At 34.9% G+C, this 576,716-nt stretch overlaps 4 protein-coding genes and 3 long non-coding RNA genes across 7 annotated transcripts in view; 5 read left to right on the top strand and 2 right to left on the bottom strand.

Moving 5' to 3' along the window:
- LOC134700467 (COX assembly mitochondrial protein homolog) overlaps nucleotides 1-424 on the bottom strand; it is a 9,152-nt gene extending 8,728 nt beyond the window's left edge. Inside the window, exon 1 of the mRNA XM_063561861.1 lies at nucleotides 253-424. Coding sequence (XP_063417931.1) covers nucleotides 253-361 — 109 coding nt within the window. The 5' untranslated portion in view covers nucleotides 362-424. The remainder of the gene's footprint in view (nucleotides 1-252) is intronic.
- An 89,669-nt stretch (nucleotides 425-90,093) lies between these two features.
- Nucleotides 90,094-119,503, top strand: LOC134700532 (uncharacterized). Its single transcript, XR_010103921.1, has 7 exons — nucleotides 90,094-90,169; nucleotides 113,062-113,123; nucleotides 113,855-113,903; nucleotides 114,985-115,035; nucleotides 116,825-116,907; nucleotides 117,150-117,268; nucleotides 119,414-119,503. It is a non-coding gene; the product is annotated as an uncharacterized LOC134700532 (long non-coding RNA).
- A 2,112-nt stretch (nucleotides 119,504-121,615) lies between these two features.
- Nucleotides 121,616-478,028, top strand: LOC134700530 (uncharacterized). Its single transcript, XM_063561913.1, has 11 exons — nucleotides 121,616-121,672; nucleotides 124,292-124,399; nucleotides 457,683-457,754; nucleotides 460,835-461,096; nucleotides 464,100-464,558; nucleotides 465,871-465,977; nucleotides 467,734-468,969; nucleotides 469,725-469,755; nucleotides 470,620-470,903; nucleotides 471,591-471,618; nucleotides 474,513-478,028. Exons 3-11 carry the CDS (start codon nucleotides 457,740-457,742, stop codon nucleotides 474,815-474,817), a joined length of 2,727 nt encoding a protein of 908 aa, XP_063417983.1. The 5' UTR covers nucleotides 121,616-121,672; nucleotides 124,292-124,399; nucleotides 457,683-457,739; the 3' UTR covers nucleotides 474,818-478,028.
- Nucleotides 191,468-244,794, top strand: LOC134700538 (uncharacterized). The gene is made up of 5 exons (XM_063561921.1): nucleotides 191,468-191,785; nucleotides 197,485-197,562; nucleotides 213,226-213,300; nucleotides 243,535-243,988; nucleotides 244,275-244,794. The coding sequence occupies exons 1-5, from the start codon at nucleotides 191,468-191,470 to the stop codon at nucleotides 244,310-244,312; spliced, it is 963 nt and encodes a 320-aa protein (XP_063417991.1). The 3' UTR covers nucleotides 244,313-244,794.
- LOC134700531 (uncharacterized) lies at nucleotides 395,000-425,506 on the top strand. Its single transcript, XR_010103920.1, has 8 exons — nucleotides 395,000-395,058; nucleotides 401,737-401,843; nucleotides 416,360-416,425; nucleotides 419,513-419,558; nucleotides 420,603-420,680; nucleotides 422,946-423,028; nucleotides 423,269-423,292; nucleotides 425,427-425,506. It is a non-coding gene; the product is annotated as an uncharacterized LOC134700531 (long non-coding RNA).
- Nucleotides 478,029-481,304: 3,276 nt separating the features above from the next.
- On the top strand, nucleotides 481,305-481,967 carry LOC134700566 (uncharacterized). Its single transcript, XM_063561944.1, has one exon. The coding sequence runs from the start codon at nucleotides 481,305-481,307 to the stop codon at nucleotides 481,965-481,967; it is 663 nt and encodes a 220-aa protein (XP_063418014.1).
- A 32,365-nt stretch (nucleotides 481,968-514,332) lies between these two features.
- On the bottom strand, nucleotides 514,333-520,810 carry LOC134700495 (uncharacterized). Its single transcript, XR_010103899.1, has 4 exons — nucleotides 520,372-520,810; nucleotides 515,677-515,739; nucleotides 515,144-515,225; nucleotides 514,333-514,486 (listed from the first exon to the last, which is right to left on the bottom strand). It is a non-coding gene; the product is annotated as an uncharacterized LOC134700495 (long non-coding RNA).
- Between the last annotated feature and the right edge of the window lie 55,906 nt (nucleotides 520,811-576,716).

The following is a 576,716-nucleotide window of genomic DNA, read 5'->3' on the forward strand; positions in this document are numbered from 1 at the left end:
TTCCAATTTATGGTTAACTATCTGTATATAAAACATTACGAATAAAATTGAGAATGAAAATGGGGAATGCGTCAAAGAGACAACAACCCCACCATAGAACAGACAACAACAGAAGGTTACCAACAGGTCTTACTACTTGCAGGAGGGTGAGATAATTCGTCATATAATTTACTATAATTTTAGTATAAATCATATCATTGAAAAATTATGCAACAATCATTGATAGACTTGTAGAAAAGTGGAACTACAGACCCAAACCATAGGGTCCTCCTATCATGGTTTTAGGAAGGAAAGAATAGGTAACAGGTCGTTGACTTTTCTCGGTATTAGCCGCTGGTAAATTTGCAATCACGTTCCCCATGACCTCCAGTTTTCTCAAAATTTTAGCATGTTTACAAATATCGCTTATATCATTACAAAAATAATTTGGGAAAAATTCCAATTGCTCAACCGAAATAATTGAAACAACTAGAACTGTACATTGTAATAACATAATTTTTTGTTATAAGAGGAAATGAATAACTCGTTACAGTGATGTTTACAGTTTGATTACTATTTTTGTAATGTTGTAAGGGATCCAAGCGATTGCGTTCGATTAACCACCGTTAATCACCTAGCTCTTACTATAAATTTACAGAACACCACACAGAACTATTTCACTAAGGTTCATAAAATATATACACAAAATTAGACATAAAAAGGCAACCCTTCGTAGTAATACAACTATGGTGTCTGATGATAATGTGTTTTTTTTCGTTTTTTTTTCATATTTTCAGCAGTTTACAGCCGATTGCATTGAATGTGTAGGCAAAAGGTAACACCGTTGATTAGCTTGCTTGTTAATTGAACCGTTAAGTTATTGATAGGCCAGGTATCATATCCTCCATTCGAAGTAGCCTAGTTTACAAACAGATAATTAGTTTATCTGTTAGACTAGCTAGTCAACTCTTAAAGGAGGGCAGTTAAACTAACACTGACTTCACAGTTCAGCTAGCAAGCAAGCTAAACAAAGATATTCTCTTTGCCTACACACTCAATGCAATCGACTGTAATGAGGTGACCACGATTATATATTTCCTCTGATAGATTTAAACGACAAAAGCCAAGAATGGAACCGGGAACAATCGTTGAAGATATATGTACTTACAAAAGACATCATACATATAGTATATATGATACACATAACATTCGTGGTGTTTCATTGCCAATGAGGCAACTATAGCCCAGTCAATCTAGCATATGTTTGACCCTGACCCGAAAGTAATTGCAACAGAAGATTTTTAAGTTTTAATCTTTAGTATTATACCCCAAATATACACAGAAAAAAGTCCCATAAAATCTAACTTGAGGAAGACCAAAAATTCACAATTTAAAATTCCTTTGAAGATTTGCATTGGAACGGGAGATAAATCTTGCACAAAAGGCAGAATTATCAATAAAAATTAATACAAAATTATAACTTTACCACTTCTGTTCATCAGCATTCGAGGTATTGATTCTTGATATTTTAGCGGTCTTCAGTATGACAAACAACTTTAAGGTATTTTCATATCTTATATCAAGCTATAATCTAGATTTCGTAATTCATCAGTTGACCATTTATTGAATTTTTCAACATGTCAAGGTAAAGAATCTCAAATTTAATAAAAATAATTAAGCATGTATTCTTCTTTTTGTGGTTTAAATAAACTCGTTATAGATACCAGGACTAAATTTAGTATATACGCCAGACGCGCGTTTCGTCTACAAAAGACTCATCAGTGACGCTCGAATCCAAAAAAGTTAAAAAGACCAAATAAAGTACGAAGTTGAAGAGCATTGAGGACCAAAATTCCTTTTAAAGTTTCTTTAGATAAGTAAGTTGCTGAAAAAATATAATATACAGATATGAACAATACCAAATCTACCCATAACACTTCGGTTTTGTACATTTCATGAGCAGAAGATTATATAATTTAGTCAAATACAAACTTATAACCCCGTCAAAGTATCAAACTTTACATGAGACAATATCTGAAAAAGTCTAATTTCCATGTCCCGCACTTCACCAGCAATTATTTTTTTATTCAACCATCTTTTTTAAAAATTTTAAGTTTCAGTATAAACTAAATTATATAATGGACCAACTCCTGCCAATTGAACACTCATTCTTGTATTTCTTCCAATAAAATATTGTATTTTAAATGTCCCCCCCCCCTTAAATCATGTTGTCCCCTGTATTTTTTTGAAAACTAAATCATTCAAATAATATCCAAATTAATTCAACAGGCGTCCGATTCTCACATATATGATATATTTTATAATAAACTTGCCCCTTAGTTGTCTTTTTATATTATAACTAAAGCATGTAAGAAATTTTTCAAATTTTAAGAGAAAAAAAAATTGTCCCCAGGGGTGATTTCCCTCCTGTTACCACTAGGTTTTTTTTACCTGTGGAAACGTTTACAAGACAAAAAGTTATTTTCCCATTATGTATTTTGAAGAGCATCATTTCCTGAATGCATTAGTACAAAGAAATAGATGGAAATGCGTCAAGGTTTGAAAATTCAAGCCCATCCAAGGTACGAATTTATAGAAAAATACTTATTGGTGTTCTATCCTGTTATAGCCTTTTCTTACACTTTCTGAGAATAATTGTAAGTGTGCACCACAACATTAAGTGTGTTTTTATATCATCTTTTTAAAAGTTATATGTCACAGGAAATACACTTAAATTTAATGTGATAAAATTGACAAAAACTATCGCGTAATTTCGTTCTGTTACGTTCTGTCATGTTACCTGATAAAAAGTAACAGCATAACCATCATCAGTAACAGGAAGAATGTTCAAGACAATTTCACTAAAGAATTGAAAAGTTAATCTACTATATGCCAACCATTTCATTTAATATAAGTTATCACCACCTTATCAAATAAATTTCAAAATAATATACAGTATATTGAATATAAAAATAGTTTTTTTTCCTTTGATAACAGCAGAGAACATTGTGCAATTCTAGTGTAGTAGATAGTAACAGCAAGGAATTTATTTTAGAATTTTTCATTACCTAGGAAGATTTTTCATCTTACAAAGACATTTTCAAAGGATAACTGACATTGTTTGCTGTTATCTTCCAATTGTAACCAATCTAAAATGATGTAGTTTTCTTAAACTTTAAAATAAAGCAGAAAAATCCTTTCTGTTACCAACTCTGTCCTGTTACCGTTGTCCTGTTACTCAAGATTCTTTCATGTTACCGACATATCTGACTATATTTATGTATATTTCTAAACCTTTTGTATTGCAAATGCTAAAATCAATAATTGGCATTTGATAAACTATTGCAGGATATACTAGCAAACCACAAATAGTGTCTTAAACTTATTCCTTATTCCCATTAGAAACTTTTTAATATTGATTCACTTTGGTAACAGGAAAGAACTGGAGTTTTTTGTATCATTTTTAAAGTTGCCATTGTTTCCTTATTAAACAATTGTTTGAATTACAGACAGCAGTTCCTAGATCCCCAATGTGTGTTCTTCGATTCGTGCTATTAAAATACCGGGTCTAAAGAATTTTTTTTTTTGTTTTTTTCTTATTGCCAAAAAATAGACTTTTTCAGATATTGTCTCACATACATTTCAAGAAAAACAACCAAAAAAGACTCATTTTTGCAAGAGTTATCTCCCCTTCCAATGTTATTTCCATAGGAAATTAAAAATGCTGATTTGAGTTTTCCTTAAGTTAGATTTTATGGGAGTTTTTTCTGTGTATATTAAGGGCATAATGCTACAGATAAGAACTAAAACATTTTCTGTTGCAATTAGTTTGAGGTTAAATCTTAGTTTGACTGGACTAATAAGAAAGATCAAATGAAGTGATCAGTGTACGAAGTTATATGCAATAGTCTAGTTATGGACTTCTGGCAATGCGATACGGCTTTCAACAATGAGAAACCATGATAAAAACTCCTTACCGTAAAGTTTGGTATGTTGACATAAGATTTGATCGATCTGCGTAAATGATGACCAGCGGCGGATCCAGTCATTTTTAAAGGGGATAACATTCCAAACACATATATGATTTTGGGAAGACATATAACATATGAAGATCATGAGACACACAGAGGATTATTCAGTACCCTCTAGTCTTTGTAAAATATCAGGACCCTTTGGTAATAAAAAGACGAAGAATATAACCTACATAAGATCTTCTTTGAAAACAATTTCTTTTTAACGAAAATAAGAACAACACAGAATATAACATTGAACTTAAACGTATAGTTTATTTTCCATCCAAATCGTTTGATTTGTTCTTGAAAAGAAATCGAAAGGACTAAAACTGCGATGATAACCAAAAACTGTAAGATCTGTTATGAAAATACAAAAAGGAAGGTCGTGTTAAAAAAGATGCAATCAAAATATGATTAAATATGAGCTTAATAATGATATTTCAGAGGCAATAAAGTTAAACTATATGGGAACAAGCTTAGAACCTATAGACTTTTTAATAGCAGATTTTGCTTAGAAAATTACCTTTTGCAGGAAAATTTTAGATATAGAAATTACTTGACGAAATTCCGTATCAGCGCTCATAGAGATTGAGAGGGGAAAGTACAAAAATTAGACAGTGTCAGAAAGTATCTGTAACTTATTTTGTACTGAGGTTGAGGATGAAATTCATTTTCTTCTTCAGTGCCACAAACTTTCAAATATTCGTTTCAACTTTTTAAATGAAATAAAACAACGGTTTAAAAATTTTAGTAGTTGAGATATCAAATCACAATTTATTTGGCTAATGTCTTCTGAAAATCTGAGAATTATTGGAAAATTTATCCTCATATAGGAAAGTTTCCTTAAATGATTGTATTCTTCTACTTGTTTTAATAAATATTTTTTTATAACATTGTGTATTAATCATATTGAATCACTTGTAATAATTTGTATGTAATTAATGTTGATTGTTCTGCTCCTTGTGGGCGCTTTGATTAGCGATAAAATATATTTGATTCGATTTGATTTATTATAGGTTTTAACCGGGACGAATGGCGGTAAATTTGGACTGCCACAGGAAATAAACAAATAAGCTTTATTTGGAGTCGGCAAGGTATTCAAACATAGACAAACATAAGCTCTGGTGAGCTTTTAACCGACAGGAAAATGAGAGTAAAATGAACAAGTGCGGAAATTTAGCCTAGCAACAGGCCATTTAAGAACATCTCGAAAAGATGTTAAAAGGGTTCTTTACGTGCAAAGGAGTGTCACTATCTCTTCACGAGACATCTTATTTAACGGGGACGAATTTGTTCATGCCGCACAACCCAACGGACAGCCCAGTTTGGCAACAGTTTTACTGCCAGTCAAGAATGACCATATTCTATTCCCCAGTAACTTTGGTGTTCTGAAGATTTAATGTCTTGCACTGAAGATGTTAAGTACAGCGCTATAGGTGGAAAGTCTAGGACCACTGAAGAAGTCAAATCAATCGCAGAAAATATAAAGTCAAGTACTATACATGTATATAGGTGTGCACTGGAGATGTATAGTTTTGCGCTTGAGAAGTAAAATCAAAATCTAACCCAAAAGATATAAAGTCGAGTCAAGTGCTATACATTTTACCGGTGCAGATGTAAACTACTTAGTATTACTGTCCGCTGGACATTATATACACAATGCATGTGCATTGCTGAACTACATGCAGCGCTTCGATTAACATTAATTCAGGCGTTATACTTAACTTTTCAAGCGCTTGTCTGTATACCTATATCGTTTGACTATACCGTACACCAACGATGCTTTATTGTACACATACATCTACAGCGCTTGTCTGTATACCTATATCGTTTGACTATACCGTACACCGACGATGCTTTATTGTACACATACACATACAGCGCTTGACTGTATACCTCTAGCAATTGTCTTAATATCAACAGCGCTAGGCTTAACATCTCGTTCGCTTTTATTACCACAACTCTTTAGTATCTGTACCTTAGATCAACAAGGCTAAATAAAGAATGATGTCGAAACTAGAAACAAGACATTCCCAAACCGTCACATTTTATAACATATTTAGCTTAAAACGATTATATTCGTGGAGAACTATAAACAACTGTTTTCACACCGATGGAGGCATTGATCTGCCGTGGCGAAGTCGTGATGCAGAGATAATTACTTGTCATCCTGCATTTTATTCTAGCTTAAACTCCTGTCCTGCATTTTTTTTCATCAAATTTTATCCTAGCCCCTCATAAAAATTCAAATGGTAGCTCCCTTAGCTTGGTATTAAAGGGGAAATCTGAAATGAATCAAAATCTTCCTCACAGACCAACCAGCTAGGTATATCTAAAGCAATTTAATGTGGGTTAAATAAAAAGTAAAACAACAAATATACCGTTCTCGGAGGAAAATAAAAAATGGAAAGGCCTTTATCAAATGGCAAAATTACAAGCACAAACACATCAAACGAATGAACAACAACTGTCACATTCTTGACTTGGTACAAGCATTTTCCGAGATCTGTAGAAAAAGCTGGTTTAAACTTTGTAGTATATCTTACCAAACCTCTCACTTATATGACAGTTTCGAAAAATTTCTTTGTTTTGACAATGTGTTAACAAAATAAAAACATAGACATATATACAAGGTAAAAATGTCATAACAATTTGGAATTATTTGAGCCAAACACGGGCTTACCACAGGGTCAGTACTATCGGATACCTAAACTACGCAAGTTCCATTAAAACAACGGAATATTGCTGGGGTTTCCAAGTGCATGCTCCACGAAACCTCTTTCTAAATTATTATTTCATCAATTTTATCAGTAACCAAAGCTAGGCTTCAAAGTTATTGTGGAACTGCCTATTCTAGAGGTGGGCCTAGCATGAATCAGATATGGATACTAAAAAAATTGAAATATCTTTTTGATAGAGTACATACAAGCTAAGACTCTTTCTGATTCATCTTGCAATAGTATTATTATAGTAATACCCATTCCAAACTGAAAGACAAATTCAAAGAGTTGATATTGATTTGTTTCATAAATAAAGAATGGCCAACTTAGCAAGTCTTTTTTTTATTATCTCAGGGAGGGATAAATCCTACTATGTAAAAGATCTCTCTGAAACTGACATTATCTAGATGCTTGATTACTTTATTGACAACATATTTGTTACGTTTGGAGGACGTTGTGTTTTTCAACAAACTATCGGCATTCACATGGGAACCAATTGTGCTCTCTTCTTGACAACTTGTTTCTTTATTCTTATGACTTCATACAAGAACTTCTTAGGAAGAAAGAAAAGAAGTTAGCAATATCTTTTAACTTTACTTTTCGCTATAAAGATGTTCCCTCACTAAATAATTCAAAATTTGGTGACTATGTTGAACGCATCTATTCCATCGAACTAGAGATAAAGAATGTAACAAATACAATAATTCTGCATCATATCTTGACTTGCATTTCGAAATTGACAGTGAGGGTAGGTTGAAAACAAAACTTTACCACAAAAGAGATGATTTCGGCTTCCAAATTGTAAACTTCCGGCCACTTATTTTATAGCAACATTCCAGCAGCACCTGCACACAGAAAATATATCTCCCAATTGATACGATATTCCTGGGCTTGTATTTCCTATCATGATTTCCTTGATAGAGGGTTGCTGCTCACAAGGAAGCTTTTAAACCAAGAGTTGCAAATGGTGAAGTTGAAATCATCCCTTCGTAAATTTTACATGTGCCCTCACGAGTTGGTTGAACGCTATTTTTATAGATGCTATCGGATATGTTCCTTATGTCGTAACTACAATGCCGTTCCCTTTCAACGAATGTGACCTACCGAATTATACTATTTACCTTTTTTTTTTTATTGAGTTGATCCTTCCGATTGATATTTTATAGTTTGTTTTTCTATGTTGTGATGTTATACTATTGTTTCAGAAAAAGGAGAAGGTTTGGTACCATTTAAACGTTTAATTCCGCTGCAAATGTTTGCACCTGTCCTTAGTCAGAAATCTGAGGTACAGTAGTTGTCGTTTGTTGATGTAGTTCATACGTGTTTCTCGTTTTTATATAGATTAAACCGTTGGTTTTCCCGTTTGAATGGTGTTACATTACTAATTTTTGGGGCCCTTTATAGCTTGTTGTTCGGTGTGAGCCAAGGCTCCGTGTTGGAGGCCGTACCTTGACCTATAATGGTTTACTTTTAAAATTGTCATTTGGATGGAGAGTTGTCTCTTTGGCACTCATACCACATTTTCCTTTATCTATTGAGATAACATCAGCAACACGACGGGTGCCACATGTGGAGCAGGTCTGCTTTCTCTTCCGGAGCAACTGCAATCACACCCATTTTTGGTGGGGTTCGTGTTGCTTAGTCTTTAGTTTCATATTTTGTGTCTTGTGAACTCTTGTTTGTCTGTCTTTTTCTTTTTTTAAACATGGCGTTGTCAGTTTATTTTCGATCTATGAGTTTGAATGTCCCTCTGGTATATTTCATCCCTCCTTTATGATATACGTATGGTACTATGCAGTTCTTGCTCAACCAATGGCTTGTAGTGAAAGACGTATACGCCGATGATGAGTCGTATACGAAAACATTGTAATTATACCTATTTATTTAATTTTAATTATCAAATGGATATAATAATTTCAATGTAATTTTTATTAAAATTTTAATTTCATTGTAATTAATATAAAACGTTAACTTAATTATTTTATTGTAATTAGCTCGAGTCGTATAGATATATATGTCATTTGGATAATTTTCAGCAGTAATTTATATCTCCAGGATAACGGTAAGTGTTGAATTCATTAATTTTACTCATCGCATTACAATCCCAGCAAGCATATCTAGCATAATTACTTTTTCATTACAGAAGAAAGCTATAAATGAGTTGCAGAAAAAAAAAATTGCGCTCAGAATATTTAAACGACGTTTAATTAAAAAGGAAAAAAAAATGTTTGATAAGATTGTATGTTAGTATAGAGAGTCGAAATTTAATATGTAGAGAACTGGCAAAGTTTTGACAAAAATATAAACACAACAAAAATTCCAACCAGATGCTCCGCAGGACGCAGCTTTATACGACCGCAGAGTTCGAACCCTGAACAGTTGGGGCAAGTATGGACACAACATTCAAGCTTGATACAGCTCTGAATTTGGATTGTGATTAAATAGTTGACTAAACATAGGTCCAAGAACTTAAACTTAAAAACTTTTTTTTTTTTAAATTGGACATTTACCTTTTATGGTCCAATATCCAAAATCTAAATACATGGTAAGTTTCAGCATATCAAAGAACCCCAAGAATTCAATTTTTGATGAAATCAAATAGAGTTCAATTTTGGACCCTTTAGACCTCAATCTGGACCAATTTGATAACCGGGCCCAAATATCAAAAATCTAAATACATGGTTAGATTCAGCATATATCAAACAACTCCATATATTATATTTGTTGAAATCGAACAAAGTTTAATTTTGGACCCCGATTTGGACCAACTTGAAAACTGGGCCTATAATCAAAATCTAAATACATGTTTAGATTCAGCATACCAAAGAACCCCAAGGATTAAATTTTTGTTGATATCAAACAAAGTTTAATTTTGACCACGATTTCGACCAACTTGAAAACTGGCCCCATAAGCAAAAATCTAAGTACATGTTTAGATTCAGCATATCAAAGAACCCCAATGATTCAATTTTTGTTAAAATCAAACAAAGTTTAATTTTGGACCCTGATTTGGACCAACTTGAAAACTGGACCCATAATAATCAAAGCGCGAAGGCGCTGTAAAGGCAGTTAATTACAGGTTGTGTGTATTTCTAGTCCAGTTATATCATTATGTTCCATAGAACAGAGGTGGTTTGTAGAATTTAAGATTTAGAGTTCTTTTGCACCTAGTTCACCTATAACTATAGTCTACTGTTTACAGTATATTTTCTGTGCCTCGCCATGAAATGCATTTTAAAGCCATGGCCTTGTCAGTTTGCTTTAAATTTATGAGTTTGACTGTCCCTTTGGTGTCTTTCGTCCCTCTTCTTTAGACATATAAGAACTTTCCCTTTTCAATATAAATAGACTATTTTTAATTATTAATTGTATACGCATATTCTATGACTCCCATAAAAAATAGTTCACAAAGATTGACTAGTCTCTGTACTGCATATAGCAAGAACATCAAGTAACATAATGGTAAATGTACATAGTAACATGTCAACTTTTTTGATGACCATACCTGCCAACTGTCAGTATTTGCAGAGTATTTCCCCCATCGAGCTCGAGGCTCCCAAATGGAAATTTTGTAAGAGCAATTTTGTCGACTATTTAAAGAAGACAATTAATTCAACAATGGCTATAAGCTTGTTAATGCAAGTAGAAGCTAAAAACCACATTAGAATATATTTGAAGGGAATCCATGACAATCGCCCCATTAGCAAATAGACACACTTTTTCACTAACTCGCCCCACTTTATAAAAAATCTGCCCCAACCTGGATTACCAAATTGCCCCACTTGTGAACTGTGTTAAATCCCGTTAATATTACTCCTGCCAACTCGCCCCACCTAATAGAAAACGATAATATCTAGATAAATATATTATTAACCAGGAAGAATTATGTAATGCCAACTCGCCCCACTTATGTAAAAAGATGTTATCCCGTTGTATATAAGTTAAATTCTGTTCATATTACTCCTGCCAACTGGTCCCACCTAATGGAAATCGGTGAAATCTAGATAAATATATTATTAACCAGGATGAATTTAGTAATGCCAACTCGCCCCACGTATGGAAAATGATGTTATCCCATTGAATATAAGTTCAATTCCTTATATTGCATTATGATACAATTAACAGGTTTCTTTTCAATTGTTATGCAAATAACTAAGCTTCAAAACTTACATTTATTCTTCAACAATCAGTTTTTTTTTTAGAATTATAATTTCAGTATATATCTACGGAAGCGTATTAGCGCCACACATTTTTTTTTTTATTTTTCTTCCTATGTTTGCGTTATAACGCAAACCTTTGCGTTATAACGCAAACCTTTGCGTTATAACGCAAACCTTTGCGTTATAACGCAAACCTTTGCGTTTTAACGCAAACCTTTTGCGTTATAACGCAAACCTTTGCGATATAACGCAAACCTTTTGCGTTATAACGCAAACCTTTGCGATATAACGCAAACCTTTGCGTTTAACGCAAACCTTTGCGATATAACGCAAACCTTTGCGTTATAACGCAAACCTTTGCGATATAACGCAAACCTTTGCGATATAACACAAACCTTTGCGTTATAACGCAAACCTTTTGCGTTATAACGCAATCTTTGCGTTATAACGCAAACATCTTTATTTCAATTATTCATTAAGTTTTGTATATATGTCCGTCTGTCATTCATTTCGGATGTGATTTACTAGTAGATAAAAAAAGAAACATACATACAAGGCCAAATCATTATAATAAATATGCATAGGAATAATGGAATAATTGAAGTGCAATTATACATAAATTAAGACTGGTTTGTGCATCAGAAAAGTATATAATTTAACAAGAAAATAGATATAGTATATAGTCATATTAAAATTGAAAGATCAAAAATAATGTCATACAATTGTGAAACCTCCAAGTCAAATAGACAAAATGAACTTTCTGCTTTAATGAATTATTAATAAGGAAACATTTTTTTTTAAATCTCAGAATATGATCAAGATTCTTTGATAGAAAGTCATTGAATTTTCATTTCAATATAATGAAGTATTTTTAAGATGCTTGGGTAGCAATTTGAATAGAGAGAACATAATTTTATTAATGAAACATCTTCATTCTATACATTTATTGCCAAAGGGTAGCTTGTTTGAATGTAACCTACTTTACACAGTTCTCAAACGAGAGCTTACTTTGGAAGTATATTTATATTCGGTTATAGCTATATTAGCAGGGTTGATTTTTTTCTTAGGTATAACCTCAATTTACTCAATTTTCTTTGTAATATATATACTAGTAGTAACTTGGATATCGTTTTTGGGGACCTTATAGTTTGTTGTTTAGTGTGAGTCAATGCTCCGTGTTGAAGACCGTAATTCGGCCTATGATGGTTTACTTTTACGAATAGTGACTTAGATGGAGAGTTTTCTTATTGGCACTCATACCACATCTTCTTATATTATTATGCTCATTATTAATCATTGATATGATCTAATTATTCAAGTAGTTTACTTTGCAATTACTACAAAGGTGATAAATTTTATTATATCCAGCCTCCTCCATTAATAACTACTGTTTCCTTTGAATCTTAAATAAGAAATAAGATAAAACAAATGTTTGCGTTATATCGCAAAGGTTTGCGTTATATCGCAAAGGTTTGCGTTATATCGCAAAGGTTTGCGTTATAACACAAAGGTTTGCGTTATATCGCAAAGGTTTGCGTTATAACGCAAAGGTTTAACGCAAACATAGGAAGAAAAATAAAAAAAAAAATGTGTGGCGCTAATACGCTTCCGTACGCTTCCGTATATATCAATAATAGTAATTAAATTAATTTTCCGTTTGTTTGTATTCTGTGTAGATTAGTTTTCATTAAAGTGGTGCGAGTTTTATTTTTAATTATATATATATATATATTAATAAAAAATTGCCGTTTTTTTATAAGTAGGGCGAGTTGGCAGGAGTAATATTAAACAGGGTTCCAGCTAAGGCGAATCCATGAGTCCTGGACTCAAAATCTCAAAATCTGTCTGGACTCACCATTTTCAAAACTGGTGAGTCCACAAATACATCAATATTGAAATATTTTGTATAAACTGAACACAGTTACCATGACTCACCGTCGCCAAAAATGACGAGTCCCTGGACTCGCCTTCAAAAATCCTTAGTGAGAACCCCGATTTAACACGATTTAACCAATTTCACATGTGGGGCGAGTTGGCAGGAGTAATATTAAACATGATTTAACCAATTTCACATGTGGGGCGATTTGATAAATCAGTTTGTAGTGTTTTTTTAAAAAGTGGGGCGACTTGTCCTGCTTCCATTTGAAGGCCCCCTTGAAGGTTGTGTATGACTATATGAACCATCTTTCACGTAAAACCCCCATGTGCATTTTGAAAAGTTGGCAGATACAAATGTATGTTTCTAACTCAAGGCAAAATCTACCGTTATGAATGAAAAAGAAGTTTTCAATTAAGGCTCTGTGGCCATAACAGCTGTCTCATTAGCATTTTAACCACTTCCCATATTTGCAATTAAAACAATAGAAGAAAATTATTCAACGCAAAAATAAAACTTACTTGTAAATATGAAATTCTCTTTACGGTATGAGTTTTTCTCATTGTTTGAGATTGTACAGTAGTACCTGCAACTGCTTATACCTATTTCTTATTCACTTTTGCTTTATAAACTCACTAAATATCATATACATTGTACCACATCTCCTTATTTTTATATGCATTCCAATAACATGAACAATTGTAATTCAATTCTATATACCAAAGCAAAATGAACTGCACCACTTTCATTCACTAGTATGCATCTTTTGGCAAAATACAAGTTCTTAGATGACACAATTAATATAATATATATTTATTGATAAAAAAAAATTTAGTATACAAATCTTTAACAGGTATAAAAAAAAAGCACAGCTGTGTCATAAATTGTGAAATCTGTGCTGAAAACATAGACATTGATGGTATTTGAGTAATTCCATATGTGAAGCTCAACATTAGCTCGTCAGTTGGTGGTGGACAGTTATAGTTCCTTTCTGCAGGCTAGGATGAATGACTTTTCAGGAAAACCAATATCACAAATCAAAACTTTCCTCTGGCTCTAGATTTTTCTACAATATTCATCCAGTTTAGTTCTTTTGTTTTAATTGGACACCGTCCTGATATATAATTTTGCAAACCATTCAGTCTCTTGCTTGCAAATGGTGCATGAAAATAGGATGGGTATGGCAGTAGACAAGTCTCTTTAAAGTGGGTTTGTGCCCTGAAAAAAAGTTTTATAACTTAAGTTTAATTGAAACTTGTGCAACACATATACCTAAATAACTATATAACATAGAAGAGAGCATCATTCGTGTCAATGTTTTGTTCCTGTTTACATTGTCATTGATATTTTTTAGAAAGCCTGAGGCATAGCTCATAAATTCCTGTCATTAGACATTACATCCTAAATTAACATAATTACTGCTAGAATAATTATCAGTATGATATACGTACACTATCATTGTACAGCCCAAGTCTTCAGTATATATAATTGTTGCATTCATTCACTCCTGTGTTCAGTCGTTCAAAAATATTTAAACATCAACAAATGAACTTCAATAAAGAAAAGAAAACACTAGAAAAGATACGTACATACAACCCGTGTTTAAGTGTATTTGAAAGAGAAATAAATCTGGTTAAACGATGTAAAAAGGAGAAATATATCTGGTTAAACGATGTATAAAGGAGGAAAAAATTGTAGATATTGCATTACGATGCGTTCTACCTAATAGCACGTGGATATGTTTACATCTTTAGACTTGACCCAGTATGACCCGTACCTTGTAGGTCCCCGCCGTCGTTTAAACACTTGATTACAGTCAGCAAGGACGTATATCTATCCGTTTCCTTCTCAATTTAGTCAAATTCTTCGAGCTTCTTCAAAACATACGTATTACTGCGCACGGAAGTGAAAAAAATATGAGAAATCCTCGTAAAATAATGCTATTTTCAATTTTGTGGAATCCATTTTGTTATATTTATTATACAAAGATAAAAAAAAGTTACGATTAATTATGAATTTGCATATCATTATACGGAACGTTTATGGACTATTTTTTAAGTCGGTCATTTTGGCGGAAAATCATGTACACATACACACGTAGATTGGCTGGTACCCGATTGTAATGTTACACATCAAATATATCAAATAGCTAATACCCGGAACGTAGTACCGGGAACCAGGATAATACGTAGACAACATACATAACTAATACCGAAATTGAAAACGCTTTACAGTTTCTCGTTCATAAACCGAATTCCGCTTTGAATTATAGAAGATGCAATATTAATCATGTTCAGTCGACTTTTCATTGTTATATCAACGTCTTAACTAATTAAAGAATCTTTAGATGTCAGATAACACTTGAAATTGACCCGACCTCTTTCCACACCGAATATACAAATAATGATAGTTTGTAGTCAGGTTGACTGCTTATAATGCAAAATACACACTATTAACAAGTTCTATAAAACGAACAATACACACTGATCGTTTCTTTAGTCCCCAATGTAAATGAAAGAAACAAAAACCATATCATACCATAACCAGATGCTCCGCAGGGCGTAGCTTTATACGACCGCAGAAGTTGAACCCTGAACAGTTGGGGCAAGTATGGACACAACATTCAAGCTGGATTCCGCTCTAAATTTGGATTGTGATTAAATAGTTGACACAGCATAGGTTTCTGACACAGAATGAATGTATTCAAATGAACTTAAAATTTTTGTTTTCTCTTAGAGCAATTCACTATGCTGTTGAATATTAATCCTCTCAAAAAAATGTTTGAAGAAATTTTCTTTTTATTTATGAAATTTCAAATGAGAAAAATTGAACCCAATTTTTTAATCACATCCCCCTTTCCCTTATTCCAAAACTAATTTCAATTAAAATATTCTAATGGAGTTTGCAACAATTACTACTCATTTAAATACATCATAAAATATTAAGATGTAAAAAAACTGCTTGTTATCACTGAATGGTAAAGATTATTTAAATTTATCAGTTGGTAGTAAAAAGTGAATATACATTGTATATTGTATATAACAAAGATTTAAGTTGATTCTGGACAAAGAAAGATAACTCCAATTAAAAAAAATTCTTGCAGATATTTCTTGCTTACTTTACTAGACAAAGAAAGATAACTCTTAATTAAAAAAAAATTTGCTATTTCACAATATTGTGAAATTAGATATTTCTTGCCATTGCACAATACTGTGCAATTGAAAAGACTTGCTATTGCACAATACTTAATATAATAATTTTAGATGCTGATTTAGACCAACTTGAAAACTGGGCCCATAATCAAAAATCTAAGTACATGTTTAGATTCAGCATATCAAAGAGGCCCAAGAATTTGATTTTTGTTAAAATCAAACTTAGTTTAATTTTGGACCCTTTGCACTTTAATTTAGACCAATTTTAAAACTGGACCAAAAATTAAGAATCTACATACACAGTTAGATTTGGCATATCAAAGAACCCCAATTATTCAATTTTTGATGAAATCAAACAATGTTTAATTTTGGACCTTGATTTGGGCCAACTTGAAAACTGGGCCAATAATCAAAAATCTAAGTACATTTTTAGATTCAGCATATCAAAGAACCCCAAGGTTTCAATTTTTATTAAAATCAAACTAAGTTTAATTTTGGACCCTTTGGACCTTAATGTAGACCAATTTGAAAACGGGACCAAAAATTAAGAATCTACATACACAGTTAGATTCGGCATATTAAAGAACCCCAATTATTAAATTTTGATGAAATCAAACAAAGTTTAATTTTGGACCCTTTGGGCCCCTTTTTCCTTAACTGTTGGGACCAAAACTCCCAAAATCAATACCAACCTTCCTTTTATAGTCATAAACCTTGTGTTTAAATTTCATAGATTTCTATTCACTTATACTAACGCTATGGTGGGAAAACCAAGAAAAATGCTTATTTGGGTCCCTTTTTGGCCCCTAATTCCTAAACTGTTGGGACCGAAACTCCCAAAATCAATACCGACCTTCCTTTTGTGGTCATAAACATTGTGTTTAAATTTCATTGATTTCTATTTACTTTAACTAAAGTTATTGTGCAAAAACCAAGAATAATGCTTATTTGGGCCCTTTTTTGGCCCCTAATTCCTAAACTGTTGAAACCAAAACTCCCAAAATCAATCCCAACCTTTCTTTTGTGGTCATAAACCTTGTGTCAAAATTTCATAGATTTCTATTAACTTAAACTAAAGTTATAGTGCGAAAACCAAGAAAATGCTTATTTGGGCCCTTTTTGGCCCCTAATTCCTAAAATATTGGGACCAAAACTCCCAAAATCAATACCAGCCTTCCTTTTATGGTCATAAACCTTGTGTTAAAATTTCATAGATTTCTATTCACTTTTACTAAAGTTAGAGTGCGAAAACTAAAAGTATTCGGACGACGACGACGACGACGACGACGACGACGACGACGACGACGACGACGACGACGACGCCAACATGATAGCAATATACGACGAAAATTTTTTCAAAATTTGCGGTCGTATAAAAAGAAGAGGAGAAATTCGAACATTTCCGGATCTATTTCTGGCCAAAAGACCCCCAGCAAAGATTGCGTATGAAAAGATGAACCTCATGACTTAAAAGTCAGGCCTTAAAGCACTGCCTTTAAAAAATCTAAGTACATGTTCAGATTCAGCATATTAAAGAACCAAAAGAATTCAATTTTTGTTGAAATCAAACAAAGTTCAATTTTGGACCCCGATTTGGACCAACTTGAAAACTGGGCCCATAAGCAAAAATCTTAATACATGTTTAGATTCAGCATATCAAAGAACCTCAAGGATTCAATTTTTGTTGAAATCAAACAAAGTTTAATTTTGGACCCCGATTTGGACCAACTTGAAACCTGGGCCCATAATCAAAAATCTACGAACATGTTTAGATTCAGCATATCAAAGAACCCCAAGAATTTATTTTTTGTTAAAATCAAACTTAGTTTAATTTTGGACCCTTTGGACCTTAATGTAGACCAATTTGAAAATGGGACCAAAAATTAAGAATCTACATACACAGTTAGATTCAGCATATCATAGAACCCCAATTATTCAATTTTTGATGAAATCAAACAAAGTTTAATTTTTTACCCATTGGGCCCCCAATTCCTAAACTGTGGGAACCATAACTCCAAAATCAATCCCAACCTTCCTTTTATGGTCATAAACCTTGTGTTTAAATTTCATAGATTTCTATTTACTTAACTTATACTTAAGTTATGGTGCGAAATCCAAGAAAAATGCTTATTTGGGCCCCTAATTCCTAAACTGTTGGGACCAAAACTCCCAACCTTCCTTTTGTGTTCATAAACCTTGTGTTTAAATTTCATAGATTTCTATTAACTTATACTAAAGGTATTGTGCGAAAACCAAGAAAAATGCTTATTTGGGCCCCTTTTGGCCCCCAATTCCCAAGCGGTTGGGACCAAAACTTCCAAAATCAATCCCAACCTTCCTTTTGTGATCATAAACCTTGTGTTTAAATTTCATAGATATCTATTTCACAGTGTAGATACTATTCTGTACGCTTTCCGGAAGTCGCGATTTTCGAAGCGAGAACTTTTTGGATCACATTTTAAATTTGTCGGATATACTATATTAAACGGTAAGATGTTCATCTGTACATTGCTTAATGATTAATTCAGCTGACATCGATATTCACAAATGGTTTATAATTAAATTTAGCACATTCGTTATTCGTATCTTTGCCTTAATCAAGAGATTTTCAAGTGCATCACTAAGGCAAATCAGTCGGTGAACCTAAAAACAATCTTTTTGCACCCTTACTGTACAAATTAACGTAAAATCCAGACTTAATTTTTTAAATATAGAATATTGTAAGTGGTAGTAAAAGTTTCAGCCAGATCTTTGAAGCCAGAAATAAGAAAATTACACTTGTTCGAATTTCGCACTGTACGATCAGTCTCGCTTGTATATTTTGAAACTGTATGATCAGTCTTTATTTCACTGTATTCTAGTAGTGATTTCAAAGTTATTTACGATACATTAGAAGATGGCATTTTTCTAAATAACACAAATATATTTTAATAAATTCACATCCTGTAAACTTTTCAAACATGTTTAAGCTTGATAGGGTGTACTCGACTTACTACATTAAGTATCAGGATGTTTGAATGTGGCTGAAATAAGAAGAAGGTTTGTTTGTTTATATAAGTTTCAGAAATGTCCTCCGTTCTACTTAAAATTGTACAAACACACAGATTTAATTGTTATATAAAAATGCATGTATTTACAAACATTCGAGGCCGTACTGTAGCCTATAATTGATCACAATTCCTTCACTTTGTTTTGGATGTAGATCTGTCTCTTTCACACTCAATTGTACACCACTTTGTAAAGCGATGGTTTATAGGTTAATAGTGATAATGAAGTCCGTCTTTCCGGTACAACATGTTTCGCCGGTTTTGCAAGCGCATCTCCTCATAAACCACTTAATATATATATATACATTGGGGTTTCCAGACATTTTTAAATGGAGAGGGGGTCCAATCCAGGAGAAAAGAGGATTCTAAATATATGTTCCCATACAAATGCATTGAAAGTTAAAAAAGAGTTTCAAACCGCCGGATCCCAATTTTCTTGAATCCTTCACTGGTATAACTGTTAATTATTTTTTTCTCGGATTTCGTATCATAAATTATAATATAAAAAAGAAGATGCGGTATGATTGCCAATGAGACAACCGTCCACAAGAGATCAAAATGACACAGACATTAACAAATATAGGTCACCGTATGGCCTTCAACAATAAGCAAAGCCAATACCACAAAGTCATCTATAAAAGCCCCCGAAATGACAATGTAAAACAATTCAAACGAGAAAATTAACGGCCTTATTTATATAAAAAAAAAGGAATGTTTTTCGAATTTTATTAAAAATCTTTTATGGGGTTTCTTTATATAAGATACGGACTTGAACATTGCATTATATGGGGCACCCATCAGGTATTTCCAACCGTGACCCTCAAAACCAATTAATAAACTTTTCTAAAATTGCTCCATTTTTAATCAATTAATGTATTATGGAGCTTCTATTTCGATTTTTTTGGTAAAAATATTTTTGATGTTTCTTTATCTTAAATAAGGACTTTGTCATAACCTTATATTGGGCGTACCTATTTCATATCCACAACTTCCTTCAGACAAGTGTCATAACTTAATGAATCTTTTTCAGATTCCTTATCATTTAATTCAATTGTGTACCTCTTATTTGGTTTTTCGAAAAATCATCAGTTTTTTTATTTCCATGATAAGGACTTTTCCACAACCTTATTGGGTGGTACCCGTTTACTATACGCAACTTTCAAAAACTTACCATATACTAGTATTAATAAAACTTCCTCATATTCGTTATTAAATGATGCCCCTGTGCACCTATAATTTAGTTTTTCTGGTGGTTTGTTTTATTCCAAAACATGGACTATAGAAGTGGCGGGGTATAATTTCGTTAATTCTTTCCTCAATACCTAAAGTTTTTAAACAAAGTTTTCTCTATCTATTTTTTGACATTTTAAAAGAGACAGGCTTGATGTTTGTTATCACCAATTGGTCAACGGCAGACGGTGTAAATAGTCTTTAAAAATGTAATAGTTAAACAGATAACTGCAACGACACACTAGTACAAAGTCCACAAGCGAATCATGTATTGCTTTTTAGGCATTTGATTATAAGTAAGACTGATGGAACAAAAATATGATTATTTTGCCGTCTACAAAAATCATCGGAAATATATTTGTATTGTCTGATGAAAGAAATTACACGTTATAGTTCCAGGGACACAATCATAATTTCACATAGACACGTATATACCTTTAAATTGCCGTTGTTTTTCAGTCAAGGTCGTTAAAAACTTCCATTTGTTGTTGTTTTTTTCTTCAAAATCACGACTGGTCATACAGACAAAAAATCTGAAATCGCTACTAGAATACAGTCAGTTTTAAACTGATCGTACAGTAATTTATTTTGGGATCCTCAAGGAAAGCATATTGTTTATTCGAAATACGAACATTCTACTTAAATACGATAGGAATATTGAAACAGTATATATTTAACTGTAAACTGATGCAAATATTTGCAATAAAAGATAATTTGCTTTGTACTACGAGAGCAAAATTGTCAATCGATTTCACTTTTTTCTATGAAGTTGGTGTGATGCACAGGTATATTTTATATTCTACTGCATGTTTTTGTTACAGTTACTCATATTTATGATGCTATACATACATTTAAGATGTGCAAAGCACTTTATAGATATAGGAGTAAACAAATGATGAGAAAAAGCACCAAAACAAAACCGTTCTGTTAGCCAGTTTGAAATCCTCGCTTCGAAAATCGCGACTTCCGGATAGAGTACAGAATAGTACCTACACTGTGTATTTACTTAAACTAAAGTTATAGTGCGAAAACAAATGTGTCTTCGGACGACGACAACGACGCCAACGTCATACCAATATATTTTTGCGGTCGTATAAACAGGGGGCGATTGCCTCCCAACAAAAGTCAATAATATATGATCAATGCGTTACCAGAAATATATCAAGGTTAATGACCCTATCTGTAGCCATGTGAATTATGAAATATTCAAACTGCAATAGTACCAAAACCAAACCAGATGCTCCGCAGGGCGTAGCTTTATACGACCGCAGAGGTTGAACCCTGAACGGTTGGGGCAAGTATGGACACAACATTCAAGCTGGATTCTGCTCTAAATTTGGATTGTGATTAAATAGTTGACACAGCATAGGTTTCTGACACAGAATGAATGTATTCAAATGAACTTAAAATTTTTGTTTTCTCTTAGAGCAATTCACTATGCTGTTGAATATTAATCCTCTTAAAAAAATGTTTGAAGAAATTTTCTTTTTATTTATGAAATTTCAAATGAGAAAAATTGAACCCAATTTTTTATTCACATCCCCCTTTCCCTTATTCCAAAACTAATTTCAATTAAAATATTATAATGGAGTTTGCAACAATTACTACTCATTTAAATACATCATAAAATATTAAGATGTAAAAAAACTGCTTGTTATCACTGAATGGTAAAGATTATTTAAATTTATCAGTTGGTAGTAAAAAGTGAATATACATTGTATATTGTATATAACAAAGATTTAAGTTGATTCTGGACAAAGAAAGATAACTCCAATTAAAAAAAAATCATGCAGATATTTCTTGCTTACTATACTGGACAAAGAAAGATAACTCTTGATTAAAAAAAAAATTGCTATTTCAAAATATTGTGAAATTAGATATTTCTTGCCATTGCACAATACTGTGCAATTGAAAAGACTTGCTATTGCACAATACTTAATATAAAAATTTTAGATCCTGATTTGGACCAACTTGAAAACTGGGCCCATAATCAAAAATCTAAGTACATGTTTAGAATCAGCATATCAAAGAGGCCCAAGAATTTAATTTTTGTTAAAATCAAACTTAGTTTAATTTTGGACCCTTTGCACTTTAATTTAGACCAATTTTAAAACTGGACCAAAAATTAAGAATCTACATACACAGGTAGATTTGGCATATCAAAGAACCTCAATTATTCAATTTTTGATGAAATCAAACAATGTTTAATTTTGGACCTCAATTTGGGCCAACTTGAAAACTGGGCCAATAATCAAAAATCTAAGTACATTTTTAGATTCAGCATATCAAAGAACCCCAAGGTTTCAATTTTTGTTAAAATCAAACTAAGTTTAATTTTGGACCCTTTGGACCTTAATGTAGACCAATTTGAAAACGGGACCAAAAATTAAGAATCTACATACACAGTTAGATTCGGCATATTAAAGAACCCCAATTATTCAATTTTGATGAAATCAAACAAAGTTTAATTCTGGACCCTTTGGGCCCCTTTTTCCTTAACTGTTGGGACCAAAACTCCCAAAATCAATACCAACCTTCCTTTTATGGTCATTAACCTTGTGTTTAAATTTCATAGATTTCTATTTACTTATACTAACGCTATGGTGCGAAAACCAAGAAAAATGCTTATTTGGGTCCCTTTTTGGCCCCTAATTCCTAAACTGTTGGGACCGAAACTCCCAAAATCAATACCAACCTTCCTTTTGTGGTCATAAACATTATGTTTAAATTTCATTGATTTCTATTTACTTTAACTAAAGTTATTGTGCGAAAACCAAGAATAATGCTTATTTGGGCCCTTTTTTGACCCCTAATTCCTAAACTGTTGACACCAAAACTCCCAAAATCAATCCCAACCTTTCTTTTGTGGTCATAAACCTTGTGTCAAAATTTCATAGATTTCTATTAACTTAAACTAAAGTTATAGTGCGAAAACCAAGAAAATGCTTATTTGGGCCCTTTTTGGCCCCTAATTCCTAAAATGTTGGGACCAAAACTCCCAAAATCAATATAAGCCTTCCTTTTATGGTCATAAACCTTGTGTTAAAATTTCATAGATTTCTATTCACTTTTACTAAAGTTAGAGTGCGAAAACTAAAAGTATTCGGACGACGACGACGACGCCAACGTGATAGCAATATACGACGAAATTTTTTTCAAAATTTGCGGTCGTATAAAAAGATAATGAATAATAGAGATAGACCATTTTGTACATATACCAAGGGGAAACTTTGTGTAAATCATTTTATTGTTTCATTGCATTTAATAGAAATGGATGATTTCGTGGCAAATAAAACATAGAAAAACTACAGACTTTAAGACAGAGATTTTTTTTAAAGAATTTAAACATACATTACAGTCACTTGTTTTTTCTATAATGTGCTAGCGTTTATTGTTTACAAAAAGTCCTACACAACCTTTAGATTCCCCAAAAAACCTTGCCGAGTTTCAAATATCGATTACACCCTAAAAGGTGTACTTGAATAAACATTATCGCTATTTGTTTGCCATTACTGGATATCACACAGGTTCCCGTAAAACTTGACGTCACAAAACAAAATATCTAACGCCACAATGGAACAGTGATTGTTGAATTAGCGATAAGGTGTATTGGTCCATATCTATATTCAGGGGAGGATCCAGCTATTTTAAAAGGGGGGTTCCCAAACAAGGACAAAACAAAAGGGGGGGTCCAACTATATGTCCACATTCAAATGCATTGATCGGACTAAAAAAAAAGGGGGGTTCCAACCCCCGGAACCACCTATGTATATTTGTTTTAATCCTTAAATCGATCAGTTTATCGATCATTTCTTTAACCCATGGCATCTTCACTACATAAGGAACATGATTTGTATACGCTTTGCCTGTTGTCCAATCCCTTTGTAAAGGATGTTCTCTTGTTCTGTTTTGGATTTTTTGTCAGATTTTCGTATTCCTCTGGTTTTATTCATTTGAAAGCCTTATAAAAATTTGCCAATTGACCCCTATTTTTCTTTTTATTATAATTACTAGTGATTTGAAAAGCTTGTTATTTTGAAACCAAGATGCGAACTCCCTCAAGATGAGTACAAAACTTTGAATTGACTTTTAAGTCCACACTTATTTCTCTGTGTCTAAACTGAGACTGAACATAATCACAATATTGTTTATTCAAAATAAAGAAGATTTAATAAAAGAACAACATTAAAACTATGATTTGTTGGCCTAAATGTGTTCATTACGTGACCCTATCTCCTAATAGTCAAATAACATTCTCTGCAGCTGACTTTAAGATATGGAGAAAATAGCATATGACAGTACACTTAATGTACATGCTGTCAAAATCTAGTAACTCCACTTTACTGCTCCATGACTGCAGGGTTCTACCTTTTATCCTTGATAACTTGATTCCCATTCGATTGTATAAAGTAGACACGAGTTGGATGTCCTATTAATGATTTCGGCAAAGTGTTTCAAGTTGTGAAATAATAATAAACACGTTTTTTTTTTCTAAAACAAATTCTTTCCCCACTTCATTCAATGCAATTTTGTTTGTATCTGTATGTTACTCAGTGCATGATCCGATCGCGGGATATATGCGCATGGGTCCATGTGAGGAGAACATGTTGTATTAGCCTTCCATTTTTTTCAAAGAGGTTCTGATTTAATTACAATGTTTCAGTTTCGAGTGTAAGGTTTGTACATAGTTGATCGCGATATATATAGGAAAAAACGTAATTAGGCCGTTTGTTTTCTGTTTGCATTGTTTTACATTTGTGGTTCCGGGGTCCTTTAAAGCTGACTATGCGCTGTCGGCTTTGCTCATTGTTGTAAGACGTACTGTAACCTATAGCTGTTAATTTCTGTGTCATTTGGTCTCTTGTGGAGAGTTGTCTCATTGGCAATCATACCACATCTTCTTTTTTTATATTAACATCCATTATTTGTATTGTAAGATTGCCCAAATAGTACTGCATTTACAGAAATTGATGAAAGGATAGATGATCGGTGTTTTACCACGGCCATTTTCAGCTCTATTGTGTTATTTTGTTGGGGTAAGTTTTTATCGATTGAGTGAGCCGGAGAACCTGGAGTTATTAGGGTATAAACATGCAGCTACACAAAAGTCAAAATAGTGTGCTTTCTTAGTGAAAAATCATGTTCCACATGAAATCTGGACAGGTCAAGAATGTTACAAGTAGTTCTTATTATCAGCATTCTTTAAGTTGTTGCTGACGAAAGACCATATCGATTTGGCAAGCATATTCTGAAGTTCTTCTTGCTTATTTGTCAAATATGGTTTCAAGCATTTCTTGCCGATTTGCTGAGCATGGTTTCAAGTTGTTCTTGTCGATTTTACGCATGGCTTCATGCTGTTCTTGCCCATTTGTCTAGCATGGTTTCAATTTGTTCTTGTTGATTTGAGAAGACACAGTTTCGTGATGTTCTTGACGATTTGTCAAGCATGGTTTCATGTTGTTCTTGCCGATTTGTCAAGCATGTGCGGATGAATGTATACCCGGTGATGAATAGAATACAACATTAACCGGGCATGCATTCTCCGCACATACTCGATATTTTCTGCTAGATAATGGTGGTCTATTGTATCCGTTCACATTCTGTATGCTTCATAATGTTTTGTATCATGGTTTTAGGAAAGATGTCTGACTCAATCTGAAAATACACAAATTAAAATTATGTACCTTTCCTCACATGTATAAGCTTTGGTGATACTGAATCGTCCTACCTATTAAATGTCGGGTGCACTCGACTAGTCTGACAATACCAAACATACTACCTATCGGGTGCACTCGACTATGCTTCATGATTTGATGAATAAAATGGAGATTGTGGGTAGAACATAAGTTGATGAGACAGAAACCCAAACAATACAAATACAAATACATAATCAAATGACATATAAAATCTTTAAAACAAGTTAATTGACTCTGCAAAAATGATCAGATCTATGTTTTATTATCATAGGCTAATATTATTTAAAGTGTTGAGCACACTCGACTGTAATGATATAATTGACTGAAGTGGTCAACGCCAATTTACAAAAGTAATACTAGTAAATCCATCTTGAGATTTTATAACGGATACACGAAACAGCACAAATGCGATTCAATTAATTTCATACAATTTTTGTGCATTTTTCTCCCAATTTTCTGACCAGCAAAACTAATACCAATATTTTTGAATCAGGATTTATACCATAACAAATGACTCGTACGTACACATAGTTTATGTTTCCATCACCAAATTTGTATAATGTTTAGACATTGTTAGATCCTTGATTTTGTTTAATATGTTGCAATGCGGTTATGATGCATTTTTTAACAGAAATGCAGGGGTCAACGCAAGTTCATATTACATGTATGTAGTTTTTTGTTGTTATAGCATCAATTTGTAAACATTTTAATGCATAAACAAAAGAAAGAAGTAAGCTTTACACTTACGTCACTGAGCTTAAAATAAACAAACGGCAAACACACACTAAAAGTTATCAAAAGGTCTTGCATTGAAAGAGAAATAATCTAATTCACCAAGAATCATATTAGAGTTATCTCTCTTTGGTCAAGATACTCTGAGCATTCACCAGACTTCAAAACTTCCTCAATCCTCTGCATCTTAGTTCAAACAAATTACATTAGACTTCAGATGACAAGTAGAAAAAAAATCATTAATGAATAGAGAACAAACAATAGTATAAACCTAAGCTGAAAAGACGAAAAACAACACAACTTTGAACAAAACAAGATAAATTTTGTGATAAATTTACTGTGTTTTTTTTTAATTATTGTTCCATACCCGTAGCCAGGGGGTTAGGGCGATCCCCCTTTTGAAAACAGATAAACACTGTTAGAGTCAACGTTCTGTTCGATTTGTGACTGTTATAAAATAACCCTCCCTTGGAAATTCCTGGCTACGGGCCTGTGTTCAGTGGCAAATATGTCATGATGGTTTTGAAGATAATATAAATAGGACAATAGGCTCTGCAAAATTGATGGCCTGGTGATTAGGACTATATATAAGTATATTCAAACAATTTAATCTCATTATACGTTTCCTACACGAGACATCGAATTTAACAATGTTCTATTAAACTAAATTTAGGTGTAAGGTCAATTAATAACATTTCCACATGGCAATAGATCTGAACAGAGCTTTTCTCAAACCCTTGACAAGGGTGTCAGATAAAAAAAGAAATTTAATATAGCTACCGAGCGTCTATCAAATGGTTCAAGGGTACTAAAATATAAAACCAAACCCCTCCCTAAATTTCCTTGGTACTCAGTAATCTAGCAAAAGCCCATACCACACCATGATTACTCTAGTCATTGAACCAGAGCTTCTCTACGTACTGAGTAAACACTATCATGGTTTAAGAGCTTCATCCCTCATTTCCTGGGTACATGGGTTCATTGAATAAGAACTACACCCATTTATGTATACATAGATAATCGAACTAGAGCCCCCTTCATTTTCATCCTTCAATCTGTATTTTATTGTGCATTTTTTGTCTAAATTCTAACGTCAAATTGCTCGATGGATAGAGAGAATGCAACGCTCTAATATTTTTTCTGTTAACTTCAGTGACAAATGGCAAAAATTGAATGGATCAGACATGCATGGGATTATTTTTTTTCAGTTCATGATAATAATGAATGGAAAGAATTGAAATATCCGACGTGATAAACAGAATCACTGGAAAGTGTATATTTTTGCTGTTTGAACCTATTTTTCTGACGATAAAACCTTTAAGTTTAAGATGTTAAGCATGATAAAACAACTTTAAATTTCTTTAGGAAAAAAACTGTCTTTATTGTCGTTTTTTCATCGAATGATTCGAAGCAGAAAGAGAATATCCACACATGGTTGGGTTTAAAATCTTTCTTTTGTTCTACCTCCTTTAGTCACTGTCAGTGTGCGTTCGATAAATAGATCAAGTCATGAGAAATGGTGAAATACAGGTCTTTAAAAATATTTGATGTCACGGGTAGATTAATTCGTTCTCAAGTTTCTGAAAGGGAACACAGAATCCCATATGTGCGAGACAGAACTTATCCGTTTACTATTTAATTGGTTATCAAATGAAAGTTATCTTTATATATATAACGTTGATATTACCTTTTCGGTTAAAACCGGATCCTTCAAGTATTTAAAATGCAAAGCAAAGGAAAACTGCATGTCAATATTAGAAAAAAAACCACCAAGATATTGTATATTACTGATACAAAATTTGATACTTTCATAAAGAACAGACACAAAAGATCGCGTGTTTAATCATTTACGAATCTTTACCAAATATTTAAATTCGACTTGCTAGGGATTTTTTTCTCTATCAAATTGAATTTTTGAATTGGGATAAAACAAAACTATGGACTCCTTTAATGATATTTTTGGACACCAGCTCAACTGTTCGGGTGCCAACGACAAGACCCCGGGCTATGATAGGGGTCAGTGTTCCGAAGCTATGTACCGGAGCCCCATAGCTGAAACTAAGTAGGCCGCTGTGTTATAATTAATTTAAGACAAATTGGCAACAGACATCTAACAAGAAGTAAAAGAAACTCTACCTAGAATTGTTTTACCCTAAACAATGTTTAAGGCAAAGTGTACGAAGTTGTTTTATACATTTGCGCGCGACATATTTTTTTTACAGCGCAACTCGTTAAAGATAAAAGTAATCTTCTGTCGAGAAAAAAACCCTCGGGTCTATCTAAGTTACGACCGAAAGATGTCCGTCGTAATGTTTTCCATATCCATACCGCTGTGATCCCGTAGAAGATCGATTAAGAATCTCGACAGTCAGGCGTGTTTGTATATCGTCCTGTCACTCGGTAACATTCAATGGCAGTTCATACGTAGCGCATTGATCGGGACAAAATTTGATTTAAATATTTATCAAAAGAAATCTTCATTTCTCATATCTTTCATTTGTTCAATTTGGAAATTGCATTCTTTGTCTTAAGAATGTTAGGAATGAATTGGACTATGATACACGACCCTTTCCCCTTTCCCGCTAAACACCAAATGCAACAGACTCGCAGACTCAACGTGCAGCATTGCGAGGATTATACACATAACATTTGTCATGCGGATATTTTCTATGTATGTACCTTCCAAAATTTGTCAAAAATACTTCCCCATATTGCGTACTATTTATGACAATGATAATTTTTTTTACTAATAATGATAGTCACTTTGTCGACGTATTTAATATCTAAAATACAAAAGAAGTACTTTTCTTCCGCATTTGAGAATCATTTTACCTTACACATCATAAAGTTGTTTTGTGAAATTGAGCGGTCTTTTTTTCTTTAAACGTATGCACCAATAAACAAATACAAATAGCCGTGTTTAGTATCAGTAAACCTGTATACGTTTTAAATCGTTAAATATTTAAAATTCTTAAACATTTAGATTATATTTTTACATATATATATGTGCATCGTCTAGCTTCCAAGGCAAGCTCTCCTAAACATATTAAACTACGTTCATAGTGTTACTTTAGGTGCCTATCAGAAACCAAAGGTCTGTAGTCCAGTATTGTTTTAGAAAGGGTATAGTAGCGTTTGTTTTTCGAGTGTCTGTCGTTTTCCAATAACAGATCATTATTAATTCAATGCCTATAGATAGCCCAAAAACTGCAATTTAACCAGATTTTGTAAAATTTTGTATCAAATTGATATAAAAAGATGTGGTATGAGTGCCAATTAATGAGACAACTTTCCAGCCAAGTCACAATTCATAAAAGTAAAAGTAAACCATTTTTGCTCGAAGTACGGTTTTAAACACGGAGTATTGGCTCACACCGAACAGCAAGCTAGCTATTTTAAAAGGGCCACAAAATGACTAGTGTAAAACCATTCAAACGGGGAAACCAGTTCTAGAACGTAAACATGTAAGACTGAACTGTCAAAATATTTTTCAAAAGTATATATATATTACATCTCCATGCCTTATATATCATGTACTGTAGTACGCCGCTAGATTAAAACTGACGAGGAAAGGTAACACACGGCCACCGAGAGCTTTATTTTTGTGAAGCCCAGGTGGTCGTGTGGTGTAGCGGGACGGCTGCAGTGCAAGCGATTTGGTGTCACGATATCTCAGTAGCATGGGTTCAAAAGCAAATTCACAGATCTAACATTGTTGGGTTGATGTTTAGACGAGTTGTATATATATATATATGATAAAGATTCATATATTTGGACCATTTGTGTGAATGAAATGCAGTGGACATTGGCCGTACCCTTTTGATGGATGTAGATTTGACCTCAATTTTCAGCATTTTTCTTATTATATATCAATAACTAAGGAGAATTTAATTGTATAGTATGATTGTCAATGAGACAGCTATTCACTAAAATTCAAATGAAGTATATGTAAATAAAAAAAAGGAAGATGTGTTATGATTGTCAATGAGACAACTCTCCACAAGATACCAAAATGACACAGAAAATAACAACTATATGCAACTGTAAGCACCTATATAGGCAACTGTTTTTTTTTCCAAATCCTTAAACATAACAAGCATTGATACCTCTGTTTTTTCGCCTCTATTTATCAATACATAATGTATCAAAAAGAATATGTGGTATGATTGCCAATGAGACAACTATGCACAAAAGACCAAAATGACACAGACATTAACAACTATAGGTTACCGTACGGCCTTCAACAATGAGCAAAGCCCATACCGCATAGTCAGCTATAAAAGGCCCCGATAAGATAATGTTAAACAATTCAAACAAGAAAACTAACGGCCTTATTTATGTAAAAACCAGATGCTCCGCAGGGCGTAGCTTTATACGACCGCAGAGGTTGAACCCTGAACGGTTGGGGCAAGTATGGACACAACATTCAAGCTGGATTCCGCTCTAAATTTGGATTGTGATTAAATAGTTGACACAGCATAGGTTTCTGACACAGAATGAATGTATTCAAATGAACTTAAAATTTTTGTTTTCTCTTAGAGCAATTCACTATGCTGTTGAATATTAATCCTCTCAAAACAATGTTTGAAGAAATTTTCTTTTTATTTATGAAATTTCAAATGAGAAAAATTGAACCCAATTTTTTAATCACATCCCCCTTTCCCTTATTCCAAAACTAATTTCAATTAAAATATTCTAATGGAGTTTGCAACAATTACTACTCATTTAAATACATCATAAAATATTAAGATGTAAAAAAACTGCTTGTTATCACTGAATGGTAAAGATTATTTAAATTTATCAGTTGGTAGTAAAAAGTGAATATACATTGTATATTGTATATAACAAAGATTTAAGTTGATTCTGGACAAAGAAAGATAACTCCAATTAAAAAAAAATCTTGCAGATATTTCTTGCTTACTATACTGGACAAAGAAAGATAACTCTTAATTAAAAAAAAATTTGTTATTTCACAATATTGTGAAATTAGATATTTCTTGCCATTGTGCAATACTGTGCAATTGAAAAGACTTGTTATTGCACAATACTTAATATAATAATTTTAGATCCTGATTTGGACCAACTTGAAAACTGGGCCCATAAACAAAAATCTAAGTACATGTTTAGATTCAGCATATCAAAGAGGCCCAAGAATTTAATTTTTGTTAAAATCAAACTTAGTTTAATTTTGGACCCTTTGCACTTTTATTTAGACCAATTTTAAAACTGGACCAAAAATTAAGAATCTACATACACAGTTAGATTTGGCATATCAAAGAACCCCAATTATTCAATTTTTGATGAAATCAAACAATGTTTAATTTTGGACCTCGATTTGGGCCAACTTGAAAACTGGGCCAATAATCAAAAATCTAAGTACATTTTTAGATTCGGCATATCAAAGAACCCCAAGGTTTCAATTTTTGTTAAAATCAAACTAAATTTAATTTTGGACCCTTTGGACCTTAATGTAGACCAATTTGAAAACGGGACCAAAAATTAAGAATCTACATACACAGTTAGATTCGGCATATTAAAGAACCCCAATTATTCAATTTTGATGAAATCAAACAAAGTTTAATTTTGGACCCTTTGGGCCCCTTTTTCCTTAACTGTTGGGACCAAAACTCCCAAAATCAATACCAACCTTCCTTTTATAGTCATAAACCTTGTGTTTAAATTTCATAGATTTCTATATACTTATACTAACGCTATGGTGCGAAAACCAAGAAAAATGCTTATTTGGGTCCCTTTTTGGCCCCTTATTCCTAAACTGATGGGACCAAAACTCCCAAAATCAATACCAACCTTCCTTTTGTGGTCATAAACATTGTGTTTAAATTTCATTGATTTCTATTTACTTTAACTAAAGTTATTGTGCGAAAACCAAGAATAATGCTTATTTGGGCCCTTTTTTGGCCCCTAATTCCTAAACTATTGAAACCAAAACTCCCAAAATCAATCCCAACCTTTCTTTTGTGGTCATAAACCTTGTGTCAAAATTTCATAGATTTCTATTAACTTAAACTAAAGTTATAGTGCGAAAACCAAGAAAATGCTTATTTGGGCCCTTTTTGGCCCCTAATTCCTAAAATGTTGGGACCAAAACGCCCAAAATCAATACCAGCCTTCCTTTTATGGTCATAAACCTTGTGTTAAAATTTCATAGATTTCTATTCACTTTTACTAAAGTTAGAGTGCGAAAACTAAAAGTATTCGGACGACGACGACGACGACGACGACGACGACGACGACGACGACGACGCCAACGTGATAGCAATATACGACGAAAATTTTTTCAAAATTTGCGGTCGTATAAAAATGAATAAAGGTTGGTCAAATATTACCATATTTAATTCGTCAATTATTCTATATCGTAACATAAGATTACTCTATCGATATTAATATGCATTATAATTATCGATAGAATAATCTTTAAAGCTTTCATAAATTTTAATAAGAAAAATAATTTCGACAAAAGATTTTTCAATTTCACCACTTATTTGTTAAGAACATGTTATTTGAAATTTAGCAATATGATATCTTGTTAAAGGGCGTTCACAAAACCAACTCTATTAAAAAGTAAAAAGCTTTAAAACGAACGATTAGTATCTTTGTGAACAATTTAAACTCAAAGTTCCTGTTATAAACAATCTGTAGTCTGCTTTCAGTATATTCGCTGCTGAAATTATAAAAGGCATAACTGTAGAACAGTTAAAAGTGACGCCAACAAAATACAAAACAGATTTGTGTTTTGTGGAGTAATAAGCATTGTGTATATGTTTCATAGCATTGCCATTTGGTTGAGCGATATCTAAAGTTAAAGAACGGAAACCAACATTTGGAAGTACATACAGACGGCCAATGGTAAAAATCCCAGTATATTGACGGTTTATAATGGTTCATCATGCGACTTTATTTTTAAGTCTTATACATGTGTATATGCAATAATGTATATAAACAATTTGTTATATTTGCAACTGGACGTTAAGCAACCAACAATCAATCAATCAATGTAAATCATAGGACTATAGCCTTACTTTTTATCATTGTTCATTTCTAAGAATACATGGCCTCCATCTGTAGCTTGAATGATATTTTCTTACAAATGTATATAAAAATCAGCATTGCAAACAACAGATCAGATTTTCAATGACAATGCAAATTCTTTCGGATTTAAAGACTTCAAATAGTCTCATTTAAAATGAAATTAAAACCCAGTCAAGTGAGATTTTTATTTTTATGACCCAAAATAACATTAACATAAATGCATTCAACAAAGATAAATTCACAAAACACAAAATAAACCGTATCGACATTGTAGTGTTTCATACATGTCATTGTTACTAGATCCTAAAATTCGAACTCAACCTTTCATTATGCTTGAGCGAGACATTCCAGATAAATTTACAGAAAAAGGGAAACTTATCAGTTTTATCCAAAATGGACAAGAGTAAATTATTCAGTCGTATTCTTATGATCGCCCCTCCCCCCTTTTCCATTCACGTATTTGTTTATGTATTAAGATAAAAATTACCAGCATATACATGTACAAAGGCATACTTCTCTTATTTTAAAATTCTATTTTTTTATGAGACGTAAAGTGGCGAATTAAATGCATATGCAGGTCCAGAACATGATCATATATGCTATAAGTCTGGTTTTTTTTACGTAATTAGCTCAAATTACATATTACTTTAGTAGTTTGACTCTGCGCCGATCTTTAATCCCAAAATTTAAGAATTTATTACAAGGCCGGGTTTGAAACCACGATCTTAATTCCACACTCGATGCGAGAACACTAGCACGGGAACCCCGAGGTGGTACTCATAGTGCATGGTCATTGCCAGATATGATTTGTAAGAAACCTTAATTACCAAAGCACCAAAGCACTGGATTTAATCCAAACCAGGGCCATTTTCAAAAGACTTGCGACCTTTTTCCAAAGTCCGCCACGGCAACAGACCTTCAAACGATTGAACGTCTCATTTCAAATTTGGCACGTATATACTACTCACAAAATTTACCAGCAAAAGCGCACGGTTTGTATATACCTATTTCTATTGGTTTTTGAGTGTAATAGGAATTTGTTCCCAAAACACACCGTATCAATCTTTTGAATTTCAGACATTTATGCAGAAAAATAGGCTTTTGGTCAATACTCCTCAATGCTTAGGGAAGGTTTAGAAATCAGAAGTCGCCCGAACTTTTGGACTAGTTTGTTTCCATTTCCAACATTTAAGCTGTCAAGGACAGCCAACTGGACTTTAGTTTCGAGACTGGCCTGAGCTCGAATGTTATAAAGAAAGCAGGCACATAACTGTCGGTCTGGTCTGTTCTATAATTAGAATATTTATATACGTTTCCTGCTTTTCAGTAGAAAAATCAGGTACAGGGGCGGATCCAAAAGGGGAGTTCCCCAATCCAGGATAATAAGGCTGGATTCCATAAGTTTGTCCCATTCAAATGCATTGATCGTTCCAACCCCGACTCCCTTTTTGGATCCGCCATTGAGGTAGGTAGGTCAGTGATATTGTTGACTTTTTTCAAAACTACCTCTACCCTTTTTTATTGGGAAAATATGCGTTATTTTCATCAAATTGGGAAATTTAGAATAAATCATGAATTTGACTGAAACTTCAATTTACTGACCCCCTTTCAAGAGTCAAACCCTGCTTTGAAATAAGACCCCTTTTTGTCAGTAATAATACATAAATAGACCCTCAAATCTGCACATATGGTAATTCTAGGCATGAACAATGCATAAATAATTGTTTTTCAGTTTGTATTCATGTACAATTACTACTGAGACTGCAGTTTGGGAAAAAAGTTGTCTTATTGGGAATAATTTTGAGCCATTTTTTTTCCAAATTGGGATTCTTCTCCATGGGGAAAAAGCCTGTATTCTCCACTAATTTAAGGCAAACAATATCACTGTAGGTAGAATAATTTCAATATTGCAGAAATATTTTACTTGAGATATGTGTCGAGAAATGGTCTGGACTTCAACGAATCTATATAAAACAACGAATAGACTTAAGTTTTAACTTAAAACATCAATAGAACGTTAATATTGAGGGTAGGTAGGAGGCAGGAAACAAAACTCATATTATGGCCATGGATACATGAGACGTTCTGATATTCTCTACAGTTAGTTATACAGAGGGGTCCGTCCCCTTTTGGGGAAACAATGGTTGACTATTTAGGGAATAAATTTGGCATAAGTGCCCCCCCCCCGGCTACAAACACACCAAATGAACATTTCTGGATCCGCCACCGCAATATTCTTCTTTCTGCAAGTGTGCTTTGTTTGTTGGAATTACCTTTATTCTTTTCTTTTGTGAAAACAATCAAAAATAATTATAATACTGAGTACTGCATTATCATAATGCAAACTAAATATCTATATGCATGGGAATTCCTTTTCGTAAAAGAAACCTGATAAAAGATTTATTAATGTCAATGAAAATATATATTATATCCTTCTCGGCAGTATGTTTATAAAGAAATGAGTTTCAAATTTGACAACTTTAACGGTAATGCGAAAAATTAAGCTTATTTTTTTTTTATATATTTACCAGGAAACCATTAGCCAAAAATAAAATTATCTGAATTTAAAAAAGAAATTGTTCAAACTGAACCTAGTGTGACGATTTTTTTCCTTTGAAGACTTGGATCCGGTTTCATTGTAACCTTGTGTGTACCCCAGAATTATACCTTTACAAAAGGTAAAGCTTATTTTCAAATGTTTAAATTGGTATTTTGTGATCAAATTTCTGGAGTGATCTTTTAAAACCCACGAGCCGTGAAGAAATTACACTATACATTCAATAAGACGCTAACCACTCGGCGGAGTCCAAATATGAGGCCTCTAGGGGGGATATTATGCTTTTCTTTAAACGCATTAGAGCGTTGTGTGAAAATTACTTAGTCAAAAAGTAGGATTAAACTACATTAATGTATTCATGTAACCGTATAAGATTTTAGACTGGTGGTTTTAGTTAGAATTCATTGTACTTACACATATACAATATTTAAATCGTATATTTTTATTGGTCTTTCATTCGATTTCAATACCATTTTTAATTTTGGAGAACAGGTCTCCTTGGCATGAACGTACATGAAAATAAAGATCTTTAAATGCGCATTACAAATTCGGTTTTAAATAAATAAATGCTATTTTTGATTGACCGTAAAAAGTCATGAAATGTAGAAATATAAGAGTAAAAATCCTTCTATTCCTTTCAACTACAGAACTTCAGCAGATATAGTGTAAACGCACACTGATGCTGAAAAAAACCCAAATAAAACAATCTTACAAACGACATGAATAACAAAAAATGTTTGTATATTCACACTCGATAAAAATCTGAGATCCTTAAAATCGGCTGTTACCTTCCTCGCACCCCAAATCAATAGTTTGAAATTTATGACAAAACAAATAGATATAGTGAATATTTGAAGTTGTATGGTATGCGGTCTGACGAGATTTGATTTTAACTCCTGTGTAAATATTGAAACGACGTTACCTGAATATAAAAGAATATCACCGTTTTCACCGATAATTCAAAACCTTACGACAATTACTTAACCTTCTTTAAACATCCCAATGTCCTAAAATATGCAAATGTCAGCATAAGTTGATAAAAAGTTGATAGAACCAGTTGAAAGAATGCATTATAAAAGTACGTAAACAAAGTGCATACAAATCGTTTATGTGCAGAAAAAATACCAAACCTTTCAAAAAAATTGCCATTAAAAAAGAAATGTATTTAGACTATTCTTCATTGGCTTTTATTTAGACAAAATGAAAAGTGTATACCTGTTGTAAGTAGAATGATGATGATTCCCCTCCAATCCGGATGAGTGTGGATCTAGTCATGAATATAATGTGGAAACATGGACTAGACACACAGCCATCCACATCAGCAGGTTTTCTAGCAGACGACACGTGCAAAACGCTCCACTTGCGCATTTTCCCGCCAGAATATTCCACGATATGGTTATCTTCGAAATTTTGATAATAAATTGCGTTTAAATCTGTTGTGAAGTTGTCCGATCGATAAATTTCTCCACAAACGAAAACGTGTTTTACAACCGTTCCCTGTGAAAGAATTTTTAACACTCTAGTGAACTGAACAGGTAGCGTTATTTTAACGACACGGACAAATGAATTCAAAAAGATCTTTATCTTAAAACAACCAAAATGTTAAAAACTTATTGCTAAAATAAAATTATTGATATTCTTAAAAGTATGTCATATCAATTTAAATGAAGTTCAATACTTTCCAAATTCGCCATTTTCATCACAGGTGTATACAAATTAGGTATGAATATTTCCCTGTGTTGAATAACACTTACAATTTAAGAAGTTAGTAAAATTCCGTGTAATTAAATGAAACTTCCTGTTAAAAATCTACCGCTTAGCACGCGGGCTTACAAAGATAGCGTCCTGTCCTTACGGGTAGGCTTCTTCCAACGAGATGCGGTCATAAAAAGACTTTTGAATTCTCCAACTTGAATGCAGTGAATGAATGAAATTGAACTAGTACGCATGCGCGAGGTAAATTCCTTTGCTAAAGCCATTTCCCGCGGTATAATTTTCATCGATTTTCCTCTCTACTTTAACTGTCCATTCTCCTTTTAGAGGTCTGGTAAAAATGAAAAGTTTTGAACCGAAACAAATAAAATTTCATCAAAATTTAGGAAAATGAAAACGCGTTCTAAAGAACTCCAACGGGTCGCAATAAGTACGAATCTAGATACCGTGACGTGACCTCCGAAATACAAAAGAACCACTCTATAAATATTCGAGTGTATTGTTCCCTCAAAAGCTGGTTTAGAAAAGATCCCAAACCGGTAGGTGTGTATAGCTCAATGGAACAAAAGCTCTACACATTCCTATTTATAATGAACGCCTTGTGTTTGATCAAATTTCGTCTCGATTTATACAACTAACAAAATCTAGAAGCACTCGAGGATAAAAGAATAAAAAACAAGTTAATTATAAGACTAGCTTTTAAAAAAAATATTTCGGAGTTTTAAACGTGAATCAGTGGAGTGATTCGGTCGTCTGCATAGAAAACACTTGGGAAAACTTTTTATAAGTTAATTAAAAAAAAAATATTATATATATATATATATTCATATATGTTAATAACATATTATGGTAAAGTCACATGCAAGTAAAACGTTGTACTGTCACGGAATAGAAGTTCCTTCATAATATAAGTTCCAAATGGAAAAACTATTCTGGAATATTATTTCCACAGGAATAAATATTACAGTAGATGTTCCTAACGGAATAAATAGTATAGAATATTTGTTCCATCAGGTACAGGTATTATGACATTGTTTATAATAAAGTTTCCACTGGAACTTCTGTTAGGTGGAACAAATATACGTTGCCAGTACGCTGTGTAGCTATAGTGTAGTTTGTCTGAATTGAAAGCAAATGTGTGCATTTTGATTGAACCACAATTCCTTCCTGCCTTGTTTTTTTCTCTCTTTCCATTTCTTATTAAGCCAATTATATATTTTCATTTCCAAAAGTTACTGTCGTCTCCAATCAAAAGTTTATCCCCATAAAATAATTGAAAGCATCATACCCCATATTTTTGCAATTTTGAAAGGTTAACCTTTACTTTGGTTATTGCACAAGCATGGGTTCAACAAAACTCGAATTCGACCTTTTGATAGGTAGAATCTTTTTGCGCAAAAATAAAATAATTGTCACTGAACTACAAGTATACAGTGTATGGATAAATTATGCACATAAGTCTTTATTTTGTCTGGTAAAAAGCATACGTTTTGTATAATTTGCCTCATAAATGAAATGTCTAGTGACCAAATAAATTAATTAGTGCCATTTTTGACATGGATTTCTCATTGATATTCGGATTAGTGTAAATTTAGAACGTATTGTCCGAATAATCTGTTACACGTTGGGAAGCAATCAGCCTTTGGGTCAAGTTTTACGCCGAAATACATGTAATTACTTGTGTTATTTTGACCAACAACAATTGGATTAACTGTACAATGGTCATCGATTGGCCATTAATACTCTTTTTACAAAATGTGTAAATTGGAATTTAATCTGCAGGCACATTAAAGCGTACGAAATCCCTCCCCGTAAAACCAGCTATTGTGCGGGGAATTATAATTCCCGTCACTATGGTAGCACTACCTTGCGTACTACCTGTAGTCACGTGACACCGGGATCATTTTAGATGGGTTTTAATATACTGTAAAAATATTTAATTGTCGTTTTGACAAAAAGCAAACAATTTCAGTGTCACAATGATTTTTTTAAATACCAACTGCCAATTTAAATCGATAAACTTTGATGAAATAAGAGAAGTTTTTTGTATAATGCATAATTCATTTAAAAAATAAAACATTTCGTTCTTTTTTTCGCAGTTTAGTTCAGCTACTTGGTATTTGAAAAAAGGAAACACAAAAAGTTTCAAATAAACGAAGCAAGTTAAAAAGAGTCAATACATGAAATTACACTAAAATGATGTCACGTGTTTAATCTGTTGTCGTCACCGCTGTACTATTTTTTTGGGGGAAAAAAGGGGGGTAGGTGTAAAGGCTGGGGATAGGTGTAATGGCTGAGGGTCAATATTCTTTTACTGTGACTATTTACTCCACCAACTACATCTCCGCTTACCAAGGGTGACGATCCACTTCCCTCCTCTTCTGCGTCTTTCCCAAAACAGGAACATGTAGTACAATGGTTATAGTTGATTTATTTCGGTCATTTGAATTTCGTAAATAGGAAGACCGTAAGTTTTCTTATTTGAATTGTTTAATATTTGTCATGTCAACCATTTGTTGTTTGTTGAAGACCGTATGGTGGCCTATAATTGCTTACGGTTTTGTTGTTTCTCATTGTTGAAGTCCGTATTGGGGCCCATAATTGCATCATTTTACTCCATTTTAACAACACTGGTGGATAGATGTCTCATTGGCAATGATACCACCAGCAGAATATGTTAGACATATAATGTTATACGTCCACGTTCCGGCTGTTGCCTATGTAGAACATGTAATGAAAAAATAACACGGTTAAAACATTAAAACTGTGCATAATCTAGTAACCAACAGGATGGTCCTATCGTAAGCAGATAAAACAAAACAAGGAACATAGTTTAGAAAGCAGGATTAATAGAAAGCTAGAAAATGTGCTCGCTAACGCTAGCGCTAAACAGTTGTTGGTAGAAAACTGTCGTTCATGCCAGGAAACGAAAAATAAAGTGCTTGTAAGCCCTAAAGGATAAACATTGCTTTGGTTTATCAATAGGAAGTGAAATAAAATTGAATGTTTCCTTGTATAAAGCATTGGTTGTAGTTGATTCATGCAACTTTAATTCAGGACAAAGAAAGATAACTCCGTTTTTTAAAGATGACTTTAAATATTCGTACACCTTGTAAAAGTTATGTAGTGTTTTTGACAAGTAGACCATCATTTTGTAATTTGAATATCTCAGCACATTTTCCATTTATAAATATCTAGAAATATTCATGGATATGATGTATAGAATGTTATGATCAACGCTCTTTATTTTCGATGCCACTTCTGGTGGACGTTTCGTCCCCGAAGGTATCACCAGCTCTTTATTTTGTGTTTCTCATAAGTAGTAATAAACCTCGGAAGATTTCGAAATAGTCAGTGCCATAGAGGTTTGATTGCATTCCATACAATATCACCCCAAACAATAATAACTAGAGGCTCTAAAGAGCCTGTGTCGCTCACCTTGGTATATGTGAAAATTCAACAAAGGACACAGATGGATTCGTGACAAAATTGTGTTTTGGTGATGGTGATGTGCTTGTAGATCTAATCATCTAACTTTACTGAGCATTCTTGCTGCGTACATATATCACCATCTATAATGATTGGCCCAGTAGTTTCAGTTGAAAGTGTAAGTAAAAATTTACAAATTTTATGAAAATTGTTAAAAAATTGACTATCGATTTGTCTGAAATTTTCAGGGCAGATAGATCATGACATGATAAACAATTTAACCCCATGCCAGTTTTGCTCTTAATGCTTTTGTTTTTGAGTTATAAGCCAAAAACTGCATTTTACCCCATGTTCTATTTTTAGCCATGGTCGCCATCTTGGTTGGTTTGACGGGTCAACGGACACAATTTTTAAACTAAATACCCCAATGATGATTGTGGCCAAGTTTGGTTAAATTTGGCCCAGTAGTTTCAGAGGAGAAGATTTTTATAAAAGATTAATAAGATTTACGAAAAATGGTTAAAAATTGACTATAAAGGGCAATAACTCCTAAAGGAGTCATTTGACCATTTCGGTCATGTTGACTTATTTGTAAATCTTATTTTGCTGAACATTATTGCTGTTTACAGTTTATCTCTATCTATAATATTATTCAAGATAATAACCAAAAACAGCAAAATTTCCTTTAAATTACCAATTTAGGGGTAGCAACCCAACAACAGGTTGTTCTATTCATCTGAAATTTTCAGAGCAGATAGATCTTGACCTTATAAACAATTTTACCCCATGTCAGAATTGTTCTAAATGCTTTGGTCTTTGAGTTATAAGCCAAAAACTGCATTTTACCCCTATGTTCTATTTTTAGCCATGGCGGCCATCTTGGTTGGTTGACCGGGTCACCGTACACAATTTTTAAAACTAGATACGCCAATGATGATTGTGGCCAAGTTTGGTTAAATTTGGCCCAGTAGTTTCAGAGGAGAAGATTTTTATAAAAGATTAATAAGATTTACGAAAAATGGTTAAAAATTGACTATAAAGGGCAATAACTCCTAAAGGGGTCATTTGACCATTTCGGTCATGTTGACTTATTTGTAAATCTTATTTTGCTGAACATTATTGCTGTTTACAGTTTATCTCTATCTATAATATTATTCAAGATAATAACCAAAAACAGCAATATTTCCTTAAAATTACCAATTTAGGGGTAGCAACCCAACAACAGGCTGTTCGATTCATCTGAAATTTTCAGAGCAGATAGATCTTGACCTTATAAACAATTTTACCCCATGTCAGAATTGTTCTAAATGCTTTGGTTTTTGAGTTATAAGCCAAAAACTTCATTTTACCCCTATGTTCTATTTTTAGCCATGGCGGCCATCTTGGTTGGTTGACCGGGTCACCGGACACAATTTTTTAACTAGATACCCCAATGATGATTGTGGCCAAGTTTGGTTTAATTTGGCCCAGTAGTTTCAGAGGAGAAGATTTTTGTAAAAGTTAACGCCGGACGACGACGGACGACGACGGACGACGACGCCGGACGCCGGACGCAAAGTGATGAGAAAAGCTCACTTGGCCCTTTGGGCCAGGTGAGCTAAAAACAGAATTCGGTATCTGATTGAATTTCATTTTATTATAATTACATTAGATGTAAGTTTCATTATGATACGTTATTCTGATTGGCTAACATGTTATTCCGTAAACAGTTGCATCAGACAATAACATTTATCATGCATGATGACACGAGGTCCCCCAAAAAAGTGCACAGGTGAATTAAATAAAACTGGATAAAAATCGTGTTTTCATGATTTTAGCTAAAAAATGTAATTATAAGTATTGAATACTTCTTTTTGAAACTTTATAGGGTTGTAAAAGCGTTGACCGTGCGTACATTTTTAGAATGAAGCGCTTCCGCGCTTCATACAAAATGTACTTCGGTCAACGCTTTTACCACCCAATAAATTTATAAAAAGAAGCATTCAATTCTTAAGAAATCTGCAGCAAGTGTGCCTCAAAGATGTCAGATTTCCATTATCGTCAGAATAAAGAAAAAATAATTATCTAAATTTATAAGTATAAAATATACATTTTTTCCGTGTTTTCCATGAAAAGATACAAAGGGTATAATTCCAAACATTTATTCGGTCAACCCTAGCCATACCATTTGCCATATGTCCGTCCGAGTTCGAGGCATGTTCAAGATCATAAACTAGTAATACAACAGTATGTCTTTAGTTTTTTTTTATTTTTGCAAATTATATTGCAACTTTCATTGATTTTCCTACCGTTACATAAAATAAAATAGAGTTTAAGATAGTTGTTAGTACAAACTCAGGTAGATAGAGGAACCCTGAACAGGTTTACCTGGATTCCCTGAACAGGTTTATTTGGATTCCCTGAACAGGTTTACTTGGATTCCCTGAACAGGTTTACTTGGATTCCCTGAACAGGTTTACTTGGATTCCCTGAACAGGTTTACTTGGATTCTCTGAACAGGTTTACTTGGATTCCCTGAACAGGTTTACCTGGATTCCCTGAACAGGTTTATTTGGATTCCCTGAACAGGTTTACTTGGATTCCCTGAACAGGTTTACTTGGATTCCCTGAACAGGTTTACTTGGTTTCCCTGAACAGGTTTACTTGGATTCCCTGAACAGGTTTACTTGGATTCCCTGAACAGGGTTACTTGGATTCCCTGAACTGGTTTACCTGGATTCCCTGAACAGGGTTACTTGGATTCTCTGAACAGGTTTACCTGGATTCTCTGAACAGGGTAACTTGGATTCTCTGAACAGGTTTACTTGGATTCCCTGAACAGGTTTACTTGGATTCCCTGAACAGGGTTACCTGGATTCCCTGAACAGGTTTACCTGGATTCCCTGAACAGGGTTACTTGGATTCCCTGAACAGGTTTACTTGGATTCTCTGAACAGGTTTTGTTCCAAGTAAAGTGATTAGAATTCAAACGAATGTAATGTAGCTACTTCGAAGTTGATTGTTTCATAATTTAATATAAAAATCAGAATATGTGATACGATTACAATTGAGACAAAAAGCCACCCGAGACCAAATAACGTAGATTGCAGATATGCACAGCAAATGTAATGAATTTTTGGGTTATATTTTAAAATCTGAAACAACAGCTACTAGTAATTGGTGAACACATCCATAAATAATGGAAATGTACCCAATGCCCAGGTTATTTTTCAAAAGTGACGTCACCCTAATTTTGAAATGCGTTTTGTGGTAATAAGCATTGTGTATAAACTAAAGTTAGAGAACGAATCCCAATTTTGAAATGTACGGACTGACAAGGATAATTTACTTAAAGCCCCATCTGCTACTTCGGGGGAATTGGAAAATGGAACATTCCGAAATTAAGCTTAATTCATCAGATTTAATTCAGAAGTTCAATCACGATACACTACTAAGCAAATAAAAACTAGAAGTAAAGTGTTGTAATAGAGAAAGGAGACGATAATTTAATAATGAATAAACAAAATATTATAACTAATATGAAGAAATTTCATAGCCAAATATAGTAGTACCTCTTGTTCATTAGCATTTTCAAATCATCACATGATAAAAAGAAATATCACTTTAAACAAAAAAAGATTACACAAGTGAAAACATTCACAAATTTCAGCCGACGAGGTGCCCGTTGTTCAAAGAGAGATAACTCTAGTTTGTTTGAAGATGCTCATAATGCAATATTGACTTACGTATAAATTATTTTAATTTTTGTGTATTTTCCTTTCATTGTAACAAATTTCAATAAAATAGTTTTTTTTAACTTTTGTTTGGGCAAAGAAGATTGAGTAAGTCCTCTCACTCTAGATTCCAGTGGAATAAAATTACAGAATTAGTTCCTCACTAAATAAAAGATAGAGAATATTTGTTCCAACAAAAACAGATATTATGGCATTTATAATTAACAAAGTTTTTGGGGGAACAAAAATAAGTCGATAAGAAACCTTTATTAGATTTATTTTATCGTTTTTTTGTTCATATTTGTAGATATTACCCTTTTCTATAATATATTAATGCTATTGTAATATAATAATATGCATACATATATATATATCCTGTCCACAAGTTAACAATATTTTTTTTCTGTGACGTATTAAATTTATAAGATCCATTTTGTTACAACCTGTGATCAATTTTATTTGGCAATCGCCAATGGCAGTCAGCAGGGTTAAAGAACATCAGTTGTTCGACCTGTTAGTCAAATGCGTTTTGTTTAAATATACTTTTTCACTCTTTTGGTCTTTTGGAAAATGTTGTTTGTGCTGTTTTTAGACCCTTCTACAACGAAATTTGTTTGACATGCACACGTATAAAAATTGCGGTTTTTATCCAACGCAGTCATAGGTTTGAACGTAGTTTTCAATTTAGACTCGTTTATATTTTTTGTTTGGGCATGTATCATATTTTCCCTCCGGTTTATATGATCCGTTCATCCTATATATTGACTCTTAAAATTCAAGAGTTAATCTAAAAATGAGGGTACTTTCTCTAAAAATGAGGGTGCTTTTTATATGGCCTTCCAAATACCGTTTCGATCCCTAACATCACTGAAGAGACATTTATTGTCGAAATCCGGATATGGTGTACTAAAGAAATATTGACACCGAATGTTTGTGGCACAACATCCTGTCCACAAGTTAACAATTTTTTTTTCTGTGACGTATTAAATTTATAAGATCCATTTTGTTACAACCTGTGATCAATTTTATTTGGCAATCGCCAATGGCAGTCAGCAGGGTTAAAGAACATCAGTTGTTCGACCTGTTAGTCAAATGCGTTTTGTTTAAATATACTTTTTCACTCTTTTGGTCTTTTGGAAAATGTTGTTTGTGCTGTTTTTAGACCCTTCTACAACGAAATTTGTTTGACATGCACACGTATAAAAATTGCGGTTTTTATCCAACGCAGTCATAGGTTTGAACGTAGTTTTCAATTTAGACTCGTTTATATATATATATATATATATATATATAACTACAGAAGCTAATTAAGGGAAAAGGGGTGGGGTAGGGACCCGACCCCTTATGAAGATTAATAGGTAACTAGTTATCAAAGGTACCAGGATTATAATTTAGTACGCCAGACGCGCGTTTCGTCTACATAAGACTCATCAGTGACGCTCATATCAAAATATTTATTAAGCCAAACATGAACAAAGTTGACAAATGATTAAGACTGTTTACAAGCTGGCCAGCAATAGGTCCCCTTTTTCAAAGTCATTGATCGACACCTGAATGCAACATGAAAATAACCGTGGCAAACTTTTAATGATACTGACCAAAGGGAGATAATTCAAGTTATTTTTTTATAAAATTTTAAAACGAATTTAAAAATCTGTTTCTCTCTTTCTTTGTAATATCATCTTCTGTATGTACTGTTATACCCATACCATTTACGAACTTGAACTTGAAATTGAATATTTTACAAATATTTTACACAGAAGTCTGCTCCAACAATTCCTGCCGATATAAGTGAGGTGTGATCCTCATTTTGAATTCGAATTGAAATAAATGAGTTTTTCTGTACAAGCGTCTGTAGCAGAAAAAAAAACTGCTAAACCAATCTATACACCGTCAACTAAAGGGATAATGTGTTAGTAATGAATACACCAGATCACTTTACACTGGAATAATGTACAAATTCATACTAAAAACAGAAAGCAAAATATATTGTAGGTTCACTATGTCTAATCCTGTAGCATCGGTGAAGTAATTCCTCTTGATGAGGCGGATCGGTGTCTACCATACGTCCAGTATCACCGGTCTGTTTACCATCTTCATTGGAAAGTAACTATTTAAACCAAGTTATTTGCCGTTTAAGGTGTTGAACAGAATGGCACTGGACGTTAGACACACAAGAATCAGTCTGAAAAGTTAGGAAGCTGTTGCTAAAAAATGTGTAACAAATAAATGGACATAGCCCTTGACCTTTAAGCTACTAAAGGAAGCAGCTGTTGGGCACGTGTTGTTGGGCCAAAGTAATGATTTCTTTGTTTGGCGTCCACTTATTTGACGGTTTTCATGGTCTCACACAAAAAAGTATTTTGAAAATCACTGAGAAATTAGGCATATAACATTTCATTTGAACTAAAGACGACATGTGTATGTCATAAAAAACTCTTTGGTTCAAAATAATATTATTGAAAAAATCTTCAAGTCTTTACAACAGTCGACATACACTTAAAATACGGAAATGTGTACGGCATGTTAAGTTTATAGGTATTTTTGTTTGTGTGTGTGTGTGTGTTTTGTTTTCTAGCTGACCGATAAGACTAGTGTTGAACATTTGACCGCTGATGCAATACAAAAAAAACCCATGTGCTTTGTTGTAAATTTTTCGATTTAAGATCGCCTTAGCCAAAAGGTCAATTATCCATGTCAGCGAACTTGTTCAAGTACATAAGCGACATAACGATCAAAGATTTTAATATTTGATATTCAGTGAAGTGGCTCTTTTCATAAAGTTCGCGACCCGGAAATGGCGGGTGTGTGTCATACTTAACAATAGAAAAACCATTATGGTAGCAGACGACAACACTAAATAGTTTATTTTCGGACTAGAATTAGTACCTTGGTCGATTGGAATGACCAAGGTCTGCGTGTCAAAACTGGGGTTATAATGGAAACACCCAATGATAGAATAAGAACAAGTTTTATTTGAGGATGCAAACATTAAAATGAAAAAAAATGCATATATTTTTCAAATATACGACGAAGATCAATTATCAAATACATATTACCTATTCCATATTTAATACAAGTAATATTTTTTTTTTAAAGTTTATTACTTGAACTGTTACAGAATATAATTATATCTTTCGTATTGTTTCATCGATAAATAAAAACTATACAACCATACAGCGAGGGAAACGCTTGGATCTTTTTACAAGTGGTAGCTTGTATATTTTAAATCTTGGAAATATATGTCTTATTCTATTTTTACCAAACCAGACGTAATTTCATACATAAAAGTATAATTTGATGAGGTAGATACATTAAATAACAACAAAAACAAAAGTGACAAATTTTTGATTGATTACTGACCTTCGACATGTATCACTCGATATCAAAGTCTGATAACTTGTGACTCAGTATCAATAACCGTACCATATATTACATCCGTTTCTGCTTACTATGGACGGTGACAAATATATCAGGGTATAATCCCTACGTACCACTCATCATTATTTAAACCCATATAGACCTTAAGGTAAAAGGGCAGATCCCCAGAACGAAGATATCAAAAATACCTATGTTCTCCTCCCGAAAACCAGGCATCCCAACCCCGAGAAACACATCACAACCAAGCCAATTGGAAATACGGACGGACGGACTGTCGTCGTTTCATAATCCTTTCCGAGTTACGACGGAGAAAATTGTTCCGATATATATAGTTAAATGGATTTGATACATTTAAACTGTAAAATATTTGAAACAAAAATACCAAATACACAATTTAAAATTAGTTCTAACATTGTCTAAAAAAGGAACTTAAAAAGCCTTATACTTCTTATTCGGCTGATAAAGTTGATGGACGGAGAAGATTTTTTTTTACAGAATTAGGTTTTTCCTCTTTCCAGTACGTTTCCACTTATGTAAATATATATATATTTATTCTACCGATGACTCTTTTATGTTTTTGTACCCTCGTTTTCACGATGTGTGGGAGGGTTTTATGAATAACTTATGAATAATATTGATGACAGTTAATATGTATTGATATCATAAATCTACATGCAGGTAGCCTACTAATTATTTTTCTATATTTTGACCGAACAGTAACAATGAGTAATGCTGAGTTATAGACGAACTAAAATATGTTAACAAGGTATCCAGATGTCGTACGCATTTTAAGGGGAAAACTTTTATGAATGCCGTGCACATGCATTGAAAGCCAGTTCCTTTTAACAACAAACATACACATTTCATTTTTTTTTAAACCATGGCTGCTATTCTTTGATTTTTAAAACATAAATCAAGATATGTTTCCAAAATCAATTTATGGATGCAAAAATCTCTGCTAAATTCAATAAGTTTGTTTCGAGTTGTCCCCAGTGTGGAAAAATGATTAAACCAAAAACAATTAAAAGTCAATTTACCAGCCAGTGTGAATTGTCTGGCTGTATATCTGTATTTTATACAAAGCTACAGAACGACAGACAACTGAACAACAGAAGAATATCTTAAGGTTCCATGAATACCTAAAATAATTATATACATAATTAATATAGCTCATTTGGGATTTGTTATACGAATTTTTACTATAATCAAAGTATCTTCTATCCAACTTTTTATTTTTCCCTTGCTCAACTGTGTAACAAGTGTCATGTGCATTTCAAACCAATCCGATTTACATTAAACATACATGTGATGGTGTTGTATGATTCGAAACTGTGACTATGTTACAGCTGCTGTCTCTTGTTTCTAATATTTTATTCTATCACGAGGTTGCTTGGTAACCGATCGGATCCTCCGTTAGATTATCAGAGGAAAACAAAATTGGATTCTAAAGGTTTGAAATCATTTGAAAATATATCGTCTTCTAATTTAAACTACATGGTATTTAGTCGATTACTAGACACTTTGAAAGGTCGAAATATTGAACGGTCACCTATTTACACTATAGGAATATTAACATTAAGTATGTATCAAACAATGTTTAAACAACACTATAAGAGAGCAGAAGATATAAGGCACCTGTGGTATTATTTATACACATATTTATACACATAATACACTAATACACTAAGACAGCAGCCACTACACTAAACTAAGCTTCCCCTCGGACGCCGACATTGATGAAAATACACTCTATACATTAATGGATATATATACAAATTGTACTTTTCCTCTATAACCCTTTATAAATATATCCATAGCTAGAAACGTTCTGTTCTAAAAATTGAGGTTCTACTATTACAGAAGGTATAAGTGAGAGCCTTAAAGCAGTATCTAGTAATCACAATGCTAACGTTTTGTTTTGAATGGATATCACGTAATCTAATTATGCCAAATTTATTTTTCAACAGTAATCATATATTGCATTGTTTTACTACATTTTCGACATAGTAATAATATAATCACATGTTCGACATAGTAATAATATAATCACATGTTCGACATTGTAATAATATAATCACATGTTCAACACAGTAATAATATAATCACATTCAGACATAGTAATAATATAAACACACATCTGACACATAAATAATATAATTACATTTTCATAACATAGTATTAGACCACTTTCGAGTTCATCCGTCACCGGAGAAAATTCGTCAATTATACGCGCCTTCGTGACGTCATTCACCAGATAGAGGGGCTCGCCTGTAACCCTGCACTATAAACGTTCATCAAGCGTCTAAGTGATCGTCATTTTGCAGTGTAAACTAGAAATAATATTTGTTCCGTAGGTAACTAATCACAACTCCCTAATGACAGCAGGGCAGATTGTCAATTATGAGAGTTTGATTTGCCGAATTATTCGTGCAATATAACTTTATAGTTTTTTCCACCACTCGCTCAACATTGAAACGGAAGTCATGACGCATCTAAACGCACGAGTGACGTTAACTAAAACCAAAGTTTTTGACGGAAATGCATCGAACTCGAAAGTTGTCTATTAAAGAGGGACCCACAATTTGAACTCACCTCTTCCCCCTACAAGTCCATTTATAAGGTCTACCAGTTGAGTCCTCTATGCCGGACTACCCATGGAACTGACGTGGGCCATCAGACACGATTCTATACCAGCAGTAACATACATCTTTCTGAGATGGCTTCGTTTGACCTTTATTACTTGACATTACAGACTGCATACGAACAGTAGGAAGACTGAAAATAAATAAATAAAGTATATATAAATAGGTGACTAAATCGATATATTAGTTTTTCAGTTTGATTCCGGTGTGCACAGGTCTGAGAAGGTTTCGAATAAGAAGACTTCTTATTTTGTTTGAGAACGGTTTACAAGGGATCAATGCGGAGCATTTAAAAGGAGATATGAAGAAGGCCTGAATCATACAGTTCATCAGAAACTTTTAAAAAGTAAACAGACCAACTTTCAGAAGGCAGAGAAGATTGCGGCGCCATTACATACTGCATTAGTTTGAACCAGCTGAACTAAATGCAGCAGTTTGAACCAACTTTTAAAATGGTTGTAGCTTTTACACACTGCGTTGGACTTGTTTAGTAATGATGACCTTGCTATGACCCTTTACATGACCAGCTGTGGAATTCAGTTGTCAGTAAATCGATCGTCTGAAAGAGTTATACTTAATTACTCTCAAGGCCGTATTAACCACGTGACTACGTTTAGAACATGTTCGCTGTGTTTGGATACATATGGTAAATAAAATATCAAACCATCGGTACCAACATTGGAACAGGCACCTATGAGTAACCAAAACCTGTCATAGGTGTATATCAAAACACAACCCCTGTACTATGATTTACTTGATTTTTTGCTGACCTACCGGGCTTATAATCTATCTAACATTAACTAGAAGCACATATATACATATTTTATCTGAGTTTTACATAAAATTGAAATTATATAAATCAAATATTTAATTGGATAACACTAAAATAATCTATATGACAATACTTAACCTAATTGAACTACATTATAACAGTTTTGGCGGAAAGGGACAAAAAATTGTTGGATGATCACAGTTGTCGATTTTCAAAATAACAATATTTTCATAAACATCTTTAAAAAAAAAATAAAAAATATAATAGAATAAGGATGTTCGCTCCTCTTGTTTTTGAATTTTTGCCAGATATTCGGAATCCTCTGGTTTTAACGATGTAGTGCCATTATAAATTTTTGCCCACTACTTTCTTATTACATATAGTTTAAAAAAGACAAATTTAAAATCATATATAATCCTTGTTATTATTTCATTTTTTTTTAAAGAAAAAAGAGGCAAATGTTAAATGTATGAAAAATCTAGAGAGAATCATTTCCCGCAAAATTTTCAATGGCTTATATCTCAAAAACAAGCACATTTTTTTTTCTTTTTTTGTTCCTTTATTTAAAAACTATCAATTTTATAAGTCTTTAAAAGAGTAGCGGACATCTTTAATTGTGGAAAAAAAAGATATGAATGTGCGAGATACGTTGGGTAAACATAGACTATTCTTGAGATAAAGTCATCTGATTTTTCTTATATATATGGATAGACTGAATACGAAAAATATACTGAAGCAAAATAACATAAATGTTAAAATATCTTACATTTTAAATACATAATTTAAAACAATTGAAAAATGTACGTTTGCTAGATAATTCTTATTTGTTAAAGAAGTTTCAGTGGGGGGAAAAAGGGGGGTTGAAAAACTGTTGATATGAGAGCGTGAGAAGTAAATGACATACTTAATATTTTACCTGTATAGATTGATAGGTAGGTAATTGAGGTCAATATTTTAATCTTGTTCAAATAGACAGACATACACTTTCTTTTCACATTTATGAAATTGTAAAATTGTGTAGTTGGTAAATCCACCGAAGTCAAAAGTGTCACTTTATGTGAATTGTATCCAATACAGAGTGCTAGTTCACTTGTTGATATATGATATCAAGTTACTGAACCAGTTCTTAATCCCGCATGATGGGCGAAGAAGCAGCTATAACTAGTTTCAAAGTTTTAGATTTAGAAAACGACCATTTGATTTTTTTAGGGGGGAAGGGTTAATTTATCCGAATTTGATGTTTTTATTAACATCAGTTGTTAGGCATGCTTCTGCGTCATCGTCTCCTCAATTAACCGGTATTTCATTTTGCAGAATATCCTTTTCATCCTGTCTTGGACAAAGTTTTTCATTTTCAAAACCCATCTAACCAAACCCTTAAATACTAACGGGTCGTCCTCTTACATTCATACGGGCCTCCTGCACCCGCGACTAGCACACTACGTGTAAATTATCAAGCATTCTTGAAAGTTATGGTGACTTAGCCAGGCCATGGATCCAATTTCATTTTTTAATGACTTTATAGCTGTCAAGTTGTACATCACAATGTACAAAATCCTCTTTACTATGGCCATCGCTCTATATGGGTACAATATCTATGGCCAGACACAACTTTTTAAATTAAATGATGGCATTATTTTATGGTACGAAGATGTCCCAGCAGGCTACTTCTTTATATCTATTTATAGCTTTGTCCGCCATGACATGGATAGAAAATAACGCCATCTGTCTGACCTTGTGTAAAAAAATGACAGCACTTTCATTATGGTCAGCAGGTGCGAGAAAGAATCCAATCACAGAACAGAACAGCGTGTTGAATAGGAGATGTTGCTAAATCTGACTAATGCCCAAAATATTCATGGCATTAAATGGCCCAATTTATGTAGACTTGTGGAGAAAATATTTATCACTCTTTTGGATAAATTTTTGATTAAAAGATAGTTCTGAATAGCTGATTATAATATTTGCGAATAGAAAGAGAGTAGTTCCATTACAATATTTTCAGGCCTATACTATGTTTTTTGTACTGGAACATTTTTGAAAAACAAGTATGAATCCCCGAGGACAAGGGACGCAATGAAATATCATTGACTTGTGAAATTCTTAATTTTTGTGAGATAGAAAATATACAAATAAGGAGATGTGGCATAATTGTCAATGAGACAACATTCTATTCACCTAAGTTCCAATAAAGTCACGGGTGTAAGCAAAAAAAGGCCAATGTACGGCCTTCAACAATGAAAAAACTCGTACCGTATATTTGTATTTTACAAGTTTTGAAATGACAAGTTTTAAAAATGTAGTTCTGAAGTCCGGGTCTTGAATCAAACAAGTATGATATCACCCCTAAAGTTCGTTGACTTTGGCCTTTTTCCAGAATCTACGGACTAACCAATGGAAGATTTAAGTTCTTTTGAAAATCTTTCTAACACGAAAAAATAACACGATTCCAAAATTATGATGATACAAATTATGTATTTTTTTAGTTTAATTTCCTGATAATTAATCGTAATTTCCTGAGCTGCAAATATGACTTAGATAGCGTTGATTGTCATGGTAACAAAAAGTGTCATGTTTATATACATGTATTTAGATTACGTTTTCATCTTAAATTGTTAAAATAGAAATCAATTTAACATTTTTTTTTTACAGAATATGGAAGGAAGATGTTCAAATCTAGCAATATAAACAAAGAATTTTTTATACCTTAAAATTTTGATAAATGAATAAATATGAATTCCATACTATACGTATAAAAACGACTATTCAACACTGAAAAGGGGAGGTTGTTGGTTTTTTTTTCACTTAAAACCAACACATTCTGATTCACTTCCCACGGGTACCATTGAAGAAACAAGTGAGTTCATAATGGATAAGTGAAGAAAAAATCATGATTGAGAGTTTTTTGTCATTACTAATTTATGTTAAGTTATAAAAATTTGTCTTACAAAATTACAAAACCGGACTGTGCGCAACAATATTAAATTACTCGATTCCCCCGAGGTGTGAAATAAAATTAAGATTTAAAAAACAACCCGACCCCCTCAAAATGAAGTTGCATCTTTAAAAAAAGGCTATCGGACTAAAGACAATTCTCTACGTTCCCCCCTCCCTCACTATCCCATTCCCGGACTTCTGACAATTTCTTCCTTTCAACCCCTCCCCTTACCCTTTCCCTTTACTTCAGCTCCCTCTTCCTCCCTATCCCATTTCAAAACTCAAAGAACAAGTACTTACATTTACAAAATGAAGGTTAAAAACAAATTTGAATTTCGAAAACTGTACCACATTCATAACAAGTCTCGACGTCTAGTTGAATTTTTCATTTTAATCCTCTGTTTGAATCACCAATGCATTGTTAATTTTAAAATTTTAAGTCTTGTTTTGTAAATACCTTTCAAACCCAAACGTCCTTTTAACATGGATGAAACGAAATATTTCAGGGTCATCTGAAGTTTATTTGTCCGTTCTATTCTTAACTGGCCATGTCCATAATTATACCCAAGGGTCAGTATAGTTTGAGTTATTAACAGTTAAAAACTTTTTAAAGCAGCATGTGTCTTATTTAAAGTGTTAAACGAGCAAATTTATCAATTAATCAAAATTTTATGATTTGTTTATTTTGCATATTGTCTTGCACCTTTTTTTTCTTCTAAAAATAACAATGCATGTTTATTTATTTATTTGTTTATATTCAATTTTCACAAGATAACGAACATACAAATAAAAAGAACACAAATACATCTAAAATTGTACTAAACATGCCATTTTAAAACTCATAATAATTTTCATATATTATTTCGCAATACATAAATTTGGTATAGATTATCGAAACAACCATACATATATTTGTAATAGATTATCGAAAACAACCATACATATATTTGTAATAGATTATCGAAAACAACCATACATATATTTGTAATAGATTATCGAAAACAAAAATACATTCATTTGTAATAGATTATCGAAAACAACAATATATTTATTTGTAATAGATTATCGAAAACAACAATATATTTATTTGTAATAGATTATCGTTAACAACAATACATTTATTTGTAATAGATTATCGGAAACATTTTGACAAGTTATTTTTATATTAAACAAAAAAAATTCAGTATAACATTATTGAACAAAAAAAATATTAAAGATATTTTTTTTAACTTGAAATGGCCACCAAAAAAATGCGCATATTACTCAGTAACACCGTGTGACGGTTCATAGAATAGCAATTATCATTTCTTTAATGTTGTGGACCATTTTTCTCGGTTCTTATTTCATTTTACCGATTATTCTCTATTCCATATATTTAAGCACCCCATTATTCTCTGTTCTTCATTGTTTTGGCCTATATCTCTCTATTCTGTACTTTTAGTCCTTTTTTTGTTCCTCCCCATTATCATGATTATTCTCTATTCTTTATTGTTTTGGCCTATTTCTCGCTATTCTCTATTTCTAGTCCTTTTTTTTCTTTTTTCTTTGTACATTATTCTATATTCTGTTAATACCTACAGACCCTACTCGTATATAGGTATAACCTATTTCTCTCTGTTCTTTATTTTTAGTCATGTTTTCTTTGTTTATTATTCGGTACCCCTTTCCCAACCCTCATCGTATTAAGGTTTAACCTATTGATCATCCTTCTGGTTTATTTATTTATACATTCTGTGACAAATGACAGCTATTCTAGAAGCGACATTCATAACATAAGTGGACGAAGATAGACTTTGATGTATTCTCAAACCGGGCATGATGTCTACTGTCCGAAATATATGTAAAAATAAAACTTATATGAAGCAGTTACTACATAGTAATTTATATACAAGTTATATATAGTTAAACTACAAAAATGTTGACCTTTATAAATGCTTTTAATCTGTTGGTATTCGCCAATGGCTGTCTATTTATACACTTGAAGACCCGGATGGTGACCTTTATGTACAGGGAATGTTAATGATAAGACAATACACGAGTTTCTTCTTACATGGTTAGTGCATTCCGAATGGCGGATCCAGAGAGAGGGTTCCGGGGGTCACTTGACCCCCTTATTTTTTTTTTTACTATCAATGCATTTTAATGGGGGACATATGATTGGAACCAATCCCCAAGACACAGGCATTTGTTTCTCTGTGCCCCAGGATTGTGAACTCCCCCTTTTGGAAATAATGACCCCACCCACCCAAATAATAGATCCACCCTTGATTCCCTTAAGGTTGGTTGTCATTTTGAACAGACATTATCAATGTCAGAGACAGTTCTGCTGGTATTATAAACTAGTCAAAATACAGAAATTGTGTCGGTCCTTACAATATTTTGGGGGTCAAACATTTTGGATAATTATTTCCCCTGAGAATTTGTCTAATATGGTCAAAAACAATACTTTGAAATAATGTCGGGTATAAAAAAAAACATGGATGGCTTGAATATCTTCAATTATCTCCCTTTCTAATTGAATAATTGTACGCGGAATATAACGACTGAATTATTCAGGTTATCTGTTGATTGACTCGATGATTTATTAGGCCGGATGTTTATTACATTGACATGGACATACATTGCATGTCGAGACACACCTCCTTTCTGGACAAACTGACCATACATTACAAGTCGAGACACACCTCTCTTCTGGACAAACTGACCAGTCTATGATAACAAATATGACAAAAATAAGTGTCAGTTAATAGAGTGTCTTGTTTTAAATATTAATATTGATTAATACCAAGGACGCCTTTAGAAGAGGGTCTGAATGGACAGATATTCATTTTTATTATCGAAGGTTGTGTCCTTGTTTCGGTCTTTTTTGCTTTTGTGTTCATTTCTCTCTATTCTTAACCCACCTGTGACAGTGACATCCTCAGTCTAAATTCCCTGAACCCCATCCCGTCCCCCATCAAAACCCTCTTAGAACACAGAAAAAAAGTCGGATTTATAAGCTCTTACAAAGAAGTTAAGGATGAATTCATTCAGTAAAAATTTGAAATCAGTTAAACGACATGGTCAGGAGGTCAGGAATAAGTCAGTATTTAAGTGGTTGTCTTCGGTTAATGTCTGTCATATTTGATTTTCGTATATTGTTTTGTTCTAAATTAGGCCTTTAGTTTTCTTAATTAATTTGTTATATATTTTCATGTCATAGAGTCGTTCGTTTACCTATTTCGACATTACTGTCAATATTTTAGAAGTCCACGTATAAGTCGTTAATTATCAGTTAAATGAAGGTCAAAGACGTACATCAATGAGTGTGCATTAATGGAAGACACCAACATGACAAAATATGAAACAATTCAAACGAAAATAAAAAGATTTATGAGAAAACATGAATAAAGAAAAACAAATATGACAGGCAGCAACCAACACATCATGGTTCTGTTATTTATCAGAGGTCACCACAGTGGACGAGCCGACAAATAATAGAACCGGTGTAAATAAAATATATTTAATAGAAGAAAAGAAGATGTGGTATGATTACAAATGAGACAACTCTCCATTAGAGACCAAAATGACACACCTATTAACAATTATAGGTCACCGTACAGCCTTCAACAATGAGCAAAGCCCATACCGCATAGTCGGCTATACAAGGCCCCGAAATGACAATGTAAAACTATGCAAACGAGAAATCTAACGGCCTCATTTAAGTTAATTGATCAGTAAGAAAATGTTAAAATAAAAAGAAACAAACCAAATATAATCTGGTGAAACTTTCCTATTTGTTTGCAAATCTCACAAGGATATGAAAACGCTACGTTCTATTTCGGTTTTATGGATCTTTCGGTATCCTCTGGTTTTGTCCGATTAATACACACCTTCAAAAATTTGAAGGCTGACATTTCATTGGCTGATGTATTAATGAAAAATATCTGAACAGAAAGTAAAAACGGAGAGTTGTTAGATCCGTGTCAACAAAACATTGACACATGCTATGTACGTTTTTACAAGATTGCTGTTTAATGTAGCTTATTTTTTTAGTATATGTAGAAACAAATTTTCGCGCTTTACATTTGTATATACACATTTTGAAATTATTGTTTCAATATGCAGCAAAGACTAATTTAACAATTCTAAGAATTGCCTTGTATAAATTATGATAATATTAATGTGCGGAAGACATTTTGATAAATCTGTATATTTATAAATAATGAAGTTCACTATCTTCTAAATCTATTATTGTACATCATTCAAGGTCTACATCAATCTATTCTTGTACTTCATTCAAGGTTACTTTTAACTTACCCAAGGTCATGATTATTTATAACCGAAAATGTAAATGATGGACAGGTGAAGCAGTTTAGAACTTTGTTAATTATAACCCGAATAATCCAGTCATTATATTCCGTCCATTATATCACTCCTTGAGAACGAAACAATAGTGGATAGAGGGCGCTTAATTATTCGAGATACCATAAATTAAAAATAATAAAGGCTCCCCAATTAAAAGTGTTTTCATATATCCTCAATCATTCGAAAAAATCCGCTAGCAATTGACTGGATTGTAAAAATATGGCCTTCACAAAGGCCACACCTAATAATATTTTTGTTTGCCCAAACCCTATCCAAACATTGAGACAGGGGTAGGTATAGGTAGGCATTTTTTTTTTTTTTTGGCAAAGAAAAATTTAAGCACCAGGGGTGGTGTTCTCGAAAGTATCCTAAGATTTGTCCTAAGACACATCTTAGACCAGTTTTAGGATGGACTTAGGACACTCTTAAGTTGTGTCTCGAAGCAATATCAGACGAGTCTAAACATATCCTAAGTCGAAATTTTAAATCGTTAAAGATATTTTTTGATTAAACATTTATTAATGACGAAATTATTTAATAAAATTGTTTACGAATTTTAAAATAACATTTAGTCAGAATTAAAGGCATAAATACCAATGTAATTATATAAAAAAAAATATTGTTATTTAAACTGGAAAACACTTTGTTTTGAAATGAGAATTAAATTTGTAGTGTAATCGTATCGTGAAACACGAAGTTCAAAGTTTAAAATCATGCACAATTTCTTTATATACGAGTTAATAACCGAAGCTGCGTTTCATTTCATGTTCATTTTCACGTAAAATAATGAGCAAAAAGCAAAATCCAAACTTTATTACACTAGGATGAAGATAGGATGCTCTTAAGACACCTTATTGGGTGTCCTAAAGTTAGGACGAAAAATGAGATATATCATAAGTTAAGCATTTAAGAGAGCTTCGAGAACACGACTTAGGACAAAGAATTGTCATACGATAGACTTAGGACACGTCCTAATCCTAAGATAGCTTCGATAACACCACCCCAGATGTGTATAAGTCTTCATGCCTTTTTGAATAAAAAAAACAACATTTTCACATCAGGACAATAAATTTTTTTGAGTAGGCAGCTATTTTCTGGGTAGATAGGGTTAGGGCAAACACACCTATTCTTTTTTTAAATAATTTCTCATGTTGCGCATGGTTCTGTGAGATAAATTATGTACACATGTGTGTGTCTGTGTGTGTGGCTATGTGTGTGTCTATGTGTGTGGCTATGCTCTCAGCAGCAGTGTGTTAAAGGAGTTTGATCATTAATGATCACTTGCTCGGCAAAACTCCTGCTTCTATTGTCTGACTTATTTATGCTGTTAGTTTTTCTCGTTTGAATTATTTTACATTTGTCATTTCAGGGAAGAAGTTATATTTTAAGGGTGCTTGTTAAAAAATGTCATGAAAACAGAAAATTCGGGAATGTTAATAATTATCAGAGTAGGTAGGATAAACGCAAAAACATGTAGTTTTTTTATGCAGTACTGGAAATAACATACTATATTTGACAATCTTTATTGCATTAATGAACAATATATGATGCATGTGATATTGGCCACTGTACACAAAACAAGAAGTAGACACAGGTTTATAAATTAGACAAAAAACGTAGTCATGTTTGATACCAAGTATTGTATTTTCAGAGCAACAAAAACCTCGTCGGAAACCGGACTGAACTGGATATAGGATAATCAATCAATAACTATCATGTTAATAAGGCCAAACAATATAAATATTTGTTTTAATGTTCATTTTAGAAAAATATGGGAGGTATATATTCATGCATGCATATTGTTTTCCAATTTAATATATTATCAATACATATGGGGACATTTTTCACAAATCAATACTAAAAGTGTCGATAGAAATCAAGGGTAGACCTTTTGTCCGTACAATTGTGGTAGAAAGGGAAACCCTTAACTAGACTATTTTTATATAAAAGTATGAAAATATTAAAATAACTAGACGAAATTGTAATCAGGTATAAAAGAAATAGACCATTGGATTCATTTGGGATTCATCTACACAACACGTACAAGAAATTCTTTTTTTTAAATATACCTATTAGGGAGCTACCATTTGATTTTTATAGGGGGGGGGGGGGCTAGGATGAAAAATTGTGTCCTGCCTTTTTATTTTTCAGTCTATTCGGTCCTGCCTTTTTTTTTCTTAGCTTATCTTGACTTTTTTACAACAATTGTCATCCTGCCTTTTTTTTTTTTGCCAAGTTACTCATCCTGCCCTTTTTTTTTAACTCAAAATCCTGTCCTGCTTTTTTTTTTTTAAATTTCATCCTAGCCCCCCCCCCCCCCCCCCATAAAAATCAAATGGTAGCTCCCTTCCTTAATATGTAAAATATTCTACAGTACACTGACCCTCCTCGCCACTAAAAAACAACAGCCATTGATGACCTCTCCAACAATGAAGATAAAATATAATAAAACAAAGTAATTCTGACAAATAAAATTACAAAACAAAAATTTTAGACATAAAAAGATATATATTTAATGTTGATATATATCAATAAAATAGAAATAAAATTGAATTTAAAATAAATTGGTATACATATATTCAAATTCCCAATTTTAAATTCAATATTTTATTGCTATTTAAAATTTGATATAAAAGGCTTGACAACAAGAAAATCAAATACGGACTCAAACTAAATATATAAATATAACTAAATATATAAATATAACTATAAATCAGTTATGATGTGACTGAAAATATATGATAATTATTATTTAAAAATGTCGGTTTCCCGATCTCGTTTGATATGTCTTCACTTGACTGTCATATTAAGGGTAGAATGATTTCCCAACCTCGTCTGGTAGGTCTGATGATGGACGGAAGTAATTGGACCTGAGCATCATATTTGTTTTTATCTAAGTCGATTTTCCCCCTCTATTCGATATTACCAAAAAAAAAAAAAATTATGTTCATAGATATTTTCTGCTTTCCTTCCTTTCCCCACATATTCCTGCCGATACTATGGAAAATGTTAAAAAAAGGGGGGAATTGAACTGGCTACCTTCCATTATCAATAATTTATACCATGAGGTAAGAAACAAATATTTATTTATTTTGACCGATAACAATTAATTCGATAATATGTAAATTTAAAACCAATGAAGGTCAACACAATTAACGGAGAACCAAACACTCGACTTTGAAATTGTTTCTACATTTAATTCCAATGCAATTCTGTTAAAATTTGTAATCCATGGGGAAAAAAACATGTGCGGATACAAGATTGGGAAAAAGGGGGGGGGGGACCCTGGCAACGTAACGTGTGGAGTTAAACTTTTCAATCCACAAGTGCATCCCACTTCATATAATAATCCGACTCATTTTTTTTACATAAATAAGGCCGTTAGTTTTCTCGCTTGAATTGTTTTACATTGTCTTATCGGGGCCTTTTATAGCTGACTATATGCGGTATGGGCTTTGCTCATTGTTGAAGGCTGTACGATGACCTATAATTGTTAATGTTTGTGTCATTTTGTTTTTTTTGTGGATAGTTGTCTCATTGGCAATCATACCACATCTTCTTTTTTATATCTAAAAATGGATGGGTGATTGGCAAACTTAAAATTTGTTTGGATTCATACATGCATGCACACACTTTTTCCAGCATTGATCCACAACTGATCTTTATACTTGGCACTCATTTTCAAAATGTTTTAAAATGGCTGACACCGTAAGTAACAAGACTTGTCAGTTCCCGTATGTTAAGTTGAGTCGCAGTTGAATCCCTCTTTTCTTGGACGATCAATGCATTTGAATTAGGACATATAGTTGTAACCCCCTTTTTTTCTCAAGGATTTGGAAACCCCCTTTATAAATGGCTGGATCCAACCCCGAGTCGTGCCGGCACCTAAAATACTGAGTTCATTAGGCTCTCATAGTATAAAGAGATTATTTAGTCGTGCCGACACCAAAAACATTACAACGCCGTGCCGTCACATAATTAACTTAAAGTCTTTAAGACAAGGAATTTGAAAATATAGCATTTCAACTTTACATTATCGAAATTACAAAACCGACACAGAATTGAAGAGAAATGCTTACATTAGCGCCTAAATAAGTACTTTACCGCCGGAAATTCTCTATAGGTAGCATATGAGGGTATGTTGTTTCTTCTTCTCTTCAAGAAGAGAGAGAGAGAAGGAGCTAACCCTTTACCATCATGAAACAAGTGCTCGTAGAGAGCGAATAAATAAGTTTAATCCGTATTAAATCAAGTGCCTGTTTTATCCTAAAACAAAACGGCCATGAATCATGTAATGCCGACCATAATCAGGCGTGGTCATTCATTAATTACGTACATGTTACGTAGAATGGACAATATTTGGAAAACAAAGTGTAATATAACTTTAACAGAAAATTTCATTTACCTTTATCGTAGAGCTAGCCTTGGATACATGAACCATTTACTAAATTATTTGACCTAGTGGTCAGTGCTGACCAAGCATTAATATGTATTGGTCATTTAATTTAAATCTTACCTGTATCGTCTGCTTATTTTCAGGCGGGAAACAATTTGATGTCCGTCTGCGTCAAGCCACAAACACGTGTTGGTCTGACGTAACCGGTATTTGAATGCATATATCTTTTAAAATGTCTAATAATTTACACCACTGACCTAGTAGTGATTATTTCCATAATCTGTGTGGGCAGACTGCACTCTTGACCATTGGTCAATACACGACGAATACGTGTTAATGTGTATCTGAAGAAATATACACAGTTAATTTATACCGGTATTTTCTCTTCTATCTTAAAGAAGTAGGTCGAATTAATTTATGTACTACGATATCAAATACTGAAATTAAAATGCATTCTCCGGATTAAAAACTGGCAGTTGACTAAAACCGGTAATTCCTTAGAGTGGTCATTTACTAATTATCGTTATTTTTTTCAAATATCGGAAAACTGAAAGATTTCTAAGCCGATTTGCATAACAAAATTTAAGTACTGATTTCCATCAACGCACTCTGATTCACGTCATAAAAAATCCATGGTCATATTTCTAAGCTGGCGACCTTGACCAAAGGGCAATTGTAATAACCAGCCAGCTGATGCGAGGAGCATCTGGTATTCATTGCCCTCCTCCCTCTTCAGACGATCCCGGCATTCACTGCACGCCAGCCGCGTCGTTTTCGCGGTCAAATACAGGGTAATATGCACTTGGCATGCTCGGTCATTATGCAGCGCGTCACAGAAACCTCTGGGTGAACCCGTGTTTTTCCTTGTTCGTTTGTGATAACTCAGACGGCACACAGACACGTTAATATTGGTATTTTTCTCAGGTGAAAACTGATTCGTGTACGAAGGTTATTCCTTTATACTTTTAATCAAATTATACTTATATTTTGGTTGAAAATATTAATGATATTGCCGAGGTCAAAAATATATATTTTTATGTAAGATTGATATTGAAATCGATTTTTGAAAAGATAATAAATTATTATATAATCTTTATTTGAAAATTAACCCATTAGTACAATGGTCACAGATTAATTAAACTATTTTGTGTGCTTGAATGAAAACGAAAATATTATAAATATATTATATATACATATATTATATAAAAAAGAAGATGTGGTATGATTGCCAATGAGACAACTATCATGTCTGCCATTTATCTTTCTTTTTTGTAACGTTGGAACCGAAAAACTTCGAAAATAATCAAATTGCTTTATGATTGATATATTTTTTGATTTGGGAGCTATCATTTGATTTTAGATAGGGGAGTGAGGGGGCTAGATGAAATTTTAAGAAAAAGGCAGGACAGGAGTTTTGAGTAAAAAAAAGTCCTGATAACAATTTACGAAGTAACAATCAGGACAAACTAATAAAAAAAGACAGGACCGAATAGAGTGAAAAATAAAAAGGCAGGACATAAAAACAACGTATAAGGATCAAATAAATATTGACGAACTAAATCTGCCTCGGAAAGAACAGGGTAATATTTACTTAATATACTCGACTTGTTTATTTCGTCAAAAACATGAAAAACAAAACGTGTAATCATTAAAAAAAAATTTTCCCCCTTGTAATACACAAGATTCCCATTGAATTTTATACATTTATCTTCTAGAATTTATGATCTTGAAGAAATCCGCCTTATCACAAGGAGGTAACATCTAAAATTCCTATTTATTTTCAAAATCAGTCTGTTCCTATTGTATCCTACAGTTACACCAAAACCATTGCACCTAAAATATTTAACTATAAACAGGCATTGCAGGACCTTGACTTAGAACAATACTTTAAAAACCCTCAGACATGTGACTGTTCCCACTCGCCTTATAATAACAGCCCCTCTGGTCATGTTATAACTGGGGATCTAAATATAATTCAACATGAAAATCTCCGAAAGGTGATTTCTCAAGGTCCTAAGTTTAGAGAACCCCAACACATCAATTGGAACCATAACTTCAAAATAATTATGGATTCTATTGAGGACTACGCCAGAGCATGGGCTAAGCGAGAAGAAGTTGAACTGGACACTTTGTCAGAATGGGTTAAAACTATCAGGTCTCTGATAAAACGTCGCATTCACAAGTTGAAAAACTGTGTGAACGATCGACCAAAGTCCGTTTTCAGAGACAAAGAGGTCATGAAATGTCTATCAACTCTTCATGATAAGTATGTTGTTGTTCCTGCGGACAAAGCTTCAAATAATATTGTCTTTGTATGTAAATCGTATTACTACGAATGTCTTGTAAAAGAATTGGGTATAACGGAGCACTCAGGTAATCCCACATACAAAGACATATCATTTGACAAGGATGAGATTTTAGCAAATCATAAGTCCTTCATGGCTTCAATAAACATTACATTGAACACCAAATCGGAGGACTTACCTTGTTTGTATTGGATACCAAAGCTTCATAAAATTCCGTACAAACAACGGTATATTGCTGGCTCATCTTCATGTTCCACTAAAGAATTGTCTATTAGATTGACTAAAATTCTGTCCGCAGTGAAAGAGGGTCTTCAGAAATACTGTGAAACTGTTTACTCGCGTAGTGGTATTAACCATATGTGGATTCTTAAAAATTCTAAAGAACTTCTAGACAATTTCAAATCTCGGTCTCTTTCTGAAATAAGTTCCATCAAAACTTTTGATTTTTCAACCCTGTATACCACCATTCCCCATGTAAAATTGAAAAATCGCCTAAAAGAAATTATCCACAATGCCTTTCAACATAAAAATGGTAGCATACGCTATAAATTTATTACTTTGGGATTTCATAAAGCATATTTCGTTAATAGTGACAAACAAAAAGGTAAATCATGCTACACAGAAGAACAAGTAGTCAGTATGCTGGAGTTTCTTATCGACAACATATTTGTTGAGTTTGGAGGTAGACTTTTTTAACAAGTTGTCGGCATTCCTATGGGAACAAACTGTGCGCCTCTTCTTGCCGACCTCTTCTTATTTTCATATGAATCGGAGTTCCTCCAGACACTTGTCAAAAACAAGAGGATCAAAGAAGCCAGATTATTTAATTTCACTTTCAGATATATTGATGATGTTCTTTCCTTAAACAATCCGAACTTTTCTGATTGGGTTCCATTAATATATCCCCCAGAACTCGAGATTAAAGAAACAACAGACACGGCTTCCCCTGCCTCATTTTTAGACTTATATCTCGAATTTGACTTACACAGTCATCTCAGTACCAGAATCTATGACAAACGAGACGATTTTAATTTCGAAATTATAAATTTCCCCCACCTTAGTAGCAATATACCAACTTCACCTGCATATGGGATATATATTTCCCAACTTATTCGATATTCAAGAGCTTGCAGCTCCTACTCAGACTTTGTAAAACGTCATCAGTGTCTGAGTAGAAAGTTGATGAACCAGGGGTATGTCAAAGAACGTCTCGTCCTTTTTCTAAAAAAAGTTCATCGGAAGGTACCAAGACCTTGTTGATAAATATTCCGTATCAACTTCTCAAATAATACACGATGGTCTTGATGTATAGATTCTGCGTATACTGATGTTGTGTATCATCTTAACAACATGTTTTATTGTTCTTTTATTTGTTTTTGTTCTATTATTAAGATTACTTTTACTGTTGAATGGTTTTATGTGATATCCGTTTGACGTGGCTCGGTACTTATACATCTCGTCAATGTGTTTGTATTGGCTTTCATTTTGTGGTGATTTGTTTTGTATATGTGACTCTTTGTATTTCTTTTGTGCTTATAACGTGACTCTGTACTTTAAAAGATCCCGTCAGTATGATATTTGTCTATAATATGTCATTATGATATATTTCCATTATGAATTACTTGTATACGTTGAACCACAAACGTCAAAATCAATCAATGGCGTAGTGGAATTGACAATTTTTGGATTCTCATAAATTCTATGTATAACTTTTGAACTAGTTTGAATCTCGGTCTATTTCTGTAATTTATTCTTACATACTTTTGATTTTTTAACTCTGTATGCGTACATTGCCTATGAAATTTTTTTAAAATTGTTTGTATGCACATTGAACAACAAATTTATGTGACGTATATAATTTTTCTAACGTCAGACACTCAAATCAATCCATGTGTTCTTAGGTAGCAATAAACAGTTAGGAAAAAATAATAAAATTTGCCCTTATGAATTTTACCATTCCCTTTACATTGCTTTCTTGCAATATCAAGCTTACTGTTTGTGTCATATATGGGCATATGTATGTAATCAGAATCTTTCATAGATTTTATTTCCAGTATATAAAATGGTAAAATATCATTTCTTTTTGGTGTATCCATGGCAACAATCTGCATTTATTTGTTATAAAATATTGCAAAAAGGGGGGGAAAGATGTCACATATTTCCCCAAAATTTGACTAAAAGTAGAATTTCAATTGCTTGAAGTAATACCTTTTCTGAAACTGTGTACATATATCATTCAGCAAATCCAATGAAAATCATATGTCTTTCATCTCATTTTTTTGTAAAATTGCGTCAAAAACTTCGTGTAGAAAAAGAGTGTTTGTAAACAGTACATTAATTTCTGGACCGATGGCCGGTCTAGCTATGAAAATACGGACTGTCAAACAGAAAACAGCCCATAAAACATGTAAAAAATAATCTTGATGCTCTTATAAACCACCTTTGAAGGCTAAATTAGCACTCATCTGTCTAAAAATGAATTTTATTTCACAATAACTTTCCTATTTGAAAAATCCAGGGGCCATAATGCGAAACTAAACTCCTAACTGTGTATTGCTACCTTAGACAGTAGATGTTATTGTGTCCTGTTAAATTGTTCCCTTTAAAAAGTTTTGGATTCTCATATATTCTATGTATAATTTTTGGACTAGTTTGAATCTCGGTCTATTTCTGTAATTTATTCTTACATACTTTTGATTTTTTAACCCTGTATGCGTACATTGCCTATGTAAATTTTAAAATTGTTTGTATGCACATTGAACGACAAATTTATGTGACGTATATAATTTTTCTGACGTCGGACACTCAAGTAGATCCATGTGTTCGTGGATAGGGTTTTGTGTCCTGTTAAATTGTTCCTTTTAAAAGTTTTGGATTCTCATAAATTCTATGTATAACTTTTGGACTAGTTCGATTTCTGTAATTTATTCTTACATACTTTTGATTTTTTAACCCTGTCTGCGCTCATTGCCTATGTAAAATTTAAAATTGTTTATAATCCAGGTACTTTTGATAACTATTGTATGCACATTGAACGACAAATTTATGTGACGTATATAATTTTTCTGACGTCAGACACTCAAATCAATCCATGTGTTCGTAGATAGTAGATGTTGTTGTGTCCTGTTAAATTGTTATACGATGATGACTGATGTTCCCATATTTTGACTATTTTATTGATTGTGACTGTTTATTTAACGCATCATGTAAATGTAACGGAATTTGATGAGACTGTTATTAAAGTGAGAGGGTTAGCGCTATAGAACCAGGTTTAATCCACCATTTTCTACATTTGAAAATGCCTGTACCAAGTCAGGAATATGACAGTTCTTGTCCATTCGTTTTTGATGCGTTTTGTTTTTTGATTTTGCCATGTGATTATGGACTTTCCAAATTGATTTTCCTCTGAGTTCAGTATTTTTGTGATTTTACTTTTTTCTTTATGTGTATTTTTATTCAGTTTTATTAACTGCACTTTAAATGTAATTTTTGTTTAAAAATAACATACTTAATATTTGAACGTCATTCTTTTAAATGTGTTGATTTAAATGTAAACTTTTTTCTTCAGTTTTTTTAAAATGAATTATGAATGCAATTGATCAAATAATAATATTATTCTGAATATTTAAAAAATGTTCTGAAAAAAGAACAATATATCCTACTGACAATTTACATAAAAAGAAGGTGAGAAAATTATCTTAATAATATTAAAACATTTTAATCCTTTCGAAATTATATTTATGTTATCCAAACACAAACGAAAATATAGTGCAGAAGGAGGCATGTTTGATCTCAATTAAGGGTCCAGATATGAAGAAAAACCATTTGACATAACAAATCAAAAGCACTTTTTTTAGATTGTTCAACACTTTTCCTTTTCTATCACTGTTCTAAATATAATAATTAAAATATTAAAATATAAATGAGAGGAGACATGTTGTCACTCATTTATAAAAAGCAAATAGATTACTCATTTGTTTTTGTGTCATGCTTGTATTGTTTGTTGTTTATTTGTGTTACACACTTTAAAAGAGGGATATCATATTGCAATAAAAAAAACAGCAGAATTATATTTTTATATTAAGTAGAGTTCAGAATAAGTTAACTTCAATCACAAACAGTAGCAGCAGAGACATATATACACAGAGATTGGCAACTCCGTGAAATCCCGTTAAAGATCGCGGCCCAGAATGAGATTCTCGTCGATCAAATTTAGAACATGCAATCAAGTCGGGGATGAATAACCTCGATAGATAATCAAGAAAAGCAATAGGAAAATTATATCAGATCATATTATAATTTCTTTTCTAATAAAAAATACTTGAATGTTATATTTATCTTTCAGCATTTATTGAGAAAAATATTGTTATATGATATGCATTTCATAATTAAAATTTCAAATCTGCTAATGCTCAATTGTTATTACAAGAAAATTTTCGGTACGGCATGTATCTTTGCAATAGTTTGTTTAATTACACAGTGAAATATATGTCTCTGTCTCTGGTAGCAGTGATGGAATTGTAATTTTAAGTTATAAGTTTCTCTCGGTTTTTGTTTGTAACTCGGGTTTGCTTTCTCTCAATGGAGTTATAAGTTTCGAACTGTTGCGTACTACTGTTGCCTTTATATACGACAGCAAAAAATTTCTGCCGTCTATAATGGTATGGCGATGTCGTCGTCCGGGGACATTTAGTTTCAGTACACGTGTACGGATCTCTATCAAATTGTATCACAAGGTTCAATACCACTAAAGAAAGTTTGGAATTGCCTTCCGGGTTATGTACCTAAATATTTAGAACTTTGTACCACTGTAAATGGACCCGACAAGCAGACAACATTTTTCTGGTTTCCGGTCAATCACTTGTGTATGTAAGTAGATAAAGGAAGATGTGGTATGAGTGCCAATGAGATAACTCTCCGTCCAAGTAACTATGGTGAAAAGTAAACCATAATAGGTCGAGGTATAGCCTTCAAGACGGAGCCTTGGCTCACACCGAACAACAAGCTATAAAGGGCCCCAAAAATTACTAGTGAAAAACCATTTAAACGGGGAAACCAACGGTCTAATTTATATAAAAACGAGAAACGAGTATTACTTAGGACAGGTGCAAACATTCGCAGCGGGATTAAACGTTTTAATGGTACCAAACCTTCTCCGTTTTCTGAAACAATAGTATAACATCACAATATAGAAAGACACCCTATAAAATATCAAATGGAAGGCTTAACTCAATAAAAAAACGCAAATTAACACACAATGAATGACTTAGTTAAGTATGAAACTGTATCACAAGGCTCCCGGTGCATTTACATTCGCGCACGTTGACATTACGTTCGCGCACATTGCCATTCTGTTTGGGTATAAACCAAAACATTTCCGCGCCAAGGCTTTTAATCTTACCATCATCTATTTATAATTTTGATTTTGGGTTGTTTATTCAAGTGGACACAAATAAGGGTGCAAAACTAATCTTGGTCGATTTCAATATGCTGAATCTGATAATGTATTTAGGTTTTGGACTTAGTGCCTATTTTGTAATTCGGTCCTCCCTGAAGGTTCGAAAGTGTCCAAAATTAAATATTGTTTGATAACAAAAAATGAACGACAAGGATTTTTGCAAAGCTGAATTGCTTTATAATTGTTGGATTCCATTTGTGTTTTTTTTTAAATACATTTAAGAATTACCTCCATTACAATGTTTAAGCTTATAACTTGTCTTATCTTTGAAGTGATATGCAAATGAGAAGCAGTCATCCAATTTTGAAATATTACGAACAATTTTGCTGATTCAGATATTTAAACTTTAGTAATATTTGTTTATATATTTGATTTGCGTATTTAGCTAAAAGTCTATTTCAAAATTTTCAGGTCTTTTAACACATTCCACCTTCACTCTGTGTCAGAAACCCTTGATGTGTCAAATTTTTAATCCCAACCCAATTCGAGAAAAAACAATCTTTCAAGCTTAGTATCTATTCTTTCAGTAAGATGATTTGTAATTCATTTGTTACATATATTTGCTATTTGGAATTATATTTGTATTTTGTTGTGTGTATATAATACTTCTCTCTGATTTTTTTCATGATTGTGTATTTTTGTAATCTATATTTTGATTATACTGATTATACATGTACCTATATGTTGTAAAAAATTTGGTCAATACAGAATTGAATTGAATTGTATTGTCCCAACTGTTCAGAGTTCGACCACTGCGGTCGTATCAAGCTGTGCCCCGCGGATCGTTTTATTTTAATTCTAATTTTTACAACATACATGGGCATCTTCTAAGATATATATTAAGAACGGACAAACAAAGAAATCCTGTATTATTATATTTAATCCCACATTCAGGCCTTTTGTTATACATGTACATGATTAAAAATAGTAAAAAAGTAAGTTTTAATTGCGTGCTGACACTTCAAATGTCTTTTCCTGTTGTAATGAGATTATCTAACAATGCGTTATGCAATTACAAATAAAATATATTTTGTGAAAAACATGAAAAGGGTGGAGCAGGAAAAGCACATTTCTTAACGTAACCATGCAGCAAACAAAACCTATACTTTTCTTTAATTGTAGTCTATACGATGGAGAACAAGCTCGGTGGTGTCAAAGTAGCGTGCTCGCCTCGAGTACATGGGAAGTCATAACTTCAATCCCCGACTGGTTCAAACCAAAGACATAAAAAATGACAATGAGACAACTCTCCACAAGAGACCACATGCCACAGAAATTAACCATTTATAGGTAACCGTACGAACTTCGACAATGATCAAAGCCCATACATCTAAAAAGGCCCCGACATAACAAAATAGAACAATTCAAACGAGAAAATTAACGGCAAAATATATGTACAAAAAAAAAAAAAAAAAAAAAAAAAAACATATGTAACACAGCAACAAACGACAACATCTGAGTTATAGGATCATGACTTCGACCTGGCTCATACATACACACAGACTGTGCCGGGGTTAAACATGTATGCGGTATCACAACCCTGTCTACACTGGGACAGTGGTGTAACATTACACCATAGGAACGAACTGTAAAATTCAGTTGAAAATGCTTAATGCATCAAATGGATACAAATCGAAATACGTCTAACAAAAACAGAGTGGATGTGACAGGGTACTTAGATAGATATTATAAGTTATATGGTTCGCTCCATAGAGGGTTAGTAGAATCAATAGGGGTGAGGCCGGAGGCCGAGTCCCCTATGCATTTTATAAACCCTCAATGGATCCGTAGGGGGTCAGTAGTTAACCGTATAACGAATTTATCGGACGCTGGACTTTTTCTGCGGCGTTTTGTAAAAAAATAAACAATGAAACACAACAACATTAATAGATGACGTCGCCATTAACGCGTCATGAACCCCATATGAAACTAACTAACCCCATACGGTCTCATAAGGGGTCACCACGTGACGGCATTTAACCAATCACAACGTGATAATTCATCTGTGGTCCGATAAAGGAAGATGTGGTTTGAGTGCTAATGAGACAACTCTCCATCAAAATAACAATTTATAAAAGTAAACCATTATAGGTCAAAGTACGGCCTGCAACATGGAATCTTGGCTTACACCAAACAGCAAGCTATAAAGGGCTCCAAAAATTACTTATGTTAAACCATTCAAACGGGGAAACCAACGGTTTAATCTATTAACGAGAAACTCGAAACACGTATGAACTACATAAACAGACGACAACTACTGTACATCAGATTCCTGACGTTTGCAGCGGGATTAAACGTGTTAATGGTACCAAACCTTCTCACTTTACGAAACAATAGTATAACATTACAACATAGAAAAACACACTATATAAAATATCAATTGGAAAGCTTAACTCAATCAAAAAATGCAAATTAACAAATAATGAACGAATGAATTTGATCTTCGATGCCTGAATGCATATACAGAGTTAACAAAATGTATAAGGAATAAATAATTAAGGCCAAAAGTAAATAAACAGGTTTAAACAAAGTTAAAGTAAGATACCACTGTGAAATATTAAACAATTTTTAGAAAATAATCACTTTTGAAAAAACCTGCGTCATATCCAAGAACTAAAAGACTAATCCGTTCCTTGTCATCCGATAAGACTATCCGTTGCTTGTACATCCCATAAACTAAAAAGTGTATCCGTTGCTTGTACATCCAAACAACTAATTAGAGTATCCGTTGCTTGTACATCCCAACAACTAAAAAGAGTATCCATTACTTGTACACCCCAACAACAAAAAGAGTATCCGTTGCTTGTACATCCAAACAACTAAAAAGAGTATCCTTTGCTTGTACATCCCAACAACAAAAAGACTATCTGTTGCTTGTACATCTAAACAACTAAAAAGACTATCCGTTGCTTGTACACCCCAACAACAAAAAGAGTATCCGTTGCTTGTACATCCAAACAACTAAAAAGACTATCTGTTGCTTGTACTTCCCAACAACAAAAAGACTATCCGTTGCTTGTACATCCCAACAACAAAAAGACTATCCGTTGCTTGTACTTCCCAACAGCTAAAAAGAATATCCGTTGCTTGCACATCCCAACAACTAAAAAGACTATCTGTTACTTGTACACCCCAACAACAAAAAGGGTATCCGTTGCTTGTCTACCCCAACAACTAAAAAGACTATCCGTTGCTTGTACTTCCCTGCAACAAAAAGAGTATCCGTTGCTTGTACACCCCAACAACAAAAAGAGTATCCATTGCTTGTACACCCCCAACAACAAAAAGAGTATCCGTTGCTTGTACATCCCAACAACTAAAAAGACTATCCGTTGCTTGTAAATCCCAACAACAAAAAGAGTATCCGTTGCTTGTACATCCCAACAACTAAAAAGACTATCCGTTGCTTGTAAATCCCAACAACAAAAAGAGTATCCGTTGCTTGTACATCCCAACAACTAAAAAGACTATCCGTTGCTTGTAAATCCCAACAACAAAAAGAGTATCCGTTGCTTGTACAGCCCAACAACAAAAAGAGTATCCGTTGCTTGTTCACCCCAACAACAAAAAGAGTATCCGTTGCTTGTACACCCCAACAACTAAAAAAGAGTTTCCGTTGCTTGTACATCCCAACAACTAAAAAAGAGTATCCGTTGCTTGAACATCCCAACAACAAAAAAGAGTATCCGTTGCTTGTTTGCCCCAACAACAAAAAGAGTATCCGTTGCTTGTACACCCCAACGACAAAAAGAGTATCCGTTGCTTGTACATCCCAACAACTAAAAAGACTATCCGTTGCTTGTACAGCCCAACAACAAAAAGACTATTCATTGCTTGTATATCCCAACAACAAAAAGACTATCCGTTGCTTGTACATCCCAACAACTAAAAAAGACTATCCGTTGTTTGTACGTCCCAACAACAAAAAGAGTATCAATTGCTTGTACGCCCCAACAATAAAAAGAGTATCCGTTGCTTGTACACCCCAACAGCAAAAAGAATATCCTTTGCTTGTACATTCCAACAACAAAAAGACTATCCATTGCTTGTATATCCCAACAAAAAAAAAGAGTATCCGTAGCTTGTACAGCCCAACAACAAAAAGAGTAGCCGTTGCTTGTACACCCCAACAGCAAAAAGAGTATCCGTTGCTTGTACATCCCAACAACTAAAAATGACTATCCGTTGCTCGTACATCCCAACAACAAAAAAGAGTATCCGTTGCTTGTACGCCCCAACAATAAAAAGAGTATCCGTTGCTTGTACACATCAACAACAAAAAGACTATCCGTTGCTTGTACAACCCGACAACAAAAAGAGTATCCGTTGCTTGTATAGCTCAACAACAAAAAGAGTATCCGTTGCTTGTACATCCTCCAACAACAAAAAGAGTATCCGTTGATTGTACATCCCAACAACAAAAAAGACTATCCGTTGCTTGTACACCCCAACAACAAAAAGAGTATCCGTTGCTTGTACATCCTCCAACAACAAAAAGAATTCCCGTTGCTTGTACATCCCAACAACAAAAAGACTATCCGTTGCTTGTACACCCCAACAACAAAAAGAGTATCCTTTGCTTGGATACCCAACAACTAAAAAAGACTATCCGTTGATTGTACATCCCAACAACAAAAAGAGTATCCGTTGCTTGTACGCCCCAAAAACAACAGAGTATCCGTTGCTTGTACACCCCAACAACAAAAAGACTATCCGTTGCTTGTACATCCCAACAACAAAAAGACTATCCGTTGCTTGTACACGCCAAAAACAACAGAGTATCCGTTGCTTGTACACCCCAACAACAAAAAGAGTATCCGTTGCTTGTACATCCCAACAACTAAAAAGACTATCCGTTGCTTGTACATCCCAACAACAAAAAGAGTATCCGTTGGTTGTACACCCCAACAACAAAAAGACTATCCGTTGCTTGTACACCCCAACAACAAAAGAGTATCCGTTGCTTGTACATCCCAACAACTAAAAAGACTATCCGTTGCTTGTACATCCCAACAACAAAAAGAGTATCCGTTGGTTGTACATCCCAACAACAAAAAGACTATCCGTTGCTTGTACACCCCAACAACAAAAAGAGTATCCTTTGCTTGGACACCCAACAACTAAAAAAGACTATCCGTTGATTGTACATCCCAACAACAAAAAGAGTATCCGTTGCTTGTACGCCCCAAAACAACAGAGTATCCGTTGCTTGTACACCCCAACAACAAAAAGAGTATCCGTTACTTGTACATCCCAACAACTAAAAAGACTATCCGTTGATTGTACATCCCAACAACAAAAAGACTATCCGTTGCTTGTACGCCCCAAAAACAACAGAGTATCCGTTGCTTGTACACCCCAACAACAAAAAGAGTATCCGTTGCTTGTACATCCCAACAACTAAAAAGACTATCCGTTGCTTGTACATCCCAACAACAAAAAGAGTATCCGTTGGTTGTACACCCCAACAACAAAAAGACTATCCGTTGCTTGTACACCCCAACAACAAAAAGAGTATCCGTTGCTTGTACATCCCAACAACTAAAAAGACTATCTGTTGCTTGTACATCCCAACAACAAAAAGAGTATCCGTTGGTTGTACATGCCAACAACAAAAAGACTATCCGTTGCTTGTACACCCCAACAACAAAAAGAGTATCCTTTGCTTGGACACCCAACAACTAAAAAAGACTATCCGTTGATTGTACATCCCAACAACAAAAAGAGTATCCGTTGCTTGTACGCCCCAAAAACAACAGAGTATCCGTTGCTTGTACACCCCAACAACAAAAAGAGTATCCGTTGCTTGAACATCCCAACAACTAAAAAGACTATCCGTTGCTTGTACATCCCAACAACAAAAAGACTATCCGTTGATTGTACATCCCAACAACAAAAAGAATATCCGTTGCTTGTATATTCTAACAACAAAAAGACTATCCGTTGCTTGTACATCCCAACAACAAAAGACTATCCGTTGCTTGTATATTCTAACAACAAAAAGACTATCCGTTGCTTGTACATCCCAACAACAAAAAGAGTATCCGTTGCTTGAACATCCCAACAACAAAAAGAGTATCCGTTGCTTGTACATCCCAACAACAAAAAGAGTATCCGTTGCTTGAACATCCCAACAACTAAAAAGACTATCCGTTGCTTGTACATCCCAACAACAAAAGACTATCCGTTGATTGTACATCCCAACAACAAAAAGAATATCCGTTGCTTGTACATCCCAACAACAAAAAGAGTATCCGTTGCTTGTACATCCCAACAACAAAAAGACTATCCGTTGCTTGTATATCCCAATAACAAAAAGAGTATCCGTTGCTTGTACATCCCAACAACAACAAAGACTATTCGTTGGTTGTACATCCCAACAACAAAAAGACTATCCGTTGCTTGTACATCCCAACAACAAAAAGAATATCCGTTGCTTGTACATCCCAACAACAAAAAGACTATCCGTTGTTTGTACATCCCAACAACAAAAAGACTATCCGTTGATTGTACATCCCAACAACAAAAAGACTATCCGTTGTTTGTACATCCCAACAACAAAAATACTATCCGTTGTTTGTACATCCCAACAACAAAAAGACTAGCTATTGCTTTTCCGAACAGCAAGTAGCATTAAGTATCAAGGAGTAAGATCAACCTTAAGACTGGTCGGCTTACAGTCAGAATAACCGGCATTAATTTTCGTCCTTAAAATGCATGATATCAAAGTCAGTTTCAAATTCTATTTCCTAATTTAAATATCAACAATGCCGTACTCATCTAATGGATTTAGTGGAAAGACGTCGTAAATAGTCTGTAAAAGCATTAACTTGTGCATACTAAAATGTAAGTGTTCTTAACAAGGTACCAATACATATTTAGTTATTTGAAAACAAGAATGTGTCCCGTACACGGATGCCCATCCGCACTATCATTCTTTGCATTAAAATTAGAAAGATCATATAATAGGGAACATGTGTACTTAGTTCCAAAATGATTGAACTTCAACGTCATCAAAAACTACCTCGACCAAAAATTTAAACTGAAGCAGGACAGACGGGAGGACGAACGGACGGACGCACAGACCAGAACACATAATGCCCATAAATGAGGCATACAAATCTATGTTAATACCGATAAAGACAATATTCAACGATCTTACCACAGTTGTAAATATTACATATAAATCACACTTCGTGTTTTTATTGGTGTTATCTTTGATAACCTTTGCCCACCAATGTTTTATTGGCTTGCATCATTCAATATTTTTTTAAATCAGAATAATAAAAACTACGATTTTTTTTTAATTCAGTCATCCAGTGCTTTTGTGTCTTGTTAAATTATGTAAAGAATTACATTATATACACAATACATGTAAAGAATTACATAATACACAAAACACAATTATAAAATTGATAAGATGTGGTATGATTGCCTATTAGACAGCTTTCCACCATAGTTCAAATGAAGTGGATGAAATCAAGTATATAAAATCAGGCAACCGTACGTCATATATCAACATCTTTGTAAAACACACGGTCTTGTCGGCAACAAGACTATAAATATGAAAAAGTATTTTGGCATTATCTACCTCATATACAAAATTTCGGAAGTTAACATTTTAATAAATTATATCTGATAGCTGACCGACCGGTGATTACTGATGGCAAGTGGACATTTGAAGAATGTCAAAGGGTCAATTTTTAAATCCTTTGAGAGCCTGTTTGTGCTGATGCGGGATAAAGCAACCAACAACTCGCATTCTGATTACTGAAATGTAAACCTGCATGCACTTCATTTTTCATAGTCGCAATAATTGTCCTTTCTTGCAAAATCGCAATAAGAAAATGCACGCAATAATTTCTGAATTTACAGTACTTGTATCTGCGTTGACAATTCATTCTTTTATGAAACAGAGCAGGACCAACCCTTTCAATTTGTCTCTTAGTTTGGAACGGGAAACACTCGTGTAAAGTGTAGAAAAGTCAAATGTTTTAACATAACTGCAAGATGGAAGAGTCTTAGATTGCATGTACTCTTTAAAGAACTCTGGATTTTTTTAGAATCCAAATCTGATTCAGATCACCTCTATAGAAAAGATATTTCCACACTTATTTTGGAGCACGGCGTTGATTGCTGATAAAATTGATGTTAATAATTTAGAAAGAAGTTTCGTGGATTACTTGGAAAACACAGCAATATAACGTTAAAAGCTGCATATGAATATACTATTATTTCAATCTGTTCAAAGTTAATTAAACTCATTTCCAAACATTCAATTTTTAGATACATCTGGTAAAATGGTCAATGTGAGCTTCCCAGTGAGGGATTGTTTTAGTTAGGATCCAGTGAGGGATTGTTTTAGTGAGGACCCAGTGAGGGATTGTTTTAGTGAGGGCCCATGCAGTGAGGGATTGTTTTAGTTAGGACCCAGTGAGGGATCGTTTTAGTTAGGATCCAGTGAGGGATTGTTTTAGTTAGGATCCAGTGAGGGATTGTTTTAGTTAGGATCCAGTGAGGGATTGTTTTAGTTAGGATCCAGTGAGGGATTGTTTTAGTTAGGATCCAGTGAGCGATTGTTTTAGTTAGGATCCAGTGAGGGATTGTTTTAGTTAGGATCCAGTGAGGGATTGTTTTAGTTAGGATCCAATGAGGGATTGTTTTAGTTAGGATCCAGTGAGGGATTGTTTTAGTTAGGACCCAGTGAGGGATTGTTTTAGTTGGGATCCGAGTTTTCGGTCTATATGACAATATGAATGGACTGGGAGAACAAACTAGGTCAGTTTATAACTTAAAGTTTGTTGATAAAAGACAACGGAATCAAATGGAGATTATTTTAAGTTGTGATTTTTTTCTGATGAAGGGGAGGTAATACACATTCCTTTTGAATGCCTAATATGTCAGATTGTATATGTCGCTATATATTGTCTGGACGTCTGTATTAAAATATTTACTGATGATTCAAGTTTTAATGATTGAATTTCCTTCTTTGACCGTATGAGTTTTTACTGCTTTTTGCGCAGCAGAGGATTTTAAACATTATTTACTACTGTCAGAAATTAGGTCAAATGCCAACATCTCTTTTTGAGCAGATATATGTTGTATCAATATTGTTTGAATTAGCAGCTTTCGATTGTTTTCCATTAGAAAAAGTAAATAAGATGTTGTTTTTCAGCCAGACGAAGTACGAACACAGTTTGGTGAGTTATGTGTTGTTCACGGACCGTTGTTCACAGGAAATAACATTCTGTTAATGTGTAATGGGTTTATTTTCTCTGAGAAATTCAATAGAAAAACTCACAAACATAGTTCTATTCAGTGGCGGATCCAGAAATTTTCATAAGTGGGGGCCCACTGACTGACCTAAGAGGTGGCCCGTTCCAGTCACTTTCAGTGATTTCCTATATAAGCAACCATTTTTTTTCCCAAAAAGGGGTGGGGCGGGCCCCCCTGCCCCCCCCTAAATCCGCCTCTGCTTTTGACTGATTTTCAATGTAGTCTTGTTATTCCATTGCCTAATTTTTAGCTCACTTCGGGCCAGGTGAGCTTTTCCCATCACTTGGCGTCCGGCATCCGCCGTCGTCGTCCGTCGTTGTTAACTTTTACAAAAATCTTCTCCTCTGAAACTACTGAGCCAAATCAAACCAAACTTGGCCACAATCATCATTAGAGTATCTAGATTTAAAAATGTGTCCGGTGACGCGGCCAACCAACCAATATGGCCGCCATGGCTAAAAAAGAACATAGGGGTAAAATGCAGTTTTTGGCTTATATCTCAAAAACCAAAGTATTTAGAGCAAATCTGACATGAATAGTATTATTGTTTATCAGGTCAAGATCTATCTGCCCTGAAATTTTGAGATGAATCGGACAACCTGTTGTTGGGTTGCTACCCCTGAATTGGTAATTTTAACGAAATTTTGCTGTTTTTAGTCATTATCTTGAATATTATTATAGATAGAGATAAACTGTAAACAGCAACAATGTTCAGCAAAGTAAGAATTACAAATAAGTCAAACATTACCAAAATGGTCAGTTGACCCCTTAAGGAGTTATTGCCCTTTATAGTCAATTTTTAACCATTTTTCGTAAATCTTAGTAATCTTTTACAAAAATCTTCTCCTCTGAAACTGCTGGGCCAAATTAAACAAAACTTAGTCATAATCATCATTAGGGTATCTTGTTTAAAAAATGTGTCCGGTGACTCGGCATACCAACCAAGATGGCTGCCATGGCTAAACATAGAACATAGGGATAAAATGCGAATTCGAATTTCAAGATATCTCCTATAATATAATATTTAAGATATTTTATATAATTTCATTTTTATAAGATATCTCATTTATTATATAAGATATCTTTAATGTTATATGATATATCTTTAATGTTATATAAGATATCTCATAAAGTTTATATGATATCTTATATACTTTATAAGATATCTTCTAAAGTTTATAAGATATCTTCTAAAGTTTATGAGATATCTTATTAACAATTTTTATATAAGATATCTTATATAATTTATACGATATCTAATGTAGTTTATAAGATATCTCATATAGTTTATAAGATATCTTATATAGTTTATGAGATATCTAATAAAGACAATTATATCAGATATCTGATAAACTATATAAGATATCTTGTAAACTATATAAGATATCTTATAAACTTTAGGAGATATTTTATAAACTAAATAAGATACTTCCTATAATATATAAGATATCTGATTTAATTTCATTTTTATGAGATATCTTATATATTATATAAGATATCTTTAATGTTATATAAGATATCTCCTAAAATTTATAAGATATCTTATATACTTTATAAGATATCTTCTAAAGTATATGAGATATCTTATAAACAATTTTTATATACGATATCTTATATAATTTTGCTATAGAGATAACTCAAATGTTTGCGTTATTCGCAAAGATTCGCATTATCAGTAAACACTTACATACTAGGGTAGAAACGTAAACACAAATTTGCATGACGTTAACACGTTTCTGTTCAAAACACTATTAAAGTTGATCTTTTGTTATTGGTTCAATAAACACATATTGCATTTGCATTGAAATGTATTGTATTACATACTTGATACCCGTATGTAGAAATGACTTGTCGACAATCATGGCGGTAATGTTTATAAGGGAAACGAAAATGGAAATTCTTTTAAACCAAGAGGACTAATTTTAAAGGTAATTTTCGATAGTCTGTTGAATATATATATTATATAAATATTTATTTATAATTTGGGAGTTGCTTTGCGTTTGATATGTTTGATGTGTATTGGGAACAGTATACCTATCAATATATATGTTCCTGATGTGTTTGAGCTTTTGATTTTTGACATTTGATAAGGGACTTTCCGATTTGAATTTTGCATGGAGTTCGGCATTTTTGTTATTTTACTTTTCATTATTCAGACAGTTATATAAGTATATCGTAAGATTTATATTTGTGTGTTACATTAAATGACCTTTAGGATAAGAATATAATATTGTAGATTTTCGTGAACATGGGGGTATCAGGGATTCATCTTTTGTTGAAAAATGTGTTTTTAGTTTTTTATTATTTTTATTTTTGACAGCCTACTTTTTTAAACCTGCATCTCCGTATCTTCCTCCCTTTATCAAAGTTCTGAATCTACCAATGATCACCAATGGCAGTGGCGGATCCAGAACTTTTCCTAAGGGGGGGGGGGGCGCTGACTGACCTAAGGGGGCCCGCTCCAGTCATGCTTCAATGATTCCCTATATAATCAACCAAATTTTTCCCTCAAAAGGGGGAGGGGGGGCCCGCACCCCCCCTGGATCCGCCTATGAATGGTGAAAGATATCATATGTTACACGTATATATGTTCCCTTCGAGGACCTCATTCTGAAATGCGAGAAGACAACTTTTCAAGTAACTACTTTACCATGTTATTTAATTCAATTCATAGTAAACCAAATAGAAAAGATGGACTTCGAATTCTTAACACAAACTTGCTAAGCCTTGTTAGATGCACATATTTATTAGTTAAACAAGTCTTACAGGTTTTTCAATCGTCTTTGTGTATCGCCCCGTAAATGACTTGATTAACAAGTAATAGCTATCAGTGATCTTTCAATAGGTAGCTTACAAAGGTAAATCTATTTAAAGGTCCATCTAACAAGAATTAAACATAACTTCCTTATTCATTGTACACGCAAATGTACCATTGATTATACCATTTGAATGAATCAGTCAGGTGACCTAGACATAAATTATTTTCCTGAATGTGACCTACCGAATTAGACCGTAGTTATTAAGGATTTGTATTAACATGAGCTACACGACGAATTGCCGAACAGTGTGGAGTAGGATCTGTTAATCCTTCCAGGGCACATGAGATCAACCTCAGTTTTTTATGGGGTTGGTGTTGCTCAGTCTTTAGTTTTCTATTTTGTTTTTTTGGAAGTTATTATTTGTTTGTTGGTCTTTTTTTTTTATCCATGGCAGCGTCAGTTTGTTTTTCGGCTTATGAGTTTGAATGTCCCTCTGGTATTATTCGCCTCTCTTTTATTGATTTATTTCCTCTGGATGACAACACCTACACTAAAACAACAATTAAAACTTTAGGCACAAATCATTCGTCTTTATCTGAGGTATAGTTAAACATTGTTCATTAAAAAAAATATTTAAAAAAGTAAACAACATTGACATGACATAGTTTGCGTAGTAAAGACGGACAATTAGCATCTATCTAGAGTACTATTTGTAGTAGCAGGCGCCTTCCGGAGTGTCATTGAACTTATAGACAGGACATTTTTTTTGCCCTCCTCCTTATTTCAAAATCCCTTATTTTTTGTTTTCTTTCAATTGTAACTATTTTTTGTGTTTTTCTGTGTTGTACTTCCATAAATGAGGGGGGATAGGACCTTTATCGGGACTCCGGGATCGGGTGTTTTTTAATTTCGGGATTTCGGGATTGACCCTTTCGGGATCCGGGAATTCTTTTTTTCGGATTTGGGGACGTCGGGATTTACTTTATTTAAATTCGGGATTTCGGGATTTCGTGTTTTAAGCTCGTGATTTCGGGATCAGGACCCCTCCTATCCCCCCTCATAAATTTTCTACAAACAACGTTTGTTTATGATTTATATTAATATCAATTGATAGTTTTTTGTCGACAGCGGTCACTAATATTTATTTGTATCAGTATTGCCGATTGACGACCAAATGTTAGATTTTTTCGTCATTTTTTCTCTGTGATCTTCATACTGCAAAACGAATAATGTTTTGGAATGCAACATTTTTTGTTTTCTTTCAAGAACACTGTTCACATGATCACATTTAGTACTAGTACATTGGACAACAGTGGCGGATGCAGGTATTTTCGAAAGGGGGGGTGCTAGCCCAGGGCAAAAGGGGGGGGGGGGGTGCAGGGGGGTGCAAACATATGTCCCGATTCAAATGCATTGATCGGCCAAAATAAAGGGGGGTGCGGACCCCCGGAACCCCCCCTCTGGATCCGCCACTGGACAATTCAGAGTCATTTAATCTCATTACGAAATCCCATTACGAAATTGTTTACAGCATTTTTGTTTACCATATAAGACTATGGAGCAGTCGGGGCGAGTCCAGGATTTTTCAAACTGTAATCTGTAATCTGTAATCTGTAATATATATTCTGCCAATGTAGGCACACCTCTTCCGAGTATTGGTTTTTCACATCATGAATAAAAATATCTTCCACCAATATCACTATACACTATTTACATTGTTCATCATATTCTTGACGATAAAATTGGACTTAATGTCAATATCATCAAATCATTAAATATTTTAAAATCTAAAAATATTTATCTAAAGATATCACTGTTTAAGAGTAGACAACCAATTGACACTTAGGATTCATAAAATGTTACTTTCTTTTCTTTTTCTTTATATCATCTAATTGCAACAGTCTATATCTTTCACAATGGAGATTGTAACATAATCGCCTACATTTTGGATCTATAATGTTCTGTATCACTTTAAAAACTTTTTCATTTCTTAACATTGTCATGTAATTAAAGGGATCTATGATCAGTTGTAAAATGTCAAAATGTTCACCTTTCATATTAAAGGCAGCTAGTTCTTCACTACAGGAATTAATTAAATCTTCCAAAATTGGTTTTCTGATATCTTCTAAACTTTTACACGTTAATAAGAAATGTGGTAAAGTTTCTTCTGTTTCATTACACAGTTTGCATATAGACAGTTCTGTATTACTTTTAAACTTGGCTCTAACTGTTTGCAGAATGTAACTCCCAGTAGCTATTTTCAATTTTGTAGGAATTCTAATAATTTCCCTTGAATTCATAGTATTTGTATTTGCAATAGGATGACATTGTCCTGGTTTATATATCAACGATAAGTATCTTAAACTGGTATAAAGTTTTGCTTGATTCAGTATCTTCTCAATCCAGAATTTTTGAACTTTGGAAGTTATTTCCCTTTTCCATTGGTATTTACTAATTGGATTAACTAAGTATTGTGCAGGATCATTAAGTTCATATTTCAAAAATATTTTCCTCAGTAAACTAAACCAACTATTACTATTAATAGATTTAACATTTAATTGCCTTTCCGCTAGTTGCCATTCAATAGAATTTTTTCCTTGTCTAGTAATATTTCCATAAAAAGTTAAAATTTTTACATCTATTTGAGCTTCTACAGGTAACATCCCAGAAATCATATATATAGCAGGATCTGCTACTGTTTTTGGTAAAGATAACAATTGTTTCAAGAACTTCTTAAATTGGATATTTAAAGTTTCTAAACATCTTCCTCTAGGGATTACTATTTCCAATCCATAAAACATTATCGGTATAATATAAGTATTCATTATTGACATTGAAGTTTGTGGATCTAGTCCATTTTCGCCATAAAGTCCAACCCCCATTAAACTATATAGTGTCCTTCTTGCTTTCTTTAAATTCTCATCTATTGTTGCTTTACATGAATCATCGTCTGTACGACATATTCCTATATGTGTTGCTTTATTAGAAGTTGGAAGAACAGAATTGCCTAAATTCCAAAAATTTTCATTTACTTTCTCATGGTGACGTGATTTAGACTGTATAACACAACTTTTTGCTGGTTGTAGTAAGTATGCCTCACGTTTACTAAAATCAAAGGCCATATCAATTAAAATTTGCGTTTCATACGGACAGTTACTAAGAATGGCTAAATCATCTGCGCAAGTAGGAGCACAACAAGAAATAGATCCAATTTTGCCTCCATATCCTGAATCAGCTAAAATGTCTAAAAGTGTATTTATATAGATTTTGTACAAGTCTGCACTAAGAGTCCCTCCTTGTCTTACGCCTTGTTCTATTCTAAAAGTGTCCGATATTTGATTATTCCATTTAACACAAGAAACAGCATTTTTATATAGATTATCAATAATTAAAATTGATTGTTCCGGAATTTTCATTTGATATAATCTTCTGATAAGCCCAGCATGTTTAACAGCATCGAATGCAGATTTTGCATCAAGCATAGTTATTATTATTTGATCATTTAACTCGATACATTCCTTGTGATATTCTTCTATAATAAAAGAGCAGTTTAATGGTGCTGTTCTTTTAGTAAAGCCACGTTGTAATGGATTTTGATATTTTATAATGTCAGGATTAATTCTGATCTTTAAAACAGCCTCAATGAGTTTGGATAATGTTGGAGTAATTGTTATTCCACGATAATTTTTACTGTCTTTACAACTTCCTTTATTCTTAAAGAGCGGAATTACTATCCCTAATTTCTGTTCGTCTGGTATATAACAAAGTCTAAAAGTACTATCCAAGAGTTCTTTAAGGTGATAAATAAGAGATTGTCCTCCATATAATAAGTTTTCAGTTGAAACTCCAAATATATCTGGTGATTTATTTAAATTTAATAACTTCAAAGCTTCTACTATTTCATTTTCAGTAATACTTTGGTGCTGAAACATAGCTCTACAAATGTCAATTATATCAATATATTCTTGTTCGATCTTTTGTTGATATTTGTTATCAAAATGTTCATGAATAGAATTTTTTGTTAAATTTTCAAAATGATGTTTCCATCCACTTAAAATGTTGTTTTCTGTACTATACACTGTGTCTCCTACAGATAGTTCATCTATATGATTACTTAATCTTCCCCTCTGTTTTTTAATAAGTCTATAAAATGAATTTTTGTTTTTGATATTTGCTTCCATTATTTTTTCTCTTTCATCGATTCTATTCATCGCAACTGCCTTGCGACAGTGTTTACGTAAATTATAAGTTGTCTCTTTTTTCTGAATATAAAGTTCATTCCTTGGATCTTCCGACCGCCCATTAATCTTCCATTGATAAAAAGCCTTTTTTTCATTGCAATTGCGCCAGAAATATCTTCATTCATTACTTTTAATTTTGGTTTTCTATATCTTTTTCGAGGAGTTGGACAACAACTTTTTGCTGAATTGAAGAGTAAACTGTTCATATTTTGAAAAGCAATATCCACTTCATATTTATTTTCTAAAGATGATGAAAAATTATCTAATCCATTTTCAACTAAAGTTTTATATGCGTCTTTATCTATTTTTTTCCATGGAGTTTTTCCAGAGGGTAGAATATTTGAATTTGAACATTTCAGTTTTTCTTTAGCATTGATGATATATTTCAATTTTGCTTTAACAGGAAAATGATCAGACACGTTAGTAGCTACATTGTCCATTGTTTCCATACTGATCACATTCTCTTTAAAATCTTGTTTAAAAAGTAAAAAGTCAATAGTTGAAGTTCCTTTACCACTACAATTTACAAAAGTAATACCATTTTCTTCAGTATATAAACTATTTTCATTCAAAAAGTCTACTAAATATTTGTTTCTTCTCGTATCTATTTTACTTAAAATATTTTCGTTAAAATCGCCACCAATTATAATAGAGTGAGAGTCGCTATAACTTTGAACGATTTCATGTAGTTGGTCTATACAGTTATAAAATTCTAATGAGTCAGATGGTGTTCCTTTACATGGTAAGTAAACAGATACTAGGAGTAGCTTTGAAGATCCTAAAAGTTCAACACAGCAAATTCTATCGTTTCCAATATCTAACGGATTAATAAAATTGTCAAGGTCTTTTCTCCATAAAATTCCTGTTCCCCCATAACCACGAGGTAAATTGGTTGGATTTATTGGATCTTTATCATCGACCGCTTTTCCAATTCCACAAATATTTTGATGAAGTTCATTAAGTAAATTCAGTTGAAAATTAAACAGCCAATGTTCTTGAATTAAAAATATATCTGTTGATTTAAAAAGTTCATCAAAAAACATACCACATGTTTGTATATTTTTACAATTAAAAGTTAAAATATTAAGTTCTTTCTTTTTATCATCCTCTCTACTTTCATGATTTAATTGTTCCATTATGTCGGTTGGACACTGAGGCTTGTTTTCCATAAAAAATTATTTCCATGTAAAGTTTTGGCAATGTTATTACTTTGGAAATATAAATTTTGTCCCAAATAGTCCCTAGGTTGATTACTTTGTGAATCACAATTTGTCCTTACTTGGTTGTCTGACGCTAATACATCAATAAGATTCGAATGAGTAACAGTTTGAGTATTGTCCGGAGACGTATCTTGAAACCATTGATTTTCATAATCACATCTACTTTCTGAATCACTATGACTCTCATTTACAGTTCCATAATTATTTATATAATATGAGTTGTGATGATCATAATAATATGGATATTGATGATAATAATTTTGGTAATCCCAATTATGTTGAGAATATTGATTTTCTGAGTTATCTTTCACATTTTGTTGATAAACATGATTTTGTGTATCCTTTAATTTATCATTGCTTTCAGTAATATTGTCAGATAATTTATCCAATTCATTTTCAATCTTGTCCACAATAAATTTTGTGACTTTATTCCTTACTTGTACCAGTAAATCTTCACTATTATCCCTATGACTATTTAAATTTCCAGATTCTGATTTTTCATTACGCAGGGAAGAGTTATTTTGATTTTCTTCCAATATAATAATTTTCCTATTCATTGTTTTTATGGTTTGTTCTAACTCTAAATTTCGGGCTTCAATTTGGTGAAGATAATCAAGAAGCTTGGTTTTCTCTTTAAGTTTTTCATTCACTGACAACTCTTTTAATTTCAGACTTTCTTCTTTTTTCTTCAATTTTAGTTCTAATTGACGCAATTCTTTCTGTTTCAACACACTATTTTCATTATCCTTATCTTGATTTTCTTTAGATTTATCAGTAATGTTTTTGTCTACACAGACTAAAGTTGGACGAGGTGAATTAACCTTCTTTACTGAAGTTTCAATATTCAAATGCAAATTTTCAGAATTTTGACTATGTGTTGCTTCACATCCTAGACATATTTTATTTTCTTTTCCCATACATTTTATGTGATAAGATTGATCACAGAATTCACAAATTTGTTCATCAGTATTTAACAACTCTAAACATAAGGCACAAGACCTTGGAAATTCCTCCAATAAAAGAGATTGAGCAAAAGTTACTTTGGGTATTACTTGATCTTTATCTATATGTTTTACTGAAGTATCGGATTCTATTCCATTTCCTTCTAAAAAAGATTCTTCATTAACGAGGGGTCGGCTTTATTTCAAAAAACGGAATCTATCTACTACCGACGAGCGGAAACAGACCTTTACGCTATATAGGAATCTGCGATTGTTGTTCTCTAGACAGCAAAACTTTAAACTGAAAAAAATCCTATCAGAAAATTTTCCGGAAACAAGTCCTGAAACGAGTTGTATATTATGCATAGTAGATAGTTTCCCGCCGCCTGTCAAAGTTTGTTTCCTGAAACGATTGTGAAAGAAATGGTAAGAATAGACGTTTTTTGTCAAACATACTCAAAAAGATATATCAAATATGTTGTGTATACACACAGAGATGTGTTAGAATAAGAAGTGCAAGTTGGAATTCTGGTCCCAGCTGGTGCAGTGGTGGTCCTAGTTGGTATAGGGACCGTTCGCCCAAACAGAGACATATAATATATACATGTATATATGTCTCTGACCCAAACAACAGTAAAAATATACCAAGGACTTGTATAGTAGACTATACAAATCCTTGAATATACACATGTAATACTAAATAGTCATAGTTTTACTTTACAAGCAGTGGTGAATCCACTGTCACTGACTGCATAAGAGGGGCCGACTTCCAGTCATGCTCCAGTGATTCCCTAACTAACCAAGTTTTTCCCACAAAAAGGGGGGAGGATGGACCCCATGCCCTCCTCCCAAATCTGCCTCTTGTATATCTTTGACTCAGGCCTGTAGCCAGGAATTCTCAAAAAGGGGGGGGGGGGTATTTGGACTTGCAAACTCAACTTTAACAGTCACAATTCAAACAGAACCTTGAGTTTAACAGTGCTTGTATTTGTTTTCAAGGTAAGGGTATGTTTGACTACCCAATAGGGCCTTTCACGTGACGGTCTGTACAGAGACAGTTCACAAATTGTACAGAGTATCAATGGCACTGGCTACAATTACCTTGAAACCAAGTGACATATAATACTGTATAGTTATTGTTATGTTGGACATTAACTCTCTTAATGCTAGGCTTGGTTAGTAAGTGATTAATTACAAATGTAACAATACTATTTGTGTTTCGGTTTAGGTTGTGTTATTTTTATGTTAGATATTAAAATTTAAACCAACTTGATCCTGATTTTTGGGTACCACGATTTCCCGCGAAATACGAGAAAAACGAGAAAAACGTAACATCCCGAAAACAAGATGATATATCCTGAGAAAAGAAATTTTAATGGTGTTTTAGGTGTTTTTTTGCTTCAATTAGTGTTACAGCATACAATGATTAAGGTTTATGGTGTTCATAATTAATAAAAGTACGCGGAATCTTCAGAAAATCAATTTTTATGTCTTTTTTTTATGCAAATTCCTTGTTGAAAACAATATGGCTTACGTTATATATTGTAAGGTAGATAACTCGACTTGAAAGCAAAGTAATGTAGTACTGTTGGCTCACTGAGGATTTTGTGGTGTAGGATTTCGGCAATTTATTTGTGATCTTGTGCATTTGTATTATATAATTGTGATAATATCAAACAAACCATACAATTATTTAAAGTCCAAAATAAGCATTAGTGGCAAGGTTTCGGTGCAAAATATAGTTGACATGCATTTTGTGTCCGGACACATGGACACAACGATAAATTACAAATACTGAATACAGTAATTCAGTTTAACATATATGCTTGATTTAATATAAATGACCACATGACAAATGACACAATTGAAAATTCAATGAGATTCAATTTTCTTAAATAAATAAATTATACTGCAAATCTCTTTTTGCATTGTTTAGGCACCGGACACATCCATATAGAACACCAATGACTATACTAATATTTAAATTTTAAATCATTCCTGGATATAATCAAGATATTGAGTGAATTAATCGTCAATATAATACTATATTATACCCTTATATGAAGTATGAAAAGGGACAAACTTGCGTTGGCCAAATTCTTGCAACTTTTATTGTAATAAACTTAAAATACGAAATGCGCATGGGCACGTACAATCTATTAATCCAGGGTACAGGGAAACCACTTGAAGGTGTAGAGCCAACTTTTAAATTGGTCCTCATGACTATTGATAATAAAATCAAATGGCAATGCAACTATTTCAAAGTAAGAATATGTATTATATACCTAGATAATTATCAGATATCTATGCGTATGAGACGTTTCACACTCGCCTGGCGTTAATGTTCATAATTAAAGCGAAAAAATGGGGAAATAAAATATTTATAGCAGTATATGTAGTATAACACTAAATGATATAAAATATTTTAGTATAACACTATTTCAAACTACTAAAAATATTTTATTTCCTCCTTTTTTTTCGCTATATTAAAGAAATTGTCAGGCGGCTGCATTTCTGTCAACTGACCTGTATCCTGTGGGTGTTTCACAATTCTCAGGGTTACCTGTGATACTCGCTAGTCCGTTAAATAACCCAGGAATTCCGAAAATGATCCGTTTTCATTATGATTCCTAAGCCATCAGACTGATTTCTTAAGTAATGTTCCTTTCAAATTCGTAATTCTAGCTACAATGACCAGGAAGGGCCGTTTAACTAGCTGTGTGTGCTGTCAAATTAACTGACCCATTAATTGTATGGCTTCTCTTGACAGCTTTGGTGTCAAACACACTAATTACCTTAGCTTTTATAGGTTGTAAATAATTTGTGTATTTCAAATATAAAAAGAATATGTGGTATGCGGATTGCCATATCCGACCGTGCGAGGGCAATAACCCAGCCAAGGTCGTTAAACACCTCCATTTGTTGGATTGCCAATGAGACAATTCTCCACAAGAGACCAAATGACACATAAATTAGGTTACCGTACGGTCTTTAACAATGAGTAAAGCCCATACCGCATAGTCAGCTATAAAAGGCCCAGAAATGACAATTCATAACAATACAAACGAGAAAAATAATATAACGGCCTAGTGTATGTACGAAAGTTGTTTACAACAATTTGAGTTACTTCCTCTTTTTGTCACCTTTCAAAACAAACTCCTTGGATTTACGTTTATATAATTTGTAAAATAGACTAAACGAATCTAAAACAAATTGAATTTCAAATACATATTACTTTTCATTATTTTTCTACCTTAGTACAATTACAGCGTCTAGAACACCCACATGCTGGATGTCGGCTATGCTTCACATTGGGTGGCGGTTTCGAGCGGAGAAAAACGATCCCGGCAAGTTCAAGTACCAAAATTTCTTTTTTGAGAGTTGTTAGTACCAAATGATATATTGCACGGAAGGAACCGAACCATAATCTGTTTCCTGCAAGCAATAGTAGACGTTTCCAGTGGCCTGTTTTCTCAAACACCTCTCCCTAGTTCTTCAAATGCAAGTTTCAGGATAAAATACTACTTTTGACGATTTTTTTCATGTATAATTTACTTAGAAATGAAGTTCAAACATGGAATTTAACCAAATGCCAGCTTAAGGATGTATTCTTCTGACATTTCATTCTCGTTCAGTCTCATTGAAATCTCGTTCTAGAATTATTTCCAAAACATGTGATATAAGAAGAAAATAGCAATGAATTTGAAAATTATCATAATCAAACTTAACTCTGTGAAAGAATTGTCTATCTTATAAATAGTTTTTGAGTAATGAAATTTTCAAATTTTATTACTAATCAAGTCAATCTTTTTTAGTGAAATTTTGAGAAAAATGGGTGAGCGGTACAGAAAAAAATAATTTACCAGAAACCTACCCATTCCATATACCTTTAATTGTCTTTTCAAATTTCATAGATATGTATTTTTTTCAATCATTTATAACAAGAGAGTTGAAAAATATGCATTTTGTTCTTTAAAGAGAGAAAAATAAAAAAATACAAAATTGTCAATATGGTAAATTTGACACGAAAAAGCATCAAAATCTGATAAAACTGTCTTGTATTAACACCTACCTATAGTTTTTGTGAGTTAAATTTATTCAGATTGGTCCCCTTCATCTTTATTGAGAGTTTGAAAAAAAGTTTAATTGTGGAACTGATTTTTTTTCATGATAATTGCCCAAAAATGGGTAAAAACTGATTAAAAATGGAAAAATCTAAAAAATTGGGTACTTTCAGAGGCCGTAGCAAAAAAAGAAGCGCACCACCATATAATTTTTTCTTCACCAATATTTTTTTTACAGTCATATTAACCCAAAAATCAGGTTTAGAAAAAAAAAAAAATCTAGAAATTTTGGGCTCGTCAGAGGGGTACATCCTGAAATAATAGTGACATCGATTATAACCAACGTGACGTTTCGACGATGAATGAACTCACCACACGGTGAGATCACTATGGTGCAGTCGAATGCGCGAACTTTGACTACGAAAAGCTTCAGGATTTGATGAGATGCCTGCAGTAGTTAATAAAAAACACAGCAGCCATTGTCATTTTTGTATATAATCTGTAACGATTGTTTCGAACTGGGAAAGGTACCAGATAAATGGACTAAAAGCATAATCAATCCAGTTTTTAAACCTGGATCTGAAAATAGAACGATTCCTTTAAATTACCGGGTAATTACATTAATATCTGTCCCTAGTAAAATATATTGCCATGTTCTCAATACTCGTTTTAATTCATGGCTCGCAATGTACTGTGTGATTAACAGAACGGATTCAGAGAGAAACGAAGTTGCAAGGAACGGGCATAAATGGAAAGTTCCTGTCTGCGATTCAGTCTTTGTATGATAACGTGAAATGTGCTGTAAAAGAATGGCAAGCCGTTCTCGTCAAAACTATTTTTAAACCATTTTTTTTTAAATTTACATACTGAGAATTAAAAAAAAACCACAATGAGATTAAAAAACCTAAAAAAACACACTGAGAATTAGATATTACACAATGAGATTTCATAAAGACGAACTGTCTTTCTGAGATTACAAAAAACCTAAAAACACACACTGAGAATTGAAAATTACACACTGAGAATTGAAAATTACACACTAAGATTTCAAAAAGACACACTGAGATGAAATAAACTGAAAAACACACATTGAGAATTGAAAATTACACAATGAGATTTGTGCGCACATTTTATGCGCCCATATCTAATTAGTATATTTAATCTGAATCTATTACAAGCTTAAATAACTAGGGGGCAGAACTCGCTTTTCATCTGTAGCCTAGGTTCCTGTCTCCAATTGTCATTGCAATGCGAACTCAGAATAGGCCGGGATCCCAGACTATTCTTATTTGGGGCCATGGAATCCTTACAATTTTCTCAAGTAACTGTGAGCAAGCACAACAAAATTATGGCAAGCCGTTCTCGTCAAAACTATGTTTAAACCATTTTTTGAAAAATTTACACACTGAGAATTACAACAAAGCACACTGAGATTTAAAAACTTCAAAGCACAAACTGAGAATTAAAAAAATACACACTGAGATTTCATAAAGACGCACTGAGATTACAAAAATGAAAAACTAACACTGAGAATTGAAAATTACACACTGAGAATTGAAAATTACACACTGAGAATTGAAAATTACACACTGAGAATTGAAAATTACACACTGACATTACAAAAAGACACACTGAGAATAGATAAACTGAAAACACACATTGAGAATTTAAAATTACACACTGAGATTTGTGTGCACTTTTTATGCGCACATATCTTATCAGCATACTTAATCTGAATCTATTACAAACTTAAAACAAATAGGGGACAGAACTCGTTAGTCAGGCCTTCGATTTGGTTCCAAATTATTTATAAAAAAAACCTTTAGAAATACAAGAACACGAAAAATAGCCAGTTAGTTCTTGTGGATGGTCAAAAGCACATGTCACAGAAAAAGAGCACATCTCTATACCTGAAACTGAGGTTAATGTACACTGGCCGAGATATATTTTTTCTGAAACAAGTTCGTGTCTGGATGATGAATAAATGACAGGAAATTCAACCGCACCGTAATAACTTTTATATTGTAGTGATACAAATCAGTATACTTAGGACTAATAGTATTATACTTATATAGTATACACAGAAAATTGGTTTTTGCATTTGCATTCCCGAAGTTACTCATCTCTTCCTTCCTTTATACTGTTTTTATACTAAAGGTAACAATTGAATTCAAAGTTATTTGTGCAAACATGCACATATAGAGTAAACAAAAGAAAATAGTAGCATGAATTCCATGCGTATAGAATTATAGCACTTTTCAGTATACACAACAACGAGATTGGGAAAAATGTCAACTGTCACTATTTGCGGGGGATTTCCCCCATGGAGGCTCTCAAATTCAAATTTTGAAAGAGCAATTGTGTGCACATTTTAGACAACACAATTAATTTTACAATGACTTTAGGCTTATGAGAGTATGAAAATTAAAATGTATTTGAATACCCCCTTGAAGGTTTTTTAGGACTATGACAGCCATCTTGCACGCAAAACCCCCATGGGCATTTTGAAAAGTTGGCACCGGTATGCGTTATTTGTATAATAAAGTACATAACCGCCCTTGCATGCCTATGTTTATTTATTAAACCCTGTGCGGGACAAATTTGCCATTCCAGGATTGGCAAATCTGACTTTGTCGGTTTACAAGATATCAAAAATATTTTTTGCCCAAGTGATAGATAATCAAAAATGTTAAATTTCCCCATATGTCCCAACATGTCACCATTGTCACTATTGTCACCACAGCTGATTAAAAGTACATCTCACATGGGAAAAGTTAAAGTTCCCATGGGAAAGGAAAAGTTCCAATGGGAAAAGTAAAAGTTCTCATGGGAATTTTAAAGTTCCCATCAGAACTTTAATATCCCATGGGAACATTGGTAGATAGTTTCTTCCCATGGGACATTTTTTCTTCCCATGGGAACTAAATTTTTTCCCATGGGAATATTATTTTTTCTTTTTTCTTTTTTTCTTCTTCAGAATTTGTAAAAGAGCTGTGTAATATCGCAATGGACTGACAGTCACTATAGTAACAATGACTGGAACAGTTTAACAAGCATTCCATTTGATAAATTATTTCAACACATTAAAAGTATTTATATCATACTTTTACACTCAAAAGTCTTTTAATATCTTTGAATGATTGATAGAAATTCTACCGTCCAGCGGCTGATTTTACAATTTGAATCTCTCACATTTGTGTTCAGTCAATAGCATCATGTATTTCATGTAATAGTGTTCGCTGAACTGTCAAGTATCAGAGCCATGCTTTTGTATTTCAGAATTTAATTTAAGAATAAAAATCATAATTCTTTTTTAATCTATATATACATGGGGAATCACGAATCATGTTTAAGATTATTTTCTAATTAAAACCCTATAATTTCATGAAATTGACATCATAATTATTATTAATGTACTTATTCTCTTTCGTCGACGTAACTCGATATGTGTGGTTTTCGCCACTAGAAAGATGTGCACTTATTTTTTTTAAATTTAGTTCATTGATTTGGTCAAATTTCCTAATCATGCTAATGCAATGTTGTTACTCGTCTACACAAACATCTTTTATTTCTATTCATTTTTCACAAACTTTTGAAAGTCTTGTTAGATTTTTCTGTTATGATCTCTCAGGTAAATATCAAAGAGAATCCAGAGTTTTCCATTTCCAAGGACGAATCATGATCAGGATTAAATATAATCTTTATGATATATTCACTTGTAATTTACTCGTAGGCTTTCTTCGTGTAATTTATAGTTTAAAGGAATTATTTGATGAGTTTAACTGTTGATCAACTTTAAAAATATTAGGGTTTGACTAACAGTAGTTCCGTAAAAAAAAATCTTTCTATAGTTAAAATGTTCTACAATTCATATTTGTAATGGTACTCGTCACCAATGTTGTTTGTGTCACAGAGACGGCAGATTATGTTTTCTCTCTTTAAATCCTGCCACCTTCCAGATTCAATCGGCAAGTGGCGACTGACTACCACATCTATATTCATTTTGCATATTATATAAATGAATTTAGTAAGGTAATATATGTCATTATGAAAAGTAGTTTTCAAATTATTAATTCTTTTTGAAAATACAACAACATTAAATTTTATGCTATTATGTAATAACAGATAAGCATTCTTGTTGAAACTGGTCTTTGGGTTTCCGTTTGATAAATATTGACACCCATTTATCTCTAACTGTGCATTATAATGACTCTATAATATTGAACATACTCATACCGCAGATCACACAATTATCAAAAACATTTTTTCATATATGATATCCACTAAGTTTCTATTCTGTTATTAGCATAATCAGAGACATATAATACATTATGTCTCTGGCATAATCAAGGATTTGTATAGTTAGAATTTTTCGAAATATTTGTAATTTGCAATTTTTTATAATTTGTATTTTTTCCTCACTAGGTACGTGAAATAATATTTTAAATTTATTGAAAAATTGCATTACGGGAATATTCTATACTTCTATACTTCTAAGTTTGAATTAAGAGTCTAAACTTTTTCAAATATTGAATACGCAACAAAATCTCTGTAAAGGCATTTGATTGGGTATTAGTTTAAAGGTAGGCGTGGTTTTCGGTAACTTTCCTCCAATCATGCAACTGGCCTATTCGACAAAACTGTGTACGCTGATGCGCGTAAACTGGCTATTGTAACGGCACGTGTTTTACATCGGAATCTGTCGTGCGTGACCAATGTTTATTGTATAATTTCTTGTCATGTGGTCAAATTATGTGACATATACGTTTTAAAGGTTGAAACTTAAATTTGCTTTTTGAAAGATTATCGGCAGTGCCGATATACGGTGTAAAGTGTTTAAAAAAAACCCAAGACTTTTAATAATAAAAGAAGGATGCATATCAACAGAGAATATAATCAGGGACTATTATACCAGAGACATATATACACATGTGTATATATGTCTCTGATTATACTAAAGTATTATAGTCCCATATAGTATAATACATGTATTATATGGCTCAGATATTAACTATAACGTGTTCTGGAAATAAATTAAGTGTCCGAGAATTTGAATTACCTAATAAGGCAGTGGCGGATCCAGCCATTTGAAAAAAGGGGTGGGGGGTGGGGTCCCAACCCAGGACAAAGTGGGGTTCCAACTATATGTCCCCACTCAAATGCATTGATCTTTCAAAAAAAGGGGTTCCAACCCCCAGAACCCTCCCCCTGGATCCGCCACTGTAAGGACATCTCGATCACCTTCGACAAAATATTATTGCATGAATGGTAAATCGCTGATTTATAATCGTAGAAGTGATTTGTGACTGTTATACGTAGAGACATCTATACGCATTCTGGTTTACGTTTACAATGAACACACTATACATGTTTCTTTGACTGAATATCAATCATTTTTGGGCAGACTTGCTTTTTCTTTGTATTCGTAAAAATTATCGTACGTTTCATTATATTTGAATGCTTCAAAATACTATAAGCTTGTATTGTTACTTTTTTAGGGTCGATTTCTGTTTGTATATTAAACATGCAACAAAAGTTTATATTGGTATATGGTAAGTTATTGTTTCATTTTACATGTTTACCATTGGTGACATCAAATAAAATGTTTCGCGGGTTGTACTATAAAGCCATACGAAATTTAAATATCCTATTTATATGCAAACTGAAGGATCTGAAATTTAAATTATACATGTATGTTTAAACCGTATACTAGTAATGAATACGGAACGCGGGTATCGCACAAAGTCATCCAGACTAGCCGAATTATAAATACTAGCATCCGTACTTCGATGATCACTTGATCCAAAATTAAGCCTGTCAGATGGAGAAGAAAACGCTTTTGGTTAAGGACTACAGTTGAAAAAGTAACATTTTATACCAATCCATGCAAAATAGTAAGATGTATGTTCCTGAGTGTATAATGCACAAAGAAAGGGTTGTTATCTACTGTTGAACTAAGTAAGGTAGTATAGTTACCATATGCCTTCATGTTACAGATACGATCGACGTGCACTACAGCAGAATTACGGTTTCAGTTTCCAACATATTAATTGTGCTAATTTGAAATCTCCTGTATGATTTTTTTATATTCGTATTTTCGACGAAGCAAAGCAAGTTCGATCTATAGGTCATATACATGTATGCATTTAACAATATTCAATCGTTGTACCAAATTGTAGAACATGTAGAAAAATCCGTCCGTTCCGATCAAATCTTAACTGAAGTACCATTGTGCACATATATACGGACGCTGGATTTAAATCAGATCTGTTCTGGCAGTTTTTGTCTTTTTTTTTGTGCAAAATAAATACTTTAAATGTGACTATCTTTAGTTCCGAATCTTTCTATCTTTCCATACCAACGATCGACAAGTGCGTTCATTTTTGTGAATCAATATTTAAATGTTTTGAAATATCCATTATTATTGACAAGTAGTACACAGTTACATTTTTCAAATTTTACCGATGGAAAAATATATCTCAATAAATTGCTTATTCCTCAAATCTTTGGTTGGAATGAAATATCATTCTTTGCACGAAAAATATATTTCATAAACAATTGGTAGTATATCAATGTACACATGATGTATATTATAAACGATATTTTTTTTTAAATAAAGTCCCAAAATACCGTCCGTGCGTACACTGCTCAGCAGGCGGTGCGTAAGGTAAACCTGCATTACGTGTAATAACATATATTATAAGAGTTTGAAGCCCGACAGGAAATCGCTTGAATACCTGGAAGTGTCACCTCACGGTGCCTCTGGCAATAATTTCTTAAACCATCTTTAAATCTTTCACATAAACTAATCGGTTTAAATAAAATAGACACTTAAGTGTTTAAAAAGTGGTCGAAATCTTTCGTCAGATGAACCTGAAATTTGAGTCCAAATCGGTCCTCACCGGACCTACATGTACTCCTTTTGAAAAATGAATTTATCTGCGTTTTCCATTCAGTTTCTGTCATTCATCGTATGTGGGTACTGATTTATCTAATTATCAAAATTAAAGTTTTTGTAATCATTTTCGTAACACACTCCGTGCGTGCAGTACGATACGAAAAATGTCTACATCACGGTGGGTAAGGTTGCCCTGCAAGAAAACTTTCTGTACTGGTGATCATAGGTCCTGACTGGTTCTGGTGAATATGTAAAAAAAAAAAGACGATAGTGATGATTTTTTACGTTTTCTCGCATAAGAAATGGAAGGAACAGTAGAGATTTTTTTTAAGTTTGTTTCTTATGGGTTTATGGGCCACCAATTTAAAAATGTGACCTTGTAAACTGTTTCAGTAAAAGTAACACAAAAGTGCTCACTTCTTGAAAATGTTGAACACAAAAAATAAAATAAAAATGCCCCTGGAGACCGCTTTCTTTACCCAAAACCACACGACAAAAATGTTTGGTGAAAAACCTGCACAATCTATATTAAAATTGTGCATTTTCTCAATTTAGAAATGTCCTGATTCTGTACTGGTTGGTCCTGTCATTGTGCTGGTGTGTCCTGATGGTAAACGGAAAAAAGTCACGAGGAAAATTCAACTGCAGTTTTTGTATGCATAGAAAAAAATCTTGATATACCTGAATATATTCAATTATCTTAAGTGGTAATAATAAAAAGAAGATGTGGTATGATTGCCAATGAGACAACTATCCACAAAAGACCAAAATGACACAAACATTAACAACTATATATCACCGTACGGCCTTCAACAATGAGCAAAGCCCATACCGCACAGTCAGCTATAAAATGCCCCGATAAGACAATGTAAATCAATTCAAACGAGAAAACTAACGGCCTTATTTAAGTAAAAAAATGAACAAAAAACAAATATGTAGCACATAAACAAATGACAACCACTGAATTACAGGCTCCTGACTTGGGACAGGCACATACATAAATAATGTGGCGGGATTAAACATGTTAGCGGGATTCCAACCCTCCCCTAACCTGGGACAGTGGTATAACAGTACAACATAAGAACGAACTATAAAAATCAGTTGAAAAAGGCTTAACTAATCAGATGGAAAAAAAATACAAGTGGAAATTCATTTGCCGTTTTAACAAACAGGGAAAGCTTATTGTTTCTTTTTATTTATTAATGAGACCAAGTTGTATTTCATTGTCATGCCTTTCCTAACAAAGGAGGAAGTGAAAGGTCTACTCATAGTGAAATGTGCCACAAGAAACCACTATTTAATATATCACCAGTCCCCACCAATAACGGTTGTAAATACTAAACTAATATTAATGACAATGAGTTGTTTGTTTAACACTAAATTGAAGGATTTTCATCTTCAAAATTCAAAATAGCATGTGGTCAAGCCATATACTGAATTTTTAACTTTGACTGAACTTAAAGAGAATTGTTGCTGTTAGATACAACTCGCATCTCCTTCTTAACCGATAAAATACAAAAATAATTACAACAAAACATGTATCTGAAATACACCAGCATGTACGGTACCGGTTTCATATAAATGCTTAATGATTTATAATTTCCAAAGCTAAAGAGCATAAACTGAATTAGAATATGTTCTTTTGTCTGGAATCGGGTGTATTTAAGCTCGGTATTTCGGGATTGACCCTTTCGGGATCCGGGAATTCTTTTTTGAATTTCGGAAAGTAGGGATTTAAATTTATTTTAATTCGGGACCTCGGGATGTCGTGTTTTTAAGTCCGGGATTTCGGGATAAGGACCCCTCAATTAAGGGATGAAAATAAGTTTGACATTTGTGTTACCATTTAAAAAAACTATCAATTTATTAATTTAAGTTGCAGTATAAAACAATATTAGGTCAATGTCATAAAATATAAACTTTGTTTGTACTCGGCGCAAAACTGGGAAAGGGCTCGGCAGAGCCAGTTTATCAGCCTCATACAAAAAGCTTATATTTTTCTGACATTGACCTAATATTCATTCCTTCATATCTTTAATTCCTCATACATGAGATTCAATGAACATACAATTAATGAATATAAGCAAACGTTACAACATAATTACACACAAATTATTAGTATTAGATCAAAGTATAAGGTAAATACACAAAAGATGATATATGTATATACACAATCTATAAAAGCAGTGACACATCATGTATTGACACATCTAATAACACTGTCTAAGAGATCGACTATATTTTGCTACACACTGGATAACACAGGGGCGGATCCAGCCATTTAAAAAAAGGGGGGGTCCCAACCCAGAGTAAAAAGGGGCGGGGGGGGGGGGGGGGGGGGTCCAACTATATGCTCCCATTCAAATGCATTGATCAAGAAGTTTTATATAGGAATAGTACTGTGTCCAGCTGTGTCCGCTTTTATCCCCTTATTTCAAAAAGTTTTATATAGAAATACGTTGTGTCCACTTGTGTCCGCCTGTGTCCCCTCATTTCTAGAAGTTTTATATTGAAATAGCACTGTGTCCAGCTGTGTCCACCTGTAGCCAGCAGATTTTATAAGTTTTATATGGAAATAACGTTGTGTCCACTTGTGTCCGCCTGTATCCCCTCATTTCTAGAAGTTTTATTTTGAAAAAGTACTGTGCCCAGCTGTGTCCACCTGTAGCCAGCAAATTTTATAAGTTTTATATAGAAATTGCGTTGTGTCCACTTGTGTCCCCCTGTGTCCCCTCATTTCTAGAAGTTTTATATAGAAATTGCGTTGTGTCAACTTGTGTCCGCCTGTGTCCCCTCATTTCTAGAAGTTTTATATTGAAATAGCACTGTGTCCAGTTGTGTCCACCTGTAGCCAGCAGATTTTATAAGTTTTATATAGAAATAACGTTGTATCCACTTGTGTCCGCCAGTAACCCCCCATATCAAGAAGTTTTATATAGGAATAGTACTGTGTCCAGCTGTGTCCACCTGTAGCCAGCATATTTTATAAGTTTTATATAGAAATTGCGTTGTGTCCACTTGTGTCCGCCTGTATCCCCTCATTTCTAGAATTTTTATATTGAAAAAGTACTGTGTCCAGCTGTGTCCACCTGTAGCCAGCAAATTTTATAAGTTTTATATAGAAATTGCGTTGTGTCCACTTGTGTCCGCCTGTGTCCCCTCATTTCTAGAAACTTTATATAGGAATTGTGTTGTGTCCACTTGTGTCCGCCTGTGTCCCCTCATTTCTAGAAGTTTTATATTGAAATAGCACTGTGTCCAGTTGTGTCCACCTGTAGCCAGCAGATTTTATAAGTTTTATATAAAAATAACGTTGTGTCCACTTGTGTCCGCCTGTAACCCCCCATATCAAGAAGTTTTATATATGAATAGTACTGTGTCCAGCTGTGTCCACCTGTAGCCAGCATATTTTATAAGTTTTATATAGAAATTGCGTTGTGTCCACTTGTGTCCGCCTGTATCCCCTCATTTCTAGAAGTTTTATATTGAAAAAGTACTGTGTCCAGCTGTGTCCACCTGTAGCCAGCAAATTTTATAAGTTTTATAATGACATTGCGTTGTGTCCACTTGTGTCGACTGTGTCCCCTCATTTCTAGAAGTTTTATATAGAAATTGCGTTGTGTCCACTTGTGTCCGCCTGTGTCCCCTCATTTCTGGAAGTTTTATATAGAAATAGCACTGTGTCCAGTTGTGTCCACCTGTAGCCAGCAGATTTTATAAGTTTTATATAGCAATAACGTTGTGTCCGCCTGTAACCCCCCCATATCAAGGATTTTATATAGGAATAGTACTGTGTCCAGCCTTGTCCACCTGTAGCCAGCATATTTTATAAGTTTTATATAGGAATAGTACTGTGTCCAGCTGTGTCCACCTGTAGCCAGCAGATTTTATAAGTCTTATAAAGAAATTGCGCTGTGTCCACTTGTGTCCGCCTGTATCCCCTCATTTCTAGAAGTTTATATTGAAAAAGTACTGTGTCCAGCTGTGTCCACCTGTAGCCAGCAAATTTTATAAGTTTTATATAGGAATAGTACTGTGTCCAGCTGTGTCCACCTGTAGCCAGCAGATTTTATAAGTCTTATAAAGAAATTGCGCTGTGTCCACTTGTGTCTGCCTGTATCCCCTCATTTCTAGAAGTTTATATTGAAAAAGTACTGTGTCCAGCTGTGTCCACCTGTAGCCAGCAAATTTTATAAGTTTTATATAGAAATTGCATTGTGTCCACTTGTGTCCGCCTGTGTCCCCTCATTTCTAGAAGTTTTATATAGAAATTGCGTTGTGTCCACTTGTGTCCGCCTGTGTCCCCTCATTTCTAGAAGTTTTATATAGAAATTGCGTTGTGTCCACTTGTGTCCGCCTGTATCCCCTCATTTCTAGAAGTTTTATATTGAAAAAGTACTGTGTCCAGCTGTGTCCACCTGTAGCCAGCATATTTTATAAGTTTTATATTGACATTGCGTTGTGTCCACTTGTGTCCGCCTGTATCCCCTCATTTCTAGAAGTTTTATATTGAAATAGCACTGTGTCCAGCTGTGTCCACCTGTAGCCAGCAAATTTTATAAGTTTTATATAGAAATTGCGTTGTGTCCACTTGTGTCGACTGTGTCCCCTCATTTCGTGAAGTTTTATATAGAAATTGCATTGTGTCCACTTGTGTCCGCCTGTGTCCCCTCATTTCTGGAAGTTTTATATAGAAATAGCACTGTGTCCAGTTGTGTCCACCTGTAGCCAGCAGATTTTATAAGTTTTATATAGCAATAACGTTGTGTCCACTTGTGTCCGCCTGTAACCCCCCATATCAAGGATTTTATATAGGAATAGTACTGTGTCCAGCTGTGTCCACCTGTAGCCAGCATATTTTAAAAGTTTTATATAGAAATTGCGTTGTGTCCACTTGTGTCCGCCTGTGTTCCCTCATTTCTAGAAGTTTTATATTGAAAAAGTACTGTGTCCAGCTGTGTCCACATGTAGCCAGCAGATTTTATAAGTTTTATATAGAAATTGCGTTGTGTCCACTTGTGTCCGCCTGTGTCCCCTCATTTCTAGAAGTTTTATATTGAAATAGCACTGTGTCCACCTGTAGCCAGCAGATTTTATAAGTTTTATATAGAAATAGTACTGTGTCCAGCTGTGTCCGCGTGTATCCCCTTATTTCATAAAGTTTTATAGAGAAATATGTTGTGTCCACTTGTGTCCGACTGTATACCCTCATTTCTAGAAGTTTTATATTGAAATAGCACGGTGTCAAGCTGTGTCCACCTGTAGCCAGCAGATTTTTAAAGTTTTATATAGAAATTGCGTTATGTCCGCCTGTAGTCAGTAGTTTTTTTTATGTTTTATATAGAAATAACCGTGTGTCCAGCTGTGTCCGCCTAAATCACAAGTTTTATATAACACTTGGGCTTCTGTAGTAACCTTGTGTCCAGCTGTGTCCGTCTAAATCACACGTTTTATATAACACTGGGCTTCTGTAACCACTATAATAGACATTGATTGTTTATCTGTTTATATAGTTACATACATACGTGTCCATGTATCCCCGGACACAAAATGCATGCTAACTATATTTTGCACCGAAAATAGGACATATCTAAAAATAAGATATATACAAAATTTGCCATCTATTTTTAGCTCACCTGGCCCGAAGGGCCAAGTGAGCTTTTCTCATCACTTGGCGTCCGTCGTCCGTCGTCGTCCGTCGTCGTTAACTTTTACAAAAATCTTCTCCTCTGAAACTACTGGGCCAAATCAAACCAAACTTGGCCACAATCATCATTGGGGTATCTAGTTTAAAAAATGTGTGGCGTGACCCGGTCAACCAACCAAGATGGCCGCCACGGCTAAAAATAGAACATAGGGGTAAAATGCAGTTTTTGGCTTATAACTCAAAAACCAAAGCATTTAGAGCAAATCTGACATGGGGTAAAAATGTTTATCAGGTCAAGATCTATCTGCCCTGAAATTTTCAGATGAATCGGTCAATCGGTTGTTGGGTTGCTGCCCCTGAATTGGTAATTTTGAAGAAATTTTGCTGTTTTTGGTTATTATCTTGAATATTATTATAGATAGAGATAAATTTTAAACAGCAATAATGTTCAGCAAAGTAAGATCTACAAATAAGTCAACATAACCAAAATGGTCAGTTGACCCGTTTAGGAGTTATTGCCCTTTATAGTCAATTTTTAACCATTTTTCGTTAATTAAAGTAATCTTTTACAAAAATCTTCTCCTCTGAAACTACTTGGCCAAATTAATCCAAACTTGGCCACAATCATCTTTGGGGTATCTAGTTTAAAAAATGTGTGGCGTGACCTGGTCAACCAACCAAGATGGCCGCCACCGCTAAAAATAGAACAAAGGGGTAAAATGCAGTTTTTGGCTTATAACTCAAAAACCAAAGCATTTTGAGGAAATCTGACATGGGATAAAAATGTTTATCAGGTCAAGATCTATCTGCCCTAAAATTTTCAGATGAATCGGTCAATCAGTTGTTGGGTTGCTGCCCCTGAATTGGTAATTTTGAGGAAATTTTGCTGTTTTTGGTTATTATCTTGAATATTATTATAGATAGAGATAAACTGTAAACAGCAATAATGTTCAGCAAAGTAAGATCTACAAATAAGTCAACATGACCAAAATGGTCAGTTGACCCGTTTAGGAGTTATTGCCCTTTATAGTCAATTTTTAACCATTTTTCGTAAATTAAAGTAATCTTTTACAAAAATCTTCTCCTCTGAAACTACTTGGCCAAATTAATCCAAACTTGGCCACAATCATCTTTGGGGTATCTAGTTTAAAAAATGTGTGGCGTGACCTGGTCAACCAACCAAGATGGCCGCCACCGCTAAAAATAGAACATAGGGGTAAAATGCAGTTTTTGGCTTATAACTCAAAAACCAAAGCATTTTGAGGAAATCTGACATGGGATAAAAATGTTTATCAGGTCAAGAACTATCTGCCCTGAAATTTTCAGATGAATCGGTCAATCGGTTGTTGGGTTGCTGCCCCTGAATTGGTAATTTTGAGGAAATTTTGCTGTTTTTGGTTATTATCTTGAATATTATTATAGATAGAGATAAATTGTAAACAGCAATAATGTTCAGCAAAGTAAGATCTACAAATAAGTCAACATAACCAAAATGGTCAGTTGACCCCTTTAGGAGTTATTGCCCTTTATAGTCAATCTTTAACCATTTTTCATAAATCTAAGTTATCTTTTACAAAATCTCCACTGAAACTACTAGGCCACAATCATCTTTGGGGTATCTAGTTTGAAAAATGTGTCCGATGACCTGGCCATTCAACCAAGATGGCCGCCACGGCTAAAAATAGAACATAGGGGTAAAATGCAGTTTTTTGCTTATAACTATGAAACCAAAGCATCTAGAGCAAATCTGACAAGAAGTTAAATTGTTAATCAAGTCAATATCTATCTGCCCTGAATTTTTCAGATGAATTGGACAACTGGTTGTTGGGTTGCTGCCCTCCAATTGGTAATTTTTAAAGAAATTTTGCCGTTTTTGGTTATCTTGAAAACTATTATAGATAGCGATAAACTGTAAACAGCAATAATGTTCAGCAAAGTAAGATCTACAAATAAGTCAACATGACCTAAATGGTCAATTGACCCCTTAAGGAGTTATTGCCCTTTATAGTCAATTTTTAACAATTTTCATTAATTTGGTAAATTTATGTAAATTTTTACCAAATATAGTTCTCTGTTACTAATGGGCAAAGTTCATGATAGATATAATTGTAAGAAGCAAAATCGTTCAGTAAAGTAAGAACTTCAAACACATCACCATCACCAAAATACAATTTTGTCATGAATCCATTTGTGTCCTTTGTTTAATATGCACATAGACCAAGGTGAGCGACACAGGCTCTTTAGAGCCTCTAGTTTTTCTTAAAATTTTTATACATGTGCATTCTCTATTATTTGTTCCCTAAATGTCAACATCTTTCTGTATAATAAACATTGGAAATAGTGTCCATGGTGTACCCTTTATAAAAATCATTTTTTGAAAACATTTCCTTAACTTTGAATAATGAAACATATTGATTAAAGAAACATGCACCAGTAAAAACATATAGAATAGGGGAATGGAGCACTTATTTCGTAACTGAATCTTAAAATACACCTTATAAAATCATTGGTGTTATTGTCAATGGTGAGACTATTTTGATAGGAATAAACCTAACGCTTGCCCAGTCGCCCATGGCGACCAGATTTTCAGCTGGGCGAATATATTTTATCATCCTGATCGCCCAGCTGGCGACTGTAAAAAAAATTGAAGTAAATCCCATTTGTACCCTTTCCCCCGCGATATTAAGGAAGACTGTTCCCAATAGGAAACCTGTTTGTCTTTTCAAAGCGATATAGTAATAAAGAGAGTTTTTCCGAAAACCAGCGGATTCAATAAAAATGCAATTTCATTTCAAAAATTCGATTTGAATAAAAACGAGTAATATCTCTAAGTAGTATTCTTTCATATTGTCAAAAGTAGTAAACCACTATAAAAAGTAACATTACACCATAAAAAATGTTTTTCTCGGGATATATCATCTTGTTTTCGAAATATTACGTTTTTCTCGTATTTCTCGGGAAATCGTGGTACCGCTGATTTTTATTTTTTTTGCTGAATTGTCCGATATATTCTCGATAAAAATGACAATAGTTATTTAGTTATTATTGTTTTTATTAGTATTTTTATTATTTTTATTCAACAACAAATAATATTATAATATTGGTCAAATAGTTTTTTTTAAAGTATTTATTGTTTTAATATATGTTCTTCAAGATAACAGTTTAGTTATGCCAAAGGTTAAGAATATAGTTCAATAATTTAATTTTGGATGTAACGTGTCTTCTGATTGGCTGACGTTATTTTGTTATGAGCCCATAGACATGATATATGTTCTTCAAGATAACAGTTTTATAGTTATGCCAAAGGTTAAGAATATAGTTCAATGGTTCCATGTTTAGAAGAAAAGTATTCAATTATATGAATTTAACTGCAGCATCACTTGTTTGTGATGGCTGTCTTTAATTGTTCCACCTGACCAAAAATTTGTAAAACATGCACCAAAAGCACATACTGGATGCGCTGAAGCTGCCATTGAACAACAACATGAGCAATGAATACTATAAAAGAAAAACAAATGACATGTGGTATCCATTTATGACACAAAATCAGTACATGCACAGCAAAAAATCACACACAAATAGCAAAGGAACAGTGCTCTTATTGCTGTTCTTAATCTGAAAGTTACAGTCAGTCAAAGGTAATACTTGTACAACATTTTTTTTTGTACAAGTAGAAGTAAATAATATATACTTATATAAGTTAATAATAATGTTTGAATAATCTACCCTTAATTTTCTCAAAAATTTACTTGTAAAAGTATTTTTTTTCCTAATCCCACAACAATTCTCCAGTTTTGAGATGTAAAAACATGACTTTAACAATTATTCTCAGGTTAGCTCATAATTTTTGTTTTAACTTTCAATGTTTCGTCTCATTGATTCAACAAAGAAACTGATTGCCCAAAGGGCAAGGCCTTCAAAAATTGCCCCTTGGGGGCTTGTAAATGAGCAGTGCTCTTAAGATAACAGACAAATGAGATTTTAATTGGCCATGAAATTACTTAAATGATTAGTAAAGACATCTGCAAAGGACAGACAATTAAAAATTCTATTAAAGCAAAGAAGTCCTAAAAATTAAAGAGTATCATGATAAATCATCTCATCTGGGCCCACAACAAACTCAGCCTTTTTCATATTCGGCATTAGAAAATCGAGACTATAACAAAATTCGTAATTATACTTTTTGCTATTAAGACTCCTGAACAAAGTTTTTGCTCAGTTCTTATTATTTTTCTTCTTGTGATCTATTTAGGCGTATTTTGAGGGGCCAACAGAAGGGATGAATTTACTATGTCTATAGAATCTTATGGGATTTTTTTTTAAATTTTCAAATGACTATAACTTGAAAACAGTAAGTGACAAACACACATGGTTTTCAGTAATGATCACAGGACCAGAAAACAAATCAAATTAAATTTAGGTTGAGTCCATGGGGTCACCCCACCCAACCCCTTATGTTTGAGAACTTAAAAACAGTCAAGATCCCCACCCCTAAACCATATATATGCTTACATTGTATATGGTACAATAAAACAAATCAAATGAAATAAGGTGAGTCCCATGGGGTCAATCCCACCCCTTGTTGTTTGTGAACTTGTTAACCATTGAGATCCCCACCTATAAACCATATATATATATTCTTATTCAGTACAATAAAATAAATCAAATGAAATAAAGTTGAGTCCCCTGGGGTCAATCCTACCCCCTTGTTGTTCGAGAACTTGTTAACAGTTCAGATCCCCTCCCATTAACCATATATATTTTTGTATGGGACAATGAAATAAATGAAATGAAATATAGAGGAACTCCAGAGGGGTCAGTCACCCCACCCATTTCTTTTTGAAAACTTTTAAACAATCGAGATCCCCACTCCTAAACCATATTCATTTTTGTATATGGCAACAAAACAAATCAAATGAAATAAAGTGGGAGTAAGGTCAGCTCCACCCCCTCATGTTTGAGAACTTGGAAACGGTCAAGATCCCCACCCCTAAACCATATATTTTTTTGTATGGGGCAACAAAACAAATCAAATGAAATAAAATGGGAGTCCCTTTGGGTCAGCCCCACCCCACCCCTCTTGTTTGAGAACTTGGAAATGGTCAAGATCCCCTACACTTAACCATATATATTATTGTACTGGACAATAAAACAAATCAAATGAAATAGAAGGACAATCCCCAGGTGTCACTCACACCCCCTTGTTGTTTGAGAACTGGCAAACGGTTGAGATCCCCACCCATAAGGCATAAACCATATATATTTTTGTATGGGACAATGAAATAAATGAAATGAAATATAGAGGAACTCCAGAGGGGTCAGTCACCCAACCCATTTCTTTTTGAAAACTTGTAAATAATCGAGATCCCCACCCCTAAACCATATACATTTTTGTATGATGCAACAAATCAAATGAAATAAAATGGGAGTCCCTTTGGGTCAGCCCCACCCCTCTTGTTTGAGAACTTTGATATGGTGAAGATCCCCTACTCTTAACCATATATATATTGTTGTACTGGACAATAACACAAATCAAATGAAATATAGAAGAAGTCCACAGAGGTGACTCCACCCCCTTCTTTTTGAAAACTTGTATATGGTTGTCATCCCCTACCCTTAACCATATATAGTCTTGTATTGGATATTAAAACAAATCAGATGAAATAAAAGGCTAGTCCCCTAGGGTCACTCTTACCCCTATCTCCTGCCTGTTTTAGAAGTTGTAAACTGTCTAGATCCCCACCCCTGAATCATGAATATTGCTGTACATGATTTCAAGAAAATTTGAATGACATACAGGTGTAATACCTAGACGTCACTTGTGCATATCACTTTACTAGACCAGACAAATTTGTATTGGACTTTGCCCAATGTCAGGCGACCGTGGGTGTGGGAATGACTAATTTTGCGCGCTTGGTTTAGGAGACTTCGTAGCAGCATCCTGTAATAATTATTTCTTGTATAAAGTATTTTTTTTTAAGTAGGACAAACGTTAACAACGCAATCTACACAACAAGTTACTTGTCATAAGCTAAACAAGTATATAAAATTGAGAATGGAAATGGGGAATGTGTCAAAGAGACAACAACCCGACCATAGAAAAAACACAGCAGCAGAAGGTCACCAACATGTCTTCAATGCAGCGAGAAATTCCCGCACCTAGAGACGTCCTTCAGCTGGCCCCTAAACAAATAAATACTAGTTCAGTGATAATGAACGCCATACTAATTTCCAAATTGTACACAAGAAACTAACATTAAAATAATACATTTGTTAATACAAGACTAACAAGGGCCAGAGGCTCCTGACTTGGGACAGGCGAAAAAATGCGGCGGGGTTGAACATGTTTGTGAGATCTCAACCCTCCCCCTATACCTCTAACCAATGTAGAAAAGTAATCGCATACATGTAACAATACGCACATTAAAATTCAGTTCAAGAGAAGTCCGAGTCTGATGTCAGAAGATGTAACCAAATAAAATAAACAAAAAGACAATAATACATGAATAACAACAGACTACTAGCAGTTAACTGACATGCCAGCTCCAGCTAAATTAAACTGACTGAAAGATTATGATTTCATCATGTGAACATCAGGCACAATCCTTCCCGTTAGGGGTTTAGAATCATACCATCATAACATACATGTTCAGACATGGTTCAACCGATATTTATCTGAAACTGAAATTAAGCTATTTTATATTTTCAGTTTAAAGATATACTGTCCATTTTTATTTGATTCAAATCCAGTGAATTTATAACTTGGTAAAGGTAAGTGAACTGTTTTATTTCTGCCTGAAAGATCTACTGTTCGTTTTTATTTGATTCAAGTCCAGACAATTTATTACTTTAGTAAAAGTAAGTGAATATTATAGTCAAATTGTATTGACATGTTTGGTTATTTATTTTATCAAATGAAATTCAGAAATATATTTCAATTGTAAATGTTAAATATTCTTAAAGGGGAGATAATCAAGAAATAACTGGTGAATTCTAAGGAGCATTACACCAGCGCTTATTTCTGTTCTTTTTTGTTCGCACCATATGTAGATATGATTTAAAATTATTCAAGCTACTCTTCAAATCTTTCCATTTTCATCACTTTGATTTTTAATTCTTTTTAAACAGGATTAACATTTTACACTCATCTACTTTTGTGAAAAAAATTGGAAACAAAAAATAACATGACATCATTACAAAATTAATTGCATTTGGGAGTCCAATCCAAACAAAACACAGCAATCATTACAATGTGAGTTGCTTAAAAAGTAAGAGTTTTTAAGAAGTCAGTTGTGACGTAGGAAAGAAAGATTGGATGTTAATGGCAATGAGACAGCAACCATTCAATGAAAGAGGTCAACATTGTATTCAACCAATGAAAACTTAGTACTTACATTAATGAGCAACACAAGTGCCACATTTTTAATTTTGTGTTTTGTGTACTGTTGTTTGTCTTTTTCTTTTTTAGCCAAATTTTTATTTTGAACATCTATTATTTGTAGATCTGTGTCCAGTAAATGTGATCCTTGTCCAGTCATGTTACTATTGTAGGTAAGTGTGCAGTATATGTGAACTTACACATAGGATTATTTACTATTGAAATTTGTTTTCAATGTAAAATATTCAAACTCTATAAGGGGAGATAATCAACATATAGTTTTTACATTTAAAATACCATAACTCCAATGTTTTTATAGTATGATAGTAATCAAGACACAGATAATGTGATGACATCATTACAATGTTGTTTGCCTTCAAAAATAGATTGGTTGAACTTAAGCATTGAACTTGTGCTAAAGAAAAATAAAGTGAGCTAAATGTCAATGAGATAGCAACCCAACAAAGCAAGAATGGAGAAGTGTACAGGTCAATATATATAAGAGATGTGTACAGGTCAATATATAGTCAACAATTCAAAAATAACCTCACATGACAAGGTCTACATATTCATAAATCTGGCCATAAAATTTAGGATCATTCATGTTAATGAAATAACTAAGAAATAATTCATGGAAGCCATAGATTCTAACACTCTGGATAAAATTTGAATATCAAAGCCTAGGCCATGTAGGCCATGTGTAAATTTCAAACAATCTATGGCTTCTATGAATTATTTCAATTCTAATAGGACAAATACGGTCATAAAAAAACTGAAGCGAGTTTGGGTATCCTGTGTGTGTTCTTTTTTACTCCTTGTTAGATATAGCATTCTAATACATCTGTATCTTGCATGGATTATTTGGTGAATAACCACTTGAAAAAATCTTTTTAATTCTTTCAACATTTTCAATTCTCAAACCCAACATTTGCAATTTTTATTTTCATGTTTTTCACGTAAGCTTCTGTCAAATCCAAAGATGACATTTCGTAACTAAGGAGCCGCCATGTTGCTGAAATCAGAAAACCTTCAAATAATGCAAAAAAAAAAGAAACTAAAGCAAAACTTACCTCAAAATCAGTTTTAAAACAATATCATACGAATTTCGATGGTTTAAACAACACACACACATTGATATATTTATATAACAAGTACGAATGAAGTTTTTTAAAGTCATACTTCAATTTTTCAAATGTATTGTGCTTAAACAAGTAAATTATATATGATTTATACATTGTAGTTTTTTTTTCACAGATGCTTTAGATGATGGCACAACATCACTTATAAATTAGGCTGACCTCAGAGGTACATAAGTATTTATCTTATTATTATGTATTGTATAACATATGTTTTTAAAGACAAATCATTTCCTAAAAACCGCCTCATTGATCTTCAGGGTGTTGTGGTATATTGTGTTCAACTTAAGTGTGTGAGGTGGTGGGTTTGAACTGTGGGCAGTTCAATCAAAGACTTGAAAATTAATATTTGCTGCTTCTTCAAAATGAAGTTTTCACATCTGTCTTACAGCCACTTCCTGTTTTCACATCTGCCATACATCCACTTCCTGTTTTCACATCTGCCATATAGCCACTTCCTGTTTTCACATCTGCCATACGGCCACTTCCTGTTTTCACATCTGCCATACAGCCACTTCCTGTTTTCACATCTGCCATACAGCCACTTCCTGTTTTCACATCTGCAATACAGCCACTTCCTGTTTTCACATCTGCCATACAGCTACTTCCTGTTTTTACATCTGCCATACAGCCACTTCCTGTTTACGCATCTGCCATACAGCAACTTCCTGTTTACGAATCTGCCATACAGCCGCTTCCTGTTTTCACATTTACCATACAACCACTTCCTGTTTTCACATCTGCCATACATCCACTTCCTGTTTTCACATCTGCCATACAGCCACTTCCTGTTTTCACATCTGTCATACAGCCACTTCCTGTTGTCACATCTGCCATACTGCAACTTCCTGTTTTCACATCTGTTAACCAGCCACTTCATGTTTTCACATCTGCTATACTGCATCGTCCTGTTTTCACATCTGCCATACTGCAACTTCCTGTTTTCACATCTGTCATACAGCCACTTCCTGTTTTTACATCTGCCATACAGCCACTTCCTGTTTTCACATCTGTCATACAGCCACTTCCTGTTGGTTGATAGTTTGAAATAATACAACACTCATTGTACAATGAACATTTCTTTTTCTTTGCATCTATATGGAAGGGAATGCTTTTATATCTGATGAGCAGCTTGGTAATGTTGATTTGTAGAATGTTAGCAATTTTTGTTTCTACAGTGCAACTTCTTTCTGTTAACCAATAGTTTGAAATTATACAACATTGATTGTACAGAGAAAATGTTCATGGAAATGCATGTTATGATAAACAATGATACAAGTATGCCTAGATAAAAAAACAAAGATATAAACAATTACAGGACGTCCATCAGCCTTCAACAATAAGCAAAACCAATGCCATACGATGATGAGGAGTTGTGGTATGATTAACAATGATACAATTATTCCTTATCCATAGGACACAGTTATAAACAATAACAGGATGTCCATCAGCCTTCAACAATGAGCAAAACCCATACCATATAATCATCTATAAAAAGCCTTGGTATGATAAAAAGTAAAACATTTCAAATGAAAAAACGCACAGCCTACTACAACAATGAAGTAAAAACAAATATGGTACAAAATTATAGGTCCTGGCTGCAGACAGGCACATAAAGAATAAAAAAAAATATTGAATTTAATGTAGATATAGGAAGATGTGGTGTGAGTGCCAATGAGACAACTCTCCATCCAAATAACAATTTAAAAATTAAACCATTATAGGTTAAAGTACGGCCTTCAACACGGAGCCTTGGCTCACACCGAACAACAAGCTATAAAGGGCCCCAAAATTACTAGTGTAAAACCATTCAAACGGGAAAACCAACGGTATAATCTATATATGACTGTTCTAGTTGATTATAGACGGTGTTTCGAGAAGCTGAAAAATGATATTTAATATTCAGATATTTTTCTTTGTGTCTTAATGCTGGTAAATAAAACTTTTGAAATTGCTAGGTCTGGGAAAGTGCAATAGATGTTCTTGTGTTTGATGGAAAGAGTCCCACCCTGTTTGTAGAATACATTTGTACCTCATTTAGGTATGTGATTAGATTTTTAAGGTTTTGAGTTCAGTTCATTAAATTAAATAGTGCAGAAAAGTTGAGATAAACTACTGTTTCAATGCTATTATATATTATTTGAATGAAATAAAAAGAGGAAAATATTAGGTCAGTATTTTACCACCCATATTGATCATGTATTTTCAATAGGCAATAACACAAATACCTCAATTAAAATTCAACAGTATATACTGAATATAACTTTTCTTTTCTATTTTTAGGCTATAATGGAGGATTGGAATAGTGTAAGATTTACTTAATAGTCTCCTTGCTATTTGTTGTTTTGTTCCCCATTATTGTACAATTAGTTTTAGCCGCTATAATGGAGGATTGGAATGAGGTAAGATTTACATAATAGTCTCCTTGTCATGTGTAGTTTTGTTCCCCATTATTGTACAATTGGATACAAGTATGTGATAACTTGAGATAAAAACTAGTAGAATTCTAAGTGAACTACCAAACTACTTATTCCAAAAACAAAAAAATACAAAACTGGGACAAAGCAAGGTGCACTCGAAAACATTTGACACTTTTACTCATTACACGGGTGACACAAAAAGGATTTGAATCAGTATTCAGTAACTGAACAAAACAAACAAAAATGCAGTTTAAAAAATTAAGCGAATATTTTTCAAGTATGAATGTACATGATGTATGAGGGGGTGGACAACTTCTGAAGGAGGTGGGAGGTGGGAGGCGGTACTGTAGGTTGGAGAGAAAAAGAAGATTCTAAAAGTTGGTGGTGGGAAATAGTGTATTAATTATGTAGTACCTTCAGAATCCTTGTTTACTATGTAGTAGGTCTGTAGAGTTATTTGAAAAAAATATTGGGACAATTTTTCTAAATAAAAAAAAAAAAATACAGAAGTTATTTCCCCTTGTCATTGTTAAGTTTATGTGAGTTGAATAAGACCAATCTATTTTATGGTATAAAGAGCTAACTGATCGATACAACACACTTTTTTAAAAGGACAAAAGTAGGGGCAATTAAAGGACTAAGTGAATGAAACACAACTACATGTCTTCAAAAGGCAATTAAAGGACTTGGTGAATGAAAAACACAACTACATGTCTTAAAAAGGACAAAATTAGGGGCAACTAAAGGACTAAGTGTATAACATGTCTTTAAAAGGACAAACGTCAAAGTCCAGAAAATACTACAAGAAAGAAAATTCAAGGATATGCCAAATCTACTCTAGTCCATGATTTTATAAAAAAAATATTTTTTTGAAGGTTAACAATTTTGTCGAGCCTGCGACTGAAGTCCTGAAGTCACAGAAAGCTCGACATAGGGATAGTGATCCGATGGCTGTTAACGTCTTCAAAGCTTCATATTTTAGAAGGTTGAAGATCTGGATGCTTCATACTTTGTTACAGATGCCTCATGTTATGAAGTTTCCGTCAGTCACATGTCCAATGTCCTTGACCTCATTTCCATGGTTCAGTGACTACTTGAAAACAATATTTTTTGTAATGTTAAATTCTCTCTTATTATAAGTAATAGGATTACTATATTTGGTATGTGTGTACTTTACAAGGTCTTCATGCCCGTTAGACACTTTTCACTTGACCTCGACCTCATTTCATGAATCAGTGAACAAGGTTAAGTTTTGGTGGTCAGGTCCATATCTCAGATACTATAAGCAATAGATCTAGTATATTCAGTGTATGGAAGGACTGTAAAGTGTATATGTCCAACTGGCAGGTGTCATCTGACCTTGAACTCATTTTCATGGTTCAGTGGTTACAGTAAGGTTTTTGTGTTTTGGTCTATTTTTCTTATACTGTATGCAATAGGTCTACCATATGTAGTGTATGGAATGATTGTAAGGTGTACATGTCTAGCTGGCAGGTGTCATCTGACCATGACCGCACTGTCATGGTTCAGTGGTCAAAGTTCAGTTTTTGAGTTTTGGTCTTTTTATTTAATACTTTATGCAATATGTCAACTATATTTGTTGTATGGAAATATTTCATGATGTAAATGTCAATCGCACAGGTTTTATTTGACCTTGACCTCATTTTCACAGTTCATTGCTCAGTGTTAAGTTTTTGTCTTTTGCTCTGGTTTTCTTACACTATAACCAATAGGTCAACTATATCTGTTTGGAAGAATTGTTAGCTGTACATGCCTTGACCTCATTTTCATGGTTCATTGGTCAATGTTTAGTTTTCTTGGTTAATGTTAAGTTTATGTGACAGTTGTGATAAAGCTTTTTTTTTAGGACTATCAACATAATATCAATGATTAGTAAAGAAGGCGAGACATTTCAGTGTGTGCACTCTTGGTGTTTTTCTTTATAATATAAAATGCATAAATCCCTACAATTTTATGCTATTTAAAGAATTCCTCTCTGTCTGTTATTTGAAGGAAGGATACTACTGATTTATGTAGTCATTGCTAAACAGAAGAAAACATAATTATTACCTAGTTTAACAGTAAGGACATTCATTACAATATATTTTTATTACGGTTTACTTACAGAAACTTACTACAGCTGCTGGGAATAGAGATATAGAAGCCTTAAAATTAAGCCTACAGAATGGTGCAGACATTGATAATCAAGATGTAAGTAAAATAGTCACATTCAAAACTACCTTATTTTAATAATTCATAGAAAAATCATTTGAGGATACAGCCTTTTATGGTACATGTACAAAAAAGACACAAAACTACATGTTACTTAAAATTAAAGCACAGTGAAACAGTGAAAACTATAAAAAACTTCAAAATGTTGAATATTGTACATAAACACACGACAACAATTTACTTTAGAACTATAATAACAGAAGTATAAAAAATATAAAAACAAGTTGCTTCAGAACATAACAGATTGTACATAAGCAGTATAAAACAAACAAAGTTCTAAAAATTACTTCAGAACAGAACAAATTGTACACAAGCAGTATTAAACACACAACTACAAGTTACTTCAGAACAGAACAAATTGTACATAAGAAATATAAAACACACAACTACAAATTACTTCAGAACATAACAGATTGTACATTAGCATAATAAAACACACAACTACGAGTTACTACAGAACATAACAGATTGTACATTAGCGGTATAAAACACATAAAAAGTTACTTCAGAACATAACAGATTGTACATAAGCAGTTTAAAACACTCAACCACAGGTTACTTCAGAACATAACAGATTGTACATCAGCAGTATAAAATCAGAACATAACAGATTGTACATCAGCAGTATAAAATCAGAACATAACAGATTGTACACAATCAGCAGTATAAAACACACAGCTACAAGCTACTTGAGAACATAACAGATTGTATATATAAGCAGTATAAAACACACAACTGCAAGTTACTTCAGAACATAACAGATTGTACACAAGCAGTATAAAACATACAAATACAAGATACTTCAGAACATAACATTGTACACAAGCAGTATAAAACATAAAACTACATGTTACTTCAGAACATAACAGATTATACACAAACAGTATAAAACACACAACTACAAGTTTCTTCAGAACATAACAGATTGTACACCAGCAGTATAAAACACACAACTGCATGTTACTCCAGAACATAACAGATTGTACATAAGCAGTATAAAACACATAACTACAAGTTACTTCTGAAATAATATAATAATATTTATCGCTATTTTTCCTTTGATATTTTTTTGTGATAGTTTTCATATCATGCTACTCGCTTGCGATGGAAAAGTATTGCTAGAAACTAAGTAGCCACGTGGCGTTGCTAATGAAATTGACATGAAATTGACAACGTCGTCATAGGTAAAATAGCGATAAACAGATTATCATTGGTCATCTCAACTCGATTGCTTTTCTCGCTTTCGCCGTGACTGGCTCAAGCGAGAAAATTAATCTTGTTGAGATAACCAACGATAATCTATAAATCTGTATGGAAACTGATATTTATATCATTATACTGAATTCGATATTAAATCAAAATCTGTTTTTAATTTAACAGTTTTAATGAGAGAAAAAAAATGCTTAAAGGTATTTTTTTCTCTCGTTAATTGTTTTTGTTTGTTTTGAATTAAAGTTCTTTACAAGACCATTTTTTACACCAAGGTTTAACAGCGGAAGTAAAACAAATATCACACATGTATGTTATTGCTTCACTTTGACCACATTCCTTAATATATACAAAATTATATTGTTAATTAGACAAGAATCATATAAAGTGGGTTCTCATTTTGTTTGTCTCCTTGTACTAAATCAGGAAATGTAACTATTTTTCATATTTCTTTGAAAAAGTTACTTTTTAAAAAATTTATCATTATTCTGAATCATGTTAATCAGACAGATTTAATCATTATATTAACAAATACTTGTTAGAATTATATAAAGTGAGATGTCATTTTACTCAGAGAATTGTAATGAATCCATTGATATAAATATTTTATTCATTTCTTAAAAAAAAAAAAAAAGATTAACATGACAGTTCTGATGGAAGTTTTGACATCTCATAAAAAAAAACTTGTTGTTTATTTGTTGTTTATGTACAATATAAATACAAATGTGACTGGTCATTGTATTCAGTTTTGACCACTGATTCATGTGATATATATTTAGTTTATATTTATTACACAACATTGTTTAGTTTATCAGACAAGTTTTGATGTCAGTTGTATTATTCCAGTTTAGAGGAGAGACAGCATTAATGAGGGCTGCCGATGGAGGATACCTGGAGATCTGTCGTCTCCTCATTGATACAGGATGTAAGATCGACATCACAACAGTATGTTATCTACTTAGTCTGATCACATTACTATTAATCTACACTAAATCATGTTGTTAATTAGACAAGCTTAATGAACAAATATTTGTAATAATTATATCAAGTGGGGTCTCATTTTACTCGTTTTATTGTTCTGAATCAGAAAATATAACTTTTTTCATGTTTCTTTACAAAAAATATTTTATTAAAATGAACAATATGATACTGAATCTACACAAAATCATGTTGTTAATTAGACAGTTTTAATGAACAAATATCTGTAAGAATCATATAAAGTAGGGTCTCATTTTACTTGTTTTGTTCTACTGAATCCATTGATATAATTATTTTACACATTTCTTGAAAAAATTTTTTTTTTAAGATATCAGGTTTTATGGAAGTTTTGACATTTCACAACAAAACATGTTTATTTATTGTTTATTTACAATATAAATACAAGTGTGACTGGTCATTTTATTCAGTTTTGACCACTGATTCATGTGATATATATTTTGTTTATATTTATTACACAACATTGTCCAGTTTATCAGACAAGTTTTGATGTCAGTTGTATTATTATTCCAGGAGGATGGATCGACAGCATTAATGATAGCTGCCTGGAGAGGACACCTGGAGATCTGTAGACATCTCATTGATAGAGGATGTAAGATCGACATCACACGTACAGTATGTTATCTACTTAGTCTGATCACATTACTATTAATCTACACTAAATCATGTTGTTAATTAGACAGGTTTAATGAACAAATATTTGTAATAATTATATCAAGTGGGGTCTCATTTTACTCGTATTATTGTTCTGAATTAGAAAATATTACTACTTTTCATGTTTCTAAAAAAAGATATTTTATTAAAATGAATAATTATACTAAATCTACACTAATTCCTGTTGTTAATTAGACAGTTTTAACAAACAAATATGTGTAAGAATCATAAACAGTGGGGTCTCATTTTGTTTGTTTTGTTCTACTGAATCCATTGATATAATTATTTTACACATTTCTTGAAAAAAATATTTTTTTAAGATATCAGGTTTAAGGGAAGTTTTGACATTTCACAACAAAACATGTTTATTTATTGTTTATATACAATTTAAATACAAGTGTGACTGGTCATTGTATTCATTTTTGACCACTGATTCATGTGATATATATTTTGTTTATATTTATTACACAACATTGTCCAGTTTATCAGACAAGTTTTGATGTCAGTTGTATTATTCCAGGAGGATGGATCGACAGCATTAATGATGGCTGCCTGGAGAGGCCACCTTGAGGTCTGTAGATTCCTCATTGATAGAGGATGTAAGATCGACATCACACAAGTATGTTATCTACTTAGTCTGATCACATTACTATTAATCTACACTAAATCATGTTGTTAATTAGACAGGTTTAATGAACAAATATTTGTAATAATTATATCAAGTTGGGTCTCATTTTACTCGTATTATTGTTCTGAATCAGAAAATATAACTACTTTTCATGTTTCTTAAAAAAAATATTTTATTAAAATGAACAATTATACTGAATCTACACTAAATCATGTTGTTAATCAGACAGTTTTAATGAACAAATATGTGTAAGAATCATATAAAGTGGGGTCTCATTTTACTTGTTTTGTTCTACTGAATCCATTGATATAATTATTTTACACATTTCTTGAAAAAAATATTTTTTTAAGATATCAGGTTTAACATGTTTAATGGAAGTTTTGACATTTCACAACAAAACATGTTTATTTATTGTTTATATAGAATATAAATACAAGTGTGACTGGTCATTTTATTCAGTTTTGACCACTGATTTATGTGATATATATTTTGTTTATATTTATTACACAACATTGTCCAGTTTATCAGACAAGTTTTGATGTCAGTTGTATTATTCCAGGAGGATGGAGAGACAGCATTAATGACGGCTGCCAGGTATGGACGCCTGGAGGTCTGTAGACATCTCATTGATAGAGGATGTAAGATCGACATCACACGTACAGTATGTTATCTACTTAGTCTGATCACATTACTATTAATCTACACTAAATCATGTTGTTAATCAGACAGGTTTAATGAACAAATATTTGTAATAATTATATCAAGTGGGGTCTCATTTTACTCATATTATTGATCTGAATTAGAAAATATTACTCCTTTTCATGTTTCTTAAAAAAAATATTTTATTAAAATGAATGATTATACTGAACCTACACTAAATCCTGTTGTTAATTAGACAGATTTAATGAACAACTATTTGTAAGAATCATATAAAGTGGGGTCTCATTTTGCTTGTTTTGTTCTACTGAATCCATTGATATAATTATTTTACACATTTCTTGAAAATTTTTTTTTTTAAGATATCAGGTTTAATGGAAATTTTGACATTTCACAACAAAACATGTTTATTTATTGTTTATATACAATATAAATACTAGTGTGACTGGTCATTTTATTCAGTTTTGACCACTGATTCATGTGATATATATTTTGTTTATATTTATTACACAACATTGTCCAGTTTATCAGAAAAGTTTTAATGTCAGTTGTAGGATATGTTGTATATTATTGATATTGATAACAAAGTATTGTCCATAATATTTACATGTTATTTGGTTATATTATAGAACAGTGGATACACAGCTTTACATTGGGCTGCTGAGGAGGGATATCTACAGATCACAAGATGTCTGGTAGAACAAGGAGGCGCCAGTCTCTTGGTTACAACACATCAGGTAATAATTTATTGTATATGACCAGTGTCCAACTATTTAAAAAAAAAAAAGTAATGAATCACTGAAATAATGTATACAATTTGTTGGGGTAAATTGATTTTTTCAAGGCTATAGTCAAAAGTCATATGATCGTGTAACATATGAAAAAGTTATATAGACTTAATTGGCTTAATTTAACTATAAAACACAAAGACATAGACTATCATACTGGCTGTAATTAAAGTCAGTGTAAAAAAACAAATTGTCAAACAAAACTTGCACCAATCCGTTGTCATGACATTTATAACAAAGACTAATTACTAGACAATATTTGTATGTTCAATAAGGAGGAAATAAAATTGTTTAATAATTATATATTGTGTTGGCACTTTGAAAATAATTTGAAAGAGATGATCCTATTAAGACTATATTTTTACTTCAAATTCCTGTATTCAAGCTGTCTAGTAGCAGAGATACAAAAAATGCTGAAAAAGAACAATATAAAGATATAGGTGGGTGTATTCAAGCTGTGTAATGGCAGAGATACATCTTTGTCATAATTTATTTATGTCCTTATTTAAAAAATACCAGTGATAACACTAAAAACTATAAAATGCTGTAAAATAACAATTTAAAGATAAAGGAGGGTATAGATAGGGTATACAAATATATAGGAGGGTATGGATGGGGTATACAGATATAGGAGGATGTGGATAGGGTAAACAGATATAGGAGGGTGTACATGGGGTATACAGATATAGGTGGGTATGGATGGGGTATACAGATATAGGAGGGTGTACATGGGGTATACAGATATAGGTGGGTGGGGATGGGGTATACAGATATAGGAGGATGTGGATGGGGTATACAGATATAGGTGGGTATGGATGGGGTATACAGATACAGGAGGGTGTGGATAGGGTATACAGATATAGGTGGGTGTATTTAAGCTGTGTAATGGCAGAGATACATCTTTGTCATAATTTATTTATCATGTTTATGTCCTTGTTTAAACAATACCAGTGATAACACTAAAAACTATAAAATGCTGTAAAATAACAATTTAAAGATATAGGAGGGTATAGATAGGGTATACAAATATATAGGAGGGTTAGGATGGGGAATATAGATATAGGAGGGTATGGTTGGGTGTACAAATATAGGAGGGTAAGGATGGGGAATATAGATATAGGAGGGTATGGATGGGGTATACAGATATAGCAGGATGTGGATAGGGTAAACAGATATAGGAGGGTGTACATGGGGTATACAGATATAGGTGGGTATGGATGGGGTATACAGATATAGGAGGGTGTACATGGGGTATACAGATATAGGTGGGTGGGGATGGGGTATACAGATATAGGAGGATGTGGATGGGGTATACAGATATAGGTGGGTATGGATGGGGTATACAGATACAGGAGGGTGTGGATAGGGTATACAGATATAGGTGGGTGTATTTAAGCTGTGTAATGGCAGAGATACATCTTTGTCATAATTTATTTATCATGTTTATGTCCTTGTTTAAACAATACCAGTGATAAAACTAAAAACTATAAAATGCTGTAAAATAACAATTTAAAGATATAGGAGGGTATAGATAGGGTATACAAATATATAGGAGGGTAAGGATGGGGAATATAGATATAGGAGGGTATGGATGGGGTATACAGATATAGCAGGATGTGGATAGGGTAAACAGATATAGGAGGGTGTACATGGGGTATACAGATATAGGTGGGTATGGATGGGGTATACAGATATAGGAGGGTGTACATGGGGTATACAGATATAGGTGGGTGGGGATGGGGTATACAGATATAGGAGGATGTGGATGGGGTATACAGATATAGGTGGGTATGGATGGGGTATACAGATACAGGAGGGTGTGGATAGGGTATACAGATATAGGTGGGTGTATTTAAGCTGTGTAATGGCAGAGATACATCTTTGTCATAATTTATTTATCATGTTTATGTCCTTGTTTAAACAATACCAGTGATAACACTAAAAACTATAAAATGCTGTAAAATAACAATTTAAAGATATAGGAGGGTATAGATAGGGTATACAAATATATAGGAGGGTAAGGATGGGGAATATAGATATAGGAGGGTATGGTTGGGTGTACAAATATAGGAGGGTAATGATGGGGAATATAGATATAGGAGGGTATGGATGGGGTATACAGATATATGAGGATGTGGATGGGGTATACAGATATAGGAGGGTGTACATGGGGTATACAGATATAGGTGGGTATGGATGGGGTATACAGATATAGGTGGGTATGGATGGGGTATACAGATACAGGAGGGTGTGGATGGGGTATACAGATATAGGAGGATGTGTATGGGCTATTCAAACATAGGAGGGTGTATATATAGATGATAATTAAGGCAATGTATGTAAAGACAACTGTTTAGCCATTACACTTATATACAACTTATGTATTTCCACCCATGGCGACGTCACAAAATGGACAAGTTCAATAGTACGGATGATATGTGCCAGCGATAATCTCAACAGCGGATGGGCTATACATATATAGGAGAATTTGGATAGTGTATACAGACATAGGAGGGTGTGGATGGGGTATATAGATGTAAGAGGGTGTAGATGAGGTTTACAAATGTAATAGGGTGTGAATGGGGTATACAGGTAGAGGGTGTAGATTGGGTATACAGATATCGGAGGTTGTGGATAGGGTTAACAGATATAGGAGGGTAAGGATGGGTTATACAGATATAGGAGGGTGTGGATAGGGTATACATATATAGGAGGGTGTGGATGGGTACACTTATATAGGTGGGTGTGGATTGGTACAGATACAGGAGGGTGTGAATGGGGTATATAGGTAGAGGAGGTTGTGGATTGAGTATACAGATATAGGAGGGTGTAGAGGAGGTAAACAGATATAGAGGGTGTTGATAGGGTGTACACATATTAAAGGTTACGGCAGTTTTGTAACAATAACTCAAATATGCTTTGATCAGTTTTCAAAACCTTGTAATTTTTTTATATTTTATATTTTACCTTTCCGAGTTATGGGATTTTATTCATTAAAAAAGGGTGATTTTCCAGTTTTCTGACAATAACTCAAAAGGGCTTTCAGCAGTTTTCATGAAACTTTGATGACTGGTTTATATTTATTGATGTAACCTCCCTTTAGTTATTTTATAAATTTCTGATGACATTGAGGAGTTATTAAATTTTATTCTTTGAAAAGGTGACAGGCGTATCAAGTGCTCATGGCACAGCTCTTTATTAGCTTTTCTAATCACTTGGCGTCCGTTAGAATTTACAAAAATCTTCTCCTCTGAAACCACTGGAACAAATTTAACCAAACTTTACCACAGTCATCATTTGGGTATTTCATTTAAAAGATGTGTCTGATGACCCCACTTGCCAACAAAGATGGCTGACATGACTAAAAATAGAACATATGGGTAAAATGCAAGTGTTGTCTTTTATTTTGAAGACTGTTATAAAGAAAATCTGACAGGAGCAAACATGTTCAGTATGTTGAGCTCTACCAATTGTCCATATACGTCAAATCTGTCGGACAACTTCTTATGTGAGTTATTGACCTTATTTGACAAATTCTACCATTTGTTTTCTTTTTTGTGTTGAAAAAAAAAAATCTTGAAAACTGTAATTGACAGCTGAGAGAAACTTTAAATTGCAAAAAATGATCAGTAAGAAAGGATCTACAAATTTGCATCAGCAATGTCAAAATTGTCAGTTGACTCTTTATTAAGTTTTTGCCTTTTGAAGCCGATTTTTACCAATTTTTCGTGTTTTTGCCAAACATCTTAAAAAATATAATAGATATATAGAAACCTAAATTATTAAAGATGATCAACAAGACAAGATTAACTAACAAGTAAAATGTTGCCGATATAGTTAGTTGACTGTCACTCTTTATAGGAGTGATTGCCCTTGAATGGGGATTTTTTTTGCCCTCTAAAGTGTTTTCAGCAAAAGCTAAGGAAGATAGATAGAAACTTAACAGCTATTTGATCAGCTTTACCAATTTAAATGAGGTTTTATTCTTGAATTCTTGGGGTTCTTTAATATGCTGAATCTAACCATTCATTATTTTTTTGGATTTTGGGCCTCGTTTTTAAATTGGTATACAATGAGGTCCTAAGGGACCAAATTAAACTTTGTTTGATTCCATCAAAAATTGAATTATTGGAATTCTTTGATATGCTGAATCTTTAAAACATGTATTTAGATTTTCAAATATGGGCCCAGTTTTCAATTTGGTCCAAATCGGGATCCAAAATAAACTTTGTTTGATTTCAACAAAAAATGAATATATTGGGTTCTTTGATATGCTGAATCTAACTGTGTATTAATTTTTTGGATTTTGGGCCTGATTTTTAGATTGGTTCACATTGAGGTCCAAAACTTAGTTTGATTTTAACAAAAATTGAATTCTTGGGGTTCTTTGATATGCTGAATCTAAACATGTATTTAGATTTTCATAGGTATTCCTAGAGAATTGATTTTATTATATGTTGTTCCTATGGCCATTATCCACAAAAGGGTGTCAGATTTCAGATAGAATGTATAGAACAAATTTTACACCTAATTAAACATTATCTTCTTTTATGTGGTTAGGATGTTCACACTAATTAGAGATTTAAGAGAGAATGAAATACCATAGGGACAATTTGAGACACCCATTGAAGCCCATGATGTATGTGTTGATTAAGATTTCGTTTAAATGAAAGAGCTAAATTTGTTCAAGTGAACTGACCGAGATTTTGCCACTAATTACATATTAATAGATTTAATAATGATTGCATATTAAAAATATTGCATTCATTTAAAAGTTTAATCTTTTATCTATCTATATATACCTCTTTTATGATTTTGCATGCGTTCATAAGAAAGTTACAGCATTTTAAAGGTTAGTGATTGGAAGTAAAAAAAATTGTACTGTGCTACCTTAACTGAAGAACCCTATGAGCTTTTGTTTTTTATTAAATTTTCAAATGTCTATTTCTCAAAAACAGTAATAATAGACACATGCACTCTTCAGTTATAAGAACAGGACAATAAAACAAATCAAATAAAATATAGGATGAGTCTCTGGGGATCGTCCCAACCCCCTTCAATTTGAAAATGTGCTTTTATCTTGTAAACAATCATGATCCCAACCCCTAACCCATATGTATACTTGTATGGGACAATAAAACAAATCAAATGAAAATAATTTGGGGGAGCCCCCGGTGTCACCCCACCCCTTCTGTTTGATAATTTGTAAACGGTCGAGATCCCCACCCCTTAACCAAAGACATTCATGTATGGGACAGTACAAACAATCAAATGGAATATATGGGGAGTCCCTAGGGTCCCCCTACCTCCACCTGTTTGAGAACTTGGAAGTGGTCGAGATCCCCACCCCTAAACCATATATATTCATGTATGGGACAATAAAACAAATCAAATGAAAAATAGGGGAGTCCCTGGGGTCACCCCACTCCCTCCTATTTTAGAAATTGTAAACAGTTGAGATCCCCACCCCTAAACCATATGTATTCATGTATAAGACAATAAAACAAAGAAATGTAATATAGAGGGAGTCATTTGGGTCACCATATCCCTTCCTGTTTGAGAACTTGTAAACGGTCGAGATCCCGACCCCTAACCCATATATATACTTGTATGGGACAATAAAACAAATCAAAAAAAAAAATTTGTGGGGGTCCCTGGTGTCACCCCACCCCCTACTGTTTGAGAACATGTAAATAGTTGAGATCCCCACCCCTTAACCATATACATTAAATGTATGGGACAATACAAAAAATGAAATGGTATATATGGGGAATCCCTTTAGTCCCCCCACCCCCTCCTGTTTGAGAACGTGGAAATGGTAGAGATCCCCACCCCTAAACCATATATATTCATGTATGGGACAATAAAAAAAAATAAAATGAAATATAGGGGAGTCCCTGGGGTCACCCCACCCCTTCCTAGTTGAAAACTTGGAAATGGTGGAGATCCCCACCCCTAAGAAAATCATATGTTTTCATGTATGAGACAATAAAACAAATCAAATGCAATATAGTGGAAGTCCCTGGGTTCACCATACCCCTTCCTGTTTGAGAACTTGTAAACGGTCGAGATCCCCACCACTAAACCATATATATTCATGTATGAGACAATAAAACAAATCAAATGAAATACATGGGGAGTCCCTGAGGTCACCCCAAACCCTCCTGTTTGAGAACTTGAAAATGGCTGAGATCCCCACCCCTAAACCATATGTATTCATGTATAAGACAATAAAACAAATCAAATCAAATATAGGGGGAGTTCCTGGGGGTCACCATACCCCCATAGATGCCAACCATTACGATTTTTTCGTAGTTTTTACGATTTTGCGATTAAAACTACGCAATTACAGTCAAATTCGAATAGTTACTGATTCCCAATCATAGCCGTTCAATTTTGTAAGACACGGATTTTTGTCATTACTTTTCCGTCCTGGTCCATATTTAGAAAACGCCAATGTAATGCTTCCGGTTTCTCAGGAGGTACCAACCTGTTGTTGGGTAACTAACTGACTTCCGAAGAGGCAAACTTGCATTTTATGAAGTAGCTTTCCCCTTCTCTACTTTTCCTTAACAAAACTAAAATGTACGAGCCGAGAACATCTGAACAATTTATGAATGGAATGCATACTACAGACAACATGTTAAACGACACATTTAAGTGCACATCACTTTGCAACCACTCGTCAGTAATTATTATTGGTAAATGCACGTTTATGAGTGTTTACTGAAAACTTTTCAAATTTGATAATTTGTTACTGACTGTGTCAAAAGAGGGTTGGCATTTAAGTACCCCTTCCAGTTTGAGAACTTGTGAACGGTGGAGATCCCCACCCCTAAACCATATATATTCATTTATGGGACAATATAACAAATCAAATAAAATATATGGGGAGTGAAGTCCTTTGGGTCACCCCACCCCCTCCTGTTTGAGAACTTGAAAATGGTTGAGATCCCAACCCCTTAACAATGTCTATTCATGTATGGGACAATAAAACAAATCAAATAAAATATAGGGGGAGTCCCTGGGGTCACCATACCCCTTCCTGTTTGAGAACTTGTAAACAGTCTAGATCCCCACCCCTAAACCATATGTATTCATGAATGGGACAATATAACAAATCGAATGAAATATATGGGGAGTCCCTGTGATAACCCCACTCCCTCCTGTTTGAGAACTTGTAAACGGTCAAGATACCCACTCCTCAACATATTTAATCCTTTTCGTCATTTCAAAAAGATTTGAATGACATAAATGGTAACATATGCATATAACTTCACTAAACCTGAAACCAATATGTTCTGAACTTTGCCCAATGTCAGGCGATCATGGGAATGACGAATTATGGGAGTTTGTTTGGGAGACTTCGTAAAGGCATCCTGTTACAATTATTTCTTGTTTATTTTAAAATCTTATTGATGCAAAAAATGAGTCTAGGTTAATTGAATTTACTTTAATTATTTTATTTCTGGACCTATAATAATTTTCATTTATGGCTCATTTTAAAGAAAACATATAAATTTTTCAAGCAGTGTAAAGCCCAAGAATGATTGACCATTTCTGTTTTATAATCACCTGTCATTTTATTCCAAACTTGGTATGGAGTGACATCAAGGACTTTAGGTGAAGATGGGGGTCATGTACATTGATATATATGCATTGCTTTTGAAAACCTTGATGAAATATTAATTAATTTGCCTTAATAATCAATTCATTAAATAAACAAAAATGACAATATACGAATGTTTAATGTTTGTTCTTTCAAATTAAAAAAAAAAGGAAGCAACTCTGCACAGTGTTCATAATTACGTTTGCCTTGGTTTTTGGTTAACTTCCTACAGTGCTTACAGTGCTTTGATTGATTATGGGCCCAGATTTCAAGTTGGTCCAAATAGGGTTCCAAAATTAAACTTTATTTGATTTCAACAAAAATTGAATATATTGTTTTTTTTTTATATGCTGAATCTAACAATGTATTCAGATTTTTGTCGAGCCTTCGACTTTAGTCGAAAAAGCGAGACTAAGCGATCCTACATTCCGTCGTCGTCGGCGTTGGCGGCGGCGTCAACAAATATTCACTCTGTGGTTAAAGTTTTTGAAATTTTAATAACTTTCGCCAACTATCCTGGGTTTGTACCAAACTTGGACAGAAGCTTGTTTATGATCATAAGGTAGTATCCAGAAGTAAATTTTGTAAAAATTAAATTCCATTTTTTCCGTATTTTACTATAAATGGACTTAGTTTTTTCTGCGGGGAAACAAAACATTCACTCTGTGGTTAAAGTTTTTAGAATTTTAATAACTTTCTCAAACTATCCTTGATTTGTACCAAACTTGGACAGAAGCTTGTTTATGATCATAAGATAATATCCAGAAGTAAATGTTGTAAAAAGATTACTCCGTTTTTTCTGTAATTTACTTTTAAATGGACTTAGATTTTCTTACAATCATAAAATAGTAACAAGAGGAATATTTTTATTGATTTTTTTCCTCATTGTTGTTGAGCCTGCGATTTACAGCAAAAATAGGCGAGACACTGGGTTCCGCGGAACCCTTACAAATTTTTTATTTTTGGGCCCGTTATCAAATTGGTCCTCATTGAAGTCAAAAGGGTCCAAAATTAAACATTGTTCAAGGTTCAACCTCTGCGGTCGTATCAAGCTGTGCCCTGCAGAGTATTTTATTGGTTATTACTAGCTCACCTTGCCCAATTGGCCACTTGTCGTCCTTTGTCCGTTTTCCATCGTCTGTCGTCCATAGTCCGTTTATTTTTACAAAAATCTTATCCTCTGAAACTACTGGGCCAAATTTAACCAAACTTTCCCAAAATCATCATTGCGGTTTTGTAGTTTAAAAAATGTGTCCGATGACCCGGCCAACCAACCAAGATGGCCACCATGGCTAATAGAACATAGGGGGTAAAATGTAGATTTTAGCCTATATCTCTGAAACCAAAGCATTTAAAGCAAATCTGACATGGGTTAAAATTGTTTATGAGATCTATCTGCCCTGAAATTTTCAGACAAATCAGACAACCTGTTGTTGGGTTGCTGCCCCTGAATTGGTAATTTTAAAGAAATTTTGCTTTTTTTGGTTATCATCTTGAATAGTATTATAGATAGAGGTAAACTGTAAACAGCAATAATGTTCAGCAAAGTAAGATCTACAAATAAGTCAACATGACCAAAATGGTCAGTTTACCCCTTAAGGAGTTAATATAGTAAATTTTTAACAATTTTTATTAATTTGGTAAATTTTTGTAAATATTTTCAAAATATTTTCCTCTGTAACTAAAGGGTCAAGTTTATTATAGATAGAGAAAATTGTAAGTAGCAAGAATGTTCAGTAATAACATTAACGGTACCAATTTTCCTGCACCAAATGCGCATTTGGACAGTACATGTCACTTCAGTGATGCTCGTGGCTAAAGTAAAATCTACAAAAACATCACAAATTTGTCATGAATCCATCTGTGTCCTTTGTTTAATATGCACTTAGACCAAGGTGAGGGACACATACTCTTAAGAGCCTCTAGTTGTACATGTAATTGTCTTGTATATTATGAATTCCAATAATATTTTTTTTGGGGTATTGGGGAGGGTGTCACTGTGGGTGTGTTTGTTGTCTCAATTATTGACAATTATGCCATAATCTGTTATTGATGTAAAAGTGTTCACTGAAGGGTTTCCCTTTTTTTTGTAACACTGTAAGCAGTGTTGAAGATAACCTTATATCTATTTAATTGATCAGGCTCACATTGCTGCTTGAGAATACATTGTCCAAGTTCAGTGTCCGACAATAAACCTTTAGACTTAAAATTGCTTTAAACAAGATACGTAAATGCTGGGGTGTCACTTAGTGTATTTTTATTGGGTCTATTTTAAGATTGTGTGTTCCCCTTACAAGTGCACTTTCTTTTTCTGAATGAGTAGAGAACTTCTGGCAGTATGTACACGACATTTGGTCAACTCATTATATCAGAATATTCAGTGAATATTCAATTATTGATTAATTGAATATAACTACTAAATGAATATTCTGATATAATGAGTTGACCAAATCCGGAGATGATACAAGTCTTGACCACTGTTATACATGGGTATATAAAAGCTAGGATTGAAGGGGTTTTTATCAGGTACATTTTTGTACATCATCAGTTTGTGTAAAAGAATTATCAGCTGGTTAATTATGTTATGCTCATATTTGTTTTCAGTTTTAAAATTCTATTTATTAAAATAATTTTAATCACCGTTACATATTTATTCTTTAGTTTTTTATGTTGTGTCATGTGTACTATTGTTAGTCTGTTTGTCTTTTTCATTTTTAGCCATGGCGTTGTCAGTTTGTTTTAGATTTATGAGTTTGACTGTTCCCTTTTGTCTTTTGTCCCTCTTTTACATAAATATCACCATCCATAGTTTGAATCTTTTATAATTGTTTTATAAATGATGTACAGTATTGTCAATATTTACATTTAACACAGGTAAGCTAATTGTGGGCTATAAATATATTACAACCTGAGCACAGTCTCTAAACTGAAACTGTATTTGTAATAAAATTTAATTTCTTTAAAAATCGAATTCATTTGAATATCAAGGAAGATAATCATGATTGATGAAATATTATTGCATCAAGTTTAAGTTTTCTGAAGACTGTTAATGTTTAGGTCATGGTTCACCGTTCTTGAGAATATAAGTACTAAATGGTGGCCCCATTGCCGGCAATGCTATTTTTAGCAATTATCTCCTTAAAAGGCGTTTTCAATAAACTAATTATGGAAAAACTGCTGTTGTCTAATTGAAGCTCGATATCTATTTGTGATTTTACCACACTCAATTATATATGGTCCCATGGCATTTCTTGGTGAATTTTTGGGGTTTTCACGATACCTTACGATTTCGCAAATTTTTTTCTCTAATTTTGATCAACATAAAAAAAATATTTTCGGCCTCTCATCATATACATTTAAGAACAAATTTGTGCTTGCATGAAACTTCATTCATGATGCTTTCCAGAATAAAAATATATAAATGATATAACAACCAATCACAGAGAGCCATCTATTTTTACCTCTTTGTCATGTTCCCTTCATAAAATGGCTGCGCCCATGTAATTTCATTTGGTACATTGTAACCCTGAGGCTTCTTCACAGTATGTAAACAAAAACAAAATGGCGTCCATAAAATGTGCACATGTTTCAAATTGATATCTGACAAAATCAGGTTTCAGCTGTCAAAAGGGATTCACATTTATATTGCTATAAATTAATCAGAAGGAGGTACAATCAGGTTGCATAAGCAATGTATACCCCCTGTACAGACACATCGATATTGAAAGTACGGGATCCACCCAGAGTTATTTGTTCTATTTAAAAACTTGTACAAAATCAGTTTAAATTCTAGGAATCCCGGATGACGCAGTCGAATCTGATTGGCTAAGAAAAGAAAAGTGATGAGGGGATTTCCCCTTTTCTATTTTAGAAACGCCAAGATTTTTTTGTTACTAGTCCGTCGGACATATTGGGTTACAAGTTTAGGTAGCCAGAGGTCTAAATGTTTTAGTCCCGGGCGTCGGGCAAGTGGATTTATTAACCCCTGGGATGGTTATGTTAAAGGGATAATTCGCGATTTTTCACTTATCATCTTATTATGTTCATAATACCATAAAAAACATATTCACCAAGTTTTATTTTGATATGAAATCTAATAAAGGAGAAAATTGGGAATTATTAATTTTATTTCTTGAAACTTCCTGACTTATGTGACGTAGTTTAAGTCTTTGATGCATGCCGGGAGTGAAAATATCTCATTTAAGTCTTGGTCGTTAACCATCTAATAACGCGATTTAAAGCGCATCGACGACTTTTGGTGTAGCTATTAACCAACGAAAAATAAGTTATAGCCATGCAACTTTTAAAATTAGATCGTGTGGATATTTTAAAATTGTAAAACGAATTTTAATAATAAAATAAATTCATACAATAGAACATTTTTATGATTTTTTTCTACAAATACTTTAAACAAACATATGAAATTGACATGCTCAATAGTGCAACAAAAATACATGTTTGTATTCTGACCTTTTTGCTTCATTCCAGCAAACGTTTTCACTTGCTTGTACGGTGGAAATAAAATGTGTATTGTTTTGTGACACCTAAAGAATGTTGAGTGCGTCGGTTAACTCAAGGTAATTAAAGGATTAGCATTATGTAATTCTAAATCCTTTGATCCTCATTCAGTGAAATCTAGATGTCACGGTTTACTAGCTTGAAGGTGTGAACAACATTTCGTGTGAATTTAAAATGGGAGTCAGTCAAAGTTTTAGACACAGAAATCAAGGACTTATAGACGTCCCTGCAGAAATGTAAAAAAAATTTAAAAAATTAACGGGAATAATAAGGTCGCACAATAACTGGATAGCTGTTGTATATTTTTATATTTTGCATAAGCATGATAAGATCACTTTTAAATGAATTATGACTTTTGATTAATTCAGAAACGATAAAATACTTAATTATTTTAATTGAAGTATAAATTCATAAATAAAAATAGCCTTCTAATCACGAGTCTATGAACTGAAAATTGTACTATCTTAGATTAGGATCGGCAGCCTTAAATATTTCAAACAGATCATTAACAATTGCAATTATATAATTTAGTCCATCCAAAGTTATCATTTTCATCAAAATATTTCAAATCTCACAACGCACGAATACTTCAGATATTTGATAAATTTTAAAAAAAATTGACAGAAAATTTAAGACTCTTTTATGAATGGAATCGAAATTTATGAACATATATGCTTTTCAAGTGTGAAAAACATCAACAAAATATATACATAATCGGGAATGTCCTTAACAAAATAGTCATCGTCTCACACTGTTACTATATCGGGCCCAACTATATATAATACTTTAGCTATTTGACCAACAATGTATAAGAAAAAAAAAACGAATTTAATGTCATCTTTCCCTATTGTTTAATGTTATTATAAGTCTGTTTCAACTGGCAAGAATACCCATAAAGCGGACAAGCAGTTTGTTCTTTAAATTGCTGTCATTGAATATCAAGAAAGAAAATAAATCCCGAAATTGATTTGAAACTTTGTTACTCTAAAGTTTTCCTAGAAAATATTCACATCCCTTAGGGATTATTAGTGTACGTCCAGTTGAGTACATATAATAACATGCATGTCGGAACAATTGTGATGATGACGAATTTCTTCCTTTATTCGAGAACGAATGTAGGACAGAAAGTCACAGGACAAAAAATCACGGACAAAAAGTCACAGACAAAAAGTCACAGGACAAAAAGTCACAATTCAATTTTGAGATTGTTTTTCTTTGAACAAGAAAACACTTATTTTGAAAATATTTTTTTTTGTAATTTTCTTGAAGTTTAATATATGAAGCAACTTTGTAGTTAAAATTTATTCAATAAATATCAATATTGATCAAATAATTGTCATGATTGTTATGAAAACAAAAAGTCAAAAGTGGCTTAGTACTTAAATGGCTTCATTTTGCCAATAAATATATCCTTTCCATGATTAAAATTTAACACATTTTCATTTATCAAGGTTTATTAGCAATTTCCCTGACTTAAAAATGAATATATGTAATAAAAAGTAAATATATCAAAATATATTTAAACAATTGTCAAAAAAATATTTGTGACTTTTTGTCCTGTGACTTTTTGTCCTATCAAATTTATGACTTTATGTCCTGTGACTTTTTGTCCTGTGACTTTCTGTCCGTTTACCTTCGAGAACAATCTAATTGATATATAAATGTCCATAACTTCGATGAGCCAAAGAAAGTTATATATCGACCTGTATTTAAATCTCTTCTTCTTTTTCTTTTGGTATACAATAGTCTTTCGACATTTGATGATTACATACTGTTGGCATACGTGAACTAGTCTACTAACAAAACTTTTACCCCAATTTACACAAAATGTATGTTTCTTTCTTATGTACAATGTATACATGTATATATTTGAATTTGCGCTATAGTTCCGTAACTTTTTATCCTGGCGTATATACGAATGGTCGACAAGTGCGTACATTTTTTTAAATCAAAATTGCTGGTATGGTCCGATCTGTCCTTCACCATTGACAAAAAATATGTATATAGATTTTTATTTCATCAAATCTGTTGTTTATTTTTAGGTTATATCTATATTTTTATAATTAATTTTCTTTACATCAGAAACGTTAGAAGTGAAATGATGCATGAACTTGCAAGCTCGACAGGAAATTGCTTGAATACCTGGACGTGTCACACCCCCTGCAATACCTTTGGGAGTAATACCTTTAGCCATGCAGGTGATCAGTGGAGCGAAGATCCTAATTTATTTGAATAAAGTTTATTACATAAAAGAATTATCAACTAATAAGTTTTCCGAAAACAATTCAAGTTTCACGGAACACTTATTTATGATTTAAAATTTTTACTTTTTAACTAATTCCAATATTATCATTATTGTTAAAAATAACAGATCATGGTTGTTAAAAAAAAAGATAAGAAAATTTTCCGTATCAACTTAGTTATAGTTAACTAGTCGGATAAAACAACCGTACGATTGACAAGATATCGACACGCAATTACGACTACATCGGGTTACTGTAGTTTTGGTCCTTAGACATATCTGGGGTGCAAATCGGAGAAGGTAACAAAATGGCGGACCGGAGAGAATTGATACTCTAAATTTAAAATCGATGGTGATCTCTTATCTAGCAGAATAAAACTTTAATATTCATGAATTTGAGCATTTTTATACAGAATGAACATAGTATCAATTTTTGATTTTTTTGCGAAGTTTCCCTTTAAGAAATTGTCATACCCATCAGACAACCCGTTGTTGGGTTGCTGCCCCTGAATTGGTAATTTTAATGAAATTTTGCAGTTTTTGGTTATCTTGAATAATATAATAGATAGAGATAAACTGTAAACAGCAAAATTGTACAGCAAAGTAAGATTTACAATTCAGTGAACATGACCAAAATTGTCAATTGACCCCATAAAGAGTTATTGCCCTTCAAAGTAAATTTTTCACATTTCTTCATAAATTTTTGTAATCTTTACAAAAATCTTCTCTGAAACTATAGGGCCAAATTGAACAAAACTTGGCCTAAATCATCCTTAGGGTATCTTGTTATAAAAATGTATACAATGACCCCGCCCATCTACCAAGATGGACGCCATGGCTAAAATTAGAACATAGGGGTAAAATGCAGTTTTTGGCTTATATCTCTGAAACTAAAGCATTTACAGCAAATCTGAAATGTAATAAAAATTATCATCAAGTCAAGATTTATCTGTCCTTAAATTTTCCGACGAATCAGACAACCTGTTGATGGGTTGCTACTCCTGAATTGGTAATTTTAAGGAAATTTTGCAGTTTTTAACCGGATTTTTGTGACAAAAATGTCAGTTATTGATTTTGGGATGTACGGCGGTCGGGCGGCCGGGCGGGCATCCACCAAATGTTGTCCGTGCATTTACTCATGAACCGTTCAACCAAACCTTTTAAAATTTTAATATGTTGTAACTGACAACAAAATGAAGGTCAAGTTCAATAATGACGATTTTTACTTTTACCGTTCAGGAGTTACGGTTCCTGAAAGTTTAAAAAATGTCGTGTCCGTGCATTTACTCATGAACCGTTCAACCAAACCTTTTAAAATTTTAATATGTTGTGACTGATAACAAAATGAAGGTCAAGTTCAATAATGACGATTTTGACTTTTACTGTTCAGGAGTTACGGTTCTTGAAAGTTTAAAAAAATGTCGTGTCCGTGCATTTACTCATGAACCGTTCAACCAAACCTTTTAAAATTTTAATATGTTGTTACTGACAACAAAATGAAGGTCAAGTTTAATAATGACGATTTTGACTTTTACCATTCAGGAGTTATGATTCTTGAAAGATCGTAAAATGGCGTTTCCATTCATGTTGTTGCATTTACTAATGAACCATTCAATCTCAGCTTTTCAAATTTTAATATGTTGATACTGACTACAAAAAGGAGGTCAAATTTGATTTTGACGATTTTCACTTTCACCATTCATCAGTAATGGTTCTTGTGATATTGCCAGGACACAAATAAATATTAATAAATCCGGTTTGCTGTCGATGTGACAGCCTCTTGTTGGTTATTGTCTTGAATATTATAATATATAGAGATAAACTGTAAACTGCAAAATTGTTCAGCAAAGTATGATCTACAAATAAGTCAACATAACCAAAATGGTCAATTGACCCGTTAAGGAGTTATTGCCCTTCATAGTCAATTTTTAACAATTTTTTGTAAATTTTTGTTATCTTTTACAAAAATCTTCTCCTCTGAAACCACTGAGACAAATTTAACAAAACTTGTTCACAATCATCATTAGTTCAAACAATGTGTCAGATGACCCCGCCTATCAACCAACATGACTGACATGGCTAAAAATAGAACATAGGAGAAAAATGCAAGTTTTGTCTTAATTTTTGAACCGTTATAAATAGAGAAATCTGAAAGGGGCAAACATGTTCAGCATAATAAACTCTTCCGATTTTCCATATATGTCAAAACTGTTAAGACACATTATTATCATGCTTATAGGACTTATTGCCCATAAATGATTTTAACCATTTTTTTTTTCCATTTTCCCCTATTATCATGAAAATTATGATATTTAGAGAGACACATTTTTTTTCTGTAATGCTTTATATGATTTAAATTATTATTAAATAGATAAATAAACACTTCAAATCACAAAAATTATCAGCAAGGCAAGATCTATTAATAAGTCAGAGAAAGTTAACAAACTAAAAGATCAGTAATGCAAAATCAACAAAATAGAGATTTTTATCAATAAGTCTATTCTCCTCTACATTGTTGGAGAGTGTCGTTTGTTTAATATGGTCATAGACCAAGGTGAGCGACACAGGCTCTTAAGGGCCTTTAGTTTTATGCCCCAAGTAGGGGCATTATGTTTTTTGGTCTGTGCTTCCTTTTGTCCGTACTTCGTTCTTCCGTCTGTCTGTCCCACTTCCATGTTCCCTATGATATGATAATTCCAAATTAGAGTTTTGACCCCAATGTGCAGTCGAATAAACATAGAAAATAAAAGTGCGAGTGGGGCATCCGTGTTCTTGTTGTTGTTATATATTATATTAATATTTCTATATAACATGTACAGTTACATGTATATATAATTTTCATCCATTTGTTTATCATTCTATTCTAATATTCTAATAATAGTGCAGTACAAGTGCATGGTGGACACTCTTCTGTAATAATTCGAATTTTCTAATAGATTGGATTTGAGTACTAGGCATTCATATTTTCCCGCAAAACGTTCTTAGATATTCTTTCGCATATTTATTTTAACTCAAATTTTCGGTATTTTTGATTTGTTATTGATATATTATATATATATTTCTCATGACAAAACATTTTCATATCATTTATCTATGTTCTAAAAATTATTTTCATAAATACTTATTGATGAAATTGACATATATACTAATAATATAACAAGCGATAAGGAATGTTATTTTGCTATATGTTAACAGTCAAAGACGACAGTCACGTGGGTAGAAATGTCTGGGGCAACAATACACCGCTGGATGTAAAAAAAACATAACTTTGTGTCTCTGATTTTAATCTTAAATAAAAATGTATTTGTAGGAATAATCCTATGTAGAAATTTATATTGGAAATTATACAAATATGTATCTATGCAACCTTTCTGAAGTATACAAAAGATTTTTGCCAGTATTCAATGTTAGTATGCAGTTCATCCTTCCATTTTGAAAAATGACAATAACTTGAGGTGAAAGTATATGAATCTCTACGAAATTATAGCACAAGGTCCCATACCACAATAGGACGAATGGTATTGATTTGGGGGGTTATTGTTTTAGTTGTTTAGAAATTAAGGGCCATAAAGGGGCCGGAAATTTGTTGTTTTTTCCACAGGTTCTATACCTCAAAAGGAATGTGGGGATTGCTTTTTGGGGGTCATGGACAAACCGCTTAGGAATTAGGGGCAAAAGAACAAACTTGGATTTTCTTGTTTTTGGACAATACTTTGAGTATAAGTCTAGGGGTCACAATGAAATAATACCACAAGGTTCCATACCATAAAAGGAATGTCATTTTTCATGAAACTGAAGGCAAAATTAATTCTTCCTTTCTAGACATGCTAGATGTCTTGTATAACAATTAATAAATCATTCTCTTTTGTCATTATCTCCAGAGTTCAAAGTCTAATATTTTTAAAGAGTTGTGTACGTTTTTTATCAATCTTTTTGATACATTTTAGAGTCAAGAAGATTTTGACAAATTTATAATTTGTCATATATTAGAAATGAATTTAAAATAGCAATGATTTTTTGCAACAGTACTAAAAAGGTGACAAAACCGCGCATTCATAATACAGTAGAGATCAATCTTGTCTCTAATACTACCCACACACATTTCAATCACCTCCCTTTTGATTGCATAAAAGACTTTAAATTAGTTTGTATATGAATTGTTAATTATACAGAAAATAAGTGTAGGTTGATGTAAAAGTCCGACAACACAATCAGCTGACTTTTGAATTCACAAATGACCATGCTATTTTAACTGAATATTAAAAAATACCAATATCTTATAACTTAAATTCAGTCGGTAGTTTTCTCCAGGCACTCCGGCTTCCTCCACCAATAAAAACTGGCCGCCATGAAATAGCCCAAAAGTGGTGCTTTAAAGTGGCGTTAAAACACCAAAAATCAAATCAAAATTATAACTTAAATTCAGCTTTGCCTTTGCAAATTTATGTATAACCACCTTCAAATAAAATCTCTTAGGGTTACGAAGATATTGTGCTGAATTCTATGGAAAGCCAACGGGGTCAAAATTCTTACTTCGTAACTTGTCAATTTGTAACTTGTAACTGTGTGATTTGCCAATTTTGATGTTTTGTAACTTGTCAATTCGTTAAATGTCGATTTGCAAAGTGTCAATTTGTATATTGATGTTTGCCGATTTGTCGATTCGTAAATTGTCAATTTGTATATTGATGTTTTGTAACTTGTCAATTCGTTAAATGTCGATTTGCAAATTGTCAATTTGTATGTTGATGTTTGCCTATTTGTAAATTCTATATGGATGTTTAGTAACTTGTGACGTCAATTCGTAAATTTTCAATTTGTATATTGATGTTTTGCAACTTGTCGATTCGTAAATTGTCAATTTGTATATTGATGTTTTGTAACTTGCCGATTTGTAGATTGTCAATGTGTATATTGATGATTTGTAACTTGTCGATTCGTTAAATGTCAATGTGTGAAATGTCAATGTGTGAAATGTCATCTTTGTATTATGCTAACGATCATTATGACGACAGATGGCGCTCGATTTCTTCTTCGGTGTATAAGCCTCCTGTAAGTAGGAGCACCTCCATTTGAAATATAAACCTACGAAAGTTTAATCAAATGCGTCTACAAGAAAACAAAAAAAAATTGCATGTGTGCAGGATCCAGTTCTATTTTGTTTACTGACGTGGACTTTCGTTCGAGAACGGATTAAACTATATAAAAATGCATCCCGACTAGTTTTAAAGTTAGCCTCCCTCAACGTTATCGATATATCCCAATTTCGAGTTTAATGAACTAGTTGTTGGTCAGTGGTATATTAAGACTGGATTATTCAGGTAAATACAAGAAGGAGGTGTAGTAATATATGGAAAGCCAACGGGGTCAAAATTCTTAATTCGTAACATGTCAATTCGTAAATTGTAACTGTGTAATTTCTAAATTGTTAATTCGTAAATTGTCAATTTGTAACTTGTTATTGTTAAATTCATAATGCCTAATTCCTAAATTGTCAATTTGTAACTTGCACCTTTGTAGTTTTAACATTCTTAATCGGTAAATTGTCAGTTTGTTACTTGTAACTGTGCAATTTCAAAATACTTCATTCGTTAATTGTCAATTTGTATGGCGCGGAATCAGGGTCAAAAATACTTATTTACGTATAGACATAATTATTTCTGTATATACGGAATTCGATTTATGTATATACGTAAATCGAATTCCGTATATACGTTAATCGAATTCTGTATATACATAAATCGATTTCCGTATATACAGAAATAATTATGTATATACGTAAATAATTATGTATTTACAGAAATAATTATGAATATACGAAATTCGATTTGCGTATATACGAAATTCAATTTACGTATATACAGAAATCGATTTACGTATATACAGAATTCGATTAACGTATATACAGAATTATTTCTGTATATACAGAATTCGATTTACGTATATACGTAAATAGAATTCCGTATATACAGAAATACTATCCTTCTGTCTTTACATAAATATTTCTGTATATACGGAATTATTTCTGTATATACGTTATTCGATTTCTGTGTATACGGAATTATTTCTGTATATACATAATTGGATTAACGTATATACGGAATTATTTTTGTATATACGTAAATCGAATTATGAATATACACAAAGAAGTATTTTTGACCCTGATTCCGCGCCATAAATTTGTAACTTGTATCTTTGTATAAAAATTCTTCATTTGTTAATTGTCAATTTGTAACTTGTAGATTTCATAATTCTTTATTGGTAAATTGTCTTTTTGTATATTGATGTTTTGTAACTTGTAACATGTGATTTGTCGATTCGCGAATTGTCGATGTGTGAAATGTCGAAGTGTTAAATGTCCTCGTTGTGTAATTATGCTAACGATCATTATGACGACAGATGGCGCTCGGGTTCTTCTTCGGTGTATAATCCTCTTGTAAGTCGGAGTACCTCCATGTGGAATGTATACCTAAGTGATTTTAATCCATTAATTACAGCAAATGCTTTTAAAAAAAGAAAAACAAAAATGTACATGATCCCAGTTTTATTTTGTTTACTAACGTGGACTTTTGTTTGAGAACGGAAACTATAGAAAAAAACCATCCTGACTAGTTCAGTCCCTAATCGTAATTGATCTCTCCTAATTACGGGGTTAATGTAATAGTCGTTGGTCAGTGGAATATTACGACTGGATTATTCAGGTATATAAAATAAGGAGATGTGTTAATAAACCGTATGAGTGCCAATGAGACACCTATCCACCAACGAGAAGTACAAATAAAGTCGATGAAAGCATCTATAGGCAACCTGGCTACGGCCTTCATCAATGACAAAACCTAATACCATATAGTCGGCTTTAAAAGGCTACATAATTACTGGAAAACCCAGGTTCTAGTAATAAACGATTTCTATTAATCATAAAATGCTATTATCGGACCATTTTAGTGACAGGAAAGGGCTGACATATATATTATATTCTGCTGTTGTCGGTTCTATTGTCGGGTTGTTGTCTCTTTGACACATTCCCCATTTCCATTCTCAATTTTATGTATTAATATATATGCCTTCTGAATTTTTCTGGTCAAGAAGCTTAAAAATTGCCGCTACCAGATTTCTTAATAAAAATGTACAACCAAAAAGACTAAAATATTCACGAGTCCCTCGATCAGCTGCTGAATGCCCCGTACTCCCGATATGAACCCCACCTGGTGCCACACCTCCTTATAGCCCGGCAACCTTACTAAATCTAACATGTTGTCAATCGTTAATTAACTGAAATAAATTACGATTTTAATCAATAAATCTATTTTTTTAAACTTGCATGTCAAATAAAAATCATTTGCAATGAATTCGTAACAATATAATCCTAATATTCTATTGACAAACCAGGTTGTATTCCGCCTGTCTCTTCTGTCGAACAGTCAGCCAGGATCCAAGGCTATCATTTTACTCTAAAAATGACCACATACATACTCCTTTGGCCAAACCCCAAATAATGTGCAAATATTTTCGTGGAGTTATAAAATTTAAGAACCTTAGTGAGCGCGCTCACTTGCCCCACGTCCCCACATTGGCACTGGAGAAATAAAATAACTCTAAGAAAAAAAGTTGTATAAGAAAAAAAATGAATTATAATTTCTTGTCGATATATACATCTAAATAGTATGTCCTTATTATCTACAAGGTTTCATGAAATTCTGTGGTGTGGTTTCAGAGGAGTTGCGACGATAAACTGTTGCAGAGGTATATCGAAGCACATAAGTTCAAAGGGGCGTAACTTCTAGAAAAAAAATGAATTGTAATTTCTTGTCGATATGCAAATCTACTTAGTATATGTCCTTATTATCCTGAAACTTTGTTGTGTGGTTTGAGAGGAGATGGCCTGCGATGACAAGAAACAGGACCGAGAGAATGACGTACGGACGGACGGACGGACGGGTCAAAACATTACACCCTCCGCAACGAAGTTGCGTGGGGGTATAATTAGTGTAAGCATATAAGAGATAATTGCCTCTTTCATGCAAACGGCGATATGGCAAGATCTTTTCTCTGACAAGTCACAGGGAGAGGGCGTCAATTTGTTTAAATTGGGAATATTAGGAAGGGGGGTTTGAGATTTTCAAAAAAAACACTGGCCTTTGTTAGTCTTGTATGATTTTTATTTTAAAATTTATTTTTTTGGTTTAATCGGAGTTAAGTATGACGTCCGATATCACAGAACTAGTATATATACATATTTGTTTAGGGGCCAGCGGAAGAACTCCTCCGGGTGCGGGAGTTTCTCGTTGCATTGAATACCCATTGGCGGCCTTCGTTTCTTGTCTGCTCCATGGTCAGGTTTTTGTCTCTTTGACACATTCCCCATCTCCATTCTCAAATTTATGTAGGTAACGCGTGTAGTAAAAAATAAACAGTTTCATAGTTTAACGATCATGGTCATTAAAAAATATATAGAGGGGACACCTCTTAGTATATTTCGATCTAGTACCATGATCATTTTAGATCTGTATATGTAGGAGAACGTTGTGACGTCACGCGCGATGTTCCTACCTCATTGGAAAATCGGTGTAGTTGACATGATGCAAGTCCAAAATATTTAATTATGTGATATCTTATTTATTGCTATTGTACGCATTATGAACAAAAATGATTTTTTAAATAAAAAAAGAAAAATATTTGTTGAAACTATGTTTTATGTTGCATGCGACAAGCTTCAGTTTTGAAAAACGGCTATTTTTAGGCTGTCCCGCGTAACATATTTCATATATTGTAACCACTAAACTGTGATTTTCGTTTTAACTATTTAATATTTTGAAAAACGGTTTTTTCCATTGTTTAACAAAAAGGTTCCTTCATTTTTTATGCATTTTTTGTAACGTTTTGATGACGTCATAGAAAAAATAAAGTGTTCCATACTACAAGGGTAATTCTGTCCCACGGGAGAATAAAAAATGGTATTCCAGATTTGAGAATCATAAACATTTATTTAAAAGGAAAAAGGTTAATATTTGTATTTACTACATCAATGTTATTTTGCTTAATTTTATGAATTTAAAGGCAAATATCCTGAAAAATGATATATGGAAATTTCTGAGCGATTTTTCAAAGGCTTACAAGGTTGTCGCACCGCCATTTGTTAAAGTAAAATCGAGCACAACTCAAATTCACGTCAATTGTTTGCTCGTTAAAGCTCTTATAATGGTAGCATTTTATTATTTTTCAAAATGTTATTTTTCTTAATTTTTCAAAAATGTAAAGTACATCAATTTTCGATAAGTAGTTAAAACGCACCGTCAATTTTGCGGAGTCTTACAAGAATGTCGCACATGCTTAAAACCAACGTTTCAGTCGAAGTTTTGGTTTGAACGTTACGAAATATTCGCGACGTTATGTTACGCTTACATGTACGAACATCGCGTAACGTCTGTAGATACAAATACCGGCTTTAATACAACGGTAGAGAGAGCGCCGTCGATGTATTGACGACGCACGAGAGTAGTTTCTGAACGGCTGTCAACGCTCGGTGTACGCACTACGCTTCTTCAATGTGGTTCTATTTGAATACTGTTTTCAGGAGAGAAAAAAATGAGTTAAAATATTGTTGTATTTTACTCGTTGAGATCTCAAAACGTTTCGTGTAGTTTTTAATCTGCATGTTTGTTCACAATATTTCTTGACTGATTATTGTTTAATCGGGTCCTTGGCAGCAATTTAGTGTTCTTTTTGGACGAGCTCTTTTTTCAAATTGTCTGGTTCTATATCACTGAGACCACCTCGTACAGAAATATTAGCTTCTGATTTGAGCGTCTTGTCTGTATGTCTTGTAGTTTCAGATTGGTGAGCGTGTTTGAGACGCAACCAACTTCTCTGGATTTGTTCTCTCCTGTTATAAATCTGACAGGTTGTCGGTATATTCTTTCAAGCTTATTGATGTTTGTAGATGTGAACTGGTCCCATACTATTGTCGATATGATATCTTATTATTGACCTGAACATTTAAATAGACGCTGTTTTCTCGCATACCGGTTGACAATATCTCTTTTAGGACCTCGGTTATTTTTCTCGTTCCTTTATATTTTATTACAAAATAGTGCATATTCAACACAGTTTTGACATATAGTATACATTAAATAAGTGACTCATTTAAAATAATTTTTCATTCAGTTTGTTTTGCAAAGTACCTATAAAATATCATTAAACATTTTTATAGATATTGGAAGATGTGGTATGAGCGCCAATGAGACAATTCTCCATCCAAATAACAAATTATGAAAGTAACCCATTATAGGTCAAGCTACTGCCTTCAACACGGAGCCTTGGCTCACACCGAGCAACAGGCTATAAAGGGCCCTAAAATTACTAGTGCAAAACCATTCAAACGGGAAAACCAACAGTCTAATATATATAAAAAAAAACTAGAAACGAGAAACACGTATAAATTATATAAACAAACGAAAATTACTGTACATCAGATTCCTGATTTTTGTTCATTACTCAGGAGCTAAATAAAGACTGTTCGTCCATTTGTTTCTTGTATTAAAACATATCATTAGATATTAACATTATTTTCTATAATTTCAATATTGAGATTATAATATTAATGAATCATGGTTGTCAAACCATTTCTGCCATTATGCATCGAGTGCGGGCCCAGGACAATATTAGTATTTTTCCAGCACCGTCTTATATTTCATGTTTTGAGTCTTGTTTTGACCCGGTTAAATATTAATTAGAAATTTCTTGCCAAGTGACAGTCATATATTTGCGAAGTTGATAAAGAAGCGCATTCCAGCGACACATCTAAATACCATGTATACCTTCATAAAGGAAGTGACATACCTCATTGCATGTTTGGTGACCAGTACATTAAATAAATATGTTTATACGAGGTTACCTAAATATAAAACCGAGTCCCTGTTATACATGCCATATAAAACAAACAATGTATTTATTTATTTGTTATCTTTTATATGCATGCGCTGTACATAATTGAATTAAACTCCTTTGGTATATTCCATATGGCGGTGCTCCTACTTACAAGAGGATTATACATCGAAGAATAACCCGAGCGCCATCTGTCGTCATAATGATCGTTAGCATAATTACACAACGAGGACATTTAACACTTCGACATTTCACACATCGACAATTCGCGAATCGACAAATCACATGTTACAAGTTACAAAACATCAATATACAAAAAGACAATTTACCAATAAAGAATTATGAAATCTACAAGTTACAAATTGACAATTAACAAATGAAGAATTTTTATACAAAGATACAAGTTACAAATTGACAATTAACAAATGAAGCATTATGAAATTGCACAGTTACAAGTAACACACTGACAATTTACCGATTAAGAATGCTGAAACTACAAAGTTGCAAGTTACAAATTGACAATTTACGAATTAGGCATTATGAATTTAACAATAACAAGTTACAAATTGACAGTTTACGAATTGACAATTTAGAAATTACACAGTTACAATTTACGAATTGACATGTTACGAATTAAGAATTTTGACCCCGTTGGCTTTCCATAGAATTCAGAGGAAAGTTTGTTCGGAATGTTTGTTCCATCGGAAACAAGTCATAACTATGCATGTTGTAAATTGATCTCCTTTACATTTTTTCAAATGAAACACCATAGAATGTGCAAGTGATTTATTGTCTTCTGGAACTGTAATGTGTTAACAGCTTTCCTGCATGTGGTCATTTTAACCATGTCACAATTCAACAGGAATTAGGCAATTTCACAGTTAATTTTATTTTCTGTCAATAATTGTGCAGTATTGGGAGCATCTGTTGACAGTGCCAACTTTCCATTGATTTGCATTTTAGAGCACATTTTAGCCGAATCATATAAAGTACTGATGAACACCGTCTGAATATTGTCAATATAAAGTAAAACACCTCTCAGCTGCTACTGGTCCTACTAATTGTAAGATACTTGTTACAAAAGTCTTCTTTGTTGCTAACAGATGAAAATAATATACATATTTGTCTGTATTTCAGGGTAAGACTCCATACGATCTAGCAGCTAAAGAAGAAAAGGGGCAGTATAAGGAAGTGATGGAATACTTACAGGTACACATCCTTTAGAATTACAAATGCTTACACTCAGAATAAAACAATATAAAGCGATTTACAAAATGTAGAGAGATAAAAAACTAAATACCATAAAAAGGGAAGCCACACAAAACCATCTTAGGTGCAACAGAAGGGTAAACTTAGAAATTTTACATCTAATAGTCAAAATTTGTCATTACCGAAGTAAAAAAAAAGTAACAACATACTGATGCTAAGCCTCTTTTTTAATGACTTTCCTTTTTAGATTTGATCCTATATACATGATATAGAAATAGAATATAAATTAATTGGTCCACACCCCAAAAAAAGTTTAAATTGTATAAAAAAAGAATTTTATTAGAAGCAGCTTAAGCTTTCCATAAATAAGTTCTTACAATGTTTGATAGATAAGGGGCAAAAGGAAGCTGAAAGGAACTGATACAATTTTTGAAGTCGGATTCTTTTGCAGCTTTTAGAAAAAATAAATAAAAACAAACTTTGGGAGGCCTTCATAAAACAACATGATACTGTTTTCCATGTGTCAAAGATATGTTTCTGATCTGCCTTCATCAGGTAAGACAGGCACTACAACTTCTGAAAGCTTAAACAATTGAGTGAATGAAAATCAATAGGACCCGTAAAAGAACAGCCAAGCTCATCTTTACAAAGGATAAATAACCTTAATCTTTAAAATAAATCGGTGCCTTCTTCATTTGTTCTTGAAAATTATTCTGTATAAACCAAGTAAATATCTTTTTTGTTGAAAAATGTTTTACAAGAAACAGAATCAAGAATAAAGTAAATGTACTTAACATTTTAATAGTACTTAAGTTTTATGACGTCAATTTCTATTATTTTATAGCATTTTCTGTTCACACCACACATTATATATTGATACTTCATAGCCCATTACTAAAAGTTGAAAGCCTAAAACTATGAAATATGTGAAAGTATGGAGATTAAACAAGGTTTGAATTGCCAGCGAAAAAAATCCTGATAACTTTGCCTGATGGAGTTGCCACCTTAAGATTTACTTTATCTTCTTAAATAGATAAAAGGAAACCTGAGCATAGGTTATTCACATTGGGAACATAATAAATGGATCCCGTATATTTATTAAAAAAATTAAATACAACACTTCCATGACTTCATAAATTTCATGGATTGCAAGCATTTTTTCTAGATTTATCTTCATCAGGAAAGCTCGAAGCCAAATAGTTGAAAGCCAAGGTTGTAATTAGGAACCGAAACAGTTTAAGAGGTTTATGACCAAAAAGGACCTAAAATAGTTTTAGCTTACTGTGCATGTTGTGATTCTAACTTCTTTGTGAAACAATATTATTGGCAGCTACAATGTTTTCATATTGACTTATCATAGTTACTCAATACCAACATAAAAACAATTTAATAGACTTACACTGTTAATTACGTTTCTTAATTTTATAGAAAATGTCAAATCCCATTTTGACCAAACTGAGGCAGTTAAGTAAAAATGACTTTCAGGATCTTGTAGCTCTGGGAACATTTGCTTCCTATGAAAACAGGGTGTATTTGGCTGGGCCTTGTAACATTGGGAAATCGTCGCTTGCAAGTATTCTTATCGGCGAGGAAATTCCAAAAACATGGTTGTCAACTGATGGACTAATTATTCATTTCGGAAGAAATGGCATCGACTTAAAAAAACGAAAGATGATTCCGTTGAAAAAAGGTATGTATTATGTATTTTATTTTGTGACCTTTTCAACAAGATTCTTCATTGACTTATGAATTATCTTCAGCTTATAGAAAACTGTTCTTTCTTCTTTCACTGTCTTGTTGTCTTAACAAGAATTATTATAGCTTAGTACAATAGCTTGATATTGACTATAAAGTGCATTGCCCTTAAAGATAACAACAATTTAATGTTTGAAGCACTAAAATTTCAACAAGGCATGTTTTCTGTTTGAATTTAGTTATATAATTTAGGAGTAGAATAACATTTTGATGAACACAATTCTCGTTTTAGAGTTATTGATGTCACTGTAAAACTTGATAAAGTTCACATGAAATCACAGCCATACAATGGACACTTTTTAAATCGTCTATGTGGCTCAAAAAAAGAAGACAGAAACAAAACGTTTTTTACACAAGGAGGAACATTACATTTATTATTTTACCATTTAAATGTCAGGGACCATAGAATAGAGGGAAAGTTCTGTTTTATTTTTTTTGACATATAACATTAAACAAAAACTTAGGTACCTTACAAATAAGGTTTTATGTTGGTTCTCAATGATTATTGATAGTTATCAAATGTACCAGGATTATAATTTAATACGCCAGACGTGCGTTTCGTCTACATAAGACTCATCAGTGACGCTCAGATCAAAACAGTTAAAATGCCAAACAAATACAAAGTTGAAGAGCATTGAGTTACCTTTTGAAAGAAGAAATAGCAGAAATAAATTCAATATCTTTCACATGTTCAAACAATTCAAATCCATTTTGATGGTTTTGATATTAACATTTCAATCTTCTGTATTATACTGATTAAAATTGTTTAAAACCTTTCTCAAACCTTATTCAGTAGCTTTTTCATGATGAAAATTAAGCAAGAAAAGATGATTTTTCTTATGCTCTGTAGTTTACTGATATATATACTAAAATGGTTTTTTAGGAGTAAACATTAAAAAAACCAGCCTAGATTTAGAATTGTTCAAATATCAATCACTTTTTTACAAACCTTCATCAAATTGAAAGATATTTTCATAGGTGTTTGTGCAGGATCAAGAAATACAATCTAAGTCTTCATTTTTATGTTTTTACTGATAATTGGAAATTGTTTATGAAAGTCAACTTTGCAGTACTACAATGACAGCACCAATCATAGGCAAGACAACCTTTACAATTTTGGGGGTTAACAGATGATGTTTTTTTTCTGCATTGGCAGGGGTATTTGTGATCACTAGATAACATTTTTCTAGCTACTGTTCCAATCTTTGTATCAGTGATTTCGACCGCTTTGATAAGTTTTATTATACAGGATACAAATATATTCTTAATGCTAGGTTATTTAAATTAGGAATTTTCAACAAAGTTTAACTATTAGAAAATGTTCAGAGTCTGTTTAAAAATTCTAGGAAAGATTATGATTTTATAGATATTTGAAATTTTCTATATATACATGATATATGAAAGCACACAACAGTTGACATAGTGGAGAAAAGGAATGACACAAATAAGTACTCTGGATTAGATTTTGTTATAATTTGGTAAAGAATTTTAGTCTCTTGTTGAGAATTGTAAAGATAAATAGTCTCTGCTTAAACCATGACCATCAAGGGGTAGAGTTAATCCTTCAGACAGGGGCTTATAAAAGATGAAATGTGTACAGGAAAGTAACAAATTCTGTTTTAATAGAAATTGAATTTTAAAGTACAATTAATAGAGTGATGACCAAATCAAAATATGTATAATCAGTAGTAACAGTGATGATATCCGTCTATAATGGGTCAACCTAAAAGTCAAAATATGTATAATCAGTAGTAACAGTGATGATATCCGTCTATAATGGGTCAACCTAAAAGTCAAAATATGTATAATCAGTAGTAACAGTGATGATATCCGTCTATAATGGGTCAATCTAAAAGTCAAAATTTGTATAATCAGTAGTAACAGTGATGATATCCGTCTATAATGGGTCAACCTAAAAGTCAAAATATGTATAATCAGTAGTAACAGTGTTGATATCCCTCTATAATGGGTCAACCTAAAAGTCAAAATATGTATAATCAATAGTAACAGTGCTGATATCCGTCTATAATGGGTCAACCTTAAAGTCAAAATATGTATAATCAGTAGTAACAGTGATGATATCCGTCTATAATGGGTCAACCTAAAAGTCAAAATATGTATAATCAGTAGTAACAGTGATGATATCCGTCTATAATGGGTCAACCTAAAAGTCAAAATATGTATAATCAGTAGTAACAGTGATGATATCCGTCTATAATGGGTCAACCTAAAAGTCAAAATATGTATAGGTTGCATTTCTGTAAATATTGACAATGCAATTTCCCATAGAACTCTTTTTACGGCTAAAACTGTACCACTTTTACTATGAAGTTTTGAAAAAAATCTTATCCTAGAATTGAAAGTTCATATGCATTACAATTTTTTTCAAAGGTCAAAATATAGGGCTGTGCGGCATACGTTTATATGCCCTGAACTTTTCAGAGTTTAAACTAACACTAATTTTCTTAACTACCCCTACCTCGAATGAAGAGTTACCACAGATTTCAATGTAAACAATATGCACATGTATATGTACTGGTAACATTCCCAAGTTATGTCTCTATGAGATGGAACATACAGAGCATAACTGGGAACCAGTATGTTAACAAAATTAATTTTCTATGAATATTCTAAATCTCCCCAAAAGAGGCGTGGTTTGAGAAACAGCTGTATTTACAACGTGCAACCTATAAAAACATTTATTCAAATAGAAAACTCTCTAAAACCAGTTTTTCTCACATCAATATTCATTTATCAGAATTATTGCCTGAATGAAAACAGTGTGTATACTGTAAGTTGTTTTTTAATGAACATTTTATACCCCTCCCCTGTTTCAATTTTTAAAAGAATTTGAAAACAAGACTTTAATTATTGCCAGCTTACCCTATTTGCATATTTTCTGATATAAAATGCCTAGAACCTGTTTAAAACTGTTTTGATAAAATATTGGAAGCATATCAGAATACTATAAATGTTATGTTTAGCAGTCAATCATTACAACATTCAAGATTATTTAAAATATCCAATCCTGCCTCTGTCTCCAGTCCACATCTTACTGTATGCCTATGTGTCAATTAAAGTTCACATTTTCTACCTCAAATGGTCAATTTAGAATTCTTGTCACAATTAACAGTATCATCTGTAACCATATATCTGACACAATGTACCTAATAAATATACTAGAAGTGTTCAAACAAAGCCATATTTGCAATAGTTGTATGTATGCAGATACCAGTCTGAGATATAAATTCACTAAAAATGTTATAGAGATGACTGCTTACATCTGATTTTTGCATAACTTCCAAGCATAGTTATTGTTTTCTATATCAAGAACTTAAAAATCATAAAATCATAGCATTTACAAGTTAAATTATCCGTTCTATGACCCAGGGGGTAGGCAATTTTCTATGTTTTTTGCCCCTGGGGCCTCAAATTTCCTAAATCATTATGCTGTTTCTAGCAATTCGGAATATTTAGTACATATTCAGGATAGAACACACTATTGTAAGTTTTGTTGAGATATTTTTGAATTTCTAGCTTGTATTTTTTATGCTGTGGTGACAAAAAAGCAGATTTAGGTGTTACGGCTAATTTTGGGTTATCGAAAGGACACAAACACCCCATAAATAATATTCAGGAAGGATCGATGAGTTTCAATGACTGTGAAGAGTAAATATAAGCACTTCTTAACAATTTAACTTACAAATACATATATAACGGGTCAACCTAAAATAATTTGACTGTTGCCTTTTGTCTTTTGTCCCTCTTTTACATAAATATCACCATCCATAGTTTGAGTCTTTTATAATTGTTTTATAAATGATGTACAGTATTGTCAATATTTACATTTAACACAGGTAAGCTAATTGTGGGCTATAAATAGATTACAACCTGAGCACAGTCTCTAAACTGAAACTGTATTTGTTATAAATTTTATTTCTTTAAAAATCGAATTCATTTGAATATAAAGGAAGATAATCATGATTGATGAAATATTATTGCATCAAGTTTAAGTTTTCTGAAGACTGTTAATGTTTAGGTCATGGTTCACTGTTCTTGAGAATATAAGTACTAAATGGTGGCCCCATTGCCGGCAATGCTATTTTTAGCAATTATCTCCTTAAAAGGTGTTTTTAATAAACTAATTATGGAAAAACTGCTCTTGTCTAATTGAAGCTCGATATCTATTTGTGATTTTACCACACTCAAATATATATGGTCCCATGGCATTTCTTGGTGAATTTTGGGGTTTTTCACGATACCTTACGATTTCGCAAAAAATTTTCTCTAATTTTGATCAACATAAAAAAATATTTCCGGCCCCTCATCATATACATTTAAGGACAAATTTGTGCTTGCATGAAACTTCATTCATGATGCTTTCCAGAATAAAAATATATAAATGATATAACAACCAATCACAGAGAGCCATCTATTTTTATCTCTTTGTCATGTTCCCTTCATAAAATGGCTGCGCCCATGTAATTTCATTTGGTGCATTGTAACCTTGAGGCTTCTTCACAGTATGTAAACAAAAACAAAATGGCGTCCATAAAATGTGCACATGTTTCAAATTGATATCTGACAAAATCAGGTTTCTGCTGTCAAAAGGGATTCACATTTATATTGCTATAAATTAATCAGAAGGAGGTACAATCAGGTTGCATAAGCAATGTATAATACCACCCCCTGTACAGACACATCGATATTGAAAGTACGGGATCCACCCAGAGTTATTTGTTCTATTTAAAAACTTGTACAAAATCAGTTTTAATTCTGGAAATCCCGGATGACGTAGTCGAATCTGATTGGCTAAGATAGAAAAGTGATGAGGGGTTTTCCCCTTTTCTATTTTAGAAACACCAAGATTTTTTTTGTTACTAGTCCGTCGGGCATTTTGGGTTACAAGTTTAGGTAGCCAGAGGTCTAAATGTTGTAATCCCGGGCGTCGGGCTAGTGGATTTCTTAACCCCTGGACTATTGGAACAGGATTTCCTGGGATATCCCAGGATATCCTGATCCTAAAAGTATAGGACCAATTGGGACATTTCAGGACTAGTAAACCTGAAATATCCCAGGATTGTCTTGAGAAGTTCCAGGTTTTAAAAACTTTTCAGGACTTGTTAAACTGTAAATTATTTGAATATTGTCCTAAGTACTCCTGGGATGTCCTGGGATATTTCAAGACATACCAAAAAATCAAAAAATAGCCATGGGGATAACATGGACTCTTATCCTTTACAAAATCTATGAAAAGACAGTATTCATTCTTCCAACTTTTTTTCTTCACAGCACATTTAATGGCATTTTCAAAATCAAATCACTTGAAAGCAAATTTATTTTCTATAGTACAGTCACTGTTTTGTTTATTGTTATCATCTTCATTTCTCTCCAATTTTCCAAAAAGCCTTCTTGTCTTGACTAGTTTAAGCTGGTCACATAAATGTATCTTGGCCCTCATTATAGTTTTTTTATAAATCAGAGCTTCCGGTCTTTAACAGTAAATCTGAAACAAAACAAAAGTTCTGCATCTAAAGTTTGATAAAAAAAATTATAAATAACAAATCTCATGCATAAGTATGTCAGATTTGTTTAAGTCAACATGCTTTTTTCTTTATTTAAATGAGTACATACATGTATATATTTTGTGTAGAAATGTACCCTGCCATTAAGGACCAAGACATTTGATTCATTCATATATGATAGACTTTAAAATATCTCCTGACAATTATTTTTAGCTTTTTATGCCCACCCTACAATATAAGAGGGGCATTATGTTTTCTGGTCTGTGTCTCCGTTCGTTCGTCCGTTCGTGTGTTTGTCCGTGCGTCCGTTCGTCCCACTTCAGGTTTAAGTTTTTGGTCAAGGTTGTTTTTGATGAAGTTGAAGTCCAATCAACTTGAAACTTAGTACACATGTTCCCCATAATATGATCTTTCTAATTTTAATGTCAAATTAAAGTTTTGACCCCAATGTTACGGTCCCCTGAACAAAGAAAAAGATAGTGCAAAGGTCAGGTTTAAGTTTTTGGTCAAGGTAGTTTTTGATGAAGTTGAAGTCCAATCAACTTGAAACTTAGTACACATGTTCCCTATGATATGATCTTTCTAATTTTAATGCCAAATTAAAGTATTGATACCAATTTCACGGTCCACTGAACATGTAAAATGATTGTGCGAGTGGGACAGCCGTGTACTAAGGACACATTCTTGTTTTTCCCTACTCAACCATATATTCTAAAGTTTTAAAATTAAACATGTACTAGTATTCCAGAAGTATGTAATCATGTACTAGTATTCCAGAAGTATGTATCTTAATGAATTAAGCAACTTTTTTCAGAGATATCGCAGCAACATGTTTGTGGTATATCTAAATGTGAGTTTTCTCACAGATCTATGTTTAAGTTTTTATATCATTATTAAAAGCATACCTATACTATTTAAATATTTTTTCATTATATGTAATAACAATGTATTGCTAATTCCTTATGATTGTGATGAAAGTAAATCTTATGTAAACATTCTATAACTGTTTTCTTTACTCTTATTGTCATATGCACATATTCAAAATGGTGGAATCTAATGTATTTGTACTTACCAAAAGATATTATCCAAAATGCATGTAATCATCAAATTAATGCTCCTTAAAATCAAACAGTCATGACACCAGAAGAAAACAACTGCACTATTAATATAATGTTAGAATATAGAACTGTTGGAACTAATAGTTAATTTCATTTATCTGCATTCAATTTGTGTGTAGGATATAAGACATCTTTGCTTGTTGTCCAAGTTCAAATTCTAATTGTGTCGGGGGTTATTTAAGGGAGTTAAATTTCCATTTTCTTTGAAAAGTTCCCTGGTTGAATGAATTAAATTTATCTTGAATATTTGATATATACATATTATAATAAAAAAAATATCCATTTATTGTTTATTTACCATCTTAAAGTTTTAAGTTATAATAGTAATTGCAGAAAATGTATAATTTAGCCATATGTGATCCCCTGTATTTGACCTCACACTTCCTGTCCAGCGTCTACACTAAAATAAGGGAATCCAGATGGCACATTTATACATTTCATTCACTCTGGCTCACATGTCAAAGATAAAGAATTAAAGCATGAAAATTATTTGTGTGTTCATTTAGATACTTGCAATTATATAAATTCAACCTGTTAACAGTTATCAGTTACAGTTTACAGTCTATTATCTTGGGTATTACATGTATGGTTGTATGATCATGATCTTTAATAGGCTATGTGCCAATTCCCGTAATTGACCCTGTTATTAGAGATCCCTTTGAAATCCTTTTTATAGTTGTCTCCCTTTACGAGGGACATTAATTTTTATTTACAATGGAGAGCTAGCAGAAAGAGCATATCTACCTGTTCGTAATGTGAGTAAGGTTTTCAAATCTTTTAATTGCATTAATTTGTTATTTAACTAATTACTTTTGACATAAGAAATTATTTTTTTATGAAAAATAAGTTAAACCGCCGATACATCACTTTCAATTCATCATGCTTTGCATTGGCAAAAGCCAATTTTGTCTGGTATGGAACCAGTCTACGATTGAGAAAGGGAAGTAATTTGTTTAAAAAGTGTGTAATAACAGAATCAAGTCGGTAATTGGCAAATGGACTATTGGGCTTTGAAATATATTTAAATGTTTAATTAAAAAATCATGTTGTGTTGTTACTCATATTTTGGCTTGGGGCATGTGACATGATTTGTGATATGTGAGTTTTGCATTTTCCAAAATTGTGTCCTACCATTTTTCATCAGTATGATCATATATAAGTTCAACTGTGCACAAACAATTCTTGGAATTTAAATGGAATTGTAAATATACTTAAGTGGAATTCAAATTGCAAAAAAAGACTAAGTTTTCAAAAGAAACCCATATATTTGAAGTCTTGAAATATCCCAGTAATTCCTGTTAATAATCTAAAGTACTAAGAGTTCTTTAAAAATCAGGCTAAACTTGTGTTCATCAAATATTGTAAGTCCTGAAATATCCCCGAAATTCCTGAAACAAATTTAAAGTCTTGGAAATTCCTGAAATATCAGGACGACAGATTTCAGGACTCCATGGGACTTCCTGGGACACTTGTAATTTCAGGATTTACAAAATTACCAGTGCTGGGATTTTTCAGGATATCCCAGGACTTCCTGGGATATCCTGAAAGACCAGATTTTTTCCAAAATTGTATGAAACTTATACGCAATGCTTTTTACCACAAAAAACAGGTCAAGTTTGAATTTTGGTGGCGTCACATTCACCATTCTAGAGTTATGCTCTTCAACAAATGGAAAAATTGCTGGAATTTTTCGTTTCTGTTCTCTTACTTTTAGTTTGTCTTAACCAAATGTTATGAAACTTATTTACAATGCTCATTACTACAAAACACTGATCTAATTTGAATTTTGTTGGCTTCATTTATACCGTTCTAGAGTAATGCCCCTGTTAAAATTTCTAAATTTTTTTCCTTTCCGTTCTCTAACTTTAGTGTGCCTCAACCAAATGTTATGAAACTTATACACAATACTTTTAACCACAAAACCAAGATCAAGTTTGAATTTTGGAGGCATCATTTTTACTGCTCTAGGGTATTTCCCCGTTACAAATGATAAATTGCTGATTTTTTCGTTTACCTTCTTTAACTTAAGTTTGCCTTAACTTAATGTGTAGGAATGTATACATAATGCTTATTACCCCAAACCTCAAGTACAAATTTTGGTAGCGTCACTTATACAGTTCTTGAGCTGTGACCTTTTATAACATTAAATGCTAGAGGGGGCATCATTTGTGTCCAATGGACACATTCCCTATTTATTGAAAGCCTTTAATATAAGTTCACTTTTATTACAGTTGTATTGATTTATGTTTACTGTCTTATTTAAAAAAAAAAAAGATGTGGTATTTTTTGCAAAAATCTATTTGAAATAATACAGATCTATAGTTGTAAACTTTCCAGAGGTGCGCACTTTCATTGAAATGTTTTCTCTATTATCTCAAAAATTAAAATCGATAGACAGAAACTTTTAATAGCACAAATGATCAGCTAGACAAGATCTACAAATAAGTTAAAAGACCGAAATTGACGATACATTTTTATACGCCTTCAATACAGAATTAAAATTCTCTGTATGGTTTGACATATTGTACATTGCTTTACTGCAGGAGAAGGTACAATAAGGACATGTCTGGCCCCTTGAAATCAAAAATCAAAAAGTCTACGAAATAAAATCCTTCAAGTGGTAATTATACATTAGTCTGTCGGACATCAGGATTTAGTCTAACAAATTGGCAATTGGGTTTTAAATTTCCTTTGATTAACAAAGGCAAAATAGCTCCTATTTGAAATATTGTCATTAAGATTTAGATATGAGCAACAGCTTACCCAAAAACATATTTTGCTACAAAATTTATTTAACTACGATGTTGTTATGTGTAAAATACCTTTTTAGGTAAAGCTATTGCTAAAATACATTTTGACCAAAAACAATGCGTGAAATGACTATATTATGACAAATGCATTACAAGAGACCTTTCAGAACTAAAGTGTCCTGATTATATTAATTTGTTATTGTCCCCTGTGCGATGCGTTGCAGGGGACATAGAAATAAGGGCGTCCATGCGTCTGTCTGTACGGTCTTATTACTGTTCTCATGTGTACAATTCTTGCCAGATTTTAATAAAACTGATATCATAGGTTTATATCAGCAATGTCTAGGACAAATTGAAAGTCAATACCTATCAACTATTTTTAAAAGAGTTATACCCTTGTAAATATTAATTATTCTTTATTAGCGCTCTCTTGTGTACAAGATTTTTATGAATCGTATATCATAGGCTTATATCAACAATGTCTCGGACAACTTAAAAAAACTGTGCGGATCAATTATTTGTATAAGTGTTATTTATTACTTGAAAATATTGATTATATGGAAAATTGAATTGTTAGCGCTCTCATATGTACAATTCTTGCCAGATTTTTATTATGTTTTAGACAAATCCGAAAATCAATGCAGACCAAACAAATATTTGCAAAAGAGTTATGCCCCTTGAAAATTGATTTAAATTGGATATTGCACTGTATTTGCTATTAAGCCTTCATTTCTCTAACATGTATAAGTTATTTGTAAAAAATTATAAAAAAATTTACACAAACGTTTTTAGCTCACCAGGCCCGAAGGGCCAAGTGAGTTTTTCTCATCACTTGGCGTCCGTCGTCTGTCGTCGTCCGTCGTCGTCGTCGTCGTCCGTCGTCGTTAACTTTTACAAAAATCTTCTCCTCTGAAACTACTGGGCCAAATTAAATCAAACTTGGCCACAATCATCATTAGGGTATCTAGTTTAAAAAATGTGTGGCGTGACCCGCCAAACCAACCAAGATGGCTGCCATGGCTAAAAATAGAACATAGGGGTAAAATGCAGTTTTTGGCTTATAACTCAAAAACCAAAGCATTTAGAGCAAATCTGACAAGTGGTTAAATTGTTTATCAGGTCAAGATCTATCTGCCCTGAAATTTTCAGATGAATCGGACAACCCGTTGTTGGGTTGCTGCCCCTGAATTAGAATATTTAGGGAAATTTTGCGGTTTTTGGTTATTATCTTGAATATTATTATAGATAGAGATAAACTGTAAACAGCAATAATGTTCAGCAAAGTAAGATTTACAAATAAGTGAACATGACCAAAATGGTCAGTTGACCCCTTTAGGAGTTATTGCCCTTTAAAGTCAATTTTAACCATTTTTCGTAAATTTTAGTTATCTTTTACAAAAATCTTCTCCTCTGAAACTGCTAGGCCAAATTAATCCAAACTTGGCCACAATCATCTTTGAGGTATCTAGTTTAAAAATGTGTGGTGTGACCCGCCAAACCAACCAAGATGGCTGCCATGGCTAAAAATAGAACATATGGGGTAAAACACAGTTTTTGGCTTATAACTCAAAAACCAAAGCATTTAGAGCAAATCTGACAGGGGGTTAATTGTTTATCAGGTCAAGATCTATCTGCCCTGAAATTTTCAGATGAATTAGAGAACCCGTTGTTGGGTTGCTGACCCTGAATTGGTAATTTTAAGGAAATTTTGCTGTTTTGGGTTATTATCTTGAATATTATTATAGATAGAGATAAACTGTAAACAGCAATAATGTTCAGCAAAGTAAGATTTACAAATAAGTGAACAAGACCAAAATGGTCAGTTGACCCCTTTAGGAGTTATTGCCCTTTAAAGTCAATTTTTAACAATTTTTCGTAAATTTTAATTATCTTTTACAAAAATCTTCTCCTCTGAAACTGCTAGGCCAAATTAATCCAAACTTGGTCACAATCATCTTTGAGGTATCTAGTTTAAAAAATGTGTGGCGTGACCCGCCAAACCAACCAAGATGGCTGCCATGGCTAAAAATAGAACATATGGGGTAAAACACAGTTTTTGGCTTATAACTCAAAAACCAAAGCATTTAGAGCCAGTGATATTGTTTGCCTTAAATTTGTGGAGAATACAGGCTTTTTCCCCTGGAGAAGAATCCCAATTTGAAAAAAAATGGCTTAAATTATTCCCAAAAAGACAAAAAAAATTCCCAAACAGTGCAGTCTCAGTAGTAATTGTGCACGAATACTAACTCATTCAAAGATTTTTCATGCCTAAAATGACTATATGTACAAATTTGAGGGTCTATTTATGTATCATCACTGATAAAATGGGGTCTTATTTTAAAGCAGGGTTTGACTCTTGAAAATGGGTCTGTAAATTGAAGTTTCAGTCAAATCATGTTATATTTTAAATTTCCCAATTTGATTAAAATGACGCATATTTTCCCAATAAAAAGGGTAGAGGTAGTTTTGAAAAAAGCCAACAATATCACTGAGAGCAAATCTGACGGGGTTAAATTGTTTATCAGGTCAAGATCTATCTGCCCTGAAATTTTCAGATGAATTAAAGAACCCGTTGTTGGGTTGCTGTCCCTGAATTGGTAATTTTAAGGAAATTTTGCTGTTTTGGGTTAATATCTTGAATACTATAATAGATAGAGATCAACTGTAAACAGCAAAAATGTTCAGCAAAGTAAGATCTACAAACAAGTAAACTTGACCAAAATGGTCAATTGACCCTCTAAGGAGTTATAGCCCTTTTTAGTCAATTTTTAATTTTTTTTCTAAAATTTGTAAATTTTCACTTACATTTCCACTGAAGCTATTGGACCAAGTTCATTATAGATAGAGATAATTGTAAGCAGCAAGAATGTTTAGAAAAGAAAGATCTACAAACACATCCCCATCACCAAAACACAATTTTGTCATAAATCCATCAGTCTCCTTTGTTAAATATTCACATAGACCAAGGTGAGCGACACAGGCTCTTTGGAGCCTCTAGTTTAGTTATAGCCCTTGAATAGATAAAATATATGCAACACAGGTAACATTGTTACTCAGTCATTCTATGTATCATTAAAGTTAATATTATTTTGTAAGGCTTGAATAATTTGACATGTATTAGTTTTACAATTTCCAGGGTCAAATTATTGCTCTTATCATACTTCCTCTCTTTCTTTTTTAAACCTTGTCAGGTAGTGGTGATGTTTTAACGAAACTACTTCTTGGGAATCCAGATTTCAAGAAACAACAAAGTCTGCAAGGTGAAAGTAAAGAAAAAATTTCAGGTGATCAAAAATCAAAAATAAAGGAATACCAGTTAAGTTCATCAAATACGGATGACGGTCCTTCTGATAAGAAACGACGAAAAACAACTCCAACATCTGGACAGACCTCGTCTGGTGGACAACGACAATTGTCACATCAATCTAAACAGGAGACAGCAAAAGACTTCCAGAAGCCACCAATTCATTCTGCCCATTCCATTCAAGATGACTTATTGGAGAAGATTACGAAAGGTACAAATATCATGAATATAGCACCCTCAGATCTGGTCGACTTTGGTGGGCAAAAATCGTTTGATATGACTCATCAGTTATTCATCCAGCACAGGGGAACGTTCATTCTGATGTTTGATGGAAGAAAAGGTCTTTATACAGGATTGGCAGAATATCCACAAGGAGATGTTACTGCAGCATGTAAGTTTCTTTAAATAAGCAATTGAATTTCAAATGTTCTTAGTGATTATAATGATAATATATCAATGTACATTGTATATTAAAATTGAATCTTTTGGTAGATATATTCAAAGGATACTTTGATCATATCTCTATTAAACACAATATACCTTGATGTGTTGCTGTTATTAGACCCGTCATACATTACACCATACTGGCATGAATTCATACTAGTTCTGTATCTTGTTTCTACTGATGTCAAAAATAGCCATTAAAACCAACTGCGTAATATATGCTTAAATGATAAACAGGGGGGATTTGACTGACTGTCACGACCACTGAGTTACTGGCTCATGACTTTGAACAGGCACATACAGAATAGGGCAGGGATAAACTTTCTTGCAATTCTAAACGCTCCCTTTTACATAGGACAGTGATTTACTTACTCAATATGTGGTTTTGGAGAGGCACATACAGAATGGGACAGGACTAAACTGCTTGCAATTATAAACACTCCCTCTTACCTAGGACAGTGCTTTACTTACTTACTCAACATGTGGCTTTGGAGAGGCACATACATAATGGGACAGGACTAAACTTGCTTGCAATTCTAAACACTCCCTCTTACCTAGGTCAGTGATTTACTTACTTACTCAACATGAGGCTTTGGAGAGGTACATACAGAATGGGACAGGACTAAACTTGCTTGCAATTATAAACACTCCCTCCTACATATGACAGTGATTTACTTACTTACTCAACATATGGCTTTGGAGATGTACATACAGAATGGGGCGGGGATAAACTTGCTTGCAATTTTAAACACTCCCTCTTACCTAGGACAGTGATTTACTTACTCAATATATGGCTTTGGAGAGGTACATACAGAATGGGTCAGGACTAAACTTGCTTGCAATTTTAAACACTCCCTCTTACCTAGGACAGTGATTTACTTACTTACTCAACATCTGGCTTTGGAGAGGAACATACAGAATAGGGCAGGGACCAAATTGCTTGCAATTCTAAACGCTGCCTCTTACCTAGGACAGTGATTAACTTACTCAACATATGGGTTTGGAGACACACATACAGAATGGGGCAGGACTAAACTTGCTTGCAATTCTTAACATTCCTTCTTACCTAGGACAGTGATTTACTTACTCAGCATGTGGCTTTGGAGAGGCACATACAGAATTGGGCAGGACTAAACTTGCTTGCAATTATAAACAATCCCTCCTACCTAGGACAGTGATTTACTTACTCACTCAACATGTGGCATTGGAGAGGCACATACAGAATGGGGCAGGGATAAACTTTCTTGCAATTCTAAACACTCCCTCTTACCTAGGACAGTGATTTACTTACTCAACATATGGCTTTGGAGAGACACATACAGAATAGGGCAGGACTAAACTGCTTGCAATTATAAACACTCCCTCCTACCTAGGACAGTGATTTACTTACTTACTCAACATGTGGCTTTGGAGAGGCACATACAGAATGGGGCAGGGATAAACTTTCTTACAATTCGAAACGCTCCCTTTTACATAGGACATTGATTTACTTACTCAATATGTGGCTTTGGAGAGGCACATACAGAATGGGGCAGGACTAAACTGCTTGCAATTATAAACACTCCCTCTTGCCTAGGACAGTGATTTACTTACTCACTCAACATGTGGCATTGGAGAGGCACATACAGAATGAGGCAGGACTAAACTTGCTTGCAATTCTAAACACTCCCTCTTACCTAGGACAGTGATTTACTTACTTACTCAACATGTGGCTTTGGAGAGGCACAAACAGAATGGGGCAGGGATAAACTTGCTTGCAATTATAAACACTCCCTCTTACCTAGGACAGTGATTTACTTTCTCAACATATGGCTTCGGAGAGGCACATACAGAATGGGACAGGACTAAACTTGCTTGCAATTATAAACACTCCCTCCTACCTAGGACAGTGATTTACTTACTCATATGTGGCTTTGGAGAGGCACATACAGAATGGGGCAGGACTAAACTTGCTTGCAATTATAAACAATCCCTCCTACCTAGGACAGTGATTTACTTACTCACTCAACATGTGGCATTGGAGAGGCACATACAGAATGGGGCAGGGATAAACTTTCTTGCAATTCTAAACGCTCCCTTTTACATAGGACAGTGATTTACTTACTCAATATGTGGCTTTGGAGAGGCACATACAGAATGTGGCAGGACTAAACTGCTTGCAATTATAAACACTCCCTCCTACCTAGGACAGTGATTTACTTACTCACTCAACATGTAGCATTGGAGAGGCACATACAGAATGGGGCAGGGATAAACTTTCTTGCAATTCTAAACACTCCCTCTTACCTAGGACAGTGATTTACTTACTCAACATATGGCTTTGGAGAGACACATACAGAATAGGGCAGGACTAAACTGCTTGCAATTATAAACACTCCCTCCTACCTAGGACAGTGATTTACTTACTTACTCAACATGTGGCTTTGGAGAGGCACATACAGAATGGGGCGAGGATAAACTTGCTTGCAATTATAAACACTCCCTCTTACCTAGGACAGTGATTTACTTACTCAACATATGGCTTTTGAGAGGCACATACAGAATGGGGCAGGACTAAACTGCTTGCAATTATAAACACTCCCTCCTACCTAGGACAGTGATTTACTTACTTACTCAACATGTGGCTTTGGAGAGGCACATACAGAATGAGGCAGGACTAAACTTTCTTGCAATTATAAACATTCCTTCCTACCTAGGACAGTGATTTACTTACTCAACATATGGCTTTTGGAGAGGTACATACAGAATGGGGCAGGGATAAACTTTCTTGCAATTCTAAACACTCCCTCTTGCCTAGGACAGTGATTTATTTACTCAACATGTGGCTTTGGAGAGGCACATACAGAATGATGCAGGACTAAACTTGCTTGCAATTCTAAACACTCCCTCTTACCTAGGACAGTGATTTACTTACTTACTCAACATGTGGCTTTGGAGAGGCACATACAGAATTGGGCAGGGATAAACTTGCTTGCAATTATAAACACTCCCTCTTACCTAGGACAGTGATTTACTTACTCAACATATGGCTTTTGAGAGGCACATACAGAATGGGGCAGGACTAAACTTGCTTGCAATTATAAACACTCCCTCTTACCTAGGACAGTGATTTACTTACTTACTCAACATGTGGCTTTGGAGAGGCACAAACAGAATGGGGCAGGGATAAACTTGCTTGCAATTATAAACACTCCCTCTTACCTAGGACAGTGATTTACTTTCTCAACATATGGCTTTGGAGAGGCACATACAGAATGGGACAGGACTAAACTTGCTTGCAATTATAAACACTCCCTCCTACCTAGGACAGTGATTTACTTACTCATATGTGGCTTTGGAGAGGCACATACAGAATGGGGCAGGACTAAACCTTCTTGCAATTCTAAACATTCCTTCTTACCTAGGACAGTGATTTACTTACGCAACATGTGGCTTTGGAGAGGCACATACAGAACGGGGCAGGACTAAACTTTCTTGCAATTCTAAACATTCCTTCTTACCTAGGACAGTGATTTACTTACGCAACATGTGGCTTTGGAGAGGCACATACAGAATGGGGCAGGACTAAACTTTCTTGCAATTCTAAACATTCCTTCTTACCTAGGACAGTGATTTACTTACGCAACATGTGGCTTTGGAGAGGCACATGCAGAACGGGGCAGGACTAAACTTTCTTGCAATTCTAAACACTCCCTCTTACCTAGGACAGTGATTTACTTACTCAACATATGGATGTTAAGCAAACAACAACTGAACAATTAATTTCTTTTTTGGTTTATCCTTATTATCATTATAGCGTAAGGAATATTGCATGTCAATAGTATTTTTTATTTCAATACTACTATTAACCAACTAATTTTCACAAAACTGAAGATAAAATGCCTTCTTCATTATACTTTTGTAGCTATTCTGGAGCATTGGATTAACTCTGTATTGACCTACTGTAACAAAACTGAAGATAAAATGCCGAGAATTTTGTTTGCCGCCACTCATAGTGATAGTTTCTCTGAGGTATGTCTGACTTTGTTATTCATTTTTCCACCCTACTTTTTGACACACATATGTGTGAATATTATCACAACTATCTAGTCATTGACTGGACATAACCATGATAACAAATGTGTAAACGTTTGATTAAATTACAGAACAGACAATTCTTATACAAAATTTCAGTGACAAAACTTTTTCACTCTCTTTTTGATAATATATAAAAATTGAAATAATCAGGGACTAAACTTAATTCTTTTTTGTTAGGGGCCAAATTGAAATTTTAGGGCCCAACCAATTTTTGTACTAATTAAATAAGACTAAAATGTACTTTTCATATATTGATAAAGCCTTTTTTATGCAATCATATATGTTGCTGTATAGCCTGGAAAAGATTATCTGTGATAACTCTATATTATTATAATTAATGCCACCAGAAAATGAAATAATCATAGAAGCTTTAAAAGAGATAATTTGATAATAACATGTGTTTAGAAAAGTGGTATATATATATCAAAGTGTTACCTTGCAATGAAAACTTAGTTGTTTGAATAGGTTTTGGTTATTTAAATGAACTTGCTGGTTTCATGAAATTCTGTCTTTAATTTTCCCATTATATAAAGACAATGAGGTTTCTGTTTGAGGACAGTTTTTGGTTATATTGCTGGGGAAAAGATAGGAATTGGATTCACAGCAAAATATTTTAGTCACCAGCTGGGCGATCAGGAAGATAAAATATATTCGCCCAGTCGAAAATCTGGTCGTCTTGGGCAACTGAGCGACCATTAAGTTTAGTCCCTAGACATTTTTAGATATTTGGTAACCTGCACAAAGTATAGGAGGAGGAATGTGGTATGTTGCAAGACAAAATGAACATGCTATATATAAATGTATCCAACAACACCTATTTTGTATATCTTCACCTCAATAAACCGTTAATGTAATGACAAGAATAACTAATCAAAGAATTAAAATATGGAAAACTATGTATGGAATTTATTAATGTCAATTACATGATTAATGTGTTGTTTGGTCACTGACTATTTTCAACTAGTTATTCTATAAATTATAACAGTCTAATCAGTATTCTTAAGTGCTCACATCAACACATTCTACAGCTGTCTCTATTGTTCTTGTAAACAATTGACACAGAACACAATGTCCTGCATAAAAAGTAGAGACAAACTGTTTGTGTTGTTTGTTTTCGGTCTCATGGACATATACCCCATAAATCGTGTACTTATATTAGTTATGTATGCCTGAGATACATTTTTAAAGCTAAAACTGAAAATTCTGAGTCGTCTGAAAAATATAGTTAGGTATTTTTAATTTGTTTACAGTGCTATGGTTCTATGAAATATGTTAGCAATGATGAGAAAAGCCCTATCCAAATGATTTTTATATAGAAATAAGGAGATGTGGTATGATTGCCCATGAGACAACTATCCACCAAAGATTGTGTGTTGTTTAGTTGTGGTGTTTCAAAACTGTCCAAAAAAAAAGTTGTGTTTTTCGTGAAGAGTGAATAATATATTCATGTCATTGCTTTTTGATAAAATTGACAGGATGAGAAAAGGATACTAGCCCTTAAATTCAATGAAGAACTGCGGGAAATGTTTTCCTCACACAAGCTTCAAGAGCATATCATGTACGACAGTGTCTTTTTCATGAATGCAACAGATGCAGCAGACCAAGATATTGAGCGCTTAAAGGATACATTAGTTGATATCGCCTTTCAGCAATCAACATGGGGACAACAGATGCCGATTGTTTGGGTGCCTCTTGATTTACAGATATCGGATATGAGAGCAGATGGAGTAAAGTTGATAGCAAAAGAAAGACTTTTAGAGATAAACAAATCTAATAATGAATTTGCACTGAATGAAAGAAGAGTAGACGATTTCTTACTTGTTCAACACTCAATAGGAAAGTTGTTATACTTCGATGAACCTGCTTTAAGAGATTTCATTGTCATTCAACCTTCAGCAATGGTCAATATTCTGAGAGCCTTCGTTACAGACATAATGTTTTGGCCAGAAAAAGGACCCGTTCGAGACATACTGGAGAATTTATCATCTACTGGAGTTCTAAAGAAGACAGATCTTTGTACTCTCTGGTCACAACCTGCTTTCAATGAAATTTTTACCGATGTTAGAACAAAGGAATATATAGTGCAGGTCCTCCTTCATCTTGATATCCTTGTTGAACCTAAACGCTACACTGAAACGGACGCTGCTGCAGACTTATTTCTAGTACCCTGCATTGTGAAGGAAAAGATTCCCAAAAAAATGCAGAGAAATGCAACAGATGACAAAACACTTTGCATAGCTTATCATCTTAAGGAAACAGTGGTGCCATCTGCTTTGTCGTTCAAGCTTATAGGGGCTGCAATAAACATCTGGTCTCTGAAAGAAGAGGACAATCGTTTTTGTCTTTATTTTCAAGCTGCAATTATGGATGCTGACAACAGAAACGAACTTCACATTCATGTTGAAGGGCAGAGAATATTTGCATACCTCATCAATAAGGTGTCAAAGCAGTTCATATCACCGGATCTAGCAACAACAACACAGGAATGCCTGACTTTGGCACTTGAACGAATTCTTCAGTTTTACCGTCGTTGTTTTGGTAAACAAAGTCACCATTTAATGTCAGATCTGTTTGAAATAGAAGTTGGAGAAATGTGCAATGGTAAAACATGTTTAATACCTTTGTCAAATGCAAAAAAAGAAGCACAATGGAGATGCGAGAATGGGAAATTACATGAAACGAAACGTCCTCTAAATTGGGTTTTTGAAAAGGTTAGTAATAGTGTTGTTTACCTTCTTTCTTTTGAAAAAAGTAAAATAACAAAAAAAAACGAACTCCAAGGAAAATTGTCTCTTTGCTAGCGGCAGCTATAGAAACGCGAAAATTTGACACTGCGTAAGTTTCCCTTCATATTTCAAGTTTTATCGTTGTTTAAAAGTTTGCACATTATACTGTTAATTTTTGATTTTTATGTTGTTCTACGGATCACAAGAATGTGCATACTTAGTTATTATCTCTGTTTTCATAATAATTAAATTGGCTAATCATACTTTTGACAACACAACGTTCTGTGAGGTCTTTAAAATTGTAACATTGTTTAATTAGATACGATCTGTTAATTGGCGTCATAACCCAAACATTTTGCCTTTAATGTAAAATAAATAATTTTTACTCGGATATTTTTATATTAGTTATGATCAAAATCTTCAATTTTTAACATGCCCTAAAGTCCTTGAAAGGTCTCTGAATAATGTGTATTTTCGTTTGATGTACTCATATTTACTTACAACCAATTATCTGTCAGTCAATCAAGTTCATGCTGTTTACTTCTGTTACAATTCGATACAGTTCGCGTGTATTTTCACATTCAGTCAAAATTATACAGTGAAAATATAGCCTGCCATTTTGTAATAAAATTGTGAAAAAAACAATATACGGTATTCTTGTGATTTAAAGTGTTTAAGTAGAACTTTCAACATCACTTGTGCTGTCTACGTAATATTTACCTATCATCTTTTGTTATACATAGTCATGTTAGACATCTACTAATCATGAAATTATAGTTTTTATACGAACGCAAAATTATAAAAAAATTTCGTCGTATATTGCTATTACGTTGGCGTCGTCGTCTGCGTCGTCGTCTGCGTCGTCGTCGTCCGAATACTTTTAGTTTTCGCACTCTAACTTTAGTAAAAGTGAATAGAAATCTATGAAATTTTAACACAAGGTTTATGACCACAAAAGGAAGGTTGGTATTGATTTAAGGAGTTTTGTTCTTAACATTTTAGGAATTAGGGGCCAAAAAGGGCCCAAATAAGCATTTTCTTGGTTTTCGCACAATAACTTGAGTTTAAGTAAATAGAAATCAATGAAATTCAAACACAATGTTTATGACCACAAAAGGAAGGTTGGTATTGATTTTGGGAGTTAAGGTCCCAACAGTTTAGGAATTAGGTGCCAAAAAGGGACCCAAATAAGCATTTTTCCTGGTTTTCGCACCATAACGTTAGTATAAGTAAATAGAAATCTATGAAATTTAAACACAAGGTTTATGACCATAAAAGGAAGGTTGGTATTGATTTTTTGGAGTTTTGGTCCCAACAGAATAAAGGGCCCAAAGGGTCCAAAATTAAACTTTGTTTGATTTCATCAAAATTGAATAATTGGGGTTCTTTGATATGCCGAATCTAACTGTGTATGTAGATTCTTAACTTTTGGTCCCGTTTTCAAATTGGTCTACATTAAGGTCAAAAGTGTCCAAAATTAAACTTAGTTTGATTTTGACAAAAAATGAATCGGTTTGGTTCTTTGATATGCTGAATCTAAAAATGTACTTAGATTCTTGATTATTGGCCCAGTTTTCAAGTTGGTCCAAATCGGGGTCCCAAATTAAACTTTGTTTGATTTCATCAAAAATTTATTAAATGGGGTTCTTTGATATGCCAAATCTAACTGTGTATGTACATTCTTCATTTTTGGTCCTGTTTTCAAATTGGTCTACATTAAAGTCCAAAGGGGCCAAAATTAAACTTAATTTGATTTTAACAAAAATTGAAATCTTGGGGTTCTTTGATATTCTGAATCCAAACATGTACTTAGATTTTTGATTATGGGCCCAGTTTTCAAGTTGGTCCAAATCAGGATCTAAAATTATTATATTAAGTATTGTGCAATAGCAAGTCTTTTCAATTGCACAGTATTGCGCAATGGCAAGAAATATCTAATTGCACAATATTGTGAAATAGCAATTTTTTTTTTAATTAGAGTTATCTTTCTTTGTCCAGAATAGTAAGCAAGAAATATCTAATTGCACAATATTGTGCAATAGCAAGATTTTTTTTAATTGGAGTTATCTTTCTTTGTCCAGAATCAACTTAAATCTTTGTTATATACAATATACAATGTATATTCACTTTTTACTAGCTATCAACTGATAAATTAAAATAATCTTTACCATTCAGTGATAACAAGCAGTTTTTTTACATCTTATTATTTTATGATGTATTTAAATGAGTAGTTATTGTTGCAAACTCCATTAGAAATTTTAATTGGGTTTAGTTTTGGAATAAGGGAAAGGGGGATGTGATTAAAAAAATTGGGTTCAATTTTTCTCATTTGAAATTTCATAAATAAAAAGAAAATTTCTTCAAACATTTTTTTGAGAGGATTAATATTCAACAGCATAGGGAATTGCTCTAAGAGAAAACAAAAATTTTAAGTTCATTAGAACACATTCATTCTGTGTCAGAAACCTATGCTGTGTCAACTATTTAATCACAATCCAAATTTAGAGCTGAATCCAGCTTGAATGTTGTGTCCATACTTGCCCCAACCGTTCAGGGTTCAACCTCTGCGGTCGTATTAAGCTACGCCCTGCGGAGCATCTGGTTTATAGAAAGAACTACCACAAAATTCAAAGTTGACTAAAATATCTTCACCATCTACAGTACAGTATGCATACAACTGCATTTGCCAACTGTTTTTCCAATAACTCCAACCGTAAATCATGTAATTGACAGTAGTCATTATCAAATCAATAATGACTGCTTTAGAAAAGCTTAAAAAGGTTGTTTGATATAACTAGCTAGATGATAAAAATGTTATTTATAAAACTTGTGACAATTTTCAAGTTTGGCAGTCTACAAATAATCACAAAATGAAAAATAAAATGACCAAAGCTAATGATGCGGGAAATACCTATCAATAATTGTTAGTAAGTGTACAAAGTGTACAGACAACACAGCGATAGAAAAAAATCACACAACTTTTGATGGCCCAACAATATAGCGTTTTTACAAAGTTGTTAAATTGTTAACTTTCACTTTTTATTAGCTCACCTGGCCCGAAGGGCCAAGTGAGCTTTTCTCATCACTTGGCGTCCGTCGTCCGTCGTCCGTCGTCGTCCGTCGTCGTCCGTCGTCCGTCGTCGTCGTCGTCCGTCGTCGTTAACTTTTACAAAAATCTTCTCCTCTGAAACTACTGGGCCAAATCAAACCAAACTTGGCCACAATCATCATTGGGGTATCTAGTTTAAAAAATGTGTGGCGTGACCCGGTCAACCAACCAAGATGGCCGCCACGGCTAAAAATAGAACATAGGGGTAAAATGCAGTTTTTGGCTTATAACTCAAAAACCAAAGCATTTAGAGCAAATCTGACATGGGGTAAAAATGTTTATCAGGTCAAGATCTATCTGCCCTGAAATTTTCAGATGAATCGGTCAATCGGTTGTTGGGTTGCTGCCCCTGAATTGGTAATTTTGAAGAAATTTTGCTGTTTTTGGTTATTATCTTGAATATTATTATAGTTAGAGATAAAGTGTAAACAGCAATAATGTTCAGCAAAGTAAGATCTACAAATAAGTCAACATGACCAAAATGGTCAGTTGACCCGTTTAGGAGTTATTGCCCTTTATAGTCAATTTTTAACCATTTTTCGTTAATTAAAGTTATCTTTTACAAAAATCTTCTCCTCTGAAACTACTTGGCCAAATTAATCCAAACTTGGCCACAATCATCTTTGGGGTATCTAGTTTAAAAAATGTGTGGCGTGACCTGGTCAACCAACCAAGATGGCCGCCACGGCTAAAAATAGAACAAAGGGGTAAAATGCAGTTTTTGGCTTATAACTCAAAAACCAAAGCATTTAGAGCAAATCTGACAAGTGGTAAAAATGTTTATCAGGTCAATATCTATCTGCTCTAAATTTTTCAGATAAATCGGTCAATCGGTTGTTGGGTTGCTGCCCCTGAATTGGTAATTTTGAGGAAATTTTGCTGTTTTTGGTTATTGTCTTGAATATTATTATAGATAGAGATAAACTGTAAACAGCAATAATGTTCAGCAAAGTAAGATCTACAAATAAGTCAACATGACCAAATTGGTCAGTTGACCCCTTTAGGAGTTATTGCCCTTTATAGTCAATTTTTAACCATTTTTCGTAAATTAAAGTAATCTTTTACAAAATCTCCACTGAAACTACTAGGCCACAATCATCTTTGGGGTATCTAGTTTGAAAAATGTGTCCGATGACCTGGCCATTCAATCAAGATGGCCGCCACGGCTAAAAATAGAACATAGGGGTAAAATGCAGTTTTTTGCTTATAACTATGAAACCAAAGCATCTAGAGCAAATCTGACAAGAAGTTAAATTGTTAATCAAGTCAAAATCTATCTGCCCTGAATTTTTCAGATGAATTAGACAACTGGTTGTTGGGTTGCTGCCCTCCAATTGGTAATTTTTAAAGAAATTTTGCCGTTTTTGGTTATCTTGCATACTATTATAGATAGCGATAAACTGTAAACAGCAATAATGTTCAGCAAAGTAAGATCTACAAATAAGTCAACATGACCTAAATGGTCAATTGACCCCTTAAGGAGTTATTGCCCTTTATAGTCAATTTTTAACAATTTTCATTAATTTGGTAAATTTATGTAAATTTTTACCAAATATAGTTCTCTGTTACTAATGGGCAAAGTTCATGATAGATATAATTGTAAGAAGCAAAATCGTTCAGTAAAGTAAGAACTTCAAACACATCACCATCACCAAAATACAATTTTGTCATGAATCCATTTGTGTCCTTTGTTTAATATGCACATAGACCAAGGTGAGCGACACAGGCTCTTTAGAGCCTCTAGTTTTGTGAAAGTAACATACTTTTGTTACATAAATATGGGTTGTTTTTGATAAAACAATGGACATACATCAGGTACTAGCATCATTATTTCATGCAAAAATACTGATATCTTCCCAATTGAAACATTTGTGCTAATTTTCAGACGTTTTTTGTCTAAAATGGAAGTCGCCGCACTTGTATTCATTCTTAATAGTTGAATAGTATATGTTGTATTTAATGATAATACATAAGATATATAAATGTTGAGAGTGAACATGAATGCGAATGCGGCCACTTCTGCTTTAGACAAAAATCATCTGAAAAGTGATGTTAAATGGTATATTTGGTAGATTTTTCATATTTAAGCTTTAATTTGAGCGTTTTTAACGACCAAGTCAGTCAAAATCTTTTACAATAACCAATTGAATCGGATGAAGTGTTTAAAAAATGTCAAAAATCTTTCATCAGATGTACTTCCAAATTAGCCCTTAACCATGTTAACTGACCTTCTTTAAAGATTGAGTAAGTATTTCTTTTAAACAGGATGAAGGCAAACTAAAAGCTGATCATTTGTATTTGTTTATTTTCAGAATAAGAAGAATTGTGACTCGAATTGTAAAGGTAATAAAATTACATACATTTAAAGTGGATTTCAAATATTCAACGTTGAGCGTTCCTGATGAAGGTAAATCCAGAAAAGCGCTTTAGGCGCATGAAATTCAAAAATGGTTGTTTTCATATGTTTGTAAGAGTTTTTTCACCTGCAACTTGTTTCCAATAAACGAGGCAAGTCATCCTTTACATAACTGAGTTTTTCATATCTTACTAAGTCAAAGGAATGCTTACAGGGAAAGTAAGGCTATACATGTTCTTCACGGTGCATTGACTAAGGCAGTTACAAAGTTTGAAAACAAATCAGTTCTGAATTAGAAAAAAAAAACAATATACGCAGCACAAAATTACTCATTCAAGAATATTACCGAAGGCTTCACCAAATTACTGAATTATGATGTGATGTAACTTTTTCAAATAGGATCTATGAATATTAAATTTCACGCAGTATTCTGAATATATATGAATGGTCAAGCAAGGTATAAGATATAATTGGTGTGGTTCATAGTATTGAAAAACTGTTGTTTTTTAAATAGTTGATGTTAATTAATTATGTAACAGTTGTTATGTATCTGATGTACAGGCATACAACGTTTTTTTTTTTTAACGCCCGTTTACGGGACGTATTATGGTATACTGTTGTCCGTCCGTCCGTCGTCAACATGTCCCACTGGACGTTAAGCAACCAACAATCAATCAATTAATCGTCAACATGTCGGACAATAACTCAAAAACACTTTAACCAATTCACATGAAACTTTAATGAAATGTTTATATCTATTGACCTGAGCTCCCTTTCGTATTTTTATGAATTTTAGATTTTCAGTTTCCTAGTTTTGGGGTTTATTATCATAATAATTGGGTGATTTTCAAGTTTTCGGACATTAACTCAAAAACACTTTAACCAATATGCATGAAACTTTGGTGAATTATTTATATCTATTGACATAACTCCCTTTCGTTTTTTATAAATTTCAGACTATACGTTTACGATTTATGGGATTTTATTCATTACAAAAAGGGAATTTTCCAGTTTTCGGACAAGAACTCGAGAATGCTTTCACCAATTTGCAAGAAACTTTGGTGAATTGTTTATTTCTATCGACATGAGCTCCCTATTGATTTTTATAAACTTTAGACTACGTTTACGATTTATGGGGTTTTATTTATTACAAAAAGGGGATTTTCTAGTTTTCGGACAAGAACTTTTGTCGCAAAAAGCTCGAGATAGGGATAGTGATCCGGCGGCGGCGGCGGCGTTAGCTAACTTCTTAAACACTTTATATTTTAGAAGGTGGAAGACCTGGATGTTTCATACTTTGTATATGGATGCCTCATGTTACGAAGTTTCCGTCAGTCGCATGTCCAATGTCCTTCACCTCATTTTCATGGTTCAGTGACTACTTGAAAAAAAAGTTAAATTTTTTTGTAATGTTAAATTCTCTCTTATAAGTAATAGGATAACTTTATTTGGTATGTGCGTACCTTGCAAGGTCCCCATGCCTGTCAGACAGTTTTCATTTGACCTCGACCTCATTTCATGGATCAGTGAACAAGGTTAAGTTTTGGTGGTCCAGTCCATATCTCAGATGCTATAAGCAATAGGTGTAGTATATTTGATGTATGGAAGGACTGTAAGGTGTACATGTCCAACTGGCAGGTGTCATCTGACCTTGACCTCATTTTCATGCAGTTTCAAGCCACAACTGGAGATTTGGAAATTTTAAGCTGGAGATTTGGCCTCATAACGAGATTTTTTATCGACGTACGCGATGGTTTTGTTGTGTGTTTAAACTGCAGAGTTGAATTTAGCTAGATACTTAGTCTTCTTTTATTGCTGCTAGGGTATTTGATGAAAAAATACGGTTTGCATTTTGTCAAATTCTAAAATTTTAGAATTGTCCCAGACAACTATACTTATATAGGTATTCCATTGGCTTGGGTAGAACACAAGCCATAAATTTCATATTTGAGTTGATTTCATTTGTCTTTGAGGTTCAGTAAATGTTCCATGTTTTCTACAGCATTGAATTTAATTGTTTTTTAGCTCACCTGGTCCGAAGGGCCAAGTCAGCTTTTTCCATCACTTTGCGTCCGTCGTTTGTCTTCGTCGTCGTCGTCGTCGTCATTAACTTTTACAAAAATCTTTTCCTCTGAAACTATTGGGACAAATTAAATCAAACTTGGCCACAATCATCATTGTGGTATCTAGTTTTTAAAAAAAATGTGTCCGGTGACCCAGCCAACCAACCAAGATGGCCGCCAAGGCTAAATATAGAACATAGGAGTAAAATGCAGTTTTTGACTTATAACTCAAAAACCAAAGCCTTTAGAGCAAATATGACCTGGGTACAATTCTTTTCAGGTCAAGATCTATCTGCCCTGAAATTTTCAGATAAATCGGACAACCCGTTGTTGGGTTGCTGCCCTTGAAATGGTAATTTTCAGGAAATTTTGCTGTTTTTTGGGTATTATTTTGAATATTATTATAGATAGAGATAAACTGGAAACAGCAAGAATGTTCAGCAGAGTAAGATCTACAAATAAGTCAACATGACGGAAATGGTCAGTTGACCCCTTTAGGTGTTATTGTCCTTTATAGTCAATTTTTAACCATTTTTCGTAAATATTAGTAATGTTTTACAAAAATCTTCTCCTCTGAAACTACTGGGACAAATTAGTCCAAACTTGGCCACAATCATCTTTGGGGTATCTAGTTTAAAAAATATGTCCGGTGACCGGGCCATCGAACCAAGATGGCTGCCACTGCAAAAAATAGAACATAGGGGTAAAATTCAGTTTTTGGCTCATAACTCAAAAAACAAACATTTAGAGAAAATCTGACAAGGGGAAAAATTGTTTATCAGGTCAAGATCTATCTGCCCTGAAATTTTCAGATAAATCGGACAACCCGTTGTTGGGTTGCTGCCCTGAATTGGTAATTTTAAGGAAATTTTGCTGTTGTTGGTTATTATTTTGAATATTACATGTATTATTATAGATAGAGATAAACTGTAAACACCAATAATGTTCAGCAAAGTAAGTAAGATTTAAAAATAAGTCAACATGACGGAAATGGTCAATTGACCCCTTAGGAGTTATTGTCATTGTAATTTTTAACAATTTTCATAAAATTTGTAAATTTGAAATAACATTTTCCACTGAAACTACTGGGCCAAGTTCATTATAGATAGAGATAATTGTAAGCAGCAAGAATGTTCAGTAAAATAAGATGTACAAACACATCACCATCACCAAAACACAATTTTGTCATGAATCCATCTGCTTCCTTTGTTTAATATTCACATAGACCAAGGTGAGCGACACAGGCTCTTTAAAGCCTCTAGCTATATACATGATATACAGTTGAGATCACTTCTAACCTCTCATTAAATCTGTCAGGAGAACTGTTCTAGAACAGTATGTAGAACTGTCAGCCTGACACCTTTTAGTCAGTTCTATGTTAGAACTGTTCTAGCTAGAACTGATTTGGTCAGTTCTACCGAGAACTGATTTGGACAGTTCTACCTAGAACTGATTTGGACAGTTCTACCTAGAACTGATTTGGACAGTTGTACCTAGAACTGATCCTGACAGTTCTACCCTAGAACAGTTTGAGACAGTTCTAGCTAGAACTGACCAAATATTTGGTCAGTTCTACTTCAAGAACAGTTCTACAGTTAGAATTGGTTTCTAATTCTACGGCTAGAATTGATTTTTAACGGGATTTTTGTGCCAAAATGTCGGTTATTAATTTGGGGATGTACGGCGGGCGGCCGGGCGGCTGGTCGGTCGGGCGGTTGGTCGGGCGGGCGGCAATCAAATGTTGTCCGTGCATTAACTCATGAACCGTTCAACCAAAGCTTTTAAAATTTTAATATGTTGATACTGATGACAAAATGGAGGTCAAGTTCAATAATTTTGACTTTTACCGTTCAGGAGTTATGGTTCTTGAAAGATTGAAAAATGGAGTTTCCAGTCGTGTCCGTGCATTTACACATGCACTGTTCTACCAAAGCTTCCCAAATTTTTATATGTTGTTACTGATGACAAAAAAGAGGTCAAGTTCAATGATGACGATTTTGACTTTTACCGTTCAGGAGTTATGGTTCTTGAAAGGTTGAAAAATGGTGTTTCCAGTCGTGTCCGTGCATTTTCTCATGAACCATTCAACCAAAGCTTTTGAAAATTTTATATGTTGTTACTGATGACAAAATAGGGGTCAAGTTCGATAATGACGATTTTGACTTTTACCGTTCAGGAGTTATGGTTCTTGAAAGATCGTAAAATGGTGTTTCCATTCATGTTGTTGCATTTACTAATGAACCATTCAATCTAAGCTTTTCAAATTTTAATATGTTGATACTGATGACAAAATGGAGGTCAAATTTGATATTGACGATTTTCACTTTCACCATTCATCAGTAATGGTTCTTTTGATATTGCCAGGACACAAATAAATGTTAACAAATCCGGTTTGCTGTCGTTTTGACGGCCAGAATTGATTTATAAATTCTACGTCTAAAATTGATTTATAAATTCTACTGCTAGAGTTGATTTATAAGTTTTAAGAACTCTTTGCCTTAATTATATAAAGGCTGGGGTAAAAAAACAATTTAAATTATATAGAGTTTTGCTATTTTGCCGGTTTTATTTCAGATTTATAATCGGCAAGAGAACATGTTTAACCTGTTAACCCCGCCATATTCTGCATGTATGTGCCCGTTCCATGTCAGGAGCATGTAATTCAGTGATTTTCTTTTGTTGATGTGTTACATAAATTACTTGTTTTTCTTTCATTTTCTGTACATTAATTAGGCCGTTAGTATTAGGGTGGGGTGGGGGGCATTATTATTTGAATTGTTTTACATTTGTTATTCCGGGAGTCAGGATGGCTCGTTATCACATAACAAAATTATCGAACCTCATTAACCAATATAATATCAGTTTACGAGTAGATTTCATACCTCGGACGACCTGTTTAACAAAAATCTTTTGACCGCATCAATCTACACTGCCATTATTTGCTTTTTCTTTCTGCAAATATATTTAGCTGCACAGTACTTCAGTTTTAAATTTAGGTCTAGAGGGACTGTAATATACAAGTTACAGCAATTTTGGAATACGATTTTCTTCGCATTAATTTATAGTGCCAGCATGCAGGGGCAGATCTAGCCATTTTTATACGCCCGTCAAAGGGAGGGTTTTTTTACATGTCGCACCATATCTCAAAAAACGATTTATGATTATTGCTTAAAACTTTACACATGTCTTTGTTATATTAATCTAAAAATCTGTATATTTTTTGGTGATGATTCAAAATTTCATTTTTGAGTTATTGAGTATTTTGTAAAAAAAAGGGGGAGGTTTTTTTTACATGTTGTGCCGTATCTCAAAAACAATGTATGATTAAAACTTTACACACTTCTTTGTTATATTAATCTAATGATCTGTATACTTTTTTTTTTTATTCAAAATTTTATTTAAGTGATATTTAGTTTTTTGTAAAAAAAACCAGGGTTGGGGGTTTCACATGTCCAGCCGTGTCTCAAAAACAATATATGGTTATTGCTTATTGCTTAAAACTTTCTCAGAAACTATTTATGATTATTGCATAAAACTTCCACACATGACGTCGGGCGTATCATGCGCTCATGGCACAGCTGTTTATTAAAAGGCTGGGTGTGGGAAGTCCAACTATATGCTCCCTTTCAAATGCATTGATGTTAAAAAAAAAAAGTGGTGTTCCAACCCCTGGACCTCCTTCCCTTGATCTTCTAATGAGCATGTCCTCGTTTTATTCAAAATATTGAATCATAAACAAATATCAGTAGTTTTTATACTTCAGACTGAGTCGTGTAATAAAATCTTTCGACTGCATCAACCAAAACTTACCATATTTGTTTTTTATTATGTCAATCTATATAGCTGCACAGCAATTCAGTTATAATTTTAGGTCGAGAGGGACTGTAGTATTTAAATAACTGCAATATTGGAAATCAATGACATTTTTTTCTTTGCATCAATTGAGGGTGCCAGCATTTCCTATCTTTATTCAAAATATCGCATCAGAAACAAATATCAGTAGTTTTCATTCAGACTGACTCATGTAACAAAATTATTTGTCTGCATCAATCAAAACTGACCATATTTGACAGCATCAACCAAAACTAACCATATTTGACAACATCAACCAAAACTGACCATATTTGCTCTTTTTTAGGTAACTCTTATAGTCATATAGTAAATCTGGAATATTTTTATGTAAGGATGGAGTGTATAATCAAACTAATACAAATGATCTATATTATAGGGAGTCTTATCCAAATATTGGAAATTATCTATATCTTTGTTTTGAGATTTTAATCTGCCTTTTGCTCTATAATAAGATTGATATGTATCCATGTGTGATATTTCAGCATTATATGTTAAAATTGGTTTTATAAGAGAATCAAAAAGATTACAGGATACATTAACAGGATGGATTATTTAATATAAATGAAAGCAATATTGGAAAACAAAATTATGCTCACATCAGTTTATCGTGCCAGCATGTCCTCTTTTTAATCAAAATTTTGAATCGTACACTAATTTCAGTAGTTTTGATATCTCAGACTGACTCATGGATATAACAAAATTATTGGTCCGCATCACCCAAAACCATGAAAACTGACCATATTTGACAGCATCAACCAAAACTGACCCATACCTGCCAACTGTCACTATTTGTGGGTGATTCCCCCCATGGAGGCTCCCAAATTGAAATTTTGAAGGAGCAATTTTGTCCACAATTTAAACAAAACAATTAATTTTACAATGACGTTAGGCTGATAAAAGTATAAAGATGCCAAAAAACAACATTTAAATGTATTTGCAGGCCCCCTTAAAGTTTTTTTTAGGACTATGACAGCCATCTTGCACGCAAAACCCTTATGGGCATTTTGAAAAGTTGTTAGGTATGCTGACCATATGTGACAGCATCAACCAAAACTGACCATATGGGACAGCATCTACCAAAACTTACCATATTTACACTTTATAATGTAAATCTTAATATATATATATATATATATAGCCGTATAGTAAATCACTAATAGTTACATATCACGATGGATTGTATAATTCAAATAACAGCAATATTGTAACACATTGGCTACAAAAAAAATTCCACATCAATTTAGAGTACCAGCAATTTTCTACAAGTCCTCTTTTTATTCAAAATATTGAAATGTAAACAAATTTCAGTAGTTTCGATATACATGTATCAGACTGAGTCGTTTTAACAAAATTATTTGACCACATCAACCAAAACGGAACTTATTTACACTTATCATGTAAATATATATGGCCTCCTTCATTGTAAACCAATAATATTTCTATGTCAGGACGGATCATATGACAAAAATGACACCAACTTTGGTTACAATTGGTCACAATACACCTTGTTGCTAATCCTGGCTGACCCGGCCTCTTGAATTTTTGAAGTATACAACAAATAATCACTTGTCCATTGTGGCGTCAGATATTTTGTTTTATGAAGTTAAATTTTTACGGGAACCTGTGTGATATCCAGTAATGGCAGACACATAGCGATAAGGTGTATTTATAACATATTTAAAAATTTAGCGCGCCGTTATTTCCTCTCTGTATCTATAATAATGAACCGTCACTAAAGTGACTATTTTAGTCCGTAAGTTTGGGCTGAGACTACTATATCATGTATATAGTAGTCTCAGGTTTGTAAATTAAATGTTTTTTTATTTTTGAACAAAACTATTTTACGGCATCATCCAACACTCACATGACTGATTCATATACTTTATTTTAAAATAAAAAGTACATGTATGGGAAGTTCTCTTCTTGGAATAGTATACTGTTAATATAATTTGAAGAAGGCAAAGAAAAATGCATGATTTTGTTTGTAGCCGAACGTCCAGGGGCAAATGTTTCATTCATGTTCAGATGAGTATATTTTTCTGAGTTCAGACTTCCAGATATCATTTATAATCGTTATGGATATTTCTGGCTAAATTGACGAGATGTTGCAAATACATATAGTTTTTTTTACGTTATAATACATCACTTTTTTCATTAATATCTCATAATTCATCCACTATACAATTTTCCTTTGAACATTTGTCAAAACAGAATCTTAAATGAATGTAAATCCAAGGCAAACAAGGTAAATTACGATTAAAATTCCATGAATTAAATGCAGAGTTATATTTATGAAGAGACTGTATAAAACGGGGAACGAAGAAATTCACTTAAAAAAAAATATAGAAAATGCTATTATATAGCAAAGTAATTGGAAGTGATTTATTTCTTCTAAATTCTAAAGTGCCCTTACTGCAGTGACGTCATTTAGAACTGTTCTACAGTCCTGACTGATTTGGTCAGTTCTGCTGACAGTTCTACGGTTAGAACTGATTTGTACAGTTCTACCTAGAACTGATTTAGAGAGTTCTACCCTAGAACTGATTATGACAGTTCTACCTGGAACTGATCATGACAGTTCTACCTAGAACTGATTTAGTCAGTTCTACCTAGAACTGATTCTGACAGTTCTACTTAGAACTGTTCTAGGACAGGTTAGAACAGTTCTATAACAGATATTCGGACAGTTCTAATGAGAGGTTAGAAGTGATCTCCACTGTATATATAGTTTATACAATTTGTACAATTTAATCCGTTGTCAATATTTCACTTTAGATCAACCAGGCTTGTGTCTTAAACTAGCAGGTAATTGCCTATTATCTTTAATTTATTGTTGTATAAACAGCCTAATCCTAAACACCTCAGGCAAATTTTACCTATTTTACCTTTAACACAAAATCAATGACAGGAAACCTCCGTTTTTCTCTGACTTTTCCCATATCAATTTTGATTTTCTCAGACTTTTTCTCTGTCTATATCAATTTTGTAGGTTGACATTTTTAAAAAGCGGAAGATTTCAAATTTTAACGGGAGGGACAGAAGAGGGTCTGAAAAGCGGGAGATTTTGACTCCCGCCGGAAGAATCCCATGTATGTTCATGGTTCAGTGGTTATAGTTTAGTTTTTGTGTTTTAATTTGTTTTTCTTATACTATATGCAATAGGTCTACTTTATTTGGTGTATGGAATGATTGTAAGGTGTACATGACTAGCTGGTAGGTGTCATATGACCTTGACCTTATTTTCATGGTTCAGTAGTCAAAGTTAAGTTATTGAGTTTTGGTCTTTTTTTCTAATACTATATGTCATGGTTCAACTATATTTGGTGTATGGAAATATTTTATTATCTTTATGTAAGTCGCACAGGTTTTATTTGACCTTGACCTCATTTTTACGGTTTATTGCTCAGTGTTAAGTTTTTGTGTTTTGGTCAGTTTTTCTTAAACTATAACAATAGGTGAACTATATTTGTTGTATGGAAGATTTTGTAGCTGTTCATGCCTGCCTGGCATGATTTATCTGACCTTGACCTCATTTTCATGGGACATTGGTCAATCTATAGTTTTCATGGTTAATGTTAAGTTTATGGGACAGTTGTAAAAAAGCTTTATATTTAGAACTATCAACATAATATCAACGATTAGTAAGGAACGCGAGACATTTCAGTGTGTGCACTGTTGTTAATGAAACTTTGTTTAATTGTTTATATCCATTGTTGTAATTAAGTTCCCTTTTGATTTTTATAAATTTTAGATTTAACGTTTCTGAGTTATAAGATTTTATTTTAAATAAAAAGGGGTATTTGTCAAGTTTTTGGACCATATCCTTAAAGTGCATAGAGAAGTTTTCATGGAACTTTGATGACTGATTTATATCTATTAAGATAACCTCCCTTTATGTTTTTTTTATAACTTTCTGATATAACATTGAGAAGTTATTGAACTTTATTTGTTAATAGTTTGACAACAGATTTACTAAGTATTGCGCAACAGCACAGTGTATTGCACAACAACAAGAAATCTTTAATTGAATATAAATTCAATTTATATAACCAATTTCAAGTTCTTTGACTAAATTTATTCAGAAACCTATAGTATTTCAAATATTCAATTACAATCCAAATGCAGACCTGTATTAAGCTTGAATATTGTGTCCATTTTTTCCCCAATTGTTCAGGGCTGGACCTCTGCGGGCAGTTTATTATATTTTGGTGTTATGGATTGTTTTGTTTTTATTCAATTATTGATTTTTGTGGGTTTGAAAATATTTAAATCAAAACACTACTGATGAAACAAATTTTGAAAAAAAAGAGAAACTTACTGCAAAAACTAAACATTTTACTGAAGTAACAAAAAAAAGAAAAAAAAAGAAGAAGACATAAATAATGTCATGATTATGACTAACGGGGTCATTAATGATGACATTTATACCCTCATTAAGTTAAAAAAACTAATTTACCCTTCCAGGTCCTGAAACAGAAACACTAGACTTGAAACCAGATAATAATCATTTCGTGCAATTAGCAAGAAAAATCGGTATTGTGGACTTCTACAACTTCTTCATTAAACTTGGAATGGAAAAAACTGATCTTGACAACTTAAATTTTCGTTATTTTTCAAATCCTATGGATTTTATGTTGATGGGGCTTTGTGAATGGAGGGATAAAACAGAAAGTGACCAAATGACTGCAACATTTAGGAAATTGCAGACTGCACTGAAGGCTATTGAACGACAGCATTATCTTTGTCAGGTTGGATACATAAAATGATTAATTTTTTTTTCTGTAAAATTTTTGTTACAATGTTATATTTTTTTTTTTGTGACAACTAAAGACATCTATCACCAATAAAATTCTATGATGAAGTGGATGTTAACTTAACATTGTGCAAAGTATGTTGACGAAAATAAATTCCAAACGGCCATTATATACATATTGTATTATTAAAACACATCCCATTGTATTTACTGAATTTAACCATTTAACGTCTCGTGATAACATAACAATCTACAGTACACATTTTCTAGTTTTATATTTGCTCTTTGATACTATTTAAGACTTTTTTTTAATTCATTTGATGCATTCTTGTACCTTTGACATATTTCAGGTACACAGAGAGGATCAAACGTTAGCAAGTAGGTGTACTTTTATTATTAAGTGGCTGATTCATTGACATATACTCATATCTTCAATATTTGATTTGTATCTTACTTTATATAATTTTTTCAAGTACACACACAAACAACATGATTCATTTTATTGTCGAGCCTGCAACTTTTGTTGCAGAAAGCTCGACATAGAGATAGTGATGCGGCGGTGGCGGCTACGGCGGCGGCGGCGGTGTTAGCTCACTTCTTAAAAGCTTTATATTTTAGAAGGTGGAAGACCTGGATGCTTCATACTTTGTATATAGATGCCTCATGTTACGAAGTTTCCGTCAGTCACATGTCCAATGTCCTTGACCTCATTTTTATGGTTCAGTGTTAAGATTTTTTGTAATGTTGAATTCTCTCTTATTATAAGTATAAGGATTACTATATTTGGTATGTGCGTACCTTGCAAGGTCCTCATTCCCGTCATACAGTTTTCACGTGACCTCGACCTCATTTCATGCCTCAGTAAACAAGGTTAAGTTTTGGTGGTCAAGTCCATATCTCAGATACTATAAGTAATAGGGCTAGTATATTTGGTGTATGGAAGGACTGTAAGGAGTACATGTCCAACTGGCAGGTGTCATCTGACCTTGACCTCATTTTCATGGTTCAGTGGTTATAGTTAAGTTTTTGTGTTTGGGTCTGTTTTTCTCATATTTTATACAAGAGGTCTACTATATTTGTTGTATGGAATGATTGTAAGGTGAACATGTCTAGCGGACAGATGTCATCTGAACTTGACCTCATTTTCATGGTTCAGTGGTCAAAGTTAAGTTTTTCAGTTTTGGTCTTTTTATCTGATGCTATATGCCATTGGTCAACTATATTAAGTGTATGGAAATATTTTATGATCTATATATTAGTCGAGCAGGTTTTATTTGACCTTGACCTTTTCACGGTTCATTGCTCAGTGTTAAGTTTTTGTGGTTTGGTCTATTCTTAAACTATAAGTATTAGGTCAACTATATTTGTTTTATGGAAGCATAATGTTAGCTGTACATGTCAGCCTGGTATGGTTCATCTGACCTTGACCTCATTTTCATGGTTCATTGGTCTTTGTTTAGTTATCTTGGTTAATGTAATTTTAATGGACAGTTGTAATAAAGCTATATTCTGAGGACTATCAAAATAATATCAATGATTAGTAAAGAAGGCGAGACATGTCAGTATGTGCACTCTTGTTAAGGTACACATGTATCTGCATTTCAGTACAGGATATGAAAGTTGAGGATTGAGTAAACCTTTGTTTTTAATTCATTTTGATTTTATTACTCAAAAATGAGGATAAATGATTTTTGTCGAGCCTTCGACTTTAGTCGAAAAAGCGAGACTAAGCGATCCTACATTCCGTCGGCGTCGGCGTCGTCGGCGGCGTCAACAAATATTCACTCTGTGGTTAAAGTTTTTGAAATTTTGATAACTTTCTTAAACTATACTGGATTTCTACCAAACTTTGACAGAAGCTTGTTTATGATCATAAGATAGTATCCAGACGTAAATTTTGTAAAAATAAAATTCCATTTTTTCCGTTTTTTACTATAAATGGACTTAGTTTTTTCTGCAGGGAAACAAAATATTCACTCTATGGTTAAAGTTTTTAGAATTTTAATAACTTTCTCAAACTATCCTGGGTTTGTACCAAACTTGGACAGAAGCTTGTTTAAGATCAAAAGATAATATCCAGAAGTAAATTTTGTAAAAATAAAATTCCTTTTTTTCCGTATTTTACTTATAAATGGACTTAAATAGTTTTTTTCTGCGGGGAAACATTACATTCACTCTGTGGTTCAATTTTTAGAATTTTAATAACTTTCTTAAACTATCCTGGGTTTGTACCAAACTTGGACAGAAGCTTGTTTATGATCATAAGATAGTATCCAGAAGTAAATTTTGTAAATAAATAAATCCATTTTTTCCATATTTTACTTTTAAATGGACTTAGTTTTTCTGCAGGGAACCATTACATTCACTCTGTGGTTAAAGTTTTTAAAATTTTAATAACTTTCTTAAACTATCCTGGGTTTGTACCAAACTTGGACAGAAGCTTATTTGTTATCATAAGATTGTATCCAGAAGTAAAGTTTGTCAAAAGATCACTCCCTTTTTTCTGTAATTTACTTTTAAATGGACTTAGATTTTCTTACAATCATAAAATAGTAACAAGAGGAATATTGTTATTGTTTTTTTTCCTCATTGTTGTTGAGCCTGTGATTTACAGCAAAAATAGGCGAGACACTGGGTTCCGCGGAACCCTTACGAATTTTTTTTAATATCATGTTTCGATGTGTCATTCCAATAATTAGGGTTCTTTTTGTTTTTTTACAGAAATGGCTAAAATCAGCCTACAAGATGTTCCGTCAGATGATGTAATCAGTAGTTTGACAGAAAAGAAGTTGATAGGTGATTGCATTGTTCACTTAGGCGTTGAACTAGGTCTTAGCATCAATAGCATTAAGGAGACAATAGTCAACCATCCAAGGAATTTGTATGGTCAAATACATAATCTTCTCATAAAATGGAAATCTGGCAAGGTGAAGTCAACAATCTACCGACTTATGATAGCTTTGAAAAATGTTAAAGCGTCTGAAGGACTAGCTTTTGTGATGAAAACGTATGGTGTTGAGCCAAACTATGAAGAAAATTTGGTAAGAACATAAATTTGTGACGAGTATTTAAGTGAGTCTAAACATTGGTTAAATAAAGGAAAATTTGTATAAATATCCAAGGATAATCCTTATAAACTAAGAAACTTGCAAAAAACACCAGCATGGTGAATTCAATATTCTACATAATTGTAGATAGTGTTGAAAAGGCATTTCGTGATTAAAACGTATGATGTGGGGCCAAACTATGAGGTAAATGAAAGTATATACAAATGTATGTAGAGAGATTTTAATTGATCTTTTTCAGAAAAATAATAACTTTCCGCTTGTGATGATAAGTTTTTGTCAGTGCCGTAACTACATGGAGGCAAATGAGGCAATGCCTCATGTTTGAAATTTCAAAAAACAAATTTGAAATAAAATCTTGTCTTCATATCAATTGTTTTCACGGCGAGTGTCTTGTAATAAGCAAGTTCTCTCTTCTCTAATGTCGCCCTTGCATGTTTTTCGTAATCCATGTTTCTAATTAACTTTTAGTTTTCAGTGTTGATGGTCTATTGTTTTTAGTTATGTGTCTTATCTGTACCCGGATTTGTCTTTTGTTCATTTATTGTCTTACTTTTTGACTATAGTCTAAGTGTTGATGTTCGTTTGTAAATCTAGTAATGTGTTCTAAAATGAGCTTTCTTATACTGAAGGACCTTTTGTCTAATGAAAAAAAAATACATTAAATTGTGAGAATATTTGAATTAAGATCTACGATCACGGGTGAACGGTGATATGGGTTTGCAATGTTGCATGTCCACCGATGTCCAGACATTGTGCGAGAAATATTTTAAGAAGAAAAGATGCTACTGGACACTGAAAAATTGGTCGTTTCATCATGGAGAATTAAACTAAATATTAAAGAACTGGCTCTTTTTTTTGTAGATAAAACTAGATAGCTAGCATGGGTTAAATTAAAGCGAGACTACATGTACCAATCTCCCGGTATCAAATCATTTGAAAAATCAACAATGTATTTCCATATGACCTGTTACATTGAAGGGTTAAACTTGCATAAAGTCGTGTTCAGACCCTTTAATAGAAAATAAAGGAATATGGAGTACACGTGCACGGGATTTAATCGCACACAAAGTCAATACATAGAAAAAAGACAAATAATCAATGGTCAGGGTTTGTATTCTTGTTCTTCATCTTGATAGTCACTGGAGGTTCTCTTCAACAATAAAAGAATCATTAATACCATAAAACAAGGTCAAGATGGTCCCTAGTGTCGACTGCTTAAGCGGTACTTAAAGTATAATACTGCACTGTTACTATATTTAGACTCAGACATACAAAACAAATCACCAAAGTCTAAACACAATACAAGATAAGAACAGACAGATCCGGTATTAATGATTATGATAATTTCGATTATTGCTTTATCCTACATATCGGTCTTTTGATGTTGTCCCTTAAACCTAAAAGTCTTAAATTACAATGAATCTATATATTTTGCTTTGAGAACAGCATATTGTCGAAAAAATAGTTAAAAATTAATTGCGTTTCAGAGTAAGAAAGAGTCGAGGAAACGCTCAGAATGCACGATTTTTTCAGAGCTTCTGTGGGCCTTGAGCGGTCCCCGGACCCCTCGCCGAAATTTTTTTGTCTCGCTTCGCTTGGCGAAATATATTTTGCCTCACTTTTAAAAGAGGCTAGTTACGGGCCTGTTTGTTATGGCTTACACAAACTTATATCTCAGAGCTACCTAAGCTCAACACTTTTGATAAGTTGTGTTATGGCTAACACATACTAATTTCTTAGAAATATTTAAGCACAACACTTTATATCATAAGGTCATTTGCAACAAGTAAAAAATGATAAACTACCTGCCCATATTCCTTGTTATGGATCGTACAGGTGCTAACATTTACAACGAAAAAACATAAGAAGAACATAAACATATCATTATGATACGATCAAGCGCGAGTATTTACAACGAAAAAACAAACCTAAGAAGTACATTAACATATCCTTGTTTTGAAACGTTCAGATACTAGCAGTTACAACGAAAAAAAACATAACAGGTACATAAACATATTCTTGTTATTATACGTTCAGGGGCTAACATTTACAACGAAAAATTAACCTTAGAAGTACATAAACATATCCTTGTTTTGATACGTTCAGGTGCATCCATTTACAACGAAAAAAACATAAGAAATTCATAAATATATCCTTCTTTATATACGTTTAGGTGCTAGCATTTACAATGAAAAACGAACACAAGAATTACATAATCATATTATTGTTTCGATGCGTTCAGGTGCTAGTGTTTACGACGAAAAAAAAAACCAACTAGTTAATTGCTGCGTCATTTGGTCTCTTATGAAGAGTTGTCTTATTGGAAATCACACCACATCTTCTTTTTTTTTATAATAACCAAGAAGTACATTAACACATCCTTGTTTTGATATTCTCAGGTGATAGCAATTACAACTAAAAACCTAGATTACTGCAAATTATTCAATTAATGGTACCCTTATACATGTGAAGTGTTCAAAATAAAATATTATGTTGATCATTCTCATAATATTGATCAGTTTGGCTCACTAAAGTAATTGTACAGAATTATGTATTATATTTGAGTCTAGCAAAGATTGTGAGGGGGTTTATTGTTCCTGTTTGTAGGTCAGGTTATTTAGTCCGTTCGTCCATCCTGTACTAATATACCAATTAGCAAATATGGTATGATTGCCTTTGATACAACTCTTCAACAGAGACCAATGAGGTTGTAGTTACAAATATAACATCTATAGTTCAAAGTGCAGCCTTCAACAATGAACTAGTTAACCTTTTTCTGTCATTTACCATCAGATATAGTCCCTTCATTTTGAAAAAGGACAAATGGCTCAATATCTTTAATTGTTTTTCCATAGGCGATAATGGTAATGTTTTTTCCTGTAGCTCAGTCCATATCGTAAACTTGGATATGTATGATAGCTCGTTTCGAAGCTGTGACATTTTCACATATGTGGTTAAATTTTCGGGGTACGAAGTGAGATTACTTTTTCCGTAAATTAGCAAACCCCGAACATCCTTTTGTGATGCGGCTCCTTGTGGTAAAATATCCCCTTTTTAACACAATAAGTTCTTTGAAAATTTAATACTTTGAACACATTCAATAGCTCCATAGTTTTTACACATTTATTCTATGTTCCTCTACTTTCCTAATCACCGCAAATAATTAAGTTCAGTCATTTGTTAAAAATAGAAACATGTCCAATATCACTACACAGAGATTTTTTCTTTACACGTGACTTTTGAGTTCCTCATTTCAAGGCGCATTAGGGATGTTGTCCCACATGTCTATTTTGAATTAAAAAAAAATCAGAGATAAGCCAAATGAGGGTTTGTACCAACGTTTTCGGTTCATTGAAAATTGACACCTGAACTTCATATCATATCCCCGTTTATGGTAAAGGAAGTTCACCATCAACATGTACAATATAAACTTCAACTAGTTATACATGTTGATTGAGATGTGCATTTTAAAAAATATATATTTGCTAAACTAGGTGATCAATATTTCACATTTCAATTAACACGTAAACATTGTACTGCGGTATACTACTGTTGCCTTTTTTATACTAGCAGGGCGTTGTTGTGTTAAGGACACATGTTTACCTTTCCTAGTAACTGTAAATGTATCAGTAATTGATGAGCGATTTGATTTTTACATTTTATCAGACATATGAATTTTGTAACAAATGAGATAACTAATTATTTTCGTTTATTTGAATTTTTTTTCTAAATCAATAGTTGTATTATTTGGTATGAATTGAAGTGTGATAATCATCAAATTATATGCCAATTAGTTGATTCTTCGTAATGTAATTGATGCTGATTTGTAAAATTATGCATTGTTATTTGAGGACTGATGGTATTGGAATGTTTGATTGGAAGGACATGGGTGGGTGGGTGGTTGTGAGCTTAATCCTGCTGACAAATTTCTTTGCAGTCTAATTTTGGTTTTAGTTAAACCTTGACAGGTGAGCATTGGCAAAACTATACTCCTTTCTCGTTCATCTGTAACTTTGTTGTTACAGCAACCCATTCATGGAAGTAAATGGGACTCCATTGTCTAGTTCGAGAAACAAATATGCAGGACAGGTCTACCAAATTGTCCGTTGTTACAGATTTCAAGCAAAACAACGACCAGTTTTACAGACCAAAACTTATCTGGCCATAAATTAGCTTTTTATGCTTCATATCTCTCTTTGGATACGTTTGGGATAATTGTGAATACCAATGCCCTATACGATTAACGTAGTAATACCCCCCCCCCCCCAAAAAAAAAAAAGCAACATGATTTTGACTGCTTTTCACAGTTTTCAATTCTTTGTCACCGAGAACACATTAAGACTTCAATTTTTTCGCGACAATACATTTTGAAATGGTTTATTAAAATTATTATGGAGGGCCATGTGGACTATAAAGCAAGGACTATATAAATCACAACTTATGGCGGGATTAGGGGTGAAAGGGTTTACCATGTGATGCATTTTCAAATTTGCTACTGATCATCAGCTTCCTGTTTTCCAAAAAACTTCTAGCTGAATATTGTCAGTGAGGAACGGCGCACAGTTCAACTTGCTTTCTTCTTAAAACTGAATGCAAGATGATAAATCAAATCAGCAGTGGTGTCATAAACTTGATATTTTAGAAATTAAAACAACTGCATAATTTATAAGTTGCATAGTAATCCCATATACAGTCCCTGATATGTGCACTGTTTTTGTTCTTTTCTTAGTTTATTTTGTTCAAAGACAAATAAAGAACTGTTTGAGATAAGCTAATCATTCTAGTTACTCTCTGTAATTGCTTAAAGGGGCACTAGCTGCCAAATTCATGTTCAACCTATTTGACTCAAATTCTAATATATTGTTTATAACAATCATTATGTTAAACATTTTTCCAAACTATCAAAAGTAAAAAATAAACAATTTACAGCACATGGTCTCAATAAGATGTGTAGCTTCGTTTCGTAAGAATTTTAGCCTTCTAATTAACTATCGACTTGACCCTCTATGACCATATAAGCGATGTTAACATAATCAAAAATATAAATAGATTAAGCAGCTCGTGCAATTAGATTTTTATAGGTCTGTTAAATTTTGTTTAATAAATTCTGAAATTAATTTTATTGTCGTTTTTACCTTTTATAAGAAAGTGTTTTTGTGTATCGATTTAGTCAATCAAATTATTTCATTTGTTTCACTGTCAATGTTGACATTCTTTTCCTTTAAACAACCATACACGGGCAATGCATGCGTATTCTGTCTCTTTCTACGGGGTTAGATTGGAGTTCACATGAATACAGATTTAATTAGGTCGAGTTTTTCACTTGCAAGTGAATAACTCATTATCAATGTTTATTACCTTTTTTTGACAAAATTGAACAATTTTAGCTGATAAAAGCAAATTATTATTTCACTATTTCACTCTTATTAATGATTGAACAAAAAAATCATACTTCAGATTTTGTATATATCTCGTAGCTAGTGGCCCTTTAACTGTATTCTGCCTATATAATTGCAATTTGCCATATCTGCGCGATCATTAAAGGTATATGCAAGTTGCAATATGATTCCAGTATGATTTAAAGTTACAGGTAAATATATGTTTAAATTCTGTATTGGTGATCATCCAAAAGTGATAACTTTTATTTTGTAAAATCCTTTAATATGTTACAGAGTTCTGAAAATGTTCCAAGATCGATTCCTCACCCAGAAAGCTGCTGTCCATTCCAACCTACCGGTACATCCACCAAGGTAGGAACCTACTGTTTGTGGTATATAAGTTAGCATTATGTTAATATTTATATACCTGGCAGTAAGTATTACGCTATGTATGTAAATATTTAGGATGTTATAGATCAATAAGTATTACTTCTTTTACTGCGTACTAGTAACTCATTTCTAACGAAACATTATGCATTAATCTACTATAGTGGTGTTATGAAATGGTGATTTCTGTTGCAATGAAAACCATTCAGACAATTTTGGGTAAATCAAAGATAAACGAACTAATCTGTTTCCCATCAGCATACATAGATAATTTGATAATGAGACCTATTGCTTTGACTTTGCATACGATTTTCTTTCCCTGAAAACTGAAACATGCTCATCTTTTTTTACACAGTCAATTATAAACAAACATAGGTGGAATGTTGAATGGAAGGTTCTCTTCTAATGAATATCATTTGTTTTTGTATGAACAAAATTTCAGTCTTTTTAACTTATAATATGTCTTACTTTTCCGGTTTACATTTAGACGGAGTCTTAGGGTTAACAAACTTTTTGCACACATTCATTGAGTTTTATGAAACTTTTAGACAGAAACCTCCTTTATTTTTTTTTAATTGAATAATCTTTTCCAAACCTTCATGAAATTTTAGTAGACCTTAAATGAGTTACGAGATTTAAAAAAAAAAATAGGACTTTTTTTGTTCAATCATTAATGAAAATGAAATAGTGTAATAAAAGTTTGTTTTTAAAAGCCAGTTTGGTTCAATTTTGTCAAAATGAACTAAGGAACATCGCTGATGAATTATTCACTTGCAAGTGAATAAATCAACCTCATTGAATCCGTATTCATGTGAACTTCAATTTAACCTCTTAGCTAGAGATGGGTTACGCATGAATTAGGCTTGTTCAGTTATTAAAAGGAAAAGAATGTCAACATTGAAAGTGAAACAGGGTAAACCATTTGATTTAATTTTTATACAGGTAAAAACGATGATTAACATATATTTCAGTCCCCTAGTGACACAGTCGAAGGGGACTTTATGTTTGTCTGTATGTCTGTCTGTCTGTTTGTCTGTCCATCCGTCATTCCGGCAAATCAGTTTTCCATACTTTTATTCTTCGTGCTTAAATATATTGATTTGATATTTATTAAGGTGTATTGTTTTATAATGTCAAGCTATAGATCAAGTTTGAATTTTGTTTCGGTCAGACGATTGTGTTCACAGTAATAGTCCTTGAACTTAGAAAATTCACTCAAATAATCAGTTTTCCACACTTTTTTGTCCTTGACGGAGTCAAAATGCGAGACATAGGTATGCTGTTTCCGGCGTTGGCAAGTCGTAGGTCAATCATATTTTGTATGCCTTTGTATAAGCATTGGCACATCTGATTTCCATGGAGATTATTTGGCCCTGCCCCCTCAGTCATAGTCTATTGACTTCGAAACTTTTGCTTATTTTACATGTATTAGTTTGTGATTAGGTCAGTTTATGGGGAACCACAAGTGGTAGGTCAATGATATTTGGTATGCAGTTGTATAAGCATTGTCATATCTTGTTTCCATGGAGATAATTTGCTCCGCCCCTTAGTCATGGTCTATTGACTTTGATAATTTTTCAAAGTTATCATGTATTAGTTTGTGATTAGGTCAGTTCAAGAGGAACCATTAGTGGTAGGCCAATGTTAATTGGTATTTAGTTGTATAAGCTTTGGCACATCTCATTTCAAGGCATGGGGAATATTTGGCCTTGCCCCTCAGTCACAGTCTAATGACTTTGAAACTTATCTTGGTTTACATGTATTAGTTTGTGATTAGATCAGTTTAAGATGAACTGCTTATGTTAAGTCGATGATATTTGGTATGCAAATTTATTGGCATTTGCATATTGTTTCCATGGAGATTATATAGCCCCATCCCCTCTTTATGGTTCATTGACTTTGAAACTTTTACATAGTTTACAAGTTAATGTGTGTATTTAGATTTTGAAACGACTTATAATAAGTCAATGGTATTTGGTATGCAGTTGTATTAGCATTGGCACATTTCATTTACATGGAAATTGTTTAGCTATATAACTCAGTCACGGTTCATTGACTTTGAATATTTGCATAACTTGTGTAAGATGTTAGAGTGTTGCTATTTGAATTTCAACATTTGCATAATCAAAATTACAAAAAGGCGAGACATATCTCTGTGATAACAGTTTTTGTTGTCATGCTTGAAGATATTGGTTTGATGATTGGTGTATATTTTTATCTTCAGGCAAGTAACATATAAAGTTCGAATTTTGTTCCGCTCTTACGAGTTTGTGCAGAGTGATTGTCCTTGAACTTAGAAAAATTCAATAAAAAAAATCAGTTTTAAATAGTCCAATTTCTACATTTTTTTCGTTATCTTTGAAGATATTGACTTGATATTTGTTATATAATTTACACCATGACAAGTTATAGATCAAGTTAGCATTTTGTTCCAGTACAATGAATTTTTAACTGGTGGGGGCCTATGTATTGCCAGGAAATACTCACAGAATGCTTGTTAACCTCTAATATGAAATCAAACAGACCTAGAAAAATCCAGTTGCACCAGTTCGCCATCTTTTTATATCTATGTTTATGTTTATATCGAGGTATATGACCGTCAGCAGTTATCGGAGGTCCCCACCAATGTTTATTAGCTGGCGTCTATACTACAATACACACAAAATGTTGATTCATATGATCGAGGTTCTGCATTGTAAATTGTGTATTTTAGACTTATGAGATATGAGAATTTGCGGCAAATCAGTGAACATTAATTGGACAGCTAGTGTCCCTTTAACATAAACTGTATCATGTTAAAATTGAAGAAATATCATCTAGAGTAACATTTTTTAAATTTAGATTTCTCCTTTTTTGCCCACCTTTTAGATACATCAAGTAATTTCATATTTTGAAGTTTGGGCCACACCAATTTGATTCCTTGTTCGACGGACCCGCCCGCACCTATTTCTTTCAAAACAGATTTTTTTTTTATATTCCCGCTTCCCGCATCCGGAAATGTAATCGTGTCCATTTCCCGCACCAGTTTTCTTTTGTAAATATATTAAAAAGATATCAACATTTGTTTTAAAAATCACAGTCTAACCTGTATGTTACGATTTTAAACATAAAAGCACCCATCAAACTGTGTAAATATCTGTGAGAATATTTGTTTCAGCATGAAACCTATTTATCCAAAGTGGGAGTGCTCTGATATAAATTGGTTGACCGTTATGGAATAACCATTTCACAAATGATATCAGATATGTTCCTTACGTCGTAACTACAATCCCCTTCCCTTTCATGAATATGACCTACCGAATTAGACTATTACCGGATTTGTTATCACATAAGCAACACAACGGGTGCTACATGTGGAGCAGGATCTGCTTACCCTTCCGGAGCACCTGAGATCACCCCTAGTTTTTGGAGGGGTTCGTGTTGTTTATTCTTTAGTTTTCTATGTTGTGTCATGTGTACTATTGTTTTTCTGTTTGTCGTTTTCATTTTTAGCCATGGCGTTGTCAGTTTGTTTTAGATTTATGAGTTTGACTATCCCTTTGGTATCTTCCGTCCCTCTTTTATAACAGCGGAAATACCTATAAAGAACACAAAATAGTTTCTCTCCCCCTTACTTGTATTCCCTATAAAAAAATGTTCGTTGTTAGAATAAAGTACAAAGAACTTCTGAAGGATTTGCCTTCAACTGCAATTATATTATATGCTGGCGAAACAAAACTATCCATAGCCGCTGCATGTTTATGCACCTGTCCTGGTTGATTCAGGGGCCTGTCGTTCAGCAGTTATCGTTTGTTGGTGTTGTTCAAAGTGTTCATTGGTATTTTCCCGTTTGGATATATCAATTAGATTGTTGGTTTTCCTGTTCGAATTGTGTACGCTAATAATTTTGGGGTCCTTTATAGCTTGCTGTTTGATCTGTATCAAAGACCTGTGTATGGAGAATTGTGTCATTGTCAGTCACACATACATAGACCAGATTTAATTATTTCTTCGTGAACAGAGAAAAAATACTTCAGAAATTAAAGAAATGTCAAAGTACAAGTGATAAATCAAGTTTTAATATTGTCAAAACACACTATTTTATGTTTACAAAAAAAATTTTAATCGCTCGCCTTTACTTTTCAAGCTTCGACTCAAAAATTTGCAAATTAAATATTTTTTTATTAAAATTTTCAAATCGCTCGCTCGCCCCAAATTTTGGAGTCCAAAAATCCGTAGAACAAGAAATTAAATTGATGTGGCCTTGAAGAACTTTTGCAAAGATTCATTGAATTTTATAAAGCTTGACTAGAATTTTCATCATTATTATGATAATGAAGGGAATAGTATCCGTTAATAAAAATGTGACAATAACAAATGAAACTGCGAGCTACTGCTCACTGATGATACCCTAGCCGCAAGTGGATAATATTAATAGTGTAAAAATATGCAGGTGTTCGGTAAACAGGAAGTTGTCGAGTGATGAATCTGAAAATGCATCACACGTGTAGTGTTTGCTATGTATGCTTTAGTATATGAGTATAGAAAGAGAGATAACTCTGTTATATGTTGAAACAATGTATGTGAACTGCTTGTCTCCCTTTGTACTGTTATATATACAATATACTGAGTTTCCAGTGACGTAATAAATGATGTACAAAAGTACCTTCAATGGTGTTTGTTTGTAAGCCAGTATCAGGTTCAATCCGAATGTGCTAGCCACAAACAGTATATTTAAATTGATGACGAGGATAATCAAAGGTTGTATAACAAAATGGGATCAGTTTTACTACCAGATGTTAGCGGTATTCAGAACTTTGACATTTCTGACTCGACAGGATTGTCTGCACGTTGGAAACGATGGCTTCGGGCGTTTCAACTATTTGCCGCAGGAAAAGGGGTTACAGACGTAGATCAAAAATATGCATTATTATTGCACACAGCCGGAATGAATGTTCAAGACATTTTCTTCACATTGCCGGAAGGTGCAGGAGAAGGTGCATATGAGAAGGTGGTGAGTGCGCTTGATGCTTATTTTACACCACTTTCAAATGCCCCTTATGAACGATCAATTTTTCGATCTATGATTCAGTCTTCTTCAGAGACAATTGAACAATATATAACGCGTCTTCGACAGAGAGCTGATACATGTGATTTTGACAATCAAAATGCAATTGATGAAAGAATACGAGATCAAATTATTGATAAATGTTTAAGTCACCATCTCAGACGTAAATTACTTGAGAAAGGTAGGACACTTACTTTAGCAAATGTTAGAAGTATTGCAAAAGCTATGGAAGACTCAGAACGACAAGCTAAATCAATTGAAGGTCAAGGTCAAGTCAACATGATACAGTCAAAAGGTAAACAGTATGGAAAGAACAGTTTTAATTCTGGTAACAAAAGTTTTAATTCGGGTAACAAGTCTACATTTACAGCAACGTGCTACAGTTATGGACATGAAGGTCACATTAGGACTGACCCAAGCTGTCCGGCTCGGGGGAAGAAATGCAGGAAGTGTAAAATTGTTGGTCATTTTGATAAAGTTTGTAAAACTAAGGATAAGTCAAAACACGTAAAGATTCGTCTAGTTGTTGAACAACCACAGAATAACACGGATGATGAGGAATATGTATTCAGCATGATCGGTGTAAATCAGATAAATTCTGTATGTGATAATATTGTTGTCAATATAGGGAATGTGAATTTGAAAATGATAATTGATTCTGGAGCATCATGTAACATCATGGGAATAAATTTATGGAATTATTTAAAAGATAATCATGTGAAATGTGTTTTGTCCAATTCTACAAAGAGTTTATTCGCATATGGCAGTGAGGAACCATTGAAAATCGCTGGAATATTTACAGCTACTGTACAATGTAACAACAGAACTTTAAATGATATTGAATTTGTTGTTATCGAAGGCAAAGACAGTTATCAAAGGTACCAGGATTATAATTTAATACGCCAGACGCGCGTTTCGTCTACATAAGACTCATCAGTGACGCTCAGATCAAAACAGTTAAAAAGCCAAACAAATACAAAGTTGAAGAGCATTGAGGACCCAAAATTCCAAAAAGTTGTGCCAAATACGGCTAAGGTAATTTACTCCTGGGCGTAAGAAAATCCTTAGTTTTGGAAAAATTCAAAGTTTTGTAAACAGAAAATTTATAAAAATGACCATATAATTGATATTCATTTCAACACCGAAGTGCTGACTACTGGGCTGGTGATACCCTCGGGGACGAAACGTCCACCAGCAGTGACATCGACCCAGTGGTGTAAACAGTTATCAAAGGTACCAGGATTATAATTTAATACGCCAGACGCGCGTTTCGTCTACATAAGACTCATCAGTGACGCTTACATCATAACAGTTAGGTCAGGCTTTGTTGAGTCGTAATACAGCAGAACAGTTAGGTGTGCTGCAGCTTGTTCACAGTGTTACTGAACCTGGAACAATTAAGGACAAGATGAAACTTGTAGTATGAAAGATAGACCAGTCAGAGTGAAAAGGTTACCGTCAAAGTTTGAAGATTTTGTTTTGAAATAATATGTGTACCATTATGAACAATTACAAGTTATAGGATTTATGTTATAAAGGTATTAATAACAAATGTTTTTGTTGTTGTTGACATATTATTGACAATGTTGTTTATTTGAATTTTTATGTTTAAACAAAATTGACATAGGGTAGTTCAATTTTTATTTGTAAAACAAAAATGTCAAGATGTTTTCAAATCTAAACAAAGAAGGAAGAGATGTAGTGTTTGCTATGTATGCTTTAGTCTATGAGTATAGAAAGAGAGATAACTCTGTTATATGTTGAAACAATGTATGTGAACTGCTTGTCTCCCTTTGTACTGTTATATATACACTATGCTGAGTTTCCGGTGACGTAATAAATGATGTACCTTCAATGGTGTTTGTTTGTAAGCAAGTGTCAGGTTCAATCCGAATGTGCTAGCCACAAACAGTATAACACGGTATAGCTGACTTAAAATATAAATCCTGAAACCAAATTTCAGAAATCCTTGTATTGTAGTTCCTGAGAAAAATGTGACGAAAATTTTCAACTTGGCTTTCATGTGTAAAATCATACAAGTGTTCGGTAAACAGGAAGTTGTCAAGTTGTCAATCTGAAAACGCATCACACTGTATAGCTGACTTAGATAAACCCTGAAACCAAATTTCAGAAATCCTTGTATTGTAGTTCCTGAGAAAAATGCGACAAAAAATATTCATGGGACGGACGGACTGATTGACGGAAGGACAGACAGAGGTAAAACAGTGTTCGGTAAACAGGAAGTTGACAAGTGATCAATCTGAAAACGCATCACACGGTATAGCTGACTTAGATAAACCCTGAAACCAAATTTCAGAAATCCTTGTATTGTAGTTCCTGAAAAAAATGCGACGAAACATATTCATGGGACGGACGGACTGACTGACGGAAGGACAGGCAGAGGTAAAACAGTATACCCCCCTTTTTTAAAGCGGAGGTATAAAGCGGGGGTATAATAAAAGCATTTGTTTCTAATAAAAATTTGCGAATGAAAATGAACAACAGGCTCAAAGCCTTGGGAAACTGATAGTATTATAAAAAGACATTAAAAGGGGCATACCAATTATTTTTTCTTTGATTCAGTATTTGAATAGTTTCTCATTTTGTCACCAGGATCCATTTTTGGCTTGCTTTACTGTATATTGTTTGCATCTCTTTTTCCGACACAGTCGGTATATTTTCGAGGTGCTTAATCCTGGTAACAGCTTGGATGTTGTCGAAAATCTGTTCTCTGATTGAACTAAAGTTACGTCATTGTTGATGTTGAGCGTATGCAGGTGAAAGTTTACATAAATATCTGAGATAAAATCTATTTCATAACAATGGTAGAATTTTAAAATGTTTATTTTTTTTATGAATAGCGTTTAATTTGAAAAGAAAACATTTACCAAGGGAAAATTTTGATTTTCAATATATATCTGAGATTTAATCGAATTTCATAACATTAGAGTTAAAATGTTTTTTCATAAATAGCTTTGAATTAGAATAGAAAACATTTACCAAAAGAAAATTAAGATTTTTCAATATGAACTACCCATCCATCCAACGCCATCCATCCCTGCATTATTTTCCATTGGGTTTTAAAGAACGTGATCATTCAGACAAACAAAATGATATACGCTTCATAAAAATAGCTTTTTTTCCAATGGATGGATCTGTCTTTACAGTACATGATATATTAGGCATGAAGATGGAATTGATTGCAGAGTAGCTAAATATATATCGTAAGGAATAGTAAGATACAGTCACAGAGCTAATTATTTTGATAAGTACGTCTAAACTAGTGACAACTCTATGACAGATCCATCTATTGGTTCACCAATGAAGGTGATACACGGCGGAAAACACATATTATATTCATAATTACTCTAAATATCAGCACAACAAATCTGCAAATTTGCGGAAGAAAATGTTTTCTTCTTCCCTCGTCTGGATTCGAATCATGCTATTTGGATATCGAGACAACACCGCCTGCACTGTGTCCAGCACTCTAGACTACACGGCCACCTAGAACTTATAATTCAGCTCTCAGTGGCCTGGTGTTTCCTTGTCATTAGAATCTAGAGTTGTTACACATTACATGACATATAAGGCATGGAGAAGGAATTCATTGCAGATTAGCTAAATATCGTAAAGGATTGTAAGATACAGTTTATTAGATATGACAAAATAAAAGTCGATGTTTTAAACTACGCTCCAATCTGAAGTCATCAACTATCTTTTTAAAGATGATACTTGTTATATAATAATTCAATAATACCCTATCAAAGATCACCCTAGATTGCTGCAATTCGTATCCAGGTGTATATATGTCACTTACTAAATATGACCACAAAATAATAAAAAAACAGCATTTGTGGTTACTCATTTCCAGGCTAAACATTTGGTTTTATCGAAACCCAAAACATTAAAAAGATCAACATGGGCGATTCATTTACATATAATGGTGCATTGTTTATCTCGATACAATGCACATTGTCGAGCCTGCAACATTCATATGGCGAAAATTTATGTCTCGAATGACATATAGCTATGATCCTAGATTCCGTCGTTTGTGTTGGCGGCGTCAGTATTTAGGTTCAGTCTGTGGTTAAAGTTTTTATAGATATACATAACTTTGTCAAATAAAGGCAACAGTAGTATACCGCTGTTCAAAACTCATAAATCCAATGACAAAAAACAAAATCGGGGTAACAAACTAAAACCGATGGAAACATTTTTATGGTTAAGAAATAAATTAAAAGTTTAGTTTAATTTTTAGTATTTTTCTAACAGATGGACATACATATTAGACCGTTGGCTTTCCCGTTCGAATGCTTTTACACTAGTAAATTTTATAGCTTGCTGTTCGGTGTGAGCCAAGGCTCCGTGTTGAAGGCCGTACCTTGACCTATAATGGTTTACTTTTATAAATTGTTACTTGGATGGAGAGGTGTCTCATTGGCACTTATACCACATCTTCCTATATCTTTTTTACAGTTAACATTTAGAGTCTGAGATTAAATTTTTGTGTATATTATAAACTTGTGAACTTTCATGGATTGTTATTAAACTTGGACAGAATCTAAACTTTGAGACCAAGACATAGCAACTTATAGAATGTTTGATTTTGTTTTAATTCAGTATTTTGTACTGATAAATTTTTAGGTCAACATTACATTTGCATACTGACAACAGCAATTGTAGTTTGGACACATGGTTCCGCGGAACCCCTTACAAATTGTTGCTTAAAATAAAAAAAGACCGGCTCGGTGGGTTTACATTCATTTATTTAAACACTCTCACTAGGGCAATGTATTGTTTTACACTTCAAAAGAAAGTTACACATCAATTATAATACATATTTGGGACACATAGAAATTAAGGAATTAAGAAAATGTAGCCGGTTTTTTATTAAGGGACAGATGTCATAAATAATTTTACTACTGTGTTTCAATGACAAAGATGTCAGCAAAACAGCCAATGGAATGTTTTAAAACAACCACATGTTACAGTATGGTCATAAACAATGATCATATTGTATCTTAAGCTGTTCAATATGATCCTTGTAAAGCTCAACTCTCCCCTAACCTTGTAAATGTCTTGAGTAAATATTTGAAAATATTAAAATTATAATTTCATACCTGGTCTAACATGTCTTAGATTTCGAATATCGAAAACAATTCTATGATTAACCAATCAGCACATTATTACATGAACGTATAATGCACTTGCACACGAGTTAATTACCAGACAGATTATTATTCGGTCTGGAGTTCAATATTTTACGAAATTTAAATTTTTCGATTACTTTTCCTTTCTAGTACATTGACTTTAAACATAAAAACGCACTAGATAATTCAGGGAAATATACCTTTTACTTACCTCATGCAATGTCGTATACAACATTTGTACAAGGTCTTGGCAACACATACTTGTGTATGAGGTTAAAAAACTTACAGTATTTCTATCGTAAATGAAATGATCGGTTTTTGTTTGACTGTGAAAGCATTGCAACCAATTTTAATATTTCAAGCTGATGAAGTATATTTGTAATCAAAAGTTGACCCGACCAAAGGAATAATATAAGATAAGGATATGAAAATATTCAGAGTACATGCAAATGAGGTTTACCCCGCTGCTGAATTATATTGATTCCTTTTAATATAAGATAGGGGATCACAGGATTGGGTGGGCGTTAATTTGCCCCAACGACCAACAAAGGTGCAAAAAGCGTCATGGTGATGATTTTTCGTCCTTTTTCTTGACCATTAAGACCGATGGATGCTGATAGATGTATCTTACTGTAGTCTGCATGTGAAGTGGACCCCAATGAACGCACTAATCACAACAAAGTTTAGATTGGAGTCAAACTGATCTTCGTACAACAGTCTAAAGAAGGAAGGTCATTTGTACCAAAAATCCGGAATTTCTCGATTTTTCACGATTTTTGATTTCAACCAGACCTGCAACTTGAATTAGTCGTTCAATAAGTGGATTTTAATCATAAACGCGATTATTAGTTATATTCCCGTGGGTTCACACTATTTTTGATGGTTTTAGGCCTCTGAACTGCCTGTGTCGGTCACCGAATGTAAGCACACCCCTCAAGAAAAAAACCAGTTTTATCCGATTTCAATTGTCCAAGTTCATACCTAAACATGAGAAACATGACAATAAATAGCCTCAGGAAACATTCATGAATTTCGAAATAGATATCATACAGTTGACCTATTAAAGTATGGAAACCTATTGGAGCTAAACAACAGGAATTCGGGTAAGGCCGTTAAATCACGGTCGCCACATGGTAAGGGTTGAATTTACTGTACGAGTCAAAATGTCAGAATATCAAGTTAACTAGCTGTACATTTGTAGAATGATTTCAAATAGAAGTACTAGTACATGTCCACCTGACTTGGTTCATCTGACCTTGCCCACATTTGTTCATTGGTCACTATTAATTTTCCTGAATATTTGGTATTTCTTAGCTACTATGACTGAATGGTCAACACTACATGTCCATCTGATACTGTACAGCGGGGTTTTTTTTTCGCGATTGAGGGGCAACAATGTATACGAAAAATGTTCGTCATGTACGGTAAAATTATGTTTTTAACATACTCCATTTGTGTATCAGTCTTTGCCCAATGGTTCTCCGAATGCGTAATGTCCCAGTCAGAAGGAAATTTATAAGTATGGTGGCATTTGTCAGTTTTTACGCCATAGATTATTTGAGGAGGAAGAAATCTAAAAAAAAACATAATCATAAGCGAATAAATAAATAAAACAAGTGTCTATTGTTATAGTTTAATAATTTGTGTTACCTGAATGACCTCTGATGTATTAATTACTGATACAGTTAATCCTTAGAATACCGGTAACAAAGATCGATATTTGTCACAGGTGTTAAAACTTCTTGTAAATGTAACGGTTGATAAAACATGAAATTGATCGGACCTTTGATGTACTAATTAGGTTATAAAATTATCAATAGGAATTTACTTCTCTTCTGTCTTGTGTAATTTGACACTAATTAATAAGGATGGAATACCTGACGAAGAACTTTACACAATTAAATTATTTGACACTATTTAATATAATAAGGGTATACATGTACATACCTGAGAGACTGCCAGCAAAGACTCCTGTTATTTGTCGTTTATCTCCCATACCCTTTTAAAACCTTCCACAGCTATTGTCCAATTTGATACAGGAACTACATTTAAACCAGCATGATACCAGTTTATAACAAGATTTGATCATGTTGATGGGATGTCAAAATCATTAAACAACGTTTGTTTCAATACTTTCGAGATATTCTTTTTTAAGTTCATCGAAATTTTCAACTTTATCGTTTTAACAAGCAGTTGAACCTCTACGTTTTACAAAGTTCATCCTGTGCGGCAAAGATTTCCCCCAGTATTTAGTTATTTCTACGGAACCTCCGTTTTCGACTAATAAAGTTTTATCAGTTCCTATCATTATTCCCTTTGCGGCTGCGATAACAATTTGGGTGTTAATCACAGCCCCGTTGTCACGCAACACATTTATATATTTTTGCATTTTTTAGTGTAGTTCTGTGCCAACAAGGAGAGGTCTGCCACGTTTTTTTACGACCGCAAAAAATTTTGAAGTCATATGTTGGTATGACGTTGGCATCGTCATCGTCCGAAGACACATTGGTTTTCGCACAATAACCATGATAACTTTAGTTTAAGTGAATAGATCTCTATGAAATTTTACCATAAGGTTCAATACCACAAAAGTAAGATTGGGATTGGTTTTGGAGGTTATGGTACCAATAGTAAAGGAATTAGGGCCAAATAACTTTAGTTTAAGTGAATAGATCTCTATGAAATTTTACCGTAAGGTTCAATACCACAAAAGTAAGATTGGGATTGGTTTTGGAGGTTATGGTACCAATAGTAAAGGAATTAGGGGCCAAAAAATAATTTTCAGACAATAACTTGTGTGTTAGTGTATGGATCTCTCTGACATTGTTCCACAAGGTTCCATATCACAGAGGAAATGCTGGGATTGATTTTTGGGGTAATTGCCTCAAAATTTTAGGAATTAGGGGCCACAAAAGGGAAAAAAACAAGCATTTTTCTAGTTTCATGACAATAACTTATGTGTAAGTGTATGGATCTTTCTGAAATTGTACTACAAGGTTCCATATCACAAAGGTAAAACTGGAATTGAGTTTGGGGGTAATTGCCCGAAACGTTTAGGAATTAGGGGCCCAAAATAAGCATTTTTCTAGTTTCTAGACAATAACTTGTGTTCAAATGTATGGATATCTCTAAAATTGTACTGCAAGGTGTCATACTACAAAGGAAATGCTGGGATTGATTTTGGGGGTGATTGCTCAAAATTGTAGGAATAAGGGGCAAGAAAGGGGCAAAAAACAAGCATTTTTCTAGTTTCCTGACAATAACTTGTGTGTAAGTGTATGGATCTTTCTGTACCACAAGATTCCATACCAAAAAAGGAAGTTTGGGATTGATTTTGGGGGTTTAGGAATAAGGGGCCAAAAACAATACTTTTCTAAGACTTTGTATTAATTGCTTATTTCTTGACCAATTTTAAGGGGTTTTATTCTTGAATTCTTGGGGTTCTTTAATATGCTGAATCTAATCATATATTTTGTTTTTGGATTTTGAGCCCCGTTTTTAAATTGGTCCACATTGAGTTCCAAAGGGTCCAAAATTAAACTTTGTTTGATTTCATCAAAAATGGAATGTTTGGGGTTCTTTGATATGCCGAATCTAATCGTGTATTTAGATTTTTAATTTTGGGTCCAGTTTTCAAATTGGTCTACATTAAGGACAGAAGGGTCCAAAATTAAACTTAGTTTGATTTTAACAAAAAAATAATTCTTGGAGTTCTTTGATATGATGAATCTGAACATGTATTTAGTTTTTGATTATGGGCCCAGTTTTCAAGTTGCTACAAACAAGGGTCCAAAATTAAACTTAATTTGATTTCAACAAAAATTGAATATATGGGGTTTTTGATACGCTGAATCTAACCATGTATTTAGATTTTTGATTTTTGGGCCCCTATATCAAATTGGTCTACATTGAGGTCAAAAGGGTCCAAAATTAAACTTTGTTTGATTTTATCAAACATTGAATTCTTGGGATTCTTTGATATGCTGAATCTAATCATGTTTTTCGATTTTGGATATTGGACCGTAATAGGTAAATTTAGAATGTTCTAAGACCGCATTCATTCTTTGTCAGAAACCTATGCTGTGTCAAATGTTTTGTCACAATCAAAATTAAGAGCTGTTTCAAGCTCGAATGTTGTGTCCATACTTGCCCCAACTTTTCAGGGTTCGACCTCTGCGGTCGTATCATGCTGCGCCCAGCGGAGCATTTTATTTTCAATGGATTTCATCTTCATCCCCTTCAAAATTCAATTTCCTTTTTTTTTTATTTAAATGTTCTTCGTATTTTCTTTTCATTCCGCGAACAGTAGCTAAATTGGGAAACGGTCCTTAACATTTTCTAACGGTTGCAGCTGGTCCATTTTGTTCGCAGTATCTACCAATATCGGCACGATCCTTTTGTGAAAAAGTTAAATGAATCCCTCGTTTTGCAGATCCAGGTGTTTTTGGTGAATTTTCAGTATTTGAAGGGCTCCCTATAATTTTCTAACAAAAATACCGAACTCTAAAGTAAATTCAAAAGTCCATAAAACTAACGCTATCAATCAACGAAGCAAACGAAAAACAACCACCATATTCCTGACTTGGTACAGGCATTATTTGAAGAGAAATGGTAGTGTAACATGATTATATATCTAGCTAAACCTCCCACTTATATGACAGTTGTTTATAGTTCCGTTATATTGTCACAACTGGGTGAGCAAGCCAAACAGACATAATTTAACTTAGATGAAATTAGCTAAAACAAACCATTCATAAATGTTCTTCACCCGCCTACGGGTGCGGGATTCTCTCGCTGTATTTAAGACCCATTGGTGGCCTTCGGCTGTTGTCCGCTCTTTGGTCGGGTTGTTATCTCTTTGACATATTCCCCATTCCATTCTCAATTTTATTTAAATGGTTCATGTGTTGGGATAATGAAGATGTTGAAACAGAATTTGATAAGGCTGGCATGTTCCTCCGTAGGTCTGAAATACGTGTTGCTACTTTTATATTTGAAAAGTCTGACATCAGATGTCAAAGTTGACATTAAAAAGTTATGGGACATTACCTATGGATTTTATTTTTTTAATGAAAACAAAGCATACAAATAAGGTTTTTGGAAGGTATCTAATAAAGGTTTTAATGAAAAACCTCAATTTGCATTTTAGGTTAAATGAATCCAAGTGATAGATACAGTTAGCTCAATCATGCCTAAATCCATATTGGTTTTTTTTTCATTGATCCTGATATATTTTCTGCCTATTTTCAATAGATACTCCTTTTTAATAAATGAGCCAAAGACATTAGATATTACATGTTCGATTGTGAAGATTTATTACACCTATGTTTATATAGTGAAAGAAAATGAAAGATGCCATTTACATTAGCAGGTTTTCTTTGGAATTTTGTTATGTGGTTTACCAACTATTTTCTATTTATAATGAAGGGGATAATGTTTCAATTGCAGGTATGTGTCCGTATCAAAGTTGGTAAGAAAGTATTTATCCATGAAGAGGCATCAGGAACAGATAGCTCAGCATGGGTATGTTACATCACAATGTATTCCATATTTTCATCTACATATTACACATAGTACATGCATTTTCATGCCATATTCAGATACTGAAAACGAAATAAAATTGAACATATGCTCAGTAAATGTGAAAGAAACATACTCAAAAAGTTTCACAGTACAAATGAAGTGAGTGGTATATGTTCAGCATTCCACGTAAAGGTTCATGAAGTCGAAAACCCACTGTCATATATATGTTTCCCTTTTTATAATGCATTTCAAATTTAAAACTCAATCAGCATTGTTCAAAATTTTAAAGTCATCATACTGCTTGCTGTTCTTTAGTTAAGAGCACATTCAAACCGAATCATTATCAAGTATGGCAACAAACACAAGTCTAATACAAGAACACAATATCCTTTCTGATCTTTTTTGTTTTAAAAGTTTCTAGCTATCGCTTATTGTTTTTTGTCAAGCCTTCGACTAAGTCGAAAAAGCGAGACAGAGTGATCCTTCATTCCGTCATCGTCGGTGTCGTTGGCCGTGTCCACAATTATTCACTTTGTGGTTAAAGTTTTTGAAATTTTAATAATTATCTTGAACTATCCTGGATTTCTACCAAACTTGGACAGAAGCTTGTTTATGTTCATTAGATAGTATCCAGAAGTAAATTTGTAAAAATAAAATTCCGTTTTTTCCGTATTTTACTTATAAATCGACTTAGTTTTTTCTGCCAGGAAACATAACATTCACTCTGTGGTTCAATTTTTTATACGACCACAAAAATTTAAAAAATGTTGGTCGTATATAAGTATCACGTCTTCGTCGTCGCTGTCGTCGTCGTCCGAAGACATTTGGTTTTCGCACTCTAACTTTAGTAAAAGTAAATAGAAATCTATGAAATTTGAACACAAGGTTTATGACCATAAAGAGAAGGTTGGGATTTATTTTTCGGTGTTTTGGTCCCAACAGTTTAGGAATTAGGGACCAAAAAGGGCCCAAATAAGCATTTTTCTTGGTTTTCGCACAATAACTTAGTATAAGTAAACAGAAATCTATGAAATTTTAACATAAGGTCTATGACCACAAAAGAAAGGTTCTGATTGATTTTGGGAGTTTAGTCCCAACACTTTAGGAATTAGGGGTCAAAAACAGGTCCCAAATAAGCATTTTTCTTGGTTTTTGCACAATAACTTTAGTATAAGTTAATATAATTCTACGAAATTTTAACACAAGGTTTATGACCACAAAAGGAAGGTTTTGATTGATCTTGGGAGTTTTGGTCCAAACGAATTAGGGGCCAAAAGGGTCCAAAATTAAACTTTGTTTGATATTATCAAAAATGAATTATTGGGGTTATTTGACAAAATGTTTGATATGCCAAATCTAACCGTGTAATCAGATTCTTAATTTTTGGTCCTTTTATCAAATTGGTCTACATTAAGGTCCAAAGGGTCCGAAATCAAACTTAGCTTGATTTAAACAAAAATTGAATGCTTGGGGTTCTTTGATATGCTGAATCTAAACATGTACTTAGATTTTTTATTATGGGCCCAGTTTTAAAGTTGGTCCAAATCGGGGTCCAAAATTATTATATTAAGTATTGTGCAATAGCAAGAAATTTTCAATTGCAGAGTACTCCGCAATAGCAAGAAATCTTCAATTGCACAGTATTGTGCAATAGCAAGAAATTTTCAATTGCCCAGTATTGCGCAATAGCAAGAAATCTTCAATTGCACAGTATTGTGCAATAGCAAGAAATCTTTAATTGCACGGTATTGCGCAATGGCAAGACATATCTAATTGCACAATATTGCGCAATAGCAAGAAATTTTCATTTGCACAGTTTTGCGCAATAGCAAGAAATATTCAATTGCACAGTATTGTCCCGTTTTCACTTTGATCTATAACCATGTATTTAGATTTTTAATATATGGGCCCGGTTATTACATTGGTCCACATTGAGGTCTCAAGGGTCTAAAATTGAACATTATTTGATTTCATCAAAAATTGAATTATTGGGGTTCTATGATATGCTGAATCTAACCATGTATTTAGATTAAGTTCTTAGAACACATTCATTCTGTGTCAGAAACATATGTTGTGTCAATTATTTAATCACAATCCAAATTCAGAGCTGTATCAAGCTTAAATGTTGTGTTTCATACTTGCCCCAACTGTTCAGGGTTCGACCTCTACGGTCGTACAAAGCTGGGCACTGCGGAGCATCTGGTAAACATTTTAATAACTTTCTTAAACTATCCTGGATTTTTACCAAACCTGGACAGAAGCTTGTCTATGATTGTAAGATAGTATCCAGAAGTAAATTTTGTAAAAATAAAATTCCATTTTTTTCCAAATTTGGTTTATAAATGGACCTAGTTTTTTGCCAGGGAATATTACATTCACTTTTTTGTTAAAGTTTTTAAAATTTTGATGACTTTCTTAAACTATCCTAGATTTGTTCCAAACCTGGACAGAAGAATGTTTCTAATCATAAGATAGTATCTAGAATGTGTGTGAAGTTAGCAGCCGGTTCGTTATTCGATATTCGATATTCAATATCCAACCGGCTGCTAGCAGTCGGTTGGATATTCAAAATTAAGTTGAAAATAAAAAAAGAATAATACTTAATAACATTAAAAGCATGATTTTTATAGTTAAAATAACTGATAAGATACGTAGGAGATAGTTTCATGACCTCTTCAAGCTGTCGCAAATTCTCGTTGTTCTCGAATATAAACCCTTTTCTAATTTGCATATTTGTCTAAATGTAATATAGATTAATGTCAATAAAAAAAATCAAAGAGGTACAGTACTTTAATACAGGAATTTTCTTAAAAACAAAAACAAAAACCGATTACTCTAGAAAACAATAAGGATTATAAATAGAAATATTTATGGAAAGCCCATAAAAGAAATATATAGTGAAAAGCTACCTGAGACCGCTTAAATGAGGGTGAGACCCCCCTAGTCTTTCAATGTCCACAAAATGTAAGTAAATCATAGACTCTGTATATATAAAGGTTGCATCAGAAGGATTGCCCAGAATAATGTCATATTCGATATCTTTGGAGGGCTTGTATTGTCACTTTTCAGCTAAAAATTATCAACATTTTAGGACAAAGGGCACAGGGCAATGGTGAGAGCCCCCTAATTGCTCAATCTAACTAATATTATGCAGACATTTAGTCAATAGGTAAACACGTGACTAACAGGAATTTGGATAGACTTCCTGTCTTTAATGTTTACGGAGCGCCCAAAGTGCCAGTTGGATATTCAAAATAGATAGTGAAAAGCTACCTGAGACCGCTTAAATGAGGGTGAGACCCCCCTAGTCTTTCAATGTCCACAAAATTTGAGTAAATCATAGACTCTGTATATATAAAGGTTGTATCAGAAGGATTGCCGAGAATAATGTCATATTCGATATCTATGGAGGGCTTGTATTGTCACTTTTCAGCTAAAAAATATCAAAATTTTAGGACAAAGGGCACAGGGCAATGGTGAGAGCCCCCTAATATCTCAATCTTTATAATATTATGCAGACATTTAGTCAATAGGTAGATACACATGTGACTAAAAGGAATTTGGATAGACTTCCTGTCTTTAATGTTTACGGAGCGCCCAAAGTGCCAGTTGGATATTCAAAATAGATAGTGAAAAGCTACCTGAGACCGCTTAAATGAGGGTGAGACCCCCTAGTCTTTCAATGTCCACAAAATTTAAGTAAATCATAGACTCTGTATATATAAAGGTTGTATCAGAAGGATTGCCGAGAATAATGTCATATTCGATATCTATGGAGGGCTTGTATTGTCAATTTTCAGCTGAAAATTATCAACATTTTAGGACAAAGGGCACAGGGCAATGGTGAGAGCCCCCTAATTGCTCAATCTTTCTAATATTATGCAGACATTTAGTCAATAGGTAGATACACACGTGACTAAAAGGAATTTGGATAGACTTCCTGTCTTTAGTGTTTACGGAGCGCACAAAGTGCCAGTTGGATATTCAAAATAGATAGTAAAAAGCTACCTGAGACCGCTTAAATGAGGGTGAGACCCCCCTAGTCTTTCAATGTCCACAAAATTTAAGTAAATCATAGACTCTGTATATATAAAGGTTGTATCAGAAGGATTGCCGAGAATAATGTCATATTCGATATCTATGGAGGGCTTGTATTGTCTTTTTTCAGGTAAAAATTATCAACATTTTAGGACAAAGGGCACAGGGCAAGGTGAGAGCCCCCTAATTGCTCAATCTTTCTTATATTATGCAGACATTTAGTCAATAGGTAGATACACACGTGACTAAAAGGAATTTGGATAGACTTCCTGTCTTTTATGTTTACGGAGCGCCCAAAGTGCCAGTTGGATATTCAAAATAGATAGTGAAAAGCTACCTGAGACCGCTTAAATGAGGGTGAGACCCCCCTAGTCTTTCAATGTCCACAAAATTTAAGTAAATCATAGACTCTGTATATATAAAGGTTGTATCAGAAGGATTGCCCAGAATAATGTCATATTCGATATCTATTGAGGGCTTGTATTGTCACTTTTCAGCTGAAAATTATCAAAATTTTAGGACAAAGGGCACAGGGCAATCCCCCTTATTGCTGAATCTTTCTAATATTATGCAGACATTTAGTCAATAGGTAGATACACACGTGACTTAAAGGAATTTGGATAGACTTCCTGTCTTTAATGTTTACGGAGCGCCCAAAGTGCCAGTTGGATATTCAAAATAGATAGTGAAAAGCTACCTGAGACCGCTTAAATGAGGGTGAGACCCCCTTGTTCTTTCAATTTCCATTAAATTCAACCAAATCATAGACTCTGTATATATAAAGATTGTATCAAAAGTGGAATGTTCTTGAACGGACTGTTTGCTGCAGATCAGATCAGACCAGAACCCTAGGCCTAGTAGAATCGATTACCTAGTTTAAAATACAAACCGTCACTATAGGTTGAAGGGAAAATATATACAGACCTTTATCACACACCTTCACACAAACACCCCTTTTGATGTAAAGTCCAGGTCCAAATGCATTGTTGATCGCTATTTCACACAGACAACTTAGGGCTCCAACACCTCATGCTGACATGAACTGTGTTCGCCAACATAGGAAAGGCTCGCATTGCCCTTTCCGCTAACATGGATAGGAATCCTCTTTCTTTTTGAATATTTTTCTTCAATTGGTTAGTGCTTTTTTCCACTAGAACCATTGTGTAGAAGCTTGGTGATCTTTTCAATCTGTCGCTGGGTAAACAACATCTTGTGTTCACCATGCAGGTTTGTGTGGGATAAACGAATGGTGACCGGGAAACTTTTTTTGTCTGCTCTCTGTAATATTTAAATTGACCTTTTATAAAGTTCAAACCGTATTTCGATAGACTATTTATTCATGCCTCGCGAAGATGGAAGCGGATGGTGAGATGATCTCTGCGGAGATTGTGGAGGATCTCCGTCTGTATTGGTGAGGTATGTCTGCATGCGATCACGGGTAAGAACACCATATTTTTTGGGGTTTGAAGGATCTTTACCCCGGGATCGATTGCGGGGGGGGGGGGGGGGGGGGGGTTCGAAGCTTCAGATAGTGGACTGTTGGGAGCCGTGTATGTAGCTGCTATTGATGATGCCACTGTTCACAAGGATGCTGTTGATGCTTCTGATGCTAACAATGTCTTCACCCTCTTTGTAACATTTGTTGCCCGATCAAATGTGTAGAGCTGTCGCTTAAATCCCAATGTGGTGTTCGATTCCTTAAATTGTAGTTGGGGGAGGGGGTTGAACCGAGTAAAATTGCGACTGTCGTTTCTAGAGACAAGGATGGAAAACCCTTGTTTAAGGTCTGTGTTGTGGACGATTTGCTGCAACAGTGTGGTGTCCATTTATTAATTAAAACACGACGTTCAACTACTGACCGAAGGATTCGAACTGGAGGCCTAGGACTCCTACGGAGATTGGAAGTGCAAATGCTTCGGTGTTGGCGGGAACATAACGCTCGAATTCCGCCCGAATCTGGATGTCCGCTCGGACTGATGACTTACATCGATGACCAACAGCGGCTATATGTCAATGAAATCAGAGGGGTTGACATCACCGTTACTAAGGAGGGTGTCAATGTTGTAGAATTTCTTTCTGAAGTCTACATCTTCCTTGAACACTATGGCAACCTTGTTTTGTGAGAAAAAAAAACGGCATTAAAGTCGACGGCTGAGTAGCGTTCAGCTTTGAGGGTGACATAGATATTTTGCAATCGACAGCGATTGAACACGGAAGCATTATTGGTTTTGTCATTATCTCTGTCGGTTTGAAAGGCAACGATTATATATCTTGGCTTTTCGCGACCACTATTGGCAGCTAGGCGGCAGTTAAACTGTGAGGCTTGGGGAACGACTATGAAATCACACTGTCTCACGCGAAATCCACAGAGGATCGTGGATTTTTTCTGGATGGTTTTGTACAGTTGCATCTTGTTTTCGTCTGCAGGAGTGACGCTCCAGAGTTGGTAAGTTGGGCGCCGGCTTAAGGTTCGAATTCGTGAACCTAGTATTGATATTTTTGAAGACTTTCATCGAAGGTCAACCCTTCTGTGATTGTAAGGATGTCAGACATTATGTATTTATTTATAGCAATGGAGGAAGTTGGGATGGTACCGATGCCACGACCAGAGATGAAATTGTTTAACTGGGTTTGGTTGTTGGGCTTTCTGCGTTTAACACTGAGCTGTTGATTGGGCTTGCTGCGTTGGTCAATGGGTTTTCGAGTGCGGGTCACTTTGTCAACGACATGGTTGACGACTACGTCCTACCACTCCTATCATGGCTGCATTTGTGGCAGTGCTCATAGGCCTACTTTTCAATGTCTTGGCAGCAGAGGAGGTGAACATGCGACCAGCGATACTGGTGATAGTGTCAAAAAAACTTCCACCACCGTATGCATACTTTCAAACAAAACCTTTCTTAATTGAGGATATTACGATGGAGTTGCTTATATTCCTTGATGCTGATGTGTTCACCTTTCTTTATGGCATCGATGATCGCCATAATCGCGTTGCGAACACCATTGTTTCCAGCACGGTATGCAGTGTTGCACAGATCCAAGCAATAAAGGAGCTGGTCAAAGTCGGAGGGTAGAAACACGGTTTGAAGTCCGCTACAATGCTTATCTTGCTTTAGATGTGAGACACAATCTTCGTCCACTTAGATCTTTATCGCCTTAGGGTTCTCGAGAGGGTTAATTGCCTTGATACATGGCACTGGAACTGTTCAGGATCTCTGCATAGTCGACAAGGTCTTAAAAACTTCGGACTCGAAAGATTCTGATTTCTTTTTCACCATGAGTTCCCAGAAGTTAAGGGTTCCTTTGTACCTCACACCATCCACGAAAATATCATCGCCGTCAGAAGTAACTGGTTAGCTTCCGATGAAGAGATCGAGATCCAAAGGTGTGGTCGGCGAAGGATCGTTACTGATCTGCAAATACTGCTGTTCTCGAGATCCGAGGATGGTGTCTATAGGTGGTGCAATGGGTAGTGGGTAGTCAAACTTGGGCGGTGGAGGCTGGAGGGCTGTCACTGTCAGGAAGTTAAACGATCGTTTAGGTGATCGGTGAAGCTGCCCCTCGCTGAGCCTCAACCACAGGCTTAACACCTTGGAAAGGTCAGGGTTGAGTCCAATCTTCTCGAGGCGATGCTGCATGTTACTGGCTTGAATCTTCCGCTTGATCTCTTGCAACTCCTTGGCGAGCGCCTCACACTGTTTCGGGTCTGTAATCTTTATAAACGTTCATTTATTTAAAGCGTTGATGTGAACCTTCCTAAGTGAAAGTTTGAATTACCTGTAAGCGTTTGTTTGAACGCCACTAAGCGTTGGTTTAACAGTTGTACCTTTCCTGAAACTATAGGCATATATCTATCGAAAGGTTAAAAAAAACACACATGCATTTTTGCTCGTTTTTCCATAATTTGAATTGAAAAGGTCGAGCTATAAATATTTGTTGATAAACACTACAATAATTTATGGACCTATGGGTGGTTCGGATAGAAAAATACGGACTGTCAAACAGAAACATACCATATAAAACATGCTAAAAACAATCTAAATGTTCATATAACACCACTAAGGAGGCTATATTATTCTTCAAATATCTAAAAATGTATTTCATTGTACAAAAACTTTCATATTTAAAAAATTCACTATGGCCATAATGCAATACTAAACTTCTATTAAACTGTGTATTGCTACAGAACCTTATCGTTTTTGATTTCAACCATATCGGTAAATCAAAGCACTCAAAGTCCGCGTACACTACGAAAGGGACTCTCATCGGGTGGGTGTTGTTACGGCCAGAAATCGCCTTTAAATTGTAGCCAACAAAAGACACAAATCAATAGTAAAATTTAACAATATTTAATATACAAAAGTTTACAAAAGGTATTACACAAATATTACTGTTAACTTAACTGTCAAAATATGAGTACAATCTGTGATCTTTATCTGTATCCGGAAATCTTTCGGAAACCAATTTAAATATTACGTTCACTACTAATGTCACAATCCAGTATGATGTTGTTTGTAGAATAAAAGTGTCAATCCAAATGCTGTGAATACTAATGTCTATCAATGTCTATGTCCAAGTTTTATTATGATAGTTTAACTTTAGTGTCTGTATATATAGTGTTGTCATGGAAAATTCTAGAACACTCTATAATGGAACATTGTGGAAAATCCTGGAAAGTTACAACGGAAGTTTCTGGAATAACGTAGAAGTTTAAATTACGCATCGTTTATAAGGATCATTCTAGAAAGTTCCAATCATTCTGTGAATGTTCCAGTGATTCCTAAACTGCACAGTTATAAGATTATTTGGTAAACAACTATCAGGCCATACAACACAAATTAGGCCAACATAAATAACATAATAATTACAATATCATAACAGTGTTGTTGACAAAAGTCAGATGGTATGTCTTATATATTCTTTGGGCAGCTCTGATCTTGGCTGCCTTGTGGTTGACGCAACACTCTTTGTTGGTTTCCAGAACTTCCTTGCTATAAACGTGGTTTAAGCACATGAAGCATTGGATCAGCAGTAAGTTGAGTTCTCTCTCCAGCTGTTCACCAATGTTTGAAATGTGCAGCGGGTATACTTCTCTATCATCTATTCTAAATCAAGGGTTTCAAGCAAGTCCGTGGTTGAGGGGAAAATCTGGTTTCCCGAGTGAAAGTATCCCACGTTCTCATCATCCATCTTACCTGTTGGGTTAATCTTCACAGTGCAGCATCACATTGACTTGTTATCCTTTCAATGCCCAATCGTCTATAAGTTCCACTCTTGACATCTGAGAGACCTCAAGGAAGGTCTGCACATCCATGTCAATAATAGTGGTCATCTTTCAGGTAGTAAATACATCTTTAAAGGCTTTCTTCAGTGGATGTACCTCAATTTTATCCCCAATGATTTCCTATCTTCTCTGATCTGTTCCTGTAACTTATCCATTAGTCGATCTTTCGACATCCTGCTAACCTCTATCAACTCATGCTGTTTGGCTTGGGTGATGATATCCTTCCTAGTATAGGGTTGGAACAACGCTAAAAAAATGTTGGTCTTCGTTCCGATCAACTGATCCAACTGATCCTTCCTCATCCGGGAGTACCATCGGCGGTGGTTCATTTTGGCAATACCACTCAGGGCTTTGACGTTTTCAACAACTAATTCCAGCTATTAATAGCTATTGGATCGATGTCTTAATCTTTATAACAATCCAAAATAAAATCAATTTGTTTCACCCAAAACCAATATCCACGATTAAACGGTTTTTAGACCCAGCTTTTGATCTTTCGATCCTATCGTCCATATCAAAATATATAAAATTCGTGGTAATAATACCCGGTGCGCCTGTTTTTTTTCATCCCATAGCTCACAATTTGCCGAGCTCATTCGGTCTCTCTCTTTGTCAAGACGGTGGTCAGCTGCTTGTTTAATCTCTCACAACCCCAAGTGGGGATATGGTTGGCCCTTTCCAACATAAGATTATAATTTCTGCCTACCTATTAACTACATGTCTGCTTAGTAATACAAAGATTGAGAGATAAGATGGCTATCACCATTGCCCTGTGCCCTTTGTCCTAAAATTCTGATAATGTTTAGCAGAAAAGTGACAGTATAAGCCCTCCATATATATATATCGAATATGACAATATTCTGGGAAATCCTAATACAACCTTCATATATACAGAGTTTATGATTTAATTAAATTTTATAGACATTGAAAGATCAGGGGGGTCTCACCTTATTTAAGCGGTCTCAGGTAGATTTTCACTATATATTTTGAATATCCAACTGGCACTTTGGGCGCTCCGTAAACATAGAAGACAGGAAGTGCACCCAAAGTCCTTTTAGTCACGTTTGTATCTACCTATTGATTAAATGTTTGTTAAATATTAGAAAGATTGAGAGATCAGGGGTCTCTCACCATCACCCTGTGCCCTTTGTCCTAAAATTTGGACATTTTTTGACTGAAAAGTGACAATCTTAGCCCTCCGTAGATATTGAAGATGACGTTTTTTTCTGGAAACTCCATCTAATACAATCTTTATATATACAGAGTCAATGATTTGGTTGAATTTTATGGACATTGAAAGACCAGGGGGGTCTCAACCTCATTTAAGCGGTCTCGGGTAGGTTTTCGCTATATATTTTGAATATCCAACTGGCACTTTGGGCGCTCCGTAAACATAGAAGACAGGAAGTGTACCCAAAGTCCTTTTAGTCACGTTTGTATCTACCTATTGACTTAATGTCTATTAAATATTAGAAAGATTGAGAGATCAGGGGGCTCTCACCATCACCCTGTGCCCTTTGTCCTAAAATTTGGACATTTTTTGACTGAAAAGTGACAATCTTAGCCCTCCGTAGATATTGAAGATGACGTTTTTTTTCTGGAAACTCCATCTAATACAATCTTTATATATACAGAGTCAATGATTTGGTTGAATTTTATGGACATTGAAAGACCAGGGGGGTCTCAACCTCATTTAAGCGGTCTCGGGTAGGTTTTCGCTATATATTTTGAATATCCAACTGGCACTTTGGGCGCTCCGTAAACATAGAAGACAGGAAGTGTACCCAAAGTCCTTTTAGTCACGTTTGTATCTACCTATTGACTTAATGTCTATTAAATATTAGAAAGATTGAGAGATCAGGGGGGCTCTCACCATCACCCTGTGCCCTTTGTCCTAAAATTTGGACATTTTTTGACTGAAAAGTGACAATCTTAGCCCTCCGTAGATATTGAAGATGACGTTTTTTTCTGGAAACTCCATCTAATACAATCTTTATATATACAGAGTCAATGATTTGGTTGAATTTTATGGACATTGAAAGACCAGGGGGGTCTCAACCTCATTGAAGCGGTCTCGGGTAGGTTTTCGCTATATATTTTGAATATCCAACTGGCACTTTGGGCGCTCCGTAAACATAGAAGACAGGAAGTGTACCCAAAGTCCTTTTAGTCACGTTTGTATCTACCTATTGACTTAATGTCTATTAAATATTAGAAAGATTGAGAGATCAGGGGGCTCTCACCATCACCCTGTGCCCTTTGTCCTAAAATTTGGACATTTTTTGACTGAAAAGTGACAATCTTAGCCCTCCGTAGATATTGAAGATGACGTTTTTTTCTTGAAACTCCATCTAATACAATCTTTATATATACAGAGTCAATGATTTGGTTGAATTTTATGGACATTGAAAGACCAGGGGGGTCTCAACCTCATTTAAGCGGTCTCGGGTAGGTTTTCGCTATATATTTTGAATATCCAACTGGCACTTTGGGCGCTCCGTAAACATAGAAGACAGGAAGTGTACCCAAAGTCCTTTTAGTCACGTTTGTATCTACCTATTGACTTAATGTCTATTAAATATTAGAAAGATTGAGAGATCAGGGGGCTCTCACCATCACCCTGTGCCCTTTGTCCTAAAATTTGGACATTTTTTGACTGAAAAGTGACAATCTTAGCCCTCCGTAGATATTGAAGATGACGTTTTTTTCTTGAAACTCCATCTAATACAATCTTTATATATACAGAGTCAATGATTTGGTTGAATTTTATGGACATTGAAAGACCAGGGGGGTCTCAACCTCATTTAAGCGGTCTCGGGTAGGTTTTCGCTATATATTTTGAATATCCAACTGGCATTTTGGGCGCTCCGTAAACATAGAAGACAGGAAGTGTACCCAAAGTCCTTTTAGTCACGTTTGTATCTACCTTTTGACTTAATGTCTATTAAATATTAGAAAGATTGAGAGATCAGGGGGCTCTCACCATCACCCTGTGCCCTTTGTCCTAAAATTTGGACATTTTTTGACTGAAAAGTGACAATCTTAGCCCTCCGTAGATATTGAAGATGACGTTTTTTTTCTGGAAACTCCATCTAATACAATCTTTATATATACAGAGTCAATGATTTGGTTGAATTTTATGGACATTGAAAGACCAGGGGGGTCTCAACCTCATTTAAGCGGTCTCGGGTAGGTTTTCGCTATATATTTTGAATATCCAACTGGCACTTTGGGCGCTCCGTAAACATAGAAGACAGGAAGTGTACCCAAAGTCCTTTTAGTCACGTTTGTATCTACCTATTGACTTAATGTCTATTAAATATTAGAAAGATTGAGAGATCAGGGGGCTCTCACCATCACCCTGTGCCCTTTGTCCTAAAATTTGGACATTTTTTGACTGAAAATTGACAATCTTAGCCCTCCGTAGATATTGAAGATGACGTTTTTTTTCTGGAAACTCCATCTAATACAATCTTTATATATACAGAGTCAATGATTTGGTTGAATTTTATGGACATTGAAAGACCAGGGGGGTCTCAACCTCATTTAAGCGGTCTCGGGTAGGTTTTCGCTATATATTTTGAATATCCAACTGGCACTTTGGGCGCTCCGTAAACATAGAAGACAGGAAGTGTACCCAAAGTCCTTTTAGTCACGTTTGTATCTACCTATTGACTTAATGTCTATTAAATATTAGAAAGATTGAGAGATCAGGGGGCTCTCACCATCACCCTGTGCCCTTTGTCCTAAAATTTGGACATTTTTTGACTGAAAAGTGACAATCTTAGCCCTCCGTAGATATTGAAGATGACGTTTTTTTTCTGGAAACTCCATCTAATACAATCTTTATATATACAGAGTCAATGATTTGGTTGAATTTTATGGACATTGAAAGACCAGGGGGGTCTCAACCTCATTTAAGCGGTCTCGGGTAGGTTTTCGCTATATATTTTGAATATCCAACTGGCACTTTGGGCGCTCCGTAAACATAGAAGACAGGAAGTGTACCCAAAGTCCTTTTAGTCACGTTTGTATCTACCTATTGACTTAATGTCTATTAAATATTAGAAAGATTGAGAGATCAGGGGGCTCTCACCATCACCCTGTGCCCTTTGTCCTAAAATTTGGACATTTTTTGACTGAAAATTGACAATCTTAGCCCTCCGTAGATATTGAAGATGACGTTTTTTTTCTGGAAACTCCATCTAATACAATCTTTATATATACAGAGTCAATGATTTGGTTGAATTTTATGGACATTGAAAGACCAGGGGGGTCTCAACCTCATTTAAGCGGTCTCGGGTAGGTTTTCGCTATATATTTTGAATATCCAACTGGCACTTTGGGCGCTCCGTAAACATAGAAGACAGGAAGTGTACCCAAAGTCCTTTTAGTCACGTTTGTATCTACCTATTGACTTAATGTCTATTAAATATTAGAAAGATTGAGAGATCAGGGGGCTCTCACCATCACCCTGTGCCCTTTGTCCTAAAATTTGGACATTTTTTGACTGAAAAGTGACAATCTTAGCCCTCCGTAGATATTGAAGATGACGTTTTTTTTCTGGAAACTCCATCTAATACAATCTTTATATATACAGAGTCAATGATTTGGTTGAATTTTATGGACATTGAAAGACCAGGGGGGTCTCAACCTCATTTAAGCGGTCTCGGGTAGGTTTTCGCTATATATTTTGAATATCCAACTGGCACTTTGGGCGCTCCGTAAACATAGAAGACAGGAAGTGTACCCGAAGTCCTTTTAGTCACGTTTGTATCTACCTATTGACTTAATGTCTATTAAATATTAGAAAGATTGAGAGATCAGGGGGCTCTCACCATCACCCTGTGCCCTTTGTCCTAAAATTTGGACATTTTTTGACTGAAAAGTGACAATCTTAGCCCTCCGTAGATATTGAAGATGACGTTTTTTTTCTGGAAACTCCATCTAATACAATCTTTATATATACAGAGTCAATGATTTGGTTGATTTTTATGGACATTGAAAGACCAGGGGGTCTCAACTTCATTTAAGCGGTCTCGGGTAGGTTTTCGCTATATATTTTGAATATCCAACTGGCACTTTGGGCGCTCCGTAAACATAGAAGACAGGAAGTGTACCCAAAGTCCTTTTAGTCACGTTTGTATCTACCTATTGACTTAATGTCTATTAAATATTAGAAAGATTGAGAGATCAGGGGGCTCTCACCATCACCTTGTGCCCTTTGTTCTAAAATTTGGACATTTTTTGACTGAAAAGTGACAATCTTAGCCCTCCGTAGATATTGAAGATGACGTTTTTTTCTGGAAACTCCATCTAATACAATCTTTATATATACAGAGTCAATGATTTGGTTGAATTTTATGGACATTGAAAGACCAGGGGGGTCTCAACCTCATTTAAGCGGTCTCGGGTAGGTTTTCGCTATATATTTTGAATATCCAACTGGCACTTTGGGCGCTCCGTAAACATAGAAGACAGGAAGTGTACCCAAAGTCCTTTTAGTCACGTTTGTATCTACCTATTGACTTAGTGTCTATTAAATATTAGAAAGATTGAGAGATCAGGGGGCTCTCACCATCACCCTGTGCCCTTTGTCCTAAAATTTGGACATTTTTTGACTGAAAAGTGACAATCTTAGCCCTCCGTAGATATTGAAGATGACGTTTTTTTCTTGAAACTCCATCTAATACAATCTTTATATATACAGAGTCAATGATTTGGTTGAATTTTATGGACATTGAAAGACCAGGGGGGTCTCAACCTCATTTAAGCGGTCTCGGGTAGGTTTTCGCTATATATTTTGAATATCCAACTGGCATTTTGGGCGCTCCGTAAACATAGAAGACAGGAAGTGTACCCAAAGTCCTTTTAGTCACGTTTGTATCTACCTATTGACTTAATGTCTATTAAATATTAGAAAGATTGAGAGATCAGGGGGCTCTCACCATCACCCTGTGCCCTTTGTCCTAAAATTTGGACATTTTTTGACTGAAAAGTGACAATCTTAGCCCTCCGTAGATATTGAAGATGACGTTTTTTTTCTGGAAACTCCATCTAATACAATCTTTATATATACAGAGTCAATGATTTGGTTGAATTTTATGGACATTGAAAGACCAGGGGGGTCTCAACCTCATTTAAGCGGTCTCGGGTAGGTTTTCGCTATATATTTTGAATATCCAACTGGCACTTTGGGCGCTCCGTAAACATAGAAGACAGGAAGTGTACCCAAAGTCCTTTTAGTCACGTTTGTATCTACCTATTGACTTAATGTCTATTAAATATTAGAAAGATTGAGAGATCAGGGGGCTCTCACCATCACCCTGTGCCCTTTGTCCTAAAATTTGGACATTTTTTGACTGAAAATTGACAATCTTAGCCCTCCGTAGATATTGAAGATGACGTTTTTTTTCTGGAAACTCCATCTAATACAATCTTTATATATACAGAGTCAATGATTTGGTTGAATTTTATGGACATTGAAAGACCAGGCGGGTCTCAACCTCATTTAAGCGGTCTCGGGTAGGTTTTCGCTATATATTTTGAATATCCAACTGGCACTTTGGGCGCTCCGTAAACATAGAAGACAGGAAGTGTACCCAAAGTCCTTTTAGTCACGTTTGTATCTACCTATTGACTTAATGTCTATTAAATATTAGAAAGATTGAGAGATCAGGGGGCTCTCACCATCACCCTGTGCCCTTTGTCCTAAAATTTGGACATTTTTTGACTGAAAAGTGACAATCTTAGCCCTCCGTAGATATTGAAGATGACGTTTTTTTTCTGGAAACTCCATCTAATACAATCTTTATATATACAGAGTCAATGATTTGGTTGAATTTGATGGACATTGAAAGACCAGGGGGGTCTCAACCTCATTTAAGCGGTCTCGGGTAGGTTTTCGCTATATATTTTGAATATCCAACTGGCACTTTGGGCGCTCCGTAAACATAGAAGACAGGAAGTGTACCCGAAGTCCTTTTAGTCACGTTTGTATCTACCTATTGACTTAATGTCTATTAAATATTAGAAAGATTGAGAGATCAGGGGGCTCTCACCATCACCCTGTGCCCTTTGTCCTAAAATTTGGACATTTTTTGACTGAAAAGTGACAATCTTAGCCCTCCGTAGATATTGAAGATGACGTTTTTTTTCTGGAAACTCCATCTAATACAATCTTTATATATACAGAGTCAATGATTTGGTTGAATTTTATGGACATTGAAAGACCAGGCGGGTCTCAACCTCATTTAAGCGGTCTCGGGTAGGTTTTCGCTATATATTTTGAATATCCAACTGGCACTTTGGGCGCTCCGTAAACATAGAAGACAGGAAGTGTACCCAAAGTCCTTTTAGTCACGTTTGTATCTACCTATTGACTTAATGTCTATTAAATATTAGAAAGATTGAGAGATCAGGGGGCTCTCACCATCACCCTGTGCCCTTTGTCCTAAAATTTGGACATTTTTTGACTGAAAAGTGACAATCTTAGCCCTCCGTAGATATTGAAGATGACGTTTTTTTTCTGGAAACTCCATCTAATACAATCTTTATATATACAGAGTCAATGATTTGGTTGAATTTGATGGACATTGAAAGACCAGGGGGGTCTCAACCTCATTTAAGCGGTCTCGGGTAGGTTTTCGCTATATATTTTGAATATCCAACTGGCACTTTGGGCGCTCCGTAAACATAGAAGACAGGAAGTGTACCCGAAGTCCTTTTAGTCACGTTTGTATCTACCTATTGACTTAATGTCTATTAAATATTAGAAAGATTGAGAGATCAGGGGGCTCTCACCATCACCCTGTGCCCTTTGTCCTAAAATTTGGACATTTTTTGACTGAAAAGTGACAATCTTAGCCCTCCCTAGATATTGAAGATGACGTTTTTTTTCTGGAAACTCCATCTAATACAATCTTTATATATACAGAGTCAATGATTTGGTTGATTTTTAGGGACATTGAAAGACCAGGGGGTCTCAACTTCATTTAAGCGGTCTCGGGTAGGTTTTCGCTATATATTTTGAATATCCAACTGGCACTTTGGGCGCTCCGTAAACATAGAAGACAGGAAGTGTACCCAAAGTCCTTTTAGTCACGTTTGTATCTACCTATTGACTTAATGTCTATTAAATATTAGAAAGATTGAGAGATCAGGGGGCTCTCACCATCACCCTGTGCCCTTTGTTCTAAAATTTGGACATTTTTTGACTGAAAAGTGACAATCTTAGCCCTCCGTAGATATTGAAGATGACGTTTTTTTCTGGAAACTCCATCTAATACAATCTTTATATATACAGAGTCAATGATTTGGTTGAATTTTATGGACATTGAAAGACCAGGGGGGTCTCAACCTCATTTAAGCGGTCTCGGGTAGGTTTTCGCTATATATTTTGAATATCCAACTGGCACTTTGGGCGCTCCGTAAACATAGAAGACAGGAAGTGTACCCAAAGTCCTTTTAGTCACGTTTGTATCTACCTATTGACTTAATGTCTATTAAATATTAGAAAGATTGAGAGATCAGGGGGCTCTCACCATCACCCTGTGCCCTTTGTCCTAAAATTTGGACATTTTTTGACTGAAAAGTGACAATCTTAGCCCTCCGTAGATATTGAAGATGACGTTTTTTTTCTGGAAACTCCATCTAATACAATCTTTATATATACAGAGTCAATGATTTGGTTGAATTTTAGGGACATTGAAAGACCAGGGGGGTCTCAACCTCATTTAAGCGGTCTTGGGTAGGTTTTCGCTATATATTTTGAATATCCAACTGGCACTTTGGGCGCTCCGTAAACATAGAAGACAGGAAGTGTACCCAAAGTCCTTTTAGTCACGTTTGTATCTACCTATTGACTTAATGTCTATTAAATATTAGAAAGATTGAGAGATCAGGGGGCTCTCACCATCACCCTGTGCCCTTTGTCCTAAAATTTGGACATTTTTTGACTGAAAAGTGACAATCTTAGCCCTCCGTAGATATTGAAGATGACGTTTTTTTCTGGAAACTCCATCTAATACAATCTTTATATATACAGAGTCAATGATTTGGTTGAATTTTATGGACATTGAAAGACCAGGGGGGTCTCAACCTCATTTAAGCGGTCTCGGGTAGGTTTTCGCTATATATTTTGAATATCCAACTGGCACTTTGGGCGCTCCGTAAACATAGAAGACAGGAAGTGTACCCAAAGTCCTTTTAGTCACGTTTGTATCTACCTATTGACTTAATGTCTATCAAATATTAGAAAGATTGACAGATCAGGGGGCTCTCACCATCACCCTGTGCCCTTTGTCCTAAAATTTGGACATTTTTTGACTGAAAAGTGACAATCTTAGCCCTCCGTAGATATTGAAGAGGACGTTTTTTTTCTGGAAACTCCATCTAATACAATCTTTATATATACAGAGTCAATGATTTGGTTGAATTTTATGGACATTGAAAGACCAGGGGGGTCTCAACCTCATTTAAGCGGTCTCGGGTAGGTTTTCGCTATATATTTTGAATATCCAACTGGCACTTTGGGCGCTCCGTAAACATAGAAGACAGGAAGTGTACCCAAAGTCCTTTTAGTCACGTTTGTATCTCCCTATTGACTTAATGTCTATTAAATATTAGAAAGATTGACAGATCAGGGGGCTCTCACCATCACCCTGTGCCCGTTGTCCTAAAATTTGGACATTTTTTGACTGAAAAGTGACAATCTTAGCCCTCCGTAGATATTGAAGATGACGTTTTTTTCTGGAAACTCCATCTAATACAATCTTTATATATACAGAGTCAATGATTTGGTTGAATTTTATGGACATTGAAAGACCAGGGGGGTCTCAACCTCATTTAAGCGGTCTCGGGTAGGTTTTCGCTATATATTTTGAATATCCAACTGGCACTTTGGGCGCTCCGTAAACATAGAAGACAGGAAGTGTACCCAAAGTCCTTTTAGTCACGTTTGTATCTACCTATTGACTTAATGTCTATTAAATATTAGAAAGATTGACAGATCAGGGGGCTCTCACCATCACCCTGTGCCCTTTGTCCTAAAATTTGGACATTTTTTGACTGAAAAGTGACAATCTTAGCCCTCCGTAGATATTGAAGATGACGTTTTTTTTCTGGAAACTCCATCTAATACAATCTTTATATATACAGAGTCAATGATTTGGTTGAATTTTATGGACATTGAAAGACCAGGGGGGTCTCAACCTCATTTAAGCGGTCTCGGGTAGGTTTTCGCTATATATTTTGAATATCCAACTGGCACTTTGGGCGCTCCGTAAACATAGAAGACAGGAAGTGTACCCAAAGTCCTTTTAGTCACGTTTGTATCTACCTATTGACTTAATGTCTATTAAATATTAGAAAGATTGAGAGATCAGGGGGCTCTCACCATCACCCTGTGCCCTTTGTCCTAAAATTTGGACATTTTTTGACTGAAAAGTGACAATCTTAGCCCTCCGTAGATATTGAAGATGACGTTTTTTTCTTGAAACTCCATCTAATACAATCTTTATATATACAGAGTCAATGATTTGGTTGAATTTTATGGACATTGAAAGACCAGGGGGGTCTCAACCTCATTTAAGCGGTCTCGGGTAGGTTTTCGCTATATATTTTGAATATCCAACTGGCACTTTGGGCGCTCCGTAAACATAGAAGACAGGAAGTGTACCCAAAGTCCTTTTAGTCACGTTTGTATCTACCTATTGACTTAATGTCTATTAAATATTAGAAAGATTGACAGATCAGGGGGCTCTCACCATCACCCTGTGCCCTTTGTCCTAAAATTTGGACATTTTTTGACTGAAAGGTGACAATCTTAGCCCTCCGTAGATATTGAAGATGACGTTTTTTTTTCTGGAAACTCCATCTAATACAATCTTTATATATACAGAGTCAATGATTTGGTTGAATTTTATGGACATTGAAAGACCAGGGGGGTCTCAACCTCATTTAAGCGGTCTCGGGTAGGTTTTCGCTATATATTTTGAATATCCAACTGGCACTTTGGGCGCTCCGTAAACATAGAAGACAGGAAGTGTACCCAAAGTCCTTTTAGTCACGTTTGTATCTACCTATTGACTTAATGTCTATTAAATATTAGAAAGATTGAGAGATCAGGGGGCTCTCACCATCACCCTGTGCCCTTTGTCCTAAAATTTGGACATTTTTTGACTGAAAAGTGACAATCTTAGCCCTCCGTAGATATTGAAGATGACGTTTTTTTCTTGAAACTCCATCTAATACAATCTTTATATATACAGAGTCAATGATTTGGTTGAATTTTATGGACATTGAAAGACCAGGGGGGTCTCAACCTCATTTAAGCGGTCTCGGGTAGGTTTTCGCTATATATTTTGAATATCCAACTGGCACTTTGGGCGCTCCGTAAACATAGAAGACAGGAAGTGTACCCAAAGTCCTTTTAGTCACGTTTGTATCTACCTATTGACTTAATGTCTATTAAATATTAGAAAGATTGACAGATCAGGGGGCTCTCACCATCACCCTGTGCCCTTTGTCCTAAAATTTGGACATTTTTTGACTGAAAAGTGACAATCTTAGCCCTCCGTAGATATTGAAGATGACGTTTTTTTTCTGGAAACTCCATCTAATACAATCTTTATATATACAGAGTCAATGATTTGGTTGAATTTTATGGACATTGAAAGACCAGGGGGGTCTCAACCTCATTTAAGCGGTCTCGGGTAGGTTTTCGCTATATATTTTGAATATCCAACTGGCACTTTGGGCGCTCCGTAAACATAGAAGACAGGAAGTGTACCCAAAGTCCTTTTAGTCACGTTTGTATCTACCTATTGACTTAATGTCTATTTAATATTAGAAAGATTGAGAGATCAGGGGGCTCTCACCATCACCCTGTGCCCTTTGTCCACAATTTGGACATTTTTTGACAGAAATTTTTTTTTTTTGGCTTTCCATATATATTTCTATTTATAGTTAAAAATATTTCTAGAGTTATTGGTTTTTCTTATTGTCGTAAGAAGCATTATACACAAAAGTACATCTTTGAAGTCGTTTTTATGACAAAACTCTATATTACAAACAGACAAATAAGTCGCACGGAAAAGGGTTTATATTCGAGGACAACGAGAAATTGCGACAGCTTGAAAAGGTCATTTAATGATTCCTACGTATCTTATCAGTCCTTTTGACTATGAAAATCGTGCTTTTTATAATTTCAAATATTTAATTTCTTATGATTTTTCACTAAATTTTGAATATCAAACTGGCTGCTAGCAGCCGGTTGGATATTGAATATCGAATAACGAACCGGCTGCTAACTTCACATACATGTATCATGAAGTGAATTTTCTAAAAAAAAAATCCATTTTTCCCGTATTTTACTTATAAATGGACTTAGTTTTTCTTCCAGTTAACATCACATACAGTCGGCAGTTAAAATTTTAAATCATTTTAAAAATTCTTAAACTATCCTGGATTTTAACCAAACTTGGACAGCAGCTCAATTTTTCACTTATTCTTACTACATTTGTATAAACTTCAAGATTATAATTATTTTTTTAAAACCGGTATTTTTCTAATGTGAATATTGATTGGGTAAATATTTCTCAGTGATGTCCTGCCATGGCTTTGTTTTAATTTGTTTGTTAGCTTTTTGGAATGTTTGTCTCTAATATTTAATTTACTGTACATTTGTATTCAGATATCGCAGATCAAATTTATTCGTTCATTGTGTAATCATACGTTTTTTGATTGAGTTAAGTCTGCCAATTGATATTTTATCGTGTGTTTTTCTATGTTGTGATGTTATGCTATTGTTTCAGGAAAAAGGGAGAAGGTTTGGATCCATGAAAACGTTTAATCCCGCTGCAAATGTTTGCACCTGTCCTAAGTCAGGAATCTGATGTACAGTAGTTGTCGTTTGTTTATGTAATATATACGTGTTTCTCGTTTCTCGTTTTGTTTATATAGATTAGACCTTTGGTTTTCCCGTTTGAATGGTTTTACACTAGTGATTTTGGAGCCCTTTATAGCTTGTTGTTCGGTGTGAGCCAAGGCTCCGTGTTGAAGGCCGTACTTTTTAAATTGTTATTTGGATGGAGAGTTGTCTCATTGGCACTCACACCACATCTTCCTATATATATTGGACAGAAGCTTCTGACAATCAAAAGATAGTATAGAGAGGAATATTTTTATTGATGTTTTTCATTATTTTTGTTGAGTGTGTGATTAACAGCAAAAGATGGCGAGACACTGGGTTCCGCGGAACCCTTACAATTTTTTTAAATAATTGGGAAAGACACCAGAGATTATTTAAATCATTAAAAGCGAAAACTCCAATAACGAGTCGACTAACGATTTCATCGGGCATTTTGACCTCCTTGTAGATCTTGTCTTGATGGTAATTTTTGCTATTAAAATTTTCTATTTATTATAATATATTTCAGTATAATGGGCAAATATGGAAAGTGGTAAAATTCGTCATATAGCTCTTATAAGAAATCATTTGACCATTTTGACGTGAATAGACATTAGGTAGAGCTCAACATTTCTAAACAGGGTTTTTCACATCAGGGTTTCGCTATTCATAGAGGTTTTCAATAGGCAGTACTTTATCCTAATGTTTTAATTCAAGTCATGCCGGCTATCTTGGATGGCAGACAAGGTTCTCCAACACACTTTTTAACTAGATACACTAATGATAATTGTTGCTAAATTTATCAAAAACTATCAGACGACTTCCTTAAAGACATGTGTGCGGTAACATTCGGCCCAGCAGTTTCAGAGAAGACTATAGGAAAAGCTAACGAAGATGAAAACAGACGACGGACGTTAAGTGAAGATAAAAGCTCCCAAAGTATCTCAAACATGCATTCTCTGCAAGAGGGTCAATGATATCTTGGATAATCGGATGTTTGGCCAGTAGAAACATCCGAACGATCAGATGCGTAGTGTAAAAGAAAGTGAAAGTATCATTTTTGTCATAAAAAAAAAAGCAGAATGAATTTTCAGTTGTCTTGATCTTTAAAAACTACCAATACAAATAAAAGTAACTTTCAAATTTCGACATTCCTTTAGTGTGAATGAATAAAAATTCATGCGTATGTTGACAGGTGTCACATGTGAAGCTGTATCTGTGTACCCTTCCGGAGCAACTGAGTTCACCCCCAATTTTTGGTGGGGTTCGCATTGATCAGCCTTTAGTTTATATGTTGTGTTTTGTGTACTATTGTTTGTATGTGTGTCTTTTGGTTTTTTGTTTCTTTTTTAGTCTGACATGGCGTTGTCAGTTTGTTTACGACTTGTGAGTTTGAATGTCCCTTTGGTATCCGTTTTGCCTAACTTTTAACTATATAGTAGAAACGCATACCGAATGAGTGACACTGTTGTAATTGTAATATTATGAAATCAAATTCACAGCTTCTTGAAAGGGATTGAATTCTCAGAGAATTTAATTTTGAAAACCCTAGGACATGACTACGACTAACTCGGTAAGGCCACTGTGCAAAATGTATGTCTGTTTAGGCTACTAATTTCCCGCCTCTTGTTTCACATCAATTCATATTTATTGATTTTAAATTCAAGGAAATGTAATGCTTTTCCAACGTTAATATTAAACTGTGTTTTCAGTATTGTAATTGGGTGAGAAAGGCTTTGTATAGTGAGTGATTTCGTCAATTTTTACATAAAAATAAAGTGTATTGAAGTTTCTATTCTAGTTCCCGGATTTCCTTATCGGTTGTTGTCCATACATTAGTATCCCATCATAATTCTTTTATGTTTTCTTTCCATTATACACGAAAAGATACAACGAAAATCACCCATTCAGAACAACGCAACAAGATACATCACATCACTACGCGTTCTCTTTCCATTATACAAGAAAATATATAACGAAAATCTCCCATTCAGAACAACACAACAAGATACTAGATATAGGAAGATGTGGTGTGAGTGCCAATGAGACAACTCTTCATCCAAACAACAATTCAAAAATTAAACCATTATAGGTTAAAGTACGGCCTTCATCACGGAGCCTTGGCTCACACCGAACAACAAGCTATAAAGGGCCCCAAAATAACTAGTGTAAAACCATTCAAACGGGATAACCAACGGTCTAATCTATATAAACAAAACGAGAAACGAGAAACACGTATATATTACATAAACAAACGACAACTACTGTACATCAGATTCCTGACTAGTACACCACTTCACTAATATTGATCCAAGGCAATTAAAAAAGAAATAAAAGAAAAAACGACAAAAAGCATTTCCCTCAAAATTTAATTCACAACCTACTATCTATAGAATCGAGGCTAATGTCCATCTGTTTATGCCGTTTGTAGATTATTTTTTTTCGGTGACTATCTTATTGACATTTTCCAACATTTTTTTTAAATACGAAAAGCCGAACAGACTATTGACTGAATCGCATGAACGACGTACGCATGACCTTATCAAATATTTCAAAACCATAGTCAATCTCACCAGTCCCTGCTTATTATTTCAGTACTTTTTGCATTAACATCTTTTATTTTAAATGTATCCCTCTGTTGTTGTTTTTTTGTAAACTATAAAAAAAAAACAAAAAAACATGTCTATGTAGATAAAATAAAAAAGAAGAAAGATGTTAATTCTTTCTGTTTCCGTTTCCGTTCCGTAAAATGTTATTTAGAAATAGTGGCTTAAACCTGGTTTTATAGCTAGCAAAACCTCTCACGTGTATGAAAGTCGTATAAAATTCCATTATATTGACAACGATGTGTGAACAAAAGAAACAGACATAATAGGTAAACATGTCAAAAACAGGGGTACAGCCGTTGTGTTATTATCTTAATCACTATAAAAACAAACAGATATATAAACAAACATTTACCATGACACAATGACAGGATGCACAAGTACAGAGCCTCGTCACATGCAAGAAAGAAACACAAACAGGCACACATTCAAAGCACATTAGCAAAGTACGAAAGACAATACAGAAACTAGTATCTCAATTGTTTGTAAAACAATTGAAAGGTCTTTCCTGTAAAAGTGATGTTTTCGTATTGTAATTTGTACGACCTTTCGTTTGATATAAGACAGCATACCTTCTGAAACTTTTCGCTTTTTACACTTAATGACCTCATCCGCCTACATTTTTGAGATCGGAATTATGATACTTGGAACAGAGTAGATGAGCTTTCTTTTGATATGCGACAACACCATGTTCTAAAAAGTTTGATTTTTGCACTTAATAACCCTATCCAACTAATTTTTGGAGGTCGGGAATTTGATATATCAAATGTACACATCATGACCTTTCATTTGATATACAACAACCCTACCTTAAAAGAAAATTTATTTTTTGCACTCAATGACCCCATCCAACCAATTTTTTGGAGACGTCAATTTGAATTTTGAAATGTACGCTTTATGTTCTTTCATTTGATATGCAACAACCTTACCATCTGAGAAATTTGAATGTTTGCACTAAATGACCCCACCCGTCCCCCTGGGATGAAAAGGAGGTTTAAAATTTTCATTTTTAAGTAGAGTTTATTGAGACCTTCAATTTGATATATCAGATGACCCCATTTGACAAAGTACAAATAATGATGCAATATCAACTATATAAATAGAAGTTATGAAACTTAAAAAGTCAATGCAAAACTTGAAAATTTCAAATTGATTTTTTGGTGTTTTTTTCCATGGAATGTTTTTGGTATTTGGTCAAACATATAACTATGTCAACCTCTTCAATTTCTAAGACATTTTAAGTGGTAAACTCTTGATGATTCAGAAATACATGCCTCCGCTCGCAAAACTTCAAACTGCATTATCTCTAAAAGGACTATAGATATTTCAAATATGTTAAATGATAAACGATATACAGTTGAACAACAACATTATAGAAAAAGAATTGGGACAATTTCAAAGTTCATAAAGGTCACAATTTATCATCAAATATATGATGCAATACTAAACTTAAGAACCGGAAGTCGTAGAAACATGGGACTAGCACCATTCAACTCAGGACCACTTAACCTTTCAACTATCACAAGGTCAAGGTCATAGTATACTGTGAAGGTCAAGGTGAAATTTCATCATGACCTGACATTGACCTCAAATTGAAGGTCTCGAACTACTGATCATCTTTGCAGTTTATAGTAGGTTGATATCTGTTACCTTTAAAAAGATATTCACACAATACTATACTTTTAAGAATCATCCCGTTGTAACTTTTGAACAGACGGTCGGACATTTTTGGGCTTATTGTATAAAATGTAGAGCTTGTCGAGAAGAACATTTCATACGCTGTATGTATGCAGCAAAGTCTTATCGTTTTCCTAATATGTAAGCTTGAAATTGCAGCGTAATTTTTGTTTGCACTCGGTGACCTTTGACCTTGGGTGCATATTAAAGGTCATATGAATTTAAGATTATTGGTGAAGGTTACAAGTCTCTATGACTTCCGGTTCTCGAATATAAATTTTTGAAAATATATTTTTAATTTCTAAAGGGAAATAACTCCTTATAAGGGTTAATAACAAATAAATTGTTTATGTTTATAAACATTGCCATCTGTTCTAATACATGCTGTCATTTTCAATTAAATTCTATCTCTAATACTTTTTGAAAAAAATGCAAATAAAAGAAATTGATTCAAGGGGATATAACTCTCAAAGTAGATGATGAAATCCTATGCAGCCTCATATGGTAATACATTATGATGAGATCTACCTTTTGTCCAAATAAAGTCGTGATATCTTTTAACACATTTTGGGGGGACCATGTTGAAAAAAATCAACAAAAGGGAGATAACTTCTTAAGGGGAAGGTGAAATCCTACAAAAGTTCATCTGGTAAAAGTTCATGTTGAGGTCTATTGATGGTTTAATTTTGGTATTGATAACTCCAATAGAAGCGGTAGGAGGGCGAGCCAAACAAATGCTGGAAGAAAAAAAAGAAAAAAAAACATTAGAAAAACAATAAGGTCTTTCCTCACGGAGAGGAAAGACCTTAATAATCATAGAACAATAACACAATGACACAATGACGGGAAGTAAAGAGCCACGTTATATGTGACCAAGAAACACACAAATATATACAGAAAAAGCACATTAACAAAAATGAAAGACAAGAACACACATTATCATAGCAAATAATACAATTTTAACACAATCAAACAAGTGCATAGAAAAAAATACAAGTTTAACACAAACACACAATATCATCGCAAAAAGTACAGTTCTAACAAACAAACAGTATGATTTTTAATTTTAGTTTCTTGTGTATATTTCGAAGTTTAGTATGACGCCCATTATCACTGAACACTTTTTTGTTTAGGGGCCAGCTTAAGCACGCCTCTTGGTGCGGGAGTTTCTCGCTGCATTGAAGAGCCATTGGTGGCCTTCGGTTGTTGTCTCTTTGACACATTCCCCATTTCCATTCTTAATTTTATTTAGTTGAAACTGTAAAGTTTAAGAAAATAAATTTGAAGTAAAGATAAACACGTACAATTAACTCTTCATTCATTTGAATCTCTTGTTTAATTTTTTTCTTCCGAAAAAAAGATAGCTCTTAAACAATTTGACTATTAAATCAAGATAATGATGAGATCAAAATATTGTTTGTGTTTATTACAATGGGCCGGGTAATGATTAATTTTACCGAATTTTACCTGTATTCCAAATTAATACATTTGCAAAACTTTTATGAAAGTATTATTAACTACTTCGTACAATTTAACATGTTTAATACTAGTTAAGATATTTATTATAAAATACAAAAAGCCTTTGAAAATAAGAAATCATCTTCGAAAGGATAAATATTGATAATAAAATGTAATTTCAGCCTTTTGAAAAAAAAACGATATCTTTAACATGATGAATTTTAAAAGTCTAATTATTGAAAAAAAAGAAGTAATCATAAACGATTGATTTATGTACTTTTTGAGGACCTCCACTTGAAAGATACCAAAGAGACATTCAAACTCATAAGTAGAAAAACACAACATAAAAACTAACGACAAGGCAAAACTAAGATCATCAAAAGCTGGGGATGATCTCCAGTTCTTCTGAAGGGTAAGCAGATATTGCTCCACATGTAGCACCCCTCATGTTAATCATGTTAGTACACACCCGGGATAAAGTATAATTTGGTAGGTTACATTTAGGGAAAAAGTGGAAGGATTGTAGGACATTTGTAACATATTCGCTATTATCTGTTGAACGGATATTCCATAACGGTTAACTAACTCGTGATGCCGTACAGAAAATTTACGAAGGGATGATTGCAACTTTACAACTAGGAACTCTTGGTTTCATATTTTATTTGAGCAGCAACCTTCTATCAAGAAAATTATGATAGGAAATACAAACCCTGAAATATTGTATCATTTAAAAAATAAGCACTCCGTTTGCAAACGCTACTGATTTGCCGATTGTTTGTTGAAAAACACATCTTTTTCATTTTTTAAAATTCATTAGCAAAATCATTCTGTCAGTTTAAAAGAAAACCAGCTCTCATCAAATTCTTTGGTTTATCACGATGGTATTTATGATTTGATAACTCTCACTTTCATACATTTTCTCATCCGTTTTCGATGTCACAATTCTTTTGTCATACTAATGATTTTCAATGACGTCATTTACTCTGATTGACATGAAGTCCACTGGCAAGACTCATTAAAAAACATAGGATATGGGAGTATGATGGGAGCAGCCTAAACAAATCATGCTATTGTCAATCACCAAACATACAATATTTTCGAAGCGTTTGAAGAGCGTAATGTTAGGAAATACATTTTCTTATAATATCTTTGCCTTTTCATATTTTATATTTCAATTTTATACTTTTAATTTTTGTTGAGCCCGCAGAAAGCTCGACATAGGGATATAGTGATCTGGCAGCGGCTACGGCAGCGTTAGCTAACTTCTTTAAAAAAAACTTTATATTTTAGAAGGTGGAAGACCTGGATGCTTCATACTTTGTATATGGATGCCTCATGCTACGAAGTTTCCGTCAGTGACTTTTCCAATGTCCTTGACCTCAATTTCATGGTTCAGTGACTACTTGAAAAAAAAGTTAAGATTTTTTGTTATGTTAAATTTTCTCTTATTATGAGTAATAGGATAACTATATTTGGTGTGTGCTTACCTTGCAAGTTCCTCATGCCCGTCAGACAGTTTTCACTTGACCTTGAACTCATTTCATGGATCAGTGAACAAGGTTAAGTTTTGGTGGTCAAGTCCATAAGAAATAGGTCTGGTATATTCGGTGTATGGAAGGACTAAGGCGTACATGTCCAACTGGCAGGTGTCATCTGGCCTTGACCTCATTTTCATGGTTCAATGGTCAAAGTTAAGTTTTTGTGTTTTGGTCTGTTTTTCTTATACTTCATGCAATAGGTCTACTATATTTGGTGTATGGAATGATTGTAAGGTGTACATGTCTAGCTGGCAGGTGTCATTTGACCTTGACCTCATTTTCATGGTTCAGTGGTCAAAGTTAAGTTTTTGAGTTTTGGTCTTTTTTTCTAATACTATATGCAATAGGTCAACTATATTTGGTGTATGAAAATATTTTATGATCTATACGTCAGTCGCGCAGGTTTTATTTGACCTTGACCTCATTTTCACGGTTCATTGCTAAGTGTTAAGTTTTTGGTTTTTGGTCTGTATTTCTTAAACTATAAGCAAAAGGTCAACTCTCTTTTTGTATAGAAGAATTGTTAGCTGTGCATGCCTGTCTGGCATGGTTCATCTGACCTTGACCTCATTTTCATGGTTCATTGCTCAATGTTTAGTTTTCTGAGTTAATGTTAAGTTCATGTGACAGTTGTAATAAAGCTTTATATTTAGAACTATCAACACAATATCAATAATTAATTAAGAAGGCAAGACATTTCAGTGTGTGCACTTTTGTTTTCAGTTTACCATAGAGCAGATCAATTTTACAAAGATGGGAATAATTGTGTTGAATATTCTTACTGATGCTTCATATGACCTATTAAAACAAGATATACCAAATATACGTCCAAGGAGCGACTGTGATATTTCATACTTGTACCAGGAGCACTTTAAACTAAAAAAACATGCTCCATCTAATGGATGGGGAGGAAAATGGCAGAAAATTCAGGTTACAAACATAGCTATTGGAGATGATATTGAGCGTATGAGACTTACAAGAAATGATCTACAACACTCAACGGAAGCTGAACTTGGGGATACACGTTTTAATGAGTTGTGTAACATATTGAGAGATCTTTTAAAAAGGTTTGATCAACTTAACAAACCAGCAAGGCTTTATACTGATCGCCTAAATGCAATTTTGGCTAAAACTCCTTCTGCTGAGGAAGTTCAATCAATCGGAAATGAAATGTTAGGTAAGTATGGTTTACACTGTTGAAATTCTTAATAGCCTTTGTAAAAACAAAATACGTGCACAAAGTTTGTTATGATTTTATCCATACTTTCTTTTCAAAAGTATGAGCGTATACATACAAAAGTATTTAGAGAAAGTTTTGTTTCTAGAAAAGTGTTTCACTATACCTTTTTTCTACTGGTTCAAAAAAATGGGTATCTCTGTAAATCTTTTTTTTTTTGGAGTAGAATTTAAAACGGTAACTTACATTTATTGTGCAGTTGTAATTTATTTTGTTTTCATTTCAGGAATGGAGATTGAAGTTGAAATTACTCCAACACAATAGAGAAATATGGTCATCTGCAGGAATTGTATTGTAAATAGTTATTTAGACACTTTATTAGAAATACACAACATACCAACTTATTGGCAGTAGACCGATCAATTTTTATCTTATATTGAGATGTATTCCGACAAATTATAGTCCGTCTTACACTGTCTCTTGATAGAAAGAATGACCCGGACTGAAAAAGTCAACCAAACTGTTTAATCATTAAGTTAAGGATATAATGGTCAAGATGAAAAAGTCAACCAACAGCATATTTATAGAGCTCAGGGATTGATAATAGCTAAGATGAAACTGCGAATTAAACTGTCTTTTAATAAGGTTATAAAAGAAATATATAAAAATGAAATTGTGAATCCTACTCCATTTATAGAGTTCAAGAGAGTAATGGTTAATATACAATAGTGGACCATGTGTCTATTCGTTAAGTTATAGAAAGTAATGGTCTAGATGAAATATTGAACCACAGTCGAAAAAGTGAACCAATATAGTATTATTTATAGTGTCTCATTACATGCAGTAAACACGTAATGCATATATCCATTTTAGTTTTCTATATTGTGTTACGTAGACTGGTGTTTGTCTTTTTGGTATTCTTTTGTTACCATGGCGTTGTCAGTTTGTCTTCGACTGATGAATTTAAAAATAAAATCACAAAAATACTGAACTCCGAGGAAAATAATTCAAAACGAAATCATATAATAAAACACATCAATCGAATGCACAACAAATTTCCCTTTGGTATCTTCCGTATCTCTTTTGCAACAACTGTTTAGGTAACCAAAGGTACAGGACTTGGCCTGTTGATAGGCAAAATGTCTGCCACAATCAAATAAACAATTGTTTTCCAGTGGCAATTCAATTTTCTTCCCTTCATTAAGTTCTTCTATTTGTTAACTTGTTCTTGTCCTGAAGATGCATCAAATATTTGCCACTGGATGTTATGTGGGCCTACGAAGCCAGGTGAGCTACTGGCGCCTGTCATTCATCAACAAAACTATGAGTAAGACATGCTAAACAAACAATTCAACATAACAGAAACGTTAATTGACTCTTTATGATCGTTTTGATTTGGGCATTGTTTAGTAGGGGACAAAAACTAGTGAATACAGAGAAGCTGTAAACAGAAAAAAATATCAGCAATACAAGTTCAACAAAAACAATTTTAATTAAGAATTATATCCTAGTCTAGAATGAGAGAAAGCGACCGTCATTTAAAACGCACATAGATCAAGGCTATTAACACAGGTTCTTTAGAGTCTACTTTTCATTTGATTTCTAGAGATAAAAAATCAAACAGGATGGTGTTTTTTTTCTAAAGAGAAGGGAACTCACATCGTAAGATTTATTGGTTAATTATTGTTTGTTAAACAGACAATAGAAACCGGTTGTATTGGATATTTGATAGATCTTGTACAACTACAGACACGCTTTATTCGGTAACACTTAATCAGAAAATCTAGATCAAACTTGTATACCTCGGATTCCTTAACCAGAATTAGAATCTTAATGATTCTAAATACTTTATCACAACTGCTTTGTTCAATTATCATACTTATATAATTGTACGAATATCATATATTATTGAGCTGTTTGTCAGCGTGTAACACCGATATTGTCGACAGTTTAATTGACAACGCAACATTTTAAATATTTTTTGGTAAAATTTTCCATCGAAACTCATCGTGAAAGAAAATCAATAAACTTATGACTTAAGAATTTAGAATCATTAAATAGTTTAATATATTGTTTTCATTCCGAATGTCTTTTAGCTGTGATACTGTTGACGTCATTTCAGAACCCTTTTAAAAATGATTCATTTGTTGAATAGCGAAGGAGAAATTGTCCATATCTCTTTATTGGTGGTTAAGGTGTAGAATAGATGTAGGAGAAATTGTCCATATCTCTTTATTGATGGTTAAGGTGTGGAAAAGATGTAGGAGAAATTGTCCATATCTCTTTATTTATTGTTAAGGTGTAGAATAGATGTAGGAGAAATTGTCCATATCTCTTTATTGATGGTTAAGGTGAAGAATAGATGTAGGAGAAATTGTCCATATCACTTTATTGATGGTTAAGGTGTAGAATAGATGAAGAAGAAATTGTCCATATCTCTTTATTGATGGTTAAGGTGTAGTATTGATGTAGGAGAAATTGTCCATATCTCTTTATTGATGGTTAAGGTGTGGAAAAGATGTAGGAGAAATTGTCCATATCTCTTTATTTATTGTTAAGGTGTAGAATAGATGTAGGAGAAATTGTCCATATCTCTTTATTGATGGTTAAGGTGAAGAATAGATGTAGGAGAAATTGTCCATATCTCTTTACTGATGGTTAAGGTGAAGAAAAGATGTAGGAGAAATTGTCCATAACTCTTTACGGATGTTTAATGTGTAGAATAGATGAAGGAGAAATTGTCCATATCTCTTTATTGATGGTTGAGGTGTAGACTAGATGTAGGAGAAATTGTCCATATCTCTTTATTGATGGTTATTATTAAAGATGAAGAAAAGATGTAGGAGAAATTGGCCATATCTCTTTATTGATGGTTAAGGTGAAGAATAGATGTAGGAGAAATTGTCCATATCTCTTTATTGATGGTTAAGGTGAAGAATAGATGTAGGAGAAATTGTCCATATCTCTTTATGGATGTTTAATGTGTAGAATAGATGAAGGAGAAATTGTCTATATCTCTTTATTGATGGTTATTAAGGTGTAGAATAGATGAAGGAGAAATTGTCTATATCTCTTTATTGATGGTTATTAAGGTGTAGAATAGATGAAGGAGAAATTGTCTATATCTCTTTATTGATGGTAAAGGTGTAGAAAAGATGTAGGAGAAATTGTCCATATCTCTTTATTGATGGTTATTAAGGTGTAGAAAAGATGTAGGAGAAATTGTCCAAACCTCTTTATTGATGGTTAAAGTGAAGAATAGATGTAGGAGAAATTGTCCATACCTCTTTATTGATGGTTAAGGTGTAGAATAGATGTAGAAGAAATTGTCTATATCTCTTTATTAATGGTTAAGGTGTAGAATAGATGTAGGAGAAATTGTCCATATCTCTTTATTGATGGTTATTAAGGTGTAGAATAGATGTAGGAGAAATTGTCCATATCTCTTTATTGATGGTTAAGGTGTAGAATAGATGTAGGAGAAATTGTCAATATCTCTTTATTGATGGTTGTTAAGGTGTAGAATAGATGTAGGAGAAATTTTCCATATCTCTTTATTGATGGTTAAAGTGAAGAATAGATGTAGGAGAAATTGTCCATACCTCTTTATTGATGGTTAAGGTGTAGAATAGATGTAGGAGAAATTGTCCATACCTCTTTATTGATGGTTATTAAGGTGTAGAATAGATTTAGGAGAAATTGTCCATACCTCTTTATTGGTGGTTATTAAGGTAAAGAATAGATGTAGGAGAAATTGTCCATATCTCTTTATTGGTGGTTATTAAGGTATAGAATGGATGTAGGAGAAATTGTCCATACCTCTTTATTGGTGGTTATTAAGGTGTAGAATAGATGTAGGAGAAATTGTCCATATCTCTTTATTGATGGTTAAGGTGTGGAAAAGATGTAGGAGAAATTGTCTATATCTCTTTATTGATGGTTAAGGTGTAGAATGGATGAAGGAGAAATTGTCCATACCTCTTTATTGATTGTTATTAAGGTGTAGAATAGATGTAGGAGAAATTGTCCATATCTCTTTATTGATGGTTAAGGTGTAGAATAGATGAAGGAGAAATTGTCCATACCTCTTTATTGATGGTTATTAAGGTGTAGAATAGATGTAGGAGAAATTGTCCATACCTCTTTATTGGTGGTTATTAAGGTGTAGAATAGATGTAGGAGAAATTGTCCATATCTCTTTATTGATGGTTATTAAGGTGTAGAATAGATGTAGGAGAAATTGTCCATATCTCTTTATTGATGGTTTAGGTGTAGAATAGATTTAGGAGAAATTGGCCATATCTCTTTATTGATGGTTAAGGTGTAGAATAGATGTAGGAGAAATTGTCCATACCTCTTTATTGATGGTTATTAAGGTGTAGAATAGATGTAGGAGAAATTGTCCATACCTCTTTATTGATGGTTATTAAGGTGTAGAATAGATGTAGGAGAAATTGTCCATATCTCTTTATTGATGGTTATTAAGGTGTAGAATAGATGTAGGAGAAATTATCCATATCTCTTTATTGATGGTTTAGTTGTAGAATAGATTTAGGAGAAATTGGCCATATCTCTTTATTGATGGTTAAGGTGTAGAATAGATGTAGGAGAAATTGTCCATACCTCTTTATTGATGGTTATTAAGGTGTAGAATAGATGTAGGAGAAACTGTCCATACCTCTTTATTGATGGTTAAAGTGAAGAATAGATGTAGGAGAAATTGTCCATATCTCTTTATTGATGGTTAAGGTGTAGAATGGATGAAGGAGAAATTGTCCATACCTCTTTATTGATGGTTATTAAGGTGTAGAATAGATGTAGGAGAAATTGTCTATATCTCTTTATTGATGGTTAAGGTGTAGAATAGATGTAAAAGAAATTGTCCATACCTCTTTATTGATGGTTATTAAGGTGTAGAATAGATGTAGGAGAAATTGTCCATATCTCTTTATTAATGGTTAAGGTGTAGAATAGATGTAGGAGAAATTGTCTATATCTCTTTATTGATGGTTAAGGTGTAGAATAGATGTAGGAGAAATTGTCCATATCTCTTTATTAATGGTTAAGGTGTAGAATAGATGTAGGAGAAATTGTCTATATCTCTTTATTGATGGTTGAGGTGTAGAATAGATGTAGGAGAAATTGTCCATATCTCTTTATTGATGGTTAAGGTGTAGAATAGATGTAGGAGAAATTGTCCATACCTCTTTATTGGTGGTTATTAAGGTATAGAATAGATGTAGGAGAAATTGTCCATATCTCTTTATTGATGGTTAAGGTGTAGAATAGATGTAGGAGAAATTGTCCATATCTCTTTATTGATGGTTAAGGTGTAGAATAGATGTAGGAGAAATTGTCCATACCTCTTTATTGGTGGTTATTAAGGTATAGAATAGATGTAGGAGAAATTGTCCATACCTCTTTATTGGTGGTTATTAAGGTATAGAATAGATGTAGGAGAAATTGTCCATATCTCTTTATTGATGGTTAAGGTGTAGAATAGATGTAGGAGAAATTGTCCATATCTCTTTATTGATGGTTAAGGTGTAGAATAGATGTAGGAGAAATTGTCCATACCTCTTTATTGGTGGTTATTAAGGTATAGAATAGATGTAGGAGAAATTGTCCATATCTCTTTATTAATGGTTAAGGTGTAGAATAGATGTAGGAGAAATTGTCTATATCTCTTTATTGATGGTTAAGGTGTAGAATGGATGAAGGAGAAATTGTCCATACCTCTTTATTGATTGTTATTAAGGTGTAGAATAGATGTAGGAGAAATTGTCCATATCTCTTTATTGATGGTTAAGGTGTAGAATAGATGAAGGAGAAATTGTCCATACCTCTTTATTGATGGTTATTAAGGTGTAGAATAGATGTAGGAGAAATTGTCCATACCTCTTTATTGGTGGTTATTAAGGTGTAGAATAGATGTAGGAGAAATTGTCCATATCTCTTTATTGATGGTTATTAAGGTGTAGAATAGATGTAGGAGAAATTGTCCATATCTCTTTATTGATGGTTTAGGTGTAGAATAGATTTAGGAGAAATTGGCCATATCTCTTTATTGATGGTTAAGGTGTAGAATAGATGTAGGAGAAATTGTCCATACCTCTTTATTGATGGTTATTAAGGTGTAGAATAGATGTAGGAGAAATTGTCCATACCTCTTTATTGATGGTTATTAAGGTGTAGAATAGATGTAGGAGAAATTGTCCATATCTCTTTATTGATGGTTATTAAGGTGTAGAATAGATGTAGGAGAAATTATCCATATCTCTTTATTGATGGTTTAGTTGTAGAATAGATTTAGGAGAAATTGGCCATATCTCTTTATTGATGGTTAAGGTGTAGAATAGATGTAGGAGAAATTGTCCATACCTCTTTATTGATGGTTATTAAGGTGTAGAATAGATGTAGGAGAAACTGTCCATACCTCTTTATTGATGGTTAAAGTGAAGAATAGATGTAGGAGAAATTGTCCATATCTCTTTATTGATGGTTAAGGTGTAGAATGGATGAAGGAGAAATTGTCCATACCTCTTTATTGATGGTTATTAAGGTGTAGAATAGATGTAGGAGAAATTGTCTATATCTCTTTATTGATGGTTAAGGTGTAGAATAGATGTAAAAGAAATTGTCCATACCTCTTTATTGATGGTTATTAAGGTGTAGAATAGATGTAGGAGAAATTGTCCATATCTCTTTATTAATGGTTAAGGTGTAGAATAGATGTAGGAGAAATTGTCTATATCTCTTTATTGATGGTTAAGGTGTAGAATAGATGTAGGAGAAATTGTCCATATCTCTTTATTAATGGTTAAGGTGTAGAATAGATGTAGGAGAAATTGTCTATATCTCTTTATTGATGGTTGAGGTGTAGAATAGATGTAGGAGAAATTGTCCATATCTCTTTATTGATGGTTAAGGTGTAGAATAGATGTAGGAGAAATTGTCCATACCTCTTTATTGGTGGTTATTAAGGTATAGAATAGATGTAGGAGAAATTGTCCATATCTCTTTATTGATGGTTAAGGTGTAGAATAGATGTAGGAGAAATTGTCCATATCTCTTTATTGATGGTTAAGGTGTAGAATAGATGTAGGAGAAATTGTCCATACCTCTTTATTGGTGGTTATTAAGGTATAGAATAGATGTAGGAGAAATTGTCCATACCTCTTTATTGGTGGTTATTAAGGTATAGAATAGATGTAGGAGAAATTGTCCATATCTCTTTATTGATGGTTAAGGTGTAGAATAGATGTAGGAGAAATTGTCCATATCTCTTTATTGATGGTTAAGGTGTAGAATAGATGTAGGAGAAATTGTCCATACCTCTTTATTGGTGGTTATTAAGGTATAGAATAGATGTAGGAGAAATTGTCCATATCTCTTTATTAATGGTTAAGGTGTAGAATAGATGTAGGAGAAATTGTCTATATCTCTTTATTGATGGTTAAGGTGTAGAAAAGATGTAGGAGAAATTGTCCATACCTCTTTATTGATGGTTATTAAGGTGTAGAATAGATGTAGGAGAAATTGTCCATATCTCTTTATTGGTGGTTATTAAGGTATAGAATGGATGTAGGAGAAATTGTCCATACCTCTTTATTGGTGGTTATTAAGGTGTAGAATAGATGTAGGAGAAATTGTCAATACCTCTTTATTGGTGGTTATTAAGGTATAGAATAGATGTAGGAGAAATTGTCCATATCTCTTTATTGGTGGTTATTAAGGTATAGAATGGATGTAGGAGAAATTGTCCATACCTCTTTATTGGTGGTTATTAAGGTATAGAATAGATGTAGGAGAAATTGTCCATATCTCTTTATTGGTGGTTAAGGTGTAGAATAGATGTAGGAGAAATTGTCCATACCTCTTTATTGGTGGTTATTAAGGTGTAGAATAGATGTAGGAGAAATTGTCCATACCTCTTTATTGGTGGTTAAGGTGTAGAATGGATGAAGGAGAAATTGTCCATACCTCTTTATTGATGGTTAAAATGAAGAATAGATGTAGGAGAAATTGTCCATATCTCTTTATTGATGGTTATTAAGGTGTAGAAAAGATGTAGGAGAAATTGTCCATATCTCTTTATTGATGGTTAAGGTGTAGACTAGATGTAGGAGAAATTGTCCATACCTCTTTATTGATGGTTATTAAGGTGTAGAATAGATGTAGGAGAAATTGTCCATTCCTCTTTATTGATGGTTAAAGTGAAGAATAGATGTAGGAGAAATTGTCTATATCTCTTTATTGATGGTTATTAAGGTGTAGAAAAGATGTAGGAGAAATTGTCCATATCTCTTTATTGATGGTTATTAAGGTGTAGAATAGATGTAGGAGAAATTGTCCATATCTCTTTATTGATGGTTAAGGTGTAGAATGGATGAAAGAGAAATTGTCCATACCTCTTTATTGATGGTTATTAAGGTGTAGAATAGATGTAGGAGAAATTGTCTATATCTCTTTATTGATGGTTAAGGTGTAGAATAGATGTTAAAGAAATTGTCCATACCTCTTTATTGATAGTTATTAAGGTGTAGAATAGATGTAGGAGAAATTGTCCATATCTCTTTATTAATGGTTAAGGTGTAGAATAGATGTAGGAGAAATTGTCTATATCTCTTTATTGATGGTTAAGGTGTAGAATAGATGTAGGATAAATTGTCCATATCTCTTTATTAATGGTTAAGGTGTAGAATAGATGTAGGAGAAATTGTCTATATCTCTTTATTGATGGTTGAGGTGTAGAATAGATGTAGGAGAAATTGTCCATATCTCTTTATTGATGGTTAAGGTGTAGAATAGATGTAGGAGAAATTGTCCATACCTCTTTATTGGTGGTTATTAAGGTATAGAATAGATGTAGGAGAAATTGTCCATATCTCTTTATTGATGGTTAAGGTGTAGAATAGATTTAGGAGAAATTGTCCATATCTCTTTATTGATGGTTAAGGTGTAGAATAGATGTAGGAGAAATTGTCCATACCTCTTTATTGGTGGTTATTAAGGTATAGAATAGATGTAGGAGAAATTGTCCATACCTCTTTATTGGTGGTTATTAAGGTATAGAATAGATGTAGGAGAAATTGTCCATATCTCTTTATTGATGGTTAAGGTGTAGAATAGATGTAGGAGAAATTGTCCATATCTCTTTATTGATGGTTAAGGTGTAGAATAGATGTAGGAGAAATTGTCCATACCTCTTTATTGGTGGTTATTAAGGTATAGAATAGATGTAGGAGAAATTGTCCATATCTCTTTATTAATGGTTAAGGTGTAGAATAGATGTAGGAGAAATTGTCTATATCTCTTTATTGATGGTTAAGGTGTAGAAAAGATGTAGGAGAAATTGTCCATACCTCTTTATTGATGGTTATTAAGGTGTAGAATAGATGTAGGAGAAATTGTCCATATTTCTTTATTGGTGGTTATTAAGGTATAGAATGGATGTAGGAGAAATTGTCCATACCTCTTTATTGGTGGTTATTAAGGTGTAGAATAGATGTAGGAGAAATTGTCAATACCTCTTTATTGGTGGTTATTAAGGTATAGAATAGATGTAGGAGAAATTGTCCATATCTCTTTATTGGTGGTTATTAAGGTATAGAATGGATGTAGGAAAATTGTCCATACCTCTTTATTGGTGGTTATTAAGGTATAGAATAGATGTAGGAGAAATTGTCCATATCTCTTTATTGGTGGTTAAGGTGTAGAATAGATGTAGGAGAAATTGTCCATACCTCTTTATTGGTGGTTATTAAGGTGTAGAATAGATGTAGGAGAAATTGTCCATATCTCTTTATTGGTGGTTAAGGTGTAGAATGGATGAAGGAGAAATTGTCCATACCTCTTTATTGATGGTTAAAATGAAGAATAGATGTAGGAGAAATTGTCCATATCTCTTTATTGATGGTTATTAAGGTGTAGAAAAGATGTAGGAGAAATTGTCCATATCTCTTTATTGATGGTTAAGGTGTAGACTAGATGTAGGAGAAATTGTCCATACCTCTTTATTGATGGTTATTAAGGTGTAGAATAGATGTAGGAGAAATTGTCCATACCTCTTTATTGGTGGTTATTAAGGTATAGAATAGATGTAGGAGAAATTGTCCATATCTCTTTATTGGTGGTTAAGGTGTAGAATAGATGTAGGAGAAATTGTCCATACCTCTTTATTGGTGGTTATTAAGGTGTAGAATAGATGTAGGAGAAATTGTCCATATCTCTTTATTGGTGGTTAAGGTGTAGAATGGATGAAGGAGAAATTGTCCATACCTCTTTATTGATGGTTAAAATGAAGAATAGATGTAGGAGAAATTGTCCATATCTCTTTATTGATGGTTATTAAGGTGTAGAAAAGATGTAGGAGAAATTGTCCATATCTCTTTATTGATGGTTAAGGTGTAGACTAGATGTAGGAGAAATTGTCCATACCTCTTTATTGATGGTTATTAAGGTGTAGAATAGATGTAGGAGAAATTGTCCATTCCTCTTTATTGATGGTTAAAGTGAAGAATAGATGTAGGAGAAATTGTCTATATCTCTTTATTGATGGTTATTAAGGTGTAGAAAAGATGTAGGAGAAATTGTCCATATCTCTTTATTGATGGTTATTAAGGTGTAGAATAGATGTAGGAGAAATTGTCCATATCTCTTTATTGATGGTTAAAGTGTAGACTAGATGTAGGAGAAATTGTCTATATCTCTTTATTTATGGTTATTATTAAAGATGAAGAAAAGATGTAGGAGAAATTGTCCATATCTCTTTATTGATGGTTAAGGTGTGGAAAAGATGTAGGAGAAATTGTCCATATCTCATTATTTATTGTTAAGGTGTAGAATAGATGTAGGAGAAATTGTCCATATCTCTTTATTGATGGTTAAGGTGAAGAATAGATGTAGGAGAAATTGTCCATATCTCTTTATCGATGGTTAAAGTGTAGAAAAGATGCAGGAGAAATTGTCCTTATCTCTTTATTGTGGTTAAGGTGTAGAAAAGATGTAGGAGAAATTGTCCATATCTCTTTTTTGATGGTGAAATTGTAGAATAGATATAGGAGAAATTGTCTATATTACTTTATTGATGGCTATTAAGGTGTATATTAGATGTAGCAGAATTGTCCATATATCTTTATCGATGGTTAAGGTGAAGAATAGATGTAGGAGATATTGTCCATATATCTTTATCGATGGTTAAGGTGAAGAAAAGATGTAGGAGAAATTGTCCATATCTCATTGTCGATGGTTAAAGTGAAGAAAAGATGCAGGAGAAATTGTCCTTATCTCTTTATTGTGGTTAAGGTGTAGATCTAGAATAGATGTAGGAGAAATTGTCCATATCTCTTTATAATACTTGAGGTGTAGAATATATGTAGGAGAAATTGTCCATATCTCTTTATTGATGGTTAAGGTGTAGACTAGATGTAGGAGAAATTGTCTATATCTCTTTATTGATGAATAAGGTGTAGAATAGATGAAGGAGAAATTGTCCATATCTCTTAATTGAAGGTTAAGGTGTAGAATAGATGTAGGAGAAATTGTCCATATCTCTTTAATGGTGGTTAAGGTGTAGAATAGATGAAGGAGAAATTATCCATATATCTTTATTGGTGGTTAAGGTGAAAAATGGATGTAGGAAAAATTGTCCATATCACTTTATTGATGTTTAAGGTGTAGAATAGATTAAGGAGAAATTGTCCATATCTCTTTATTGATGGTTATTAAGGTGTAGAATAGATGCAGGAGAAATTGGTCATATCTCTTTATTGATGGTTAAGGTGTAGAATAGATGAAGGTGACTTTGTCCATATCTCTTTATTGATGGTTCAGGAGTAGAATAGATGAAGGAGAAATTGTCCATATCTCTTTATTGATGGTTATTAAGGTGTAGAATAGATGCAGGATAAATTGGCCATATCTCTTTATTGATGGTTAAAGTGTAGAATAGATGTAGGGGAAATTGTCCATATACTTTTTTGATGGTTATTAAGGTGTTGAATAGATGTAGGAGAAATTGTCCATATCTCTTTATTGATGGTTAAAGTGTAGAATAGATGTAGTAGAAATTGGCCATATGTCTTTATTGATGGTTAAAGTGTAGTATAGATGCAGGAGAAATTGTCCATATCTCTTTATTGATGGTTAAGGTGTAGTATTGATGTAGGAGAAATTGTCTATATCTCTTTATTGATGGTTAAGGTATAGAATAGATGTAGGAGAATTTGTCCATATATCTTTATTAAAGGTTAAGGAGTAAAATAGATGTAGGAGAAATTGTCCATATTACTTTATTGATGGTTATTATTAAAGATGAAGAAAAGATGTAGGAGAAATTGTCCATACCTCTTTATTGGTGGTTATTAAGGTATAGAATAGATGTAGGAGAAATTGTCCATATCTCTTTATTGGTGGTTATTAAGGTATAGAATGGATGTAGGAGAATTTGTTCATACCTCTTTATTGGTGGTTATTAAGATATAGAATAGATGTAGGAGAAATTGTCCATATCTCTTTATTGGTGGTTAAGGTGTAGAATAGATGTAGGAGAAATTGTCCATACCTCTTTATTGGTGGTTATTAAGGTGTAGAATAGATGTAGGAGAAATTGTCCATATCTCTTTATTGGTGGTTAAGGTGTAGAATGGATGAAGGAGAAATTGTCCATACCTCTTTATTGATGGTTAAAATGAAGAATAGATGTAGGAGAAATTGTCCATATCTCTTAATTGATAGTTATTAAGGTGTAGAATAGATGTAGAAGAAATTGTCCATATCTCTTTATTGATGGTTAAGGTGTAGACTAGATGTAGGAGAAATTGTCCATACCTCTTTATTGATGGTTATTAAGGTGTAGAATAGATGTAGGAGAAATTGTCCATTCCACTTTATTGATGGTTAAAGTGAAGAATAGATGTAGGAGAAATTGTCTATATCTCTTTATTGATGGTTATTAAGGTGTAGAAAAGATGTAGGAGAAATTGTCCATATCTCTTTATTGATGGTTATTAAGGTGTAGAATAGATGTAGGAGAAATTGTCCATATCTCTTTATTGATTGTTAAAGTGTAGACTAGATGTAGGAGAAATTGTCTATATCTCTTTATTTATGGTTATTATTAAAGATGAAGAAAAGATGTAGGAGAAATTGTCCATATCTCTTTATTGATGGTTAAGGTGTGGAAAAGATGTAGGAGAAATTGTCATTATCTCATTATTTATTGTTAAGGTGTAGAATAGATGTAGGAGAAATTGTCCATATCTCTTTATTGATGGTTAAGGTGAAGAATAGATGTAGGAGAAATTGTCCATATCTCTTTATTGATGGTTCAGGAGTAGAATAGATGAAGGAGAAATTGTCCATATCTCTTTATTGATGGTTATTAAGGTGTAGAATAGATGCAGGATAAATTGGCCATATCTCTTTATTGATGGTTAAAGTGTAGAATAGATGTAGGGGAAATTGTCCATATACTTTATTGATGGTTATTAAAGTGTTGAATAGATGTAGGAGAAATTGTCCATATCTCTTTATTGATGGTTAAAGTGTAGAATAGATGTAGTAGAAATTGTCCATATGTCTTTATTGATGGTTAAAGTGTAGTATAGATGCAGGAGAAATTGTCCATATCTCTTTATTGATGGTTAAGGTGTAGTATTGATGTAGGAGAAATTGTCTATATCTCTTTATTGATGGTTAAGGTATAGAATAGATGTAGGAGAAATTGTCCATATATCTTTATTAAAGGTTAAGGAGTAAAATAGATGTAAGAGAAATTGTCCATATTACTTTATTGATGGTTATTATTAAAGATGAAGAAAAGATGTAGGAGAAATTGTCCATACCTCTTTATTGGTGGTTATTTAGGTATAGAATAGATGTAGGAGAAATTGTCCATATCTCTTTATTGGTGGTTATTAAGGTATAGAATGGATGTAGGAGAAATTGTCCATACCTCTTTATTGGTGGTTATTAAGGTATAGAATAGATGTAGGAGAAATTGTCCATATCTCTTTATTGGTGGTTAAGGTGTAGAATAGATGTAGGAGAAATTGTCCATACCTCTTTATTGGTGGTTATTAAGGTGTAGAATCAATGTAGGAGAAATTGTCCATATCTCTTTATTGGTGGTTAAGGTGTAGAATGGATGAAGGAGAAATTGTCCATACCTCTTTATTGATGGTTAAAATGAAGAATAGATGTAGGAGAAATTGTCCATATCTCTTAATTGATAGTTATTAAGGTGTAGAATAGATGTAGGAGAAATTATCCATATCTCTTTATTGATGGTTAAGGTGTAGACTAGATGTAGGAGAAATTGTCCATACCTCTTTATTGATGGTTATTAAGGTGTAGAATAGATGTAGGAGAAATTGTCCATTCCACTTTATTGATGGTTAAAGTGAAGAATAGATGTAGGAGAAATTGTCTATATCTCTTTATTGATGGTTATTAAGGTGTAGAAAAGATGTAGGAGAAATTGTCCATATCTCTTTATTGATGGTTATTAAGGTGTAGAATAGATGTAGGAGAAATTGTCCATATCTCTTTATTGATGGTTAAAGTGTAGACTAGATGTAGGAGAAATTGTCTATATCTCTTTATTTATGGTTATTATTAAAGATGAAGAAAAGATGTAGGAGAAATTGTCCATATCTCTTTATTGATGGTTAAGGTGTGGAAAAGATGTAGGAGAAATTGTCATTATCTCATTATTTATTGTTAAGGTGTAGAATAGATGTAGGAGAAATTGTCCATATCTCTTTATCGATGGTTAAAGTGAAGAAAAGATGCAGGAGAAATTGTCCTTATCTCTTTATTGTGGTTAAGGTGTAGAATAGATGTAGGAGAAATTGTCCATATCTCTTTATAATACTCGAGGTGTAGAATATATGTAGGAGAAATTGTCCATATCTCTTTTTTGATGGTGAAATTGTAGAATAGATATAGGAGAAATTGTCTATATTACTTTATTGATGGCTATTAAGGTGTATATTAGATGTAGCAGAATTGTCCATATATCTTTATCGATGGTTAAGGTGAAGAATAGATGTAGGAGATATTGTCCATATATCTTTATCGATGGTTAAGGTGAAGAAAAGATGTAGGAGAAATTGTCCATATCTCATTATCGATGGTTAAAGTGAAGAAAAGATGCAGGAGAAATTGTCCTTATCTCTTTATTGTGGTTAAGGTGTAGAATAGATGTAGGATAAATTGTCCATATCTCTTTATAATACTCGAGGTGTAGAATATATGTAGGAGAAATTGTCCATATCTCTTTATTGATGGTTAAGGTGTAGACAAGATGTAGGAGAAATTGTCTATATCTCTTTATTGATGGTTAAGGTGTAAAATAGATGAAGGAGAAATTGTCCATATCTCTTAATTGAAGGTTAATGTGTAGAATAGATGTAAGAGAAATTGTCCATATCTCTTTATTGGTGGTTAAAGTGTAGAATAGATGAAGGAGAAATTGTCCATATCTCTTTATTGGTGGTTAAGGTGAAAAATGGATGTAGGAGAAATTGTCCATATCACTTTATTGATGGTTAAGGTGTAGAATATATGAAGGAGAAATTGTCCATATCTCTTTATTGATGGTTATTAAGGTGTAGAATAGATGCAGGAGAAATTGGTCATATCTCTTTATTGATGGTTAAGGTGTAGAATAGATGAAGGTGACTTTGTCCATATCTCTTTATTGATGGTTCAGGAGTAGAATAGATGAAGGAGAAATTGTCCATATCTCTTTATTGATGGTTATTAAGGTGTAGAATAGATGCAGGAGAAATTGGCCATATCTCTTTATTGATGGTTAAAGTGTAGAATAGATGTAGGGGAAATTGTCCATATACTTTATTGATGGTTATTAAGGTGTTGACTGGATGTAGGAGAAATTGTCCATATCTCTTTATTGATGGTTAAAGTGTAGAATAGATGTAGTAGAAATTGGCCATATCTCTTTATTGATGGTTAAAGTGTAGTATAGATGCAGGAGAAATTGTCCATATCTCTTTATTGATGGTTAAGGTGTAGTATTGATGTAGGAGAAATTGTCTATATCTCTTTATTGATGGTTAAGGTATAGAATAGATGTAGGAGAAATTGTCCATATATCTTTATTGAAGGTTAAGGAGTAAAATAGATGTAGGAGAAATTGTCCATATTACTTTATTGATGGTTATTAAGGTGTTGAATAGATGTAGGAGAAATTGTCCATATTTCTTTATTGATGGTTAAGGTGTAGAACAGATGTAGGAGAAATTGTCCATATCTCTTTATTGATGGTTATTAAGGTGTAGAATAGATTTAGGAGAAATTGTCTATATCTCTTTATTGATGGTTAAGGTGTAGAATAGATGTAGGAGAAATTGTCTATATCTCTTTATTGATGGTTAGGGTGTAGAAAAGATATAGGGGAAATTGTCCATATTACTTTATTGATGGTTATTAAGGTGTTGAATAGATGTAGGAGAAATTGTCCATATCTCTTTATTGATGGTTAAGGAGTAGAATAGATGTAGGAGAAATTGTCTATATCTCTTTATTGATGGTTAAGGTGTAGAATAGATGTAGGAGAAATTGTCTATATCTCTTTATTGATGGTTAGGGTGTAGAAAAGATATAGGGGAAATTGTCCATATTACTTTATTGATGGTTATTAAGGTGTTGAATAGATGTAGGAGAAATTGTCCATATCTCTTTATTGATGGTTAAGGAGTAGAATAGATGTAGGAGAAATTGTCTATATCTCCTTATTGATGGTTAAGGTGTAGAATAGATTTAGGAGAAATTGTCTATATCTCTTTATTGATGGTTAAGGTGTAGAATAGATGTAGGAGAAATTGTCTATATCTCTTTATTGATGGTTAAGGTGTAGAAATTGTCCATATCTCTTTATTGATGGTTTAGGCGTAGAATAGATGTAGGAGAAATTGTCCATATCTCTTTATTGATGGTTATTAAGGTGTAGAATAGATGCAGGAGAAATTGGCCATATCTCTTTATTGATGGTTAAAGTGTAGAATAGATGTAGGGGAAATTGTCCATATACTTTATTGATGGTTAAGGTATAGAATAGATGTAGGAGAAATTGTCCATATCACTTTATTGATGGTTAAGGTGTAGAATAGATGAAGGAGAAATTGTCCATATCTCTTTATTGATGGTTATTAAGGTGTAGAATAGATGCAGGAGAAATTGGTCATATCTCTTTATTGATGGTTAAGGTGTAGAATAGATGAAGGTGACTTTGTCCATATCTCTTTATTGATGGTTCAGGAGTAGAATAGATGAAGGAGAAATTGTCCATATCTCTTTATTGATGGTTATTAAGGTGTAGAATAGATGCAGGAGAAATTGGCCATATCTCTTTATTGATGGTTAAAGTGTTGAATAGATGTAGGGGAAATTGTCCATATACTTTATTGATGGTTATTAAGGTGTTGAATAGATGTAGGAGAAATTGTCCATATCTCTTTATTGATGGTTAAAGTGTAGAATAGATGTAGTAGAAATTGGCCATATCTCTTTATTGATGGTTAAAGTGTAGTATAGATGCAGGAGAAATTGTCCATATCTCTTTATTGATGGTTAAGGTGTAGTATTGATGTAGGAGAAATTGTCTATATCTCTTTATTGATGGTTAAGGTATAGAATAGATGTAGGAGAAATTGTCCATATATCTTTATTGAAGGTTAAGGAGTAAAATAGATGTAGAAGAAATTGTCCATATTACTTTATTGATGGTTATTAAGGTGTTGAATAGATGTAGGAGAAATTGTCCATATCTCTTTATTGATGGTTAAGGTGTAGAAAAGATGTAGGAGAAATTGTCCATATCTCTTTATTGATGGTTATTAAGGTGTAGAATAGATTTAGGAGAAATTGTCTATATCTCTTTATTGATGGTTAAGGTGTAGAATAGATGTAGGAGAAATTGTCTATATCTCTTAATTGATGGTTAAGGTGTAGAATAGATGTAGGAGAAATTGTCCATATATCTGTATTGATGGTTATTAAGGTGTAGAATAGATTTAGGAGAAATTGTCTATATCTCTTTATTGATGGTTAAGGTGTAGAATAGATGTAGGAGAAATTGTCTATATCTCTTTATTGATGGTTAAGGTGTAGAATAGATGTAGGAGAAATTGTCCATATCTCTTTATTGATGGTTAAGGTGTAGAATAGATGTAGGAGAAATTGTCCATATATCTTTGTTGATGGTTAATGTGTAGAATAGATGTAGGAGAAATTGTCCATATCTCTTTATTGATGGTTATTAAGGTGTAGAATAGATGCAGGAGAAATTGGCCATATCTCTTTATTGATGGTTAAAGTGTAGAATAGATGTAGGGGAAATTGTCCATATACTTTATTGATGGTTAAGGTATAGAATAGATGTAGGAGAAATTGTCCATATATCTTTATTGATGGTTAAGGTGTAGAAAAGATATAGGAGAAATTGTCCATATCTCTTTATTGATGGTTTAGGCGTAGAATAGATGTAGGAGAAATTGTCCATATCTCTTTATTGATGGTTATTAAGGTGTAGAATAGATGCAGGAGAAATTGGCCATATCTCTTTATTGATGGTTAAAGTGTAGAATAGATGTAGGGGAAATTGTCCATATACTTTATTGATGGTTAAGGTATAGAATAGATGTAGGAGAAATTGTCCATATCACTTTATTGATGGTTAAGGTGTAGAATAGATGAAGGAGAAATTGTCCATATCTCTTTATTGATGGTTATTAAGGTGTAGAATAGATGCAGGAGAAATTGGTCATATCTCTTTATTGATGGTTAAGGTGTAGAATAGATGAAGGTGACTTTGTCCATATCTCTTTATTGATGGTTCAGGAGTAGAATAGATGAAGGAGAAATTGTCCATATCTCTTTATTGATGGTTATTAAGGTGTAGAATAGATGCAGGAGAAATTGGCCATATCTCTTTATTGATGGTTAAAGTGTAGAATAGATGTAGGGGAAATTGTCCATATACTTTATTGATGGTTATTAAGGTGTTGAATAGATGTAGGAGAAATTGTCCATATCTCTTTATTGATGGTTAAAGTGTAGAATAGATGTAGTAGAAATTGGCCATATCTCTTTATTGATGGTTAAAGTGTAGTATAGATGCAGGAGAAATTGTCCATATCTCTTTATTGATGGTTAAGGTGTAGTATTGATGTAGGAGAAATTGTCTATATCTCTTTATTGATGGTTAAGGTATAGAATAGATGTAGGAGAAATTGTCCATATATCTTTATTGAAGGTTAAGGAGTAAAATAGATGTAGAAGAAATTGTCCATATTACTTTATTGATGGTTATTAAGGTGTTGAATAGATGTAGGAGAAATTGTCCATATCTCTTTATTGATGGTTAAGGTGTAGAAAAGATGTAGGAGAAATTGTCCATATATCTTTATTGATGGTTATTAAGGTGTAGAATAGATTTAGGAGAAATTGTCTATATCTCTTTATTGATGGTTAAGGTGTAGAATAGATGTAGGAGAAATTGTCTATATCTCTTAATTGATGGTTAAGGTGTAGAATAGATGTAGGAGAAATTGTCCATATATCTGTATTGATGGTTATTAAGGTGTAGAATAGATTTAGGAGAAATTGTCTATATCTCTTTATTGATGGTTAAGGTGTAGAATAGATGTAGGAGAAATTGTCTATATCTCTTTATTGATGGTTAAGGTGTAGAATAGATGTAGGAGAAATTGTCCATATCTCTTTATTGATGGTTAAGGTGTAGAATAGATGTAGGAGAAATTGTCCATATATCTTTGTTGATGGTTAATGTGTAGAATAGATGTAGGAGAAATTGTCCATATCTCTTTATTGATGGTTATTAAGGTGTAGAATAGATGCAGGAGAAATTGGCCATATCTCTTTATTGATGGTTAAAGTGTAGAATAGATGTAGGGGAAATTGTCCATATACTTTATTGATGGTTAAGGTATAGAATAGATGTAGGAGAAATTGGCCATATCTCTTTATTGATGGTTAAAGTGTAGTATAGATGCAGGAGAAATTGTCCATATCTCTTTATTGATGGTTAAGGTGTAGTATTGATGTAGGAGAAATTGTCTATATCTCTTTATTGATGGTTAAGGTATAGAATAGATGTAGGAGAAATTGTCCATATATCTTTATTGAAGGTTAAGGAGTAAAATAGATGTAGAAGAAATTGTCCATATTACTTTATTGATGGTTATTAAGGTGTTGAATAGATGTAGGAGAAATTGTCCATATCTCTTGATTGATGGTTAAGGTGTAGAAAAGATGTAGGAGAAATTGTCCATATCTCTTTATTGATGGTTATTAAGGTGTAGAATAGATTTAGGAGAAATTGTCCATATCTCTTTATTGATGGTTAAGGTGTTGAATAGATGTAGGAGAAATTGTCTATATCTCTTTATTGATGGTTAAGGTGTAGAAAAGATGTAGGGGAAATTGTCCATATTACTTTATTGATGGTTATTAAGGTGTTGAATAGATGAAGGAGAAATTGTCCATATCTCTTTATTGATGGTTAAGGAGTAGAATAGATGTAGGAGAAATTGTCCATATCTCCTTATTGATGGTTAAGGTGTAGAAAAGATGTAGGAGAAATTGTCCATATCTCTTTATTGATGGTTAAGGTGTAGAATAGATGTAGGAGAAATTGTCCATATATCTTTATTGATGGTTATTAAGGTGTAGAATAGATTTAGGAGAAATTGTCTATATCTCTTTATTGATGGTTAAGGTGTAGAATAGATGTAGGAGAAATTGTCTATATCTCTTTATTGATGGTTAAGGTGTAGAAAAGATGTAGGAGAAATTGTCCATATCTCTTTATTGATGGTTAAGGTGTAGAATAGATGAAGGAGAAATTGCCCATATCTCTTTATTGATGGTTAAGGTGTAGAATAGATGTAGGAGAAATTGTCCATATCTCTTTATTGATGGTTAAGGTGTAGAATAGATGTAGGAGAAATTGTCCATATATCTTTATTGATGGTTAATGTGTAGAATAGATGTAGGAGAAATTGTCCATATCTCTTTATTGATGGTTATTAAGGTGTAGAATAGATGCAGGAGAAATTGGCCATATCTCTTTATTGATGGTTAAAGTGTAGAATAGATGTAGGGGAAATTGTCCATATACTTTATTGATGGTTAAGGTATAGAATAGATGTAGGAGAAATTGTCCATATATCTTTATTGATGGTTAAGGTGTAGAAAAGATGTAGGAGAAATTGTCCATATCTCTTTATTGATGGTTTAGGCGTAGAATAGATCTAGGAGATATTGTCCATATCTCTTTATTAATAGTTGAGGTGTAGAATACATGTAGGATAAATTGTCAAAATCTGTTTATAATAATTGAAGTGTAGAATATATGTAGAAGAACTTGTCCATATCTCTTTATTGATGGTTATTAAGGTGTAGAATAGATGCAGGAGAAATTGGCCATATCTCTTTATTGATGGTTAAAGTGTTGAATAGATGTAGGGGAAATTGTCCATATCTCTTTATTGATGGTTCCGGTGTAGAATAGATGTAGGAGAAATTGTCCATTTCTCCTTATTGATGGTTAAGGTGTAGAAAAGATGTAGGAGAAATTGGCCATATCTCTTTATTGATGGTTAAAGTGTAGACTAGATGTAGGAGAAATTGTCCATATCTCTTTATTGATGGTTATTAAGGTGTAGAATAGATGCAGGAGAAATTGGCCATATCTCTTTATTGATGGTTAAAGTGTAGAATAGATGTAGTAGAAATTGTCCATATCTCTTTATTGATGGTTAAGGAGTAGAATAGATGTAGGAGAAATTGTCCATTTCTCCTTATTGATGGTTAAGGTGTAGAAAAGATGTAGGAGAAATTGTCCATATCTCTTTATTGATTGTTTAGGCGTAGAATAGATCTAAGAGATATTGTCCATATCTCTTTATTAATAGTTGAGGTGTAGAATACATGTAGGAGAAATTGTCAAAATCTGTTTATAATAATTGAGGTGTAGAATATATGTAGAAGAAATTGTCCACATCTCTTTATTGATGGTTAAGGTGTAGAATAGATGTAGGAGAAATTGTCCATATCTCTTTATTGATGGTTATTAAGGTGTAGAATAGATTTAGGAGAAATTGTCTATATCTCTTTATTGATGGTTAAGGTGTAGAATAGGTGTAGGAGAAATTGTCCATTTCTCTTTATTGATGGTTAAGGTGTAGAATAGATGTAGGAGAAATTGTCTATATCTCTTTATTAATGGTTAAGGTGTAGAATAGATGTAGGAGAAATTGTCCATATCTCTTTATTAATGGTTATTAAGGTGTAGAATAGATTTAGGAGAAATTGTCCATATCTCTTTATTAATGGTTAAGGTGTAGAATTGATGTAGAAGAAATTGTCCATATCTCTTTAGTCTTTATTGATGGTTAAGGTGTAGGATAGATGTAGGAGAAATTGTCCATATCTCTTTATTGATGGTTATTAAGGTGTAGAATAGATTTAGGAGAAATTGTCTATATCTCTTTATTGATGGTTAATGTGTAGAATAGATGTAGGAGAAATTGTCCATTTCTCTTTTTTGATGTTTAAGGTGTAGAATAAATGTAGGGGAAATTGTCCATATCTTTTTATTGATGGTTAAGGTGTAGAATAGATGTAGATGAAATTGACCATATCTCTTTATTAATGGTTAAGGCGTAAATAGATGTAGGAGAAATTATTCATATCTCTTTATTGATAGTTTAGGTAAAGAATAGATGTAAGAGAAATTGTCCATATCTTTTTATCGATGGTTAAGGTGTAGACTAGATGTACGAGAAATTGTCCATATCTCTTTATTGATGGTTAAGGTGTAGAATAGATGAAGGAGACTTTGTCCATATCTCTTTATTGATGGTTAAGGTGTAGAATAGATGTAGGTGACATGGCCCATATCTCTTTATTGATGGTTCCGGTGTAGAATAGATGTAGAAGAAATTGTCCATACCTCTTTATTGATGGTAAAGGTGTAGAATAGATAAGATAAGATAAGATAAAGATATTTTATTTCCTAATCATAAGGTTCATAACAAGCATGTAATCACAAAAAGTAAAAATAAAAAACCTTTCTCTCCCACTCTCTTACACTCACACATACAACTATCGTTCTGATTAAGGATGATTGATTTAACAGTATAACATGTAAATGAAAAAAATAAAATACAGATAAAAATACCAATGCAAATGTATTTTTTTTATTTTATTTTTTATGAGGAGAGTCAGTTGCCTACATTGTATATATGGAACGAAGGATAACTCTTACTGCCCAGAAAAGAACAATTCAAGTATATAATATTACAATGAACTGGTGAAGACTATAAATAAGTTTTATAAGTTTCAGTTAAGCAAATATTTAGTTTCTCAATGTGTAAAATGAAGATAGCAATTCACATAATTTAGAGTTAAAATGAAGGCTATCGTTTGACAAACCAAATAAGCAGATTACTATTAGATATTTTGGATAAATATGGGTATTTTGCAAAGAGTTCATCCAGAAAGGATTTTCTTTCCTTATTATAAAGGGTACATTTAAATAAAAAATGTTCTTCGTCTGAAACCGAGTTCATTGAACAAAACTAGCATGTTCTCTCTGATCCTGGCAGTGTAATATTTTTGCCATGGTCATCAATTTTTCGTTCGTAACGGCCTCTCTCTATGCGGAGACAATGATTACTTAGTCTAAATCTAGTTAACTCTCTTATCTCTGTTCTTAATATTGAAGTAATCTTCAAAAGTGAAATTATGTTTAGATTTAAAGTAGTTACTCAATTTACTGTGATTATCTTTTTTAATTAAGTCTTTTTGATGGCTCCAATATGTTAAAAAATCAGTTTTGATACATTTTCTAAGTAAAATTTTGAATTTATTTTTACTGAAATTTTACAAATTGCTAAATTTAAAACAAGTTTTTCACTAAAAAACTTTATGTTTGCATACCACGATTGATTAGCCACAGCTTTATCAGAGGAGCTTTCAATATAAGCATCAGTTAAGAGATCAGTGGGCGAGTTTTCAAGGCGGTGCCAATACATGAACATTTGAATAACTATGTTAATATATAAAGGAAATCTACCTAGCTCTGATATAACTCCAATATTTGTGCAATTTTTGGTAACACCAAGTACATATTTGCAAAATTTAAGATTTAATTTATCAGGTTCCCAATCTTTGAAGATTTCAAAAAGATGCTAGGCTCTTCTTTTTGGAGTCAAATTTAACATACCCCATATTTCACAGCCATATAAAGCTATTGGTTTGATGGTGTGATCAAATATAAGAAGTAAAGTCTAAATAGATGTAGTAGAAATTGTCCATATCTCTTTATTGATGGTTCCGGTGTAGAATAGATGTAGTAGAAATTGTCCATATCTCTTTATTGATGGTTCCGGTGTAGAATAGATGTAGTAAAAATTGTCCATACCTCTTTATTGATGGTTCAGGTGTAGAATAGATGTAGGAGAAATTGTCCATATATCTTTATTGAAGGTTAAGGAGTAGAATAGATGTAGTAGAAATTGTCCATATCTCTTTATTGATGGTTCAGGTGTCGAATAGATGTAGGAGAAATTGTCCATATCTCTTTATTGATGGTTCCGGTGTAGAAAATATGTAGTAGAAATTGTCCATATCTCTTTATTGATGGTTAAGGTGTAGAATAGATGTAGTAGAAATTGTCCATATCTCTTTATTGATGGTTCCGGTGTAGAAAATATGTAGTAGAAATTGTCCATATCTCTTTATTGATGGTTAAGGTGTAGAATAGATGTAGTAGAAATTGTCCATACCTCTTTATTGATGGTTCAGGTGTAGAATAGATGTAGAAGAAATTTGCCATATCTATTTATTGATGGTTCAGGTGTCGAATAGATGTAAAAGGAATTTTTTATTTATCTTTATTGATTGATTAGTTGTTGTTTGCTTAACGTCTAGTAGCAAACAGAGTTGCCTCGTAGGCCGAGTGGTCTAATTAGTCTACTGTATCACTAGCCTGTCAATACTGAGGTTGTGGGTTCAAACCCCACTAGTGGCTGATACACTGGACTCCAATCTTAATTGACAATGATTGTCACTTTTACTGCCTCAGGTCGTTGCTTCTCTCCGAGCATTCCTGCCCCCAAACCAAGAAAAAACTTCAACGCCACAAAATAGACAAAGAGACCAAAGTGCTGAAAGTGGCGTTAAACAACAATCAATCCAGTGGCTATTATGTAATGCATATTCAGTACAAGAACAAATTTGTAATACATTGAAAACATTGATTCTTTAGAAGATGGAGAGAATATAAAAAAACATCACATTAACTGATAGTCGAAGTTAGACAAAACCATGGACAAACCGACAAATGAAGAAAATACAAACTCCAGTCAACGAAAAACAAATTTGAGTTTGACATGTATACACAAATATTTTAAACATCTTTATCTTTTTACATAATGTATTATCTATGTAGGTGGTAATGATATTTCAGTGGCTTCTTATTGAAATGGGTGCTCCGGACTGGTTAACAGATCCTGCTCCAAGTATCAAATTGGCATCTACTGACTTACAGTTCTGTGTTATTCTAGATGTCTCAATCATAGTCTTCTTATTGAAAGGGATGCTTCGGACTGGTTAACAGATCCTGTTCCAAGTATCAAATTGGCATCTACTGACTTACAGTTCTGTGTTATTTTAGAAGTCTCAATCATAGGCTTCTTATTGAAAGGGTTGCTCCGGAATGTAAGCAGATCCTGCACCAAGTATCAAATTGGCATCTACTGATTGACAGCTCTGTGTAATCTCCTCGAACAAAGGCAACACACCTTCTAACAATAAAGTGAGAAACTCCAGTGTCCCGTAAAATCTTAACAGGCTGAGGAGTAGTAGTATCAACAATAGAAACAAACCCATCAGACATAAGGGGTTTATAATCCTCCATGTACTCACAAAAGCTAGACTTAAAAGCCCTGACTCGCAGGACATTCCAACTTATTGGTAACAAAGGATGTCATACACGCACTGGTCTTGGGCTTATTGTCTCTTTCATTCTTCTTCTGGTGTCTAAAACAATCAGCCATCCGGTGACCATTCTTTTTACAATAAGCACAAGGACAGTGACTTCTCAAAAGTATAAAATTTTGGGCTGGACATATTATAACTATACTGACTCTTGTTCTGTGCAACAGGCTTACTATCAGTACTTGTAATTTCTACTCGAAGTATTAAAATTTTTACCTTTGAAACTTCTTTTATGTGAAAGGGTATAATTGTCGGAAGTAACAGCTGCATCGTGTAATGTCTCAACTGTTTTTTCATCTTAATGTGTTTTAAGTCTAAATGAACACACTGCTTGAACTCTTCTAATAACATCAATTGTTTTAAATTATCAAAATTTTAATCTATTTTCTTTGACGTAAGCCATTTATCAAATAGATTTGTTAGCAAATTCATCACAGGTTTGTGAATCAAACTATTTAGAAGACCTTAATTTATGTCTATATGCTTCTGGCACTAGCTCATAAGCTTTCAAAACTTCTTGTTTAACAGTGTCATAATCAAAACTTTTATCTGATGAAAATGTTGAGTAAATTTCAGCGCGCCTTGCCCTCAAAAACACTTTGTAGCATTGTAGTCCAGTAAGCTTAGGCCAATACAAATTTTGAGCAATTTTCTCAAACTGTAGAAAAAATTTATCAACTGTTTTTTCACAAAATTTGGGAATTTTTTTGCTACATCAAAATAAAAATGTTCTGACTCTATAATATAAGTGTTACTTTCAACTTCTTGGACCATTTCAATTTTCATTTTCTCCATCTCTAACCTTTCCCTTGTTTCAAGTTCTGCCTGTTTTGATTTGAGTTCATCTTCTTTTCCTTTCATCTTCTCCATCTCTAACCTTTCCCTCATTTCAAATTCTGCCTGTCTTTCTTCTTTTTCCAATTGTTTTATTTACACTTCGTTTTCCAATTGTTTTTTTTCATTTGTTTTAATTTACTTTCATCTTCCTTTTCTAATTTTCTTATGATGAACGTGCTAAGTACAATATCATAGCACACTTAAAAAAAATAACCTCCGTTAGAAACACTTTACACAAAAAGTTTAACCTTCATCAGGAACACTTTAGACAAAAAGTTTAACCTTCATCAGGAACACTTTAGACAAAAAGTTTAACCTTCATCAGGAACACTTTAGACATAACGTTTAACCTCAATCAGGAACACTTTAGACAAAAAGTTTAACCTTCATCAGGAACACTTAAAACAAAAAGTTTAACCTTCATCAGGAACACTTTAGACTAAAAGTTTAACCTTCATCAGGAACACTTTAGACATAAAGTAAAACCTTCATCAGAAACACTTTAGACAAAAAGTTTAACCTCCATCAGGAACACTTTAGACCAAAAGTTTAACCTTCATCAGGAACACTTTAGACTAAAAGTTTAACCTAAATCAGGAACACTTTAGACAAAAAGTTTAACCTTCATCAGGAACACTTTAGACAAACAGTTTAACCTCCAACAGGAACACTTAAAACAAAAAGTTTTACCTTCATCAGAAACACTTTACACAAACAGTTTAACCTCCAACAGGAACACTTAAAACAAAAAGTTTTACCTTCATCAAAAACACTTTACACAAAAGTTTAACCTTCATCAGGAACACTTTAGACATAAGGTTTAACCTCAATCAGGAACACTTTAGACAAAAAGTTTAACCTTCATCAGGAACACTTTAGACTAAAAGTTTAACCTTCATCAGGAACACTTTAGACTAAAAGTTTAACCTTCATCAGGAACACTTTAGACATAAAGTAAAACCTTCATCAGAAACACTTTAGACAAAAAGTTTAACCTCCATCAGGAACACTTTAGACCAAAAGTTTAACCTTCATCAGGAACACTTTAGACAAAAAGTTTAACCTAAATCAGGAACACTTTAGACAAAAAGTTTAACCTAAATCAGGAACACTTTAGACAAAAAGTTTAACCTTAATCAGGAACACTTTAGACAAAAAGTTTAATCCCCATTAGAAACACTTCAGATAAAAAGTTTAACCTTCATCAGGAACACTTTAGACAAATGTTTAACCTCCATCAGGAACACTTAAAACAAAAAGTTTTACCTTCATCAGAAACACTTTACACAAAAGTTTAACCTCCATCAGGAACACTTTAGACAAAAAATTTAACCTTTATCAGAAACACTTTAGACAAAAAGTTTAACCTTTATCAGAAACACTTTAGACAAAAAGTTTAACCTAAATCAGGAACACTTTAGACAAAAAGTTTAACCTAAATCAGGAACACTTTAGACAAAAAGTTTAACCTAAATCAGAAACACTTTAGACAAAAAGTTTAACCTAAATCAGGAACACTTTAGACAAAAAGTTTAAATTTTATCAGAAACACTTTAGACAAAAAGTTTAACCTCCAACAGGAACACTTTAGACAAAAAGTTTAACCTCCATCAGGAACACTTTAGACAAAAAGTTTAACCTCCATCAGGAACACTTTAGACAAAAAGTTTAACCTCCATCAGGAACACTTTAGACAAAAAGTTTAACCTCCATCAGGAACACTTAAAACAAAAAGTTTTACCTTCATCAGGAACACTTTAGACAAAAAGTTTAACCTCCAATAGAAACACTTTAGAGAAAAAGTTTAACCTAAATCAGGAACACTTTAGACAAAAAGTTTAACCTCCAATAGAAACACTTTAGAGAAAAAGTTTAACCTAAATCAGGAACACTTTAGACAAAAAGTTATACCTCAATCAGGAACACTTTAGACAAAAGGTTTAACCTCAATCAGGAACATTTACACACAAAGTAAAACCTTCATTAGAAGAAACACTTTAGACAAAAAGTTTAACCTCAATCAGGAACACTTTAGACAAAAAGTTTAACCTCCATTAGAAACACTTTAGACACAAAGTTTAACCTAAATCAGGAAAACTTTAGACAAAAAGTTTAACCTCCATCAGGAACACTTAAAACAAAAAGTTTTACCTTCATCAGAAACACTTTAAACAAAAAGTTTTACCTTCATCAGAAACACTTTAGACAAAAAGTTTAACCTCAATCAGGAACACTTTAGACAAAAAGTTTAACCTCCATTAGAAACACTTTAGACACAAAGTTTAACCTAAATCAGGAACACTTTAGACAAAAAGTTTTACCTTCATCAGAAACACTTTAAACAAAAAGTTTTACCTTCATCAGAAACACTTTAGACATAAAGTTTAACCTCAATCAGGAACACTTTAGACAAAAAGTTGTACCTCAATCAGGAACATTTACACACAAAGTAAAACCTTCATTAGAAGAAACACTTTAGACAAAAAGTTTAACCTCAATCAGGAACACTTTAGACAAAAAGTTTAACCTCCATTAGAAACACTTTAGACACAAAGTTTAACCTAAATCAGGAACACTTTAGACAAAAAGTTTAACCTCCATCAGGAACACTTAAAACAAAAAGTTTTACCTTCATCAGAAACACTTTAAACAAAAAGTTTTACCTTCATCAGAAACACTTTAGACATAAAGTTTAACCTCAATCAGGAACACTTTAGACAAAAAGTTGTACCTCAATCAGGAACATTTACACACAAAGTAAAACCTTCATTAGAAGAAACACTTTAGACAAAAAGTTTAACCTCAATCAGGAACACTTTAGACAAAAAGTTTAACCTCCAATAGAAACACTTTAGAGAAAAAGTTTAACCTAAATCAGGAACACTTTAGACAAAAAGTTATACCTCAATCAGGAACACTTTAGACAAAAGGTTTAACCTCAATCAGGAACATTTACACACAAAGTAAAACCTTCATTAGAAGAAACACTTTAGACAAAAAGTTTAACCTCCATCAGGAACACTTTACACAAAAAGTTTAACCTAAATCAGGAACACTTTAGACAAAAAGTTTAACCTCCAACAGGAACACTTTAGACACAAAGTTTAACCTCAATCAGGAACACTTTAGACAAAAAGTTTAACCTCCATCAGGAACACTTAAAACAAAAAGTTTTACCTTCATCAGGAACACTTTAAACAAAAAGTTTAACCTTCATCAGGAACACTTTAGACAAAAAATTTAACCTAAATCAGGAACACTTCAGACAAAAAGTTTAACCTCCAATAGAAACACTTTAGAGAAAAAGTTTAACCTAAATCAGGAACACTTTAGACAAAAAGTTTAACCTCCAATAGAAACACTTTAGACAAAATGTTTACCCTAAATCAGGAACACTTTAGACAAAAAGTTTAACCTCCAATAGAAACACTTTAGAGAAAAAGTTTAACCTTCTTCAGGAACACTTAAAACAAAAAGTTTAACCTCCATCAGGAACACTTTAGACATAAGGTTTAACCTCCATCAGGAACACTTTAGACAAAAAGTTTAACCTCAATCAGGAACACTTTAGACATAAGGTTTAACCTCAATCATGAACACTTTAGACAAAAAGTTTAACCTCAATCAGAAACACTTTAGGGAAAAAGTTTAACCTTCATCAGGAACACTTTAGAGAAAAAGTTTAACCTTCATCAAGAACACTTTAAACAAAAAGCTTAACCTCCATCAGGAACACTTTAGACATAAGGTTTAACCTCAATCAGGAACACTTACACACAAAGTATAACCTTCATTAGAAGAAACACTTTAGACAAAACGTTTAACCTCAATCAGAAACACTTTAGAGAAAAAGTTTAACCTCCATCAGGAACACTTTAGACAAAAAGTTTAACCTCAATCAGGAACACTTTAGACATAAGGTTTAACCTCAATCAGGAACACTTTAGACAAAAAGTTTAACCTCAATCAGGAACACTTTAAACAAAAAGTTTTACCTTCATCAGGAACACTTTAGATAAAAAGTTTAACCTTCATCAGGAACACTTTAGACAAAAAGTTTAACCTCCAATAGAAACACTTTAGACAAAATGTTTACCCTAAATCAGGAACACTTTAAACAAAAAGTTTAACCTCCAATAGAAACACTTTAGAGAAAAAGTTTAACCTTCTTCAGGAACACTTAAAACAAAAAGTTTAACCTCCATCAGGAACACTTTAGACATAAGGTTTAACCTCCATCAGGAACACTTTAGACAAAAAGTTTTACCTCCATCAGGAACACTTTAGACATAAGGTTTAACCTCCATCAGGAACACGTTAGACAAAAAGTTTAACCTCAATCAGGAACACTTTAGACATAAGGTTTAACCTCAATCAGGAACACTTTAGACAAAAAGTTTAACCTCAATCAGGAACACTTTAAACAAAAAGTTTTACCTTCATCAGGAACACTTTAGATAAAAAGTTTAACCTTCATCAGGAACACTTTAAACAAAAAGTTGAACCTCCATCAGGAACACTTTAGACATAAGGTTTAACCTCAATCAGGAACACTTACACACAAAGTGTAACCTTCATTAGAAGAAACACTTTAGACAAAAAGTTTAACCTCAATCAGGAACACTTTAGACAAAAAGTTTAACCTCAATCAGGAACACTTTAGACAAAAAGTTTAACCTCAATCAGGAACACTTTAGACAAAAAGTTTAACCTCAATCAGGAACACTTTAGACAAAAAGTTTAACCTCAATCAGGAACACTTTAGACATAAGGTTTAACCTCCATCAGGAACACTTTAGACAAAAAGTTTAACCTCAATCAGGAACACTTTAGACAAAAAGTTTAATCTCAATCAGGAACACTGAGACACAAAGTATAACTTTCATAAGAAGAAACACTTTAGACAAAACGTTTAACCTCAATCAGAAACACTTTAGAGAAAAAGTTTAACCTTCATCAGGAATACTTTAGACAAACAGTTAACATCCATCAGGAACACTTTAGACAAATAGTTTTACCTTCATCTGGAACACTGTAGACACAAAGTTTAACCCTCATCAGGAATACTTTAGATAAATTTTAACCTTCATCAGGAATACTTTAGACAAAAGTTTAAACCTCTATTAGGAACACTTAGACACAAAGTATAACCTTCATTAGAAGAAACACTTTAGACAAAAAGTTTATCTCAATCAGGAACACTTTAGACAAAAAGTTTAATCTCAATCAGGAACACTTTATACAAAAAGTTTAACCTCCAATAGAAACACTTAAAACAAAAAGTTTAACCTTCATCAGGAACACTTTAGACAAAAGGTTTATCCTCAATCAGGAACACTTAGACACAAAGTATAACCTTTATTAGAAGAAACACTTTAGTCAAAAAGTTTAACCTCAATCAGGAACACATTAAACAAAAAGTTTAACCTCAATCAGGAACACTTTAGAGAAAAAGTTTAACCTTCATCTGGAACACTTTAGACACAAAGTTTAACCTTCATCAGGAACACTTTAGACAAAAAGTTTAACCTCCATCAGGAACACTTTAGACAACAGTTTAAACCTCAATCAGGAACACTTATACACAAAGTATAACCTTCATTAGAAGAAACACTTTAGACAAAAAGTTTTACCTCAATCAGGAACACTTTAGACAAAAAGTTAAACCTCAATCAGGAACACTTTTGACAAAAGGTTTAACCTCAATTAGGAACACTTAGACACAAAGTATAACCTTCATTAGAAGAAACACTTTAGACAAAAAGTTTAACCTCAATCAGGAACACTTTAGACAAAAAGTTTAACCCCCATTAGAAACACTTTAGAAAAAAAGTTTAACCTTCATCAGGAACTCTTTAAACAAAAAGTTTAACCTCCATCAGGAACACTTTAGACAAAGAGTTATACCTCCATCAAGAACACTTTAGACAAACAGTTATACCTCCATCAGGAACACTTTAGACAAACAGTTATACCTCCATCAGGAACACTTTAGACTAAAAGTTTAACCTCCATCAGGAACACTTTAGACAAACAGTTATACCTCCATCAGGAACACTTTAGACAAACAATTATACCTCCATCAGGAACACTTTAGACAAACAGTTATACCTCCATCAGGAACACTTTAGACAAACAGTTATACCTCCATCAGGAACACTTTAGACAAACAGTCAATAAAAAAAAATCCACTCAAATACTATCGAAAACAACGACTGGACTGGGACAATAAAACAACTCTCAGACATGAGTGGAAAACAACGACTGGACTGGGACAATAAAACTACTCTCAGACATGAGTAGAAAACAACGACTGGGCTGGGACAATAAAACAACTCTCAGACATGAGTGGAAAACAACGCTGTTGATTGACACAGATAAATGGTCCCGGGTTAAAATGTAGTCATTCATATCCCATCTATAGTAAGATTGAAGATTGCACTTGTGTAAATAATACACAAATTTAGACGACCCTTTATTTTCAAATTGAAAATTTGATTTTTAAACCAAACGGAAACATTTAAAAGCACTGGAATTACAAGAGTTGCCTCATTATATGTTTTTATATTTTTTTCTCTTTTCCATAGCTCTATTTGATTATATCTTAATCTTTTTCATATTTAATCATACGAAGTAGCTAGATTGCAGTCTTGTTTATACTTTCTTAAGTAACTGATCTACTTGCTAACGTCTGTATATAAACAAGTTCCTGTATCAATTGCGTGTGTTGGGTTTGAATTGTCAGTACTAGTATTAGCTTGTAGGTAATTTATATATTATATAAAATCATGAACTGCCAACCGTGTTTATATATTTTTTTTATTCTTTAGCTGTTTTTTTTTTTTACCAATTCAGAATTTTCTTTTGGCACCAGTATTATTTTTGAAGGAGTTCCTTATAATAAGTCATGATAGCTATACGTATGGTTACAAGTGAGTCATTTATAGCCACCAAATTCATCGATACATCGCTATAAACTGCGGGTCGTCGTAATAGTTATGTATATATGATCTCCCCCAGTTTTTGGTTTGGTTGATGTTGCTCAGTCTTTAGTATTCTTTTCTGCCTGTGTAAATTTAACTTGTCTTTTGGTCAGTATAATTTTTTTGCCATGGCATTGACTTGTGAGTTTGACTATCTCTTTGGTATCTTTTACCTCTCTTTTTGTATGCACGATTGGTCACTATATAATTCAATGTGAAACATTTAAAACGAGATGATCATGACATGTTTAAGCTTTAACCCTTTCAGCGCCAAAACGACATTTTTGTCGTTTACCGCTAGCACGCCAAAACGACATTTTTGTCGTTTTTCAGTAGAACATACAAAGCATCAAAAACATATATAAAAAACTTCATTTGACTGCCGAAACCATATTAGGTTTAAAAAAAAAATTGACTTTGTTCTGTTATTCAAGAATAAACATAAAAGTCTCAAATTATATATTGAATTTTGGGGTTGAAAACTATTTTTTTCTGAGATAATGTGCAAATTTTTACACAATCTATACTCCAATTATAAACTTTGTATGCTTTTATTTATTAAATTAACTGAATCAAATTAGCTCACATGGTTGACTGTAAAAAAAAAAGTTGTTATTTTATTTTTAAATTCTAACGTTTATCTGAATGACGTCATCAAAACTGATGCTGTGTGTGACGTGTATGCGTATAAAAGCGGCAGGTACTTGATATTACTGGAAAAGTTTTGCAGTAAAACCATTGAGTTTTTACTGATGTTTCAATGTGAAGTGTTACAGATCGAAAATCATTCGACAATTTGTTTAATAGTTTGTTGTTTGTAAATTTATTCAATAAAACTGTTAGTTCAAATTTAGAAGGTTAGCTCTGCAAATATAGTCGGTAGAATTCGGGATTATCTCTTTTTAAATGCACTATTTTATCCATCAAATTTACCCATTGGCTTAAACGTGGTTTGACTTCACTATTTTTAAAAACAACAAATATTAAAGTTATAACTTATAATGAATAATTTTGAAAATGCCGGTCTTCTCATTGTAAATTTTTTTTCTGCTAAAACGAAATAAACTGGACCCGAATTTTTGTATTTATCATTCTAATACTTAATTATGGCATAAAATCTGCATATTCCGCCTTATGTGTCCATGTGTCTCACTTTGTTGTCAATTCAATATTAGAATACATATTCAATTTTGAGTTAAGATCGTGTTTTGATTTAGCCATCACTTACTGAGTATTTTTGGATTTATTTTTGTCCTTTGTTAATTTGGTTTTTTTTGTGCTTGGTCCAATTTTGACAAGCAAAGCTCTTTTTAAAAGTGTTTTTTCTATCTGTTCTAATATTTAACTGGTACCCGACAGTTCTAGATTAGAGGAGGGAATTTATGCCTACAAAAAATGCTGAGTGGTTCAAAAGCAAAAAAGAAGCCTTTGGCAAAGTGGCAGTCGTATCACATACCTTTTATGTTCGTGTTTTTTTTTCGATCCTGCAATGCTTAAAGCTTAAACATGTCATGCTCATCTCATTTTACATGTTTCACATTGAATTGTATAGTGACCAATCGTGCATACAAAAAGAGAGGTAAAACATGCTAAAGAGATAGTCAAACTCAGTCACAAGTCAATGCCATGGCAAAAAAAATAATACTGACCACAAGACAAGTTAAATTTACACAGACAGAAAAGAATACTAAAAACTGAGCAACATCAACCAACCAAAAACTGGGAGAGATCATATGTACATAACTATTGTATAAGGCAGTACGACGACCCGTAGCCTTGTCTCCATGACTTTGGTGGCTATAAGTGACTCATTTGTAACCATACGTACAGCTATCATGACTTATTATAACGAACTCTTTCAAAAGTAATACTGGTGCCAAAAAACAATTCCGAATTGTTTATTTTAACAACCATTAGTGTTAAAAAAAAAACAGCTAAAGAATAAAACAACATATAAACACGGTTGGCAGTGCATGATTCTATACATATAAATTACATACAAGCTAACACTAGTGCTGACAATTCAAACCCAACTCACGCAATTGATATACGAACTTAATTTGTTTATATACAGAAGTTAGCATGTACATGTAGATCACTCCATCTGATCCATTAAAATTATTACACTATTGTCGTCATTTTGAATCGGGTTTTTTTTCGTTACTAAGAAAGACTAAACAAAACTGCAATCTAGCTACTTCTAGCTAAATGACTAAATATGAAAAGGATTAAGAAATAATCAAATAGAGCTATGGAAAAGAGATAAAAATATAAAAACATATAATGAGGCATCTCTTGTAATTCCAGTGTTTTTAAATGTTTCCGTTTTGTTTAAAAATCAAATTTTCAACTTAAAAATAAAGGGTCGTCTAAATTGTCATATTATTCACACAAGTGCAATCTTCAATCTTACTATGGATGGGATATGAATGACTACATTTTAACCCGCGGGACATTTATCCGTGTCAGTCAACAGCGTTGCTTTCCACTCACGTCTGAGAGTTATTTTATTGTCCCAGTCCATTCGTTGTTTTCGATAGTATTTGAGTGGGGGGTTTTATTGACTAACAGTTGTGTTCGTTAATATCATCATATTACTAAATTTTAATTTATGAAGTGAATGGTATAACAAATATGTGTAGCCTCCAATAATATATTCGCAGCCAATTTATACTTTTGCTTTTAGTGTTTGAAATATCGTATAATGCATATGTCCGACTATCTTCTTCTCAGACTGGAGTAAAAGTCTCATTTTCACTGAGTCTGGCATGCATGGATCTCTTTTTTTAAATTGAGAGAAGGGCTTTTATTGTAAGTCGACCAGTTTGTGATTATATTTGTGCATTTATTAAAATCAAATTCATTACTTGAAGAATTAATCACAGTAGAAAGGAAAGTACGTCGTCCGTAATTATGATTGGAGTAAACTATTGGTATCAACATTTACCTCTTTTATTTCATTAAACTTCAAACTAACTGTGTACATGTACTAGTAATTAGACACTATACATCATAATGTAGGAATCAATGAAGGAAAATAGTTCAAGTATTTAGGGCTATATCCATTTTAAAGAAATCCCTAAATAAACTCTTGCCAAAAGAATGTGACTATACGATGAGATAGTTTCTCCTCGTTTTCTGCCGATATCACACCAGAGAAAAAGGGTTTCATATCAGATTTTTCGACATCAACGATCGCAACAAGAAACATAAAATTATTTTAGCGACAGGCCCCATTTAATTGCATAACTAAGGTTAAGTCAGACATGTATTTAGCACAGCAAAATATTTCTTAAACCTGTACCTTTAATTGTACACTTTTTTAAAACAGTATCTGGAAAAAATCGGCTTTCTCTATATAAAAAGGTCAAGACAGTTTGAACCACAGATATTAATACATTAAATTTAGACACCAAGTGCTGCATTAATAAATATTTAGTGAAATTATGAAAATTCACATGCCGTTGACATGTAATCGTTTAAGGTATATGAACACTGATCGACTTAATAAAAGAATCCATAACTGGGCGGAACATAGTTTTAGGCGGTATAAAGCATGTAAAAATTCAAATTATAGACTTTATCAGCAGTTTGAATTGTGTAATATTAGTGACTGGTATAATGACACGAACATTCACAAAACTACGGTGTTAGCCAAAATAGAAGATAAACTTTTAACCGATTTTAAAACTAAGTGGAAGAAAGATCTCCATAGAGTTTCTGCAAGACGTATGGATGGTGGTTGTAACAAATTAAGGACATATAGAACATTTAAAACCGAAATTAGTTGTGAACTTTATTTAAAAACACTTTTATCTCCTGCTCAACGTAGAGCATATTCGCAATTCAGATGTGGGGTTGCACCCATACGAATCGAAACCGGGCGCTTCGAACATTTACCAATGCATGAACGGACTTGCTTTATGTGTGAAAGTAAAACTGAAACTGAGGAACATGTACTAATTGAATGTCCGCTTTATGACGATTTAAGGAACGAACTTTTTGAATATATAAACAGTGTAGATGAGAACTTTAATATGTTAACGAACCGTGATAAACTGTCTTTTGTGTTGGGATGTCAAAACGTTAATGTTATTTACAAATGTGCCAAAACCTGCAAATCTATTTTAGACAGAAGGAGACGTTTTTTTTTATATCGATAAAAAAAATTTAGACTGTAAAGTTATTTAAAGTTTTTAGAAATTTTAACAGTACATATACATAGTTTTATAAAGTCCTTTTATTCATTTATGAAATTTTACTTTTTGTCTCTCATAATTCTTTTAAGAATGGCATTATTGTGTATATTAATGGTGAGACGTTAATAAACTATCTATCTCTCTATCTATCTCTGTAAAAACATTAATTGGCTTTAATTGAATTATAGAATACCGAAAAATTAAATAATTTTAGGCTATATAAAAAAAGATGCAAAATGAATGCTAAATATTCACAACTACATGTACTGGTTTAGTCAGAAAAGTGGCATTCTTCAAAACCAAATCGGCAAATCAAAATGAAATATAAGTCACACAATTGTAATGTTAAAGCAAACTTATTTCAGATTATACATTATCAGAAAAAAAAGATAAGTTATTGTTGTGCATTCATGAAATATTTGCCGCAGACCAATTTATTACTCAATAATTTGAGACTTATATGATGGTTGAATTATTACAATGGTATATACTGGTATCCTTAATTTTGTGGTGATATGCAAATATCTGCAAAGTGTTCAATCGAACTCTTCATCGATGGTGCTTAAGAAAAACAACCTGCGCCAAGTATGAAGAAACTGAGGAAACTGCTCGTTTTTTTAAAATCATTTGATGATATCAAATCTTACATTTGGTGATGCGTTATAGAGGGGAGTAAAGAGAGGGGGTAACTACACGAAAGAAGGCGAATACCATTTAACGATGAACGAACTTTCTTGCACGTTGATCTTTTTACCGATTTCACAAATTACGATGAATACTGACGACAACCTTTTTCACGGCTACACGTGGAATAAAAATGTCAAAACAAGCTGCACGAAAATAATCGTTTACCCCCCCCCCTTTTTATATCAAATTACAGAAATTGAGCCATAGTTTCATCAATATATCATCATTGTTAATGATATCCATCTAGCTATAAGAATCTTCATTTATTATTTATTTCCATATTATCAGGTGTTTTAAATAGTATTCTAGAAAAAGAATAAATATTAAAAAAAAAATTAACTGCGAATTCTAGCCTGAAATTTAAACAAAAATCACTGGAAATACGCATTCGATACGTGAACACAAGTTAATTTAAAGGTGACCGGAGATATGGGACATTTCTCCGCATATATGAGATGTCCAATTAATCGATTAAGGAGGATAGCGTGCATGTGCTTGTAGGTAATGTGTTGACGTTACGTTACGTATCATTTTAGTAACGTCATTGAAATATGTATGGCAACGTAACCATGTGAAAAAACAACGTCTCGGCGCTGAAAGGGTTAAGCATAGCAGGATCGAAAAAAAACCCAACATGAAAAACAAAAAGGTACGACAGCCACTTAGCCAAAGGCTTCTTCCTGGCTTTGGAACAACTCAGTATTTTTTGTAGGCGTTAACTCCCTCCTCTAATCTAGAACTGTCTGGTACCAGTTTAATATTAGAACAGATAGAAAAAAAAATTGACCAAGCACAAAAGACAAAACAACACAGTAACAAAGGACAAAAATAAATCCAAAAATACTCAGTAAGTGATGGGTAAATCAAAACACGATCTTAACTCAAAATTGAATATGTATTCTCATATTGAATTGACAACAAAGTGAGACACATGGACACATAAGCGGAGTATGCAGATTGTATGCCATAATTAAGTATTAGAATGATAAATACAAAAATCCGGGTCAAGTTTATTTTGTTTTTGCAGAAAATTATGTTACAATGAGAAGACTTGCATTGTCAAAATTATTCCTTATAAGTTATAACTTTAATATTTGTGTTTTTAAAACTAGTGAAGTCAACCCATGTTTAAGCCAACCCCAAATGGGTAAATTTCTCAAGAAATATGATGGGTAAAATAGTGTATTTAAAAAGAGATATTCCCGGATTCTACCGACTATATTTGCAGAGCAAACCTTCGAAATTTGAACTAACAGTTTTATTGAATAAATTTACAAACAACAAACTATTAAACAAATTATCGAATGATTTTCGATCTATAACACTTCACATTTTAAAAATCGCTAAAACCTCAATGGTTTTACTGCAAAACGGTTCCAGTAATATCAAGTACCTGCCACTTTTATACGCATAAACGTCACACACAGCATCAGTTTTGATGACGTCATTCAGATAAACGTTGCAATTTAAAAATAATTACAGTCAACCATGTGAGCTAATTTCACTCATTTAATTTAAGAAATAAAGGCATACACAGTTTATAATTGGAGTATAGATTGTGTAAAAATTTGCACATAATCTCAGAAAAAACAGTTTTCAACCTCAAAAATTCAATATATTTGAGACTTTTATTTGTATTCTTGAATAACAGAACAAAGTCAATTATTTTTCTTTAAATCTAATATGGTTTCGGTAGTCAAAAGATTTTTTTATATATACATTTTAAATGCTTTGTATGTTCTACTGAAAAACGACGACAAAATGTCGTTTTGGCGTGCTAGCGGTAAACGACAAAAATGTCGTTTTGGCGCCGAAAGGGTTAACGTCATAAACATAAGACGTAAATACGGGAAACATAACGTTAATATTTGTATTATATTCTCAACATACTGGGTGGCCGCAAAAGTTATCTATGTATAAAATTAAATTATTTCTTTAACTGTCCATATATGAAACGAAAAAATATGATTTAAGATATGATGGGTAATTACTGTCTCTAGAAATCACTATGATAATATCAAAAATTAGCAGTCTATATAACGATTTTAAAATCGGACAAAAAATTGATGTCTAAGAATTTGTCCAGGTTTTAAAATGTTCTCCTTTGCACGCGTAGCTGCCTTTCGCATAGGCACTGTTCTTCTGGTATCTACTTCATTCGTCTCATCTGCTTTGTTTGGTAGTTCCTCTTCGTTGACCTCTAGCGGATAAAGTTTGACGATTGGGCGAGTCGTACGGCCACTGTTAGTTCTGATAGTTGCAGATCTGATAAAATCATCATTTCCAACAACTTATTCTTCAACAATTGCTATTTTCCACTGATTTCCAGGTTGGTCGTCATGAACTTGTACAATATCTCCTACCCGGATGTTGATTTTGTTGTCTCCACTCTTTTTATGAAACTCTCTAAGTGCTGTTAAATATTCGGACTTCCAACGGTTCCAAAATTTTTCAATTATAAACGAAAGTCTTTGAGCACGCTTTGAAGCATAAGACGTGTTCATTACGTAAGGTTCAACACAATTATCTATCTCAATTCTCGGATATGGACAGATGTAATACGACGACCATATAGTAGGTGGGCCGGTGTTAATGGTTCACTGTCATCAATGTCTGTAGATACATAAGTCAATGGTCGATCATTTAAAATCTTTTCAATTTCGGCAATTAACGTTTGCAGTATCTCCATGTTAATTAATGCACGTCCAAGTAAATCTTTAAATTCGTTTTAGTTTATACGATAAGTCTCTCCCACCATCCCCCGAACCACGGGGCTCGGCTAGGGATAAATCTCCACTCGACTCCATACGTAGATAATGTCTCTTTGATCTTCTGGGATTCACACAGTTGTTTAATCTCTTGTGATGCTGAAATAAAAGATGTAGAGTTGTCTGACATCATAACATGTGGTAAGGATTTTTTACAAGTAAATTTTCTGAATCCTAACAAAAATGATTCTTCTGTAATGTCGGGTTACGTACAACCTCTAAATGAACAGTTCTTGTCGATGCAGAGGTAAATAAACATACATGTATGCTTTAATTAACGTTCCGTTCTTTTCCTTAATATGAAAAGCTCCAGAAAACTCTACACCAGTGACGGTAAACGTTGGGGCTTCTTGAAGTCGTATTTTATGTAACGGAGAAGGGTCTGGTGCCCTGTTTGGTTTTTCTATAACTCTTTTACATGTAACTTTTGTTGTACATTTGTTATACATCTATGTTATAATTTGCGCGTAAATTGACGCAACGATGGAATCAAAAATGTTTGACGGACTTGCGTAACCATGGCATTAACTCCAGAATGTAAAACTAGTTCGTGTGAGTTCAATACAATAAGTTCCGATAATCGGTGATTTGGCGGTAAAAGGTAAGAGTGTTTTGCAGATTCGGGTATTGGCGCATTACGAATTCTTCCCTTGCATCTCATTAAATCGCTGTTATCTAAATATAACTGAAGTTGTCGAAGTCGTGGCAATTTAGTTTTCTGTATCTGTTTTAGCTTTAGTGCGCGCACTTCATCTTGGAACGCGATCGCTTGACAACATCGTATCCATAATATTGTCGCTTGACAACATCGTATCCATAATATTGTCGCTTGACAACATCGTATCCATACTATTGTCGATTGACAACATCGTATCCATACTAATGTCGATTGACAACATCGTATCCATAATATTGTCGATTGTTGTAGTTCATCTGTCTCCAACGTTTCTTAGAGATTTGGCTGTTCTACAATTGTGAATAATACGTTGGACAATGGCTGACACTCGCAAAAGTTTCTTGTATGATCCATAATTGTTAATATCTATAATTCTGACTATTCCAAACTGAATATCATTTTCGCAAGTTTTGCTCTCTTCATCGACTAATGGTTCTTTGTCGTCGACGGTAAATACGGATAAAGCTGTATTTATCTCTATAAAAGCTTTCGGGTGTTTTGTTTTATCACCTATCCAAATCGGTACTTTTCTCCATAACTTGCTTTCCTTTAACTGTTATGTAGTCATACCACGTGATAGTAAATCAGCAGGGCTGTAATTTGTCATACCACGTGATAGTAAATCAGCAGGGTTGTAATTTGTCATACCACGTGATAGTAAATCAGCAGGGTTGTAATTTGTCGGGCAATACTTCCATTCACAGTTGTCTGTTAATTTCTTAATTTCATTGATTCTATTTGAAACGAAACGTTTTAATGTTTTGGTAGTCTTTATCCACTGTAATACGATTTGACTATCTGACCATAGTGTAATATTTGAACATTTTAATGTAGTTTGAAGATGACATGCTAAACGGGCTCCTATTACTGCAGCCATTAACTGCATTTCTGACACAAATTTGTTAATTTTAAACAAGAATATATGATAAATGAAGATACACTTGTACAAAATGAAAAATCATCACTCTGGGTATGGTGCACCCTCCTTTTTTCGATTTTTTTTTTTTTTTTTTCAAAATTATAAAATGAGTCTCAGGAGCAGTGATGAAGAACTGATGTTTACCTTTAGATGTCTTTGGTTCGTTAGCCTCAGGAGCAGTGATGAAGAACGTACGCTGATCTCTAGATGTCTTTGGTTCGTTAGTCTCAGGGGCATTGATGAAGAACTGATTCTGCTCTCAAGATGTCTTTGGTTCGTTAGTCGCAGGAGTAGTGATGAAGAACGGACGTTTACCTATAGATGTCTTTGGTTCGTTAGTCTCAGGAGCAGTGATGAAGAGCTGACGTATACCTCTAGATGTCTTTGGTTCGGAAGTCTCAGGAGCAGTGATGAAGAACTGATGTTTACCTCTAGATGTCTTTGGTTCGTTAGTCTCAGGAGCATTGATGAAGAACGTACGTTGACCTATAGATGACTTTGGTTCGTAAGTCTCATGATTAGTGATGAAGAACGTACGTTGACCTTTAGATGTCTTTGGTTCGTTAGTCTCAGGAGCAGTGACGAAGAACGTACGTTGACCTCTAGATGTCTTTGTTTAGTAAGTCTCAGAAGTAGTGACGAAGAACGTACGTTGACCTCTAGATGTCGTTGGTTCGTTAGTCTCAGGAGCAGTGATGAAGAACGTACGTTGACCTCTAGATGTCTTTGGTTCGTTAGTCTCAGGAGCAGTGATGAAGAACGTACGTTGACCTATAGATGTCTTTTGTTCGTTAGTCTCAGGAGCAGTGATGAAGAACGGATGTGGTACCTCTTGATGTCTTTGGTTCGTTAGTCTCATGAGCAGTGATGAAGAACGTACGTTGACATTTAGATGTCTTTTGTTCGTTAGTCTCAGGAGCAGTGATGAAGAACGTACGTTGACCTCTAGATGTCTTTGATTCGTTAGTATCAAGAGCAGTGATGGAGAACGTACACTGACCTGTAGATGTCTTTGGTTCGTTAGTCTCAGGAGCAGTGATGGAGAACGTACACTGACCTGTAGATGTCTTTGGTTCGTTAGTCTCAGGAGCAGTGATGAAGAACGTACGTTGAACGATAAATGTCTTTGGTTCGTTAGTTTCAAGAACAGTGATGAAGAACGTACGCTGACCTATAGATGTCTTTGGTTCGTTAGTCTCAGGAGCAGTGATGAAGAACGTACGTTGAACTATAGATGTCTTTGGTTCGTTAGTTTCAAGAGCAGTGAAGAAGAACGCACGCTGACCTATAGATGTCTTTGGTTCGTCAGTCTCAGGAGCAGTAATGAAATACGTACGTTGATCTTTAGATGTCTTTGGTTCGTTAGTCTCAGGAGCAGTGATGAAGAACGTACGTTGAACTATAGATGTCTTTGGTTCGTTAGTCTCAGGAGCAGTGATGAAGAACTGACGTTTACCTTTAGATGTCTTTGGTTCGTTAGTCTCAGGAGCAGTGATGAAGAACGTACGCTGATCTCTAGATGTCTTTGGTTCGTTAGTCTCAGGGGCAATGATGAAGAACTGATTCTGCTCTCAAGATGTCTTTGGTTCGTTAGTCGCAGGAGTAGTGATGAAGAACGGACGTTTACCTATAGATGTCTTTGGTTCGTTAGTCTCAGGAGCAGTGATGAAGAGCTGACGTATACCTCTAGATGTCTTTGGTTCGGAAGTCTCAGGAGCAGTGATGAAGAACTGATGTTTACCTCTAGATGTCTTTGGTTCGTTAGTCTCAGGAGCATTGATGAAGAACGTACGTTGACCTATAGATGTCTTTGGTTCGTAAGTCTCATGATTAGTGATGAAGAACGTACGTTGACCTTTAGATGTCTTTGGTTCGTTAGTCTCAGGAGCAGTGACGAAGAACGTACGTTGACCTCTAGATGTCTTTGTTTAGTTAGTCTCAGAAGTAGTGACGAAGAACGTACGTTGACCTCTAGATGTCTTTGGTTCGTTAGTCTCAGGAGCAGTGACGAAGAACGTACGTTGACCTCTAGATGTCTTTGGTTCGTTAGTCTCAGGAGCAGTGATGAAGAACGTACGTTGACCTATAGATGTCTTTTGTTCGTTAGTCTCAGGAGCAGTGATGAAGAACGGATGTGGTACCTCTTGATGTCTTTGGTTCGTTAGTCTCATGAGCAGTGATGAAGAACGTACGTTGACATTTAGATGTCTTTTGTTCGTTAGTCTCAGGAGCAGTGATAAAGAACGTACGTTGACCTCTAGATGTCTTTGATTCGTTAGTATCAAGAGCAGTGATGGAGAACGTACACTGACCTGTAGATGTCTTTGGTTCGTTAGTCTCAGGAGCAGTGATGGAGAACGTACACTGACCTGTAGATGTCTTTGGTTCGTTAGTCTCAGGAGCAGTGATGAAGAACGTACGTTGAACGATAAATGTCTTTGGTTCGTTAGTTTCAAGAACAGTGATGAAGAACGTACGCTGACCTATAGATGTCTTTGGTTCGTTAGTCTCAGGAGCAGTGATGAAGAACGTACGTTGAACTATAGATGTCTTTGGTTCGTTAGTTTCAAGAGCAGTGAAAAAGAACGCACGCTGACCTATAGATGTCTTTGGTTCGTCAGTCTCAGGAGCAGTAATGAAGAACGTACGTTGATCTCTAGATGTCTTTGGTTCGTTAGTCTCAGGAGCAGTGATGAAGAACGTACGTTGAACTATAGATGTCTTTGGTTCGTTAGTCTCAGGAGCAGTGATGACGAACTGACGTTTACCTTTAGATGTCTTTGGTTCGTTAGTCTCAGGAGCAGTGATGAAGAACTGACGTTTACCTTTAGATGTCTTTGGTTCGTTAGTCTCAGGAGCAGTGATGAAGAACGTACGCTGATCTCTAGATGTATTTGGTTCGTTAGTCTCAGGGGCATTGATGAAGAACTGATTCTGCTCTCAAGATGTCTTTGGTTCGTTACTCGCAGGAGTAGTGATGGAGAACGGACGTTTACCTATAGATGTCTTTGGTTCGTTAGTCTCAGGAGCAGTGATGAAGAGCTGACGTATACCTCTAGATGTCTTTGGTTCGTAAGTCTCAGGAGCAGTGATGAAGAACTGACGTTTACCTCTAGATGTCTTTGGTTCGTTAGTCTCATGAGCAGTGATGAAGAACGTACGTTGACCTATAGATGTCTTTGGTTCGTAAGTCTCATGAGCAGTGATGAAGAACGTACGTTGACCTTTTGATGTTTTTAGTTCGTTTGTCTCAGGAGCAGTGACGAAAAACGTACGTTGACCTCTAGATGTCTTTGTTTAGTTAGTCTCAGAAGTAGTGACGAAGAACGTACGTTGACCTCTAGATGTCTTTGGTTCGTTAGTCTCAGGAGCAGTGATGAAGAACGTACGTTGACCTCTAGATGTCTTTGGTTCGTTAGTCTCAGGAGCAGTGATGAAGAACGTACGTTGACCTATAGATGTCTTTTGTTCGTTAGTCTCTGGAGCAGTGATGAAGAACGGATGTGGTACCTCTTGGTGTCTTTGGTTCGTTAGTCTCATGAGCAGTGATGAAGAACGTACGTTGACATTTAGATGTCTTTTGTTCGTTAGTCTCAGGAGCAGTGATAAAGAACGTACGTTGACCTCTAGATGTCTTTGATTCGTTAGTATCAAGATCAGTGATGAAGAACGTACGTTGACCTTTAGATGTATTTAGTCGTTAGTCTCATGAGCAGTGATGAAGAACGGACGTTGACCTCTAGATGTCTTTGGTTCGTTAGTCTCAGGAGCAGTGATGGAGAACTGACGTTGGCCTATATATGGCTTTGGTTCGGTAGTCTCAGGAGCATTGATAAAGAACGTACGCACGTTGGCCTATATATGTCTTTGGTTCGTTAGTCTCAGGAGCAGTGATGAAGAACTGACGTATAATTCTAGATGTCTTTGGTTCGTTAGTCTCAGAAGTAGTGACGAAGAACGTACGTTGACCTCTAGATGTCTTTGGTTCGTTAGTCTCAGGAGCAGTGATGAAGAACGTACGTTGACCTCTAGATGTCTTTGGTAAGTTAGTCTCAGAAGTAGTGACGAAGAACGTACGTTGACATCTAGATGTCTTTGGTTCGTTAGTCTCAGGAGCAGTGATGAAGAACGTACGTTGACCTCTAGATGTCTTTGGTTCGTTAGTCTCAGGAGCAGTGATGAAGAACGTACGTTGACCTCTAGATGTCTTTGATTTGTTAGTATCAAGAGCAGTGATGAAGAACGTATGTTGACCTCTAGATGTATTTAGTCGTTAGTCTCATGAGCAGTGATGAAGAACGGACGTTGACCTCTAGATGTCGTTGGTTCGTTAGTCTCAGGATTTTAGTTTCTTATATAAAAAAAAACACTGATTTAAGACCCCAACAAAATATTTGATTTTTTAATTTTTGTTATATCAAAAATAGTAGTTTATAAACCAAAAATTCTAAATTATAAACATGGTCTGCTTAACATTTTGATTGCCATCCGTCCTTGTGTCCATCTGGCTGTCCTATAGATGTCTTTGGTTCGTTAGTCTCAAGAGCCGTGATGAAGAACGTACGTAGCCCTCTAGATGTCTTTGGTTCGTTAGTCTCAGGAGCAGTGATGGAGAACGTACACTGACCTGTAGATGTCTTTGGTTCGTTAGTCTCAGGAGCAGTGATGGAGAACGTACACTGACCTCTCTTCAAGAGCAGTGATGATGAACGTACGCTGACCTATAGATGTCTTTGGTTCGTTAGTCTCAGGAGCAGTGATGAAGAATGTACGTTGAACTATAAATGTCTTTGGTTCGTTAGTTTCAAGAGCAGTGATGAAGACCGTACGCTGACCTATAGATGTCTTTGGTTCGTAAGTCTCAGGAGCAGTGATGAAGAACGTACGTTGAACTATAGATGTCTTTGGTTTGTTAGTTTCAAGAGCAGTGAAGAAGAACGCACGCTGACCTATAGATGTCTTTGGTTCGTTAGTCTCAGGAGCAGTGATGAAGAACGTACGTTGATCTCTAGATGTCTTTGGTTCGTTAGTCTCAGGCGCAGTGATGAAGAACGTACGTTGATCTCTAGATGTCTTTGGTTCGTTAGTCTTAGGAGCAGTGATGAAGAACGTACGTTGAACTATAGATGTCTTTGGTTCGTTAGTCTCAGGAGCAGTGATGAAGAACTGACGTTTACCTTTAGATGTCTTTGGTTCGTTAGTCTCAGGAGCAGTGATGAAGAACTGACGTTTACCTTTAGATGTCTTTGGTTCGTTAGTCTCAGGAGCAGTGATGAAGAACGTACGCTGATCTCTAGATGTCTTTGGTTCGTTAGTCTCAGGGGTATTGATGAAGAACTGATGTTGCTCTCAAGATGTCTTTGGTTCGTTAGTCGCAGGAGTAGTGATGAAGAACGGACGTTTACCTATAGATGTCTTTGGTTCGTTAGTCTCAGGAGCAGTGATGAAGAACTGACGTATACCTCTAGATGTCTTTGCTTCGTTAGTCTGAGAAGCAGTGATGAAGAACGTACGTTTACCTATAAATGTCTTTGGTTCGTTAGTCTCAGGAGCAGTGATGAAGAACTGACGTTTACCTCTAGATGTCTTTGGTTCGTTAGTCTCAGGAGCAGTGATGAAGAACGTACGCTGATCTCTATATGTCTTTGGTTCGTTAGTCTCAGGGGCATTGATGAAGAACTGATGTTGCTCTCAAGATGTCTTTGGTTCGTTAGTCTCAGGAGTAGTGATGAAGAGCGTACGTTGACCTATAGATGTCTTTGGTTCGTTAGTCTCAGGAGCAGTGATGAAGAACGTACGTTTACCTATAGATGTCTTTGGTTCATTAGTCTCAGGAGCAGCGATGAAGAACGTACGTTGACCTATAGATGTCTTTGGTTCGTTAGTCTCAGGAGCAGTGATGAAGAACGTACGTTGGCCTGTAGATGTCTTTGGTTCGTTAGTCTCAGGAGCAGTTATATATAAAGAAATAACGTTTACCTATAGATGTTTTTGGTTCGTTAGTCTCAGGAGCAGTGATGAAGAACTGACGTTTACCTCTAGATGTCTTTGGTTCGTTAGTCTCAGGAGCAGTGATGAAGAACGTATGTTGACCTCTAGATGTCTTTGGTTCGTTAGTATCAGGAGCAGTGATGAAGAACGTACGTTGACCTATAGATGTCTTTGGTTCGTTAGTCTCATTAGCAGTGATGAAGAACGTACGTTGACCTTTAGATGTTTTTGGTTCGTTAGTCTCAGGAGCAGTGATGAAGAACGTATGTTGACCTCTAGATGTCTTCGGTTCGTTAGTATCAGGAGCAGTGATGAAGAACGTACGTTGACCTATAGATGTCTTTAGTTCGTTAGTCTCATTAGCAGTGATGAAGAACGTACGTTTACCTATAGATGTTTTTGATTCGTTAGTCTCAGGAGCAGTGATGAAGAACTGACGTTTACCTCTAGATGTCTTTGGTTCGTTAGTCTCAGGAGCAGTGATGAAGAACGTATGTTGACCTCTAGATGTCTTTGGTTAGTTAGTCTCAGAGGTAGTGATGAAGAACGTAAGTAGACCTTTAGATGTCTTTGGTTCGTTAGTTTCAAGAGCAGTGAAGAAGAACGCACGCTGACCTATAGATGTCTTTGGTTCGTTAGTCTCAGGAGCAGTGCTGAAGAACGTACGTTGACCTCTAGATGTCTTTGGTTCGTTAGTCTCAGGAGCAGTGGTGAAGAACGTACGTTGAACTATAGATGTCTTTGGTTCGTTAGTCTCAGAAGCAGTGATGAAGAACTGACGTTTACCTTTAGATGTCTTTGGATCGTAAGTCTCAGGAGCAGTGATGAAGAACGTACGCTGATCTCTAGATCTCTTTGGTTTGTTAGTCTCAGGGGCATTGATGAAGAACTGATGTTGCTCTCAAGATGTATGTGGTTCGTTAGTCTCAGGAGTAGTGATGAAGAACCTACGTTTACCTATAGATGTCTTTGGTTCGTTAGTCTCAGGAGCAGTGATGAAGAACCTACGTTTACCTATAGATGTCTTTGGTTCGTTAGTCTCAGGAGCAGTGATAAAGAACGTACGCTGATCTCTAGAGGTCTTTGGTTCGTTAGTCTCAGGGGCATTGATGAAGAACTGATGTTGCTCTCAAGATGTCTTGGGTTCGTTAGTCTCAGGAGTAGTGATGAAGAACGGACTTTTACCTATAGATGTTTTTGGTTCGTTAGTCTCAGGAGCAGTGATGAAGAACTGACGTATACCTCTAGATGTCTTTGGTTCGTTAGTCTCAGAAGCAGTGATGAAGAACGTACGTTTACCTATAGATGTCTTTGGTTCGTTAGTCTCTGGAGCAGTGATGAAGAACGTACGTTGACCTCTAGATGTCTTTGTATAGTTTGTCTCAGAGGTAGTGATGAAGAACGTAAGTTACCCTTTAGATGTCTTTGGTTCGTTAGTTTCAAGAGCAGTGAAGAAGAACGCACTTTGACCTATAGATGTCTTTGGTTCGTTAGTCTCAGGAGCAGTGATGAAGAATGTACGTTGACTTCTAGATGTCTTTGTTTCGTTAGTCTCAGGAGCAGTGATGAAGAACGTACGTTTAACTATAGATGTCTTTGGTTCGTTAGTCTCAGGAACAGTTATGAAGAACTGACGTTTACCTTTAGATGTCTTTGGATCGTAAGTCTCAGGAGCAGTGATGAAGAACGTACGCTGATCTCTAGATGTCTTTGGTTTGTTAGTCTCAGGGGCATTGATGAAGAACTGATGTTGCTCTCAAGATGTATGTGGTTCGTTAGTCTCAGGAGTAGTGATGAAGAACAGACGTTTACCTATAGATGTCTTTGGTTCGTTAGTCTCAGGAGTAGTGATGAAGAACTGACGTATACCTCTAGATGTCTTTGGTTCGTTAGTCTCAGGAGCAGTGATAAAGAACGTACGCTGATCTCTAGAGGTCTTTGGTTCGTTAGTCTCAGGGGCATTGATGAAGAACTGATGTTGCTCTCAAGATGTCTTGGGTTCGTTAGTCTCAGGAGTAGTGATGAAGAACGGACTTTTACCTATAGATGTCTTTGGTTCGTTAGTCTCAGGAGCAGTGATGAAGAACTGACGTATACCTCTAGATGTCTTTGGTTCGTTAGTCTCAGAAGCAGTGATGAAGAACGTACGTTTACCTATAGATGTCTTTGGTTCGTTAGTCTCTGGAGCAGTGATGAAGAACTGACGTTTACCTCTAGTTGTCTTTGGTTCGTTAGTCTCAGGGGCATTGATGAAGAACTGATGTTGCTCTCAAGATGTCTTTGGTTCGTTAGTCTCAGGAGTAGTGATGAAGAACGGACGTTGACCTATAGATGTCTTTGGTTCGTTAGTCTCAGGAGCAGTGATGAAGAATGTATGTTGACTTCTAGATGTCTTTGATTCGTTAGTCTCAGGAGCAGTGATGAAGAACGTACGTTGGCCTGTAGATGTCTTTGGTTCGTTAGTCTCAGGAGCAGTGATAAAGAACGAACGTTTACCTATAGATGTCTTTGGTTCGTTAGTCTCAGGAGCAGTGATGAAGAACTGACGTTTACCTCTAGATGTCTTTGGTTCGTTAGTCTCAGGAGCAGTGATGAAGAACGTACGTTGAACTATAAATGTCTTTGGTTCGTTAGTTTCAAGAGCATTGATGAAGACCGTACGCTGACCTATAGATGTCTTTGATTCGTAAGTCTCAGGAGCAGTGATGAAGAACGTACGTTGAACTATAGATGTCTTTGGTTTTTTAGTTTCAAGAGCAGTGAAGAAGAACGCACGCTGACCGATAGATGTCTTTGGTTCGTTAGTCTCAGGAGCAGTGATGAAGAACGTACGTTGATCTCTAGATGTCTTTGGTTCGTTCGTCTCAGGAGCAGTGATGAAGAACTGACGTTGATCTCTAGATGTCTTTGGTTCGTTAGTCTCAGGAGCATTGATAAAGAACGTACGCACGTTGGCCTATAGATGTCTTTGGTTCGTTAGTCTCAGTAGCAGTGATGAAGAACGTACGTTGAACTATAGATGTCTTTGGTTCGTTAGTCTCAGGAGCAGTGATGAAGAACTGACGTTTAACTTTAGATGTCTTTGGTTCGTTAGTCTCAGGAGCAGTGATGAAGAACGTACGCTGATCTCTAGATGTCTTTGGTTCGTTAGTCTCAGGGGCATTGATTAAGAACTGATGTTGCTCTCAAGATATCTTTGGTTCGTTAGTCGCAGGAGTAGTGATGAAGAACGGACGTTTATCTATAGATGTCTTTGGTTCGTTAGTCTCAGGAGCAGTGATGAAAAACTGACGTATACCTCTAGATGTCTTTGGTTCGTTAGTCGCAGAAGCAGTGATGAAGAACGTACGTTTACCTATAGATGTTTTTGGTTAGTTAGTCCCAGGAGCAGTGATGAAGAACTGACGTTTACCTCTAGATGTCTTTGGTTCGTTAGTCTCAGGAGCAGTAATGAAGAACGTACGCTGATCTCTATATGTCTTTGGTTCGTTAGTCTCAGGGGCATTGATGAAGAACTGATGTTGCTCTCAAGATGTCTTATGTTCGTTAGTCTCAGGAGTAGTGATGAAGAACGGACTTTTACCTATAGATGTCTTTGGTTTGTTAGTCTCAGGAGCAGTGATGAAGAACTGATGTATACCTCTAGATGTCTTTGGTTCGTTAGTCTCAGAAGCAGTGATGAAGAACGTACGTTTACCTATAGATGTCTTTGGTTCGTTAGTCTCTGGAGCAGTGATGAAGAACTGACGTTTACCTCTAGTTGTCTTTGGTTCGTTAGTCTCAGGGGCATTGATGAAGAACTGATGTTGCTCTGAAGTTGTCTTTGGTTCGTTAGTCTCAGGAGTAGTGATGAAGAACGTACGTTGACCTATAGATGTCTTTGGTTCGTTAGTCTCAGGAGCAGTGATGAAGAATGTATGTTGACTTCTAGATGTCTTTGATTCGTTAGTCTCAGGAGCAGTGATGAAGAACGTACGTTGATCTCTAGATGTCTTTGGTTCGTTAGTCTCAGGAGCAGTGATGAAGAACTGACGTTGATCTCTAGATGTCTTTGGTTCGTTAGTCTCAGGAGCATTGATAAAGAACGTACGCACGTTGGCCTATAGATGTCTTTGGTTCGTTAGTCTCAGTAGCAGTGATGAAGAACGTACGTTGAACTATAGATGTCTTTGGTTCGCTGGTCTCAGGAGCAGTGATGAAGAACTGACGTTTAACTTTAGATGTCTTTGGTTCGTTAGTCTCAGGAGCAGTGATGAAGAACGTACGCTGATCTCTAGATGTCTTTGGTTCGTTAGTCTCAGGGGCATTGGTGAAGAACTGATGTTGCTCTCAAGATGTCTTTGGTTCGTTAGTCGCAGGAGTAGTGATGAAGAACGGGCGTTTATCTATAGATGTCTTTGGTTCGTTAGTCTCAGGAGCAGTGATGAAAAACTGACGTATACCTCTAGATGTCTTTGGTTCGTTAGTCGCAGAAGCAGTGATGAAGAACGTACGTTTACCTATAGATGTTTTTGGTTCGTTAGTCTCAGGAGCAGTGATGAAGAACTGACGTTTACCTCTAGATGTCTTTGGTTCGTTAGTCTCAGGAGCAGTAATGAAGAACGTACGCTGATCTCTAGATGTCTTTGGTTCGTTAGTCTCAGGGGCATTGATTAAGAACTGATGTTGCTCTCAAGATATCTTTGGTTCGTTAGTCGCAGGAGTAGTGATGAAGAACGGACGTTTATCTATAGATGTCTTTGGTTCGTTAGTCTCAGGAGCAGTGATGAAAAACTGACGTATACCTCTAGATGTCTTTGGTTCGTTAGTCGCAGAAGCAGTGATGAAGAACGTACGTTTACCTATAGATGTTTTTGGTTAGTTAGTCCCAGGAGCAGTGATGAAGAACTGACGTTTACCTCTAGATGTCTTTGGTTCGTTAGTCTCAGGAGCAGTAATGAAGAACGTACGCTGATCTCTATATGTCTTTGGTTCGTTAGTCTCAGGGGCATTGATGAAGAACTGATGTTGCTCTCAAGATGTCTTATGTTCGTTAGTCTCAGGAGTAGTGATGAAGAACGGACTTTTACCTATAGATGTCTTTGGTTTGTTAGTCTCAGGAGCAGTGATGAAGAACTGATGTATACCTCTAGATGTCTTTGGTTCGTTAGTCTCAGAAGCAGTGATGAAGAACGTACGTTTACCTATAGATGTCTTTGGTTCGTTAGTCTCTGGAGCAGTGATGAAGAACTGACGTTTACCTCTAGTTGTCTTTGGTTCGTTAGTCTCAGGGGCATTGATGAAGAACTGATGTTGCTCTGAAGTTGTCTTTGCAATTGGTTCGTTAGTCTCAGGAGTAGTGATGAAGAACGTACGTTGACCTATAGATGTCTTTGGTTCGTTAGTCTCAGGAGCAGTGATGAAGAATGTATGTTGACTTCTAGATGTCTTTGATTCGTTAGTCTCAGGAGCAGTGATGAAGAACGTACGTTGATCTCTAGATGTCTTTGGTTCGTTAGTCGCAGGAGCAGTGATGAAGAACTGACGTTGATCTCTAGATGTCTTTGGTTCGTTAGTCTCAGGAGCATTGATAAAGAACGTACGCACGTTGGCCTATAGATGTCTTTGGTTCGTTAGTCTCAGTAGCAGTGATGAAGAACGTACGTTGAACTATAGATGTCTTTGGTTCGTTAGTCTCAGGAGCAGTGATGAAGAACTGACGTTTAACTTTAGATGTCTTTGGTTCGTTAGTCTCAGGAGCAGTGATGAAGAACGTACGCTGATCTCTAGATGTCTTTGGTTCGTTAGTCTCAGGGGCATTGGTGAAGAACTGATGTTGCTCTCAAGATGTCTTTGGTTCGTTAGTCGCAGGAGTAGTGATGAAGAACGGGCGTTTATCTATAGATGTCTTTGGTTCGTTAGTCTCAGGAGCAGTGATGAAAAACTGACGTATACCTCTAGATGTCTTTGGTTCGTTAGTCGCAGAAGCAGTGATGAAGAACGTACGTTTACCTATAGATGTTTTTGGTTCGTTAGTCTCAGGAGCAGTGATGAAGAACTGACGTTTACCTCTAGATGTCTTTGGTTCGTTAGTCTCAGGAGCAGTAATGAAGAACGTACGCTGATCTCTATATGTCTTTGGTTCGTTAGTCTCAGGGGCATTAATGAAGAACTGATGTTGCTCTCAAGATGTCTTTGGTTCGTTTGTCTCAGGAGTAGTGATGAAGAACGTACGTTGACCTATAGATGTCTTTGGTTCGTTAGTCTCAGGAGCAGTGATGAAGAACTGACGTTTACCTCTATATGTCTTTGGTTCGTTAGTCTCAGGAGCAGTGATGAAGAACGTATGCTGATCTCTATATGTTTTTGGTTCGTTAGTCTAAGGGGCATTGATGAAGAAATGATGTTGCGCTCAAGATGTCTTTGGTTCGTTTGTCTCAGGAGTAGTGATGAAGAACGTACGTTGACCTATAGATGTCTTTGGTTCGTTAGTCTCAGGAGCAGTGATTAAGAACGTACGCTGATCTCTAGAGGTCTTTGGTTCGTTAGTCTCAGGGGCATTGATGAAGAACTGATGTTGCTCTCAAGATGTCTTTGGTTCGTTAGTCTCAGGAGTAGTGATGAAGAACGGACTTTTACCTATAGATGTCTTTGGTTCGTTTGTCTCAGGAGTACTGATGAAGAACTGACGTATACCTCTAGATGTCTTTGGTTCGTTAGTCTCAGAAGCAGTGATGAAGAACGTACGTTTACCTAAAGATGTCTTTGGTTCGTTAGTCTCAGGAGCAGTGATGAAGAACTGACGTTTACCTCTAGATGTTTTTGGTTCGTTAGTTTCAAGAGCAGTGATGAAGACCGTACGCTGACCTATAGATGTCTTTGGTTCGTAAGTCTCAGGAGCAGTGATGAAGAACGTACGTTGAACTATAGATGTCTTTGGTTCGTTAGTTTCAAGAGCAGTGAAGAAGAACGCACGCTGACCTATAGATGTCTTTGGTTCGTTAGTCTCAGGAGCAGTGATGAAGAACGTACGTTGATCTCTAGATGTCTTTGGTTCGTTAGTCTCAGGAGCAGTGACGAAGAACGTACGTTGAACTATAGATGTCTTTGGTTCGTTTGTCTCAGGAGCAGTGATGACGAACTGACGTTTACCTTTAGATGTCTTTGGTTCGTTAGTCTCAGGAGCAGTGATGAAGAACGTACGCTGATCTCTAGATGTCTTTGGTTCGTTAGTCTCAGGGGCATTGATGAAGAACTGATGTTGCTCTCAAGATGTCTTTGGTTCGTTAGTCGCAGGAGTAGTGATGAAGAACGGACGTTTACCTATAGATGTCTTTGGTTCGTTAGTCTCAGGAGCAGTGATGAAGAATTGACGTATACCTCTAGATGTCTTTGGTTCGTTAGTCTCAGAAGCAGTGATGAAGAACGTACGTTTACCTATAGATGTCTTTGGTTCGTTAGTCTCAGGAGCAGTGATGAAGAACTGACGTTTACCTCTAGATGTCTTTGGTTCGTTAGTCTCAGGAGCAGTTATGAAGAACGTACACTGATCTCTATATGTCTTTGGTTCGTTAGTCTCAGGTGCATTGATGAAGAACTGATGTTGCTCTCAAGATGTCTTTGGTTCGTTAGTCTCAGGAGTAGTGATGAAAAACGTACTGTGACCTATAGATGTCTTTGGTTCGTTAGTCTCAGGAGCAGTGATGAAGAACCTACGTTTACCTATAGATGTCTTTGGTTCGTTAGTCTCAGGAGCAGCGATGAAGAACGTACGTTGACCTGTAGATGTCTTTGGTTCGTTAGTCTCAGGAGCAATGATGAAGAACGTACGTTGACCTATAGATGTCTTTCGTTCGTTAGTCTCAGGAGCAGTGATGAAGAACGTACGTTGGCCTGTAGATGTCTTTGGTTCGTTAGTCTCAGGAGCAGTGATAAAGAACGAACGTTTACCTATAGATGTCTCTGGTTCGTTAGTCTCAGGAGCAGTGATGAAGAACTGACGTTTACCTCTAGATGTCTTTGGTTCGTTAGTCTCAGGAGCAGTGATGAAGAACGTACGTTGAACTATAAATGTCTTTGGTTCGTTAGTTTCAAGAGCAGTGATGAAGACCGTACGCTGACCTATAGATGTCTTTGGTTCGTAAGTCTCAGGAGCAGTGATGAAGAACGTACGTTGAACTATAGATGTCTTTGGTTCGTTAGTCTCAGGAGCAGTGATGAAGAACTGACGTTTACCTCTAGATGTCTTTGGTTCGTTAGTCTCAGGAGCAGTGATGAAGAACGTACGTTGAACTATAAATGTCTTTGGTTCGTTAGTTTCAAGAGCAGTGATGAAGACCGTACGCTGACCTAAAGATGTCTTTGGTTCGTAAGTCTCAGGAGCAGTGATGAAGAACGTACGTTGAACTATAGATGTCTTTGGTTCGTTAGTTTCAAGAGCAGTGAAGAAGAACGCACGCTGACCTATAGATGTCTTTGGTTCGTTAGTCTCAGGAGCAGTGATGAAGAACGTACGTTGATCTCTAGATGTCTTTGGTTCGTTAGTCTCAGGAGCAGTGACGAAGAACGTACGTTGAACTATAGATGTCTTTGGTTCGTTTGTCTCAGGAGCAGTGATGACGAACTGACGTTTACCTTTATATGTCTTTGGTTTGTTAGTCTCAGGAGCGGTGATGAAGAACGTACGCTGATCTCTAGATGTCTTTGGTTCGTTAGTCTCAGGGGCATTGATGAAGAACTGATGTTGCTCTCAAGATGTCTTTGGTTCGTTAGTCTCAGGAGTAGTGATGAAGAACGGACGTTTACCTATAGATGTCTTTGGTTCGTTAGTCTCAGGAGCAGTGATGAAGAACTGACGTATACCTCTAGATGTCTTTGGTTCGTTAGTCTCAGAAGCAGTGATGAAGAACGTACGTTTACCTATAGATGTCTTTGGTTCGTTAGTCTCAGGAGCAGTGATGAAGAACTGACGTTTACCTCTAGATGTCTTTGGTTCGTTAGTCTCAGGAGCAGTTATGAAGAACGTACACTGATCTCTTTATGTCTTTGGTTCGTTAGTCTCAGGTGCATTGATGAAGAACTGATGTTGCTCTCAAGATGTCTTTGGTTCGTTAGTCTCAGGAGTAGTGATGAAAAACGTACGTTGACCTATAGATGTCTTTGGTTCGTTAGTCTCAGGAGCAGTGATGAAGAACCTACGTTTACCTATAGATGTCTTTGGTTCGTTAGTCTCAGGAGCAGCGATGAAGAACGTACGTTGACCTATAGATGTCTTTGGTTCGTTAGTCTCAGGAGCAATGATGAAGAACGTACGTTGACCTATAGATGTCTTTGGTTCGTTAGTCTCAGGAGCAGTGATGAAGAACGTACGTTGGCCTGTAGATGTCTTTGGTTCGTTAGTCTCAGGAGCAGTGATAAAGAACGAACGTTTACCTTTAGATGTCTTTGGTTTGTTAGTCTCAGGAGCAGTGATGAAGAACTGACGTTTACCTCTAGATGTCTTTGGTTCGTTAGTCTCAGGAGCAGTGATGAAGAACGTACGTTGAACTATAAATGTCTTTGGTTCGTTAGTTTCAAGAGCAGTGATGAAGACCGTACGCTGACCTATAGATGTCTTTGGTTCGTAAGTCTCAGGAGCAGTGATGAAGAACGTACGTTGAACTATAGATGTCTTTGGTTCGTTAGTTTCAAGAGCAGTGAAGAAGAACGCACGCTGACCTATAGATGTCTTTGGTTCGTTAGTCTCAGGAGCAGTGATGAAGAACGTGCGTTGATCTCTAGATGTCTTTGGTTCGTTAGTCTCAGGAGCAGTGACGAAGAACGTACGTTGAATTATATATGTCTTTGGTTCGTTTGTCTCAGGAGCAGTGATGACGAACTGACGTTTACCTTTAGATGTCTTTGGTTCGTTAGTCTCAGGAGCAGTGATGAAGAACGTACGCTGATCTCTAGATGTCTTTGGTTCGTTAGTCTCAGGTGCATTGATGAAGAACTGATGTTGCTCTCAAGATGTCTTTGGTTCGTTAGTCGCAGGAGTAGTGATGAAGAACGGACGTTTACCTATAGATGTCTTTGGTTCGTTAGTCTCAGGAGCAGTGATGAAGAACTGACGTATACCTCTAGATGTCTTTGGTTCGTTAGTCTCAGAAGCAGTGATGAAGAACGTACGTTTACCTATAGATGTCTTTGGTTCGTTAGTCTCAGGAGCAGTGATGAAGAACTGACGTTTACCTCTAGATGTCTTTGGTTCGTTAGTCTCAGGAGCAGTTATGAAGAACGTACACTGATCTCTATATGTCTTTGGTTCGTTAGTCTCAGGTGCATTGATGAAGAACTGATGTTGCTCTCAAGATGTCTTTGGTTCGTTAGTCTCAGGAGTAGTGATGAAAAACGTACGTTGACCTATAGATGTCTTTGGTTCGTTAGTCTCAGGAGCAGTGATGAAGAACCTACGTTTACCTATAGATGTCTTTGGTTCGTTTGTCTCAGGAGCAGCGATGAAGAACGTACGTTGATCTATAGATGTCTTTGGTTCGTTAGTCTCAGGAGCAATGATGAAGAACGTACGTTGACCTATAGATGTCTTTCGTTCGTTAGTCTCAGGAGCAGTGATGAAGAACGTACGTTGGCCTGTAGATGTCTTTGGTTCGTTAGTCTCAGGAGCAGTGATAAAGAACGAACGTTTACCTATAGATGTCTCTGGTTCGTTAGTCTCAGGAGCAGTGATGAAGAACTGACGTTTACCTCTAGATGTCTTTGGTTCGTTAGTCTCAGGAGCAGTGATGAAGAACGTACGTTGAACTATAAATGTCTTTGGTTCGTTAGTTTCAAGAGCAGTGATGAAGACCGTACGCTGACCTATAGATGTCTTTGGTTCGTAAGTCTCAGGAGCAGTGATGAAGAACGTACGTTGAACTATAGATGTCTTTGGTTCGGTAGTTTCAAGAGCAGTGAAGAAGAACGCACGCTGACCTATAGATGTCTTTGGTTCGTTAGTCTCAGGAGCAGTGATGAAGAACTGACGTATACCTCTAGATGTGTTTGGTTCGTTAGTCTCAGAAGCAGTGATGAAGAACATACGTTTACCTATAGATGTCTTTGGTTCGTTAGTCTCAGGAGCATTGATGAAGAACTGATGTTGCTCTCAAGATGTCTTTGGTTCGTTAGTCTTAGGAGTAGTGACGAAGAACGTACGTTGACCTATAGATGTCTTTGGTTCGTTAGTCTCAGGAGCAGTGATGAAGAACGTACGTTGACCTATAGATGTCTTTGGTTCGTTAGTCTCATGAGCAATGATGAAGAACGTACGTTGACCTATAGATGTCTTTCGTTCGTTAGTCTCAGGAGCAGTGATGAAGAACGTACGTTGGCCTGTAGATGTCTTTGGTTCGTTAGTCTCAGGAGCAGTGATAAAGAACGAACGTTTACCTATAGATGTCTTTGGTTCGTTAGTCTCAGGAGCAGTGATGAAGAACTGACGTTTACCTCTAGATGTCTTTGGTTCGTTAGTCTCAGGAGCAGTGATGAAGAACGTACGTTGAACTATAAATGTCTTTGGTTCGTTAGTTTCAAGAGCAGTGATGAAGACCGTACGCTGACCTATAGATGTCTTTGGTTCGTAAGTCTCAGGAGCAGTGATGAAGAACGTACGTTGAACTATAGATGTTTTTGGTTCGTTAGTTTCAAGAGCAGTGAAGAAGAACGCACGCTGACCTATAGATGTCTTTGGTTCGTTAGTCTCAGGAGCAGTGATGAAGAACGTACGTTGATCTCTAGATGTCTTTGGTTCGTTAGTCTCAGGAGCAGTGACGAAGAACGTACGTTGAACTGTAGATGTCTTTGGTTCGTTTGTCTCAGGAGCAGTGATGACGAACTGACGTTTAACTTTAGATGTCTTTGGTTCGTTAGTCTCAGGAGCAGTGATGAAGAACGTACGCTGATCTCTAGATGTCTTTGGTTCGTTAGTCTCAGGGGCATTGATGAAGAACTGATGTTGCTCTCAAGATGTCTTTGGTTCGTTAGTCGCAGGAGTAGTGATGAAGAACGGACGTTTACCTATAGATGTCTTTGGTTCGTTAGTCTCAGGAGCAGTGATGAAGAACTGACGTATACCTCTAGATGTCTTTGGTTCGTTAGTCTCAGAAGCAGTGATGAAGAACGTACGTTTACCTATAGATGTCTTTGGTTCGTTAGTCTCAGGAGCAGTGATGAAGAACTGACGTTTACCTCTAGATGTCTTTGGTTCGTTAGTCTCAGGAGCAGTTATGAAGAACGTACACTGATCTCTATATGTCTTTGGTTCGTTAGTCTCAGGTGCATTGATGAAGAACTGATGTTGCTCTCAAGATGTCTTTGGTTCGTTAGTCTCAGGAGTAGTGATGAAAAACGTACGTTGACCTATAGATGTCTTTGGTTCGTTAGTCTCAGGAGCAGTGATGAAGAACCTACGTTTACCTATAGATGTCTTTGGTTCGTTAGTCTCAGGAGCAGCGATGAAGAACGTAGGTTGACCTATAGATGTCTTTGGTTCGTTAGTCTCAGGAGCAATGATGAAGAACGTACGTTGACCTATAGATGTCTTTCGTTTGTTAGTCTCAGGAGCAGTGATGAAGAACGTACGTTGGCCTGTAGATGGCTTTGGTTCGTTAGTCTCAGGAGCAGTGATAAAGAACGAACGTTTACCTATAGATGTCTCTGGTTCGTTAGTCTCAGGAGCAGTGATGAAGAACTGACGTTTACCTCTAGATGTCTTTGGTTCGTTAGTCTCAGGAGCAGTGATGAAGAACGTACGTTGAACTATAAATGTCTTTGGTTCGTTAGTTTCAAGAGCAGTGATGAAGACCGTACGCTGACCTATAGATGTCTTTGGTTCGTAAGTCTCAGGAGCAGTGATGAAGAACGTACGTTGAACTATAGATGTCTTTGGTTCGTTAGTTTCAAGAGGATTGAAGAAGAACGCACGCTGACCTATAGATGTCTTTGGTTCGTTAGTCTCAGGAGCAGTGATGAAGAACTGACGTATACCTCTAGATGTTTTTGGTTCGTTAGTCTCAGAAGCAGTGATGAAGAACGTACGTTTACCTATAGATGTCTTTGGTTCGTTAGTCTCAGGAGCATTGATGAAGAACTGATGTTGCTCTCAAGATGTCTTTGGTTCGTTAGTCTTAGGAGTAGTGACGAAGAACGTACGTTGACCTATAGATGTCTTTGGTTCGTTAGTCTCAGGAGCAGTGATGAAGAACGTATGTTGACCTCTAGATGTCTTTGATTCGTTAGTCTAAGGAGCAGTGATGAAGAACGTACGTTTACCTATATATGTCTTTGGTTCGTTAGTTTCAAGAGCAGTGAAGAAGAACGCACGCTGACCTATAGATGTCTTTGGTTCGTTAGTCTCAGGAGCAGTGATGAAGAACGTACGTTGATCTCTAGATGTCTTTGGTTCGTTAGTCTCAGGAGCAGTGATGAAGAACGTAGGTTGAACTATAGATGTCTTTGGTTCGTAAGTCTCAGGAGCAGTGATGAAGAACTGACGTTTACCTTTAGATGTCTTTGGTTCGTTAGTCTCAGGAGCAGTGATGAAGAACGTACACTGATCTCTAGATGTCTTTGGTTCGTTAGTCTCAGGGGCATTGATGAAGAACTGATGTTGTTCTCAAGATGTCTTTGGTTCGTTAGTCTCAGGAGCAGTGATGAAGAACTGACGTATACCTCTAGATGTCTTTGGTTCGTTAGTCTCAGAAGCAGTGATGAAGAACGTACGTTTACCTATAGATGTCTTTGGTTCGTTAGTCGGAGGAGCAGTGATGAAGAACTGACGTTTACCTCTAGATGTCTTTGGTTCGTTAGTCTCAGGAGCAGTGATGAAGAATGTACGCTAATCTCTATATGTCTTTGGTTCGTTAGTCTCAGGGGCATTGATGAAGAACTGATGTTGCTCTCAAGATGTCTTTGGTTCGTTAGTCTCAGGAGTAGTGATAAAGAACGTACGTTGACCTATAGATGTCTTTGGTTCGTTAGTCTCAGGAGCAGTGATGAAGAACGTACGTTTACCTATAGATGTCTTTGGTTTGTTAGTCTCAGGAGCAGCGATAAAGAACGTACGTTGACCTTTAGATGTCTTTGGTTCGTTAGTCTCAGGAGCAGTGATGAAGAACGTACGTTGGCCTTTAGATGTCTTTGGTTCGTTAGTCTCAGGAGCAGTTATAAAGAACGAACGTTTACCTATAGATGTTTTTGGTTCGTTAGTCTCAGGAGCAGTGATGAAGAACTGACGTTTACCTCTAAATGTCTTTGGTTCGTTAGTCTCAGGAGCAGTGATGAAGAACGTATGTTGACCTCTAGATGTCTTTGGTTCGTTAGTATCAGGAGCAGTGATGAAGAACGTACGTTGACCTATAGATGTCTTTGGTTCGTTTGTCTCATTAGCAGTGATGAAGAACGTACGTTGACCTTAAGATGGTTTTGGTTTGTTAGTCTCAGGAGCAGTGACGAAGAACGTACGTTGACCTTTAGATGTCTTTGGTTAGTTAGTCTCAGAGGTAGTGATGAAGAACGTAAGTTGACCTTTAGATGTCTTTGGTTCGTTAGTTTCAAGAGCAGTGAGGAAGAACGCACGCTGATCTATAGATGTCTTTGGTTCGTTAGTCTCAGGAGCAGTGATGAAGAACGTACGTTGACCTCTAGATGTCTTTGGTTCGTTAGTCTCAGGAGCAGTGGTGAAGAACGTACGTTGAACTATAGATGTCTTTGGTTCGTTAGTCTCAGGAGCAGTGATGAAGAACTGACGTTTACCTTTAGATGTCTTTGGTTCGTAAGTCTCAGGAGCAGTGATGAAGAACGTACGCTGATCTCTAGATGTCTTTGGTTCGTTAGTCTCAGAGGCATTGATGAAGAACTGATGTTGCTCTCAAGATGTATGTGGTTCGTTAGTCTCAGGAGCAGTGATGAAGAACTGACGTATACCTCTAGATGTCTTTGGTTCGTTAGTCTCAGGAGCAGTGATGAAGAACGTACGCTGATCTCTAGAGGTCTTTGGTTCGTTAGTCTCAGGGGCATTGATGAAGAACTGATGTTGCTCTCAAGATGTCTTTGGTTCGTTAGTCTCAGGAGCAGTGATGAAGAACTGACGTATACCTCTAGATGTCTTTGGTTCGTTAGTCTCAGGAGCAGTGATGAAGAACGTACGTTTACCTATAGATGTCTTTGGTTCGTTAGTCTCAGGAGCAGTGATGAAGAACTACATCTACATCTACATCATACGACGATCCATCAGCACATTGATGACTATACGTCGGCGCATCGCGAACAGACACTTAATAAAATATAATAACTAATTTTGTGCAATAATTCAAAAATAATTTTGTGCAAAAACAAAACAAAAATTAACGCATTTACATTATTTACAAACAGGTTAGATATCTAAATATACTGACTCTGGATCAGTATTTTAAACTGATCCAGGGAGTTAACGCTGATGATGTTTTGTGGGAGTGAGTTCCACAGTACAACAGTGAATGGAAAAAAGCTGTACTTGAAATAGTCTGTTCTTGTGCTAAATGTCTGGTATTGTAATGGATTAGTGAATCTGGTGTTTTTGACTGGCTGTGGTAAAAGGTAAAGGTTTGGGTCTACTGCAATGAGATGGTGAGAGATTTTGTAAAGCATAGTGACTCGATTGATGTTTCTGCGAGTTTCAAGTGACTTCCATTGAAGATGGTCAATCATGGAAGTAACACTACTGGTGTTGTGGTATCTGTTGGTGACATAGCGTGCTGCCCTTCTTTGTACTTTTTCAATGTTGTTTTTTTGTTTTTGGGTGTGAGGTGACCAAACTGAAGAGCAGTATTCTAAATTAGACCGTACCATGGATTTGTATGCCAAACTTTTAGTTTCTTCCTGGTTTATTTTCAAGTTTCTTTTTAGAAAGCCTAAGATCTTATTTGCTTTTGAAGTAATATTATTTATGTGTGTATCCCAAGACATGTTGTGAGAAAGGGTGATACCAAGATATTTTGCAGTGCTGACGGATTCTAAGATGTGGCCTTTTAATACATAATCATGTTTGAATGGTGACTGTGATCTTGTTACAGTGAGGGAGTTGCATTTTTCAGGATGGAATTGCATACCCCAAGTTTTTTCCCAATTGGCTAGGCAGTTTAGATCGTTTTGTAATATGGTACAATCTTGTTGGTTTGTTATGTTTCTGTATAAGATACAATCATCTGCAAACAAGCGTGTTTTTGATGTTACTGCTGCAGGTAGGTCATTAATGAAGATGAGAAAAAGTAGTGGACCCAAGACTGAGCCTTGGGGCACCCCACTTACCACAGGCATTTGACTAGATACCTCTCCGTCAAGGGCAACCTGTTGCGTTCTGTTACTAAGGAAGGCTGATACCCAATTCCAGGTATTTCCCCTTATGCCATAATTATCCATCTTCCTTAATAACTTTTTGTGAGGTACCTTGTCAAATGCCTTGGAGAAGTCTAAAATAATAAGATCAATTTGTACACCATTATGGAGGTTACTAAGTAGTTCATGACTTAAAGTAAGTAGCTGTGTTTCACAGCTGCGTTTTGATCTGAAGCCATGCTGATTGTCCACAAGGATGTTATGTGTGTCCAGATGTTTTAGTATGTTACTTACAACAATGTGTTCGAGCAGTTTGCAGCAAATGCATGTTAGAGAGACAGGTCTGTAATTACTGGCTAGGTATTTTTCGCCTTTTTTAAAAATAGGGATCACATTTGCCTGTCTCCAGTCTGTTGGTACATCTCCTTTCAAAAAAGATGTGTTAAAGATGAAAGCGAGATGTGGTGCAAATTCTGGTGCAAATTGTTTAAGAATTCGTGCTGGTATTTCGTCTGGACCTGTAGCTTTAGATGGATCAAGATTTTTCAAAAGTTTTTCTATGCCATTTGGTGTTACATGTATTTCTGCCATAGATGGATAGTTGTCGAAAAGAGTTGGTATTTGTTCTTTATCATTTTCAGGTGTAAAAACAGAGTGGTATTGTTTATTGAGTATTTCAGCTTTTTGTTTTGTGTCGTCTATCAGCATACCTTCAGATCTTAATGGTGCAACTCCTGAACTGTCTTTTTTGGTGGACCTAATATAATTTCAAAATTTTTTCTGTTTTTGCGAGGTTTGTAAGCTCTCGTCGTAACAAATAATGTTTTCCAGATATGTCCAGTAAGCTTTTCTTGTCTCTTTCTGAAGCAGCTTTTTTGTTTCCCTGTACTGTTTATTTATTTTACTGTGTGAGTCTGTTTTCATTTTTTTGAACAATTTGTTCCTTTTTCTAATCAGTGACTTTATTTCTTTATTAATCCATGGTAGTTTTTGTTTGGTGTTATTAATCATTTTAGTAGGGATTGACTCTTCCATGGTTTTTAATACCTTTGTTTTGAAATTATCCCAAAGTTCGTCCATTGTGAGATTTTCTAGGTTTGTAATATTGTTCAGATGTATGTCATTTAGCTTTTCTTTAATTTGTTCAGTATTTGCTTTATTATATAGGAAAACTTTTCTAGGTGTTTTTTTTGCTCTTCTAGGTTTTAAGTTGGATTCAATATAAACAATTTCATGATCGGAAATTCCGGGAATTACTTCAGTTTTATTTACTAGAGAGCTGTTATTAGTAAAAAAGAGATCAAGTGTGGACTGTGATGTTTCTGTGTAATGTGTTGGTTTTGTTACGACTTGTTCCAAATAGTTGTCTTGGCATAAATCTAAAAGTTGTTGACATTGTTTTGAATTGTATGCCTTCTGTTTAATAGAGTAGTTGTTCCAATCAATTCCGCCAAGGTTAAAATCACCACCTAGCCAAAGGTGACAATTTTCACTACGTTTTATTCTGGAGATAGATTTTCCTAAGTGTGATAAATATTCCTCCTCAGTTTTATTTGGAGGTTTGTAAAAACTACCTATGTATAAATCCGGTGACCCTTTAATCTGAACCTTAACCCACAGTTGTTCACTAATGTCATCAGATTTTAGATCTGGTGGCTCTGAGCTAAGATATTTATCAGATATGAGTATAAATACCCCGCCATGTGCGTCTGTTTTGCGGTCTTTTCTGTATGCAATGTACCCTTGTGGGAAAACCTCAGTAGAACTTATATCTTTGTGCAACCATGATTCATTACCAATCATAATGTCTGGTTTTGTTGTCTCAATGAGATTATCAATGTCAGCTTTTTTATTCCTGATGGACTGGCAATTAACCACTATGTTGCGTAATGGTAAGTCTGACCTTTTATTTCTTGTTTGATTGTATGGCTGTTTAGATGTTTTTTGAATAGGGGAAGATGCTGCTGATGGGCTCCCTATATTGCCTATACAAAAGGATGAATTAGTAGATGAATCAAAGTGAGATGTGTTTGTATTCATAACTATAGATGTATCGAACAGACATGTGGAGTAGTTTGGTAAACCACATTGGTCACATTCCCATTGTGCATTATTTAAACCCTGATAAACAAGAGTGCTCATACCTATGCATTCTTTATGATACCATTTCTCACATGAATCACAACAAACAGCAGCAGTTTTCCATGTTACTGCTCCATTGCATGATCCACAAGGATATTTTGATGTTTTAGAATATACCTTTTTGACTGATTTAGTGTTTGGTTTATTGGCAGTTATATTTGTGTCAGGCAAGACTTTAGAACTCTGATAGGTTGAAGGTCTGTCTGCATAGTTGACGTATACCTCTAGATGTCTTTGGTTCGTTAGTCTCAGGAGCAGTGATGAAGAACGTACGCTGATCTCTAGAGGTTTTTGGTTCGTTAGTCTCAGGGGCATTGATGCAGAACTGATGTTGCTCTCAAGATGTCTTTGGTTCGTTAGTCTCAGGAGTAGTGATGAAGAACGGACGTTTACCTATAGATGTCTTTGATTCGTTAGTCTCAGGAGCAGTGATGAAGAACTGACGTATACCTCTAGATGTCTTTGGTTCGTTAGTCTCAGAAGCAGTGATGAAGAACGTACGTTTACCTATAGATGTCTTTGGTTCGTTAGTCTCAGGAGCAGTGATGAAGAACGTATGTTGACCTCTAGATGTCTTTGGTTCGTTAGTCTAAGGAGCAGTGATGAAGAACGTACGTTTACCTATAATAGATGTCTTTGGTTCGTTAGTCTCAGGAGCAATGATGAAGAACGTACGTTGACCGATAGATGTCTTTCGTTCGTTAGTCTCAGGAGCAGTGATGAAGAACGTACGTTGGCCTGTAGATGTCTTTGGTTCGTTAGTCTCAGGAGCAGTGATAAAGAACGAACGTTTACCTATAGATGTCTTTGGTTCGTTAGTCTCAGGAGCAGGGATGAAGAACTGACGTTTACCTCTAGATGTCTTTGGTTCGTTAGTCTCAGGAGCAGTGATGAAGAACGTACGTTGACCTCTGGATGTGTTTGGTTCGTTAGTATCAGGAGCAGTGATGAAGAACGTACGTTGACCTATAGATGTTTTTGGTTCGTTAGTGTCAGGAGCAGTGACGAAGAACGTACGTTGACCTCTAGATGTCTTTGGTTAGTTTGTCTCAGAGGTAGTGATGAAGAACGTAAGTTACCCTTTAGATGTCTTTGGTTCGTTAGTTTCAAGAGCAGTGAAGAAGAACGCACTTTGACCTATAGATGTCTTTGGTTCGTTAGTCTCAGGAGCAGTGATGAAGAATGTACGCTGATCTCTAGATGTCTTTGGTTCGTTAGTCTCAGAGGCATTGATGAAGAACTGATGTTGCTCTCAAGATGTATGTGGTTCGTTAGTCTCAGGAGCAGTGATGAAGAACTGACGTATACCTCTAGATGTCTTTGGTTCGTTAGTCTCAGGAGCAGTGATGAAGAACGTACGCTGATCTCTAGAGGTCTTTAGTTCGTTAGTCTCAGGGGCATTGATGAAGAACTGATGTTGCTCTCAAGATGTCTTTGGTTCGTTAGTCTCAGGAGCAGTGATGAAGAACTGACGTATACCTCTAGATGTCTTTGGTTCGTTAGTCTCAGGAGCAGTGATGAAGAACGTACGTTTACCTATAGATGTCTTTGGTTCGTTAGTCTCAGGAGCAGTGACGAAGAACTGACGTATACCTCTAGATGTCTTTGGTTCGTTAGTCTCAGGAGCAGTGATGAAGAACGTACGCTGATCTCTAGAGGTCTTTGGTTCGTTAGTCTCAGGGGTAGTGAAGAAGAACGGACGTTTACCTATAGATGTCTTTGATTCGTTAGTCTAAGGAGCAGTGATGAAGAACTGACGTATACCTCTAGATGTCTTTGGTTCGTTAGTCTCAGAAGCAGTGATGAAGAACGTACGTTTACCTATAGATGTCTTTGGTTCGTTCGTCTCAGGAGCAGTGATGAAGAACGTATGTTGACCTCTAGATGTCTTTGGTTCGTTAGTCTAAGGAGCAGTGATGAAGAACGTACGTTTACCTATAATAGATGTCTTTGGTTCGTTAGTCTCAGGAGCAATGATGAAGAACGTACGTTGACCAATAGATGTCTTTCGTTCGTTAGTCTCAGGAGCAGTGATGAAGAACGTACGTTGGCCTGTAGATGTCTTTGGTTCGTTAGTCTCAGGAGCAGTGATAAAGAACGAACGTTTACCTATAGATGTCTTTGGTTCGTTAGTCTCAGGAGCAGGGATGAAGAACTGACGTTTACCTCTAGATGTCTTTGGTTCGTTAGTCTCAGGAGCAGTGATGAAGAACGTACGTTGACCTCTAGATGTGTTTGGTTCGTTAGTATCAGGAGCAGTGATGAAGAACGTACGTTGACCTATAGATGTTTTTGGTTCGTTAGTGTCAGGAGCAGTGACGAAGAACGTACGTTGACCTCTAGATGTCTTTGGTTAGTTTGTCTCAGAGGTAGTGATGAAGAACGTAAGTTACCCTTTAGATGTCTTTGGTTCGTTAGTTTCAAGAGCAGTGAAGAAGAACGCACTTTGACCTATAGATGTCTTTGGTTCGTTAGTCTCAGGAGCAGTGATGAAGAATGTACGCTGATCTCTAGATGTCTTTGGTTCGTTAGTCTCAGAGGCATTGATGAAGAACTGATGTTGCTCTCAAGATGTATGTGGTTCGTTAGTCTCAGGAGCAGTGATGAAGAACTGACGTATACCTCTAGATGTCTTTGGTTCGTTAGTCTCAGGAGCAGTGATGAAGAACGTACGCTGATCTCTAGAGGTCTTTAGTTCGTTAGTCTCTGGGGCATTGATGAAGAACTGATGTTGCTCTCAAGATGTCTTTGGTTCGTTAGTCTCAGGAGCAGTGATGAAGAACTGACGTATACCTCTAGATGTCTTTGGTTCGTTAGTCTCAGGAGCAGTGATGAAGAACGTACGTTTACCTATAGATGTCTTTGGTTCGTTAGTCTCAGGAGCAGTGACGAAGAACTGACGTATACCTCTAGATGTCTTTGGTTCGTTAGTCTCAGGAGCAGTGATGAAGAACGTACGCTGATCTCTAGAGGTCTTTGGTTCGTTAGTCTCAGGGGCATTGATGAAGAACTGATGTTGCTCTCAAGATGTCTTTGGTTCGTTAGTCTCAGGAGCAGTGATGAAGAACTGACGTATACCTCTAGATGTCTTTGGTTCGTTAGTCTCAGGAGCAGTGATGAAGAACGAACGTTTACCTATAGATGTCTTTGATTCGTTAGTCTCAGGAGCAGTGATGAAGAACTGACGTATACCTCTAGATGTCTTTGGTTCGTTAGACTCAGAAGCAGTGATGAAGAACATACGTTTACCTATAGATGTCTTTGGTTCGTTAGTCTCAGGAGCAGTGATGAAGAACGTATGTTGACCTCTAGATGTCTTTGGTTCGTTAGTCTAAGGAGCAGTGATGAAGAACGTACGTTTACCTATAGATGTCTTTGATTCGTTAGTCTCAGGAGCAATGATGAAGAACGTACGTTGACCGATAGATGTCTTTCGTTCGTTAGTCTCAGGAGCAGTGATGAAGAACGTACGTTGGCCTGCTGATGTCTTTGGTTCTTTAGTCTCAAGAGCAGTGATAAAGAACGAACGTTTACCTATAGATGTCTTTGGTTCGTTAGTCGCAGGAGCAGTGATGAAGAACTGACGTTTACCTCTAGATGTCTTTGGTTCGTTAGTCTCAGGAGCAGTGATGAAGAACGTATGTTGACCTCTAGATGCCTTTGGTTCGTTAGTCTAAGGAGCAGTGATGAAGAACGTACGTTTACCTATAGATGTCTTTGGTTCGTTAGTCTCAGGAGCAATGATGAAGAACGTACGTTGACCGATAGATGTCTTTCGTTCGTTAGTCTCAGGAGCAGTGATGAAGAACGTACGTTGGCCTGTTGATGTCTTTGGTTCTTTAGTCTCAAGAGCAGTGATAAAGAACGAACGTTTACCTATAGATGTCTTTGGTTCGTTAGTCTCAGGAGCAGTGATGAAGAACTGACGTTTACCTCTAGATGTCTTTGGTTTGTTAATGTCAGGAGCAGTGATGAAGAACGTACGTTGACCTCTAGATGTGTTTGATTCGTTAGTATCAGGAGCAGTGATGAAGAACGTACGTTGACCTATAGATGTTTTTGGTTCGTTAGTGTCAGGAGCAGTGACAAAGAACGTACGTTGACCTCTAGATGTCTTTGTACAGTTTGTCTCGGAGGTAGTGATGAAGAACGTAAGTTACCCTTTAGATGTCTTTGGTTCGTTAGTTTCAAGAGCAGTGAAGAAGAACGCACTTTGACCTATAGATGTCTTTGGTTCGTTAGTCTCAGGAGCAGTGATGAAGAATGTATGTTGACTTCTAGATGTCTTTGTTTCGTTAGTCTCAGGAGCAGTGATGAAGAACGTACGTTTAACTATAGATGTCTTTGGTTCGTTAGTCTCAGGAACAGTTATGAAGAACTGACGTTTACCTTTAGATGTCTTTGGTTCGTAAGTCTCAGGAGCAGTGATGAAGAACGTACGCTGATCTCTAGATGTCTTTGGTTCGTTAGTCTCAGGGGCATTGATGAAGAACTGATGTTGCTCTCAAGATGTCTTTGGTTCGTTAGTCTCAGGAGCAGTGATGAAGAACGTACGCTGATCTCTAGAGGTCTTTGGTTCGTTAGTCTCAGGGGCATTGATGAAGAACTGATGTTGCTCTCAAGATGTCTTTGGTTCGTTAGTCTCAGGAGCAGTGATGAAGAACTGACGTATACCTCTAGATGTCTTTGGTTCGTTAGTCTCAGGAGCAGTGTTGAAGAACGAACGTTTACCTATAGATGTCTTTGATTCGTTAGTCTCAGGAGCAGTGATGAAGAACTGACGTATACCTCTAGATGTCTTTGGTTCGTTAGTCTCAGAAGCAGTGATGAAGAACGTACGTTTACCTATAGATGTCTTTGGTTCGTTAGTCTCAGGAGCAGTGATGAAGAACGTATGTTGACCTCTAGATGTCTTTGGTTCGTTAGTCTAAGGAGCAGTGATGAAGAACGTACGTTTACCTATAGATGTCTTTGATTCGTTAGTCTCAGGAGCAATGATGAAGAACGTACGTTGAACGATAGATGTCTTTCGTTCGTTAGTCTCAGGAGCAGTGATGAAGAACGTACGTTGGCCTGTTGATGTCTTTGGTTCTTTAGTCTCAAGAGCAGTGATAAAGAACGAACGTTTACCTATAGATGTCTTTGGTTCGTTAGTCTCAGGAGCAGTGATGAAGAACTGACGTTTACCTCTAGATGTCTTTGGTTCGTTAGTCTCAGGAGCAGTGATGAAGAACGTATGTTGACCTCTAGATGCCTTTGGTTCGTTAGTCTAAGGAGCAGTGATGAAGAACGTACGTTTACCTATAGATGTCTTTGGTTCGTTAGTCTCAGGAGCAATGATGAAGAACGTACGTTGACCGATAGATGTCTTTCGTTCGTTAGTCTCAGGAGCAGTGATGAAGAACGTACGTTGGCCTGTTGATGTATTTGGTTCTTTAGTCTCAAGAGCAGTGATAAAGAACGAACGTTTACCTATAGATGTCTTTGGTTCGTTAGTCTCAGGAGCAGTGATGAAGAACTGACGTTTACCTCTAGATGTCTTTGGTTTGTTAATGTCAGGAGCAGTGATGAAGAACGTACGTTGACCTCTAGATGTGTTTGATTCGTTAGTATCAGGAGCAGTGATGAAGAACGTACGTTGACCTATAGATGTTTTTGGTTCGTTAGTGTCAGGAGCAGTGACAAAGAACGTACGTTGACCTCTAGATGTCTTTGTATAGTTTGTCTCGGAGGTAGTGATGAAGAACGTAAGTTACCCTTTAGATGTCTTTGGTTCGTTAGTTTCAAGAGCAGTGAAGAAGAACGCACTTTGACCTATAGATGTCTTTGGTTCGTTAGTCTCAGGAGCAGTGATGAAGAATGTACGTTGACTTCTAGATGTCTTTGTTTCGTTAGTCTCAGGAGCAGTGATGAAGAACGTACGTTTAACTATAGATGTCTTTGGTTCGTTAGTCTCAGGAACAGTTATGAAGAACTGACGTTTACCTTTAGATGTCTTTGGTTCGTAAGTCTCAGGAGCAGTGATGAAGAACGTACGCTGATCTCTAGATGTCTTTGGTTCGTTAGTCTCAGGGGCATTGATGAAGAACTGATGTTGCTCTCAAGATGTCTTTGGTTCGTTAGTCTCAGGAGTAGTGATGAAGAACGTACGTTGACCTATATATGTCTTTGGTTCGTTAGTCTCAGGAGCAGTGATGAAGAACGTATACGTTTACCTATAGATGTCTTTGGTTCGTTAGTCTCAGGAGCAGTGATGAAGAACTGACGTTTACCTCTAGATGTCTTTGATTCGTTAGTCTCAGGAGCAGTGATGAAGAACGTACGCTGATCTCTAGATGTCTTTGGTTCGTTAGTCTCAGGGGCATTGATGAAGAACTGATGTTGCTCTCAAGATGTCTTTGGTTCGTTAGTCTCAGGAGTAGTGATGAAGAACGTACGTTGACCTATAGATGTCTTTGGTTCGTTAGTCTCAGGAGCAGTGATGAAGAACGTACGTTTACCTCTAGATGTCTTTGGTTCGTTAGTCTAAGGAGCAGTGATGAAGAACGTACGTTTACCTATAGATGTCTTTGGTTCGTTAGTCTCAGGAGCAGTGATGAAGAACGTACGTTGACCTATAGATGTCTTTGGTTCGTTAGACTCAGGAGCAGTGATTAAGAACGTACGTTGGCCTGTAGATGTCTTTGGTTCGTTAGTCTCAGGAGCTGTGATTAAGAACGAACGTTTACCTATAGATGTCTTTGGTTCGTAAGTCTCAGGAGCAGTGATGAAGAACTGACGTTTACCTCTAGATGTCTTTGGTTCGTTAGTCTCAGGAGCAGTGATGAAGAACGTACGTTGACCTATAGATGTCTTTGGTTCGTTAGTCTCATGAGCAGTGATGAAGAACGTACGTTGACCTTTAGATGTTTTTGGTTCGTTAGTCTCAGTAGCAGTGACGAAGAACGTACGTTGACCTCTAGATGTCTTTGGTTCGTTATTCTCAGGAGCAGTGATGAAGAACGTACGTTGACCTCTAGATGTCTTTGGTTCGTTAGTCTCAGGAGCAGTGATGAAGAACGTACGTTGACCTATAGATGTCTTTTGTTCCTTAGTCTCAGGAGCAGTGATGAAGAACGGACGTGGTACCTCTTGATGTCTTTGGTTCGTTAGTCTCATGAGCAGTGATGAAGAACGTACGTTGACATTTAGATGTCTTTTGTTCGTTAGTCTCAGGAGCAGTGATGAAGAACTGACGTTTACCTCTAGTGGTATTTGGTTCGTTAGTCTCAGGAGCAATGATGAAGAACGTACGTTGACCTCTAGATGTCTTTGGTTCGTTAGTATCAGGAGCAGTGATGAAGAACGTGCGTTGACCTATAGATGTCTTTTGTTCGTTAGTCTCATGAGCAGTGATGAAGAACGTACGTTGACCTTTATATGTTTTTGGTTCGTTAGTCTCAGGAGCAGTGACGAAGAACGTACGTTGAACTATAGATGTCTTTGGTTCGTTAGTTTCAAGAGCAGTGAAGAAGAACGCACGCTGACCTATAGATGTCTTTGGTTCGTTAGTCTCAGGAGCAGTGATGAAGAACGTACGTTGATCTCTAGATGTCTTTGGTTCGTTAGTCTCAGGAGCAGTGACGAAGAACGTACGTTGACCTTTATATGTTTTTGGTTCGTTAGTCTCAGGAGCAGTGACGAAGACCGTACGTTGACCTCTAGATGTCTTTGGTTCGTTAGTCTCAGGAGCAGTGATGAAGAACGTACGTTGACCTATAGATGTCTTTGGTTCGTTAGTCTCATGATCAGTGATGAAGAACGTACGTTGACCTTTAGATGTTTTTGGTTTGTTAGTCTCAGGAGCAGTGACGAAGAACGTACGTTGACCTCTAGATGTCTTTGGTTAGTTAGTCTCAGAAGTAGTGACGAAGAACGTACGTTGACCTCTAGATGTCTTTGGTTCGTTAGTCTCAGGAGCAGTGATGAAGAACGTACATTGACCTCTAGATGTCTTTGGTTCGTTAGTCTCAGGAGCAGTGATGAAAAACGTACGTTGACCTATAGATGTCTTTTGTTCGTTAGTCTCAGGAGCAGTGATGAAGAACGGACGTGGTACCTCTTGATGTCTTTGGTTCGTTAGTCTCATGAGCAGTGATGAAGAACGTATGTTGACATTTAGATGTCTTTTGTTCGTTAGTCTCAGGAGCAGTGATGAAGAACTGACGTTTACCTCTAATGGTATTTGGTTCGTTAGTCTCAGGAGCAATGATGAAGAACGTACGTTGACCTCTAGATGTCTTTGGTTCGTTAGTATCAGGAGCAGTGATGAAGAACGTGCGTTGACCTATAGATGTCTTTTGTTCGTTAGTCTCATGAGCAGTGATGAAGAACGTACGTTGACCTTTATATGTTTTTGGATCGTTAGTCGCAGGAGCAGTGACGAAGAACGTACGTTGACCTCTAGATGTCTTTGGTTAGTTAGTTTCAAGAGCAATGAAGAAGAACGCACGCTGACCTATAAATGTCTTTGGTTCATTAGTCTCAGGAGCAGTGATGAAGAACGTACGTTGACCTCTAGATGTCTTTGTTTCGTTAGTCTCAGTAGCAGTGATGAAGAACGTACGTTGAACTATAGATGTCTTTGGTTCGTTAGTCTCAGGAGCAGTGATGAAGAACTGACGTTTACCTTTAGATGTCTTTGGTTCGTAAGTCTCAGGAGCAGTGATGAAGAACGTACGCTGATCTCTAGATGTCTTTGGTTCGTTATTCTCAGGGGCATTGATGAAGAACTGATGTTGCTCTCAAGATGTCCTTGGTTCGTTAGTCTCAGGAGTAGTGATGAAGAACGTACGTTGACCTATATATGTCTTTGGTTCGTTAGTCTCAGGAGCAGTGATGAAGAACGTATACGTTTACCTATAGATGTCTTTGGTTCGTTAGTCTCAGGAGCAGTGATGAAGAACTGACGTTTACCTCTAGATGTCTTTGATTCGTTAGTCTCAGGAGCAGTGATGAAAAACGTACGCTGATCTCTAGATGTCTTTGGTTGGTTAGTCTCAGGGGCATTGATGAAGAACTGATGTTGCTCTCAAGATGTCTTTGGTTCGTTAGTCTCAGGAATAGTGATGAAGAACCTTCGTTGACCTATAGATGTCTTTGGTTCGTTAGTCTCAGGAGCAGTGATGAAGAACGTACGTTGACCTCTAGATGTCTTTGGTTCGTTAGTCTAAGGAGTAGTGATGAAGAACGGACGTTGACCTTTAGATGTTTTTGGTTCGTTAGTCTCAGGAGCAGTGACGAAGAACGTACGTTGACCTCTAGATGTCTTTGGTTCGTTAGTCTCAGGAGCAGTGATGAAGAACGTACGTTGACCTCTAGATGCCTTTGGTTCGTTAGTCTCAGGAGCAGTGATGAAGAACGTACGTTGACCTATAGATGTCTTTTGTTCCTTAGTCTCAGGAGCAGTGATGAAGAACGGACGTGGTACCTCTTGATGTCTTTGGTTCGTTAGTCTCATGAGCAGTGATGAAGAACGTACGTTGACATTTAGATGTCTTTTGTTCGTTAGTCTCAGGAGCAGTGATTAAGAACTGACGTTTACCTCTAGTGGTATTTGGTTCGTTAGTCTCAGGAGCAATGATGAAGAACGTACGTTGACCTCTAGATGTCTTTGGTTCGTTAGTATCAGGAGCAGTGATGAAGAACGTGCGTTGACCTATAGATGTCTTTGGTTCGTTAGTCTCATGAGCAGTGATGAAGAACGTACGTTGACCTTTATATGTTTTTGGTTCGTTAGTCTCAGGAGCAGTGACGAAGACCGTACTTTGACCTCTAGATGTCTTTGGTTAGTTAGTCTCAGAGGTAGTGATGAAGAACGTAAGTTGAACTTTAGATGTCTTTGGTTCGTTAGTCTCATGAGCAGTGATGAACAACGTACGTTGACCTTTAGATGTTTTTGGTTCGTTAGTCTCAGGAGCAGTGACGAAGAACGTACGTTGACCTCTAGATGTCTTTGGTTCGTTAGTCTCAGGAGCAGTGATGAAGAACGTACGTTGACCTATAGATGTCTTTGGTTCGTTAGTCTCATGAGCAGTGATGAAGAACGTACGTTGACCTTTATATGTTTTTGGTTCGTTAGTCTCAGGAGCAGTGACGAAGAACGTACGTTGACCTCTAGATGTCTTTGGTTAGTTAGTTTCAAGAGCAATGAAGAAGAACGCACGCTGACCTATAAATGTCTTTGGTTCATTAGTCTCAGGAGCAGTGATGAAGACCGTACGTTGACCTCTAGATGTCTTTGTTTCGTTAGTCTCAGTAGCAGTGATGAAGAACGTACGTTGAACTATAGATGTCTTTGGTTCGTTAGTCTCAGGAGCAGTGATGAAGAACTGACGTTTACCTTTAGATGTCTTTGGTTCGTAAGTCTCAGGAGCAGTGATGAAGAACGTACGCTGATCTCTAGATGTCTTTGGTTCGTTATTCTCAGGGGCATTGATGAAGAACTGATGTTTCTCTCAAGATGTCTTTGGTTCGTTAGTCTCAGGAGTAGTGATGAAGAACGTACGTTGACCTATATATGTCTTTGGTTCGTTAGTCTCAGGAGCAGTGATGAAGAACGTATACGTTTACCTATAGATGTCTTTGGTTCGTTAGTCTCAGGAGCAGTGATGAAGAACTGACGTTTACCTCTAGATGTCTTTGATTCGTTAGTCTCAGGAGCAGTGATGAAGAACGTACGCTGATCTCTAGATGTCTTTGGTTGGTTAGTCTCAGGGGCATTGATGAAGAACTGATGTTGCTCTCAAGATGTCTTTGGTTCGTTAGTCTCAGGAATAGTGATGAAGAACCTTCGTTGACCTATAGATGTCTTTGGTTCGTTAGTCTCAGGAGCAGTGATGAAGAACGTACGTTGACCTCTAGATGTCTTTGGTTCGTTAGTCTAAGGAGTAGTGATGAAGAACGGACGTTGACCTTTAGATGTTTTTGGTTCGTTAGTCTCAGGAGCAGTGACGAAGAACGTACGTTGACCTCTAGATGTCTTTGGTTCGTTAGTTTCAGGAGCAGTGATGAAGAACGTACGTTGACCTCTAGATGTCTTTGGTTCGTTAGTCTCAGGAGCAGTGATGAAGAACGTACGTTGACCTATAGATGTCTTTTGTTCCTTAGTCTCAGGAGCAGTGATGAAGAACGGACGTGGTACCTCTTGATGTCTTTGGTTCGTTAGTCTCATGAGCAGTGATGAAGAACGTACGTTGACATTTAGATGTCTTTTGTTCGTTAGTCTCAGGAGCAGTGATGAAGAACTGACGTTTACCTCTAGTGGTATTTGGTTCGTTAGTCTCAGGAGCAATGATGAAGAACGTACGTTGACCTCTAGATGTCTTTGGTTCGTTAGTATCAGGAGCAGTGATGAAGAACGTGCGTTGACCTCTTGATGTCTTTGGTTCGTTAGTATCAGGAGCAGTGATGAAGAACGTGCGTTGACCTATAGATGTCTTTGGTTCGTTAGTCTCATGAGCAGTGATGAAGAACGTACGTTGACCTCTAGATGTCTTTGGTTCGTTAGTATCAGGAGCAGTGATGAAGAACGTGCGTTGACCTATAGATGTCTTTGGTTCGTTAGTCTCATGAGCAGTGATGAAGAACGTACGTTGACCTTTATATGTTTTTGGTTCGTTAGTCTCAGGAGCAATGATGAAGAACGTACGTTGACCTCTAGATGTCTTTGGTTCGTTAGTATCAGGAGCAGTGATGAAGAACGTACGTTGACCTCTAGATGTCTTTGGTTCGTTAGTATCAGGAGCAGTGATGAAGAACGTGCGTTGACCTATAGATGTCTTTGGTTCGTTAGTCTCATGAGCAGTGATGAAGAACGTACGTTGACCTTTATATGTTTTTGGTTCGTTAGTCTCAGGAGCAGTGACGAAGACCGTACGTTGACCTCTAGATGTCTTTGGTTAGTTAGTCTCAGAAGTAGTGACGAAGAACGTACGTTGACCTCTAGATGTCTTTGGTTCGTTAGTCTCAGGAGCAGTGATGAAGAACGTACGTTGACCTCTAGATGTCTTTGGTTCGTTAGTCTCAGGAGCAGTGATGAAAAACGTACGTTGACCTATAGATGTCTTTTGTTCGTTAGTCTCAGGAGCAGTGATGAAGAACGGACGTGGTACCTCTTGATGTCTTTGGTTCGTTAGTCTCATGAGCAGTGATGAAGAACGTATGTTGACATTTAGATGTCTTTTGTTCGTTAGTCTCAGGAGCAGTGATGAAGAACTGACGTTTACCTCTAGTGGTATTTGGTTCGTTAGTCTCAGGAGCAATGATGAAGAACGTACGTTGACCTCTAGATGTCTTTGGTTCGTTAGTATCAGGAGCAGTGATGAAGAACGTGCGTTGACCTATAGATGTCTTTTGTTCGTTAGTCTCATGAGCAGTGATGAAGAACGTACGTTGACCTTTATATGTTTTTGGATCGTTAGTCTCAGGAGCAGTGACGAAGAACGTACGTTGACCTCTAGATGTCTTTGGTTAGTTAGTTTCAAGAGCAATGAAGAAGAACGCACGCTGACCTATAAATGTCTTTGGTTCATTAGTCTCAGGAGCAGTGATGAAGAACGTACGTTGACCTCTAGATGTCTTTGTTTCGTTAGTCTCAGTAGCAGTGATGAAGAACGTACGTTGAACTATAGATGTCTTTGGTTCGTTAGTCTCAGGAGCAGTGATGAAGAACTGACGTTTACCTTTAGATGTCTTTGGTTCGTAAGTCTCAGGAGCAGTGATGAAGAACGTACGCTGATCTCTAGATGTCTTTGGTTCGTTATTCTCAGGGGCATTGATGAAGAACTGATGTTGCTCTCAAGATGTCTTTGGTTCGTTAGTCTCAGGAGTAGTGATGAAGAACGTACGTTGACCTATATATGTCTTTGGTTCGTTAGTCTCAGGAGCAGTGATGAAGAACGTATACGTTTACCTATAGATGTCTTTGGTTCGTTAGTCTCAGGAGCAGTGATGAAGAACTGACGTTTACCTCTAGATGTCTTTGATTCGTTAGTCTCAGGAGCAGTGATGAAAAACGTACGCTGATCTCTAGATGTCTTTGGTTGGTTAGTCTCAGGGGCATTGATGAAGAACTGATGTTGCTCTCAAGATGTCTTTGGTTCGTTAGTCTCATGAATAGTGATGAAGAACCTTCGTTGACCTATAGATGTCTTTGGTTCGTTAGTCTCAGGAGCAGTGATGAAGAACGTACGTTGACCTCTAGATGTCTTTGGTTCGTTAGTCTCAGGAGCAGTGATGAAGAACGTACGTTGACCTATAGATGTCTTTTGTTCCTTAGTCTCAGGAGCAGTGATGAAGAACGGACGTGGTACCTCTTGATGTCTTTGGTTCGTTAGTCTCATGAGCAGTGATGAAGAACGTAAGTTGAACTTTAGATGTCTTTGGTTCGTTAGTCTCATGAGCAGTGATGAACAACGTACGTTGACCTTTAGATGTTTTTGGTTCGTTAGTCTCAGGAGCAGTGACGAAGAACGTACGTTGACCTCTAGATGTCTTTGGTTCGTTAGTCTCAGGAGCAGTGATGAAGAACGTACGTTGACCTATAGATGTCTTTGGTTCGTTAGTCTCATGAGCAGTGATGAAGAACGTACGTTGACCTTTATATGTTTTTGGTTCGTTAGTCTCAGGAGCAGTGACGAAGAACGTATGTTGACCTCTAGATGTCTTTGGTTAGTTAGTTTCAAGAGCAATGAAGAAGAACGCACGCTGACCTATAAATGTCTTTGGTTCATTAGTCTCAGGAGCAGTGATGAAGACCGTACGTTGACCTCTAGATGTCTTTGTTTCGTTAGTCTCAGTAGCAGTGATGAAGAACGTACGTTGAACTATAGATGTCTTTGGTTCGTTAGTCTCAGGAGCAGTGATGAAGAACTGACGTTTACCTTTAGATGTCTTTGGTTCGTAAGTCTCAGGAGCAGTGATGAAGAACGTACGCTGATCTCTAGATGTCTTTGGTTCGTTATTCTCAGGGGCATTGATGAAGAACTGATGTTGCTCTCAAGATGTCTTTGGTTCGTTAGTCTCAGGAGTAGTGATGAAGAACGTACGTTGACCTATATATGTCTTTGGTTCGTTAGTCTCAGGAGCAGTGATGAAGAACGTATACGTTTACCTATAGATGTCTTTGGTTCGTTAGTCTCAGGAGCAGTGATGAAGAACTGACGTTTACCTCTAGATGTCTTTGATTCGTTAGTCTCAGGAGCAGTGATGAAGAACGTACGCTGATCTCTAGATGTCTTTGGTTGGTTAGTCTCAGGGGCATTGATGAAGAACTGATGTTGCTCTCAAGATGTCTTTGGTTCGTTAGTCTCAGGAATAGTGATGAAGAACCTTCGTTGACCTATAGATGTCTTTGGTTCGTTAGTCTCAGGAGCAGTGATGAAGAACGTACGTTGACCTCTAGATGTCTTTGGTTCGTTAGTCTAAGGAGTAGTGATGAAGAACGGACGTTGACCTTTAGATGTTTTTGGTTCGTTAGTCTCAGGAGCAGTGACGAAGAACGTACGTTGACCTCTAGATGTCTTTGGTTCGTTAGTTTCAGGAGCAGTGATGAAGAACGTACGTTGACCTCTAGATGTCTTTGGTTCGTTAGTCTCAGGAGCAGTGATGAAGAACGTACGTTGACCTATAGATGTCTTTTGTTCCTTAGTCTCAGGAACAGTGATGAAGAACGGACGTGGTACCTCTTGATGTCTTTGGTTCGTTAGTCTCATGAGCAGTGATGAAGAACGTACGTTGACATTTAGATGTCTTTTGTTCGTTAGTCTCAGGAGCAGTGATGAAGAACTGACGTTTACCTCTAGTGGTATTTGGTTCGTTAGTCTCAGGAGCAATGATGAAGAACGTACGTTGACCTCTAGATGTCTTTGGTTCGTTAGTATCAGGAGCAGTGATGAAGAACGTGCGTTGACCTATAGATGTCTTTGGTTCGTTAGTCTCATGAGCAGTGATGAAGAACGTACGTTGACCTTTATATGTTTTTGGTTCGTTAGTCTCAGGAGCAGTGACGAAGACCGTACGTTGACCTCTAGATGTCTTTGGTTAGTTAGTCTCAGAGGTAGTGATGAAGAACGTAAGTTGAACTTTAGATGTCTTTGGTTCGTTAGTCTCATGAGCAGTGATGAACAACGTACGTTGACCTTTAGATGTTTTTGGTTCGTTAGTCTCAGGAGCAGTGACGAAGAACGTACGTTGACCTCTAGATGTCTTTGGTTGGTTAGTCTCAGGGGCATTGATGAAGAACTGATGTTGCTCTCAAGATGTCTTTGGTTCGTTAGTCTCAGGAATAGTGATGAAGAACCTTCGTTGACCTATAGATGTCTTTGGTTCGTTAGTCTCAGGAGCAGTGATGAAGAACGTACGTTGACCTCTAGATGTCTTTGGTTCGTTAGTCTAAGGAGTAGTGATGAAGAACGGACGTTGACCTTTAGATGTTTTTGATTCGTTAGTCTCAGGAGCAGTGACGAAGAACGTACGTTGACCTCTAGATGTCTTTGGTTCGTTAGTTTCAGGAGCAGTGATGAAGAACGTACGTTGACCTCTAGATGTCTTTGGTTCGTTAGTCTCAGGAGCAGTGATGAAGAACGTACGTTGACCTATAGATGTCTTTTGTTCCTTAGTCTCAGGAGCAGTGATGAAGAACGGACGTGGTACCTCTTGATGTCTTTGGTTCGTTAGTCTCATGAGCAGTGATGAAGAACGTACGTTGACCTCTAGATGTCTTTGGTTCGTTAGTATCAGGAGCAGTGATGAAGAACGTGCGTTGACCTATAGATGTCTTTGGTTCGTTAGTCTCATGAGCAGTGATGAAGAACGTACGTTGACCTTTATATGTTTTTGGTTCGTTAGTCTCAGGAGCAGTGACGAAGACCGTACGTTGACCTCTAGATGTCTTTGGTTAGTTAGTCTCAGAAGTAGTGACGAAGAACGTACGTTGACCTCTAGATGTCTTTGGTTCGTTAGTCTCAGGAGCAGTGATGAAGAACGTACGTTGACCTCTAGATGTCTTTGGTTCGTTAGTCTCAGGAGCAGTGATGAAAAACGTACGTTGACCTATAGATGTCTTTTGTTCGTTAGTCTCAGGAGCAGTGATGAAGAACGGACGTGGTACATCTTGATGTCTTTGGTTCGTTAGTCTCATGAGCAGTGATGAAGAACGTATGTTGACATTTAGATGTCTTTTGTTCGTTAGTCTCAGGAGCAGTGATGAAGAACTGACGTTTACCTCTAGTGGTATTTGGTTCGTTAGTCTCAGGAGCAATGATGAAGAACGTACGTTGACCTCTAGATGTCTTTGGTTCGTTAGTATCAGGAGCAGTGATGAAGAACGTGCGTTGACCTATAGATGTCTTTTGTTCGTTAGTCTCATGAGCAGTGATGAAGAACGTACGTTGACCTTTATATGTTTTTGGATCGTTAGTCTCAGGAGCAGTGACGAAGAACGTACGTTGACCTCTAGATGTCTTTGGTTAGTTAGTTTCAAGAGCAATGAAGAAGAACGCACGCTGACCTATAAATGTCTTTGGTTCATTAGTCTCAGGAGCAGTGATGAAGAACGTACGTTGACCTCTAGATGTCTTTGTTTCGTTAGTCTCAGTAGCAGTGATGAAGAACGTACGTTGAACTATAGATGTCTTTGGTTCGTTAGTCTCAGGAGCAGTGATGAAGAACTGACGTTTACCTTTAGATGTCTTTGGTTCGTAAGTCTCAGGAGCAGTGATGAAGAACGTACGCTGATCTCTAGATGTCTTTGGTTCGTTATTCTCAGGGGCATTGATGAAGAACTGATGTTGCTCTCAAGATGTCTTTGGTTCGTTAGTCTCAGGAGTAGTGATGAAGAACGTACGTTGACCTATATATGTCTTTGGTTCGTTAGTCTCAGGAGCAGTGATGAAGAACGTATACGTTTACCTATAGATGTCTTTGGTTCGTTAGTCTCAGGAGCAGTGATGAAGAACTGACGTTTACCTCTAGATGTCTTTGATTCGTTAGTCTCAGGAGCAGTGATGAAAAACGTACGCTGATCTCTAGATGTCTTTGGTTGGTTAGTCTCAGGGGCATTGATGAAGAACTGATGTTGCTCTCAAGATGTCTTTGGTTCGTTAGTCTCATGAATAGTGATGAAGAACCTTCGTTGACCTATAGATGTCTTTGGTTCGTTAGTCTCAGGAGCAGTGATGAAGAACGTACGTTGACCTCTAGATGTCTTTGGTTCGTTAGTCTAAGGAGTAGTGATGAAGAACGGACGTTGACCTTTAGATGTTTTTGGTTCGTTAGTCTCAGGAGCAGTGACGAAGAACGTACGTTGACCTCTAGATGTCTTTGGTTCGTTAGTCTCAGGAGCAGTGATGAAGAACGTACGTTGACCTCTAGATGTCTTTGGTTCGTTAGTCTCAGGAGCAGTGATGAAGAACGTACGTTGACCTATAGATGTCTTTTGTTCCTTAGTCTCAGGAGCAGTGATGAAGAACGGACGTGGTACCTCTTGATGTCTTTGGTTCGTTAGTCTCATGAGCAGTGATGAAGAACGTAAGTTGAACTTTAGATGTCTTTGGTTCGTTAGTCTCATGAGCAGTGATGAACAACGTACGTTGACCTTTAGATGTTTTTGGTTCGTTAGTCTCAGGAGCAGTGACGAAGAACGTACGTTGACCTCTAGATGTCTTTGGTTCGTTACTCTCAGGAGCAGTGATGAAGAACGTACGTTGACCTATAGATGTCTTTGGTTCGTTAGTCTCATGAGCAGTGATGAAGAACGTACGTTGACCTTTATATGTTTTTGGTTCGTTAGTCTCAGGAGCAGTGACGAAGAACGTATGTTGACCTCTAGATGTCTTTGGTTAGTTAGTTTCAAGAGCAATGAAGAAGAACGCACGCTGACCTATAAATGTCTTTGATTCGTTAGTCTCAGGAGCAGTGATGAAGAACGTACGCTGATCTCTAGATGTCTTTGGTTGGTTAGTCTCAGGGGCATTGATGAAGAACTGATGTTGCTCTCAAGATGTCTTTGGTTCGTTAGTCTCAGGAATAGTGATGAAGAACCTTCGTTGACCTATAGATGTCTTTGGTTCGTTAGTCTCAGGAGCAGTGATGAAGAACGTACGTTGACCTCTAGATGTCTTTGGTTCGTTAGTCTAAGGAGTAGTGATGAAGAACGGACGTTGACCTTTAGATGTTTTTGGTTCGTTAGTCTCAGGAGCAGTGACGAAGAACGTACGTTGACCTCTAGATGTCTTTGGTTCGTTAGTTTCAGGAGCAGTGATGAAGAACGTACGTTGACCTCTAGATGTCTTTGGTTCGTTAGTCTCAGGAGCAGTGATGAAGAACGTACGTTGACCTATAGATGTCTTTTGTTCCTTAGTCTCAGGAACAGTGATGAAGAACGGACGTGGTACCTCTTGATGTCTTTGGTTCGTTAGTCTCATGAGCAGTGATGAAGAACGTACGTTGACATTTAGATGTCTTTTGTTCGTTAGTCTCAGGAGCAGTGATGAAGAACTGACGTTTACCTCTAGTGGTATTTGGTTCGTTAGTCTCAGGAGCAATGATGAAGAACGTACGTTGACCTCTAGATGTCTTTGGTTCGTTAGTATCAGGAGCAGTGATGAAGAACGTGCGTTGACCTATAGATGTCTTTGGTTCGTTAGTCTCATGAGCAGTGATGAAGAACGTACGTTGACCTTTATATGTTTTTGGTTCGTTAGTCTCAGGAGCAGTGACGAAGACCGTACGTTGACCTCTAGATGTCTTTGGTTAGTTAGTCTCAGAGGTAGTGATGAAGAACGTAAGTTGAACTTTAGATGTCTTTGGTTCGTTAGTCTCATGAGCAGTGATGAACAACGTACGTTGACCTTTAGATGTTTTTGGTTCGTTAGTCTCAGGAGCAGTGACGAAGAACGTACGTTGACCTCTAGATGTCTTTGGTTGGTTAGTCTCAGGGGCATTGATGAAGAACTGATGTTGCTCTCAAGATGTCTTTGGTTCGTTAGTCTCAGGAATAGTGATGAAGAACCTTCGTTGACCTATAGATGTCTTTGGTTCGTTAGTCTCAGGAGCAGTGATGAAGAACGTACGTTGACCTCTAGATGTCTTTGGTTCGTTAGTCTAAGGAGTAGTGATGAAGAACGGACGTTGACCTTTAGATGTTTTTGATTCGTTAGTCTCAGGAGCAGTGACGAAGAACGTACGTTGACCTCTAGATGTCTTTGGTTCGTTAGTTTCAGGAGCAGTGATGAAGAACGTACGTTGACCTCTAGATGTCTTTGGTTCGTTAGTCTCAGGAGCAGTGATGAAGAACGTACGTTGACCTATAGATGTCTTTTGTTCCTTAGTCTCAGGAGCAGTGATGAAGAACGGACGTGGTACCTCTTGATGTCTTTGGTTCGTTAGTCTCATGAGCAGTGATGAAGAACGTACGTTGACATTTAGATGTCTTTTGTTCGTTAGTCTCAGGAGCAGTGATGAAGAACTGACGTTTACCTCTAGTGGTATTTGGTTCGTTAGTCTCAGGAGCAATGATGAAGAACGTACGTTGACCTCTAGATGTCTTTGGTTCGTTAGTATCAGGAGCAGTGATGAAGAACGTGCGTTGACCTATAGATGTCTTTGGTTCGTTAGTCTCATGAGCAGTGATGAAGAACGTACGTTGACCTTTATATGTTTTTGGTTCGTTAGTCTCAGGAGCAGTGACGAAGACCGTACGTTGACCTCTAGATGTCTTTGGTTAGTTAGTCTCAGAGGTAGTGATGAAGAACGTAAGTTGAACTTTAGATGTCTTTGGTTCGTTAGTCTCATGAGCAATGATGAACAACGTACGTTGACCTTTAGATGTTTTTGGTTCGTTAGTCTCAGGAGCAGTGACGAAGAACGTACGTTGACCTCTAGATGTCTTTGGTTCGTTAGTCTCAGGAGCAGTGATGAAGAACGTACGTTGACCTTTAGATGTTTTTGGTTCGTTAGTCTCAGGAGCAGTGACAAAGAACGTACGTTGACCTCTAGATGTCTTTGGTTAGTTAGTCTCAGAAGTAGTGACGAAGAACGTACGTTGACCTCTAGATGTCTTTGGTTCGTTAGTCTCAGGAGCAGTGATGAAGAACGTACGTTGACCTCTAGATGTCTTTGGTTCGTTAGTCTCAGGAGCAGTGATGAAGAACGTACGTTGACCTATAGATGTCTTTTGTTCGTTAGTCTCAGGAGCAGTGATGAAGAACGGACGTGGTACCTCTTGATGTCTTTGGTTCGTTAGTCTCATGAGCAGTGATGAAGAACGTACGTTGACATTTAGATGTCTTTTGTTCGTTAGTCTCAGGAGCAGTGATGAAGAACTGACGTTTACCTCTAGTGGTATTTGGTTCGTTAGTCTCAGGAGCAATGATGAAGAACGTACGTTGACCTCTAGATGTCTTTGGTTCGTTAGAATCAGGAGCAGTGATGAAGAACGTGCGTTGACCTATAGATGTCTTTGGTTCGTTAGTCTCATGAGCAGTGATGAAGAACGTACGTTGACCTTTATATGTTTTTGGTTCGTTAGTCTCAGGAGCAGTGACGAAGAACGTACGTTGACCTCTAGATGTCTTTGGTTAGTTAGTTTCAAGAGCAGTGAAGAAGAACGCACGCTGACCTATAAATGTCTTTGGTTCGTTAGTCTCAGGAGCAGTGATGAAGAACGTACGTTGACCTCTAGATGTCTTTGTTTCGTTAGTCTCAGTAGCAGTGATGAAGAACGTACGTTGAACTATAGATGTCTTTGGTTCGTTAGTCTCAGGAGCAGTGATGAAGAACTGACGTTTACCTTTAGATGTCTTTGGTTCGTAAGTCTCAGGAGCAGTGATGAAGAACGTACGCTGATCTCTAGATGTCTTTGTATAGTTTGTCTCAGAGGTAGTGATGAAGAACGTAAGTTACCCTTTAGATGTCTTTGGTTCGTTAGTTTCAAGAGCAGTGAAGAAGAACGCACTTTGACCTATATATGTCTTTGGTTCGTTAGTCTCAGGAGCAGTGATGAAGAACGTATACGTTTACCTATAGATGTCTTTGGTTCGTTAGTCTCAGGAGCAGTGATGAAGAACTGACGTTTACCTCTAGATGTCTTTGATTCGTTAGTCTCAGGAGCAGTGATGAAGAACGTACGCTGATCTCTAGATGTCTTTGGTTCGTTAGTCTCAGGGGCATTGATGAAGAACTGATGTTGCTCTCAAGATGTCTTTTGTTCGTTAGTCTCAGGAGTAGTGATGAAGAACGTACGTTGACCTATATATGTCTTTGGTTCGTTAGTCTCAGGAGCAGTGATGAAGAACGTACGTTGACCTCTAGATGTCTTTGGTTCGTTAGTCTAAGGAGTAGTGATGAAGAACGTACGTTGACCTCTAGATGTCTTTGGTTCGTTAGTCTAAGGAGCAGTGATGAAGAACGTACGTTTACCTATAGATGTCTTTGGTTCGTTAGTCTCAGGAGCAGTGATGAAGAACGTACGTTGACCTATAGATGTCTTTGGTTCGTTAGTCTCAGGAGCAGTGATTAAGAACGTACGTTGGCCTGTAGATGTCTTTGGTTCGTTGGTCTCAGGAGGAGTGACGAAGAACTGACGTTTACCTCCAGATGTCTTTGGTTCGTTCGTCTCAGGAGCAGTGATAAAGAACGTACGTTGACCTATAGATGTCTTTGGTTCGTTAGTCTCATGAGCAGTGATGAAGAACGTACGTTGACCTTTAGATGTTTTTGGTTCGTTAGTCTCAGGAGCAGTGACGAAGAACGTACGTTGACCTCTAGATGTCTTTGGTTCGTTAGTCTCAGGAGCAGTGATGAAGAACGTACGTTGACCTATAGATGTCTTTGGTTCGTTAGTCTCATGAGCAGTGATGAAGAACGTACGTTGACCTTTAGATGTTTTTGGTTCGTTAGTCTCAGGAGCAGTGACGAAGAACGTACGTTGACCTCTAGATGTCTTTGGTTAGTTAGTCTCAGAAGTAGTGACGAAGAACGTACGTTGACCTCTAGATGTCTTTGGTTCGTTAGTCTCAGGAGCAGTGATGAAGAACGTACGTTGACCTATAGATGTCTTTTGTTCGTTAGTCTCAGGAGCAGTGACGAAGAACGTACGTTGACCTCTAGATGTCTTTGATTCGTTAGTATCAAGAGCAGTGATGAAGAACTGACGTTGACCTCTAGATGTATTTAGTCGTTAGTCTCATGAGCAGTGATGAAGGACGGACGTTGACCTCTAGATGTCTTTGGTTCGTTAGTCTCAGGAGCAGTGATGGAGAACTGACGTTGGCTTATATATGGCTTTGGTTCGGTAGTCTCAGGAGCATTGATAAAGAACGTACGCACGTTGGCCTATAGATGTCTTTGGTTCGTTAGTCTCAGGAGCAGTGATGGAGAACGGACGTTGACCTCTAGATGTCTTTGGTTCGTTAGTCTCAGGAGCAGTGATGGAGAACTTACTTTGACCTCTAGATGTCTTTGAATCGTTAGTATCAAGAGCAGTGATGAAGAACGCACGTTGGCCTATAGATGTCTTTGATTAGTTAGTCTCAGGAGCAGTGATGGAGAACGTACGTTGACCTCTAGATGTCTTTGGTTCGTTAGTCTCAGAAGCAGTGATGAAGAACGTACGTTGAACTATAGATGTCTTTGGTTCGTTAGTTTCAAGAGCAGTGATGAAGAACGTACGTTGGCCTATAGATGTCTTTGGTTCGTTAGTCTCAGGAGCAGTGATGGAGAACGTACGTTGACCTCTAGATGTCTTTGGTTCATTAGTCTCAGAAGCAGTGATGAAGAACGTACATTGACATATAGATGTCTTTGGTTCGTTAGTCTCAGGAGCAGTGATGAAGAACGTACGTTGGCCTATGGATGTCTTTGGTTCGTCAGTCTCAGGAGCAGTGATGGATAACTGACGTTGGCCTATAGATGTTTTTGGTTCGTTAGTCTCAGAAACAGTGATGAAGAACGTACATTGACATATAGATGTCTTTGGTTCGTTATTCTCAGGAGCAGTGATGAAGAACGTACGTTGGCCTATAGATGTCTTTGGTATATTAGTCTCAGGAGCAGTGATGGAGAACTGACGTTGGCCTATAGATGTTTTTGGTTCGTTAGTCTCAGAAGCAGTGATGAAGAACGTACATTGACATATAGATGTCATTGGTTCGTTAGTCTCAGGAGCAGTGATGAAGAACGTACGTTGGCCTATAGATGTCTTTGGTTCGTTAGTCTCAGGAGCAGTGATGTAGAACTGACGTTGGCCTATAGATGTCTTTGGTTCGTTAGTCTCAGGAGCAGTGATGGAGAACGTACGTTGACCTATATATGTCTTTGATTCGTTAGTCTCAAGAGCAGTGATGAAGAACGTACGTAGACCTCTATATGTCCTTGGTTCGTTACTCTCAGGAGCAGTGATGGAGAACTGACGTTGACCTCTAGATGTCTGAGTTTGGTCGTTTGGTACCTGTCTCATTAACTGTCACCTAAAATTAACTTGTATATATAATATAAAACGGTAAACATCACATTTTAGTTTTCAAGTCCTTGATTCTAGCATTTTACGAGATCAAATTTCAATCAGTCATATTGACAGTTTTTTAAAAGGCTAACATGCTAAAACGTTTTTTCTGGATTTGAAGTATATGTTTGCACAAGATTATTTTTTAATTTTAATACGAATTATTAGTAGGAACACTATTTTTTTTTATTTTTCGTTTCCATTTTGATATTTTTTACTTCCAACTTGACATTTTTCAGTTCAAATTTATCATTGCCCACTTCCAAGTTAACATTTCTCAGTTTAAACTTTTGTTTATGTCACGAAACCCTGACAGTTCCATCTGCATTAGGAACACATCGTGTTACTGCATAGGATGTTTGTCTCATCCATGACTGATCATAGATATAAGAAGATGTGGTATGAGTGCCAATGAGACAACTCTCCGTCCAAGTCACAATTTATAAAAGTAAACCATTATAGGTCAAGGTACGGTCTCATGGCTCATACCGAACTGATCACTTTGTATTAGGAACACAGTATTACTGCATGGGATGTTTGTCTCATCCATGGCTGATCACTCTGTATAAGGAACACAGTGTTACTGCATGGGATGTTTGTCTCATCCATGACTGATCACTCTGTATTAGGAACACAGTATTACTGCATGGGATGTTTGTTTCATCCATGACTGATCACTCTGTATTAGGAACACAGTATTACTGCATGGGATGTTTGTCTCATCCATGACTGATCACTCTGTATTAGGAACACAGTATTACTGCATGAGATGTTTGTCTCATCCATGACTGATCACTCTGTATTAGGAACACAGTATTACTGCATGGGATGTTTGTCTCATCCATGACTGATCACTCTGTATTAGGAACACAGTATTACTGCATGGGATGTTTGTCTCATCCATGGCTGATCACTCTGTATTAGGAACACAGTATTACTGCATGGGATGTTTTTCTCATCCATGACTGATCACTCTGTATTAGGAACACAGTATTACTGCATGTGATGTTTGTCTCATCCATGACTGATCACTCTGTATTAGGACCACAGTATTACTGCATGGGATGTTTGTCTCATCCATGACTGATCACTCTGTATTAGGAACACAGTATTACGGCATGTGATGTTTGTCTCATCCATGACTGATCACTCTGTATTAGAAACACAGTATTACTGCATTGGATGTTTGTCTCATCCATGACTGATCACTCTGTATTAGGAACACAGTATTACTGCATGGGATGTTTGTCTCATCCATGACTGATCACTCTGTATTAGGAACACAGTATTACTGCATTGGATGTTTGTCTCATCCATGACTGATCACTCTGTATTAGGAACACAGTATTACTGCATGGGATGTTTGTCTCATCCATGACTGATCACTCTGTATTAGGAACACAGTATTACTGCATGGGATGTTTGTCTCATCCATGACTGATCACTCTGTATTAGGAACACAGTATTACTGCATGGGATGTTTGTCTCATCCATGACTGATCACTCTGTATTAGGAACACAGTATTACTGCATGGGATGTTTGTCTCATCATGACTGATCACTCTGTATTAGGAACACAGTATTAAGGCATGGGATGCTTGTCTCATCCATGACTGATCACTCTGTATTAGGAACACAGTGTTACTGCATGGGATGTTTGTCTCATCCATGACTGATCACTCTGTATTAGGAACACAGTATTACTGCATGGGATGTTTGTCTCATCATGACTGATCACTCTGTATTAGGAACACAGTATTACGGCATGGGATGCTTGTCTCATCCATGACTGATCACTCTGTATTAGGAACACAGTATTACTGCATGGGATGTTTGTCTCATCCATGACTGATCACTCTGTATTAGGAACACAGTATTACTGCATGGGATGTCTGTCTCATCCATGACTGATCACTCTGTATTAGGAACACAGTATTACTGCATGGGATGTTTGTCTCATCCATGACTGATCACTCTGTATTAGGAACACAGTATTACTGCATGGGATGTTTGTTTCATCCATGACTGATCACTCTGTATTAGGAACACAGTATTACTGCATGGGATGTTTGTCTCATCCATGACTGATCACTCTGTATTAGGAACACAGTATTACTGCATGAGATGTTTGTCTCATCCATGACTGATCACTCTGTATTAGGAACACAGTATTACTGCATGGGATGTTTGTCTCATCCATGACTGATCACTCTGTATTAGGAACACAGTATTACTGCATGGGATGTTTGTCTCATCCATGGCTGATCACTCTGTATTAGGAACACAGTATTACTGCATGGGATGTTTGTCTCATCCATGGCTGATCACTCTGTATTAGGAACAGAGTATTACTGCATGGGATGTTTTTCTCATCCATGACTGATCACTCTGTATTAGGACCACAGTATTACTGCATGGGATGTTTGTCTCATCCATGACTGATCACTCTGTATTAGGAACACAGTATTACGGCATGTGATGTTTGTCTCATCCATGACTGATCACTCTGTATTAGGAACACAGTATTACTGCATTGGATGTTTGTCTCATCCATGACTGATCACTCTGTATTAGGAACACAGTATTACTGCATGGGATGTTTGTCTCATCCATGACTGATCACTCTGTATTAGGAACACAGTATTACTGCATGGGATGTTTGTCTCATCCATGACTGATCACTCTGTATTAGGAACACAGTATTACTGCATGGGATGTTTGTCTCATCCATGACTGATCACTCTGTATTAGGAACACAGTATTACTGCATGGGATGTTTGTCTCATCCATGACTGATCACTCTGTATTAGGAACACAGTATTACTGCATGGGATGTTTGTCTCATCCATGACTGATCACTCTGTATTAGGAACACAGTATTACTGCATGGGATGTTTGTCTCATCATGACTCATCACTCTGTATTAGGAACACAGTATTACGGCATGGGATGCTTGTCTCATCCATGACTGATCACTCTGTATTAGGAACACAGTATTACTGCATGGGATGTTTGTCTCATCCATGACTGATCACTCTGTATTAGGAACACAGTATTACTGCATGGGATGTTTGTTTCATCATGACTGATCACTCTGTATTAGGAACACAGTATTACGGCATGGGATGCTTGTCTCATCCATGACTGATCACTCTGTATTAGGAACACAGTATTACTGCATGGGATGTTTGTCTCATCCATGACTGATCACTCTGTATTAGGAACACAGTATTACTGCATGGGATGTTTGTCTCATCATGACTGATCACTCTGTATTAGGAACACAGTATTATTGCATGGGATGCTTGTCTCATCCATGACTGATCACTCTGTATTAGGAACACAGTGTTACTGCATGGGATGTTTGTTTCATCCATGACTGATCACTCTGTATTAGGAACACAGTATTACGGCATGGGATGTTTGTCTCATCCATGACTGATCACTCTGTATTAGGAACACAGTGTTACTGCATGGGATGTTTGTCTCATCCATGACTGATCACTCTGTATTAGGAACACAGTATTACTGCATTGGATGTTTGTCTCATCCATGACTGATCACTCTGTATTAGGAACACAGTATTACTGCATGAGATGTTTGTCTCATCCATGACTGATCACTCTGTATTAGGAACACAGTATTACTGCATGGGATGTTTGTTTCATCCATGACTGATCACTCTGTATTAGGAACTCAGTATTACGGCATGGGATGCTTGTCTCATCCATGACTGATCACTCTGTATTAGGAATACAGTATTACTGCATGGGATGTTTGTCTCATCCATGGCTGAACACTCTGTATTAGGAACACAGTATTACTGCATTGGATGTTTGTCTCATCCATGACTGATCACTCTGTATTAGGAACACAGAATTACTGCATGGGATGTTTGTTTCATCCATGACTGATCACTCTGTATTAGGAACACAGTATTACTGCATGGGATGTTTGTCTCATCCATGACTGATCACTCTGTATTAGGAACACAGTATTACTGCATGGGATGTTTGTCTCATCCATGACTGATCACTCTGTATTAGGAACACAGTGTTACTGCATGGGATGTTTGTCTCATCCATGGCTGATCACTCTGTATCAGGAACACAGTATTACTGCATGGGATGTTTGTCTCATCCATGACTGATCACTCTGTATCAGGAACACAGTATTACTGCATGGGATGTTTGTCTCATCCATGACTGATCACTCTGTATTAGGAACACAGTATTACTGCATGGGCTGTTTGTCTCATCCATGACTGATCACTCTGTATCAGGAACACAGTATTACTGCATGGGATGTTTGTCTCATCCATGACTGATCACTCTGTATTAGGAACACAGTATTACGGCATGGGATGTTTGTTTCATCCATGACTGATCACTCTGTATTAGGAACACAGTGTTACTGCATGGGATGTTTGTCTCATCCATGACTGATCACTCTGTATTAGGAACACAGTATTACTGCATGGGATGTTTGTCTCATCCATGACTGATCACTCTGTATTAGGAACACAGTATTACTGCATGGGATGTTTGTCTCATCCATGACTGATCACTCTGTATTAGGAACACAGTGTTACTGCATGGGATGTTTGTCTCATCCATGGCTGATCACTCTGTATCAGGAACACAGTATTACTGCATGGGATGTTTGTCTCATCCATGACTGATCACTCTGTATCAGGAATACAGTATTACTGCATGGGATGTTTGTCTCATCCATGACTGATCACTCTGTATTAGGAACACAGTATTACTGCATGGGATGTTTGTCTCATCCATGACTGATCACTCTCAGGAACACAGTATTACTGCATGGGATGTTTGTCTCATCCATGACTGATCACTCTGTATTAGGAATACAGTATTACTGCATGGGATGTTTGTTTCATCCATGACTGATCACTCTGTATTAGGAACACAGTATTACTGCATGGGATGTTTGTTTCATCCATGACTGATCACTCTGTATTAGGAACACAGTGTTACTGCATGGGATGTTTGTCTCATCCATGACTGATCACTCTGTATTAGGAACACAGTATTACTGCATGGGATGTTTGTCTCATCCATGACTGATCACTCTGTATTAGGAACACAGTATTACTGCATTGGATGTTTGTCTCATCCATGACTGATCACTCTGTATAAGGAACACAGTATTACGGCATGGGATGCTTGTCTCATCCATGACTGATCACTCTGTATTAGGAACACAGTATTACTGCATTGGATGTTTGTCTCATCCATGACTGATCACTCTGTATCAGGAACACAGTATTACTGCATGGGATGTTTGTTTCATCCATGACTGATCACTCTGTATTAGGAACACAGTATTACTGCATGGGATGTTTGTCTCATCCATGACTGATCACTCTGTATTAGGAACACAGTGTTACTGCATGGGATGTTTGTCTCATCCATGACTGATCACTCTGTATTAGGAACACAGTATTACTGCATGGGATGTTTGTCTCATCCATGACTGATCACTCTGTATTAGGAACACAGTGTTACTGCATGGGATGTTTGTCTCATCCATGACTGATCACTCTGTATCAGGAACACAGTATTACTGCATGGGATGTTTGTCTCATCCATGACTGATCACTCTGTATCAGGAACACAGTATTACTGCATGGGATGTTTGTCTCATCCATGACTGACCACTCTGTATTAGGAACACAGTATTACTGCATGGGATGTTTGTCTCATCCATGACTGATCACTCTGTATCAGGAACACAGTATTACTGCATGGGATGTTTGTCTCATCCATGACTGATCACTCTGTATTAGGAACACAGTATTACTGCATGGGATGTTTGTTTCATCCATGACTGATCACTCTGTATTAGGAACACAGTATTACTGCATGGGATATTTGTTTCATCCATGACTGATCACTCTGTATTAGGAACACAGTGTTACTGCATGGGATGTTTGACTCATCCATGACTGATCACTCTGTATTAGGAACACAGTATTACTGCATGGGATGTTTGTTTCATCCATGACTGATCACTCTGTATTAGGAACACAGTATTACTGCATGGGATGTTTGTCTCATCCATGACTGATCACTCTGTATTAGGAACACAATATTACTGCATGGGATGTTTGTCTCATCCATGACTGATCACTCTGCATTAGGAACACAGTATTACTGCATGGGATGTTTGTCTCATCCATGACTGATCACTCTGTATTAGGAACACAGTATTTCTGCATGGGATGTTTGTCTCATCCATGGCTGATCACTCTGCATTAGGAATACAGTATTACTGCATGGGATGTTTGTCTCATCCATGACTGATCACTCTGCATTAGGAATACAGTATTACTGCATGGGATGTTTGTCTCATCCATGACTGATCACTCTGCATTAGGAACACAGTATTACTGCATGGGATGTTTGTCTCATCCATGACTGATCACTCTGTATTAGGAACACAGTATTACTGCATGGGATGTTTGTCTCATCCATGACTGATCACTCTTTATTAGGAACACAGTATTACTGCATGGGATGTTTGTCTCATCCATGACTGATCACTCTGTATTAGGAACACAGTATTACTGCATGGGATGTTTGTCTCATCCATGACTGATCACTCTGTATTAGGAACACAGTATTACTGCATGGGATGTTTGTCTCATCCATGACTGATCACTCTGTATTAGGAACACAGTATTACTGCATGGGATGTTTGTCTCATCCATGACTGATCACTCTGTATTAGGAACACAGTATTACTGCATGGGATGTTTGTCTCATCCATGGCTGATCACTCTGCATTAGGAACACAGTATTACTGCATGGGATGTTTGTCTCATCCATGACTGATCACTCTGTATTAGGAATACAGTATTACTGCATGGGATGTTTGTCTCATCCATGACTGATCACTCTGCATTAGGAACACAGTATTACTGCATGGGATGTTTGTCTCATCCATGACTGATCACTCTGTATTAGGAACACAGTATTACTGCATGGGATGTTTGTCTCATCCATGACTGATCACTCTGTATTAGGAACACAGTATTACTGCATGGGATGTTTGTCTCATCCATGACTGATCACTCTGTATTAGGAACACAGTATTACTGCATGGGATGTTTGTCTCATCCATGACTGATCACTCTGTATTAGGAACACAGTATTACTGCATGGGATGTTTGTCTCATCCATGACTGATCACTCTGTATTAGGAACACAGTATTACTGCATGGGATGTTTGTCTCATCCATGACTGATCACTCTGTATTAGGAACACAGTATTACTGCATGGGATGTTTGTCTCATCCATGACTGATCACTCTGTATTAGGAACACAGTATTACTGCATGGGATGTTTGTTTCATCCATGACTGATCACTCTGTATTAGGAACACAGTATTACTGCATGAGATGTTTGTCTTATCCATGACTGATCACTCTGTATTAGGAACACAGTGTTACTGCATGGGATGTTTGTCTCATCCATGGCTGATCACTCTGTATTAGGAACACAGTATTACTGCATGGGATGTTTGTCTCATCCATGACTGATCACTCTGTATTAGGAACACAGTATTACTGCATGGGATGTTTGTCTCATCCATGACTGATCACTCTGTATTAGGAACACAGTGTTACTGCATGGGATGTTTGTCTCGTCCATGACTGATCATGTATTAGGAACACAGTGTTACTGCATTGGAAGAATGTAACAACTGCACCTCGTTCGGATCCATGCCAACGCCATCTGCATTAGGAACACATCGTGTTACTGCTTGAGTTGTTTGTCTCATCCACCACAGCTCAATTGTCTTCCTGATACAGATGGATCTGTCATTGATTCGTAAAACAGACAACCGATACAGTTCAACGTAATGCAGATGGCGCTGTCATAGATGAGACTAACAGCCCGTGCAGTAACACGGTTTGGTCCTAATAGTGCAGATGGAGCTTTTGCGTTACTTCATGAGAAGAACCTTACAACTGCACTACATTTTGTCTTTGATACCGCCATCTGCTTAAGGAACACATCGTGTTATTGCATTGGTAATTTGTCTCATCCATGACAGATTTACTAGTATTTTGTTCCTACTGCAGATGTAATAGATTCATGAAACATATATATAACCCATGCAGTTACACGATATGTTGCTTATGCAGATGAAGGTGTCATGGATTCGCGAGACTAACAACCCATAAAATTGCACGATGAGTTGCTAAAGTAGATGCAGCTGTCGTAGGTTCATGAGACAAATAACCCATACAGTAATACGATGTGTTCCTAATGCAGATGAACCTGTCATGGTTGAGACATACGATCAAATCAGTAACACAACCAAATAAGTACCACAATGTGCTCATAATGCATATGGAGATTCTAATGCTAACATGTTTAACACCGCCACATTCGGTATGTGCCTGTCCCAAGTCAGAGCCTGTAATTCAGTGGTTGTCGTTTGTTGCTGTGTAACATATTCGTTTTTTGTTCATTATTTTGTACATAAATACGGCAGTTAGTTTTCTCGTTTGAATTGTTTTATATTTGTCATTTCGGGGCCATTTATAGCTGACTATGTGGTATGGGCTTTGCTCATTGTTGAAGGCCGTACGGGGACCTATAGTTGTGAATTTCTGTGTCATTTGGTCTCTTGTGGAGAGTTGTCTCATTGGCCATCATACCACATCCTCTTTTTTATATTGTCACGTATGAAACAAACAACCAATACAGTAACATGATGTATATAGATATAAGAAGATGTGGTATGAGTGCCAATGAAACAACTCTCCATCCAAGTCACAATTTGTAAAAGTAAACCATTATAGGTCACAGTACGGTCTTCAACACGGAGCCTTGGCTCACACCGAACAGCAAGCTATAAAGGGCCCAAAAATGACTAGTGTAAAACCATTCAAACTGTTCCTCATGCAGATGTAACTTTGATGGACGAGACAAAAAAAAAGACACAGTAACCAGATCCAGAAATTTTCTTTAGGGCGGGGGAGCATTGACTGCCTAAGAGGGACCCGCTCCAGTCACGCTTCAGGGATTCTCTAAAAAATCAACCAAATTTTCCCACAAAAGGGGGGTCCCGGGCACCCTGGCCCCGCCCCCCTAAATCGGCCTCTGGTAACCAAATTGTTCTTAATGCAGATGGAGCTGACATGGATTCATGAGATTCATGAGAACAATTACTCATACAGTAGCTCTACGTGATCCTAAAGCACATTGAGCTGTAATGGATGAGACAAAGAACCAATTTAGTACCATGCACGATGTGTTCTCATGCAGAAAATGTGAAAACAGATACTGAAGATATTTTCCCATTTTTTTTTTTTTATTAAATGGTTGTTCGTAGTTACACGTCCAGTAGCAAATATTTCATGCATATCCAGTAAGAGAACAAATTGACAATTACTTCAATAGAGTCTAAGTCAGCGACTCTTTTCACAAAAAAATCTTACGATTAAAATTGATGTACTGAAATGTGTAGAACTTACGAGTTTTTTTACTCTTAAGATTTTTTGTGAAAAGAGCCACTGGTTCTTTATCAGTCACAGAAAGCCAATACCAAGACAAACAAAAAACGACGACTAGACAAACCACTGGTTCTTTAGCAGTCACAGAAAGCCAATACCAAGACAAACAAAAAACTACGACTAGACAAACCACTGGTTCTTTAGCAGTCACAGAAAGCCAATACCAAGACAAACAAAAAACGACGACTAGACAAACCACTGGTTCTTTAGCAGTCACAGAAAGCCAATACCAAGACAAACAAAAAACGACGACTAGACAAACCACTGGTTCTTTAGCAGTCACAGAAAGCCAATACCAAGACAAACAAAAAACGACGACTAGACAAACCACTGGTTCTTTAGCAGTCACAGAAAGCCAATACCAAGACAAACAAAAAACGACGACTAGACAAACCACTGGTTCTTTAGCAGTCACAGAAAGCCAATACCAAGACAAACAAAAAACAACGACTAGACAAACAACTGGTTCTTTAGCAGTCACAGAAAGCCAATACCAAGACAAACAAAAAACAACGACTAGACAAACCACTGGTTCTTTAGCAGTCACAGAAAGCCAATACCAAGACAAACAAAAAACAACGACTAGACAAACAACTGGTTCTTTAGCAGTCACAGAAAGCCAATACCAAGACAAACAAAAAACAACGACTAGACAAACCACTGGTTCTTTAGCAGTCACAGAAAGCCAATACCAAGACAAACAAAAAACGACGACTAGACAAACCACTGGTTCTTTAGCAGTCACAGAAAGCCAATACCAAGACAAACAAAAAACGACGACTAGACAAACAACTGTCCATACACAGAGAACTGAAGATTGACCTACGGAAATATAATCAGTTCTTTCTCCATTAGTGGCACCCGTCATGTCGTTCAGGGTAAATTTCAGTGATTATTTACATTCGTTGACAATCGATTATAATGATGAGGATAGGTTGGTGTTTAAAAACAAGCAGTAATAAATTGTGCATGTATATATAGCTATGGACGAACGTGTGACACGCAAGCTAGTGTGATATGATTATGTTAACCGACATGCTTAATTTCAATGTGCTATTAGAAAAGGTTAAACCCGCAGGAAGACATACCATCCTGTCTGGACACAGTATTTTGTTTTACTCCTGAGTACCGTGTGCTATGCACAGAATTAACAATTACTAATTTTCATATCTTGTTTCACGAGATCACCTAGGAGGTTTGTCTACTGGAGATCAAATCTACAATCTCTCGCACTCAAGGTGAACATCTACCACGAGATCACCTAGGACGTTCGTGCACTGCTACTGGAGATTAAATCTACAATCTGTCGCACTCAAGGTGAACATCTACCACGAGATCACCTAGGACGTTCGTGCACTGCTACTGGAGATTAAATCTACAATATGTCGCATTCAAGGTGAACATCTACCACGAGATCACCTAGGACGTTTGTGCACTGCTACTGGAGATTAATCTACAATATGTCGCATTCAAGGTGAACATCTACCACGAGATCACCTAGGACGTTCGCGCACTGCAACTAGAGATCAAATCTACAATATGTCGCACTCAAGGTGAACATCTACCACGAGATCACCTAGGACGTTCGCGCACTGCAACTAGAGATCAAATCTACAATCTCTCGCACTCAAGGTGAACATCTACCACGAGATCACCTAGGACGTTCGCGCACTGCTACTTGAGATCAAATCTACAATCTGTCGCACTCAAGGTGAACATCTACCACGAGATCACCTAGGACGTTCGCGCACTGCTACTGGAGATCAAATCTACAATCTGTCACACTCAAGGTCAACATCTACCACGAGATCACCTAGGACGTTCGCGCACTGCTACTGGAGATCAAAACTACAATCTCTCGCACTCAAGGTGAACATCTACCACGAGATCACCTAGGACGTTCGCGCACTGCTACTGGAGATCAAATCTACAATCTGTCGCACTCCAGGTGAACATCTACCACGAGATCACCTAGGACGTTCGCGCACTGCTACTTGAGATCAAATCTACAATCTCTCGCACTCAAGGTGAACATCTACCACGAGATCACCTAGGACGTTCGCGCACTGCTACTGGAGATCAAATCTACAATCTGTCGCACTCAAGGTGAACATCTACCACGAGATCACCTAGGACGTTCGTGCACTGCTACTGGAGATCAAATCTACAATATGTCGCAATCCAGGTGAACATCTACCACGAGATCACCTAGGACGTTCGCGCACTGCAACTAGAGATCAAATCTACAATCTCTCGCACTCAAGGTGAACATCTACCACGAGATAACCTAGGACGTTCGCGCACTGCTACTGGAGATCAAATCTACAATCTGTCGCACTCAAGGTGAACATCTACCACGAGATAACCTAGGACGTGCGCGCACTGCTACTGGAGATCAAATCTACAATCTGTCGCACTCAAGGTGAACATCTACCACGAGATCACCTAGGACGTTCGTGCACTGCTACTGGAGATCAAATCTACAATCTGTCGCACTCAAGGTGAACATCTACCACGAGATCACCTAGGACGTTCGCGCACTGCTACTGGAGATCAAATCTACAATCTGTCGCACTCAAGGTGAACATCTACCACGAGATAACCTAGGACGTTCGTGCACTGCTACTGGAGATCAAATCTACAATCTGTCGCACTCAAGGTGAACATCTACCACGAGATAACCTAGGACGTTCGCGCACTGCTACTGGAGATCAAATCTACAATCTGTCGCACTCAAGGTGAACATCTACCACGAGATAACCTAGGACGTTCGTGCACTGCTACTGGAGATAAAATCTACAATCTGTCGCACTCAAGGTGAACATCTACCACGAGATAACCTAGGACGTTCGTGCACTGCTACTGGAGATCAAATCTACAATCTCTCGCACTCAAGGTGAACATCTACCACGAGATTACCTAGGACGTTCGCGCACTGCAACTAGAGATTAAATCTACAATCTCTCGCCTTCAAGGTGAACATCTACCACGAGATCACCTAGGACGTTCGTGCACTGCTACTGGAGATCAAATCTACAATATGTCGCACTCAAGGTGAACATCTACCACGAGATCACCTAGGACGTTCGCGCACTGCTACTGGAGATCAAATCTACAATCTCTCGCACTCAAGGTGAACATCTACCACGAGATCACCTAGGGCGTTCGTGCACTGCTAGTGGAGATCAAATCTACAATCTCTCGCACTCAAGGTGAACATCTACCACGAGATTACCTAGGACGTTCGCGCACTGCAACTAGAGATTAAATCTACAATCTCTCGCACTCAAGGTGAACATCTACCACGAGATCACCTAGGACGTGCGCGCACTGCTACTGGAGATCAAATCTACAATCTCTCGCACTCAAGGTGAACATCTACCACGAGATCACCAAGGACGTTCGCGCACTGCTACTAGAGATCAAATCTACAATCTCTCGCACTCAAGGTGAACATCTACCACGAGATCACCTAGGACGTTCGTGCACTGCTACTGGAGATCAAATCTACAATCTCTCGCACTCAAGGTGAACATCTACCACGAGATCACCTAGGACGTTCACGCACTGCTACTGGAGATCAAATCTACAATCTCTCGCACTCAAGGTGAACATCTACCACGAGATCACCTAGGACGTGCGCGCACTGCTACTGGAGATCAAATCTACAATCTCTCGCACTCAAGGTGAACATCTACCACGAGATCACCAAGGACGTTCGCACACTGCTACTGGAGATCAAATCTACAATCTCTCGCACTCAAGGTGAACATCTACCACGAGATCACCTAGGACGTTCGTGCACTGCTACTGGAGATCAAATCTACAATCTCTCGCACTCAAGGTGAACATCTACCACGAGATCATCTAGGACGTTCGCGCACTGCTACTGGAGATCAAATCTACAATCTCTCGCACTCAAGGTGAACATCTACAACGATATCACCTAGGACGTTCGTGCACTGCTACTGGAGATCAAATCTACAATATGTCGCCCTCAAGGTGAACATCTAGCACGAGATCACCTAGGACGTTCGCGCACTGCTACTGGAGATCAAATCTACAATCTGTCACACTCCAGGTCAACATCTACCACGAGATCACCTAGGACGTTCGTGCACTGCTACTGGAGATCAAATCTACAATCTCTCGCACTCAAGGTGAACATCTACCACGAGATCACCTAGGACGTTCGCGCACTGCTACTGGAGATCAAATCTACAATCTCTCGCACTCAAGGTGAACATCTACCACGAGATCATCTAGGACGTTCGCGCACTGCTACTGGAGATCAAATCTACAATCTGTCGCACTCAAGGTGAACATCTACCACGAGATCACCAAGGACGTTCGCACACTGCTACTGGAGATCAAATCTACAATCTCTCGCACTCAAGGTGAACATCTACCACGAGATCACCTAGGACGTTCGTGCACTGCTACTGGAGATCAAATCTACAATCTCTCGCACTCAAGGTGAACATCTACCACGAGATCACCTAGGACGTTCACGCACTGCTACTGGAGATCAAATCTACAATCTCTCGCACTCAAGGTGAACATCTACCACGAGATCACCTAGGACGTGCGCGCACTGCTACTGGAGATCAAATCTACAATCTCTCGCACTCAAGGTGAACATCTACCACGAGATCACCAAGGACGTTCGCACACTGCTACTGGAGATCAAATCTACAATCTCTCGCACTCAAGGTGAACATCTACCACGAGATCACCTAGGACGTTCGTGCACTGCTACTGGAGATCAAATCTACAATCTCTCGCACTCAAGGTGAACATCTACCACGAGATCATCTAGGACGTTCGCGCACTGCTACTGGAGATCAAATCTACAATCTCTCGCACTCAAGGTGAACATCTACAACGATATCACCTAGGACGTTCGTGCACTGCTACTGGAGATCAAATCTACAATATGTCGCCCTCAAGGTGAGCATCTACCACGAGATCACCTAGGACGTTCGCGCACTGCTACTGGAGATCAAATCTACAATCTCTCGCACTCAAGGTGAACATCTACCACGAGATCACCTAGGACGTTCGTGCAGTGCTACTGGAGATCAAATCTACAATCTCTCGCACTCAAGGTGAACATCTAGCACGAGATCACCTAGGACGTTCGCGCACTGCTACTGGAGATCAAATCTACAATCTGTCACACTCCAGGTCAACATCTACCACGAGATCACCTAGGACGTTCGCGCACTGCTACTGGAGATCAAATCTACAATCTCTCGCACTCCAGGTGAACATCTACCACGAGATCACATAGGACGTTCGCGCACTGCTACTGGAGATCAAATCTTCTTTTGTTGATAGATGTTTTTATTGGACCTATGTCTCTATTAGAAAGATTCTTTTGTTGACAGATGTTTTTATTGGACATATGTCTTTGTTGGAGAGATTCTTTTGTTGACAGGTGTTTTTATTGGACATATGTTTTTGTTGGAAAGATTCTTTTGTTGACAGATGTTTTTATTGAACATATGTCTCTGTTGGAAAGATTCTTTTGTTGACAGATGTTTTTATTGGACATATGTCTCTGTTGGAAAGATTCTTTTGTTGACAGATGTTTTTATTGGACATATGTCTTTGTTGGAAAGATTCTTTTGTTGACAGATGTTTTTATTGGACATATGTCTCTGTTGGAAATATTCTTTTGTTGACAGATGTTTTTATTGGACAAATGTCTTTGTTGGAAAGATTCTTTTGTTGACAGATGTTTTTATTGGACCTATGTCTTCATTGGAAAGATTCTTTTGTTGACAGATGTTTTATTGGACATATGTCTTTGTTGGAAAGATTCTTTTGTTGACAGATGTTTTTATAGGACATATGTCTCTGTTGGAAAGATTCTTTTGTTGAGAGATGTTTTTATTTGACATATGTCTCTGTTGGGTTCTTTTGTTGACAGATGTTTTATTGGACATATGTCTTTGTTGGAAAGATTCTTTTGTTGACAGATGTTTTATTGGACATATGTCTTTGTTGGAAAGATTCTTTTGTTGACAGAGGTTTTTATTGGACATATGTCTTTGTTGGAAAGATTCTTTGTTGACAGATGTTTTTATTGGACATATGTCTTTGTTGGAAAGATTCTTTTGTTGACAGATGTTTTTATTGGACATATGTCTTTGTTGGAAAGATTCTTTTGTTGACCGATGTTTTTATTGGACATATGTCTTTGTTGGAAAGATTCTCTTGTTGACAGATGTTTTTATTGGACATATGTCTTTGTTGGAAAGATTCTTTTGTTGACAGATGTTTTTATTGGACATATGTCTTTGTTGGAAAGATTCTTTTGTTGACAGATGTTTTTATTGGACATATGTCTTTGTTGGAAAGATTCTCTTGTTGACAGATGTTTTTGTTTGATATATGTCTTTGTTGGACATTTCTTTGTCAGACTTTATTTCGATTTTGGACAGACTATGAATATTTATTGTTGTGCAAGTCATTGTTGGACAGACTTTAAAATTGAGAATAGAAATGGGGAATGTGTCAAAGAGACAACAACCCGTCCATAGATCAGACAACAGCAGAAGGCCACCAATGGGTCTTCAACGCAGCTAGAAAATCCCGCACCTGGAGGTGGTCCTCAGCTCACAACTAAATAAAAATGTGTACTAGTTCAGTGAAAATGGACGTCATACTAAACTCCAAAGCATATAATTGAACTTAAATTGAAAAAAACAGACAAGACTAACAAAGGCCAGAGGCTCCTGACTTTTTGTGAGATCTCAACCCTCCCCCTATACCTATATATAATTGTATTTAATTGAATTATTTTAAAACTAACTGCTCTTTAGACGATATTTGGTGGTATCACAGCAATTAGAAGATTATGCCAATACCTTAGCCTTTTTTATGAGTTTCGTTGCTATAATAACTACTCAGTATACAGTTTATACGTAAGAAGAATACGCCAAGAGAAGCAACCAAACAAAGTTCAATGAAAAGTTATTTAATCTGTCCAACAAAGATATCTGTCAAACTAAAACATCTGTCATGCTTTACATTGTACATTGCCCACTAACAGGAGGATTGATAAACACTGTACTGTGCCCACTAGCAGGAAGATTGCTAGACACTGTACATTGCCCAATAACATGAGGATTTCTAGACACTGTACATTGCCCCCTAACAGGAGGATTGCTAAACAATGTATTTTGCCCAATAACAGGAGGGTTATTGCTGGACACTGTATGTTGCCCAATAACAGGAGGACTGCTAGACACAGTATGTTGCCCACTAACAGGAGGATTGCTAGACAGACACCGTATGTTGCCCACTAACAGGAGGATTTCAAAGCACTATACGTTGCTCACTAACAAGAGGATTGCTAAATACTGTACGTTACCCACTAACAGGAGGATTACTATACCATGTATGTTGCCCACTAACAGGAGGATTGCTAGACACGGTATGTTGCCCACAAACATGAGGATTGCTAGACACCGTATGTCGCCCACTAACAGGATGATTGCTAGATACTATATGTTGCCCCCTTACAGGAGGATTGCCAGACACGGTATGTTGCCCACAAACATGAGGATTGCTAGATACTATATGTTGCCCACAAACAGGATGATTGCTAGATACTATATGTTGCCCACAAACAGGATGATTGCTAGATACTATATGTTGCCCCCTTACAGGAGATTGCTAGACACCGTATGTTGCCCACTAACAGGAGGATTGCTAAACACAGTACGTTGCTCACTAAGAAGAGGATTACTGTACGTTGCTCACTAAGAAGAGGATTGCTAAACTCTGTACATTTGCCCAGTAGATGTCTTTTGGTTATTTGTGTTGTATGATCGTTGTCTCATTGACGTATATCCCACATCTCCTTTTACTCGTAGGTTGTATGTTGTCAACTAGTTGTCTATTGGTTATTTGTGTTGTTTGATCGTTGTCTCTTTGACGTATATCCCACACCTTTTTTTACTCGTACGTTGTGAGTTGTCCACTAGATGTCTTTTGGTTATTTGTGTTGTTTGATCGTTGTCTAATTGTCGTATATCCCACATCTCCTTTTACTCGTACGTTGTGTGTTGTCCACTAGATGTCTATTGGTTATTTGTGTTGTTAAAAATTGTTGTCTCATTGACGTATATCCCACACCTCCTTTTACTCGTACGTTGTATGTTGTACACTGGATGTCTTTTGGTTATTTGTGTTTTTGGATTGTTTTTTCATTGACAAATATCCCACACCTCATTTCATTGGTACGCTGTGTGTTGTCTACTAGACGTCTATAAGTTATTTTTGTTTTTGGATTATTGTCTCATTGGCGTATATCCCACACCTCTTTTTACTCCAACGTGGTGTTTTGTCCACTAGACGTCTATTGGTTATTTGTGTTGTTAGATTGCTGTCTCATTGACGTATATCCCACACCTCCTTTTACACGTACGTTATGTGTTGTCCACTAGACGTCTATTGGTTATTTGTGTTGTTGGATTGTTGTCTCGTTGACGTATATCCAACACCTCCTTTTACTTGTACGTTGTGTGTTGTCCTCTAGACATCTATTGGTTAGTTGTTATGTTGTATTGTTGTCTCATTGACGTTTATCCCACATCTCCTTTTACTCGTACGTTATGTGTTGTCCACAAGATGTCTATAAGTTATTTTTGTTTTTGGATTGTTGACTCATTGACGTTTATCCTACACCTCTTTTTACTCGTAAGTTGTGTTTTGTACACTAGACGTCTATTGGTTATTTGTGTTGTTGGATTGTTGTCTCATTGACGTATATCCCACACCTCCTTTTACTCGTACGTTATGTGTTGTCCACTAGACGTCTATTGGTTATTTGTGTTGTTGGATTGTTGTCTCATTGACGTTTATACCACACCTCCTTTTACTCGTACGTTATGTGTTGTCCACTAGACGTCTATTGGTTATTTGTGTTGTTGGATTTTTGTCTCGTTGACGTATATCCAACACCTCCTTTTACTGGTACGTTGTGTGTTGTCCACTAGACGTCTATTGGTTATTTGTGTTGTTGGATTGTTGTCTCATTGACGTTTATACCACACCTCCTTTTACTCGTACGTTGTGTGTTGTCCACTAGATGTCTTTTGGTTATTTGTGTTGTTGGATTGTTGTCTCATTGACGTTTATCCCACATCTCCTTTTACTCGTACGTTATGTGTTGTCCACAAGATGTCTATAAGTTATTTTTGTTTTTGGATTGTTGACTCATTGACGTATATCCAACACCTCCTTTTACTCGTACGTTATGTGTTGTCCACTAGACGTCTATTGGTTATTTGTGTTGTTGGATTTTTGTCTCGTTGACGTATATCCAACACCTCCTTTTACTGGTACGTTGTGTGTTGTCCACTAGACGTCTATTGGTTATTTGTGTTGTTGGATTGTTGACTCATTGACGTTTATTCTACACCTCTTTTTACTAGTACGTGGTGTTTTGTCCACTAGACGTCTATTGGTTATTTGTGTTTTTGGATTGTTGTCTCGTTGACGTATATCCCACACCTCCTTTTACTCGTACGTTGTGTGTTGTCCACTATATTTCTATTGGTTATTTGTGTTGTTGGATTGTTGTCTCGTTGACGTATATCCCACACCTCCTTTTACTCGTACGTTGTGTGTTGTCCACTATATTTCTATTGGTTATTTGTGTTGTTGGATTGTTGTCTCGTTGACGTATATCCCACTCCTCCTTTTACTCGTACGTTGTGTGTTGTCCACTATATTTCCATTGGTTATTTGTGTTGTTGGATTGTTGTCTCGTTGACGTATATCCCACACCTCCTTTTACTCGTACGTTGTGTGTTGTCCACTATATTTCTATTGGTTATTTGTGTTGTTGGATTGTTGTCTCGTTGACGTATATCCCACACCTCCTTTTACTCGTACGTTGTGTGTTGTCCACTATATTTCTATTGGTTATTTGTGTTGTTGGATTGTTTTCTCATTGACGTATATCCCACACCTCTTTTTACTCGTACGTTATGTGTTGTCCACTAGACGTCTATTGGTTATTTGTGTTGTTGAATTGTTGTCTCGTTGACGTATATCCAACACATCCATTTACTTGTGCGTTGTGTGTTGTCCACTAGACATCTATTGGTTATTTGTTATGTTGTATTGTTGTCTCATTGACGTTTATACCACACCTCCTTTTACTCGTACGTTGTGTGTTGTCCACTAGATGTCTATTGGTTATTTGTGTTGTTGGATTGTTGTCTCATTGACGTTTATACCACACCTCCTTTTACTCGTACGTTGTACGTTGCCCACTATATGTCTTTTGGTCATTTGTTTTGTAGAATCGTTGTCTCATTGACGTATATCCCACACTTCTTTTTACTCGTACGTTATGTGTTGTCCACTAGACGTCTGTTGGTTATTTGTGTTGTTGAATTGTTGTCTCGTTGACGTATATCCAAAACCTCCTTTTACTCGTACGTTGTGTGTTGTCCACTAGATGTCTATTGGTTATTTGTGTTGTTGGATTGTTGTCTCATTGACGTTTATACCACACCTCCTTTTACTCGTACGTTGTACGTTGCCCACTATATGTCTTTTGGTCATTTGTTTTGTAGAATCGTTGTCTCATTGACGTATATCCCACACTTCTTTTTACTCGTACGTTGTGTGTTGTCCACTAGATGTCTATTGTTTATTTGTGTTGTTGGATTGTTGACTCATTGACGTATATCCCACACCTCCTTTTACTTGTACGTTGTGTGTTTTCCACTAGATGTCTATTGGTTATTTGTGTTGTTGGATTGTTGACTCATTGACGTATATCCCACACCTCCTTTTACTTGTACGTTGTGTGTTGTCCACTAGACATCTATTGGTTAGTTGTTATGTTGTATTGTTGTCTCATTGAGGTTTATCTCACATCTCCTTTTACTCGTACGTTGTGTGTTGTCCACAAGATGTCTATAAGTTATTTTTGTTTTTGGATTGTTGTCTCGTTGACGTATATCCAACACCTCCTTTTACTGGTACGTTGTGTGTTGTCCACTAGATATCTATTGGTTAGTTGTTATGTTGTATTGTTGTCTCATTGACGTTTATCCAACACCTCCTTTTACTGGTACGTTGTGTGTTGTCCACTAGACATCGATTGGTTAGTTGTTATGTTGTATTGTTGTCTCATTGACGTTTATCCCACATCTCCTTTTACTCGTACGTTATGTGTTTTCCACAAGATGTCTATAAGTTATTTTTGTTTTTGGATTGTTGTCTCGTTGACGTATATCCAACACCTCCTTTTACTGGTACGTTGTGTGTTGTCCACTAGACATCTATTGGTTAGTTGTTATGTTGTATTGTTGTCTCATTGACGTCTATCCAACACCTCCTTTTACTGGTACGTTGTGTGTTGTCCACTAGACATCGATTGGTTATTTGTGTTGTTGGATTGTTGTCTCATTGACGTTTATACCACACCTCCTTTTACTCGTAAGTTGTGTGTTGTCCACTAGATGTCTTTTGGTTATTTGTGTTTTTGGATTGTTTTTTTCATTGACAAATATCCCACACCTCATTTTATTGGTACGCTGTGTGTTGTCTACTAGACGTCTATAAGTTATTTTTGTTTTTGGATTGTTGTCTCATTGGCGTATATCCCACACCTCTTTTTACTCGTACGTGGTGTTTTGTTCACTAGACGTCTATTGGTTATTTGTGTTGTTGGATTGTTGTCTCGTTGACGTATATCCAACACCTCCTTTTACTGGTACGTTGTGTGTTGTCCACTAGACATCTATTGGTTAGTTGTTATGTTGTATTGTTGTCTCATTGACGTTTATCCCACATCTCCTTTTACTCGTACGTTATGTGTTGTCCACAAGATGTCTATAAGTTATTTTTGTTTTTGGATTGTTGACTCATTGACGTTTATCCTACACCTCTTTTTACTCGTAAGTTGTGTTTTGTACACTAGACGTCTATTGGTTATTTGTGTTGTTGGATTGTTGTCTCATTGACGTATATCCCACACCTCCTTTTACTCGTACGTTATGTGTTGTCCACTAGCTACGTCTATTGGTTATTTGTGTTGTTGGATTGTTGTCTCGTTGACGTATATCCAACACCTCCTTTTACTCGTACGTTATGTGTTGTCCACTAGACGTCTATTGGTTATTTGTGTTGTTGGATTGTTGTCTCATTGACGTATATCCAACACCTCCTTTTACTGGTACGTTGTGTGTTGTCCACTAGACATCTATTGGTTAGTTGTTATGTTGTATTGTTGTCTCATTGACGTTTATCCCACATCTCCTTTTACTCGTACGTTATGTGTTGTCCACAAGATGTCTATAAGTTATTTTTGTTTTTGGATTGTTGACTCATTGACGTTTATCCTACACCTCTTTTTACTCGTACGTTGTGTTTTGTCCACTAGACGTCTATTGGTTATTTGTGTTGCTGGATTGTTGTCTCATTGACGTTTATACCACACCTCCTTTTACTCGTACGTTGTGTGTTGTCCACTAGATGTCTATTGGTTATTTGTGTTGTTGGATTGTTGACTCATTGACGTTCATCCTACACCTCTTTTTACTCGTACGTGGTGTTTTTGTCCACTAGACGTCTATTGGTTATTTGTGTTGTTGGATTGTTGTCTCGTTGACGTATATCCCACACCTCCTTTTACTCGTACGTTGTGTGTTGTCCACTATATTTCTATTTGTTATTTGTGTTGTTGGATTGTTGTCTCGTTGACGTATATCCCACTCCTCCTTTTACTCGTACGTTGTGTGTTGTCCACTATATTTCTATTGGTTATTTGTGTTGTTGGATTGTTGTCTCATTGACGTATATCCCACACCTCTTTTTACTCGTACGTTATGTGTTGTCCACTAGACCTTTATTGGTTATTTGTGTTGTTGAATTGTTGTCTCGTTGACGTATATCCAACACCTCCTTTTACTTGTGCGTTGTGTGTTTTCCACAAGACATCTATTGGTTATTTGTTATGTTGTATTGTTGTCTCATTGACGTTTATACCACACCTCCTTTTACTCGTACGTTGTGTGTTGTCCACTAGATGTCTATTGGTTATTTGTGTTGTTGGAATGTTGTCTCATTGACGTTTATACCACACCTCCTTTTACTCGTACGTTGTACGTTGCCCACTATATGTCTTTTGGTCATTTGTTTTGTAGAATCGTTGTCTCATTGACGTATATCCCACACCTCCTTTTACTCGTACGTTGTGTGTTGCCCACTATATTTTTATTGGTTATTTGTGTTGTTGGATTGTTGTCTCCTTGACGTATATCCCACACTTCTTTTTACTCGTACGTTATGTGTTGTCCACTAGACGTCTATTGGTTATTTGTGTTGTTGAATTGTTGTCTCGTTGACGTATATCCAAAACCTCCTTTTACTCGTACGTTGTGTGTTGTCCACTAGATGTCTATTGTTTATTTGTGTTGTTGTATTGTTGACTCATTGACGTATATCCCACACCTCTTTTTACTTGTACGTTGTGTGTTTTCCACTAGATGTCTATTGGTTATTTGTGTTGTTGGATTGTTGACTCATTGACGTATATCCCACACCTCCTTTTACTTGTACGTTGTGTGTTGTCCACTAGACATCTATTGGTTAGTTGTTATGTTGTATTGTTGTCTCATTGACGTTTATCCCACATCTTCTTTTACTCGTACGTTATGTGTTGTCCACAAGATGTCTATAAGTTATTTTTGTTTTTGAATTGTTGTCTCGTTGACGTATATCCAACACCTCCTTTTACTGGTACGTTGTGTGTTGTCCACTAGACATCTATTGGTTAGTTGTTATGTTGTATTGTTGTCTCATTGAGGTTTATCCCACATCTCCTTTTACTCGTACGTTATGTGTTGTCCACAAGATGTCTATAAGTTATTTTTGTTTTTGGATTGTTGTCTCGTTGACGTATATCCAACACCTCCTTTTACTGGTACGTTGTGTGTTGTCCACTAGACATCTATTGGTTAGTTGTTATGTTGTATTGTTGTCTCATTGACGTTTATCCAACACCTCCTTTTACTGGTACGTTGTGTGTTGTCCACTAGACATCTATTGGTTAGTTGTTATGTTGTATTGTTGTCTCATTGACGTTTATCCCACATCTCCTTTTACTCGTACGTTATGTGTTGTCCACAAGATGTCTATAAGTTATTTTTGTTTTTGGATTGTTGACTCATTGACGTTTATCCTACACCTCTTTTTACTCGTACGTTGTGTGTTGTCCACTATATTTCTATTGGTTATTTGTGTTGTTGGATTGTTGTCTCATTGACGTATATCCCATCCCTCTTTTTACTCGTACATTTACGTTATGTGTTGACCACTAGACGTCTATTGGTTATTTGTGTTGTTGAATTGTTGTCTCGTTGACGTATATCCAACACCTCCTTTTACTTGTGCGTTGTGTGTTGTCCACTAGACATCTATTGGTTATTTGTTATAATGTATTGTTGTCTCAATGACGTTTATACCACACCTCCTTTTACTCGTACGTTGTGTGTTGTCCACTAGATGTCTATTGGTTATTTGTATTGTTGGATTATTGTCTCATTGACGTATATCCTACACCTCATTTTACTCGTACGTCGTGTGTTGCCCACTATATTTCTATTGGTTATTTGTGGTGTTGGATTGTTGTTTCATTGACGTATATCCCACACCTCTTTTTACTCGTACGTTATGTGTTGTCCACTAGACGTCTATTGGTTATTTGTGTTGTTGAATTGTTGTCTCGTTGACGTATATCCAAAACCTCCTTTTACTCGTACGTTGTGTGTTGTCCACTATATGTCTATTGTTTATTTGTGTTGTTGGATTGTTGACTCATTGACGTATATCCCACACCTCTTTTTACTTGTACGTTGTGTGTTTTCCACTAGATGTCTATTGGTTATTTGTGTTGTTGGATTGTTGACTCATTGACGTATATCCCACACCTCCTTTTACTTGTACGTTGTGTGTTTTCCACTAGATGTCTCTTGGTTATTTGTGTTGCTGGATTGTTGACTCATTGACGTATATCCCACACCTCCATTTACTCGTACGTTGTGTGTTGTCTACTAGATGTCTATTGGTTATTTGTGTTGTTGGCTTTTTGACTCATTGACGTATATCCCACACCTCCTTTTACTCGTACGTTGTGTGCTGTCCACTAGATGTCTTTTGGTTATTTGTGTTGTTGGATTGTTGACTCATTGACGTAAATCCTTTGTGTGTCCCACATTTTCTTTAATCGTACGTTGTGTGTTGTCCACTAGATGTCCTTTTATTATTTGTGTTGTTGGATTATTTTGTCATTGACGTATATCCTACACCTCCTTTTACTCGTACGTTGTGTGTTGTCCAATAGACGTCCCTTGGTTATTTATGTTGTAAGTTTATTGTCTCATTGACGTATATCCTTTTTATATCCCACACCTCCTTTTACTCGTACGTTGTGTGTTTTCCACTAGATGTCTATTGGTTATTTGTGTTGTTGGATCGTAATCTCATTGACTTTTATCCCACATTTTCTTTTACTCGTACGTTGTGTGTTGTCCACAAGATGTATATTGGTTATTTGTGTTGTTAGATCGTTATCTCATTGACGTATATCCAACACCTCCTTTTACTGGTACGTTGTGTGTTGTCCACTATATTTCTATTGGTTATTTGTGTTGTTGGATTGTTGTCTCGTTGACGTATATCCCACACCTCCTTTTACTCGTACGTTGTGTGTTGTCCACTATATTTCTATTGGTTATTTGTGTTGTTAGATTGCTGTCTCATTGACGTATATCCCACACCTCCTTTTACACGTACGTTATGTGTTGTCCACTAGACGTCTATTGGTTATTTGTGTTGTTGGATTGTTGTCTCGTTGACGTATATCCAACACCTCCTTTTACTTGTACGTTGTGTGTTGTCCTCTAGACATCTATTGGTTAGTTGTTATGTTGTATTGTTGTCTCATTGACGTTTATCCCACATCTCCTTTTACTCGTACGTTATGTGTTGTCCACAAGATGTCTATAAGTTATTTTTGTTTTTGGATTGTTGACTCATTGACGTTTATCATACACCTCTTTTTACTCGTACGTTGTGTGTTTTCCACTATATTTCTATTGGTTATTTGTGTTGTTGGATTGTTGTCTCATTGACGTATATCCCACCCCTCTTTTTACTCGTACGTTATGTGTTGACCACTAGACGTCTATTGGTTATTTGTGTTGTTGAATTGTTGTCTCGTTGACGTATATCCAACACCTCCTTTTACTTGTGCGTTGTGTGTTGTCCACTAGACATCTATTGGTTATTTGTTATAATGTATTGTTGTCTCAATGACGTTTATACCACACCTCCTTTTACTCGTACGTTGTGTGTTGTCCACTAGATGTCTATTGGTTATTTGTATTGTTGGATTATTGTCTCATTGACGTATATCCTACACCTCATTTTACTCGTACGTCGTGTGTTGCCCACTATATTTCTATTGGTTATTTGTGGTGTTGGATTGTTGTTTCATTGACGTATATCCCACACCTCTTTTTACTCGTACGTTATGTGTTGTCCACTAGACGTCTATTGGTTATTTGTGTTGTTGAATTGTTGTCTCGTTGACGTATATCCAAAACCTCCTTTTACTCGTACGTTGTGTGTTGTCCACTATATGTCTATTGTTTATTTGTGTTGTTGGATTGTTGACTCATTGACGTATATCCCACACCTCTTCTTACTTGTACGTTGTGTGTTTTCCACTAGATGTCTATTGGTTATTTGTGTTGTTGGATTGTTGACTCATTGACGTATATCCCACACCTCCTTTTACTTGTACGTTGTGTGTTTTCCACTAGATGTCTGTTGGTTATTTGTGTTGCTTGATTGTTGACTCATTGACGTATATCCCACACCTCCATTTACTCGTAAGTTGTGTGTTGTCCACTAGATGTCTATTGGTTATTTGTGTTGTTGGCTTTTTGACTCATTGACGTATATCCCACAACTCCTTTTACTCGTACGTTGTGTGTTGTCCACTAGATGTCTATTGGTTATTTGTGTTGTTGGATTGTTGACTCATTGACGTAAATCCTTTGTGTGTCCCACATTTTCTTTAATCGTACGTTGTGTGTTGTCCACTAGATGTCCTTTTATTATTTGTGTTGTTGGATTATTTTGTCATTGACGTATATCCTACACCTCCTTTTACTCGTACGTTGTGTGTTGTCCAATAGACGTCCCTTGGTTATTTATGTTGTAAGTTTATTGTCTCATTGACGTATATCCTTTTTATATCCCACACCTCCTTTTACTCGTACGTTGTGTGTTTTCCACTAGATGTCTATTGGTTATTTGTGTTGTTGGATCGTAATCTCATTGACGTTTATCCCACATTTTCTTTTACTCGTACGTTGTGTGTTGTCCACAAGATGTATATTGGTTATTTGTGTTGTTAGATCGTTATCTCATTGACGTTTATCCCACATTTTCTTTTACTCGTACGTTGTGTGTTGTCAACTAGATGTCTATTGGTTATTTTTGTTGTTGGATTGTTGTCTCATTGACGTATAACCCTCATTTCCTTTTACTCGTATGTTGTGTGTTGTCCACTAGATGTGCTATTGGTTATTTGTGTTGTTGGATTGTTGTCTCATTGACGTATATCCCTCATCTCCTTTTAGTCGTACGTTGAATGTTGTCCACTAGATGTCTATTGGTTATTTGTGTTGTTGGATTGTTGTCTCATTGACGTTTATCTCACACCTCCTTTTACTCGTACGTTGTATGTTGTCAACTAGATGTCCATTGGTTATTTGTGTTGTTGGATTGTTGACTCATTGACGTAAATCCTTTGTATGTCCCACATTTTCTTTAATCGTACGTTGTGTTTTGTCCACTAGATGTCCTTTTGTTATTTGCGTTGTTGGATTATTGTGTCATTGACGTATATCCCACACCTCCTTTTACTCATACGTTGTGTGTTGTCCAATTGACGTCCCTTGGTTATTTGTGTTGTTAGATTATTGTCTCATTGACGTATATCCTTTGTATATCCCTAATCTCCTTTCACTCGTACGTTGTTTGTTCTCCGCTAGATGTCAATTGTTTATTTGTGTTGTTGGATTGTTGACTCATTGACGTATATCCCACACCTTCTTTTACTCGTACGTTGTGTGTTGTCCACTAGTTGTCTATTGGTTATTTGTGTTGTTGGATTGTTGACTCATTGACGTATATCCCACATCTCCTTTTACTCGTACGTTGTGTGTTGTCCACTAGATGTCTATTGGTTATTTGTGTTGTTGGATTGTTGACTCATTGACGTAAATCCTTTGTATGTCCCACATTTTCTTTAATCGTACGTTGTGTGTTGTCCACTAGATGTCCTTTTGTTATTTGTGTTGTTGGATTGTTGTGTCATTGACGTATATTATTAATTCGTATATTTTAACAAATTTGATTCGTTTAGAGATATTCACATGTTAAACTATATTTTCGAAGGTAGAGAGAAAACGGCGTATAGCAAAAAGCATATTGACCGGCAAAAAGCATATCGCACGGTTATTTTCAGAATATCTAAAAACCGATATACTTTGTGACGTCATGTAATGAATTTCAAGATATTGTTTAACGTTTTATAACACATGATATCTGTCATCGATTATTTGACAAAAAATCTTTAAATACATAAGATGTAAAAAAAAAAAAGTAAATGAAATAACAACTAATATGTTGTTACTGTCAATGATACAATGTAATATCTATAATATTCCAATAATCCTAAATGACGATTTTGATACAAATATGGTCGGAAATTAATAATATAACAAATATAGCCTTTGTATCAAGTCAATACAGGATATATCGATCCAAAGAAGTATATCGACCTCGGACTTCGTCCTCAGTCAATATACTTCTTTCAGGTCAATATATCCTTGTATCGACCTCATACAAAGGCTGTATTTGTATAATATCCCACACCTCATTTTACTCGTACGTTGTGTGTTGTCCAATAGACGTCCCTTGGTTATTTGTGTTGTTAGATTATTGTCTCATTGACGTATATCCTTTGTATATCCCACATCTCCTTTCACTCGTACGTTGTGTGTTCTCCGCTAGATGTCTATTGTTTATTTGTGTTGTTGGATTGTTGACTCATTGACGTATATCCCACACCTCCTTTTACTCGTACGTTGTGTGTTTTCCACTAGATGTCTATTGGTTATTTGTGTTGTTGGATTGTTGACTCATTGACGTATATCCCACATCTACTTTCACTCGTACGTTGTGTGTTGTCCACTAGATGTCTAATGTTTATTTGTGTTGTTGGATTGTTGACTCATTGACGTTTATATCACATCTCCTTTTACTCATACGTTGTGTTTTGTCCAAATGGTTATTGGTTATTTGTGTTGTTGGATTGTTGTCTCATTGACGTTTAGCCCATACCTCCTTTTATTCGTACGTTGTGTGTTGTCCACTAGATGTCTATTGGTTATTTGTGTTGTTGGATTGTTGTCTCATTGACGTTTATATCACATCTCCTTTTACTCATACGTTGTGTTTTGTCCAAATGGTTATTGGTTATTTGTGTTGTTGGATTGTTGTCTCATTGACGTTTAGCCCAAACCTCCTTTTATTCGTACGTTGTGTGTTGTCCACTAGATGTCTATTGGTTATTTGTGTTGTTGGATTGTTTTTACTCATTGACGTATATCCCACATCTCCTTTTACTCGTGCGTTGTGTTTTGACCACTCGATGTCTTTTGGTTATTTGTGTTGTTGGATTGTGGTCTCATCGACGTTTATCCCACTGTTATATATCAGTATGTATGCATGGTCAGAACATGTTTCTGTATGTGAGAGAGAGTTGTTCCCCTTTTGTCAGTATTTTGTATCTATGTGTGTGACGTCATCTTTGTCTGATTAAAATGTAGAAATGGGAGCTGATGTTGTTTTATGTGTCCATATATAATCGCCTCCATCCATGCTACCAGAGCTATTCCCCTAGTCTGTAATATGGTGGAGGAACCACATCTTCTTTACTCGTACGTTTGTATGTTGTCAACTAGACGTCTATTGCTTATTTGTGTTGTTGGATTGTTATATAATTAACGTCTATCCCACACCTCCTTTTACTCATACGTTGTGTGTTGTCCACTAGATGTATATTTGTTATTTGTGATGTTGGATTGTTGTCACATTGAAGTTTATCCCACTCCTCTTTATACTCGTACGTTGTGTGTTGTCCACAAGATGTCTATTGGTTATTTGTGTTTTTGGATCGTTGTCTCATTGATGTTTATCCCACACCTCTTTATACTCGTACGTTGTGTGTTGTCCACAAGATGTCTATTGGTTATTTGTGTTTTTGGATCGTTGTCTCATTGACGTTTATCCCACACCTCTTAATACTCGTACGTTGTGTGTTGTCCACAAGATGTCTATTGGTTATTTGTGTTTTTGAATCGTTGTCTCATTGACGTTTATCCCACACCTCTTTATATTCGTACGTTGTGTGTTGTCCACAAGATGTCTATTGGTTATTTGTGTTGTTGGATCGTAATCTCATTGACGTTTATCCCACATTTTCTTTTACTCGTACGTTGTGTGTTGTCCACAAGATGTATATTGGTTATTTGTGTTGTTAGATCGTTATCTCATTGACGTTTATCCCACATTTTCTTTTACTCGTACGTTGTGTGTTGTCAACTAGATGTCTTTTGGTTATTTGTGTTGTTGGATTGTTGTCTCATTGACATATAACCCTCATTTCCTTTTACTCGTATGTTGTGTGTTGTCCACTAGATGTGCTATTGGTTATTTGTGTTGTTGGATTGTTGTCTCATTGAAGTTTATCCCTCATTTCCTTTTACTCGTACGTTGTGTGTTGTCCACTAGATGTCTATTGGTTATATGGGTTGTTGGATTGTTATATAATTAACGTCTATCCCACACCTCCTTTTACTCATACGTTGTGTGTTGTCCACTAGATGTATATTGGTTATTTGTGATGTTGGATTGTTGTCACATTGAAGTTTATCCCACTCCTCTTTATACTCGTACGTTGTGTGTTGTCCACAAGATGTCTATTGGTTATTTGTGTTTTTGGATCGTTGTCTCATTGATGTTTATCCCACACCTCTTTATACTCGTACGTTGTGTATTGTCCACAAGATGTCTATTGGTTATTTGTGTTTTTGGATCGTTGTCTCATTGACGTTTATCCCACACCTCTTAATACTCGTACGTTGTGTGTTGTCCACAAGATGTCTATTGGTTATTTGTGTTTTTGAATCGTTGTCTCATTGACGTTTATCCCACACCTCTTTATACTCGTACGTTGTGTGTTGTCCACAAGATGTCTATTGGTTATTTGTGTTGTTGGATCGTAATCTCATTGACGTTTATCCAACATTTTCTTTTACTCGTACGTTGTGTGTTGTCCACAAGATGTATATTGGTTATTTGTGTTGTTAGATCGTTATCTCATTGACGTTTATCCCACATTTTCTTTTACTCGTACGTTGTGTGTTGTCAACTAGATGTCTTTTGGTTATTTGTGTTGTTGGATTGTTGTCTCATTGACATATAACCCTCATTTCCTTTTACTCGTATGTTGTGTGTTGTCCACTAGATGTGCTATTGGTTATTTGTGTTGTTGGATTGTTGTCTCATTGAAGTTTATCCCTCATTTCCTTTTACTCGTACGTTGTGTGTTGTCCACTAGATGTCTATTGGTTATTTGGGTTGTTGGATTGTTGTCTCATTGACGTTTATCTCACACCCTTTTACTCGTACGTTGTATGTTGTCAACTAGATGTCCATTGATTATTTGTGTTGTTGGATTGTTGTCTCATTGAAGTTTATCCCTCATCTCCTTTTAATCGTACGTTGTGTGTTGTCCACAAGATGTCTATTGGTTATTTGTGTTGTTGGATTGTTGTCTCATTGACGTTTTTCCCTCATCTCCATTTACTCGTACGTTGTGTGTTGTCCACTAGATGTCTATTGGTTATTTGTGTTGTTGGATTGTTGACTCATTGACGTTTATCTCACACCTCCTTTTACTCATACGTTGTGTTGTGTCCACTAGATGACTGTCTATTTTTGTTGTAGGATTGTTGATTCATTGACGTATATCCCACACCTCCTTTTACTCGTACGTTGTGTGTTTTCCACTAGATGTCTATTGGTTATTTGTGTTGTTGGATTGTTGACTCATTGACATATATCCCACATCTCCTTTCACTCGTACGTTGTGTGTTGTCCACTAGATGTCTATTGTTTATTTGTGTTGTTGGATTGTTGACTCATTGACGTTTATATCACATCTCCTTTTACTCATACGTTGTGTTTTGTCCAAATGGTTATTGGTTATTTGTGTTGTTGGATTGTTGTCTCATTGACGTTTAGCCCATACCTCCTTTTATTCGTACGTTGTGTGTTGTCCACTAGATGTCTATTGGTTATTTGTGTTGTTGGATTGTTGTCTCATTGACGTTTATATCACATCTCCTTTTACTCATACGTTGTGTTTTGTCCAAATGGTTATTGGTTATTTGTGTTGTTGGATTGTTGTCTCATTGACGTTTAGCCCAAACCTCCTTTTATTCGTACGTTGTGTGTTGTCCACTAGATGTCTATTGGTTATTTGTGTTGTTGGATTGTTTTTACTCATTGACGTATATCCCACATCTCCTTTTACTCGTGCGTTGTGTTTTGACCACTCGATGTCTTTTGGTTATTTGTGTTGTTGGATTGTGGTCTCATCGACGTTTATCCCACTGTTATATATCAGTATGTATGCATGGTCAGAACATGTTTCTGTATGTGAGAGAGAGTTGTTCCCCTTTTGTCAGTATTTTGTATCTATGTGTGTGACGTCATCTTTGTCTGATTAAAATGTAGAAATGGGAGCTGATGTTGTTTTATGTGTCCATATATAATCGCCTCCATCCATGCCACCAGAGCTATTCCCCTAGTCTGTAATATGGTGGAGGAACCACATCTTCTTTACTCGTACGTTTGTATGTTGTCCACTAGACGTCTATTGCTTATTTGTGGTGTTGGATTGTTATATAATTAACGTGTATCCCACACCTCCTTTTACTCATACGTTGTGTGTTGTCCACTAGATGTATATTGGTTATTTGTGATGTTGGATTGTTGTCACATTGAAGTTTATCCCACTCCTCTTTATACTCGTACGTTGTGTGTTGTCCACAAGATGTCTATTGGTTATTTGTGTTTTTGGATCGTTGTCTCATTGATGTTTATCCCACACCTCTTTATACTCGTACGTTGTGTGTTGTCCACAAGATGTCTATTGGTTATTTGTGTTTTTGGATCGTTGTCTCATTGACGTTTATCCCACACCTCTTAATACTCGTACGTTGTGTGTTGTCCACAAGATGTCTATTGGTTATTTGTGTTTTTGAATCGTTGTCTCATTGACGTTTATCCCACACCTCTTTATACTCGTACGTTGTGTGTTGTCAACTAGATGTCTTTTGGTTATTTGTGTTGTTGGATTGTTGTCTCATTGACATATAACCCTCATTTCCTTTTACTCGTATGTTGTGTGTTGTCCACAATATGTATATTGGTTATTTGTGTTGTTAGATCGTTATCTCATTGACGTTTATCCCACATTTTCTTTTACTCGTACGTTGTGTGTTGTCAACTAGATGTCTTTTGGTTATTTGTGTTGTTGGATTGTTGTCTCATTGACATATAACCCTCATTTCCTTTTACTCGTATGTTGTGTGTTGTCCACTAGATGTGCTATTGGTTATTTGTGTTGTTGGATTGTTGTCTCATTGAAGTTTATCCCTCATTTCCTTTTACTCGTACGTTGTGTGTTGTCCACTAGATGTCTATTGGTTATTTGGGTTGTTGGATTGTTGTCTCATTGACGTTTATCTCACACCCTTTTACTCGTACGTTGTATGTTGTCAACTAGATGTCCATTGGTTATTTGTGTTGTTGGATTGTTGTCTCATTGAGGTTTATCCCTCATCTCCTTTTACTCGTACGTTGTGTGTTGTCCACAAGATGTCTATTGGTTATTTGTGTTGTTGGATTGTTGTCTCATTGACGTTTATCCCTCATCTCCTTTTACTCGTACGTTGTGTGTTGTCCACTAGATGTCTATTGGTTATTTGTGTTGTTGGATTGTTGACTCATTGACGTTTATCTCACACCTCCTTTTACTCATACGTTGTGTTGTGTCCACTAGATGACTGTCTATTTGTGTTGTAGGATTGTTGTCTCATTGACGTATATCCCACATCTCCCTTTATTCGTACATAACATTGCAATACTGAATATTTATCAGTGACAGCAATAATTATCGTTTTTATTTTTGAATTATGTATCATTTGAATAGTTTAGACTATAGATAAATTATCAGAAAGTTTTCTCACTTTTTAATTGTACCAAATGAAATATTCTCAAACTTACCATTTAAGGAACTAATGGTTAAAACTATTCTACAAAAAATTTATTTGTCTCATTTCGAGCAGATCCCTATCCCCCCCCCCCCCCCCCCCCCCCCCCCCCGTCTTCCATCTTAGGTAAACAAATAATACGAAAGTAAAAATCATGTGGTATTTAAAATCTAAGTAATTTCTTAAGTAAAATTCAACCTAATAGGTATAAGTAATTTCTTAGGTAAAATTCGACCTAATAGGTATAAGTAACTTCTTAGGTAAAATTCGACCTTATAGGTATAAGTAACTCCTTAGGTAAAATTCGACCTTATAGGTATAAGATATTTCTAAAGTAAAATTTGACATAATAGGTATAAATTATTTCAAAAGTAAAATTCGACCTAATAGGTATAAGTAACTTCTTAGGTAAAATTCGACCTTACAGATATAAGTAACTCCTTAGGTAAAATTCGACCTTATAGGTATAAGATATTTCTAAAGTAAAATTCGACATAATAGGTATAAGTAATTTCTAAAGTAAAATTCGACCTAATAGGTATAAGTAAATTCTTAAGTAAAGTTCGACCTAATAGGTATAAATAACTTCTTAGGTAAAATTCGACCTTATAGGTATAAGTAACTCCTTAGGTAAAATTCGACCTTATAGGTATAAGATATTTCTAAAGTAAAATTCGACATAATAGGTATAAGTAATTTCTAAAGTAAAATTCGACCTAATAGGCATAAGTAATTTCTTAAGTAAAATTCGACCTTACAGATATAAATAACTTCTTAGGTAAAATTCGACCTTATAGGTATAAGTAACTCCTTAGGTAAAATTCGACCTTATAGGTATAAGATATTTCTAAAGTAAAATTCGACATAATAGGTATAAGTAATTTCTAAAGTAAAATTCGACCTAATAGGTATAAGTAATTTCTTAAGTAAAATTCGACCTAATAGGTATAAGTAACTTCTTAGGTAAAATTCGACCTTATAGGTATAAGTAACTCCTTCGGTAAAATTCGACCTTGTAGGTATAAGTAATTAATTCAGAGTAGGATAGCCGAACATATGCATATGGTGTCAGCATTTTGTTTTTGCGTAGCCGTATGCTATTTACCGCCAGCTGATACATGTAAACCTGTCGATTCCGAGGTATTCTTCCAAAACTTATTACGGCAAACATACTGTTATCAACGTAAGGGAAAAGTGTTTATTAGTGGTGACATGAATGCGCGAATGGGATTAAATTCCGACTACATAGAAGGAGTTGATTTAGTAAAAGCACGTAGCGTTATTGACTTTGTCGAAAATAAGCACGGAGACTCATTCGCAAACTTCCTAAGTGATGTTAATTTCTGTATGTTAAATGGACGCTTTAGCGAAAATGAATTTACATGTATTTCTACAACAGGAAAATAAGTATAATAAATGGTACCGCTCATATTCCTGAAAGCATTCCGGATCATTCTCTGCTATATTGTGATTTTAAAACTTCGTTGAACTTTGATATAGAGAGAAATGCCAACAAAGTGTCTCCTAAATTTAACGTTAAATCAATGCCGCACGATTTTCTATCGACCGCGGAAATAAGACATGATGTTATGCAAACTATAGCTAGAATAGAAAATTATATCATAGCAGAAAATGACATTCAGCACGCTTACGATGAATTTGAATCTTTGATTAAAACTGAAATGAAAGACAAACTCTCCACGCATAAAAGCCATGTAGGCACCAAACGTAGGAAATATAAGCCCTATTGGAATGAAGAATTAGGGAGCCTTTGGAAAAAAGTATGTGAAACGGAAAAAATATGGCTGCGTTTTACTGGTCATAGCAGCAAAAAGCGAACATTAAAGGAAGATTACTGTCATAACCGAAAAACATTTGATAGACTAAATAGAAAGTATAAGCGATAGTATCAATTACAACAACAGCAAACGCTAGAAGACAAATTAAGTAACATGAATCAAAAAGATTTTTGGAAGTCGATCGGAAAAATCGGAATTGCGAACGAAAGAAAACGAGCGATTCCATTAGCAGTGGTCGATAACTGCGGGAAGGTGACAAATGACAAAAGTAATGTTTTAAACATATGGAAGAATGACTTTGAAACTTTATTCAAACGTAACGAAGACATAAATGATCATTTAGACACAACAAAAGGTAATACGGAAATAGATGTGTCAGGTTTAAACGAAGCAATTTCTAGAGAGGAAGTCGTAAAAGCCGTTATTCATGCTAAACTTCGTAAAGCAGCAGGAATAGATGATATTCCTGCCGAGGTCCTGAAAAATGAAGCAGCAATTGATTTACTTTTTTAAAATTATAAGCGGATGCTTCAACCTAGGAAAGGTACCCTCTCAATGGAATATTGGAATTATCAATCCGATACTCAAGCCAGGAGCAGATGACGATAGACAACCTTTGAACTATCGTGGAATAACTCTGATTTCCGTTCCGTGCAAAATATATTGCTACATATTGAATCAACGTATAAGTGTTTGGCTTGATCAAAATGACATTGTTTGCGATGAGCAGAATGGTTTTAGAGGTGGTCGCAGTTGTGAGGAACATATACATTCGCTTCACTCCGTATTAAATGACCGAAAAATATCAAGGAAATCATCTTATGTGTGTTTCGTTGACATGCGGAAGGCGTTCGACACCGTTGAACATTATTTATTGTGGTACAAGCTACAGAGGGCTGGTGTACGAGGAAAATACTTAACCGCCGTTCAATCACTTTATAGCGATTTAAGATGTACTGTTCGTGTTAATGACAACCTAACCCCGTGGTTCGAAGTAGAGGCTGGTGTGAAACAGGGCTGTATTTTGTCGCCCACACTTTTTTCTGTGTACATAAACGATTTGACTGAACGTATAAACTCTCTAAACTGTGGTGTGAATATAGATGACTTCAAATTGAGTATTCTCTTGTACGCAGACGATATCGCATTGATAGCACCAGATGAGAACAGTTTACAAAGTATGCTAAATGTGGTGACAGATTGGTGTTCAGAGTGGAAATTGTGTATCAACATTAATAAGACTAAGATTGTTCATTTTCGACCACAATCCTGTAGTAAATCAAACTTAATTTATATTTCAATGTTCTGATAAAGTAATCGATTATAGTGACAGTTACAAGTATCTTGGAGTTTGGTTTGATGAACATTTGACTTTTTAAAAAAAACGCAAAAGAATTGTCAAAGGCTGCTAGTCGTGCGTTAGGAACGTTATTTGCAAAAGTAGTAGAGACGGGAGGTATGACGCATAAAGTATATACCAAACTATACTCCTCTACAGTAGAACCGATATTGATGTACGGAAGCGGTATTTGGGGCACAAAGGAGTTCAGTTGTATCACTGCCGTCCAAAATAGAGCTTGTAAATACTGTCTTTCTGTCGGAAAGCATACATCAAATATTGCGACAAGTGGTGATATGGGATGGACATCGTGTTGGACTAAGCAACGCATAAACTTTTGTCGACTTCTGTGCAGACTTTCACGTACTAATGAAACTAGAAAATCATATAAAATCTTCAAGTGGATTTCACGTCGAAAAAAAAGGATGGACTTTCGAAGTTGAAAAGACCATTAATCGGTTGTATGTTAAAGATACGGTTAATGACTTATATATATCATCAAAACGTGCCATGCGATTGGTTAGTGATAAACTTGTCGACCTTGACAATACAGAATGGTACACAGAACTTTTTAATGACAGATACAACACGCAAAATGGGAAAAAACTTCGGACATTTCGTATGTACAAAAACTCTGTGAACACTGAAACATACGTTAAATTAAACATTTCGAGAATGGAGAGACGAACTATGGCCCTCTTCCGCTCAGGCTCTCTTCCTCTCGCAATTGAAGTAGGGAGATACTCCAGGCCGCCTATTCTTATAGAGGATCGATTATGTGTATTGTGTGATGCTAGAGCAATTGAAGATGAAAAACATTTCCTACTGGAATGTCCTTTGTATAGTGACCTAAGATATGACTTATTTTACGAATGTTGTAAACACATTACGAATTTTGACAATCTGAACATTAATGACAAATTTTTAAGTATAATGAATGGCACTGAAATCCAGCATTATTTTTGTAAAAGTCTACACAAATTTTTTATCCGAAGAAAATTATTTTTATAACGAATCAACGTCTTTTTTTTTTTTTTTTTTTATGCCTAATTTAGACAAATTAAGAAGTTTTATTTATTTTATAAGTTTATATTCTTTAAATAGTTAAATTTTTATTTTATTTATTAGACAATATGATTCATGAACTGATATTAAGTTATATGGAAATCTTTGAGAATTTTATAATTTTTGTGACATAAGTATATGTTTTATATAAAACTAATTATTAGAGTTTTAAGCTGAGGATTATTTATTTGGGGAAAACATGTATTATTATATATTATTTTTAATATTTTATTTTTTCGCTATTTTAATTTGTAAATATGTATTTGGTATAACAGTGTCTCGTAAGTCAGTTTTTGGCTGGATATTGGTTGTTTTATCATGTATGTATATTATGTATGAATTATTTTATTGCAATCAATATGTGACACTTTAATAAACAAATTATTTATTTATTTATTTTATGCATCCTCTTACTGGTAGATTTCTATGTTTGAGGTAACAGAACTGAAAACCAAACATATTTCGGAAATTCTTTTGGAAATATAAATAAAAAAAAAGAAAAAAAGTATTTTTTAAGAGGGCATTTGAACTTTAGTCATACGAATGTCCTGATATCTGAACTTTAGTCATAGGAATGTCCTGACCTTATCATTTAATAACAAATAAAAACATCTCATAAAGTTTAACAGGAAAAAATAATAGTTAAAAATTGGTATCAAACTGTATGTCATATTTCCATTGTCCTTGACCTCTTTTTCGTGGTTCAGCTTAAACATGAGTGCTCACACTGAATTGTTTTTTTTCCGATCGTGATTGAATTTATGTTAAAAGTCTGTAACATGAAAGTTTTACTGCCATCACAGGTATCACATGAATTTAAGGGCATACGATACAGTTACAGGGAAGGTAATGACGTTGCTAACGTAATTTGTTATTTTCGCGACGTCAAACTGTGACATATCGGGAAAAGATGCATTTTTCGACTGATTTTTATCATTCAAACTGATTTAATTTGAAAACGAGTTCACGGACCCCTATTTTTCAAAACAGCAATGTGTTTCATTTTGCAGGGAGATTATGTGACCCAAATTTTATAAAACTGTAAATAGAGGATTTTTTTTAATTTTAATAAACATGCAGTAAAAAATGACGTTTTTTCCTCAGTTCATGAACATTCGATAAATATGAGTTATTTCTGAATAAAAAATTGCATACATTTTTAGGATATGTATAAAATACAGAAATTACCGATTATTTAACAAAAAACAATTTGTGTTTATCTTTTATAACAAAAAAGTTATGTCTTTCTTTCGAAAAAAGAAATTACGGCCACAAATCTGAATTTTGAGCAAATATACGAAATTTCGACCTCATTTTACTCAAAAAGTAGCACATGAAGGTATATTTTTTATTACATATTTGATTTAATCAGGCAAAAAATAGCCTATATGCAAATTTTCATGAACTTGTAAATACAGGATCAAAACTGTATCGTATGCCCTTAACATTACCAGTGATTGGAGCGAATGAGGTCAAGGTCTGATGGACCCTACCAGACAGACATGTTTTACAATCATACCATACACCATACAAGTATATAAATAGCCTATTGCAGACAGTATTGGAGAAAACGATCTAATTACGAAAACTTCACATTAAGCAATGAATCATAAAAGTGGTGTATGAAATGATTCCAAGGTATACATGTAGGTCTGGCGATTACGTATGAGACATTTCTCTACAAGAGAAAAAATGACGTAGAAGGTAAAACAACTGTACGACCTTCAACAATGAGAAAAGCCATATCATATTGCAATCTATAAAGATCCCAGTATTGACATATGTAAAACAAATTATACTAGAAAACGTACGGCCTGATTTATGTACCAACCAATGAACGAAAAACAAATATAATATGCAGCGAACAAACGACATTACTGAGTTATTGGCTCCTGACTTGGGACCGGCACATACAAAATGTGGAGGGATTAAACATGTTAGCGGGTGTCTACCCCCCCCCCCCCCTTAACCTCGGACAGTGGTGGATCAGCACAACACAAGAACAAACTGTACGAAACAATAATTGGAACAGGGTGAAAAATAGAATGTGGTGAGGTTAAAAATGTTTGCGGGCGCCAAACCCTCACATAACCTGATACAGTGGTGTTATAGAACAGCATAAGAACAAACTCTTAAAATCAGTTCATAAAAGCTTAACTCATCAAATCTATACAAGCACTAAAACAACTAACAAAAACACTAAAGATACAAAGTTAAGATTTGACTAATAAAAAAACATGTATCGAAAGGAAAAATATCTATCAGTACACATCCAACATCTAATAGATTTAGTGTAATAAAAGACGAGAAAAACAAGATGCTAAAATATAGATATCGACAGAATCCTCTCATTTTTCTGGTTGTTCTGGTGTAAAAATCAATTTAAGACACCAGCAACCCAACGACACATATATATAAAGACACCAGCAACCCAACGACACATATATCTAAAGACACCAGCAACCCAACGATACATATATCTTAAAACACCAGCAACCCAACGACACATATATCTAAAGACACCAGCAACCCAACGACACATATATCTAAAGACACCAGCAACCCAACGATACATATATCTAAAGACACCAGCAACCCAACGACACATATATCTAAAGACACCAGCAACCCGACGACACATATATCTAAAGGCTCCAGCAAACAAACAACACATATATCTAAAGACACCAGCAACACAACGACACATATATCTAAAGATTAAAGACCCTAGCAGAGCCAACGACACATATATCTAAAGACACCAGCAGCCCAACGATACACATATCTAAAGACACCAGCAACCCAACGACACATATATCTAAAGACACCAGCAACCCAACGACACATATATCTAAAGACTAAAGACCCTAAGAGAGCCAACGACACATATATCTAAAGACACCAGCAACCCAACGACACATATATCTAAAGACACCAGCAACCCAACGACACATATATCTAAAGACTAAAGACCCTAGCAGAGCCAACGACACATATATCTAAAGACACCAGCAACCCAACGACACATACATCTAAATACACCAGCAACCCAACGACACATATATCTAAAGACACCAGCAACCCAACGACACATATATCTAAAGACTAAAGACCCTAGCAGAGCCAACGACACATATATCTAAAGACACCAGCAACCCAACGACACATACATCTAAATACACCAGCAACCCAACGACACATATGTCTAAAGACACCAGCAACCCAACGACACATATATCTAAAGACACCAGCAACCCAACGACACATATATCAAAAGACACAAGCAACCCGACGACACATATATCTAAAGGCTCCAGCAGAGCCAAAAACCAAACGAGAACGAGGCTAGTCGCCACAAAGATGTTAAAATCTCTTAATCGTTCTGATTCTAAATAAAGATGTCAACATACAGTCTTAAACAATAGACAAACGTCTATACAAAATGTCTAGCTCTAAATCGTCCCGGGTGTAAATAAAGAGGTCGACATACAGTCTTAAACAAAAGACAAGCGTCTATACAAAATGTCTAGCTCTAAGTCGTCCCGAGTCTAAATAAAGAGGTCGACATACAGTCTTAAACAATAGACAAGCGTCTATACAAAATGTCAACCTCTAAATCGTCCCGAGTCTAAATAAAGAGGTCAACATACAGTCTTAAACAATAGACAAACGTCTATACAAAATGTCTAGCTCTAAGTCGTCCCGAGTCTAAATAAAGAGGTCGACATACAGTCTTAAACAAAAGACAAGCGTCTATACAAAATGTCTAGCTCTAAGTCGTCCCGGGTCTAAATAAAGAGGTCAACATACAGTCTTAAACAATAGACAAACGTCTATACAAAATGTCTAGCTCTAAATCGTCCTGAGTCTAAATAAAGAGGTCAACATACAGTCTTAAACAATAGACAAACGTCTATACAAAATGTCTAGCTCTAAATCGTCCCGAGTCGAAAAAAAGAGGTCGACATACAGTCTTAAACAAAAGACAAGCGTCTATACAAAATGTCTAGCTCTAAATCGTCCCGAGTCGAAATGAAGAGGTAACATACAGTCTTAAACAATAGAAGTTCTTAAAGGTAAACAACGGACGAAAAGAGACTACTTTGACGAGGTACTTTGATTGAGATACGTGCGGCTTAACTAGTTCTAAAACGTAAAAAAGGGACGAAGAGAGACTACTTTGACGGGGTACTTTGATTGAGATACATGCGGCTTAACTAGTTCTCAAAGGTAAAATACGGCCAAAGAGTGGCTAATTTGACGAAGTACTTTGATTGAGATACGTGCGGTTTAACTAGTTCTAAAAGGTAAAAAAGGGACGAAGAGAGGCTACTTTGACGAGGTTCTTTGATTGAGATACATGCGGCATAACTAGTTCTTAAAGGTAAAAAAGGACGAAGAGAGGTGCTTCTCTGACGGGGTACTTTGATTGAGATACGTGCGGCTTAGCTAGTTCTTAAAGGTAAAAAAGGGACGAAGAGAGGCTACTTTGACGAGGTAATTTTATTGAGATACATGCGGCATAACTAGTTCTTAAAGGTAAAGAGGGACGAAGAGAGGATACTTTGACGGGGTACTTTGATTGAGATCCGTGCGGCTTAGCTAGTTCTTAAAGGTAAAAAAAAGGGACGAAAAGAGGCTACTCATACGGGGTACTTTGATTGAAATACATGCGGCTTAACTAGTTCTTAAAGGTAAAAAAAGAACGAAGAGAGACTACTTGTGCGAGGTACTTTGATTGAGATACACGCGGCAAACCAGTTCTAAAAGGTAAAAAGGGACGAAGAGAGAATACTTTGACGGGGTACTTTGATTGAGATGCATGCGGCTTACCTAGTTCTTAAAGGTAAAAAAGGGATGAAGAGAGGCTACTTTGACGAGGTATTTTGATTGAGATACGTGCGGCATAACTAGTTCTTAAAGGTTAAAAAGGGACGAAGAGAGGCTACTTTGACGGGGTACTTTGATTGAGATACGTGCGGCTTAACTAGTTCTTAAAGGTAAAAAAGGACGAAGAGAGGCTACTTTGACGGGGTACTTTGATTGAGATACGTGCGGCTTAACTAGTTCTAAAAAGTAAAAAAGGGACGAAGAGAGACTACTTTGACGAGGTATTTTGATTGAGATACATGTGGCATAACTAGTTCTTGAAGGTAAAGAGGGACGAAGAGAGACTACTCTGACGGGGTACTTTGATTGAGATACGTGCGGCTTAACTTGTTCTTAAAGGTAAAAAAGGACGAAGAGAGGCTACTTTGACGAGGTTCTTTGATTGAGATACATGCGGCTTAACTAGTTCAGAAAGGCAAAAAGGGACGAAGAGAGGCTACTCTGACGGGGTACTTTGATTGAGATACATGCGGCTTTACTAGTTCTAAAAGGTAAAAAGGACGAAGAGAGGCTACTTTGACGGGGTACTTTGATTGCGATACGTGCGGCTTAACTAGTTCTAAAAGGTAAAAAGGACGAAGAGAGACTACTTTGACGGGGTTCTTTTATTGAGATACATGCGGCTAAGCGAGTTCTTAAAGGTAAAAAAGGACGAAGAGAGGCTACTTTGACGAGGTTCTTTGATTGAGATACATGCGGCTAAGCGAGTTCTTAAAGGTAAAAAAGGACGAAGAGAGACTACTTTGACGAGGTACTTTGATTGAGATACGTGCGGCTTAACTAGTTCTAAAAGGTAAAAAGGACGAAGAGAGACTACTTTGACGGGGTTCTTTTATTGAGATACATGCGGCTTAACTAGTTCTTAAAGGTAAAAAGGACGAAGAGAGGCTACTTTGACGGGGTACTTTGATTGCGATACGTGCGGCTTAACTAGTTCTAAAAGGTAAAAAGGACGAAGAGAGACTACTTTGACGGGGTACTTTGATTGAGATACGTGCGGCTTAACTAGTTCTTAAAGGTAAAAAGGACGAAGAGAGGCTACTTTGACGGGGTACTTTGATTGCGATACGTGCGGCTTAACTAGTTCTAAAAGGTAAAAAGGACGAAGAGAGACTACTTTGACGGGGTTCTTTTATTGAGATACATGCAGCTAAGCGAGTTCTTAAAGGTAAAAAAGGACGAAGAGAGGCTACTTTGACGAGGTTCTTTGATTGAGATACATGTGGCTTAACTAGTTCTTAAAGGTAAAAAGGGACGAAGAGAGGCTTCTTTGACGAGATTCTTTGATTGAGATACATGCGGCTTAACTAGTTCTTACAGGTAAAAAGGACGAAGAGAGACTACTTTGACGGGGTTCTTTTATTGAGATACATGCGGCATAACTAGTTCTTAAAGGTAAAAAAGGACGAAGAGAGGTGCTTCTCTGACGGGGTACTTTGATTGAGATACGTGCGGCTTAGCTAGTTCTTAAAGGTAAAAAAGGGACAAAGAGAGGCTACTTTGACGAGGTAATTTTATTGAGATACATGCGGCATAACTAGTTCTTAAAGGTAAAGAGGGACGAAGAGAGGATACTTTGACGGGGTACTTTGATTGAGATCCGTGCGGCTTAGCTAGTTCTTAAAGGTAAAAAAAAGGGACGAAAAGAGGCTACTCATACGGGGTACTTTGATTGAAATACATGCGGCTTAACTAGTTCTTAAAGGTAAAAAAAGAACGAAGAGAGACTACTTGTGCGAGGTACTTTGATTGAGATACACGCGGCAAACCAGTTCTAAAAGGTAAAAAGGGACGAAGAGAGAATACTTTGACGGGGTACTTTGATTGAGATGCATGCGGCTTACCTAGTTCTTAAAGGTAAAAAAGGGATGAAGAGAGGCTACTTTGACGAGGTATTTTGATTGAGATACGTGCGGCATAACTAGTTCTTAAAGGTTAAAAAGGGACGAAGAGAGGCTACTTTGACGGGGTACTTTGATTGAGATACGTGCGGCTTAACTAGTTCTTAAAGGTAAAAAAGGACGAAGAGAGGCTACTTTGACGGGGTACTTTGATTGAGATACGTGCGGCTTAACTAGTTCTAAAAAGTAAAAAAGGGACGAAGAGAGACTACTTTGACGAGGTATTTTGATTGAGATACATGTGGCATAACTAGTTCTTGAAGGTAAAGAGGGACGAAGAGAGACTACTCTGACGGGGTACTTTGATTGAGATACGTGCGGCTTAACTTGTTCTTAAAGGTAAAAAAGGACGAAGAGAGGCTACTTTGACGAGGTTCTTTGATTGAGATACATGCGGCTTAACTAGTTCAGAAAGGCAAAAAGGGACGAAGAGAGGCTACTCTGACGGGGTACTTTGATTGAGATACATGCGGCTTTACTAGTTCTAAAAGGTAAAAAGGACGAAGAGAGGCTACTTTGACGGGGTACTTTGATTGCGATACGTGCGGCTTAACTAGTTCTAAAAGGTAAAAAGGACGAAGAGAGACTACTTTGACGGGGTTCTTTTATTGAGATACATGCGGCTAAGCGAGTTCTTAAAGGTAAAAAAGGACGAAGAGAGGCTACTTTGACGAGGTTCTTTGATTGAGATACATGCGGCTAAGCGAGTTCTTAAAGGTAAAAAAGGACGAAGAGAGACTACTTTGACGAGGTACTTTGATTGAGATACGTGCGGCTTAACTAGTTCTAAAAGGTAAAAAGGACGAAGAGAGACTACTTTGACGGGGTTCTTTTATTGAGATACATGCGGCTTAACTAGTTCTTAAAGGTAAAAAGGACGAAGAGAGGCTACTTTGACGGGGTACTTTGATTGCGATACGTGCGGCTTAACTAGTTCTAAAAGGTAAAAAGGACGAAGAGAGGATACTTTGACGAGGTATTTTGATTGAGATACGTGCGGCATTACTAGTTCTTAAAGGTAAAAAAGGGACGAAGAGAGGATACTTTGACGAGGTATTTTGATTGAGATACGTGCGGCATTACTAGTTCTTAAAAGTTTAAAAAGGACGAAGAGAGGCTTCTTTGACGGGGTACTTTGATTATGATACGTGCGGCTTAACTAGTTCTAAAAGGTAAAAAGGAACGAAGAGATACTACTTTGACGAGGTATTGTTATTGAGATACATGCGGCATAACTAGTTCTTAAAGGTAAAAAAGGACGAAGAGAGGCTGCTACTCTGACGGGGTACTTTGATTGAGATACATGCGGCATAACTAGTTCTTAAAGGTAAAGAGGGACGAAGAGAGGCTACTCTGACGGGGTACTTTGATTGAGATGCATTTGGCTTAACTAGTTCTTAAAGGTAAAAAAGGGACGAAGAGAAACTACTTTGACGGGGTACTTTGATTGAGATACGTGCGGCTTAGCTAGTTCTTAAAGGTAAAAAAGGGACGAAGAGAGGCTACTCTGACGAGGTACTTTGATTGAGATACATGCGGCTTAACTAGTTCTTGAAGGTAAAAAAAGGAACGAAGAGAGGCTACTCTGACGGGGTACTTTGATTGAGGAACATGCGGCTTAACTGGTTCTAAAAGGTAAAAAGGAACGAAGAGAGACTACTTTGGCGAGGTACTTTGATTGAGATATACGCGGCTTAACTAGTTCTAAAATGTAAAAACGAACGAAGAGAGACTTCTTTGGCGAGGTACTTTGATTGAGATACGTGCGGCTTAACTAGTTCTAAAAGGTAAAAAAGGGACGAAGAGAGACTACTTTGACGGGGTTCTTTGATTGAGATACATGGGGGCGGCTTAACTAGTTCTAAAAGGTAAAAAAAATAGAAGAAGAGACTACTTTGACGAGGTACTTTGATTGAGATACACGCGGCTTAACTAGTTCTAAAAGGTAAAAAGGACGAAGAGAGACTTCTTTGACGGGGTACTTTGATTGAGATACGTGCGGCTTAACAAGTTCTGAAAGGTAAAAAAGGACGAAGAGAGACTGCTTTGACGAGGTACTTTGATTGAGATACACGCGGCTTAACTAGTTCTAAAAGGTAAAAAGGACGAAGAGAGACTTCTTTGACGGGGTACTTTGATTGAGATACGTGCGGCTTAACTAGTTCTAAAAGGTAAAAAAGGACGAAGAGAGACTGCTTTGACGAGGTACTTTGATTGAGATGCACGCGGCTTAACTAGTTCTAAAAGGTAAAAAGGGACGAAGAGAGACTACTTTGACGGGGTACTTTGATTGAGATACGTGCGGCTTAACTAGTTCTAAAAGGTAAAAAAGGACGAAGAGAGACTGCTTTGACGGGGTACTTTGATTGAGATACACGCGGCTTAACTAGTTCTAAAAGGTAAAGAGGGACGAAGAGAGACTACTTTGACGAGGTACTTTGATTGAGATACGTGCGGCTTAACTAGTTCTTAAAGGTAAAAAAGGACGAAGAGAGACTGCTTTGACGAGGTTCTTTGATTGAGATACGTGCGGCTTAACTAGTTCTAAAAAGTAAAGAGGGACGAAGAGAGACTTCTTTGACGAGGTACTTTGATTGAGATACTTGCGGCTTCACTAGTTCTAAAAGGTAAAAAGGGACGAAGAGAGGCTACTTTGACGAGGTATTTTGATTGAGATACGTGCGGCATTACTAGTTCTTAAAGGTTAAAAAGGACGAAGAGAGGCTTCTTTGACGGGGTACTTTGATTATGATACGTGCGGCTTAACTAGTTCTAAAAGGTAAAAAGGAACGAAGAGATACTACTTTGACGAGGCATTGTTATTGAGATACATGCGGCATAACTAGTTCTTAAAGGTAAAAAAGGACGAAGAGAGGCTGCTACTCTGACGGGGTACTTTGATTGAGATACATGCGGCATAACTAGTTCTTAAAGGTAAAGAGGGACGAAGAGAGGCTACTCTGACGGGGTACTTTGATTGAGATGCATTTGGCTTAACTAGTTTTTAAAGGTAAAAAAGGGACGAAGAGAAACTACTTTGACGGGGTACTTTGATTGAGATACGTGCGGCTTAGCTAGTTCTTAAAGGTAAAAAAAGGGACGAAGAGAGGCTACTCTGACGGGGTACTTTGATTGAGATACATGCGGCTTAACTAGTTCTTGAAGGTAAAAAAAGGAACGAAGAGAGGCTACTCTGACGGGGTACTTTGATTGAGGTACATGCGGCTTAACTGGTTCTAAAAGGTAAAAAGGAACGAAGAGAGACTACTTTGGCGAGGTACTTTGATTGAGATATACGCGGCTTAACTAGTTCTAAAAGGTAAAAACGAACGAAGAGAGACTTCTTTGGCGAGGTACTTTGATTGAGATACGTGCGGCTTAACTAGTTCTAAAAGGTAAAAAAGGGACGAAGAGAGACTACTTTGACGGGGTTCTTTGATTGAGATACATGCGGGCGGCTTAACTAGTTCTAAAAGGTAAAAAAAATAGAAGAAGAGAGACTACTTCGACGAGGTACTTTGATTGAGATACACGCGGCTTAACTAGTTCTAAAAGGTAAAAAAGGACGAAGAGAGACTGCTTTGACGAGGTACTTTGATTGAGATACACGCGGCTTAACTAGTTCTAAAAGGTAAAAAGGACGAAGAGAGACTTCTTTGACGGGGTACTTTGATTGAGATACGTGCGGCTTAACTAGTTCTAAAAGGTAAAAAGGGACGAAGAGAGACTGCTTTGACGAGGTACTTTGATTGAGATACACGCGGCTTAACTAGTTCTAAAAGGTAAAAAGGGACGAAGAGAGACTACTTTGACGGGGTACTTTGATTGAGATACGTGCGGCTTAACTAGTTCTAAAAGGTAAAAAAGGACGAAGAGAGACTGCTTTGACGGGGTACTTTGATTGAGATACACGCGGCTTAACTAGTTCTAAAAGGTAAAGAGGGACGAAGAGAGACTACTTTGACGAGGTACTTTGATTGAGATACGTGCGGCTTAACTAGTTCTTAAAGGTAAAAAAGGACGAAGAGAGACTGCTTTGACGAGGTTCTTTGATTGAGATACGTGCGGCTTAACTAGTTCTAAAAGGTAAAGAGGGACGAAGAGAGACTTCTTTGACGAGGTACTTTGATTGAGAGACTTGCTGCTTCACTAGTTCTAAAAGGTAAAAAGGGACGAAGAGAGACCACTTTGACGGGGTACTTTGATTGAGATACGTGCGGCTTCACTAGTTCTAAAAGGTAAAAAGGGACGAAGAGAGACTACTTTATCGGGGTACTTTGATTGAGATACGTGCGGCTTAACTGGTTCTAAAAGGTAAAAAGGACGAATAGAGGCTACTTTGACGGGGTACTTTGATTGAGATACGTGCGGCTCAACTAGTTCTAAAAGGTAAAAAAGGACGAAGAGACACTACTTTGACGGGGTACTTTGATTGAGATACATGTGGCTTTACTAGTTCTTACAGGTAAAAAAGGGACGAAGAGAGACTACTTTGACGGGGTACTTTGATTGAGATACATGCGGCTTAACTAGTTTTTACAGGTAAAAAAAGGGAAGAAGAGAGACTACTTTGCCGAGGTACTTTGATTAAGATACACCCGGCTTAAGTAGTTCTAAAAGGTAAAAAGGGACGAAGAGAGACTACTTTGACGAGGTACTTTGATTGAGATACACGCGGCCTAACTAGTTCTTAAAGGTTAAAAAGGGACAAAGAGAGACTACTTTGACGGGGTACTTGGATTGAGATACATGCGGCTTAACTAGTTCTAAAAGGTAAAAAGGGACGAAGAGAGGCTACTTTGACGAGGTACTTTGATTGAGATACACGCGGCCTAACTAGTTCTTAAAGGTTAAAAAGGGACAAAGAGAGACTACTTTGACGGGGTACTTTGATTGAGATACATGCGGCTTAACTAGTTCTAAAAGGTAAAAAGGGACGAAGAGAGGCTACTTTGACGAGGTACTTTGATTGAGATACGTGCGGCTTTACTAGTTCTAAAAGGTAAAAAGGACGAAGAGAGGCTACTTTGACGGGGTACTTTGATTGAGATACATGCGGCTTAGCTAGTTCTAAAAGTTAAAAAGGACGAAGAGAGGCTACTTTGACGGGGTACTTTGATTAAGATACACGCGGCTTAACTAGTTCTAAAAGGTAAAAAGGACGAAGAGAGGCTTCTTTGACGAGGTTCTTTGATTGAGATACATGCAGCTTAACTAGTTCTTACAGGTAAAAAAATGGACGAAGAGAGGCTACTTTGACGGGGTACTTTGATTAAGATACACCCGGCTTAAGTAGTTCTAAAAGGTAAAAAGAGACGAAGAGAGACTACTTTGCCGAGGTACTTTGATTAAGATACACACGGCTTAACTAGTTCTAAAAGGTAAAAAGGAACGAAGAGAAACTACTTTGACGAGGTACTTTCATTGAGATACATGCGGCATAACTAGTTTTTATAGGTAAAAAACTGAAGAAAAGATACTACTTTGACGAGGTATTTTGATTGAGATACGGGTTGCTTAACTAGTTTTAAAGGTAAAAAAATGGACGAAGAGAGACTACTTGGACAGGGTACTTTGATTGAGATACATGCGGCTTAACTAGTTCTTAAAGGTAAAGAGGGACGAATAGAGACTACTTGGACGAGGTACTTTGATTGAGATGCATGCAGCTTAACTAGTTTTTAAAGGTAAGGAGGGACGAAGAGAGACTACTTTGACGGGTTATTTTGATTAAGATACTTGCGGCTTAACTAGTTCTTAAAGGTAAAGAGGGACAAAGAGAGACTACTTTGACGAGGTACTTTGATTGAGATACATGCGGCTTAACTAGTTCTTAAAGGTAAAGAGGGACGAAAAGAGGCTACTTTGACGGGGTACTTTGATTGAGATACTTGCGGCTTACCTAGTTCTTAAAGGTAAAGAGGGACGAAGAGAGACTACTTTGACGAGGTACTTTGATTGAGATACATGCGGCTTAACTAGTTCTTAAAGGTAAAGAGGGATGAAGAGAGACTACTTTGACGGGGTACTTTGATTGAGATACATGCGGCTTTACTAGTTCTTACAGGTAAAGAGGGACGAAGAGAGACTACTTGGACGAGGTACTTTGATTGAGTTACATGCGGCTTAACTAGTTCTTAAATGTAAAAAAGGGACGAAGAGAGGCTACTTTGACGAGGTATTTTGATTAAGATACGTGCGGCCTAACTTGTTCTTAAAGGTAAAGAGGGAAGAAGAGAGGATACTTTGACGGAGTACTTTGATCGAGATACCTGTGGCTTGGCTAGTTCTCAAAGGTAAAAAAGGGACGAAGAGAGGATACTTTGACGGGGTACTTTGATTGAGATACGTGCGGCTTAACTAGTTCTAAAGGTTAAAGAGGGACGAAGAGAGGCTACTTTGACGAGGTACTTTGATTGAGATACGTGCGTCTTAACTAGTTCTAAAAGGTAAAAAAGGGACGAAGAGATACTACTTTGACGGGGTACTTTGATTGAGATACGTGCGGCTTAACTAGTTCTTAAAGGTAAAGAGGGACGAAGAGAGGCTACTTTGACGGGGTACTTTGATAGAGATACGTGCGGCTTAACTAGTTCTAAAAGGTAAAAAAGGGACGAAGAGAGACGACTTTGACGGGGTACTTTGATTGAGATTCGTGCGGCTTAACTAGTTCTAAAAGGTAAAAAAGGGACGAAGAGAGACTACTTTGACGGGGTACTTTGATTGAGATACGTACGGCTTAACTAGTTCTAAAAGGTAAAAAAGGGACGAAGAGAGACTACTTTGACGGGGTACTTTGATTGAGATACGTGCGGCTTAACTAGTTCTAAAAGGTAAAGAGGGACGAAGAGAGATTATGAACCATTTCTACTGGAATCATTATTTTTTTCCATCTTTTCCCGTTTTGAGTATTAAGTCTTGGATATTTTAATATTCATTTTAATACCTTTCAATAAAAAAATCGTGTGTGCCACAAACAAATATTTAACAAGAAAACCAACTCGAATTCTTACTTAAATTCACTGGACATTGCTGTTTTAAAAATGGAAGCAGTATTACAGTTTTTTTTAAAGTTCTGGACGCGCAATTAAAATTTATTGAAGGACGAACTCAAATTAAATACCTCAAATTATAACTCGAAGTTTAACTTTCAACTTGAAATGCGACTCTAACTCGGAGCTTAAATCGAAGTGTAAAAAACGAAACTTGAACTTATTAATAAACTCGAACTTTAGCTCGATATCTATCTTGAACGCGAAGCATAACTCCAATTTTAACTCAAACTGCAACTCGAACGTTAAGATCCGCTTGTGTAAAGTTCCGTGTACGTTGTTTTGGCAGCAATGTAGGGACCCCTGTTATTTCATAGTACGTAGGACCTCTTTCCCCCGTGTATCCAAATTTTCCTTGTACAATGGGTGTTGTAAATTTTAAACTACCGTCCTTGAAGAAGTGGCTGTATGTAAAAAATGCCTCCACACTTCAACCCAACTTTATCAACAACAAAAAATTTTGTCCTGCATTTTTTAAGTGTAATCTCTGTCCTGCCTTTTTATTTTTCACTCTATTCGGTCCCCTACACCCCCCCCCCCCACCTCTCACCGGTTTTTTTTACTGAAATTATTCCACAGTCACAATTTTTTTGCACGTGAACCAAAGACGACTGGAAACCCTATTAGACTAAGTTTTAAACGAATAAATATGTGCATCTTACAAACAAGTTTAAGAGCTAAGATGCAAAACGGTAAAAAATATTTTTTGAAATATGTTACAGATTTTCAGTTATGATTTATCAATTAGTTGTTGCTTAAAACGTCAAGTGGCAAATATTAATACATATTAAGAACGAGAAACCATCAGTACCTATAGGTAGGCCGGTCGGAATGAAGGACGGGAAACTTGAACCTCTTACGAATTTGTTTCAAGTGTTATTTCAAGTGCAGAGGGCCAACTTACTTTCTCTACACGAAGCATCGATTCTGACCGGATGTGGCAGGGTATTTTTACATCCCCGCCCTGTCAAACGGACTCCTCCCTTCATCAAGGGTTAAAGTTTCTGCCGGAACAGGAGAAGTCCAGGTGACCATATTTCCATGCCCCAGTCAACATTGTCGACCCTTGAGATGTTTGTAGTTATGACTCAGCATCATGTGCAATAAATTGTCAAAATGCATGTTTTTTCATCGGTTACCGCAGACCCCCCTTTTTGAAATTAATAGCCTTGGACTTACTAAAATCAGAGACAGATCATATACACATGCATGTAAAATTAAAATTGAGAATGGAAATGGGGAATGTGTCAAAGAGACAACAACCCGACCATAGAACAGACAACAGTAGAAGGTCACCAACAGGTCTTCAATGCAGTGAGAAATTCCCGCACCCGGAGGCGTCCTTCAGGGAAAACGGTAGTATTTAATTTTCCCAGCATTAGGTTGACCTTTTTTTGTACCCAAGACAGGTGAAGGAAGTCAAATTAGTAGCGCTGTGATTGGATGTAAGGGTACAATATATTTTTTTATTTATCTATGAATAACTGCATAGTGTAAATTTATAATTTAAATTTTAAAACCTATGGAAATATTTTCTAGAGAAGGCTTCCAAAATTTCATAAATTTGGTGCAAAATGACGGTGGGCATGGATAACATAAACCAGGTCCGTTGGAAATTGGTCATGATACTATTTGGATTCAATATTTAGAATACAGTAATAAAGTTCTAACACCACACATAACTGTTTTATCCAGGTTTTTATTATAAAAGCGGGTAAATTGAGAAAATGTTAGTATTGTGGCCTATGGCAGAATAAATAGTACCGTTTTCCCTTCAGCTGGCCCCTAAACAAATATAATTTTATATATATGATACTAGTTCAGTGATAATGAAATTAGTCTCTGCTAAAATATACAATCTCCCTTTCTTTTATGAATGAAATATTGTAATATTATCTGGTGTATGTTCAATTATAATCATTTAACGGCATTTTTGATTGGTTTAAATAAATATATATTTTTATATTGTAATGCATTGAATGTTATTGTATTACATTCTAGATACCCGTATGTAAAAATTACTTTGCGACAGTCGTTATGTATGTGTGTTTACACACAGTGTAGATACTATTCTGTACGCTATCCGGAAGTCGCGATTTTCGAAGCGAGGATTTCAAACTGGCTAACAGAACGGTTTTGTTTTGGGTGCTTTTTCTCATCATTTGTTTACTCCTATATCTATAAAGTGCTTTGCACATCTTAAATGTATGTACAACATCATACATATCAGTAACTGTAACAAAAACATGCAGTAGAATATAAAATATACGCGTGCAACACACTAACTTCATAGAAAAAAGTGAAATCGATTGACAATTTTGCGCTGGTAGTACAAAGCAAATAATCTTTTATTGCAAATATTTGCATCAGTTTACAGTAAAATATATACTGTTTCAATATTCCTACCGTATTTAAGTAGAATGTTCGTATTTCAAATAAAAAATATGTTTTCATTGAGGATCCCAAAATAAATTACTGTACGATCAGTCTAAAACTGACTGTATTCTAGTAGCGATTTCAGATTTTTTGTCTGTATGACCAGTCGTGATTTTGAAGAAAAAAACAACAACAAATGGAAGTTTTTAACGACCTTGACTGAAAAACAACGGCAATTTGAAGGTATATACGTGTCTATGTGATATAATTTATGAGTATGTCCATGGAACTATAACGTGTAATTTCTTTCATCAGACAATACAAATATATTTCTGATGATTTTTGTAGACGGCAAAATAATTATATTTTTGTTTCGTCAGTCTTACTTAAAATCAAATGCCTATAAAGCAATACATGATTCGCTTGTGGACTTTGTATTAGTGTGTCGTTGCAGTTATCTGTTTAATTATTACATTTTTAAGACTATTTACACCGTCTACCGTTGACCAATTGGTGATTACATACATCAAGCATGTCTCTTTTAAAATGACAAAAAATAGATAGAGAAAGCTTTGTTTAAAAACTTTAGGTATTGAGGAAAGAATTAACGAAATAATACCCCGCCACTTCTATAGTCCATGTTTTGGAAAAAAATAAACCACCAGAAAAACTAAATTATAGGTACACAGGGGCATCATTTAATAACGAATATGAGAAAGTTTATACTTTTATTAATACTAGTACTAGTATATGGTAAGTTTTTGAAAGTTGCGTATAGTAAGCGGGTACCACCCAATAAGGTAGTGGAAAAGTCCATATCATGGAAATAAAAAACTGATGATTTTTCGAAAAACCAAAATAAGAGGTACACAATTGAATTAAATGATAAGGAATCTGAAAAATATTCATTAATTTATGACAAGTGTCTTAAGGAAGTTGTGGATATAAAATAGGTACGCCCAATATGAGGTTATGACAAAGTCCGTATTTTAGATAGAGAAACATCAGAAATATTTTACAAAAAATTCGAAATAGAAGGTCCATAGTACATTAATAGATTAAAAATGGAGCGATTTTAGAAAAGTTTAACAATTCGTTTTGGAGGTCACAGTTGGAAATACCTGATGGGTACCCCCATATAATGCAATGTTCAAGTCCGTATCTTATATAAAGAAACCCCTTAAAATATTTTTAATAAAATAAGAAATATATCCCTTTTTTTATATAAATAAGGCCGTTAATTTTCTCGTTTGAATTGTTTTATATTGTCATTTCGGGGCTTTTTATAGCCGACTTTGTGGTATTGGCTTTGCTTATTGTTGAAGGCCATACGGTGGCCTATATTTGTTAATAGCTGTGTCATTTTGATCTCTTGTGGACGGTTGACTCATTGGCAATCATACCGCATCTTCTTTTTTATATTATAATTTATGATACGGAATCCAAGTAAAAAATAATTAATAGTTATACCAGTGACGGATTCAAGAAAATTGGGATCCGGCGGTTTGAAACTCTTTTTTAACTTTCAATGCATTTGTATGGGAACATATATTTGGAATCCTCTTTTCTCCTGGATTGGACCCCCTCTCCATTTAAAAATGTCTGGAAACCCCAATGTATATTAAATGGTTTATGAGGAGATGCGCTTGCAAAACCGGCGAAACATGTTGTTCCAGTCCAACGGACGAACGGAAAGACGGACATCATTATCACTATAAACCATCGCTTAACAAAGTGGTGTACAATTGAGTGTGAAAGAGACAGATCTACATCCAAAAACAAAATGAAGGAACTGTGATCAATTATAGGCTACAGTACGGCCTCGAATGTTTGTAAATTCATGCATTTTTATATAGTAACAATTAAATCTGTGTGTTTGTACAATTTTAAGTATAACGGAGGACATTCCTGAAACTTCTATAAACAAACAAATTTTAACCTTCTTCTTATTTCAGCCACATTCAAACATCCTTATACTTAATGTAGTAAGTCGAGAACATATATTTGGAATCCTCTTTTCTCCTGGATTGGACCCCCTCTCCATTTAAAAATGTCTGGAAACCCCAATGTATATTAAATGGTTTATGAGGAGATGCGCTTGCAAAACCGGCGAAACATGTTGTTCCAGTCCAACGGACGAACGGAAAGACGGACATCATTATCACTATAAACCATCGCTTAACACTGGTGAGTCTCGTGTGGACTAGACGCGTTTTTGGCGTATTGAATTTTAAACCTGATGCTTTTTGTTATCTATTGATCATGCTTTTCTTTGTCTAATATGTTCTGCTTTTTATTTGTATTGTAGTCCTGTATTTTTTTGTTTTCATTTTAATGTTATATTTAACTGTGCCATTAAAGTGCGAGGTTTGGCATGCCTTAAAACCAGGTTTAACCCACCACTTTTATTTCCCTTTAAAAGTGTCCTGTACCAAGTCAGGAAGATGGCCATTGTTATAATATTGTTCGTTTCTGTGTGTGTGTTGCATTTTAACGTTGAGTCGTTTCTGTTTTCTCTTATTTTTGAGATAAGACGTGGCACGGTACTTGTCTATCCCATATTCATGTATTTGGTTTTGATGTTATATTTGTTATTCTCGTGGTGTATTGTCTGTTGCTTAGTCCGTTTCTGTGTGCTGTTGCGTTTCGGTGTTGTGTCGTTGTTCTCCTCTTATATTTAATGCGTTTCCCTCGGTTTTGGTTTGTTGCCCCGATTTTGTTTTTTGTCCATGGATTTATGAGTTTTGAACAGCGGTATACTACTGTTGCCTTTATTTAACAAAGTGGTGTACAATTGAGTGTGAAAGAGACAGATCTACATCCAAAAACAAAATGAAGGAACTGTGATCAATTATAGGCTACAGTACGGCCTCGAATGTTTGTAAATTCATGCATTTTTCTATAGTAACAATTAAATCTGTGTGTTTGTACAATTTTAAGTATAACGGAGGACATTCCTGAAACTTCTATAAACAAACAAATTTTAACCTTCTTCTTATTTCAGCCACATTCAAACATCCTTATACTTAATGTAGTAAGTCGAGAACATATATTTGGAATCCTCTTTTCTCCTGGATTGGACCCCCTCTCCATTTAAAAATGTCTGGAAACCCCAATGTATATTAAATGGTTTATGAGGAGATGCGCTTGCAAAACCGGCGAAACATGTTGTTCCAGTCCAACGGACGAACGGAAAGACGGACATCATTATCACTATAAACCATCGCTTAACAAAGTGGTGTACAATTGAGTGTGAAAGAGACAGATCTACATCCAAAAACAAAATGAAGGAACTGTGATCAATTATAGGCTACAGTACGGCCTCGAATGTTTGTAAATTCATGCATTTTTATATAGTAACAATTAAATCTGTGTGTTTGTACAATTTTAAGTATAACGGAGGACATTCCTGAAACTTCTATAAACAAACAAATTTTAACCTTCTTCTTATTTCAGCCACATTCAAACATCCTTATACTTAATGTAGTAAGTCGAGAACATATATTTGGAATCCTCTTTTCTCCTGGATTGGACCCCCTCTCCATTTAAAAATGTCTGGAAACCCCAATGTATATTAAATGGTTTATGAGGAGATGCGCTTGCAAAACCGGCGAAACATGTTGTTCCAGTCCAACGGACGAACGGAAAGACGGACATCATTATCACTATAAACCATCGCTTAACAAAGTGGTGTACAATTGAGTGTGAAAGAGACAGATCTACATCCAAAAACAAAATGAAGGAACTGTGATCAATTATAGGCTACAGTACGGCCTCGAATGTTTGTAAATTCATGCATTTTTATATAGTAACAATTAAATCTGTGTGTTTGTACAATTTTAAGTATAACGGAGGACATTCCTGAAACTTCTATAAACAAACAAATTTTAACCTTCTTCTTATTTCAGCCACATTCAAACATCCTTATACTTAATGTAGTAAGTCGAGAACATATATTTGGAATCCTCTTTTCTCCTGGATTGGACCCCCTCTCCATTTAAAAATGTCTGGAAACCCCAATGTATATTAAATGGTTTATGAGGAGATGCGCTTGCAAAACCGGCGAAACATGTTGTTCCAGTCCAACGGACGAACGGAAAGACGGACATCATTATCACTATAAACCATCGCTTAACAAAGTGGTGTACAATTGAGTGTGAAAGAGACAGATCTACATCCAAAAACAAAATGAAGGAACTGTGATCAATTATAGGCTACAGTACGGCCTCGAATGTTTGTAAATTCATGCATTTTTATATAGTAACAATTAAATCTGTGTGTTTGTACAATTTTAAGTATAACGGAGGACATTCCTGAAACTTCTATAAACAAACAAATTTTAACCTTCTTCTTATTTCAGCCACATTCAAACATCCTTATACTTAATGTAGTAAGTCGAGAACATATATTTGGAATCCTCTTTTCTCCTGGATTGGACCCCCTCTCCATTTAAAAATGTCTGGAAACCCCAATGTATATTAAATGGTTTATGAGGAGATGCGCTTGCAAAACCGGCGAAACATGTTGTTCCAGTCCAACGGACGAACGGAAAGACGGACATCATTATCACTATAAACCATCGCTTAACAAAGTGGTGTACAATTGAGTGTGAAAGAGACAGATCTACATCCAAAAACAAAATGAAGGAACTGTGATCAATTATAGGCTACAGTACGGCCTCGAATGTTTGTAAATTCATGCATTTTTATATAGTAACAATTAAATCTGTGTGTTTGTACAATTTTAAGTATAACGGAGGACATTCCTGAAACTTCTATAAACAAACAAATTTTAACCTTCTTCTTATTTCAGCCACATTCAAACATCCTTATACTTAATGTAGTAAGTCGAGTACACCCTATCAAGCTAAAACATTTTTGAAAAGTTTACAGGATGTGCATTTATTAAAATATATTTGTGTTATTTAGAAAAATGACATCTTCTAATGTATCGTAAATAACTTTGAAATCACTACTAGAATACAGTGAAATAAAGACTGTTCATACAGTTTCAAAATATACAAGCTCGACTGATCGTACAGTGAGAAATTCAAACAAGTGTAATTTTCTTATTTCTGGCTTCAAAGATCTGGCTGAAACTTTTACCACCACTTATAATATACTCTATTTAGTAAATTAAGTCTGGATTTTACGTTAATTGTACAGTAAGAGTGCAAAAAGATTGTATTTAGGTTCACCGACTGATTTTCCTTAGTGATGCACTTGGAAATCTCTTAATTAAGGCAAAGATACGAATAATGAATGTGCTAAATTTAATTATAAACCATTTGTGAATATCGATGTCAGCTGAATTAATCATTAAGCAATGTACAGATGAACATCTTACCGTTTAATATAGTATATCCGACAAATTTAAAATGTGATCCAAAACGTTCTCGCTTCGAAAATCGCGACTTCCGGAAAGCGTACAGAATAGTATCTACACTGTGTTACATATGAAATGAAAGTGGAAATTCATTTCAACCAAGTGGACAATTGTTTTTTAATGGTAATTTTAGTTATTATTTCTGATAATATATGTATTGATTATTAAGACATTAATTTAAGTATCTTATAATCTATATATGTGTGTTACACGATTTAATCTTTTTTTAGAAGAATATCATAGGCTCTGATTGTACTGATTCATAAAAACGGTGCGTACCAAGGTGGCACCTTATGGCCGAACATTGGGTTTTATGTGCATTTCTCATGCTTTTAACTGTCGGGTCCCCTGGTTTTTTTTTAATGTGCCCCTCTGGCCCCCCTCCATTTTTGAAAGTCCTGGATCCGCCAATGGCAAAAGGTATCATATGTTACACATATAGGCCTTCCCTTTGGGGACCTCATTCGGAAATTATTAAAAAATATTGTATTGGTATATGGCACTTGTAACAAGTTAGCCTACTCTTTTGATCAACTTTCTTTTAGTAATTTAACATTGCTACATGTATCTGGTCGTAAGGGCCATACTTCCTTGTAATGCTCAGCGGATCCAGGGAAGGGTTCCGGGGTTCAGGAACCCCCTTTTTTTGGTCGATCAATGCATTTAAATGGGGACATATAGTTGGACCCCCCCTTTTTAAAATGACTGGTCCGCCCCTGTTTAAATATGGTCGTAATGGAATACTTCCTTGTACTGGCCCCATATCTGTTTCCTTGCATATACAAAAATAAATATGTAATAGTATCAAAGACTATTGCCAAGACTAATTTGCCAGTAGGACAACGTTTCAAGTAATTAGTTTACTAAGTTATTTAACTCAATTCATAGTAAACCAAATAGAAAAGATGGACTTCTTAGTACAAACTTTTGGTGTAAGATGCACATATTTATTCGTTTAAATAAATTTATTTATAAACTAGTCGAACAGGTTTTTCAATCGTCTTTGGTTACCATCCAAATGATTTGTAATAAGTATTCTTTCAATAGGAAGCTAACAAAGATAGAGCTATAGAGGTCCATCTAACAAAGAAGTAAGCATAACGTCCTTATTGATTGTACACGCACAGGTATCATTGATTATAACATTTAAAACTGATCCAGTCAGGTGAACTAGACACAGATTATTGATTTATTTCCTTTGCATGTAACCCTAAACATCATATAAATCGTGAGAAGCATGAGCCTCTGAGAATTTTTTTTCGATCAAAAGGGGAAAGATTGTACGCTCTAGACGTCTCCTCAGGCCTGGGTCCGCCACTGCAGATTACTGCAACTGCATGCTCTTCTTCTTCCAGGTAAGGAACCGGATTCCAGTGGCGGATCTAGAAATTTTCATAAGTGGGGCCCACTGGCTGCCTAAGAGGGGGCCGATCCCGTCACGCTTCAGTGATTCCCTATATAATCAACCAATTTGTTTTCTCAAAAGGGGGCCAGTGCCCCCTCCCCCCCCTATATCCGCCTCTGGATTCAAAACTGAATGTTATTGGTTCTGTTCGAATAAAACAAACTTTGATTGAGATACATGCGGCTAAACTAGTTCTTAAAGGTAAAGAGGGACGAAGAGAGACAACTTTGACGAGGTACTTTGATTGAGATACATGATGCTTTCCTAATTCCTAAAGGTAAAAAAGGGACGAAGAGAGGCTACTCTGACGGGGTACTTTGATTGAGATATATGCGGCTTAACTAGTTCTTAAAGGTAAAAAAGGGACGAAGAGAGACTACTTTGGCGGGGTACTTTGATTGAGATACGTGCGGCTTAACTAGTTCTTAAAGGTAAAAAAAGGGACGAAGAGAGACTACTTTGACGAAGTCCTATGATTGAGATACACGCGGCTTTACTAGTTCTTAAAAGTAAAAAAGGGACGAAGAGAGAATACCTTGACGGGGTACTTTGATTGAGATACGTGCGGCTTTACTAGTTCTTAAAGGTAAAAAAGGGACGTAGTGAGATTACTTTGACGAGGTTTTTTGATTGAGATACGTGCGGCTTAACTAGTTCTTACAGGTAAAAAGCGGAAAAAGAGAGACTTCTTTGACGAGTTATTTTGATTGAGATGCATGCAGCTTAACTAGTTCTTACAGGTAAAAAAGGACGAAGAGAGGCTACTTTGACGAGATACTTTGATTGAGATACATGCGGCTTAACTGGTTCTTACAGGTAACAAAGTGGAAGAAGAGAGACTTGACGAGGTATTTTGATTGAGATGCATGCGGCTTTTACTAGTTCTTACAGGTTCAAAAGGGACGAAGAGAGACTACTCTGACGGGGTACTTTGATTGAGATACATGCGGCTTTACTAGTTCTTAAAGGTAAAAGGGGACAAAGAGAGGCTACTTTGACGGGGTACTTTGATTGAGATAAATGTGGCTGAACTAGTTCTTAAAGGTAAAAAAGTGGAATAAGAGAGACTACTTTGATGAGGTATTTTGATTGAGATGCATGATGCTTAACTAGTTCTTACAGGTAAAAAAAGGGACTCAAAGAGACTACTCTGACGGAATACTATGATTGAGGTACATGCGGTTTAACTGGTTCTTTAAGGTAAAAAAGGGACGAAAAGAGACTACTCTGACGGGGTACGTTGATTGAGATACATGCGGCTAAACTAGTTCTTAAAGGTAAAGAGGACGAATAGAGGCTACTTGGACGAGGTACTTTGATTGCGATACATGCGGCTTTACTAGTTCTTAAAGGTAAAAATGGACGAAGAGAGGCTACTTGGACGAGGTACTTTGATTGAGATGCATGCGGCTTAACTAGTTCTTAAAGGTAAAAAGGGACGAATAGAGGCTACTTGGACGAGGTATTTTGATTGCGATACATGCGGCTTTACTAGTTCTTAAAGGTAAAGAGGACGAAGAGAGGCTACTTGGACGAGGTACTTTGATTGAGATGCATGCGGCTTAACTAGTTCTTAAAGGTAAAGAGGGACGAAGAGAGGCTACTTGGACGAGGTATTTTGATTGAGATCTATGCGTCTTAACTAGTTCTTAACGGTAAAAAAGGGACGAAGAGAGAATACTTGGACTAGGTGCTTTGATTGAGATACATGCGGCTTAACTAGTTCTGAAAGGTAAAAAAGGGACGAAGAGAGGCTTCTTTGACGAGGTATGTTGATTGAAATACATGCGGCATAACAAGTTCTTAAAGGTAAAAAAAAGAATGAAGAGAGGCTACTTTGACGGGGTACTTTGATTGAGATACGTTCGGCTTAACTAGTTCTTAAAGGTAAAAAAGGGACGAAGAGAGACTCCTCTATTTGGTACTTTGATTGAGATACATGCGGCTTAACTAGTTCTTAAAGGTAAAAAAGGGACGAAGAGTGGCTACTCTGACGGGGTACTTTGATTGAGATACATGCGGCGAACTAGTTCTTAAAGGTAAGGAGGGACGAAGCGAGGCTACTCTGACGGGGAAACTTTGATTGAGATACGTGCGGCTTAACTAGTTCTTAAAGGTAAAAAAGGGACGAAGATAGGCTCCTCTATTGGGTACTTTGATTGAGATACATGCGGCTTAACTAGTTCTTAAAGGTAAAAAAGGGACGAAGAGTGGCTACTCTGACGGGGTACTTTGATTGAGATACATGCGGCTAACTAGTTCTTAAAGGTAAGGAGGTACGAAGCGAGGCTACTCTGACGGGGTACTTTGATTGAGATACCTGCGGCTTATAACTAGTTCTTAAAGGTAAAAAAAGGGACGAAGAGAGGCTACTCTGACAGGGTACTTTGATTGAGATACATGTGGCTTAACTAGTTCTTAAAGGTAAAAAAGGGACGAAGATAGGCTCCTCTATTGGGTACTTTGATTGAGATACATGCGGCTTAACTAGTTCTTAAAGGTAAAAAAGGGACGAAGAGTGGCTACTCTGACGGGGTACTTTGATTGAGATACATGCGGCTAACTAGTTCTTAAAGGTAAGGAGGTACGAAGCGAGGCTACTCTGACGGGGTACTTTGATTGAGATACATGCGGCTTATAACTAGTTCTTAAAGGTAAAAAAAGGGACGAAGAGAGGCTACTCTGACAGGGTACTTTGATTGAGATACATGTGGCTTAACTAGTTCTTAAAGGTAAAAAAGGGACGAAGAGAGGCTACTCTGACGGAGTACTTTGATTGAGATGCATGCGGCTTAACTAGTTCTTAAAGGTAAAGAGGGACGAAGAGAGGCTACTTGAACGAGGTATTTTGATTGAGATCCATGCGTCTTAACTAGTTCTTAACGGTAAAAAAGGGACGAAGAGAGAATACTTGGACTAGGTGCTTTGATTGAGATACATGCGGCTTAACTAGTTCTCAAAGGTAAAAAAGGGACGAAGAGAGGCTTCTTTGACGAGGTATGTTGATTGAAATACATGCGGCATAACTAGTTCTTAAAGGTAAAAAAAAGAATGAAGAGAGGCTACTTTGACGGGGTACTTTGATTGAGATACGTTCGGCTTAACTAGTTCTTAAAGGTAAAAAAGGGACGAAGAGAGGCTCCTCTATTTGGTACTTTGATTGAGATACATGCGGCTTAACTAGTTCTTAAAGGTAAAAAAGGGACGAAGAGTGGCTACTCTGACGGGGTACTTTGATTGAGATACATGCGGCGAACTAGTTCTTAAAGGTAAGGAGGGACGAAGCGAGGCTACTCTGACGGGGAAACTTTGATTGAGATACGTGCGGCTTAACTAGTTCTTAAAGGTAAAAAAGGGACGAAGATAGGCTCCTCTATTGGGTACTTTGATTGAGATACATGCGGCTTATAACTAGTTCTTAAAGGTAAAAAAAGGGACGAAGAGAGGCTACTCTGACAGGGTACTTTGATTGAGATACGTGCGGCTTAATTAGTTCTTAAAGGTGAAAAAGGGACGAAGAGAGGCTCCTCTATTAGGTACTTTGATTGAGATACGTGCGGCTTAACTGGTTCTAAGAGGTAAAGAGGGACGAAGAGAGATTATGAACCATTTCTACTGGAATCATTATTTTTTGCCATCTTTTCCCGTTTTGAGTATTGAGTCTTGGATATTTTAATATTCATTTTAATACCGTTTCAATAAAAGATTGTGTGCCACAAAAAAGTATTTAACAAGAAAACTAACTCGACTTCTTACTGAAATTCATTGGACATTGCTGTTTTAAAAATGGAAGCAGTATTACAGGTTTTTTTTAAAGTTCTGGACGCGCAATTAAAATTTATTGAACATGTTGAAGGACGAACTCAAATTAAATAACTCAAATCATAACTCGAAGTTTAACTTTCAACTTGAAATGCGACTCTAACTCGGAGCTTAAATCGAAGTGTAAAAAACCAAACTTGAACTTATTAATAAACTCGAACTTTAGCTCGTATCTATCTTGAACGCGAAGATTATATAGTATGGCCTCGTCGAAAAAGTGTCTGTATGTAAAAATTGCCTCCACACTTCAACTCAACTTTATCAAGCTGCAGACCAAATATGCGATCATTCCCTTTCCATAAAATAGAAACAAATAAAAGTTTGACGACATATTATCTTTTACAATGTGTGTTGTTCAAACTATATATATATATATATATATACGGTTGTGACGTCATTTATGACCTACGGTATGTTTGGCATTGAAGATACGTTATGTAATAATTGTTGTAAGGGAGCTACCATTTTATTTCTAAGGGGGATGAGAGGAAGGCTAAGATGTAAAATTTTGTCCTGCATTTTTTTAAAGTGTAATCTCTGTCCTGTCTTTTTATTTTTCACTCTATTCGGTCCCCTTCCCCCCCCCCCCCCCACCCCACCCTTTTTATACTGAAATTATTCCACAGTCACCATTTTTTTGCACGTGAACCAAAGATGACTGAAATCCCTATAAGACTAAGTTTTAAACGAATAAATATGTGCATCTTACAAACAAGTTTAAGAGCAAAACGGTAAAATATATTTTTGGAAATATGTTAATAATTTTTAGTTATGATTTATCAATTAGTTGTTGCTTAAAACGTCCAGTGGCAAATATTTAATACATATTTAGAACGAGAAACCATCAGTCCCAAATAGGTTGGCCGGTCGGAATGAAGGACGGGAAACTCGAACCCCTTACGAATTTGTTTCAAGTGTTATTTCACGTGCAGAGGGCCAACCTACTTTCTCTACACGAAGCATCGATTCTGACCGGATGTGGCAGGGTATTTATACATCCCCGCCCTGTCAAACGGACACCTCCCTTCATCAAGGGTTAAAGTTTCTGCCGGAACGGGAGAAGTCCAGGTGACCATATGTCCATGCCCCAGTCAACATTGTCAACCCTTGAGATGTTTGAAGTTATGACTCAGCATCATGTGCAATAAATTGTCAAAATGCATGTTTTTTCATCGGTTATCGCAGACCCCCCTTTTTGAAATTAAAAGCCTTGAACTTACTAAAATCAGAGAGAGATCATATACACATGCATGTAAAATTAAAATTGAGAATGGAAATGGGGAATGTGTCAAAGAGACAAGAACCCGACCATAGAACAGACAACAGCAGAAGGTCACCAACAGGTTTCAATGCAGCGAGAAATTCCCGCCCCTAAACAAATATATATTCTAGATCAGTGATAATGAAATATGTCTCTGCTAAAATATACAATCTACCTTTCTTTTATGAATGAAATATTGTAATATTATCTGGTGTATGTTCAATTATAATCACTTAACGGCATTTTTAATTGGTTAAAATAAATACATATGTGTATATTGTATTGCAATGAATGGTATTGTATTACATTCTAGATACCCGTATGTGAAAATGACTTAGCGACAGTCGTTATGTATGTGTGTTTACATATGAAACGAAAGTGGAAATTCATTTTAACCAAGTGGACAATTGTTTTTTAAAGGTAATTTTAGTTATTTCTGATAATATATGTATTGATTATTAAGACATTAATTTAAGTATCTTATAATCTATATGTGTGTGTTACACGATTTAATCTTTTTTTTTGAAGAATATCATAGGCTCTGATTGTACTGATTAATAAAAATAGGGGCGTACCAAGGAGGCACCTTATGGCCTAACATTGGGTTGTATGTGCATTTCTCAGGCTTTTAACTGTCGGGTCCCCTTTTTTTTTTTTAATGTGCCCCTCTGTCCCCCCTCCATTTTTGAAAGTCCTGGATCCGCCACTGGTGAAAGGTATCATATGTTACACATATAGGCCTTCCCTTTGGGGACCTCATTCGGAAATTATTTAAAAATATTGTATTGGTATATGGCACTTGTAACAAGTTAGCCTACTCTTTTGATCAACTTTCTTTTAGTAATTAAAAACATTGCTACATGTATCTGGTCGTAAGGGCCATACTTCCTTGTAATTCTCAGCGGATCCAGGGGTAGGGTTCCGGGGGTTGGAACCCCCCTTTTTCAAGTTTTGGGACGATCAATGCATTTGAATGGGGACATATAGTTGGACCCCCCCCCCTTTTTTTAAATGACTGGTCCGACCCTGTTTAAATCTGGTCGTAAAGGAATACTTCCTTGTACTGGTCCCATATCTGTTTCCTTGGTATATAAAAATAAATATGTAATAGTATCAAAGACTACTGCCAGGACTAATTTGCCAGTAGGACAACGTTTCAAGTAATTAGTTTACTAATTTATTTAACTCAATTCATAGTAAACCAAATAGAAAAGATGGACTTCTTAGTACAACATTTTGGTGTAAGATGCACATATTTATTCGTTTAAATAAATTTATTTATAAACTAGTCGAACAGGTTTTTCAATCGTCTTTGGTTACCGTCCCACTGATTTGTAATAGCTATATATAATATAAGTCTTCTTTCAATAGGAAGCTAACAAAGATAAAGGTATTTAAAGGTCCATCTAACAAAGAAGTAAGCATAACGTCCTTATTGATTGTACACGCACAGGTATCCATTGACTATAACATTTAAAACTGATCCAGTCAGGTGAACTAGACACAGATTATTGATTTATTTCCTTTGCATGTAACCCTAAACATCATATAAATCGTGAGTAGCATGAGTCTGAGAATTTTTTTTCGATCAAAAGGGGAGAGATTGTACGCTCTAGACGTCTCCTCAGGCCTGGGTCCGCCACTGCAGATCACTGCATCTGCAACCTCTTCTTCTTCCAGGTAAGGAACCGGATTCCAGTGGCGGATCTAGTAATTTTCATAAGTGGGGGCCCACTGGCTGCCTAAGAGGGGGCCCGATCCCGTCACGCTTCAGTGATTCCCTATATAATCAATCAAATTTTTTTCTCAAAAGGGGGGCTAAATTCGCCTCTGGATTCAAAACTGAATGTTATTGGTTCCGCGCGAAAAAAAAACCTCATCTGACTTAAGATTTTCCGGAGAAACAACGGGTAGCACTAATGACTGGACCGAATGACAGGACCGAATGACAGGACCAAATGAAAAATGCTAATTACTTTTTTATTATCCATAGGATTGATCTCAAATTTGAAATATAATAAGATGTCACCATTTGTAATTTAAAATTAAAAAAAAATATATAAAATTTTATCAGAAACTTGCAAAAACGTGACCTGACCATCGATGACAATGACAGGACCAATATCGAGAATGACAGGACCAAATGAAAATGCTAATAACTTTTTCATTTCTTGAAGGATTTGTTTCAAATTTAAAAATTTATTAGATTTCAACATTTAATACTTAAATATTAGAAAAAAAAAAATAAAAAAAAAAAAAAAAGCTCGCGAAAATGTGACTTGACCATCGTTGACATTTACCTGACCAATATCGACATAACCCGACCGATGAAACCTCCTTTGTTATTATCTAAATAACAAAATTAGAAAATTATTAATTTTTGATAATTAAAAAATAAGAAATTACTACAAAAAATAGATTATTTCAATTTTTTAAGGTAATAAACTTGACCAACGTACGTTGACTCTCAGTGTCATAATTAACCGTTATCGTGACAAGGAAAACCTGACTAATTACATATCTAGACGTAAAAGTAAATACTTCAAATTTATTCATCTTAATTCAATTCATAAGCCAAGAATAGTTTTATTCCTTTTTTAACTTTGTGTATAATCTTAAGACTGATTCTGTAATATAATTTAAACTGTTTTGCTAGCATTCTGCATGACTTTTATAGTCATCCCAGGGTACAGGACGAGGACCTATCTAGCAGTGTACCCAACCCTGAAATAAAGAAAAAAATAAGTAGGATTACAAATGCAAATACTAGTAGATATAATTAGAAATGTACATGTATCAACAAAAAAATAAAACTGAAAACTTAAAATTATATAACAATAAAAAAAATACGTCTATGTTTGAAAGCATTTAAAAATAAATTATGTGATGGAAATAATCTTACCTGAAAATATAACTGAAAGGTAATACATGTAAACTAGTATCAGACATATTTACAACCGCAAAATTCATAGACATTCGGGAAAATTTTAAACTAAAACAGGTATCCTGCATGCACAAGGCTCGGGCATACCTCCAGTAGTCCACGAAAACATTTATTTATTTTTATGAGATATTATAACTACCAAGATATCCTGCACAAGGCTCGGGCATACCTCCAGTAGTCCACGAAAACATTTATTTATTTTTATGAGATATTATAACTACCAAGACATCCTGCACAAGGCTCGGGCATACCTCAAGTAGTCCGCGAAAATGTTTATTTATGTTTATTAAAATATTTTAAACTACCAAGATATCCTGCACAAGGCACGGGCATACCTTAAGTAGTTAAACGGAAATAATTTTTAATGATATGAGTTTAATATATTGAGAAAACAAACTATGCATAATGCTAATTACTGTAATCACAAACTATTTAGAATTTATCAACTTGTTAATGGCTTATTTCACACCTATTGTTTGTCAATTTATAACTGTAAATCAAACGTGTCAAATCATGACCGGTAATATATACAACAAAATTTACAACTTAGTTAATATACTACTTTAAAGACAATAAAAAGTTCAAATAACACGGTGCTCGTCACAGTACCAATCTTCTAAAACTCCTGAACATGTCTGATGAACCCACTCAGCACAATTGATTCTTCCACGTTTTGCCTCACATCCTATCATATTCTCAAAAACATCTGGTTTGCCACACTGACAGTTACTGTCAATCCTTCTTGCATTTATTCTCACAAAATCGGAACTTGATGTTATTCGTTGAGGAAATGGTGTAAAGTGACCCTTTTCTAAACAAGAAATTAAATGCGGTCGCATATATTTCTCAATAAAGTTGGTACGTCTCTGAGTGTTGAATTTTCCTTTATCACAATATTCCATCATGTTGGCAATTGCATAGACACCACAGTCATATCCATTTGTTTGCTGTTGTGCGTCAGGTAGTTTCACAAGTAAGTTCCTTTTTCCATGACCATAAATAGATGACAACTGAATTTCCATCGAAGGTGTAAGTTTGAACTCTGTACTTTTACTGTCTAACACATAAACGGCATTTTCCTTTTTATGTTGAAAAGAGGTTACCCAGTGCGACTTTCCTGTATGTTGAACTTGAACACACGGTGTATCCTTACTGCTGAATTTCCCGAAACTTTCAACCCAGCACTGTTTGTCTTCATCGTAAACTGGCGATAATCCTGTCGGTTGAAATCCAGATATATGGGGAAACTGTTTCGGTATAGTAGTAACACTGAAGGTAGTACATGGATAACACAAAGCAATCAAGCTCCTTATACTTGTTCAGTCGTTTAATAACGGCGTTCATACTCTCACACGGATTGTTAGTAACTCAAGAAAACGGATCATAAAGGTTGTCATACTTACTTATTATCCACTTTCCACAATGATATAAAATATCCTTTTCAATTTTGTTGAAATATGTGACGAACGGTTTTGACCACTTCACTGTTAACAACTGCTTTTTCTCCTTGAATTCTTCATCACTTTCACAACGCAGTAATTCCCGAATGTTAGAAAGATAAAATGCAATGTTAGTTTGATCTGCACCCATCTTCTGTAGGTTGAATTTGGCATCACCAATCAAATGGTTCCAACACATTATCACATCACAGTTCGGGAAATTCTTTTCTATTGCATTTGATAATCCTGGTTCCCGGTCAGTCACAAACGGTACACACTTTCTATTTAACTTCGGAAACACTGATGACACAAAATCGAAAAATTTCGAATGAACCTTTTCTTTTTTCCTTCCATGTATGAGAAATGCTACTGGCATGATAGGGCGATCCTCAAATATAATATTACGGAACACAAGAGGCGACACATAAAAATCTCCGAGTTTAAATGTTCGGAGTGTCTATTCGTCCGGCTGGACGGACGAATAGTTAAAAATCTCTATTCGTCCGGCCATCCGTCTGCGGATGCGCCAATCTTCAATATCAATAAAAGTGTCATGTGACGCGGAAAGTGTCCCGGATGAGTTGTCGGATAACACACGCGGTGTCGGATAACACACGCGCGTATGCAATGGACGTTTTGAGAATTGGGAGATCGTGATTTATATTTAAAGATGTCATAGAGAAAACCTGAGAGAATGTGATTGCTTTAAACAAATGTATATAGGAGTGATTCCGGAACAATAGCGAGTACATGTTAACTGTGAGGAATAAGCCTGAAATCAAAGTGAAATTGATGATTTAAGATCATTTAACCCCATTTACCTTATCATGCTTATGGACACAAAACGCATTCGGAAAAAAAATACTATATCAAACTTGCTTGGATGCATTATTTTCAAGTTATACTACAACGGAGATATATGAACTTACTGATATGCCTTGACTGGGAATGAGACACCAGGGTTGGGGTACCCTCCTTTTTTCTGTTGTATCTAATACTAGTACACATTTTTTTCTTAAACAATCTTATCGAAAACACGATCCTACTTTTGGGGAAAAGGTTACACGTGCCTGCCCTTTTCTCTAATTTCCTATGAAATAAAAATCGCCGAACAATTTTAATAAAGAATCGTTCATAATCATATGGGGACCTTACTTTAACCAAACTTCACAGAAACAATAAATCAGGATCTTTTGGAATCATAGAAAAAGCCAATAATGATTGGCCCGACTATTTACCTTACATGAAATTCATAGGCAGAACTATAAAAGAGAGAATCATCCCCCCCCCCTCCTACCCAAATTCCTTTAGAATATTAGAATAAAACAAATGTGATTCAAATGTATAGTTTTTTTGTTTTTTTTATTAGAATGAGTTCTTTTTCATAAAACGATGTTAGACAATATGATTATTTTAAAACAACTCGTGCTTTATTTAAAACCTTCAAAACACGATGCTATATCTTCATCATTATATTTTTGGCCGGACAAATAGCGAAAAACCGTAAACATGCCATTTTTCCGGCTTGCCGGATGAATAGACATTTTTGACTATTTGTCCGGCTAGCCGGACGAATAGCCACTGCCTTAAATGTTGTATCGTAGAAGAATAGAAACGGTTGATCATCTTCAGTATTTACGTCCAGTAGCTGATTAACTATAGATATCATCTCCGGTAAAGCTATTATAGAAGTTAAATCCGGGAACACAGTAATTTCTTGAATATAACCTTCCATGTGGTAAGCTAACAACATCAGATTATAAATGTCATCTTTACTTATTCTCTTCTGTTCGTTCACTTTTCGCACAATGTTTTCAACTTGTTTAAGGTAACACGATACCGAATGACGTTACGCCACGAGTTATCGTTCCTGGCGTTATCGAATAACGTTCACACATGATGTTTGTATACAAGCCAATGTAGCAGGTTATGCAATCACAAGTTGATTTTTTGAATTAAAAAAAAAATTGGTAACTATGTGACATTTTTAACAGAAACTTTTTGTGTTTTAGTGTTTTAGTATGGAACGTAAAAAAAGTGGTTTAACTTTGTTATATTGCCGAAAAACATTCACTGTGTTCAAAGTATAAACAGTCTCTGAAATTCATTGGTCTGTAGATAGTGAATCCGATATAGTTTCTGAAACATTTATAAAATAAAGTGCTAGCTTTGTAATCTTGTAGACCAAATCTACACGGGACAAAAAGCAAATTTCGGAATGAGGTCCGAGAAAGTTAACGTAGACTGAGAAATACATGAGAACTTGATTCGGCAAAAATAAAATAAAAAATTCAGGTCCAGTTAAAGTCTGATTAAAGACAGCCTCATGTATCCACTTGCGTCTATGGACGCAAGTTGAAAGTCAGGACTGGCTCATGTCAAACTGGTTCTGTTACATTTTTGACTGACTAACCTTTTATTCAAACGACAGAAAGAGACTTGTTTCGTAGTAAGAACAAATACATTTGATATTTCTGACAATTACATATTTTTTATATATATTTTTTTTAATCTACGAATTACACCACAAGGATGACTAGGGAATAGAAATGGTCACTTGGTCTTCTTCCGACCGGCAGTAAAATGCTTTGAAAGTGAGAAGTCTATTTGACTGTGCTGGATGTATCAAGTTAGTAGCCACATCCGGTCAGAATGGGGACATTAAATCCGATGACTCGAATAAAGAGAGTGGTATGCTCTTTAAAAATCAAAAACCTTTGCAACAACTCTTTGGGAGGTCCGTAGGTGGCCTGTTGCAAGATAAAATTTATGTCTCTATCCAAAAAACCCTCATTTTGCAGTGTCATTATTTACTCGACCATAATCCCGGAACGCCTCTACATAACCTACCAATTGCATTTATTGTTAACTTGTTCTCGCCCTTAAAATGTATGATCTATTTGCCACTGGACGTAAAGCAAACAGCAATCAATCCCACAATTTACTACCGTCACTTGAAACTTTAGTTGTTAAAATTCAAATCATTGCCTTGAATTTTTCTAAGAAATCGACAAAGTTTACGAACATTTACGCAAAAAGAAATTTCTACGTTACCGCTTGCTCATTATGGATGAGGGTAACATGAGACTAGTAAAAGTACAAGTATAAATAAAGCAAACAATTATTTGGAAAATTTTATTTGTACAACAGTTGGCTGTTATAATGATAAATGGAGATATCGGATATGCAATTTATAAGAAAGCAACATTTGGAGCGAAGGCTCCGTGTTGAAGGCCGTACATTGACCTATAATGGTTTACTTTTTTAAATTGTTATTTGTATGGAGAGTTGTCTCATTGCATGGCACTCACACCGAATCTTCCTATATCTACCTAACGACATCATAACCAAAGAAATCAAGCAAATTGGACGAGTATGTTTTTATTTCTAATTTGTAGTTTTAGTAAATGTTGGTCCCCTATATTGGACAGTTTTGATAATTATAATTATCACAGTAACATTTCAGTCTCTTAGTACATATTTGTTTAAGTCTTAAAACTTTCATTCTTCGGTAGGAAATTCAAACCATAATGATTGAAATAAGGTGGTGCGGTAAAACTGCCAATTAATCAACTTTCCACCAAAGACAAAATGACGGAAATGTTAGTTTGCTTACATTGATCGGACAAACATTGCGAACTGTACGTAAGCTTTCACAAAATTCAACAGTCTCTCATTTGTGGAAACTTATTTACAAAACAAATCTTGAGATCAGATATGCATTCTTTATAAGCAAACCAAACTGCGAAATATAAAGGATCCAGCTTGAAATTCCACATGTAGGAGATCTAAGCCGGAGTCTGTACTCTGCGTGCTTTTTTTTTTTTTTTTTTTTTTTATCAAAATGCCTAATCTAGCAACCTGTCATGAACAAAAAATAAAGAAAATCCAGACGATATGCGCAGCTTTAATATAAGTTTTAACACCATGTACATAATTTTAACTTGAAGCAAAAAGACTGTAGTGCTAAATACTTAGCCGTATACACCCTATATACAAAGTGCGGGATTGACAGTTGAACGGACACAAGTGACACAATATGATGATACGTGCCTATTTGGATTTTGGTGACAAAACGTATTTTTGAATATCCAGTTCACATAATGGAATAGTTATTTGGAGATCTAAAATGAAGTAGCAATGTCGTCTTTCTTAGCAACCAACTGACACATTTACACCTCGCAGAGTACGCTATACTTATGTATGTAGCAAATAAAGAATGTGAGTTCTGAAATTTCCTTTGAGTTTTGTTATTTTACTTTTAAGAATGCGTATTTAACAGGATAATTACTTTCACTCATAATTTTTACAACTAACAGAATGTTCAACCTTTTTTGACTGGTGCATTAAATGTGTCTTTTATAAACAACTGTTTTCAATATTGTATAATCCCTAACATGCATGAACTATTTGCCACTGAACGTTAAACAACCACCAAAAACCGTGGCTGAGCAATCATAAAACTGTTAACTGGATCAAATTTTTAAAGTAATCTATTTCTGCATAGATGAAGCGATGATACCATCTTTGTCTTAAAGGATGGAGATAAAAACTCAGTTATTCAAATCACACGTGAATTGTTTCATGTTATTTCCACGTGAACTTTATAAAAATTTGAAGGTATTTTTCATGATTTTAATTAAATTTTAGAATTAAGATCTTTTATCTTTCCGGTGATTTATTCATGAACTATTATCATAAGATTCATGTTGAACCAACTGTTCAAGCAAGTTTCAAGTATATATAACAAAAAAGATGTGGTATGACTGCTAATGAAACAACTGTCCACAAGAGACCTAAATGACACAGAAATTAACAACTATAGGTCACCATACGGCCTTTCATAAAAAGAAAAGCCTATACCGCATAGTCAGCTATAACAGGCCCCAAAATGACAATGTAAAACAATTTAAAACAGAAAACTAACGGCCTTATTTATATTAAACAATGAACGAAAAACAAATATGTACAATGTAACACATAAACAAACAACAACCACTGACTTACAATATGCTCGTTTGGTGTGAAAATTAGACAAAATTAATGTTAATTCATTTGAGTGAAATTTACATGCGCGGGAGAAAATATTTCATATTGCATTACTAGGAGATTTACGACACCCGACAGGGGAAAATAAAATAAAAACCATTTAGATTCCGACACATATTTTGTTTTCCATTTCTCTGAGTCGGAATAACGTTACATTCTGTATTCAATAACGTCACACGTTTTCGGTCAAATTCTAAGGGTATCAATCAACTTTGAAGCCATTTATCTCAAAAACAAGGATGGTGACATATAAGTTTCTATACGTGTATGGATTCAGAATGCAATCCTGGATATTTTGTTAGTTTTTTGTTTTTCTTCGTATATAAGAACATAGCCATCCATTGGAAAATCTAAAAAGGCAAGCCGAAAAATAGGCATTTCCCCTATATACCTAAGTAAATCTGTCGCCAAAATTGACGTTTTCTTATGAAAATACCAAGAAAACAAAAATGGTGACCCCCATTTTTTATTACATATTCCGATGTAACTTGATTCAAAGAACACGTGTGCCAAAAAATTTGGAAATCGGGAGATATGCCATTCGGTATCGTGTTACCTTAACGTTTCTTGCGTTCATTATACCTTGTTGTACACCAGGAATATCACTGTTTGAAATACTGTCTCTATACACATCTATAGCGGTTTTGTCACCTTTTTGTACAACATTTTCTATGGCTTTTAACACCGAGGGGGCGGTACGAACATATTCCGGTGCATTTTCTTTTTCTTTTCGGTTTCCATGAATTAAAGGAGTATACACATTTTCGTCACCTTCATAATGCACTAGCACTAAATTCTTCTTGTCTTCGAAGTAAAACGCTGTTCTTCTGAATTCAAGTGAACCAACTGGTCTACTCCTCTTACCTGATTGTTGACTTATAGAACCTGGTTGTTTTATCTTGAAATATTTCTTTTCTAGCACAGCACTACCAATTGTCACTTTTTTTAACCCATATTGTATCCACGGATATTGGTCACATTTCCAATCATCGGAGTTTTCACATCTTATTACATAGACCTCGTTGGCTTTCGGCTTCCCTTGGCCTGGGAATGGCCATCAATAATCACTGGAAATGAAGACATGATTAGAAATGAACAATATGAAAAAACAAACAAAAAATATCCTAACACTTTTCTTTGTCTCAAATTATTAACACTAAATATTATATTCTATGTTTGTCTTTTCTCAATTAAATACAAAAATAATAGATATTTTAAAGTAATACAAAAATATTTGATATAAGGCTATAGAAAAGTGCCGGATCGTTGTGTCCTGCGTCAATGATTTTCTGCCGTTCTTGTATTCTCTGTAGTGCAGTTCCTATTCTGCATTGTTTACGAAGAGAGGAAGTTGTGATGTCATTCTCGATATTGGCCCTGTCATTGTCATCGATGGTCAGGTCACGTTTTTTCAAGTTTCTATATAATTTTTTTTTAATTTTAAATTTCAAATGCTGACATCTTATTATATTTCAAATTTGAGATCAATCCTATGAATAATAAAAAAAGTTATTAGCATTTTTCATTTGGTCCTGTTATTCGGTCCTGTCATTCGGTCCAGTCATTAGTGTAACCCAGAAACAACTCCTGAAACGAGTTGTATATTATACGCACCCGTTTCGCGCCCCTGACAAAAATATGTTTCCTGTGAAAGAAAGGGTAAAACATACGATTTTAGTAAAACCTACTCAAAGATATACAGAGGTATTGTGAGAACACAGATAATTCAATTAAGCTATAAGACGGACGTCCATGTTGTCTTGGTTCCAATCCGGGTCCGTTCGCCTAAGGTAGCAATAAACAGTTAGGAAAAAATACTGAAAATTATTTGCCCTTATGAATTTTACCATCCCCTTTTCATTGCTTTCTTGCAATATGAAGCTTACTGTTTGTGTCATATATGGGCATATGTATGTAATCAGAATCTTTCCATAGATTTTATTTCCAGTATATAAACTGGTAAAATATAATTTCTTTTTGGTGTATCCATGGCAACAATCTGTTTATTTGTTATAAAATATTGCAAAAAGGGGGGGAAAGATGTCACATATTTCCCCAAAATTTGACTAAAAGTAGAATTTCAATCGCTTGAAGTAATACCTTTTCTGAAACTGTGTACATATATCATTCAGCAAATCCAATGAAAATCATATGTCTTTCGTCTCATTTTTTTGTTAAATTGCGTCAAAAACTTCGTGTAGTAAAAGAGTATTTGTAAACAGTACATTAATTTCTGGACCGATGGCCGGTCTAGCTATGAAAATACGGACTGTCAAACAGAAAACGGCCCATAAAACATGAAAAAAAATAATCTTGATGCTCTTATAAACCATCTTTGAAGGCTATATTAGCACTCATCTGTCTAAAAATGAATTTTATTACACAATAACTTTCCTATTTGAAAAATCCACAGGGGCCATAATGCAAAACTAAACTCCTAACTGTGTATTGCTACCTAAATTCATGTTCGCTCCATTCACACCCCACACGTTCGCATCAAAGGATTTGTGCTGAATAAGTTCGAAGCTTTATTTTAATCGTCCTTTTGATAGTGTTTTTTTATTAAATAAAGAAAATTTGTTTTTTTATTGTTTAAAATAAAATAGTGACATTCTAAAAACGTAAACAGGTTTTCTTTTGTGAATTATTTGGACAGAATTGATAATAAATATTGTCATGATAAAAAAATGGCGGATCCAGAAATTTTCATAAAGGGGGGGAGAGGGGCACTGACTGACCAAGAGGGGACCAGCTCCAGTCATGCTTCAGTGATTCCCTAAATAATCAACCAAATTTTTCTCACAAAAAGCCCTGTAAAACCCTCTAAATCAAAAAAAAAATGTTTCAGTTTAATTTATAAATCAGCCTCTGTCAAAAACTAAGTCATTTGTCTATTAGACTTGTTAAAGTAGGGCAGAAAAATCCAAATGGCTATCAAACTCGTCACAAACTAGTAAAAATAGTTATCTTTCATTTTATTCATTAAAAGTCTTCATTGTTTTACTTGTACCAAACTAACTACTTGTATTTTACTTAACACCAGACACATAACAATAATACCAAATTATCTTTGTTAATATCAATTTAGAACAGTAATCTTAAATAAATCATAATTAATATATCAGTCAGGGGTACTACTTGTAAAAGTCATTTTTATTTACTTGAAGAAGTAAAAAAAATTTACACATTTAAGTTAATTATAATGTTTAAATAATCTCCCCTTAATTTTCTGAAAAATTCACTGGTATATTAAGTAAATTTTTCTTACAATCCCACAAACATTCTTAAGGTTTGCCATGTAAAATCATGCTTTAATGATTTTTTCCCAGGTTAGCTCATAATTTTTTATTAGAGTTCAATGTTTCATCTCATTAATTCAACAAAGAAACTGTTTGCAAAGATCTTAAGTATTTGCTCAAGGCCTTCAAAAATTGCTCCTTGGGGACTTGTAAATGAGCAGTGTTCTGAAGATAACAGACAAATGGGATTTTCATTGTCCATGAAATTACACCTTAATGATTAGTAAAGACATCTGCAAAGGGCAGACAATTTAAAATTCTATTAGAGTAAAGAAATTCTTAGAATTCAAGAAAGGAGATAGGATGACTTTCTATACATATACATGTACAAGTAACTAAAATTCACTTGTACAAGTATCCTACAAATTATTGTATATGTGTATATTTATTTTAACTTCCTCAAGTAAATAAAAATTACTTGTATAAGTAGTACCTCTGACTATTAATCATCTAATCACAGTCAAAAAATATATTTCATTAAAAAAATTCACGAATTTTTATTCATTAAAATATATAAATATTTTGATATATATGTATCTAAAAAAAATCTAATTCAACCAGCATTTGAATAAAAAAGGGTGCGAACGTAGCCAAGGGGCGAACTTGTGGGGGTGCGAATGTGTTTTGGGTGCGAACCATCAGAACATATGGATGGAACCCCCCCCCCCCCCTTTAACCTGGGTTGGAACACCCTTTTAAAAATGGATCGATAATTGAATATTTATTGAATATTCTGTAATAATGAGTTGACCAAATCCCGAGATGGTACAAATCTTGACCACTGCTATACATGCATGGTTATATAATATAAAAGGATTGTAGTGATTTTTATCAGATACATCATCACGTTTGTGTAAAAGAATTATCAGCTGGTTATATGAGCCTGATTTATAGATACAGTGACATGGCACAAAAATAACTCCCATTAGATAGCCTGGCTAATAACACAGTGACATGACACAAAAATAACTCCCATAAGACAGCCTGGCTAATGATACAGTGACATGACACAAAAATAACTCCCATTAAACAGCCTGGCTAATAATACTGTGACATGACACAAAAATAACTCCCATTAGACAGCCTGGCTAATGATACAGTGACATGACACAAAAATAACTCCCATTAGACAGCCTGGCTAATGATACAGTGACATGACTCAAAAATAACTCCCATTAGACAGCCTGGCTAATAATTCAGTGACATGACACAAACATAACTCCCATTAAACAGCCTGGCTAATAATACAGTGACATGACACAAAAATAACTCCCATTAGACAGCCTGGCTAATGATACAGTGACATGACACAAAAATAACTCCCATTAGACAGCCTTGCTAATAATGCAATGACATGACACAAACATAACTCCCATTAGACAGCCTGTCTAATAATACAGTGACATGACACAAACATAACTCCCATTAGACAGCCTGGCTAATAATACAGTGACATGACATAAAAATATCTCCCATTAGACAGTCTTGCTCATAATGCAGTGACATGACACAAAAATAACTCCCATTAGACAGCCTGGCTAATGATACAGTGACATGACACAAACATAACTCCCATTAGACAGCCTGGCTAATAATGCAGTGACATGACACAAAAATAACTCCCATTAGACAGCCTGGCTAATGATACAGTGACATGACACAAAAATAACTCCCATTAGACAGCCTAGCTAATAATACAGTGACATGACACAAAAAAAACTCCCATTAGACAGCCTGGCTAATTACATGAATAATGCAGTGACATGCCACAAACATAAGTCCCATTAGACAGCCTGGCTAATAATACAGTGACATGACACAAATATAACTCCCATTAGACAGTCTTGCTCATAATACAGTGACACGACACAAAAATAACTCCCATTAGACAGCCTGGCTAATGATACAGTGACATGACACAAAAATAACTCCAATTAGACAGCCTGGCTAATAATACAGTGACATGACACAAAAATAACTCCCATTAGACAACCTTGCTAATAACAGGCCTTCATGCTTTTATGAATTTGTCCTAAAAACTCCTACACCAAGCTATGTATGGTACTATATACAGAAGGTTATATCTCTTTCATTCATGACAAGATACTTGTTACAAGCTAAAAAAGTATATAATACATAATATATTCAGAAATGGTTCAACCGATATTCATCTGAAACTGTAATAGAGCTATCTTATATTTTCAGTTTAAAGATCTACTGTAAGTTTTTATTTGCTTCAAGTCCAGTCGCTTTAATACATGTTTAGTAAAGGTAAGTGAATATTATAGTCAAATTGTATTGAATCGGTAAGTTATTTATTTTATCAAATGAAATTCATTTGATAATGTTAAAATGCTTAAAGGGGAGATAATAAAGAGCTAACAGGATTAACATTTTGCACTCATCTACTTTTGTTGTATATATATGGGAAACAAAAAAATATGTGACATAACTACATGATTACTTAACTAACATGTCTAACAAAATGTAAATTGCTTAAAAAATATGAGTTTTCGACAATGAAGTGAACTTGGGATATCTATGTCAATGAGACAGCAACCATTCAATGAAAGAGGTCAAAATTGTATTCAACCATTGACAAGCATCTTTAAATTATAGACCTATCAGTGGGTTTGTACTTACATTCATGAGCAACACAAGTGCCATCTGCTTACCGTTACGGAGCACCTGAGATCACCCCCATCGTTTGGTTGGGTTTGTGTTGCTCAGTCTTAAGGTTTTTATTTCTCTATCGACAAAGTGGAAGGGGAATTTAGGTTTGCACTAAGTCAGTCTGTCTGTCCATCCATCAGTCCAGCAAATCAGTTTTCCAGTTTTTATACCCCCTATTGGGGGGGGGGGGGGTTACATGTCGCACCGTATAGATCTCAGAAACTATTTATGATTATTGCATAAAACTTCACACACTTGTTAGTTATATTAATCTGAAGATCTGTATACTTTTTCGTGATGATTCTTTATTTTATTTTTGAGTTATATAAATTGAATTTTTATTGAGCTTTTTGGTAAAAAACATAAAACATGTTGTGAGCATTTTTTTTCCTGTCTCTTATATACACTTCCTATTGAGCAGGAATAAGGATGAGCCAGGATATACTTAGCATGACTTCCTGAACAACCCTGTGTTATTCCAAAAACAGTTTTTGATGTTTTTTTCACAAGACGACGGGCGTATCATGCGCTTGTGGCGCAGCTGTTTATTAGTCCCCTACAGACGAAGTCGAAGGTGACTTTCTGTTTGCGCTCTGTCCGTCTGTCTGTCCATCTGTCAGTCCGGCAAATCAGTTTTCCAAACTTTTTTTCTTCATGCTTGAAGATATTGATTTGATATTTGGTGTATTGTTTTATCATGACAAGTTACAGGTCAAGTTCGATTTTCACGATTTTAGCTTTTCTCCATGTTCAGGTGAAGCCCTTTCTCTAGAATTAAATTTTTGATGAAATACAATGTACTTATTATTTACTAAATTTCTGTTCAAAGGGAAATAACTCATTTTTTAAAAGACATTGTATAAAGATAAATGACATTTTGTATTTTTCCTTTTCTTTAGTAAATTGTTTGAAGAATGAAGTGGTAGGTTTTTGTCTCGCTTGACGGAGTCAAATTATTATTTGTCCCCGCCCCTTCAGTTATGGTCTATTGACTTTGAAATTTTGCTTTGTTTTCATGTATTAGTTTGTGATTAGGTCAGTTTATGGGGTACCACTAGTGGTAAGTTAATGATAATTGGTATACAGTTGTTTAAGCATTAGCATATCTCATTTCCATGGAGATAATTTGGCCCCGCCCCCTCAGTAATGGTCAATTGACTTTGAAATTTTTGCTTAATTTTCATTTATTAGTTTGTGATAAGGTCAGTTTATGGGGAACCAATAGTGGTTAGTTAATGATAATTGGTATGCAGTTGTATAAGCATTGGTATATCGTATTTCCTTGGAGAATATTTGGCCCCCCCCCCCCTCAGTCATGGTCTATTGACTTCGAAATTTTTGCTTAGTTTTCATGTATCAGTTTGTGAATAGATCGATATATGGGGAACAACTAGTGGTAGGTCAATGAAATTAGGTATGCAGTTGTATTAGCATTGGCACATCTCATTACCATAGAGATTATTTGAACCCGCCCCCTCAGTAATGGATTATTGACTTTGAAATTTTGCTTAGTTTACATGTATTAGTTTGTGTTAAGGTTTGTTTAAAGGTAACTACTTATGATAAGTCAATGGTATTTGGTATGCAGTTGTATTAGCATTGGAGATTGTTTAGCCATGTACCTTCAGTCATGGTTCATTGACTTTGAATATTTGCAAAACTTACATGTTAAAGTGTTGCTATTTTAATTTCAACATTTGCATTATCGAAATTCCAACAAAGCCAGACATATCTCTGTGATAATTGTTTATTTTGTTATTTTATATAGTTTACACCATGACAAGTTAAAGATCAAGTAAGAATTTTGTTCCATTACAATGATTTTTTTAACCCGTAGGGGACTATGTCATGTATGTATTGCCATGTTTGATTTCTTTGTGCTTGAAGATATTGATTTAATATTTGGTTTATTGCTTCATAATGACAAGTTACAGATCAAGTTCGAATTTAGTTCTGGTCTGATGATTTTGTGCAGAGTTATGGTCCTTGGACTTCGAAAATTTACTTAAATAATCAGTTTTTCACATTTTGTTGTCATGCTTGAAGATATTGACTTGATATTTGTTATATAGTTTACACCATGACAAGTTATAGATCAAGTTAACATTTTGTTCCAGTACAATGATTTTTTAAATGGTAGGGGACTATGTATGCAATGCAATAATGTCAGAATGCTTGTTTATTTTGTGTTTTGTGTACTGTTGTTTGTTGGTGTTTTCTTTTTATACCCCTCTTTGAAAAAAGGGGGGTATACTGTTTTACCTCTGTCTGTCCGTCCGTCCGTCAGTCCGTCCGTCCCATGAAACTTTCGTCGCATTTTTCTCAGGAACTACAATACAAGGATTTCTGAAATTTGGTTTCAGGGTTTATCTAAGTCAGCTATACCGTGTGATGCGTTTTCAGATTGATCACTTGACAACTTCCTGTTTACCGAACACTTGTATGATTTTACACATGATAGCCAAGTTGAAAATTTTCGTCACATTTTTCTCAGGAACTACAATACAAGGATTTCTGAAATTTGGTTTCAGGATTTATATAAGTCAGCTATACCGAACACTTGCATATTTTTACACTATTAATATTATCCACTTGCGGCGGGGGTATCATCAGTGAGCAGTAGCTCACAGTTTCACTTGTTTAGCCTCGTCTTTAGTTTGAATATCTATAATTTGTATTTTTTAGATCCTTGTCCAGTCAATGTGATCCTTGTCCAGTCAAGTTATTATAGGTAAATGTACATTACATGTGAACTAAATCAGATCATTTACTTTTGAAATTTGTTTCAAACGTAAAATGTGAGATATATGTCAATGAGACAGCAACCCAACAAAGCAAGTATGGTGATGTATACAGGTCAATATATAGTCAACAAATCAAAAATAACCTCATATGACAAGGTCTACATTTTAATGAACTGGGCCATAAAATTTAGGAAGATAACACCCAAACATTTTTATGTTTATAAGAAACAGGGAGATAACCCACAAACATTGATATGTTTATAAGAAACAGGAGATAACACACAAACATTGATATGTTTATAAGAAACAGGAGATAACACTCAAACATTGATTTGTTTATACAGGGAGATAACACACAAACATTGATATGTTTATACAGGGAGATAACCCACAAACATTGATATGTTTATACAGGGAGATAACACTCAAACATTGATATGTTTATACAGGGAGATAACACTCAAACATTGATATGTTTATACAGGGAGATAACACTCAAACATTGATATGTTTATAAGAAACAGGAGATAACACTCAAACATTGATATGTTTATAAGAAACAGGAGATAACCCACAAACATTGATATGTTTATACAGGGAGATAACACACAAACATTGATATGTTTATAGGAAATAGGGAGATAACACACAAACATTGATATGTTTATACAGGGAGATAACCCACAAACATTGATTTGTTTATAAGAAACAGGGAGATAACACACAAACATTGATATGTTTATAAGGAACATTCATAACAGTTAATTATAAAAAGAAGTACCAATGAAGTATTTTTAAATGATACATATATGTTACATATATCAGGCTTAAACAATTTAATATGATTTATAGTTATTTTCCACAGATACTTGAGATGACGACAGTTGATATGTATTTACATATATCAGGCTTTAACAAGTAAATGTAATTTATAGTTATTTTTCACAGATACTTGAGATGACGACAATTGATATGTATTTACATATATCAGGCTTTAACAAGTAAATGTAATATATAGTTATTTTTCACAGATACTTGAGATGACGACACAACCTTACTTATAAAATAGGCTGACCTCAGAGGTACATTCATCAGTATTTATCTAATTAGTATGTATAATATATGTTTTTTAAGATTACAAAAAAAAGATTAATTCATAAAAACCGCCTCGTTAATCTTTCAGGGTGTTGTGGTATTGTGTTCACCTTTAGTGTGGGAGGTGGTGAGTTTAAACAATACACTCTGTAAGCAGTTTTCCTCTGCCGTACATCCACTTCCTGTTTACCAATAGAATTATACAACACTCATTGTACAATTACAATTTCTTTTTCTTGGCTTCTATGGAAGGGAATGATTTTATATTTGATGAACAGCTTGATAATGTTGAGTTGTAGCTTTTTAGCAGTTTTTATGCATTATGTTTTTCGGTCTGTGCGTCTGTTTGTTCATCTGTCCGTTCGTCCGTCTGTCCCGCTTCCGGTTAAAGTTTTTGGTCAATGTAGTTTTTGATCAAGTCCAATCAACTTGACACTTAGTTCACATGTTCCCTATGATATGATCTTTCTAATTTTAAGAGTTTTGACCCCAATTTCATGGTCCACTGAACATAGAAAATGTGTCTGTCCCACTTCAGGTTAAAGTTTTTGTCAAGGTAGTTTTTGATGAAGTTAAAGTCCAATCAACTTGAAACTTAGTACACATGTTCCCTATGATATGATCTTTCTAATTTTAAGAGTTTTGACCCCAATTTCACGGTCCACTGAACATAGAAAATGCGTCTGTCCCACTTCAGGTTAAAGTTTTTGGTCAAGGTACTTTTTGATGAAGTTGAAGTCCAATCAACTTGAAACTTGGTACATATGTTCCCTATGATATGATCTTTCTAATTTTAAGAGTTTTGACCCCAATTTCCAGGTCCACTGAACATAGAAAATGATAGTGCCAGTGAGGCATCCATGTACTATGGACACATTCTTGGATTTTCTGTTGTGCATTGTACAAAGAAAATTTTCATGAAAGTTTTCTTGGCTTTAATAATTTTAGGGAATGATCATTTATGCCTCAGTGAATATGTTACCTCAATAGGCCAGTTCCGGGATATGGTAGTTAGTTGAAACTGTCATATGACTTCCATCACCACATGACTACAATGTAGACATCGTCACTTCCAACACATGTTGAGCGAACGGGTGAAAAAGTTTGATCGTATATTGCACAAAATATTTGGAAAATTAAAATTTAATAAGTTGGTTACCCTCCCTTAAGTGGTATGGGAATTAAGATTACGTACTTACTGAATATAAATTATTTCTAAACTACCCTGCAGAATGACGATTCTGAAAGTGCTTGAAACTTTGATAGAGTAGGGATACAGGCGCGCCTTCTATCTGGTAAATGACGTCATAAAGGCGTACAAAATTGAGGATATTTTCCGGTGAAAGACATGATTCCAGAGATGTCCTATCAATTTCATGCAGCGACACAAGTCTATTTGTCTAGTTCAAAGTTACCTTAAGGAGGTGTGGTATGATTAACAATGATACAATTATTCCTAGACCATAGGACACAGATATAAACAATTACAGGTCGTCCAACAGCCTTCAACAATGAGCAAAAGCCAAAACCCATACCATACAATCATCTATTAAAAGACTTGGTTTGATAAAATGTAAAACATTTCAAAAGAAAAAATCAACAGCCTACTTTGTACTACAACAATGAAGTAAAAACAAATATGGTACACAGGTTCTAACTACATCCACTACCTTATAGGTCCTGTCTTTCGACAGGCACATACAGAATAAAAAATGATTGAATTTAATGTGACTGGTCTAGTTGATCATAGACAGTGTTTTGAGAAGCTGCAATATGATATTTAATATTGTTTTTAAGCCCCACCTAAAATAGTAGAGAGGCATTATGTTTTCTGGTCTGTGCCTCCGTTCGTTCGTTCGTCCGTTCGTTCGTCCCACTTCAGGTTAAAGGTAGTTTTTGATGAAGTTGAAGTCCAATCAACTTGAAACTTAGTACACATGTTCCCCATGCTATGATCTTTCTAATTTTAATGCCAAATTATAGTGTTGACCCCAATTTCATGGTCAACTGAACATAGAAAATGAAAGTGCGAAGTTCAGGTTCAAGTTTTTGGTCAAAGTAGTTTTTGATGAAGTTAAAGTCACATCTACTTGAAACTTAGTACACATGTTCCCTATGATATGATCTTTCTAATTTAAATTCCAAATTAAAGTTTTGACCCCAATTTCACGGTCCACTGAACATGGAAAATTATAGTGCAAGTGGGGCATCCGTGTACTATGGACACATTCTTGTTTATGTGTGTCTTAATGCTGGTAAATAAAACTTGAAATTTTTAGATCTGGGAAAGTGCAATAGATGTTCTGGTGTTTGATGGAAAGAGTCACATCCTGCTTGTAGAATATATTTGTACCTCATTCAGGTATGTGATTAGATTTTTAAGGTTTTGAGTTCAGTTCATTAACTTTAAATAGTGCAGAAAAGTTGAGATAAATTACTGTTTCAATGCTATTATATATTATTTGAATAAAATAAGATGAAAATATTAGGTCAGTATTTTACCACCCATAGTGATCATGTATTTTCAATTGGCAATAACACAAATACCTCAATTAAAACTCAACAGTATATATTAAATATAACTTTTCTTTTCTATTTTTAGGCTATAATGGCAAGTTGGAATAAGGTAAGATTTACTTAATAGTCTTCTTGTCATTTGTAGTCTTGTTCCCCATTAGTGTAGAATTGGATACAAGTAAAAACTAGTAGAATTCTAAGTGAACTACCAAACTACTTATTCCAAAAACAAACAAAAAAACTTGGACAAAGCAAGGTGCAAGGTGAAAAAAGATTCTATAAGTGAGTGGTGGGAGATAGTGTATTATTTATGTAGTACCATCAGAATCCTTGTTTATTTGATACTCTATGTAGGTCTGTAGAGTTATATGAAAAAAATATTGGAACAATTTTTCTACATAAAAAAAAGATAAAAATACAGAAGTTATCTCCCCTTGCCATTGTTATGTTCATGTGAGTTGAATAAGACCAATCTATTTTATGGTATAAAGAGCCGACTGATACAACACACTTTTTGTCTTGTTAGGTTACATTCTCATTGCTTTATTATATCCCACATCTACATTTATTCAGTCTACATACATTTATATATGTATCTCTTTATGTAAGTTAATAGAGAGATTTCTACTAGTTGATGTAAAAAAGGATGAGTCAGTACCAAGGGGCAATTAAAGGACTAAGTGAATGAAACACAATTACATGTCTTCAAAAGGCAATTAAAGGACTAAGTGAATGAAACACAATTACATGTCTTCAATAGGCAATCAAAGGACTAAGTGAATGAAACACAATTACATGTCTTCAAAAGGCAATTAAAGGACTAAGTGAATGAAACACAACTACATGTCTCCAAAAGGACAAAAGTAGGGGCAACTAAAGGACTAAGTGTATTACATGTCTTTAAAAGGACAAAGGTCAAAGTCCAGAAAACACTACAAGAAAGAAAAATCAAGGATATGCCAAATCTAGTTCATGATTCTATAAAAAAATAATTTTTTGAAGGTTAACAATTTTTGTCTAGCCTGCGACTTAAGTCGCAGAAAGCTCGACATAGGGATAGTGATCCGACGGCGGCTAATGTCTTAAAAGCTTCATATTTTAGAAGGTTGAAGACCTGGATGCTTCATACTTTGTATATAGATGCCTTATGTTATGAAGTTTCCGTCAGTCACATGTCCAATGTCCTTGACCTCATTTCCATGGTTCAGTGACTACTTGAAAAAAATATTTTTTGTAATGTTAAATTCTCTCTTATTATAAGTAATAGGATTACTATATTTGGTATGTGTGTACCTTACAAGGTCTTCATGCCCGTTAGACAGTTTTCACTTGACCTCGACCTCATTTCATGAATCAGTGAACAAGGTTAAGTTTTGGTGGTCAGGTCCATATCTCAGATACTATAAGCAATAGATCTAGTATATATTCAGTGTATGGAAGGACTGTAAAGTGTATATTTCCAACTGAAAGGTGTTATCTGACCTTGAACTCATTTTCATGGTTCAGTGGTTACAGTAAGGTTTTTGTGTTTTGGTCTGTTTTTCTTATACTGTATGCAATAGGTCTACCATATTTGGTGTATGAATGATTGTAAGGTGTACATGTCTAGCTGGCAGGTGTCATCTGACCGTGACCTCATTTTCATGGTTCAGAGGTTAAAGTTCAGTTTTTGAGTTTTGGTCTTTTTATTTAATACATTATGCAATATATGTCAACTATATTTGCTGTATGGAAATATTCTTTGATGTATATGTCAATCGCACAGGTTTTATTTGACCTTGACCTCATTTTCACGGTTCATTGCTCAGTGTTAAGTTTTTGTGTTTTGGTCTGGTTTTCTTAGACTATAACCAATAGGTCAACTATATCTGTTGTTTGGAAGAATTGTTAGCTGTACATGGTTCATTGGTCAATGTTTAGTTTTCTTGGTTAATGTTAAGTTTATGTGACAGTTGTGATAAAGCTTTTTATTTAGGACTATCAACATAATATCAATGATTCGTAAAGAAGGTGAGACATTTCAGTGTGTGCACTCTTGGTGTTTTTCTTGATAATATAAAATGCAAATTCCCAACAATTATATGATATTTAAAGAATTCCTCTCTGTCTGTTTTTTGACAGAAACTTACTACAGCTGCTGGGAATAGAGATATACATTTTGTAGAAGCCTTAAAATTATGTCTACAGAATGGTGCAGACATTGATTATCAAGATTAAATGTAATTTCTATGTTATACTTACAGAAACTAACTACAGCTGCTAGGGATGGAGATATAGAAGCCTTAAAATTAAGCCTACAGAATGGTGCAGACATTGATTATCGAGATGTAAGTAAAATAGTCACATTCAAAACTACCTTATTTTAATAATTCATAGAAAAATCATTTGAAGATACAGCATTTTATGGTACATGAACAAAAAAAAGACACAAAACTACATGTAACTTGAAATTAAAGCACAGTGAAACAGTGAAAACTACAAGTAACTTCAAAATGTTGAATATTGTACATAAACACACGACAACAATTTACTTTAGAACTATAATAACAGAAGTATAAAAAATAAAAAACAAGTTGCTTCAGAACATAACATTGTACATAAGCAGTATAAAACAAACAAAGTTCTAAAAATTACTTCAGAACAGAACAAATTGTACATAAGAAATATAAAACACACAACTATAAATTACTTCAGAACATAACAGATTGTACATTAGCGGTATAAAACACATAACAAGTTACATCAGAACATAACAGATTGTACATAAGCAGTATAAAACACTCAACCACAGGTTACTTCAGAACATAACAGATTGTACATCTGCAGTATAAAATATACAACTGCAAGTTACCTTAGAACATAACAGATTGTACACAAGCAGTATAAAACACATAACAACAAGTTACTTCAGAACATAACAGATTGTACACCAGCAGTATAAAACACACAACTACATGTTACTCCAGAACATAACAGATTGTACATTAGCAGTATAAAACACATAACTACAAGTTACTTCTGAAATAATATAATAATATTTATCGCTATTTTGTGCATTTTTCCTTTGATATTTTTTTGTGATAATTTTCATACCATGCTACTCACTTGAGATGGAAATGTATTGCTAGAAACTAAGGAGCCACGTGGCGTTGCTAATGAAATTGACATGAAATTGACAACGTTGTCATAGGTAAAATAGCGATAAACAGATTATCATTGGTCATCTCAACTCGATTGCTTTTCTCGCTTTCGCCGTGACTGGCTCAAGCGAGAAAATTAATCTTGTTGAGATAAACAACGATAATCTATAAATCTGTATGGAAACTGATATTTATATCATTATACTGAATTCGATATTAAATCAAAATCTGTTTTTAATTTAACAGTTTTAATGAGAGAGAAAAAATGCATAAAGGTATTTTTTTTCTCTCGTTAATTGTTTTTGTTTGTTTTGAATTATAGTTGATAAAGTTCTTTACAAGACCATTTTTTACACCAAGGTTTAACAGCGGAAGTAAAACAAATATCACACATGTATGTTATTGCTTCACTTTGACCACATTCCTTAATATATACAAAATTATATTGTTAATTAGACAAGAATCATATAAAGTGGGGTCTCATTTTGTTTGTCTCCTTGTACTAAATCAGGAAATGTAACTATTTTTCATATTTCTTTGAAAAAGTTACTTTTTAAAAAATTTATCATTATTCTGAATCATGTTAATCAGACAGATTTAATCATTATATCAACAAATACTTGTTAGAATTATATAAAGTGAGATGTCATTTTACTCAGAGAATTTTAATGAATCCATTGATATAAATATTTTATTCATTTCTTAAAAAAAAAATTAACATGACAGTTGAATAATTATACTGAATCTACACTTAAATCCTGTTGTTAATTAGACAGTTTAACGAACAAATATTTGTAAGAATCATATAAAGTGAGGTCTCATTTTACTTGTTTTGTTCTACTGAATCCATTGATATAATTATTTTACACATTTCTTGAAAAAAATATTTTTTTAAGATATCAGGTTTAATGGAAGTTTTGACATCTCACAACAAAACATGTTTATTTATTGTTTATATACAATATAAATACAAGTGTGACTGGTCATTGTATTCAGTTTTGACCACTGATTCATGTGATATATATTTAGTTTATATTTATTACACAACATTGTCCAGTTTATCAGACAAGTTTTGATGTCAGTTGTATTATTTCAGGTTAGAGGACAGACGGCATTAATGTTTGCTGCCTGGAATGGACACCTGGAGATCTGTAGACTCCTCATTGATAGAGGATGTAAGATAGACATCACATCAGTATGTTATCTACTTAGTCTGATCACATTACTATTAATCTACACTAAATCATGTTGTTAATTAGACAGTTTTAATGAACAAATATTTGTAAGAATCATATAAAGTGGGGTCTCATTTTACTTGTTTTGTTCTACTGAATCCATTGATATAATCATTTTACACATTTCTTGAAAAAAAATATTTTTTTAAGATATCAGGTTTAATGGAAGTTCTGACATATGTTTATTTATTGTTTGTTTATATACAATATAAATACAGGTGTGACTGGTCATTTTATTCAGTTTTGACCACTGATTCATGTGATATATTTTGTTTATATTTATTACACAGCATTGTCCAGTTTATCAGACAAGTTTTGATGTCAGTTGTATTATTCCAGGGTAGTGGATGGACAGCATTAATGTCTGCTGCCTTGAATGGACACCTGGAGATCTGTAGTCTCCTCATTGATAGAGGATGTAAGATCGACATCACAGAAGTATGTTATCTACTTAGTCTGATCACATTACTATTAATCTACACAAAATCATGTTGTTAATTAGACAGTTTTAACGAACAAATATTTGTAATAATTATATCAAGTGGGGTCTCATTTTACTCGTATTATTGTTCTGAATCAGAAAATATAACTACTTTTCATGTTTCTTAAAAAAAATATTTTATTAAAATGAACAATTATACTGAATCTACACTAAATCCTGTTGTTAATCAGACAGTTTTAATGAACAAATATGTGTAAGAATCATATAATGTGGGGTCTCATTTTACTTGTTTTGTTCTACTGAATCCATTGATATAATTATTTTACACATTTCTTGAAAAAAATATTTTTTTAAGATATCAGGTTTAATGGAAGTTTTGACATTTCACAACAAAACATGTTTATTTATTGTTTATATAGAATATAAATACAAGTGTGACTGGTCATTTTATTCAGTTTTGACCACTGATTTATGTGATATATATTTTGTTTATATTTATTACACAACATTGTCCAGTTTATCAGACAAGTTTTGATGTCAGTTGTATTATTCCAGAATAGAGGAGATACAGCATTAATGAAGGCTGCCAGGTTTGGACGCCTGGAGATCTGTCGTCTCCTCATTGATAGAGAATGTAAGATCGACATCACAAATGTATGTTATCTACTTAGTCTGATCACATTACTATTAATCTACACTAAATCATATTGTTAATCAGACAGGTTTAATGAACAAATATTTGTAATAATTATATAAAGTGGGGTCTCATTTTGCTTGTTTTGTTCTACTGAATCCATTGATATAATTATTTTACACATCTCTTGAAATTTTTTTTTTTTAAGATATCAGGTTTAATGGAAATTTTGACATTTCACAACAAAACATGTTTATTTATTGTTTATATACAATATAAATACAAGTGTGACTGGTCATTTTATTCAGTTTTGACCACTGATTCATGTGATATATATTTTGTTTATATTTATTACACAACATTGTCCAGTTTATCAGACAAGTTTTAATGTCAGTTGTAGGATATGTTGTATATTATTGATATTGATAACAAAGTATTGTCCATAATATTTACATGTTATTTGGTTATATTATAGAACTTTGGAGAAACAGCTTTACATTATGCCGCTGAGGAGGGATATCTACAGATCACAAGATGTCTAGTAGAACAAGGTGCCAGTCCCTTGGTTACAACACATAAGGTAATATTTTATAGTATATACCCAGTGTCCAACTATTTTAAAAAAAGTAATGAATCACTGAAATAATGTATACAATTTGTTGGGGTAAATTGATTTTTTCAAGGCTATAGTCAAAAGTCATATGATCGTGTAAATTGGACTTAAAATATGAAAAAGTTATATAGACTTGAATGGCTTAATTTAACTATAAAACACAAAGACATAGACTATCATACTGGCTGTAATTAAAGTCAGTGTAAACAAACAACTTGTCAAACAAAACTTGCACCAATCCGTTGTCATGACAATCATAACAAAGACTAATTACTAGACAATATTTGTATGTTCAATAAGAAGGAAATAAAATTGTTTAATAATTTTATATTGTGTTGGCACTTTGAAAATAATTTGAAAGAGATGATCCTATTAAGACTATATTTTTACTTCAAATTCCTGTATTCAAGCTGTCTAGAAGCAGAGATACAAAAAATGCTGAAAAAGAACAAAAAAGATATATAAAGATATAGGTGGGTGTATTCAAGCTGTGTAATGGCAGAGATACATCTTTGTCATAATTTATTTATGTCCTTATTTAAAAAATACTAGTGATAACACTAAAAACTATAAAATGCTGTAAAATAACAATTTAAAGATAAAGGAGGGTATAGATAGGGTATACAAATATATAGGAGGGTAAGGATGGGGAATATAGATATAGGAGGGTATGGATGGGGTATACAGATATAGGAGGATGTGGATAGGGTATACAGATATAGGAGGGTGTACATGGGGTATACAGATATAGGTGGGTATGGATGGGGTATACAGATATAGGAGGGTGTACATGGGGTATACAGATATAGGTGGGTGGGGATGGGGTATACAGATATAGGAGGATGTGGATGGGGTATACAGATATAGGTGGGTATGGATGGGGTATACAGATATAGGTGGGTATGGATGGGGTATACAGATACAGGAGGGTTTGGATAGGGTATACAGATATAGGTGGGTGTATTCAAGCTGTGTAATGGCAGAGATACATCTTTGTCATAATTTATTTATCATGTTTATGTCCTTATTTAAACAATACCAGTGATAACACTAAAAACTATAAAATGCTGTAAAATAACAATTTAAAGATATAGGAGGGTATAGATAGGGTATACAGATATAGGTGGGTATGGATGGGGTATACAGATATAGGTGGGTATGGATGGGGTATACAGATACAGGAGGGTGTGGATGGGGTATACAGTTATAGGAGGATGTGTATGGGCTATTCAAACATAGGAGGGTGTACATATAGATGATAATTAAGGCAATGTATGTACAGACAACTGTTTAGCCATTACACTTATATACAACTTATGTATTTCCACCCATGGCGACGTCACAAAATGGACAAGTACAATAGTACGGATGATATGTGCCAGCGACAATCTCAACAGCGGATGGGCTATACATATATAGGAGAATTTGGATAGTGTATACAGACATAGGAGGGTGTGGATGGGGTATACAGATGTAAGAGGGTGTAGATGAGGTTTACAAATGTAATAGGGTGTGAATGGGGTATACAGGTAGAGGGTGTAGATTGGGTATACAGATATCGGAGGTTGTGGATAGGGTTTACAGATATAGGAGGGTAAGGATGGGTTATACAGATATAGGAGGGTGTGGATAGGGTATACATATATAGGAGGGTGTGGATGGGTACACTTATATAGGTGGGTGTGGATTGGTACAGATACAGGATGGTGTGAATGGGGTATATAGGTAGAGGAGGTTGTGGATTGAGTATACAGATATAGGAGGGTGTAGAGGAGGTGAACAGATATAGAGGGTGTTGATAGGGTGTACACATATTAAAGGTTGCGGCAGTTTTGTAACAATAACTCAAATATATATGCTTTGATCAGTTTTCAAAACCTTGTAATTTTTTTATATTTTATATTTTACCTTTCCGAGTTATGGGATTTTATTCATTAAAAAAGGGTGATTTTCCAGTTTTCTGACAATAACTCAAAAGGGCTTTCAGCAGTTTTCATGAAACTTTGATGACTGTTTATATTTATTGATGTAACCTCCCTTTAGTTATTTTATAAATTTCTGATGACATTGAGGAGTTATTTAATTTTATTCTTTGAAAAGGTGACAGGCGTATCAAGTGCTCATGGCACAGCTCTTTATTAGCTTTTCTAATCACTTGGCGTCCGTTAAAATTTACAAAAATCTTCTCCTCTGATACCACTGGAACAAATTTAACCAAACTTTACCACAGTCATCATTTGGGTATTTCATTTAAAAGATGTGTCTGATGACCCCACTTGCCAACAAAGATGGCTGACATGACTAAAAATAGAACATATGGGTAAAATGCAAGTGTTGTCTTTTATTTTGAAGACTGTTATAAAGAAAATCTGACAGGAGCAAACATGTTCAGTATGTTGAGCTCTACCAATTGTCCATATACGTCAAAACTGTCGGACAACTTCTCATGTGAGTTATTGACCTTATTTGACAAATTCTACCATTTGTTTTCTTTTTTGTGTTTTATCTTGAAAACTGTAATTGACAGCTGAGAGAAACTTTAAATTGCTAAAATGATCAGCAAGACAGGATCTACAAATACGTCAGCAATGTCAAAATTGTCAGTTAACTCTTTATTAAGTTTTTGCCTTTTGATGACGATTTTTACCAATTTTTCGTGTTTTTGCCATATATATTAAAAAATATAATAGATAGATAAAAACCTAAATTATTAAAGATGATCAACAAGACAAGTCAAGATTAACTAACAAGTCAAATGTTGCCGATATAATTAGTTGACTGTCACTCTTCAAAGGAGTGATTGCCCTTGAATGGGGATTTATTTTTACCCTCTAAAGTGTTTTCAACAAAAACTAGGGAAGATAGATAGAAACTTAACAGCTATTTGATCAGCTATACAAGATCAACAAAACAGAGTTTTTTTTTTTCATGAATTCTATTCTCATTTACAATGTTTGAGAGTGTCCTTTGTTGAATATGCATATAGACCCTAGTTTGCATTTTTGCGTTATATCTTTAAAAAAATTATAATAGATAGATAGAAACTTAAATAAGCAAAAATGATCAGGAAGACAAGACCTACAATTAAGACAATATGAAGCAAATCGTCTGATGACTCTTATTGGAGTTATTTACCTTTAATGACATTTTTCACAATTTTTAGCTCACCTGGTCTAAAAGGGAAAGTGAGCTTTTCTAATCACTTGGCATCCATCGTCCATCGTCATCCGTTATCTTTTACAAAAATCTTCTCCTCTGAAACTAAAGGGCCAAATTAAACCAAACTTGGCCATAATCATCATTAGGGTTCCTTGTTTAAAACATGCAGTTTTGGCTTATATCTCTGAAACTAAAGCATTTTGAGCAAATTTGACATGGGGGTTAAAATGTTTATCAGGTTGAAATCTGTCAGCCCATCAATTTTCAGACAATTCAGACAACCCGTTGTTTGGTTGCTGCCCCTGAATTGGTAATTTTGAGGAAATTTCGAGTTTTTAGTTATTATCTTGAATATTATTATAGATGGAAATAAACTGTAAACTGCAATAATGTAAAGCAAAGTAAGATCTACAAATAAGTCAACATGACCTAAATTGTCAATTGACCCCTTAAGGAGTTATTGCCCTTTATAGTCAATTTTTAACAATTTTTCGTAAATTTATGTAATGTTTTACAAAAATCTTCTCTGAAACTACTGAGACAAATTTTACCAAACTTGGCTATAATCGTAATAAGGGTATCTAGTTTAAAAAATGTGTCCGATGACCCCTTCTGCCAACCAACATGGCCAACATGGCTAAAAATAGAACATAGGGCTAAAATGCAGTTTTTGGCTTATATCTCTGAAACTAAAGCATGTAGAGCAAATCTGACATTGGGTAAAAATGTTCATCAGGTTTAGATCTATCTGCCCTGAAATTTTCAGACGAATCAGACAACTCGTTGTTGGGTTGCTGCCCCTGAATTAGTAACTTTAAGGAAATTTGCAGTTTTTATACAACCACAAATTTTTTTTGCGATATTGGTATCACGTCGTCGTCGTCGAAGACACTTAGTTTCCGGACAATAACTTTAGTTTAAGTGAATGGATCTCTATGAAATTTAAACACAAGGTTTGAAACCACAAAAGGAAGGTTGGGATTGATTTTTATGGGTTATTGTCCCAACAGTGTAGGAATTAAGGGCCTAAAAAGGGGTCTGAATAAGCATTTTTCTAGTTTCCAGACAATAACTTGTGTGTAAGTGTATGGATCTTTCTGAAATTGTACCACAAGGTTCCATACCAAAAAGGAAGGTTGGGATGAATTTTGGGGGTTTTGGCCCTAACTGTTTAGGAATTAAGGGCAGAAAAGGGGCCAAAAAAAAATACTTTTCTAATACTTTGTATAAATTGCTTATTTCTTGACCAATTTCAATGAGGTTTTATTCTTGAATTCTTGGGGTTCTTTTATATGCTAAATCTAACCATGTATTAATTTTTTGGATTTTGGGCCCTATTTTTTAAATTGGTCCACATTGAGGTCCAAAGGGACCAAAATTAAACTTTGTTTGATTTCATCAAAAATTGAATTATTGGGGTTCTTTGATATGCCGAATCTAACCGTGTATTTAGATATTTAATTTTTGGTCCGGTTTTCAAATTGGTCTACATTATGGTCCAAAGGGTCCAATATTAAACTTAGTTTGATTAAGTTGGTCCAAATCGGGGTCCAAAATTAAACTTTGTTTGATTTCAACAAAAATTGAATATATTGGGTTCTTTGATATGGTGAATCTAACCATGTATAAAGAGTTTTGATTTTTGGGCCCTGTTATCAAATTGAGGTCAAAAGGGTCCAAAATTAAACTTCGTTCAGGGTTCGACCTCTGCGGTCATATCAAGCTGTGCCTTGGGAGCATTTTATTGTTTATTATTAGCTCACCTTGCCCAATTGGCCAAGTGAATTTTTCTCATCACTTGGCGTCCGTTTTCCGTTTTCCGTCGTCCGTTTTTTGTTTTCCGTCGTCCGTCGTCCATTGTCCGTTTACTTTTACAAAAATCTTCTACTGTGAAACTACTGGGACAAATTTAACCAAACTTGGCCACAAACATCATTGGGGTTTCTAGTTTAAAAAATGTGTCCGATGACCCGGCCAACCAACCAAGATGGCCACCATGGCTAAACATAGAACATAGGGGGTAAAATGTAGATTTTAGCTTATATCTCTGAAACCAAAGCATTTAGAGCAAATCTGACATGGGGTATAATTGTTTATCAAAACTATCTGCCCTGAAATTTTCAGACAAATCAGACAACCAGTTGTTGGGTTGCTGCCCCTGAATTGGTAATTTTAAAGAAATTTTGCAGAACTTTTGTGGTTATCATCTTGAATATTATTATAGATAGAGATAAACTGTAAACAGCAATAATGTTCAGCAAAGTAAGATCTACAAATAGGTCAACTTGACCAAAATGGTCAATTGACCCCTTAAGGAGTTATTGTCCTTAATAGTAAATTTTTAACAAATTTTGGTAAATTTTTGTAATACTACAAAAATCTTCTCCTCTGAAACTACTGAGACAAATTTAACCAAACTTGGTCACAATCATTATTAAGGTATCTACCGGTAGTTTTAAAAATGTGTCAGATGACCCTGCCTGCCAACCAACATGGCCGACAAGGCTAAAAATAGAACATAGGGGTAAAATGCAGTTTTTGGGTTATATCTCTGAAACTAAAGCATTTAGAGCAAATTTGACAATGGGTAACAATGTTCATCAGGTTAAGATTTATCTGTCCTGAAATTTTCAGACGAATCAGACAAGCTGTTGTTGGGTTGCTACCCCTGAATTAGTAATTTTAAGGAAATTTTGCAATTTTTGGTTATTACCTTGAATAATATTATAGATAGAGATAAACAGTAATAATGTTCAGCAAAGTAAGACCTACAAATAACCCCATAAGGAGTTATTGCCCTTTAAAGTCAAATTTAACAATTTTTTGAAAATTTTTGTAATCTTTTACAAAAGTGTTCTCAGGCCTCTCCTGAAACAACTGAGACAAATTTTACCAAATTTGGCTACAATTAGCATTAGGGTATCTAGTTTAAAAAATGTGTCTGATGATCCTGCTTGCCAACCAACATGGCAGACATGGCTAAAAATAGAACATAGGGGAAAAATGCATCAATTGTAAATAAAAATATCAGGTGAGCGACACAGGCTCCTTGAAGCCTCTAGTCTTAAATATTATTATAGATAGAGATAAACTGTTAACAGGAATAATGTTCAGCAAACTACGATCTACAAAGAAGTCAATTGACCCATTAAGGAGTTATTGCCCTTTTAGTACTGCAACCAGAGTTCTTTTTTTTAAACTTTAATGTTCCGGAAGAACACACACCTAAATTATATATCGATGGAAAGAGGAAATCGTGTACAATAAGAAAAGTTGGGTCGTAAAAATCCAGAGTGGTCACAATTTTGTGAAATTGAGGTCAAAGGTCAGAGCTAAAAATATCAATATTTCAACCACATGTATTCAATAGAATGCTAAAAAAAACGATTCAATCATAAGCATATGCTATAAACGATGTTAAAACGACAAATTTGACTACTTATATGAATAGCTGCCATTACAAAATGGCGTTGATTTGGAACCTTCTGATTTTTTTCCATTTAAGACATAGCAAAAGAAGAAGTGGCCTTGACCTTTTCACATCCATAAACTTTCACATTGTGTATAGTGTTTCACTAAAGTATATTACAGAATTATTTTTTAAAACTATAAAACACCAGTTTATCAAATTATTTCAATATTTTTTCTATCTTTGAAAAAAAACAAAATTCAAGCGCTGAAACAGTGTTTTTAATTTTGCCCCTTAAAGGTTGTGTATTTTGAGAAAATTAGTATCTAGTTATAGATAAATACATAGTGTGCATTTGCAAAGTCTGGACAGAGCACTTATAACACAAAATATACTATAGTCATCCGAGGCGAAATCGAGGTTTAATATTTTTTTTTAGTGTAAAACAAAGTCAGTTTGGTGCATGAACATTTTTTAGTGGGGTAATCCTGGTAAAAAAAGTTAACTCATTAATTATTTAAGAAAAGTATGAAAAGTTGTACAATGCAATTTTCTAATGTTGTAATTCAAAATCAGTCATGGTCCTTATATAACTTTTAAAAGCAACACACAATAGCTCAAGTATTCATTAAATAGGGACATGAATCAATCTCTTAGTCATCATATGCGGATTCAGTACGCGAATTATCATTACAAGACACTTCCCTTTTTTATTTTAACAAGTTCGGCGCAAGACAGAGTTTGTTCAAAGAAAACACAGTTTTTGAGTACAAATGCTATTTGGAGCGTAAAGACCGTCATGATTCGGTCAAATTCGTCAGATATAGTCTTACCTTTGCATAGGAAACATAAAAGCAATGTGAGTACAAAGTTTCGATCAATGTTCGTGACCCATATTCCCATATGCATATGCATGATATATCTGCACTGCCAATCCCAAATGTAATGGGGCGTATGTTGCTACAGAAACGATTGATTTTGTAATAGCCATAGATTTACGAATTTTTGTTATCTTTTGGGACAATATACAGTTCAGAAGCGCCTTTGTGTTATTTTTTATCAATTAACTAACAAATGAACTTTTGAGCCTAGGGTCCATGTTGAAGACCGGAATGTGACCTATAATGGTTTACTTTTATAAATTGGGACTTGGGTGGTTTGTTGTATCATTGGCACTCATACCACATCTTCCTATATCTATTAAGAAGCTATGCGGGCATCATTTCCATAGAAATACAAAAAAACGAGGACATAGCTCATAAGAGCACTGGTGGCAGGGTGAAGTAATTGTTCTTTTTTTAATGTATCCTTGATACTTTTTCAGACACAACTTTGTGTAATTGTGAAAGTCTTAATTAACATAGAGTTTGATTTTCCTGCAGCAGATATGACGTCCACTATATTGAGTTCAGAGCTAAACTCTATACTTCATATCCATTGGCCTCACTGTGTCTGAAATGTAAGGTGTCACAATATCTAGTTAGTTCTGGAGTTTGGCAGTTTGGTAAGCATCATAGAAATCTTGGGTAAAAGTGATCGGTATATGTAGAGGATGTGCTACATGAGAAAGACTTTTTCTTATGGAAGAACAAATCACATCACTAACAATCGTTATTAATGAACTGACAGCAAGTTCTAATTTTTCAGTAACAGGTGTTGACTTCAATAAGTACTTTGTTATGCATGGAAAAATGATTATTAAAATTAATAAGAACAACTAAAAAGACTGTAGACACGTTTAGAGGACAAAGTTTTGTGTAGTTTTCTGGGTTTTTTTTAAAGGTTTTTCTTTTACACAAAAACCCTGTTTTCATATCCAAACTACAAGGAAGAAACTAAGCGCGCGATCGTATGAAAGTGTCAGGTTGTGAGGATACATGTGGATCAGTTTGATCAAATATATGGATTTCTGTTGTTTCTAATTTTAAGTTCCCCAAGGGTGACTGGGGAAATGAAATATGGTCACTTGGGTTTATCCCGACCGGCAGTAAAACGAAGTGGGGCGTCTGTTTGGCTGTGTGGGATGTATCAAGTTTGCAGTCACATCCGGTCAGAATGGGGACGTTAAATCTGACGCCTGTGTAAAGGGGGGGCCACGTTCTTTGCACGTTAAAAACCTTTGCAACAACTCTTTGAGGGGTCCGTAGGTGGCCTGTAGCAATGGGAAATTTCTGTCCAAATCCAATATACCATCATTTTGCAGTGGCAGTCTAAATTTTCCCAACCATCATCCCGAATGGGCTCTATTATGACAAAACCTACCTATTGTTTTTATTGTTAACTTGTTCTCGTCCTGAACATGCATAAAATATTTGCCACTGGACATTAAGCAACCAACAATCAATCAATCAATCTAGTTTAAAGACGCACCAATATTGCCTTCTGGTGCAAGTCTCATAACATCACTGATGATTCGCCCAAGGAAAGCAGAATATCAAGAGAAGTTGGTTTTATAATCACCTTGTCACACACCAAATCTCTGCGAAACTTCAATAGTACTTTTCATCCGACCACTTGCATGCATATTAATTGCTCTGATGTTAAACATTGACATGCAATGTATTTTCACACAATATCCTCTATCAACTATAGTCATTATCCGGACAAACCTCTTATCCGAAGGATTTGGTTAACTTTTATAAAAAGTCAAAATTTTATTAACAAAAATATAACTTATTTACAGAAAATACTTGAGAGAACGACTATATATATTCAAATCACTCGAAAATAAATTAACTTCTCCTACAAAAGCTACATAATCACATCAAAACGATCAAATTGATTGTGAAGGAAAAAGTAAATGGTGGAGCTGATTGACGGATAGGAAATTTCCGTAATTAAAAAAGGTACAAATGATGTTTTTATTTTTGAGTTTTTGACAAAAATGTTTGGAATTCGCCCAATAAAATTTGCACACAGTATCGCAATAATATGTTTTGTCCTCTCAAATTTCAAATACTGTTTTTGAATCATATATTTTCTCGTTTTCAAAGAAAAACGAGTTAAATTTCTATCTAAAAAACAGCCAGCTTTAAGTTTAAAAGTTTTACTTGGAGATGGTATAATATTTATGTCTTCATCACTCCGATGATCCTTGATGATATATATGTGCATAGAAAATATTAACGAAAATAGCGGGAAATTTAACCAAAAAATATATTTTTTGAATTTTAAGGTTACTACCCAAAACCGTAAATTGAGGGGTACCCCCATTAAAGGGATAATATACAAAAATGTGACCATAGAAACTTTTTACGACCCGAAGGAATTTAAAATATAGATAGTATTCTATCATTTAAAACAATTTGCAGCCGTGTGTTATTCAGGACTGTTAAACTCGTTAACTAAGCGTCTTTTTCTATATCAGTTGCAGTACTATTTATAGTCGTTAATTTTTGTAATCTTTTACAAAAATCTTCTCCACTTAATCTACTGGGCCAAATAGAATTAAACTTAGCCACAATTTTGAAAAGGGTATCTTGATTGAAAAGTGTATAAGATGACCCTGTCATCCAGCCAACATGGCCACCATGGCTAAAAATAGAACACAGGGGTTTACTGTAGAAGTCTAAGGGAAAATTGAAAAAAATAAAATCAAATGGTCACAACTTGAAAACGAATTTAAATATTGATAAGGGGTCTTCAGTACTGTTGTAAGATTAAAATAGGATAACCTGCTTTTAATTTAACTACTGGGCCAAATTCAACCAAACTTGGCCTCAATCATTATTAGGGTATCTAATACTATTTATTATGATTTTAACCTTATTTTACATGATTTCCAAAAACACAGTAGATAAAGGTGAACGACACATGCTCTTGAGAGCCTCTAGTTTTTTTATTTTGCCATATGGGTCAGTCCATTCACACAGTGCTTTAGTGGTATAGCAGGGAAAACATATAATATGTTTAGCTCATCTGGCCGCCAGTTGAGCAAACAGTTGATGGCCAGTCGAAGGCTAGCTGGCCATCAGTTGAGCAAATAGTTGAGGGCCAGTTGAGGACTACCTGGATTTTTGCCATGCAAATTAGGTAGCCCTCAACTATCAAATGCTCAACTTTATGCAAATAAGTTGAGCAAGGTTGAGAAAATATCATAGTTGAGGGCTAGGTGTCCAACAGTTGAGCAATTAGAGTTGTGGGCTATCTGGCCAACAGTTGAGGACCAGCTCATTAAAAATTGAGGGCTAGGTTGCCAATAGTTGAGGGCCAGAGTCATTAAAAGTTGAGGCTAGGTGGCCAATAGTTGAGGGCCAGGTCTTTAAAAGTTGAGCATTATCTGTTCATTACAAACTGATGACTACACATTGTAGAAAAAATAAATTTAAATTGTGTATTTTATATAGCCAAAATACTGCTGAAAGATCTTATCTCACAACAGACTACATGACATCTTTATCCTTGCTTTTTAAAACTTATCTAGTAAATAAAATCTAGTTAATCCTGCAGCCATATTAATTTTTATGCAAGGAGAAGTATTTAGATATATATTGAAATACAGAAGAAAGAAAGTGTTGTTCAACAAGAAAAAAAGATATATATATATATATATATATTTATCTGTCATTTGTGGATAGATGTCTTATTGGCAGTCATACCCCAGATCTCTAGTTTTATGCCAAATTCATTATATTAGAATATTCTTATTTTATAAGTAATACTTTCTTACACAAATTGTCTTAATAATAAAATAAATATGCCTCCTGTCTTACACATTTTGATAATATATAAATTAATGCACAAGTATATTGTCTAAATTTTTTCTTCACTCTAAAAAGTTAAGAAGACACTTTTTGAACTAAAAGAGAAATTACACTTATTATACCCCACACAACGGGTTGCGGAGGGTATAATGTTTTTGCGGAGGGTATAATGTTTTTGACCTGTCCGTCAGTCTGTCCGTCAGTCCTGTTTCTTGTCATCACAACTCCTCTCAAACCACACAACAGAATTTCACGAAACCTTTTCAGATAATTAGGGCATACTATGTAGTTGTGCATATCGACGGGAAATTGCGATTCAATTTTTTTTCTAGGAGTTACGCCCCTTTGAACTTATTTACTTTAATGTAAGCATTTGATTGTGTTCATTTTACTTGCGAAGTGAGATTTTGTTTCTCCAGTGACAATATTAAGACGTGGGGTATGTGAGCGTGCTCACAAAGGTTCTTTTATTCAAAATGGTGGAAATTCTAATCCAATGTACTATAATACCAAAAGATGTTTCCATAAATATGTGTTAAAACATCAATCTTCCTAAATCCAAGAGTCATGTCATCAGAAGAATACACTGCACTATTCAATGTCAATACAGTTATTTGTAACTTTTTGATCTACATCCATTGTAAAATTCATATTCTATTTATGATAGCTAGAAGACATCTTTGCTTGCCATGTGCATGCTCAAGCCCATTTCAAATTTAAAACTTGTTTAGGGTATTGTGACAGTGTGATCCCTTTGAAATTTGCCCCTATTAATAACTGTTAACTACCTAAATCTTGAATATTTAATATATCTTATAATAAAAAAATACTGTTTGTTTTTTGTCATTATGTTATGAGTTATAGTTGTAAAAAAAATGTATAAAAACATGTGCTTCCCTTAATTTGGCCTCAAACTCTGTGTACATTTATAATAGTTCTTCCTGTCGACTTGCACTATACACAGAGATAAATGGAAACCAGATGGCACATAACATTTATATCACCAGCTCACATTTCTAATTGCTCAACTTTTGCTCAACTACATGAAAAGTTAAATCAAAGATCAATTGCTCAACTTTTCCTAAAAAAAAATCAAAGTCTTAATGCTCAACTTTTCCTCAACTACAAAAAATTCAAAGTCTGAATGCTCAACTTTTGCTCAACTATATGAAAACCAAAGATCAATTGCTCAACTTTTCCTCAACTTAATGGCCAGCTTCAGTTGAGGGTTAGTAAGGCGACATCTATCAAACATACAGTGCTTGGCCAGGTTTGAGTTGAGCTAAGCTGCTCAACACCTAGCCCTCAACTATTTTGCTTAAAACAGCTGGCCCTCAACTGTCCGCCACATGGCCCTCAACTGGCCCTCAACTTTTTTTTCTGTAGGGGATTTGCTTATATCGGAAGTTATCATCATTGACTTGTTCTAAACGATTATGACAAGGTAGGGTAGCGGAATCTGCAGACGTTTACCGATTGTACTTTGTCCGTCAACACTTCACAGCATTATAACGTATGAACAATTTATCATGAACGTACACAAAATCTAGAAGGAATTGTCTTATACCTGTTTCTTTATCCTGTAAAAATATATAGTTTTTGAAAACAAAGAATATATACGTCTGTTGCCAAATATCAAAGTGTGCTAAGATCACAACGACCTCATAAGGGGATGTGCACGATTGTGATTTGACTGTTGGGCTTTTTTTTCGTTTGATTTTTTACCATAATATTGAAAGTCAAACATTACAATTGTTTTAGATTGTATATGTAACTGCCAATTTCGGGATACGTGCATACAATTCTTTTTAGAGTGTGTTTTAACTCAGTGTAACTTGCAATTTCGATCAGTACCGAAAAAACATGTAAATAAATTGTTATCAATTAAAAGAAACATGTGTGATGATGGAACTATTTTTATGTGAACATACACTACGGTCTCGTGCTGTCAACAATCATGTATGAACATATGAAGCTTCTCATATCCCGATAGTATTTACAAATAGAAATATTTATTTCTTTGGTTCATAAATTAAGATAAAAAAACTTTATTGAATCTTGACTTTTATTTTCAACTTTATTCATGTAACTAGAAGCAAATTCCAGCAATGCACATATGTGATGTTGTCAATAATCACACATGTTATTGATAAAATAAAATTTTAGACCGTTTTTTGCCATATAAATATAAGATGTGGTATGTTTCACTCACTCACTGCAAGGCTTCCAAAACGGTCATATATTCCGGACAATTGTATAATGTCCGGTAAATGTCCGGCTTGGATAAGTATGAAACGGTCTTTTACTCTTTAGATATTAAGGCCTTTTCGGTCATTTTTACATAATTCACGATCTTTTTGACCCAATATTTTGACTTTAACAGCCACACATTTCTGGTCATAAAAGTGACATGATGATTAATTACTATTAAAACAACCCTTACTTCAATACTTTCTAATTGTAATCAAGGCTAATTAGTGTTGGACAGCTGAAATCGGTGAACCCTGAAATCTACCTGTTCAGGTGACAGGTAAACTATTTTCAGTACCGGACATCGTATAAATTGATCGGTCTATTAACAATTATTTTTTAACATTTCAGCGGTTTGTATCTAATTGACTTAGTCCAAAAGATTAAAATTATAAGAAATACGTTTATAAACATGATTAGATGAAAAGTTTAAAAAGGTTTTAAATGAAAAATCATCAGAACTATGTAGTATGAACTAGAACACATGTGCGCATATGCACATGTGGGAAGTTTAATTATGCATCCTACATTTCTTCAAAAATGCTAAAATTATCATTGAAACCTGTATCTAAAGTTCATTTGAAGTATTTTGTTGAAGGAATAACGTGGAAAGAGCTTATTCACTCAGTCGTGCTTTGTAAACGTACACAGATTTTACGTATCCGTATATATGGTCCATGTTTTTTACCATTGTCATGTCAACATCCGGTTTAAAAACGAAAGTAAAGTTTTTGACAACATCATTTTGCACAAATAAAGTCTAAGGCAGATATGAGCACGCTGATGTGCACACTTTGAATGATGCACTGTCAATTTAACAGTTTACATCAGAACATCAAATTCATATCAAAGTAAAGTTTAATAACGTTTTTTTTTAATCTAATGTCAATCATTGGGATGGCAATCTGATTACTATAAATTATTTAAATTGCCTTTTGTGACTTACTCACAATTTTGCTCAAATATTTTTTGGGAGCCCTTTGTAATGATTGCCAATATGACAATTCTCCACCAGAGACCAAATAATGTTGAAGTTAATAGCAATTATAGTTCACCCTATGGCTTCAACACAGAGCAAAAGCCCACACCGCATATAAAGCCACAAAGGGCACCAAAATGATAAGTTTAAAAAAAATTCAAATGAAAAACAAATCGGCCTGATTTATGTACAAAACTCGAAACAAAAACAAAAATTGATGAAAAAAAAACCACAACCGGGACAGACACATTTAGAAATTAACATTGAAGGTTGGTTGAGAACAAAACTTTACGACAAAAAAGATGATTTCAGCTTCCAAATTGTGAACTTTCCTCCTTTTTGTCCCCCTGCTTAATACGTTGGGGGGGACATGGAAATACCGGGCTCCCTTGTGTCCGTCTATCCGTCCGGTCTTGTTAATGCTCTCACAGGTACAATTCTTGCCAGAATTTTATAAAACTTTTACTATAGGTTAATATCAGCAATATCTCTCGTAGCTAGTAACAAAAACGAAAGTCCGATTGCAACAGTGGAAGGTAAAGGACCTCGTACCACCGCTAATTTGAACCCCTGATCGACTTTTGTAAAAGAGTTATTCCCCTTAGAAATATTAAATTTATGGAGAATCGCCTCGTTGGCTCTCTCACAGGTACAATTTTTGCTAGATTTTTATAAAACTTATACTATAGGTTAACATCAGCAATATCTCGGACAAGTTCTAAAATAGTGGATGATCGATTTTTTTTTTAAAGAGTTATGCCCCTTGGAAATATTAAATTTATGGAAAATTACCTTTTTAGCGCTCTCATGGGTACAATTCTTGTCAGATTTTTATAAAACTTATACTATAGGTTGATATCAGTAATATCTCGAATAATTTCTAAAATGGTGGACGATCAACTTTTTTGAAAAGAGTAATTGGAAATATTAAAAAAGTGCATTGTCGGGGACATTGGAACTCTGTTCTTTTATCTATGAAGCAACATTCCAGTAGCACCTACATTTGAAGACCATATCTCCCAGTTGATATGATGTTACAGAGCTTGCATTTCCTATCATGATTTCTGGGTTGCTGCTTACAAGGAAGCTATTACAGCAAGAGTTTCAAAAGGTGAAGTTGAAATCAACCCTTGGAAAATTGTAAGGTCAGTGACCCTCATAAGTTGTTGACCGTTATAGAATATCTGTTTCACAGATGACGATGGTTATGTTCAGAAATTTTCAGACCCATTAGACAACCCGTTGTTGGGTTGCTGCCCCTGAATTGGTAATTTTAAGGAAATTTTGCAGTTTTGGGTTATCTTGAATAATATAATAGATAGAGATGAACTGTAAACAGCAAAATTGTACAGAAAAGTAAGATTTACAATTCAGTCAACATGACCAAAATTGTCAATTGACCCCATAAAGAGTTATTGCCCTTTAAAGTAAATTGTTCACAATTTTTCATAAAATTTTGTAATCTTTTACAAAAATCTTTTCTGAAACTATAGGGCCAAATTGAACAAAACTTGGCCTAAATCATCCTTAGGGTATCTTGTTATAAAAATGTATACAATGACCCTGCCCATCTACCATCGTGGCAGTGGCGGCGTAAACTATTTGTATAAAGTTTTATATTCCAGAAGGTAGGAGACCTGGATGCTTCATATCTTGTATGCAGATACCTTATGTTACGAAGTTTCCGTCTGTCATATGTCCAATGTCCTTGACCTCATTTTCATGGTTCAATGACTGCTTGAAAAAATATTTGAGATTTTTTGTCATGTGAATTTCTTATTATGTCAGAGTAATAGGATAACCATATTTGATATATGGGTTCCTTGCAATGTCTACATATCTGGCAGACAGGTTTCATCTGACTTTGACCTCATTTTTATGGTTCATTGGTCAATGTTAAGTTTTTGTGTTTTGGTCTGTTTTTTCAAGTACTATAGGCAACAGGTTAACTGTATTTGGTGTAAGGAATGATTGAAAGGTGTGCATGTCTGTCTGGTAGGTATCATTTGACCTTGACCTCATTGTCATGGTTCATTGGTCAATGTTAAGTTTTGTGTTTTGGTCTGTTATTCAAGTACTATAAGCAATAGGTCAACCATATTTTGTGTATGGAATGACTGTAATGGGTACATGTCAGTCTGGCAAGTTTCATCTGACCTTGACCTCATTTTCATTGTTCATTGGTCAATGTTAAGTTTTTGTGGTTTGGCCTGTTTTTGAAGTACTATAATTTTAAGCAATAGGCCAACTATATTGTGTATGGAAGGATTGTAAGGTGTACATGTCTGTCTGGCAGGTATCACCTGACCTTGACCTCATTTTCATGGTTCATTGTCAATGTTATGTTTGTGTGTTTTCAAGTACCATAAGCAATAGTTCAACTATAGTTTGTGCATTCAAAAATTGTAAGGTGTATATGTCTGTCTGACAGCATTTATCTGACCTGAGTTTCTGTGATGCTTTTAGTTAAACCTTTATCTTTAAAGACTTTTTTTTAACATAAAATCAATGGTCATGCAATAAAGTGGAGGCGAGACATTTCAGCGTGTGCACTCTTGTGGTTATTTTCTTTAATATTATAAAAGATAGAGAGAAAGTATGAATGGCATTAAATGTTAAGCTGAGAAAGATCTACAAATAAGTCAGCATGATCAAAATAGTCAATTGACCCCTTGAGGAATTATTGCCCTTAAAACATTTTTATTTTACATTTTGAAAGTCCAATTTCTCTTTAAAAAATCTTCTCTGAAACAACTTTGCAAAATACTTAAAAACTTTAATTGAATGTTCCTTAGGGTATATGGTTTGTTTTCGGGGATTTGATCCATTCAAAAACATGGCGGCAGTTTCTAAAAATAGAACATAGGAGTCAAATGAAGTTTTTGGCTTTCATTTCAAAAACTAAAGCAGTAAGAGCAAAACTGACTTAGGTGAAAGTGTTAAACAGGTTTAGATCTACCTGTCAAGTGAAGTTTAGACCAATAGGACAACTTATTGTTGGGTTACTGTCCAGAAATAGTTAATTTATACGACCGCAAAATTTGAAAAAAATTTCGTCGTATATTGCTATCACGTTGGCGTCGTCGTCGGCGTTGTCGTCGTCGGCGTCGTCGTCGTCGTCCGAATACTTTTAGTTTTCGCACTCTAACTTTAGTAAAAGTGAACAGAAATCTATGAAATTTTAACACAAGGTTTATGACCACAAAAGGAAGGTTGGGATTGATTTTTGGGGTTTTGGTCCCAACATTTTAGGAATTAGGGGCCAAAAAGGGCCCAAATAAGCATTTTCTTGGTTTTCGCACTATAACTTTAGTTTAAGTAAATAGAAATCAATGAAATTTTGACACAAGGTTTATGGCCACAAAAGAAAGATTGGGATTGATTTTAGGAGTTTTGGTTCCAACAGTTTAGGAATTAGTGGCCAAAAAGGGACCCAAATAAGCATTTTCTTGGTTTTTGCACTATAACTTTAGTTTAAGTAAATAGAAATCAATGAAATTTTGACACAAGGTTTATGACCACAAAAGAAAGATTGGGATTGATTTTGGTAGTTTGGTTCCAACAGTTTAGGAATTAGGACCCAAATAAGCATTTTTCTTGGTTTTCAAACCATAACTTTAGTATAAGTAAATAGAAATCTATGAAATTTAAACACAAGATTTATGACCATAAAAGGAAGGTTGGTATTGATTTTGGGAGTTTTGGTCCCAACAGTTTAGGAATAAAGGGCCCAAAGGGTCCAAATTTAAACTTTGTTTGATTTCATCAAAAATTTTATAATTGGGGTTCTTTGATATGCGGATCTAAAAATGTACTTAGATTTTTTATTATTGGCCCAGTTTTCAAGTTGGTCCAAATCGGGGTCCAAAATTAAACTTTGTTTGATTTCATAAAAAATTGAATAATTGGGGTTCTTTGATATGCCAAATCTAACTGTGTATGTAGATTCTTAATTTTTGGTCCCGTTTTAAAATTGGTCTACATTAAAGTCCAAAGGGTCCCAAAATTAAACTAAGTTTGATTTTAACAAAAATTGAATTCTTGGGCCTCTTTGATATGCTGAATCTAAACATGTACTTAGATTTTTGATTATGGGCCCAGTTTTTAAGTTGGTCCAAATCAGGATCTAAAATTATTATATTAAGTATTGTGCAATAGCAAGAAATTTTCAATTGCACAGTATTCAGCAATAGCAAGAAATCTTCAATTGCACAGTATTGTGCAATAGCAAGAAATATCTAATTGCACAATATTGTGCAATAGCAAGAAATTCCAATTGGATTTCAATTGGAGTTATCTTTCTTGTCCAGAATAGTAGTTGAATCAACTTAAAACATTGTTTTATACAATATACAATGTATATTCACTTTTACTACCAACTGATAGATTAAAACAATCTTTACCATTCAGTGATAACAAGCACTTTTTTTACATTTTAATATTTTATGATGTATTTAAATGAGTAGTTATTGTTGCAAACTTCATTAGAAATTTGAATTGAGATCAGTTTTGAAATAAGGGAAAGGGGGATGTGAAAAAAAATTTGGGGGGTCAATTTTTTTCATTTCAGATTTCATAAATAAAAAGAAAATTTCTTCAAACATTTTTTTGAGAGGATTAATATTCAACAGCATAGTGAATTGCTCAAAGGCAAACAATTTTTTTTAAGTTCATTAGACCACATTCATTGTGTGTCAGAAACCTATGCTGTGTCAACTATTTAATCACAATCCAAATTTAGAGCTGAATCCAGCTTGAATGTTGTGTCCATACTTGCCCCAACGGTTCAGGGTTCAACCTCTGCGGTCGTATAAAGCTGCGCCCTGCGGAGCATCTGGTTGGCTTATGAGTTTGACTCTTCCTTTGGTATCTTCCGCCTCTTTTTATATACTGATCAAAACATTTGCTATAAGATTTGGTTTCTCAATTAGGTTCTTACACTGTTGACAATATTGAAAGTACATTAGTTCATAGCAGAAAAATGCTCCTCCTATTACTACATTCTTATATCATGTACATTGTGTTTCATTTGCATTGATTTGTCCTGTTTGTGTATATATTATCAAATTTCAGAATGGGGCCTCTTATAATACTGCAGAATAGAAGTGGAATATCATAAATATTGTCTCACTGTGATATTAAATACTAGATTATAATAAATATGCATTTAATATTGAATTGCAGAAACTTAAAATCTTAAGAGAAATATCCAAACCTTTTTATACGACCGTAAAAATTGAAAAAAATTTCGTCGTATATTGCTATCACATTGGCGTCGTCCTCGTCGTCGTCCGAATACTTTTAGTTTTCACACTCTAATTTTAGTAAAAGTGAATAGAAATCTATAAAATTTTCACACAAGGTTTATGACCACAAAAGGAAGGTTGGGATTGATTTTGAGGTCCCAACAGTTTAGGAATTAGGGGCCAAAAAGGGGCCCAAATTAGCATTTTTCTTGGTTTTCGCACCATAACTTTAGTATAAGTAAATGGAAATCTATGAAATTCAAACACAAGGTTTATGACCATAATAGGAAGTTTGGTATTGATTTTGGGAGTTTTGGTCCCAACAGTTAAGGAATAAGGGGCCCAAAAATTCCAAAATTAAACTTTGTTTGATTTCATCAAAAATTTATAATTGGGGTTCTTTGATATGCCGGATCAAACTGTGTATGTAGATTCTTAATTTTTGGTCCCTTTTTCAAATTGGTCTACATTAAGGTCCAAAGGGTCCAAAATTAAACTTAGTTTGATTTTGACAAAATTGAATCCTTGGGGTTCTTTGATATGCTGAATCTTAAAATGTACTTAGATTTTTGATTATTGGTCCAGTTTTCAAGTTGGTCCAAATCAGGATCCAAAATTATTATATTAAGTATTGTGCAATAGCAAGAAATTTTCAATTGCACAGTATTGCGCAATAGCAAGAAATCTTAATTGCACAGTATTGTGCAATAGCAAGTATTTTCAATTGCACAGTATTGCGCAATAACAAGAAATATCTAATTGCACAATTTCAAATGGAGTTATCTTTCTTTGTCCAGAATAGTAGTTGAATCAACTTAAATCATTGTTTAATACAATTTACAATGTATATTCACTTTTACTACCAACTGATAAATTAAAACAATCTTTTTTTAATTCAGTAATGAAAATAGTTGATATACGTATTCAACATTTTAAAGAACATTTTACTATTAACAATAACCACAATAAACCTATTTCTCGTATCAAACATAAACTAAAAGAACTAGCCAAGGAATTTGTTTTTGTCCCTGCCAATAAAGCTGCTAATAATATTATTATTGTTTGACGTAAATTTTACATTGAGGTTCTGAAAAAGGAAATCACCAATTCACCAACATTCCAACTGACTCCATTTTCAGAAAACGAAATCTGTAACAAACATAAACTTTTAGCCACCGCTTTACAAGCAGAGCCAAATACAATGAAAGTCCCAACTATGTATTGGCTTCCAAAGCTACACAAAACCCCTTACAAATATAGATTTATTTCGTCTTCAAGCCATTGTTCAACTACTAAATTGTCTATTCTTCTTACCAGCACACTTGGTACAATTAAAAACCTTATAATAAATTGTTCAAATAAGGCCTTCGAAAATAGTGGAATAAATTACTTTTGGAGTGTCAAGAACTCGTTGGAAGTACCTGATAAATTGCATGCTTATATTGGTGATTTTGAATCTGTTCAAAGTTTTGATTTTTCTACCCTGTATACCACATTGCCTCACATTCTCATTAAGAAAAAATTCACACACCTAATTAAATGGGCTTTCAAAAATCAGAATGTGAATATATATGTTCAAACTCTTTTAGGTAATTTTTTAGTAGCAATAAACAATAAAACTATGTTAATTGGACATGCTTTGATACTTTATATGCCCTTGAATTTTCACTAGATAACATTTTTGTTCGCTTTGGGGATTCCATATATTGTCAGATTATCGGAATTCCAATGGGGACTAACTGTGCACCACTTATTGCGGACCTCTTTTTGTATTGTTATGAGTTACAATTTATGACAAAAATAAGCAAAGACCCATCAAAACAACATCTGATAAACACATTTGATAATACTTTTAGATATTTGGATGATATTTTGGCTCTCAATAATGACGACTTCAGTATGTATATTAATGAAATTTATCGTGCTGAACTTACTTTAAATAAAGCTAATACTAACAATGACCACTGCCCTTTCCTCGATCTTGATATCTATATCACTAACGAAAAGCTGAATACTAAAATTTATGATAAAAGGGATGATTTTTCATTTCCTATCATTAATTATCCGTTTTTAGATGGTGACGTTCCCTTGTCACCATCTTACGGTGTTTATATATCTCAACTTGTACGATTCGCTCGTGTATGTAACAATGTTTTAGATTTTAACGAGAGAAATTTATGTATTACTGAAAAATTATTGCACCAGGGTTTTCGATATCACAAACTAGTCAAAACATTTACTAAATTTTATCATCGGTATAAAGACACCATTCGTAAATATAGCTCAACATGCAGACTTCTTATACGTTCAGGTATTTCACATCCACTTTTTCATGGAAATATTCTTTATAAAGCACAAAGGTGTCAGTATTCACCTCAGAAACTTACAAAACCTTTGAATAGACTTATTAAGAAGGGATATAATTACGATACTGTTGTCAAGTCATTAAAGATTGCATATTTTGGCGTTAATATTGAGTCACTGATAAGGTCTTTGCGTCGGAACTAAACACATTTATTCTAAAAACAGTTGTTGGCATGACACGAGTTATGTTCTTCTCATATATGTTATGATGGTATGATACTAAACCCCTAACGGGAAGGATTGTGCCTGATGTTCATATGATGAAATCATAATCTTTCAGTCAGTTTAATTGAAGTCTGGAGCTGGCATGTCAGTTAACTGCTAGTAGTCTGTTGTTATTTATGTGTTATTGTCATTTTGTTTATTTTCTTTGGTTACATCTTCTGACATCAGACTCGGACTTCTCTTGAACTGAATTTTAATGTGTGTATTGTTATGCGTTTACTTTTCTACATTGGTTAGAGGTAAAGGGGGAGGGTTGAGATCTCACAAACATGTTTAACCCCGCCGCATTTTTGCGCCTGTCCCAAGTCAGGAGCCTCTGGCCTTTGTTAGTCTTGTATTATTTTAATTTTAGTTTCTTGTGTACAATTTGGAAATTAGTATGGCGTTCATTATCACGAACTAGTATATATTTGTTTAGGGGCCAGCTGAAGGACGCCTCCGGATGCCGGAATTTTTCGCTACATTGAGGACCTGTTGGTGACCTTCTGCTGTTGTTTTTTTATTTGGTTGGGTTGTTGTCTCTTTGACACATTCCCCATTTCCATTCTCAATTTTATTTACCATGACAACAAGCACTTTTTTTACATTTTAATATTTTATGATGTATTTAAATGAGTAATTATTGTTGCAAACTCCGTTAAAAATTTCAGTTTTGGAATATAGGAAAAGGGGATGTGAAAACAATTGAGGGGGGGGGGGGGTTCAATTTTTTTCATTTGAAATTTCATAAATAAAAAGAAAATTTCTTCAAACATTTTTTTGAGAGGATTAATATTCAACAGCATAGTGAATTGCTCAAAGGCAAAACCAAAATTTTAAGTTTATTAGACCACATTCATTCTGTGTCAGAAACCTATGCTGTGTCAACTATTTAATCACAATCCAAATTTAGAGCTAAATCCAGCTTGAATGTTGTGTCCGTACTTGCCCCAACCAGACATGGGGTCAATTGCATTGGAAAGTAATTAATTAAATTACACATTACATTGCTAAAATGATCAATTACATCAATTACACATTACACTGTTTTTGAAATGTAATTAATTAAATTACAATTACTTTACTAAAGTAATCAATTAAATTACACATTACATTTCATCATAATTTTTTTTAACAATATTATATAACGCATGTGTAAACTATTCATGTAAGCATTATAAGGGTTGCATTTGATGATCATTTGTAATTTTAATGTTTTTTTACATTTAGTCTACAATCCCCTGATCTGAACACTTCGACAGCAATTCTACTTAGTCTTTTGACAGGAGCTAATGTGGCGGATATTGCTTTATTAGAACATGAAAGTAAAATACTTCCATGATAAATAAAAAAAATATTGATAGGAGATGGAATTTGTTTTTTATTAACTTGCCAATACATTAAGGGTTATTTTGACATCTCAGAAAAGAAGTAATTTAAATTAAACATAATTTGAATTAAGAAATTATAAATAAATCAATTTTTTCTTTTTTTCACTATGAAAATATTTAAAAGTATGCTTGTTACAATATTGAAAATATTTTAAGTACAAACAATGTTAATAATGTCTAAATATTAACAATATTTTGCTAATTAGATAAAATACATGTAATAGTGACATTGTCCCTGAGCATTTTAATCTGATTAATTGCTGTTTGTTTTTACAACTTATAAAATTGAGAATGGAAATGGGGAATGTGTCAAAGAGACAACAACCTGACCAAATGAAAAAAACAATAGCAGAAGGTCACCAACAGGTCTCCAATGTAGCGAGAAATTCCCGCACCCGGAGGCGTCCTTCAGCTGGCCCCTAAACAAATATATACTAGTTCAGTGATAATGAACGCCATACTAATTTCCAAATTGTACACAAGAAACTAAAATTAAAATAATACAAGACTAACAAAGGCCAGAGGCTCCTGACTTGTGATTCTTCTTTTCATAATCCCTTTTGTGGCTATTAATTTGACAAAATGATTGTGTATAGTGATTTTAAATTCTAAATGAACTGTCTAAGAAAGATTTTTCACACATTTTGTTTTGTTTTTGTTTTATTTTTAACAAGGTGATTAGTTATGTTTCAATCTGTTTAGTTAAAGTTCGTTCTTAAAAACTGGACAACACTTTAATAAGATTCTCACATTTTATTTTAGATAATAAGGCTATGTTTTCAGAAAAAAATTCTGTTACAGTAGGTTAAATAAAAACTTCAGAATAAGTTACAGACTTCATAAAAAGTCATATATTTAAAAGTATGTGATATTAAGATTTGAAAAATAAATATAATTTTACAATTTATATTATTGAAAATAAATCTGTATCATTAACACCATAAAAGTACATGTAATTGAAATGTAGTTCAAAGTAATTGAGCATTACATGCTTTTTTCATTGTAACTAATTAAATTACCATTACATGTAGTTGACAAAATGCTTAATTACACATTACATTTCAATTACATGGGTAATTGTAATGCATTACACTTAATTACCATTACATTTTCAATTACCTCATCCCTGGCCCCAACCATTCAGGGTTCAACCTCTGCGGTCGTATAAATCTGCGCCCTGCGGAGCATCTGGTTTAATTAGCATTTACGATTAAATTGAATCTAGAAAATCAAAAGATAAATATAAATGTTGTAAAAAGTCACATATGTTACACCAGAGGTCAAAATGTCAAGTCACATATGTTGGAAAAAATAGGTTTTTTTTTTCCTTTTTCCTTCATAGCTTCATTAAACCTGTGTTACAAATAAAATTTTCATTACATTTGTAAAATATAAGTTCTCACTTTATGGGAATACTTTTGGGAGGTTTTTTATTTACAAATAATTAATCAATTGCCAAAATATCGGTCACATATGCTATAACAAAGAAATAAAATACAAATCATTTGGTTAATTGTTTCAATTTAAATGACATTTACTTTTGTTTCTGAAGTAGCATTGTGACACTGCTTTCAAAGTGAAGAAGGTTTCATAACTAATATTTTTTTAAATGAATATTTAAAAATCGTCTGTCTGTTCGTCTGTCTGTCTGAAGTTTTTGGTCAAGGTAGTTTTTGATGAAGTTGAAATCCAATCAACTTGAAACTTAGCACACATGTTCCCTATGATATGATCTTTCTAATTTTAATGCCAAATTAGAGTTTTCACGGTCCACTGAACATATAAAATGAAAGTGAGAGTGGGGCATCCATGTACCATGGACACATTCTTGTTTCAACCTGTCTCACATTCTAAAATATAACTGTGATGTCCCATTTTGTGTCATGGCTTACTGGACAGACCAATATATGATAAAATTTGTAATAGATAAATAGACACTTTAAATCACAAAAATTATCAGCAAGGCAAGATCTACTAGTAAATGATCAACAATACAAGATAATAAAAAAACAGAGATTTTTGTCATGAATTCTATTCTCGTCTACAATGTTTGAGGGTGCCCTTAGTTTAATATGCACATAGACCAAGGTGAGCGACACAGGTTCTTTAGAGTTTCTAGTTATATGACCGCAAAATTTTTGTGTTCGTTTAATGTTTTGGCGATGTCTACGTCGTCTTCTAAAGACGTTTGGTTTCGAGACAATAACTTTTTTTTTCATTTATTGTTTTAATAGTCAGGATTTTACATCACCCTTTCAGCACCACCTGACTAAGGTGTCACAGGGTTTTAAGAATATAACAACAAAAGACTATTGTTTTGCCTAGATATGAAAACTAAAATATAAATCATTTGAAAATCTAATTCTAAAGCCTCGGTCACACCTTACCGGATAGCTCGAACGGACGCCTAACGGATAAAAAAAATGTTATCCGTTGAAAATTTTTTTATCCGTTGGGAGTCCGTTGGAGTACTAACGGACATGTAACGAATGCCTAACGGACACACAACGGACATTGAATGTACGTGAAACGGATACGTACTGGACAGAACGGACGTCGAACGTACATCCAACGGACGAGTATCGGATAAAACGGACACCGAACGGAAGCGTAACGTATAAAACGGATGATAAAAAAAATCTGATAAATAAAGGCAATAAACCATCTAAAAATTAAAGGCAATAAACCCTGCGAAATTTCAATTGGCATTTGTCCGTTTTACATCCGGTAGGCATCCGTTTTATCCGATATCCTTCCCTTAATGTCCGTTTCACATCTGTTTTATCCGTTAGGCGTCCGTTAAGCGTCCGGTAGACGTCCGTTGGTGAATTGGTCTACCGGATCTCCAACGGATGCATAACGGACATGTAACGGATACAAAACGGACGAGTACCGTACAAAACGGACGCCTAACAGACGTTCAATGGACATTTTATCCGTTGGACGTCCGTTCAAAGTTTTGAACATGCTCAAAATTTTCCACCGGACAGAAGGGACGTCAACGGATAAAACGGACGCTTAACGGACAAGCAACGGATACGGACGGACGCCTAATGGATAAGAACGGACGTCTAACGGACATGAACGGATTGAAAAAAAGTTATCCGTTAGGCGTCCGTTCGAGCTATCTGGTAAGGTGTGACCGAGACTTAAGTTATAAAAGTATTTTAGTCTATTTTTTTATTCAAGTGCATTAGAAAGCTTTTCTTCTAGCTTACATTTGTTTAATATGTATTTTTTGGAAAAAATTACAAGAAAATTTGAAATTAATTTTTCTTCTAAAATACCTAGAATAAAGTTCTTTTTGTTGTATTCAATGTTTACATAGAAATTTTTCAGACAAGTACAGAATAAATCTAAAAAAATTGATGTCACTTGACAATCTTAAAATAAATGTCCAATAGTTTCATCTTCATATCTACAAAAAGAACATAACTTTGTGTCTGATTTTAATAAGTGTATGAATCTATTAATTTTTTTTCACAGGGTTTTATACCTCAAAAGGAACGTTGGGATTGATTTTTGGGGGTCATGGTCAAACCGTTAAGGAATTAGGGGCCGAAAAGGGGCCAAACAAATTTGATTCTCTGGTTTGTGGACAATACTTTGAGTATAAGTCTATGGATCACTATGAAATTATATCACAAGGTTCCATACCATAAAAGGTCATTTTTCATGAAACTGAAGGCAAAATTAATTCTTCCTTTCTGGACATATGCTAGATGTCTTGTATAACAATTTATAAATCATTCTCTTTTGTCATTATCTCCAGAGTTCGAAGTCTAACATTTTTAAAGAGTTCTATACATTTTTTTATCAATCTTTTTTATACATTTTAGAGTCAAGAAAAATGATAAATTTATAATTTGTCATATTAGAAAAGAATTTAAAACAGCAACGATTTTTTGCAGCAGTAATAAAAAGGGAACAAAACCCTGCATTCATAATACAGTAGAGATCAATACTACCCACACACATTTGAATCACCTCCCTTTTGATTGCATAAACAGACTTAAAATTTGTTTGTCTGTGAATTGTTAATTATATAGAAAATAGGTGTAGGTTGATGTAAAAGTCCGACAACACAATCAGCTGACTTTTTGATTCACAATGACCATACTATTTCTAATTGATTATTAAAAAATACCAAAATCTTATAACTTAAATTCAGCTTCGCCTTTGCAAGTTTATGTATAACCACCTTTAAATATAAACACCCAGGGGTACGAAGATATTGAGCTAAATTCAGAGGAAAGTTTGTTAGAAATGTTTGTTCCATTGGAAACAAGTCAAAACTATATTGGTAATTTGCCCCATCTTTTTAAAGTTGGTCTCCTTTATATTTTTTCAAATGAAACACCATGGAATGTGCAAGTGATTTATTGTCTTCTGGAACTGTAATGTGTAAACAGCTTTTTTGCATGTAGTTATCTTAACCATGTCACAATTCATTAGAAATTAGGCAATTTCACAGTTTATTTTTATTTTCTGTCAATAAATGTGCAGTATTGGAAGCATCTGTTGGCAGTCACAGCTTTCCATTGATTTGTATTTCAGAGCACATTTAAGCCATATCCTATACAGTACTGATGACCAGCTCTGCATATTGTCAAAATAAAATAAAACACCACTAAGCTGCTACTGGTCCTACTAATTGTAAGATACTTGTTACAAAAGTCTTCTTTGTTGTTAACAGATGAAAGTAATATACATATTTGTCTGTATTTCAGGGTGAGACTCCATATGATCTAGCAGCAAAAAGCAAAAAGAGGCATTATGAAGAAGTGATGGAATACTTACAGGTACACATGCTTTAGAATAACAAATGCTTACACTCAGAATAAATCGAGATAAACGATTTACAAAATGTAGAGAGATAAAAAACTAAATACCTTAAAAAGGGAAGACACACAAAACCTTCTTAGGTGCAACAGAAGGGTAAACTTAGAAATTTTACATTTGATAGTCAAAATTTCTCATTACCGAATTAAAAGACGAATTCAAAGTACACTAGATTTTTTTTTATGATATTTGAGGTATCTCTGGGTCTGGTAGTCATCAAACAGTGGCTATTAACATTTCAGTGAAAAAGTAACAACATACTGATGCTAAGCCTCTTTTTTTAATGACTTTCCTTTTTGTCGAGCCTTCGACTTTAGTCGAAAAAGCGAGACTAAGCGATCCTATATTCCGTCGGCGGCGGCGGCGTCCACAAATATTCACTCTGTGGTTAAAGTTTTTGAAATTTTAATAACTTTCATAAACTATCCTTGATTTGTATCAAACTTGGACAGAAGCTTGTTTATGATCATAAGATAGTATCAAGAAGAAAATTTTGTAAAAATAAATTTCCACTTTTCCGTATTTTACTTATAAATGGACTTAGTTTTTTTGCCAGAAACAAAACATTCACTCTGTGGTTTAAGTTTTTAAAATTTTTATAATTTTCTTAAACTATCCTGGATTTTTTACCAAACTTAGACAAAAGCTTGTTTCTGATCATAAGATATTATTCAGAAGTATTTTTTGTGAAAAAAAAATTCACTTTTTCCGTATTTTACTTATTAATGGACTTAAAATTGAGAATGGAATGTGTCAAAGAGACAACAACCCGACCAAATAAAAAACAACAGCAGAGGGTCACCAACAGGTCTTCAATGTAGCTAGAAATTCCCGCACCCGGAGGCGTCCTTCAACTGGCCCCTAAACAAATATATACTAGTCCAGTAATGAACGCCATAGTAATTTCCAAATTGTTAGTTTTTCTTTCAGTTAACATTACATACAGTCTGCAGTTAAAGTTTATAAAACATTTATTAGATTCATAAACTATCCTTGATTTTTTTACCAAATTTGGAAGCTTCTTTCAATCAAAAGACAGTATCGAGAGGGAAATTTTTTATTGATGTTTTTCCTCATTTTTGTTGAGTCTGCAATTAACAGCAAAAGTAGGCGAGACACTGGATTCCGTGGAACCCTTACGAATTTTTATATTTGATCCTATATACATGATATAGAAATAGAATATAAATTAATTGGTCCACACCCCAAAAGTTTAAATTGTATAAAAAAGAATTTTATTAGAAGCAGCTTAAGCTTTCCATAAATAAGTTCTTACAATGTTTGATAGATAGGGGCAAAAGGAAGCTGAAAGGAACTGATCCATTTGTTTAAGTCGGATTCTTTTGCAGCCTTTAGAATAATAAAAAAAAAAACTTTGTGAGGCCTTCATAAAACAACATGATACCGTTTTCCATGTGTCAAAGATATGTTTCTGATCTGCCTTCATCAGGTAAGCCAGGCAATACAACTTCTGAAAGCTTAAACAATTGAGTGAATGAAAATCAATAGGACCCGTAAAACAACAGCCAAGCTCATCTTTACAAAGGATAAATAACCTTAATCTTTAAAATAAATCGGTGCCTTCTTTATTTGTTCTTGAAAATTATTCTGTATAAACCAAGTAAATATCTTTTTTGTTGAAAAATGTTTTACAAGGAACAGAATCAGGAATAAAGTAAATGTACTTAACATTTTAATAGTACTTAAGTTTTATGACGTCAATTTCTATTATTTGATAGTATTTTCTGTTCACACCACACATTATATATTGATACTTCATAGCCCATTACTAAAAGTTGAAAACCTAAAACTATAAAATGTGTGAAAGTATGGAGATTAAAAAAGGTTTAAATTGCCAGTGAAAAAATCCTGATAACTTTGCCTGATGGAGTTGTCACCTTAAGGTTTACTTTATCTTCTTAAATAGATAAAAGGAAACCTGAGCATAGGTTATTCACATTGGGAACATAATGATTAGAAAAAATTAAATACAACACTTCCATGACTTCATAAATTTCATGGATTGCAGGCAATTTTTATACGCCCGTCAAAATTTTGACGGGACGTATTATGGTATACAAATGTCCGGTGTCCGTCTGTCTGTCCTTCCGTCTGTCTGTCTGGCGTAAACATGTCACACCGTAACTTGAGAACGACTTATCTAAATTTCATGAAACTTATGATGGTCAAATGATCTGTATACTTTTTGGTGAAAATAAGATTTAAACTTTTTGAGTTATGGCACTTTGTAACTAAAACAGGGGGGTGTTTTTTTTTTCACATGTCGCACCGTATCTCAAAAACGATTCTTGATTATTGCTTAAAACTTTACTCACTTCTTAGTTATATTTATCTCAATATCTATATACTTTATGGTGATGATTCAACATTTCATTCTTGAGTTTTTTTTTTGAGTTATTGAGTATTTTGTAAAAAAGGGGAGGGTTTTTTTTACATGTCACGCCGTATCTCAAAAACTATTTATGATTATTGCTTGAAACTGTACACACTTCTTTGTTATATTAATCTAAAGATCGGTATACTTTTTGGTTTGATTCAAAATTTTATTTTAGTGATATTTAGTTTTTTGTAAAAAAACAAGGTGGGGGCGGGGGGGGGGGGATAGGGGGGTAGGGGTTCACATATCCCACCGTGTCTCAAAAACAATAAATGGTTATTGCTTAAAACTTTCTCAGAAACTATTTATGATTATTGCACAAAACTTCCACACAAGACGTCGGGCGTATCATGCGCTCATGGCGCAGCTGTTTTCTGGATTTATCTTCATCAGGAAAGCTCAAAGCCAAATAGTTGAAAGCCAAGGTTGTATTTAGGAACCAAAACAGTTTAAGAGGTTTATGACCAAAAAGGACCTAAAATAATTAAAGCTTACTGTGCATGTTGTGATTCTAACTTTTTTGTGAAACAATATTATAGGACAGCTACAATGTTTTCATATTGACTTATCATAGTTACTCAATACCAACATAAGAATAATTTAATAGACTTACACTGTTAATTACGTTTCTTAATTTAATAGGAACTATCAAATCCAATTTTGACCAAACTCAGACAGTTAAATAGAAATGAGTTCCAGGATCTTGTAGCTCTCGGAACATTTGCTTCCTATGAAAACAGGGTTTATTTGTCTGGGCCTTGTAACATTGGGAAATCGTCGCTTGCAAGTATTCTTATCGGCGAGGAAATTCCAAAGACGTGGTTTTCAACTGATGGACTAATTATTCATTTTGGAAGAAATGGCATCGACTTACAACAACGAAAGATGATTCCATTGGTAAAAGGTCTGTATTATATGTTTAACCACTAAACAATTTGCTCACAGTCTGAAAAGACCATATTTTGTGCTCATTGACAATCAATGACTTGACAAAATATCGACAGTACTGAACTTTAGTATCTACTTTACTTAATAAATCTAATTAGGTACTTGATAATTGTGGTAAAGTCTAAATATGTTCTCGACCAGTCTTGGCCTTTTTCGTCCTGCCTCGACATGTCTCGTCTCAGTTTAATTATTTTTGTTGAATTTGGAGGTTTGTTCTTCCAACAGACTATTGGAATCCCAATGGGTACAAATTGAGCCCCTCTACTTGCAGATTTGTTTTTCTACTCCTATGAAGCTGAATTTATCCAAGGGCTTGTACAGAAAGGAGAAAAGACATTAGCCCAGTCTTTTAATTTCACCTTTCGGTATATTGATGATGTACTGTCTCTTAATAATAATAGATTCAGTGATCAGTTACATTTAATATATCCAAGTGAACTTGAAATTAAAGATACTACAGACACAGATAAATCTGCTTCATATTTAGACCTTTTTTTCTGGAATTGACTACTGATGGTAGGTTGAATACCAAAATTTATGACAAACGCGATGGTTTTAATTTTCCTACAGTCAACTTTCCATTTCTGTGTAGCAACATCCCCCCAGCATCGTCATATAGAGTATATGTGTCTCAATTGATATGTTACTCTAGAGCTAGCTCAAAGTATGTTGATTTTGTTGAATGAGGAATACTACTTTCTCAAAAGTTGCTAAGACAGGGCTATGAATCACTCAAATTAAGGTCATCACTCGAGAAATTTTATGGTCGCCATCATGAGCTGATTGGCCATTATGACAAAAGTGTGTCAGAAATCATATCTGATATTCATCCTCAGTCATAGTAACCTTAGGTCATTACCGAACTGAACAAAGAAATAACATGACGGGTGCTGTATACGGTGCTGGAAATGCTTACCCTTCCGGAGCACCTGATTTTACTCCCAGTTTTTAGTAGAGTTCGTGTTGTTTCTTATTTATTATTTATAACTGTTGATGTAAATGTCCTTTTGTTTTATGAGTCTTTGTTTACTCCTTGGTTTTGATTGTTATATTGTCTTTCTATATTTTTTTCAATTCAACTTGAATTCTCATCAAAATCTACAGCTACATGTATATTAATTATCTATTAATTATCTATTGATCTTACACATTGCTAGGTTATTTTGGTAGTTTATTTTGTTGCTGTCAAATTTAAATATTATAATTATAGGTACATGTACCTCTCTAAATTTAACAAAACTTAAATTTAAGCTTTTTTTTTACCTTCAAATTTCATCTTTATTAGTTATCAAAGGTATCAGGATAATAGTTGAGTACGCCACATGCGCTTTTTGTCTACGTAAGACTCATCAGTGTCGAAAGAACAAAGTTGAAGAGCATTTAGGATCCAAATTTCAAAAAAATTGTGCCAAATATGGCTGAGGTAATCTATGCCTGGAAAAAGACAATCCTTAGTTTTGTGAGAAATTTGAAAAAAAATGACCACATAATTGATATTCATGTCAATACTCAGGACCATATGAGTATTTGGACCATACGCGTATGGTAATGACTGTACTGGTATATACTAGTACGCATATGGTCTGACCATACGCGTAGTACTCATATGGTCCGACCGTACGCGTATGGTCAGGATAATCAACAAGATTACAGTTAATATTTATCTCTTCATAAGGTATGAACCTTCTGGTTGTCACGTCAATAAAAAGACAATATCAAGGGTCAGAATATTATATTATAATGATAAAAATTAACCAGTTTTATGTATTTATTTTACTCTCTAGTCACTATAGTAAATACCCTTAATACATTACCGATTTGTTATGACAATTGAATGGCAATATGTCGACTTGGGGAGATATTTCCAAAATTTCCGAATGACTGTTATGTATGTCTCAGGACTTAAGTACCACTGCACGAAGCTGCTACATATCCTTAAAATGCTTTTTTTTTTACTCGAAAGCAAAAGGTTTAACTGCGAAGGATCGAGCAGAATCAAGACCTGCTGAAATTTTATAGTACCATGTGGAAGTAAATGTCATCCTAAATGCAAGATACAATTAGCGATGAAAAATAATTGTGGCATCAATATTTGGTCACCGTGTTATGTTGCCTTTGCATTATAATATACATTTTCATGTAATCTCATTGGTTTATTTTTTAGATAAAGTAAATTGTATTATTGAAACGTTTCTTATAAAATTGAGAATGGAAATTTAAAATGTGTCAAAAAGACAACAACCCTACCATAGAGCAGACAACAGCTGATGGCCACCAACAGATCTTAATTGCAGCAATAAACTCCTGCTCCCGGATGAGTCCTTTAGCTGGGTCCTAAACAAATATGTATACTAATGCATATTTGAAAAAAAATGCCTGTATGGCTAAAATTTCATATGGTCCAATCCGTGAATAAACAAACAAGTATATACTAATATAGTCTGATCATACAAGTATGGTTGGAACATATGCGTATGGTCGGACCATATCATTATACGCATATGGACTTGACCAATCACATATGGTTAAAATACTCATATGTTCCGTAACATCAAAACCGAAGTGTTGACTACTGGGCAGGCGATACTCTCGGGAAGGAAACGTCGGCCAGTAGTGGCATCGACCCAGTGGTGTAAATAAGATCCAGGATTAAAATTGAGTACTCCAGTCGCGTGTTTCGTCGACATAAGACTCATCAGTGACGCTTATATCAAAATAGTTATAAAGCCAATCAAGTACAAAGTTGAAGAGCATTGAGGATCCAAAATTCCCTTGGATAGATAAATTATGTGCAACACAGTGGAAATTTGAACTCAGTTATTCTAATATCTAGGTGTCATTAAAATAAAATTATTTTGTAAGGCTTTCAAGAATAGGTTGACATCTATTTATTTTTAAATGTCCAGGGTCAAATTATTGCTTTTCTCATGCCTCTTCCTTATATTTTTAACCTTGTTAGGTAGTGGTGATGTTTTAGCAAAACTACTTCTCGGGAATCCAGAATTAAAGAAACAACCAAGTCTGCAAGATGAGAGTATAGAAAAAAATCAAGGTGATCCAAAGTCTAATGTTAAAACAAAGGGAAATCAATTAAATCTATCGAATGTAAATCTGGGTCCTTCAAACCAGGAACACATGTCATCGAAATCCAATCAGGAGACATCAAAAGACTTCAAGGAACAACCAATCCATACTGCCCATTCCATTCAAGATGATTTATTGGAAAAGATTAAGAAAGGTACAAATATCATGAATATAGCACCATCAGATCTGGTCGATTTTGGTGGACAAAAATCATTTGATATGACCCATCAGTTATTTATCCAGCACAAGGGAACGTTCATTCTGATGTTTGATGGACGTAAAGGCCTTTATACAGAATTAGAAGAATATCCGCAAGGAGATGTTACTGCAGCATGTAAGTCTCTTTGAATAGACAATTGGATTTTGAAATACTCTAATAAGAGATTATAATGCAATGTATTTAATTGGACGTTTCTGTATTGATATAGATTCGAAGTTAGTTGTATTAAACACGATACTGAAGGGCCGATATAGAAAAAAGTAAAAACACAAAAATACCGAACTCCGAGGAAAATTCAAAAAGGAAAATCCAAAATCAAAAGGTAAAATCAAAAGTCCAAACACATCAAACGAATGGATAACAACTGTCATATTCCTGACTTGGTACAGGCATTTTCTAATGTAGGATATCTAGAATTTATAACATTTACAATACAGAAACACCGAGTTCATAAAACTTTTATTAAATGAGTTTGATTCACACTTTTCGCAGTCACGATTGATATATTGTCAACAGTGTTGTCATTCATGATTCCTAGTCCAAATTCGTCAGTCTTAGAGTAGCTAGATTGATATATTGTCAACAGTGTTGTCATTCATGATTCCTAGTCCAAATTATTCAGTCTGAGAGTAGCTAGATTGATATATTGTCAACAGTGTTGTCATTCATGATTCCTAGTCCAAATTATTCAGTCTGAGAGTAGCTAGATTGATATATTGTCAACAGTGTTGTCATTCATGATTCCTAGTCCAAATTCGTCAGTCTTAGAGTAGCTAGATTGATATATTGTCAACAGTGTTGTCATTCATGATTCCTAGTCCAAATTCGTCAGTCTTAGAGTAGCTAGATTGTGTCTAGCAAATTAAAAGGAGATGAAAAGAATAATTCAGACAGTTTAACCATTTATTCCACTGCATTCTGATAATGATTGATCTACGGAAATGAAACAGTGATAATAATCAAAAGTTTAATGCTAAAGGCTGTAAAATATTTCCGTCCTAAGACATTACAAAACAAGAAACATCATTTAATTTATTTGTGCTATTTTAAGTCAAATTTCAAACTATATCTGTATATAAAACAAATGTATTGTATCCAGAATGATAAGCAAAATGTTATTTTAAGAATAAAGCGCTTCTGCAGCAATCAATAATATTTGTATTTCAATACTATAGTTAACCAATTATTTGATTAGTTTTTAAGAGAAGAAAAGTAACATGAATTTGAATCAATGTAATCATGGCTAAAATGGCAAGCTTTATACAGTTATATATATCCATCATGATAAAATATATTAGTGAGAAGTCTGCAGAAAAATCAGGAAATAGGTTTAGAAAACCTCTGTACTGTTAATCATGAAAATTCAAGCAATTTGAAATAAAATGAATCTTTTGGAAACATTTTATTACTTGGTTTACTGTTGTAGCTATTCTGGAGCATTGGATTAATTCTGTATTGACATACTGTAACAAAACTGAAGATAAAATGCCAAGAATTTTGTTTGCGGCCACTCATAGTGATAGCTTCTCAGAGGTATGTCTGCCTTTATTATTCATTTTTCCATCTTACTTTTCAACACACATATGCAAAATTTCAGTGACAAAACTGTTTCTCCCTCCATATTTTTAAATATTTAACAATTGAAACAATCAGGCACTAAACTTTTTTGTCAAGGGCCAAGTTTAAATTGAGGGCCCAACCTATATTTGTCAAGGTTTCTGTTTTGGGATACTTTTTGGTTATATTGGTGGAAAACAGTAGAAATGGGATTCACTTCAAAATAGTTTGCAGTGACCAACTTGGCAGTCAAGAGGATAAAATACATTTACATGGTCGAGAATCTGAGATACAATGTACGTTTTTAAAGCTTAACCTGAAAATTTTGAGTCATCTGAAAAAAATAGGTTTTGTTATTGTTTAACAGTGTTTCAAAATATTTCGGTTGATTACAAATGGTTCTATGAAATATGTTAGCAATTATAAGAAAAGCCCTCTCCAAATGATTTTTGTCGAGCCTTCGACTTTAGTCGAAAAAGCGAGACTAAGCGATCCTACATTCCGTCGGCGTCGTCGGCGGCGTCCACAAATATTCACTCTGTGGTTAAAGTTTTTGAAAATATAATAACTTTCTTAAACTATTCTGGATTTCTACCAAACTTGGACAGAAGCTTGTTTATGATCATAAGATAGTATCCAGAAGTAAATTTTTCAAAAATAAAATTCCATTTTTTCTGTTTTTTACTTATAAATGGACTTAGTTTTTCTGCGGGGAAACATAACATTCACTCTGTGGTTAAAGTTTTTAAAATTTGAATATCTTTCTTAAACTATACTGGATTTCTACCAAACTTGGACAGAAGCTTGTTTATGATCATAAGATAGTATCCAGAAGTAAAGTTTGCAAAAATAAAATTCTAATTTTCTGTTTTTTGCTTATAAATAGACTTAGTTTTTTCTGCGGGGAAACATTACATTCACTCTGTGGTTAAAGTTTTTAAAATTTTAATAACTTTCTTTAACTATCATGGGTTTGTACCAAACTTGGACAGAAGCTTGTTTATGATCATAAGATAGTATCCAGAAGTAAATTTTGCAAAAATAAAATTCCTTTTTTTCTGTTTTTTGCTTATAAATGGACTTAGTTTTTTCTGCGGGGAAACATTACATTCACTCTGTGGTTAAAGTTTTTAAAATTTTAATAACTTTCTTTAACTGTCATGGGTTTGTACCAAACTTGGACAGAAGCTTGTTAATGATCATAAGATAGTATCCAGAAGTAAATTTTGTAAAAAAATAAATCCAGTTAACATAAAATACAGTCTGAACTTTAAGTTTTTAAAACATTTATTCGATTCATAAACTATCCTGAAATGTACACCAAACTTGGACAGAAGCATCTTACAATCAAAAGATAGTATCAGTAGTATTGATTGTTTTCCTCATTTTTGTTGAGCCTGGGAGTTACAGCAAAAGTAGGCGAGACTCTGGGTTCCACGGAACCCTTACGAATTTTTTGTATAGAAATAAAAAGCTTTTTTGTGATTGCAAACTTCCTACTTACGTTTTTGTTTTTGTTTTTGTCTTGTGCTATTAGCGCTATACAACCAGGTTTAATCCACCATTTTCTACATTTGAAAATGCCTGTACCAAGTCAGGAATATGACGGTTCTTGTTCACTCCCTTTTTATGTGTTTTGTCATTTGAATGTGGACTTTCCGATTGGATTTTCCTCTGAGTTCAGTATTTTTGTGACTTTACTTTTTAACCATTTCATTGTTATGATTGACAGGATGAGCAAAAGAAACTGGTGCTTAAATTCAAAGAAGAACTGCGGAAAATGTTTTCCTTACACAAGCTTCATGAGCATATCATGTATGACAATGTCTTTTTCATGAATGCAACGGATGCAGCAGATCGAGATATTGAGCGCTTGAAGGATACATTAGTTGATATCGCCTTTCAGCAGTCAACATGGGGACAACAGATGCCGATTGTTTGGGTGCCTCTTGATTTACAGATATCAGATATGAGAGCAGAGGGAGTAAAGTTGATAACAAAGAAGAGACTTTTAGAGATAAACAAATCTAATAATGAATTTGCTCTAAATGAAAGAAGAGTAGACGATTTCTTACTTGTTCAGCACTCAATCGGAAAGCTGTTGTATTTCGATGAACCTGCTTTGAGAGATTTCATTGTCATTCAACCTTCAGCAATGGTCAATATCCTGAGAGCCTTCGTTACAGACATAATGTTTTGGCCAGAAAAAGGACCTGTTCGAGACATACTTGAAAAATTATCATCTACTGGAGTTCTAAAGAAGACAGATCTTATTACTCTTTGGTCACAACCAGCTTTCAAGGAAATTTTGACCGATATCAGAACAAAGGAATATATAGTGCAAGTCCTCCTCCATCTAGATATCCTTGTAGAACCTAAAAGATACACTGAAACGGAAGTTGCTGCAGATTCTTTTCTAGTACCCTGCATTGTGAAGGAAAATATTCCACAAAAAATGCGCAGAAATGCAACAGACGACAAAACACTATGCATAGCTTATCATCTGAAGGAGACAGTAGTTCCATCTACTTTGTCGTTCAAGCTTATAGGGGCTGCTATTAGCATCTGGCCTCTGAAAGTAGACACCTCTCGGTTTTGTCTTTATTTTCAAGCTGCAATTATGGATGCTGACAACAGAAATGAACTTCAAATTCATGTTAAAGGGCAGAGAATATTTGCATACCTCATCAATGACGAGTCAAAGCAGCTCATATCACCAGATCTAGCAACAACAACACAGGAATGCCTAACTTTGGCACTTGAACGAATTCTTCAGTTTTACCATCGTTGTTTTGGTAAACAAAGTCACCATTTAATGTCAGATCTGTTTGAAATAGAAGTCGGAGAAGTATGCAAAGGCGAAACGTGCTTACTTCCATTTTGTGATGCTAAAACAAGAAAGTCTTGGATATGCAAGAATGGAATAGAACATAAAACCAAAATTTCTCTGAACTGGGTTTTTGATAAGGTCAGTGACACTTTTTTATAACTATTATCTTTATCTTCTGACTGCATAAGACTGAATTTATTGAGGATAAATTGGAAAAATGAATTTGACATGTATCTTGTAAAACAGATTGATTGATGTGTTAATACATTTCAGCAAATTTCAAACGCTTGTTAGATTGCTTTAACGAAATATGAAGAAAATCTAGATCTGTAGAAAATGCCTTTACCAAGTCAGAAATATGACAGTTGTTATACATTCATTTTATGTATTTTATCTGTTGATTTTGCTATTTTATAAGGGACTTTCAATTTTGAATTTTCCTCAGAGTTTGGTATTTTTGTTAAATCACTTTTATGATCGTGATAGAAATCACACATAAACCACCATCACATCAGATAATTGAGAACAAATCAAAAGTTACAATAATAAGATACATTTATACTTGGTTATTTTTTTCTTTTACATGCTCCTGATTTTATGAAAAGTAACTCCCGTCTTGTCATTGGTTATATTGGTAAAGATAGCATATTAGAGTCCAACGTAAAAAAAAATCAAATTGCTTCAAAATTGGTTGATTATCTTTAGAAAACTATCGAGAACGAAAAAAAAAATTGATGAACTCATCAGTGGCAAGATAATTGAAATTATACCAGTAAAACCAAAACACAAAATTAGAAATCTAAAGAAGCAGTCCTGTAAAATAGTCAACAACAAAATAGTCATGCAAAACATTACTGATATCCCTAATGTATATATGTATCTCTTTATTTCAGAATAAAGAGACTTGTGACGAAAACTGCAATGGTAATAAATTACAATATTTTTGATAATATTTTTTTCAATGAATAGTACTTGTCGCATATATTAGTAAAATAATGCATACAACTGTGACTCGTTACAATAACTTAAACAATTGAAAATCGAAAATATATTATCTCTTTTATTATCTGACATTTAACTGATTGAAGTCTTTCAGAACAATAAATCATTTGTAAAGAATGCATATTAAAGCGGCGAATACCATTCTAACTAACAATTATTGAATTTCAAATCCACATTTTAAAAAATAAATATTGTATTGGTACATACATTTCAGTAGTAATAATTTTGAAGAACCATATTGTCATCGATTTATTGTTTGCTCTATTAACCAACCGGTTACCTTATCGGTAGTTTAAAACAACACCTTAACAGCCTACAACTCACTGGTGCTTTTGTTATCTCGACGATTTATGTGTGATGTTTTAAAAGAACAGACATGTATGTTTCAACTACACATGGTTTTCTACAAAAAATCAACTCTTTAAAATACATTTTCAAGAGCGTTTTACTCGGATGTAAGTAACTTTAATGTAATAATAAATGTTCTCTGTCTGAAGATAGTTTCTATGTTGTTTTTATTTACAACCGACTGGTATATACTCCGTTTAAAAACTGCAATGAGGAGGGTTAAATGTTGTGAGTTCAATGAACCAAATGTTGCCGCTGTGATTGATAGATAGGAACAAAGTTTTACACGAAGATACAAAGTAGATAGAGAGGATTAAATGAGATGAGATAAAGATATAGACATTTTGGTATATAACAAAATTAGATAGCAAATCTAAATATTGATGTCAGTCATCATGGCATATCATATTAGCAACAATCATTATTCTTTTATTTAAGGTCTTGGCTCAGAAATGCTCCTCCTAGAACCAAATGATCATCATTTCGTCCATTTAGCACAAATAATGGGGATTGATGAGTTTCGTGAATTCTTGATTCATCTAGGTATCAGCACAGCTGATTACGAAAAATTGAATCATTGTTATTACTCAAATCCAATGAATTTTATGTTGATGGGGTTGTTTAAATGGAGGGATAAGGCAGAAATTGACCAATCAAAATCAACATTTGAGGAATTGATGAGAGCTCTGACAGCTATTGATAGAAAACATTATCTTTGCAAGGTATGTATAACATGTATAATGAACTGCTCTTTTGATTATTATAGTTGGGTTTTTTTTTGGGGGGGAAGGGGCAGTTAACACTCTCTCCAGACATAAATTTGGTTACTGATTGTGGGTTGCTCATGGATAATAGAATTGGGGTGAATGTCGATATTGACGATATAGATTTTGAGTTGAACATGAATTATAGAATTGGGGTGACGTCGATATTGAAGATATAGCTTTTGGGTTGAACATGAATCATAGAATCGGGGTGAGTGTCGATATTGACGGTATCGCTTTTGGGTTGAACATGGATAATATAATTGGGGTATATGTCGATATTGACGATAAAAAAAAATTTATTTAAGAGTTATGGTCCTTGCTTGATTATAAAATGGCACTTTGTCGTTTCTGCTCATTATTTTAAGGTACTTTAACCATTATTTCTAAATCTTATTACGTTTCTATTGTTAAAAAAATTGAGGCCTAAATTTTCATATATCATTCAGAAGTAAGTCCTTGCTTGATTGGAAAATGTCATTTCATGTTGTTCCTATGCAATACATGAAGTCAATGCTTTCATAATGCAGACAACACATTTAGCTGTCAATTTGGCCTCGTACTTCTTGTTTTGATTTACAAAAATAAGTAACAACTAGTTCATTGTATATATCATATTACAATTGTAAAAATGACTAATTTCAGGTACAGAGAGAGGACCATAGTTTGATGGGTATGTTTTATTTAAACGATTGAACTATATAGATGACGACTTTACCTACAACTATAAATGTTGTTGGTTTATGTTTTTAAATTCATATGATCAAATTGATCTTGTAATAAGGCTGATAAAAATAATTGAACAAATGCATGCATATATACCAATGCAAGCCGAATACTTTTTAAAGGTTTTATTTAACATGTATTACATATGAGTGTACAAGAGGACGCTATTTCAAATTTTTGTTTTTTCTATTTGAAATAAATGTCTTTAAACTTTAATTTTATTCAAAACTTAGCCTTCACTAAACATGCTAAAGTATGGTATGTTAATACTTTTTTTTTATTTGAATGAGATCAAGTGCCTTTGAATGATTACAAATATCAATTCAATAGTATTTCATGTTGGTGAGTTTGAACGTTTGATATTTTTTCTCCCGTCTTAAAGTGACAAGGTCAGTTTAAGGGGACTTATATTTGTACGTACTATGGTAATCCGTATCCTTAGTAATGGTGTATGTACTTTGAAACTTTTGCATTGTTTGCAAGATACATTTTAAGATGAATTGAGTTAAATTATAAGATGTGGACAGTGTAAAAAGTATCTTTACGGAAGTCTTACACAAACTAAAAAAGCCATGGTTAACAATGAAATTCAACCACAAGACAAAAAACAGTCCTTAAATAAAGAATTAAAAACTTAAGACAGAGAAAAACAAACATCCATAGAAATTATGATCTCAGATGCTCAGAAATATTAAGTAATTACTGTTACACGTGTGCTAATATTAGTTGAAATTCGATGATGTTACATTCATGGAAATAATTTTGGTTGAGACAAATTCAACATAATTATGTACTGTCATTTTTAAATGGTCAATAAAGGTCAGCCTACCTGTGATTACGTCTGTAAAAAATTCTTAGATAAATGACTACAATTGGAAAAAATGGGCTGTGCTTAAGTGCTCCAGAAGAGTATGTAGATCCTTCTCTACTTGTGGCACGAGAATTTTGTTACACCAATTGTAACATATTTGAGCCATTTATTCCGAAGCCAGGTATAAAAGAGGGGCGTAAGATACCAGAAGGACAGTCAAACTCAGAGATCGAAAATAAACTGACAACGCCATGGTTAAAATTGAAAAACACAAACAGTCAAATGATAGTACAAATGACTTAACATAGAAAACTGTAGACAAAGCAACACGAACCCCTCCAAAAATTGGGGATGATCTCAGGTGTTCCGGAATATCAAGCAGATCCTACTTCACGTGTGTCATACCAGGACGAAAGTACATACATAGGATGTAAATTGAATACTAAATCAGTATATTACATTCTCTTTTTTCAATGTAATAGTCCAAAAGAAGACATGTCAACCTCTTTTAAACATTTTTCTCCTAATTTTTGTCCAGCCTCCGACTTTTGTAATAGAAAGCTCGACATAGGGATAGTGATACGGCGGCGGCGGCTTCAAACTTAAAAGCTTCATATTTTAGAAGGTGGAAGACCTAAATTTTTTTTTGTAATGTTAAAGTCTTTCTTATTGTAAGTAATACGATAACTTCATTTAGTAAGTTTGAATCTTGCAAGGTCTGCATGCCCGACAGAGAGTGTTCATTAGACTTCGACCTAATTTCATGGATCAGCTAACAAGGTTAAGTATTGGTGGTCAAGTCCATATCTCAGATACTATAAGCAATAGGTCTAGTATATTCGATGTATGGAAGGACTGTAAGGTGAACATGTACAAATGGGAGGTGTCATCTGACCTTGATTTCATTGTCATGGTTCGTTGGTCAATGTTTTTTTTTTTTTTGGTTAATGTTATGTTTATGGTTTATGTGACAGTTGTACATAAGCAACACGACGGGTGTCACATGTGGAGCAGGATCTGCTTAACCTTCCGGAGCACCTGAGATCACCCCTAGTTTTTGGTGGGGTTCGTGTTGTTTATTCTTTGGTTTTCTATGTTGTGTCATGTGTACTATTGTCTGTCTGTTTGTCTTTTTCATTTTTAGCCATGGCGTTGTCAGTTTGTTTTAGATTAATGAGTTTGACTGTCCCTTTGGTATCTTTCGTCCCTCTTTTGTAATAACGCTTTATATTAAGGACTTTCAACATAATATCAATGATTAGTAAAGAAGGCGAAACTTTTCAGCGTGTATACTTTTAAACGCAACGGTATTAAAACAAAGGGACCAACAAATAGTAAGAACCTAAATGTGCGTAGCATATCTTAGCATTGATTTTAGTTATGATACGCCAGTGATATTTTATATGAAGTTCAACTAGCATTAGCAGCATGTATGTCCATAGAAACCATGAAGCCTTTCAACTTAGTCAGTTTATTAACCCAAACTGTTTTCATGGTTAGGTTTTGTCTTTTTTTGTTATGTAGCTTTATTTATAGAACAGACAGAAGAAGTGGTCCAGTTTAAGCCTTAAAATGAGTTGCTATGGGTAATTGCGTTGTTTATATTAACCGGTTTTTAGTTGTGTTTGGTTGCTTTAGTTTTCTATGTTTTGTCCTATTTGTTTGTGTGTTTGTCTTCTTTCTTAGCCATGGCATTGTCAGTTTATTTTTCGCTCTATGAGTTTGACTGTCCCTCCGGTATCTTTCGCCCCTCTTTTCCATACATACGACTGTCCCTCCGGTATCATTCGCCCCTCTTTTCCATACATACATGGCTTTCAAATAGTCCGCTGTGGTCGTTCCTGGTGGAGGTAATTTCCGAGAAAAAAAATCGTTCGCATGAAATTAATTAAATGATGATTTAATTTTTTACAAGTTAAATTCATATGCAATGATTGACTTGTGAAAAATAATGTTTATCCAATTCTTAAACTAATGCATGTATATATATCATGATTTTGTATTTAAAATTATTTTGTTAACCTTTTCAGTAAAATCTCACAGTCGCCTTCAAGATGTTCCACCAGAAGAGGTAATTAAAGCTTTGACGCAAAAGAACCTAATAGGTGACTGCGTTGTTCACTTTGGTATTGAACTGGGTCTTACCAGTGTGGACATCAGTAAGACTTTGTACAATTTCCAAAGGGATTTAGATGGTCAAATACATGATCTTCTTATGAAATGGATGAAGACAGATGGGAAGAAACCAACAATATACTGGTTGATGGTGGCTTTAAAACGTGTTCAAGCAGTGAAAGGATTCAACTATGTGAAGAAAAAATATTGTGTTGAATAAGATTGTGTGCTCAAGTAGGAAAAAAGTAATCAGTATATAGGATAAGGATAATACTTTTTCTTAGATAAACTGTACCCATTGGTGGCCTTGGTATGTTTTCTACTCAATGGTCGGTTTAGTGCCTGTTTCACACATTCCCTGTTTTCTGCTCATTGGTCAGTTTAGTGCCTGTTTCACACATTCCCTGTTTTCTGCTCATTGGTCGGTTTAGTGCCTGTTTCACACATTCCCTGTTTTCTCCTCATTGGTCAGTTTAGTGCCTGTTTCACACATTCCTTGTTTTCGGCTCAATGGTCGGTTTAGTGCCTGTTTCACACATTCCGTTTTCTGCTCATTGGTCAGTTTAGTGCCTGTTTCACACATTCCTTGTTTTCGGCTCAATGGTCGGTTTAGTGCCTGTTTCACACATTCCGTTTTCAGCTCATTGGTCAGTTTAGTGCCTGTTTCACACATTCCTTGTTTTCATTCTCTATTTCAGATTTTTAACTCATTTTCGTATTTCCTGCAAACAATGGTGATTGCCATTGGCGTCATTTTTTGTCGAACTTGCAACTTCTGTTTTGATAATGATCCAGCATAAATTATCATCTAAATTTCATGGGGCATTAGCCAGTGTTGAGTTCATGTTTCAGAGTGTTTCTTAGTAACTATATGCACTGATTCAACTATAGTTGTATTTTATGACTTTTAAGCATATATTTCTGTCTGGATGGCTTGTATTATGTTCAATGTTTTCAGTTGATGATTTTGGCTTTTCAACTCTACGCACTGCACTCTTTGTCACCAACTGTTCCTAATTTGTTGATAAATGTATGCAGGCTTTTTATGTTGTCACCTTATTTGAAGGAGAAATGTTTAATTTTTCGTCCTATAAGTAGTTTTTACATGTTAGACAGAGAGAAGTGAAGACCTTATATAGTTCGGGCTTCATGAGAATTAAGTAGAAGGGATTGAACATGTTAGATAAATGCTCTTTGAATGATACATTTAATAGATTCATAAGCATTTACACTTTCAGGGATATTCTTTCTTGAAAATTAAGATTTAATGAGTTATCCAATCAGAGACGTAAAAAGAAACACATAGACTTTTTTTCAGAATTTAAAATTCCTTTCAAACAATCCTGTTCAGAGAGGTTAATCCATATCGATAGAAATGACAATTCACTATTATAATATCCACCCTTTCCCTTTGCAAATAAATTTCCTACATTTATACTATGTACAAATGTAAGTTCTTTACTGGCTATAAATGACCAAATATAGTGGTAACCGTGATTTATAGGAAATAACACAATACTTTTCTGCCAAATATCAAATGGCTGCAAACAAATGTAAATAGCAATGTTGATTGTGATCTAGATTCGTTTGCAAGCTTATTATTTTTATTGATCGAATTTGAAAATAAATTCCATCCAAAGTCTTTTGATTAATTAACATTTTAAGACGCGAATCAATGCATGTGGTTTTAAATTAGAAAGATGTTCTCTGTATTTTTTTGTTAAATAATTGTATGTTTTGAGATTATGACGCAGTAATGACTGCTATATCCATATGCTGACTATTTTACTTATTATGTCTGTTTATTCACGCATCGTTGTAAATATAACTGAATGTGATGCGACTGTCATACAAATGAGAGGTTTTGCGCTATAAAACCAGGTTTAATCCCCCATTTTCTACATTTGAAAATGCATGTACCAAGTCAGGAATATGACAGTTGTCCATTCGTTTTATGTGTTATATCATTTAATTTTGCTATTTGATTAAGGACTTACAGTTTTGAATTTTCCTCAGAGTTCAGTATTTTTGTGATTTTACTTTTAAAGCATTTGGATTTTTAAAATAGTTTGGCTTTTTAACTGTTTTTGATTTGAGCGCACTGGCGAGTCTTTAGCAGTCGAAATGCGCGTTTGGACTAAATACAAAAGTTAGTCCTGGTACCTATAATGAGTTTATTTATTACCACTGGGTCGATACCACTGCTGGTGGAGTTTAAATTCCTCGAATTCTGTGCTGACATGGATTATCATTTTAAACAACGGTTATATTTATAAATTAACTGTATACAAAAATGCCAAATCTGATCCTGGTATCTATAATGAGTTTATTTGCATACAATTGTCCATTTTGTTAATAAATGCAATCAACAGTCAGTCCTTGTGGTTGTTATACATGTTATAGATGTATTTAATTAAGTAGTCTATTAACGGACAATTTACAAAAGTACTGACTAATGAGCTGAAGAAACCATTGGGGACTGATGAATCGAAAAAAAAAATGAAGAAAAATATAATAGACCTTTAAAATAGTTATCAAAGGTATCAGGCTTAATATTAAATACGCCAGACTCGCGTGTTTCCTCTACATAAGACTCATCAGTGAACATGCATTATAGTTCGAAAGCCAAACAAGTACAAAGTTGAAGAGCATCGTATAGACCTAACATTCCAAAAAATTGTGGCAAATATCGCTTAAGAAATTTATCTGGGAAAAAGTTAAATGGTGGGGCGCTATGAAAAGGGAAAATGACTGTCTGTAATCTGTTAAAAAAGCACTGTATAATTCATGTAATTGTTGATTTTTGATTCTTTGTTTTTATTTCACGCTGTTAATCGCAGACACGGGTTATGGGTAGGTTGGCTGCCCACAAGCATATTTAACCTGACACATTCTGAATCGGCTGTAATTCACTGCTATTAGTTTGTTGGTGCATATCGTATTTGATTTTTGTATTTGTGCTTTATGATTTAATATTATATTGTAAAAGAAATTGAATTTATACATTTGTTTACCTAACATTTTGAGGAAAGACACTATTGGCCGCAATCAAGGCTCTTAAAAGTGTTTACTCTGAATCTTAAAATGAACTGTAATGAGAAGATTTGTTTAGCCGAGAAGTACAGTTTTTGATAGATATCAATTTCAGAACCAGGTTAATTGCATTTTGATAATTTATGATAATGTTGGATTTCCAGGCAAAAATGAAAGGACAGCCAAAAGTTTCCTAATTCCAACTTTGCAATTCTTAAGTTGTATCTCTGAACCTCTGAAAATTTAGTTTCCAGATTGCAATTTGTAATTTGTACCACTGCATCTGGACAATTTTACGTTTAAGATTTGCATCTAGAAATATGTAACTATGTAATTCAAAATTCTAAATGCAACATGATAACGTGTTTATTTTGTGAGGTATATATTTGTAATGTAAAATTTGTAATAAAAATTATAACGATTTACATCTTCAATCTTTGTTTTTTGAAAAGTGTTTTCTTAATTCAAATACTTTCATTGAAAATTTAGCTCACGAAAAAACGACAACTGTTCTCTGTTACAGTAATGATCGTTCTAATATAAAGTATAACGACATGTTGTGCAGCTGTCAGATTTTTCAATCAAGGCTAGATAACTCGGTCTATAACAATGACGGACTGCAACATACTTGGACTAGACGAAAAATATAAGTAAGATGAAAGATGATATTTCTTCTTTTTAAAATTTATTATCCATTGACATAATAATATTACTTATATTTTACAAGAACAATAGGGTTAGGTCAGGGTTACGAAGACAGATTACATCAATGCTGGATAACTCGTCCTGAAACAGACTCAGTCGATATCGGATTGTAACAAACTGAAACAAATCCGCACTAGAAAAAGAAAATAAGCAAAATAGACAATGTTATTTAATCACTTTGAAATCAATTATCAATTTAAATAGTAAAATTATTCATCTTTCAAAAGATTACTTAAAAAAAAAATATGTTTACAAGATAAAATAAGACTAATGTCCCACTTTTTTCACCTATTTTCGAAACTTGAAAATGTTCATGCAGCTCTTCTTTTTATGCCCCACCTACGATAGTAGAGGGGCATTATGTTTTCTGGTCTGTGCCTCCGTTCGTCCGTCCGTCTAGGTTAAGGTTTTTGGTCAAGGTAGTTTTTGATGAAGCTGAAGTCCAATCAACTTAAAACTTAGTACACTTGTTGCTTATGATATGATCTTTCAAATTTTAAACCAAATTAGACTTTTGACCCCGATTTCACGGTCCACTGAACATAGAAAATGAAAGTGGGAGTTTCAGGTTAAAGTTTTTGGTCAAGGTAGTTTTTGATGAAGCGGAAGTCCAATCAACTTGAAACTTAGTACACTTGTTGCTTATGATATGATCTTTCTAATTTAAAAGCCAAATTAGACTTTTGACCCCAATTTCACAGTCCACTGAACATAGAAAATGAAAGTGGGAGTTTCAGTTAAAGTTTTTGGTCAAGGTAGTTTTTGATGAAGCTGAAGTCCAATCAACTTGAAACTTAGTACACTTGTTGCTTATGATATGATCTTTCTAATTTTAAGCCATATTAGACTTTAGACCCCAATTTCACCGTCCACTGAACATAGAAAATGAAAGTGGGAGTTTCAGGTTAAAGTTTTTGGTCAAGGTAGTTTTTGATGAAGCTGAAGTCCAATCAACTTGAAACTTAGTAAACTTGTTGCTAATGATATGATTTTTTTAATTTTAAAGCCAAATTAGACTTTTGACCCCAATTTCACGGTCCACAAAACATAGAAAATGAAAGTGGGAGTTTCAGGTTAAAGTTTTTGGTCAAGGTAGTTTTTGATGAAGCTGAAGTCCAATCAACTTGAAACTTAGTACACTTGTTGCTTATGATATGATCTTTCTAATTTTAAAGCCAAATTAGACTTTTTACCCCAATTTCACGGTCTACTGAACATAGAAAATGAAAGATGGGGGTTTCAGGTTAAAGTTTTTGGTCAAGGTAGTTTTTGATGAAGCCGAAGTCCAATCAACTTGAAATTTAGTACACTTGTTGCTTATGATATGATCTTTCTAACCTTAAAGCCAAATTAGACTTTTGACCCCAATTTCACAGTCCACTGAACATAGAAAATGAAAGAGGGAGTTTCAGGTTAAAGTTTTTGGTCAAGGTAGTTTTTGATGAAGCTGAAGTCCAATCAATTTGAAACTTAGTACACTTGTTGCTTATGATATGATCTTTCTAATTTTAAAGCCAAATTAGACTTTTGACCCCAATTTTACGGTTCACTAAACATAGAAAATGAAAGTGGGAGTTTCAGGTAAGTTTTTGGTCAAGGTAGTTTTTGATGAAATTGAAGTCCAATCAACTTGAAATTTAGTACAAATGTTCCCTATAGTATAATCTTTCTAATTTTAATGCCAAATTAGATTATTACCCAATTTTTACAGTCCATGGAACATGGGAAAGGATAGTGCGAGTTGGGCATCCGTGTACTTTGGACACACTCTTGTTAATTTTGCAATGTGTATTCTGTTTATACCTGTAACAGTCTCGTCCGTCCATCCTTTAGCCAGAAAAACTTAATTCAATTTCAAAATTTCACATTTGATCAAGTTTTAGGGTTAATTTATTTTCTATGATCAATGGTCTAGATATTTTTGAAAGCCTCAGGGTTAGATAAGGCTAAATCCGCTACATGCCAGTAAAAGACAAACAGGGTAATCTAATAACATCTGAAAGAGAACAAGAGAATAGATGGAATGAGCACTTCAAAGAAGTATTAAATAGGCCAGAACCAGAAACAACAGCAAACATACCCATAGCAGAGCACGACCTTGAAGTAAATATAGAAATTCCATCAAGATCGGAAATTATCAAAGCAGTAAAGAGTCTTAAAAACAATAAAGCTCCAGGAAACGATAAACTATCAGCAGAACTATTTAAATCAGATCCAACCTTAACAGCAAACATTCTTCATACACCATTCAAAAAGATTTGGCAAAATATCAAGATACCGAAAAACTGGTCAGAAGGTATCATCATAAGACTGGCTAAGAAAGGTGATCTCACAAACAGCAACAACTGGAGAGGAATCACCTTATTACCAATCCCAAGCAAAATTTTCACCAAATCTTAATAGACAGAATTAAAACAGCAATTGATAACAAACTCAGAAAAGAACAGGCAGGCTTTAGAAAAGGAAGGAGTTGTTGTGATCACATATTTGTGCTACGAAACATCATTGAACAGTGCACTGAATGGCAGAGACAATTAATAATCAACTTTATAGACTTTGAAAAAGCCTTTGACAGCATACTCAGAGAAAGCTTATGGAAGATTTTACGATGCTATGGAATACCAGCAAAAATATTACAACTTATCAAAATGTTCTATACAGAATTCAGATGCACTGTGGGAACTTCATCAGACATCAGCTTTCTAGTAAAATCTGGAGTTAGACAAGGCTGTGTTATGTCTTCCCTTCTATTCATTATAGTTGTCGATTGGGTAATGAATTCCACCATCAGAAACAGCAACAACACAGGCATTAGGTGGACTCTTTTTAACTACCTAGAAGATCTGGACTATGCAGATGATCTGGCCTTATTGTCGCATCTAGAAACACACATGCAAGACAAAACCACTTAGTTACAAAAGAATGCAAGTTTGATTGGATTAAACATCAACATCAAGAAATCAGAAGTCATGCCTCTTAATACCACAGAGCCTCCTTTAATAGATTTAAATGGAACACCCCTAGACTGCACTTCATCTTTCACCTACTTGGGCAGCATAGTAACATCTGAAGGAGGAGCAGACAAAGACATCAGAGCCAGAATAGGAAAAGCAAGAACTGCATTTTTAAAACTAAGACACATCTGGAAGACAAGCAACATCAGTAAAAACACCAAAATAAGATTATATAACAGTTGTGTACTAGCAGTGCTGCTATATGGGGCGGAATGCTGGAGAATGACAGAAAAAGACATCAACAAGCTCTCCAGTTTTCACAATGGTTGCCTTAGAAAGATCTTAAGGATATTCTGGCCGCGTAAGATTACCAACAAAGACATCCATGAAACAACAGGATCCAACAACATGGAGACTTTATTGAAGCAGAAAAGATGGAGATGGATTGGCCATGTTCTAAGAAGACCAGCAGAGGACTTGACCAGAGTAGCCTTAAGATGGACACCTGCGGGGAAAAGGAAGAAAGGACGCCCCAAAACAACTTGGAGAAGAACAGTTGAAGCTGAAATGAAAGAACATGGAATCCGCTGGGGTGTAATAGAAAAGAAAGCACAGAACAGAGATGAGTGGAAAGAACTAGTCCTTGCCCTATGTGCCCCCGGGCATAATAAGGAGTAGGTAGGTAGGTAGGTAAATCCGCTATAGCGTCATAGTTTATCACTTTTTATAGGTTGATCAGGATCCGTTTTAACATTCCAAAGCACATGGCAACACCATTGTTGTTATGGATCGTGTAGCTCAGTTTTCGGTTTTCTATGTTGTGTTTTGTGTACTTTTATTAGTCTTTATCCATACACCGTATAGTTGGTTATAAAAGGCGGGAAACAATTACGATTAAATGGATAAACTTTTGGTCTAATTTACAAAAACAAATATGGCAGACATGAAACAACGACAACCATTGAACTACAGGCTTCTGGCTTTGTGTGGACTCCTTAAGGATGTGACGGTGTTAAACATGTTTGTGAGCGCTCAACCCACCCCAAATATAGGGCAGTGGTGTTACAGCAATTGCAATTGAAATTACCGTACGTTAACAGATCGATACATAGCATGCAAACATCTAACAAACATGGCTAAATATTTGTATATCCACAACAATAAAAATTACATATCTTAGAGAACCAGCAATTACTGACAGCTACATTTGTACAAGTATTTCCCAACAAATAACATATACAAGTATCTAAGACTAAAATGACGCTTTGATCTGTTCTTAATTGTCAATTGAAACAAATAATTTATTGAAAAAACATGCAACTCTCAAATGTGTGATTGTCGATTTTCACTTTTACAAATGAAAAATTCCAAAGTTTGAGTTTTAAAATTACAGAGTTGCATACAACTTGAAATTTGTAAAATTATATTTCTGCCACTTTTGCTCTCTATAATGATGAGTGTTCAGTCTTTTTTAAATTCATGTCTGTCATAAAACATGGCCACCATGCCACACAATAGAACATAGGGGTAAAATCAATGTATCGTCATGATGTGTTTCCCTCTTTTTCCCCGGTTTGTTTTTTTTCCTAATCGATAGATAACTTATGAAAAGCGGTATACTGCTGTAACAATTATTTACAAATCTCCAATGAAAAATTGTGAAAGGTCCCTGACTTATGATTGTGCACATCATGTACACTCTCGTCTAAATATTACTAATCAATAGAGCTCGAATCATAACAGTTGGAAGGTAACATTTGACAAAACTTGAAATCAAAACATTCCGAATACCTGAGCCGAAATATGATCCTGGAATTAATGCTTTGGATATAAAACCTAATTTTAGAATAGAAAACATTTGCATTAGATTAACAGATTTAATATGCTAAACTTTTCAAGATCAATCTATTATTTTTTTTCTAAATAACTATCAATTGATTTTTTATGAGTTATTGTCCTAGGATGCCAGTTATGTTTTACTTGTCTATTGTTAAAATACAATATAAGATAAGTTAGAAGCGTAAACAGTGAAATAAGTCAGTACGACCCAATCAATATCAACGGGGAAAAGGAGATATAAAGGATACTAAAGAGATAAACAAGATCATTATTCGAAAACAAACTACAATGTCATCGCCAAAAAAAAAACCTGAATAATTATTATTATTGTCATTCAGGCTAGAAAAGTTGCCTGTTCACAGACTTAATTGTTTGGCCCAACATAATTTTAGGCATAATTGGGAAATGTCAACTGGAGATAAATAGACTTACTTTGTAGTCAGAGAAACCTTAAAAGATATTTTGACAAATGTCAGAACAAACATGACAAATGAGTATGTAGTGCAGGTCCCCATCTAGATAGCCTTCAACGACCTTATAGCTACACTGCAATGGAAACAGCTGCATAATTATTCTGGTACCACGTATCGTTTAGGAAAAGATCCAGCCAAGTTTTCGAGCAAAAAGTATTTGATAACAAAGACAATAACAATCAAAACCAAGGAGTAAACAAAGACTCATAAAACCAAAAAGACATTTACATCAACAGTTATAGATAATAAATAAGAAGCAACACGAACTCAAACAGGGAGTGAAATGGGGTGCTCCGGAAGGGCAAGCATTTCCTGCACCGTATTCAGAATGCAGAAGTTTCTTTTGTTTTGTCTTTAAACTAAACTGATTGCTTCAATTAGCATCTGACCTTTGGAGCGAGTAGACTCTTCTTTTATTTTACGTTTAAGCTGCAATTGTCCATAACGATTGCATTGATGGACTTTAAATTTGTGTGGGCGGTACATCATTAATGAACCACTTATTTGATTGTTCAACACAATACACATGCCATTTGTGTGTGTGCATAATAATAGATACGGGAAACATCGCATATTTCAGGGTTGTAATAGTGGTTATTTTTAACAAATACTGTATCAAATGTCGCTACGTGTATCTAGTTATTTCCAAATGAAGCGCAAAGAACTTCTTACAGGGCATCTTACTTTAACTATGATTATCACTTGGTGTTTGTTGTGTCGTCGTCTGTTAATAAACTGCTTATTTTACATTAAATAGCGCAACAAGTCGAACATGAGCTATGTCCTTATAAGGCACCTCAGTTTAACTATTCTCGTCACTTGCCGTCCGTTGAGTCGTTGTCTGTAAACAATTTACCTATTTAACATAGTACAGGAACTGCACTTGTTTTAGGGCACCTCAGTTCAGCTGTTCTCCTTATTTGTCGTCTGTTGTGTCGCCGTCTGTTAACATGTTTTACTTATTTAACATAAGATAGTGCAACTATTGGAACAGGAGCTGCTATTCCTTCCAGGGCACCTCAGTTCATCTATTATCATAACTTGCCGTCCGTTGTGTCGTCTGTTAACATTTTACTTTTTTTACATGAAATAGTGCCACTATAAATGCAATCTCTACTATTATCTTAACTTGCCGTCCGTTGTGTCGTCTGTTAATAATTTACTTATTTTGCATTATATACAACCACCAGCGAAGCAGGAGCTGGTTGTCATGCCAGGGAATCAGAGTTTACTTATTCTCATCATTTGGTGTCCGTTGTGTCGTCTTCTGTTAATTTCTTTTATGTATTTAACATAATATATGCCACATGTGGAGTAGGAGCTGCTAGACCTTCCAGGGCATCTCAATTCATCTATGGCGAGCATTTGACTTCCATTGAGTCGTTGTCTATTAGCAATTTACTTGTACTACATGAGATACATGTAGTGTAATTAATAGAGTAGAGGCTGCTTGTCACTCCAGGGCACCTCATGTCATCTATAACGAGCATTTTGCATCCATTGAGTCGTTTTCTGTTAGCAATTTACTTATTTTACAGAAGACAGTGCCACTAGTGGAGCAGGAGCTGCTCATCCTTCCAGGGCACCTCAATTCATCTATGACAGGCACTTGACGTCCATTGAGTCGTCTTTTAACAATTTACTTATTTTACATGAGATAGTGCCACTAGTGGAGCAGGAGCTGCTCGTCTTTCCAGGGCACCACAGTTTACATATTCTCGTCACTTGGCATCGTCAAAAATTACTTATTTTACATAATAAAGTGTCACTTGTGGAGCAGGACCTGCTTGTCCTTCCACGGCTCCACAGTTCAGTTAATATAATCACGAGGCGTCCGTTGTGTCGTTCTCTGTTAACATTTTACTTATTTGAGTAATTTTACTTAGGAGGTGCCACTTGTGGCGTAGGAGCTTCTCGTCCTTCTGTGGCACCTCAGTTCAGCTATTATCATAACTTGGCGTCCATTGTGTCGTCGTATGTTAACATTTTACTTTTTAAAATAATAAAGTGACACTTTTGGAGATAATAGAGCAGGAGCTGCTCGTCCGTAACATCCAGGGTACCACAAATTGGCTGAGGTCATTACTTTTGGAGTAGGAGCTTCTCGTCTTTCTGGGGCACCTTAGTTCAGCTTTACTCATCATTTTACTTTTTTAGCATAAGTTAGTGCCACTAGTCAAACAGAAGCTGCTCGTCCTTCCAGGGCACCTCAGTTTACATATTCACTTGGAGTCCGCTGTGTCGTTGTCTGTTAACATGTTACTTAATTTACATACGATAGTGGCCCCAGTGAAACAGGAGTTTCAAAACATTCCAAGGCACACGGGTTCAGAGATTAATCATTATCACTTATAACGTTCGTTTTGTCGTCGTCTGTTTAGAAGTTTACATAAGATAATGCCAGTAGTGGAACAGAAGCCTGTTGTCCTTTCAGGGCACCTCATTGAAACTAGGATCATCGCTTGATGTTGGTTGTGTTGTCGTCTATAAACAATTTACTTATTTTACATAACCTAGTGCCAATATTGGAACAGGAACTTCTCGTCCTTATAAGACACATCAGTTGTGCTATTTTCATCACTAGGCGTTTGCTCAACTTTATAAGGCACCCCAGTTCAGCAATTTGCATCACTTGACGTTCGTTGTGTCGTCGTCCGTTAACATTTTACTTATTTTACATGAAATAGTGCCACTATAAATGCATTCTCTACTATTATCTAGAAGAAAAACTATAGATAATCTGACTTGAAAGGAGTGTTCATAATGTTGAGATCGACTATTAATGCATTTACATTTAAATTGTCGGAAGATTTCTGACGATTAAGAGTAATTGCCCTTAAATGAACATATTTTTTTTTGTCTATTGTTGGCCAACTATCTTGAATACTAGAATAGATAGTAAGAAATGTTGAAATGAGCAGCAAGACACAATCTAGACTTCTTAGATAGAGGCTAGTCGCCTTCAAACTTCTTCATTCCCCTCACATTCGATGCGTGCATGTCCCAAGTCAGAAAACAGTTATTCAGTGGTAGTCAATTGTTGTTGTGTCCAAATTTGTTTTTGTATTATTTTGTACATAAATAAGGCCGTTAGATATCCCGTTTGAATTGTTTTACTTTTGTCATGCTGGGCCTTTTATTGCTGACTATTCAGTTAGGGCTTTTCTCATTGATTAAGCTGTACGGTGACTGACCTATATATAGTTATCAAGGTATCAGGTTTATAATTTAGTACGTTATAGTTTGTTTCTAATTTCTGTGTCATTTAGTCTCTTGGGGAGTATTCTCATTTGCAACAATACCCCATTTTTTTAATAATATTTACAAATTATACACCTTAACCGAAATCGGGCTGTTTGCCGTTTCATAGATAGTATCACCATTTGTTGCATTTTATCTTGAAGCTATATTAGATAGATGGAAACTTTATCAGAAAAAAAATATCAGCAAGTGCAGATCTGTACAAAAAAAATATCACGCCAAGGAGTCCATTGTTGAAGATGCGACATCGACTCTTCAATTCCTCCCTGTTGTTTTTCGCCTGAGACGAACGTCTCGGAAAAGCACGACCAGGAGATTGCTCGTCCAGCGACGGCGACGTCTTCAGAAATTGTTACGTTTTCTGCTAAAGTAAATTAGTATGAACTTTGAATCGATCTACTTGTGATCAATGATAGTGTGTATGTATTCTATCAGTTGTAATGCTTACGTATAAAAGATTATTATTATGAAGTCGCATTACTATCAGCATGATCAGAACATACCAATTTGACAGCTATTTTGAAGACCTGCTCGCTAGGACATAGTCAAGTGACTTTGAATTAATTAGCTATTTCAATGTCAAACATTCTGCTTTAGTTAGTTTGATAGGATCTACTTTTGATAAGTCATTGAAATCGCATCTCTATCAGTTTATATCATTTTGATGACTATTCCGATACTTTGTCACCTTTGACATGATCACGTGACTGAGTTGATAGGCAATTTGCAATGTTATGTTTTTCTGATGAAGTTATATTGATGATAAATATGCACAATAAACAACAATACTTTCTATAAAGTTACATGACTGTCTGTTTATCTCAGTTTGTCGACAATGATCAGGCTCTGTTCAGTAGATGATTGTCTAACTACTAGATTAATAAGCAATGGGATGTTCATCATTTTATGTTGATAGGCGAGACATATCTCTGTGTCAACAGTTTATTTTAATATTCTCCGAAGAAAAAATCAGAAGAATAAACTAAATTCTTTGTCCGTACCAAAGCCAATTGTTTCAATGATAGACAGAATGCCATTACTCGTTTAAAATGGTCCAAAGAAATGATTGATAGTACAATATGGTAAGTTTCGTGCCATGGCAAACATAATTCTAATTATCCAAGCATTAGGTCGGAGAAGTTGCATTTTCAATTGATTGTCAATACAACAACTCCTGTCAAATTGTTGATTCTTAATGACAGTATAATATAAAATATTCTTAGTGTCCATGGTGAGGCTTCCAATCTTGCATTATGTACAGATCCGCAGCTTTATCTTTTATATTTTATATCATATTAGTAAAGAATGTTAAAAAAGAAGGACGAAAGATACCAAAGGGACAGTCAAACTCATAAATCTAAAACAAACTGACAACGCCATGGCTAAAAATGAAAAAGACAGCACACACGACACAACATAGAAAACTAAAGAATAAACAACACGAACCCCACCAAAAAACTAGGGGTGATCTCAGGTGCTCCGGAAGGGTAAGCAGATCCAGGCACCCGTCGTGTTGCTTATGTGATAACAAATCCGGTAAATAGTCTAATTCGGTAGGTCACATTCAGGAAAGGGAGGGGGATTGTAGTTACGACGTAAGGAACATATCATTTGTGATACGGTTATTCCATAACGGTCAACCAACTCGTGATGTGTTAAAATATACGAATTAATAATATTAATTAGTACTAGACCGACACACAGACATTTAACGTGCTGGTTCACAAGGCAACAGTCTGCTGGTAGACATTCCATCCTATCTAGACACATTATACTGGTTAGTACCAGACCGACACACAGACATCTAACGTGCTAGTTCACAAGGTAACAGTCTGCTGGTAGACATGTCATCCTATCTAGACACATGATACTGATTAGTACTAGACCGACACACAGACTTTTAACAGGCTAGTTCACAAGGTAACAGTCTACTGATAGACATGTCATCCTATCTAGACACATGATACTGGTTAGTACTAGACCGACACACAGACTTTTAACGTGCTAGTTCACAAGGCAACAGTCTGCTGGTAGACATGTCATCTTGATATGTCACCCGAAATTGTAGATCTGGTGACATAACTAACATAAAAACAATAACTCAACGCACCGATATAAGAGTACTCGCAGGTACGTACTGAAAGCTAAATTAAAGCCAAAATAACATCTGTCGTGAAAATCCTTACCTGTTCAATAAGTATGTATTTACATTTTATAGATTCGTTTATCATTTTTCGTAAACTAGTTATTTAATTTAGGAAACACTTAATCATTTTACTGAAAATACTTACAAGTATATTTTGCTTTAGATGTATTCATCTCAGTTCCTGAATTATTTATCCTAGAAAAGCTTAAATCATTCCAAGTTCTTTTTTCTTACTGTTTTACCTGTGAAATACGGGGAAATTTAAAATAACTTTACCTGAACGAAACTTCTATTCATGTTACGAATCAGATACTCAACGTCATGATCAGAAGGTTAAATTATCATCTATGATACACATTTATTTTAAGGAAGTTCTAATGTATGCTACCTATGAGGAAAGACTAAGGTTTCTGATTCGTTATGCACTTGCATTGGCCTTCTTTTAAAACCTGTGCGGTAATTTGCAGTATATAAAGTTTCGCGTAATTATTTTCTCGAAATGATCATACCTCAATAGCGTAGTTTCGATGTAATATTAAGTGGTCAATGTTCTAAACGGGTAAATTCAATGTGAATATCTAAACCAAGAGAAGAAAGAACTACATTTTTTTTTCTATATGAAGACGGAGCGAGATCGAATTCAGGTTCGGTCTTAATTTGGTATAGAATTATTAAAAATATAAAAATATCATTAAACGAAGATGCGGGGTATACCCGACGAATGAAAAAACATGTAGAGGTCAACTTACAGTCTTTACCAATATATATGTGTCTATACAAAATGTCTATCTCTTAATCGTCCCAATTCGGTATTTTTTTGCTGCAAATACATTTAACAGAAAAGGTAATACCACATGCCACACACATTAACCTCATTCTCCAAATAACGAAAAACGTTTAGATATATCATACTACAACTACTGTTCACGTGGAATATTTTATTCATTTGGTAACTTCATTTTATAACTTCTTAAAGTACCTAATAAAATTTAAGAATAATTTTACAAAAGTATTAAACAAAAAAAATGTATGACTTTGCACATTGATTTACAGCAACAGTAATTCATGGTTGAACCAAATGGTTTGAACATCCAGAGACACTCACATTCTTGTCACATATAATAACTGTTTACATATTTATATTTTTTTGCTGAAATATACATCACTGTCATGACTGCAGTCGATGCTTTTATTACTAGCAAAGATTGAAGAGCAATTACTAAAACGTCTGTAAACTGGAAGATTTTTATAATAATTGGAGATTTGCAGATAAATGAAAAAAAAAAACAATAAGCCAAAGACCTGCCGTTAGATTCTCGAAATAACAAAATAATTAAGGAAGAAATAATAACCACTGATAAAGTTTCTGAATCGTTACAGTCATATAATTATTATCTTGTTTCCATTCCAAAATATTTTTCAGCATCTTCTAATCTCTCAAATACGTATCACCGGATATGTCCATCAACATACTGTCACATGATTAACACGACAGGTGTCGTAAGGTTGAGCGGACTGTGAACCTTCTTATTACTTCCAATACGTCACTGGATATGTTCCATCAACATACTGTCACATGATTAACACGACAGGTGTCGTAAGGTTGAGCGGACTGTTAACCTTCTTATTACTTCCAATACGTCACCGGATATGTTCCATTAACATACTGTCACATGATAAACAAGACATGTGTCGTTAGTGGAGCATGAACTTTAAACTTTCTTATTACTTCAAATGCATCACCGGATATGTTCCATTAACATACTGTCATAGTATTAATAACAGGTGTCATCAGTGAAGTACTAACTTTTATTCTGAGTTCACCGTTTTTGTTGGTTTCGTGTTGGTCAATCTTCGATTATCTGTTTTTTTAATACTTTTTTTGTCTATTTGTCTTTATTTTTTCGACCATGGTTTTTACTGTTTTCCTAAACTTGTGGCTTTTAATGGTACCAATGGTAACGTCTTTCCGTATTCAAATACCATTTGATTTTTATGGGGGGAGGTTGGGGGGGGGGGGGGGGCTAGGATGAAAAGTTTTGTCCTGCTATTTTTTAAAGTTGTAATCTCTGTCCTGTCTTTTTATTTTTTACTCTATTCGGTCCTGCCTATTTTTTTTAATAGTTTATCCTGACTTTTTTTACACAAATTGTCATCCAGCCTTTTTTTTTTACCAAGTTGCTCATCCTGCCTTTTTTTTTACTCAAAACTCCTGTCCTGCCTATTTTTTTCAAATTCCATCCTAGCCCCCCCCCCCCCCCCCCAAAAAAAAAAAAATCAAATGGTAGCTCCCTTATACTAATAGGGGGAAATCGTTTGCCCTGTGCCATATCCTATAACGGCTGTTTTATATCAATCCAAAACGTAAGCGGTAAATAATAATAAAAAGAGACTTGGAATATACACCAATTAGAAAACTACTCAACGACAAAAATACATATAGAGGGTAACATCAAGTATATTAAGTGTTTCTGTGTCTAAACAAGTTGTCAAGCTATAAATCGTCCTGCGTCTATAAAAGACATGTAGAGGATAAAATCCAGTATATCCAATGTATCCGTGTCTAAAGATGTTGTCAAGCTATAAATCGTCCTGCGTCTATAAAAGAGATGTAGAGGGTAACATCCAGTATATCCAATGTATCCGTGTCTAAACAAGTTGTCAAGCTATAAATCGTCCTGCGTCTATAAAAGAGAGATGTAGAGGGTAACATCCAGTATATCCAATGTCTCTGTGTCTACAGAAGTTGTCAAGCTATAAATCGTCCTGAGTCTATAAAAGAGATGGAAGATATTGAAAGGAGAATCAACACTCATAAATCAAAGAGAGACTGACAAAAAGACATCTAGAGGGTAACATCAAAGAGAGGCTGATAAAATCATACCTGTAGAACATAAGTACAGTCACATATAGCTGCTTACATTCACGTCATTTGTTCTCTGGTGGACACTTGTCTCTCTGGCAATCATACCTGTAGAACATACGTACAGTCACCTATAACTGCTTACATCTACGTCATCTTTTCTCTGGTTGACACCTGTCTCTTTGGTAATTATACCTGTAGAACATAAGTAGTCACATATAGGTGCTTACATCTACGTCATTTGTTCTCTGGTGGATACTTGTCTCTCTGATAATCATACCGGTAGAACATAAGTACAGTCACCTATAGCTGCTTACATCTACGTCATTTTTTCTCTGGTGGACACTTGTCTCTCTGGTGATTATACCTGTAGAACATACGTACAGTCACCTATAACTGCTTACATTTACGTTATTTGTTCTCTGGTCGATACTTGTCTCTCTGGTAATCATACATGTAGAACATACGTACAGTCACCTATAGCTGCTTACATCTACGTCATTAGTTCTCTGGTGGATACTTGTCTCTTTGGGGAACATACCTGTAGAACATACGTACAGTCACATATAGCTGCTTACATCTACGTCATCTGTTCTCTGATGGCTACTTGTCTCTCTGGTAATCATACCTGTAGAACATAAGTACAGTCATCTATAGCTGCTTACATCTACGTCATTTGTTCTCTGGTGGACACTTGTCTCTTTGGTGATCATACCTGTAGAACATACGTACAATCACATATAGCTGCTAATATCTACGTCATTTGTTCTCTGGTGGATACTTGTCTCTCTGGTAATCATACCTGTAGAACATAAGTACAGTCACCGATAGCTGCTTACATTTACGTCATTTGTTCTCTGGTAGATACTTGTCTCTCTGGTAATAATACCTGTAGAACATAAGTAGTCACATATAGGTGCTTACACCTACGTCATTTGTTCTCTGGTGGATACTTGTCTCTCTGGCAATCATACCTGTAGAACATAAGTACAGTCACGTATATCTGATTACATCTACGTCATTTGTTCTCTGATGGACACTTGTCTCTTTGGTAAGTATACCTGTAGAAAATAAGTACAGTCACCTATAGCTGCTTACATCTACGTCATTTGTTCTCTGATGGACACTTGTCTCTTTGGTAATTATACCTGTAGAAAACAAGTACAGTCACCTATAGCTGCTTACATCTACGTCATTTGTTCTCTGGTAGATACTTGTCTCTCTGGCAATCATACCTGTAGAACATTAGTACAGTCACCTATAGCTGCTTAAATCTACGTCATGTGTTCTCTGATGGATACCTGTCTCTTTGGTAATTATACCTGTAGAACATAAGTACAGTCACCTATAGCTGCTTACATCTACGTCATTTGTTCTCTGGTAGATACTTGTCTCTCTGACCATCATACCTGTAGAATATTAGTACAGTCACCTATAGCTGCTTAAATCTACGTCATGTGTTCTCTGATGGATACCTGTCTCTTTGTTAATTATACCTGTAGAACATACGTACAGTCACCTATAGCTGCTTACATCTCCGTCATTTGTTCTCTGGTGGATACTTGTTTCTCTGGCAATCATACCTATAGAACATACGTACAGTCACCTATAGCTGCTTTAATCTATGTCATGTGTTCTCTGGTGGATACCTGTCTCTCTGGCAATCATACCTGTAGAATATTAGTACAGTCACCTATAGCTGCTTTAATCTATGTCATGTGTTCTCTGGTGGATACCTGTCTCTTTGGTAATTATACCTGTAGAACATAAGTACAGTCACCTATAGCTGCTTACATCTACGTCATTTGTTTTTAGTGGATACTTGTCTCTTTGGTTATCATACATGTAGAACATAAGTGCAGTCACCTATAGCTGCTTACATCTACGTCATTTGTTCTCTAGTGGATACTTGTCTCTTTGGTTATCATACATGTAGAACATAAGTACAGTCACGTATAGCTGCTTACATCTACGTCATTTGTTCTCTGATGGACACTTGCCTCTTTGGTAATTATACCTGTAGAACATAAGTAGTCACATATAAGTGCTTACACCTCATCCTTTGTTCTCTGGTGGATACCTGTCTCTCTGGCAATCATACCTGTAGAACATAAGTACAGTCACGTATATCTGATTACATCTACGTCATTTGTTCTCTGATGGACACTTGTCTCTTTGGTTAGTATACCTGTAGAAAATAAGTACAGTCACCTATAGCTGCTTACATCTACGTCATTTGTTCTCTGATGGACACTTGTCTCTTTGGTAATTATACCTGTAGAAAACAAGTACAGTCACCTATAGCTGCTTACATCTGTCATTTGTTCTCTGGTGGATACTTGTCTATATGTTAATCATACCTGTAGAACATAATTACAGTCACCTATAGCCGCTTACATCCACGTCATTTGTTCTCTGGTGGATACTTGTCTCTCTGACCATCATACCTGTAGAACATAATTACAGTCACCTATAGCTGCTTACATCTACGTCATTTGTTCTCTGGTGGATACTTGTCTCTCTGACCATCATACATGTAGAACATAAGTACAGTCACCTATAGCTGCTTACATCTACGTCATTTGTTCTCTAGTGGATACTTGTCTCTTTGGTTATCATACATGTAGAACATAAGTACAGTCACGTATAGCTGCTTACATCTACGTCGTCATTTGTTCTCTGATGGACACTTGCCTCTTTGGTAATTGTACCTTTAGAACATAAGTAGTCACATATAAGTGCTTACACCTCATCATTTGTTCTCTGGTGGATACTTGTCTCTCTGGCAATCATACCTGTAGAACATAAGTACAGTCACGTATATCTGATTACATCTACGTCATTTGTGCTCTGATGGACACTTGTCTCTTTGGTAATTATACCTGTAGAAAACAAGTACAGTCACCTATAGCTGCTTACATCTACGTCATTTGTTCTCTGGTGGATACTTGTCTCTCTGGAAATCATACCTGTAGAACATAAGTACAGTCACGTATATCTGATTACATCTACGTCATTTGTGCTCTGATGGACACTTGTCTCTTTGGTAATTGTACCTTTAGAACATAAGTAGTCACATATAAGTGCTTACACCTCATCATTTGTTCTCTGGTGGATACTTGTCTCTCTGGCAATCATACCTGTAGAACATAAGTACAGTCACGTATATCTGATTACATCTACGTCATTTGTGCTCTGATGGACACTTGTCTCTTTGGTAATTATACCTGTAGAAAACAAGTACAGTCACCTATAGCTGCTTACATCTACGTCATTTGTTCTCTGGTGGATACTTGTCTCTCTGGAAATCATACCTGTAGAACATTAGTACAGTCCCCTATAGCTGCTTAAATCTACGTCATGTGTTCTCTGGTGGATACCTGTCTCTTTGGTAATTATACCTGTAGAACATACATACAGTCACCTATAGCTGCTTAAATCTACGTCATGTGTTCTCTGGTGGATACCTGTCTCTTTGGTAATTATACCTGTAGAACATACATACAGTCACCTATAGCTGCTTACATCTACGTCATTTGTTCTCTGGTGGATACTTGTCTCTCTGGAAATCATACCTGTAGAACATTAGTACAGTCCCCTATAGCTGCTTAAATCTACGTCATGTGTTCTCTGGTGGATACCTGTCTCTTTGGTAATTATACCTGTAGAACATACATACAGTCACCTATAGCTGCTTACATCTACGACATCTGTTCTCTGGTAGATACTTGTTTCTCTGGCAATCATACCTATAGAACATACGTACAGTCACCTATAGCTGCTTACATCTCCGTCATTTGTTCTCTGGTAGATACTTGTCTCTCTGGCAATCATACCTATAGAACATACGTACAGTCACCTATAGCTGCTTACATCTCCGTCATTTGTTCTCTGGTAGATACTTGTCGCTCTGGTAATTATACCTGTAGAACATACATACAGTCACCTATAGCTGCTTACATCTCCGTCATTTGTTCTCTGGTAGATACTTGTTTCTCTGGCAATCATACCTATAGAACATACGTACAGTCACCTATAGCTGCTTACATCTACGTCATTTGTTCTCTGGTGGATACTTGTCTATATGTTAATCATACCTGTAGAACATAATTACAGTCACCTATAGCCGCTTACATCCACGTCATTTGTTCTCTGGTGGATACTTGTCTCTCTGACCATCATACCTGTAGAACATAATTACAGTCACCTATAGCTGCTTACATCTACGTCATTTGTTCTCCGGTGGATACTTGTCTCTCTGACCATCATACATGTAGAACATAAGTACAGTCACCTATAGCTGCTTACATCTACGTCATTTGTTCTCTAGTGGATACTTGTCTCTTTGGTTATCATACATGTAGAACATAAGTACAGTCACGTATAGCTGCTTACATCTACGTCATTTGTTCTCTGATGGACACTTGCCTCTTTGGTAATTGTACCTTTAGAACATAAGTAGTCACATATAAGTGCTTACACCTCATCATTTGTTCTCTGGTGGATACTTGTCTCTCTGGCAATCATACCTGTAGAACATAAGTACAGTCACGTATATCTGATTACATCTACGTCATTTGTGCTCTGATGGACACTTGTCTCTTTGGTAATTATACCTGTAGAAAACAAGTACAGTCACCTATAGCTGCTTACATCTACGTCATTTGTTCTCTGGTGGATACTTGTCTCTCTGGAAATCATACCTGTAGAACATTAGTACAGTCCCCTATAGCTGCTTAAATCTACGTCATGTGTTCTCTGGTGGATACTTGTTTCTCTGGCAATCATACCTATAGAACATACGTACAGTCACCTATAGCTGCTTTAATCTACGTCATGTGTTCTCTGGTGGATACCTGTCTCTTTGGTAATTATACCTGTAGAACATAAGTAGTCACATATAGGTGCTTACACCTACGTCATTTGTTCTCTGGTGGATACTTGTCTCTCTGGCAATCATACCTGTAGAACATAAGTACAGTCACGTATATCTGATTACATCTACGTCATTTGTTCTCTAGTGGATACTTGTCTCTTTGGTAAGTATACCTGTAGAAAATAAGTAGAGTCACCTATAGCTGCTTACATCTACGTCATTTGTTCTCTGATGGACACTTGTCTCTTTGGTTATCATACATGTAGAAAACAAGTGCAGTCACCTATAGCTGCTTACATCTACGTCATTTGTTCTCTGGTGGATACCTATCTCTTTGGTAATTATACCTGTAGAACATAAGTACAGTCACCTATAGCTGCTTACATCTTCGTCATTGGTTCTCTAGTGGATACTTCTCTCTTTGGTTATCATACATGTAGAACATAAGTACAGTCACGTATAGCTGCTTACATCTACGTCATTTGTTCTCTGATGGACACTTGCCTCTTTGGTAATTATACCTGTATAAAAAAAAGTACAGTCACCTATAGCTGCTTACATCTGTCATTTGTTCTCGGGTGGATACTTGTCTATATGTTAATCATACCTGTAGAACATAATTACAGTCACCTATAGCCGCTTACATCCACGTCATTTGTTCTCTGGTGGATACTTGTCTCTCTGACCATCATACCTGTAGAACATAATTACAGTCACCTATAGCTGCTTACATCTACGTCATTTGTTCTCTGGTGGATACTTGTCTCTCTGACCATCATACATGTAGAACATAAGTACAGTCACCTATAGCTGCTTACATCTACGTCATTTGTTCTCTGGTGGATACTTGTCTCTCTGACCATCATACATGTAGAACATAAGTACAGTCACCTATAGCTGCTTACATCTACGTCATTTGTTCTCTAGTGGATACTTGTCTCTTTGGTTATCATACATGTAGAACATAAGTACAGTCACGTATAGCTGCTTACATCTACGTCATTTGTTCTCTGATGGACACTTGCCTCTTTGGTAATTGTACCTGTAGAACATAAGTAGTCACATATAAGTGCTTACACCTCATCATTTGTTCTCTGGTGGATACTTGTCTCTCTGGCAATCATACCTGTAGAACATAAGTACAGTCACGTATATCTGATTACATCTACGTCATTTGTGCTCTGATGGACACTTGTCTCTTTGGTAAGGATACCTGTAGAAAATAAGTACAGTCACCTATAGCTGCTTACATCTACGTCATTTGTTCTCTGATGGACACTTGTCTCTTTGGTAATTATACCTGTAGAAAACAAGTACAGTCACCTATAGCTGCTTACATCTACGTCATTTGTTCTCTGATGGATACTTGTCTCTCTGGTAATCATACCTGTAGAAAACAAGTACAGTCACCTATAGCTGCTTACATCTACGTCATTTGTTCTCTGATGGATACTTGTCTCTCTGGAAATCATACCTGTAGAACATTTGTACAGTCCCCTATAGCTGCTTAAATCTACGTCATGTGTTCTCTGGTGGATACCTGTCTCTTTGGTAATTATACCTGTAGAACATACATACAGTCACCTATAGCTGCTTACATCTCCGTCATTTGTTCTCTGGTGGATACTTGTTTCTCTGGCAATCATACCTATAGAACATACGTACAGTCACCTATAGCTGCTTACATCTACGTCATTTGTTCTCTGGTGGATACTTGTCTCTTTGGTAATTATACCTGTAGAACATAAGTTATCACATATAGGTGCTTACACCTACGTCATTTGTTCTCTGGTGGACACTTGTCTCTCTGGCAATCATACCTATAGAACATACGTACAGTCACCTATAGCTGCTTTAATCTACGTCATGTGTTCTCTGGTGGATACCTGTCTCTTTGGTAATTATACCTGTAGAACATAAGTTATCACATATAGGTGCTTACACCTACGTCATTTGTTCTCTGGTGGACACTTGTCTCTTTGGTAATTATACCTGTAGAAAACAAGTGCAGTCACCTATAGCTGCTTACATCTACGTCATTTGTTCTCTGGTGGATACCTGTCTCTTTGGTAATTATACCTGTAGAACATAAGTACAGTCACCTATAGCTGCTTACATCTACGTCATTTGTTCTCTAGTGGATAATTGTCTCTCTGGCAATCATACCTGTAGAACATAAGTACAGTCACGTATATCTGATTACATCTACGTCATTTGTTCTCTGATGGACACTTGTCTCTTTGGTAAGTATACCTGTAGAAAATAAGTACAGTCACCTATAGCTGCTTACATCTACGTCATTTGTTCTCTGATGGACACTTGTCTCTTTGGTAATTATACCTGTAGAAAACAAGTGCAGTCACCTTTAGCTGCTTACATCTACGTCATTTGTTCTCTGGTGGATACTTGTCTCTCTGACCATCATAACTGTAGAACATAATTACAGTCACGTATATCTGATTACATCTACGTCATTTGTTCTCTGGTGGATACCTGTCTCTTTGGTAATTATACCTGTAGAACATAAGTACAGTCACTTATAGCTGCTTACATCTACGTCATTTGTTCTCTAGTGGATACTTGTCTCTTTGGTTATCATACATGTAGAACATAAGTACAGTCACGTATAGCTCCTTACATCTACGTCATTTGTTCTCTGATGGACACTTGCCTCTTTGGTTATTATACCTGTATAAAATAAGTACAGTCACCTATAGCTGCTTACATCTGTCATTTGTTCTCTGGTGGATACTTGTCTATCTGTTAATCATACCTGTAGAACATAATTACAGTCACCTATAGCCGCTTACATCCACGTCATTTGTTCTCTGGTGGATACTTGTCTCTCTGACCATCATACCTGTAGAACATAATTACAGTCACCTATAGCTGCTTACATCTACGTCATTTGTTCTCTGGTGGATACTTGTCTCTCTGACCATCATACCTGTAGAACATAATTACAGTCACCTATAGCTGCTTACATCTACGTCATTTGTTCTCTGGTGGATACTTGTCTCTCTGACCATCATACCTGTCGAACATAATTACAGTCACCTATAGCTGCTTACATCTACGTCATTTGTTCTCTGGTGGATACTTGTCTCTCTGACCATCATAACTGTAGAACATAATTACAGTCACCTATAGCTGCTTACATCTGTCATTTGTTCTCTGGTGGATACTTGTCTCTGTTAATCATACCTGTAGAACATAATTACAGTCACCTATAGCCGCTTACATCCACGTCATTTGTTCTCTGGTGGATACTTGTCTCTCTGACCATCATACCTGTAACACATAATTACAGTCACCTATAGCTGCTTACATCTGTCATTTGTTCTCTTGTGGATACTTGTCTCTCTGTTAATCATACCTGTAGAACATAATTACAGTCACCTATAGCCGCTTACATCCACGTCATTTGTTCTTTGATGGATACTTGTCTATCTGTTAATCATACCTGTAGAACATAATAACAGTCACCTATAGCTGCTTACATCTGTCATTTGTTCTCTGGTGGATACTTGTCTCTCTGTTAATCATACCTGCAGAACATAATTACAGTCACCTATAGCCGCTTACATCCACGTCATTTGTTCTTTGATGGATACTTGTCTATCTGTTCATCATACCTGTAGAACATAATTACAGTCACCTATAGCTGCTTACATCTACGTCATTTGTTCTTTGGTTGATACTTGTCTCTCTGGTAATTATACCTGTAAAACATACGTACAGTCACCTATAGCTGCTAAAATCTACGTCATTTGTTCTCTGGTGGATACTTGTCTCTATGGTAATTATACCTGTAGAACATAATTACAGTCACCTATAGCTGCTTACGTCATATGTTCTGTGGTGGATACTTGTCTCTCTGGCAATCATACCTGTACAACATACATAAAGTCACCTATATCTGCTTGCATCCACGTCATTTGTTCTCTGGTAGATATTTGTCTCTTTGGTAATCATACCGTATCTTCTCATTTTTGTAATGATAAATGAGCAAAACTCGGACCGTTTTGAAAGCTATAACAGGCACCAAATTACGAAAAGATAAAATGCTGGCATTGCAATGGAGGTAGAAACAAACCAATACAAATAGACAGAAACTAAACAATACAGATGATTAAAAGATCTACCGCGCACTGAAATAGCCTGAGACCAAACGATAAAGATAAATAACTAGAGGCTCTAAAGAGCCTGTGTCGCTCACCTTGGTCTGTGTGAATATTAAACAATGGACACAGATGGATTCATGACAAAATTGTGTTTTGGTGATGGTGATGTGTTTGTAGATCTTACTTTACTAAACATTCTTGCTGCTTACAATTATCTCTATCTATAACAGTACTTTCTGTGGAAAATGTTATTAAATATCTTCAAATTTTAAGAAAATTGTTAAAAATTGACTATGAAGGGCAATAACTCCTTAGGGGGTCAATTGACTCTTTTGGTCATACTGACTTATTTTTAGTTCTTACTTTGCTGTTCATTATTGCTGTTTACAGTTTATCTTTATCTATAATGATATTCAAGATAATAACAAAAAAAACCAGCAAAATTTCCTCAAAATTACCAATTCAGGGGCAGCAACCTAACAACCGATTATCTGATTCATCTGAAAATTCCAGGGCAGATAGATCGTGACCTGATCAACAATTTTACGTCCTGTCAGATTTGCTCTTAATGCTTTGGTTTTTGAGTTATAAGCCAAAAACTGCATTTTATCCCCATGTTCTATTTTTAGCCATGGCGGCCATCTTGGTTTGTTGGCCGAGTTACCAGACACATTTTTTTAACTAAATACCCCAATAATGATTATGGCTAAGTTTGGTTAAATTTGACCCAGTAGTTTCAGAGGAGCAGATTTTTTCTAAAAGATTACTAAGATTTACGAAAAATAGTTAAAAATTGACTATAAAGGGCAATAACTCCTAAAGTGGTCAACTGACCATTTCGGTCATGTTGACTTATTTGTAGATCTTACTTTGCTGAACATTATTGCTGTTTACAGTTTATCTCTATCTATAATAATATTCAAGATAATTACCATTTCAGGGGCACCAACCCAACAACGGAATGTCCGATTCATCTGAACTTTTCAGGGCAGATAGATCTTGACCATATGAACAATTTTTCCCCATGTCAGATTTGCTCTAAATGCTTTGGTTTTTGAGTTATAAGCCAAAAACTGCATTTTATCCCCATGTTCTATTTTTAGCCATGACGGCCATCTTGGTTGGTTGGGCGGGTCACCGGACACATTTTTTAAACTAGATACCCCAATGATGATTGTGGCCAAGTTTGGTTAAATTTGGCCCAGTAGTTTCAGAGGAGAAGATTTTTGTAAAAGTTAACGCAGGACGACGACGGACGACGACAGACGCCGGGCGCCAAGTGATGAGAAAAGCTCACTTGGCCTTTCGGCTAGGTGAGCTAAAAAGGTCTTTTTGAAGCGCACTAAAATAGAAAGAAACCAAACGATACAGATACATAAAAAGATCTTTCTTTCGCGCATTGAGCTCTAGTTTCAGATTTTTTTAACGTAGCGCCCTTCGATACCTTGCGCAAAAGAAGCGCATGTTTCTCCCCTTCAAGACCTTCATGTATAATAGTTATACCCCGTGACACCCCTCATTATTTTTCTCTAGAAGCCCTTGAATAGGCCGACCCAGTTTCTACATATATGTATGTTAGTTCAATTAAACAATGACATCAAAGGTGCTATATTTTACAGGATAGGACTACTTTTACATACGTTCTAAATTGATTTGGGTGCATTGGTGGTCCTACACCTACAAATGATCCGTTGATAGCTGCAGAGTTACTGTGGTACTGAATATTAGACCAAAAAGAGATGTGACTTGTTTTGTTGACCGTTATGGAATAACCGTTTCACAAATGATATCGGATATGTTCCTTACGTCGTAACTACAATCCCCTTCCCTTTCATGAATGTGACCTACCGAATTTAACTCGAATAATTCAGCGCCCTCTATCGGTCAGTGTCTTAATGTAGCGATCGATAGTGAGTCGGAATATAACGACTGGATTATTCGGGTTATACCGAATTAGACTATTTACCGGATTTGTAATCACATAAGCAACACGACGGGTGCCACATGTGGAGCAGGATCTGCTTACCCTTCCGGAGCACCTGGGATCACCCCTAGTTTTTGGTGGGGTTCGTGTTGTTTATTCTTTAGTTTTCTAAACCAATTTCACGTGAATTTAAATTCATGTGAATCTCACGTGAAATTCACATGAATTCACCTCAAACGAGCTTATACGTGAAACTGACGTGAAATCAGTGTTTGTGAGTTTCATGTGAATCTCATGTGAATTTCACATACAATTTTTAAATTAATTCTTTTATTCTTAAATAAATAACATAGTCAATTAAGTCAATCAAATTTAATCATCATCCTCTGGAAGTTAATCTTCTGAATTGTAAACTGCATATATTGCATACGTACAAGGTATTAAAGCCTCTTTGAAAAATTGTCGAACATTTTCGCTGAGCCGAGCGAGGCGAAACAAATTCGGCGAAGAGTCTTGGGTTCTCTGAAGGCCCCAAGAAGCTATAGAAAAAATGGCGAAAATCATGCATTATGCGCGTTTCCCAGACCCTTCCTTAATCTGAAACGCAAGTTCTGTTTGAATGTTTTGACAATATTCTGGTCTCAAAGCAAAATATATAGATTCAGTGTTAGACTTTTAATTTTTAGGGACAACATCAAAAGACCAATATGTAGTACAAAGCAAAAAATGTTTCAGTTTGCAGAAAACCTTTTATACTTGTCAATTATGTTTTTTTTTCCAATCAAGTTAAGAGGGGGCTGATCATCATTGACATAACTATGTTAAGTCAGTTTTTATAACACATTTCAATTACAGCTTGATGTAGTTCCTAACTGGGATACAATTTAAAGTAGTTTGTAATAGACAAAAGGTCCTTAAATATAATAAAACTCAAGTTTAAAACATAATTACTAAATTACAAATAGAATACAACACTAAGAGAATAGTAATAAAGGGCAATCAATGAACAAAAGACAAATCCGGGAACAGATAAAACACAAAATGACAAACATTATAGACAATTAACACTGAAAAATAAAAACAAATGAGAAACATGGATCTCAAAAAATAGGGGCTACGTCAGAGGGTCATCGGAACTTGTCGTGACTTGAAAATGAAAACAATTTGATATGAAGACAAGCTTTTGTTTTAAAATTTCCAACATGAGGCATTTGCCTCAATGTAGTTACGGCCCTGTAATAAAAGTGAGGTACATGTTCACGAGACAGTATACCTCAAGTGAAATGAAACCCATTTTCAAATACATTAATATTTATATTATTAAAAGATTTGGGAAGTTTTTCCCGAAAAAAATATGAAAAAGACGAATTTTGGAAGAATCTGGTGCCATCTCATACTTCAGAACAGCATTTATAAAATGGCTTAAAAGACCTGCCAAGTTAATTTCAATACAATGGAAGTCAGGTTATTTATTTTCAAACTACCACAGAACAAACCATTCATTTTTGTTATTATCAAGGCTGAGTTATTTATTTTCAAAATCCTCCTGCCCCCCCCCTCCCTGAATATCAAATGGTCGTCCCCTTACTCTTGGTTTGTCTAACATTTATTGGTAAAGGCAGATTCGTCCACCTAATGCTCACAGAGGCGGGTCGGATTTTGCCATATTTGATTTCCACAATATTCAATACAAAGCATAGATTCTGTATTTCATAAAGCAAATCATATAATGACCCCGCCGAATTTGTTGAAAAAAATTCCCTGTATAACGTAATTTGAATTCTGAATATATACACGTAATTAAAATTCCCAATAGTGTGTTTTTGCGTAAAAACTATGCCGTATGCAAACAATTGTAAATTTTAGTGGTTTAGATATTAAGGTATTCGGCCCATAATAAGCCAATATACAACAAGCAAAATAATTTACATTTTTATCAAGGATTGTAAGTAGGGGGGTCTAAGAGTTCTTACTATGAAATAAAAATCCGCAAAATATTTGAGGTTAACAGCAGAGCTGGGTTACAGTGCCCCCCCCCCTTTTTTTTGTCCTCAAATGCCAAATAAGGTGTTTTAATAGGATGTAATTTTAAGAAATCTATATAGTATAATTTACTAATCTATCTTTTAAAAGGAACCTTACATGTAACCTTGTAAAATTAAACATAAAAAATAAATTGTTTTTTTGCTATTCTATTTTTAGAACTGTGTTATTGTTACTAATAATAGAAAAAGGAGAAACGTCTAAAATTTGTCAATTTCATATCTTCACTAGTTTAAAAGGGAATATTTTAGCAGAGCATTAAAAAATGACATTTAAATTAACTTTACATATTGGTCCATCCTAAAAAAAAATTTTAGAAACTTTTACCGTACCAATTTCAAGAAATTTTGATTTAGAATGTCAAGGTCACAGTTCATAAATGGAGACTTGGTATCCCTGTTCTGATGTTTTTTGGTATAATTTATGTTAATCTTAAGCAAAACTAACCATACTTGATATAATCTTATAAGTGTTTCATTCCCTGACGAATGATTTGAAAATAAAATCACCACAGCAATGTGTAGAAGAAATACAAGATATTGTCAAGCTTGCACTTCAAAAATGGCAAAATAGTGGTTGCATCATATCTCTTACTACTCCTCGACTCGACAGTGTAATTTTCAACACAAATGGACAAATCATAAATGCCTTGTTGAAACAAATATATGATGACAATAAAGATGTTCTACTTGTTGATCATGGCAATATGTTGCGAAATGGAAACCCAATTGCAGAACTACTAAGTGAAGATAAATTTCATCTCTCTGACTCTGGCGTGTCTCAGCTATCGGCAAACTTAAAGCGTGGAATACACACTGCCTTAAACATTCCCATGCCAAATTCAAGATGTAGATCCAAATCGCGCAACACAAGAGGACGTGGACGTGGACGTGGACGTGGCAGAGGTCATCATGAATAACTTGCTTTTTAATATTATACATATTACCATATCATTATGTTGACTTCCTTTAACATGTTTAAAGTCATTTACATATAATTTATATATACATGTACAACTTTATATATTTCTTCTTTTTTTTTTTTTGGGGCTGATAAATTCATATTCTCATTTGAATAGATTTTTCAAATGAAACAGCCATTATGTGAAGAAGTCACACTATTACATGGTCATATATATGTAACCTCTGCTAGGTATAAAAGTTCACCTTTTTTATTTTATTTCATTCATTTTTATTTTTAGTTTTCACATTTGAATCATACTTTTGATCTTGAATTAACCCAGGATATCAGGTTATTCAACCCAAATCAGTTTAATAGTTATTCAGTTTAAAGAGGATACATAGAAAAGAAATTATCTGTCATTATATCATAGACTATTTGTATTTAGAAAACCATTGTAAAAACTATCCTCTAAATAAATCTACTTATTTCAAATATTTACATTTCTGAATATTTTCCTTGTTGTCTCTTCCTTTTATTTAGAGACAAATTTTTATTAATTTTTTTTTTATATATAGAAAATCTATTCTATTATTTATACCAGATTTAATTGTATCAACCAAAATGCCAAAATCAAACCAATCATCTGTAAAATTTGGTTATTGGAATATAGGTGGCTTATTTTCAAAGGGCATGAATAAAGCAGAGGATCCCCTTTTTCTGAAACATATAGAGAATTACGACATTGTTTTTTTAGTCGAAACTCATGTGGGATATAATTCCCAAATACACAATATTGGTAAATTTCATTATCATCCAATATGTAGAAAATTATCAAATAATAACCGTCATTTTGGGGGTATAGCAATTCTACAGAAAAGTCACGTTAAACCTCATGTCAAAATATTGATTAACAGTAATCCAGATTATCAATGGATTAAATTAGAAAAATCCTTTTTTGGATTTAAAAGTGACCTATTTATTTGTGTACTGTACAACCCCCCTGTTACGTCTAAATATACCCAAGAACTCTCTTCTGATGTTTTTGAATGCATAGAAAAAGATATCTTTCAGTATAAAAAAATGGGTGAAATTTTGTTATGTGGAGATTTTAATGCCAGAATAGGCTCTGAAAATGACTTTATAGTAAACGATGATTCAAAATTTACTCCAATTTTTGACACATACCCTACTGACAAAAACATTATGACAAGAAAAAGTCGAGACCAAAAAATTGATCAAAGAGGCAAAGAAGTTTTGGATTTTTGCATTAGTAAACAAATAAGAATTTTAAATGGCAGAGTTCTTGGTAATACATTTGGTAATTTTACTTGCTATACCCCCAACGGTGCAAGTGTGGTTGATTATGTTGCTGTGTCGGAAGAAATTCTTGAAAATGTACTGTATTTTAAAGTATCCAGATTTATTCCCACATTATCTGATTGTCATTGTAAACTTGAGTGGGAATTATCTGCAAAATATTGTGTTCCTGGAGAAAATGATATTCCAATCCAGTTGAAAAATATGACACCTAATTATATCTGGACTGACTGTTCAGCAATAAAATTTCAAGAAACACTTTCTTCAGATACACTACAAAACTACATACTAGAATTCAACAACAGCACAATTCAATTTACTCAGACATCAGTAGATGAAGCATCATCAAAACTTGCAAACATCTTTTTATCAGCAGCAAATCTATCACTTAAACGACCTTTAAAAAAACACACAAACAAACAAAAAAACAAAAAGTGGTTTGATGCAAGTTTACAACAAGCTCGAACTAACTTGCTTAATTATGGAAAAATTTATTCAAGATTTCCATATGATCCAATTATCAAAAATCACTTTTATAAACTGAATCGTGAATACTCCAAACTAAGGAAATATAAATACAAACAATACAAACAATCATTGATTAGTCAGCTGGACTCCTTGCACGAAGAGAATCCAAAACTGTATTGGAACTTAATTAATGAACTACAGGAAAAAAATGAAACTAAAAAAAAATGTGGAGTACAACCATCAACTTTGATATCACATTTCCAAAAGTTGTCACAACTGAAAGGTGAATTTCAAAGTAGATATACAGAGCTATGTGAAAAACTGAAACAGTTAGAAAACTCAAAATGTTTCAACGAGTTGGACTCCGTTATCACTGAGTCCGAAATATCCAAAGCCATTTCACACTTAAAATGCAATAAATCATCAGGCTTGGATAACATTAGTAATAATATGATAAAGAATGGACAGACTTTCCTTTTAAAAAGTTTTCAACAGATGTTTAATACTTGTCTGTCTTCAGGTATATACCCAACATCTTGGGCTGAAGGTTATATTACACCAATTTTTAAAAGCAACGATACAAGTGACCCTAACAATTATAGAGGAATAACAATAACAAGTGCAATTGGAAAGCTTTTTAATAGAATATTAAGTCTAAGACTGGACAAATTTCTTCAGGAACATAATATTATACATGATAGTCAAATTGGATTCACAAGGAAAGCCAGAACTGCAGATCATATGTTTATTTTAAACTGTCTTATTAACAAATACTGTAATTCAAAAGAAGGTAGACTGTTTGCCTGTTTTGTTGATTTTCAGAAGGCTTTTGATACTGTTATACATACAGGGATCAAGATTAAATTACTAGATATTGGGGCTGGGTCTTATTTTTATAACATTATTAAAAGTATGTATGAAATTAGCAAATCATGTGTCAAAATTCAAAATCAAGTAAGTGATTTTTTCCCATTAGATATTGGAGTCAAACAAGGTGACAACCTCAGTCCGAATTTATTCAAGATATTCATAAATGATTTGCCCAGATATTTGTCAGATACTAGAGACCCAGTTAATGTCAATGACAAAGATCTACATTGTTTAATGTATGCTGATGGTATTGTTTTATTATCTACATCAGCTGAAGGACTACGAGAAAAGCTGGGAATGCTTGATAAATTTTGCAAAGATTGGTGTCTCAATGTGAATACTAATAAGACAAAGGTGCTGATTTTCAACAAGGCAGGCAGACATGTAAAACAGATATTCACATTTCAGAATATAAATCTGGAATGTGTTTCAAAATACAAATACCTAGGTTTATATTTAAGCTCATCTGGTTCATTCAGTTATGCTCAAAATGAACTATACAAAAAATCCCTGAAAGCTCATTTCAAATTAAGGAAAGATCTTTTATCACTTAATCCTGATGTAAAAACAAGTATTCATGTTTTTGACCACACTGTAAAACCTATTTTATTATGTGGTAGCGAAATATGGGGGATGTTTAATTCTCTTTCCTCTAAATGTAAGAAGGAAGATATATCTTTTGAAAAATTATATTCAGGTTTACCCTGTGAGAAACTTCATATAAAATTTTGTAAATTTATACTTGGGGTACACAAGAAAACAACAAATGCTGCAGTGTTATCTGAACTTGGAAGATTTCCAATATATTTTAATATTATAAAAGGAATGTTATTGTACTGGTATAGATTAGAGAACTTAGGTGATAATTTTCCTCTATTAAAAGAGGCATATACACAATCAAAGACACTACATCACATGAATATAACATCATGGTATGGTTCAATAAATGTTGTTTTTAAAATACTTGGTATTGACTATACAAATGCCATAAATGCTCCATTTTGTGAATCCTTATACAAATTTAAGAAATATATACAAACCAAGCTATCAATATTGTTTATTAGCTGTTGGAAAAAACAAATAGATAAATTTTCAGACAGTAAACTGAAAACCTACCTTTTATATAAAACAAATTTTGGTTTTGAAAAATATCTAACATTGATCAAGAATTTTGAACTTAGAAGAAGTTTTACTAAATTACGTGTATCTTCTCATAGATTACAAATAGAATTAGGTAGATATCAGGGTATTCCCCGAATTAACAGAATATGTAATAAATGTTCTTCCAATACTGTCGAAGATGAGGCTCATTTTCTATTTGATTGTAACAAATTTGAGGATGATAGAAATTGTATGTTAGCTAGTATTGCACAATATAATTCTTATTTTAATCATATGAACAGTCAAAGCAAAATTATCTGGTTATTTAGTGTAGAAAATGTTGAGTTACTTAAAATAATATGTAATTTTATATACAAACATCTTCCTTAGTGAAGATTAGTTAAAGGAGATCTATGTGTGTATATACATTTGATTGGACATAGAAAATTATATTCATCTGAATATCACAAACATACTAGCCGATTAAAAAAAAAAAAAAAAATTGTTAAGATATATTATTTATTCAAATGTTCTCTTATATCCTTGAGGCATCGTCCCCTGGTATCAACTGCATTCAAGTTACCTATGATGCTTCCTTGTTTGCTTTTGATACAGGTAGGAAAGAGACATTTACACACATTTTACATGCCTATGGCCCATAAGGTATCGCCCCCTGGTGTCAGCTGCCTTTAGGAAACCATAATGCTTTCCTATTTGCTGCTGACACAGGATGAGTCATGGACATGTTTAATTTCTACTTTCTTTTTGGCTAATTATTATATATTTAATTGATCCAACTTTTTGTGTACTATACATATGTGGATATCTATTTTTCTTTTTTTCTTTTTGGGCTACTTGTTTGTTATCTATATCAACCACACTTGCAATAAAATGCATTAGTATTAAAAAAAAACATACTATAGATTCTTTATCTATCATGTCTATGTTGAGATCTCACAAACATGTTTAACCCCGCCGCATTTTTGCGCCTGTCCCAAGTCAGGAGCCTCTGGCCTTTGTTAGTCTTGTATTATTTAAATTTTAGTTTCTTGTGTACAATTTGGAAATTAGTATGGCGTTCATTATCACTGAACTAGTATATATTTGTTTAGGGGCCAGCTGAAGGACGCCTCCGGGTGCGGGAATTTCTCGCTACATTGAAGACCTGTTGGTGACCTTCTGCTGTTGTGTTTTTTTATTTTGGTCGGGTTGTTGTCTCTTTGACACATTCCCCATTTCCATTCTCAATTTTATTCTTTAAGAACTTAAATAGTTCTCGTTTAACTTTTTTTTTTTTTATCTCATTGTTTGTATTGTATTATGAAAAAAAAAATTATTGATGTTGTAATGTTTATGCACTTTGGGGCCCATAATTGGAAAATAAAATATCTTATCTTATCTTATCTTATAAGAATAAACTATGATATTTATGACATGTAAAGTTCAAAAGGTCAAAGGTCAAAGGTCAAGGTCATTTTTGGAGCTAAAATCAACAAAAATCTCCTTTTTGCTAAATTTTCAAAAGTGTATCTACCTATTGGTCCCATAATCTTCACCTTTGTAAATAAAGACCATTTGATGATATTCAAAAGATCTTGGTTTTGTTTCAACCTTTAGGGGTCAACAGGTCAAAAGGTCAAGTAATTTTAGGAGCTCAATTTTCCATAGTAAACTTACCTTTATGTACTATAATCTTTCATTACATTTGTTAATTATGATAACTTTATGATATGCATTAGATATAGGATTAGCTTCAACCTTGAGGTCAAAAGGTGAAAGGTCAAGGTAATTTTAGGACCTGAAATATGAAAATTCTCTCCTTTTTGCTCATATTTCAAAAGTATATAATAAAAAGATGTTGTATGATTGCCAATGAGACAACTTTCTACAAGACCAAAATGACACAGAAATTAAGTTATAGGTAACTACAGCCTTCAACAATGAGCAAAGCCTATACCGCATAGTCAGCTTTAAAAGGTCCAAAACAGCAATGTTAAACAATTCAAACGAAAACACACGGCCTTATTTAAAAAAAATGATCAAAAAACAAATATTTTACACACAAACAAACCACAACCACTGAATAACAGGCTCCTGACTTGGGACAGACACATACATACTGTAACGTTTTCGCTAACCGGTGAGAGAACCTTTCTAACCAACCAAACCAACCAACAGACCAGACAGACACCAACAACAAACCAAAAGAATTAAACAGGAAATATGAATGCTCAGAATCACTACTGCTACCGCTACTGCATACTGCATATCACACAAATATAGTTTCTAGGGTCGGCAAAGTCTCCTTTTTATGTGTGTGTGTAAAACGGATGGTATTTTTATATGTATTGTAATAAAGTATCAGATCAGTCTTTAGTTTGATGTTCTGCATGTAAACACAAAGTCGCTTCAAATGTATAAACAAGTTTTATTCACCAGACATAATATTAATAACAACAGGAACAAGAATGGACAGATATAAATCTCTTAAAGCAGCGATCACTAATTAACAATATTTCGCATAGATTAGACAAACAGAGAATTCTTTAAAACAGCTACACCAAAATCAGCATTCAAGAAACACAGATACTATCAGCAACTCTCCATATATATACATGTAAAAATACTACACAAATAAATAAGTCACAATTTTCCTAACACTCTATATGATAAAGATATATCAACAGCAATCCTGAATATTTAAAACAAACGGACACTTGTCGACTTTACGCACCTTTCTCCTATTTAAAGTTAAAATTCATTATCAAACTTTATTCTCTTTAAAACTATTAAATTTCTGCCTCCGTTAAAAACTGGAAACTGGAACAATTAAATGAACTGCATAAATAGTTATATTGCATAAATATTGCAATATTCTGGAACTTAAAAGATATTAAAACTTCTGCTTTAGAAAGACAACTGTACCTTGAAATTTATGAGAAAGTAAATAAAGCTGCTAGCCGGCGGCAGGGACAAGCTGGAACGTAAAATACTACAAATCTTACGCTAGTGTTGTTATTTCGCGTGAGAAATATTCCAAATATGGGGTGAAATCAATGACCTAATAAGGAGACTTCCTTATAAGGTACATATCTTTGCACTGAACGTCTGATCAAATGACGTCAATACAGCCCAATAACTGCGAAAAGGTGCGCAACGTCGGTGCAAAAATAGTTCATAAGAACTTATTACAATAATCTAAATAAAACTTGTTTCTACCTAAACTTTACATAAAATACTCTAACATGTATCCCTATTTTGAAAAACATACAAAAATATAACTACAACATGTTCAGGACAGTCTACAAATTATACGATTTCAAGGGTCACTATATTTCTAATAATACTCGTGACTTCTGGTAACAGAGAAAGTGAAAGTAACGTACAATTAATAAAAAGCTGCCGGTAAGAAAACAGACGTTTTCTATCGTTCTGGAACATACAATATAAAAACGATTAAACAATATATAGGTAATAATGAAATAGAATACACACATTTACTGCTTTAATAAACTAATACAAAGTACGGTTGGCAGAAATATAGAGAAAACTATGTAGACAATATCAAATAAAATCTAGGCACTGCTATCTGTCAAAAACGTCACAATACATAATGTGGTGGGGTTAAACATGTTGGACAATATTTATGGTTTTGCTACATGTTTTCGATTTTGATCAATAAAGCATGACAATGAGATCAGGATCAATCATACAGTATACCAAATTAAGCAGACCTATTGCTTTTTGAATCTGATACATGGACTTGACCATGGGTACATAACTTTTTTCACCGATTCATGAATGTGGTCAATGTCAAGGGAAACCAATTTTACAGACATGAGGAACTTTCAATTCATGCTCATTGCAAGTATCGATATCTTAAAATTATTATTATTCATAAGAGAGAGAATTAACATTAAAAACATTAATAAAAATTGCTGAGTTCAAAATATCTGTAATGCAGCAACAACTTTTCTCTTTAGTCTAAGGTTGGTCAAATCCCACACAATTCCTGTTATGTCTTCAGCCCCTGATGGTATTGGAGCTTTTAGTACCACATTATATCAATACTGGCTGCCAGTTTCATATTCCATCTCTTTGATATGAAAGATAACATCTTGCCTAACTGGAAGTAAAAAAGAAAATTCATCACAAATTTATTGAAAATAATTAAAACTTTTAAATTTAGCATTCTGAAGAAGAAACTATCACTATAGTATATGGTTGAAAGCAATCTGACTACCAAATGTGTTTATGTGTTGCAACACTGAGGGATGTTACAGAAATAAATGTAGGGGGATCAGGGGTCAGAAGACACTTTTTATTTCACCCCCACCATGCATAATATTTCATTTGTTATTTCAGTGCCTTTTATAGCTGAATATGCGGTATGGGCTTTGCTCATTGTTGAAGGCCGTACAATGACATGTAGCTGTTAATTTCTGTGTCACTTGGTTTCTTGTGGAGAGTTGTATCTTTGGCAATCATATGACATCTTCTTTTGTATATAAATAGGGGCATTAAAAAAAAGATTGTAAAGTTCTAGATTTCTTTTTTCTTTTTTTTAATAGAAGTCCTTGACTTTCAAATATACACTACAGCTCAGGTGGATTTTGCGTTGTCCACCCGTCCACAGTGGGAGTGGACAAAATTTCTAGCTTGTCAACTCTGCCCACCCATAGGAGTTGGCATGCAATTTCTTTTGTTTAATCAAAAGACTTGCAAGTATAATCAATTGAAAAAAAAGCAGATAAGCATTAGATATCAATATTTTAACAAAAAAGAGATTAAAGTTGGAGTGGGCCGGTGGAAAAAGCAAAATCCACCCAGGCTGTTGTGTAGCACTGTTCAAACATAATTCAGTTTTTTCAAAGTCCGAAGAAGGATGTAGATGTATTCATAGGTCTCTCAACATTTGAAAATGTCTGCTTTGGTGTGGCATTTGGTATCTGGTGGATATATCTGCATCTTGATCTCACAGGCTAATTTCTACAAGAAGCAAATTATAGTTTAACATATATGTAAACAGCAGAGTAATCTGAGTTCACTTAGTAATAGGCATTTTTAGTTTGATAATGGGTAATTTTTTAATAAAGTTCAATCTAGTTTATCCCTGCCACATTCTGTATGTGCCTGTCCCAAGTCAGGAACTAGTAATTCAGTAGTTGTATTTAGTCCTCTCCTTTGAATTGTTTAAATTTATAGCTGATTATGTAGTATGGGTTTGTCTTTTTGTGTAAGGTTGTATGGAGACTTAAAGTGGCTCCTTTATATGTCATGTCAAGTACATGAATTGGGGAGAGTTTTCATATTGGCAATCATACCACATCTTCTTATTTTCAAAATGGCTTTGTACCAATGCAAGCATTAGGAATATTTTATCCAACTTTATAGATTTAATTTTCAACTCTATCCATTATAAGAAAAATCATGGACAAATAGAGAAACAAATAGTCTAAAATTCTGATAGTTCTAAGTAGTTATCAGATTTTAAACAGGTTAGATAACTCTCTAATACATGTAAACATGGAACATGAACATAATGTGTTCATGTTTCATATCTATTTTTTTTAAAGACAAGGCATAATATACATGATATAACAATTAACATGAACATGTATCTTAGAAAACTGCTCTATTTATTACCTTTGCCCATCTGTGTTTGTCTGTGTATTAGGTAAATGTAGCATAAGTTCTCCACAGTCATTAACAAGGTTAACTAGCATCTCTGAAATTTATAAAGTTCCTTGTCATCATTGATACATTGATCATGATCATGTACATGTATATAGATATACAAATGTAAATAAATTAAAGTTAAGTTCAGACATGTTTCAAATAATTTTAGGTACAACCATTTATTTCATTCATTTTTCAATGACACTACAACAATTGACAAATTGCTATCAATCTGAACACAAAAAAAAACCTGTGTATTAGTTAATGAAAATACACATGATTAGTCTTTATACATGTATCATATTTTGATTAATTACATACCCATAATGTACATTTAAATTAACAGTGACAGATGGCAGAAATACATATATACAACTGTACAAATTACAAGGTGCATGCATATGTATCTTCATGATCATATAAATGAAAGAAGAGTAATACATGTATGCTACATTTCTTGGGATGATAATCAAAAATATCTTAGATAATCTGCAACTTACCTAATCAATTGTGTTTTGTAGGTTTGGGGGATTAATGTCACATCTTTAACAAGGAAGGTTTCTCTAAAAAATAAAATATAAATTTCTGTTACAAAAATGTTTTTCATTTTGATAGCACATACATGTACAATGTAGATAAGGAATGTATAAATGTAGCAGTACAATGTACATGTACATGTACAAATGATCAAGCTGACTATGCAGTATCACTGGGGTAAAGCTGATGACCGTAACTGCATTCACGGTCATCCCAAGATGTCGGATGAAAAATTGGGTCAGTATTTGCATTGTCTGTTTAAGTGTTTCTAAAGCATTTTCTTCACAAAACATACATTGGTACGATGTAAATGTATAAAAGAATCACACGGAAATCACATATTACTACCGAGAAATGTGTATGAAACAGGAAATTGGATTTGAAAAAATCGCTAAGATGACCGTAAATCGTAAGTAAAATATTTTCAAGATGACCGTAACATAAAACAAGGATGACCGTGATTGGTAAAAAGATGACCGTAATTTGTAAAGGATGACCGTAATTTATAAAGGATGACCATCGATTCTAACAGATATCCGTATTTGTATTACCTTTTTTGTATCAAATAATTAATTGTGTTGGTATAAAACGTATTTATAAGACTGCATTATCCTATAGGTAGAAGAAAATAAGACTTGCTTCAAATACATAGTTCACCAACTGTATTAAATCGTATCCGAATGAAAGAGGAATCTTGCTGGCTTTGAACATGAGCTATCTTGTAAACAATGTGCTTACTATATATGTAAACATTTTAACCTGCCTGTAACTTATAACCAAAGGAAACAGGTGTATATATGTTGCACCTGCTTTGCACGATAGTGTAGCATATATATTATTGGAGGGCACCCGTAAAAAATCTAAATTATACAAGTGAAAACCAAATTATAAATTTAGAAGAACTAACTATAGCATTCAAAAGATGTTCCTTTAATTTTAAAGTCAGTGGCGATTATGTTCAAGAAGGGCGTTTTCTCGTTTGAATTTCTTTTACATTGTTATTTAGGGGGCCTTTTATACTGACTATGCGGTACGTACTTTGCTCATTGATGAAGACCGTCCGGTGACCTATAGTTGTTGATTTTTGTGTCATTTTGGTCTCCAGTGGAGAATTGTCTTTTGGAGAGTTGTCTAATTAGCAATTATACCACATCTTTTTTTATATTTATGAACTATTGCCAAATATTGAAGCAAAACTAAAAGAGATAGGGCGGTACGAAGACTTCATTTCCGTATTGAAATCCTTATCTAATGGAATATTTTATACTGAACATATTGCTTTTCATTTGTTACGGAAGGTTTAATCTCAGTCAAACCATCTGAATGCCGAATAAATTTTGCAGTTCCATCGGATCCGGTATTGTCAATGGACTGTTTGTATATTTCAAGGCAGCTGTTAAGATTTTAATCTGATTCCGCTGGATAATCTTATGCTTAATCAATGGGTTTTTTTTCTTAAACTTTTCGTCGCATCGCTGTCAATTTGTATTATATTCTTCCCTACACAGTTTGGAGTTATACAAGGAGATAACATAAGTCCTAACCTGTTTAAGATTTTCATCAATGACCTTCTCAACTATTTGGAAAAATCTCTAGACCATGTAAATATTAATAGGCATATTATCTCTAAATAAACTAGTACTGTATGCATGTTTTTGAGCATGCTCTATTAAGCTTATTCCTCTATATGGAAGTGAAATTTGGAGCTCATTCAATCCCTTGATAGCAAAATTTAGATATGGAAACCAACTAATTTGCATGGATAAAATGTATTCAAATTTAACTTGTGAAAAGCTACACAGTAAATTTTGTAAATTCATTCTGGTCGGCACAAATAAAAACACAAATTGTGCAGCCTTATTTTAACTTGGTCGGTTTCCACTGTACTTTTAATTAGTGAGGTCTGTTTTGAATTATTGGCTTAGACTAAAAAATAAGAATTATTTCCTTTATAACAAGATGCATACCAGCATTCAAATCTCTATATTCTCAGTATAAATCGTCATGGTATAGCTTTCTCCAACACATTTAAAAAAACTCTTCCTGGTTTTGCAAATCTAAATGATGGAAAAAATATTTCAAATAATACCATTAGGAAAATATTGAAAGAGACGTGCATACAAATTTTGGAAGGATCAACTGATCAAGAAATCAGAAGGAGAGCTCTGCACTTATGTGACAGTTAAGGATAATTATGGTTTCGAAAAGTATCTTTATAAATATCTTAACAAAATTTTAGCGTAGGATATCATTAACAAAATTGAGGGTGTCATCTTACCATTTGCAGATTAAAATAGAACGATACCAGGATACTCCTCCAAACCTTAGACCGTATGTCAGCAATGTAATTCTGGTAATATTGAAAATGAAGTTCATTTTCTCTTTTATTGCACAAAATATAACGAAGACAGAAACTATTTATATCACATCTAATTCGTGTTCCAATTTCATTAACTTAAATTCCCAAGAGAAATTGCTACGGCTGCTGTCTTGTGAGAACTCAACTGTATGAAAAGAGTTGTGTATATTCCTGGTTAAACACTGCAAATAGCAGATTTATATTCCATGTTTCGCAAAATTAGTTATTGTTGTTATTTAAAAAAAAATATTTTTCAAGTGAAAGGATTCAGTTTCTCTGTTTATTTGTGTTCATCTGCTTCTGACACGAGGAGGATTGGTTATTGCCTATCGCAATCAACAGTATATCCTACAGCACCGTCCCTTGAATTGGTGTCTCCTATACAGATGAACAAATTTTTTGTCATTTGTCTATTATAATATCTGTCACGTTATATAATTTTCAATGTTTGTTGCATATACTTTCATTATTGGTAATTGTATAAATGCCCGCTTTGGGACCCTGATTGGAAAAATAAAATATTTGATTTGTATTCCAATTTTAACGTTGTTATCAATAAATATTTTTTTTTTTTATGTTATTTCTTCATAGACAGAAACAAAATATTACAGTCATTCTTTAAATATCTAATTATTTACGAGAAATATGCAATTTACTATCATTGTCATAAACTCTAAATACGGCAAATAGTTGAAAAGAAATTGATAAAACATATTTATAACCGATAAAAGAACCCCTATTGAGACAAACTCGACAAACAGTTATGAATACAAATATGAATATTTCTTAGAATTGACGGTCATCTTTTTATAAGTTACGGTCATCCTTAACAATTTACGGTCATCTTTTAACCAATTACGGTCAGCCTTGTTATGAATCGCTAATCCTGTTACGGTCATCTCGATTACGATTTACGGTCATCCTAGCGAATTTTTCAAATCCAAATTCCCGTTTTATACACGTTCCTCGGTAGAGATTTGTGACTTCCGTGTGAATCTTTTATAAATTTACATCGTATCAAAGTATGCTTTGTAAAGAAAATGATGAAGAAACACCTTAACAGACAATAAAAAAACTGACCTAATTTTTCATCCGACATCTTGGGATGACCGTGAATGCAGTTACGGTCATCAGCTTTACCCCAGTGAGTATGGGCTTTGCTCATTGTTAAAGGCCGTACGGTGACCTATAGTTGTTAATGTTTGTGTCATTTGGTTTTTTTGTGGGTAGTTGTCTCATTGGCAAACATACCACATCTTCTTTTTTATATTTGTTAGTTTGTTATACAATGTTTCTTACCAAATATAATAAAGTGAAAACTGGACATATGATAAATATTGAAAAAACACATACATTTTATAATAAAATGATATTTGTTGTAAATATGCTATTTGCCAATGTACATGTACATGATGTATCAATAAAAAGATAAATAATCAAAGAATTCAAATATTGAAAAGCTTTTAATACAACTTGTGACCTTACAATGCTGAAAATTTACTTAAAATTCAGGGACAATGCACCTTGGTGAACTTGTGTCTTATTCGCTCAGTCGTTGAATATTTGCATGATTAGTCTGTATTTAAATTTTAGTTATTGTATAAAAAAAAATAAGTATAGATATCAGATTAAAAAGGGAAGTACACGTACATTGTTTTGTACATGTAAAGTATCAACTTCTTCTTACATTCATAGAAATTAAACAGAAAAAACTCCTAGATAACGAGATATACATGTAGGAACGGCCAATTGTTTGTTTGCTCTTAATTTATGTTCCTTTGTATCCTACATCATGTACATGAGAGTTTTGACCTTTAATCAAATACATGAAATGCTGATTAAATTATTAGATGATATTTAGATGGATATTATCAAAATAAATATTTTACTATAGTCATGCTAGTATAAACATGTATCAATTAATTAGTGTTGATTAGTGTCTGTGTCAATGTGACAAGTTAAAAAGCCATTGATGGTTCATGCTACTTTTGAACATGTTGAAGGGTAGCCTTTGCTTGAATCCATCAATTATCTGAAAGCACTTTTGTTTAATACTTTCTTGCAGTTGTTATCAATATGTTTGTATTTGTTTTTTGCCTTGACTTGGGTGTTTGTTCCCAAATTATTACAAGCATATACACTGACCGACCATGATTATTTTGTAAATAATAATTAGTTTAGATTACTATGACATATAACAGCTGTTTTACCAGACAAACTGGTGTCGTGGGACATAATTAACATGACAATGTTGTCCAACTCAAGTTTTAAAATGTTTGGATTTGTAAATGCAAATTACCTGGCACCTGCTCAAAGTTCTACACTGAAGCTTGGCATCAGCTTGGCCTTTGGTTTACTACGTTCTCCTTGTTAGGGACCATAAGGAAGTGGGTTCAATTCCATCCAGATATACACTTAACATATGAATACAGAACTTAAAAACATAAAAGTAAACGATCCATTCAAACAGTTTCTCAGAGCAGATCGCCAGATGAAAAAGACAAGTGCGTGATGTGTTTTCATTCCTTCTATCAACTAATCTTCCTATGCCGGTACAACATATTTGACAACCAGGTGCATGCAAACTGCACACCTTATTTACGCATGACGATAAGACGAAGAGACTTAAATCGGCGTACATTATTTGGTAAAACGCCTTCGTCTGTCTTGGCAGCCGACCGAGTCGTCCATATTTGTTTACCATAACTTCTGTTTCCGGATTGTCAAAATTGGACAATTTATAGAAAAATATTAGCGTTTACTCTATATTTAATGAAAATATACTTCAATAAAGCCTTTCGGGTATTTTAATCGTCATTTTAAAAAAATAACTATACTTTCGCTTACTAGGCGGAAAATACCGAGGTGTTGAAAAAATTGACACCTCGGTAAACTCCGGAAAATCTTCCGTAAATCTTTATTATGGGTCGGATACCTTAAGTTCATTTATCTCAGAAGCATTATTTCAGCAATTCAAGCCAGACACAAGTCATAATGCTCATATGACGGAGCTATTTGAAGCTCATAAACAGCTTCTTATAGATACATATAAGCAATGGGGATGTGCTGTATCACTTACATTCAAATACTAGGATGTTTTCCTTGAAGCAGTGAGACATTTTGCTTTCAAATGTTAGTGCAGAACGAGAGGGAAATGATCAATTCCTTGAGATCGTCATCCCAAATGTAGGTCCTTATAATTTGTGTAACCAAACATACCAATTACTGAAGGTGAATGCCAGTTTACATACTCGATATGCTTCAACTTTCTGAGAATTTTATAGATGGATACTTTGCTTTAAGACAGACTCCTGGACATTTTAACAGTATATGGGCCGACATGGCAACATAAAAGACTGTTATAAAAGCCAAAGGGGATCAAGTGGCACTGAAGGCATAACAAATCAAAAGTCCGCGCTTGTTAGATTGACCCTTACTAGACATTTCTAAGAATCCCTTAGTCGTATAACGTTAAAAAGGGCTGGAATTGCTGCAAATAATGCGAGTTCACAAGAGGAAACAAAACCAACAGCAATGAAAAGAGATGAAGAACATGTTATTGCCATTGTGAACTAGTTGAATGATCCATGACTGATCCGTTTGACTTCTTCTCCATGTCTTAATACTATCTCTTCTAGAATGCATGCTACAAGCGATATTCGATTTCTTTGCTCACAGCTGTAGATGAAGGCTTGCACATGTCTAAACATTGTATCACTAGTGCTCTTTCTTTAGATCCAGTCAAGGATTTTTTAGAGTCCAATATGAAAGTCAAAACTAAATGAACACATGACCACAAAAACATACCATAAATATAAATCGGGGGAAATATTTTTAGGTCACATCAATCTATAACTTGTATTTGGACGTGCACTGATTTTGGCCAAATGTAGAGATAATGTCGCACCCTGTAGGTCCCATTCGAATGTCCTTTTTTTTTTTCAAGATGACGGCACCATGAGAAAATCATGCAAGTCTGATTTGGTGAAGCAATAAGAATCTGAAGTCTCTTGTGCACTTGTCTTACCTTCCTCTGTACCATCTCTCTCAACTTGGAGATGGTATGACATTGGTTCAATGTATTGATATTGGCTTCCACCAAAGTGGATCAGATTATTGAGGGGAGAAGTATTCCTGACTGCAAAACTTTGAAATATCCCCTATGATTCCACCAGATGTGAAATTTTCAAAGGCATTTATACTAACACTGTTAATGGCTGTCGTAACTTATTTAGCACCCAATAGGAGACCTAGGTCGATACTCACTGCCTTAAACTTTGACACGAAGTTTAGAGAAATGGGAAAGAGCGCACGAACAATCATACGGACCTCTAATACAAATGTGATTGGTCTGTGTGTTCACTACTTTAAATATATGACACATTTAAGAGAGTTGTGATTGCAGATGGGGAACATAATCAGTGTAAAGGATGGGCGGAGATTTTCACCTATTCACTAACTACGTATGTGTCTGTTTTTTCCCCAACAATTGGTTAACTATTAACTGCTGTACATGCAGTTACCGGATGAGACACAACTTTGTCTCTGTTTGGAGTAGGTAAACACACTGTTTACAAGATTATTGGGTCTGGTCACCGTACTATTAAATGTCTTTTCCTGTTTTAATGAGATTATCTAACAATGCGTATTTGTTATGCAATTACAAATAAAATATATTTTGTGAAAAACATGAAAAGGGTAGAGCAGGAAAAGCACATTTCTTAACGTGACCATGCAGCAAACAAAACCTATACTTTCTATAATTGTAGTCTATACGATGGAGAACAAGCTCGGTGGTGTCAAGGTAGCGTGCTCGCCTCGAGTATTGGAAGTCATAACTTCAATCCCCGGCTGGTTCAAACCAAAGACATAAAAAAAATGGCAATGAGACAACTCTCCACAAGAGACCACATGCCACAGAAATTAACCATTTATAGGTAACCGTACCAACTTCGGCAATGATCAAAGCCCATACATCTATAAAAGTCCCCGACATAACAATGTAAAACAATTCAAACGAGAAAATTAACGGCAAAATATATGTACAAAAAAAAAAAAAAAAAAAAAAAAAAAAACATATGTAACCCAGCAACAAACGACAACCACTGAGTTATAGGATCATGACTTCGACCTGGTTCATGCATACATACAGACTGTGCCGGGGTTAAACATGTATACGGTATCACAACCCTGTCTACCATGGGACAGTGGTGTAACATTACACCATAGGAACGAACTATAAAATTCAGTTGAAAATGCTTAACGCATCAAATGGATACAAATCGAAATACGTCTAACAAAAACAGGGTTGATGTGACCGGGTACTTAGATAGATATAGGAAGATGTGGTTTGAGTGCTAATGAGACAACTCTCCATCAAAATAACAATTCATAAAAGTAAACCATTATAGGTCAAAGTACGGCCTTCAACACGGAATATTGGCTAACACCAAACAGCAAGCTATAAAGGGCTCCAAAAATTACTTATGTAAAACCATTCAAACGGGGAAACCAACGGTTTAATCTATTAACGAGAAACGAGAAACACGTATGAACTACATAAACAGACGACAACTACTGTACATCAGATTCCTGACGTTTGCAGCGGGATTAAACGTGTTAATGGTACCAAACCTTCTCACTTTTCTGAACAATAGTATAACATCACAACATAGAAAAACACACTATAAAATATATATTGGAAGGCTTAACTCAATCAAAAAACGCAAATTAACAAATAATGAACGAATGAATTTGATCTGCGATGCCTGAATGCATATACAAAGTTAATAAAATGTTCAAGGAATAAATAATTAAGGCCAAAAGTAAATAAACAGGTTTAAACAAAGTTAAAGTAAGATACCACTGTGAAATATTAAACAATTTTTAGAAAATAATCACTTTTGAAAAAACCTGCGTCATATCCAACAACTAAAAGACTAATCCGTTCCTTGTACATCCCATAAACTAAAAAGTGTATCCGTTGTTTGTACATCCCATAAATTAAAAAGAGTATCCGTTGCTTGTACACCCCAACAACTAAAAAGACTATCCGTTGCTTGTACTTCCCAACAACAAAAAAGACTATCCGTTACTTGTATATCCCAAAAACTTAAAAAAGACTATCCGTTGCTTGCACAACCCAACAACTAAAACGACTATCCGTTGCTTGTACATCCCAACAACAAAAAGAGTATCCGTTGCTTGTACACCCCAACAACAAAAAGAGTATCCATTGCATGTACACCCCCAACAACAAAAAGAGTATCCGTTGCTTGTACATCCCAACAACTAAAAAGGCTATCCGTTGCTTGTAAATCCCAACAACAAAAAGAGTATCCGTTGCTTGTACATCCCAACAACTAAAAAAGAGTTTCCGTTGCTTGTACATCCCAACAACTAAAAAAGAGTATCCGTTGCTTGAACATCCCAACAACAAAAAAGAGTATCCGTTGCTTGTAGTCCCCAACAACAAAAAGAGTATCCGTTGCTTGTACACCCCAACGACAAAAAGAGTATCCGTTGCATCATCTTCGCTAACCAAGGGTTACGATTCACTCCCGCTCTCTTCACCCATGGAGGTTTGAGGTAAAATTTCGGAGACACAAGGTAAGGATTTTTATTGGTTGCAGTCAAAACTCGCTGCATCCAATCAAAATGCGCCTATAACATGATCACGTGAAAACTTGAATGTTTTTAATCAACAAATAGAAGTTCTTGTGTATGTTGCATGCACAAATGCATGAATGTTGACGTATGTTTTCATTTCCGGCTTTACCAAGTGTGTATAATCTAGACGCTACCGTGTTTTTACCTCCAAAGTGAAGAGTTCAAGTGCTACCATTGGTCAAGAATAATGTATTCGGAATTGACGTGATTTGTATCTGCCGATAGATGGCGCAGCATTGTTATCACAAATATTGGCTCAATCCGCCAAGGGTGAAGAGAGCGGGAGTGGATCGTAACCCTTGGTTAGCGAAGATGCCGTTGCATGTGCATCCCAACAACTTAAAAGACTATCCGTTGCTTGTACAGCCCAACAACAAAAAGACTATTCATTGCTTGTATATCCCAACAACAAAAAGAGTATCCGTTGCTTTCAATAACAAAAAAAGTATCCGTTGCTTGTACACCTCAACAGCAAAAAGAGTATCCGTTGCTTGTACATCCCAACAACTGAAAAAGACTATCCGTTGCTTGTACGTCCCAACAACAAAAAGAGTATCCGTTGCTTGTACGCCCCAACAATAAAAAGAGTATCCGATTCCGTTGCTTGTACACCGCAACAGCAAAAAGACTATCCTTTGCTTGTACATTCCAACAACAAAAAGACTATCCATTGCTTGTATATCCCAACAACAAAAAGAGTATCCGTTGATTGTACAATCCAACAACAAAAAGAGTATCCGTTGCTTGTACACCCCAACAGCAAAAAGAGTATCCGTTGCTTGTACATCCCAACAGCTAAAAAAGACTATTCGTTGCTTGTACATCCCAACAACAAAAAGACTATCCGTTGCTTGTATATCCCAACAACAAAAAGACTATCCGTTACTTGTACACCCCAACAATTAAAAGACTATCCGTTGCTTGTACACTCCAACAACTAAAAAGACTATCCGTTGCTTGTACTTCCCAACAACAAAAAGACTATCCGTTGCTTGTACATCCCAACAACAAAAAGAGTATCCGTTGCTTGTACGCTCCAACAACAAAAAGAGTATCCGTTGCTGGTACAACCCAACAAAAAAAAAGACTATCCGTTGCTTGTACATTCCAACAACAAAAAGACTATTCGTTGCTTGTTTATCCCAACAACAAAAAGAGTATCCGTTGTTTTTACACCCCAACAAAAAAAAAGAGTATCCGTTGCTTGTATATCCCAACAACAAAAAGACTATCCGTTGCTTGTACATCCCTACAACAAAAAGAGTGTCCGTTGCTTGTACACCCCAACAACAAAAAGAGTATCCGTTGCTTGTACATCCCAACATCTAAAAAGACTATCCGTTGCTTGTACATCCCAACAACTAAAAAGACTATCCGTTGCTTGTATATCCCAACAACAAAAACACTATCCGTTACTTGTACACCCCAACAATTAAAAGAGTATCCGTTGCTTGTACACCCCAACAACTAAAAAGACTATCCGTTGCTTGTACTTCCCAACAACAAAAAGATTATCCGTTGCTTGTACATCCCAACAACTAAAATAAGTATCCGTTGCTTGCACATCCCAACAACTAAAAAGACTATCAGTTGCTTGTAAATCCAAACAACAAAAAGAGTATCCGTTGCTTGTACAGCCATACAACAAAAAGAGTATCCGTTGCATGGTTGTACACTCCAACAACAAAAAGAGTATCCGTTGCTTGTACATCCCAACAACTAAAAAAGAGTTTCCGTTGCTTGTACATCCCAACAACTAAAAAAAGTATCCGTTGCTTGAACATCCCAACAACAAAAAAGAGTATCCGTTGCTTGTACGCCCCAACAACAAAAAGAGTATCCGTTGCTTGTACACCCCAACGACAAAAAGAGTATCCGTTGCTTGTATATCCCAACAACTTAAAAGACTATCCGTTGCTTGTACAGCCCAACAACAAAAAGACTATTCATTGCTTGTATATCCCAACAACAAAAAGAGTATCCGTTGCTTGTACAGCCCAAAAACAAAAAAAGTATCCGTTGCTTGTACACCTCAACAACAAAAAGAGTATCCGTTGCTTGTACATCCCAACAACTAAAAAGGAATATCCGTTGCTTGTACGTCCCAACAACAAAAAGAGTATCAATTGCTACTACGCCCGAACATTAAAAAGAGTATCCGATTCCGTTGCTTGTACACCCCAACAGCAAAAAGACTATCCTTTGCTTGTACATTCCAACAACAAAAAGACTATCCATTGGTTGTATATCCCAACAACAAAAAGAGTATCCGTTGCTTGTACAGCGCAACAACAAACAGAGTATCCGTTGCTTGTTCACCCCAACAGCAAAAAGAGTATCCGTTGCATGTACATCCCAACAACTAAAAAAGACTATCCGTTGCTTGTACATCCCAACAACAAAAAGAGTATCCGTTGCTTGTACGCCCCAACAAAAATAAGACTATCCGTTACTTGTACATTCCAACAACAAAAAGACTATTCGTTGCTTGTTTATCTCAACAACAAAAAGAGTATCCGTTGCTTGTACATCCCAACAACAAAAAGAGAATCCGTTGTTTTTACACCCCAAAAAAAAAAAAGAGTATCCGTTGCTTGTATATCCCAACAACAAAAAGCCTATCCGTTGCTTGTACATCCCTACAACAAAAAGAGTATCCGTTGCTTGTACGCTCCAACAACAAAAAGAGTATCCGTTGCTTGTACACCCCAACAAAAAAAAGAGTATCCGTTGCTTGTACATCCCACCATTTAAAAAGACTATCCGTTGCTTGTTCATCCCAACAACTAAAAAGACTATTCGTTGCTTGTATATCCCAACAACAAAAAGACTATCCGTTACTTGTACAGCCCAACAATTAAAAGAGTATCCGTTGCTTGTACACCCCAACAACTAAAAAGACTATCCGTTGCTTGTACTTCCCAACAACTAAAATGACTATCCGTTGCTTGTACTTCCCAACAACAAAAAGACTATCCGTTACTTGTACATCCCAACAACTAAAACAACTATCCGTTGCTTGTACATCCAAACAACTAAAAGACTATTCATTGCTTGTATATCCCAACAACAAAAAGAGTATCCGTTGCTTGTACAGCCCAACAACAAAAAGAGTATCCGTTGCTTGTACACCCCAACAGCAAAAAGAGTTTCCGTTGCTTGTACATCCCAACAACTAAAAAAACTATCCGTTGCTTGTACACCCCAACAGCAAAAAGAGTATCCGTTGCTTGTACATCCCAACAACTAAAAAAGACTATTCGTTGCTTGTACATCCCAACAACAAAAAGAGTATCCGTTGCTTGTACGCCCCAACAAAAATAAGACTATCCGTTACTTGTACATTCCAACAACAAAAAGACTATTCGTTGCTTGTTTATCTCAACAACAAAAAGAGTATCCGTTGCTTGTACATCCCAACAACAAAAAGAGAATCCGTTGTTTTTACACCCCCAAAAAAAAAAAGAGTATCCGTTGCTTGTATATCCCAACAACAAAAAGCCTATCCGTTGCTTGTACATCCCTACAACAAAAAGAGTATCCGTTGCTTGTACGCTCCAACAACAAAAAGAGTATCCGTTGCTTGTACACCCCAACAACAAAAAGAGTATCCGTTGCTTGTACATCCCACCATTTAAAAAGACTATCCGTTGCTTGTTCATCCCAACAACTAAAAAGACTATTCGTTGCTTGTATATCCCAACAACAAAAAGACTATCCGTTACTTGTACAGCCCAACAATTAAAAGAGTATCCGTTGCTTGTACACCCCAACAACTAAAAAGACTATCCGTTGCTTGTACTTCCCAACAACTAAAATGACTATCCGTTGCTTGTACTTCCCAACAACAAAAAGACTATCCGTTACTTGTACATCCCAACAACTAAAACAACTATCCGTTGCTTGTACATCCAAACAACTAAAAGACTATTCATTGCTTGTATATCCCAACAACAAAAAGAGTATCCGTTGCTTGTACAGCCCAAAAACAAAAAAAAGTATCCGTTGCTTGTACACCTCAACAGCAAAAAGAGTATCCAATGCTTGTACATCCCAACAACTAAAAAGACTATCCGTTGCTTGTACATCCCAACAACAAAAAGACTATCCGTTGCTTGTACAGCCCAACAACAAAAAGACTATTCATTGCTTGTATATCCCAACAACAAAAAGAGTATCCGTTGCTTGTACAGCCCAAAAACAAAAAAAACTATCCGTTGCTTGTAAACCTCAACAGCAAAAAGAGTATCCAATGCTTGTACGTCCCAACAACAAAAAGAGTATCAGTTGCTTGTACGCCCCAACAATAAAAAGAGTATCCGATTCCGTTGCTTGTACACCCCAACAGCAAAAAGACTATCCTTTGCTTGTACATTCCAACAACAAAAAGACTATCCATTGGTTGTATATCCCAACAACAAAAATAGTATCCGTTGCTTGTACAGCCCAACAACAAAAAGAGTATCCGTTGCTTGTACACCCCAACAGCAAAAAGAGTTTCCGTTGCTTGTACATCCCAACAACTAAAAAAACTATCCGTTGCTTGTACACCCCAACAGCAAAAAGAGTATCCGTTGCTTGTACATCCCAACAACTAAAAAAGACTATTCGTTGCTTGTACATCCCAACAACAAAAAGAGTATCCGTTGCTTGTACGCCTTAACAATAAAAAGAGTATCCGTTGCTGGTACACCCCAACAAAAAAAAGACTATCCGTTGCTTCTACATTCCAACAACAAAAAGACTATTCGTTGCTTGTTCATCCCAACAACAAAAAGAGTATCCGTTGCTTATACATCCCAACAACAAAAAGAGTATCCGTTGTTTTTACACCCCAACAAAAAAAAAAGAGTATCCGTTGCTTGTATATCCCAACAACAAAAAGACTATCCGTTGCTTGTACATCCCTACAACAAAAAGAGTATCCGTTGCTTGTACGCTCCAACAACAAAAAGAGTATCCGTTGCTTGTACGCTCCAACAACAAAAAGTGTATCCGTTGCTTGTACATCCCAACATCTAAAAAGACTATCCGTTGCTTGTACATCCCAACAACTAAAAAGACTATTCGTTGCTTGTATATCCCAACAACAAAAAGACTATCCGTTACTTGTACACCCCAACAATTAAAAGAGCCCCGTTGCTTGTACACCCCAACAACTAAAAAGACTATCCGTTGCTTGTACTTCCCAACAACAAAAAGACTATCTGTGACTTGTACATCCCAACAACTTAAACAACTATCCGTTGCTTGCACATCCCAACAACTAAAAAGACTATCCGTTGCTTGTAAATCCCAACATCAAAAAGAGTATCCGTTGCTTGTACAACACAACAACAAAAAGAGTATCCGTTGCATGCTTGTACACCCCAACAACAAAAAGAGTATCCGTTGCTTGTACATCCCAACAACTAAAAATGAGTTTTCGTTGCTTGTACATCCCAACAACTAAAAAAAGTATCCGTTGCTTGAACATCCCAACAACAAAAAAGAGTATCCGTTGCTTGTACGCCCCAACAACAAAAAGAGTATCCGTTGCTTGTACACCCCAACGACAAAAAGAGTATCCGTTGCTTGTATATCCCAACAACTTAAAAGACTATCTGTTGCTTGTACAGCCCAACAACAAAAAGACTATTCATTGCTTGTATATCCCAACAACAAAAAGAGTATCCGTTGCTTGTACAGCCCAACAACAAAAAAAGTATCCGTTGCTTGTACACCTCAACAGCAAAAAGAGTATCCGTTTCTTGTACATCCCAACAACTAAAAATGACTATCCGTTGCTTGTACGTCCAAACAACAAAAAGACTATCCGTTGCTTATACGCCCGAACAATAAAAAGAGTATCCGATTCCGTTGCTTGTACACCCCAACAGCAAAAAGACTATCCTTTGCTTGTACATTCCAACAACAAAAAGACTATCCATTGGTTGTATATCCCAACAACAAAAAGAGTATCCGTTGCTTGTACAGCCCAACAACAAAAAAGTATCCTTTGCTTGTACACCCTAACAGCAAAAAGGGTGTGCGTTGCTTGTACATCCCAACAACTAAAAAAGACTATCCGTTGCTTGTACATCCCAACAACAAAAAGAGTATCCGTTGCTTGTACGCCCCAACAACAAAAAAGGGTATCCGTTGCTTGTATATCCCAACAACAAAAAGACTATCCGTTGCTTGTACATCCCTACAACAAAAATAGTATCCGTTGCTTGTACGCTCCAACAACAAAAAGAGTATCCGTTGCTTGTACACCCCAACAACAAAAAGAGTATCCGTTGCTTGTACATCCCAACATCTAAAAAGACTATCCGTTGCTTGTACATCCCAACAACTAAAAAGACTATCCGTTGCTTGTACTTCCCAACAACAAAAAGACTATCCGTTGCTCGTACATCCCAACAACTAAAAGAGTATCCGTTGCTTATACGCCCGAACAATAAAAAGAGTATCCGATTCCGTTGCTTGTACACCCCAACAGCAAAAAGACTATCCTTTGCTTGTACATTCCAACAACAAAAAGACTATCCATTGGTTGTATATCCCAACAACAAAAAGAGTATCCGTTGCTTGTACAGCCCAACAACAAAAAGAGTATCCTTTGCTTGTACACCCTAACAGCAAAAAGGGTGTGCGTTGCTTGTACATCCCAACAACTAAAAAAAGACTATCCGTTGCTTGTACATCCCAACAACAAAAAGAGTATCCGTTGCTTGTACGCCCCAACAACAAAAAAGGGTATCCGTTGCTTGTATATCCCAACAACAAAAAGACTATCCGTTGCTTGTACATCCCTACAACAAAAAGAGTATCCGTTGCTTGTACGCTCCAACAACAAAAAGAGTATCCGTTGCTTGTACACCCCAACAACAAAAAGAGTATCCGTTGCTTGTACATCCCAACATCTAAAAAGACTATCCGTTGCTTGTACATCCCAACAACTAAAAAGACTATCCGTTGCTTGTACTTCCCAACAACAAAAAGACTATCCGTTGCTTGTACATCCCAACAACTAAAAGAGTATCCGTTGCTTATACGCCCGAACAATAAAAAGAGTATCCGATTCCGTTGCTTGTACACCCAACAACAAAAAGACTATTCGTTGCTTGTTTATCCCAACAACAAAAAGAGTATTCGTTGCTTGTACTTCCCAACAACAAAAAGAGTATCCGTTGTTTTTACATCCCCCAAAAAAAAGGGTATCCGTTGCTTGTATATCCCAACAACAAAAAGACTATCCGTTGCTTGTACATCCCTACAACAAAAAGAGTATCCGTTGCTTGTACGCTCCAACAACAAAAAGAGTATCCGTTGCTTGTACACCCCAACAACAAAAAGAGTATCCGTTGCTTGTACATCCCAGCAACTAAAAAGACTATCCGTTGCTTGTACATCCCAACAACTAAAAAGACTATCCGTTGCTTGTATATCCCAACAACAAAAAGACTATCCGTTACTTGTACACCCCAACAATTAAAAGAGTATCCGTTGCTTGTACACCCCAACAACTAAAAAGACTATCCGTTGCTTGTACTTCCCAACAACAAAAAGACTATCCGTTTCTTGTACATCCCAACAACTAAACCAACTATCCGTTAATTGTACATCCCAACAACTAAAAAGACTATCCGTTGCTTGTACATCCCAACAACAAAAATACTATCCGTTGCTTGTACAGCTCAACAACAAAAAGAGTATCCGTTGCTTGTAAATCCTCTAACAACAAAAAGAGTATCCGTTGCTTGTACATCCTCCAACAACAAAAAGAGTATCCGTTGCTTGTACATCCCAACAACTAAACCAACTATCCGTTGCTTGTACATCCCAACAACTAAAAAGACTATCCGTTGCTTGTACATCCCAACAACAAAAAGACTATCCGTTGCTTGTATATTGCAACAACAGAAAGACTATCCGTTGCTTGTACATCTCAACAACAACAGAGAATCCGTTGCTTGTACAGCCAAACAACAAAAAGAGTATTCGTTGCTTGTACATCCCAACAACAAAAAGACTATCCGTTGCTTGTATATTCCAACAACAAAAAGACTATTCGCTGGTTGTACATTAAAACAACAAAAAGACTATCCGTTGCTTGTACATCCCAACAACAAAAAGACTATCCGTTGCTTGTACATCCCAACGACAAAAAGACTATCCGTTGTTTGTACATCCCAACAACAAAAAGACTATCCGTTGCTTGTATATTCCAACAACAAAAAGACTATTCGTTGGTTGTACATCCCAACAACAAAAAGACTATCCGTTGCTTGTACATCCCAACAACAAAAAGACTATCCGTTGTTTGTACATCCCAACAACAAAAATGACTATCCGTTGCTTGTACATCCCAACAACAAAAATACTATTCGTTGGTTGTACATCCCAACAACAAAAAGACTATCCGTTGCTTGTACATCTTAACAACAAAAAGACTATCCGTTGTTTGTACATCCCAACAACAAAAAGACTTTCAGTTGCTTGTACATCCCAACAACAAAAAGACTAGCTATTGCTTTTCCGAACAGCAAGTAGCATTAAGTATTAAGAAGTAAGATCAACCTTAAGACTGGTCGGCTTATAGTCAGAATAACCGGCATTAATTTTCGTCCTTAAAATGCATGATATCAAAGTCAGTTTCAAATTCTATTTCCTAATTTAAATATCAACAATGCCGTACTCATCTAATGGATTTAGTGGAAAGACGTCGTAAATAGTAGATGTAAAAGCATTAACTTGTGCATACTAAAATGTAAGTGTTCATAACAATATACCCATATATATATTTAGTTATTTGAAAACAAGAATGTGTCCCGTTCACGGATGCCCATCCGCACTATCATTTTTTGCATTAAAATTAGAAAGATCATATCATAGGGAACATGTGTACTTAGTTCCAAAATGATTGAACTTCAACTTCATCAAAAACTACCTCGACCAAAATTTTTAACCTACAGCAGGACAGACGGACGGACGAACGAACGGACGCACACACCAGCACAGAAAATGCCCATAATTGAGGCATACAAATCTATGTTAATACCGATAAAGACAATATTCAACGATCTTACTACAGTTGTTAATGTTACATATAAATCACACTTCGTGTTTTTATTGGTGTTATCTTTGATAACCTTTGCCCACCAATGTTTTATTGGCTTGCATCATTCAATATTTTTAAAAATCAGAATAATAAAAACTACGATTTTTTTTTTAATTCAGTCATCCAGTGCTTTTGTGTCTTGTTAAATTATGTAAAGAATTACTTTATATACACAATACATGTAAAAAAAATTACATAATACACAAAACACAATTTTAAAATTAATAAGATGTGGTATGGTTGCCTATTAGACAGCTTTACACCATAGTTCAAATGAAGTGGATGAAATCAAGTATATAAAATCAGGCAACCGTACGTCATATATCAACATCTTTGTAAAACACACGGTCTTGTCGGCAACAAGACTATAAATATGAAAAAGTATTTTGGCATTCTCTACCTCATATACAAAATTTCGGAAGTTAAGATTTGAATAAATTATATCTGATAGCTGACTGACCGGTGATTACTGATGGCAAGTGGACATTTGAAGAATGTCAAAGGGTCAATTTTTAAATCCTTTGAGATGAGTCAAAATCTCTTTCTCTCTATCTATCAATACTTTGAATTTCTTTTAGGTTTCTGAAATGCATGCTTCGAGTTTTGTGTCATGAAAGAGATTTTGTAGTGAGTTAGCAGAATATGGATAATGATTGGCAAACAAAAATAAAGAGTAGAAATTGGAGGTTGATTGTTAACTGATCGAGTCTTTAGTCCAGTGTAAACGGGTGAGATCGATCTTCAATCGGACTTAAAAAGTCTACCTCTAAAGGTGCATGGTTTTAAAAAGATCGATCTTATTTGAATCGATCTTGTTTTTGATGTAAACGCTTAGATCGACCGCGATCGATCTTATTTGAATCGATCTTGTTTTTGATGTAAACGCTTAGATCGACCGCGATCGATCTTATTTGAATCGATCTTGTTTTTGATGTAAACGCTTAGATCGACCGCGATCGATCTTATTTGAATCGATTTTGTTTTTGATGTAAACGCTTAGATCGACCGCGATCGATCTTATTTGAATCGATCTTGTTTTTGATGTAAACGCTTAGATCGACCGCGATCGATCTTATTTGAATCGATCTTGTTTTTGATGTAAACGCTTAGATCGACCGCGATCGATCTTTTTTTAGGTGTATGTTATATTTAGATAGGAAAATAAAGGTCAGACCGGTTCTTTTTATGTTGTAGTGTAATTAAATAAGATCGATCTCGATCGATCTTTCTTGTGCAATGCATGTAAACGCGAAGGCCGCGTTCAATATCGTAGCTGCTACGTAGTGCTACGTAGATTTTTATTATTGAACGTGTAGCTATAGACTAGTTGTTATAGCAACTACGTAGATGCTACGATATTGAACTCAACCCAGGGGTCTTTTTTAAGATCGATTCAAATAAAGATCGATTCAAATTCGTTGCCAGTGTAAACGGGGTCTATGATACATGATTTTTTTTATTAGTTGTTATTGGCTCTGAACTAGCTTTCAGTTACTGCGAGAACTCTCATTGACAGATCTGTTTTTGTTTAAAAAAGAGCGATTTTTAACGAAATACAATTTACCTCTCACTAAAACAAATTCAGAAATTATTGTTTTAATTAATTGTATTGTCTTTGCTGATATTCGTAAGAAGCATTTCAATGTCAATAATATGTATGATTTATTTAATAATGTTCCATTTACAAATATTGTTTTATTCTTAAAAGAAATTGGAATTTATTACAAAATATAAAAATGTTATTATATTTAAATCGATTTTAATTTTTATCACGTTATCTTACTGTTGATTTTTATTTGTAAATAATCAATTTGCTTTAGTCTAGAATTTTAGTTTATTGAAGGACCTTTTGTCTGATTTTAAAATATGCTTTAAATTGCAAAATTATGCGAATAAGCTCTCGCCGCGATAAAGCCTGTTTGTGCTAATGCGGGGTAAAGGAACCAACAACTCGCATTCTGATTACTGAAATATAAACCTGCATCGCTTTATTTTTCATACTCGCAATAATTGTCCTTTCTTGCAAAATCGCAATAAAAAATGCACGCAATAATTTCTGAATTTACAGTACTTGTATCTGCGTTGACAATTCATTTTTTTATGAAACAGAGCAGGACCAACCCTTTCAATTTGTCTCTTAGTTAGGAACGGGGAACACTCGTGTAAAGTGTAGAAAAGTCAAATGTTTTAATATAACTGCAAGATGGAAGAGTCTTAGATTGCATGTACTCTTAAAGAACTCTGGATTTTTTTAGAATCCACATCTAATTCAGATCACCTCTATAGAAAAGATATTTCCACACTTATTTTGGAGCACGGCGTTGATTGCTGATAAAATTGATGTTAATAATTTAGAAAGAAGTTTCGTGGATTACTTGGAAAACACAGCAATATAACGTTAAAATCTGCATATGAATATTCTAATAATTCAATCTGTTCAAAGTAAATTAAACTCATTTCTAAACATTCAATTTTTAGATACATCTGGTAAAATGGTAAATGTGAGCTTCCCAGTGAGGGATTGTTTTAGTTAGGACCCAGTGAGGGATTGTTTTAGTTAGGACCCAGTGAGGGATTGTTTTAGTTAGGACCCAGTGAGGGATTGTTTGAGTTAGGACCCAGTGAGGGATTGTTTTAGTTAGGACCCAGTGAGGGATTGTTTTAGTTAGGACCCAGTGAGGGATTGTTTGAGTTAGGACCCAGTGAGGGATTGTTTTAGTTAGGGCCCAGTGAGGGATTGTTTTAGTTAGGACCCAGTGAGGGATTGTTTTAGTAAGAACCCATTGAGGGATTGTTTTAGTTAGGACCCAGTGAGGGATTGTTTTAGTTAGGACCCAGTGAGGGATTGTTTTAGTTAGGGCCCAGTGAGGGATTGTTTTAGTTAGGACCCAGTGAGGGATTGTTTTAGTAAGAACCCATTGAGGGATTGTTTTAGTTAGGACCCAGTGAGGGATTGTTTTAGTTAGGACCCAGTGAGGGATTGTTTTAGTGAGGGCCCAGTGAGGGATTGTTTTAGTTAGGACCCAGTGAGGGATTGTTTTAGTTAGGATCCAGTGAGGGATTGTTTTAGTGAGGATCCAGTGAGGGATTGTTTAAGTGAGGATCCAATGAGGGATTGTTTTAGTTAGGATCCAGTGAGGGATTGTTTTAGTTAGGACCCAGTGAGGGATTGTTTTAGTTAGGATCCAGTGAGGGATTGTTTTAGTTAGGACCCAGTGAGTGATTGTTTTAGTGAGGATCCAGTGAGGGATTGTTTTAGTTAGGGCCCAGTGAGGGATTGTTTTAGTTAGGACCCAGTGAGGGATTGTTTTAGTAAGGACCCAGTGAGGGATTGGTTTAGTTAGGATCCGAGTTTTCATTGTCAATGTGAGCTTCCCAGTGAGGGATTGTTTTAGTTAGGACCCAGTGAGGGATTGTTTTAGTAAGGACCCAGTGAGGGATTGTTTTAGTTAGGACCCAGTGAGGGATTGTTTTAGTTAGGGCCCAGTGAGGGATTGTTTTAGTTAGGACCCAGTGAGGGATTGTTTTAGTAAGGACCCAGTGAGGGATTGGTTTAGTTAGGATCCGAGTTTTCATTGTCAATGTGAGCTTCCCAGTGAGGGATTGTTTTAGTTAGGACCCAGTGAGGGATTGTTTTAGTAAGGACCCAGTGAGGGATTGTTTTAGTTAGGACCCAGTGAGGGATTGTTTTAGTTAGGGCCCAGTGAGGGCTTGTTTTAGTTAGGACCCAGTGAGGGATTGTTTAAGTTAGGACCCAGTGAGGGATTGTTTTAGTTAGGACCCAGTGAGGGATTGTTTGAGTTAGGACCCAGTGAGGGATTGTTTGAGTTAGGACCCAGTGAGGGATTGTTTGAGTTAGGACCCAGTGAGGGATTGTTTTAGTTAGGACCCAGTGAGGGATTGTTTTAGTTAGGACCCAGTGAGGGATTGGTTTAGTTAGGACCCAGTGAGGGCTTGTTTTAGTTAGGACCCAGTGAGGGATTGTTTTAGTTAGGACCCAGTGAGGGATTGTTTTAGTAAGGACCCAGTGAGGGATTGTTTTAGTTAGGACCCAGTGAGGGATTGTTTTAGTTAGGACCCAGTGAGGGCTTGTTTTAGTTAGGACCCAGTGAGGGATTGTTTTAGTAAGGACCCAGTGAGGGATTGGTTTAGTTAGGATCCGAGTTTTCATTGTCAATGTGAGCTTCCCAGTGAGGGATTGTTTTAGTTAGGACCCAGTGAGGGATTGTTTTAGTAAGGACCCAGTGAGGGATTGTTTTAGTTAGGACCCAGTGAGGGATTGTTTTAGTTAGGGCCCAGTGAGGGATTGTTTTAGTTAGGACCCAGTGAGGGATTGTTTTAGTTAGGACCCAGTGAGGGATTGGTTTAGTTAGGATCCAGTGAGGGATTGTTTCAGTTAGGACCCAGTGAGGGATTGGTTTAGTTAGGGCCCAGTGAGGGATTGGTTTAGTTAGGACCCAGTGAGGGATTGTTTTAGTGAGGATCCAGTGAGGGATTGTTTCAGTTAGGACCCAGTGAGGGATTGTTTTAGTTAGGACCCAGTGAGGGATTGTTTTAGTTAGGACCCAGTGAGGGATTGGTTTAGTTAGGATCCAGTGAGGGATTGTTTTAGTTAGGATCCGAGTTTTCATGGTCAATGTGAGCTTCCCAGTGAGGGATTGTTTTAGTTAGGGCCCAGTGAGGGATTGTTTTAGTTAGGACCCAGTGAGGGATTGTTTTAGTTAGGACCCAGTGAGGGATTGTTTTAGTTAGGATCCGAGTTTTCGGTCTGTATGACAATATGAATGGAGCAAACTAGTTGTAGTTTATAACATGAAGTTTGTTGATTGTTTTTAGTTGTGATTTTTTTCTGATGAAGGGGAGGTAATCCACATTCCCTTTGAATGCCTAATATGTCCGATTATATATGTCGCTATATATTGTCTGACGTCTTTATTAAAATATTTTCTGATCATCAAGTTGTAATGTTGAATTTCCTTCTTTGACCGTATGAGTTTTTTTACTGCTACATGTCGCTATATATTGTCTGGACAGTGGCGGATCTAGAAATTTTCATAAGTGGGGGCCCACTGACTGCTCTAAGAGGGGGCCCTATATAAGCAACCATATTTTTTCCCAAAAAGGGGGGGGGGGCCTGGGCCCCGCTAAATCCGCCTCTGCTGAACGTCTTTATTAAATTATTTTCTGATGATTCAAGTTTTAATGTTGAATTTCCTTCTTTGACCGAGTTTTTTTGTATCAATATTGTTTGAATTAACAGCTTTCGATTGTTTTCCATTAGAAAAAGTAAATAAGATGTTTTTTTTTCAGCCAGACGAAGTACGAACACAGTTGTTGAGTTATGTGTTGTTCACGGACCGTTGTCAGTGGTTGTTCACAGGAAATAACATTCTGTTAATGTTTTATGGGTTTATTTTCTCTAAGAAATTCAATAGAAAAACTCACAATCATAATTCTATTGACTGATTTTCAATGTAGTCTTGTTATTCTATTGCCTAATTTTTAGCTCACCTGGCCTGAAGGTCCAAGTGAGGTTTCCCATCACTCGGCGTCCGGAGTCCATCGTCATCGTCCGTCGTCGTCGTCGTCATCCGTCGTCGTTAACTTTTACAAAAATCTTCTCCTCTGAAACTGCTGGGCCAAATTAAATCAATCTTGGCCACAATCATTATTAGGGTATCTAGTTGTAAAAATGAGTCCGGTGACCCGGCCAACCAACCAAGATGGCCGCCATGGCTAAAAATAGATCATAGGGGTAAAATGCAGTTTTTGGCTTATAACTCAAAAACCAAAGCATTTAGAGAAATCTGACAGGAGTAAAATTGTTTATCAGGTCAAGATCTATCAGCCCTGATATTTTGAAATGAATCGGACAACCTGTTGTTGGGTTGCTGCCCCTGAATTGGTAATTTTAACGAAATTTTGCTGTTTTTGGTTATTATCTTGAATATTATTATAGATAGAGATAAACTGTAATCAGCAATAATGTTCAGCAAAGTAAGATTTACAAATAAGTCAAACATGACCAAAATGGTCAGTTGACCCCTTAAGGAGTTATTGCCCTTTATAGTCAAATTTTAACCATTTTTCGTAAATCTTAGTAATCTTTTACCAAAATCTTCTCCTCTGAAACTGCTGGGCCAAATTAAACAAAACTTGGCCGTGATCATCATTAGGGTATCTAGTTTAAAAATGTGTCCGGTGACTCGGCATACCAACCAAGATGGCTGCCATGGCTAAAAATAGAACATAGGGATAAAATGCAGTTTTTGGCTTATATCTCAAAAACCAAAGCATTTAGAGCAATCTGACATGGGGGTAATTGTTAATCAGGTCAAAATACCATCAAAAACCCAGAAAGTTACTGTACAAAATAGGCATCCCTCTGATTTTGACACATCATTTGCTGTGTATCTTGGACTATTACTCTTTGAAAAATAAAACTAGAAGATAAAGATTAATGATGCGTTATTCAACATGGGTAATGCATCTCTATAAATAAGGTTCTGGAATTATATACCAGGTCCTCAAATGAAGAAGCTGTAGTTGAACGTTAGTTGAATGATGATGTTGTTTGTCCACATCAATTGTTAACAATTTACTATAACTTACTAGTTCAATATCAGTGACCCGGTGCTGTTGGAAAATTAAACTAGCAATTGATGGTAAATCGTCCAACAAATGTTGTTTTAGTTAATAAGTTATAAGAAATATTACACACAATAAAAAAGCACGAAAATTTTTCGAATAAAAAGAAAAAGAATTTTGGAAGAAAGAGGAGGAGGGGGGATGCCCTGTCCCCAAGTATCTTTTATAACTTATTTAATACGTTAGCCGTATTTGGTACAACTTTTGAAATAGTGGGTCCTGAATGCTCTTTATACTTGCTATCTTTATAACTATTTTTATCAGAGCGTCACTGATGAGTCTTATGTAGACGAAACGCGCGTCTGGCGTATTCAATTATAAGCCTGGTACATTTGATAACTAATTATCAGTACCACTCCACATAATAATCAATTAAAATTAAATTCATAGACGAAAACCTGCACATTTGTATTTTTTGTTTGTTATTCCGAATGAACAGTTCAAAACAGAAACTACCCATATTTTTTCTTATACTCGTTAACCTGACAGACAGGCATTATAAATGGCGTAGCAATTTATATGAACCGCCATAGCTGTCTTATGTGTCTTTTTTATTGCTTTTCTATTATAAGATGGTGCTTTTCTATTATAAGATGGTGCTTTTCTATTATAAGATGATGGTTTTCTATTATAAGATGGTGCTTTTCTATTATAAGATGATGATTTTCTATTATAAGATGGTGCTTTTCTATTATAAGATGATGGTTTTCTATTATAAGATGGTGCTTTTCTATTATAAGATGGTGGTTTTCTATTATAAGATGGTGCTTTTCTATTATAAGATGGTGCTTTTCTATTATAAGATGATGGTTTTCTATTATAAGATGGTGCTTTTCTATTATAAGATGGTGGTTTTCTATTATAAGTGCTTTTTTATTATGTGATGGTGGTTCCCGTGATTAACCGGGAGTGTGGGGAACCACTAATGACAAGACGATTGTCCGGATAGTGACAAGACGGTTTACCCGACGAGATATAAATAGTCATAACTTTTTTGTTATTCGGTAGATTGGTTTAATATTTGTAGACCTTAAAGATATTAAAATATATTTTATGAAAATCAAACAAAATAAGTGCAAAAAAAATATTTTTGAGCAAATAAAGTTGACCGGACGGTATTCACACTCGTCGTTATACGCTGTACATATATTCAACTTGTCGACAACAAGTGTTAATATCTTTGACAATAATTGTCCAAGTAATTCAGGAATCTGTGAGATTTAAAAACAAATTATACGAAAATATAAATTTATAGTAAAAACAAATATGTTTCTGCTAAAAAAAGTTGACCGGACTGAATTCACATTCGCCGATGTGTTTAACAGAGACATATATGATACATGAAGAGATTCGCACATCTATAATTGTATTTTAGGTCTTTGGTTTTAAATATATTAACAGGATTTTCTTTCTTCACAGAAGGTTGACTGTCAGTAAGAAGTATCTGATGATCTTGACTGCCATTATCAGCATACCTCAATCTTAGTAGATTTCGGTGTTTATACAACCTTTCTGTTTTGACTGAGGTATTTTTTAACTTGGCTGGTGTTTTCAACTTGGCTGATGTCTTTAACCTGGCTGGTGTTTTGTTGTTTTTGGAGACTGAGGTTCCAATGGAAAGGACACTCAAATAATGTGCCTCCTAAGAGTCCGAGAAGCTCTCGGGATGCACGATTTTGCGTATTTTTTTCAAGGCTTCTGGGGGTCTTGAACGACCGCCAGACCCCTCACCGAATGGTGAATATATTTTGCCTCAATTTTAAATTTAAATATAGTGACAGACTAGTTAGTGACAGTGCAGTATTATACAAAAGTAACTTTGTGTTCGATGCCCGTCCTTTATTTTCTATTGTAAAGTGTCTGAACACGACTGAATGCAAGTTTACTTCTTCGATGTTAAAGGTCATATTGGAATACATTGTTGTTGTTTTTTTCAAATGATTTGATACCGGCAGATTGGTGGTCTCACTTTAATTTAATCCATGTCAGCTATCTAGTTTTATCTTTAAAAAAAAAAGAGAGAGCCAGTTTTGGCATTCTTTAATAAAAAGTTCAATTCACTGTAATCTTTGTTTGGATTCTGATTGCCATCTGATTATATAAGTTAATTCAATTAAATGTATTTGATGTCTCAGGTGTGAAAACTTAAATGTCGACATGATTATTTGCTTGATTAGTGATTACGACAGGTGTCAAAATTAGATAGTAATCTAATTAAATACATGTAATAAATATTTTATATATCAGGGGCCGTGTCAATGAAAGTATCCTAGGATATGTCCTAAGATAGGTCTTAGGACATTATTTAGGATGGTCTTAGGACGTGTCTGAGACATGTCTTAGGATGTAAAACAAAGCTGTCTTAGGACTGTCCTAACTAAGATGGTCCTAGGACCATCCTAACACATTTATTTAGTTAAAAATATATGTAGAGATTTGTAGAGATATGTATGACATAGATTGAATTGTATTTTAGAACCTATATGTAAAGAGAGGGAGGATGACTCTTATATAGAAAACAATTAACTCAAAATAAAAGTAAAAAGTTTTTTACGGAATACTAATAAATACCTTATTAAATATGATAAAAGATATAAATGAATTTAATACGAAAACAAAAGTAAATGGTCACAAAACTTTGTGATATTCGTTCTGTAATTTTAGTACATAAACTAGTTCTGTCCTTAGGTCTACTCGATTTAATTACATGTATCGAATCAGCATTAGGTAAAAAAGAGGTTAACTTTTTCCCATATTTGAATTAATATTTAAAATATGTGGTGCTTATGATGATAGTATTGTTTATGCTTCAAAAAAGGCAGCACGAAATAATTTAATATAATACAATTAAATCTTTTAACAATTTTTTCTTAATTAATTTTATCTAATATGATAGTTTAATATTGTATTAGTATTTTTAGTATTGAGTTTATGCCATATTTGTTGTTTTTATTACGTTTTAGGACGATGTAACCTTTAGGACTATCCTAAGACACCTAATTGTATATCCTAACTTTAGGACCAAGTTTAGGACATATCTTATTTTAGGAGACTTTCGTTAACCCGACTTAGGACTAAGACGTGTCCTAAGACCATCCTAAGACATGTCTTAGTCCTAGGACAGCTTCGTTGACACGGCCCCAGGTCTTCTAGTGTGCTGGTGAACTTACTCAAGTCAATATTTTGAGCTCAAAGTTTTTATTAATTTATTTTATTTATTTATTTATTAATGAAATGCACATTTATACCCCTGGGAGTTAATAAAAAGCACCTAATAATAGAAAAGCACCTTATAATAGAAAAGCACCTTATAATAGAAAAGCACCTTATAATAGAAAAGCACCTTATAATAAAAAAGCACCTTATAATAGAAAAGCACCTTATAATAAAAAAGCACCTTATAATAGAAAAGCACCTTATAATAGAAAAGCACCTTATAATAGAAAACCACCTTATAATAGAAAACCACCTTATAATAAAAAAGCACCTTATAATAGAAAAGCACCTTATAATAGAAAAGCACCTTATAATAGAAAACCACCATCTTATAATAGAAAACCACCATCTTATAATAGAAAACCATCATCTTATAATAGAAAAGCACCATCTTATAATAGAAAAGCACCATCTTATAATAGAAAAGCACCATCTTATAATAGAAAACCATCATCTTATAATAGAAAACCATCATCTTATAATAGAAAACCACCATCTTATAATAGAAAACCACCATCTTATAATAGAAAACCATCATCTTATAATAGAAAACCATCATCTTATAATAGAAAAGCACCATCTTATAATAGAAAACCATCATCTTATAATAGAAAAGCACCATCTTATAATAGAAAAGCAATAAAAAAGACACATAAGACAGCTATGGCGTTCCATAAATTTAGCATACCATTTAGCATAACAGCGCTTGCTTTGGATCTAACCAATTTTACACAAGACGAATACGAGTGCTTGCTGATAATGCATAATAAGTGAAATGTCCAGAATAAATGACAAAAGAAAAGAAAAGAAAAATAGGGAAAAAAATAAGAAAACAATTTAGAATAATTGGCAAAACATATAGAAAATAAAGAAAATGACATAAAAAATAAAGAACACAAATGTTATATATCAAATTTAAGAGTTTAAGGTCTCTGATGATATTATCAAATTTGTATTCAGCTATTTATAATGATATATGTTTGTCTAGTAGGAAATGCCATTAATATGTGTGTATCACTGTAATTGGTGTGTGGAAGTAATGCGTGCATAAGGTCATCCGAGGGAGGAGTCCGAGATGCCAGACTTTCGGGTTTGCAGCGTTGATACGTTTGTTTTGAAATGGTTACTAGAGTGTCGAGAGATTAACTTAATTATTCATGTAAACTTTCAATTTTAGAAATTAATACATATTGTATTTTTTTATAACACATAAACATATTGACCATTGTAAAAATTTAATAAATTTTTGTTTTGTGGGCGGGATGTTATATATATCAGTATGTATGGTCGGATTATGTTTCTGTGTGTAAGAGAGAGTTGTTCCCCGTTTGCCAGTATTTTGTATTTATGTTTGTGGCGTCAATCTTTGTCTGATTAAAATATATAAATGGAAGCTGATGTGTTTTTATGTGTCCGTATGTTATCGCCTCCATCCATGCTACCAGAGCTATTCCCCTAGTCTGTAATACAGGAATGAAGGGCCCCGAACATATGGAAAGCCAACGGGGTCAAAATTTTTAATTCGTAACTTGTAACTGTGTAATTTCTAAATTGTTAATTCGTAAATTATTTATTTGTAACTTGTTACTGTGAAATTCATAATGCTTAATTCGTAAATTGTCAATTTGTAACTTGCACCTTTGTAGATTCAACATTCTTAATCGGTGAATTGTCAGCTTGTTACTTGTAACTGTGCAATTTCATAATGCTTCATTCGTAAATTGTCAATTTGTAAATTGTATCTTTCAGTTTGTATCAAAATTCAACATTCTTCATTTGTTAATTGTCAATGTGTAACTTGTAGATTTCAAAATTCTTTATTGGTAAATTGTCTTTTTGTATATTGATGTTTTGAAACTTGTAACATGGTAACATGTGACTTGTCGATTCGTGAATTGCCGATGTGGGAAATGTCGAAGTGTTAAATGTCATCGTTGTATTATGCTAACGATCATTATGACGACAGATGGCGCTCGGCTTCTTCTTCTGTGTCTCTTTGGCACATTCCCCATTTCCATTCTCAATTTTATAAGCCTTCTGTAAGTAAGAGCACCGCCATATAGAATATATACCACAGGCGTTTAAATCAATTATGTACAGCGCATACATATAAAAGATAACAAATAGATAAATACATTCATTTTGTTTGTTTTATATGGCATGTATAAAAGTACTCGGTTTTATATTGCGGTAACCTCGTATAAACATGTTTGTTGACTGTACTGGTCACCAAACCTGCAATGAGGTGTGTCACTTCCTTTATTAAGGTATATAGATGTGTCGCTGGAACGGGCTTCCTTATCAACTTCGCAAATATATTACTGTCACTTGGCAAGAAATTTCTACTTAATATCTAACCGGGTCAAAACAAGACTAAAAACATGAAATATAAGACGGTGCTGGAAAAATACTAATATTGTCCTGGGCCCGCAAAATTTGGACTCAATGTATAATGGCAGAAATGGTTTGACAAATATCATTCATTAATGTTATAATCTCAATATTAAAATTTCAAAAAAGAATGTTATTATCTAATGATATGTTTCAATACAAGAAACAAATGGACGAACAGTCTTTATTTATTTGGCTCCTGAGTAATGAACATAAATCAGGAATCTGATGTACAGTAGTTGTCGTTTGTTTATGTAATTTATACGTGTTTCTCGTTTTTTTTTTTTATATGGATTAGATACGTTGGTTTTCCCGTTTTAATGGTTTTACACTAGTAATTTTGGGGCCCTAATTATAGCTTGTTGCTCGGTGTGAGCCAATGGTCCGTGTTGAAGGCCGTATCTTGACCTATAATGGGTTACTTTTATAAATTGTTATTTGGATGGTTGTATCATTGGCGCTCATACCACATCTTCCTATATCTATAAAAAAAAGTTTAATGATATCATACAAGTACTTTGAAAATCAAACTGAATGAAAAATTAGTTTAAATGAGTCACTTAGTTAATGTATACTATATATCAAAATTGTGTTGAATATGCACTATTTCGTAATAAAATCTAAAGGAACCAGAAAACTAATCGAGGCCCTAAAATTTGAGATATTGTCAACCAGAATGCGAGAAAACCGCATATATTTTAATGGTCAGGTCAATAATGGGTTATGGTCAATAGTATGGGACCAGAACACATCTACAATCATCAATAAGCTTGAAAGAACACAGGGACAACCTGTGAGATTTATAACAGGAGAGTACAAATCCAGAGAAGATGGTTGCGTCTCAAACACACTCACCAAACTGAAACTACAAGACATACAGACAACAAGCTCAAGTCAGAAGCTAATATTTCTGTACGAGGTGGTCGCAGTGCTATGGAACCAGACAATTTAAAAAAAAAACTCGTCCAAAAAGAACACTAAATTGCTGTGAAGGGCCCGATTTAACAAAGATCAGTCAAGAAATGTTGTGAACAAACATGCAGATAAAAAACTACACGAGATATTTTGAGATCTCAACGAGTAAAATACAATAATATTCTAACTCATTTTTCGTAAAAACAGTATTCGAATAGAACCACATTGAAGAAGCGTAGTGCGTACACCGAGCGTTGACAGCCGTTCAGAAACTACTCTCGTGCATCGTCAATACATCGACGGCGCTCTCTCTACCGTTGTATCGAAGCCGGTATTTGTATCCACAACGTTCTCATATAGATACAGATCTAAAATGATCATGGTACAATATCAAAATATACTAGGAAGTGTCCCCTCTATATATATATATTTTTAAATGACCATGATCGTTAAACTATGAAACTGTTTATTTTTTACTACACGCGTCACCTACATAAATTTGAGAATGGAGATGGGGAATGTATCAAAGAGACACCAACCCGACCATAGTGCAGACAACAACCGAAGGCCACCAATGGGTCTTCAATGCAACGAGAAACTCCCGCACCCGGAGGAGTCCTTCAGCTGGCCCCTAAACAAATATGTATAGTAGTTCAGTGATACCGGACGTCATACTGAACTCCGAATTATACACAAGAAACAAAAATTAAAAATCATACAAGACTAACAAAGGCCAGTGTTTTTTCGAAATCTCAAACCCCCCTTCCTAATACTCCCACTTTTAAACATATTGACGCCCTCTCCCTCTGACTTGTCAGAGAAAAGATCTTGCCATATCGCCATTTGCATGAAAGAGGCAATTATCTCTTATATGCTTACACTTATTATACCCCACGCAACGAAGTTGCGGAGGGTGTAATGTTTTGACCCGTCTGTCTGTCTGTCTGCCTGTCCGTCCGTACGTCATCCCATCGGTCCTGTTTCTTGTCATCGCAACTCCTCTCAAACCACACAACAGAATTTCATGATAATAAGGACATACTAAGTAGATTTGCATATCGACAAGAAATTACAATTTTTTTTTCGAGAAGTTACGTCCCTTGATAGAGGGTTGCTGCTCACAAGGAAGCTATTAAACCAAGAGTTCCAAATGGTGAAGCTGAAATCATCCCTTCGTAAATTTTACGGACGCCATCACGAGTTGGTTGACCGTTATGGAATAACCATTTCACATATGATATCGGATATGTTCTTTACGTCGTAACTACAATCCCCTTCCCTTTCATGAATGTGACCTACCGAATTAGACTATTTACCGATTTTTTTATTACATAAGCAACACGACGGGTGCCACATGTGGAACAGGATCTGCTTACCCTTCCGAAGCACCTGAGATCACCCCCAGTTTTTGGTGGGGTTCGTGTTGTTTATTCTTTAGTTTTCTATGTTGTGTCATGTGTACTATTGTTTGTCTGTTTGTCTTTTTCATTTTTAGCCATGGCGTTGTCAGTTTATTTTAGATTTATGAGTTTGACTGTCCCTTTGGTATCTTTCGTCCCTCTTTTTGAACATATGTGCTTCGATATACCTCTGCTACAGTTTATCGTCGCAACTCCTCTGAAAACACACCACAGAATTTCATTAAACCTTGTAGATAATAAGGACATACTATGTAGATGTACATATCGACAGGAAATTATGATTCATTTTATTTTTCTTGTACAACTTTTTTTTCTTACAGTTATTTTATTTCTCCAGTGACAATGTGGGTACGTGGGGCATATGAGCGCTCACTAAGGTTCTTTAATTTTATTTCTCCACGAAAATATTTGCACATTATTTGGGGTTTGGCCAAAGGAGTATGTATTTGGTCATTTTTAGAGTAAAATGATAGCCTGGGATCCTGGCTGACTGCTCAACAGAAGAGCCAGGCGGAATACAACCTGGTTTGTCAATAGGATATTAGGATTATATTGTAACGAATTCATTGCAAATGATTTTTTATTTTATATTTGACATGCAAATTTAAAAAAAAATAGGTATATTGATTAACATCGTGAATCATTTCAGTTAATTAACGATTGACAACATGTTAGATTTAGTAAGGTTGTCGGGCTATAAGGAGGTGTGGCACCAGGTGGGGTTCATATCGGGAGTACGGGGCATTAAGCAGCTTTTGAGATCGAGGGACTCGTGAATATTTTGTTCTTTTTGGTTGTACATTTTTATTGTAGGAAATCTGGTAGCGTCAATTTTTAAGCTTCTTGACCAGAAAAATTCAGTATATTAATACATAAAATTGAGAACGGAAATGGGGAATGTGTCAAAGAGACAACAACCCGACCATATAACCGACAACAGCAGAATAGAATATATATGTCAGCCCTTTCCTGTCAGAATAAAATGGTCCGATAATAGCATTTTATGATTAATATTATAGAAATCGTTTATTCCTAGTACCTGAGGTTTTCAGTAATGATGTAGCCTTTTAAAGCCGACTATATGGTATTAGGTTTTGTCATTGATGAAGGCCGTAGGTTGCCTATAGTTGCTTACATCGACTTTATTTGTACTTCGCGTTGGTGGATAGTTGTCTCATTGGCAATCATACGGTTTATTACCACATCTCCTTATTGTATATACCTGAATAATCCAGTCGTAATATTCCACTGACCAACGACTATTTCATTAACCCCGTACTTAGGAGAGCCTCAATTACGTTGAGGGACTGAACTAGTACTCGGGATGTTTTTTTATATAGTTTCCGTTCTCGAACGAAAGTCCACGTCAGAAAACAAAATAACACTGGGATCCTGTAAACATGCAATTTTTGTTTTGCTTTTTTAGACGCATTTGCTGTAATTAATGGATTAAAATTACTTAGGTATATATATTCCACATGGAGGTACTCCGACTAACAGGAGGATTATACACCGAAGAAGAACCCGAGCGCCGTCTGTCGTCATAATGATCGTTACAAAACTTAGCATAATACAACGATGACATTTTTAAAACACTTCGACATTTCACACATCGACAATTCACGAATCGACAAGTCACATGTTACCATGTTAAAAGTTACAAAACATCAATATACAAAAAGACAATTTACCAATAAAGAATTTTGAAATCTACAAGTAACAAATTGACAATTAACAAATGAAGAATGTTGAATTTTGATATAAAGATACAAGTTACAAATCGACAATTTACGAATGAAGCATTATGAAATTGCACAGTTACAAGTAACAAACTGACAATTTACCGATTAAGAATGTTGAAACTACAAAGGTGCAAGTTACAAATTGACAATTTACGAATTAAGCATTATGAATTTCACAGTAACAAGTTACAAATAAATAATTTACGAATTGACAATTTAGAAATTACACAGTTACAAGTTACGAATTGACAAGTAACGAATTAAGAATTTTGACCCCGTTGGCTTTCCATACGAACCAGATAGTTAGTTATTTTCATCAATATACGGCAGCCGGTACGGTCACAGAACCGTACGAATGCAGCACCGGAATACGTCTCCAGAACCATTTAAAAATCATGCGCAGCACTCGTTAGCTAATTACCGACAAACAACTATAACCTGCATTTACACCAATAAACACGACATGTACACATAATGTAATCACAGTAGTATTAGCGAGAATATTAGATTATAATTATACACGTTTCGTTTGTATATCTGATTAAATGATAAAATATAGAACTTAAAGACTTAATTTACTGCATGTTAGCCGGTGTTTGGGTTCAGCAGAGACATATATACACGTGTATATATGTCTCTGGGTTCAGTCAGAGGCTTATTTATACATGCGTCCTTAATTAGATAAGTTTATGCATGGTAAACTTTATAGGACTTACATATAGTTTATTATCTCTGTCAGTAATATATAAGAAACATCTGATAAATATATATATATGAAACTTCATGATCTATTGACCCCAAGATACAGATTTTAGTTTGATTTTATGTGCTATATAGTGTATCTACAATAAAATATGAATATTATATAATGGGTTGCGTAATCTATGCTTTATTTTCTGTCTTATTTATATGTTTGTTCGAATTTACACGCACAATCCATATTTCTTCTTATACACTTGTTTTCTTAAATATGGTTAAATGGAGTCGGCAAAATAAACATTAATGTCACATTATGTCACTTTATATACAGCCTGGTAGAAGGGAAAATAGATGCTTCTCGATAAATTTGTGCGTATATCCATTTTTTGCAAAGACCAGTACACAATTAAATTTTTTTTTTCATCAACTCATTCCATAACTTGAAAAATTAGTATTTGAAAACTGACAATATAGTGCATCGTAAATGCTAAATTTTCATTTTAAAAATAATTTAAAAAAAATATGATTTTTTAATATGTAAGGAGGTATAACAATTTATAATGATGAAGAAAATTTTGTTCTGAGAAGCTTTTGTTTGATTAGTTCTAATGACGTGTCGTCCTATATTTTGATTTTAAATACAGAAGTAGGTTTTTATAGGGTGTATTGTTTCCTGTAAAAAAAAATGGTTGCATTTGACTTACATATATAATTACTTCACAACTTAATTCTGACAAGGTATGGTTTAGAATTGATATTTAATAATTTATGGTTAGTTCTGATAGATGATTTCTATCATAATTTAAAAAAAATAATGATTGTATAAAGAACTATATAAGTTGTGTCTTATGACGTTCGCCAGAATTAAGACATGCACATAAAGAATGCCGGTATATACATATTATTGATACTGACAAGGTAACTTTTATATATTTTTAAGAACCCGGCAGCCATTTAGTTTTACCCTTGTCAGTCTGTACGTCCGCCCGTACGTCCGTACTCCGTACGTCCCTGAATTGGTTTCCGTTCTCCAACTGAAGTTTGGCCCCAACCAAATGCTATGAAAGTTATATACAATGCTTATATAACCACAATTAAATCATAGATCAAAATTGAATTTGTTTGGCGTCACTTTTACCTCGTTGAAATTTAATTGCATGTTATCAAACTTACGTTTGCCTCATCTAAATGTTGTGAAACTAATACACACAGTGCTTATTACCCAATAACTCTGATCAAGTACGAAATTAGGTAGCCTCACTTATACGGTTTTGAGTTATATTATATGCAAACAGGGCATACCGACACTCAGATTACTAAAAAAAATTAGGTCTGACAACTTATGGTTGTTTTTACTGTAAAAAAAGGTTGATATTTATAGATAATTTAATTCTGACGAGGTATAGTTGTTTTTACTGCAAATAACGGTTGGTTATGAGGAGGTACCACCATTTAGTTTACTTAGAAAATTTAGTTCTGACAAGACATGGTTGTTTTTACTGTAAATTGGTTCTGAGGAGGTACAGACATAAAGTTTTGTTGGAAAATTTAATTCTGACAAGGTATAGTTGTTTTTATTTTAAATAACGGTTGGTTCTGAGGAGGTACAGACACAAAGTTTTCTTAAAAAATTTAGTTCTGACAAGATATAGATGTTTTTACTGTAAATAATAGTTTGTTCTGAGGAGGTTCCGACACTTATTTTACTTAGAAAATTTAGTTCTGACAAGACATGGTTGTTTTTACTGTAAATTAAGGTTGGTTCCGAGGAGGTACAGGCATAAAGTTATCTTGGAAAATTTAATTCTGACGAGGTATAGCTGTTTTTACTGTAAATGAAGGTTGGTTCTGAGGACTCATAGTTCTTAGAAAATTTAGTTCTGACAAGGTATAGTTGTTTTTACTGTTAATAACGGTTGGTTCTGAGGAGGTACAGACTCAAAGTTTTCTTAGAAAATTTAGTTCTTACAAGGTATAGATGTTTTTACTGTAAATAATGATTGGTTCTGAGGAGGTACAGTCATAAAGTTTTCTTAGAAAATTTAATTTTGACGAGGTATAGTTGTTTTTATTGTAAAAAAAGGTTGGTTCTGAGAAGGTACCGGCACTCATATTTCTTACAAAAATTTAGTTCTGACAAGGTATAGTTGTTTTTACTGTTAATAACGGTTGGTTCTGAGGAGGTACAGACACAAAGTTTTCTTAGAATATTTAATTCTGACGAGGTATAGATGTTTCTACTGTAAATAACGATTGGTTCTGAGAAGGTACAGACATAAAATTTTCTTACAAAATTTAATTCTGACGAGGAAAAGTTGTTTTTACTGTAAATAACGGCTGGTTCTGAACAGGTACAGACACTAAGTTTAATTCTGACGAGGTATAGCTGTTTTTACTGTAAATAACGATTGGTTCTGAGAAGGTACAGACATAAAGTTTTCTTCCAAAATTTAATACTGACAAGGTATAGTAGTTTTACTATAAATAACGGTTGGTTCTGGGGAGGTACCGACACTTAGTTTAATTCTGACAAGGTATAGTTGTTTTTACTGTAAAGTAACGGTTGGTGCTGAGGAGGTACATACATTTAGTTTAATTCTGAAGAGGTAAAGTTGTTTTACTATAAATAACGGTTGGTTCTGAGGAGGTACTGATCGACACTTAGTTTAATTCTGACAAGGTATAGTTGTTTAACTGTAAATAACGGTTGGTTCTGAGAAGGAACTGACACTCATATTTCTTAGAAAATTTAGTTCTGACAAGGTATAGTTGTTTTTACTGTTAATAACGGTTGGTTCTGAGGAGGTACAGACACAAAGTTTTCTAAGAATATTTAATTCTGACTAGGTATAGATGTTTCTACTGTAAATAACGATTGGTTCTGCAGTGGCGGATTCAGGGGGGGGCGTAGAGGGCGTACGCCCCCCCTTTGCTCGGACTTTTTTTTTTTTTTTTTTGTAAAATTATTTTTCAGACTAGACTTCGTGAATTTTGCCATTTCCCGAGTATTTAATTTTTATACGACAATTCTTCACTTATAAAGATATTTTTCGGTGGTATTTTCTGATTGTCAAAGTCATTTGATTTGCTATGGTGGAGTTGACCAGTGCGTTGAAAAAACGGCACACGGTCATTTTGAAATTAAAATTACAGTAATACACATTGCTTAGGCTGAGGATATCATGACAATCAGGAAACCTTCAAAGCAACACAAGATTGAGCAAGAACGTATTGACTTCTATTTCACTATTCCACCAAACAGAAAGTAATAGTAAATACTCTATAGACTATTTTACAAAAAAAAAAAAAAAAAAGTCCGAGCAAAGGGGGGGCGTACGCCCTCTACGCCCCCCCCCCCCCTGAATCCGCCACTGATAGCGTCGTGTTTTTATTGGCAAATTAGGTGTAAATTTAGTTTAAATTAACTGTTCATGATCACAGGCATGTGATATATAAAGGTATATAGGAAAAAAAATTCTGAGACGAGCGCCTGTGTTTTGAATCTATAAAGACATTTTCTCTTAAAATCAACGACCGATAGTGAAGCTTACTATATAAAGAGGAATAACTCTTGTTCATATCTATTTTGAATGTCGCTAATCTGTCTTTTCGATATTTGGTGCCTTTTATAGCTGACTATATAGCCGTCTGAATTTTGCTCATTGTTGAATGTCATACAAGATATATGCATTGTAACATACGAAGATGTGTTATGATTGGCAATGAGACAACTGTCAAGAGTCGAAATGAAGCGGATTTAAGCAACTATAGGTCAGGGTATATGGTCTTAAACAATGAGCAAAACCAATACCGTACAATCAGCAATAAATAGACTCCGACATTACAAATGAGAAATAATTTCAAATGAAAAAAGGCCTGATTTATGACAAATCAATAAACGAACAGCAAATATCAATAATAAAACAGCAACCAACGAAAACAACTGTTTAAAATTTGCGTTCTTCAGGAGAAAAAGAGATATAAAACTGATTAAACATTGTCTATGTGCAGTAAAAAGTCTATTAATTATGGATAACTTATCATTGGTACAAGCTATACTAAATTAGTTTAAGGTGTACAATACTGATGTTTTAACTAACAGCTTAAATTTGAAATTTATCAGAGTTTGCTTGCATTTCATTCACCCTGAATCAATCTATTAGTTCAATGTTAGAACTAAAGTATTATAACCAGGGCTACATAAGGAAAGGGTATTGTCATATTCATAATTGTAGTAAGCTATTTTTGATAATTAAAATACACGTATATTGTTTATAAAAGTGTTAATAAAGATGGGACCAAGGTTATATCCGTGAGCTTCCCCTTTCTGGATGTCAACCAAGCTACTTAGAACAGTTTAATTTTATTGGTTGCTTTCTATCTGATAAATTTGATTTTAAAAGAGCAACTGATCGGACCGAAACGACATATGACGACAATTTGTGAAGCAAAATTATAAAAACATATATTTCTGAATGTACAGTATACATATATATCATTGTCATTTTGCTTAGTTTCTTTTGTTACCTATTCTGACATCGGACTCGGACTTCTTTTAAACTGAGATTTACTGTGCGTATTGCTGTGTGTTTATTTTGCTACATTGGCTAGAGGTAAAGGAGAGGGTTGAGATCTTACAAAACAAGTTTAACCCCAACGCATTTTTGCGCCTGTCCCAAGTCAGGAGCCTCTGGCCTTTGTTTGTCTTGTATGTTTTTTAATTTTGTTTCATTTATATGTTTTGGAGTTTAGTATGACGTCCATTATCACTGAACTAGAACACGTTTGTATTTATGGGCCAGCTGAGGCCCGCCTTTGTGTGTGGGATTTTCTATAGCTTAGTTGAAGACCCATTGATGGCCTTCGGCTGTTTTCTGCTCTTTGGTCGGGTTGTTGTCTCTTTGACATGTTCCCCATTTCCATTCTCAATCTTATATTCCTTCAGAATAGTCTTCACAAAAGATTACACTATATTGAAAAACTCCCAGCATGCGCTAACAAAAAACATAGCATATGCATCATTTCGTGCTATATTTGTTTACTTCTATATTCCTCTTTTAAGGATTCCCTTCCCTTTTTAGCTCACCTGGCCCGAAGGGCCAAGTGAGCTTTTCCCATCACTTTGCGTCCGGCGTCCGTCGTCGTCCGTCGTCCGTCGTCGTCCGTCGTCGTCCGTCGTCCGTCGTCGTTGTTAACTTTTACAAAAATCTTCTCCTCTGAAACTACTGGGTCAAATCAAACCAAACTTGGCCACACTCATCATTGGGGTATCTAGTTTAAAAAATGTGTGGCATGACCCGGTCAACCAACCAAGATGGCCGCCACAGCTAAAAATAGAACATAGGGGTAAAATGCAGTTTTTGGCTTATAACTCAAAAACCAAAGCATTTAGAGCAAATCTGACATGGGGTAAATATGTTTATCAGGTCAAGATCAATCTGCCCGGAAATTTTCAGATAAATCAGTCAATCGGTTGTTGGGTTGCTGCCCCTGAATTGGTAATTTTGATGAAATTTTGCTGTTTTTGGTTATTATCTTGAATAGTATTATAGATAGAGATAAACTGTAAACTGCAATAATGTTCAGCAAAGTAAGATCTACAAATAAGCCAACATGACCAAAATGGTCAGTTGACCCGTTTAGGAGTAATTGCCCTTTATAGTAAATTTTTAACCATTTTTCGTAAATTAAAGTAATCTTTTACAAAAATCTTCTCCTCTGAAACTACTGAGCCAAATTAATCCAAACTTGGCCACAATCCTCTTTGGGGTATCTAGTTTTAAAAATGTGTGGCGTGACCTGGTCAACCAACCAAGATGGCCGCCACAGCTAAAATTAGAACATAGGGTTAAAATGCAGTTTTTGGCTTATAACTCAAAAACCAAAGCATTTATAGCAAATCTGACATGGGGGTAAATATGTTTATCAGGTCAAGATCTATCTGCCCTAAAATTTTCAGATGAATCGGTCAATCGGTTGTTGGGTTGCTGCTCCTGAATTGGTAATTTTAAGGAAATTTTGCTGTTTTTGGTTTTTATCTTGAATATTATTATAGATAGAGATAAACTGTAAACAGCAATAATGTTCAACAAAGTAAGATCTACAAATAAGTCAACATGACTGAAATGGTCAGTTGACCCGTTTAGGAGTTATTGCCCTTTATAGTCAATTTTTAACCATTTTTTCGAAAATCTTAGTTATCTTTACAAAATCTTCTCCTCTGAAACTACTGGGCCAAATTAATCCAAACTTGGCAACAATCATCTTTTGGGTATCTAGTTTAAAAAATGTGTGGCGTGACCAGGTCAACCAATCAAGATGGCCACAAAGGCTAAAAATAGAACATAGGGGTAAAATGCAGTGTTTGGCTTATAACTCAAAAACCAAAGCATTTAGAGCAATCTGACTTGGGGTGAAATCGCTTATCAGATCAATATCTATCTGCCCTGTAATTGTCATATGAATCTGACAACCTGTTGTTGGGTTGCTGCCCGTGAATCGGAAATTTTAAGGAAATTTTGCTGTTTTTGGTTATTATCTTGAATATTATTATAGATAAAGATAAACTGTAAACAGCAATAATGTTCAGCAAAGTAGGATCTATAAATAAGTCAACATGACCGAAATGGTCGATTGACCCCCTAAGGAGTTATTGTCCTTTATAGTCAATTTTTAATTAACATTTCCACTGATACTTCTGGGCCAAGTTCATTATAGATAGAGATAATTGTAAGCAGCAAGACTGTTTAGTAAAGTAAGATTTAAAAACACATCACCATCAACAAAACACAATTTTGTCATGAATTCATCTGCTTCCTTTGTTTAATATTCACATATACAAAGGTGAGCGACACAGGCTCTTTAGAGCCTCTAGTTATCTCACCTTGCCCAAAGGGCCAAATGAGCTTTTCTCATCACTTGGCGTCCGTCGTCCGTCGTCGTCGTCCGTCGTCGTTAACTTTTACAAAAATCTTCTTCTCTGAAACTACTGGGCCAAATTTAACCAAACTTGGCCACAATCATTATTGGGGTATCTAGTTTAAAAATTGTGTCCGGTGACCCGCCAAAATAACCAAGATGGCCGCCATGGCTAAAATAGAACATAGTGGTAAAACGTATATTTTGGCTTATAACTCTGAAACTAAAGCATTTAGAGCAAATCTGACAGGGTAAAAAATTTTATTAGGTCAAGATCTATCTGCCCTGAAATTTTCAGATAAACCAAACAATGGATAGTTGGGTTGCTGCCCCTGAATTGGTAATTTTAAGGAAATTTTGTCCGTTTTCGGTTATTATCTTGAAAATTATTATAGATAGAGATAAACTGTAAACAGTAATTATGTTCAGCAAAATAAGATCTACAAATAAGTCAACATGATGAAAATGGTCAATTTACCCCTTAAGGAGTTATTGCCCTTAATAGTATTTTTTTACCAATTTTTCATAAATTTTGTTTTTTCTTTTACAAAAATCTTCTCTGAAACTACTGGACTAAATTTTAAGAAACTTAACCAAAATCATTATTAGGGTATGTAGTTTAAAAATTGTGTGCGAATGCATTTGGTGTGGACATCCCGAAATTGTGATGCTGGTGAAAACGAAATTCAATGCTCACTTTAATGCTTTATGAATAAAAGTTGAACGCAAACCCCTCGATATGTGTAACAACTTAAGTGAGACAATTATACCGTAAGCTCGTAGATATACATAAAATGTATTATAAAATTGAGAATGGAAATGGGGAATGTGTCAAAGAGACAAAAACCCGACCGTAGAGCAGAAAACAGCCGAAGGCCACCAATGGGTCTTCAATGTAGTGAGAAACTCCCGCTCACGGAGGAGTCCTTCAGCTGGCCTCCAAACAAATATATATATACTAGTTCAGTGATAATGGAGTCATATTAAACTTCAAATTATACACAAAAAACTAAAATTAAAAACCGTGCAAGACAAAAATAAAATACCAGATGCTCCTGACTTGGGACAGGCGCAGAAAATGCAGCGAGGTTTAACATGTTTTTTTTTAGATCACAACTCTTCCCCTATACCTCTAGCCAATGTAGAAAAAAACCACACACACAAAATACACACAGTAAAACTCAGATAAGTCCGAGTCCGATGTCAGACCAGGTAACAAAGGAATATTGTTTTTATTGGTATTAATATTGATTTTGTGATTAGACAATTAAAAAAATATATATTATTGTTATATACATCCACACTTTCATGGATCTTCAATCTGTCGATTCCTGTAAAATGGCATTGCGCAATATGTCTTTCTCGGACTGTAAAGGACGTCTTAACACTAAATTCAGTTAAGTCTCAGATCTGTACTTATTGTCTTTTTGTTTTTGGGATGTACAAGTATATCCGGCCACGTTAAGTCTATGTTTTTGTTGTATGTATTTCTATTCGTATTCATCCGATGAGTTAAGCCTTTCACAACCAATTTTATAGTTCGTTCTTATGTTGTACTGTTTCGCCATTGTCCCATGTTTGGGGAGGGTTGGAATCCCGCTAACATATTTTACTCTGCCACGGTTTGCATGTATGAGCCTGTCCAAAGTCATGATCAGGAGTCTGTAATTCAGTGGTCGTCGTTTTTTGCTGTTTTACGTACTGGTAGTTTCCCTTCAAAAAGTCAATGGAAATCAATTGTTCACAAAACAGTTAACGAACAACAGTCAGTCAACTGGTTAAACCGTATTGCGTTAGATGACAATTTTATGCGTTTTAGAAATATTCATAAAACAGTTTCTATGACAAACTTCTGGAAAAAAGCACAATCGTTTGCAGAAATACGAAATTCATATTTTATTACAAAACTGTTAGCTGATATACCAAATTCATTAGAAGATAAGTGCGTCGAATGCGAAAATGTCTATAGTGATGTCTCTGTACACGCATGCTGTTCCTGAAATGTACTTCAGCCCGGTAACTTTATTTGCAGTAATAACAGAAATACCTGGTCAGAATTTAATTTCCTAATTAAACTGAATATTGGAACCCTCTTAGAACTAACCTTCGTTTACAGGAGAAAAACAAAAGATGCAGTCATACCTGGTCAGAAATTTATTTTCTTAGTGAACTGTTTGTTAGTACCTCATCAGGTTCATTCTTTATTCACAGTTAAAAAAAACAATACCTGAAAGAAATTATTTTTTTCTAAGTAAATTGATTGTCGGTATCTTCTCAGAACCGGCCGTTATTTATAGTAAAATCAACAATACCTTGTCCGAACAAAATTTTCTCAGTAAATTGACTTTCGGTACCTCATCAGAACCGGCCGTTATTTATAGTTAAATCAACCATACCTTGTCCGAACAAAATTTTCTCAGTAAATTGACTGTCGGTACCTCCTCAGATCTGGCCGTTATGTATAGTAAAATCAACCATACCTTGTCCGAAAAAATTTTTCTCAGTAAATTGATTGTCAGTACCTCCTCAGAACCGGCCGTTATTTAAAGTAAAATCAACCATACCTTATCCGAACAAAATTTTCTAAGTAAATTGACTATCGGTATCTCCCCAGAACCGGCCGTTATCTATATAATAGTAAAATCAACCATACCTTTTCTGAACAAAATTTTCTAAGTATATTGACGGTCGGTACCTCCTCAGAACCAGCCGTTATTCATAGTAAAATTAAAATTCCTTGTCTTAACATAAAAAATCTAATTAAATTGACTGTCGGTACCTCCACAGTACCGGCCGTTATTTATAGTTAAAATCAACATTCCTTGTCTTAACAAAAAAACATCAAATTAAATTGACTGTCGGTACCTCCACAGAACCGGCCGTTATTTACAGAAAAAATCAACCATATCTTGTCTGAACAAACTTTTCTAAATAAATTGACTATACAACCATACCTTGCTCGAATTTTTTTTTCTAAATAATTTGTTTGTCGGTACTTCTTCAGAACCGGCCGTTATTTATAGTAAAATTAACAAAATACCTTGTCCGAACAAAATTTTCTCAGTAAATTGACTGTCGGTTCCTCCTCAGAACTGGTCGTTATTTATAGTTAAATCAACCATGATACCTTGTCCGAACAAAATTCTCTTAGTAAATTGGCTGTTGGTACCTCCTCAGAACCGGCCGTTATTTAAAGTAAAATCAACAATACCTTGTCCGAACAAAAACTTCTAAGTAAATTGACTGTCGGTACCTCCCAAGAACCGGCCGTTATCTATATCAAAGTAAAATCAACCATACCTTGTCTGAACAAAATTTTCTAAATAAATTGACTGTCTGTACCCCCTCAGAACCGCCTTTTTTATTATGAAAAATCAACCATACTATGTCAGAACAAAAGTAAATTGACTGTCGGTACCTCCTCAGAACCAGCCGTTATTTATAGTAAAACCAACCATGATACCTTGTCCGAACAAAATTTTCTATTTATATATTGACTGTCGGTTCCTCCTCAGAACCCGCAGTTATTTAAAGTTAAAATCAACCATAACTTGTCCGAACAAAATTTTCTTAATAAATTGACTGTCGGTACCCCTCAGAACCGCCTTTTTTATATAGAAAAATCAACCATTTCATGTCAGAACAAAAGCAAATTGACTGTCGGTACCAACTCAGAACACGCCTTTATTTAAAGTAAAATCAACAATACCTTGTCCGAACAAAATTTTCTTAGTATATTGACTGTCGGTTCCTCCTCAGAACCCGCCTTTAATTATAGTTAAGATCAACATTCCTTGTCTTAACAAAAAAATCTATTTAAAGTGACTGTCGGTACCTCCAAAGAACCGGCCTTAATGTTTTGTAACAACAACCATACCTTGCCCGAACAAAGTTTTCTAAATAATTTGACTGTCGGTACCTCCTCAGAACCAGCCGTTATTTATAGTAAAATTACAAAATACCTTGTCCGAACAAAATTTTCTCAGAAAATTGACTGTCGGTACCTCATCAGAACCGGCTGTTGTTTATAGTAAAATCAACAAAATACTTTTTCCGATCAAAATTTTATAAGTAAATTGACTATCGGTACCTCTACAGAACCGGCAGTTATCTATAGTAAAATCAACCATATCTTGTCTGAACAAAATTTTCTAAGTAAATTGACTGTCGGTACCTCATCAGAACCGGTCGTTATTTATAGTAAAATCAACAAAATACCTCGTCCCAACAAAATTTTCTTAATGAAATGACAGTCGGTACCTGCTCAGAACCGCCTTTATTTATGGTAAAATTAACCATTTCATGTCCGAAAAAAAGTTTCTAAGTAAATTGAATGACGGTACCTCCTCAGAACCGGCCGTTATTTATAGTAAAATCAACCACACTTTTTCCTAACGAAATTTTCTCAGTAAATTGACTGTCGGTACCTCCTTAGAACCACCCAGTTTTATAGAAAAAAAATAGCCAAACCTTGTCCGAACAAAATATCTAAGTATATTGACTGTCAGTTATCCCTCAGGACCGGTCGCTATTTATAACATGGAAGTATTATATTGACGTCAATATAATACTTCAATGTTTATAGTAAAATCAACAATGACTTGTCCGAACAACATTTTCTAAGTAAATTGACTGTCGGTACATCATCAGAACCGGCCGTTATTTATAGTAAAATCAACCATACCTTGTCCGAACATTTTTTTTAGGTAAATTGACTGTCGGTTCCTCCTCAGAACCCGCCGTTATTTATAGCAAAATTAACCATACCTTATCCAAACATTTTTTTTTTAGTAAATTGACTGTCGGTACCTCCTCGAACCGGCCGTTATACATAGTCAAATGAACAAAATAATTTGTCCGAACAAAATTTTCTAAGTAAATTGACTGTCGGTTCTTCCTAAGAACCCACCGTTATTTATAGTTAACATCAACATTCCTTGTCTCAACAAATTTTCTTAGAAAATTGACTGTCGGTACCTCCTCACAACCGGCCATTATTTGTAGTAAAATCAACCCTACCTTGTCTGAAAAAAAATCTAAATAAATTGACTGTCGGTAGCTCATCAGAACTGGCCGTTATGTATAGTAAAATTAACAAAATACTTTGTCCGAACAAAATTTTTAAGTAAATATACTGTCGGTACCTCCTCAGAACCGGCTGTTATTTATAGTAAAATCAACCATACCTTGTCCGAACAAAATTTTCTTAGAAAATTGACTGTCGGTACCTCCTCATAACCGGCCATTATTTGTAGTAAAATCAACCCTACCTTGTCCGAAAAAAAATCTAAATAAATTGACTGTCGGTACCTCCTCAGAACCGGCCGTTATAAATAGTAAAATGAACAAAATACTTTGTCCGAACAAAATTTTCTAAGTGAATATACTGTCGGTACCTCCTCAAAATCGGCTGTTATTTATAGTTAAATCAACCATACCTTGTCCGAACAAAATTGTCTTAGTAAATTGACTGTCGGTACCTCTACAGAACCGGCCGTTATTTAAGAAAAATCAACTTTACCTTGTCTGAACAAAATTTTCTTAATGAAATGATAGTCGGTACCTGCTCAGAACCGCCTTTTTTTATGGTAAAATTAACCATTTCATGTCCGAACAAAAGTTTCTAAGTAAATTGACTGTCGGTACCTCTACAGAACCGGCCGTTATTTAAGAAAAATCAACTTTACCTTGTCTGAACAAAATTTTCTTAATGAAATGATAGTCGGTACCTGCTCAGAACCGCCTTTTTTTTATGGTAAAATTAACCATTTCATGTCCGAACAAAAGTTTCTAAGTAAATTGAATGTCGGTACCTCCTCAGAACCGGCCGTTATTTATAGTAAAATCAACCATAGTTTTTCCTAACGAAATTTTCTCAGTAAATTGACTGTCGGTACCTCCTTAGAACCGCCCAGTTTGAAAGAAAAAAATAGCCAAACCTTGTCCGAACAAAATATCTAAGTATATTGACTGTCAGTTATCCCTCAGGACCGGTCGCTATTTATAACATGGAAGTATTATATTGACGTCAATATAATACTTCCATGTTTATAGTAAAATAAACAATGACTTGTCCGAACAACATTTTCTAAGTAAATTGACTGTCGGTACATCATCAGAACCGGCCGTTATTTATAGTAAAATTAAGAGATAACTGTATTGTATTTGAAGCTTTAAGGACGTCCATCGGTAGTTTTACTGTCGCAAATTTAGTTTACCTGGCGACGCGGAGCGGAGACAGGTAAACGGGTATTTGCGACAGTAAAACTACCGATGGACGTCCGCAAAGCTTCAAATACAATACAGTTATCTCTATTCTAATGCAATACAAGTTCATAATTAAATTTCAGTCATTATTTCAGTGTAAAATCTTCATTAAAGAAAATTCCGCGAAAAGATGTTATCTTCTTTGGTCTCTACACTAGGTGACGTCATAGGTATGCTTCCGGCGTCAAACATAAACACCGGGCGTTTTCTGGCTTCTGTGCCGCTTCAGAATGTAATAAAATTTAATAAAAAGAAGAATTTTAGGCGAAACAAGTGAGTTTTTTGTTTATTACTGTAGAAATAACATGTCGATACATTCCGAAATTTAAAATGTCGGCTTCCGTAGTTACAGACAAGGAGATAGAGAATTTTACGCTTGCTGTCATCCAATCAGAACAATTGTTACAAATTAATTGCATTGGAATCAACCATACCTTGTCCGAACATTTTTTTTTAGGTAAATTGACTGTCGGTTCCTCCTCAGAACCCGCCGTTATTTATAGCAAAATTAACCATACCTTGTCCAAACAATTTTTTTTTAGTAAATTTACTGTCGGTACCTCCTCGACCCGGCCGTTATAAATAGTCAAATGAACAAAATAGTTTGTCCGAACAAAATTTTCTAAGTAAATTGACTGTCGGTTCTTCCTAAGAACCCTCCGTTATTTATAGTTAACATCAACATTCCTTGTCTCAACAAATTTTCTTAGAAAATTGACTGTCGGTACCTCCTCACAACCGGCCATTATTTGTAGTAAAATCAACCCTACCTTGTCCGAAAAAAGATCTAAATAAATTGACTGTCGATACCTCCTCAGAATCGGCCGTTATAAATAGTAAAATGAACAAAATACTTTGTCCGAACAAAATTTTCTAAGTGAATATACTGTCGGTACATCCTCACGACCGGCTGTTATTTATAGTAAAATCAACCATACCTTGTCCAAACAAAATTTTCTTAGAAAAATTGACTGTCGGTACCTTCTCACAACCGGCCATTATTTGTAGTGAAATCAACCCTACCTTGTCCGAAAAAAATCTAAATAAATTGAATGTCGGTACCTCCTCAGAACCGGCCGTTATAAATAGTAAAATGAACAAAATACTTTGTCCAAACAAAATTTTCTAAGTGAATATACTGTCGGTACCTCCTCAAAACCGGCAGTTATTTATAGTAAAATCAACCATACCTTAAGGTAAATTGACTGTCGGTACCTCCTCAGAACCGGTCGTTATTTATAGTAAAATCAACAATTATAACTTGTCTTAACAATAACTTGTCTTCAGAACCGGCTGTTGTTTATAGTAAAATCAACCATACCTTGTCTGAAAACAAAATTTTCTTAATGAAATGAATGTCGGTACCTCCTCAGAACCGCCTTTTTTATGGTAAAATTAACCATATCATGTCCGAACTAAACTTTTTAAGTAAATTGACTGTCGGTACCTCCTCAGAACCGACACTTATTTATTATAGTTAAATCAACCATACCTTGTCAGAACAAAAGTTTCTAAGTAAATTGAATGTCGGTACCTCCTCAGAACCGGCCGTTATTTATAGTAAAATCAACCATACTTTTTCCTAACGAAATTTTCTCAGTAAATTGACTGTCGGTACCTCCTTAGAACCGCCCAGTTTTAAAGAAAAAAATAGCCAAACCTTGTCCGAACAAAATATCTAAGTATATTGACTGTCAGTTATCCCTCAGGACCGGTCGCTATTTATAACATGGAAGTATTATATTGACGTCAATATAATACTTCCATGTTTATAGTAAAATAAACAATGACTTGTCCGAACAACATTTTCTAAGTAAATTGACTGTCGATACATCATCAGAACCGGCCGTTATTTATAGTAAAATCAACCATACCTTGTCCGAACATTTTTTTTAGGTAAATTGACTGTCGGTTCCTCCTCAGAACCCGCCGTTATTTATAGCAAAATTAACAATACCTTGTCCAAACAATTTTTTTTTAGTAAATTGACTGTCGGTACCTCCTCGAGCCGGCCGTTATAAATAGTAAAATGAACAAAATAGTTTGTCCGAACAAAATTTTCTAAGTAAATTGACTGTCGGTTCTTCCTAAGAACCCACCGTTATTTATAGTTAACATCAACATTCCTTGTCTCAACAAATTTTCTTAGAAAATTGACTGTCGGTACCTCCTCACAACCGGCCATTATTTGTAGTAAAATCAACCCTACCTTGTCCGAAAAAAGATCTAAATAAATTGACTGTCGATACCTCCTCAGAATCGGCCGTTATAAATAGTAAAATGAACAAAATACTTTGTCCGAACAAAATTTTCTAAGTGAATATACTGTCGGTACATCCTCACGACCGGCTGTTATTTATAGTAAAATCAACCATACCTTGTCCAAACAAAATTTTCTTAGAAAAATTGACTGTCGGTACCTTCTCACAACCGGCCATTATTTGTAGTGAAATCAACCCTACCTTGTCCGATAAAAATCTAAATAAATTGAATGTCGGTACCTCCTCAGAACCGGCCGTTATTTATAGTAAAATCAACCATACCTTAAGGTAAATTGACTGTCGGTACCTCCTCAGAACCGGTCGTTATTTATAGTAAAATCAACAATTATAACTTGTCTTAACAATAACTTGTCTTCAGAACCGGCTGTTGTTTATAGTAAAATCAACCATACCTTGTCTGAAAACAAAATTTTCTTAATGAAATGAATGTCGGTACCTCCTCAGAACCGCCTTTTTTATGGTAAAATTAACCATATCATGTCCGAACTAAAGTTTCTAAGTAAATTGACTGTCGGTACCTCCTCAGAACCGACACTTATTTATTATAGTTAAATCAACCATACCTTGTCAGAACAAAATTTTCTTAGTAAATTGACTGTCGGTACCTCTTCAGAACCAGCCGTTTTTTAAGTAAAATCAACCATAACTTGTCCGAACAAAATTTAAACGGTAAATTGACTGTCGGTACCTCTTCAGAACCGGCTGTTGTTTATAGTGAAATCAACCATACCTTGTCAGAACAAAATTTTCTTAGTAAATTGACTGAACCAGAACCGCCCAGTTTTATAGAAAAAAAAATAACCAAACCTTGTCCGAACAAAATATTAAAGTAAATTGACTGTCAGTTACCCTTCAGAACCGGCCGTTATTTATAGTAAAATTCACAATGACTTGTCCGAATAACATTTTCTAAGTAAATTAAATGTCGGTACCTCCTCAGAACCGGCAGTTATTTATAGTAAAATCAACCATACCTTGTCCGAACAAAATATCTAAGTAAATTGATTGTCAGTTACCCCTCAGAACCGGCCATTATTTATTGTAAAATTAACAATGACTTGTCCGAACAACATTTTCTAAGTAGATTAAATGTCGGTACCTCCTCAGAACCGGCAGTTATTTATAGTAAAATCAACCATACCTTGTCCGAACAAAATTTTCTAAGTAAATTGACTGTCGGTACCTACTCAGAACCGACCGTTATTTATATTAAAGTCAACAATTCCTTGTTCGAACAAAATTTTCTAAGTAAATTGACTGTCGGAATCTCCTTGAAAATTTTTAAACGTCACTCAGTCATTTTGAAATCAAAATTACAGTAACACATACTGATTGCTTCAATAGGTTGAAGATGTCAATCATGACACATTCAAAGCGACAAAGGATTGAGCAAGAACGTATTCATTGCCTATAAATAACATACTAGTAGCTGAATAATGATTCCCAGTAAGTAAGCTCTAGATAGATTCAAAATCTACGGTGCGGACTCTTTGATTTGAGGGGGCAGTCTGAGATATTTGAGAGAAAAAAATCTGGCTCTAATGTCTGACTTAAACAAAAATATTGGTCGTATCTGGATTTCAGCTATTAGAAACAGAAACAAACATTTTCAACAGTCATTTAGCATTAAATGATCATGATGAATAAAAAATCGGATGTACTTTTTATTATTATTATTTTTTTTATTTTTTATTTATTTTTTTTTTTTGGGGGGGGGGGGTGCCTGTAAATCCCATATCTGACCGGAATGTCTGTTTCGCCAAACTGAGATATTGAATACTTGTTTCAAGGTTCGACTGCAACCTGCCTGCTGGGTGTGGCCTTTATGTCTCCTTTTGTCGACCGTCATTCATAAAAACGTTTTCATTTCAGATTTATTCGTAGCTTTTGGTTGATTTGGAACTCTCACTTTCCTTGTTGAGTGAAACATTTCAAACAAACATTTAGATAAAATTGCTTGTTTGTCTTTCTTATCTCGTGTCGATCGTATTTCAAATATCATTGAATAGCTCGGTGTATATCTTGTTTACAACAAGACATTTGTGAGGTTAATATGCTTACTAAACATACAACAAACGAGAATTTTCCATGTCCATTTTTTAACGACAGTCCCACATCAAAATACATTAATACATAGCTTTGGAACCCTCCAATTAATTTTTAATAGATAATTAATAGGGAGAATATGGCATGAAAAAGTCTAACCCTAACAATCAAATGTACATGTCCCACGTAAAAATCCGTCAAAGAAGTGCATTTTACACATTACTACTTCGACCCCACCCCCCGTTCCAAAATCCTGGATCCGCCCCTGTAAATGTTATTGACTAATCTTTAAATTGAAACCTCTTCATAACCAACTTTTCCGATCTAAAAACAATACTTTATCAAAATCCTTTTTCATTTATACTTTAGATTGTTACCATCTCAGAACAGACCGGCTTTTTTTCCAGTAAATATAAAAAAAAACTTTTGGGAATATTTTTCATTCAAGTAGACTTTCTTTGATTTTTTTTCAAAACAAACCGCTTAAATAATATCTTGTATAACCCAAATTCCTACCTAGAAATTTGTTCGTTTAAGGTTATTTTTAGTAAATATAATTATACCTTTTTTTCTGTTTATGCAGACTTACGAATCAATCGTTATTTACAGTAGAAACGAGTATGCCTTGTCAGAACATACATTTGTTTACACACATATATAAAAGTATTCTAATAACCAAGCAAACCAAATGCTTTACACACACATGTATAATCAGTATAACTAAAAAAAAAAAAAACACGTTATACCGTTTCATTCGTTACCGCGCAGAGCCTGGCGGATTTAGGGGGGCAGGGGACCCGGTCCCCCTTTTTTGGAAAAAAATCTGGAGCGGGTCCACTCTTAGGTCAGTTAGTGGGTCCCACTTATGAAAATTTCTGTATCCGCCACTGCCGCGTTTGATGATTTAATGAATTATATGTTAGCTAGACTACACGAAATCTTGTTCAAATATTTTTCATTGATTGAATAATGCACACTTTAGTTTTAATCAAATTAAATCAAATAATTGTATTGCCATATAAATCAAAAACATGATCTGTGACAAACATGTAAATATTAAAATACAAAATGTATCAGTTTAATGTGATTTGGGTAAAACTCAAATTACTGTCACTTAAACTAATTATTTAAGAGATTGTGCAGGTGAAAGATACTGAAAGAAATTCAACAGAAACATTTTCATGAGATTAATATTTGGAAGGAACTCAATGGCAAGGCAATCTTGAAAAGTAAAAAAAAAAAATCACTTAATATTTCATTTTCGGGTGTATCGTTCTTAAATTCGCAAACGGTTGAAAAAAACTCTAAAAATTTTACTGAGAAAAGTACAAAAAATACAAAAAAACTAAATAATTCATTCAATACAATACGATGTGTGTTCGTTCCAATTAAGCTTCCCTAGGAGGAAGTTACAAAGATACAGACATCCATACAAGTCAATTAATTAAACTTTAAGGATTGTTTATCTTAGTAAAATCTTAACATCAGTCAAAATATATCTTCGTTTACAGCTACCGAAAATCAATGTAAAATAAGAGAGCTATATCATATTGAATTTGACCTTATTAATGTTGGAGTTATTTATCACTGATTTTTTTTTATATGTCTTCGGTTTAACTTTTTCTAATCAACTTAAAATTAAATCTATATTAGTAAAATTAAAAAAGTTTGTTGGCTGCTTATTTCATTGAAACAATAATGTGTAATTCATAAATAAATATATATAGCTTATAAAACATAACATGGTAAAGTAATCACCACTTTAACACACTCCGGCTCTAATGATGCAAAGTTGAATTAACTTAATTGATGTTTTATTTCAGGGTCGTGGTTATCTGTCTTAATTTTACGGGAGTGAGATATCAAAAAAGACATATCTGCGCAAGTCTTATATAGGTTCTGAGAGCGTACTCCGGTTCTGCACAAGTAATGGTTCTGAGGAAGTGCACCGCTGCCGTACCCTGATCCAATCAGCTGGTATTTTCAAAATGGCGACAGGGGAGAAATTATTTTCATATTGTGCCAGATTAAATATTCCTGGTTTTGCTACGATAATATGGTAGACAAATATGCTACAAACGGTTTAAAACCAGTTACTTAAAATCAAATAATTGAAATATATAAATTACCTTTCTGTTTATAAATTCCTGTATTGATCGCCTCTCGTGTTTCTTCAAGCTCGCTCTTGATGAATGCGCATTGGTGGTATTCATCCGCAACAACAATTGTTCGGTACGTCATTGATATTAAAGATCATTGTTTGACTAATTATTAATATGAGCAAGGCGCTACCTTAAATGCCAGCTTTATAATGTCCTAGATATTGATTGGTTGTTGGTGGTTTAACGTTCAGTGGCAAATATTTCATGCATGTTCAGAACGAATGTCCAAGGCTACAATAACGTTTTGTTTATATCTAAAATAAAATTATAAGTTCAGATGGAAAATGCTATTTTTCTTGAAAAAAATATTCTGATTCCCAAATTGATGAATAAAAAAGCATAGGACAAAAAAATATTTTGAATCCAGATCTTTGCCAAAAAGGATTTTATCTTTCAGATATGCAAATTAAATTTAACTTTTATGTATCTAAAAACATAAAAACTTCCCAAACCGCACATGTCAGTCTGTACACAGTATTTTTTAGGTGATAATAAGACTGTACTTGCCAATTTGTTATGATAAACCTTAATACTAGTGTTAAATTTTGACTAAATAATTTTAAATGATAGCGCTGAAGGGCTTCGGTAAAAAAAAATCTGACTCGAATAAAAACATTTGTATTTCTGATCATCTTCAGTTTGTGAGTTCTACATCAATATCTGACATGTACTATTTAATTCAGAGTCAGTTTATGTCATTTCTTGCATATATTTTTTTTGTTACATGTACATAATATAGCTTACTTTTCAAGTTCTTATATGATAGCAAAAAAAAATTGAGAATGGAAATGGAAAATACAAGCATGTTAAAAAAAAACACATTTGGTGTCAGACAATAACTTGAGTTAAGTAAATGGAATTCCATGAAATTTTACCAGGAGGTTCATACACAAAACTCAAAAGGAAGATAAGAATTGATTTTGGGGTTATAGTACATTATTCGAGGTATTTTTATTTTTATATTTTGGGTTTTTCTTCCAAAAATTACCTTATTTACATCAATTATACTCATCTAGTACAGATTTGGCAGGAGATGCACTCAAAATATGGTTTATCTGTAGTCTGTGCATTTTTCCTATGATGTACATGTACTTCTTGATAATGTTGATGTGAGTATCATGATAAAGAAAATATATTTGGTAACCGTAAGTATATATTCACAATTGACATGCACCAGAGCGAGAAAAGGATCATCTTTCCCTTTAATTCCAAAAATTGAACATGATTTTTTTTCTCTCACAGAAACACATGAGTTATTTGGTTAATAAAACATTTGTCAATGTTTGAAACTTTCAGTAATAAAAATTCAGTTTAGCTTGTTTGAATGTTTTGACTATTTTATTGATTGTGACTGTTTATTTAACGCATCATGTAAATGTAACGGAATTTGATGAGACTGTTATTAAAGTGAGAGGGTTAGCGCTATAGAACCAGGTTTAATCCACCATTTTCTACATTTGAAAATGCCTGTACCAAGTCAGGAATATGACAGTTCTTATCCATTCGTTTTTGATGTGTTTTGTTTTTTGATTTTGCCATGTGATTATGGACTTTCCAAATTGATTTTCCTCTGAGTTCAGTATTTTTGTGATTTTACTTTTCACTGATTGTGTGAAAATTTTAACAGCAATGTACAAAACACTTGAATAAATTTCATTATCTGCAGAATTATTGAGAACTTTCCTCACAATAAATTCACAAGGACATAGAACTAACACATTGTCTATGCTATTCTGATCTGAGTTTTATACATACATATACTGGCATGGCTGTGCTGTTTCAAGTTGTCTTCTTTTTCTGTTTCCTAAGAAGTATTTGTTTAACCTGTTCAGTCACTATAAAGTGTTACAATTCTTATTTAGACGCAACACATAAATAGTGACCAAAAAGGTTCTGCTTTCACACGAGAGGAGCTAGAAAAAAATTAAATGTACACATTTTCAATAGTTAGTAGGACTTACTATCATATGGAATTAAGGAGATATGTACATGTAGTTCGAGACTTCTGCTGAATAGAAATATGTGGGTCTACCTGTGCCTGTTTTCAAATTAGTCCATATTGATCTAAAGGATCTAAAATTAAAATATGTTTGATTTCAACTGACATAAAAAAAAAAATGGTGTTATTTATATGCTCAATATACATCTGCAGTCGTATCAGGCTGTGCATGGCAAAGCATTTTATTGCCTTTAGGTTTGCACTTTTTTTTTTTGGTCATGAAAATAAATTTGCTAACATGAGAATACCCTAATTTTACCTAAATTGTCAGTTTTTTTAACAAACTTTTATGTACCAGACAAAAGTTTATTCTGTGCTTATTTTGTAGACTTCCCTTGTTTACAATAGAGTTATACCAATTTAATTTTGAGTCCATGTACAGTCATTGAAAAATTAGTTTGAAATAACATCTAAACAATCCATGATCCTGTAATGAGACAGGAACCCAAATTCCATACATCTTTACATGTATGGTTAATTTCAAATCCTTTAAACTGGGATATAAAAAGAGATTTTGTTTTATTTCATGCTGTAACTATTATTTTTGGAAGAAAAGGATGTTCATGGTAACACATTTAATTTGCTCATTTTATTGGAACCCAATTGAACCTTTCCATAGATTCACCTGGTAGTTACCTGTCCATTTAAACTTTTTGCAGTTCTTTTGTCCCATTGAACAAATACAACAGGTATTGTTCTCTGTATAGTTTATAGTCACTCAGACCTTTAAATTTCTTCTAAGAGAAATCTATCACTTATTAATTAATGTACCAGAGTAAAAAGATGATAATAAGATAATTTCACATGGTGAAACAAAACTTGTAAGTTTTTTGCAGGTATTTTTTGTTGAATAGGTGCAATTTGGTTACTGAGTACAATTTTTGTACTGTGATGTTATATCATAAGTGTGTATTGCTAAATAGGTTGAAATGTGAACCTGATAGTGATATAGTCATAAAGTACTTGGTAGAGTGAAAATGTTTTGATCAGGGATAAACTGATGCATAAAATATGCAGGCGACTGCTGCAGCTTGAATTTTAAAGGATGTAGCCCACATTCTTCCAAGTAACATGCCCTATATACACATCATGGTTTATTCTCATGGGTTATCATAATAACTCCATCTTCCCATAAAATCCAATTTTGGACAATATTGAAGCATACAATATATACAGTAGTCAGTTCTAAATGTACTACTCAGACTCAAGTCTCCTTTTATGATTAAACTTAGAGAGAGAAAACAAAACAGTTTCCATTTCCTGTGACTGTATAAGGATTGACATAATCAATGAAAAGATGTCTTGAGAGTTTGCCATTTAGAAAGTACAGAATAAGAAGATTGTGAATTATTTGAATGTTTTAACTTTTGTTAAGTTTTGAATTAGTCTGTGGACTACCAAACTGAAGGATCCAGAGGGAGACCCTTTTCTTTAGGGAAAAAAATGATGATTATATAGGGAATAACTGAAGCATGACTGGAGCGCCCCGTCAGCCCCCCCTTTTTATGAAAAATGCTGGATTCGCCATTGACTACATGAATAACCGTGATCACATTCAACTGTATAATTATCACTGTTCCTTGGTGTGGGGAATAATGATATGTGGTAGATGAACATAAGGAGTCATGGTCAACCAGTGCACCGGAGTTTACCCCGCATGCCCGACATGGTCAATTTGTAAAAAGAAATGCGAAATATATTGCTTGCAGAGTTTTTTTTCTGTGTTCCCATGGCTGGACGGAACTTTTACGCTAAATATGTTTTCGTTAACTATGATTTTGTGACTTTTGAATGAAGTACCTGTGATTATTTAGGACAGTTAATTTGCTTTGACCTCACTGATAATGGAATGTTGAAGCAGACGAAACATGGCGTCGGATGTTGTTGTCATTACTTCGGTAACTTCCGTGGTACAATAAAATTTAAATAAGCTACACAAGTAGCCAACATTTCTGAATTCTTGTTTTTGAAAACAAATAAAAATTCATGTCGTATTTAACATCGAATTTGTTCCGTTCTGCTAGTTTTTACAAGATCGCGATTAAACGAGAATTTTGGCAGCCATTAATAAAAAATAATCGTACGAGATTTAACGAGAGTGACGAAACTTTTCAGATGGGTCGTCTAGCAAGAGTTATCGTTCTTTGTCCCAAAACGATGCTTCTACCATAAGTGCCAGCTAAAGCTGGCATATAATCTAATATTTCTAACGACAAAACATTTCCATATTATTAATTTGTATTTAATAAAAGTAAATTTTTTAAGTATCCATTGAAAACATGAATTTAAAAGAAGCGATAAGGAATTTTATTTTGCACTATATAATGTGCGCGGATCTATAATTTTTATAGCTCGGTTATCATTCCAAAACTACTTATATATGCATACAGATATTCAAATTAGGCGGTAAATTAGACGAGGGCAACACACCCGAGGCCCTGACAATCCGCTGCTGTAAAAATAACTTTGTTTTGGTTTGAAATGTCGGGGGATTCCCTGATTTTCTCACCTAAAAACACAGCAAATTTCGCATATTTAACATATGTGACTTTCATCTGTTTTGGGAGGTTAAATTCACTTTTTTTCAGATACATCATAATGTATGAAAATCGAGATATTGATCAAACACATTTCAATTTCTTGTTTTTATCCATAATTTTATTCTTTCAGCACATTATGGAATTGGCCCAACCTCTTTTTGGGACAGAAAAGTAAAAGCTTTAACCTTCACTATTAAAACGTGTTCTTCCATGGTAGCAATTTTGAAAAAAATGTTAATGAGAGGTGATATGATAGCCAATCAATATCGTAGGATTGTGCTCAAAGAAAAGTATTAAAACAACTAAAATGTTGTTTTTTTTATTTGTTCGTTGAACATTATATCTAAAAAAGATTTCCAATGTTCAGCATTTTTCTCAGTAGCACATCTGTTGGCAGAAAAAACAGCCCTTGCAAACACTAAAAAAAGGAATTATTATTCCTCTGTCCTCAGAATGTTTTTTCTTTATATAAAAAGAGTGAACTTTTTGTGCTATTTCATTCCAGACTATTTGCGAATCAATAGTTTCAAAGACTATTACCCCGGTCAATAGATGTATAAGTATATGTATTTCACGGACTTTATATGATACTAATTTTTCATTGGAAAACAATTCTATTCGTGTTGCTTGAACTTTTATGCATGGTAACGTAAAACTCTGAAATAAAGAAAACGGTATTACCTGTATGTGTCTGAAGTCATAATTTCTAATTAATATAGTATTTACCTGGTGCAATTAAAAAATTCTACGCGACATATCTATGGAACTACAAAGTAACAAGTGTAGGGGGTTCCTGGTTTTAATTACTGTTGCAGTAAAAATAATATTTACCAGTACCACAACTCTAATGTTCATCTTGTACATATAAACGTGACTGTTTGTTTTTGTCAGGTGGTGTAAGTAGATTTTTAAGGATTTGTAATAAAGATTTACAATAACTGTCTGCGAGTCCGACTACGAGTCATAGCAAGACAGTTTAAATGACGGGGGTTATGTCAAAACAATAAAAGATAGTTTAAACCTTGTGCTGTTATCATTATAATACTAATTGAAAAGTTCGTTCGGCGATTTACAAAACTCTCACAAACTTCAACAATGGCTTTTAGTTTGTGACAAGGATGCCTTCAAAGAGTTCCCATGACTTTATAGCATTTCAAAACACCATTTACATGTTCAACTGACAACGGACCTTCGGTATTCTGTTTTTAAGGGTACGGAAATGACATAATTATGTGAAGCAATCCAAACGATAAACTAAAACGTATTCCCTTTTGATGCACAGTTCCATTTTTTTTATATGGCTATATATTATAAGTTATATGGTTCGCTACTGACCCTCTATGAATCCATAGGGGGTCAGTAGTTAACCGTTTAACGAATTTAGCGCACGCTGTATTTTTTGTTGTTGAAAAATAAACAATAAAACACAACAACATCAATAGATGACGCACCATAAACGCGTCTTGAACCTCCTATGAAATTTACTAACCCCCTACGGGCTCATAGGAGGTCACCACGTGACGTCTTTAAACCAATCACAACGTAATAATTTATCCGCAGTGCGATAAAATCAAATAAACTTTTTTCCCCCTGAAGCCACACCCACGTCCACCATCTTCCATC

This window comes from Mytilus trossulus, unplaced genomic scaffold (assembly GCF_036588685.1).
Source record: "Mytilus trossulus isolate FHL-02 unplaced genomic scaffold, PNRI_Mtr1.1.1.hap1 h1tg000158l__unscaffolded, whole genome shotgun sequence".
Lineage (NCBI taxonomy): Eukaryota > Metazoa > Mollusca > Bivalvia > Mytilida > Mytilidae > Mytilus > Mytilus trossulus.

Bases quoted from the DNA above. Each gene is read 5' to 3' on its own strand.
- LOC134700538 (XM_063561921.1), top strand. From the start codon at position 191,468: ATGGCTAAAATCAGCCTACAAGATGTTCCGTCAGATGATGTAATCAGT. The intron at 191,786-197,484 runs GTAAGAACATAA...AATATGTTACAG, and splicing joins CAAACTATGAAGAAAATTTG to AGTTCTGAAAATGTTCCAAG. The intron at 243,989-244,274 runs GTAAGTATGGTT...TTTTCATTTCAG, and splicing joins AATCGGAAATGAAATGTTAG to GAATGGAGATTGAAGTTGAA.
- LOC134700530 (XM_063561913.1), top strand. The intron at 469,756-470,619 runs GTAATAAATTAC...CTTTTATTTAAG, and splicing joins TTGTGACGAAAACTGCAATG to GTCTTGGCTCAGAAATGCTC. The intron at 470,904-471,590 runs GTATGTATAACA...GACTAATTTCAG, and splicing joins GAAAACATTATCTTTGCAAG to GTACAGAGAGAGGACCATAG.
- LOC134700566 (XM_063561944.1), top strand. From the start codon at position 481,305: ATGCCTCTTAATACCACAGAGCCTCCTTTAATAGATTTAAATGGAACA.